The following is a 567,603-nucleotide window of genomic DNA, read 5'->3' as shown; positions in this document are numbered from 1 at the left end:
ACTACTAGCTCATTGTTGAAGTGGGAGATCAGGTTATGACCGTCTTGGTGTCCTCCTCATCATCTTGTCACCTTAGGGCTCATTAATCAAGGTTGTATTGATTGTATGTTGGATGTGGATTAATAGTGTGGTTTAGGAGTCACCGGGGCTACAGGAACAGTGAAAATAAAAGCTGAGAAGTGACAAGTTCTCCCCAATACATGGAGTCAATAGATTAAAAAGCATGAAAGAAAAGTCTGTATACATGGAGAATAGATTCAAAAATTCTATATTCTTTCTACTGTGAATTCCAGATGGGAAGATTGAGAGAATAGAGGACATGCATGAAATAATAGAAAAGAATTTCCTCTAAATAAATGGCAGTGAAGGGAGATTTTCGCTTTAAGCTTGGAGAGGTGCTTCAAGAGATGTGCAGTGAATAGAGTGATTGGGTTTCTGGACCAAACTGGTAAAAATGAAAAAATATAAGCCATTCTTATACCTTTAAGTTCATTTGATGAATATTATTATTCTATTTTTAAGTCTAGCAAATTTTAACACTCAATTTTAAGGAGACTTTAATGTTTGGGGCACAGTTTTAAACTTAATTAGATTTCCCTTTAAACTTCTTCACTGTATTTATGAATTAAATATTTTTTATATTCTGAAGTACTTCAATTAACCAATAAATCTTCTCAGGGTGTTATTATTACAAATCTAATTTATTAAACTTATAAATGTGGTGAAACTTAAGTTTTCTTAAATATTCCAATACTGTATAAACTTAGTGAGATTTCAACTGAAACTCACAAGCGTAAATTTGTTAGTCAATTGCACACTTATAAATTGAACTTACAAGACTAATCTGCATAGATGAAATTATAGTATTTGTAAAATTATAAATACCTAAAATGCTACACATGCATAATTCCTTAAGGCACAAGTATCAACATTATGATTTTGATGCTCTTAAACATTTCTGCACTTAGCTCGAGTCTTTCCATGTTAAAATAGGCTTATTGTTAAGGAAATGATTTGTTTATGACAGACAATGTCAGGGAACACCTAGTCTGCTTGTTGAGATATTGGACCCAGATATTGAATGGGACAGGATTCTTGACAGTGACCCTAATGGCATGTGCTGAATGCAGTTACTTATAGTCACTACATCAAACCCTCCACACGGGTCTCCCAGTGTTGCACAGCACAGGGAAGGTGCCTTCCCCAGCTGGAGTCATACTTAAAATTGCCTGTCTTTTCTGCCTACTCATGAAAACCTGCAATCCCCACCCAGGCTGTCATGTCATTTGATGGGATTTCATTATTCTTTAGCTCTTAAGATATTAACTGTATTTCCTTCTAAGAGTAAAAATTTCTGAACTTGATGTAATACTGCCTATTTTTTCCCATATATTTCCTATCTGGTGAGATTGCTCACTCTTTACAGATGTTAAGACGATAGCCTAACGAATTCTAGGTCACTCTCTTTTAAAGATAATTCAACCGCTCTGAGCTGGGCTGTCAGTATTTCTGAGCCTTTAACTCTTTAAAGCAGGGACAAAACAGCTGTGTTTAGTGCTTGTGTGAGTTTTGGGAGGAATTGATACGATTAATGCAAAAGGTTAGAATGGAGGCAAGAAAGTGCCTCTTACCTGCTTCCTCTCATGATCTTGAGCTGTTCTGCCTGTTTTCAAGTGTCCTAAAGGGAGGGTTAAAGATCTTTACTAAGAAGCTGGCGGTGGAGCCCAATATAATCCCCCACTTGATAACTGGTGTCTGAAGCCAAAATACATACAGGCTCTAAAATGCAGAAAGAAGCCCAGCCAAGTAATCAAGGGGCTTAGCAATTGAGGTTGGAACAACTCTCTCATCTGCTCAGAAACTGACTCAGGTTCCCTTGGCCTCTCAGATCAATTCTAAATTGACTAGCACAGCACCTGAATAAAATAAAATCACTTTGAGTGTATTTCAATATAGAGTTATACTCTCATATTGTGTCCAACACGACCCCTGTACCAATCATGCTGACTTGCTCCCTGTTCCCTAAAACTTGTTTATTTTAATTTCCATGCCTAAGTTGTATTAACCACACTCTCTTCCCTCCTCCTCCTCGCAGCCTAACTTCTGGAGATTCTTTAAGGCCCAGTTCAAAGCTTTTCTTTTCTACTGCTTCATACCACACTGTCCTGTTTAGAAATTCCTACAGTATGGAGCCCAGAGAGCGGATCATATGCTATTCAGTCCTCTAATTATCTCTGCACATAAATGCTTCTTTCTTACTATATTATAATCTCCTAAAGGCAACCACACTTTTTTTGTCTCTATTGTAATGCCTAAGGAATCCTTCTCAACTTGTAGCATTGAAAGGTGAGCTAGAGGAGTGGAAAGGAGAGAAAATTCAAAGGAAGATATCATTTAGAGAAAATAGGTCCACAAAGGTTGTCTGTGGGTGAAGACTCTGAGACCAGAGTTTGTGACTTGTCTAAGATCATGCTGTCAATTAGTGGCGAAGCCCAAGATGGGATAGATCAATAAATCTCCTGACCCTGGAGCGGGGGGTGGGTGAGGGAGAGAGATGGCTCTTTCCACTTCAGAGGCCACATGACTGCGCGGTCCCCCAGCCCTGCTTTCCACACAAATGTCCCATTCAGAGGAAAAGACTTTGGCTTCTGTTTGAATATCTCTGGTGATTTGATTCCGGTCAGAAATTGTCTTAGTCAGTTTGGGCTGCCGTAATAGAACACCATAAGCTGGGTAGCTTAAACGACAAATGTTTATTTCTCACAATTCTGGAGTCTGGGAAGTCCAAGATCATGGTGCCAGCAGATCTGGTGTCTGGTAAAGGCCCACGTCCTGGTGGGAGAAACAGATTACCTCTCTCCAGTCTCTTTTTTATAAAGGCGTTAATCCCATCATGAAGGCTCCACCCTGATGACCTAATTGCCTCCCAAAGACCTCACCTCCAAATATACCATCACGCTGGAGATTAGAGTTTCAACACATGAATTTTGGAGGTACACAAACATTTGGCCCATAGTAAAAATCCAGGAGAGGAATCGCCAGGACAGAGATGACCAGGACACTCTATTCTTCCCAGCTGATACCTTTGCGACTCCCCACCCCCCTGAGAAATGTGTCTACGTTTACTTCGTATCTGATATGCCCACGTTATGGGTGAATGGTGGAGTACTGAAGTTACTGTGTAATAGGCTTAACAGCAGAAAAAACAATAGTAATGATGCTACCCTCTAGTGGCAAAGCGTGGAAACACAATTCATAAGCCGAAGTACCAGGTTCACATCTCAAAAGAAGCTTCCTTAACCCAAAGTCAGACCACAAGCATTGTTAGAGGAAGAATTTGGGTTATTTAAAAATATCTTAGATTTTAATTTATTAGTACTCTAACCCATTATGATGGGTTGAATTGTGTCTCCCCAAGTTCATATGTTGTAGTCCTAACCTCCAATACCTCAGAATGTGACCTTATTTGGAAATAGGGTTGTTGTAGACATAATTAGTTAAGATGAGGTCATACTGGAGTAGGGTGGGCCCCGATCCAGTAGGGCTTGCGTCCTTAATAAAAAGAGGAAATTTGGACAAGGATACACACATAGGGAGAATGCCATGTGAATAGGAAGGCACAGACCAGGGTGATATGTCTACAAGTCAAGAAATGCCAGAGATGCCAGCAAACCACCAGAAGCTAGGAGAGAGGGTTAGAACAGATTCTTCTCCAGCACCTTCAGAGGGAGCGAGCATGACCCCACCATTAACTTGATCTTGGACTTCTAAGCTTCCAGAACTGTGAGACAATACATTTCTCAGTTAAGCCACTCAGTTTATTGGTACTTTGTTACAGCAGCCATAGAAAACTAATACATTCATTACTCTAACAATAACTTTAAGTTTAATGTTTTAGACTTCAAAATAAGGCATGTATTTGACCTGTAAAATGGCATGCTGAAGGTTTTATGGCAATGCCAGTGACGAAGATATTATCTCTCCTAAGTTTTATTACCAACCATAAAATGTGTTGTCCTTATTGAGAAACTGCTGACAACTTGGTTTGGTTATACATTTATGCTCTTTCCACTTCAGAGGTTTTATGGCCCCGCTCAGGTTGGCAGGTTTCCTTAACTGTTTTTTTGTCCAACATTCCTCAGGAAGGTAGAGTTTACACTTATACAGTAAATCATTTATGAACTAGAAACTTCTGCATTGTTACTTTTGGTGTGCTCTAACTTTTTATATGCTTGCTCTCTAACTAGATAACAAACTCCTTGAGTATCATATAATATTGTTAAGCTTTCTGGGGATTACGGTCCTTATCTGGAAAACGTATGGTGTTTATTACAAGATGCCCCCTGTATTAGCCAAGGTTCTCCAGAAATAAAACCAATAAGATATATATATATATATATATATAGAGAGAGAGAGAGAGAGAGAGAGAGAGAGAGAGAGAGAGTTGATTTACAATGTTGTGTTAGTTTCAGGTATACAGCAAAGCGATTCAGTTATACATACATATATTATTTCTTTACATTCTCTTCCATTATAGGTTATTACAAGATATTGAGTACAGTTCCCTGTGCTATACAGTAGGTCCTTGTTGGTTATCTATTTTATATGTAGTAATGCGTACATTTTAATCCCAAACTCCTAATTTATCCCATATATATATATGTAATTTATATATTTTAAAGAACTGACTCATTGTGGAGGTTGTCAAGCCCAAAATCTGCAGGGTGTGCTCCAAAGCTTTTCAGAAGGCTGGCTGGGAAGGCAGGCTGGAAAGAGTTGATGCTGCAGTTTGAGTCCAAAGGCCGTCTGCTGGCAGAATTCCCTCTTAGTGGAGGTCAGTGTTTTTATACTAAGGCCTTCAACTGGTTGGATGAGGGTAATCCGCTTTACTCAAAGTCTACAGATGAAAACATTAATCTCATCTCAAAAATACCTTCACAGAAACATCTAGAATAACGTTTGACCAATAACAGGGTGCCAGGGTCTAGCTTAGCTGACACATAACATTAAACTTCATAGCCCCCAGTGAATTCTGCCTCCTTGAATTCGTGCCTTTTTGTAGCTCCCTCCAACATTGAATCTGGACAGGCCTTATGCTTTTCTTTGACCAGTGGAATGTGCTAAGGGCATAATGTGGCAAATTATGGTCTTACACTTTAAGAGGCCTTTCAGCTTACACCATTGCCGTCTTAGAACCCAGCCTGAATGTGAAGGAGGCAAGGCTATTCTGTTGGGAAATCTTCAAGGAGGAAGAGGCCATTGAGAAGAACAGACCATGAGGTAGAGAGAGGTCCAGTCAACTTGGCCTTTCTGCTCACCTTAGCTGAGATCCCAGACATGTGAGAAAGGCCATCTTGGATCCTTGAAGCTCCTGTCAAACTTCCAGATGACTTGGCTAAATGCTCATGTGGAGCAAAGCCGTCGCTGCTGAGTCCTGCCCAAATTACCTGGTTATGAGCAAATAAATGGTGGTTGTGTTTTAAATCACTAAGTTTTGGAGTGGCCTATTATACAAAAATAGATAACTGATGTCTGTGCCAATGATTTCTGTAAAATAATTATACTAAATGGAGAGATTTAGGATCTAGAATATTTTCTTGTTAAGGTATAAATCATAGTGCTTTTTGATGCAGGACATTGAAAATATCAACTCTTCTTGCCTCAGCTAAGCTTAAGATTTCATATTACTATTTTCAGAAGGACTAGTGTTACATGGGACTAGTATTTCTTGGCTGAAGCTCTTGTCTAGTTGCTGTAAATTCTGGATTTGCCTTTCACCTGAATCAGGGTTTCTAGAAGGGAAAGAATAAAATCAAACTATTTCCTACACTATGTTTCTTAACCTAACCCACAATGGACCATTTCTTTCTTCTTTCAATCTTGACCACATACCTGTGCCCATTAGCTCAGATATGGGGGGTGAAAAAGAGGAGAAAACAGGAAAAGAAATTTAAAAGGAACAAGTCAGAATAGATGAAGAGAGAAATTGAGGTTCTCTGGAGCAAGATGCAGAAGTAAATTTAAAACTAAGAAAGAATTTGAGGGTTCCTTTTCTTTCATCTTCTGGGGCATGGAGAGATCAGCTCAGGATTACATTAATCAGAGTTCAGCATCTTCCACATATACCTGAATTTCGTAGGCAACAAACTTCTACTAGTGTTAAGCAGTTACTCCCTTCTATGTATCCATCAGCCCTTGAGATCCCATCTGGAACATCTTGCTCTGGGCAGTGTAGGAGGCACCTGAAGAACAATGGCATACAGAACAGAGGAAAACCGGACGGCACAAGGAAGAAAGGTGAGTGACTTGGTAACTTCCTCTTGGCCCAGAAAAACTTTTTTGGATACCTTTCTTCCTGTCCTCCATTGACCGCCAAGTAGAAACAGAGGATGGTAGGGTTGTGTAGATATACAAACAGGTGAGTTCAAGGGTTTCTCTGTTAGCAGTAGCTCAGACTCTTCACTAATTAAGGGGTAGCTAATGCCACTGGGAGGTTTTCCAATGGAGAAACTCAGAGGCTCATCTCTAAGGTATAACAGGTGGGGGAGTTGAGGCTGGACTTGGTCATCAATGCCATGGGAAGTAAGGTAAGCAGTGTCTGTGTACTTAACTCTCCGATGGGGGTCACAGTCCAGATGGTAGGGAAATAAAAAGGATTTCAGAACTTCTTGACACTTCTGGGTATAAACTCATTAAAATCTGTTTAAATAAATGAATAAGATAAAACAGAATGGTAGTTTCATATGTGACAAAAATACAGGCTCCTTATGAATTTTAGCATACTTATTTGAATATCTGGCAATCTTTAAAGCCATGAGATTTCCCATAAGCATTAACAAAGGAATGTCCTATTACATGAAAAAGCCATTTAATCTCTTGCCATTTGCTAATTTACTGCAAACGATTCACTCCCTTTGGGAGAATTACCCTAAAGGGTGGTTACCAAATGTCTGTGGGCATCACGTTGGGGGACTAATTAAAACACAGATTGTGGGGCCCCACCCACAGAGTTTCAGATTCAGTAGGTTTCCTGTTTTATTTAATGGATTATAATATTTTATAAGCATCATTTATTTTGATGCTCAAATTGTCCCCCATTTGGTAATGGGGGTCACTTCATGCTGGAGTCTGTGTCCATTTAATATGTACCCATCATTCCTTGAATACTTTTTTGCTTTCTGGTATTAGATATTCTAGGCTTATCTTGGAGTTTCCCTGCCCCAGTCTTGGAATTAGCCATTTTCCCAAGAAACCATATTCCTTTTAGTGGAAAATTGTTTTTAGATCAGAATCTGAGCTTTAGGTGTGCTTATTGCTAATGGGGTATAAATACTTCCAGGCCCTATGAGTGGCTGGAGCTAGACAATATATGTATGTAAATGTGTTATTTATTTCATAAATATGCAACATACACATTTTTGTGTATTAACACACTTTGCACCTATGTTTACTTCTATATTATTTATATATAAAATATATTTATTGAATATATATTGAAATATATTTTATTAAAAATATATTTAAAATCCATGAGTTCGTATTGATATATACATCCAATTCCAATTCAATGCTATAGTTTTTTTTAAGACACAATGGAAATTATTTAGTTCAAGCATTAGAAATAAAAAGTAATATCATACACCTTCTTTGAAACACTTGTCTTTGTTGTAGTCAAAAGTTTTCCTCTTTTGGATAAGAAGTTCAGGACTGCATTTACGTGTTTTTCTGACAGCCACTTTCCCTGCAGGATATTGCTTCTTTCAGAATTGATTGCATGTAATGTTGTTTCTTTCTCCACATTTCTGATTACTTGTTTTGAAATTCTTATGGAATTCAGGTTTTCTCCCTTTCCACAGTTGTAACTCCCTTTTAGAGTAAGGAACTTGGCTCTGATTATTCTTAAATGTTTAGCGTTTGATCATCCAGTATGTAACCAATCTTGGATCTTCACCCCCACCTCCACCCACGTGTGGACACCCTTCTCTTCCTGCCTGTGGTATGACTCCCTATTCCAGGCTGCTACCCCATGTGGATTCCCTTCTCACTAACTATGGCTCTGACTTCCCACACCAACCAGCCAGCCCACCCATGAAGGTGTCTTCCTGACCCGTCTCGGTCTCTGAAGGACTGCCCTCCTCTCTCTGCTCTAGCTTTGAGTTCCCACATGGGGCTATCTCTCACCTGGACACCTTCCTCACCCCTTGCTTCTGAAACCTCATGCCAGGCTGCCTCTCCCCGTCACAGGGATGCCTTATTCACCCTGCTTGGGGTCTGACATCTCATGCCAGGCTCTCCCCCGCCTTTTGCCCTCCCCCACTGTGGATCCCCTCCTTACCCCGCTGGATTCTGAATCTGCTCTGGGCTTCCTCAACTATGACTTTAGGACTGAAATTTTCAGGAACAAAAGGCCTCAAATAGGTTGTTTAAAATATGAAGAAACAGAGATTCAAAAGCTTAGGTAGCTTGTCCTGGGTCACGGAGCAAATGAGACAAAGTCAGTACAAATCCAGGCCTCCCTGAGTGTAAGCTATGTGAGAGCAGGGACCTTGCCTCTCTTGTTCACTATTTTATCCCCAGCATGTAGTGGGACGTCTGCATGAGTAGAATGAATGAATAAATGAATTATTCCCTGTTTAGTTCTTTTCCTTTCCTCCTTTGTCATCTTAATATGTGTGTGTATATAAATTGATGACTTTGTATATTTGTCTATAACCAACTGAAATTCATGCTGTTACATAAATGTCAACATCTAAATTTCTGTGCCTAGGGATTTCTTCTGTTTTATGAATTTCTAGAGTTCCTAGCTGGATAGTTGGCCTATAGATGAAAGTATGAAAGCACTAAAAATCTATGGCCATTGTAACATCCCAGAATTCCAGCACTTCTCTCAGGTGTGGAAGAAAAAATGTCTGAGCACCACCAAAGTCAGTTTTCAGTCACCAGTGTACAACCCCTTCAAAATATCTGGAACCCTACACGAGATGAATACCATTAACCACATGGCAAACAAGAGCCCACGATCAACGCCTACAGTCATACAGTTCAATTACGACCATTCTGCAGATGTTCATGCAAGACAGTGTTTCCAAAGCATACTCCTAAGAATGCTATTTCTGAGAGATTCTTCTTGAGAAGAGGATTATGTGGTCAAATAATGCTGGCAACTTGATAATTCACAAGGTATACGAACATATGAAAGGCTCTGAGAAATCCTAGAATTGAAGAAAGCTGTTACCTTTATGTCACCTAGTGTCACCCAGATTTCCTTAACCACAGAGCTCCTGTTGAGAGTAATACCACCCAAGTCTCATTTCTTCATTCATGCAGTGGGTAACAGTATCTGTTCCATGGAGTTATTGTACATATTTATAAATGAGATACAGATATGTAAAGTGCATAGCATAGTGCTTGGTATTCTTTTTCTTACGTTTGCTATTTATTGAAAATTATTCCCTTTATTACTGAAGAAATAATAGATATATTTATTATTGTAATAATTGAAAAAATAATAAATGCATAAGGTGAAAACTTCAAATCATAAAAGGGGTGTAAAATGAAAAATACATTTCTCATCAGATCCCTCAGATTCCCAAGAAGAATTTTTTTATGCACGCTTCCAGACATTTTCTGTGCATGTACATGTAGACGTATCAGAAACAGGGATTTTTTAATCTATTCACAGTAAATGAGATAATGGATTCACCTTCATTTATTTTGTGTTTTGGCAGCATTGCCTCTAAGTTCTTCCATTTTGGGACACACCGGTATGTTTTTCTGAAACCCCTGGGTGAGGTAAAGTTTAGAGCCTATGTGTGTGTCCCCCGCAAGCTTTGCTTTGATGAAGCGAGTGTTGTAGAGAATAGGGAAAAATACATAGTTGTTTGGGGGTTGAAAAAAATTCAGCTTAAATGTGTCCTCTTTTGTAAAACCTATCTGAATCTACCAGGAACAGAACTCTAACTGCGGAGGTGGTTATGCATGCATTCATTCATTCTTTCAGTTGAGAGTGGAGAAGGGGTAGGGAAGAAGAACATGGGTCTCTGGGCAGGAGAGGGTCAGAGCTGCAGCTGCAGAGACACCAGCTGACAGTGACTCAGATGGTGGATTGGTTTGCTACAGCTGCTGTAACAAAGTACTACAGCTGAGTGGCTTAAACAACAGAAATTTCTTGTTAAGCAGTTCTGGAGATTAGAAGGCCAAAATCAAGGCATTTGGCAGCGTTGGTTCCTTCTGAGGCCTGGGAGGGAAGGATCTGTTCACATCCTCTTTCCTTGGCTTGTAGACGGCTGTCTTCTCCCCATGTCTCTTCACATCCTCTTCTCTCTATGCATGTCTGTGTCCAAATTTCCTCTTTGTATAAGGACATCAGTCATATTGGGTTAGGGACAACTCTAATGACCTCACTTTGACTTGATTACCTCCTGTAATGACCCTATCTCCAAATAAGGTCATATTCTAGGTACTACTTCACCATATGAATTTTTAGGGGAACACAGTTCAGCCCATAACAGATGGGTCGTAATGCTGGCTTCAGTGCTTTTCAAAATTCATGTGCCAGTAATGCCCACTCACCAACTGTAGCTGTCAAAGTATGGGCTTCTTAAAGACGTGCAAGTACTGGAATCATGCATGGGCGTCACTGTTCGACCTCAGTGGACAGCCTGGAGTGCCTGCTGGTCTACCTCTGCTAGAGCCTCCTAACAAAACACAGGAAGCTGGACCATAGGTGATCCCCAGGCCCACTGCCTTCCGGACTTTTTATTTTTTTCTTTTTTGTTCCCTTCCCCGCTTCTTTGCTTGTCAGGACAATTACACTTTGACCCTGTTAGCTATTCCCTCCCTTTCTCCTTTATTACCCTGAGTCATCTTCCTTCCCCATAACCCCCCAATCACTTCTTTCATGTTCTCATTCAGTGAAGGATGAGGAAATTGCAAGCAGACTGTGTACCTTTTATTAGGTGATTCGAACTGCTTTCTGCCTGATTAACCTCAAAAATCCTAAAAAATGAGGACATCTGATTGATAGAACCCTGAGAGAAGGAATTATTTTTTTTAGAAGAGTTTTTGATTAAAGTTCTTGGCTCAAGAAGACAAGAAGCCAAGTGGATTTGTGGTTTGGATTCCCCATGGCTTCCTGCCGTGCGTGTAACCTCAAGGTGCTGGTGGCCATTGTGACCGCCGTCATTTGGGGACTGGGCATCTGGAAGAGTGTAATCAGGATCCAGAGAGGTAATGTCATCCTGCTGTGTTTAATTCAGAGCAAGAGAAGGTATTGAGCCTCTGTCCCTGCCACCTGACATACCAGTACTGGAAAGTGCCATGTCTAGGCTGAGACTGCCCGCCATTTATGAAATATAAAAGACAAGGGTCAATTGATGGCTAGCATACGGTTGTATATACATGAATACATGCGTGTACGTGTGTGTGTGTGTGTAAGTGTGCAGGGTGACGAACAACAGTTGAATTGGCCTGTTCATGCTCTTTTAACACCTGACTGAATGTATAGCCAAGTAATGATTTAAATCATTAATAGCACATGTTTGGGCTTGTTTAGCTAAATCCTAGGAAGGAAAATAGTTATGGACACACACACACACACACACACACACACACACACACGCACACACATTATTAAACATACGCAGAATGAAATTTCATTTCAAGAAGAAAGTTTAGGAGTGTTTTCATTAGGATGGTAAAAAAAAGATCTTATGTTTTGCACACAAAGTTCCCACTTTTCAGGTGTAGAAAGCTAGTTAAAAATTAAGATCATTTAGAAAACAATTTTCCTGGTTAGTCAACAACTACTTGTTAGTCACCTGCTATGTGGCAGAGCTGAGCCTGAGAAAGGGAGGTGAAGGCGGGCAATGGTGTGTAAACAATGATGTTAAAGGAAAGCCCCAGAAACTCAGAACAGAGACTTTCCATAATACTAATGCTGGTTCCTTTGTGCCATGGGGTTTTCCATAAAGGGATCCAAAACTGGATGTGCTGAGCATTCCCTTTTGTAAAAAAAAAAAGAGACAGAGAGACAGTTTCTAATGAAACTGAGTGAATAAGGGTAAATAACGCCAGTCAAGAAAGGGCAGGAGAGGTGGTCTGCCCCCAGAGGAGGTAACTGCAGAGGACAGAGGTTGGGGGAGCCAGCAGGAGCGCAAGCCATGCCTGCAAAGATCCACTGTCAAGGACAAAAGGAGTCAAATACGTTGGCTGCTGATGGAGTGGTAGCTGAGAACAGATCTGGTTTTTTCCCCAAAGAACTTATTTAGAGAATACTGTATTAATAGGATTTAGAGAACAAGCAAGAAAAAATTTATCAGAATAAAAGCAGTAAAATTTAAACTTGGAGAAGATGTGGTTTTGTTTATTTAAGGTTTGTAAAATAATTTGAGGTTTAAAAAAATTATGAACTATAGGTTTTACCCTATTAAGGCTGCTAAATGTATAAGACCTTATTTAAAGGGTATACTTTTAAGAACTAACTCCCTTCCTTCCTTCTTTCCTTCCTTCCTTCCTTCCTTCCTTCCTTCCTTCCTTCCTTCCTTCCTTCCATTCCTCCCTCCCTCCTTCCTTCCTCCCTTCCTCCCTCCTTTTCTTCCTTTACAAGACATCTACTCTTAAAGGGAAATTTGTGGTGACTTATAAATAACACAGGTACAATAGAACCATTAAAACAAGGACCAAAGTACAAAAACACTGTAAGGAAGAGGACAAGGTTGGGGATAGAAAGTAAATGAAAATCAAAGGCTAGAAGGAGTTGCTAAAAATAAATACAAAACATATCCCTGTGTTTCCTGAGGGCTAAGGCCCCAAACGCACGATAATAAATAATAAAGAACCCATGTTTAACAATAAAAGCATACCAGCTCCTCAGAAAAGACAAACGTTTCCTTGCTCTAGCTGATTTTTTTTGAAGTGGCTTTTTATGTAAGGGACATCCCTCAGTTTTTGGGTAAACCCAGTGGAAAAGGAGGGGGTTATCGGTACCATCTAAAGAGAAAGATCGAAAGACCGGTATTGTTTGCTGTTACTGTTTTGCTTTGTGCACTGTATTCAGACTTTGTCTTAGTTGGTAAATTCTGGCTCCTCCACTTCACTGCCTTCCTCACCATTCTCCTCCACCCCTTTCCATCCCGTCTCGTCCCATCTCATGGAAGTATTGAGCACTCTCACTTTAGTCCCTTTACCTGGGTATAGAGATGAATTGTTTTTAAACTTATTTTTTAAGGGGAGGGTCATGGATATCTCTGAGAAACTGATGAAAACTATGAATGTCTTACTCAGGAAAAATATACATAAACACATACACATACAATTTGGGGTAAATTAATTTTACTGCCTTCAAAATTTATTTTCAATAAAAACAGAATGTATATCTATGGTTTAGGTTTAACATATTTATATAAACAAGTTATATCTCTCTCACTTTTATTTTCTATGAAAAAGTAATGGCCTCTGTGTAGAAAAAGTACAAAAAAATTTAAATTCTGCTGTAAGTAAATTTCAATTAGAAGTCGCTGTTGTTTGGCTATAGAGTGAACATTAATGTGGCTATATGTATACTATTTATATGTTTCATTTTTCTGTTAATTTTTTTTTTTACTGTATTCTAGGTACTGTGCTAAAAAACTTCACATACCTTCTCTCATTTAATCCTGACAACTGTCTCTGAGGCAGTTATTATTATACCCATGTTACAGATGCTTGGCTTTCATTTTACTCAATTACATACTCCCTCAAGAGGCAAACTTGATAATAAATCAAACTCATGTGACTCTTCCTGGAGGACAGGTTGCATTTTGGGGTTTAAAAAAAGTCCAGAGAAGTGTTTTCAAGATGGAGGAAGCTGGGTTTTAGGCAGCTGTACTTTTATTCAGTTTTAATCCTGTTGTTGTAAATCTCTGTTCTGTAACTTTACCAGTCTCCCTTCTTGCTTCCTCATATAATCACTCTTTAAATCAAGAAAATAATTCCTATGAAAGGGAAGGGATTTTTTGAGGAAGAAATTTTGTTTTGTAATTGGCTGAGGGGCATGAATTATTTTAATATCAGAATCAGTGATGTTTAAGTTGATGATCCCATTTTACAAGTCACTTTCTTAAAAGATTCTCTTTTTTAAAACAATTCACTAATTTTTGGTTGCGTTGGGTCTTCGTTGCTGTGCGGGCTTTCTCTAGTTGTGGCGAGCTGGGGCTACTCTTTTTTTTTTTTGATATTTCAATTGTTTTATGAATCAGGAAAATAGCTGCATTTTTTTTTCCTGGATTTTTTTTAACATCTTTATTGGAGTATAATTGCTTTACAATGGTGTGTTAGTTTCTGCTTTATAACAAAGTGAATCAGTTATACATATACATATGTCCCTATATCTCTTCCCTCTTGTGTCTCCCTCCCTCTCACCCTCCCTATCCCACTCCTCTAGGTGGTCACAAAGCACCGAGCTGACCTCCCTGTGCTATGCGGCTGCTTCGCACTATCTATTTTACATTTGGTAGTGTATATATGTATATATGTCCATGCCACTCTCTCACTTTGTCCCAGCTTACCCTTCCCCCTCTCCGTATCCTCAAGTCCATTCTCTAGTAGGTCTGTGTCTTTATTCCCATCTTGCCCCTAGGTCCTTCATGACGATTTTTTTGTTGTTGTTGTTGCGGTGAGTGGGCTTCTCATTGTGGTGGCTTCTCTTGTTGCGGAACACGGGCTCTAGGCACGTGGGCTTCAGTAGCTGTGGTGCACGACCTTAGTTGCTCCATGGCATGTGGGATCTTCCCAGACCAGGGATCGAACCCGTGGCACCTGCATTGGCAGGCGGATTCTTAACCACTGCGCCACCAGGGAAGTCCTACAAGTCACTTTCTTAAATTAAGAGACTAGGACCTTGGTTTAGTGAATTTTTCCTTGATTTTCAGGTACTAGATATTTTCACTTGACATTCTGAATTCAACCCCACCCACAGGTTTTTGATAACACATGTTACTGAAGAACATCTGGTGTAGAATGTGTACATGAGAGTTGGGGAAAAATACATGAGTAGGGGAAAAAAAGCTGTGCAGCCAGATTGCCTGGCTCTTACTGAGTAAACTCAGTTTAGAGTTTAGAGCAAGTTACTCAACATTTCTGTATCGTGGTTTTCCTATTATTAATAATAAATCCTATCTTATAGGGCTGTTGTGAGAATTAGTTAATACATTTACAGGTTTAAGATGATACCTAGTACACTGTAAGCACTCAGTAAATGTTAGCTACTATTTTTCATTTATGTATTTTTTGATAATTTAATGCATAGTTTTCTCCACTCCCTGAAATATACCTTGAATAGATGCCGTTGATCTAGTTTGGACCTTTGGATTGAAACTCAACTTATCAAACTGAAAGTCTACAGTAGGTTTAATCATAAATTTCAACTAATTAGCTCAAAATAGAAACAGGAACAGTTCTAAGAACTGCCATATCTCCCTGCATTTGTTTTTCAATATTTATAATTACTAGACCATTGGGGAAATTTTTATTAAAACATTTAAGCAGTTTATTGGAATATGTAACCAGGTTGTTAACATTGAACAACCTTTACCTTAAGTAAAGTCTATACTTTATACTTAAGTTTTTAAGCTTTTTCCCACCATGGAATAAACTTTCATAAACCTTGTCCTCTCATTTAAGAATAAACTTTATCCTCGCCCAGATATTTCAAATTCCTGGTCTGGGAAAAATGACAGATCCCTGGATTTTTTTTTTTTTAATTTTATTTATTTATTTATTTTTGGCTGTGTTGGGTCTTCGTTTCTGCGCGAGGGCTTTCTCTAGTTGCGGCAAGCGGGGGCCACTCTTCATCGCGGTGCGCGGGCCTCTCACTGTCGCGGCCTCTCTTGTTGCGGAGCACAGGCTCCAGAGGCGCAGGGTCAGCAACTGAGGCTCACGGGCCCAGTTGCTCCGCGGCAGGTGGGATCTTCCCAGACCAGGGCTTGAACCCGTGTCCCCTGCATTAGCAGGCAGACTCTCAACCACTGCGCCACCAGGGAAGCCCGATCCCTGGATTTTTAAACCCCTAAGGACTCCGAGCTAGACACTAGAGTTTCCTGATGGAATTTCTTTGACTAAGGAAAGATATTTTTTATTCCCCCACTTAAATTAGACTTTTCAAAACAGATTCTAATTTTATCTAGTTTAGGAGAAGAAATTTAATTCATGTTTTCTATTTGGAATTTCAAATATTTTATGCTATTTTTTCAAGCAGCATGAAATGTGAGTGTCACATATGTTCTGCACTTAATTTTCCATGATGTGTAGTAAAGGTGTTAAAAATAGGGCTAGTATTCCTCGAAGTATTATTTATTACAATTTAAAAGAATATAAGGAATTATTATTATTATTATCACACAGGTGTTATAAAAGAAAAATACTACTGTTAAGTATGTTCCAGTGTACGGATCCTCAAATAGAATGAAGCTGTGCTCACTCTTCCTGTTATCCCTGTGGTAAAGGCAGGCACTGTGAGGAGGGACCAGGAGCACTGGATTACTAGCCAAGAGATCTGAATTCTAGTCCCCACTCAGCTACCAACCAGTTATTGCTCTGGAAAGAGTTACTATTAATGGAGAATGTACTCTTTGCATAGAACGAGGAAGTTGGGCTAATGAAGAGCTACTGTCACTTTTATGAGACCATAACTCTAAAAGACTAGTTATAGGATATAAACAAGCCACATAATCTTTCTGGATCTGACTTGCTTTACTTAAAACAGAGAGGCTTAAAAATACTAATACTGCTTTTGCTATATTTTGTGGGTAATTTAGTTATTTCAGATGATAGGGTCTTGAACTGGGGAACACAAGGTGTGAAAATGTGATTATGATTCAAGAGTGGAGAGCTCAACCAAAATGTAAATGGAAAAGAAGCCAATGAGCAAAAATTGGGGGGTACCTTCTATGTATCTGGCACTGTGCTAGGACCTGGAGATAGAAACCATATCCCTTCTCTAAAGGGAGTCAAAATACTCATTAAGTATAAGGAATGACTCTAGACTAGTGGCAAAAAGGCAGGCTGAATAGACATGGATAGGTGCCCTTCCTACTTACAAACACATAGAAATTATGAATAAAATATAAAAATAATTCAAATATATAGCAGGCTTTCTTTCTTGAAGGGAAATTCCAAGTGGCAGAAACAAAGAGAAAAGTCAATACCATAATGGTGAGGCAGTGACATAAGCCATAGAGGCTGGGGGTTGTGGCTTCAACGCACACATGGACACAGGAAGCATGACTTCCATCCTGTGTCAAGTGGGAAAGCTGAACCTGAGCCACGGGGACAACCCCTAAAGCCTCTAAAAGTTGCCTCAACCATGAAAAGGTTAGAAAAGTTCTGCTCACTAACCCAGAGAAGCATTAAATAACTATCATCTGTTCAGGGACATGAGTAGGAAAAGAAAAGTCACCACAAGTAATTGAAACCCCAGGCTATAGAATCTGAATTTGTCCTACCTTCAGTGCAGAAACCCCCAGTGAGACATTATCCTGAAACTAGTTTAAGACTACTACTGATGTTACCCTAAGATAATAACAGAAGTGCTGCAAAATTTCCCTGTAGAAATATTTTCACAAATAGGATCCATAAAAGTCTCATGGAAGAGCAGTAAGTAAGATAAAGGTGAGTTTACAGCCCAAAATTACAAATGAACCACAATGTTGGAGAGACATTAAATGCAGCCAATAGGATTAACTTTTCCTGAACTGAATATAACAGAACAATCTGAAAGAGAATATAAAGTATTTAAAAAATGATTTAAAAGTTTAAAATACAGGAGGAAAAATCACAATAAAAGAAAAAGTTGGTACTTTTTTAAAAGGATAAAAGAATTTGAAAAAGAACCAAACAGTATTTCTTGAATGAAAAATATAGTAATAATAAAAAAAATTAATGGGTAGACTTTAAAGGAGATTAGAAATCATTAGAGAAGTAGGGGAATGGAAGACTTGAAGAAATTACCTATAATGTAATATAACAATATAAAGAGATGTTAACTTTGAAATATGATTAGGAAACTTGAAATATATAAGGCTAAATTTCAACAGGGTCTACCAGAAATTCCAGAAGAAAAGAATAGAGAGAATACGGGAGAGGCAACATTGGAAGAAATAAAGACTAAGAATTTACTTGTATTGAAGAATGACTGAGTCTCAAGCAGGGAAAACAAAAATAAATCCACATCATGGTAAAATTGCAGAACATCAGATAAAGAAAACTTTAAAAGGAATAACAATTAAATCAAGAAAAACTTCTCATTAACAGCAACAAATTCTAGAAAACAGTGGGATAATATCCTCAATGTGCTGTCAACCCAGAATTGCATACCTTATCAAATTGACAAGGGCAAGGGCAAAATAGAAGCATTTTCAGGTCAACCTTGGAGAATCTGTCACTCATAGACCCTAACTGAAAGAAAGATTAAATCATATACTTCAGAAATCAATAAATTGAACCTAGAAGGAACAAATATAATATATCAGGGCAAGCAAACTGACAAACTTTTTGGTAGATTTAAATAGTCATAGATTGCTTTCTACATCTTAAAAGGCTAATGTTACAGGAGATTTAAAAACAAGGTGGCACTAAAATACAGTTGGCCCTCTATATCCATGGTTCACATCTGCAGATATGAAGGGCTGGCTGAACGTACTGTATCATTTTATAAAAGGAACTTTGAGCGTCCGTGGAATTTGGTGTCTGTGGGGGGGTCCTGGAACAAATTCCCTGCAGATGCTGAGGGACAACTGTACTAGAAAACAATGAAATAAAGAAAGAAAATAATACCATTGAAGGCATCAAAGTAGGGGGGGAAACATGAAATAAGATAGTAGAAATAATAAACACAACAAGTTTAAGTACTTTAAACTCATCTGTTTAAGGAAAGATATTGTCATATTGGATATCACTGAAGCAAAACAAAATGTAACTCTTGCTGTTTATAAGAAACACAGAACATTTAATGACACAAAAAGATGAAAAGCAAATGATGATAAAGCCAATTCCAGGCAAATACTATCCAAAGCAAAAGAAAGCTGAGTTAGCAAGATTAATATCAGAAAACCAGAACTTAAGGCAAAAAATACTATGAAGAATAAGAGTTTTATTACTCAAAGACAGAAGTAATTCAACAAGGAAGAATAAATAATCCTGTGCCTGTATGCATCAAATAACACAGACTCAGAATATATAAAACAAAACAGGGCAGAATTATACAGATAAATATACAACTTTACAATCGGGGTGGTTGGGTCTAACGCTTTCCTGTAAGAAACTTACAGGTCAAGCAGAGAAAATCAGTAAGGATTCAGAAATTTGAAAAACATAACTAACAAAATGGACTTAGTGGATTTATAAATTCGAATTGCCACAGTAAATAGAGAGTATATATTATTTTCAGAAAAAAGTCTTAGTGAGTACCAAAGAATCAATCCTATAGATTATGTTCTGTGAATACAATGCAGTACAATTAGAAGGCAGTGCATAAAATAACCAAGAAAATTCCAATAAATGTATAAAAAATTGTTTTAAATAATTCAAAGAAGACTTCAAATGAAAATTACAAAATATTTAAAAATTCAGGGGAAACACTCTATATCACAACTTGTGGCACAGCTAAAAAATATAGTTAGAATGACCTTTATAGCTTTATGTACATATTAAAAAGCCAGACAGAGTGAAAATTAGTGATTTAAGCATTCTAACTTTAGAAGTTAAAAAAATAAAGAGTAAATTCTAAGGAAGTATGTCTGGCAGTCATAAAAATAAGAACAAATTAATGGAATGGAAATCAAAGAAACAAGAGCAGAGATCAACAAAGCCAAAAGCTAGTTTTTTGAAAAGATGAATTTAAATAGATACATTTCCCGCGAGATTCGTTAAGACCAAAGGAAAAAAAAAAGGCATAATTAAGCAACATATACGAAAATAAAAGGGTCACGACCCTTTAAGCAAAATCCTACTTCTCTGTGAGGCCAAGGGGACACGCCCACCCAGAGCCAGCATCTCGCGCCTCCTACGCATGGGTCCTTCAGAAGCCCTGCTCTGCCTCCCGGGACTGTGCCTGCCTTTCCCACTCGTCGTCTCGAGGGTCAGCCGCGCTGCCTGTGCTTCCCTGACCCCGAGGGGTGGCTGTTCACAGTGTGTTGTGAAAAGAGCTTGCGGTGTGGGCTGGGGTGTCTGCGTGTGTGAGCGCAAGGCCCCCTGAGTGTGGGACAAGACGGAGATGGAGAGAGAAGGGGCGGCTGCCGGCCTCTCGCCTTCTGCCATAGGGCTTCGAGGAACCCACGATTGCTAAATTCAGACTTGGATTTTCAGGTCCTTATGAAGGTATGTTTATCATGGCATTAGAGTTTTGCGTTTACTTTTATATAAATGGTAGATAGGTCTTCATTGTACGTTGTCCCAGACCCTGCATATGGTTGCGTTGCTGGTGAAAATATCAATACAAATTAGTACAACCCGTGTGGGGCAAGATGGTAATCACTGTCAAGAAGACGAATGTGTATTCTTTGGCTCAGAAATTCCATTTCTGGAAATATATTCTACAGATGAATTTGTACAATGGCAAAATAAAACGTGTAGAATGCTATTTTGAAGCAACAATTGAAAACAATACAAGTGTCATCAATAAGTGGTTAAATTAGGGCACAATCACACAATGGAATATAATGCAGCTGTAAAAGAACGTGTGGAAGTTCTCTTGTGAACTGCTGTGAAAAGATTTTTTGACATCCATTAAGTGTGAGAGCAAGCTACAGAAAAGAGAGGGAGAAAATAAGACTATAGATTCATATTTGCTTATTTTGTGAAAAGAAAGATTGGAAAAAATGAATAGAAATTACTTAAGTATATTTGGGGATGGGAACAAATTTTATTTTCAACTTTGAATATATTACCTATTAAAATATATTAAAAAAATAAGACAGTGATTTCAAAAAAACAGTAACTAATGAGGACAAACATAAGCAAATACCATGGAAAACCTTATCCTAGCTAGTATAAAACTTTGGTCAAGTGACAATTTTCTTAAAAAAATGTAAATGACCAAAATTTACTCCAAAAGGAGGGGAAAAAACCTAGATAGAACAGTAACCATTAAAATAGTCATCAGTATTTTTTAAAAATGCTACATACTGATTATCTTAGATATAACAGTAGTATAAAATGTGATGGGAAAGATAATTTCAAAATAGTGTTACCTCTAGGTAGCAGGGTAAAGGAATATTAATAGGAAGGAATTCAAAGGATTTCAGCTCTTTCTAGTTTCATTGCTCATTAAGAAAAAAAATTCTGAAGCAAATCTGAGAGAAAGTTACTATTAAAACTGGATGTGGGTAGTTGGGGATGTTTTATTATTTTCCATACCTTGTGTATTTGACGTATTTTATAATTTAAGAAGATTTGCATATTTCCTTGGTCACATAGAGAAGTTTGTCACACAACAGTTACAATTAAATCTCTCTTGCTAGATTGTAATCACATTGAGATCAGGATCCATATCTTATTTTTTTTTAAAACGAATTGACTATTTTTGGAGCAGTTTTAGGTTTACAGAAAAATTAAGCAGAAAGTACAGAGAGTTCCCATTTACTCTCTCTCATCACTCTTCCCCCTGTATAGTTTCCCTTGTCATCAATATCTTACACTTGTATGTTGCTTTTGTTACAATGGACAAGCCAATATTGATACATTATTATTAATTAAAATACATAGTTTATATTATGGTTCACTGTGTTGTACAGTTCTGTGGATTTTGACAAATACATAATGATGTATATTCACTGTTACAGGACCACACAAAATAGTTCACTGCCCTAAAAATCCGCCACACTTCACCTGTTCATCCCTCCCTTCCCCAACCCCTGATCTTTTTACTCTCTCTATAGTTTTGCCTTTTCCAGACTGACATATTTGGAATCATACAGTATGTAGCCTTTTCAGACTGGCTCCTTTCACTTAGCTAAATATATTTAAGATTCCTCTATATCTTTTGGGGGCTTCATAGCTCATTTCTTTTTATGGCTGAATAATATCCCATTGTATAGATATATTGAATATACAAGTTTTCACCTATTAAAGGTCATCTTGCTTCCAGTTTTTGGTGATTATATATGCAGCTGCTGTAAACGTTCAGGTGCAGCTTTTTGTGTGGGCACAAATTTTCACTTATTTGGGTGAGTGCCTAGGAGCATCCTAGAGTTTGCAATATACATTTACGATTGCTTTCTAGTAACAATATATGGCCTCATGTTTGATGCCAGTACCTTATAGCAGAGTATTCCCAATTCCTCCTTCTCTTTCCTTATAACAATTTTGGCATTCATTTCAGTTATCCATAAGCTATAATCACCTCATATATCATTACTATTATTATTTTGAACAAACTTATCTGTTAGATCAATTAAGAATAAAAAACTAAAAGATTTTATTTTGCCTTCATTTATTCCTTCTCTAATGCTCTTCTCATGTAGATCTAAGTTTCTGACCTATATCGTTCCCTTCTTTCTGATTAACTTCCTTTAACATTTCTTGCAAGACAGAAATGGTGACAAACTACTGGTGACAAACTCCCTCAATTTGCCTTTGTCTGAGAATGTCTTTATTTCTCCTTCACTTTTAAAGGATAATTCCTTGGATACAGAATTCTTTGTTGTTTTTCATTCAACACTAAATATTTCACTCTATTCTCTTTTTCTTGCATGATTTCTGAGGAGAATTCCAGTATAATTCTTATACTTGTTTCTCCATAGGTATTTTCCCCACCTTTTGGCTTCTTTTGAAATGATCTTTTTGTCTTTGATTTTCTGCAGTTTGAATAGGATATGCCTAAGTGTAGGGTGTTTTTTTTGTTTGTTTGTTTGTTTGTTGTTAAATATTTATCCTGGTTAGTGTTCTCTGACTCTGAGATTCCTGAATCTGTGATTTGGTGTCTGTCATTTATTTTGGAATATTCTCAGGTATGAAAACTTCAAATTTTTTTTCTGTTCCTCTTTATTTCTTCTTCTTTTTTTTTTTAAATTGAAGTATAGTTGATTTACAATACTCTGTTAGTTTCAGGTGTACAGCAAAGTGATTCAGATATATATACATGTATTCTTTTTTTTGATTCTTTTCCATTATTCATTATTACAAGATATTGAATATAGTTCCCTATGCTATACAGTAAACCCTTGTTGTTTATCTATTTTATATATGGTAGTGTGTATCTGTTAATCCCATACTCATAATTTATCCCTCCCCCCATCTTCTTTTTATTAAAGTGGGCAATCCAGTGGCAACCCGGCTGTGCAGTCTTAATAAATATGGAGAGATAGAATTACAAAATGTGACAATGGGAAATCGTAATGAAAATCTGGAAACCCTGGAAAAGCAGGTATGCCATATGTTCCACGAGATGGGCAACGGGAAAAAGTTCAGACTCTGTGCAGATTCTCTGTTCTTTAGCTACTTGGTGCCAAATCAATGCTTTTAAAACTCTCAAATTAGAAATAACAAAGACTAGTAACTAAAACCATTCTTATTTTTTAAAGTTGATATCCGTTTGGGAAAAGGGACAGTTGGATATGTTGGTTTGGCAGAGTTCAGCAAATGATAAACAATAGCATGTTTTAAATGGCCTCATATTTTGACCACTGAAGTTTTGACTGAAAATAGATCCCTGACATTGGAGACCAAAACGAAGGTATTTCAATGGTCTACTGGATCAGACTAAAGAGAAACAAACTATGACCAAAGACCTTTTGAAACGGGAAAGTTCAGAACCTGATGCTGGTCTCAGGGCTGTATCCATGAGCAGGTGAAGTGGGAAATAAAACTGACTTAATATTTTTTCAGGCCAATTAAATTATTTTGACTAAGGATATACTCAAATGCAAATGCATGGAACTGTTAATTCCTGGGGCCAAGCAAGGGGAGGAAGAAGAAATTTATCTTTATGTGTTCCTTCTGGGCACCAGGCATGTTACATATGTTATCTCATTTAGTCCTTATATAACCTCAGTGCGTTAGATTTTTATTCTCATATTATAAATAATTCTAGCTAATCACACTTACTAGTTATTGAGCACTTACTGCATGCTAAATACTGTGCTGAACATTTTACGTATGTTATTTTAATTTTAAAAATGACTATATAGGTAGGTATTGATGTACCCATTCTATAGATGAGGAAACTGTCTCTGAGAGTGTAGTATTTTGCCCAGTGAACCACAGCCAACTAGTGATGGAGCTGGTCTTGATTTTAAAGTCCACACTATAGCACACTGGCTCCCTGATCACAGTTGTATGGGGGTGGGGATGAGGGTGGAGTGTGGAGGTGGCTGCCAAAGATATAGGCTGTACCAGCTACACAGACTGGGGGAAAGGCTTCACATTCTGGAGTCTGACAAGCCAGTTTTTGACTCTCAGCTCTGTCATTTGTAAGCTGTCTGAACTTTTGGTGAGCTCCATAACCTCTCCAAGCCTTCAAATAGGGGTGAGAGTGCTCAACTCGCAATGTTGTTTTGTGTATTAAATGTGATAACATCTATAATACATCTATCAAAGTGCCTAACACATAGCAGAGACCTGGCTGTCAAATGAGAGCATTGATTCTATCTACTGATTGGACATTGTTTCTGACTCTTCCCCCCGGGGTGAATAGCCTATGACCTTGGTTTGATCTTTGAAATGATGCTGTCATCTAGTGAAAAATAAGCCACACAGACACACACACACTGACACATGACTAAAGACAATGTGGGTTAACATCCTTTAGCTTCATGACCCAGAGCCCCGAGGCTCATTGGTACCTGGAGAGGTTGCCTAGGTCAGTGCTTCCCAAACTCTTTGTGCTGAAAAGCCAGCTTTAAAAATTTCCAACCCATTGCAGACCGTAATTTTGTAAAATACTGTAAAAATGAATTACTAGGAAAATGAAATGAAAAAAGATATATAAAATACAAATCCATTTTTAAAAATTATTAGATTCAGCAGCATAGAATTGTTATATCAGTTTCTGACCACTTTCTCTCAGTTTCTGTTCTTATCGCCCTATGTACCCTGTAACAATCAGTGAACTAACATTGTTCCATGGATTACACCTTGAGGAGCACTGATCTAGCTAAGACAGCCTCTCATAGTTAATTAATCCTGGCACGTAGTAAGGACTGGGAAAGCCACTGGCCTGCATGTACTTTGTCCTTTGTGCAAGGAAAGAAGCAAACATGAAAAATGGAGTGGATGTGACGTTCAGGAGATTGAAGATCAGCTCAATTCCAGCTTATTCATCTGCAGTTGCTTGCAGTGTTTAGACACAGTTGTATAAAGTTAGGACTTTTTTTTAAAACAGATTGTCAACATCTTAATGCAGTCTCAAAATATTTCTGATGAAACCAGGATTTTAACATCTGATGCCAGTAAATTAACTCCTGAGAACATCACCTCTGCTACTAAGGTGGTTGGACAGATTTTTAACATAACCAGAAATGCTTTACCTGAGGTAAAACTCACACAGTTTTTAAAAAGAGGAGGGGAAGGAAGGAAGAAAGAAAGACATTCCAAACTCTGCTTATTCCGTGGTATGGACTTGAACGTGGTTAGGTTGCTCAGAACCATTTTGCAGAGCACTCTTGCTGAGAGATGCTCAAAGAAATAGAAAAGGGCTCCTTGTTCAAATATTCTCTTTTGAGATAGTCACAATGATCATTATCGTGTTAAATCTTCTGGAAAGTCCTGGAATGAACAAGTCTATTTCACTTTATTAATATGTTTATCAACCATATTTGGCATCTCACCTCTATTCAATTCCAAGTAACTAGAGTTCCAAGAAACTCGCTTTGGATCGTGCTAAACTGTGATCCCTTTCTGCTGATTATATTTGCATTTTGGTTTTGGCTTTCCAAAAACATTAAGCTTAGTTTACATTTCTGATATCATGACCTGTTAAACTCTGGCACCTGAAAATGAGAACTGCAGGCAACATTTACTAATTGGCACAGCTTGGGTACTGGTCTAGCAGGGCTTATAAACCACCAATATGGAATGACCCAGTGTCTACTAGTGGGATATCAGCATGGCCTGAAAATATCTATTTTCTTCTATTCCCTTTAAATGTCTTACTTCAAAAAAATTGTTTTTTGTTACCCTAGGTTCTTTAGAAAGAAATTGGGATGCAAATCACAAGTTAATAAAGTTGAAAGAAAAATAATGACCACCAAATGTAGAATCTATGGAAGGATTAGCCGATAAAGACAGAAGGGTATCACTATCCCAAAAGAAGGCAGTTAAACTATAATCAAATGCAGATGTACTCTGATGTACTCCTGAGTTTTTAATTGTAAGAAAACTGGAAATAATTTTACTAAGTCTAATAGTTACTAAGTCTAATAGTTATAGTAAGTGTCACTAATACATTATACTAAGTATTATGGGCTGTAATGTTTTGAAGAGCCCTGCACTCTTCTTATTTTGTTTCTGCTTCTGTATCCAGGCATCTGCTTTTGTGTTCTTGGGGGCAAGGGTGAAGGTTCTGTGAAAGACCTTGCTACGAGGTCAAATTCAGAGACCTAAGCTTCCTAATTGACTAGATTTATATTTTCACTGGCCCTTATTTTTATTCTTTCTGCCATCTTATGTAGATTAAAAACAAGCCTTTGATTTTGAAAAACACCTCTAGATTACCATACCATTGGTGCCACTTGATACCATAATAATTCATGATAACTATGGCGATGATGATGTGTGATATGCGTCTTCTGTGATGATCAGTGCCTTCTTCCTGGCAGGTGATAATAGTTGCTGTAACAACTTCTAGATGCCAGTGAAGATGTTTTTTAAAGGGCTGCTGCTGGTGGTGATAATGATGCTACCTTTGCAATGTAAGCACAATTCCTGTTTGGAAGGAGAACCTAACGAAGTGCTGCTTACTTTTCTAGGTTAAGGCATTAGCAGAGGTGTCTTTATTTCTCTCATGGATGCACTAAATGGCTGACTCCTCTGGAATGCAGACTAAAGCCTTAGCTTTCCACCTGATCTTCAGTTATTAAATGGAGTGGTAAATGTTAACTCCTGGTTCCAGGGGTGGCCATGGCCTGGGAGATAAGAGTAACTGGCATGATTTAGATTACGACTTGTTTTCCCAGCCTTTGTTTGGCATGCCCCAGGGACCACTGCATGCATAGTTTTTCCAACTCCTTTCTCAGTGCACAGAGCTGCAAAAAAACAGAATAACTTTGCAAGACACATTTCTAGTTCCCCTGCTGCCCCCCGACCCTAGCTCAGCTCTCCCCAAGATCCTAGTGTATTTTGATTAAGCTTTCTTTAGCTTTCCCAAGGCTACACTGAAAAAAAAAAGAAAAAAAGGATAGAACTTTACCTGCTTTCTCTCTTTTCTATTCCTATGTTATAGATTACTTTGGGTTGTATATTTATACTAAAACTCATGTGCTTTATTCATAGAGGTCTCTCATAGGATTCATTGTGTTTTTATCTCATATACAGTTTTCTTAATTCTTTTAAAATTTAATTAAATATGCATGCTCATTGTAGAAAACTAAGAAACCATATAGAGGAGCAAAAATTTAAAAATTGTCTCACCTTTATTAACCTGTTGATATGTATTCTTCCAGATTTTTTTTCTCTCTGTGTGTATGTATCATACTACATACTCTTTTAATTTATAACTTGTTTTTGTCACTTTAATACTTTGTAAACATCTTTTTAATAGAAATACCTATGCATCTACATCATAAATTTTAGATAACTGCATAATATGAGTCAACTATTATTTAAGCAGTTCTCTGCTGCTGGACATTTAGATAGCTTCAAGTCTTTTGGTATTTCATTCTTGTACCTAATCTTTGTTCGCATGACCTGTTATTTCCTTAGGAGAAATTCCTAGTAGTTCTCAGTTCTCTAATATTATAACCAGTACCTATTTAGTGTTGAGTCCTCAAAGTAGGAAAAGTGCAAATGCCTGAAACAGAACGTTCACAAGATTATAATTCTGAGAGATGATGGTAGAGGTGTTATAAACAATTGAACTGGTGTATTTTATGACTTCAGATTTCTCTAGGAGTCTGGGTCCTTCTCACTGGGAGTGTGAACACTCCCATTTTTCTTGAAGTTGGTCCAGAGTCTATGTTCAGTGAACTCCCTTCAGAGCTGGAGGTTCTGTGTTTGTAGTCTTGCTGGAGGCAAAGGAAAGGAGTGGATGCTTTTGGTGAGAAGGCTGAGGAAAGAGCCATTGTGGGATTTGGCTGAGAAAGTCACAGATCATGAGATAGATGAAAACACTGTCCCATTAATAAGCAGTTATGAATTTTACTGGCTTAAGGCATGGAGAAAAAAGAAAACAATTCTGTGTGGTTTATGTGTAAAGTCCAAATGGCATCAAGAAGATGTTTAGAGGATAAATAAAAATTTTCAATATAGGATGCGTTGAAATATGAAATGGTATAACCACACTCAATCCTTCCTTCCTCCCACTCTGAATTTCTAGTCTACTTATTTTTCTAATGATGGGCTATCAGTTTACCTTCTCCCAGGTGATCTTTTGCGTAAACCCTTGTGGACTCAGGTCTTTATTCATGTAAATAAGGCTTTCGCCTCAATCTCCAGCCCTAAGATCCTGTCAGCAAGCCCTTAGCTCTCCTCAGGAGAATACTCTTGGTGAGCTGCCAACAGAGGTAATCTCTCTCTCTCTCTCCTCTCTCCCCTGGAAGGAAATTAATTGTTACTCGGGGCAACTCTTCCTTTCCAAACTCCATCCGCTGAACTGAGACCAACGTGCAAGGTCTCCTGATAGGCACCAGCTTAAGTGGTGAATCTCACTCTGACTTTCCCGTTCTTTCATCCACAGTTTCCTTTTTGTGTCTCTAAGGTACTGAACTCCCCTTCTACACATATGGGGAGAAGTGGGCAGGATGAGGGTGAAACAGAGGAGAGTGACAGGGAGGAAAGAACTCACTCCAGCTTCAGTCATCGCACGTTGTCACGGCAGAGTTCTCCAGCATCCTTTCATGCATTCTCTTGTTCTAAACTGGGAGGAGGCAGAGTGTTGAAGTGGGTCCAGCCAGGGCAGGGTCTCTGGCATCTGACTCAATCAGTGAATCTAAGACCTTATTTCTCCATTTTGAACACTTGCTGTAAAGACTGATCCATAACCTTGAAACTTTGCTGTTACCTTCAAGCTCCTAATTGTCCTTGTTTACCTAACTTTGGGGATGTAAAACTGCTAATACTGACTACCTTGTACATTTCCATTGCACATTTCTGTTTGCATTTCTGTTCTAGCCAGCTTTCTTTGCTTACAAGACAGCTGATCAAGTTATCTTAACCAAAAGAGAGTTACTGTAAAGAGGCATATGGGGGCTTCCCTGGTGGCGCAGTGGTTGAGAATCCGCCTGCCAATGCAGAGGACACGGGTTCGAGCCCTGGTCTGGGAAGATCCCACGTGCCGCGGAGCAACTGGGCCCGTGAACCACAACTACTGAGGCTGCGTGTCTGGAGCCTGTGCTCCGCAACAAGAGAGGCCGCGACAGTGAGAGGCCCGCGCACCGCGATGAAGAGTGACACCCACTCGCCGCAACCAGAGAAAGCCCTCGCACAGAAACGAAGACCCAACACAGCCAAAAATAAATAAATAAATAAATTTAAAAAAAAAAAGAAAAAAAAAAGAGGCCTATGGAATCTCCTGGGAACCTAGGAACAGGCTCGTAATACAGCTGGGCCCTATGGATGCTGGACCAGGGGGTGGCAGGGCTTCCAAGGCAGCTTTGAAGCTCTCAGTAGAGCAGTTTTGGGTCTTCCCTGTGGGAGAATCTAACAGTAGTGGCTGTTGAAATCAGACGGTTCTGGATTCAAATCTTCGCATTGCTTTTTAGTAGCTACGTGATTTAGGCCAAGTGACTCCATATCTCTCCAAAGAGCCTCAGATTCTTCAGTGTAATATGGGAGTGATTTTGGGACTCGCTTCAGCAGGGTTCTTGTGAGGCTCAAATGAGATAATGTATGTAAATCACTAGCATAATACCTGACTTATCCATATTAAATCTTGGAAAAATAGGTTAGCAGCTGTGTTTATCATTAACATGACTCAGTAAACATGTATGTCTCATCTTTATTTATAGTTTCTGCCCTCTCATAATTTAACCCTTTCATGATGTTGGGGAAGTAAAATTAAAAACGAAATCTTCTCCCAACCCAGAAATCCTCTCCACAAAGGTGGTAGAGAAAGAAAACACTTTAATTATTGCATAGGCATTAAACCAGAATGTGACGAACATCACAGACAAACCCCTAAGAGACTGGGAAGAAGAAGGGAATCTGACCTCTTTATGTAGGCAAGCAGTTACAACCTGTTACATACATGTTTTCAGATAAATAATAACTAGTCCTCGGTTAAGAGAACTCGACAGCACTATTCGTCACACACAGTTTATCCTAAGTTAACTGGGTAATTGAGGTGACCTTTTGTGTTAGCTAATTGACTTTATCCAGAGGAAAAACAAACCTTTCATATCTTTATGAAAGGAGGTAGTTTTGCAACTTGGAGCAAGGTGCCCACCCACCGAAGTTAAGCTACTACTCTCCCACGGAAACTGGGAGATAGGGGCACTAGCTAGCTCCCTCGATGTTTCCATTTCAAAGAGATGGTTCCCAGGTCCCTGAGAAAGACATTCCTAGGTCAGAAACCTGACAAAATGCCAATCTAGTTTTCAAAAGGATTTATTTACATTTCAAAGAGAAGAGAAGTGCCTGCGAGTTTTCTAAAGTAAATGCTCAAAGAAAAAGGAGGGGATGGAAATTTCTTCCCTTATTTTCCACAGGAAGAATTAAGCCTCTCATTTTTAACTTGTATTTGTCCTTACAATGATATGCAATTCTCCCTCAGTATCCGTGGGGGATTGGTTCCAGGACCACCCCCCTCTCTTACCTCCTCTGCTCCCCACGGAAACCAAAATTCCCAGATGCTCAAGTCCCTTGTATAAAATGGTGTAGTTGGCTATCCGTATCTGCGGGGGTTTCCACATTAGCAAATTCAACCAACCACAGACGCGAAACCCGCGGATACGGAGGGCCGACTGTAATGACCTCTCTGGTCCCCTTGAAAGCCAGGCTTTTCTGATATAACTGCTGCACTAAATGGAAGATTCCTAGGGGAGAGAATCTGATTGCTTCTAGTCATTTGTACCAGGTTGATGGCCAGCCTCCTGATTGGGATCTCTGAGACATGCACCCACCTATCTTCCAATCAGTTACGACAAGAGGAGGAAAGAATAATATGGAAGGAATAAAGGCCTTACAAGTGGCTGTGGCTAGAGCATCCCTTTAAAAGCAGCAAACACCCCCATGTACCTGGCCCATTTTTCCCTTTAGCCTTCAAATGCCTGAAGGAGCTCCCCTTAGTATCCCCAGTGTTTCACAGGTACTGACCTTTTAGTGGGTGCTCAACAGACACTGTTGGTTGAATGAATGCATGAATTATGTTCTTAGCAGATTGCACTTTTGTTAGTTACTCCTCCTGTCGAAAGCAGCTCTGGAGTACGATTGCTATTCATTAAGTGGGAAATGCATAGTGTGAATTGCTGAAAATGACAGAAAATGGTGTTATGAAAGGAAAACTTTTGAAATAGAGAAGTTGACTTGAATGTTTCCATATGAATGACAATCACATCCTCTTTGTGAAGTTTCTTTAATTATTTAAAAATTTATTTCTTTTTTAAATCTCACTTGGGGAAGGGAAAAGATATATTAGTGGCAGGAATAAAGATTTAGAATAAAGAACAATTACATATTAATGAAATTCTTTCATTTCTGGGAAAACTAGATTGAACCAGTTATCTTAGATATAGACATTTTGTTTTGTCAAGTACAGAAAGAGTGGAAATATTTTTTATGGGAAACAGGAAAAGAAACAGTCTTATGACTTACCTTTGGAGAATACCAAATTAACTGATACCCCCACTCCCTCCCACCTTCCATCTAATGTATCTTTTAACTTATCCAAAGTAGAAAAGAACATTGTGAAAACCTGCAAAGTTTAGTTAATAGCCGAGGCAATGAGCTCAGAGCTCTGCTCTTCCATAATTCCATATGAACTGTCACCTCAGGAGTCGCCACTTATAAGAGATGCTTTGGAACCCGAGGGGTTTGTGTGAGAGGAGAGAGTTGAGTAAGTGGAAATTGAGTCTCAACACTGGAGAAGCAAGAATCAAATGCCTGGTCATTGGGGGGTGGTAGCGCCATCCTTTTATGAGAAGAGCAGCATAACAAAGACTGTTTCTACTGGGAAATCTGTCATTCTTGAATTCCAGCTTTCTGGCATCTGTGTCCAAGGTATCCGTCAATGGAAAGAGTCCACCAGAACTTTAAAAAAAGGTATATGTAACAAAGTAAGACTCTCGTAAAGAAAGTCAGATATTTTTAGGGAATTGTGCCAATATTGTGATCGCATGAATTCTGTGGTCATTCCTTTCTACTGGAATGCGGGACACACACAACTGATTTTATGACAAATCTCCACAATATTATGTTGTTACGTTTTATTCTATGCAGGCTTATTGAGCAAACTGAAACTTATTCCTTGTCTTTGGGCAACGCGTCAGTGGTAGAACCTAATATAGCAATACAGTCTGTTAATTTCTCTTCAGAAGGCACTGTGGGATCAACAGGTGTTCTCTTCACTGTGCTGAACGGTGAGCTGTCTGTTTCAGGTTCTTGTAATAGCAGAGAGCGTTCTGCTACCGATAATGCTCTATTCGTGAAAGTGTAGACTTTTATGAAATTCTGCTTTGTTTCCTTCTCATAGGAACTAGGGATTCTCTGGTTTCTGGTTTCCAGTTGTAAATGCAAATGTGGACAAACTGAATCTGAATGAACAGGCTGAACTTCAGATCTTGCTCAACACCACAAAAAGTAGGTCTCAAATTATGTTACATGAAAAAATGCACTCCAATTCATGGAATTAATAACTTACATCCATTGAATGAGAAATAATGTTTACTGTTTTACACTGAATAATTTGTGTTTGAGTATGTTTGAGTTCTGACAAATTATGGTAATGTCAAGTCTACTATTCTAGACCATAGAGATAATTTCTTTTTTTATTTTTTCCTCTCTTTCTTTTCAAAAACTCTTTGGAGGGTAGCAGAATTGAAATGCTCCGGACACGGATGCAAATCTGTTTTCCAACAAAAATCTAGCTAAAGTGGTTCAGTTTTACATTTAAAAATACATTTAAAAAATACTCAATCATAAGCTTGGCCTATGTTTAGTAGTGGAATGGCACTCACAGGCTTAAATTCATCCTATAGACCTGACCTTGGGATATTTTTGTAATTGACGCAGTCATCATCTAGCAGTACCAATTTTCAGTTATCTCTACTAGTATGGTGCCCACCATGAGCTCCTTATCATCTTGCATGTGGCCCTTTAGAAATTCTTATGTCTATCTTGAAATGTTTGTACTTTTCTTTTTTTTCTTAATTAATTTTTGTTGGAGTATAGTTGCTTTACAATGTTGCGTTAGTTTCTGCTATACAGCAAAATGAATCAGCTATACATATACATATATGCCCTCTTTTTTGGATTTCCTTCCCACTTAGGTCACCACAGTGCATTAAGTAGAGTTCCCTGTGCTATACAGTAAGTTCTCATTAGTTGTCTATTTTATACATAGTATCAATAGTGTATATATGTCAATCCCAATCTCCCAGTTCCTCCTACCCCCCACTCTTTCCCCCTTGGTATCCATACATTGTACTTTTCAGAGTCTAAAAAAAAAAATTGGTTAATTCAACTACAATAAGCAAACCAAACACACACATTTACTTTTATTCTCTCCCCAAATAAAAAAATCCAGTGCCAGAAAGTATATATTTTAGAAAGACTAAGTTCATAATTCTTATTGGTTATATAATTCTAATTGGCTAATTCTTTATTGGTTGTAGAAGTTGAAAATATCTTCTCTCCAGTCTATAGCTATCTTTTACTTGGTTTTTCATGTCTTTTGTCACACTCAAATTTTAATTTATAATGCAGTCCAATGTATCAATCTTTTTTCTGTAATTGGTACTTAAAAAAATTCATTGCTCTACTAAAGTCATGCTAGTCTCCTATATTTTCTTCTGAATATTTTTAGTGTTTGTGTTTATATTTAGGTATTCAGTACACCTAGAATTTATGTATTTAAAGGAAAATGTATATCCTTTAATAAATTTATTAGATAATAAAAGAAATTGTTAAAAAATAATCATTCAGCTAAAGAGGCATAAAAATTAAAATAAATGTAAAGAAATCTAGAAGGAAGGAATTAATAAAAAGGGCAGAAATTAATAAAAATAGAAATTAACAAATGCTAGAGTTGATCAACAAAATAAAAATTTGATTCCATGAAAGACTAATGAAAAATATGTAAGCTTCTGACAAATTTGATCAAGAAAAGAGAGAATATAAATAAACATCAAGGAGGATTATGTCTAGATATATGGAGATTCTTTTAAAATTATAAGATAATGGTAAATATAATTTATTCTAGTGAATCTAATTATCTAGATGAAAAGATGATTCTCTAATAAATAACCAGAATACTGTAGAAATGAGGAGAGGGGTGCGTAGGGAATTTCATTTTTTTTTTTTTAAAGCTTTGTTCTCATAGAATTTTTTTTTTAATTAATTAATTAATTTATTTTTGGCTGTGTTGGGTCTTCGTTTCTGTGTGAGGACTTTCTCCAGTTGCGGCGAGCGGGGGCCACTCTTCATCGCGGTGCGTGGGCCTCTCACTATCGCGGCCTCTCTTGTTGTGGAGCACAGGCTCCAGATGCGCAGGCTCAGTAGTTGTGGCTCACGGGCTTAGTTGCTCCGCGGCACGTGGGATCTTCCCAGACCAGGGCTTGAACCCGTGTCCCCTGCATTAGCAGGCAGGCTCTCAACCACTGCGCCACTAGGGAAGCCCCGGGAATTTCATTTTTTAAATCTATATACTTGTATGGATTTGAATTTTACATCAAGCATGTCATTCTTTTATAAAAATAATATTAAAAAGAAGCCATACTACATTTTCAGGGTTAACTTTGTCACCTAGTATCCAGGAGGAACAATTTGGCGGGTTTAATGTGCCACTAAAACACCTCAGAGGCCAATGTCTTTATTTCCCAGATGAGGACAGAGCAAAGTGGCTGGCTGTGGAGGACATTTGGGGGGCTGTCAGGGCCTTGCCTGTCTATCTCTCAAAGCACAAGACTGATTAGGCTGGTCTCACCACCACTGCTTTAGTTTTCCTTGTATATATAATGTACATATATATGTGTGTGTGTGTGTATATATATATATACACACACACACACATATATATATACACACACATGCAAATACACACACACAAGTTTTTCACTTGTGAAAGACAGCAGAGTTCACCCTCTGCTGTTTCCCTGATATGCACAACTTGAGCTCCAGTCTCTTAATACAGTGGTCCCTGCTCAGTCCCTCTGAATGGGAGACAGACCTCACAGAGCAATCCTCTAGGTACAGCTGTCCTGATGTTCACCCTCTGCTGTTTTTTGTTTGATGTCTTATCAGTGGGGGAAGCAACGTGGTCTTGAGCTACCTTCACATCGTGTTCACTCCGTCTCACTGCATAGAAAGCAAGAATGTTTACTTTCTACATGATATCCTTCCAATTTTTTTTTTTTTGAGGTGGATTAGGCAGGAATTATGGTTTCCATTTAGAACATAAGGAATCTTATCTCAGGAAAAAAACTTAATGAGGGTGGAATAGCCAACCACATATCATATATGTTAATTACATACTGCAATTAAATAAAGGCAGCCAGCAAACCACATTTTCTGTACTTTACCCAACAAGTATTAAGCAGTCATGCAGTTCAGTGATGGCATGGGACTTTGTTTCTTGCTTACCCTAGGGTTCATTTATTAATTTTAGTGTCCCTTTTCCCCCCTCACAGCTAATGCCAAGACATGTGGCTTTGTAGTGTATCAAAACAACAAGCTTTTCCAATCAAAAACTTTTATAGCTAAATCACATTTTAGTCAAAAAATTATCTCAAGCAAAACTGATGAAAATGTGGGAGATCAGAGCACTTCTGTTGAAATGGTCTTTAGTCCAAGGGTGAGTTTTCCTATTAACAGAAATAATTCAGCCCACTCTTGATTACAAAAGCAGGGACAGTTTGGGCAAAAGAAATTCACAGAACAACTCTTTGAAAGATTCTTTGACAGTATTCACTTTAACTTCTCCCCATCCATATTTTTGTAGACTAGCTAAACCCAAAATTAACTACTTTGAATTTTATATCCTTTTTCCTCTCCTCAATCCATAATGAAGCTGCTATGCTTTGTACATATCTAGTTGATTTCTCATATGCTTATCTTGGCCTATTTGATTTTTTCTACCCAATTAAGCATTTTGAAAAATCAGTTGCCATTGTCTTATCGATTCACAGTACAATGAAAAAGAATTACAGCTTCATTCCTATGCCTGTGTCTATTGGAATTTTTCCCTGAAGGATTGGGACACACATGGCTGTCACAAAGAAGGAGTCATTGATGGATTCTTGCGCTGCCGCTGCAACCATACTACTAACTTTGCGGTATTGATGGTAAGGGTGTACATGGTAATCTCTTTCCTGACAAGAATTTCCTTACATACGATTTTGGTATGTGCTAATTGGAGATAATTTGGGGGGCTAGTTTACATAGACACTCAACTCAGATTAAATGGAAAAACAGGGAATGGAGTTAGAGGACGAAAAAGGGAAGTGCTGGTAAAGGCAAGTAGAATAGAGTTTTTTGCAATATAGTCTCAGGATAGATGAGTTCAGTACTGTGTATTTAATAACGAGAAGGGAGCCCATGTGCAAAAGAGGAGCTGATGGACTCCACTCAACTAACTCACATGTCAGAAGCATGAAGTTGCTGCAGCCAGAGGTAAGGCTGTGTAGCTGTGTGCTGAAGACAGGTTCAGTACATACATAGCTGTGGGTGGGCAGTTTGAATCAGTTACCCAAAGCTTTTTCCATTGTAATCATCTAAGTTACTAAGTTTATGCCAGAAGATATAAGAGGAAAAGCTCTGTAATTCAACTTGTCCCATAATACCTCTGTGTGTGCCGTTTCACTCCAGTGCTACCCTGTACAAGTAACTGGCAACAGCTCTGGTGTGCAGCTGTTTATACACCTCTGAGATTTCTTGGGCTGACCTTTTTAGGAAGACGGGCTTCTGTTTGTTTCACTTCCAGAAACCTATTATTCTGGTGAAAACAAAAATGTTTCTTTATATACTGGATGGAATGTTTTTATATGCAGTGGAATGGGGAGGGATGTAGAGTGTCTTACCCTTACTAAGGGGCTAGTAACACTATGACTCTTCCAAAGAGAAGCAGATGTTTTAATTTTCTAGTAGCTAAGATGTACCCGTATTTGAGAAGCCAATGGAGATCCAGAACGTACTGGTACAACATAGAATATCAAATTATAGAACCTTGCTTTTAAAATATTTTTGAGATAACTATCGTTTTCATATTTTAATTACCAAATATTTAAAAATTGATTTTGACTATTTATTTTATAACTTGCATTATAGAGAGATCTGCTTTCTCAATCAGAAATGTAAAGATAAAATTTTACCTTTTTTGATATCTTAAGATCATTAGTATTATTGAATAGTTGTGTAAAGCTCAGATTGCTTTACATATTAAATGATACAGACTATGCTGTCATACTTATTTTTCTCCTTTTTTGAAGTCAGACTTTCAGCTATTCTTACTAATATCTGAATCTGCCTCAATGCCCACCTACTCATGTTTGTAATTAGTTTTGGGTTGCAAAATTAAAAAAAAAAAGCTGATTAGAATTGTATGTAAGTTTAAGAGCAGATAGGCTCTGAGTGTATAGATGATTTCTAAGCTCTGAAGATATATGTATTCCATGATTCTTTGTCGTCTACTTAGTATACTGCACATAGGAAATAATGTGAAATTTTTGTTTTATTATTTTTTAAAACAAAGTTTATTTTAATTTTTTCCCTACTAAAGCAATACATACTCATTGCATACAGAGTGAGTCTACTTACTCAACAGAAATATACTGATATGGAAAAGTGTGTATGATATCTTAAAACAGCAGTTTGAAAATAATTTTATTATGTTAACAAACCCCTGTTTATTTGTGCAAAGAGACATAGATAATATTTGTAAGCACCTATAAAAAGGTCATCTCTGGAGAAGAGTAGGATTTCAAGAGGTAGGGTATGATGTGGGGTAGAGGCAGTAAAGAGGAACGTGTGCTTTTTAAAATTATGTTTCTATATTATTTTCATGTTTTATAAATAAGCATGTTCAGCTTTTCTAATTTTAACAATTTGAAAAATTAGAAAGTACAGACAAGCAAAAATAATTATGTACATATATCCTATCCACCCAGTGACCGCCATTATTACCTCTCCAGATTTCTAAGAGTACGTACTCATGTGGAATATATTTTTCTATGACTACATACTAAAAAGCTGGGGTAGATATAGATATATTACATAAAAATTATACCCCCTTTTCCAAAGAAAAATGAACAGCATCATGTGAATATCTTTCCATGTCCATAAAAATATTTCTGCAACTTTATTTTTAGTACATCAGCTTAGATATGCAGATTTTCCCTTGGATTATAGTTACACATAAAAATAATTTAATGGGTAAATAAAGCAACTCTAGCCAATTTAGATCTAACACAAACAACTTTGATTTTAGACATTGAGGAATAGTATATATGTCTTCCCTAACTGAATTTGTTAGGTAACTGTTCTTAAGCCTCTATTTCATGTAAACTGCTTAGAGATAAGGGGTTGATTTATTTCCTTTTAAAATATCACAGCTTTATATAAAAAAAGACATATCTGGCTATTTTGATCAATATATCTGATTGTTTTAATCAATGTATCTCTTTATGATATTGACCTTCATAGATATTTCAGAATGGTTATTTTAAAATAATGAGTCAACTTATTTTCCAGAGTTTCAAAAAGGAATATAAATATCCTGAATCACTAGATGTATTTTCCACATTTGGATGTACACTGTCCATTGCTGGTCTGGTTCTCACAATTATATTTCAGGTCAGCACCAGGTAACCTGAAGGGAAGCAGGCTCTTCTCATGAGAGAAATTGCTATCCTGATATTATTTCCTCTCAGCATATTCCCATTAGAATACAGTCTCTTGGAACTAGAAGGGAAATCAGATTTAGTTCAACATACTCATTTTACAAGATACTCAGTCCTGGAGAGACTAAGACATACACACAAATAAATGTATACTTACAAACTGTGGTAAGTGCCTTGAAGGAAAATTACATACCATGTAATTACAAGTTTGTCACATAAAATTAATGTGGTCCCATAGTTCATCAATGCCACAGTTCCTTAGTGTTGAATAGAAGCATAACTGCCAATCTGCATTGGCAAAGAGAGAAACATTGCTAATCAGCAAGTTTTTGAGGATAAAAGTAAATTTTAAACTGTATTAAGGTTTCAAATGGTAAAACTTTTAAAAAAGATTTTGAGAGAGGACCTTCAAGATGGCAGAGGAGTAAGATGTGGAGATCACCTCCCTCCCCACAAATACATCAAAAATACATCTCCATGTGGAACAACTCCTACAGAACACCTACTGAATGCTGGCAGAAGACCTCAGACTTCCCAAAGGCAAGAAACTCCCCCATGTACCTGGGTAGGGCAAAAGAAAAAAGAAAAAACAGACAAAAGAATAGGGATGGGACCTGCACCTCTGGGAGGGAGCTGTGAAGGAGGAAAAGCTTCTGCACACTAGGAAACCCCTTCACTGGCAGAGATGGGTGTGGGGGGGGAAGCTTTGGAGCCACAGGGGAGAGCGCAGTAACAGGGGTGCAGAGGGCAAAGCGGAGAGATTCCTGCACAGAGGATCAGTGCCGACCAGCACTCACCAGCCCGAGAGGCTTGTCTGGGGAAGATGGGGGCTGGGAGCTGAGGCTCTGGCTTCAGAGGTCGGATCCCAGGGAGAGGACTGGGGTTGGCTGCATGAACACAGAATGAAGGGGGCTAGTGCTCCACAGCTAGCCGGGAGGGAGTCCGGGAAAAAGTCTGGAACTGCTTAAGAGGCAAGAGACTATTGTTTCCGGGTGTGCGAGGAGAGGGGATTCAGAACACCGCCTAAACGAGCTCCAGAGACAGGCGTGTGCCGTGGCTATCAGTGCGGGCACCAGAGACGGGCATGAAGCACCAAGGCTGCTGCTGCTGCCACCAAGAAGCCTGTGTGCGAGCACAGCTCACTCTCCACACCTCCCCTCCCCGGAGCCTGTGCAGCCTGCCACTGCCAGGGTCCTGTGATCCAGGGACAACTTCCCTGGGAGAACACACAGTGCACCTCAGGCTGTTGCAACATCATGTTGCCCTCTGCCGCTGCAGGCTTGCCCCACATTCTGTACCCCTCCCTCCTCCTGGCCTGAGTGAACCACAGCCCCCTAATCAGCTGCTACTTTAACCCCGTCCTGTCTCAGCAAAGAACAGACACCCTCAGGTGACCTACACACACAGGCAGGGCCAAATCCAAAGCTGAAACCCAGGAGTTGTGCGAACAAAGAAGAGAAAGGGAAATTTCTCCCAGCAGCTTCAGGAACAGTGGATTAAATCTCCACAGTGAACTTGATGTACCCTGCATCTGTGGAATACCTGAATAGACAACGAATCATCCCAAAATTGAGGCGGTGGACTTTGGGAGTAACTGTAGACTTGGGGTTTGCTTTCTGCATCTAATTTGTTTCTGGTTTTATGTTTATCTTAGTTTAGTATTTAGAGCTTATTATCTTGGTAGATTTGTTTATTGATTTGGTTGCTCTCTCTTTTTTTTAATATATATATATTTTTTCCTTTTTCTCTTTTTGTGTGTGTGTATGCGTATGCTTCTTTGTGTGATTTTGTCTGTATAGCTTTGCTTTTACCATTTGTCCTAGGGTTCTGTCTGTCCTTTTTTTAATTATTATTATTATACTTTTTAGCACTTGTTATCATTGGTGGATTTGTTTATTGGCTTGGTTGCCCTCTTCTTTCTTTTTATAATTACTTTTTTATTTTTAATAATATTTTTTAATTTTTATATTAATAACTTTATTTTATTTATTTATTTATTTTCTTTTTATTTCTCCCTTTTCTTCTGAGCTGTGTGGCTGACAGGGTCTTGGTGCTCCAGCCAGGTGTCAGGCCTGTGCCTCTAAGGTGAGAGAGCTGAGTTCAGGACATTGGACCACCAGAGACCTCCTGGCCCTACTTAATATCAAATGGGGAAAGCTCTCCCAGAGATATCCATCTCAGTGCTAAGACCCAGCTCCACTCAATGACCAGCAAGCTACAGTGCTGGACACCCCATACCAAAGAGCAAGACAGGAACACAACCCCACCCATTAGCAAAGAGCCTGCCTAAAATCATAATAAGTTCACAGACACCCCAAACCACACCACTGGATGCGGTCCTGCCCACCAGAAAGGCAAGATCCAGCCTCATCCACCAGAACACAGGTACCAGTCCCCTCCACCAGGAAGCCTATAAAACCCACTGAACCAAACTTACCCACTGGGGGCACACACACAAAAAAACGGGAACTATGAACCTGCAGCCTGCAAAAAGGAGACCCCAAAATGCAGTAAGTTAAGCAAAATGAGAAGGCAGAGAAATACACAGCAGATGAAGGAGCAAGGTAAAAACCCACCAGACCAAACAAATGAAGAGGAAATAGGCAGTCTACCTGAAAAAGAAGTCAAATTAATGATAGTAAAGATGATCCAAAATCTTGGAAATAGAATGGAGGAAATACAAGAAACGTTTAACAAGGACCTAGAAGAACTAAGGAGCAAACAAACAATGATGAACGACACAATAAATGAAACAAAATTCTCTAGAAGGAATCAATAGCAGAATAACTGGGGCAGAAGAATGGGTAAGTGACATGGAAGACAAAATAGTGGAAATTGCTACTGCAGAGCAGAATAAAGAAAAAAGAATGAAAAGACTTGAGCACAGTCGCAGAGACCTCTGGGACAACATTAAATGTACCATCATTCGAATTATAGGGGTCCCAGAAGAAGAGAAAAAGAAAGGGACTGAGAAAATATTTGAAGAGATTATAGTTGAAAACTTCTCTAATATGGGAAAAGAAATAGTCAATCAAGTCCAGGAAGCACAGAGAGTCCCATACAAGATAAATCCAAGGAGAAACACTCCAAGACACATATTAATCAAACTATCAAAAATTAAATACAAAGAAAAAATATTAAAAGCAGCAAGGGAAAAGCACCAAATAACATGCAAGGGAATCCCCATAAGGTTAACAGCTGATTTCTCAGCAGAAACTCTGCAAGCCAGAAGGGAGTGACAGGACATATTTAAAGTGATGAAAGGGAAAAACCTACAACTAAGATTCCTCTACCCAGCAAAGATCTCATTCAGATTCAAAGGAGAAATTAAAACCTTTAGAGACAAGCAAAAGTTAAGAAAATTCAGCACCACAAAACCAGCTTTACAACAAATGCTAAAGGAACTTCTCTAAGCAGGAAACACAAGAGAAGGAAAAGACCTACAATAACAAACCCAAAACAATCAAGAAAATGGTAATAGGAACATACATATCGATAATTACCTTAAATGTAAGTGGATTAAATGCTCCAACCAAAAGACATAGACTGGCTAAATGGATACAAAAACAAGACCCGTATATATGCTGTCTACAAGAGACCCACTTCAGACCTAGGGACACATACAGATTGAAAGTGAGGGGATGGAAAAAGATACTCCTTGCAAATGGAAATCAAAAGAAAGCTGGAGTAGCAATTCTCATATCAGGCAAAATAGACTTTAAAATAAAGACTATTACAAGAGACAAAGAAGGACACTACAAAATGATCAGGGATCAATCCAAGAAAAAGATATAACAATTGTAAATATATATGCACCCAACATAGGAGCACCTCAATACATAAGGCAAATGCTAACAGCCATAAACGGGGAAATCAACAGTAACACAGTAATATTTGGGGACTTTAACACCCCACTTTTACCAATGGACGGATCATCCAAAATGAAAATAAATAAGGAAACACAAGCTTTAAATGATACATTAAATAAGATGGACTTAATTGACATTTATAGGACATTCTATCCAAAAACAACAGAACACACTTTCTTCTCAAGTGGTCATGGAACATTCTCCAGGATAGACCATATCTTGGGTCACAAATCAAGCCTTGGTAAATTTAAGAAAATTGAAGTCGTATCAAGTATCTTTTCTGACCACAACGCTGAGACTAGATATCAATTACAGGAAAAAATCTGTAAAATACAAACACATGGAGGCCAAACAATACACTACTAAATAACCAAGAGATCACTGAAGAAATCAAAGAAGAAATCAAAAAATACCTAGAAACAAATGACAATGAAAACACCACTACCCAAAACCTATGGGATGCAGCAAAAGCCATTCTAAGAGGGACGTTTACACCAATACAATCCTACCTCAAGAAACAAGAAACATCTCGGACTTCCCTAGTGGCACAGTGGTTAAGAATCTGCCTGCCGGTGCAGGGGACGTGGGTTAGAGCCCTAGTCTGGGAGGATCCCACATACCGTGGAGCAGCTAAGCCTGTGTGCCACAACTACTGAGCCTGCGCTCTAGAGCCCGCGAGCCACAACTACTGAGCCTGCGTGCCATAACTGCCAAAGCTTGAATGCCTAGAGCTGGTGCTCCACAACAAGAGAAGCCACCGCAATGAGAAGCCTGTGCACCACAACAAAGAATAGCCCCTGCTTGCCACAACTAGAGCTAGCCCATGTGCAACAACGAAGACACAACATAGCCAAAAAAAAAAGAAGAAACAAGAAACATCTCAGAAAACACCCTAACCTTACACCTAAAGCAAATAGAGAAAGAAAAACAAAAAACCCCTAAAGTTAGCAGAAGGAAAGAAATCATAAAGATCAGATCAGAAATAAAAGAAAAAGAAATGAATGAAATGATAGCAAAGATCAGTAAAACTACAAGCTGGTTCTTTGAGAAGATAAACAAAATTGATAAGCCATTAGCCAAACTCATCAAGAAAAAAAGGGAGAAGACTCAAATCAATAGAATTAGAAATGAAAAAGGAGAAGTAACAACTGACACTGCAGAATTACAAAGAATCATGAGAGATTACTACAAGCAACTATATGCCAATAAAATGGACAACCTGGAAGAAATGGACAAATTCTTAGAAAAGCACAACCTTCTGAGACTGAACCAGGAAGAAATAGAGAATATAAACAGACCAGTCAGAAGCCCTGAAATTGAAACTGTGATTAAAAATCTTCCAACAAACAAAAGCCCAGGACCAGATGGCTTCACAGGTGAATTCTATCAAACATTTAGAGAAGAGCTAACACCTATCCTTCTCAAACTCTTCCAAAATATAGCAGAGAGAGAAACACTCCCAAACTCATTCTACAAGGCCACCATCACCCAGATACCAAAACAAGACAAAGATGTCACAAAAGAAGAAAACTACCGGCCAATATCACTGATGAACATAGCTGCAAAAATCCTCAACAAAATACTAGCAAACAGAATCCAGCAGCACATTAAAAGGATCATACACCATGATCAAGTGGGGTTTATCCCAGGAATGCAAGGATTCTTCAATATATGCAAATCAATCAACGTGATACACCATATCAACAAATTGAAGGAGAAAAACCATATGATCATCTCAATACATGCAGAAAATGCTTTCAACAAAATTCAACACCCATTTATGATAAAAACCCTCCAGACAGTAGGCATAGAGGGAACTTACCTCAACATAATAAAGGGTATATATGACAAACCCACAGCCAACATCGTTCTCAATGGTGAAAAACTGAAAGCATTTCCTCTAAGATCAGGAACAAGACAAGGTTGCCCACTCTCACCACTGTTATTCAACATAGTTTTGGAAGTTTTAGCCACAGCAATCAGAGAACAAAAAGAAATAAAAGAAATACAAATTGGAAAAGAAGAAGTAAAGCTGTCACTGTTTGCAGATGAGATGATACTATACATAGAGAATCCTAAAGATGCTACCAGAAAACTACTAGAGCTAATCAATGAGTTTGGTAAAGTAGCAGGATACAAAATTAATGCACAGAAATCTCTTGCATTCCTGTACACTAATGATGAAAAATCTGAAAGAGAAATTAAGGAAACACTACCATTTACCATTGCCACAAAAAGAATAAAATACCTAGGAATAAACCTACCTATGGAGACAAAAGACCCATGTGCAGAAAACTATAAGACACTGATGAAAGAAATTAAAGATGATACAAACAGATGGAGAGATATACCATGTTCTTGGATTGGAAGAATCAACACTGTGAAAATGACTATACTACCCAAAGCAATCTACAGATTCAATGCAATCCCTATCAAACTACCAATGGCATTTTTCACAGAATTAGAACAAAGAATTTCACAATTTGTATGGAAACACAAAAGACCCTGAATAGCCAAAGTAATCTTGAGAAAGAAAAACAGAGCTGGAGGAATCAGGGTCCCTGACTTTAGACTATACTACAAAGCTACAGTAGTCAAGACAGTATGGTACTGGGAGAAAAACAGAAATATAGATCAATGGAATGGGATAGAAAGCCCAGAGATAAATCCACGCACATATGGTCACCTTATTTTTGAAAAAGGAGGCAAGAATATACAATGGAGAAAAGACAGCCTCTTCAATAAGTGGTGCTGGGAAAACTGGACAGCTACATGTAAAAGAATGAAATTAGAATACTCCCTAACACCATACACAAAAATAAACTCAAAATGGATTAAAGACCTAAATGTAAGGCCAGACACTATCAAACTCTTAGAGGAAAACATAGGCTGAATGCTCTATGACATAAATCACAGCAAGATCCTTTTTGACCCACCTCCTAGAGAAATGGAAATAAAAACAAAAATAAACAAACGGGACCTAATGAAACTTAAAAGCTTCTGCACAGCAAAGGAAACCATAAACAAGACAAAAAGACAACCCTCAGAATGGGAGAAAATATTTGCAAACGAAGCAACTGACAAAGGATTAATCTCCAAAATTTACAAGCAGCTCATGCAGCTCAATATAAAAAAAACAAACAACCCAATCCAAAAATGGGCAGAAAACCTAAACAGACATTTCTCCAAAGAAGATATACAGATGGCCAACAAACACATGAAAGGATGCTTAACATCACTAATCATTAGAGAAATGCAAATCAAAACTACAGTGAGGTATCACCTCACACCGGTTAGAATGGGCATCATCAGAAAATCTACAAACAATGAATGCTGGAGAGGGTGTGGAGAAAAGGTAACCCTCTTGCACTGTTGGTGGGAATGTAAATTGATATAGCCACTATGGAGAACAGTATGGAGGTTCCTTAAAAAACAAAAATAGAACTACCATATGACCCAGCAATCCCACTACTGGGCATATACCCTGAGAAAACCATAATTCAAAAAGAATCATGTACCACAATGTTCATTGCAGCTCTATTTACAATAGCCAGGACATGGAAGCCACCTAAGTGTCCATCGACAAATGAATGGATAAAGAAGATGTGGCACATATATACAATGGAATATTACTCAGCCATAAAAAGAAACGAAATTGAGTCATTTGTAGTGAGGTGGATGGACCTAGAATCTGTCATACAGAGTGAAGTAAGTCAGAAAGAGAAAAACAAATACTGTATGCTAACACATGTATATGGAAACTAAAGAAAAAAATGTATTCTCACCTGGTTTTCCCTTGCAAACTCAAGATGTATCACAATGCTTCTTTCTTTCAGAATTATTTCTCTCTAATAAATTCCTTCACAACTGTTTTCTCAGATGTGTAGATTCAGGAATTTTTTGTTCTAAAGGTATTGCCATTTAAACATTTTTTCCTGAAGTTTTATTGAAAAAAATTAAAAGTCTATAGAAATGTTGAAAGAGACTAAGTGAACACCCAAATACCCTTCACCTGGATTCACCAGTTGTTAGTATTTTGCTTTCTCTCTTTTCCTATTTTTTCCTGATATTTTGAAAGTAAGTTGTAAACATCATGACTGTCATCTCCAAATTCTTCAAGCATGTATGCATCTCCTAAAAACAAGGGCACTCCTACATAGTATAATATTATTATCCTCACTCAGAATATTTAACTCAAGAATTTAACATTAATATGTTTTCATATTAATGTCCTTATTCAAATTTCTCCAGCTGTTCCAATTATGTCCATTTTAGCTGTTCCCCCCCCACCCCAATTTATTTAGTAATTGTGTCTCTTTAGTTTTCTTACCCTAGAATAATTCCTCTGCTTTTTAAATTTGTTTGTTTTGGTCTTTCATGACATTAAAACATTTGAAGTGTTCAGGTTAGTTATTTTATAGAAGGTAGAATATTCTACAATATAAAATTTCTCTGAAATTTTCCAATGATTAGATACAGGTTACATTTTTTTGATGAGAATTCTAATCATTAAGTCTTTTTCATTGTGGCACAGCAAGAAGTGCATGATGTCAGTTTGTCCCGTTTTTGCTGTGTCATTTGCTTCCTTGTTTAAAGTAGTGTCTGGTAGATTTCTATACTGTAAAGTCTCAATTTTTCCCTTTGTAAATAATAGGCAATCCATGCAGTGAAACTTTGGGACTGTGTGAATATTCTGTTCCCCAACTTTTACTCAGTGGTTTTGGTATTCACTGATGATCCTAACTAGTATATATGATTACATTGGTGGGTGAATGATGGTCTCTAATCTATAATTCCTTCTATATTTAGTCACTATATTACTTTGGAAAGAAGTATACTCTCCAGTGCAGCTGCAGGGAGTCCTTTCATGTTGTTTTTTCATGTCCGTGTCAGTCTATAAGCATTTCCTTATGTAAGGCACAGCAAGATGGTCCAGGTACATCTTTCACTTTTTCTGCCCCATACTTAGAATAAGCCATTTGTCCAAAGAGCCAGAATTATTTTTGATTCTTTTCTTTACCTTTCACACTTAATGAGTCTCTTGCCCTTCGTTTAAAATTTTTACACTGAGTGTTTACTATGTGCCAAGCAACATGTGAGGAGGTAAATACAAAACTATGAACAAGACATATAAACTCCCCTCTCCCTTGGAATTTACATTCTCGGGGGGAAGACAGACGTTGTACAAATATATACAGAAATAAATATATAATTACAAATTGTGGTAAGTGCCTTGAAGGAAAATTACATGCCATGTAATTATGTCTGTCATGTAAAGTGAAATGGCTCTTATATCTGTCTTTTCATTTGTAAAGACACTTGAACAGACAGTTATTTGGTTCCATGTGAATAAGTTGTGGTAGCTGCGTAACTATTGGTTTGGCCAAAAAGTTCGTCTGGGTTTTTCTGTAAGATGGCACGGAAAAACCAGAATGAACTTTTTGGCCAACCCGATAGTTTCTTTGCCTAAAATCTCACTCCTTCCAATTGTCATCATATTTTTGTGTGTGTGTGTGTCCTCTATCAACTTGTTTTTAGCAGTTTTGCTGTCATAGATAACATATATATTATATATTTCTGTGCATATAATAAAAATGCACAGAATATAGTAATATACAGAAGACCCATTTGAAAATAGCCTATTTGAAAATAGCCTGTTCTCTCTGTAGATAATTTATGTTTGAAATTGGAGAAAAATTAAAAATGAACTTTACTTTTATATAAATGGATTCTTTTGAATGCTTTTTGCATTTCTGCTCATTAAACCTTTCAGAAGACTTAAAATAAAATTTTGAATTATCCGGAAAATCTCAACTAAAATATCACGAGGATGGACAGAGTTCTGTTTTAATATAAGCTTTTTATTCAGTGTGGGACTCCAAAGACTAAGAAGGACCATGGTGGAATGTTATGGTAGGACCATAAAGGATATATAATTAGCAAACAGATTTGTTCATCAAATTCTGAGACATTAGAAATAGAGAAGTTCTTGAAGATGTTAGAACTTTAAGCACATTAATAGTGAAATATTTATTTCAAGAGGCCTTATAATCTGAAAAATTCATAAGGATCTAGATGGTAGTGAATGGAAATTTTATAACTTTCTTTAATACTGGCCTGTATACCATAATATACAGAGACCTGTGATATGTCGTGAGTTTCAAAGAGAACTTGGTTCTACACCCACAAATTATATCCTCAGATGAAGGAACGGTCCTTGGGCATGTTTTACATTAGAAGACCTTGTTGTGGGCCATAGAAGTATAAACATATTGTGGATGCTAAGCACCACTGTCTGATGGATAAGTTGGCCCTGGCTGCCAGGCCTTCTGCTGCATTCTGTTAGTTATATCAAGTCACTGGACAGCCCTGGAGGGGGCTACACTGGGCAGAAACTCCAGGAAGTAGAGTTCACAGGAGGGCATCTCTGGAAAACATCTATCACCTTGGATTAAAAGACAGGTTCAAGAAAGGAGGTATCAACATGTTTTCTCAAACTCACTTTGTGAGAATCAGGTAAGAACAGAGAATGTTTGTCTGGTGTAGTTGGGAAGGTCCGTTTACCAGCTGGCCCACTGGGCTAGGAGCTAGATTTACAGTGGGTAATAATATTCTTTTGTTCCCTCATGATTTCACTGGAGTTTATTTTTTGTAGTTGTTTTGTTTATTATATTTATTTATTTATCTTCAGGAAAGTCAGAAAAACCTCAGTAACCTGGGTATTGGTCAATCTGTGCACATCAATGTTGATTTTCAACCTCCTTTTTGTGTTTGGAATCGAAAACTCCAATAATAACTTAAAGACAAGTCATAGTGACACTGATAATACTGACTTGAGTAATAATGAAATGTCCAGACAAGACACCGTTGTCATCTTGAATCCCACATGCACTGCGATTGCTATCTTGCTGCACTATTTTGTGTTAGTGACATTTACCTGGATGGGACTCAGTGCTGCCCAGCTCTATTTCCTTCTTATTAGGACCATGAAGCCTCTTCCTCAGCATTTCATTCTTTTCATCTCTTTAATTGGATGGGGTAAGTGTTTGCTTCTCCACTTACTCAGAAATTTAATTTTGTTGAAATCATTTAATTTAAGCAAACACCTATTGAGGACCTAATAGTACAAGGCCTTGTGGTAGGGGCGATGGAAAATCCAGCAATCACTAAGAGTGCCTTCTGTCTAGTGAAGGAGTGTCTTCTCCTGTGAAGAAGGCAGATGTGATCAAGACAGCTATAATAGATACATCATGAGCTAACTTCAAGATGTTCATTTCCCTTAACATCACTATTTATTTGACTTGAGATTTAGACCACATATAAACTTCCTAGCTACTTTATTTTTTTTTTTTGTAAATTAACTTTCTTTTTTTTTGAATTTTATTTTATTTTTTAAAATACAGCAGCTTCTTATTAGTTATCTATGTTATACATATTAGTGTATATATGTCAATCCCAATCTCCCAATTCATCTCACCACCCCCCGACCCTGCTTTTCCTAGCTACTTTAAAAGAAATGTTTCAAGACAATCAGAGTGACTCTTTTAAGAAAAATAATTTGAAAAATTTAATGAGTTCCAGCAAAGGAGAGTTGTTTTAGTGTTATCTAAATTTAAATTTATTCAAGTGAAAGAGGAATTAGACCATTTAAGAGTGGAAATTGTGGTAAGAGTTACAAAGAAATCAGAAATAGTATAGGGTTGATATGTATAGCCAACACTGATAGGGAAAGGAAAACACAGAAAAACTATGTGCACTGTTGACCTACATCTGTAGGATCATTTAGTACATTGTCTATAGTGGAAAGAACAATGCATCCTGAAAAAGGTCAGGTGTATAATTCATTCATGTTCCTTTATAATTAATCCCAGTCTTGGGTAAATTATTAATTCTGTGACTCTTTATCACATAGGAGTCCCGGCTATAGTGGTAGCTGTGACAGTGGGAATTATTTATTCTCAGAATGGGAATAATTCACAGTGGGAGTTAGACTACCGGCGAGAGGAAATGTAAGTTTATATTTTTTTAAATGTCCATTTCTTTGATATGAGTGTAACTATTCAGTGACATTGAGTCCAAGTGTCACTGTAATATGCATCTCACTTTATAATTGTCATATTATAACTGGTATTTCAAATTCTCAAAGAACACATTATATTTTAAATATGGTGACATGAAAATTTCCTATGATAAATCCTTTCGTAAAGCAAGTAATTGTCTTCTAAATTTACAAATGTGAACTTTTTTAATGTTAAATTTGTCTTCTTTGATTAAGTCTGAAAATCACAGGGCACAAGAAGTGTGATCCTTAGGAACCCCTTATCTTAGTTTTCTCATCTAGAAAATGGGAATAACAATAATAGTAATACCTGCTCTGGGGTTACTATGAAGGGTCAAGCAAGTGTGAAAACATTTTCACACTTGAAACTGTTTGAAGCGCAGTATCCATGAAAGTGCTTGAAGAGCACTATCCATGCTTATGAACCAATTCTATGTTGATATGATTATAATGAGTATTTCATGATGATTTATCACCCATAAATTCTCCCTGTGACTCCAGCGTGAAAAATTAACTGTCAATAATGGAAGTACCTGAATGCATGGTATTTGCCTTCCATGTGGGGAGAGTAAGAAAGCGGGGCTGAACTCTATGTGTATTTCTGCTACCAAATGGCAACTGCTCTTTAATTTATCTTCCCTTCTTATTTTATAAATTCAACCATTCTGATCCCTGGATTCCACCTTAAGTCCCAAACCAACTCAAATCAAAACAAAACTCTTGGAAATGTGCAAGTATACCCAAGGGAAGGCTGTGGTGTCAGAGTGCTTACCTATTTCCAGGGCTGACCATGACCAAGTGTAGAATAGGGAGCTAACTGCCTGGCTTGATTTTAGGAGCCATATACTCTAGGCACTATTTTCTCTGTTTAATTGGGATTAAATATCTTTTAATGGGTTTTAAAATTTTAATTGCACAATTAGATATCAGGAGTAAAATGAAAATATCTCATGGGAGAGGTAATTCACCTCAAATTGCATTATTATTAATTTCCTATCCTAACCCAGCCACAGGGCTAGACCTACTCCTACAGAAGTCTTCAGTAGAAAGAAGCCTGCTGTCTTAAATTTATTCACACCAAGATGTAAATAATTGAGAGCAGATTCTTTCCTGAGTACAGTATTAGATGTTAGGGAAGACACTAGGCAACTGATAGTAAGAGTTGGGAAGAGGGGAAAGGATGTGTAACATGAATATCAGCTTCATCTTGGACCCTTATCCCCCACTTTCCACCCTATACACACACATCAAGGCTCACATTTCTTCAGGATATATTTAGAAAGAGGAGGGACTTTTTTGGGTTTTCTTGAGTTATCTTCCCAGAAGTTGCTCCTCAATATATCATACTCCCTGTCCCCCCACCATGGCTCCCAGTTCTGCCAGTCACACCCGAAACCCCTAACCCAGTTCCCTTGATGTACTGCTATCTCTTCCAGGACCCAATTAAGGGGCGACTGCAGGGCAGGCCACACTCCTATTTAATGCTCTATCCCCCAAATCTCTGTACCACCATATAGGCTGTTTCAGACTTCCCTGAAGGGTTGAGGTAACCATTGGGAAATTATAATGCATGAGGAAGAATTTTCTGGAAGCATATGCTATATCTTCTACAGCTGTCTTTTCCCATGTTTCATGACAAAATCACCAAGGAGTTAAACGCTTCATCTGAGGTTCACCTATGATGCTCTCCAGACCTCAGGTTCATAGCTGTTTGTCAGATGCAGCCTTGACCTTGTGACTCTCCAATCTCAATTCTAGAAATCCCACTCCTACAAGGTTTAGTCTGCATGGAGGATCCATCTGTCTCCTCAGCAGTCTATTTTTCAAAATCTGGGTGATTAGATTCAGAATAACTAGGGAGAGGCTCATGAGAACAAATCCAGCGTGACTATCTCTCCAAGTAATACAAAGGATGGAGGAGGTGAGGAGGTGTCCCTTCCTAGTGCACACCTCCTCATGGCCACAGGCATCCAAGCCTGTTTCCCATCCAGGTCTCCCCATCTGTGTGAGGTAACTGAGGAACCTTACAGACATTTGTATGCATACACACACAGATCTATAGTACAAACAGTAATACTTAGAAATTGTGTTGTCTAAAGTTTAAATAACTCATGACTCATACAGATAAAGATAAATATTTGTCTAAATTGTTTCCTAATTTGCAAGTCTGTCTTTATCCGATAGAGTTGGATATTCATTTTCTTTCTCTATCCTGTCGTCCCCTTTTAAACTGCTGAGAAATCAGCTCTTAACCTTATGGGGGTTCCCTTGTGTGTTGTTTGTCATTTTTCCCTTGCTGCTTTCAATAATTTTTCTTTGTCTTTAATTTTTGCCAGTTTGATTAATGTGTGTCTCGGCATGTTTATCCTTGGGTTTATCCTGTATGGGACTCTCTGTGCTTCCTGGACTCCGGTGGCTATTTCCTTTCGCATGTTAGGGAAGTTTTCGGCTATAATCTTTTCAAATATTTTCTCTGGTCCTTTCTCTCTCTCTTCTCCTTCTGGGACCCCTATAATGTGAATGTTGGTGTGTTTGTTGTCCCAGAGGTCTCTTAGGCTGTCTTCATTTCTTTTCATTCTTTTTTCTTTATTCTGTTCTGCGGCAGTGATTTCCACCATTCTGGCTTCCAGGTCACTAATCCATTCTTCTGTCTCAGTTATTCTGCTATTGATTCCTTCTAGTGTATTTTTCAATTCAGTTATTGTATTGTTCATCTCTGTTTGTTTGTTCTTCAATTCTTCTAGGTTTTGTTAAACGTTTCTTGCATTTCCTCGATTCTTTCCTCCATCCTTTTTCCGAGGTCCTGGATCATCTTCACTATCATTATTCTGAATTCTTTTTCTGGAAGGTTGCCTATCTCCACTTCATTTAGTTGCTGTTCTGGGGTTTTATCTTGTTCCTTTATCTAGGACATAATCCTCTGCCTTTTCATTTTGTCTGTCTTTCTGTGGTTGTGATTTTTGTTCTGCAGGCTGCAGGATTGTAGTTCTTCTTGCTTCTGCTGTCTGCCCTCTGGTGGATGAGGCTATCTAAGAGGCTTATGCAAGCTTTGTAATGGGAGGGACTGGTGGTAGGTAGAGCTGGGTGTTGCTCTGGTGGGCAGAGCTCAGTAAAACTTTAATCCATTTGTCTGCTGAAGGGTGGGGCTGTGTTCTCTCCCTGTTGGTCATTTGGCCTGAGGTGACCCAGCACTGGAGCCTACAGGCTCTTTGGTGGGGCTAATGGTGGACTTTGGGAGGGCTCACACCAAGGAGTACTTCCCAGAACTTCTACTGCCAGTGTCCTTGTCCCCATGGGGGGCCACAGCCACCCCCTGCCTTTGCAGGAGACCCTCCAACACTAGCAGGTAGGTTGGTTCAGTCTCCTATGGAGTCACTGCTCCTTCCCCCTGGGTCCTGGTGTGTACAAGATTTTGTGTGTGCCCTCCAAGAGTGAAGTCTCTGTTTCCCTCAGTCCTGTTGAAGTCCTGCAGTCAAATCCTGCCTGACTTCAAAGTCCAATTCTCTGGGGATTCCTCCTCCCGTTGCTGGACCCCCAGGTTGGGAAGCCTGATGTGGGGCTCAGAACCTTCACTCCAGTGGGTGGACTTCTGTGGTATAATTGTTCTCCAGTTTGTGAGTCGCCCATGCAATGGTTATGGGATTTGATTTTATTGTGATTGTGCCCCTCCTATCATCTTATTGTGGCTTCTCCTTTGTCTTTGGTTGTGGGGTATCTTTTTTGGTGAGATCCAGTGTTTTCCTCTAGATGATTGTTCAGCAGTTAGTTGTGATTCTGGTGCTCTTGCAAGAAGGAGTGAGTGCACCTCCTTCTACTCCACCATCTTGAACCAATCTCCTCCTTTTCATTTTTAAAATTCATTACAGAGATCTGAAATCATCCCAATTTCCTTCTAGGTCATTCAGATTAGAAATATGATTTCTAATAATTTAAATTGTAACAACATTCCAATGCAAAACAGCTTAGAAATCCTTCGGCATGTATAATAATGGTGTTTACCTACAAGGGAAAGAAAACAGACATTAATTGATTGCCAAATATATACCAGGACTTCTCACATTATTTTGTTAATACCCTACTGCCTACCTGATACCTTCACTTGGCTGGACAAGTGATGGGACGTCTCCTGGTCTTCCCTCCCAAACCTGCTCTTCTCATCATCTTCCCCAGCTCAGTTGACAGTAATTCCATCCTTCCAGATACTCAAGCCAAAGATTTGGAGTCACTCTTAACTCTCCTATATCTCCCATCTAACCTATCAATAAATCCTTTTGCTTTACTTTTTAAAAAAATATATATTTATTTATTTGGCTGCGCTGGGTCTTAGTTGCAGCACGCGGGATCTTCATTGTGGCGTGAGTGATCTTAGTTGAATCTTTAGTTGCCATATGCAGGCTTTTAGTCATGGCATGTGGGATCTAGTTTCCTGACGAGGGATCGAACCCAGGCCCCCTGCATTGGGAGCGTGGAGTATTAACCACTGGACCACCAGGGAAGTCCCCTTTTGTTTTACTTTTAAACATATCTGGAATCAGACTATTTCTCAACATCTCCTCTCCCTGGTTCCAAGCCACCTGATTGTTGCAGTAGACCCCTAGCTGATTTCCTCCTTTGGCATGTGCTCTTCTTTTATCCCTGCATCTAGCTAAAGTAATACTTTTAAAACTAAAGACAGAGCATGTTAAGTTTCTCCTTCTTGCCAAGAGTACATGCAGTCACCTATAAAGCCCTGACATAATTTGCATCTTTTTACTAATCCCATCTACTTACATACTCTGTTCTAGCCACACTGGCCTCTTGGCTTAAGCTCTCAACTCAGAGCCTTTGCACTTGCTGTTCCCTCTGCCTAGAATACCCTTCCCTCCATCTACTTCAGATCTTTACTCAAATATTTTTTTCCATAAGGGTTTTCCTGACCACTCTATTTAAAATGAAACATTTCCTCCCCTGGTCCCCCAGGCATACACACAGACACACAGACACACATATACATATACATAGTAATACCTACCCTCATTACCTGCTTTATTTTTCTTCACAGCACTTGTTAACTTCTGTTATAGTATATATCTTATTAATTCATTAGTTTTATTTATTTTCTGCATTAGAACAAATTCACTAAAGGAAGGCATTTTGGTTTTTCATTCACTGCTAATATCTTGGTATCTAGAACAATGTCTGGCACATAGCATGTACTCTGTAAATACTTATTAAATGAATGAATTTATTCTTACAACAATGCCAGGAAATGATTACTACACTTCACAGATGAGAAAAAAAATACCACCAAAACTACCACCAACAATAACAAAGAGACAAAAACAAAAACAGACGCAATGAGGTTAAAGAACTATTCAAATATTTTTTAAACATTAAACTTTAAAAAATGCCTATTAATAAGAGACAGTTTAAATAATTTATGGTATAATGAAATAATGGAATAATATGCAGCCATAAAAAATCATGAGGATAATCTTTATATTCTGATATGGAATGATCTCCAAGACGTGTTTTTAAGTAAGGTATAGAAGTATCATGTTATCCTTTGCTTCAAAATCAGGAAAAAATATACATTTGCTGGTGTATGCATAGTCTAAATCTGGAAGAATACACAAGAAACATTGAATACCACTGGAGATAAAAACTAGGTGACTAGGGATAGTTGTAGGAGGGGTCTTGTCTCTCTATGATGATTTGTACCTTTAAAATTTTGAGCCATCTGAGTGTGCTACATAGTCAAAAAGAAAATTAAACAGTAACTTAACTAAAGTCAGAAACCTAGTAAGTGACAGACAGTGACATTTATATTCAGGACTGCCTAATTCAAAAGCCCACTTTCTTTCCACTAGCCCATACTGTCTCACAGAGAAATTTGGCAGAATCAATGCATTTAATTTTTCTACTTGGTTGAATTCTTGAAAATCATCTCCAATATATAGAAGGCAAAGAGATATTGACTTTTAGCAAGTCTTTCAGTCGAGTGAATGTCAATGGTGTGAACAGCATAGAGAAGAGTTTGTATACCTTTCTTTCTGCTGAAATCATTTCTTTTCTCTGCTTTCTTAGTCTGCTGAAATCATTTCTTTTCTCTGCTTTCTTAGTCTGCTGAAATCATTTCTTTTCTCTCCACAGCTGCTGGCTGGCAACTCAAGAAAGCAGTGGTTTGATAACAAGTCCATTGTTGTGGTCATTCATCATACCTATGATCATTATCCTCATCAACAATGTTGTTATATTTATTGTCATTGCAGTCAAAGTGCTGTGGAAGAATAATCAGAATCTGAAGAGGTAAGGTTCCCAATGAATCAGAAGCTGGAAGGCATGGCTCATCTAGCACTAAATATAGCACAGGAATACATCCACAGCTCCTAGAAAAGTTTTCAGATTTGGGGGAAATGGCAAGGATATGTGGTTTGCAGGACAGACTTTCTCTTAAACTTTGTCTCAGAAGGTGGATCTTCTCATCTTCCAACATCAAGACTACAATGTGAGTCTATTGCATTACCTAAGATACTTTTGTGCTGTATGAGCCCAACTAAAAACCCAACCCAAAGACATCAAGAAAAAACATTTATCCCCCAATCCCAAATATTCATGAAATCAGATTTGAATAATTAAAAATATGAGAGGGTTGTGAGTAGATGGTGGCAACTGTATTTTCATTTTAGAAACTAGTAACTGTAGGTTATATTTTACATGTGTTACCTGAATCACATAATAGCTTTAAATTTTTAAAAATTAGTTGCAAACATATAAAAATTGGAACATCGGGCAACATTGGGCCCACATTCCCTGCAGATGGGGCGTGTGCTCTCTGGTTTATCAGTTCCCATGTGAACTGCTTCTTTCCTCTCCGTAACTTTTCTGACCCCAATAAGCATTTTCATTGTCATCACTAATATACAGAAAGAGCTTTCAGTTGGAGAGACAAAGAACAGAAACTATTAAACACATACACTCCCGCCAACTCCACATCCCACAGCATGAATTGGTTAGAACACAGTGTTAATGAGGCTGTGAATTCACGTTTAATTCTACAAGACTCTTCTTAACCCAAGTAGACTTACTATAAGTACATCTGTGAACTTTGTTGGTCACCATATAGATCCATTTTGAATGAACAGATGGGTGAAAACAGCCATCATTAGTGGGAATGTAATCTTAAATGTGTACCTTACCAATCAAGAGTATCATCTTTCCTATATGGATGATAACCCATATTGAGGGGAAATGTGGAGAAAAGACTATCACTGATAATCATTCAAACCTATGTTTTCTTAACAATGCAGAAAAACCTTGGTGAAGTCTTGTTAGCCTAATTGTAAGTTAAGTTATATTTCTTTTATACAAAGCAATATCATTTTGGCCACAGACATCAAAAAAATTTGTAATGTTTCAAAATTTTGACTGGTAGCTCATGGTTCTTAAATTAGCTTAGTTACAGTGAAGAGCAGGTTACAATTTAATTGTTTAACAAATTTTCTTCTATGTATCAGTTAGCTTTTTCTGTGTAACAAATTACCCCCAAATTCAATGGCTTAGAATGATAAATATTTATTACTTGTCATAAGTTTGAGTGTTGATCATGTAGTTGTTTTGGTTTTAGCTGGCTTGAATGCTGGTAGATAATTTAGGTTGAATCACTTTCATGTCTCATGGTTGGTGGTTGGTTGGTATTGAATGGGAACTGCTCAGTTGGGAAAGCTCATCTCTGCTGCATGTGGTCTCTCTTTTAACATAGTACTCTCAGGGTTCCAAAGAGCAATAAGAAAAGACACGCTCTGATGAGTGGAATGCTCTCAAGCCTTTGTTTGTGGAACAAATGCTAATGTCCCTCTGGTCAAAGTAAGTCATATCGCCAAGCTCAGGTTCCAGGGATATAGACTTAGCATGACAGGGAAGTAGGTCACTCTGCGCTTTAATAACTTTTCATTCTGATATCAACTTATGGCATGGGACGGTCCCAGATGCCCAAAAAAGGAATTACTGATCCAGTAGTTATAATCGCTAAAATCAAATTCAGTTCCAAAGAAAAAGTTAATTCTATGTGAAATTAACCTGCAGTAGTATTTAAGGAACTGTTTATGCCTGAGCTTTTAAGCAGATATCACTGTCTTCCTCCCTTCCTTCCTTCCTCTCTTTTATTCAGAGTGACATAGGTTTTTCCACCTGAGGCATAATATTGTTTAATGAACAGTGTATATGTACAGCTGAATACATATTTTCAGTAGGAGGGTAACAATGATATTAATAAGTAAAAACCTGAATGAACCATATTTCCTTTCTTGTTTTCTCTTACTTAGCACAAAGGTTTCAATCCTAAAGAACTTTCTTAGCACGTTATCTGTTGCAGTCGTTTTTGGAATTACCTGGATTCTGGCATAGTTAATGCTAATTGATATTGATGGCATCAGGGTCACCTTCAGCTACTTATTTTGCCTTTTCAACACTACTCAGGTATGGTGTGGAATAGTCTGAAAGTAGCAGACTATGGAGTGGCGGAGATGATATCACCTGGACCAAAGTTTTCTTATCTTAAAACTCCCTGAAGGTCATTGCTTAGTTACTTTTGGGTGACTATTTTTAATACACTTTGAGGAAAGGGGAAGAAAAATTTTTTTATGACTTACCTACTATATCCTTTCCTGGACTGGAGTTCATGGAACATAATTGCAATGGGGTTGGCCAATGTTAGTCCCTCTTCTCTGAGCAGAAGAGATTTTGTTGAGCAGCTAGCTTGGGAGGCACCTCCTTTGCCTTTCTGCCATACAGCAGGTTCACAGCACCTCACCGTGGTTATATGGTCAATGTTACAGTGATCCCTGGAGCTTGGACCCCTGTGGGGTTGGCTTAATTTTTTCTTTCTCTCTTTTTTGAAATGTTATGATTATTTATCTTATTTTTAAAAAAACTTTATTGAGGAATAATTGGGGAGTCAGCTCTACCCACCACCAGAGCCTCCCATCAAGCCTCTTAGATAGCCTCAACCACCAGAGGGCAGACAACAGAAGCAAGAAAAACTACGATCCTGCAGCCTGTGGACCAAAAACCACAGTTACAGAAAGATAGAGAAGATGAAAAGGCAGAGGGCTATGTACCAGATGAAGGAACAAGAAAAAACCCCAGAAAAACAACTAAATGAAGTGGAGATAGGCAACCTTCCAGAAAAAGAATTCAGAATAATGATAGTGAAGATGATCCAGGACCTCGGAATAAGAATGGAGGCAAAGATTGAGAAGATGCAAGAAATGATTAACAAAGACCTAGAAGAATTAAAGAACAAACAAACAGAGATGACCAATACAATAACTGAAATGAAAACTACACTAGAAGGAATCAATAGCAGAATAACTGAGGCAGAAGAACGGATAAGTGACCTGGAAGACAGAATGGTGGAATTCACTGCTGCAGAACAGACTAAAGAAAAAAGAATGAAAAGAAATGAAGACAGCCTAAGAGACCTCTGGGACAACATTAAACGCAACAACATTCGCATTATAGGGGTCCCAGAAGGAGAAGAGAGAGAGAAAGGACCAGAGAAAATATTTGAAGAGATTATAGTCGAAAACTTCCCTAACATGGGAAAGGAAATAGCCACCCAAGTCCAGGAAGCGCAGAGAGTCCCATACAGAATAAACCCAAGGAGAAACACGCTGAGACACATAGTAATCAAAGTGGCAAAAATTAAAGACAAAGAAAAATTATTGAAAGCAGCAAGAGAAAAACGACAAATAACATACAAGGGAACTCCCATAAGGTTAACAGCTGATTTCTCAGCAGAAACTCTGCAAGCCAGAAGGGAGTGGCATGATATACTTAAAGTGATGAAAGGGAAGAACCTACAACCAAGATTACTCTACCCGGCAAGGATCTCATTTAGATTTGATGGAGAAATCAAAAGCTTTGCAGACAAGCAAAAGCTAAGAGAATTCAGCACCACCAAACCAGCTCTACAACAAATGCTAAAGGAACTTCTCTAAGTGGGAAACACAAGAGAAGAAAAGGACCTACAAAAACAAACCCAAACAATTAAGAAAATGGTCATAGGAACATACATATCGATAATTACCTTAAACGTGAATGGATTAAATGCCCCAACCAAAAGACATAGACTGGCTGAATGGATACAAAAACAAGACCCATATATATGCTGTCTACAAGAGACCCACTTTAGACCTAGGGACACATACAGACTGAAAGTGAGGGGATGGAAAAAGATATTCCATGCAAATGGAAATCAAAAGAAAGCTGGAGTAGCTATACTCATATCAGATAAAATAGACTTTAAAATAAAGAATGTTACAAGAGACAAGGAAGGACACTACATAATGATCCAGGGATCAATCCAAGAAGAAGATATAACAATTATAAATATATATGCACCCAACATAGGAGCACCTCAATACATAAGGCAACTGCTAACAGCTCTAAAAGAGGAAATCGACAGTAACACAATAATAGTGGGGGACTTTAACACCTCACTTACACCAATGGACAGATCATCCAAAATGAAAATAAATAAGGAAACAGAAGCTTTAAATGACACAATAGACCAGATAGATTTAATTGATATATATAGGACATTCCATCCAAAAACAGCAGATTACACGTTCTTCTCAAGTGCGCACGGAACATTCTCCAGGATAGATCACATCTTGGGTCACAAATCAAGCCTCAGTAAATTTAAGAAAATTGAAATCATATCAAGCATCTTTTCTGACCACAACGCTATGAGATTAGAAATGAATTACAGGGAAAAAAACGTAAAAAGGACAAACACATGGAGGCTAAACAATACGTTACTAAATAACCAAGAGATCACTGAAGAAATCAAAGAGGAAATCAAAAAATACCTAGAGACAAATGACAATGAAAACACGACGACCCAAAACCTATGGGATGCAGCAAAAGCGGTTCTAAGAGGGAAGTTTATAGCTATACAAGCCTACCTAAAGAAACAAGAAAAATCTCAAGTAAACAATCTAACCTTACACCTAAAGAAACTAGAGAAAGAAGAACAAACAAAACCCAAAGTTAGCAGAAGGAAAGAAATCATAAAGATCAGAGCAGAAATAAATGAAATAGAAACAAAGAAAACAATAGCAAAGATCAATAAAACTAAAAGTTGGTTCTTTGAGAAGATAAACAAAATTGATAAGCCATTAGCCAGACTCATCAAGAAAAAGAGGGAGAGGACTCAAATCAATAAAATCAGAAATGAAAAAGGAGAAGTTACAACAGACACCGCAGAAATACAAAGCATCCTAAGAGACTACTACAAGCAACTTTATGCCAATAAAATGGACAACCTGGAAGAAATGGACAAATTCTTAGAAAGGTATAACCTTCCCAGACTGAATCAGGAAGAAACAGAAAATATGAACAGACCAATCACAAGTAATGAAATTGAAACTGTGATTAAAAATCTTCCAACAAACAAAAGTCCAGGACCAGATGGCTTCACAGGTGAATTCTATCAAACATTTAGAGAAGAGCTAACACCCATCCTTCTCAAACTCTTCCAAAAAATTGCAGAGGAAGGAACACTCCCAAACTCATTCTATGAGGCCACCATCACCCTGATACCAAAACCAGACAAAGACACTACAAAAAAAGAAAATTACAGACCAATATCACTGATGAATATAGATGCAAAAATCCTCAACAAAATACTAGCAAACAGAATCCAGCAACACATTAAAAGGATCATACACCACGATCAAGTGGGATTTATCCCAGAGATGCAAGGATTCTTCAATATACGCAAATCAATCAATGTGATACACCATATTAACAAATTGAAGAATAAAAACCATATGATCATCTCAATAGATGCAGAAAAAGCTTTTGACAAAATTCAACACCCATTTCTGATAAAAACTCTCCAGAAAGTGGGCATAGAGGGAACCTACCTCAACATAATAAAGGCCATATATGACAAACCCACAGCAAACATCATTCTCAATGGTGAAAAACTGAAAGCATTTCCTCTAAGATCAGGAACGAGACAAGGATGTCCACTCTCACCACTATTATTCAACATAGTTCTGGAAGTCCTAGCCACGGCAATCAGAGAAGAAAAAGAAATAAAAGGAATACAAATTGGAAAAGAAGAAGTAAAACTGTCACTGTTTGCGGATGACATGATACTATACATAGAGAATCCTAAAACTGCCACCAGAAAACTGCTAGAGCTAATTAGTGAATATGGTAAAGTTGCAGGATACAAAATTAATGCACAGAAATCTCTTGCATTCCTATACACTAATGATGAAAAATCTGAAAGAGAAATTATGGAAACACTCCCATTTACCATTGCAACAAAAAGAATAAAATACCTAGGAATAAACCTACCTAGGGAGACGAAAGACCTGTATGCAGAAAACTATGAGACACTGATGAAAGAAATTAAAGATGATACCAACAGATGGAGAGATATACCATGTTCTTGGATTGGAAGAATCAACATTGTGAAAATGAGTATACTACCCAAAGCAATCTACAGATTCAATGCAATCCCTATCAAATTACCAATGGCATTTTTTACGGAGCTAGAACAAATCATCTTAAAATTTGTATGGAGACACAAAAGACCCCGAATAGCCAAAGCAGTCTTGAGGGAAAAAAATGGAGCTGGAGGAATCAGACTCCCTGACTTCAGACTCTACTACAAAGCTACAGTAATCAAGACAGTATGGTACTGGCACAAAAACAGAAACATAGATCAATGGAACAAGATAGAAAGCCCAGAGATTAACCCACGCACCTATGGTCAACTAATCTATGACAAAGGAGGCAAAGATATACAATGGAGAAAAGACAGTCTCTTCAATAAGTGGTGCTGGGAAAACTGGACAGCTACATGTAAAAGAATGAAATTAGAATACTCCCTAACACCATACACAAAAATAAACTCAAAATGGATTAGAGACCTAAATATAAGACTGGACACTATAAAACTCTTAGAGGAAAACATAGGAAGAACACTCTTTGACATAAATCACAGCAAGATCTTTTTTGATCCACCTCCTAGAGTAATGGAAATAAAAACAAAAATAAACAAATGGGACCTAATGAAACTTCAAAGCTTTTGCACAGCAAAGGAAACCATAAACAAGACGAAAAGACAACCCTCAGAATGGGAGAAAATATTTGCAAATGAATCAACGGACAAAGGATTAATCTCCAAAATATATAAACAGCTCATTCAGCTCAATATCAAAGAAACAAACACCCCAATCCAAAAATGGGCAGAAGACCTAAATAGACATTTCTCCAAAGAAGACATACAGACGGCCATGAAGCACATGAAAAGATGCTCAACATCACTAATTATTAGAGAAATGCAAATCAAAACTACAATGAGGTATCACCTCACTCCTGTTAGAATGGGCATCATCAGAAAATCTACAAACAACAAATGCTGGAGAGGGTGTGGAGAAAAGGGAACCCTCTTGCACTGTTGGTGGGAATGTAAATTGATACAGCCACTATGGAGAACAATATGGAGGTTCCTTAAAAAACTAAAAATAGAATTACCATATGACCCAGCAATCCCACTACTGGGCATATACCCAGAGAATACCGTAACTCAAAAAGACACATGCACCCGAATGTTCATTGCAGCACTATTTACAATAGCCAGGTCATGGAAGCAACCTAAATGCCCATCAACAGACGAATGGATAAAGAAGTTGTGGTACATATATACAATGGAATATTACTCAGCCATAAAAAGGAACGAAATTGAGTCATTTGTTGAGACATGGATGGATCTAGAGACTGTCATACAGAGTGAAGTAAGTCAGAAAGAGAAAAACAAATATCGTATATTAATGCATGTATGCGGAACCTAGAAAAATGGTACAGATGAGCCAGTTTGCAGGGCAGAAGTTGAGACACAAATGTAGAGAATGGTCATATGGACACCAAGGGGGGAAAACTGCGGTGAGGTGGGGATGGTGGTGTGCTGAATTGGGCAATTGGGATTGACATGTATACACTGATGTGTATAAAACTGATGCCTAATAAGAACCTGCAGTGTAAAAAAACAAACAAAACAACTAATACTAAACTTTCATTGGGTTATTTGTATGGAAATATGTTAATATAAATGTTTCAGACATTACATGAAATTTCTAAAAATCTTATATTTGTATTTGTATGGAAATATGTATGGAAATATGTTAATATAAATGTTTCAGACATTACATGAAATTTCTAAAAATCTTATATTTGTATTTGTATGGAAATATGTATGGAAATATGTTAATATAAATGTTTCAGACATTACATGAAATTTCTAAAAATCTTATATGTTCTGGTATAATGTTATAAGTAATAATCCTAGTTATTACTTTAAAATGTATATCTCAGAAATAACTAATTTTCTTGTCAACTGCATTATTATGAACTTTCATCAAATCTTTAACCGTGGTCATTTTTAAGTCTTTTGTCATTTACAGACAGTTCTGGGTGTACTCTGATGATTTTGCAAATATGTTCCTATAAAAGGGTTTCATCTTCAAGAAATTCATGGAAAAGACTCTGACAAGTACAGGTTTCTGGTAACTGACTGTACTGCTGAACTGAATGAATAAGCATTTTCAGAACTCTAATGAAAAACTGATGAACTCATAAAAGTGCTAACAAAAGATCAAGATGAAAAAAAGAATTAATTACATGGGACTGAGTGAACTGATGAGGATGAGTATAATTTTTGTGACTTTCTGTCTGAATTTAAAAAAAAAAAAATCCCACAAGGACTCAGAGGCAAAGAATATACAAATCAATTTTCACTGCAAAGTAAAGGAGCTGTTACAGTGGAGGATTACTGGACTGAATGTCAATATTATGACATAGTATGAGTGTGTTTCATGTTTGGTAATTGCAATCATTGTTGCTTTTGTTGTGGTCATCCATGTACAATGCTTGGTGTCAGTCTATTTATGTCTTGTAAAAATAAAATACAGTGTGTGTGTGTGTGAATATAAAAAAAAAAAAAATTGGGAATAATTGCCAACTATAACTGTATATTTTAAAATGGACAACGTGATGATTTGATACACATATACATATAGAATGATCAAAATAACACATCCATCACTTTACGTAGTTAATTTTTTTTCTTTTTTTTTTTTATTAAAGTATGGTGGAAGTATAGTTGATTTACAATGCCGTGTTAGTTTCTGGTGTACAGCAAAGTGATTCCGTTTTTTATATAAATATATATATATCTATACTTTTATACATGCTTTTCGATTATAGGTTATTACAAGATATTGAGCATAGTTCCCTGTGCTATACAGTAGGTCCTTGCTGGTTACCTTTTTTTTTTTTGGCTGCATTGCATCTTTGTTGCTGCATGCGGGCTTCCTCTAGTTGTGGAGAGCAGGGGCTACTCTTTGTTGCGGTGCGTGGGCTTCTCATTGCGGTGGCTTCTCTTGTTGCAGAGCATGGGCTCTAGACACACGGGCTTCAGCAGTTGTGGCTCCTGGGCTTAGTTGCTCCATGGCATGTGCGGTCTTCCTGGACCAGGGATCGAACCCATGTCCCCTGCATTGGCAGGCAGATTCTTAACCACTGTGCCACCAGGGAAGTCCCTGGTTACCTATTTTTTATATGGTAGTGTGTACATGTTAATCCCAAACACTTAATTTATCTCCCCCAATCCTGTTATCCCCTTTGGTAACTATAGGTTTGTTTTCTATGTCTGTGGGTCTATTTATGTTTTGTAAATAAGTTCATTTGTATTATTTTTAAAGACATAGTTAAATTTTTTTGTGTGTGTATGGTGAGAATGCTTAACTACTCAGTAACATTTAAGTACATGACACCATATTACCAACTATAGTCACCATGTTGTACATTGGGTTCTTATTCTTCTTATAGTTGAAAACTTTGTACTCTTTGACCTATACTACCCCATTTACCTCTCCCCCCAGCCCCTGGCAACTACCATTCTACTTTCTGTTTCTATGGAATTGGCTTAAAAAAATTCCACATGTAACTGATACCATATGTATTTGTCATTCTTGTCTGGCTTATATCAATTAGCGTAATGCCCTCCAGGCTCATCTATGTTGTCACAGATGGCAGGATTTCCTTCTTTTTTATGGCTGAATAATATTCCATTGCAATTATCTACCATGCATTTTCTTTACACATTCATTCATCAAAGGACATTTAGGTTGTTTCCATATCTTGGCTATTGTGAATAATGCTGCAGTGAACATGGGTATGCAGTTTTCCCCTCAAGATAATGATTTCAACCTTTAGGATGGTATTTTCAAATTTTAGGATAGATGTTTCTGTGAAAAATACCATTGGAATTTTGGTAGGATTGCACTGAATCTTTAGATTACTTTGGGTAGTATGGAAATTTTCACAATATTAATTTTTCCAATCCAAGAACACAGATACCTTTCCATTGATTTCTGTCTTCTTCAGTCTTTTTCATCAGTGTCATAGCTTTCAGTGTATAGATTTTTCCTTGGTTAAACTTATTTCTAAGTATTTCATTGTTTTTTATACTATTGTAAGTGGGATTGATTTCTTAATTTCTTTTTCAGGTAGTTTGTTGTTAGTGTATAGAAATGCAAATGATTTCTTTTTCTTTTTTTTTTAAATCTTGGTTGGAGTATAATTGCTCTACAGTGGTGTGTTAGTTTCTGCTTTATAACACAGTGCATCAGCCATACATATACATATGTCCCCATATCTCCTCCCTCTCGCGTCTCCCTCCCACCCTCCCTATCCCACTCCTCTAGGTGGTCACAAAGCACCGAGCTGATCTCCCTGTGCTATGTAAAATGTATTTATTTTACATTTGGTAGTGTATATATGTCCATGCCACACTCTCACTTCGTCCCAGCTTACCCTTCCCCCTCCCTGTGTCTTCAAGTCTATTCTCTACATCTGCGTCTTTATTCCTGTCCTGCCCCTAGGTTCTTCAGAACCTTTTTTTTTTTTTTTTTAGATTCCATATATATGTGTTAGCACATGGTATTTGTTTTTCTCTTTCTGACTTACTTCACTCTGTATGACAGACTCTAACTCCATCCACCTCATTACAAATACCTCCATTTCATTTCTTTTTATGGCTGAGTAATATTCCATTGTATATATGTGCCACATCTTCTTTATCCATTCATCTGATCGATGGACACTTAGGTTGCTTCCATGTCCTGGCTATTGTAAATAGAGCTGCAATGAACATTGTGGTACATGACTCTTTTTGAATTATGGTTTTCTCAGGGTATATGCCCAGTAGTGAGACTGCTGGGTCATATGATAGTTCTACTTTTAGTTTTTTAAGGAACCTCCATACTGTTCTCCATAGTGGCTGTATCAATTTACATCCCCACCAACAGTGCAAGAGGGTTCCCTTTTCTCCACACGCTCTCCAGCATTTATTGTTTGTAGATTTTTTGATGATGGCCATTCTGACCTGTGTGAGGTGATACCTCATTGTAGTTTTGATTTGCATTTCTCTAATGATTAGTGATGTTGAGCATCCTTTCATCTGTTTGTTGGCAACCTGTATATCTTCTTTGGAGAAATGTCTACTTAGATCTTCTGCCCATTTGTGGATTGAGTTGTTTGTTTTTTTGATATTGAGCTACATGAGCTGCTTGTAAATTTTGGGGATTAATCTTTTGTCACTTGCTTTGTTTGCAAATATTTTCTCCCATTCTGAGGGTTGTCTTTTTGTCTTGTTTATAGTTTCCTTTGCTGTGCAGAAGGTTTTAAGTTTCATTAGGTCCCATTTGTTTATTTTTGTTTTTATTTCCATTACTCTAGGAGGTGGGTCAAAAAGGATCTTTGCTGTGATTTATGTCATAGAGCGTTCTGCCTATGTTTTCCCCTAAGAGTTTTATAGTGTCTGGCCTTACATTTAGGTCTTTAATCCATTTTGAGTTTATTTTTGTGTATGGTGTTAGGGAGTGTTCTAATTTCATTCTTTTACATGTAGCTGTCCAGTTTTCCCAGCACCACTTATTGAAGAGTCTGTCTTTTCTCCACTGTATATTCTTGCCTCCTTATTAAAAAATAAGGTGACCATATGTGCGTGGGTTTATCTCTGGGCTTTCTATCCCGTTCCATTAATCTATATTTCTGTTTTTCTGCCAGTACCATACTGTCTTCATTACTGTACCTTTGTAGTATAGTCTGAAGTCCGGGAGCCTGATTCCTCCAGCTCCATTTTTCTTTCTCAAGATTGCTTTGGCTATTCGGGGTCTTTTGTGTTTCCATACAAATTGTGAAATTTTTTGTTTTAATTCTGTGAAAAATGCCATTGGTAATTTGATAGGGATTGCATTGAATCTGTAGATTGCTTTGGGTAGTATAGTCATTTTCACAGTGTTGACTCTTCCAATCCAAGAATCTGGTATATCTCTCCATCTGTTTGTATCATCTTTAATTTCTTTCATCAGTGTCTTATAGTTTTCTGCATTCGGGTCTTTTGTCTCCTTAGGTAGGTTTATTCCTATGTATTTTATTCTTTTTTTGCAATGGTAAATGAGAGTGTTTCCTTAATTTCTCTTTCAGATTTTTCATCATTAGTGTATAGGGATGCAAGAGATTTCTGTGCATTAATTTTGTATCCTGCTACTTTACCAAATTCATTGATCAGCTCTAGTAATTTTCTGGTAGCATCTTTAGGATTCTCTATGTATAGTATCATGTAATCTGCAAACAGTGACAGCTTTACTTCTTCTTTTCCAATTTGGATTCCTTTTATTTCTTTTTCTTCTCTGATTGCTGTGGCTAAAACTTCCAAAACTATGTTGAGTAATAGTGGTGACAGTGGACATCCTTGTCTTATTCCTGATCTTAGAGGAAATGCTTTCAGTTTTTCACCATTGAGAATGATGTTGGCTGTGGGTTTGTCATATATGGCCTTTATTATGTTGAGGTAAGTTCCCTCTATGCCTACTGTCTGGAGGGTTTTTATCATAAATGGGTGTTGAATTTTGTTGAAAGCATTTTCTGCATGTATTGAGATGATCATTTGGTTTTTCTCCTTCAATTTGTTGATATGGTGTATCACGTTGATTGATTTGCATATATTGAAGAATCCTTGCATTCCTGGGATAAACCCCACTTGATCATGGTGTATGATCCTTTGAATGTGCTGTTGGATTCTGTTTGCTAGTATTTTGTTGAGGATTTTTGCACCTATGTTCATCAGTGATACTAGCCGGTAGTTTTCTACTTTTGTGGCATCTCTGTCTGGTTTTGGTGTCAGGGTGATAGAGGCCTCATGGAAAGAGTTTGGGGGTGTTCCTCCCTCTGCTATATTTTGGAAGAGTTTGAGAAGGATAGGTGCTAGCTCTTCTCTAAATGTTTGATAGAATTCACCTGTGAAGCCATCTGGTCCTGGGCTTTTGTTTGTTGGAAGATTTTTAATCACAGTCTCAATTTCAGTGCTTGTGATTGGTCTGTTTATATTTTCTATTTCTTCCTGGTTCAGTCTCAGAAGGTTGTGCTTTTCTAAGAATTTGTCCATTTTTTCCAGGTTGTCCATTTTATTAGCATATAGTTGCTTGTAGTAATCTCTCATGATCCTTTGTATTTCTGCAGTGTCAGTGGTTACTTCTCCTTTTTCATTTCTAATTCTATTGATTTGAGTCTTCTCCCTTTTTTTCACGGTGAGTCTGCCTAATGGTTTATCAATTTTGTTTATCTTCTCAAAGAACCAGCTTTTAGTTTTATTGATCTTTGCTATTGTTTCCTTCATTTCTTTTTCATTTATTTCTTATCTGATCTTTATGATTTCTTTCCTTCTGCTAACTTTAGGGGTTTTTTGTTCTTCTTTCTCTAATTGCTTTTGGTGTAAGGTTAGGTTTTTTATTTGAGATGTTTCTTGTCTCTTGAGGTAGGATTGTATTGCTATAAACTTGCCTCTTAGAACTGCTTTTGCTGCATCCCATAGGCTTTGGGTCGTTGTGTTTTTATTGTCATTTTTTTCTAGATATTTTTTGATTTCTTCTTTGATTTCTTCACTGATCTCTTGGTTATTTAGTAGTGCATTGTTTAGCCTCCATGTGTTTGTAGTTTTTACAGACTTTTTCCTGTAATTGATATCTAGTTTCATAGCGTTTTGGTCGGAAAAGATACTTGATACGATTTCAATTTTCTTTAATCTACCAAGGCTTGATTTGTGACCCAAGATATGATGTATCCTGGAGAATGTTCCATGAGTACTTGAGAAGAAAGTGTATTCTGTTGTTTTTGGATGGAATGTCCTATAAGTATCAATTAAGTCCATCTTGTTTAATGTATCATTTAAAGCTTGTGTTTCCTTATTTATTTTCATTTTGGATGATGTGTCCATTGGTGAAAGGGGGGTGTTAAAGTCCCCTACTATGACTGTGTTACTGTCGATTTCCTGTTTTATGGCTGTTAACATTTACCTTATGTATTGTGGTGCTCCTATGTTGGGTGCATAAATATTTACAAGTGTTATATCTTCTTCTTGGATTCATCCCTTGATCCTTATGTAGTGTCCTTCTTTGTTTCTTGTAATAGTCTTTATTTTAAAGTCTATTTTTTCTGATACGAACATTGCTACTCCAGCTTTCTTTTGATTTCCATTTGCATGGAATACCTTCTTTCATCCCCTCACTTTCAATCTGTATGTGTCCCTTGGTCTGAAGTGTGTCTCTTATAGACAGCATATATATCAGTCTTCTGTTTGTATCCATTCAGCCAGTCTGTTTCTTTTGGTTGGACCATTTAATCCATTTACATTTAAGGTAGTTATTGATATGTATGTTGCTATTACCATTTTCTTAATTGTTTTGGGTTTTTTATTGTAGGTCTTTTCCTTCTCTTGTGTTTCCTACCTAGAGAAGTTCCTTTAGCATTTGTTGTAAAGCTGGCTTGGTGGTGCTGAATTCTCTTAGGTTTTGCTCGTCTGTAAAGGTTTTAATTTCTCCATCTTACCTGAATGAGATCCTTGCTGGGCAGAGTAATCTTGGTTGTAGGTTTTTCCCTTTCATCACTTTAAATATGTCCTGCCACTCCCTTCTAGCTCACAGAGTTTCTGCTGAAAGATCAGCTATTAACCTTATGGGGATTCCCTTGTATGTTATCTGTTGCTTTTCCCTTGCTGCTTTTAATGTTTTTTCTTTGTATTTAATTTTTGATAGTTTGATTAATATGTGTCTTGACGTGTTTCTCCTTGCATTTACCCTGTATGGGACTCTCTGTGCTTCCTGGACTTGATTGACTATTTCCTTTCCCATATTAGGGAATTTTTCAACTATAATCTCTTCAAATATTTTCTCAGTCCCTTTCTTTTTCTCTTCTTCTTCTAGGACTCCTGTAATTCGAATGTTGGTGCATTTAATGTTGTCCCAGAGGTCTCTGAGACTGTCCTCAATTCTTTTCATTCTTTTTTCTTTATTCTGCTCTGCAGTAGTTATTTCCACTATTTTATCTTCCAGGTCACTTATCCGTTCTTCTGCCTCAGTTATTCTGCTGTTGATTCCTTCTAGAGAATTTTAAATTTCATTTATTGTGTTGTTCAGCATTGTTTGTTTGCTGTTTAGTTCTTCTAGGTCCTTGTTAAACGTTTCTTGTATTTCCTCCATTCTATTTCCAAGATTTTGGATCATCTTTACTATCATTACTCTGACTTCTTTTTCAGGTAGACTGCCTATTTCCTGTTCATTTGTTTCGTCTCGTGGGTTTTTACCTTGCTCCTTTATTTGCTGTGTGTTTCTGTGTCTTCTCATTTTGCTTAACTTACTATGTTTGGGGTCTCCTTTTTGCAGTCTGCAGGTTCGTAGTTCCCGTTGTTTTTGGTGTCTGCCCCCAGTGGCCAAGTTTGGTTCAGTGGGTTGTGTAGGCTTCCTGGTCGAGGGGACTGGTGCCTGTGTTCTGGTGTATGAGGCTGGATCTTGTCTTTCTAGTGGGCAGGACCGTGTTCAGTGGTGTGTTTTGGGGTGTCTCTGACCTTATTATGATTTTAGGCAGCCTCTCTGTTAATGGGTGGGGTTGTGTTTCTGTCCTTCTATTTGTTTGTCATAGGGTTTCCAGCACTGTATCTTGCTGGTCATTGAGTGGAGCTGGGTCTGAACGTTGAGATGGAGATGTCTGGGAGAGCTTTCACCATTTGATATTACCTGGAGCTGGGAGGTCTCTTGTAGACCAATGTCCTGAACTCGGCTCTCCCACCACAGAGGCACAGGCCTGACACCTGGTTAGAGCACCAAGACCCTACCTGTCACATGGCTCAGAAGCAAAGGGAGAAAGGAAGGAAAGAAAGAAAAAATAAACATAATAAAATAAAAGTTTTTAAAATAAAAAATAAAAAATTATTAAAAATAAAAAAATCAAAAAGTAATAAAAAAAGAAAGATAGAAAGAAGAGAGCAACCAAACCATAAAACAAATCCACCAATGATAACAAGCACTAAAAACTATACTAAAAACAAGGAAACAAACAAAAATCCCAGACAGATAGAACCCTAGGACAAATGGTAAAAGCAAAACTATACAGACAAACTCACACAAAGAAGCATACACATACACACTCACAAAAAGAGAAAAAGGAAAAATAATCTATATATAAAAGGAATAAATGGAAGAGAGCAACGAAATCAATAAACAAATCTACCAATGATAATAAACTCTAAATACTTAACTAACATAAACTTAAAACCAGAAATAAATTAGATGCAGACAGCAAATCCCAAGTCTATAGTTGCTCCCAAAGTCCACTGCCTCAATTTTGGGATGATTCGTTGTCTATTCAGGTATTCCAGAGATGTAGGGTACATCAGGTTGATTGTGGAGATTTAATCCGCAGCTCCTGAGACTGCATGGAGAGATTTCCCTTTCTCTTCTTTGTTCCCACAGATCCTGGGGTTCAGCTTTGTATTTGGCCCCGCCTGTGCATGTAGGTCGCCTGAGGGTGTCTGTTCTTCGCTGAGACAGGATGAGGTTAAAGTAGCAGCTGAGTAGGGGGCTCTGATTCATTCAGGCTGGGGGTAGGGAGGGGTATGGAATGTGGGGCAAGCTTGCGGCTGCAAACGCCGGCGTGACGTTGCGACAACCTGAGGCACACCATGTGTTCTCCCGGGGAAGTTGTCCCTGGATCACGGGACCCTGGCAGTTGCGGGCTGCACAGGCTCCTGGGAGGGGAGGTGTGGATAGTGACCTGTGCTCGCACACAGGCTTCTTGGTGGCTACAGCAGCAGCCTTAGTGTCTCATGCCCGTCGCTGGGGTCCGCACTGTTAGCTGCGCTCGCGCCTGTCTCTGGAGCTCGTTTAGGCGGTGTTCTGAATCCCCTGTCCTTGCGCCCCCTAAAACAATGGTCTCTTTCCTTTTAGGGAATTTCAGACTTTTTCCCGGACTCCCTCCCGGCTAGCCATGGTGCACTATCCTCCTTCAGGCTGTGTTCACGCAGCCAACCCCAGTCCTCTCCCTGGGATCCGACCTCCGAAGCTGGAGCCTCAGCTCCCAGCCCCCACCCTTCCCAGCGGGTGAGCAGACAAGCCTCTCAGGCTGGTGAGTGCTGGTCGGCACAGATCCTCTGCGCAGGAATCCATCCGCTTTGCCCTCTGCACCCCTGTTGCTGTGCTGTCCTCCATGGCTCTGAAGTTTCCCCCACTCCCACCCACCGTCTCCGCCAGTGAAGGGGCTTCCTAGTGTGTGGAAACTTTTCCTTCTTCACAGCTCTCTCCCAGAGGTGCAGGTCCCGTCCCTATTCTTTTGTCTCATTTTTTCTTTTTTCTTTTGCCCTACCCAGGTACGTGGAGAGCTTCTTGCTTTTGGGGAAGTCTGAGGTCTTCTGCCAGCGTTCAGTAGGTGGTCTGTAGGAGTTGTTCCACATGTAGATGTATTTGTGGGGAGGAAGGTGATCTCCATGTCTTACTCCTCCACCATCTTGAAGGTCTCCTGCAACTGATTTCTGTATGTTTATTTTTTATCCTGCAACTTTACTAAATTTATTTATTAGTTCTGGTTTTCTGGTGGAGTCTTTTGGGTTTTCTGTACTTAAGATAATTTCGTCTGCCAGCAGAGACAGTTTTATTTTTTCCTTTCCAACTTGGATGCCTGTTATTTCTTTTTCCTGCCTATTTTTCTGACTAGGACTTCCAGTACTATGTTGAATGGAAGTGGCAAGAGTCGGCATCCTTGTCTTATTCCTGTCTTAGAGGAAAGGCTTTTAATTTTCACCATTGAGTGTGATGTTAGCTGTGGGCTTGTCAGATGTGGCCTTTATTATGTTGATGAACAATCCTTCTATACCTTATTTGTTGAGAGTTTTTCTCTTGAAAGGATGTTGAGTTTTGTTAAATAGTTTTTCTGCATCTATTGAAATGATCCCGATTTTTGTCCTTCATTCTGTTCATGTGGTGTATCACATTTATTGATTTGCATATGTTGAACCATTCTTGCTTCCAGGGTCGAGTCCCATTTGATCATGGTGTATGATCCTTTTAATGTATTTTTGAATTCAGTTTGCTAATATTTTGTTGAGGATTTTGCATCTATGGTCATCAGGAATATGGCTTGTAATTTTCTTTTCTTGTAGTGTCCTTATCTGGCTTCAGTATTAGGGTTATGCTGGCCCTTTAAAGAGTTTGCAAGTGTTCCTTCATCTTCACTTTTTTTGGGAGAGTTTGAGAAGGTTTGGTATTCATTCTTTAAATGTTTGGTATAGCTCACCTGTGAAGCCCTCTTGTCCTGGGCTTTTATGTGTTGTGAGATTTTAAATTACTGATTCAATCTCCTTGTTCATTATCGCTCCATTTAGATTTTCTATTACATCCTGATTTAGTCTTGGTAAATTGTGTCTGAATTTTTTTCTTTTAATTCTTTTAAATTTAATGAGACTGATTTTATGGTCTAACAAGCATTTGGTCTATCTTGGTGAACAAAACATTTAACTTGGAAAAGAATGGTATTCTGTAGTTGTCGGGTATAGTGTTCTAAAAGTGTCAATAGGATCAAAGTGATTGTTAGTACTGTACAGATTTTCTGTCCTTACCAACATTTTTGGTTCTCTCAACTGCTGAAAAAGGAATGCTAAAATCTCCAACTGTGATTGTGAATTTGTTTATTCTCTCCTTAATTCTGTCAATTTTTGCATCACATGTATTGAGGTTCTGCTATTAGATGCATAGACATTTATGGTTATTATGTCTTTGAATGAATTGACCCTTTATCATTTGGAAATGTCCCTCCTTAACTCTGATAATGCTCTTTGTCATGAAGTCTACTTTATCTGATATCTAGCCTTCTTATGCATATTGGTTATGTGATACATATTTTTTCATCCATTCACTTTCAACCTATTTGTGCCTTTATATTTAAAGTATGTGTCTTACAGACAGTAAATAGATGGGTCTTTTATCAATTCTGGCAATCTCTGTCTTTTGAGTGTTTAGTCTGTTTGAGCTAATGTAATTATTAATATGCGTGAATTTATGTCTAACATTTTACTATTTGCTTTCTGTTGCTACTCTATTTTTTATTCCTTTGTTCCTCTTTTCCTGCCTACTTTTGGGTAAATTTAGTAGTACTAGGATTCCATTTTAATTTATATGTTGGTTATTAAGCAATATCTCAGCATATTTTTTGTTGTTTTAGGGATACATTATACATCCTTAACTTTCCATACTCAACAGACTTAATATTTTACCACTTCCACTAAAATCTAAGACTCTTGTAACAGTATAAGCTTATGTGTTATTCTTCCTTCCTTTATGTTACAGTTGTCTGATGTACTACATGTGCATACATTATAAACCCCACAATGCAGCGTTATTGTTTTTGCTTGTTCTTAATCCCTTCTTGAAGATCTGAATTTCCATGTGATTTTGTTTCCCTTCAGGCTGAAAACTTTCCTTTAGAATTTCTTAGTATATATCTTCTGGTGAAAAATTCTTTCAGTTTTCTTTTACCTAAAAATGTCTTTATTTAGCTTTCATTATTGAGAGACATTTTCACTGGATATAGAATTATGACTTGACAGAGTTTTTTTTTTTCCTTTTAGCACTATGAAGAAGTAATTTCACAAACTGGCTCCAGTTTCTAATGAGACATCTTCAATGTTTTGCATTATTTTTCCTCCTGTTATATAATGTGTTACTTTCCTCTGGTTGTTTTCAGGGTTTTCCCTTTATCTTTGACTTTCATCATTTTGACTATAATGTGCCCAGATATTATTTTATTTTATTTTTTGCATTTATTCTGCTTGGGATTGCTGAGCTTCTTGAATCTATTAATTTATGTCTTTCATCAAATTTGAGAAATTTTCAGCCATTATTTTTCAAATAGTTTTTTTTAAAATTAATTAATTAATTAATTTATTTTTGGCTGTGTTGGGTCTTCATTTCTGTGCGAGGGCTTTCTCTAGTTGTGGCAAGCGGGGGCCACTCTTCATCGTGGTGCGCGGGCCTCTCACTATCGTGGCCTCTCTTGTTGTGGAGCACAGGCTCCAGACGCGCAGGCTCAGTAGTTGTGGCTCACGGGCCTAGTTGCTCCGCAGCATGTGGAATCTCCCCAGACCAGGGCTCGAACCTATGTCCCCTGCATTAGCAGGCAGATTCTCAACCACTGCACCACCAGGGAAGCCCCCTCAAATAGTTTTTGTGTCCTATTCTCTCTCTTCTCTCTTTCTGGGACTCTAAGTACATGTTAGTTAATTTAATATTGTTCTGCAGGTTCCTGAGCTCTGTTCATTCTTTCTCATTCTTTCTTCTTGCTATTCATCAGACTGGATCATCCTGGTCATCTGTCTCCAAGGACACTGAGTTTTTTCTTTAGTCATCTTCAGTTTGCTATTGAGCCTATCCAGTGATTTTTATTTCAGATATTGTACTTTTTTAGTTTACAAATTTTTGTTTTGTTATATTTTACAGTAGTACATTTTGCTTACATTTCCTTATTTTTGGCTCATTATGAGTACATTTTCTTTTGTACTCTATGAATACATCTGTAAGCATGTTGTAATAGTACTTTAAATTTCTTGTTTGCTAAATTTAACATCTGGGTCATTTTGGTCATTCTCCATTGATTGCTTTTTTTCTTTAGTATGGGCCATGTTTTTCTGTTTTTTCATATGTTTGGTAATTTCAATTATTTCCAGAGCATTATAGATCCTACACTGCAGCAACTCTGCATTCTGCTATATTCCTACCAAGAGTGGAGTTGCCATATGATTAACTTAGCTGGACTAAAATTAAAAACTCTATCTCTCCTTAGGGTGGGCAGCAGCTGAAATCTCTGTTTAGTGTTTTTAGCCTTACCTGTGCTTCTTGGAGTCCATCCCATCTATTTGTAATTCAGAGGTTAATCAGAGATTTGGGCAGAGTTTATAAATAGACTCTGGAGTTCCTCCTCTCTGTCTTCTCCTGGATATTCATATCCATACTGTTACTTACTTTCCAGCTGCTGCGGTTACCCTAAACCCTGTCTTCTGTTTTGTCAACCTAATAAGACTGCCTGTTTCAACTCCAGGTTTACTGATCCTGCCTGGGCTGATTATGGTGTGACTTCAGTCTAAAAGATATTAAGCACAAAACAAAATATGGAAACCTACCCAGTGGAAGTCCCTTTTTCCTAAGTGTAGATTCCCCTTCCAGTTTCTGACTGCTTTTGCTTGTCCTCCAATGTCTTCATATTGGTTTTTAAAAATATTTTGTCCAGAGTTTATAGTTTTTATCTGCAAGAGGGTTGATTTGATAGGAGCAGAACCATATAAATCCTTCAGTTGGACTGAAGATACTTTTATTCCTTGAGACTTACCTCAAGAATATATTTAATAATAAATCTTTAAAAAAATTCCATTCATACTTTGTTTTAAAAAATCTGAATTGAAGATTTATATTACTTTTTTCTTTGGAAAGCATTCTGTTAACATCTTGGGAGTATCTACTGTGAGAGAAGCTCAACATTTAGGCTAAGGATTATGGTCACCTTCTGATTTTCATCATGGCAAAAATAATCATATAGATGAACCAAAATGGTAGATGAAAATAAAAATTCTGTTTGACCTCACAAGATTTTTGTTTTTATTCTTTTGTATTTGTGTATTATACATGGGGAATGTCTAAAGTTTAAGATAAAACAAGGAGGCATTATTGAAAGACTTACCCTGAAATCAGGAATTTCTGTCTGTGCTTCTTATTCTATCCCTCTTCCCATAGTGAACATTGCCTTTTACTCTGATGAAAAATATTACAAGGACTTTTCTCTCTGTATATAGAGTTCCATTTTTTCTGAGTTGGCAGAGTGAATTATACTTCAATATAATGAAAGTACCCTTCTTTTTTAATTTTTTTTTTAAATTTAGGTATAGTTGATTTACAATATTGTGTGAGTTTCAGGTATATGATATAGTGATTCACAATTTTTAAAGATTATAGTTCTTATAAAATATTCCCTGTGTTGTACAATATATTCTTGTAGCTTATTTATTTTATACATAGTAGCTTGTACCTCTTAATCCCCTACCTCTATTTTGCCCCTCCCCTCTTCCCTCTCCTCACTGGTAACCACTAGTTTGTTCTCTGTATTTGTGAGTCTGTTTCTTTTTTGTTACATTCACTAGTTTGTTTTATTTTTTAGATTCCACACATAAGTGATATCATACAGTGTTTGTCTTTCTCGGTCTGACTTATTTCACTAAGCATAATACCCTCCAAGTCTATCCACGTTGTTGCAAATGGCAAAATTTCATTCTTCTCACGGCTGAGTAGCATTCCATTGTACATACATACCACATCTTCATTTTTTTTTTCCTTTTAAAGTTATGGGAGATATCCTTCGATTTTTCATCCATTCATCTGTTGATGGACACTTAGATTGCTTTATCCATTCATCTGTTGATGGACACTTAGGTTGCTTCCATATCTTGGCTACTGTAAATAATACTGTTATGAACATCGGGGTGCATGTATCTTTTTGAATTAATGTTTTCTTTTCTTTGGTTGTATGCCCACGAGTGGAATTGCTAGATCATATGGTAGTTCTATATTTAATTTTTTTGAGGAAGCTCCATACTGTGTTCCACAGTGGCTGCACCAATTTACATTCCCAACGACAGTGGAAAGTACCCTTCTTCTAAACTATGCACACTGCACCAGGATCATTTGTGTGAACAAATGTGATCACTGGACCACCTACATGAGGCAAGAAAAGATACTCCTTAGTGAGAGCTTGCTTCTTAAGCTCCAGACCTCTAACCCTGAAAGCAAAGGGATAATTCCTAAAATTCTACATAGATTGTTATTACTATAAAAAATTTTCCAATATTTACTGAGATTATCTTCTGACAATATTTTTATATGTCACATATGTACTTTTTCAAGGGGATATAGTTTTCAAGTTATCTTTTGTAAAATCTTATTTACCTTGTTTATTTACCTTATTTAACTTGTTCATCAAAGCCAGAGAAAGGCATGTAAAATTCCCTTTTACACTTTTCTACCAGTTTTTCTTATGTTTAAATGTTTGTCTTTATACAAATTAATGCTGTATTATCATGTTTCTAAAAATTCATGGATGTTGTATATTTCTGGTGCATGATAACTTTCATCAATATAACAAGTCACTCTCAGTCCTATTTTATCTTGAAATCTAATTTTCCATATATTAATGTAGCAACTTCTAATTTGTTTTTATGTGATCTTATCTAATCTATGTTAGTTCTTTCATCATATCCTTTCTGTGTCACTTTGTTTTTGACTTACCTTTTTTTAGATCCCATATATTTAGATTGTATTTTTTTTATAGATTTTATTTATTTATTTATTTATTTTTCTCTGTGTTGGGTCTTTGTTGCTGCACACGGGCTTTCTCTAGTTGTGGTGAGCAGGGGCTACTCTTCATTGTGGTGTGTGGGCTTCCTATTGTGGTGGCTTCTCTTGTTGCAGAGCATGGGCTCTAGGCGCACAGGCTTCAGTAGCTGTGGCACATGGGCTCAGTAGTTGTGGCTGGCGGGCTCTAGAGCTCAGGCTCAGTAGTTGTAGTGCGCGGGCTTAGTTGCTTCGCGGCACATGGGATATTCCCGGACCAGGGCTCGAACCTGTGTCCCCTGCATTGGCAGGTGGATTCTTAACCACTTAGCCACCAGGGAAGTTCCCAGATTGTGTTTTTAAAATCATTTTCACATTGTTTTTCTATTTTATTTAAAAAGTTAAACTTTTATCTATATAGCTAAATATTGGTTATCAAAACTGGTATGTTTGATCTTATTCTGTCATCTTATTTTCTTTTTTTACATGTATCCATGATTTCTTCCTTTGTTTTATATGTTGTGCTATATAAATTATATTTTCTTTTATTTAACCTTCTCCAATTAGAACATTTTCATCCCATTATTATTTTTGTTTATTAAACATTAATACAATTTATAAGATACAATTGTCAACTTCCAAAGTAAAACAATATGTATTGATTCCTCCCCTTTTTAAAAAAATTGGAATAAAGTTGATTTACAATGTTGTGTTAGTTTCAGGTGTACAGCAAAGTGAATCAGTTATATATATACATATAGTCATTCTTTTTTAGATTCTTTACATATAGGTTATTACAGAATATTGAGTAGAGTTCCCTGTGCTATACAGTAGGTCCTTATTAGTTATCTATTTTATATATAGGATTCCTCCCTTTTAAAGATAGTAAAATGAACACAGTTTAGCTGCTTCTTGTCTCCTGGTTTTATTGGTAAAATTTAAAATTTATCATACAATTATTGTTGTTAAATTATACTGTCTACATTATTTTCTTTCAAGAAATATTTATAATAGTTGGATTTTGTTTGATAATAGTACTAACTGCATTTTCTTATACTTAAATAGTTTCAATGCCTTTTGCCAGTCTTCTTTATTAGATTGTCATGTTATTTTGACTTCTTAATTTTAATGAATTTCTCATTAATGATAGCATATTTTGGAGTAATTGTTTAAGAGATAGTTAGTAAATATTAATGAGGACTTTCCTAGCCAATAATTTTTCTTTAGGTACCATGGCGCATGAATCCCAGATTAGCTTGGCATTTAATTCTTGGCAATTATCTTTCTTTCACTGAAATTCTATAAATTTAACGAGATTTTATGTTGTGGAAAAAAGGCTGAGAAAGGTCAGAAGTTTTTTTTTTTTGGTTGTTCCCACTCTTATATCACCCATAAGAATATTTTTTGAAATAATTTTGAACTCATAAGAAGTTATAAAAATAGTACAGAGAGTTCCTATGTAGATTTCACCCAGCTCTTCCAGTGATAACACCTTATATAACTATAATAGGTCTATTAAAAAAATTATAACAGCAAAAAAAGTAAATAAATAAAAATAAAAGAAAGACATTTTCCTCCAAAAAACAAAAATAAATAAAACCCAGGAAAGTGACATTGGTACAATCCACATAGATTATTCACTTATAGGCTTTAATCCCTTAAAATGAAGGTATTTATTTATTTATTTATTGGGCTTACTACGTGGAATGTGGGATCTTGTTCCCCGACCAGGGATCAAACCCTCACCCCCTGCATTGGAACCACACTCTTAACCACTGGACTGCCAGGGAAGTCCTTAAAATGATGGTTTTTAATTCTAGATTTATTAATTCAACTATGAATTAAATAAATAAATTTGTTATCAAATACAATAGAATTATTGTAGTTTTGTAAGTTCATTTGTCCCTTTTTTCCTTGTACTCAAAAATTAACTTTTTATGGGTACAAGTCTCATCTCCTCAACTAGATTATCAGTTTTCTAGTGTAAGAAACATACTTGTGTGTATCTTTCACAGTAGATAACATCTAGTTTGATACTGGGATGAGCTATACTTCTCTAATATTTTGTGAAAAAACTATAGCATTTGATGATTGTCTCAGTGTTGGTTGTTTCTGGCTCTGGTCAAGTATCACTGAGGAGGGAAGTCTGATACAAAACGGAAATCATTGGGGAGGGCATTAAGTCATTTTGGCTTGACCACAATGATGGAGAGCCTGTAGAGTGTAGTGTGGGGAGCTGCTTGACTATCTGAATTGCTACCACCAGGTTTAATGTGTGTAGGATCTTACCCTCTATCCTAGGCAGCCCTCTCCAGTGCTTTTTGAGAATAACTCCATTAAACAATAGATGTGTGCCTGCCACCAAATTTGAATGGATATAAGGCAGACCTTTACTGTTTGCAACACCCAATGGAAACTCCCCAGAAGGGCAATAAGTAGTGTAAGATTAGTCTGGGATTGCCAGCTGAGTCATGGATTTGTCACCTAGAATGACCAGTAATTTAGAAAAGTATCTAAAAGAAGGTCTAGGCAAGGATATTCTCTCCTCCATGCACTGGAGAGGCATATTACAAAATAGAGGCTTGTTACAAAATGTTAATACTTTATGGCAAAATAGAAGGTGGCTATGTGGCAGGAGTACTGGACTAAAAGGCAGGAGATTTAAGCTGTCTTCCAGCTCTACAATGAATTATTCATATGATTTTAGGAAAGTCACATATCCTTTCTGAGTGAGGCATGTAAAATATAAAATGAAGGGGGGCTGTTAACATTAACACAGTGCTTTACAAAGTGAGCTTGAATATTGCCTACATCAGAATTTACATAATGTGTTAAAATGCTGATTCCTGGGCCTCCCCCCTTACCAACTCAGTCAAAACCTGTGGGCTAAGAGCTAGGAATCTTCAGGTGATTGTTATGTATACTAAAGAATAGGAACAACTAGCTTAGTTCACCTGGAAGGCTCCTTCTAGATTTAGAATAATCTATAATTCTAATAAACATTTACTAAGTGCTACAGATACTACTTAAAAGATATAGTTTGATCTTTGTGCTAGTGAGAATTAGTTTGACCCATAGGGTTTGTCTTTTCAGATAACATCTTTGGGATTTTAGGGAGCACGGAAATATTGGGAGTCCATTCAGACAGAGTCCCTCAGGATGGTAGCTTTGTGGATTCTCCATGGTCTAGGTTTTTTCCTAATTATTGTACAACTAGAAATTCTATCCAGTCTTATCTTTACCTTAGAGTTTAAAGTTTGGAAAATCCAGGTGAAATAGTGTACTTCACAAAGAGAATGCTTCTCTAGGGACCAGATTTTTCATGTCTCCAAAACAATTTCTCTCTCTTGAACAATCAGGATGGCCAGTAGCCACTTTTGTCCTCCTGAAACCCATGTCCCATTGAAAACTTCCTTATGTCGTCAAGGCCTTCTTCAGGGGAGTAGATACCGTAATCAAGTTAATCTTCCTGCTTTTGGCCAAAGAACTAGTCTATCCCTTGCAATATGTATTGATTTTATTAGTCAAACTCTCAGAGTTATCGAACCATAGCACCAGAAGTCTGTAACGGTATTCATAGGATATGATTCTAGATATAATCCTTTTAAGGCTTGGGGCCTAATAGATGCCAATCTGGGAGACATCCATGGATTTTTTTTAAAATAACTTTTTCATTTTGAAATAGTCTTACACAAGAAGTTGCAAAGATAGTACAGAGTTCCCATGTACTCTTTGCCCAGCTTTCCCCAATAAGATTTGTATAACATTGTCAAAATCAAGAAATGAAGATTGGCACAATACTCTCAACTGCAGATATTACTTAATCTGTTTTTCCACAAAGGATATTAATGAGGAATTATCAGGGTTCTTTTAGATGCTATAATACACGTTACATGATCTTTCTATTACAGTTACAAGCAAGAGACAGAGTAGTGTATTGGATAGAGGAGTTTTGGAGCCAAACATATAGTTTAATTCCAGACTCTACTGATTACTGGTTGGGTAATTTTAGGCAAGTTACTTAATTTATCTGAGCTGTAGTTTCCTTATCTGTAACATGGGGTAATAAAGCTTATTTTATAGGGTTGATACTAGGACTAAATGAGAAGGATTAAATGATGACGATTGAAGGAAAAGCAAGTGTCTGGTATTAATAGGACTGCAATAAGTGGTTCTATACATTTAAAAAATGTATAAAAAATAGTGTTCAGTCTTTTGTGGGTTAATTACTTGTGCACATCTGGTCTTCATATGTAATGTACAGAAAAGCAATGAATAGAAGTGCTTAAAAATTTTTTTTGTCCTTAAATATACCAAACTTCTAGTTATTTTACCAAAACTCCAAGAAATGTAGAATCATAGAATGTTAGAACTGTAAGAAGAATTAGGTAACCCATAGTCAATCTGCCCTATTAGGAAATCGAAGATCATAGACATCAGAAAAAGAGCAAAGTTACTGTGGTATACGAAAAGATTAATATTTGGTCTTTGTCCTCAGTTCCTGGCACACAGTTCTTTTAATCCTTGGACTCCCTGGAGTGATGAGTGTTTTTTGCATGCTAATAAGATGACCAGTCGCTGAGGCCCCCAGATTGCTTCAGTATGGAGGCTGGTCGGTCACCAGAAAGACCAAGGCTTGATTAGAAGCTTGGAACTTCTAGCCCACTCCACAATCTCCAGGAATGGGAGAGGGGTTGGATATCAAGTCATTTACCAACAGCTAATGATTTAATCAATCACAACTATGTAATGAAACCTTTATAAAAACCCCTAAAAGAAGGGGTTTGGAGAGCTTGCATGTTGGTGAACAGATTAAAGTGCTGGGAGGGTAACACTCTCAGAGAGGGCATGGAAACTCCATGCTCTTGCACTGTAATCTCTTCTGTTTGGCTGTTCCTGAGTTGTATCCTTTATAATAAACAAGTAATAGTAAGTAAAACTCTTTCCTGAGTGAGTTCTGGGAGTCTTTCCAGCAAATTATCAAACCTGAAGTGGGGAGGCAATAGGCACGTTGGACAGAAGTGTGGATAGCTCGGGGACCTAATACTTGTTACTGGCACCACTAGTGAGGGCAGTCTTGTGGGACTGAGCCCTTCACCTGTAGGGTCTGACACGAACTCTTGAGTAGTTAGTGTCAGAATTGAATTAAATTGTAGGACACCCAGTTGGTGTCAGAATTGGTTGGTGTCAGGATGAAAAAAAGCCTGTCAGTTGCACAGCCAACATGTGGCAAATGGGGACCTGAACTCAGGTCTCTTAACTCTACTACTTACGTATAGCACTTCAGATATGAGAAGAATATTGCCCTAACCCTCTTAGACAAAAAAGTACACAGCAGCTGCTGACTGGTAAACTCAGGTTCCTGTACATGAAGAAGGGTGGGTGGCAGGGTGAAATACAATTTCTTCCCTCATTCTGTATCTCAAGACTTATCTAATATTAAACTTTTATTCTGTCTGCCTGGGATTGCAAACTTTTATCCTCCACATTGTCAGAACAAAAATCTTTCAGAGTAAAGCTTCCGAAGTGTTGAAGTCATTGTCGTTAACTGCTGGGAGAGTGAAAGCGCTGCCATCAATGACCTCACTGAGGCTTTGTGTAAGGATGTATAACATGCTCAGGTCATTACCAGCCCTAAATGAACGCTTTTGGCTGCTGGAGCCATCTATACTTACCAAGGAAATGGCATCGTCTGAAAGTGACCAAGAAAACCTAGGCATCTAGACAGTAAAACTGTTACCTTTTGTGGTCCTCTTTTTATTCAACTCATGTGTTTCACTTTTTCTATTTCCTTCCTTTATTACCCAGTCTTCTCAAAGTCTCCCTCAGTGTATTTTGCTTAAGGTTAAGAATCAGGTAAAACCTGTTGTTTATTATCATCAGGGATAGTGGATTTGGTAGTTTTTCTGTTATTCAGTAGATTCTTACTCCAATGAAGTGAAGAATGCCACTCAGCTTTCAAGATAATTCAAGATTATCATTGCTCCATACATCATAAAGTCTATGTGACAAAGTTTGATAAAAATATAGAACCTAAAAAATTCTGTTACTGTTTACTAAAAAGGACATGAGGAGAAAAATTTACCCTCCAGAACAAAATGACTCTTGGTGAACACTGAAGGGAGTAGCTTGTATGTATCATACTTTTGATCTGTGAATATTTTAAATTTGTATGTGCTTATACTCTTATTTCCAATTAAGAATTTTGCACCAATTTAACCTCTGGAAAGTGTATTTTTTTTTCTGTTAAAAAAGCATATTTTATGACCAGAGGAATTGACTACATGAGAAATGGGAAGTGAGACAGAGAAAAATTAGCTCATTGCTGAAGCCTCTGAATATTTCCTTCTGGTTCTTGATACATCTACCCTTTTATTGATGAAATGACAGTGAGGCTCAAAAAATGAAAAGTTAGTCACAATCACCCCTTATGGCTTTTAAAAGATCAAGCCGCTCATGGAGTTTCAAACACTTAAATTATTAATGGCTTCCTAAATAAAAAATGACCTCCACTGGTTTGGGGAGCACTCCCACTGGACTTAGGAGATAGAGTCTTTGAATTGCTGTGTTCTGTTTTGTCATAAACTAGGCAGCTGCTGTGAGTGCACTGAACTAAGGGACTAACAAATGTCATGTGAGCTGTGTCATACTCTTCTTACCACTCTCTGAAGAACATGTGTTTTTTTTTATAGAAATGGTTGTAAATGACTGTTGGATTTCTAGGCGAGCCAAGAGCATATTTCATCTGTAGTATAATTGAGACCTTACAGGATAATGGAAAAAAGTAAAAGGAAGAGAATATAGAAGTAAAGCAATTCTCAGAGGTTAGTGTTTTTAGTGGTGTTATAGTGCCATCCCTAGATAAGGGCTTGACTTTGGGAAAATTACAAGATGTGGTTGACTTACTCTATGTCCTGGAATTTATATTCAGATTAAAATAAACCTTAAGTAAAGGCCACTTTAAATGTGAAAAAAAAAATCACCAAAGAGACACATTTAGCCTGAGGGTGAAATATTTGTGTTCCCTTCGTGGTTTTAGTTTTCTTTGTACTTTTTTCAGCACTTTGGGGGGTATAGCAACCAAAATTTCACATAATGTTTGTTCCTGGAATGGCTCTACCATAAATGTACAAGCTCCACACACATACTGTGGAAGCTAAGTCAGGTGGACATTGCTATTCCCCTGCCAACCCTGAAATCCTACCTCTTGGAAATAATTCTCTTGATTTAAGCCTTTACCTCATGCTCTGGTCTGGAATCTTTTAGTTTAGTGATAGAGATCCAAGTCAGATTAGGTTAAGAGTCAAAGAGAGTTTAATGGTTCAATTCATTGTGAAGTGCAAGGGCTGAGTCGGTTTTAGGTAGGGTGACTACGTTCTGGTTTGCCTGAGCCGGTCCCAGTTTATGCCTGTTGTCCTGATTCAAGTATTACCAGCAGCCCCTTTTACTCTTGAGCGTCCTGGTTCGGGACACAAAATATATGATAACACTAACTTTAGGTCTAGAGTTCAAATGAAATGAATTCAAAGAATGTGTCAGGATTCTCTTCTTCTCTCCCTGTTTGCTGGCTCTTTGTTCTTCTGTGTTTGGCTTCATCCTCATATTGGGTTTTCATGGTTGGACACTGGCCATTGGCATCCCCTTCCTCCTGCCCTGCAACTTCCCATCAGTGTCTCCCATGGGCCGCAGCCAGCCAGAAGCCAGTTGAGCCAGGAACCCGTGGGGCTCAGTCCCTTCTGATACAGAGCAAAGCAGGGGCAGCGAGAAGAAAGGACCAAAGAACTGGTACACCTTGATGAGTCATGCGCCCACAGGCACTGTGTCCAGGGAATATTGATCCAGCCTGAGTCACATGCTCACTGTGAAGTGGAGGGATAGGGGATGACCTGTTTGATAGGATATCCTGGCGTGGAGAGTGGACAGTTATACCAAGGATGGGATGCTGGCAGCAAAACGTGGGGGCGTTTCCACTATATCTCCTGACAAAATACAAGTGCCTCATGGGAAAACAACTGCTTGCAGGCTCATCAATCAGTTCCCTGCCTCTGAATAAGCCTGTTAGATCCTTGTCTGAGCAGGGTTTGAATGGGGTGGGTAAGGAAAGCAAGAAATTTTTTGGTGCCTTTGAAGTTGAGGAGCAAAGACAGGGACTCTAGGAGCTGAAGGGTGATTTTACTTAAAAAGAAAACTTCGGGAAAGGAAGACCTAGAGTACCGCAGAACTGGTTTTCATGATATTACATGGGGCCAGCGTTGCCTGTTTCTGATATATTGTGTGTGATAACAGTACCCCTATATCCTTTTCGGTTGTGGCAGAACATGTCGTTTCTTCAGGGAACAACCATCCTAACCTTTGGGTTTCCTTTCCTGGGTCTTAACAGTTCAGAGCTTAATTGTCAGAGTCTGGATTGCTTTTTCTCTTACCCGTTCCATATTGAAGTTCACGTTGCCTCTTTTTTTATGATACCAACAAAGGGAGATCATTCTCAAGCTCATTGCTATCAGTTTGTCATTGCCTCATTCAGAAGAGCTTGGCATTCTTTGCCAGTGCTTGGGAAACCTGGGCTAAAAGTGCCGACTAGATCATGCCAGCCTGTCAACCACTGGAGCTCTCTAGCCCTGTGGAACCTCCTTAACGTTACCCTGGGATCTTCAGTACCTGGCTCCTCAGATGAGGTCCAAGACAGAGCCACCAGGATTGGTTCCATCCCCGGGGGTGGGGTGGGAAACATGGGGCTATAGGGGGAGGGGCCAGTTACTAAGAGAGGAAAAGCCTTCCTGGTCACATTTTTAAAACATTGTACTAGCCGTGTTAGGGCAATTTTAGAAGATATTTATAAATTATCTTTTTCAAAAAAGAAAAATCCATAATTCCCTGACCTATCAATAATGTCTGTTTTTCCATGTTCCCTTATACTCTTTGTTTGAACACATAAGAATTTAAATAATTAATCTTAGTAAATGAAATTTTATTCTGATTTTTGGTTACAATTTCCCAGTTCTTATAATAATTGATTGCATAATATAGCATAAGTTACTAAGTTGTTCTGTTATTGGATGTCTAGATCATTTCAATTTTTAATATTGTAGTGACATATGATTAATAAACTGGTACATATAGTTTTTTTCCTTTCTTTTAAATTATTTCGTGCAGATAAATGAACATTTGTTTAGGTTCCTTGTATATATTACTATATTGTCTTGACAACATTACACTAATTTATAGTGTCACCAACATTTGGAGTTACCATAAGCAGGTTTTTGTATACTGTTTACTTTGGTATTTTATTTTTTAAATTATTTATATGCATTGTCCATTTATCAATTGAACTGTTATTTTTTTCTCATAAATTTGTATGAATTCTTTTCTATTATGGTTATTAGCCCGTTAACTATTACATTTAGTGACAATATTTTTCCTCAGTTTATTGCTTTCCTTTTTATAAAATTATTTATTTATTTATTTATTTATTTATTTATTTATTTATTTATTTATTTATTTATTTTTGGCTGCGTCGGGTCTTTGTTGCTGCGCGCCGGCTTTCTCTAGTTGCGGTGTGCAGGCTTCTCATTGAGGTGGCTTCTTTTGTTGCAGAGCACCGGCTCTAGGCGTGTGGGCTTCAGTAGTTGTGGCACACGGGCTCAGTAGTTGAGGCACGTGGGCTCTAGAGAGCAGGCTCAGTAGTTGTGGCGCATGGGCTTAGTTGCTCCGCAGCATGTGGGATCTTCCTGGACCAGGGATCAAACCTGTGTCCCCTGCATTGGCAGGCGGATTCTTAACCACTGCTCTACCAGGGAAGTCCCTGTTTTCCTTTCTTTTTAATATAATGAAATGTTCACTCTGCATTTGATTCAAAATATCCAAAAGATTTATGGAGCATTTAGCATTTCTTGAGTTTAAATGTCTTCATACAGGCAGAGTATTTTTTCGTTTTGTGTTAAGGAATATCTTAGGGATTATGTAAAATCTTCTAAAATGAAGAACAGGGGCATAAATATGCCAACCGAGGCCAAAGGAATCACATATGACAGACCCTTGCCATCTCTCACCCTATATTATATCGTACAGCAGTTGGGTGGGGTTCCATGACAAGGTTATTTTTTTCCTCTTAAACATGCTTTCTGTCTCTTTGTGTCCATCCACCTTTTCTTAAAAATAAAACACTAAATCTTGGAGAAGATTAGCAAGTATTTGTTCACACACACAAAAACCTCAGAGAGATTCAAATGTTACATACGCATCATCTGTATTACTTCATTTACATATAGGTAACCTCTTAAAATGTGTATTTGAAAAAAATGTAAAAGTTGCTGAAAAACTAAGTAAGGAAATCAGGAGGAAGAGAAAATAATCATAGGAGCAAAAAGTAAGACGAGAGGTATGTGATTAGTATGCAAGGAACATGTCATATGAGCTTGTATTTTTGCTAGGAGTGACCCACAGATTAGAACATAAGCTTCCTAACACCCACCATAAATAGGGAAATATGATCACACAAGTCACATACCTCTTAACAATTAAACTGCAAACAAACAAACACACACTTCTTGGGAAAAACACAATTATTCCAACACTACTTGAAATTGGTATTGATAAGTTTTTGTGAAAATGTCCACCTGAGTATATTACCAAATGAGAGGGCAAACTACTTTGAATGAACAAAAAAGCAATCACATTTGGAAACGCTTATGTTCACAACCATACCTGCTGGTTTGCTCAGTGTAGACAGTCATGTGTAATGCTCAATGTTACCTCAAAGTTATACAATGCTATGTATATACAAAGAGACTCAATGCAGCATAGGAATCTTCAGTCTCATAAGTGGGTCACTGAAGACTGTTGTTTTTTTTTTTTAAATGTTGGAGTGATTTTCCTTAATTTTGGTTATTGGACTTAATTTTGTTTTGTTTGCTTCTTTTTTTTTACTTTTAAAATTAACTTCATTGCCATATAATTTATATGCAACAAAATGCACCCATTTTAAGTGTATAATTAGATGAGTTTTAACAAATGTGTACACCTGTGAAACTATCCTAAACAAGATTAAGAACATATCCTTCACCCTGTAATGCACCCCGTCCCAGTTAAACCCTTCACCTGTCCCAGCTCCAGGCAACCACTGATCTGCTTTCCACCACCATGTATCAGTTTTTTTTTTTTTTTTTTTTAACGAGCTGACACTGAGTTCGGCCACTGGTTTCTTTTTTTTTTAAATTTTATTTATTTATTTATTTATGGCTGTGTTGGGTCTTCGTTTCTGTGCAAGGGCTTTCTCTAGTTGCGGCAAGTGGGGGCCACTCTTCATCGCGGTGCGCGGGCCTCTCACTATCGCGGCCTCTCCTGTTGCAGAGCACAGGCTCCAGACGTGCAGGCTCAGTAATTGTGGCTCACGGGCCTAGTTGCTCCGCGGCATGTGGGATCTTCCCAGACCAGGGTTCGAACCCGTGTCCCCTGCATTGGCAGGCAGATTCTCAACCACTGCGCCACCAGGGAAGCCCCATGTATCAGTTTTGCCTGTTCTAGATTGCCATGTAAATGGGACCATATCCTCTTTCGAGTCTGGCTTCTTTCATTCAGCATATTGTTTTTGAGATTCATCTATGTTGTTTGTATCAGTGGTTTGCTTTTCATTGCTGAGTAGAATTCAGTTGTTTGGATAGATCATGTTTTGTTTATGTGTTCACTAGTTGAGGGACATTTGGTCATTTCCAGGTTTTGAAAACCATGAATAAAACTGATGTAACCGTTCTTCTACAAGTCTTTGTGTGGATATGTTTTCTCTTGAAATATCTAGTATAGTGTAATTGCTGAGTCGTAGAGTAAGTGTATATTTAACTATATAGGAAACTGCCAAACAGTTTTCCAAAGTAGTTTTGCCATTTTATACTCTCAATAGCAATATATGGGAGTTAGTATTTAAAGTCCTGATTTTTGAATTGTTTCAAAAAGTAGAAATAGGTCATAAATCCTTTTTGCAAGCTACTGACCATGTTTCTGAAAAATCCCATTGCTTGATATGTTAGCCCTCTATTTTAACAAAGAAGAGGAAGAACAAAAAAATAAAAGCAAAGCAGAGCGGTATGATCTAATGCTGTTATCTCTTAAAAACTATATTTCCCAGGGAACTATAGTCCAATTCTTATCTTCTTCCAGTAGAGTTTTGTTACACGTGGAAGTATGACACTGATAATTTGCTGAACTTTGATATAAGCTATTATGAAATCATGATATAACAATTGAGACCTTCTGGACCTTTGCAATAACAAAAAAGAAGATTGATTATTTTGCCATAGTACTTACCAAGTAATAGCAGACTAGGGCAGCATTCTGGACTGGGAGTTGTGGTCCCAGCTACAAGTTATGTGACTTGAAGCAAGACATTTGCCTCTCTGGGCATAAGCCTAGGCTCTACCTTTGTAATGGGCAGGACTAGGTAAATTCTAAATTCTGTACCAGCTCTAAAATTTTGTGACTCTAAATGCAGGCTGAAATTACTTTTAAATCAACTTAAAGTATTTTTTTCACCTACATATTACATGAGTATATTCCTTAAAAAAACGGAAATAAATTAGAGCATGCCAGATAGAGTTAACGTCCCAGCCTCTTCATCTCCTTTTCCTTCCCCTTCTCCCCACAGTTACCACTGTAATAAGTTTGCTGTGTATCCTTCCAAATTTTAAGAAATAGATTTACAAAAAATTGTATAGAAATTCATAGAAATTCATAGTCTTGTGTGTGTGCTTTTTTTTCTCTTTTTTACATAACTGGTATAGGGAACTGATTTGGTGGTCCCCAGGAACACCCCCAGGTTCAGTGATTCACTAGGAGCACTCATAAAGTTCAGCATGAAGTCATATTCATGGCTATGATATATAGCAGGAAAACAATGTAAAGCAAAATTAGCAAAGGAAGAATTTGCATGGGTTGAAGTCTAGAGGCAACCAGGCACGAGCTTCTGAAAGTTCTCTTTCAGCTCTTTCAGGCACGCAGCATGTGCTTAATTCCTCCAGCAATGAAATGCTGTCTACCAGGGAAATTCACTGGAGACTCAGTGCCCAGGTTTTACTCAGGGCACGTCACAGAGGCACGCTCTGCCTGGCATGTACCAAAATTCCAGACTCCCAGAAAGCAAGCAGGTGTTCAGCATAAACCACGTTGCTCGTACAAACAGTTTAGGCACAATGCACCATTCTTGCCAAAGAATAGCGGGAATGCTCCACATTCCCACCTTGCAAGCAGGTCTTTCTAAGAATAGCGGTCTCAGGCTACTCCGTTAACATTTTTCTGCATTGTAACATAACTTTCTGAAACTTGCTTTTATCACTTGATAAAATGTTTTTGAGATTGAACTGTGTGTGTGCGTGTGTGCACATTTCTTTTAACTGCTCTATAGTCTTTTACTTGAAAATAACACATTGATGGGTATCTGTGTTCTCACATGCAAGGATTTCACTGGTACCCTAAAAGTAGGACTGCTGTGTCATATAGGGTTGGGTATTTTAGTTGTTGATGACTATTACCATACCACCTTTTAAACAGTTTGTTTCAATATATGCCCCACAGCAAACTATAGTCTTATAAAATTTTATCCAATATGTGAAACATCATCTCATTGTGGTTTTATTTTGCATTTTTATTATGAGTAAGTTTTTCTTCATTGAAATCACTTTTTGAGAATGTCCTGTTTAATTATGTATTTATATGGAGGGACCAAAAGCAGGATCAGTGGCATAAATGTTAGATTAGAGATGTGAGAGGCTCCAAGTACCCAGAGTTCGATTTGACAGGCATGATTTCTAGAATCTGACATCTAGGTTTCTTAAAAGAGCTAAAAAAAGCTACTCAATCAGAAGTTGTGAGATCTCCTTGTATATCTTGTGGCATTAGTCTTTCAATGTAAACTCTGATGGAGTGAACAGAGGTAACTCAGCACTGTCTTCAGGAGACATAAAGGAAGAAAAGTGAACAATTTAAGATTACTCAGAGATGAAATCCTGTACTTCTAGGGAGCTAGGAACTCACCACTGGTGGCTGCTCTCTGTTTCTGGAAGCTTGCTCTATAAAATGGTGTGGAACTTAATTTTAATTCTTTCATTCAATAAATATATATTGAATACCTAGGAGGAGCCAGACTCTAGGGATACAAAATCTAGAAAGAACTGCCTTCAAGGAGCAATTTCTCTAAAGAGAGGTGGATGTAGAGCCCCATGGTAAGGCAAAGGCATTTTTGGGTCTCAGTGGATGTGCAGCTGGTAGGACAGACTAAACATTTTGCTTAGCTGGTGCTAAGAATGACTCACTCAGAGGTACACAGTAAGAATATCATTCTGTTCTCCTTTATTATTTCTGCATGGGGTAGCAGCTCCCTTTGTTTACACAAACAGATCTTTATGGCCAGTCGTGGGGAGGCTCACCTGACCAGCTGGCCCCTATGTGGTCCTCATGAGTTTCCCCTTCTGTTTGGAGTTCTCTTATTTAGCAGACTGCTGCCACAACAGAGCTGACTCTCAGGGAGGGACATAACTTCTCCCATGAAATTCTCACCCTAAGAGGAACTTACATTATTTTTTTGGTTCCCCTGAGAGAAGCTGAGATGATTGAAATTTTCAAAATGATTTACACTAACTACTAAAGGAGAACATGATGAAACAGAGGTTTCATCCAACTTGTTTACAAGGCTCCTAATCTTTGTCCCACTTCCCATCAGTCGGAGAATCTCCCTTTTTCATTCTTAGGATTTTTCTGCTTCTATTTGTAGAGTGCTAGCCACGCAGACTTTCGGGGAGAAAGAGCAGGTGGCAGGTAAATGAGTTGACTGCATCTCTCAAAATACACACACAATACAACTGTAACCCTTTTTCAGATGTCTGTGAAACTTGGGCAGTAACCTTCAAATGTAGAGTTCTCATTTCTCCCCTTGCTACAGGCAAAGCCAAAGGTCTTTCCTTACACTGCTTCTCCTTTCTTCACGTGTTTCCACCTTTCACATTTCTGATTCTTGGTGTTCATTTCAAAACAAGTTCACCTGGACATAGGGCAGAGGGCCAGGTGATCGTGAAGTTCAATTTACTCTGGTTCAGTACTTTTCTAAACTCCACACACACAAGAAAGAGGGTGAGGTGTTTTTTGACCAGCAGCACTTTAAAGGTGTGCTTACTTATAGAATTCCTAGAACAATCTTCTTAGTGGTTTGATTGATGCTTATCCCAATAAATGTTACCATAAGTGGTTAGGAAGTGGCAGTTATATAACTTAGACTTTCTGGTTTCTCTAACGAAAGGCAGCAGTAACTAAAATCAGTGTCTACACATACAGTGGGAGAAATGGTGTTCTTGGTAAGGGTGGTAAGTAGCTCAACTCAGCCTATTGCTCTCTGGCTGGTTATCACCTGCATTTATTGGGAGCCTAAGTACAGAGATCTGTATCATCAGCGACTGTGGCACATTACAGAAACAGCAGTAACTATTTCACTGACTCAACAGATAGTCATTGAATGCCACATGGGAGAGGAGTACAAAGGGAGATATAATTTATGGGTAATGTTCTTTTTTTTTTTTAAATCTTTGTAGTTATTTATTTATTTATTTATTTATTTATTTATTTATGGCTGCATTGGATCTTTGTTGCTGTGCAGCGGCTTTCTCTAGTTGCGGTGAGTGGGGGCTACTCTTCGTTGTGGTGCACGGGCTTCTCATTGCAGTGGCTTCTCTTGTTGCAGAGCATGGGCTTTAGGTGCATGGGCTTCAGTAGTTGCAGCATACGAGCTCAGTAGTTGTGGCTCACAGGCCCTAGAGCACAGGCTCAGTAGTTGTGGCGCATGGGCTTAGTTGCTCCACGGCATATGGGATCTTCCCAGACCAGGGCTCGAACCCGTGTCCCCTGCATTGGCAGGTGGATTCTTAACCACAGCGCCACCAGGGAAGCCCTAAGGGTAATGTTCTAATCTTTGGGTTGGGTGTTGAGTTTCAGCTGTTCATTATGCTCTGAAATTAATTTTTAAAATGTAATTGTTATATAGGATCAGGAACAGGAAAGGTCACTGAAGTTTCAGTGGACAATTTAGTATTTAGCTGAAACAAGAAAATGCATAGGATAAGGTTTTGGTTATAAAGGTGTTTATAACCTAAAGGGGGCAATTTGACAAACTCAGATGCTAATGGCCTGCACTCATATGACATATTACTAAACTCAAATATCCTTGATTTCATGCCCAATCACAATATTGTAAGCCTACATTCAGCTGGACAGCAAGAGGCAAAATCTTTTCTTTTTAAATTAATTTTTTAATTTATTTTTTGGCTGCGTTGGGTCTTCGTTGCTTCTTGTGGGCTTTCTCTAGATGCGGCGAGCTGGGGCTACTCTTCTACTCTTCGTTGCGGTGCGCGGGCTTCTCATTGCTGTGGCTTCTCTTGTTGCGGAGCACGGGCTCTAAGCACGTGGGCTTCGGTAGTTGTGGCTCACAGGCTCTAGAACGCAGGGTCAGTAGTTGTGGCGCATGGGCTTAGTTGCTCCGCGGCATGTGGGATCTTCCTGGACCAGGGCTTGAACCCGTGTCCCCTGCACTGGCAGGTGGATTCTTAACCACTGCGCCACCAGGGAAGTCCGAGGCAAAATCTTTTACGAAGTTCTTCATTGAAAATTTCAAAATGTATATTTCTTCAATGTTGCATCTTGTCTCGTGTCACTTGAGCCTCTGATCTGGCTTCCAAATGATGCTTTACTCTCTCATTTCTCACTTCTTGCCCCAGGCAGCTCCTGCTTCTGCTTTGACCTGAGGAATCATCACTACCCCATCTCTCAATTTTCCCAGTTGTAGCTAGGAACAGGTTTTAACATTAAGCAAGACTTCACTAATTGCTTGAGGATGAAGCATGAGGCAATTACAACATAAAGAACCTTAAGCTGCTCTCAGAGTCCACAAGCCCTACTCCCTCTGGAAGACCACCCTATGGGTGCCTTTCTTGCCAGCTTCCAGCTGGCCCTAGTGTAGCAGGGATCAGTTTATTTCTCCTCAATGGCAAGCCCCTTTCCTGGGAGCCTAGAGAGATGAAGGGTTTTCCCCTCATTCCAGGCTAAGGTTCATCCCCTTATCCCCTGCCCCAGGTTCTGACCTCTCTTTAGGGAGATTGACAGTAGTATTATTCACTTCTTTTAGGAATATTTTTACCTCTGTCCATATTTGTGTGGTTTAATCCAATCTCAAACCATCTCAAAGACATCAGAATACGATTATTGGACAGCAGTTCATTTCCCCAAATCTGGATTAGTCAGTTCTAAAAAGCAAAGAAAAACCGTCTTTGGAGAAAATCTGGAACTTTTTTTCATTCTTTCTACCGTCTTCAGTTCCCCAAACCCTGCAAGCAATTGCTCGAAAAATACATTTCAGAGGCAAAAGCATTCTAAACTCATATGTTTCACTCTCAAACAGAATTTTTCAGAGACTTTTAACTGCAAAAAGGTCATACTCTTTACAGTACTAAAAGAATATAACTTCTCATCTCGAATTCACTTTACCTATCCTGGTGAACAACTGGGGACCAGGTAAGTTCAAATTGCTTTTTGCCTAGTCTCCGTCTTAGAAGGCAAAATTCCTTGCAACTTTTAAAACAGCACTGCCCCCATGCCCAGATTTTATCACCTATTCCCACCCTCCCCCAAAATTTTAGGCTTCAGTCTAAAGCCAGAGCACCTCTTACATAAACAGGCATATTCAAAACAAATGCTTTAGATAAGAGAGAAGGGAACAGTATTTAGGGTACGCTCAAATAAGGCTCAAAGCCTTATTTCCAAAAAGGCTTCTGGAATCCTTAATCAGCCTTAATTTCCCAGCCTTTATCTTTTACACAGTCATAAGTTTGTCCCGTCTCGTAAACGCTATTCGGGACTCCTTGCTCACAAACTGATTCATTTCCATTCCCAGCGCAGTGCTTTACAAAGCGTAGGCGCCCAATAATGAATGAATGAGTTTGTAGAAGGAAGGCGGGAAAAGGATTAGTTTTCTGGAGATATGACTAGGAGAACTACAATGGCCACAAAACAAGAAGCACCCAAACTTGGACTAACGCCCACTTTAAACCTGCTCTCAAAGAGTCTAAAACAGCAAATTACGCCCCGCCCACGGGCGAGAGACAGGAAATACTAGCGTTCAGGAAAACCGGAAGTGCCTTGTCACGCCTCGCGCATGCGTGCATCCATCCAGCTCGCATTTCCTACCCTCGGTCTTCCAGTGAGAAAGCAGAGATTCAGGCTCCTGCAAGCTGCGGCGTTGTCAGTTCCCCACCCCTCGCCGCTGCGCATGCTTCCTGGGTTGATTTGCTCGTTGTAAGGCGGAGCGAAAGGACAGATTTTCTTCTTGTTCCCGCCCCTCTTCTTTCCTCACCTGCCACGTACTGGGCCCGAGCTCTCGCTAGGCTTGGTGGGTCCGTGCGATTGGCCGGGGCCCGCGCGAGCCCGCCAGCGAGGTGCAGCGGCCCCGGAGGACAACCGAGTGGGCCGTGACAGTAGCCTTCCCCCAACGCCCCAGAGCCCGGCGGTGGCGGCCTCGCACCGGTTGGATCAGCAGAGACCCGCGGAGGGGCGGCAGTGGCGGCCTCGGGAAGCCGGTATGGCCGCTGGAGACGGGGGCGCGGCCGATCTCTCGGGCAAGGCGGGCCGGGAGACGTGGAAAACGCTGGGAGGGCCTCGTTCGAACCGGCAGGCGCGGGACGGGTGGGGTCGGAGGGGTCGTGGGAAGGGCTGGAGGTCGGGAGGACGGAGGCCGGGCTGGGCCTCGCGTGGGGGAGGGGAGGCCACGTCCGGGGAGGGGAGGGGGGCCCCGCTGGCCACAGTGGCAGCGAAGCAGGCCCTCTGGGGGGCTCTAAGAGGTGTTTGGGTCAGCAAGGGCACTTGCGCGGATTCCACCTGGCTCCTAGGGGTTGGACTGCCCGAGGGAGAGGAGAGGGACTTTGGGAGGCCTGGGGTGGTCCAGTGCCTAACCCTCAGAGGGGCTTGGAAGGGTGAGAAGGGTGGAGAATGGCGCCTGTGGGAATAAGTTAATTGGGGTCACTTAGGAGAAACCTTGTTCCTTGGCTATGTCAGTCCTTAATCAAGCGCCGTCTGGAGGTCCAACCCAGTTTGATAGTGGTGATGACAACTAACTTTTAAGAGTTTACTTTGCTAGGCGCTGTGCTAAGTATTTTCGATGCATGGTCTCATTTAATCATCACAAGGATTCTTCCAAACTTAGATATTCCCATTTTGCATATGATGAAAGTGAGATTTGGAGAAGTATTTGCCTAAGGTCACACAGCTAGTAGGGGATATCTTTACCATCTTGCAATCCTGCCTCTGGTCAGGCAGGATTTGAGACTCCTTGCATTCTTCGGAATACTCAAGGGTTTGGTTTTGCTTAGGATTTCTTAAAAGGAAATTGCTACCCTCTGGAGGTGCCTAAGCAGGCCCCTCTGAATTTGAGCAGGGCCCTAACTACAGGGCTAGTGGAGCTGGAGGTTTGGTCACTGAACCTACATCCTGGTTTAAGAGGCAGGCTTTTTACGTGTCTCCTTGGGCCTGACACTTTATTCTCCAGTTCTGAGAACAGTGTTCCTGTTGGAAGATTTCGTAAGTTAGTGGCTGCGTCATTTCTGGGCTTCAGAGGGAGTGGGGCAAGGACAAGAAGAAAGAAGGAGAAATGGGGAGAAGAAAAAGCTGTAAGGATTTCACCGGCAGCCCTAGGAACTAGTAGTTCACAGCAGTCTCTACCTTGTGATTGAAGTTAGAGAAAAAAGAGGACCTGGATTCTACAGTTATGTAAACAAATGTGGGGATGGGATTTTCCCTTCCAGGGTACTCTTATTTTTGTGGTAACTTGTGTGCATGCTTTATGGAGATGACTGCACAAACTGGGGACACCCTTAGGAAAGAAGGCCTGGTTCCTGGCCACAGGTAGGTTATAGCCCAGTCCAACCAGTAAATGAATTTGCAGGCAAACATGGCAGATGCAAAGTAAAAGAGACTCATATTTTCAGATCCGCTGTAACCAAGCAACAATTCCTTCACGATCAAAAGGATTATATCAATTATATTTAATGTTGGAGATTTCTCTTGATTAGGAATATGTCTGTTGTAGGGAGTCACTTCTAGCTACATAAAGAAGGTACAGTTTGAAGGTTTGACTTAGTAACTGATCTGATCGTACAGCTTTCTTCTCTCAGTCCCTCTATCAGAACTTTATTATTTGTCATTCATCTTTTGTTTAGGGAACGAAAACAAGTTTTTAAATACTATATGTCAGGCACTATTTTAGATGCTGCTGAGAATAGGTAGAACCATCCTGCTGAAGCTAAGCCCTGGTCCTTAACTACACTACTGACGGTTTACACATCCTGTAGGTAAGAGAAGGTTACATAGATTGATTTGCTGAAGTTCTTTATTCTTCTCAGGCTGCAGGGCAAACAAGGTGGAATCTTTACCGTCTTGTTGAAGTAATGATACTTCAGAGCTTGGCATATAGTAGGTATTTAAGTATTTCCCAAATGAAGAGGGCTGGTTTGGCTAACAGGTGAAGGGGTTGTATGGAGGTTTCAGTTAATCAGAGTCTTCATGAGAAGTCTTTTGTCAGAATGGGCAGATAAAAAGCTAACTGTATTCTTATTTTCTGTCAGGACAAGCATAGCATCCAGATCGTAGAGCACAGTCCGCTCTGTTCTGAACTGACCTCAGAGTGTTAGATTCAATATTTATTGCCCCATTTTAAGATGGGGCATTAAAGATTCACTCATAAAATTAATTTGTTCAGAGGGTGTCAGGGGGGTCTAGAGACATTCATTTAAGGAGTAGTTAATTAGAAGGACATGGGGCATATATATGAAGAATATTAGGGCATTTATGTGTACTATTCATGAAATGAATTAGGATTCATGAAAACTTTCTTCAAGTATTTGAAGCGTTGGTGTGTTGGGGGCCAGGTGGAGTGCTTTCACACACACACACACGAAGGAGTAAATGTAGAGAATTATGAACACTAAATATGATGTCAATGAAATAACACATTTAAGAAGAGAAAACAGAAAGCTGCTAGTATAAAAGCATGGTGTTGAAACCAGAATGTGTCCAGTAGGAGATTATAAGGTACTTTAAATAGTCTGAGAGATCATTTGCTTGGGGCAGGAGGAGGAAGGAGTTGATACTAGGGAAATGCTCCGTGGTTACAGATAATGTGTTCAAGAACATCTTGGTCTTGGAAAGAAGAGATAGGCCTTGAGAAGAAGAGATATTAACACATTAATTAAGCATAAGTGTATTTTCTGTTGTTATATGGTAATGGTATAAATTACTAGAGACCTCAGACATTATTTTGAATTTAGGATTACAGAGTCATTACAGGAGAAGCACACTGAATAACCTGAAATAAGATTAAAATAAAACCCAAGAAGGGAAAATTCAATAGCAAGTTAGTATTTAGTTCTCTGATACTGTCTTATTCTTCAAGTGTGCTGTCTAATCACACACACTCAGGTTTGGGGAAAGGGTGTGTTATGGAAGATGTAGAAACAGTAGTGGACAGTCTTGTTAGAAAGCTCAGGAGGGTATCACTGATTTGTTCTTTGTCCTCAAGTTTCCAAAATAGAAAAATTGGAGAAAATACTCGTGAGGTCTTTCTTATTTTAGTGAGAAAAATTTGAGACTATTTTAGCGTTCACACATGCTCTTCTCTTCAGGGCTAGCAGTTAGTATATACAGGCTAATAGAGTTTGGAAGCCAGGATTTATTTTTCCCTTCATTTAACGGCTATTGAATGATTAACCGTGTGCTAGGCACTGTTCTAGGCTCCGGAAATACAGTGAACAAAACCATTTATTTCCCTACTTTCTAGTGGAAAAGACAGTAAAAAATTAATACATTTAAAATATTTGGTAGTGATAAGTGCTTTGCAGAAAAATGAAGCAGGATAAGAAAGTGACAGTGAAGCCATTTTAAGTTAGATGGCCAGGGAAAACCTCTGAGAAATTAACATTTGATCAGGGATCTGAATCATGTGAGGGGTGTGAAAAGGGCTCAAGATAAAGGAAGCAGCAAGTGCCAAGTCTTGAGAAGGAGAATGTGAAGTATGAGTGTAGCAGGGTAGCCAGGGAGAGAGGTGGGAAATGAGGTTAAATACTTGGCTAGGGACCAGAGGTCAGGTCATGACCTTGTAGTTCTGGCTTTTACCAAGAGTGAGATGGGAATCTATTGGAAGATTTTGAAGTAGTGATACTAGATTTTATTTAACAGGATAACTCTGATGTGTTGAGAATAGATTAAAAGCAGACAAAGGTAAAGGGCAGGCAGACCAGTTAGGAGTCTTTTGCAATAATCCAGGCAAGAGATGATGGTGGCTTGGATTAAGTTGATAGAGGTGAAGGTACTACAGTGACTGGATTCTAGAGATATTTTAAAGGTTGTGGCAACTAGATTTGTTGGCAATTTGGTGTATGTAAGGTGTGAGGAAAAGAGAGAAACTAAGATTTTTTTTTATCTCTAACAATTTAGAAGGAGAATTGTTACTAACTGAGATGGAGAAGACTACAGGAGAAGCAGATTTTGAGGAGAAGATGAGGAGTTTGTTCTAGACATGTTAAGTAAGAAATCTAAATCAGATAAGCAGTTAAATATATGGGTAAAATAATAATAGATATAAAATAATAAAACTTATTTTCTTAGGCACATAATAAAGCCACCTCCAGACCATTTTTTTAAAATAAATTTATTTAGTTATTTTAGGCTGCATTGGGTCTTTGCTGCGCACGGGCTTCTCATTGCGGTGGCTTCTCTTGTTGCGGAGCACGGGCTCTGGGCGCGCGGGCTCAGTAGTTGTGGCACGCTGGCTCTAGAGCACAGACTCAGTAGTTGTGGCGCATGGGCTTAATTGCTCCGCAGCATGTGGGATCTTCCCAGGACCAGGGCTTGTACCCGTGTCCCCTGCATTGGCAGGCGGATTCTTAACCACTGTGCCAACAGGGAAGTCTCTCCAGACCTTTTTTTTTTTTTTTTTTTCTCCAGACCATTTTAACATGAATATCGTAACACTGGAACAGTGGATCTCCTTTGAAGACCAGAATTTCTTAGATTCTAATCGTAGCTTTGCTTTTCAACTTTTAAAATATGTTTTATAGCTGCTTAATCATCAAAACCATTTTGTCAGTCTTTTTCTAGAGTTGTATATATAGAACATCCTGGAGTCCACCATGAATGGGCAGTTGGATCTGAGTGGGAAGCTAATCATCAAAGCTCAACTGGGAGAGGATATTCGACGAATTCCCATTCATAATGAAGATATTACTTATGATGAATTAGTGCTAATGATGCAGAGAGTCTTCAGAGGAAAACTTCTGAGTAATGATGAAGTTACAATAAAATATAAAGATGAAGGTAAGAGTGTTTCTCAAGTTAGTTTTTAAAAGTCTAAATATTATATGTGTTCTTTTGTCCATTTTTCATTGAAATCAGAATAAAAATTGTGTCCTTCCATGGTAATTGAGTACCACTTTCTTTTATTTAATGGAACGTTCATGTAGTTATAATTATTTTATAAGTTAAAAATAGCTAAATGATTTATTATTAGAAGGGGGTTTTAAGTGATAGGACACTTTCACACATTTTTACAAGCCATTTTTTTTTTTCTCTTATGCCTGTGCAAATTCTGGCTTCCTTTTTGCTTTAAAACCAAACTTTTACTTGTGTTTCCCAATGTGAAAGGGATGTTAGTAGGTATTGAATGAGAAAGGATTTCATGGTCAACTAAGTATGGGAAAGCTGGTTTAAAAAAAGACAAATGTATTTCTCTATTTCAGGAATTTTCAGAACATGTAATATACTGATGTACGATGTCAGTTTATGCAGTGTTCTCAGACTCATTGGACCACAAAACTTTTTATGGAGATGGGTTTTACATGACAAATGTTTCATCAAAGACATAGTAGAATTATAGTAGTAGACTGTCTTTATTTCTTTTTCTTTAAACCTGTCTTCTTTGTTAACATCTCTACTGATAATTGTGCTTTAGGTAGTTACCAGTATCTTTCTTATCGCTGAATTTATTTCCAGTCTATTTCACCTTGATCTCAATACTTGGCACTGCTATCCACACCGTCCTTGTTAAACTACTCTTACCCTTTAATATCTCTGACATTGTGCTATCTCAGTTTTCTTCTTATCACTAATAGCTTCTTCTCTGTTTCTCTCTGTGTGTTGGCTTGAAGTAATGCCAGCTGTTATGGCAGAAATCTTAAAATCTTGATGGTTTAACACTCAAGAAATCATTCAGGGACCCAGGTTGACAGGGACCCAGCTCTGATATATTCAACACATGGCTTACAAGCTCACCTTGAGCACTCACATCCAGCAAGCAGCTGCATGAAGACAGAGTGTAGAGGATCACATGGGAGATTGTACTCTCTAGGCCTAGTTTCTGTTCACTTCACATTGGTCAGACCCCAGTCACATGACTGTGCCGATGTCAGTAGGTTGGGAAATGTCCCTGGTTGGACAGGCACTTTTCAACAATTTACACTGAGGAAGGAGAGTATAAATCATTGATGATCAGCTAAGCTGATTATTTCACTACGGGTGTAATTCTCCTTTCTTTTTTTTTGCAATGTATCATCTGATGGTACCCAGAACTAATTTTTGAGGGTCACCCATGTTAAGGAACAAAAAAGGAGAGCAGTTTTCTTCCTGTTCTCTTCCCTAGTAATCTCATCTACTTACAATACATTGACTTTCCACTGTTTGACTTCCAAATGTGTGCCTAAATTTGATCAATTTGTTCTTTTTTTTTTTTTTTGACTTTACAACTCGTTTTGAATGGTTTTACCTCAGATGATTTGCTCTTACCTGAAACTTGGCATATCTTAAACTGAATTTACTGTTTTACTGGCTTTCTCTTAACTCTCTTATTTTTGTTTAGGGAAGGGTCAGCAAGCTTTTTCTTTAAAGGATCAGATAATAAATACTTTAGCATTGTGGGTCACATAAGGCCTCTGTCTCATCTTCTTTTTTCTAGAACCTCTAAAAATATAAAAACCATTCTTAGTTTGAGGTCCTGTAAACAAGGATTTGTCCATTGGTTGCTTTGGGTATCCTCATTGTTGAAACTTCCACATCTAGTTATCACATTGAATTTGTTTTTCATCATGTTTTTGAGTGCTTTGAATTGTACAGATTTGTGTTCCATAGACTGTTGGGCACGAGCATAGAAGACTGACTTAGGTAAAGAGTTCCTGCTGTCAGAGATACTGTTTCTGTCGTGGGAATCAGAAAAGAAAAAGGCAGTTATAGAAAGTTTCCTTCTTTTACATATATACTTTATTTTCTTAAAAATATGTTTATGAGTAGAGTCCCTGAAGTTGAGCGTTAGATGTTTTTGTTGTAAAAAATGGCTGTGGCTGTAAAGAGCAAAAAACAATGATAAAATCCTCAGTTATGGCTTTTATTGCCATCTTTGTCCGAAATAAGCCTGCCTAATCAGTGTGAAAATTGGTGTAGCAGAGCATCGCTGGAGCACCCTCTCAGCCTCCCCAGGCACCCTCCGTCCCCCCAGCTGTGTCGAAGATACCTTGCAGAGGCCCCTGATCAGTTTCTTGCTGTGGCTGCTTTTCTGTTCTTTCTCTCTCTAGCAGTTTTTTTTCCTAGCCCTTTGAAAGCTTTTGAACAGGCAGTTGATATGCTAATTATAGTATTCTTTATCCTTGGGATCTAGGGTATTTCAGAATCTTATGTGTATGAATATTTTTCCTGTGGAGAATTGATAGCTTCCATCTCAGCATCGAGACGGTCAGGGAGCTGAAAGACTCCACTGTCTATCCATTTATTAGGACAATTCTGCAAAAATTTTTTTTTTAACAACCTTTTTAGTTACTGTTGTATGTGGCTTCCCCTCCATTTGTGTCAGTGGCGTTTTACTGTACTTAGAATTAAAATTTGAACCTTGAGATTCATTATTACTTTAATTTCTTTTTTTTTAAATAAACTTATTTATTTATGGCTGTGTTGGGTCTTTGTCGCTGTGCGTGGGCTTTCTCTAGTTGGGGCGAGCGCGGGCTACTCTTCCTTGCTGTGCGCAGGCTTGTCATTGTGGTGGCTTCTCTTGTTGTGGAGCACAGGCTCTAGGTGCATGGGTTTCAGTAGTTGTGGCACGTGGGCTCAGTAGTTGTGGCGTGCAGGCTCAGTAGTTGTGGCGCACAGGCTTAGTTGCTCCGCAGCATGTGGGATATTCCCGGACCAGGGCTCAAACCCATGTCCCCTGAATTGGCAGGCGATTCTTAACCACTGTGCCACCAGGTAAGTCCTTATTACTTTAATTTCTGATAAGTACATTTAAATTTTTTAGAATGGAAAAGATTTCAGTCTAAACTGTAATCTCCTCCTGGTGACTAGTAAAAGATTACTTAATGTATTAATCTTAGCTATGTGTTTGTTGGCTCTTCTTCTGAGGATCTGATAAATATCTTGCCATAAAAGTAATAAGTGAAATTGATTTAGTATCATTTGAACAAATACATCTTTCCTAGATCCTTTATATTTGTTTAAGGTTTTTATGGGAGATGCTAATTATGCTCTGTGATCTACATTTTGCATTTTAATTGAACATATATCCTAGTTTACTACTGGTGCAAATCTGAAACTTTTTTTTGTTTGTTTCAGATGGAGATCTTATAACAATTTTTGATAGTTCTGACCTTTCCTTTGCAATTCAGTGTAGTAGGATACTGAAACTGACGTTATTTGGTAAGTGGTAAACTTTCTAATAAATTTACTATTTTATTCATTGTATTTTTATGAAAAACTGTTTAGCTTTCTTCGTTTTAAAGACTCAGAATTAAGTGGTAACTTTTCAGCTATATCAGAATTTTTAAATTATTAAGGCTTAACTATATTCTTTTTCTTTGAAGATTAGTAGAAAGTAGACATATTTTAAATAACCCATTTGCTCAGTTACCCTAAATAGTAATGTGTGCCACTTGTATAAGTGTTTCCAGGATTGAAAATAATTGCAGTGTTAAAACTACCTTTATTAAGTTTAGTTCTCTAAGAATATATAATTATCTTTTCTAATGTAGTATGTTTTTACTTATTCTCAGGGTTTAACGTATAGGCCTGATACTTTTTAGAAATTATTTTTCAAGGAGTACTTAAAGATTAGAGATAGTTCTGATAAAAAACAAATATAAGACTAATTTTAATCTATTAGATTTTGTTTTCTTATAGATCATGACAGATTTGCAAGGCAGAATGCTTAAGGGACAAGATAGAAGTGATTGCAGAGTTAAAGTGGTAGTATGATTATGTGAAAAATAAAATGTGGACTTTTTTTCTGGATGTTTTGGTTAGCATTTTTAAAAAATTTTGTGGCTCAAGTGGGGCAAAGGAAATACCCTTTTAAAACTCAGGCAAACTGGGTGTTTGTCTTAGAACCTGTCAGAGGAAACAAATTGTAATAAACTTACTGGAAAAAAAAAAATTATGTGGCACTGACCATTACAGTTCCATGAAATATGATCATGGCCAATTGATTTAATTTGTATTTATTTTCTCTCCATCTAGGAAGGGTGAACATGAATCATTTAAAAATGCTAATAACAAAAACTGTTAAAATTTTTTTAAATAAAAGGTATCTTTTTACAATATTGAATCTAAAATACTTAACCACTATTGGCCACCTATCAAGCAGATTAGGTAAACTGAAAATCTTCATCCCAGAAACACTGAGGATGTGCTAAATAAACTATTTCAAATATACTTTTTGAATTACACACCTGAGCTTGCTCAAGAACTTGAGGAAAATGTCAGGGACCAAAATATAGTTGGAGTTAAAAACCAGCACCTGAAGTACCAAAAGCTGAGACTTGGGATGCTTTTGGTGGTGATGGTGAAGGTTTTAGTGTGCATAATCTAAGGATTTGTCATTTGGTATCTACGTGGTATAGGCCTTGGGTCCTAGACCCTCAGTGGCTATACTCTCAAAAAGAATATTGTAGAAGAAAAATATCTCTTCGTTGGTAGAGTCAAGGAATTGACAGGGGAAACTCTCATATACCCTGGGATGTCAGGGGTTTGCAAAGGCTCTCTTGAGGATTCATAAGCAGTGGTCCTTTGGGAACTCCCAAGCCCAGATACTACCACGAAAAATTGCAAGAAACAAAGGCAGAAATCTCTCTGGAGGGTGTATGTTCTCACTTCAGATCACATAGGCTTCTCACAGGTAAAATCCTGTTGATGAACTTAGAGGTCAAAACTGTAAGACACGTGAAACATCCATGTAAGCAAGAAAATGGATACAACTAATAGTAGGATTAGATTTCCAAGAACTTCAGTTAGTAGAAGTGATAATAAAATATATATTAAAAGTTATTGGACATAAAAGAAGTAATAAGAGTATAAGAACTAGGCACTATGAAAAAAGGAATCGATTAAAAACTTAAGGTAGATAAACAACAAGGACCTACAGTATAGCACAGGGAACTGTATTACAAGATTCAACCATCTTGTAATAACCTATAATGGAAAAGAATCTGAAAAAGAATATATATAACTGAATCACTGTGCTGTACACCTGAAACTAACACAACATTGTAAATCAGCTATACATCAATAAACCACCCCCCACAATAAAAAAGAACTTAAGGTAACTTGTGGAAATGAAAAATATTAGTCAATTAAAATAGAAATTAAATACTAAGTGGTGAGTTAGAACAGCAGATTAGTCACAGCCAAAGAGGGAATTAGTAAACTGGAAGGTGGTCTAAAGAAATGACAGAATAGAGTGCAAAAACACAGAGACGGAGAATAATGAGAGGGAATTTGAGAAAGTCCAGCTTATTTCCATTAAGACTTTTTTAAAAATTTTAATTAATTAATTAACTTATTTTTGGCTGTGTTGGGTCTTCGCTTCTGTGCGAGGGCTTTCTCTAGTTGTGGCAAGCGGGGGCCACTCCTCATCGTGGTGCGCTGGCCTCTCACTATTGCCGCCTCTCTTGTTGCGGAGCACAGGCTCCAGACGCGCAGGCTCAGTAGCTGTGCCTCACGGGCCTAGTTGCTCCGCGGCATGCAGGATCCTCCCAGACCAGGGCTCGAACCCGTGTCCCCTGCATTAGCAGGCAGATTCTCAACCACTGCGCCACCAGGGAAGCCCCTCCATTAAGACTTTAAGGAAGGAGAGAATAGGGGAGTGGAAATATATGAGGAAATAATGACTAAAGAATTTTTCAGAATTATATAAAAGATATAAACCCTCAGTTTCAGGAGGCACAGTGAGTCCTGAGCAGGGTAAGTAAAAATAAATCTCCATTGGATGTATTGTCATGAAGCTGGAGAATATATAAGACAAAAAGATAATCTTAAAAGTAGCCTGGGTGAATCAGCCTGTAGACTGATCACTTACAAAGCAATTAGACTGTAAGTAGACTTCTTCACAGTAACAATAACAGAAACTGGAAGACAGTAGAATAACATCTTCCACTGTTCAGAAAAAGATGGGTAGAGAAGTAGCATTCTGTAGTCTGCTAAACTTAAGGAATAAGGGGAAATAACATTTTCAACTGAGAATTTAACAAGCGTCACGGACGCTTGTTAAAAGAATTTTTTAAAATGGTTTGTCAACAAGAAGGAAATTGAGTCCAGAAGAATGGTAAAAGATGCAAGAAATTGTGAGCAAATAAACTGGTTAATGTGTGAATTTAAATGAGCACTGATTATTAAAAAATAATAGTTTTAGGAATATACAAACAAGATGGGACAAAAATACTGAGCAATAATTATATGTAAGACAGGAGAGGATGATAGGAATTAAAATACTTTAAAGACTTGGATTCTTTGGGAGGAGGATAGTAATTAACTTAGGTTTTTTAAATTGAAGTATGCTTTTCTAAAATGTAAGAGGGATTATTGAAAGACTAGAAATAGTAGAGGGAAAAGAAGGAAACAAAGGGTACTTACTTGGTTAACTAGATGGTGAGGAAGGAGGAAAAGAAGCACAGAGAAAACTTGAAAAATAGAAAGTAGCACAAAATACTAACCACAGTACAGATAAACAGACTAAACATACAAGTTAAAAGACAGACGCTTTTATTGGTTAAACAGTTTCGTTACATGCTGATTATAAGAGACATACCAAAAGATTATTATGCAGAGTTGGAAAGTAAAGGGCTAGAAAAGTTTGTATACTAGACAAACGCAAGGCTAGTTTGTAGTATAACAGAGTAGACTCTTAAGTGAAAACTTTATTAGTAATAGTCACTTCATCATGATAAAGAATAATTCTCTGGGAAGATATAATAATTCTGAACACTTACACATCATAGCCTTAGATTTTTCCTCAAGGAAAAATAGACAGAAAAAAAAAAATAGAAGAAGGAAAAATTCATAAGAGAGCTTTTAATACGCTTCTCTTTGAAACTGATAGGTTAAGCAGCCTCAAAATTTAAACAGAACAAATACAGGTTTGATCTTATACATCTAGCAATCAGGACAGGATTCAGTTTTTCTTTAGTGCGTATGGATATTTATAAAAGCTGATCATGTACTAGGTTTTCTAATGAGTCTCAATAAATATCAGGGAAGGAATATCCTAGAGATCATATTCTCTGGTCTCATTAGGAACTATTTGACAAAAAAGAACCCAAACTCCCATACTTTTGAAGATAAAAATATGCTTTTAAGTAACATATCAAAGAAGAAATCATAATACGAATTAGAAATAATTAGTGATGACTTTTATATGACATAGTTTTTAGAGCATGCTAAAGCTAAAAAGGAAAAGGACAAAATAAGTCTAGATAACTTAGAAGGAAGAAAATAATAAAGAGCAGAAATGAACTAGAAGTTGGGGAATTGATAGGATCAGCAATTTTGAAAATATACAACTAGCAAACCTCTATTGAGATTACGTAAGAAAAAAGAAGGCACAAGTAAGCGGTTTTAGGAATGAAACGGGGCTTAATTTCAAATACATTGCAATGAGGGAGAATGAACACCATGGAGAACAATAGGGTGTCAGTAAAAACGTGTTAGGAAGGAATTTTCATAGGGCTTGGGCTTGTGTTAGATGATTTTGGATAAGGTTCAAGGAATGGGGCTTTGGTGGGGGTAGTGAATTGAGGCTAAAGCTGTGATTGGTAAAACTGCGACAGTCACGCATAGTTAGCCAGGGATGTTTGGTCATTTTTGTGGTTTGGTCAACGATCTTGTTTTTGTCTAGTTCTCACATGATATGGACTGGCTCTCTTTTTTGTCTTGAGCTATCACAGTCCCACAGTGATCTTTTCTGATTGTTCGTGTTCTTTGTCTGTTTTTTAAATTTTTAAAAATTCTATTGATATATATTTGATGTACTGTCAGCGTTTTCTGAAATTGTTTATGTTCAACAAGAGAACACCGCAACCTACCTGTCAGTGCCACGCCAGCTTCTAGCAACACTCAAGCCTGTCCTACAGTACTGGGCCAGTTCTTAGCTGTCAGGAGCTGCTTTTCTCCTTTTCAGCTATTAGAGAAAAACAGTAATACCCAGTAAAAGCCAGTCATTGATACAGGTAGATTATATTTGAACTTCCTCATAACTATATAGGGAGTATGTAAAATACTGTTGGATTGTCTTTTAAAAGCTTATATTGGTGGTTTGATGTTTGAAACATATTTTACAAAGAATCTCACTGAACCTTTATTTTCAAATAGATTTCTAATTGGTGCCTTAGGAATTTGTATATATGTATACTGACAATGCATAAAAAACATTTGAGTTTAGTTTAATTTTTCAACTATCTTGAGGTTTGCATTCAGAGCCTTGTGAATTAATAAATTAAAAACTTTTAAATTAACAATCTCAGTGGTGACAGTCTTTGTTGCTGGATGAAGGATTCTTTATTTTTTAGTCAGCTGAAAGTCATTTGCACAAAATGGGTAATTAAATGAGGTAATATTGCCTTTGTTTAAAAAAAACAATGATTATTGAATAATCTGACTTTTTGTGGCTAATGTGCTGCTTTTGAAGTAACTACTTTGAAGGACAGCGGTGATGGGAATTTATGAATTCTGCATTTTTTTTTAATAGGTTACTTTTTAGGTCAGTTATTTTAGGTAGCTAATTTTTCTTTTTTTTAGGTCAGAAGTAGGTAAGAATGATAACAAACCTACAGTCATATTGTACCTTTAATAAGGTGTTTATTGAATATTTTAAGGCTATACAAGAATTGTGTGAAATAAAATGAGCTTTTGAAGGTACATAATTTCTATTAAAAATATATTAAAGCTTTCTGTATTTTTAATTTATTTCACTGTAGTTGAATTCTTTTAATTAACTTGTTTTGTTTTATTTTACCATTATGGGTCGTAAGCCATAGATCTGGCATCAGCAAAGACTGATGAATATTTATTTTTTCCAAAAATTAGTAACTAGCAATGAAGAATCCTTTCCTTAAAAAGTTATTTGAATGATGTCAATAGGTATCTTGTTTGATTTTGTTTAACTTTTTAAAGAAGTTATTTTGGTTTTTCCTTATTGCATATTATTCTACTGATATCCTTGTTGAAGAATATTTCCTAATTTTAAGAAAATTAATGCTTTTATTCCAGTTAATGGCCAACCAAGACCCCTTGAATCAAGTCAGGTGAAATATCTTCGTCGAGAACTGATAGAACTTCGAAATAAAGTGAATCGCTTATTGGATAGCTTGGAACCACCTGGAGAACCGGGACCATCCACCAACATTCCTGAAAATGGTATACCATGAAGTCATTTTATTCTGATTTATCCTTTTTATATCTTTTTGCAGATTTTTTTTTCTAACTCTTCTTCAGCAGGAGTAGGATGGCACCTGCATTGTCACCCTTTCTTATTCCTGCATCTGTGCTAATATTCATATCTGTGTTCCCAAACCTGGCCGTTCATTAAGATTACTGGGAGATTTTATTATACCAATTCCTGGATCTCATCCCAGACCTCTTGGAGGGCAGGGCCCGGGGATCCCATTGTTAAAGTGCTCTCTGGATGATTGTTTTACAGCTAGTCTTAGACTCCTGGGTTTATGACATAGGTTGGTTTTCAAACCCCTTTGACTCTTGAACCCTTTTCAATGTAATAGTTAACTAATGAACCATAGTAATGGAAATCATTTCATGAATTTTATGTGATATATGAAGTATTAATAGTTTCAAGTAAAAAAGTAATCTTAGATTAGTACACTCAAATGGTGTATAGTTTATCTTAAGCACAGTGTTCATAATATGCAAAGAAAAATGTATTTTTTTCCATTTTACATATGACATGTACTATTTACATTAAGATAAAGCAAGGTTTATTGACAAATTTGGAACTGAATATAGTTTGGGGACCAAATATATTATAAAATATAGACTGAAATTTAAGTATGTCTTGAAAGTAGATTTTAAAAGACTTGCTTTCCTCAACTTTTAATATTAGATGTTGCACTTTAAAAATAAACACTTTTTAAAAAATAATTTTTGTGTTTGCATATAAGTTTCACATGCTTAAAACTGTCCATATTGTGAAATAGTAGTATTTTATAGACTCTGGATGACTGGCTGTAAGGGGCTTAATAGAAGATAGTTTTGTGGAAAAGTGGCATTGTATAATCCCTTGCAACCTTTAGATTCTGAGATACTCTCTTTTTGGCCCCATTTAAATTTTGGAGTTTTGTTTGATTTAGTTAAAGGTGCATTATCCGTCATTTCCCTCTTCCTCCAGCCATGTGGAGTTGTGTTAGTGGTAGATGGCTTGATAAATATTTGGTGATTGATTAGTAATTTCTAGTTTCACTTCCAGATTTCAGAACATATTAAAGAGATGTGCTGAAATACTACAGTGAGATCCTTCTGGCCTCCTTATGGTGAAACCTTTTATATTTTAGGTCAAAGCAAATGGCCTTTTCTGAATCCTATCTCTCCAAACAAAAATCTCCAATTTTAGGTCAAGGATCTGAAGAAAACTTTTGACCATTTTCCCAGAAGAAATCATAGATGCTGATACAACTACATTTGCATATAACTTGAAGGAGTTAAAGCATCTGTAGAATATTATGAAACTTAGATCAGAATTCAACAAGTAGAGCCAGTACTGTGCAGAAACCTACAGTAGTCTATATTCTGCTCTAAGGAATAGATTTGTAAGCTTTTTGGTTTTGGTGAAACAACCTTTCTATTCACTTATTTCTCTCCACATACTGCTTTTCTTTATCAGTTTATTTCCAGGTGTTCATATGTTTTATTGTTAACATCTCACCTATGTTAATGGAAAAGATGTTAAAAATTGGTTTCTTCTCTGCATCTTGGAAATTATATCATGTATTGTTTCTTTATGTGGCCATCCTTCTAGTCATTGTGTCCTATCCGAGTTACTTAATGAACTGAATAATACATTCTATGCTTTTTTTTCTTTAATTAAATTAATTAATTTTCATACAGCAGGTTCTTGCTAGTTATCTGTTTTATACATATTAGTGTATATATGTCAATCCAATTCTCCCGGTTCCTCCCACACCACCTCTTTCCCCCCGGTATACATACATTTGTTCTCTATGTCTGTGCTTCTATTTCTGCTTTGCAAATAAGATCATGTATACCATTTTTCTAGATTCCACATATATGCGTTAATATACGGTATTTGTTTTTCTCTTTCTGACTTACTTCACTCTGTATGACAGTCTCTAGGTCCATCCACGTCGCTACAAATGACCCAATTTCATTCCTTTTTATGGATGAGTAATATTCCATTGTGTATATGTACCACATCTTCTTTATCCATTCATCCGTCGATGGGCATTTAGGTTGCTTCCATGACCTGGCTATTATAAATAGTGCTGCAGTGAACATTGGGGTGCATGTGTCTTTTTGAATTATGGTTTTCTCTGGGTATATGCCCAGTAGTGGAATTGCTGGGTCATATGGTAATTCTATTTTTAGTTTTTTCAAGGAACCTCCATACTGTTCTCCATAGTAGCTGTATCAATTAACATTCCCACCAACACTGCAAGAGCGTTCCCTTTATTCCACACCCTCTCTAGCATTTGTTGTTTGTAGATTTTCTGATGATGGCCATTCTGACTGCTGTGAGGTGATACCTCATTGTAGTGTTTTTTTTTTTTTTTTTAAATTTATTTATTTATTTTTGGCTGTGTTGGGTCTTCGTTTCTGTGCTAGGGCTTTCTCTAGTTGCGGCAAGCGGGGGCCACTCTTCATCGCGGTGTGCGGGCCTCTCACTGTCGCGGCCTCTCTTGTTGCGGAGCACAAGCTCCAGACGCGCAGGCTCAGTAGTTGTGGCTCACGGGCCTAGTTGCTCCGCGGCATGTGGGATCTTCCCAGACCAGGGCTCGAACCCATGTCCCCTGCATTGGCAGGCAGATTCTCAACCACTGCGCCACCAGGGAAGCCTCCTCATTGTAGTTTTGATTCGCAGTTCTGTAATAATTAGTGATGTTGAGCAGCCTTTCATGCACCTCTTGGCCATCTGTGTGTCTTCTTTGGAGAAATGTCTATTTAGGTCTTCTGCCCATTTTTGGATTGGGTTGTTTGTTTTTTTAATATTGAGCTGCATGAGCTGTTTATATATTTTGGAGATTAATCCTTTGTCCATTGATTCATGTGCAAATATTTTCTCCCATTCTGAGGGTTGTCTTTTTGCTTGTTTGTAGTTTCCTTTGCTGTGCAAAAGCTTTTAAGTCTCATTAGGTCCCATTTGTTTATTTTTGTTTTTATTTCCATTACTCTAGGAGGTGGGTCAAAAAACATCTTGCTGTGATTCATGTCAAAGAGTGTTCTTCCTATGTTTTCCTCTAAGAGTTTTATAGTGTCCGGTCTTACATTTAGGTCTTCAATCCGTTTTAAGTTTATTTTTGTATATGGTATTAAGGAATGTTCTAATTTCATTCTTTTACATGTAGCCATCCAGTTTTTCCAGCACCACTTTTTTTTTTTTAACATCTTTATTGGAGTATAATTGCTTTACAATGGTGTGTTAATTTCTGCTTTATAAGAAAGTGAAAGTGAATCAGTTATACATATACATATGTTCCCATATCTCTTCCCTCTTGTGTCTCCCTCCCTCCCACCCTCCTCATCCCACCCCTCTAGGTGGTCACAAAGCACCAAGCTGATCTCCCTGTGCTATGCGGCTGATTCCCACTAGCTATCTATTTTACGTTTGGTAGTGTGTATATATATGTCCATGCCACTCTCTCACTTTGTCACAGCTTACCCTTCCCCCTCCCCATATCCTCAAGTCCATTCTCTAGTAGGTCTGTCCCAGCACCACTTATTGAAGAGACTGTCTTTTCTCCGTTGTATATCCTTGCCTCCTTTGTCATAGATAAGTTGACCATAGGTGTGTGGGTTTATCTTTGGGCTTTCTATCCTGTTCCATTGATCTATATTTCTGTTTTTGTGCCAGTACCATATTGTCTTGATTACTGTAGCTTTGTAGTATAGTCTGAAGTTAGGGAGTCTGATTCCTCCGCCTCCATTTTTTTCCCTCAAGATTGCTCTGGCTGTTTTGAGTCTTTTGTGTCTCCATACAAATTTTAAGATTTTTTGTTCTAGTTCTGTAAAAAATGCCATTGGTAATTTGATAGAGATTGCATTGAAACTGTAGATTGCTTTGGGTAGTATAGTCATTTTCACAATATTGATTCTTCCAATCCAGGAACATGGTGTACCTCTCCATCTGTTTGTGTCCCCTTTGATTTCTTTCATCCATGTCTTACAGTTTTCTGAGGACAGGTCTTTTACCTCCTTACGTAGGTTTATTCCTTGGTACTTTATTCTTTTTGTTGCAATGGTGAATGGGATTGTTTCCTTAATTTCTTTTTCTGACCTTTTGGTGTTAGTGTACAGGAATGCAAGAGATTTTTGTGCATTAATTTTGTATCCTGCAATTTTACCAAATTCATTGATTAGCTCTAGTAGTTTTCTGATGACATCTTTAGGATTATTTGTGTATAGTATCATGTCATCTGCAACAGTGACAGTTTTACTTCTTCTTTTCCAATTTGTATTTCTTTTATTTCTTTTTCTTCTCTGATTGCTGTGGCTAGGACTTCCAAAGCTATGTTGAATAATAGTGGCGAGAGTGGACATCCTTGTCTTGTTCCTGATCTTAGAGGGAAATGCTTTCAGTTTTCCACCATTGAGAATGATGTTGGCTGTGGGTTTGTCGTATATGGCCTTTATTATGTTGAGGTAGGTTCCCTCTGTGCCCACTCTCTGGAGAGTTTTTATCATAAATGGGTGTTGAATTTTGTCAAAAGATTCTGCTGCATCTACTGAGATGATCATATGGTTTTTCTTCTTCAATTTGTTAATATGGTGTATCACATTGATTGATTTGTGTATATTGAAGAATCCTTGCATCCGTGGGATAAATCCCATTTCATCATGGTGTATGATCCTTTTAATGTGTTGTTGGATTCTGTTTGCTAGTATTTTGTTGGGGATTTTTGCATTTTTATTCATCAGTGATATTGGCCTGTAATTTTCTTTTTTTGTAGTATCTTTGTCTGGTTTTGGTAGCAGGGTGATGGTGGCTTTGTAGAATGAGTTTGGGAGTGTTCCTTCCTCTGCAATTTTTTGGAAGAGTTTGAGAAGGAAGGGTGTTAGCTCTTCTCTAAATGTGTGGTAGAATTCACCTGTGAAGCCATCTGATCCTGGACTTTTGATTTTTGGAAGATTTTTAATTACAGTTTCAATTTCATTTCTTGTGATTGGTCTGTTCATATTTTCTATTTCTTCCTGGTTCAGTCTTGGAAGGTTATAGTGTTCTAAGAATTTGTCCATTTCTTCCAGGTTGTCCATTTTATTGGCATAGAGTAGCTTGCAATAGTCTCTTATAATGCTTTGTATTTCTGCAGTGTCTGTTGTAACTTCTCCTTTTTCATTTCTAGTTTTATTGATTTGAGTCCTCTCCCTCTGTTTCTTGATGAGTCTGTCTAAAGGTTTATCAATTTTGTTTATCTTTTCAAAGAACCAGCTTTTAGTTTTATTGTTCTTTGCTATTGTTTTCTGTTTCATTTATTTCTGCTCTGATCTTTATGTTTTCTTTCCTTCTACGAACTTTGGGTTTTGTTTGTTCTTCTTTCTCTAGTTCCTTTAGGTGTAAGGTTAGATTGTTTACTTGAGATTTTTCTTGTTTCTTGAGGTAGGATTGTATTCCTATAAACTTCCGTCTTAGAACTGCTTTTGCTGCTTCCCATAGGTTTTGGATTGTCGTGTTTTCGTTGTCATTTGTCTCTAGGTATTTTTTGATTTCCTCTTTGATTTCTTCAGTGATCTCTTGGTTATTTAGTAACGTATTGTTTAGCCTCCATGTGTTTGTGTTTTTTTGATTTTTTCCCTGTAATTTATTTCTAATCTCACAGCATTGTGGTCAGAGAAGATGCTTGGTGTGATTTCAATTTTCTTAAATTTACCAAGGCTTCATTTGTGACCCAAGATTTGATCTGTACTGGAGGATGTTCTGTGTGCACTTGCGACAAAAGTGTAATCTGCTGTTTTTGGATGGAATGTCCTATAAAATACATTCTATGCTTTATTTTTATAGATGGTTGTAACTTATTTTTTTTTCCTCTCCTGTACTTAGATTGCTTACCTATTTTATGAAATTTCCTAAGCTTCTGAGCTCTTAGAACATATTCTGATTTAATAATCTCAAGAAAAAAAAAAAAAAAACATGAAATAGGCCAAAAAGATACATCAGAAACTGAAAGTTTGGTTCACCAAACAAAACTACAACTCAGCTGTCAGTGCTATTTAGAATGCTGTGCCTTGCCCTCACCCAGAAACATATAGCTGCCTATGTTTTTCAGCACTCTACCTCTGTAATGGACTCCTTGGACTCTTGCTTGGACATTTGGTTTCCTCTATGAGGCAGATGATGTGTAGGCCACCTTAAATACTGGATTGACCTGTAGCAGTAGCTCTGCAGTAGCTACTGGAGCAAGTAGTGGACTAGTGGACATATATTGTGTTTTCTGGTGAATGTAGTTTGCCCTAAGTGGAAGTATGCATAGGTAGTGGAAGGTAGCAGTGTGAGGGGAAATAATCATAAGATTGGTGTGATGTGTGTGCTCTTGGGATGTGGCCTTGGAATTAGAGGAGGGAAATTGGTGAGGAAGATGGATGACTGGCAGACTTATTTTAAAGGAGTAGTTACAGAAGCTTTCTTCCAGAAATTTAGGAAATATTAATGTAACTAGAGGGATGATAGGAATAAATGAGAGCTGTAAGCCCATGTGTGCTTATATTCCACTTAGTCCGTACATTTTTTCACAAGATAAATTTGGTCTTGACCACAGAGATGATCTAATAACTGATGTTCATTTACTTGGTTGGTAACAGAAAGGAATTGATAATTGTCTGTTATTTGAGTAAGTGGTTAGCAGTATTCTTTTAACTTGTTTGTTTCGTTTTCAGTTTTTTTTATATGTTCGCCTTAAGTTTCTATTTATAAAATGTAGGTTATTCTTGAACCCCTATTCTTTCACAAGGTAGTGTAAATGCCTGTTTAGTACCTTAGTATCCTTAGAAGAAAAGCATGGTTTAAAACTTTTCCTGCTCATAATGTTTAAAATTCTATTTTTCAAAATATTTTATTATGGAAAAATTGAAACATATACAAACGGAGGCATAATACTATAATGAATTTCATGAACCCACACAGCTTCAACAGTTGTCAATTCATAGTATCATGCCATCTATACTCGCACACATTTCTACCCCTCCCATGTTATTTTGAGCAAATCTCAGACACGTATCTTTTTATCTGTAATAAGTAATAAGTATTTTAAAGGAAGACATAGTAAATTAAAAGTATGTATTGGCTTGAGGTTTCCATGTACTTTAGTAATGAACCAGAAGACAAGTAAAAATAAAACATAAAAGTTGATATCATAACTTTAGTTAAGCTTTTTTATCCTTTTAGAAAATAAAGCATTAGTGCACAGTATGAGTCTGATACTAGGATATAGGTCATAGGTCTTCAAAAAGAAGGGTAGAAATGTTTCTGTCTGTAAAGGTGCTTGTATTTTTTTTTCTCATCTGATAATTCTTAGGGAAGGACATACGTAATAGCTTTTTCAAAAAATTTTATCTATTTTGCATTTCTTTTTGACCTTTTTTCCTGATTATATAAACAAGTACAAAGAAGAAAGTAAAATTATCTATAATCCTATTTTCAGAGTTACCCTCAACATTCCAGAGTATGTGCACTTATATATTTTGCTGTCATATATTTTTTAGGCCTTACTGAGTATAGATAAAAGAGAAACAAGTTTTTGCTTATTTCTTTTATAGATACTGTGGATAGTAGGGAAGAAAAGCCGGCTGCTTCTGATTCTTCTGGGAAACAGTCTACTCAGGTTATGGCAGCAAGTATGTCAGCTTTTGATCCTTTAAAAAACCAAGATGAAATCAATAAAAATGTCATGTCAGCATTTGGCTTAACAGATGATCAGGTTTCAGGTAAGTTAGTGCCTTCCTCCCATCCTTTATTCCCCCCCTCCTTCCTTCCCTTTCCTTCTTTCCTTCTTTAATGGAAGATAACTTGGATATGGTGAAGTGCTCAGATCTTAAGAGTTCAGTTCAATAAATGTTTACATATGTATATACCCTATGTAAAATACCAGCAAGATCAAGATGTAGATGATTTCCAGCACCCTGGAAAGCTTTCTCATGCCCTCTCCCAGGCAATAGAACTGTCCTCTTTAAAGAATAACCTCTGTTGGTTCAGGTAAATTTTATCAGAAGTAGAATTCAGAAGGTTTATTTTTTTAAAAATCTGAATCATTTATAATCTTATTTTAGATGTGTTGCTGGATTTAAATTATATTTGATATCTTATTCTTTCTTTTGATCTTAAATTAAGGCAATTTAAATGAAGATTTCTGGTTTAATTTAGTGTAGAAACTGCATTTATTTGAATGTTTTTAACCTTAAAACAGCATCTATACTGTGCTTTCTTTTTATATTTTGGGCATCATTTCGTCAACATTTTTTCTGCTTTCTCTCTTTTGGGATTCCAGTTACACGTACACTGGAGAGCTTGATTGTCCCATGGCTGTCTGAGGTTCATTTTTCTTCACTCTTTTTTCTCTCTGTTCTTCGGATTGGATGATTCCTGTTGATCACTCTTCATGTTCACTGATTTTTTTCTACCATTTCCAATCTGCTGTTAAACCTTTCTAGTGAATTTTACCTCTCAGTTATTGTGCTTTCAGCTCTAGAATTTCCGTTTGGTTCTTTTTACAGTGTTAGTTTTTTCTGTTAAGATTCCTTACCTTTTCATTCATTAAGATTGTATTTCCCTTTAATTTATTGAAGGTATTTTTATTTAATTCTTTAAAATTATTTATAAAGCTGCTTTGAAATGTTCGCTACATCCAGCATCTGGGCCTGTTTGGAGTCAGTTTCTTCTGCTCTTTCCCTCAGGGGAAACTGAGTATGGGTCACATATTCCTGTTTCTTTGCACATCTGACAGTTTTTGATTGAAAACTGGACATTGTGGTTAATATGTTCTAATAACTTGGTATTCTTCAGTCTAATGCTCTCCCAGCTGAGCTATTTCATATTTCAGCAAAGACTTGGGATTCTTTTAGGTCCTTGTGAGGATTTTTTGTTACTGCTGCTCTAGTATTTACTTAAATTACTCCTTCTTCTTCCTCCTGGATTATAGCAGCTGACAGCTCTGCTAAGTCCTTTCAGCTCTAGGTGTGCTGCTTTCTCTTCTGTGCCCTCTTGGTGTCACCCTCTCCCCTCCTACCCCCATGGTCAGCTGGGGGTTTGGGACTGAGCTTATACTCATATTTTAGGTCTCATTCCTTCAGTGACTCTCTTACTCAAGGGCTTTTCCCCTCAAATTTCTGGCTGCTTGACCAACCATGAAGTTAACACTGGTTTTCTGTGGTTGGAGCTGCAGAGGTTGGGGTTTGCAATTCTCACCTGTTTTAATTCCATTGGGGGTAAACTCTTTCCTGGTGTCTGCTGACATTTGGCTGACCTCCAGTCATTTCAAATAGTTGTTTTCTTCTATTTTGTCCAGGTTTTTAAGTTATTTGTGGGAGGTTTTACCTGATCAGTTTACTTTGCCATTATCAGTAACTGGAAAGATAGAAAAAGAAAATTAGTACAAAAAATCCTTTGAGACTTTTATGGGATTATTTATTAAAGAGAATTGTGTGACATTCTGAAAAAGAGAGGCAAATACTTGTATATGATGTATGTTCTTGGCAAAGGAAGACATCACATAAGTGGTCCATCTGAAAAACACATTTTTAGAGCAACTGAAATATGAGTTAATATTACAGCTTCTTAATATTTAAGACTTCAAGATATGCCAGATAGAGGGAGTAAATAGTTATATATGAAGTCAGGCTTAAAATTTTTGATTAGAATATAGTATAGACCAGACTAATATGATTACTGTGATTCATATTATATTTGAAGACCATTTTTCTGGTAGCTTTGTATGTTGAACTGAAGTAGGAAAAACTGTACACATAGAAAATGCCAGGATACTTTGTAAAGTTACTCAGGTTATGATGTGAAAAACTTGGCTACAGCAGTGAATGTGTACATGGAGGGATGAACTATTATGTTAGGAAGAGCAACATTAACTAATAGCTTATGTACAAGGAAGAAAAGAGGAGTCGAAGTAATATTTTTTTAAGATAATAACATAGTGTCTTTGTGTTATGTGTGTTATGCTTCTTAGGAGGGACGTGTGTATGTATTTATTTGTCTACATGTTGATAAATATCAGTGAAATGGTGGTACGCAGGAGCGACTGTCTGTTTTACTCTGGCAGTCATCAGTTTCTCTTGCATTACCACTACCATTATCCTAGTTTAGGTTCTCATCAATATCTGGACTATCAGCTTCCAACTATGTGCCTCTAATACAGTGCTAAGTTCTGGGATATACCAGTGCAAAGGATAGAGGTTTGGCCCTCAGGGAAATTAGTCTGCTAGTAATAGCGAGTACTTATGGGGAGCTTTCTAAGTGGTATTCACTTTTGTAAGCTCTTGCTGTATAATCATTTTTTAATCTTCATTTTTAATATATTTTATATTAAATATATTAATATGTTTAAATAATGTTTTAATATATTTCTTTTTTTGATACTTTTTGTTGAGGTATAGTTGATGGTACAATATTACATAAAGTTTCAGGTGTACAACATAGTGATTCACAATTTTTAAAGGTTATACTCCATTTATAGTTATTATAAAATATTGGCTGTATTCTCTGTGTTGTATAATATATCCTTGTAGTTTACTTATTTTATATATAGTATTGATAGTTTGTACCTCTTAATCCCCTACACTTCTTGCCCCTCCCCCCTAACCACTTTTATAAGTATTTGCTATAAGCTCTTATTAACTCAATCCTTACAGTAACCTTATGAAGTAGGAATTAGTATTTCTTTTGTACAGATGAGGAAACTGAGGCACAGAAAGAGATCAAGTAACATGCCCAAAGTTACACAGCTACTAAGTGGCAGCATTAGGATTTGAACCTAGGCAGTCTGGCTCCAGAAATTGTGCTTTTAACCATTCTTCTATATTGCCCAGACAACAAGAACTTAAAGAAGTAAACATATCTATAATCTACAGTTATCTTCAGAATGTCTTTTTTGCCTGTTACAGTATTGGAGCTGTAGCAAATTCTCTCCATTTACTCCTTTGTTCATTATTTTAGAAGAATTTTGAGTGGTTCCATGTGTAAGAGAGCTAGGCCTTGTGAGGCAGATGGAAGGAATCAGAAAGGGACCTGGCCAAAAGAGCTCCAAGTCTAAGAGGGAAGATGAGGCCTCTTCAGAAATACAAAGTAGAAGTTGGTAAGGGTCTTAATAAAAGTATACTCCATAGAAGTTCGCAAGTGGAGAAAAGTACTTATGGGTGAAGAAGCCTTACTAGAAGTGTGGAGTTATAACTGAGTTTTAAGGAATGTTTATTTAGATATGTGAAAATGGGACAGTGAAGGGAACAGTGATTAATGAAATGGAGGCAGAAAAAGTATTAGATCTATTGGGGGAATAGGGACTAGGTTAGTTTAACTGAAGGGGGCATGTGAAGAGGAATTGTGAGAAATGTTTGGACCCTTGAATACCAAGCTAGAGGCTTGAACTTGATTTATGGGCAGTGGAGGCCCATTGAAGAATGAAATGAGGGCTTCCCTGGTGGCACAGTGGTTAAGAATTCACCTGCCAATGCAGGGGACACGGGTTCGAGCCCTGGTCCAGGAAGATCCCACATGCCGCGGAGCAACTAACTCCGCGCACCACCACTACTGAGCCTGCACTCTAGAGCCTGTGAGCCACAACTACTGAAGCCCGCTCGCCACAACTACTGAAGCCCACACACCTAGAGCCCATACTCTGCAACAAGAGAAGCCACCGCAATGAGAAGCCTGCGCACCGCAATGAAGAGTAGCCCCCTCTCGCCGCCACTAGAGAAAGCCAGCACGCAGCAACAAAGACCTGACGCAGCCAAAAATAAATAAATAAATTTATTTTTAAAAAAAAAGAATGATACTTTTGGTTGATCCAAAAATAGATTACATAAAGTGGTGGATATTGGTATCGCAGAGGTGAGTTTTGGTTTTTGCAGGGGGAGTTTAGGACTCAGGAATGTAGCACTCCACAGTTTATAGGGAAGGATTTCCAGTTGTAGCTTTGGATTCTTGAGAGCTTGGAGCAAAGGAAAAAAGTATATACATCAGTATATAAGGCTGCATTTGGGTTGTGCTTATTCTATAGTGCTTTTATTTTTAGTCTCTTAACCAAACTTATTATTGAGCTTGTTGGGGACAGGTGTTGTATTAGAAACTGAGCTGACTTTTCATGACCACCCAGGGCCACCCAGTGCTCCTGCCGAGGACCGTTCAGGAACTCCCGACAGCATTGCTTCCTCCTCCTCTGCAGCTCACCCGCCAGGAGTTCAGCCACAGCAGCCACCATATACAGGAGCTCAGACCCAAGCAGGTCAGAGTGAAGGTAAAATAGAGCTTAGAGCACACGTGCGGAAAGGTACATGTGCAGAAACGTTTATTACGGCATTGTTGGTAACGGTGAAAAGCTTACATGTGCATTCGCGCTATGAACACGGTTGTAAAAATTTTTGATGTACTGACATAGTATACTTTTGGGTTAAAAAAACCACATAGAACGATGTCAGGTATGCTTCTGATTATTGAAAAGGAAAAAAACCTAAAAATGTTTAAAGCATAATATTTAGGTGCTATTTTATTCCCTTCTCCCTTCCCCTCTTGCAACTGTGTATTATTTTTGTAATTTAAAAAATAGAGGTAAAGCATAACATTAGTTAAGTAGTTTTTTTGAGAGGTAAATAGCCGTTTATATTTTTGTGCAGTTAGCAATATGTTTTTCGTGGAAAAAGCAATGTATTTTAAATCAAACTTTTCTTCTCTAAATGATGTGTTCTCGGATGAGCAGTTTAATCTCTCTGGGTTTTTATATTCTCCCACCGTAAATTGTGAAAATTGGACTAAATCAGTGGTTTTAAAAGAGGGTCTTTAGTCCTGAATGAAATAGAACTTAAAAGCTCAGTATTTAAAACAAGTAAGGGATCACTGCCATTGTTGAAGGGGATTGAGGGGCCGCAAGCTCAGGACAGCAGACACTGAGGTGCCTCACTGAAACCCTTGGAGCGCTGCAGAACGTGGCCTCGGGGTTACTCATCTAGGGTTCCTTCTAGATGTTAAAATGTTATTTCTTTGAATTGCCCATGCTTGTTAGGCCCTTTAAAGCCCTATGTTTTACTTTAAAACAATCACCAGGTGGTGCTCTATTTGCGTAAAGGGGCCAGGTGGTGTGACAGGATGTATTTTCAGCACGAGAAGCAAGTGACTGAGTTTATTAATCACATTAAAACAAACAAATAAACCCTCCAAAACAGTCTAAAATGAACCGAGCACTTTTGTAATGGATTTCTAATTATTCTGTGGTGGTACTTTTTAGGTTTGTCCCATTGGATGAATGATAGTGATAGAGAGTAGCAGGTGGCATTTTGCTGATAAATGAGTGGTTTGGGAGGAATTTCTTACTGCTAAAGCCTCTTCTCAACCAACTTTAGTCATAGTCTTTCCTTTGTACCAAGATGCAACTGCCAGAACTGGAATAAGCTAGAATTGAGGCAGATGTGTCTGAAACAGGGAGGAAGAAGCAGAGTTTGGATATGATGGGAGTTTAATGGCTATATCAGATGAACTAACATCTCTTTAAAAAAAAAAAAATCCCATTTTAAGCCGTGTATACTGTTGTAGGATGACAGTTGGAAGGGTAATTGTACCAAATAATGTTTGCTGTTCACTTATAAAGGAATGGGATTTAAGGCTCTGCTGACAATATCTCAAATTATTCTATCAGGGGTTTGTTTTAATGGAAAATTTATTTTCAAATAGGTAAAACTTTAATAATAAAAAAGGATATACAGTGGAAATTAGAAAATGCTGTTTCCCACTTCTGACTCCCAGCAACCAAGTTCCCTTTTCTAGAGGCATCAGGTTGACACCATTTGGTGTGAATTGAATTTCTTTAGGGTGGCATTAATTGTATTGCTTCCTAAAGCCGTTACTTTTTAGTGTACATTAAAACATTGTAATGTACATTGTAATGAAAAATGTGTACAGTTATTAATGTGACATCAGTCAATAGATTAGCATTGTGGAGGTGAATCTCTAGATCAGTGCTGTCTAAAAGAAATACCATGGAAGCTACATGTAATTTAAAATTTTCTATTAGCCACATTAAAGTTTTTTAATGGTAAAATTAATTTCCATTATACATTTAATTTAATCCAGTATATCCAGTGTATCAACATGTAATCATTATTAAAAAGTTATTAATGTTCTACATTCTGGTTTTCATACTATATATTGGAAATCTGGGGTGTGACATCCATTTGAAACACTTCAAAACATGTACAGCATATCACAGTTAAGACTGGCCACATTTCAGGTGTTTATTAGTGGTCATATGTGGCTAGTGCCTACTGTATTGGATAGCACAGCTCTAGATGAATGTATCAGTCATTTACAGATTCCCAAGATGAATTACAGGCTACTTTAATGAATACTTTTTGACTTAATGATATATATATAATGAGTCCCTGGCGTCACCAGTTAGTTAGATCAACTGCTGGTTATAATTTCAGCAGAATAATCAACATAAAAATCTACTACTAATAATTAATAATAGCAATTTCTTAGAATAGAATATGAAATAATCTAAAATAAATAATTCTGAGTTATTATTTAAATTCCATAAAAGGGACCTTGGATTTGTAAATTTTCTTCCCAAGGATTTTAGTCTTAATATGTTGTTCAGTTAAAAGGATCAACAAAATGTTAAGCTTCATGAAAAGAAACAGAATGGACAATATTATCCTTTTTCACCTAAGGCAGGTGCTGCCTCTGTTACTGGAAAGCTTTGTGCACTAGAGTAGTTGCCAAAAACATAATAAAGAAGTGGCAAGGATACAGAAAAGAGCACTAAAAGTCATCAAAGACTAGGAAGTATTGCTGTTTGACAAGCTAAAAAGGTGACAAGGATATAATTGAAACCTGTAAAATCATATGCCAATAAAATGGATAAGCTGAGTAGACTTTTAAAGTAGCTTTTATTATGTAAATTTTGAAACAGGCAAAAGTAGAGATAGAATAATCAATTCTTCATGTTCTGTCATGTGGCTACAACACTTACTAATATTTTAGCATTCTTTTTTCATCTGTCTTCCCCCTCCACTCCCCTCTTTTCACTCATTTATTTTAGTATGCATGTCTAAATGATACTCTTTTCTTTTTAATGTAATCACCATATCATTACTATACATAATATTGTGATTCTTTTTTTTAAAACTTTACTGAATATGGTTGATTTACAATGTTGTGTTAATTTCTGCTGTACAGCAGAGTGACTCAGTTATGTGTATATATATTCTTTTTCATATTCTTTTCCATGTGGTTTAAGTGATTAAGTGATTCTTAAGGTCAACACAGTATATTTGAATTTCTGTAGTTGTCTCATAGTTACTTTATTACAGTTGGGGGCTTGTTCAAGTTAGGAGTCTAACAAGGTTCACATTTTCCATTTGATTGTGTGTCTTAAGTCTTTTTTTTTTTTAATAGCTGTCAACCCTACATGTTTCTAAAGTCAAAACTATGTATGTTAATTAACTATTGCTATGTTAACAATTTACACCAAAACATAGATGCTTAAAACAACAAACAGTTATTATCTCACAGTTTCAGAATCGGGGATCTGGGAGACCCTTAGCTTGGTGGTTTTTGCTCAGGTCCCTCATGAGCTTACAGTCATCTGAAGCTTAACCTGCACTGAAGGATTCACTTCGAAGATGACTCCCTCACGTGGTCGTTGGCAGGAGGCTTCATTTCCTCACCACATGGATCTCATAGGCTGCTTGGGTGACCTCATGACAGGCAGCTTCCACCAGGGTGAATGATCAAGACAGTAATAGGAGATGGCTGTCTTTCTCGACGTGTCCTCAGAAATGTCATTGTCACTTCTGCAATATTCTAATGATATAGAGGTCAGCTCTATTCAGTGTGAGGGGACTACACAAGAGAGTGAATACTCACGTGTTTATTGCTTGGTCTCTGCTAATTTTTGTATTGTGGAGTTAATCTTTCTAATTTCTAAAAATATAAAGGATACCAACCCCTTATCATACGCTATACATGTGCAGGAGTCATTGAGGGTCATCATAGAGGCTGGCTACCAATCTGTGTCACAAAGTGTAGGCCTAGAAGCCTCACCATTACTCTTTGCTTCATCCTATTCTCTTTCTCCCTAGGTAATATGTTTTATTGCTTTTACTTTTTTCTACCATTGATTCTTTCTGAAAATACAGTACACAAAACGTAGCTTATATATTTTTTTCCCTCAGATCATAGCTTACTCTAAACTCTGTTGGCACCTTGCCTTTTCGCTTAATATATCCTGTAGCTCTCTCCTTCTTCAAGTATGTCAAGTTGTTCTTCCTTGTTTACAACTGAACACAGACTTCTTAATTTTCAGAATACTGTGACAGAGAGTGAGTCCTGTTTTGGACTTGAATGAAGTGTATTTAAAATAAGTAAAAGAAATACATTGTAGAGGTAGTATTTAACCACAGGGTCGGCATTTTCACAATGAGTTCGAAGCAGATTAAGAAAAAAATAGAGCGTGCACTTGCTTTAAGAATTGTTGTACCCTGTCATTTTTTTATTGAGGAAAATGATTAGGCTTTTTTGAGTGGGAGTTCCTTAGGCTCACTGGCAGCAGTCTACTACATGGAGCTTTAATCTCAGACTTCTCGATGATACCTAAGTTAATGTTTATATTAAATGAGATAACATGTACAAAACTCCTTTTAAGCTAACGCTCTAGAGTTATGCCTGGGTTCTGGTGATGGTTCTTACTAGCTGTGATGTATTGACTCCAGGTAAGTTGCTTAATCTTTCTGTACTGAAAAAAGGATTGCTAATGAGGTTGATTTTTTTTTCCCCTGTGTATTCATTGTGTGTTCTTTGCTCATTTTTGTACTATAGGGTTAATTCTTCTGATTTCTAGGAATTAGAACCCACTGTCAAATGCTCTGCATAGTCCTCCCCTTTGATTATATTTCTGTACCGGATTCTGGTCACTTCCGTTCTAAAATTTAGTTATGAAATACGATCTAGGATTAAGGCAGCATCTTCTAAAAGGTGGTTAACTTCTGTACTACCTTTTGTGCTATTGATAAATCTTGAACCATTAAGAAAGCATTTAAGAAACTTTTTGTCAGTTTTTGGTTGTATTTGTGAAGAGGATTAATAGCTTAAAAATAGTTAAGCAAATTTTATTTCTATCATAAAAAGCATACCACTGCTTGCTAGGAAATAATCCGACTATCAATAAGGGCATAGCTCATTAGTGCTGCAGTACGTAGGGCTGGGCACCCAGTCCAGTAGCTCGGGTTCTGTCCTGGGATCGCAGCCTGTGAGCACTAGCTGCCTCCTGCATCTCAGTTTGAATGGCACTAGATAATGCATTGACTTTTTTTTAGTCATTGTCTTTTTCCGCCAAAAGTATGCTATTTACCTGTTGTCTTTTGATTAACAGCAGGTAGTTTGAGTATTTTTTAAAGATTCAGCAACATAAAGTTGTTTTAAAGATTTAAATACTAGCTAGATTTTGTAAAAATTTCAATTCTAGCTAGATATTACAGTGCAAGTTTTATTGCTCTCTAGGCATTAGATCTAGCTAAATCCACCATTAGAACAACTGTGAAGTAGCAGAGATGATAAAGACATGAACCAGTAAATTCTTATGTGTTTGGAAATCACAGGAGCTGTTAATGGTATTTGCCCCTTTCCTCAAATTTTTATTTATTGATTTTTATGGAACATTAGTAGTACATATCTGTGGGCAGTTGGGTTTGGAAGCATTAGTTTTTCTGGAATTTCTGAAGTAACCACTCGTGTTACTTGCTGCCGATAAGAGTTCTCTGCAGTTATTCCACAGCAGAGTGGCCACACTTGTTAAATTGTTCATTCTTCTCTCCTTCATAGACAGTTAAAGGGGAACAAACACATTCTTGTGTCTTGGTTCTCAGTGTGTTTATGTGTATGAATGGGGAGAGAATTCAATGTGCTTTGAAAGCGTTTCTCTTCTGCTGCGTTAAACCTGCCTCTTTGCCTCGTCTTGTCTCCTTTAGGTCAGATGTACCAGCAGTACCCGCAGCAGGCTGGCTATGGCACTCAGCCACAGGCGCCCCCCCAGCCGACACAGCAGTACGGTATTCAGTATGCAGGTGAGCGGGTGTCCAGAGGGAGCTGTCTCTGTACTTGAGAAACTTTAATTCTTTCCTCCTAATTCCTTGATTTGTTACAGTAGGCATTAAGTATTTCTTTGGGGGGGAAAATAACACTTGTTTTATTTATTTTTAAATATTTTGCAAAAAAATTTTTACTGTAAATCACCATTTCAGTTTTCCAGTGGGCAAGTAAAACTTACAATCATAGTAGATGATTCAGTAATAACCTGTAGTATAAAAAAGTTTTTAATACAAAGTTACCTCCTACTGATGCGATGACTTACCTGCTGGGTCATGTAGAGCTACAAAAATGCAACATTTTTTCCTCCATTATATGTAACACATTATACCAGTGTACTCTTAGTAACTAAAAGCATTAACAGTTCCCGCATGGAACTTTCCATGGAACATGGAAAGAGGTGGTCTTATTAAATGAGAACCAAATTAAGCTACATAGGTTTTTAAATCTCCCAAAAGTATGTAGGAATACCAAAAACAGGCCATAAAAGTAGAATTGTGTAAAACGTAATTCAGGCAACTAAGAACATAAAAATCTCTCAGTGTAGCTTTGAATACTGTGGTTATAATTCAGGTAATTTTTATGTTTGTTATATCTGAGAATTTTGTGTTCAACTCTTGTTTTACAGTCAAAGATTTAAGTATCAAAATTTCAACTGTAATTTTAGAAAAGTAGTAAGATTAACTCTACAAAAATGAGCAAAGAACATGCAATAAATACAGGGGGGAAAACAGTCAACCTCATTAGCAATCCCTTGTGTACACATTATCTCACTTAATATAAACATTAACTTAGGTATCATCGAAAAGTCTGAGATTAAAGCTCCATGTAGTAGACTGCTGCCAGTGAGCCTAAGGATCTCCCACTGAAAAAGGCCTAATCATTTTCCTCAATAAAGATGACAGGGTACAACTATTCTTAAAGCAAGTGTGTGCCCTTTTTTTTCCCTTAAATCTGCTTGGAACTTATGGTGAAAAGGCCACCCCTGCTGTTAAAAGTTTCAGAAACCATGTTGCCCCCAAAGCCTAGAATATTTACTGTCTGGTCCTTTACAGAAAAACGTTTGCTGACCCCCTGAATTAGACCATAAAATTCTACCATTGGAGTTTGACATATTTTAACACAAAGAACAATTTTTATTTGGATTGGATTTGCTGTGGAGTGATTTAACCTGTAGCTGCTAGTTTTTAATTATATAAAATAGGTGGAATGAATTTGAACTTGGACTGTAATACTGGGGGAAGGTTATTTTTAGGATGCAGTCCTTTAAGGAAAATCTGTGTTACAAATTATATAATTTGTAGAAATAATAGATATTAGAGTGGAAAAGACCTAGTTATCTAATCCAGGGGATTTCAGTCTTCACCATACTTCAGAATCACCTGGAGAGGTGTTTTTTGAAAGTTACAGGTGCTTGGGCTCTACTCACAGTGATCTTGTTTTATTTGGTCGAGGATGGGACTCAGGCTTTTTTGTTTTAAATGCTTTGCATGTCATTCTAAAGTGCAACCAGGGTTGGGGACCACTGATCTTGTCCCACCCACTCATTTTATAAATGAGACAACTAGGGTTCAGAGAGTTGTGATGCATCAAAGGACATGCAGCCATTTAGTGGGGGAACCAGACCAGAACCCAGTACCTCTGACTTTGTAGTTAATTACTTCCCTATATCATTCTACATTCTCCAGCCATCACCAGGGGTTGGCAGACTTTTCTGCCATAAAAAGCTAGATAGTAAATATTTTAGGCTTTGTGGACCATATGACTCCTTGTTCTTTAAAATTCATTTATTCAGAGAACCACAGGATTTCCATTTCTTGCCATTTCTGGCGATTTGCACCAAAGTTACTCATTTATTTTGCTTTTCAAGGGAGGGGATGGTGGTGGGAGGAGGAGAGTATATACATATAGAGGTATTGCTATATTATGGTCAAAGACTAATAGGTTGCTAATGAAACAGCATCTTAGGCCCTTAGGGGGTTATTCCCTCGCTTGAAAATTAGATATGATTGTCCCCAGATGCTGTTAAAAAGCCAGTTTAGATTTCACTTGCCAGGATGAGAAGACAGCTTTTTTTTTTTTGCTCACAATCTTAAGTCGAATAGATATTTTCAGTATAAAAGCTGAGTCCTTCTGTTTCTCCAAAAACTTACAGTAAAAAAATTTTATGTAGAGGATAGGAGAAATTGTATGACATCAGGGTTTCATCATGAATTGACTTTAGTTCAGTATTTAGGTACTGCCATGAGTAAAATGCATTAGATATTTGATTTACTTATTAAAAATTAAGCTTGCTCTTGATGATTTTAGTCAGGGTCTTCACTGAGTAAAGTTTAGTTCTTTTCGAATTATTATCTCTGTATTTCTGATCCTGCTAGTCCTATTAACTTGAATCTGGGAGATATGGAAATAGTCAACTAAACACTCTGCTTGGAGACTCTAAGTGGTGGTGCTAACATTGGACCATCTTTGACACTCTGCTGGTTTGGCAGTTTCCCTCTGTGACCTTTTCCAGTTTTATTCATGGACTATGTCAGAAAGGTTTCTTTCATGAGTAAATTTTGAACCCAGGTTCAAGGTGAGTTCAGAATATACTCAAATTCATTCAATCCTTTTTATTTTTTTAAATGCAGGGTTGTACATATTTTAATAATTTTCTTATGTATCTGGTATTTAATGCTGACAGGATTCCAGTCAATGGAGAGGTTTCATTGCAAGTAGCTGCAGGTGTGTTTCATGGTAGAGATAAAAGTTTTTAGTGAAGCAGACCTTTTATTTTAAAAGGCTTTACATCCTAGTAACTAATGAATGTAGATGTTGATTTTTGTGGGGCAATATGATATGCTTTCTGTGTGTTACATTGTTACTGCTAAGCCAGAATTTTGAATTGTAAAGGCAAAAACATCAGATACCAAATCTAAAAGAAAGACTTTAAGGATTGTGAAAATTGGCACTTAATATTTATTCTTAAACGGCTTAGTTTTTATAGAGTGAATAAACCTTAAAGCATCTCATTAGCACAATTAGATGTATCTGTAGCACCATTGTTTCATTTAAAAATATTCATTCTCTACAAATAAAGTGTGTTTTTATTTGGTACTGTTATTAAACAGGCCCCTCAGAACCAGGTTAATGACTAGCTTTTGCATTAATTCCTACATTTATCATTTGAACATCTACTCTATACTGGGAGTTATGCTAGAACAGGAATTTGCTCTCAGGGATTATACAGTGTAGGAGGAGTTGAAGTAGAAGAAGTATATATAGTGGTTTTAATTTTAGAGGGTTTACAGAATTGTCTAGAAAGTGCTTCTTGGATACTCTGTGGTCTTGAAATATAGACTCTGCTACTCTACTTGTTGCATAAATACTTAGGATTAAGTTTGTTAAATTTCTCGTCATTTTTTTGTCCATAACAGTAAGACTAATTCTCTGGAAAATGGTCACCAAAAGGAAAAATAAGATATGTACGTTTTGCCTTTTCAGCAGGCTACAGTCAGCAGACTGGACCCCAGCAACCTCAGCAGTTCCAGGGATATGGCCAGCAGCCAGCTTCCCAGGCACCGGCTCCTGCCTTCTCTGGTCAGCCTCAGCAACTTCCTGCTCAGCCGCCGCAGCAGTACCAGGCGAGCAGTTACCCTCCACAGACCTACACTACCCAGACTTCTCAGCCCACTAATTACACTGTGGCCCCTGCCTCACAACCTGGAATGGCTCCAAGCCAACCCGGGGCCTATCAACCAAGACCAGGTTTCACTCCACCTCCTGGGAGTACCATGACCCCTCTTCCGAGCGGGTCAAACCCTTACGCACGTAGCCGTCCTCCCTTTGGTCAGGGCTATACCCAACCTGGACCAGGTTATCGATAAGGAGGCTCAGTTACACTGATGAACGTAGCTGCTAGCTGTTTGCCTCCCAAAAGACTCCAGTACTACTATTTTAATTTGTATTGAAGTTCAGAAGTTTAAAAAGCAGAGCATTTTTTTATGATATCATTGTTGCTGTTAATTGAAAGTTAATTTGCTGGAAGAAAAAAAAGACCAAAATGAAAGTTTTTTTCCTCCCCTGCTTAAAATTGTAGCAGCTCCCTAGTTATTTTGGAACACTACTCTTACATGTGTGCAAAGTGATTGACTTTCTAGCTTGCCTTGTCCAGAGGATATTAAAATGCTAGGTTGAAGTTCAGCCATCTTACTTGGCTTTTTACTATTAACATGATGTACTAAAGTAAAGTAGATCCCTTTGCGAAGACTAGATATTATGTATAAATGTAACAAACAAACATTGATTGATTGATAGGTTAATAAAGAAAGATGATTGACTCCATTAGTGGTCTTGTAATTTAATTTAGTCAGTCAGTCATTGACACTATATGTGTGTGTGTGTGTGTGTGTGTGTGTATATATATATATATATATATATATATATATATATATATATATATATATAAAAATGAGAAAAAACAAATCCTTATTGATGTTTTGGCCTTAAAATGAAGCATAGACCTTTTATCTTATGCCTTTCTATTCAGAGAAGCACAGTGCTGCTGAATTTTGTCCTGATTTTGGCTTAAAACAATGAAACTAAACTAGATTTCACAAGAAGATAGATTAGCATTACATATAAACAAACACAATAGATTAGACAGATAGATAGATATAGTATTAAAAGATACAAGGGGGCGTTTGGTAGATCCTAAATAACTTGTGATTTTCCTTATAGAAATGAACCATTCAGAAATGAAGAACTCAGTCTTCTTAAAAAAAAACTACATCTCTTTATTGCAGAGTTTATACTTGTTTGAAAAATATAAAATGAAGTAAGTAAGTATTGATAAAACTGAAGCGTGGTGAAAGGTGGTAAGCACAGAAAGGTCCTTTACGGATGAGGGCAACAATGCAGCAGTCCCATCTCCCTCCCCAGATGAAGGAGAAAAATACTTTTTTTTTTTTTTTTACATAGAAACGAGTCAGATTTTCATTACAGGTTGGGTTAGACAGAATTATGAAAACAGCCCCTGATACATTCATTCCCTAGAGATCTTCTGTGTAAAAAATATAGTAAATATCTTTTATAAAATGGCAGGGATCTCATCATGCATTATCCTTTTGTGCTTAGACTTTACAGTCAGTCTCTGTATATAGCTTGATTGATTAGAATTATATTAAAAACAGTAGGAACACAACTGCTTAAAGGGATAGTTTGACAAAGAACATTCAGACATTGTAACATGTTTATGGGTAGAGAAAGAAAAAAAATATGTATTTTGAAACGCTATATATAATTCTCAATTCCATTTACAGCTGAAATGAAATTCACTGATTCAAACAAAATCTTTTCAATAATTTGCAGATATTTGAGGAGATGTATACTGTCACGAATGGTTAACTATTTAAATGCTTCAGAAAAGATATTCAGCTGTTGCTAAAAAGTTGAAGTTTAAATAAACATGTGAATATTAGCACCTTTTTCCCCCAGATATATATGCTGAAGATAATTTGATCTAATAAGTTAAACCAAGTAGAGATTTATGGAATTAACTCACCAGTAGGAAGAATACACAATAAAAGTAAGTATTTTTTAAAAAGTATATTAGTTTTTTGATGTTAATTTTGTTATAAAAGTATCTCAAAACATCATTACAGCAGTGTGATAAATAATATACAAATGATCTCTTAAAATACCATGAACAGGGAGCCAGCTTCCCCAAAAATGTTATTCTGTTAATGTCAATATTTTGCTTTCTTTAAATGACTTTGTAAAACCTGATAAATATTCTTAGCAATCTTTCTAGTAAACATCTAATATTGCCATTAATTAGATTTTAAACTTTTATACATAGTAAACATAAGAGCTTTAAATGCATGTGACAAATACCATACTGTTTCCAATTATTTTTTGCCATGATGAAACAGAAGGCACTTCTGAACGTGATTGCAGCATCTACCATTTTCCAGGAATTGTGGTCCCACATTCATACCACTGGACATAATTGATTTGGGTGTGACCACCAATTTCTCCAAATTGGACAGGTTCCTGGCGAACTGCTCTGAAATAGCCTAAGAGAGAAAATAATTAATTTTAATAGCTGCTATGTTATATTTTTGTCCTCAATGCTCATAGGTTGAAGGGTGTCCTTGAATGCCTGAAGCTTACTCTAGGTGAAGCAGAATATTTTAGAAAACGGATAGTAAGAGAGGCCCTGGTGTCTTTCCTGAGGTGGTAATGGCTGGCTAAACATCAGGGACACTTGAAACTCCTTGACATCTGCCTTAATAAGCTAGGATGGGATGGTTGGTAGTATTTGAGAGATAAAGCTGAAAGGGGGCAGGAGTTGGAGGGGTTTCGTGTTTTGTTTGAGTATCACTGACCAAGTTCAGTACACACTTTGACCTACGTAAAAGTGTACTTTCTGTACTTTACAGCCTAGTGGTGGTCTATGAAGTTACCTGGTTAAAGGCGTGTTGTACTAAAATGTTAGGAAACAAAAGAAGGGTTGGTCTAAGATTGCTAAATTTCTAAGAACTAAACTTTGATGAAATCTTCCTTCAAGGACCCTACACTAAGTGATTAAAAATTTTGCTGTGGGGCTTCCCTGGTGGCGCAGTGGTTGAGAGTCTGCCTGCCAATGCAGGGGACACGGGTTCGAGCCCTGGTCTGGGAGGATCCCACGTGCCGCGGAGCGGCTGGGCCCGTGAGCCACGATTACTGAGCCTGCGCATCTGGAGCCTGTGCTCCGCAACTAGAGAGGCCGCGATAGTGAGAGGCCCGCGCACCGCGATGAAGAGTTGCCCCCGCTTGCTGCAACTAGAGAGAGCCCTTGCACAGAGGCGAAGACCCAACACAGCCAAAGTAAATAAATTAATTAATTAAAAAAAAAAAATTTTGCTGTGAATGTAAAATGTTACAGAAATACACAATTTACAGTATATTTTATATCCGGTTCCTATGAGGCAGCAGTTTCAATTTTCTGTTAATGAGTTCACAGATTTTATTAAGTCATCTTTTACTGTGGTTGGTATTTTTAGTGCCAGTGACCAAAAGGTGATGCTGAAAAGACTAGTCAAATAATTTTAAGTATTTAACAAGCCCCTCTTGGTAACTCCTGGGTAATATGGATGTGTAATTTACCCTTTCCTACCCTACGTGGACAGGGATTAAATTAATTTTCAGTCTTTTCAATTCTTATTAAACAGCTTGGTGCTAATGTGTCTGTAGCAAGTTACAGTGGTTAGTCATTTCTCAGCAGAATTCTTCTATTTTAATTGTATTTATAGAATTATTTATAAGGCAAGTAATATTCTTTTTTCCTTCTACGGTAGTAGTAAAGCTTTGAATTTCTTTTAAATTTTTTAAAAAGGAATAAAAATAAAAACTGCCTGTGTGCTCAGTATGACAAAAACCATAAAAGTAGTGCATGAATGATTTAAGTTGGGGAAATTAAACTTCTTTTTTATAGCTGCTTTTTTTTAAACCTGCTCTTTTATAGCTGCTTTTGCAAATTCAGGTTTTCTTAAAGTAGAATGGATTTATATAAGATGTTCTGTAATTTCCTACAGCTCTAAGGAACAGAGTCTTAAGGAATGGCAGGAAAGTGAAGAAACTTCTATTAAAGTCTTCATGTTAAGGTCTTACGTGGGAAGTCCTTTTTCCTAGGCAGATGGAGGAGTAGTACTACAGAATTATTTTTAAAGTGATTGATTTTCTCAGCTTGAATGTTTTTTGGGTTAATTTGTAAAAGCCTCTTGCTTACGAGGAGGCTCAGAAAACATACCTTCTTTGGTGGGTAACTGGTCAGAAGAGAGTTGCTGTCCTGTGCGTCCATCTAAAAATGAGTCCACGAACTGGCAGTGATCTTCTCCGTGGCCTCTCTGATCACCTATATTATAAAATTTTCCTGAAAAAAACAAATTAAAAGGATCATGAAGTATTACTGCCTTTGATATGGGAGGACTCTGAAATAATCAAATTGTTTCAAATAATCCGTCTTCCTTGTTCTTGTACTTCTCCCCCCTTTCCTTCTAGTTCGAGCCACCAGTGTTCCTTGATTGAACTATGGAATCGTCTCCCAGCTGGCGTCCCTGCTTTCACTCTTGCTTTTCCCTATTTTTCCTCCCCTCCTCCTTTCACAGTTTAGTCATCTTTCAAAAACGCAACTCAGATAGTGTTACGCCCCTCCATCAACCTCTCCAGCAGTCTTCTGTTATACTCAGAATAAAACCCGGGAGTCCTTAACCTGGTTTCCTAGCTCTGCACAACTTCATGCTGCCTGATCTTCCCCTTACTAAGCCCCAGCCACACTAGTGGAACCGGCGAGGCATTTTCTGCTGCAGGTCTTTGCGTTTCTCTTCCTTTTACCTCTGGTTCTTTATCCCTCGATCTTTGCGTGGTTGGTTCCTTCTCATAGTTTTCTTCTCGGCACAAGTGCTACCTTTTGAGGGGGGGCTTTTCCTAACCATTCTAACTAAAAGAGCTTTCATTTAGCCATTTTTTCTCCATTTTCATTCCATTTCGCCATTTTCTTTCACCCTTTTTTTTTCTTCAGAGCACTGTATGAAATTCTTATTTACGTGTTTGCTTTCTGTCTCTCCCCACTAGACTGTGAGCTACAAAGAGCAGGAACGTGTCTGATTTCCTGCTTTGTCCCCAGCACCTGGAACCGTGTCTGAACAAAGCAGAGAGTTTTGTTGAATGATTGAGCAAATGTCTACCTTTCTATGTTGGGACCGATCTTATTTATTTAAAATTTTTACTGTATGAATATAGAAGAGAAAATAACCCACTGAGTCTGGAGCAAGGGGTTATAGCCCTTCCGGCTCAGTGTTTTAACCTTGCTCTTGTCTCTGACAGACTTAAAATCTTAAATACGTCATACTCCTTCCATGATTATTGTTAGATACACTCTTTTTACTACCAGTAGGCTTTTTATCCTGGGTTGGCTGTAACAAAATTGAGCTTGGATGTGACTAGTTTTTCTACGTTCAAGTTTGCCACGATGGCACTGTTTCAGATTGCATTTTCATTATTTACCTTCTTACAGCATATCTCAAATCCTAAGATGCCAATAACATCTTGCTCAAAAAGGAAACTTGTATTTACATCACACCTTCGTGTCTGGGACTGTCCATAGAAAAGGCTAAGTTACAGAACGCTGCAAAGCATTTCCTGAAGGATAATCCTCAAAACAGAACTGATGGCCCTGCTTACCTGTGAGGGAGTCACTCAGATAAATCTTGTATCTGAGAGAGTTGCACAGCTGCACCCCTACAAACTTTTTATACCACGTCCTTTTGACATACTGTTTGCCCTTACATTCTGAGTAAGAGTCTGAATTAAAGGGTCTTTCAGTCCAGATGGCATCTCTTCCTGCTGCATAAGGAAAGCACATGGTTTGAGTTTAGTATTTGACTTTCAGTCCTGAAAAGCTGTCTTAAAAGCTTTTAAAAAAGCAGTTTGCCAAGTTCATTGTCAACCTGCTGATAGCTGGTTTTCTCCAGTGCTAAATATTGGAGCCAAAAATATAGGAGTAAGCCCCCAATTAAATTTCCGTCAATGATGAGGTAAATCTTGGAGCAGCACGTGTCAGAGTTGACTAGCCTCTGCAGCACTCAGTGTAGAACAGCATCCCTTTAGGAGCAAATTTAGGTTTCTTTTTTTGCAGCATATTACACAATTTAAACAGTTGCTTTAATGTGACTTGTTACTAAAAGTGGAAATGAGGGTGCTATATCTTGACTTAATTATTAAACAGAAAAGTTGAGCTGGTCTGTTACAAGAATGGAAAGCAGGTTTTAAAATATTCAACTTGTTCCTGAAACAACATAGGCTGTCAATGTTACTGAATGTTTTAGGTAAGCATTCATACCTGATTGATATTCTAAGAAGACTAAACGGACTAAAGTGATATCATGACTAAAATTCTACCACGCCCGTTCAGTTGAATCACTGTAGGAAAGCGTGTAGTTGTGTTCTCATCCAGGTAGGTACTTACCAGAAACTGGCTCACTCACTCTTGGGTCAGCTAAGGAGAAATAGCAAAGACAGAGTCAGAGGTTATTAGGTAAGTCCCAGTGTTCCAGTGACACAGTGAAGAAGATGGGTGCTGACAGTTGTTAAGGAATCTTGCAAAACAGTACACTCTTACTAAAGTCCAAATTTGAAAATTGTATATTTTGTTTTGGGAATTGTTCTCCAGTGGAGAATCTCCTCTGCCACGTACTCAGCTGTATCTTTTATATATGATTTGTGTAGTTAGTAGTCTTCATTGCTGTTCTAGATTTTACTTCCATTTTAAAATCTTCCTCCTTTAGTTTCATAAAAAAAACTATTGATGATAAAATCACCAAGATGCCATGAACTGCATTTGGTGTAAAAAATTATACACTAATGCTGTGAGTACAGATGTATCTCATTAAGGAATTGGAACTTAGGCCAAATTAGAAAATTTCATAGCTGTTCATCATGAAAAACTATCACATGAATTCCCTTTCTGGATACTGTGACTGAGCGTCTGATATTTTGATTCTAGGCATAGAGAGGAGCATTCATTCACTATTGAGTATAGACTGACTACACGCTTTTTTTCTTTTAAACTGATATGCCTAATGTTTTTCTGACATCGAGATAAATGAGGAAAAACCCAAGGGGTGTTTCCTTAAAGGTACCTTCATCAGTTTGCTTTTTCAAATGGATGGTTTTTTTTAAATCAAATGCTTTACCCAGTGTTTAGCTAGGTTTCAAACAAGCTATGCAAAACATTGTGACCCTTTATATCCTTGTTAGGAATTACTGCTGATGTGATTACCTGATTCAGTACTGAATGCCACTGTGTTGCTGGGCGGGCCTTCACCAAGTGGGTTTTTGGGTTTCACCTGGAACTCATAGCTGTGTAGGGGGGAAACAAACAAACAAACAAAACAAAAATAATATTCTTAAGTGGTAGGAAGCAAACAATTTTCTTGTCATACTGACATTCTTCCTGATTCTGTTTTGAAATCATGACGGTGAATGGACATATGTTCTAGAAGAAGCTTCAGGAAAGAAAAATCCCTTTAATTCTACTGTTCAAACAGCTTGTCTAATTGTTTTCTAGAAGAAAAGGGTTAAGTTAATAAAAAAGATTGTTGTCTTTTAAAAGCTCCAAATTAATAGAAATAGCTGGGCAGGTTGCTAATGGACATACAGGAAAAGAGGTATGTGGCGGACCCAGGCTAATTCCAGTAACAAGGAGCCTCAGTTAACTTCAAATGTTTAGCTACTTCCTGGGAGCGCAGAATAAGTTCCTTTTTAATTCCTTATTATCCCAACCCTGGGTATAGCCATAGACTTAGGCAATGTTCTTCATTGTGGGGTTTGAGCTACCCATGTCAGAATCACATGATAGAGCTACAGTGGGGAAAGTTTGTTTAAAGTGCAGACTTCTTGTTCCATTCTAGCTACTGAATCCCTTTTTGAGGGGTTCCAGAGAGGTATTTATAATAAGTTCCTGAGGTGAATCCTGTGCCCACTGACATTTGAGAACTACTAGATAAGCTATGGGAGCAGATGTACATGAAAATATTTTGTGGCAAGAAGTTCCTGGTTATATCTCCTGGAACTTGGGTCTTCTGTGGATCATAGGAAGCCACGATATATTCCGAGTAGGGGCATGGTAGTGTCAGCTCACGAAGAGTATGGGCACAAAGACACTTTTCTCTCCTTCTATAAACTAGATTCATATGGGTCAGGCCCTTAACCCTTTATGTTAAAAAAAACAAAAGACAAAATAAGCCCATATCCCTTGTAGTTATGTTTGATTCTGTCCTTAAGAATTATGCACTAAATTACTATGCAATATTTGACAAATTTCATCCATAGGATACTCAAGCAGAGCAAACCCTTTTAAGCTCAAACAGTAAAGCTATTTGCTGTTTGCCTGAAACTAAGAGTTCCTTTCAGTAGCAGACTTAGCAGGAGAGTAATTTTGAATGTAAAACCAGCTTGAGTCAGCTGATAGAACTGATTTGAGACTTAGCAGGAAAGTAATTTCGAATGTAAAACCAGCTTGAGTCAGCTGATAGAACTGATTGAGTTTCAAAACTGTGAAAGACTTTTGGGAGATAATTCCTCTTTTTGAAAAGTTTGTAATTGACTAAGAGTCCAGAACACAAAAAATACTTTGAAAAACAGAAGGATGACAGCTCTTAATTTGGTACAGAGGATACCAAGTGAGCAATAACAGAACTTTCTGGGGCTCAAGGAGTCAGATTTTTGACTGTTGAGGCACTGCTGGAATCTATAAGGAAGACAGATTCTAGCATTACAATGTGAACATTTTTTGAGTGCTTACTATGTACCAGACACTACATATGAAAAGTAGTACACACAAACCCCAAGAGATAAGTATTTTCCTACTTTTCAGTTAAGAGCAATGACTCTTTTAACCCTTGTACTCTTATTGTCTTTGCTTTTCCAAACTTCCAAACTTTGTGATAGGGGGATTAAAACATGCAGGGTTTTCACTTATTTATCTATTAAAAAAATTTTTTTTAACATCTTTATTGGAGTATAATTGCTTTACAATGTGTTAGTTTCTGCTGTATAACAAGGTGAATCAGCTATACGTATACAGATATCCCCTTAACCCCTCCCTCTTGTGTCTGCCTCCCACCCTCCCTATCCCACCCCTCTAGGTGGTCACAAAGCACCGAGCTGATCTCCCTGTGCTATGCAGCTGCTTCCCACTAGCTATCTGTTTTAGAGTTGGTACTGTATATATGTCCATGCCACTCTCTCACTTCGTCCCAGCTTACCCTTCCCCCTCCCAGTGTCCTCAAGTCCATTCTCTCCATCTGCATCTTTATTCCTGTCCTGCCCCTAAGTTCTTCAGAACCTTCTTTTTTTAGATTCCATATATATGTGTTAGCATATGGTATTTGCTTTTCTCTTTCTGAGTTACTTCACTCTGTATGACACACTAGGTCCGTCCACCTCACTACAAATAACTTAGTTTCGTTTCTTTTTATGGCTGAGTAATATTCCATTGTATATATGTGCCATATCTTCTTTATCCATTCATCTGTCGATGGACACTTAGGTTGCTTCCATGTCCTGGCTATTGTAAATAGTGCTGCAATGAACATTGTGGTACATGACTTTTTGAATTATGGTTTTCTCAGGGTATATGCCCAGTAGTGGGACTGTTGGGTCGTATGGTAGTTCTATTTTTAGTTTTTTAAGGAACCTCCATACTGTTCTCCATAGTGGCTGTATCAGTTTACATTCCCACCAACAGTGCAAGAGGGTTCCTTTTTCTCCATACCCTCTCCAGCATTTATTGTTTGTAGATTTTTTGATGATGGCCATTCTGACTGCTGTGAGGTGATACCTCATTGTAGTTTTGATTTGCATTTCTCTAATGATTAGTGATGTTGAGCATCCTTTCGTGTGTTTATTGGCAATCTGTATATCTTCTTTGGAGAAATGTCTGTTTAGGTCTTCTGCCCATTTTTGGATTGGGTTTTTCTTTTTTGATATTGAGCTGCGTGAGCTGCTTGTAAATTTTGGAGATTAATCCTTTGTCAGTTGCTTCATTTGCAAATATTTTCTCCCATTCTGAGGGTTGTCTTTTCATCTTGTTTATGGTTTCCTTTGCTGTGCAAAAGTTTTAAGTTTCATTAGGTCCCATTTGTGTATTTTTGTTTTTGTTTCCACTTTTCTAGGAGGTGGGTCAAAAAGGATCTTGCTGTGATTTATGTCATAGAATTAAAAGATTCAGGGTTTTTAGAGTGAAAAACTGCACATGAAAGCATTTTGTAAACTAATCAACTGGTAGAAAGTGCCGTTATCCTTTGCAATAAGACTGCTGATATAAAGCCACCCATCTCACTCATTTAAATAAATTGCACGTACATGGGGTGCTTTGGCATAGAATATTTTCCACAGATTAAATTCTAGCTCAGAGGCCTGATGAACTTATTAAAAAGGAATGGTGAACTGAAAGTGGAAAAAGAAATCACAGGCACCTGGACTTGGATTCAAGCGGGCAATGCATTCCACATTCCAGGCCATTGCCAAAAAGCTCTGTGCTTTGGCCAAGTCTGATTGCTGAAATTATTTCCATGTCTTTTTATTTCACAGTTATTTGCACTTCAGCTATATTTGTAGAATGGCCACAAATATTGATAAGCTACTTTTGGGGATTGTTTTTGGGTTTTTTTGCCACCATTTTATGATACTTGACAAGTTTTGAAGAAATCATTTTAAATTAAGCTTAATTAACTGCATGAGAACTAAAAGGCACATATTTTTGGCTGATTAAACAGAAAATATATAAACAGAATATATTTTAAAAGGCAAAAATCTTTCCCAAGAAGCACATTTTATCACAAGATTTATGACACTGTAGGTAGAAGAGAGTAATGTCTCAGAGAAAATATTGATTATGCATAGGGAATAAGCATAGGATTTTAGCTGTGCAAAAATCCCATAGAGGAGAAGAAAGTTATTTAAAATAAAAAGTACAGAATAAGTAAAACTTCAAATAGAATGTTTGGAAAATAAAGTTAAGGAAATTTTACAAATACTAGAAAAAAAAAAGATGAAAAATGAGAGAAAATACGGAAATGAGCAGATTTTTTCAGGGAATATAAAACTAGGAGGTTCTAGAAGAGAGAGGAGTGGAAAAGGAGGGTAGAAAATTATCCTAGAAAGTTTTTAAGTAATTTCCCAGAATTGAAAAACATGGGTTTCTAGATTTAAAAGGCCTAATATTTGCCCAGCAAGATGAAAAAAGAAAAAAGACTGAAGCAACAAATTGCAAAATTTCAGAGTACTGGGATAAAGACAAGATCTTAAACGTTTCTGAGAAGAAAATACGTCCTATTCAAAGGATGCAGAATCAGAATGACGTGACATCTCAGCAGCTCTAGAAGTTAGAAAATAATGGAACAATGCTTTCAAGCGTTTATTTTATCCTACAATCTATGTTTGGCTAAACAACAGTATCAGAATAAAACACGGATATTTTCAGACACGTAAGAACTCAAAAATATTATCTTCCATAACCTTTCTTCAAGATGTGTTTCTCAAGAAATTCCAGAAAGCAAGTAAACAAGGAAGACATGTGATATAGGAATTAGGGGGATTCAACATAGGAGAGAGGCAAAAGATGATGGTGAGGGCTTCCAGGAGATGTTGCCATAAACAAACACATGTAACAAATAGATGACTTGAGCACTTGACCATTTGGAGAAATAGTCAGTCTAGACATATGGATTTAATTAACAGAAGAAATAGCTAAAATAATTGAAAATGAGAGAGGCAGGACTAAGATGGTAACATAGGAAGCTCCTGAGCTCTCCTGCCCCCACAGACACCTTGAATGCACAGCTGCACATAGAGCAATTCCCTCTGAAAGAGATCCAGAAACTAGCTGAGCAACTCCTATGCATTGGGGAAATGAGAGAATACCCCCATCAAAATGGGTAGCAAAGGCTGAGACACACTTGCCATAAATCCCATCCCTGACACAGCACCATATAATCAGGAGGGAACCCCCAACTCCCAACTTCTTCCTGAGGAGCAAAGGGTTTGTAACCCACATCTGCATCCCAGCTTTTAAGACTCTTACCTGAGGGATGGGTCCTCTAAACACCCAGCTCTGAAAGCCAATTGGGCTTGTGTTTATGAGACCCATAAGGATATAGCAAATCCACTTATTCACAAGTGCATGAGCACTCACCATGGCTATGCCCCCAGGGCTCAGTAGAGAGCAAAAGGGCACCATCACCTATCTCAATATTTCTCTGAAAGGTGTTTATCTGCCAGTGTTAAAAGCTGCAACCTGAGGGTCAGGATTTTAATTTAGCAAGCTCTGGGGGCTGTGATCCTCCCTGGAGACCAGGGAAGCCATTGGATGCTCTCCCGCCTTCTCTCTCCAGCCTGCTCAAACTTGCTAGTATCTGCCTGGAAGGAGGTTGTAAAACATGCCTGTGCCCTAGTTTTTACAGCTTCTATCCAAAGGGATGAGTCCTTGGATCACCTGGCTCTGATAGCCCATGGGTTACTTAGCCATTCATGAGTCCCACAGGACTGTGGCAAAGAAGCAGTTTTTAACTAGCTGCCCCCCAGGGCTCAGCACAGAGGAAGCAGGCAAAAATGCCCATCTTCCTATCTTTCCCTGAAAGGGGTTTATCTGCATCTTTTAAAAGCTGACACCTGAGGATGAAGCTTTTAGTTTTAGCACACGTTTAGGGGCTGGCTGTGATCCTCCCCAGCGACAGGGAAGTTGGCATACACCTTCCCTGCCCTCTTCCTTCAGCCTGCTACAACAATAAAACCAAGCCACTAGTATTTCCCTGGAAGGGGCTTGTACAAATGGCTGACACCCCAGCTTTTGCAGCTGCTGCCCAAGGAATAGGTCTCCATATTGCCTGTCTCTGAGAGCCAGTGGGCTTGTGTTCACAAATTCCACAGGACTAGCAAACAAAAAGCAGTTTTTAATCTATGCAGGAGCACACTTCCCTACCCTACCTCCCTGCCCTAACTATATCCTGGGTCCAGCAGGCAAAAACAGCCATCTCCTAGTGTTTCCCTTGAGAAATGGAATATTTCCTGCCATATCACTAAACAGGATGTCACAGTCAGCAGCAATTGCAGCCCTCCAATGTGAGCCCTGAGGGAACTCGGGAAGGAAAGAATACCTGCCATCTAGCAGCCATCAGACTGCAGCCACTCCCTGCAGTGAGCCCTGAGGAAACTCAGGATGTAAAAACACTGGCCCCAGATAGCTGAGGTGCATATCAAAGGAATGACTTCAGTAAGCCTAGACTCTTGCATCTTCCCATACATAGAAAAGCGCTAAATTCCTTAACTTGGGATATCTGGTTTTCTTTAACAGTAATCTTTTGATGTTCTGACTACCTGCTCTTTGTTGCAAAACTATATATCCTGGTTCCCCCCTTGCCTCTGCAGAGCAGTTCTCCCAGGGTTACTTGAGATGCTGCCTCCCAGGCTTGAAGTCCTAAAAATTCCCGCCAAATAAAATATAACTCTCAACTTTTAGGTTGTGAATATTTTTTAAGTCAACACCCTGGAAGGGGCTTAACTACATAATTTCCCACCTGCTGCCTAGGGCCCAGCTTATAATCAGCCTGCATGTAGATGCTGACTGTGATCCTCCCCTTTGGTACACTCATGAGTTTTGGCATACCTCCAACTACTAGGAGCCACTAAGAACAAAGAAAGTTGCTTGGACAATCTTAGAGGTTTGAGAAACAAGTATGAGCTCAGGTTGGGCTTGATTCAAGAGGTTCATTTCCTACCTGAGACCATTCTATTGAGACTGGGAGAGGTGGCTGTTTTATCTAATGTGCAGAAACCAAACACAGAATCAAGGAAAATGAAGAAACAAGAATAAGTTCCAAACAAAAGAACAAGAAAAATCTCTAGAAACAGATCTTAATGAAATGGACAAGTGATTTACCTGATAAAGAGTTTAAAATAAGTCATTAAGATGCTTACCAAGGTCAGGAGAACAATGCGTAAACAAAGTACAAAGGGATAGAAAATATTAAAAAGTGCCAAACCAGAAAACACAGAGTTAAGAATATAATAATTGACCTGAAAACTTCATTAGAGGAGTTCAACAGCAGACTAGATGAGTGGAAGGAAGGATCAGTGGATGTGAAGATGGGGCAGTGAAATGCATCCAATCAAAGGAGCAACAAAAAAGACAGCTTAAGAGATGTATGGGACACCATCAAATGGATCAAGATATGCATTATGTGAGTCCCAGAACAGGGAGAGGGAAAGAAAGGGGGCAGAAAGCTTATTCAAAGAAATAACAGCTGAAAACTTTCCTAACTAGGGTAAAGAAACAGACATCCAGATACAGGAAGTCCAGAGAGTTCCAAATGGAATCCAAAGAGGTCCACACCATGAGACCCACATTAATTTTAAGAGATCCACATTAATGATAATTTAATTGTCAAAAGTTAAAGACAAGGAAAGAATCTTAAAAGCAGCAGGGGAAAAGCAACTTGTTATGTACAAGGGAGCTCTCATAGCAATATCAGCAGATTTTTCAGCAGAAACTTTCAGGCCAGAAGGGACCAGCATGATATATTCAAAGTGCTGAAATTAAAAAAAAGAAAAAATTCTCAGCAAAGTTGCTCTTCAGAATTGAAGGAGAGATAAAGAGTTTCCCAGACAAACAAAATCTGAAAGAGTTCATCACCACTACATCAGCCTTACAAGAAATGTTAAAGAGAGTTCTTCAAACAGAAACAGAAGGATGCTAATTAGTAACAGGAAAACATGAAAGTATAAAACTCAATAGTAAAAGTAAATACACAGTTACATTCGGAATACTCTAATGTTGAAATTGTGGTGGGTAAATCACTTCTAACTCTAATATGAGAGTTAAAAGACAAAAATATTACAATAACTGTAACTATAATAATTTGTTAACAGATATACAGTGTATAAATGTAAATTGTGGCATAAAAACAAAATGTGGAGAGAAGAGTGTAAAAAAGTGAGCTTTTGTGTGTTTGAAGTTGTCATCAACTTAAAATAGACTTATATGACGTTTTATGTAAACCTCATGGTAACTACAAAGTAATAACCAATGATCGATATACACACAAAAAAAAGAACAGAATCACAGCATAACACTACAGAAATTCATCAAATCACAAAGGAAGAGAGGAAGAGAGGAAGAAAGGAACAAAGGAATTATAAAACAACCAGAAAATAATGAACAAAATAGCAATAGTAAGTCCATACCTATCAATAATTATTTTAAATATAAATGGACCAAACTCTAATTAAAAGACGTAGAGTGGCTGAATGGATTAAAAAACCAAGACCCATCTAATACTCCTGAAAGAGACTGACTTCAGCTTTAAGGACACACATAGACTGAAAGAGAAGGGATGGAAAAGATATTCCATGCAAATGGAAACCAAAAGACAGCAGGGATACCTACATTTATATAAGACAAAATAGACTTTAAGCCAAAGATTGTGATAGGACACAAAGAAGGTCATTATATAATGATAAAGGGGTCAGCTCATCAAGAGGATATAACATCTGTAAACATGTAAACAACATAGGAGGACCTTAGTATATAAAGCAAATATTAACAGATCTGCAGAAGAAATAGCACTACAGTAATAGCAGGGAACTTCAATGCCATGCTTTCAACAATGCATATATAGAACATCCATACAGAAGATTAATAAGGAGACACTGGACTTAACATAATGTTAAAGCAGATGGACCTAATGGACATATAAAGAACATTCCATCCAACAGCAACAGAATACACTTTCTTCTGAAGAGCACATGAAACATTCTTCAGGATAGGTCATCTGTTAGGCTGCAAAACAAGCCTTAATAAATTTAAGAAAATTGAAATCATTTAAAGTGTATTTTCTAACCACAATGGTAAGAAAATAGAAATCAGTTAAAAGAAGAAATTGGAAATTTCACAAATATGTGGAGATTAAACAACAAACATGCCACTGAACAACGAATGGGTCAAAGAAAAAAAATCAAGAGCAATCAAAATATATCTTGAGCCAAAGGAAAATGGAAAGACAACATACCAAAATTTTGGAATGCCTCAAAAGCAATTCCAAGAGGGAAATTTATAGAAATAAATGCCTACATTAAAAAAAAAGAAAGATATCAAATAAACAACCTAATTTTACACCTCAAGGAATAAGAAAAAGAAGAGAAAACAGCCCAAAGTTAGTAGAAGGAAGGAAATAACAAAGATCAGAGCAGAAGTAAAGGAAATAGGGACCAAAAAACAATACAAAAGATCAACAAAATTAAGAGCTGGTTTTTCATAAAGATAAACAAAACTGACAAACCTTTAGCTACAGTAACTAAGAAAAAGAACTCAAATAAAATTAGAAAATCAGAAATAAAAGGAGACATTACAACTGGTGCTACAGAAATACAAGGGATCTTAAGAGACTACTATGAACAATTATACACCAATAGATTGGATAACCTAGAAGAAATGTATAAATTCTTAGAAACATACAACCTACCAAGACTAAATCATGAAGAAATAGATAATTTGAATAGACTAATTACTAGAAAGGAGATTGAGTCAGTAATCAAAAACTTCCCAACAAATAAAAGCCCAGGACCAGATGGTTTTACCAGTGAATTCTAGCAAACATTTAAAGAAGAATTAACACCAATCCTTCTCAAAGTCTTCCTATAAATTGAAGGGGAGGGGAGAACTCCCAAACTTATTTTCTGAGGCCAGCATTATCCTGATACCAAAGCCAGACAAGGACACTACAAGAAAAGAAAATTATAATCCAATGTTCCTGATGAAACACAGATGCAAAAATCCTCAACAAAATATTAGCAAACTGAGTTCAACAATACATTAGAAGGATCATAAACCATGATCAAGTGGGATTCATTCCAAGAATGCAAAGATTGTTCAACAGCCACAAATCAATCAATGTGATATACCATATTAACAAAATGAGGAATAAAAATCTATATGACCTATATAAACTCAATAGATTCAGAGAAAGCATTTGACAAAATTCAACTTTCTTTCTTGATAAAAACTCAACAAACTTGGTACAGAGGGAACGTACCTCAACATAATAAAGGCTTACATGAAAAGCCCATTGAGCTAACATCATACTCAATGATGAAATGCTGGAAGCTTTTCCTCTAAGATCAGGAACAAGAAAAGAATGCCCACTCTCACCACTTTTATTCAACATAGCACTGGAAGTCCTAGCCAGAGCAATTAGTCAAGAGAAGGAAATTAAAAGACACCCAAATTGGAAAGGAAGAAGTAAAACTTCTATTTGCAGATGATGACATGATATTATATATAGAAAACCATAAACACTCCACCAAAAAGCTGCTAGAACTAATACATTTTGTAAAGTTGCAGGATAAAATATTAATATATAGAAATCTGTTGGTTTTCTATATACTGAAAACAAACTATCAGAAAGAGAAATTAAGCAAACAATTTACATTTACAATAGTCTCAAAATTTACAATAGCCTCGAAAATAATAAAATACTTAGGAATAATTTTAAGGAGATGAAAGATCTGTACACTGAAACCTTTAAGACATTGATGAAAGAAATTGAAGAAACACAAATAAAATGAAAGATAGTCCACATTCATGGATTGAAAGGATTAATATTGTTAAAATGTCAGTACTACCCCAAGTGATCTACAGTTTCAATGCAATCCATATCAAAATTCCAATGGCATTTTTCACAGAAATAGAAAAAACATTTCTAAAACTCATGGAATCACAAAAGACCCTGAGTAGGCAAAGCTGGAGGCCTCACATGTCCTGATTTCAAACTATATTACAAAGCTATAGTAATCAAAACAGTATGGTATGGGCATAAAAAAAGACACATACATCAGTGGAACAGAATTAGAGAGCCCATACATAAACCTACATATATATGGTCAATTAATTTATGGCAAAGGAGCCAAGGATTCACAATGGGGAAAGGCTAGTCCCTTGAATAAATGGTGTTGGGAAAACTGGATAGCCACATGCAAAAGAATGAAACTGGACCCCTATTGGATACCATATATAAAAATCAACTCAACATGGTTTAGAGACTTGAACATGAAAGCTGAAATCATAAAACTCCTCAAAGAAAAAAATAGGTGGTAAGCTCCTTGATATCAGTCTTGGCAATAATTTTTGGATCTGACTCCAAAAGCAAAGGCAACAAAAGCACAAATAAATAAGTGGGACTACATCAAACTGAAAATCTTCTGCACAGCAAAGGGAAACATCAACAAAATGAAAAGGCAACCTATGGAATGGGAGAAAATATTTGCAAATCATATATCTGATAAGTGGTTAATATCCAAAATATATAAGGAACTCACACAACTCAATAGCAAAAAAGCAAATAACCCAATTAAGAAATGGGCAAAGGACCTGAAAAGACACTTTTCAAAAGAAGACATACAAATAGCCAATAGGTACATGAAAGAATGCTCAACATCATTAATCATCAGAGAAATGGAAATCAAAACCCCAATGAGATATTACCTCACACCTGTTAGGATGTCTCTTATTTAAAAGACAAGAGATAGCAAATGCTGGTGAGGGTGTGGAGTAAAGGGAACCCTTGTGCACTGCTGGTAGGAATGTAAACTGGCACAGTCACTCTGGGGAACAGTATGGAGGTTCCTCAAGAAATTAAAAATAGAACTACCATATGATCCAGTAATCCCACCTCTGGGTGTATATTCAAGGAAATGAAATCATTATCTTGAAAAGATATCTGTACTCCTATGTTCATAGCAGCATTATTCACTCTAGGCAAGGTATGGAAACAACTTAAGTGTCCATTGACAGAAGAATCGATAAAGAAATTATGATGTGTATACACACACACACACATACCCATACATACAGTTGACCCTTGAACAATGTGGGGGGTTACAGGTGCCAACCCCCCAAGCAGGTGAAAATCTGAGTATTGCTATCTCTGCCTCAAAAATGGAGGAATTGATAATTGACTCACCCAAGGGCAAGAAGCTGAAATAGGTTGGATAGAATCAGGACTCAAACCCTAATTCTTTTGATTCTGCATATTATGATCTCTAATCAAATACAAACTTTAGTTAAAGATCTGTAAAATGAAAATACAGGTACTGTATTTATTGAAAAAAATCCACATGTAAGTGAACCCATGCAGTTCTAACCTATGTTGTTCAAGGGTCAACTGTATGTATGTATGTGTATACACACACACACAATGGAGTGTTATTCAGACTTAAAAATGAAGTAAATCCTGTCATTTGCGATAACATGAATGAAACTGGAGGGCATTATGCTAAGTGAAATAAGCCAGGCAGAGAAAGACAAATAGTTCCTGGTATCACTTACATGTGGATCTTTTAAAAAAAAATGTCAAACTCATAGAAACGGAGAGAGTAGAAAAGTGACTGCAAGGGCTGGGGTAAATAGATGTTGGTAAAAGGGTACAAACTTCAGTTGTAAAATGAATAGGATCTGAGGAACTAAAGAATAATATGGTGACTATAGTTGAAACACTGTACTGTATAATTGAAATTTGCCAAGAGATTATAATTTAAATGTTCTCACCAATTAAAAAATAGTAAATATATGATGTAATAGATACATTAATTAATTCAGGGGGAATCCTTTCATAATGTATATGTATATCAAATCATGTACACTTTAAATACCTTATAATTTTTTTCATCAGTTATACCTTAATAAAGCTGAAAAAAAGAACAAAATTATTGAAAATTGTTGCTTCTGGCAAACGGAATTTAGGAATAGGAATGAACTGCTTTGTAGTATTTGAGTTTTAAAACCATGTACATGTTCTTCTGATAAAAATGAAAATTAAATTTAAAAAGCTATTTCTAAGACCTACTTCATCACAATGAATATCTAAGTGGAGTACAGTCCAGGTGACAGCTGCAGTCAAGCCTTTGGGCCTCATAGAGGACAAGCCAAATGAATAACACCCCTGGCAGAAGCCATGCCTGGTTTTGCCCAGAGAGGTATGGATCCAAACAAAAACAATCTTCCCGGCTGCCCTATCAGAAGGCAGCATGGCTCTGTGGTTAAGGCCATGGGTTTTGGAGCCAGAAAGACTTGGGTTCACAGCTGCACTAATGTGTAACTTTAAGGTAAGTAAATTAACCTCTCTGAGCCTCAATTTCCTCGAGTATAAAGATGAGGATAATAATGGTATTTGTGAGGATACTATTAATTATAGTAATTATAACCTCATAAGGGTATAAAAGTATCTGTGAGTTTCTTATGAGGATTAAATGAGATGATACATGTAAAAGCAATGTACCAGGCACATAGTAAGTCATTATAAATATTCTCTAGTATTATATCTCTAAAGAATTTTTTTAAAGGTGCTTCTATTCTTGGGGAATTTGACACACACTGCCATAGAACTCTCAAGGCAGAACCACATACTTGCTTTTGTGTTTGTAAAGGTTATAAGAAGGGCATCTGTGGTTCACGGGCAAAACTGACAGAGATAGGGAAGCTCCAATCTGCGGGCTCTAGCCTGAGGTAAACCTCCAGGTCTGGTTAGGGCAGACACTTCTCTCCGCCTCCCCTTCCTTTGTTCCTCTCTATAACGATTTTCCTCTATTTTTACCCATAACATACAGCTAAAGTATAGTTTTCATTACTTGATAAACTTAACAAAAGCTCATAAACCTCAAGCAACCACTTTTTATATAGAAAGGCCCCCCTGTAGCTCTTTGTTGGTTTGGATTGTTTTGTTAGCTGATTGGCCCCTAGTGTCATCTTGAAATATTTGGGCCCCATTCAGGTTGGGTTTCAGTCAGAGGGAAAGAAAGGGAAGAGGGGAAAAAGAAAAAAAAAAAAAAAAGAGTAAGGAGCAGTGGAATAGGGAAAGGGAAATCAAATTAGTCAGTTCTCCAAGGACACTGCAGGGTTATGGAAAGCATTTCTGGATACCCGCCATGTGCAGGCATTGTGCTGGCCTGGGAATACAGATGAGAAGCAAAGGGCAGAGCTGCGGAGATACTTCAAGGACAAAATAAGCCTAAATCGGACAGAAGGGAGAGGAGCAGGGCATCAGCAGGCATCAGGGATCATTAATTAGCTGCCCAGTAGGTCCTTAGGGACATTTCTTTTCTCTCCCATTTCTGTGGGGGGACACACAAATTCCAGATCTGGGCTGCACTCTAATTCTGTAGTGTTGCTATGAGTATCTCTCACCCCCTCCCTAGATACTGAGGAGTTCAAAGTGAAAAGTAATAAAAAGCAGCTGCATAGCACAGGGAGATCAGCTCAGTGCTCTGTGACCACCTAGAGGGGTGGGATAGGGAGGGTGGGAGGGAGACACAAGAGGGAGGGGTTAAGGGGATATCTGTATACGTATAGCTGATTCACCTTGTTATACAGCAGAAGCTAACACAACAATGTAAAGCAATTATACTCCAATAAAGATGTTAAAAAAAAAAGAATATGGCGATATGAAAAGAAGAATTGCTCTTTTTAGAGACTAGTGGAGTTCTGCACTCTTAGCTGTTCTTTTGCCTGATGAAAAGTTGCAAACCTGAGCAATCAACTCAATTTCTTCCTTCTTTAATGAGGAAGCAATTATTCTTCTGCTGCTCACACCTACAATAAAACTAAATAAAATGCCCAATGCTCTGGCAGCTTATTTTATTCCTTTCTACAAAGCTGATGAGAAGAGATATTGAAAGTTAATACAGACTGCAGAGACCAGAATTTCACAAAAACCATATGAATAAGGGCATAATGGCCATTCCACATACCTGGTTTGTTCAATCAGATTTACAGTATACAAGAAGTTGCTGCCTCTATTCCAGTTTATTTTTAGTGCCAAGGTTTTATTAAGTCAAACAACATAAACCAACGGTCCCAAACTATCTTTGCTGTCAGCTACAGGAAACTTTGGTAGGTTTTAGTCTTAGAGGAAGAACTGTTCTCCAGAATCCTCCCAAGCCACAGACGACAGTAGAAGTACTTGAGCAGGTTAAGTAAACTTGATTTATCTTAATTCTCAGACAGAGTGCATTTTCCATAGGAAATCGCTAGACCACGTGTATGTCTAGCACACAAGTGGATTCTTCAGTTTTTTAGCCAAGGAAGGAGACACATGGTCTCATATGAAGAGAAGTCTGATATACAAGGGCTTTTTTTTTTTTTTTAAATAAATTTATTTATTTATTTATTTATGGCTGTGTTGGGTCTTCGTTTCTGTGCGAGGGCTTTCTCTAGTTGCGGCGAGCGGGGGCCACTCTTCATCGCGGTGCGCGGGCCTCTCACTATCGCGGCCTCTCTTGTTGCGGAGCACAGGCTCCAGACGCGCAGGCTGAGTAGTTGTGGCTCACGGGCCCAGTTGTTCCGTGGCATGTGGGATCTTCCCGGGCCAGGGCTTGAACCCGTGTCCCCTGCATTGGCAGGCGGATTCTCAACCACCGCACCACCAGGGAAGCCCTACCAGGGCTTTTTAAGTGGACAGTGATTGTGTTAAGTCCATATTCCCCAACTAGTTCATCAGGAAGAATCCTGCCCATGAATGTATTACCAAAATGTGTGCTAAAAATAATTTGTCTGAAAACAAATCGCAGACCACAGACGTCGATTCAAAGCAAAAATGGTTTATCAGGACAATTCTACTTGCTGTAAGATGGACCTAGGTTTTGGTTTTATTTTCAGTTCCAGTTTTCCCACTGATTCTGTGCATGGCTTCAGATAGCATAAGATTACATCATTTTAGAGCTGGGAGAGATTTCAAGATCAATTAGTCCACACGTTGTGTCCTTTTAAGCAGTGGTGCAACACTTATTTTTTTAAGCCATATCCTTTATCATTTCTTCCATTCACGGAACTAAATATAATCATAGTGGTCTTTGCAAACAAAGTAGTTGGCTCCGGACAGGAGAGGCTCTTCTTAATATTTTTCTTTTAGTTCAACAAGAGCCACACAATGAGGTTTCATGGGGAAAAAAAATAAGTGGAAACTAAATGTTGGAGAGTGGCCTAGATGGGTACTGATTCAGTGGACGCTAACACCTCTACATTTTCTTTGTATTTTAGGGGCGGGGGTGAGAGAGGGATCCTCCAAAGAAGGTGATAGAGTTGTGCCACAGCTTTTTGCCTCTGTTAACAGATCTCCTGCTTCACCTGACTAAAGCAGTTCTGGCTCCCCACAAACAGCCCCTCTTCCCTGCGTACATCTATCACCCCAGCTGCAAGAAGCTGTCAGCAAGGCTGGGCCTGTCCCTGCTGTGCCGCCCTGGGAGCTGGACCCAGGCTCCTCAGGGCAGCCAAGCGGCTCCGTTTTCTAGAGACAGAAACGTCTCACGCCAGGTGTGCAGCTGAACTCTCCCAGCAGCAAGACACCTGCTGGATGGTCCCGTACTGTGGGTTATTTTTCGAGCTTCCGCAGAGTAAATAAAACTCGGGTAAGTCGTTAAAAATGGGCAGGGAGACGGTAGCATCGTTGACTGTCTTTTTGATTCTAGAATAGTGTGTAAACACTTAGAATTTTTATCCCCAAAAGCTCTGTAGATCTATTTTCTCTGCCTTGATTCTCCTGGGTGTTCTAACACCAAGCTCTACTCCACCTATGTCACTGTGTGACGATTAGCCAGTAATTATCACCTGTTTTTAGAGCTCCTGCTTTTTAGTCAGGACAAATGATGGAAAATGCGACTAAAATAAATTCTTTATGTGTCTCCTAGAATTGGAAAAAAGTTATAGATATTCTTTCAGAAGTTATTATCTTCCAGTTTTTCAAACAGGGAATTCCAGAACCTCATGGGGGAATTTTAACAGCTATAATTCAAAGTTTGCTTATTTAGGGAGTTTACTATGTATTTTGACTCAAAATTTTCCTCAAGTAATGAAATGTGACTAAAGTCATTCTTTATAGCTAATAAAAACCACCTGCTAACTGCATCCTGTACATACTTCCTCTTTATTTTACAGGGAGTCTTTTAGTAACATTAATCTTGTATCATAGTTGGGGTAGAGAAGATACAATGGAAAGGAACGTTGCCTTAACAATGTAAGACAGTATGAAAAAAGCCTGCATCAAAAGAGCCAACAAACCTACATTGGGGAACTCGTAGTTTTATTATACTTGCTGTAGCCTTGCTGTCAGTAGTAACTTTGAGGACAACTTGTATTTCACCTAAGTTGTGCACATGGATTTCACGTGGAATACTCTTGTTCTTTCTTTTCTTGCCGGCCTGCTTCATGCCATCCTATCCTTTAAAGTCAAGTTCTTGTCTCAAGTATTCCATGAGGCTTTCTCTCCTCTTCTAAATTGCAGAACCTGGGTGTAAGTCCTACATCGGCATATCCTTTTATTCTGTGTTATGATGTTTCATGGGTGTTAGTTTTGTTTCCTCAGGTACATTTAGGCTCAGAAATCTCGAAGTAAATGAAATGATTTGACTTCACTTTATTCTTCCTTGGTTATTTGACTAATAGGGGTTTCAACACATAATTTTAATATTTCAGCTCAAAACATTTTTGCCCATTAGATAGACAGATTTATCTCCATCATACCTCTGAGAGTGCAGAATATATTTACAAGCTCAGTGGGGGCTGGGATCTACTGAACTACTAGACCACCACAAAGTTTCCCATGGCATAGACTAGATAATTTTCATTAGAAAATTTACATCCATGTGTGTTATATTTGTCCCCAGTGTGAGAATGTTCTCTACTTCAAACTACCGATATACAACTTTTAAATCATGACCCATTAGGGACTATCAATATAATCCTGGTCAAATCACATTTATTAACATTAACAGTCTTTATATCTGAATGGATTTCATTTAATTGTACCAAACTAAAAATAACATTAAATAAGCCACATACAGACATGCATAGTGGCCCCAAATTTATGCCAAGTTGTAAAACTTGGCATGGAGTTCTGATTACAGGGATTCCTAATCTCAGTTTAATACTGCTTTTTCCAAAGACAAATCCAGAAAGGGCTTCCTTTGGGCTTTGCTCGTCTTGGGATAAGGATAGGTTGCAGGGGTCCTCCTTAGAAGGTACACTGATGACGGACAGCAGAGACAAGCGAGACACATAGGAGGAGGGTGGGATAAAGAGGACAAGGTTGTAGCTGAGTCTGAAACAATTAAAACCAGAAGCTAGATGTGAACCCCATGACCTGATCGGTCCTGTGATTCCAGAATGAAATCCAGCTCAGCCCAAAGGCACGTTTCTCTTATGTACCTATTTGACCAATTAGGTCAGATGCCAGAATGATACTCATGAAAGAAATTAACAAAAAGTTCTTTTAGTTAGATTTGTTCTACCAACTGCTACTCGTTATAAGTAGCTCTAGTATCAAAAGTGATTATTCCAACTAAATGAAAGTCAGAATGAAAATGAAAGTCAGAGCAAGGCACTCCCCAGTTACCATCCTTTAGGGTCTCCCCATCACCTGACCATGTTTCTTGATCTGGCACAGAAGGACCTCCCTAACTTGGCTTCTGCTTCTCTTGGCTTCTACGGCTTCTGTCCACATTTTGCCCCTCACTCTGGTGAGAACAGCCCGTTATTCACCACACACAACTGTGCCGTTTCGGGCCACTGTTCTGACACGTGCTATCCTCCCTGACATTCCTTTCTCTTACCACAGTCACCTAGCTGGCTCCAGCCTACTCCTCCTTCACGCCTCAGCCTAGGGGTCACCTCCCCCAGGAAGATTTTCCTAATTTCCCCAGACCTTGCGATGTGCCGCCCACTCTGGGCTTCTGTCGCCCCTGGTGCAGACTTCTACCAGAACTCTCACCACTTTGTGTAGAATAATCGGTCATTAGCGACCTACCCCACTAGCCTCGAGCTCCTCAAGGGCAGGTACCACGCTTACTCCCGTTTGTAGGCACAACACCAACCACAGGGCTGAGCACGTTGTTGGCACTCCGTAAATGTTAGCTGAATGCAGACCCAAACCTTTTACAAATAAATCAGGTTTAAAATGTCACTGGCATTATTCTACCTCTGATTATGAGCTAATAGGTGCACTGTGAAATCTGAGAACAGCCTGATTCAGAAAAGGAATACAATGAACATTTAGAAATTGGATGCCCTTCAATGTGCTTTCTGTGTACTCCACAGCTCACTTTTTCTTAAGTGGAATAAAAAGCAGGAAACTGAAGAGAAAAACCAAGTTTTGTAAGCCCAAATCCACCTATTAAAAAGTCCAAATTAAATGACTTTTTTTTTCTCTTTTACTCTTTCCTTAAAATAAATTATACGCTCTCTCCCTGTTCATCTTGCTAAGGAAACAGAACCAAGATCATCAAATGGACTTTTACTGAAATATATGCTTATTTTGGCTAACTTAATACCTTCAAGAAAATTAGCAGTTGCAAAATTCTCCAAATTACAACTCAAAATAGAGAACTTAAAAGAAAAAAAAATACACTGGTGGAAAAGTGTTGTTTTTGCTGTATAGGACTACAGTTTATATACAGTAAACCATCTATAATGAATTAGATACTTCCTTTTCTCCTGAAAAGATTAGAAAAGTCTCCCTGCCGTCAGAGCCCAAAGAGGCTCTTCTGGGTGTCACAATCAATACCCAATTCAATTCAGTCACATGACAATGAAAGATACAAGAAATAAAACATGAAAAAAAAAATCTCTGATGCTGAAGTTCCAGTCTTCACCTCCACTGATCTTTTTCAACACTGAGGAACTTTATCAAGTTATGAAATACTCAATCTGGAAAAACTCCTGATTGTGTGAAAATTGATCTATGTTGCTTGGGGTACTATACTTAAGATGTCAGGGGTGTTTTTGTTTTGTTTTATACTGAAAGTATAGACAGTTTATCAGACAATGTTTTGGAGCTTGAAGAAAGAAATCGATTTTTCACAGAGAGTGAAATTTAGTCCAGAAATGAATTTAGCACATTGGCTTTATTATGGAAATGCTTGGCTGTATCCATTTGAGAATCTCCTTGAGCAAAACATTTGATAATTTAGCCATGTAAAACAAAACAAAAACAAAAAACCCCTTCCCTACTACATTTCTAGAAATGCCTAAGGCCCTTATTTTTCTTGAAATAATAAAATAAACTGATAAAATATTAGGTATTTTAGATTTAAAAAGAAATCACAAAACTGTACAGCAAGATAACACCCTGGTATCAATGTGTAGTAAGGACTGCCAAGAAAAGTTGTTTATTACTGAACAATTGTTAATATTATATATGTCCATTTTCAAAAATCTATTCTCATTGGTCTATATTAAAAACACCCAAAAGCAAAGGGTTACTGTGTCTGGGACTAGTCTGTAGCTATACTAAGCATTAACTGTTACAAACTTTCACCTACATTTGTCACATGGCTTTTGTTTCCTTGCCCTCTCCTTCCAGCATGCCAGGCAACTTCTTCTGTGCTTCAAATCTAGTTTACACCATCTACACTCCAGTTGTCTCTGGTCTATAGACTTTTCCTCCTCTAAATTTTGGTATTTAATATCAATGTTTGATATAAATGGCCTTCTATCTTTCAATGTTCCCAGCTATACTGTTAACTTACAAGACCATCTTGTCAGCTCTTGTATCCCCACCAATAACTTGCATATTTGTAAACCATGACTCTAGGGGTATCTAGTGCTGTGTATGGAAAGCCAAAGAATGAAATGCAAACTAGACCCTCCCTTAAGATAGAGAAGGATGATGTCATTTTACTCCTTTGTTATGATTTTTGCACTCTCAGAATTCACCTGTAATAGCACTGGTGGCTCACCTTGTGTCTGGTTTTAGATTTTCTACTGTGGAGAAGGTTTGATTTGTAGTTTGAATGGACTTGTTCTTCCCACCGAATGACCCATTTTCTCTGGATATAACTTCATATTCTGAAAAGCAAAAAAAGCCAACAGATACTTGTCTTTATGCTCTGGTGGACTGAATGCTCTCGAAGCTAACCGCGTAACAGAGTCAACTCTCATAAAAGTGAGCAACAAGATTGCAGGTCTAGAGACGTATTGATCGTACACATTAGCAACTTCCAAATGGGGATTGTCAGAGGATGATGAAGATCCCAAAGCATTTGGGGAGTGGCTCATTGACCATTTCTGTTTTCTCTTTACTAGAGCAGGAAAGGTCTGGTAACTGTGAAGACTGTTGATGCTCCTATGGTAGCGTTGGTTATGGGTAACCTATGATTTTGTTAGGTAAGTCGGATTGTCTGCCATTGCTGGAAAGCCCAGTGTGGCTTTGTAAAAAACATTGTATGAGGAGCGGTGTTTCAGTAGAAGCACATTTCCTGCTCATGGGGCTTCACAATATAGCTGGGAAAAATGTCACTGACTACATGGTACTGCTGCAGAAAACTGAGTTGTAAACCACAGCAGCAAATAACAGTTAATCAAATAATGAACAATGAACTATACTTTTCTATAGTTCATTATTTTGAACTACAGAATTATGGGATTTTGATACCTACTGCTTATGTAAGTTACATAAATTTTGTACATACTGCTAACATATACCCCCTTGATAATTATCCTTGAATTAAAAAAATTATGCCCTTAAAGTCTGCATAGAGATCTGCATAAATTTAACTTAAGGGTAGGTTTCTATGAATTTGTAGGCTAATCAAAAGAAAGAGACTTTCAGAATAAGAGAATATAATTTACTAATTTACTTTCCCTGCTCTCAGTTGGGGTTCAGTTTAATGCATGTGACAAGATCACACAGAGGGTTAAAAAAATCAAACAAAAAACAACAACCAACCAACCAACAAAACCCTACTCAAAAACAGCTCCATCAGTATGAAGAAATACACAAGTGGTGGGCATCAGGGAAAGTGGGAAGGTTGCAAAGGAGCTGGCAAGTTACTGGGGATTTCTGCTGTTAGCACTGAGACCAAAGGTAGGAGATGGATATCGGAAATAAAACTGAAATTATAGAGTAACTCATGGAGACTTATAATCACCAATTTTAATTTGGGAAGGATCTTTACTGGTGAATTTTAAAAAGCCAAAAAGAAGAATCACTTTTTCTGAGTAATTTCCTATGACCATCCTTTTGAAAATTAGAAATTAAACTGGAAGGCAATGGTCATTGTATCTGGACACATTAGTGCAGCTATTAAAGGACTAATGGCCTATATTTAAGATTCCTTCCTCAGACTCTCTGCTCCCAACCTATGTCTCAGTTGGCTTTCTATTCTAAAGGAGTGTGGAAAGAGAGGGAGAGGTAGGATCCCAAATTCAATTATGTTCGTTTTATATCTTTTCCTCAGCTGTGAAGGGACATTTACTAGAAAAAGATCAGAGTAATTAGAATGGAAGTAAAATTGATTTTTAAAAAATGGAAACTGCATGACTTAATGGAAAGAGACAGACCAAGCCACTTGCCTGGATCTCAGTCTCAGTTTTACCATCTGTAAAATGTCCATAGTGTCTCTTCATAGTGTTGCTTGTAGGGATTAAAGAAGGAACATATGGAAAGTGCTTAATAGTATTTTGCATGTATTTTGCTCAACAGGTGGTACCTATTATTATTATATCTTTTATTATTCCTTATTATCCCCAAGTTGTGTTTTGAAACTAGGATCACAAAAATTTGAGAGATTCCAATTGGAAAGATTCAAGTGCTGCTTAGTCACCAAAAGAGCAATTTATATGACACTCCAGCTGGTTATCCATGAAAGCAATCACCTTCAAAAAACATCTTTGTTTGGGTCATTCCTCATCGACTGTGTGATATTCTTTTTAATATCACCTTAGCCTTTTAGTATACTTCAACACTTATAGCACATCTTTTCTAATTTTCTTTTGACTCAAGTTTTAAATGTTAGTTTAATACTATTTTTGTCCTGAAAGACTGGAGTTTTCAAAATGGATCTAGAAGTTACCTTCATGATTAAAAAGATATTTAGAATTTTCCTCAGAATTCTTGGCTTAGAATGTATATATCTTTCCTTTTTAATGCTTTAAAGTGATAATAGCTTTTCATAAATCCACGAACATTATAAAAATCTACCACCAACAACAAAAAAGTATGTGTCTATATTTCTTATTTTAAATAGGGGATTTAAAAAATAATTTCATTAACAGTAAAGATATAAGAAAATCTACAAAGAACTGACACAATAATTGGTCTGTTTTTTTCCCCTCAGAGGGCTTTATTGCCCTATTATGAGATAATTCACTTAGAACATAATTATTTATTATATATATTGGGAACATCACTGGTCAATACAGCATGAAAATAACAAATGGTGATACTACTCTCTGTTAAGTCTTATACTCACAATAAATTGATAGCAATAAGAATTATTATTATTACAAATAAAAAAACCCTGAAGTTCAAAGAGGCTAATTATAGACCCAAGTTGCATTATCTAGAACACAGTTGGTCTGGGATTTAAATCTATGTCAGCATGCTCTTGATGTATCACAAAATGACACCTTATAAGTAATTTAACTTTAAGTTGTCCAAGGACCCAGGCTGTGGCCAATCTCTATGGTATACCTATTTCTACTTTAGTGTAGAAGGGATATGGAGAAGCATCTGAATTTGGATGCATTTACTAGAGGTGAATACATGCCTATCAATTAAAAGAAAGATTACTGACAGAAGTCAACCTGGGGAATGAAGAATATGTTTCACTCTCTTTTTGTTATCTTTCTTAATCCTTTCTTGAAAAACCATTTCCAGTGGCATGAGAATGAATCTCTATATTATCTGAGCTGCTGGTTTATAAAAGATTACATTTGAAATCAAGTGGTATTTAATGGAACACTAAAAATAAACAAAAATGGAAAAAAATAGAACAGATCATTAGGGCATATGGTCCAACATTGAAATATAGACTAAGTGAGTAATGGTTAAATATGGACTTATTTCTATTTATAAAATATAATAGTTATAGATGTGGTTCTTATCCATGAAAATTGTTATCGTAAGTCCAGTATCTAGTGAAAGATCTCAAGCAGCCCGTTAACATTTAATAATAATAATGTTATAAAACTAATTGGTTAGATAAAGTATATCCTATTCATGATTCTTTGAAATTACAGGTTTATATAATTTAAAAAAGTTACATGATGAAAGGAAAATCCCACTTTAAAAAGTTAAATCAGATATTATTGACATACCCAAGTGAATATATATTAGATTGTTAAACATATTAGATTAACCAATTCCAACTTGATGTCCTGTATTTTTAAGGCAAGTGAAATTTTATAGTTCATTTGGTCTTGTGAGAATGAAGCCTCAGACTATCACAGGAACTCTTTATTAGCACTGCACATGGATTGAGAGTTTTAAACTTTTTAATACATGTAGATAATCAATACTTAGAGATTGATTTTTAGATACTGGGATGATAATACCTACTGGCATAGTTCCAAGTAAAGAAGCAAGACTAGTCAAATCCCCAGGAACCATGGGCAGTGGCTGGTTCTTTCTCAAAACAAAGGCAAGCTTTGCATAAGAAAGGAAATTCACAAAATATGGTTAAAAATTTAAAAAGCCAGCTAAGCAAAGATAAGCTGCTTACACTGGAAGTTGCCCAGACCAAACGGTTTTGTCTGAGGAGAAGCAGCTACTGTTTTCTCCTTTATTCATAGAAAACTTTTTTGGCAGATCCTGAATCTCCCCACTCCTCACCTCGCCCTGTGTACCACTCTCTACTCTTCCTGACAGCCTCTTGGTGGGCAACTCTATTCTGCCTACCCACCCCAGGCACACGGTGGCGGGGACATGGGCAGCAGGAACCTTGTGTCCTCATGCTGTTTGCTACATCCTCTAGCTGATTTGGGTTGTTAGTCTTCCCACCCACCCCCTCCCCTCTACTTTGACTATCCTGTTCACTACAGAGAATTTAAATCCCATATGACAAATTTAAAGAATGACTCAGGGTTTCTTATTTTTCATAGTCATTTTTAGAGAAATTGGATGAGTGACAGCAGAATCAAAATTTCCTGAGATAAGCAGAAAATTGACCAAATTATAACAATTTTCCTAAAATGATTGAAATAACTTTTAGCCTGCTTGAAAATTCTAGGTCAATCTAGAAATTGGGATGGTGAAAGGAAAACAGGTTTAAATCTTATCAGCAGTGGCAACTTCCCATATGTTATCTGTGATTTTCAGGTAATGAAAAGACTAGATATACCTTCACATTGTGAAAAACAGTTTTGAGAGGAGAAGGAAGGTATGCAACTTAAAGAGATCTGCTAAATTAACAGGGAGACCATAACCAGGACAAAGATGATCTTTTCGCATCTTATGATACTTTTAACAATCATGTACCACAGGGACAGCAGAACTCTGTGGGGACTTGCTGTTCCTAAGATATGCCTCGCAGGCCACAGTATGAATCAAGGTACCACATTCCCAATGCATTGCACTATCAATGCTTCCCACCGTAGTGACGGTCCATGTGCCATGATCTTACCAGTGACAGTGTCATTGAGTGGCTTATCCCAGTCCAAGATGACAAAGGAGGGACACCCTTCCACAGTGACAACAGTGAGGTTGGTAGGTGGGTTCTGCGGTGGGCTGGTGGCATTCCCCTCTGTGGCCTCCTCTTTGGGGAATCGCTTGACAGAGTCGGTGATGGAGCAGGGCCTGTTGTCAGGCTTTTGGATATACCGCACGTGAGGACCTAAGACAGAGAGGACATTGAGCATTTTTTTTTTTTTTTGAGCTTGGAAAAAAGGTGGAGATGAACTCACAAATAAAATTATCTGTTTGAGGACATTTGATATAATACTATAAGCAGATGGATGAAAGCAATGATGTGGATGGTTTGAATTTGTGAAAATCCAGAACCCTATCTTTGGGATACATGATATGGGTGTTATTGTCGATTTACTTTTCTAAATAGGTTTAGTTTATGCTAATATCCAAGAGTAATTTGGTCCCCCTGAGCGTGGTTTAAACTGCATAATTTATGGAGCACTGGAAACAGTGCTCAAAGGGGTCTTGTCTCAGTAGTGGGGAATGATTAACCTTACACTAAACACAGTTCTGGTCCCACCTAATAAATCTTAAAAGCCTGACTCAAAAGGATCAAGTGGTTTCACTTTATTTAAACTGCACCCCAGAATAAAATACAAGAATATTTTAGGAATAAAAATATTCCCAACTGGATAAAATAAACAGGAAGATATTACCCATAATGAGGAGAAAAATAAATCATTTGAAGCCAACCTGAAACTTGGATAGCTGTAACAATCATCAGACAAGGACAGTAAAACAGTTATCATCACTATAATCCACATGGTCGAGAGTTAAGAAATGGAAGCTATAAAAAAGACCCAAATTAAATTTCTAGAGATCTTTAAAGGAGGCAGACAAGAAAAGACATGTTATACATAGAACAAAACAGAAGGATTATGGCAGATTTCTCATCGGAAAGAGTGCAAGTGAGAAGGCAGTGGAGCAATGTATTTCTCTACTAAAAAACAAAAACCAAAACAAAAAACCTTATCATCTAGAATGTTATAACTGGTGAAAATATCTTTTAAAAAAAACAAAAGCAAAAGGACAAAAATAAAAAGCAAGATACTATTTAGACATACAAAATCTGAAAGAATTCATGACCAGCAGACCCACTCTACAAGAAAGATTCAAGAAAGTCCTTCAGACAGAAGGAAAATGATGCTGGATGGAAATATAGCACTTGAAACAGTAACTACATAGGTAAATATACACAGTATTTTTCTTATTAAATTCTCTCTGAAAGACAATTTGTTTTCTAAACAAAAATATTAACAATTTAGTGTGATGTATATAACATGTAAAAGTAAACTATAATGACAATAGCCCAAAGGCCAGGAGGAGAGAAAAGCTGCTATACTAATGTAAAGTTCTTACACTATTTGTGAAGTTGTAGGATATCACTGGAAGATACTGTGGTAAGTTAAAGACACATTCTATAAACCCCAAAGCAATCACTAAAATAACAAAACAAAAAAGTTATAGGAGTAGGACAACAAAAAAAGATAAAATGGAATCATAAAAATACTCAGTCCAAAAGAAGGCTGAAAAAAAAGGAAAGAGGGAACAAAGAATAGATGGGACAAATAAAACACAAATAGCAAGATGATGATAGACTTAAACCTAACCATATCATTCGTCATGTTAAATGTAAGGTTCTAAACACCCAAAATAAAAGGCAGAGATTGTTAGATTGGGTGAAAAAGCAAGATCCAACTATATGATACCTATAGGGAAAACATTTTAAACAGACTAACAGGTTAAGAGTAAAAGGATGAAAAGAAGAGATACCATGATAACACTTATCAAAAGAAAGCTTGAGTGGATATATAAATATCAACAAATTAGATTTTAGAGCAAAGAATATTACCATAAACAAAAAAAGGTCACTTCATAATAATAAAGGACCAATTCCTCAGGAGTTTATTACAACCCTAAGTAATTTAGGTCTATATCTAAATACAGACCTTTAATATACATGTAGCAAAAAATGATAGTACTGTTAAGTAGAAATAAATCCACAATTAGAGCTAGAGATTTCAGTACTCTTCTCTCATTAATTGACAGAACAGTAGACAGAAAATCGCTAAGGATATAAAAGAATTGCACAATACAACCAAGCAAACTGACCTAATTGACATTTTTATAGAACACTTGTTATGGACTGAATTGTGTTTCCCTAAAACTCCTATGGTGAAGCCCTAATTTCCAATGTGAGAAACCAAAGATACCTTGATCTCAGACTTCTGGTCTCCAGAACTGTGAGAAAATAAATTTCTGTTGTTTAAGCCACCGAGTCTGTAGTATTTTGTTATGGCAGCCCTAGCAAATCAATACAACATTCCACTTAAGAACAGCAGAATACACATTCTTTTCAAGTACACAGAGAACAGATACCAAGATAGACTATATTCTGGGCCTTAAAACATGTCTCAATAAATGTATAAGGGTTCAAGTAATACAGAGTATCTGACAACAATGGAGTTAAATTAGAAATCAGTAACAAAACAATTTCTAGAAAATCTTGAAATATTTGGAAATTAAATAACATACTTCTAATAAGTCAAAGAAGAAACCAAACGGGAAATTAAGAAGTATTTTGAACAGAGTAAAAATGAAAACACAACATATCAAAAATTTTTGGATGCTGCTTAAATAATATCTAGGGGAAAATTTGTAGTGCTAAATTCCATATCTGAAAAGAAGAGAGGGCTCAAAATCAATGAGCTCATCTTCTATCTTAAGAAATTAGAAGAGCAAATGAAACCCAGATTAAGCAGAAAAAGGAAATAATAAAGATCAGAGTAAAAAATAAATGAAATAGAAAACAGAAAAATAATAGACAAAATCAATGAAAAAAAGGTTGAACTTCTCAGAAGATCAAAAGAATTGATAAACCTACAGCCTGACTGGTTAGGCAAAAGAGAAAAAATAGACACACATTGTCAATAAAAGGAATGAGAGAGGTGACATCACTACAAATTATACAGATGTCAAAGTAAGAAGAAGAGAATATGAATAACATTATGCTAATAAACTTGACAATTTAGATGATATGGACCAATAACTTGAAAAACAAAAATTACCAAAGTTCACTATGGAAAAAAATATTCTAAATAGTCCTATACCTATTAAAGAAAGTGAGTTACATGTAAAACCCTTCTCACAAGGAGAATATCAGGCTCAGATGGCTTTACTGGTAAATACTAACAAATATTTAGGGAAGAAGCAACACCAGTTCTAAACTCTTTCAGAAAATTGAAAAAAAAATTCAGCATCATTTTGATACTAAAACTTGACTTAGACATTACAAGAAAAGAAAACTACAGACCAATGTCCCTCACTGGATATAATTCTAAACAAAATTTTAGCAAATTAAATCCAACAATATGTTAAAATGAGAATGCACTATAACCAAGTGGAATTTGTCACTGGAATGCAAAGGTAGCCTACAACTCAAGAACAATTACTTTATCACATTAACACACTAAAAGAGAAAAACCACATAAGCATCTCAATAAAGTCAGAAAAATTATTAGACATTATCTAGCATTCATTTCTGACAATGACTCTCACCAAAGCAGGAATAGAAGAAAACTTTCTCAACACAGTGAAGGGCATCTATGAAAAACCTACAGGAAGCACCGTACTTAATGGTGAAAGGCTGAATGCTTTTCCCATAATATAAGGAACAAGAAAAAGATACCTATCCTCACTATTTCTATTCAATATTTCACTAGAGGTTCTAGCCAGCACAGAAAGGCAAGAAAAAAAGATACCTAAGTTGGAAAGGAGGAAGTAAAACTTTCCCCTCAGATGACATGATTCTGTAGGTAGAAAATCCAGTGGATCTACAAAAAGACTACAGAGGTTTGCAAGGTTGCGGAATACAAGCTCATTGAATGAAAAACAATTGTTTTCCTATATACTAGCAATGAACAATTAGAAACTGAAATAAAAAATGCTACTTTTATGGTTTTCTTTACACAGAAAACTACAAAACATTGGTGAGAGAAATGAAGAACACCTAAATAAATGGTGAGATATACCATGTTCATAGGTAATAAGACTTAATACTGTACAGCTGTCAATGTTTCCCAGTTGACCTACAGATTCAATGCAATTCTAATAAAAATATAAACAGGCTATTTTTTTTAGACATTGAGAAACTCATTCTAAAATTCAGATGGAAATATAAAAGGACCTAGAGTCACCAAAACAACTTTAAAAAAATAAGAACAATGTTGGAAGACTAACATAACCTGATCACAGAGCTTATTATAAAACCAGTGATCAAGACACTGTGGTATTGATGGAAAGGTAGATAAATAGATCAATGGAACAGACTAGAAAACCCCAAAATAGTTCCACATATATATGGACAATTGATTTTTGACAAAGGTACAAAGTAAATTCAGTGGAGAAACAACAGTTTTTTCAAAAAATGATGCTGGAACAATTGGATATCCATAAGTGAGAAAATAAATGCATTCATACCTTGTGTCATATAGAAAATTTGACTCAATACGGATCATAGACCTAAATGTAAAAGTAGAAGACTTCTAGAGGGAAACAGGAGAAATTTCTAGAAGGAAACAGAGGAGGTCTTTGTGACCTTTGATTAGTCAATGACTTCTTAAATATAACATAAAAGATACAATCTATATATAAAAAACCAAATTGATAAACTGAGCTTCATTAAAATTAAAAAAGAGAAGCCAAACACTGGGAGAAAATACCTGCAAAGTGTATATCTGAAAAAGGTCTTCAATCCAGAAAATATGAACACTCTTGAAACTCAATAATAAAAAAATAAGCACCTCCATAAAAAATAGACAAAAAAAATTGAACAGACACATCAAAAAAGATATACAGATGGCAAATAAGGACATGAAAGGATGTTCAGTATCCTTAGTCATTAGGGATATGCAAAATAAAATCACAATCAGATTGTGATTTCACTACACCTTTACTAAAATGGCTGAAATTAAAAAGACTGACCATAGCAAGTGTTGGCAAAGATGTGGAGGAACTGGAACTCTCATATACTGTTGGCAGAAAGGCAAAACAGTACAACTGCTGTGGAAAACAGTACAACTGCTATGGAAAACAGTTTGGCAGTTCCTTAAAATGTTAAATGTCCATTTATATACAATCTAGCCATTCTCCTTGTTGGAATTTGTCCAAAAGGAATGAAAGCATATGTCTACACAAGGACTTGTACATGAATGGTCATAGCAGCTTTATTAGAACAACCCAAATGTCATGAACAGTTTTAATAAATTAGTATATATCCATACAATAGAATACTAGTCAGTAATAAAAAGGAATAAACTACTGATACATTTAGCAACATGGATGAATCTCCAAATAATTATGTTGAGTGAAAGAAATCACATACAAAAAGTTCATACTGTATTTTTTTCATTTATGTAAAATTCCCAAAAATGCATACTAATCTATAATATAGTTACCTAGGGACTAGAGGTTGGGTGGGAGGAGTGAGGAGGAGGGATTATAATGGTACATGATGAGACTTTTGGAGGTGGTGCATGTATTCATTATCTTGATTGTGATGATATTTCATGGGTATATACATATGTTGAAATTTATCAAATTTTATACTTCAGAAAAACATATCACAAAAGGAAATACTGGGTTCTATATCATATAATCTCTCTTTTACTGTGGTAGATTAGATTACTGTTCAAAAACATTCTCTAGGGGCTACCCTGGTGGTCCAGTGGCTGAAACTCTGCACTCCCAATGCAGGGGGCTTGGGTTTGATTCCTGTTCAGGGAACTAGATCCCACATGCTGCAACTAAAAAGATCCTGCATGCTGGCAACTAAAAGATCCTGCATGCTGGCAACTAAAAGATCCTGCATGCCACAGCGAAGATCCCGCAAGTGGCAACAAAGATTCAGCGTGCTGCAACTAAGACCCGGCGCAGCCAAACAAATAAATACATATTTCAAAAACATTCTCTATATCTATGAAAGGAGTATACTTCCCCAATCTTTGTTATGAGCTTGGCTATGTGACTTTCTTTAGCCATTGAATATTGGCAGGTATAACATAAGAGGGAGCTTGAAATGTGGTCATGTTTTTGGACTCTCCCTCTCTTCACTTTGTACTGTCATGAGAATGGCTTCTCTTGGGTCACTGTTAGTCCTTCATCCTGGGCACCAAAATGAACAGATGTGGAGCAGACCTGAGCCCAACCTATAAGAGGCCCAGCTGTACCTGTTGCTAGAAGTAGAACCACCCAGCCAAACACATGGGAGATCAGCTGACCTCCAGGCTATTTGTAGACACATGAGAAAGAAATCCTTTTTAGAGTATGTTACTAAGATTTTGTGGTTATTTATTACACAGCAACAGCTGACTGATACACCCACCAAAGATAGCTTTGTTAAAATTAAGATTTGGAGCCAGTCATACATACCTTTGAATCTGGGCTTCCCAAGAGGATCAGTTTCTCTTGTTGGACTTGAGCTAAAGTCAGTCATATTACCTGAGAATGGAAGATACAATGAAAAATAGTAAAACTATAAATATTTAATACATATGCCTCCTAGTCAATTCCTTGCAATTTGATTTCAATTATTATTATTATTACTATACATATTATCCACACTAAAAGGCCTTTAATTGTGTCCTGCTGGTGCCCTTCAGTGTAATAAATAATGGTTCAAAGATTACAACCAAGTAGCTAATACTCATTAATAAATTAAGATATGCATAATTAGTAATGACATGTGATTTAGTAAGAAGCATTGGGTAATCTAGATCTTTTTAGGAAGACTTTCCTAAAGATCTTGGGAACTTCCTTCTATGTCTGCAAAGGGAAGGAGCACATTCTATAATAAAACGTTAGAAATAAGTATAACTTTTAAATTAAAAAATTCATAGCAATCATAAAATTGAGTAAAATAGATGATCCAGAACTGGGACTCTTTTTTCCCTAGTTTGAAATCCTTTAGTACTTCGTAGCTAAGCGTCCAGTGGGAAGTGACTGATATACTAACCAAGATCTTCTCCTGAGGCAGGAGCTGTTGGTTGCTTTTTATCTGTCTCTGTTCTCTCCATGGGGGCTTCAGTAGGCCTGAGTGTTGCCCTCATGGGTGGGGACGTTACTCGACCTGATGAAATGATTCCTGTAATGTAGAGCCAAAGGATTCAGGCTTTATAGGGAACCCTGCTGAGTTCCCCATTTATTTACTCAATAAATATTTATCAGCGCTTACCGTGTGGCTTGGCACTATATGCCAGGATTAGAGAGAAAATAAGACCTGGTGTCCTTGATCGGGAGAGATGTGTGAGCCAAATTATACTGAAGCATTATAGATATTGTGAAAGCATGGGATAAGGTCTCAGAGAGGACAAGTCTATGGGGAAAGATGATGAGTGCTGGGTGGGAGGAGGGCAGGAATGCCTTCCCAGAGGATGTACCAATAAAGAGGAGAAGTGACCAGTAGGTAAGACTGGGAGCTGTATTCTAGTCAGAGGTTGCAGGAAGAACCAGGTCAGGGAAGCATGAAATCACGTGGCGTGTTGAATTTGAAGGAATGAGAGCCAAGAGTGCCAGGAGCAGTGAGAGCAGAGTACGGGGGGGCCGGGAAGGGCAGTTCATGAAGGCCCTTGCATACCATGGATTTAGGTATTATTTTTAGGTGATAAGGACCCGTTAAAAGATTTCCCCTAGGGAAGTAACATGATCAGCTGAGGAGAGGGTGAACAGTTAAGTTGCAAGGCTGGTGGCAGACAGAGAAATCAAGAGACTAAAGCAGTTGCGTAGGCAAGGGCAGAGGAGGTGAACAATGTAAGAAGCAGTGAGACTGGATGGAAGGGGTTTTACATGAGAAATGTCAAGGGGATGGAGTGGCCTGACTGCAGATTAATTGGCAGGCATGGGAGATGGCTGGGGAAGAAGAAGAAGTTTCTAAGGTAATGTCTGTGATTCTGGCCTGTAGCTAGAACAGTGTCACTCTGAGATGCTATATTCAACAATGTCTCCTCCACTCTAAAAACACCTATAGTTCTCCCAAACAGGATGCATCCCAAGGTCTAGGCAAGTATGGGTAGAATAGAGTGGAGGCTAGATTAGGTTTTATAGTCCTCCTGGGAAAAGGAATCATTCTCAGACAATAGAGAGTCAAGGGGTACAAGACCGACCCAAGGACTGTGGCCCAGCACAGAATCACAGATGAGCCATTCAGATGGGCTGCTGGGCCAGCCCCTGCAGACTTATGCTCCTGGTCCTGGTGGGAGTAGGCCCCAATGAGAGGGTGAGTGAAAACCATGAGACACTGCACTGCAGCCCGAAGGAGCTTTTTAGAGGGTGCAGAGCAGCATTTATCCCGGCAAGGAGAGCGGGACTGAGAGGCCTCGGCAGATCTGGAGATAGGGGACAGGTGGAGATGCCTCGTAGTAGCCTAAGACTGTTCTCAGAGGCACATGTGCAAGAAGGCTTGTGTTCAGAGGACTCCCAGGACATTGAGTTGATTTCCTGAATTCCGTACGCGCTTTCTGTGACGGTCATCAGGCCAAATCTGTATAACTGACCTCATTTGTGTTTGGTTCTTCAGTGTAGTCATTTCTTTTGAGTTAGAGGTGGAAAGCACAGGGCAGGGAGGGCACCAGAGTTAATCTCAGAAGTGGGATGTGTTTATACCATCCCACAGGCTGGGTGAGTTATACCAAAGCTACACTTATTGATGGCAGTGAGCAAGGTTTCATATGGCAGGAACCAAGGCCGTGGAGGTGCAGCTGAAGACACACAGCCTTGTAGGGGAGCTCTGGGGTGGGAGGTTCCCCTAACTCTTCCATGGGGGAAACTGAGGCGTCACTTTCAGTCTGAACTAAAAGCTACAGAAGCTCAAGTCACAGCTGCCCCAGGTTACAATTAATGAGGAAAACCTGGTCTCCTCACTGGGGCCATGTCCCTAGGCCTGGACCCAGGAAGGCACCATCAGCATGGATGAGAGGTTGATTCCTCCTTCAGCTGATGGGAAAAACAATCTAGAGGCCACTGTCCCCTTGCTACATCGTGAAAGCTTCTCCATCACCACACCCTCCTTCATCCTGTGAAAAGAGTGACAGCCATTCTCTTTCTCAGAAATCCTTATCAGTTTCATCTTTCACAGCTGTCCTTAACACTGTTATCCTGATTCTGACTACAGAATATTTAGGAAGTAGAGATGAAGGAAGAGGGAGGAAAAATGGGAACATGATCTGATCTGCTGGCAGGTCCACTGGAAGAAACTTTAAGAAAAGTGAGGTGAATCTTTCCTCTGAACTGCATTCACTGATTCTTAATTTCACTCATATATTCACTCAGTGATTACTGGATTCACTCAATGAGCACTGGATTTGGTTCTGGGAATTCAGAGAAAATGTCATCTGTCATCAAAGAGCTCATGATATAGGAGGGGAAGACAAGTACACAAACAAATAGGTATAAAACAATGGTTTGCTCTAACAGAGGTATGTTTCAAGGAAAAGTAGAACAGAGAGGCAATGCTAGGTCTATTTTGGGCAGCTAGAGAAGGCTTCTTCAAGACAAGGATGAAGTACAAGTATCCCAGGTGACTCGGAGTGGTCATTCTATGGGAAGAAGACAACACATACCCTAGGATAGAGGCATGTGAGCAAGCTGAGAGGCAGCTTGACTTCTAAATTATATTCCTGCCTTGCTGCACAGGCTAGACCTGCTCAGTCACCCTGAGTATTCCAGTTCCCAATCTTTCCCCTTGCACTGTAATACTGGGGTCAGCATGAAGGCTGGGGGACAGGGGAGCTATCAATTAGATGTAAAGGATTCTATCTCAAGAGACAGGATGATGAGTGGACGACATTTTCCATTACACCTGGTGGGTTGGCAGCACAAAACATCTCATCCAAAATAATCCACTTTTTGAAGAACCTGTGATAGCTTCTGTCTCAGCACCAAGCACACAGCATCTAAGAAGCAAACTGGCCTAGATGGACACGGATGGTTGCTTTCACCCCACCCACCCAGAATCAGGATATGAGTCCTCAAAACTATAATTTACAGTCTGGTCTTTGGGGCCAAAACAGGCACATGTCACACACACCAAGGGCTCGTCCATTGCTTGAGCTATCACACCAAGAAGGGCTTGCGTTTGGCCAGTGAAATCAAGGAGGGAGAAGGAAGGTATGTGATTGACGTACCTGCGCTTCCTGGCTTTCCGGTGACATTATTTGGTGGTAAAGGCTTTCTTCGTGGGGGCGTGGGTCTAGGTGGCAAGGGTGGGCGAAGAATGCCTGGGATTGTAGCTAGGAGATTATATTACAGATAAAGTGGTCATAAGGATTCACTCCATAAAAATCACGGATTTAAAAAAAATATAATGTTTGACAAGTAGCAGTTGGATGAGAGAGAATAGATTCTATACAAAAGTGCCTGCAATACTTTCTGATATTCTTCTAAATTAGTGCTCGTAATGTACCCAGGGATAATGAAGCACATTTGTGTATGGGGAAAATATTCTCTAATTATAGATGAAAATATAGCAGTGCATCTGCCCTTTGAAAGGAAAAGTAGAACATAGATGTATAGAACTTATCATCTTTAGTTTCCTATATAGACTCAACAGTAGCATTTCTGCGTCTCATTATCTCCAATTACCTTTGATTTGCAGGCTACAATTCTTACACCATTTTAGCTTTGAGTTGGTAAAGCATATAATTTCTCCTTTAGTAGGTGTTCCACCCCATCCTCCAACTCTATTATTTAATTATAATTAAACAAGCACTTTCAGAACTTCTCAAAAGATTACAACAAAATAGCCCTGATGGCAGAAGCAATAAGCCTGTGGCCGTGGAGAGCAGAGTCACCACACAAGGGCACCTGGCCAGGGAGCTGTAAGTGAGAGGCAAAGTTTCACATCCACTCTGCTCTCTCACCCACCCATGAGCCCTGGTGCAAGGCTGCCAGCCCAGAGGAAAGGAACGTTTTTCTAAATGGTTTGCCTGAAGGGCAAAGGGAAGAGACACCTTTTTTTTTTTTTTTTTTAATTTTTATTTATTTATTTATTTATTTTTGGCTGTGTTGGGTCCTCGCTTCTGTGCGAGGGCTTTCTCCAGTTGCGGCAAGCGGGGGCCACTCTTCATCGCGGTGCGCGGGCCTCTCACTGTCGCGGCCTCTCTTGTTGCGGAGCACAGGCTCCAGACGCGCAGGCTCAGTAATTTTGGCTCACGGGCCCAGTTGCTCCACGGCATGTGGGATCTTCCCAGACCAGGGCTCGAACCCGTGTCCCCTGCACTGGCAGGAAGATTCTCAACCACTGCGCCGCCAGGGAAGCCCGAGACACCTTTTTATAATCTGCACAAAGGCGGACGAGGCTCGAGGTACCTGGAGCAGCCCACCTTAACCCAAATTTTCTTTTAAGTCTTGTGTTATAGCTTAAAAATTCATCTCTTTCTTTGCATAATATGTTGGTTTAAAAATCTTCAAGTAGGGGCTTCCCGGGTGGCGCAGTGGTTGAGAACCTGCCTGCCAATGCAGGGGACACGGGTTCGAGCCCTGGTCTGGGAAGATCCCACATGCCGCGGAGCAACTAGGCCCGTGAGCCACAGCTACTGAGCCTGCGCGTCTGGAGCCTGTGCTCCGCAACAAGAGAGGCCGCGATGGTGAGAGGCCCGCGCACCGCGATGAAGAGTGGTCCCCACTTGCCGCAACTAGAAAAAGCCCTCGCACAGAAACGAAGACCCAACACAGCCAAAAATAAATAAATTAATCAAAAAAAAAAAGTATATAAAAAAATCTTCAAGTAAAATTGACAATCCAGGAAAATGCCCTGTGGCTTTAAGTACTTCCTGGGACATTAGGAATTGTGCAGGTGCGTGCATGTGTGTGTGCATGTACTGCAGGGCGGGAGGGAGAGTGAGTGGTGACGATAGAATATAGATCTCTAACCCAGACATTAATACATCAAAGTAGATTTCACAGCATCCTTTTAAAAGCACAGAGTTCTTATTCAATGCAAAGATATTATCGCTTCATAATTTTGGCCTATTATATAGAGCACAGCCTCAAATTAGAAACATAAATCATTTCAGGCAAAAGGATATTATAATAAATTACACAAGAACAAAACTTGTATAGGATGAAAGCTAGAATCTACCGTTACGCTTCAGCATTTGTCCACTGTGGCCCCTCAGAACATTATCTAAAGTAATTATTAAATCAGTGCCTCGTTACAGGTTCTTATTAATATTCAATTTGTGCATAAAGCACTTTTTATTTTCCCGAAGATAATATTTTGGTATGTTTATCTAGCAATACCCCGGTACTGTTAGCATGGTTCTGGTGCTTTGGGGACGGTGAGGATGTTACTTTTTTTTTGCTGCAGCACATGTCACTTGCAGTTACAAGTTTCGGAGCAGAGCTGAGTGAGGGAGTCAGCATTTTATTCCTTACCTGGTTTTTTTGTGGAGTGAGAAGAGTCCACTGACACATTTCTATCAGCACCGGATGGCAGTGGTGCTTGCTTGACCCCTGTGAGCAGAGAGGATGACAGAATAAATAGATAGCAAAAATGTGGTAAATATTCTTCACAGAAACTTTTTGTGCTCAGACAGTTTGATTGGCTTCTCCCATCTGCATATAGGAAAAAACACTTAAAGCCCTACTGCATTCATTAGTTGTGATTTTTTCTCTGAAGAGTTAGTGTTTGATTGCAGAACGTGGTTTTGCCTTAATTTTCTACGATGCCCACCCCGCACTGCCTGCCTGGGTGATATTGTTTTGCCAGGAGTAGTTCATCTACAGTGATTGGCTATTTTTTTTGTTTGTTTTTTTGCCAATATTCATGGGCAAATTTTGTGGTTTTTAAAAAAATTTTCTCCAACTCCTCTACCCCAATGAAAACCCTTCAAATTCCAGTGTGTTTGGGTTTGTACTTAATGAATTGACTTTAAAAATATTTTTTGAGAGTTCTTGGCTAGAAGGCTGGTTAGGCCACAGACTGGATCTTTGCTTTTGAGATTTGTAAATTAGGCCTGGGCACGCCTAGAATTCCAAATTGCTGTTTGGAAGAAACTGACCTGAAAATTACTTTGCGCGCTATTTTATCTCTTAAGTCCCTCAGACACAATCTGGTGATAGGGTTTTGGGTAGCAATCCTAAGGGTAGAGGGAACCAATTTAGTTTTTGTCCTGCTTTTTAAAAATTATTATTCTTTTACATTATAAAATAATCTTCCCTGATGTGGCCGGCAGTCTTCATCAAGAAATAATAGGAACAGACGTTTTTTCGAATCTCAAAAGTAAATATTATCTTAGATATAATGGCTCATCCTAAAAAGAGAATCCATACTCTGAAGACCTGACTATAATTCACCGATTAAAAAATAAGAATAAACATTGAATTAATATACTAGTTAGTATATTAACAAGGACAAGCACAAGAACAACCCTGTTTTGAGTTCCAGGACTCTGTAGGGACATTATACACCCAGTCTCATTTAATGTGTAGGCAGATATATTAAGTATACAACAGAAGCTGATATTTTCACATTAATTTATGAAATTATTATAACTATAATGGGCATTAATCAGCATTATAATATTAACTTATTAGTATTATTAACAGATATAATAATTATGATTAACATTAATTTATGAAACCTAATATTACAATCCCACACCCTCTGCTATTTGAATAAGAGATAACATATAAAATCAAGGTGAATGTTTGTATGTAGCCATGAATCAACTGCTGTTTATTTGTGGTAGGAAAAAAATGTTTCTGTGGTCACTGACTATTTTGTTGCTCATCCCACAGGCATTGTGAGAACAAATAGCTCATTAGTCTTCTTCCTGTGCCCTCCTCTTAGTGGTAATGGCGGTGGGAAATGACTCATTCGGGTGGTTACTCTGTCCATGGCTTAAGGGAATGCAAAGTGCTTTCACTTGTGTCTCTGGGATAACCTGGCTTGCTGAGATCTGATTTACCACTATTTTTCGAGGGTAAAACTGTATTATATCCTCTAGAAGCTTAGTAGGCTATGTGTGCCTTCAGTAGATCCTTCTTCATAGCCTTTCTCCAAATCTTTCCACCCTTAAAAAAAACAAAGTATTTTGATCCAGTACTGCACAAGCACCTTACATATTCATGATGTGATTTGATCCATACAGCTCTTCTGGGTGGGAGATACCACCCGGGTCTCACAGATGAGGAAACCCAAGGCAAGGGGAGAGTAAGCACTTGCCCAAAGACTCACAGCTGAAGTGGAGGCATTCACACCCATGTGTGCCCAGCTTAAGCCCATCTCTTAAGCTATAATTGGGATAGTACAGAGTGCTTTTTCTTGTCATCTTCTTCTCTCTGTTAAAGAGAAAACCACAGGCCCAAAATGGCATCACCTGTGCTAAAGCCCATGGTACCAAGCCTAGACTTAAAACCTGACTTAACTGCAGTTTTGACCTTCCCCAGAAATGTAATCTCAATCAACCAGTCTGGAATTCTCTGGTCAGCACCACACCCTTCATCCCCCAGAGGAAGAAGAGGCAATCTACATAAAACCCATGCAATTCCCTCCTACCCAAAAAGAAGTTGTCCTGGCCTAAAAATAGTATTTTCTTTTCTATTGCTAATAGTTCCCTTGCCCCACCCTTCTTCCTATAAAAAAACCCTTCCATTTTGTACAACCCTTCAGAGTGCCCTTCTGGGCGCTAGATGGGATGCTGCCTGATTCATAAATTGTTGAATAAAGCCAATTAAATCTTCAAATTTACTTGGTTGAATTTTGTTTTTTAACACTTCTCTTACTCTTCACAATGACTCTGACTTTAGCCCTCAAGTCCTATACTTTTTCTTTTGGGTGGTTTGAAGTGCCACCACTGGGTAAGGGCTAAACAGCCATGGTTGGCAAGCATGTGTCATTCAGCCATGCCACTGGTGTGTGGGACTCAGAAATACAAGGATGACATGGTTTCCCAACCAGGCACATGCAAATCCAACAAGTCACAGGCTGGTGAAATGGAGATCTAGGAGAGAATACAAAAGTCTGCAGGATTACTTTATGAATAAGATCAAACATGTAAACATCCCTGGCCTCTTTTCCAGTTATGGGAGAAATCAGCAGAAATGAGCCATTTTCTGTCACTTTCTGTATAGGCAGAGATGGAAGCATCATACTGTTACGATTCTTATAGGTTAAGTACCCAAATCAATAGAATGTCAGCTGCTAAACTGGACTTTGTCCAGCCTTTAGAAACAGAGAAAAGTCAGTAGTGGATGAGAATGTTGGTAAGAACCCAGCAGAAGGCAGCTGTGGGACGCAGGGAAACAGCATTGAACTGGGGACAGGAGACTGAACTCCAGTTCTGGCCTTGGTTCCACCTAGCTGTGGTTTGCATGTCAGCCAGGAGTAGTATGAGCACGGGACCTGGAGACCAGTGAACTTCTGTGGCCCTGAAATGAGGAGAGCAAATAAATGCCAAAGGTAGCAGAGAGGCAATGGGAGGGCAAAGGAGAAGCCAATAAGAGCTACTGCAGAGAAAGAATCCTCAGGAATTGGCAATCAGCCCGTCTGGCCCAGGCTGTGACCTGAATTCTTTTTCCCTCAGGCAGGATTAATCTACTATTTTCTAAAGGGCAGAGTTGGCTCTGGAAGAACCAAGACTTCAGCTTCAGTGTGAACACCCATTGCCATATGGGACTTCTCCAAAAATATCTGGATTTACACAGTTCACTCTTTAGCAATTTATTGTCAAAAATGAAGTAAGGATTTGGGTATTTTTCACCATGGCAACAGAAACTTTGCAAACAAACACAGTAAACTGGGAATCAATTTCCAAATGTATCAGAGACTATTCCCTGTGACCAAAAGGAGTGGTATTTATGGATGATTGGTTTCCTCACCCTTGTCTCCAAATCTTAGCGCCTGGCTAAAATGTCAGGGCTGAAGAGCCAGCAGACTGAAAGATTTCGCCACAGCTCAGACAGACACATTCCTCACCTTGGAGGGGTCTAGGTTCTGGTCGTCAGGCACACTCCTTGTGGGGTCAGTGAAGTGTGGATTCCTCATTAGGAGAAGACGGAGTAGAGAAAGGAGTTTGGGGTTCAGGTATCTAACATATCTGCCAAACCACATGTGCCAAGGTGGTTTGCAAACTACATTTTGCCTGGCACATAATGGGCTTTCAATAAATGTCAGTGGAATGAAAGAATCGTTGCACAACTCAGCAGCTTCCTTCCATAGGGAGAAAGTTGGAGAGATTGTCTAGCACAGAATGGGCAAATTTTTTCTGTCAAGGGTTAGACAGTAAATATTTTCAGCTCTGTGGGCCATACTGTCTCTGTCACAACTATTCAATTCTGCCACTGCATTGTGAAAGCAAGCCATGTTTCTATAGAACTTTATTTACAAAAAAAAAGGCAGTGAGCTGGGTTTGGTCTGTGGGATTGTACTTTGTGCAATCCCCTTGGTCTAGGGCATGCTGTTGCATCTCTGGAGTCAGATCTCAAGTTGGTTATAACATGTAGAACATATCAATTAAGCTGAGACACATCTCTGGAAACCCTGAAAAAGCAGACTGCTGGAAAAATGACCTACCTAAAATTTCATTCTCTGAAGGCTACTTTCTAACTTTAAGGTGGAGAAATATTTATACATATACATGTGAAATAAACATAAAGCAGGGTAAATATCTATAATGATGCTGTAAATTAAGAAACTTGGCTCAAGATAATTTAAAGATTCCTGGGGTTTATGGAATCATTGCAAGAATTGTATAGAGGCCCAAAGAATCAAGGGCCATAGTTTTGAGGCCTCAGAATCTTTCTTTTTTAGTGTTCCAAAGCCACAACATTAAGTGGCCTAAGACCATGAAGAATATGTCCTATAAATCCTAAACACATCCTTTTATCAACTGATTTTTTTATATGTAAAAGATCTGTGCTGAAAACTTCAGCAAGAAAGACTATAGGAAAATATATGTGAGATGGATAAGAAACATACATATTATGGGTGAAATGTCAAAGTCGGATAAGGAATCAGTTAACACAAAAATGGTGTCTCATTAAGACTCAATAGAGGTTAGAAGTGAGTATGAATGAGATAGTAGGACTGGGTCAGAGAAGAAAGAAAAGAAACTTGATGTGAATATCTGCATTTCTATAAACAAGTTAGATCAAAACTATGCACAGTCTAAGTAAGGTGGACTCATGTAAGTCTACAACCTGAAGAGAACAGATTTAAAAACATTCTTTTTCTCAACAATTTCTCAAGACACTATTTCCCAGGCAAATACTTCAAGAGCTGTTAAATTTTTCTTTCATAATATGCTACACAATGGCATCTGTAATTTGCGATTTTTATACCATTACTTCTTTTCTTGCCTTATTGCACTGGCTTAACACTCCACTCCTATTTTCAACGGAAGGGGTAAAAGTAGGAATTCTTGCTTATGTTCTTGATGTTAGAAGAAAAACATTTAAACTTTCACTGTGAAATAGGATGGTAGCTGTAGGTTTTTCACAGATGCCCTTTATCAGAGTGAGGAAAATTCCTTCTATTCCTAGTTTTCAGAGAGTTTCCATCATGAATGGTTTTTGAATTTTGTCTAATGGTTGATTTTTTTTTATTTATTGAGATGATCACATGATGTTTTCCTTTGCTCTGTTAATGTGGTAAATTACACTAATTTGTTTGAATGTTAAGCCAATCTTGCATTCCTGAGGTAAATATCATTTGGTTGTTATATGTTGTGGTAGACAAGGAGATGTACCACCCATATGTCCAATCAAGGCTGTCTCAGCTGAGGCTGACCCTGAAGGATATGACAGTGGGATACTGTCTGTTGACTTCATTCCCTTCAGGTAGGCAGCAAGTCCTTCCCTGAAGGGGGATCCCAATAGACAGACATCAGAACATAGAACATGTGCAACACATTTTGATTGGGGATGGTAGTGGAGCAAGGAAAGGGGAAACAATGAGCTCAGCTTTGTTTACCTGTGCCTATCAACCTATTTCTTTTCTTTTTTTAAAATAAATTTTATTTATTTATTTATTTTTGGCTGTGTTGGGTCTTCATTGCTGTGTGTGTGCTTTCTCTAGTTGCTGCGAGCGGGGGCTACTCTTCATTGTGATGTGTGGACTTCTCATTGAGGTGGCTTCTCTTGTTGTGGAGCACAGGCTCTAGGCATGCGGGCTTCAGTAGTTGTGTCACATGGGCTCAGTAGTTGTGGCTCGCATGCTCTAGAGTGCAGGCTCAGTAGTTGTGGCGCACGGGCTTAGTTGCTCTGCGGCATGTGGGATCTTCCTGGACCAGGGCTTGAACTCATGTCTGCTGCGTTGGCAGGTGGATTCTTAACCACTGCACCACCAGGGAAGCCCCACATTTTACATTTAGATCTATGATCCACCTTGAGTTCCTTTTTGTTTAGGTAGAGGAGTTGTTTTTTTGTTTGTTTGTTTGGTTGGTTTTTGTTTTGTTTTTGCATACAGATATCCAGTTTTTCCAGCACCATCTGTTGAAAACACTTTCATTTCTCTGTTGAACTGCCTTTGTACCTTTGCCCCACATCATTTCACCATAATTGTGTGAGTCTATTTGGTTGATGGTGCTGTTTAGATCTCTATTCTTGCTAATATACTGTCTGCTCATTTTTTAAAAATTAATTAATTAATTAATTAATTTTTGGCTGCCTTGGGTCTTCATTGCTGTGCGTAGGCTTTCTCTAGTCACCGCAAGCAGGGGCTACTCTGCAGTGTGGTGCGTGGGCTTCTCATTGTGATGGTGGCTTCCCTTTTTGCAGAGCACGGGCTCTAGGTGTGCAGGCTTTAGTAGTTGTGGCGTGCGGGCTCAGTAGTCCATCAATCTATTTCTACCAGCAACCAACTAATTAAACTGAAGAAGTCCTGGTAAGAGATCATCCTTTCAAAGCTAAGTTAGGTGAGTTATTACAAAGTTGACTTTATCTACACAAGAGGGTAACAGATGTCAGTTTGTATTACAAGTGGCTCTGGAAAAAATATTTATATTGCTGATAAACTAAAATATAATAATGCTCTGTTTTCCCTCCAAAAGACAGAATTTTCCTTGTGAGAATCAATGCATGATTATACTGAAGGTTAATGGCTTTCAAGTTTGATCATAGCTACTTGTTCTTTGTTTTGTTGACATAAATACTTTCTTCTATTTTTACTTAGGCAAACTCCAGGGAATTATTTTGAATATTAAGAAGGTGGCTCTGTTTAGAGCCAGACTGTTTACGTCAATCTGAGACACTATGAACTGCCTAATCCCACTTGGGAAAAATAAAAGGAGCAGCTGAGCATAAATAGATATTGGAATGCTTTCTTGCTTTTCATGAGTCAGGAATTTATACTATCTGCCTCATTAATTGAAGGGAAGTGAATTCCTAGAACTTCAGATATTGTAATAACCGAGTACAAGAACACATACTTAAAAAAAAATCTAAATCGTTTTTAGACTGAATACATGCCTTCAGGTAGTATTCACATCTCTTTCTCATTAGGGAATAATTATGGGTTGATTTTATATATACATATTAAATAAACTGTAATTTTTATGCTTTTTTACATAAGCAGGCACAAGATTTGCACTATTTAAAAAATATTTCAAGGGAACAATGCAATCCCATATTAAGGCATTTAATAACCACCATTTATCCACTTGGTGAGTTGAGTGTTTGAACTTTTATCAGATCATTGTCCTATTTATCTGTATGATGCCCCATAGACCAGACTGGATTAGGGCAATGTCATTGAATCAAACTGAATGATCTGGAAACACTGATATGCTTGTAACCAGGGTGATCATTTGCTAACTGCTCTTCTCATTTAAATGTCATATTCCAGGTGGCTAACAGATCTGAGTGTTTTAAAAAAATTTCAATGGTACTTGTGAAATTATAAACTGGAAAACGAACTGATAACAGTCTCAAAGACCAAACCTGTATATAGAAAGTGTTTTGAAATTAGGGAAACAGCTATTTTGATATTTTAATTCAATAATTCATATTCAGGATATTTTTAAGAATCAAGACTATATATTGTAGCTGTAGCTGATTTAGTGGACTAGGCTGAGAAAAGTGAAAAACTATTTTTTAATCTTTTCAGAGACATTTGAAATTTTTTTGTTGTTGTTGAAATTTTGACTTCGGAATGAATCACAAGTTTCAATTCTATGAACTTCCAAAACTGGCTGTACTAACAAAACTGGTAAAAAAGGAATTGAAATGTGCATTCAACAAAGTCATAAAAATTGAATGAAAACATTTAGAGTTTAATAGGATCAAAAGGAAATAAATTTGTGATCATTACCTGTTCCCATTCCATTCCCTTTGGGCATTGTACTGGGTTTGGGTCTACTAGGTCTTGTAGTTGTCCTATTCAGAACTACAATAAAGTGGGAAATAAATAGTTTAGACATTTTTAATTGAAAATTTGTAGCCACGGAAAATAAAAGTTTCCAGAGAATTGGAAGTCATTTAACTGGGCAATAAAAATATGATGACTTACCAAAAACTATTGTTCAGAATATAGAAATCACAAGTCTGGTATAAAAATCATAGACTTGAATTTGAGACCTGAGTATGTACTCTGAGACTTGAAAAAAATAGAGGGAATTTATATTTCTAAGTGGGAACTAGCTGGCTTCATTTATAAGCACTAGATACATTCCAAAATGGAACTGAAGAAAGATCAGGACTACATATGCCGAAAGAAAACCCAAAACTTGATGTGTATTTATTTGTCAAGGCCTCCTAACACATAAGTTGGTGGTCCTTTTGGAGGAGTCTCTAGGTACATATGCTCCCTCATAATCTTGGCCCAAGTCCACCGTTAAACACAGAACTATGATAAAACCATTGAAATTTCTCTCCTACTCTGTTGAGAGTCATAATATTACAAAAACATTGAAGTCAGCTGTTTTATCTTCCATTAAGCAGAGTTTTCAAGGAAAAGCACTAAGTGTATTGCGATTAAGAGAGTGAGTTCTGAAGCCAGACTGCTTGCCTTCGAATCCACTTCCTAGCCCTTCTTAAGCCTTAGCTTCCTCAGCCTTACCTCACAGGATGCATGGTTAGCACACCGTCACTGTTAGCCATTATTGTTACTGTTTCCTTATTTTGTAGAAAGGTTTAATATAACCAGCCACACGTTCAATTCTCAACAGTTATCATGATACAAAAATCACATGGAGTCGGAGGATTATTCCAAAAAATATGGGTTCCTCCATAAATCAAAGAAAAATGTATTTGTTCTTTCTTCCATGTGCCTGGAGAGATGTTCACTGGGAATGTTAGCTTATAAGCCATTTTTGTCATTTAGAACTTTAAAACTTCTTAGACTCACAGAGGAGAAAAGGGACAGAAGACACCAGAGTCTCTGGTCCAACTTGTACGTTAGCATAGGAGTGATTTATATGGACCCAATCAACCCCCAAGTTAACTTTTCACTAACAAGCTCCAGTGAGGGAGATCCTAAATCCTTTGGTGAGTTTAGTAGATTTAAAGTATTTTCTGGGAATTCCCTAGCAGTCCAGTGGTTAGGGCTCAGCACTTTCACTGCTGGGGCCCAAGTTCGATCCCTGGTAAGGGAACTAAGTTCCTGCAAGACGCATGTCGTGGTCAAAAATAAAAAAGTATTTTCCAGTTTATTATCACTTTACTTTGATGTTTACAACCTGTAAAATGTGTTTTGTTTTGTTTTTTTTAATCTGAAAGAATCAAGTAAAAATATTCTCCCAGAACAAGAGCCTTTTATAATGGAAGAGGTCTTTTCTTAAAAGATAACATTTGAAACATGTAATATATCATAGCTAATGCTAATGCTATCTCTATAACTGCCATGGAAAACTGAAGGAGGGAAAAGTATGTGTGATTTATGCAAAAATACTATTTAAAAAATGCTTTTATATTTTTAAGCTTCCGTGGTGGTCTCCAAATCTGATTATCCTTAAAAATCTCAGTCAAGTCTTGCCACTTCCATGGATTCATTATTTCCTTTCTACTTACCCACAAGGATCAGAATTTTGTATGTAATTTATTTCAGTTTAAGGATATATAGCCTTCATTTGGTATATTTGGCTGTTTCAATATTTTTTTTTTTTGGCAGTGCAATGCAGCATGTGGGATCCTAGTTGCCTGACCAGAGATTGAACCCATGCCCCCTGCAGTGGAAGTGTGGAGTTTTTTTTTTTTTTTAATTTTATTTATTTATTTATTTATTTTTGGCTGTGTTGTGTCCTCGTCTCTGTGCGAGGGCTCTCCCCAGCTGCGGCAAGTGGGGGCCACTCTTCATCGCGGTGCGCGGGCCTCTCACCATCGCGGCCTCTCCCGCTGCAAAGCACAGGCTCCAGACGCGCAGGCCCAGCAGCCGTGGCTCACGGGCCCAGTTGCTCCGCGGCATGCGGGATCTTCCCAGACCAGGGCTCGAACCCGTGTCCCCTGCATTGGCAGGCGGACTCCCAACCACTGCGCCACCAGGGAAGCCCGGAAGTGTGGAGTTTTAACCACTGGACCGCCAGGGAATTCCTCAATACATTTTATATCTTCTCAGATATGCTGATTATTTAGGTCATCAGAAAGAGAAACAACTTACCAGGTCTGATGTGTGGTTTGTCGGGTGTTCTGGGCTTCACAGGAGTTGTATACAATCTGTGCGGTGCTGAAACAGAGGAAACGTTTCACATTTAATAACCAGCACTCCTGAGCTCAATAAATGGAGATTTAGTACTCTACAGACCAACAACTTGTACACTTTGCATGGAAGTATAAAGAATATTCTTAAATCTCCAGGTATGCATTACAGCATTGATGCTAAAGGAAAATAAAGCAAGTGAAAATATTCATGACTGGAAATTAAAGATGCACATAGTCAAAGTGAGGTAGGTCATTGGTAATGTGTGTTAAGGATTAGTCATCATTTAGTCCATGTTTTTCAGGGGCATTTATTTCACCACATGGTTGCTTAATATGGTAAACATATAAGCCAACCATCTACCCCTCCATCTATCCATGTGTCTGTCCATCTGTCCATCAACCCATCCATCCATCCATCCATTCACATCTCTCAATTAGGAAGTCACTGTGAAACATTATTTTGCCAAAGAAGACAAATAATATTAAAGGCAGAAAGAAAAATATTTTTAGGTATGTAAGAAGAAAAGAGTAGAAACATGTGGTCTGTATCTAAATGTCTTAGCTCATGAACCCTGAAGTGAATAAATACTCACTTAGTGCCATCCATTAAAACTTTAGGGATGAGAGAAAATGACCTCTGGTGTCCTGCCCATCAAGAGAGGGTGAGCAAAGATCAAGAACTCAGACAGCCCTGGGACCAACATGCCACCTTGTTACTTCCTGCTCCTGTTATCCAGGGCCTGGCACAGTGAGGACCATTAATGAAGAGTTGTCAAATACATTAAAAAAAATTAGTGACTATTGTAAGCAGGCAAATTCATGAGAAACTCAGCTGAAATATTTTTGCTCCCTAAGCTCTTAAAGTGTGCATCTATCCTGGGATGTGTCTATCCTTGCCTTCCCTCCTCTGCCACCCTTGACACACCACGTTGCCTCCTGCCACCAACTTTCTTGGTAATGCTTTAGCTAAGACTGGAAAAAATTTTCTTGCAAACTTTGTTAAGTAGATTATACCATTTCAGTGATTTTCTTCACATCTTGAATGGGTATTTATGTAACCATAAATCAGCAAATGCCTTGCCTACCACATTAAAAAAAATATACCTGCAAAACAGATTATAATGTAGCTCATTTATAAACTTCCAACACGAAGACTGATGAGTAGAATTTTGCCATACTCAGGCCAAAACCAGCAGACACATACTGAAATTCTCTGTAGGTTTAATGTGGGCCTTTCAAAGTGTAATAACTAGAGTGAACAGAGGTACTGATTTATTTAAAAATAATCAATTCTCACATGCCCTAAAATGTGTGATGATGATTTGCAAATGTTTTTCTTCAATTTTCTTTGAGAGTGGTAGGATTCCCTGTCAGTTGAACATATTTCAGCTTTCTTGTTAATTTCTTCAATGTTAGATTGCTTTTGCTTAAAGAAATATAAGAATCATGGCTCTTATTAGTATCATTCTAGAACACATATGAATTTTAAAACTTTAGAAAAGAAACAGAGCAGAATACAGAAATAATCAGCACTACATTCATTATTTCAAAGCCACAGGATCACAATTTTGGTTTTATTTTTTCTACAGTCTTTACTTAAATCTTGAAAGAACTTTTTATAAAGGAGCTGAAATATAAATTACGTTTGGGCTGTGAGTTATTCACATAGCTCATCACCAGGTAACACATGGCCTTGAGAAAACTGCTTGAGGGTTTCAATTTTAAGTTAAAAAAAAAAAAAAGACAATGGTGCATTGTGAGAATGTAACATTGTAAATAACATCTCCACATAGTTTTTGGTGACTAATAATAAAAATAATTTTAAAAGATGGCTTCATATCTAAAGAGTTTTATAAAAATCATTTAAAAAGAACACTAAAAATACTTGACAAAGATAACATCAAAAATAGACAAACAAGGATTATAGGAGAAATACCTTGAAGGACCTTTGTTTTGCCCAGTATAGGGAGAGGGGAAGAAGGGTACAACCTTCCCTGGGTGGCATAAGGATCAGGGGGCTGAAATAAGTAAAATAATCAAAATGGCCCCAGAATGCCTCTGGCCAAGTGGATTTCTACCATGGGTTGATATGAGAGGGGCAAAGGAGAGAAGCTTGAATAGGTCAGGGTTTAGGTTATAGCTGCAGGGAATTATCTCAGCAGACAAAGAAGCAAGAATGGCACAGAGAAAATGTGCCAGAGATCCTACTAGTAGGTTCATGCTGTAGGCTTTAGGCACTAAGTTTCTTTGGAGCACTTGGGCCCCACTGCTGAGGGCTTGGAGACCAAAAAGCCACAAGGTCCTGGTACATGCGTGGGTGGAGTATGAAGACCAAGAGAAACAATTTCACCCCTACAGCATCTCTCAAATTGTTGTGTGCTGTCTTGCGCATCTGATGCCTACTATTAGAAACAAAACACAACACAACAAAAATAATACAGTAGGTTGACCTCCTTGTCCATAGAGCTCAGGCACGCGTTTATGAGGGTTGGGTCAGAGGGTGACCCTAGGACACACAGTGTGCTGTTACTAAAGTTGACCCTATACTCCCAAGAAGGGTTACTGGCCTGGACCAGGTTGGAAATGCATTTCTGGTGAGCCCACTTTAAAGAGTCTTGGCATGAGTCTAGAAAAGTGTGAATCCCAGAGCTGCACAAGTTAGGCTCAAGCTAAGGATCCTCAGAACATAAGAAAGTAATTAAAATACAGTACATTATATAAATATGTTAAGACAATTCATAGAATGATATCAAATCCTGGATATACATCCAATCAACTGTGAAACTCATCTAATAAAACCATGTTCTAGAAGCAATTTGATAAAAATATTGATACTCCCATTAAAGTAAGAAAAAGCAAAAACAAGAAAAGAACAGGTCTATGATTTTTATCCTCAATTCTGAAATCTACAAAGCTTTAAAAAGCTGAAATCTTTTTCTCATTTGGCAATACAACCTGAGCTGAATAGAGTATTTACCCTGCTTATTGTAAATATTTATATGTTTTGCTGTAAAAACATCAATGTGTTTGATTATGAGAATCCAGCTATCTTCTTTCAAGCCAGACATTAAAGAGGTTTGCAAAAACATTAAAAAATAAACATATAAAAATCAGGATGTGGTATGGACATAATAGGATTGAACATCTGCTGTTAATGGCTGAAGCTATTAATGAGGGTATGGGAGGACTGTCATTATACTGGCTCCTTACTTCTGTGTATATTTTTTAAATAAATAAAAGTTAATAAGTAGAAAGGTAATAAATAAATAATAAAATAAACATTTAAACCATTATAAAAATTAAATGAAACAAGTTCAAAATATTTAGAAAATTTACAGGAACTGTCCTGTACCATAGAGAGTATTGTCAGTCATGTTTATTTAGAACAAGTACTGATCCGCTTATTATAAAATATACCTTAAAATTAGATTTATTTTATTATCATTTCCTCTTATTGCTTTGTTTCTTCCACAGATCTCCCTCCCCAATTATAACTGACAACTGAGTACAATAAATTTGTCTTACAACTCTTTAAAAATTATTTGCTCTTGCTTTTTGGGCTTTCTCCCATATGCTAGAGGTAGACATGGGCAAAAGAGGGTGATTAAGGGGAAAAAAAGAAAAAAAAAAACACGAAAATACTAGAAATCTGCAACTGGTTACAATCCAAGTAGGACAGAAAGATATAAAAAGGAAAGACTACCGAGAGCATGAAGATGTGAGAGACAGCTCTGTGCAGGTGAGTTAACTTCCCAAAAAGTAGAAGGAAAAAATATAAGGAGACCCCAGAACAAAGCTTCTTGGATGTTTTAATATTAATTCATCATTAAAAATTGATTGTTCTTGTTACTAGTTTCCTTTCTCAGGCCACAATACCAACACATTCATCAAGTTTGGGAGATGGGACAGAGGGAGAAAAAGAGAGAGAGAAAGGAGGAGGAGGAAGGAGAAGGAGGAAGGTAATAAAGATTCTTATTTATCAGATGTGGAAAATGAGGCAAAAGAAGGTCAAGCAAGGAAAAAAAATGGGAGCTCTCTTTCTTAGTCATCAGCATGAAGCAGTCAACCATACATTCAAAAGCACAGCTCTAACTAAAGAAATTGTCTTTCCTACATTCAACTGGTATTCATACAAATATTCCTATTTGGCTGATGTCTTGTACTTATGAAATGAAAAAACTTAACTCACTGTGATGAAAAATTACATTCTTAAAAGAAAATTTTCTTCCTGCTTAAAAAAGAAGGAAAAATTACTATCCAGAGGTGGGGAAATAGCATTACCCTGAGTTGTCTTTGCCAATTCAGTTGTTCGTGGAAACTTAGTTGTGAAGAGTTCTTGGGTGGATTGGTCTGTTTCTGCTGGGGGAAACACAGTAAGATGGATGGCTTTAAATGATTATCATTATGAATGGGTCAAAAAAAAAAACAAAAACAAACCCTACTCTTTTCTATCCCGTGCAGTGATAAAAGGGTAAATTGCATTAATAACTATGCCCAATAACCATCATATGTCAAAGATAATGGTATATTTTAATAACTCTCATTTATTATATTTACTGTCTTCTTGCACTATTATTTTAATGATTATTATAAGGATTTCAAAAGCTTTTAGTTCAGGACCATTGTTTCATGATACTGGGCACGGCTATATTCTTGCATATGCCTCCTAACTGTCTTTATGTATTATTGCCTTCATGTTTCCTCCCTATTTCATGAGCTCCACAAATTATTTAGGTAAGCTGGAAAAAAAATAGATCATAGAAAATAATGTGTGTTCACACCATAGAAGAATAAATATCCTATTTATCTCATGTGAAAATCAAAGTTTGTTTATTGACATACCGGTGCATTATTCCTGACAAAATAAAAATAAGTATGGCAATACTCCCAGTCCCGTATTATCTTGAAATCATTACAACATCATACCGACATAGCAAATTACACTGTTCACTTTGTTACATACTGGATCCAAGGAAATACTTGGTGCAAATAATATGTTGTCATCTTATTTTCTGCCTGTTTTATAATCTGAATTCTGCTCATAAGAGAGATTCTTGTGATAGTTGGCCCAGTAAACTGAGATACATTAAAAAAAAACAGGGAGTGGAATTTAGATAATTAGCACATCCAGCAGTGGTTCTTGATAAGTACTTTTGACTTTGCCATCATGGGTAATGTTGACTTTGAGGGCCTAGGCTACAATAGATGAGTATTTGGTAATTAGGATACATTTGCTCATTCAGTTTAAAATTTTTTCCTTTGAAAAGGATTCCATTTTAAAACGTGATCAGTAACTTCATTTCAGCAGACACACACAAAGGATGGGTTTATCTGAAAACGGATGAAGGGAGGAAAATAAAGCCACTGATTTAAACAGCCACGTGGGATATAGCATGGACAGGGCAGAGGAGCCAACAAACACAAGCTGGGAACTCTTGTTTTCCAGTTCATCTTCAGCCAAGTGTCAGGCAAAATGGGTTTTTCCACACGGTGAAGACATTGATGCTGAACTCTTCGAAAGCCTGGCCAGCTCATTCCAACCAACCTTACTGACTCATTCATGCATCTGTGCTCCTCCAGGCTGCCTGCGTGCTCATCAGGTTAGTCTGGCTGCCATTCTCTACCCTGTGTCTCTTCCTTATCTGTCTTTAACCTGACAGAACCTTTCACACCTTTAACTTCAACTCTCATTCCAACTGGAAGACCCGGCATACATGTCACCTCCTCTGTGAAGCCTTCCCTGATACCCCCAGGTAGTTTCCTTGTTCAGCATGTTGCTCATTTCTCTATGAATTCATTGTATTGTATAACATGGGGGTGAATTCCAGGAGCTCTGGTGACTGAGTATGTGGGTTCCAATTTGGCTCTGACGTTAGCTGTATGGCTTAACCAGATTTTTAAATCTTTCTGTGCCTCAATTTTCTAAGCTGTAAAATGGGGCAAGTAATAGAAACTACCTCACAAAGTTGTTACGTGCCTTAAATTTAAAAATACGTGTAGAACACTGGGTAGCACAGAGGAAGCACAGCTACTGCTAAATCCTGTCTTCATATTAGATGGCGAGCTCTCCAGGGTAACCTTTAAAACAGTTTTATTTTGGAATTCCTATTGCTTGGCATTGCAGTTAGCCCCCAAAAGATATTCAAATAGTAGATGAAATTTTTCTTCCCAAATGCAGTTCCAAACATGGAAAAAGCCACAAAAGAGTATAGCATTGATATACATTGGGAAGATTCTTTTTTAAAAAAATAATTGGAATTTTGTCAAGATGTTTCAAAATATTCTCATTTTACATTAGAAATCAGCATAAATATTAGAAGGACACATATACAGTTAATGTAAAAGAATCAAGCGAAATGGGTATTTTTTTATAATGATAAAAAGAGACCCTCTGTTGTTTGGAAATCCATGAACACAAATGTACATATGGGTACTTTAAGGGCAATTCCTAAAATGTTAAGTCCTCATTGGACTGAAATATTAAAACAAAATTTACCCAGAATGGTTTGTAGTTCCTCTTGACTAGAACTTGGTGAAATCATAGGAATGAAATGGCTGCCTCGTGTCTCTAAAGGAGCTGAAAAGACAAGTACCAAGGTTGTCAATCTTTAGATTCAAAAGCCAGCACCCGGCCAGAATAATATTACATGAGATTCCTTTATTTGAAATAGAAAAACGGAAAACATTAAGTGAGTCAGGAAGAAGAAAGTTAAGTGTGCATAGAACATTCAGGAAGATGATTGTGGAACATTAGAATAATGGTTCTCAACAGTTTTTTCCACCAGGATAGATAATAAATGACTTTCAGTGCTTGACACGCTCTATGACCACATCTGGTTAAGATGGGTGTGGGTGAGACATGGTCCTTGGTCTGTCAGCTGCAGCTCTCCTATCCAAGAGAGCACACAGGATTACAACAGGAGAGAGAATATCATCACTGTAGCAAGCATCTGGAGTCTGCTCAAGTTTATTTTTAAAAATACACTGGTGGCAAACTTTAGTATTTTGACCAATATTAATAATAATTACTTGCCAGCATCTTCCACAGCATGCTAATGGGTTATAACACCACAGCTGAGAACCACTAAACCAGCAGAAAAAGTTAACTAGGTGGGCATGAGTAAGATGGAATCATTATGAACACAGAGACAAATGAGCTAGGTGAGAATGGGCTCGGTAGTGAGCTGTCTTAAGTTGGTCTTCAGAGCAAATCTTTAGAACAGTGAAACCATTGCCTTTCTATTTTGGAAAGAGTCAAAATAATGAGAATGAAACATTGAAGAGGACTGAGGACAGATGATGTTTCAATGTGATCATTTGAGAAAGACCTGCAATCTTGATGGCAGCCAGGAAAATAATTAGAGTGGGTCAAATGGGAAAACCATTACCTAGTGTTGTCTCTGGCAGATCAATTCTAAAGGTAACAGGTTGCAGAACTAGGCCAAAAGCAAACCAAAGAAATATATTTATGAGAATTACTACCTGGTGAAGTAAACCCAGTTTCTGTGTCTCTACAATGCACCCATTTGAACATTTAAACATTCTCTTAGAATCATAATAAATACGAGAAAAATTCTATACCTTAGGTGACACCCAGGGAACTTAGTTCAACTAAAACTTTAAAGTTTTCGTTCACTGCCACTATAAGGAAAATTTGATTAGGCACCCATATTTTTAACTTAAAAGTATACCCACATTTGGAATGTAGCTATATTTACATTCTGAAAGAAGGTGAAAATGGTTGGCTCAGGTAATAATTATGTCTTATAACTTTAGCATGATTTTCTATTCAACAAAAATACTTTCAGGGAAAATAAACTAATTATACACTATTCTCTCATGGGGAAAAAATTGTCAAGCAGATTGTATGATTAAATCTCCCCAAAAGAAATACACATTTTCTATCCATAATTTTCTCTGAACTTCTTCCACATCACAATCATTCCAAAAATATATTTACCTCAAGAATATTTTTCAAAAAATACACTTCCTAACTGGGAAAATAAAACAATTCATTTACCAGGTTCGCTCTGAGAGTCTTCGGTGTCTGGTTTATGGGGAAGGAGCACATCTCTTGGAACTGAAAGAAAAAGATTATAAAACACTGTGAACTCTAAATGTCATACCTGGAGTGAAACTTAACCCATAGACCTAAAACCCTGGGAAGCATGAATGAAGCAAAGATGTTTTCACAATGGCTAAAGGGCTAGGCCAAGAAGAGGACCATCTTTCTGAAATGGAAAAATGTCACTGTGTAGGAAAAGTTCTAATGGCAGTAAAACAAAGTTGGTCACAGGTCATTTTGAAGATTCTGTTGAGGGAAAAAAAGGAAGAAAAAACTAATGTAATTAAACACAAGGAGGTAGGTCTCCCTCAAGTTGTCTTCAAAGTAATAGGTCAGTTTTTGTCTGAAGTGGTTAGCTGCCATTTGATATTCCTGCTAAAATTCCACTGACAACAATTGAAAATACATTATCTTAAAGAAATGGCCTGCATATTGAGGAAAACAGCAAGAAAGGCAAAACTCTTGAATATCTAAGGGAAGAACAAAGTTTTATTCTAAAAGGCACTAACAGTTATTATGGGGAGAAAATAAAGCAGAAAGAATCAGTCACTCATTAGAAGATACCAAATGTAAAGTTTATGAGAGTGCTCGTTACATAGTAAATGTTAGATAAATGTTGCCATTTTTGTCATTCTTAGTGACATGGCTTCCAGTATAATAGGTACTAAGTATAGGTATTAGGGCCTCCTGACATATGAGAACATGAAAACAAAGGAGAAAAATAAATGCTAAACAATAATCATATTCAGTCCTGATATCCAGTATATTTTTAATGCCTGTGTCCAGTTCTACTTTGGCAAAATAAAATGGTAGGCTGGGAATTTGATACCTTATCTCTCATTGGGGAAAATACCAGGGTGATTTGCCTGTTGTTAATACCAGATTTCTATGGCAAACCTCCTTTCAGGAGCAGGGTAACGTATTTCTTTAACTCAGTTTCCCCAAAAGGAGGTCCTTGTCAACCCTACTCACTCACTGAAAAGTTTTCCTACCACACCGAATTCATAAATACCCTTGGGTATGCAGTGTAACTTTCTTGCATCTTATATGGTGCTGGAGGAAAAAAATTAGGATTCAGGCTACAACTCTGCCTCTGAGAAAGATGAAGAAAACTTTTTTACCATGAGGTGGACAAACACCACTTTATCATTAGTGTAGAAATAGATTATATAAAATGGACATTCATTCTCTTTTATGGCTTTTGGGATCACATTTAACGTGCATATCCCATCTGTTCTTAGTCTAGGCCACTAAGCAAGTACGAGTGAAATCACAGTTGTGGAATTTGGTCCACTGAAAAGAAATGTGACTCCATTAGAACTTCTATGAGCTAAAGGGTAACCACCAGGGGAACTTGATGTCTGGACTTTTTTTAAAAAAGGTAACTTCAAAAAGATTAGTGGTGGGCAAAGTTAGAGAAAACCCATCACCATAGTGAACACTTCACCTTTGCTATGTAGTATTTTTAAGGATTGAAGTGGTAAAATACGAGGAATTTCCAGTTGTAAATCAAACTAACTGTCATCTGGAGGGTGACGGAGAAGGCATCATGGTGTGCGTCTGAGAAGGTCACGGCCATACAGAGCAGTCTGAGTTTATAAACATCCTAATTGGTTGCAGTGCTAGACTATACAGAGAGGAGCCAGATTAAGGAAAGGAGAAGCTAAAAAGAAATGTGCTACCAATAAATCCACCTTATACTGTAAATACATGATTCACTGCCTGCCTTAGTTTCCTGAGGAATTTAGACTAATGTGGATTCCTGCTGCTGCAATTGGCACTTTTTAACCATGAAGGCATGATTTAATAACTGCCATGCCAGACGTTCTAAAGTAGGTGAAATCAGTGGAAAGGAAAGAACTAGAAATATTCACAGGAAAGGGATATGAATCATTCTCTTTCTTGGTCAACAGCAGCTCCAACAAGTGCAAAGTTGTTTTTTTCTTTTTCCCTATGTGGCATTCCTCCGTACATTAAATTGAAAAAGAGCATGATTCTTAAAAGCAAAATCTTCCATGCTGGGGGAAACTTATCAGTGTAAATCATGACAATTTATTGAGAAGGCAGTTTTGATTTCTTTATAAGATTACTTACCATTATTATATTTTAGACCCATTTCTATTAGCCAATTTACCATTTATATTAAATAACCAATTAACTTACCAGTTATATTAACTGTCTTTTTGAATAAAGGGCACGTTTCCAAAGAACAGTTCAACTAACACGAGACAATTGTGAGTGGAATTGTCCAATATGGACAAATGTAAATGAATACGCATGAATGTTTTGCCAGAGTAGATGAGAGAATGAAGGTGTCGCTCTCTGATACAGATGGTGGAATAAGGAATTTTCAATAAGGTTTACCCCTGTAATAGGCTACAAAGAGATTCTCTTAGAAAAGTAATACACATAGACCACACACCCTTTTCACCTCCAGATTCCCTCTTCCTTTATTCTAACCTTGTACCCTAAGGTCCAGTCTGAGAGGAAGCAGGTTTCCTGCCCTTTCAGAGACCACTTTCAGAGCTTTACCTGTGCTCTTGGGTCACCTTCCCTCCCAACTCCTCTGGGGCCTTTTACTTTCCATTATTTCTAGTATCTTCTATTTTTCTCCATTAGTCCATATTTCCATTTATCCATGAGTTCCTCCCTCTCCACCTATACAACAGCTCAAATGCTCCAACATCCTAAAATTAAAAACCATTTCCTTGACATGGCTTCCCCTTCAAACCATCCCTTTCTTGCTCTCATTCCTTTCATCTACAAACTCTATCTGCCTCTGCTTCCCGGTCTCTTAACTGCATCTTCTCCATTCACTGTGGACTGGCTTCCTGATCTCCTGCACCCACGGATCCATGAGGCCTCATCCACAGTTCTGAAGTTCAAAATGCTCTGAAGACAGAAAGTGTTTTTTTTTTTTTTTTTCCTTAACTTATTTGACAGTAAAACCTGACTAGAACTGACCTGAGGCTATTTACAGTTTTTATTCATCCTGAGTAGTGTGACTGTTCATACTTCTCACTGAAGACTTATGAATATGCTTGTAATCTATGGTATATGTGCTGTTTTACCTTTTCAAAGCCTGAAAATCGCTGAATTCTGAAGCACTGGCCCACAGGTTTCAGATGCAGGCTTCAGGACCCACACTGTCAAGTCCAACAGCTCTTCTGGCATCTGTCCACCTCACTGTCATTGACGGCTGCCCTTCCCTGTCTTGCCTCCCGAGTCCCTCTTTCCTGCTACTCTTGGATCTTTTGACAGCAAATTCTGCTGGCACCTCTTCCTCTGTCCACTCTTTAAATATAACTGTGTCCCCTACGACTTTGATCTCTGATCTCTTATTTTCTCAGTCTGTACTTTCTCCTGGATGATGTCATTCACTCACAAGATTTAAGAACCTTCTATATGTAGACACATGACTCCCAAATCTGCATCCTAAATATCGACCTCTGTTTAGATATCCAAGAATACATTTCAACCACCAGTCTTACTGGCCCTCCAAACCTAGCATGTACAAACACAAGCCTTCATTCCTCCCTCTGTGTTCCCTGCCTTAGTTAATGGTATTATCATCTACCACCTGCCCAAGCTAGAAATCACAGTGTCATCCTTCTCTCCATAACACCATTCAGTCATTGTCTACATCCTAGCAATTCCATCTCCAAAAGACATTTTAGCATTAGTCCCTTCTTTTCTAACTGCAAAAATGCTGATGTGTGACTGCAAATTAGAATCTGTCCAAGAGAGCAGTTACAGAACATTTGTAGGATTGGATAGTCTGCTGAAATCTAAACTTTTTTGCCCCTGGTTTCCTCCCGATGACTGAAGTCTATCCAAATACTTCTGTGGTAACAGACGTTACCACAAAGCCAAGACAGCCCTTGGTACAGAAACAAATCTACAAAGAAGGCACAGCTCTGTTGAGCCAGGCATCAGGGCGAGTCCTTTGCTCTGAATTCAAAAGCATTCTTCCAAGGCAGATCAAAAGAAAAGCCAGTTCTGTTTTGGTTCTGGACACGATGTGTGGGCTCAGTTTGTCTGGATTCCTCATTAAGTGTTGTAGATAATTCAACTGAGTGACTGAAAGATATTTTCTAAAGGCCTAACTGGATGAAACCTGTGTTATACCTAGGAATCTATAGAATGAAAGAGCTGTACAGATAACCCGAGACTGACTTATTTGGTACAGGTCTAAGAATTCAGTTTTGTCACTTCTGATATCTCTCAGTATAAATTTTGAGATAAACATTGTGTTAAAACATAACTATGTCCTGATTTCAGTACTACTTTTTACATTTTTATAGAGCGTCTATCTCTATAAAAAGGATAGAGATACAAGTACACATTAAGTTTACATGTAATTTACCCTGTTTTCTGAGGAGCCAGTAAACAAGGTTGTGGGCTCATTAGGATGCAAACCGGAGCCTAGATACAACCCCAAAACTGTTTGAATCCAGTCTGTTAAAACACTTGGGAGAACATTAAATAGTAGTAAAGATTGCCTATGATTCTTCCCGCAGCATCACACCCCTGGAGCAATAGGGGAACCCGTGATGGACACAATGGCAGGACCAACACTAGGTTTAGAGACAGAATTCAATCTGAACGTTTGGAACTGGAGAGTCAATAGAATAAGCTCAATGAAGGCTCCAGAGAGAGTGTTTGTGCTGTTATTCCAGGGCTCAAACATACAGGTCAGAGTGCCTGTGAAAAAGAAGGTGTTGATGGAATTAAGGCAAATATTAGACATTTAAAAAAGAAGAAAACGTTGAACTATTAGATATATTGGTTTAATGAGATTATGTCATATCAGGACCAATAGTATTGCTTTCTCTAACGAAAAGTGAATATAATCACTCATATATACTGTTGTTATCTGTAATGACTTCATTTCCGTTACATATTTTTTCCTCAGTTGAAAACAAGAAGCTGACCTTTTGCAAGTGGGAAGATCAGCTTTCTCCTTATTGGCATTTATAATATTGACTGTTGCATTTAGCAGTACTAATTTAAAGTCTAGACTTCAGGGCAAAAGAGGCTCTTTGCAGCCTATCACCACCTGCAACAACCTAGCCATCCCACAGCGGCAGTAACACCCTGTGCTTATACAACCTGGAAAACATGATAGCAAGTGAATTCACTTGCTTCCCAAATGCCATCATTTCAAGCTACAGCTCAGAAATCCTTTGGTTCTAGGAATGTTCTATATGCTTCTAGGACCATCTAAGAATTTATAATAATTGAACCTTAAAAAAAGGGGGGGGGAACTTATTGTATTTCTCAGATACTCTAGTTAAAAACTTGGTTTGGCTTATTAGTGAACCAACAGTGAACTAATTAGTGAAGCTAACAGCAGCTTTGTATGGTCACTTGAGGATCTAGAGAAATGTCTGGGTTCTTGCAGTCCCTACCTTGACTACTCCCACAAACACGAGATTATTCCCCCCATAAATGGGCAAAAAGCCTTCTCAAATGATAGGCAAGAAATTGATCTGTAGCTAAAGAAATCATTTTTTCCTGTGTGAAACAAATTTCTTGACTCAAGCAACTGCTCCATGAATGGGTAAAATAGAATTTAAAAGGAAAAAAAAAAAAAAAACCCTCAATGCTGGATAGTGTAAAATGTTTGAACCCAAGAAAATGGTTAAACATCATTTCCTCCATTTGTAAAACATCATTTTATCATTTTTGTGGGAAAATCCCCAATTCTTTATTTTATCTTGGTGAAACGTGAGCACAGCACAGTTAACGTTGATAGGTTATTTTTTGGAAATCAGAAAGTAAGAGAATTTTAATTCTAGAAGAAGCATTCTACCCTTGGCATAATTCTCTGCCTTTGGATTATATCAGTGGCTTACCATATGAGCACTTAGATAACTCTTATGAACACTTTGAAATGATTATATCATGCATGATACAACGTGGTACCTGAACAGAAGTGAAACATGGACCTCACATCCATCAGTCCTCATGTTTCATTTCAGCAGAGTGTGACTGTAGAATACATTTGGCTTAAACATGAAATAAAGCATTTACCAGGCGGAGTATAGGCCACTTCTGGACTTGGTGATGTCTTTGGCTTCGGAGTAACACGCTGGAACACCTTAGGAGCTGAAAGAGAGAGCTCGGATCATGAGTCATTTGGTTTTAGCATCTCCCAGTCTTGCTTAACACATAAGATATGACAAAGTATAAGACTGATTACTGATTTTAAAAAAGTATTGAAATGGGATTTAGATGAAAAAATAAACCTTAAGCTCTAAAAATAGATCAGTTAGAATTCCAGATACTTTAAGAAAAATGAAATCTGAGAAAAAGCAAAATTTGACTAAGCATAAGGATAGGATGAATAATTTTTTTAAAACATCATTTCAGAAGAGATAGCAATTTAATTAATGTAAGAGTGCTCTTCTTTTCTGGATGTTTGCTTGACTTCTTAAACCCATCCCCATGTCTTTCTGTGAAGATGAATTCAGTGAAGTATGGAAAAGAGCAGCTTAAAGTCAGCTCAGCAACAGCAGAAAGAGAAGTGGGCAATGGAATGCAATGGGTGGGCTTGCATTCTACATCCCTGGCAATTGTTAGGCTCTAAATAAACCTTTAAATGACATGTTCACAAACCAAAATTGTCTTTCCACAGCTGTTCCTTTGGAGTAACAAGGTGCTAATGTAATAGATACCAGGAAAAAAAAAGGTCTACTTTATTTATAGCTCATTTTACAATTTCAAAAGTACTTTCATAAGGATTATGCCCTTTGATTCTCACCGTAATGCTGAGAGGAAGGAATTATCAGCTTCACTTTAAAGCTATTTGCCTGGAGTCACATGATCATTAAGCACCAGAGACAAGACTTGAACACTGAGGTCCAGACATGACTGATAGGTCCCAACACTTGGGCTCGCTATATCCCAGCTCTGCAGGTCATGTTTTAACTTGTTCCTCATTTTTTTAGGTGGAAATAATAAACCGGTCCTAACTGAAAGGGTGATTGTGAGAATTAAGTGTGAAATGTCAAAATGATGTGAAAGCTATACCCCTATAAATATGTTTCTACTTCTGGAGAATCTTTACAGATTTGACATTGAAGGATCTGAGTATATTTTGCTTTTTACATTGTTTGCCCCCTCAAGAATTAGGAGCAATTTTGATGGTTATAAGATTTCTAGATATAATATTATTAACAGGACTGTTCACTATTACTTATGAACATAGGAATCTAAAAATGAAACCTGTATTTTAATGATGAAATATTCTTGATGGTTTCTTCCAAATTTTTGATCCCAGTATCCCCTCAAATGCCAAATATAGTAAATTTAAATTTTGCTATCTAATTTATCAACATAGTTTAAGTATAAATGAGATGGCATGCCCAATTACAGAATTTCATTCTGAAAATAGTGGTAGATTAATACATTGCATTGCTCTTTAAGTTGTACACACTATTGTTAGATGATGCCCTTAGAGTCCAACAATAATAATTTGCGTTTGATATTGATATTGCATGTACGAACAGAACATTCTCCCATTCAAATGGCCTTTTGAAATTCACAACAGCTAGCCAGGTGTAAGGAGGGAGTACAACTAGGGTTTAAATATTTGTTTTTGAACTACTGAGTGATACATATGTATACATAAACAAATATCCTTGAAAGACTATAAAAACCTAGGGTATTGCTGGGATCTATTAAGTAAAGCTCATATTTTCCTGGGTAAGAGAGATCCTAATTTCACCCACTTTTAAGAGGAGTAACTAGAGTGCATTTTTTCATGATCAATTTTCCAAATAGTCCCCTTACACTAGGTTGCCCTGACAAAGCTAGAAGTGTTTGGATTGTAGCTACTTTCCAGGGGAGATGCTGATGGGCTGGGAGTTTGCTCAGTTGGGACAGAATCAGGATGCTCTCTTGTTATAGTCTGCAGTCACTCCAGGGTTTCAGAGTGAGAGTGGAACCACTGAGCGTATGCATCTATCCATTCTGAAGTTGCTTACCTTGTCGAGGAAGGTTAGCTAAAGGTCGAAATCAAAATCAAACAAAGTTGAAACTTAGAATACAGTGTCATAATGGGAAATTAGAGTAAGCTCCTGATTTACTATATTGTATTTTTATAAGTACAGAGTACAGCTCAAAAAGATAAAATTATGAATAAGTCTTCCTTCTTAGTTCATATCTCCTTTACTTTTTAAAATGTTACTAACTAGGACTTTATATCCTCAATGTCTTAACTTCTAGCACTTCTTGTTTCTCATCTTTTCTCTTATTTTCAATCATTCATTGTTTTATGCTTTCTTATGTCTTTCCATTTCTCCTTTTTCTGCCTCATTTGTTCTATGCTTTACATTCACATAAAAGGTTGAGAGCTTCTTCTTGTGATTTTATCTGCTGATTTCTTAAAGTTAGATTTTAGTTTCCTATCCACAAATTTAATATACTTGCTTCGTTTTTTATTCTTATTCTATTATTCATTACTTATTCACTAATCATCAATTATTTTTCCCAGTATTTCTTATATATTAATAGTTCAAATTTATTTCTTGTTATTATTTTAAATTTCTTATTCTTTCAGATGATTGTCGCTTTGGTACCTTCATCTACTTACATATCATACCCATATTATTTTTTAGCAAAGTTTTAGTAATTAAATAAAAACACATTTTAAAATACATTAAAGCAGATTTAAAATCATTAGCTAGATGTAGTACATGGAACTGTTTTTTAAGGAGTTTTCCTTCAAAGAAAAAGTAATAGGTAAAATTTCTCTCAGAAATATTAAAGAAAGTGTTAATACCTCTCAGATATTAAAGACCATCCCCACATCTACAGTTTTTTTCTTTCAGTAGGGATACTGAGATATGATTAAAGAATTTGTGTTGGTAATTCAGAACTACTACCTAGATCAAGCATAATTTTGATGCTGCTAACATTTTCCTTTCCCCAGACCATTGGTGATAGTTAGGGTTCCTTTCCTAGTAAATTGGGTAGGTGCACTTTATATGCTTTTTGGAAGTGGGCCATGTTTAAAAAATAAATTTAGATTTAGGGGATTGGCCTAAACTATAACTTCCTCGACTACAGAAGGATGAAATTTTGTTTCACATTCCCAGTGTCTAGCACATTGTCTGGCGCGAGGTCAGCATGCAATGAATAGTTGTTAAGTGACTAACTGATGAAATGCATTAGTTAATCAGCCACTTAAGCATCAAGGGTGGTACAATTTTAAATTAGGAGAGAAGAGAGACAGGAGATCAGTTGATTCATAACAATAGACTAGGCATGACTGGGTATATGCTTGGAGTAGGGACCAAGGTTAGAGATGTCTGGAAAAACTGATGGACTGCAGAGGCCGGATGAGGAAGAGGATAAAAATCGATGTAAAATGCTCAGTATCTGCAACAGATATAAATGAGAAACTGAAAGGAGGGAAAGATGAGCTTTCTTTGAGGCATGTCAATTTTATGGTACTCTGAAATGGAGATCTGCCAAGGCAGTCAGAGGAATTGGACAAGATCTTGGTTGAGAAGTTAGGGTTAGAGTTAATCATTCAAGAAAGAGCTTCTTGAACAGAATAAAAAATAGTTTATAATGACTGTTGTTTAGGTCCTTCCCAAAATTCCTAGCAAAACAACCAAAGCAATATTATGTTATTATTTTACAGGAGAGGATATATATTAAAAATCTTCATGACCTAATGTTAAATAAAATTGACTGAAAGGCCAAAAAAATTAGGTGATTGGCAGCGGGAGGACATTCAAGGACCATGGAAGGTTTTCTCAAGCTCCAAGAAGTGAAGGGAGTAGGCAGGCTACTCTTTTAAGAAATTCCTTTCTCCTCCATCCCCCTCTCAAATAATATAACAAAAGGGAAGCTTCTGGAATAAGCTACTCCAATAATATACTTTTTGATAAAGTCTAAAAATAAATGTAAATATTAGGTTTCAAAGGAAGTCTTATTTTATAAGGGTTAAAAACCTAACTTGCTATAATTCAACAGAGTAACTCCGCTAACATCAAACTTTTTAGGCCAGAATATAAAATAAGTATTTACCTGGCTGTGTCGGTGGGATTCTTAGACGTGGAGATATTTTTGGTTTGGGAGGAGCTCGCGGTGTCTGCTTGGGCACTAAAAGAAAGGATATAGGTTCGGAGCTCTTGAGGTCTTCAAGAGTCACAGTACCTAAACCTCTAGGATTTCAAAGATGTTTGTTGAGTAATTGAAGACCTAAATACACAGCAATTAAAGTTCCCAAAGAGCCACAAAGTATAAGATAGTAATTTTCTTATTATAATGGAAAAAAAAAAAAAAAAAAAACCAAGGCAGCACATTAAAGATATCCAAGATATTCAGCTGGCAAATGAAACTGTTGGAATTTTAGAAATATCCACTTCAAATACCTATTAAATAGGTTAAAAATAAATTTCATAATAAAATAATTCATCATTATAAGTTCACATCGTTTTAGCAGAATAACCCAGTATAATATTTTAAGTGCAAAGAGATACAATTTCTTCTAAATAAAAAGCACATTACATTCCAAATATACCTAAAAAATAAATGTACCTTAATAGTAAGTGCTAATGGAAAAAAATTAATCTTGTTAAACAAAACACAATTTTTATTGGTCATATTGGAGAAGAAAAATTGAACAGAAATTGAAAGGATACATTATTGAAGAAAGTTATTCTTCTGCTGAGCAATTCCCAAAGAAGTTCTAGGACATTCAGTGTAAAAAATCAATTATTTCTTCACCAAGAAAATTAAAAGTTTATCCTGCCGGAGGAAAAGAATTATCAAATGAAAGATCGCAGCTTGTGGAAATACCTCATTTGGTTGAGTTCAGTGTGTTTGGGATAAAGAGAGATAAGAAGAAACAAAATGTTTTTCAAGGTCACGGAGTTTCAGGCACCTTAAGAAAAGCTTGCTGAAAATAAGAGTTATTAGATAAAAGAAGAAGCTGAGTCTGTAGGGACTTCTTCCTGATTCTTAATCAAAATATACAAGGCATGCAATGGTTTCAGTGGAATCCTCTCGCCTGTGGAGAGATGAACAAGATGTTGGAGATTACATTGGTTTAGGAGCCTGGAGCTGGGAGATTTAGAGTTCGCTTTGCGGATCACTCAGTCTACAACATTGGGTTCTTCATCAACAGTAACAGGATTTTTAAACGCCCTTCCAACCCTAAAATTCTATACTTCTACAGTGTCCTTAGTCTTGTGAAAGTCTGACTCTGAACTGCTTTGTTTGCCGAGGTTCGTACTGATAGGTTATTTGCTTCCCCAGGGTATAAGAGACCATCTTGCAGGTAAAGGCATGTCATGAGGCAATTCTATAAAAAATGATTCAGAATGAGATTAGTATCACTGATAGTATCTATGACTAAATATTTCAATCATATTAATGATTAAAGCTATTTTAAAAAAAAACTTTAGAAAAGTTAGAGATAATTGACACAGATCCAGTTAATGCAGTCAGTGTGGAATTTTGGTAAAAATTAAACTGTAGAGTTTAATAGGCAAAGGATATTAACAGGGTTTAACAGGACATTTTAGAGGACAATGAATAAGATTAATATCCATATCTCCTTTGGAATTAGAGCCATATAAAATAGTTTAATGGCCATCAAAATACAAGTTTGGGCTTATTTATGATAAACTGACGTGTAAACTGACGTTTATCAGAGAGCCTGTAGATATTGAGAAAATTTTCCCTTGTAAGAAGCATATTTAGTTATCCGCATTGATGATTTGTTTTCCCATATTTCAAATTCCACCATCAAGTAAACCCTTATGACTTGCCAAGTAACCAGTTTGACTTCAGTTTCTCTTATTTGTATGCAGTGAAATGGCCAAACTGCCACAGGAAGGAGCAGTAGAAAGTAGTAAGGGACCTGAATAATGACAGGATGACCGACCAATTGTACCCCTTTTTGTGGAATGCTCCAGTATTTCTGGAGGTTTTGGTTAATCTTAAACAAATTAACTGTCTTAAAATAGTTTTTATATGACCACAGACCTTGTAAAACTAGTCAAGATGATAAAGTATTTAAAATTGGGATATTTATATTTTAAAAGGAATATAAATGTTCTTCCCCAGAAACATTACTATTTTCTGTATGAAAGACTTGCAGAGTAGCTGAGAGGCATTTTTCAGTTATATCCTAAATAATGTTCACAACACTGCCATACGACTGGCTATAGATTATGGATAGAAGGAGGAGTGGGGCGTCAGAAAGGTAGGGTCAAAGACTGTGAGCAGTGAGTAGTGATTAAGTTAGAGCTTCTGATAACTAGTAATAGTGCCCATATATATTGTCTTTCCATTCTTGTAAGTTCTGCAAACACTCACCTTCTACATGAAACACAAAATAACATATTTACCCGGTTCGGTCTGAGGCTCATCTGGGCTGGGTAGGATTACAGTTTGGGAAGGCAGAGGTGATGTTTCTATGGTAATTGAAGGAAAGTACCCAGGGTTACTATAGCACTTCACACACCTTGAGTACAGATGACAGAACAGATGGTAACAAGTAGATTTTAAAGAAAAAAAGAAAGCAAATTGCAAGTCTACAGCAAAATAGCACTCCTACTTCTTCATAATGCATTTAGTTTAAAAGCTGCTTAGAGATGCCAGGTTACAAAATACTTTCAAGGTAAGCAATAGCCTTACTTTTTAAATCCTTACTCCACACTAGTACATCCCCAACAGTGCCAGAAAGATAGGTTCTTGGGGAACCATAAGGAGAAAAATAAATAAAAAATGTTAAGGCATAAGCCATTCAGCAGCATTGAATTTTGTTTAACTAATGAAGAAAAAAATCAAACATGTAAATGAATGTGATGAAATGAGTGTTAATGGAAAGTATATTGCTAGGGCAGAAGGTATAAATGGATCATCATACAAAAAAATATTATCTGAAGTATTCAACGTAATACCAAGCTGGCAGAATGTTTAACATTAGGAAAAAAGACACTTTAGATTTGACAGTTTTGGTGACTGAAGTAGAGAGAGACCAAGGTCTAGATACAAAGCTGAATGGAAGAAGACAATTTTTGGACAATGGTTATGAATAGAAGCACCTAGAAAGAAAATTAACTGCCATGACAAAGAATGATGTTGCAACATGAATTCACAATGAGGGAGAACCTGGCTTCTCAGGTGATGGCGACAATGAGGGCAAAAACTCCCAGGGTGTGTCATTACCTAGCGTGGTCTCAGGTGGTTCAGACACATTTGTAATAGATTCCACAACTGTATCAAAACAAAGGAGAACAATTTTAAAAAGCTTAAGATGTTAGGCCACAGTCATGTATCTCTTTCTTGAATATCAACACACCTCATTCTCTTGAGAATCTGCATCACATTTTTACAGATAGGACGATGGATTAGGATAAGAAAAAAGAATCAAGAGGGAAATCCTATTCTATAACCCTAATCCTCCAACTAATATTTATGTTTTAACTGTCATTAACTGTCAAATTTATTATGCCTCAATATTTAGATACCACAGAGAAACTGAAATTTATTTCTGTATTCAGAGAGTCAATTATCATTTTAATTTTAAGAATTCAAGAATTTTAGAAGCTATAGCTCTTCAAAGCTATTCCACTGTAGATCAAGTACCCCAGCTTGAACTTTCAAATTCCATGAAATGTAATAGATACTAATTAAAAATTTTTTGAATAAAAGAATAGAAGCATGAAAACCTTTACCACCTTCAGTCTTTGGCTCCTCTGGCCTGAGTGGTACTTTGGCAGTGGAATATACATAATCTATTTCAGTTGGTGCTAGGGAAGAAACAGGGAATGGCGGGTTAGTGGCGGACAGAACCATAGCACCCACTGTAATGGAACACTGTTTAATTTGAAAACAGGTTAATTATCTTAAGTAGATAGATTTGTGAGAATAAATAACATTTAGGTAGATTATGAAGATGACTACAATGAAGGCAGGAAATGAAGGCAGTGTGCAATGTGGAACACATACACACAAACACGATAACTGGCAGGGTCTACAGCGATTTCTACCTGGAGCAAAGCAGATAATTTCACTTCCTTATTTTTGTTTAAGGATTCTAGTGAGAAAAAGACATAGAGTGAGTCCTTTGAAAGCATGGGGATGAATCCTAAAAACAATATGAAAATGAAAAATAGGATGTGTATATTTGTATTAAAAGTGATCAGAATATTAAAAAATGAAATTGTGCATTCACAGTGAGAGGAAACTAAGCAAGGAAATTGTGAAACTTGCATAGCAACACAGCAGATACTAGCAAAATGGGCTGTATATAACATTTGACTGTCAAGATTCACTGGATGAGCACAGGCAATATGTGCGGAGCCATGAAATGTCACAAAGCATGAGGACATCCCAAAATGACTTCCACAATGAGATGGAAAAGCACATATATCTGACTTCCCATTGGGGAACATTGTTACCTATAGCTTCCTTTGATGACTCAGTGCTAAATGTAACCAATTCCAGGACTTCAGAAACTAGCAAAAAACACAAAATGGTAAAATTGATCAAGGATGGGTTGTTGTGAGCATTGAATGAATTCATACAAACTAAGTATTTAGACAAGTGCCTTGTACCAATAAGTGCTCAATGTCAGCCGTTACCATAATAACAATAGTACTATTAACCCTAAAGGAAACCCTAATAACCGAATTCAGAATTTTATATTATAAGTTATAATTAACAACCATAGAACCTTGTTCCATCAACATAAGCATCAAAACGCCATTTAGCTAATTAAGAGATACACAAAAGGGATGGAAAGAAATTATAAGCCTATGTTAAAAATAAGATCTGGTGTTTCAAAATAAATGTCAGAGAGTTGCAATAGCATTGAAAAGCATGATCTTTAAAATTTGTTTTTAATTTTGAAGGGCAATAATGTTTAAGCTCATACTGTGTAAGGTGAAATTTTGTTATCTTTACTGAAGTGAGAACTTTCTCGTTCCTTAATGGTCACAATTGAATGAGCATTCTTTTCACATAGCAGAGCAGAAGTTTAGCTTATTACTAAAGAGAACCACAAGTCTGTAACTTAGTGAAAAATAAAGGTAAAGAATAAAATCAGTTCTTCTAACTGGTTCTGTTGACTACTTAATCAGATATGTGATTATTCTCTAATATTATACAGAGCAAACCCAAATGAAGATAAGTATTTCTATACAGTTGAATAATATAATTAATATGAAAATAATGTATTACTAATTTACACCAGTATGCAATCATGGAAGAAGCATGTACAATATACAGAGTTGTTAAATGGGTATTCTTTTGTAGTTTTTAATATTTGGAAATACAACACTTGGGGTATGCCCCCTGAAGCTCATGGTGTACCCAGATAGATTAAATAATCTATTTACCAGGTTGACTTTGTGTCATTTCTAGGCTTGGTGATGTCACTGGTTTCAAAATAAGAGTATGCAGTTCAGTGGGAGCTGAAAGAAGAGGGTCTAAGTTGTCAAACTAATTATGGATAATTTATTTCACAGGTAGCAACACATAGACCTTCAGAATCACAGGGTTATGGAGAGGCAATGCAGAGTATGCATTATTTAAAGCAGACTGGCAAATTATGGCCCTCCCAAATCCAGCCCTCTTCCCGACCTGTGAGCTAAGAGTGATTTTTACATTTTTAAATGATTGAAAAAAAATTAAAGGAAGAGTAATAATCTATGACATGTAAAAATGGTATGAAATTCAAATAAAGTTTTATTGGAACACAGCCACACCTACAAACTAAGATGATTCAAGGCATATTTACATATCACTTACATCTTGGCTTTGGTTACCTACAAGTTACAACAGCAGAATTGAGTAGCTGTGACAGACTGAATGGTCTAAAAAGTCTAAAATATTCACTATTTAACTCTTCACATAAAAAAATTTGCTGATTTGCTGATCCCTGATTTTAACTATCCTTCTAGAAAAAGGCAGAGCCTATTTGAAAAACTGATGTTCTCAATGACTATTGTATCTGAATCTATATTCCCACAAGGGTTTTCTAAGTATTTCCTACAGCTGGTTTCATGACAGTATCATTAACAAAATATTCAGTATCATCTAGGAGTGTTTTATTCTATGTTCCAGTTTGACCACCCTGTTGGGTACCCTCAATAGGTGTCAAAACTTTTTTATTTTGCTGTTCCCACCATTCCAACCACTAATTCAAATACTACTTAATTTCAAAGCTCAACTATTCTCTATCAGCCCACATAGATCCTTGACTCCTTTAAATATTTTCTTTCTAAATTTTTTACCAAACAAGCTGCTTTTGTATAAGCAAATTATCTTTTATCTAAGAAAAACTCAAGAACAGGTTTTCTTCACAATTATATTGTACTTTATTCAAGAGGTAAAACATGTCCTTACTTTTGATCTTTTCCTCTGCTTCACACCCTACCCTACTCAACTGCTAATGTGGTGCTGGGACCACAGAGAGCAAGGAAATGTTTGTTTACCTAAGACAAAGAAGCAATGCTATTTTAAAAAGAGACGAATGGAATAGAATGCTAAGAGAATTGAATAAGATGCATCTTTTGTCAGAGAGAATCCTTATGCATTTGGCTACCATATAAATCTCCAACCATGAACCTTCTCATCCACGTGAAATTATAGAGATTCTACCTTCTCTCTTAGAGGGCATAGAGGTGGGAAATGCAAGTTAGCAAGCCACATCACTGTCACTCTTGGGGCCCAACTGCAATGGGCTAGAAGGACTCCTTAAGCAGAAAACCATAGATTTTCTTGATTTTTAAACTGTGAAGCTTTGGGAAATTTAGTGTTTGGGAGAAGGATTTTTTCCCCTATGATTTGAAACTAAAGGAAGAAAATCTTGAGTTGCTATTGTATTTGTAGGTCTAGAAACCATCAACAGCATTGTACCTGTACCAATGTTTTGTAAAATATTAGATTTTCTTGAGTTTATTGCCTAAGTTTGAAAAATTTTACTTTACCAATCTAATTTGTTCCTTATCACTGAGGGTCTTTTAGAGACCAAAATAATAACAAAATTTGTTAATTTAAAGATATAGGTATTAATGTGTATAATTAGATACTCAGAGAGATTCCTACTTAGTAAAGATTAAGAACCAATATTAAACTGTGGTGGAGAATAAGGAATAGTCAAGTTCATCAATGATGGGGGAGCCTGTAACTTAGATTCACTAGAATTGACACTTCCAGGAAGCAACTTGTTTTTGGTAATTTAACATAACAGGGAAACCTCATTCCTTAAAATAGGAAGAGATTAATGAGGATATCACAAAAATCTTACAGAAAGTAAGTTGCTCGGAGAAATTTCGTGGTACTTAATTATCATCATTTTATAGATCTAAATATCAAATAGAAGGCAAACAATTTAGACTTCAGACTCTTCACTGAATCTTATAATGAAATGTTAAAGGGGTTTTCATGGAAGATAGATTTCCTCAGCTGGATCCAGGGACATCTATTAAAAGCAACAGGTAGCACTTTAATTAAGAATACTGACTACGTAAAAGATGAAGCATGAAATAGAATTACAATAGCACTTGAAGGAAGCGGGAGAAACTCTGGCCATGACAGTGATAGAGCGGGTTTTTAATGAGTGTAAAAGCATTTAATGAGGTCACAAAAATCATTACCTAATGTTGTTTCTGGAGCTTCAGAACTATGAATAACAGGTTCAAAGCTAGTAGCAGGAACTAACCAAAAGCAACAACATGAACACAAAGTTTAAACACACATAGAAAGTCTTAATTTTTCTTTCAAAACATTAGTTTCAAATGACAATTTTTTTAAGCTTTTGCATTCATAGAAAGCAAACAGTCTCTATAGCTAGGAATAATTCATTGCAGAAGGTAGGCACAACCTTTGAACTCTGCTATGAATCTTAGTATGGTCAACATGAGCCTTTCCTAGGTGTTTGATTTTCTGATTCTCATATGGAAGCTAGGTTTGGAAAATCTGTTTAGGCAATATACACAAAAAAATATGTGAAAGTAACTTGTTACATTTCTTGGAAGCTGAAAAAAAACCCTATATTTATGTACTCACAGCTATAATAAATTGATCACGTGTTTAAATGTAGATATAGCAATAAATAACCATGAGTGACTATGCCAATCTTGCTATAAATAAGAGAGACCAAGAACTTCATCCAAGAAGCAGCTGTTAACCACACCTCAATGCCTTGACTCTTAGGGAACATGAAGGCTGTTACTTCCCATTGGAGGCACTGCTTTGGGACTCCACTGGGACAGACTGCTAGGGCTTACCCCTCAAACCATGAAATAACACATTTACCCAGTTTGGTCTGAGGTGCTTCAGGGCTTGATGTGGTTTTAGGTCTGGGACGTGGACGACGAACTCGTGATGTTTTAGGAGCTGAAGGAAGAAACGTTGGATTACTCTAGTGAAGTTGGTTTTGGAATAAGGTTCTAGATTTTCTAAATATGTTATATTTCCTTGAAATTTAAGACATGTATTTTAAAGATGCAAATATGTTCGCCTATTTTGTTAATTCTTTTATCACTGAAGATTCTTCAGAGGTAAAACTCGCACATAAAATTAAGTCAAGAAATGAAGAGTCTTGTAAATGTCTAAAAAAGGTAAGGACTATCATCAAACTGTACTAAGTTCACACTAAGAAATTTAAATATGCCCCCCTATCCATGGAACCATACAAATTGTTATGATTTAATTGGTCTAGAGAAGACATAGACATTCCCGACCGTGTCTGAAACTAAGCTTTAAATGTGAGCACTGTTTAGACAAAAGTACATGACACAAATTCAATTAAGATTACATGGTAGACAGACATTTTGATCTAAGTCCATGCATAGCTTTTAAAAACAACAGATAACTTCTTTTTAGAGTCTTCAATACTCTTATTAAGAAGAAAAATAAAGTTGAAGAACAGCAGAGGATGACAAGATCATCTTATGAAGCTGGTGATAATGTTATTACAATGATGATGATGATAGAATGAATTGACAATGAGCAGGAAAAAATTGTTGAGGAACACAGAATATCATTACCTAACGTTGTTTCTGGAGTCTTGGTTCTAAGAGTGACAGGTTCAAGCACTGTAGGAAGAACTGGCCAAAAATAATAAAATAAACCAAAGAGATTTAAAAAATTCACTTGAAGACTAATTTCAGAAGCCAACTGTTAAGCTTCAGGACTGAGAGAAAGAGACACACACTTGTTCTTTGCAAATTTGACCAAATTGTGGCGAATATCAATGCATCTCATAAAATAGGTACACCATTGCACTTTGCTCAATATCACTGTGGTCAACAAGAAATTCTACATGTTTGATTATCTGATTCTGGTATGGAAGACTCTTCTGGACAAGCTTTTTACACATTTATATAATATATACTTTTCTAACTACTGGAAAAAGCATTATCAGTCTATTTGTACTTCTATACAGGTTGACATAAATGTCTACTATTTCAATAATCATGGGTACAATAACGAGTTCGTATGTTTGAAAGTATAAGGATCAATGTAACAAATGGAGTGTGTTCATCAAAATTTCAAAGTGGTCCTTGATTCAATAAAAGTTAAGAAACTCTGTCAAACCCTGTTAGAGAAGGAAAAAGAGTCAGCCTACTCTAACACAAAAGCCCATCATTTAAACTTTCAAGACTCAGGCACATTCAAAAATTTGACCATGAACTAAAAACATCATTCCTTGAAACAAGAGATCTCCCAATATAATCATATAGATACTAATTCAATAAAAAGTAACACAATCAAAAAAACATGGTATTTCCACAATTGATGAGGAAAAAGCGAGTGATGAAAATAAGGGATAGATGGAAATTCATGTTTGAAAGGAAACTTAAAATAGCCAATGCTGTTTAAGCAAATGCACGTGATCACATGACACAGCGTTGAGTGGTTACATGGCAGTTTGACATCCTGAAATTAGTATACACACAGTTCTCTTAAATTCAACAGATAACTTGACATAGAACGTAGCAAAATTGCAAGGTAAAGACTGTAATGGAATGACAACAGAGGGTATAGACATGGTTTTAAGATGCAGGAGAACCTGTGGGTACAATGGTATGACAATGAGCAGGAAAAGCACTATTTGAAGGACACGCATTCTCATTACCCACGATTTCTGGAGCTTCAGTTCTAAAAGTACCAGGTTCAAGATCTGCAGTGGGAACTAGTCAAAAGCAAGGAAATAAACACATGTGAAAAGTCAGCAAATTAAATCTTACCAGTATAATAGTGCTTCAACAGGTATATAACAATTTAAAATTATTTTTCTGAAATTACATACTTGATATTTAAAGATTTGGTCGTCACCTAAAGCCAGGTAAACTTTCTTTATGAGACAGTCACAGCCTACACAATCTGATAAATATCTCAATAAAGTCAACATGATATTCTCCTAGGTGTCTAAGTACCTAATTCCAATCATTGTACAAGACTGACCTAGGAAACTTTAAACATTTTACCAAATATATACTTATGTAACTACCATGGCAGTTGTTGGCTTTTCTGTGGAAGCTTTAAGAAAACAGCATGTCCAAGTGTTCATCACAAGGAAGAAAAATATCTTTTTTTCTGTTTCTTTAATTTTGTAGCTATATGAGATGATGGATTAAACTAAGTAAAGTTATTGTGGCCATCATTTCACGATGTACATAAGTCAAATCATTATTCTGTACACCTTAAACTTATACAGTGCTGTATGCCAATTATATCTCAATAAAACTGGAAGAAAAGAAAGAAAATAGCATGTCTAAATAAGCATGGATACAATAAATAGCTTTTGTGTTTGAAAGGAGGCCTAGAAAAGAATTAAGCAAAGTGAATCATGTAGATCTTGTTGAGAGCTCATATTTAGAAATAGGCTGAGACCTTGTTTAAGGCAAAGGCACTCAACACATCAGAATAAAGAACATATAGTGTGTGGTGCCCAGTAGAGCAGCTCTCTGCTCTAATCACAAAAATTCCATACCCTAGATAGGAGGGAGAGACAGTTGCAGGAGAGATCACTGATGCTTCTAGGGTCAGACCCAAACTTCTGGGTCATACCTTCAAGGATTTTCTTCAACTGCTCCTATGGACCCATCCAAACTCAGTACTATTCATCACCTCTTGGAAGCAGAACCTCCCTTATTCCAGAAGTCTGTGTCCTCTGGTTGGTCTCTACACCTTACTTTCTGTCTATCTCCATGATTTTAAGACCCAACCTCTTTCCAACTCCTTATTCCTGTCCTTCACAGACTTTTCTCTCTTTCAGCTCAGAGATGTTTATAACCCCTGCAAAAAACAGCTCATTTTGCACAGACACACTGCCTTGGTTCAATCTTTTAATGTTTCACATTGAGGCAGGTTCTGAATTTGACTCTACTACAGACTGCGAAGTAAAAACCAGCCACCAGCTTCTGCGATATCCTCACAGATCTTGATGGGCTGTGGGGAGATGGAAGGCACTTCGTGTTTGTTTCTTAAAATAAAAATGCTTGGTTCTGCTTAAGACATTTTTTTCTTTAAGAGAAGAATGGAATGGAATAAGAAAAAGTAAATAAAATACATAGTAAAAGAGTAGATCCTTGTGTAGAAAGCACAGGGGATTCAGCTGCCACACGCGTCTCCCCTATCATGTTTTCCTTTGCTAATTCAACAGGGGGAAACAGCAGCAGGTCATTTTGTGCCTTTGTCCACATGGGGCTCACAGGGGCTATCACTCCCACTGCTAGCATGAACCCCAGACTCCCAAGAGTTGCAAGGACTCAGTCCTTTAACGAGAGACCCACATTTACCCGGTTTGGTTTGAGGTGCCTCAGGAGTTGGTGTGGTTTTAGGTTTGGGACGTGGACGACGGGTCCGTTTTGATGTTTTAGGAGCTGAAGAAAGAAAACCTTCAGTTACTATAGAGTCTGTAGTTCAGAAGCTATGGGTAGCATGACACATGGCTCTAGGTTTCCTAAAACTTATTAGATTTCCTCATGTTTTAGGAAATGTGTCTTTGTAACTTTTTAATTGGAAACTTTCACCCTTATTATAATAGTATGGCTTTTTTTTTTTTTTACAAGTGAAAGTTCATTGGCAATGAGTCAGTTATAAAAGTGAAGCATCATTCAAGAAGTGAAGAATCATTCATAGAACTCTTGTTTGAATAAAAAGGATAAGAATCACTGCTAAACTATTATGGTAGTGGTGATAGCCAGGTACAAACTCTTTGACAGTTTACTAAAATAAGACCATGTCATTAACTAAAATGTCAGTTAAAGAACAAATATCACAGACAGTTAAAAAAACAGTAGACCTTTAGATCCACAAAGAACCCTCCCTGACACCGTAATAGTCGTTAGAGTCAAGAGAATTGCTTTTTAAACCCAGCTTTTACAAAACATTGGTTAAAAAACATACAAGATGACAAAAACAATTTCAGATGGTTACATGTATAACAGTTGACCTGAGTTAGGTTCATGCATGGCTCTCTTAAAAACAAGGGATAACTTGTTTTAAGAGTCAGAGACTTCAATTCTTTTAGGATGAAGAATATCATGGAGTGACAACAGAGGATGATGATGTAGCTTTATGAAGCAAAAGAACCTGTAGCTTCGATGTTGATGGAATGAGTTTGACAATGAGAAGAAAAAGCACTTACTGAGGATCACAATGTGTTATTACCTTGTGTTGTCACCCAAGCCTCAGTTCTGAATGTAACAGGTTCAAAGTCTGCAGTAGGAACTGACCAAAAGTATTAAAAATAAACCAAGTGATTGTTTTAAATAAGCTCAAAACATTTACTTCAAAAAGAATCTTACTAGTATAATATAGGTTCTAGAACTACATAGCAACTTTTAAAAACTCTTAAACTAGAAGAGTAAAAGTTGATTTCCTAAAAATTGGCCATACCTCAGTCAGGTACCTATTTCCTTATTCCTCCTTCTTTGATGATCTGATTCTAACTAATAAGCCTAGGTGGGATGTGTGGGTATTGCTAAGAACTTATCTTTGGAAAGAGGCTGAGGCCTCAGCATGATGAATCAAATTGGGTATCCCTCCAGACTAAGCAAAGAAAGAGCATGCCTTCATGAGCAAAGAACAGCTTGCTGATATATACTTGATCAAATCTCAACTGCTTCATCAAGTGCCTAAAGATCTCCACCATAGGAGTCCATGGACCAATCAAGATCTAGAAAAGCTTTGACTACCACCTTGAAGTCAGACATCCTTTATACTAGTATTACAGTTAGACTTTCTCCTTTGGTTGGTCTCTACTTATATCCATTCTTTCTGATTTTATTCCTTTCCATCTTTCTACTCATCTATGTACTATGATGATTTCAAGCCTCCACTCTTTTTAAATTTATCTTTCCCTGCTCCAAATATTTATGTCCCTAGCACATCTTGTTGGTAGCACCCAAATATCAATCTTGTATTTGCATAGATGCTGTCTAATGCCATCTTCTATTTTATTTACAAAGGAAAGGCTTTTGTTCTTAACTGTCTTGAAGGTTTGAGGACTATAACATGTCTCCCACATCTGATACATCATCTTTAGAGGTATACAACTTGGAGGATACTGAAGGCATTTAGTGTTTGTCAATTTGAACTGAATATGCCTAATTTTTCACAAGAAGCTTTATTTTCAAGAGATAAATGGAAGTTAATAAAATGCACAGTGACAAAGATTTTACAGAGGAAGCAAAAGGCATTCAGCTGCCCCACAGATCTCCCCCTACTGTGCTCTTCTTGCCAGCTCCACAGTGGGAACTGCAACTTAATACGAATTGTATCTTTACTCTCATGGGGTGTATTGGTTACTCCCCAAAACTGGGATTACTCAACACCCTGCTGGGTTAGGTTGTTGGGACTCTAAACCAGGAACACAAGTTTACCTGGTTTGGACTCAGGTGCTTCAGGACTTGGTGTGGTTTTTGGTCTGGGACGTGGATGAATTGTCTGTTGTGATGTTTTGGAAGCTGAAGGAAGAAATTCTTGGGTTATTATATAACTACATCACCCATGGTTCTGGAAGCTATGGGAGGCAAAAAACATGACTCTAGATCTTCTACACCTTGTTAGATTTTTGCCTGTTTAGTTTGAGATTTTTGTCACATACATAACTCCTTTTATATCTTCTTTTATCATAGAAGATTCTTTGAAGACAAAAATCACTTTTTAATATAAGAAATAAAGATTAGTAATTATAATCAAAGTCTCATAGAGCAGCTTGACTGGGCAACAAAAAGGTTAAGAACTGTTGCTAAATTTTAATGGATAATGAAGAACAGTCATACTCAGTCTGAGGTTTATAATTTAATCTTCCAATCTTGGGTACATGTTCTATATAACTATTAAAATAAAAACATATTATTACCTAAATAGAAACAAAACAACAAAATACTATGCAAATAGAAAAAAGGTAGAAATGTAGATGTGCAATGAATGGATCCTCTTGGCCCTATGAGAGCTGTTGATGACTTTATCTGTCTAGATAAGAGGGAGGTCTGGATGTGTTTGAAAACCAGCATGTGCTTTTACCACAAGCACTGCTGGAATAAAACACAGAATGACACAATTTCAAACAGGTTACGTGGCAAATAAATATCCTAAAGTAGGGTCACACATGATTAGTTCTATTAAAAACAACAGGTAATTTAAGGGTTTTCATAATTTTAAGAAGAATGTAATTGAATGGCCACAAAGAATAAAACTGTTGTCACGTGGAGCAAGATGAAACTCTGGGTCTGACAACAAGCAGGATAAGGCTTGTTGAAAACACAGTTTATCATTACCTAATGTTGTTCTGGGGGCCTCCGGTCTAAGAGTGACAGGTTCAAGGACTGCAGCAGGAACTGACCAAAAAACAATACAGTAAACCAAAGAGATTTAAAAATATATGAAAAGTTAGAACATTCACACCCCAACAAAACTTGCTTATATATCATTCCCTCTACAGAAACAAAGAAAAAAAAAAAACAGAGAAAGAGTAGAGGATTGTTCTTTGAACATTTGGCCAAACGATAGTCATGGTCAGTCTTAGGCTTATCCTTGGAAATATCTTGAGTCAACATGAAATTCTCCTAGGTTTTAACTAATGGATTCTAATTGATACAGAAAACTCTGCACTGGAAAATATTTTTAGGCATTTACCTAATATACACTGAACAAAGAAATTGTCTTTAAAATAATCGGATCAACTTGTACTTCTATGGAGGTTGAAAATGAGCCCTTACTGTGTTTAAGTAAACATGGATACAATAGACAGTTTATAAGTTTGAAACAGATATAAAAATTAATCATTGAAGTGGATGGTGTTGGTCTTGCCAAGAGCTTATCTATGGAAAGAGTCTGAGACCTCTGTCCAAACCATGGCATACAAAAGAGCAGGATAAAGATGGTTACTCAATCTGAAATACTCAGTAGAGCATCTCTCTGGCCTAAGCCCAGAAAAAGTGGAAATCAAAGACTGTTGATGTCTCTCTATCAAATCTAAGCTCTTGAACCAGGTCCTCAAAATCCTCTTTCAATTGACTGGATGGATCCATCCAAATGTAGCATCATCAACAGCCAGGTTTTGACCATGAGAAGTAGGAGAGTCTGTTCTAGGTACCCCCAACCACCACACTTCTGGTTCTTCTGCCTTGGTTCACATTTCCCTCCATGCATTCAATTCCTGTAGTGGGCCTAAAGCCCAAGGTCCAAGGTCCAAGTCCAGTCCACCTTGACCTTTTCCCTTGTATCATGCAAACATATTCTCAACTTTACTGTTTTAGAAATGAAATGTCTCCCACAGCTGGCATATCACCCACAGTTGCCAATATTGGTCCAGGAATTTGCAAGGGACTTACAATTTGTTTATTTACTTGAACGTAATATATTGGCTTTGTTAAAGAAGTAAAACTGGAATTTTATAGTAAAAAATATACTAAATGTATGTCAAGACTCACACATAAAAAGAATATGGTATTCTGGCACCAACTGTATCTCACCCAGTCATGTTCTCCTCAACACCTGGTAGAGGAGACATTACTGATGATGACTCATGACTCCATGCTTAGAGAGAATATGAGCTTGGCACTGCTTTGCGTCCTCAGTGGGACAGGTTACTAGGGCTCACCCTTAAACCAACGAATCACACATTTACCCGGTTTGGTCTGAGGTACTTGAGGGCTTGGTGTGGTTTTAGGTCTGGGACGTGGACGACGAAGTCTTTGTGATGCTTTGGTAGCTAAAGAAAGAAAAGCCTTATGTTATTCTACATCGTATGGCTCTGAGTACTGAGGAGAGGTTTATCCAAAACCTGTTAGAGTTTTTAAAGTTCCATGAATTTGTAGTTTAAAATTTTTACTCCTTTTATGCCAATGCATCTTTTTTTTTTTTTTTTTTTGAGGGTACTTTGGAGGCAAACTCATGTTTATAGTCAAATTACTCATTCAAGGCATGAAAATTAGCACTTGTAATCAGATACTCATAGAACTTCCTCACTGGGGGAAAAATGAGAAGGAGGACCAATTCTGGTGCAAGGGGAGGGGAAGTTAGGGTCACACTAAGACCCTAACTTCAGATTTGGATAATTGCCTATTTGTCAAATTAGTAATAAAACACATCATTACTTAAAACACCAACAAAGAAGCAAACATATCATGCAAATAGTTTTTTTAAAAATCTAGAAACTTAGATGGCAAAGGAGCTTAAGAGTAGCTGTTATTGCTGATCAGCCTAGAGAGGAAATAGATCCCAATTTGTTTTAAACTCAGCTTTAACACAGAACACTGTTCAACGAAGCACAAGGCAATGTGATGATTTCAAATGCCCCACGTGGCAGGTAAATGTTTTGAACTAAGCTCATGCCTGCTCTCCTAAAAACAACAGGAACTTTGTTTTTAAGAGGCTTCAGGGCTCTTCAGGTGAAGACAGTGACCAAATGGCAGTGGAGGATGATAGTGGTCACCTCGTGAAAGAGGAAAAGCCATGTGATGGGGATGGAGACTGAACAGACTGTACAAGGAGCAGCGGAAGATCTAGGCGAGTGGCACAGGGTCATTACCTAATGTGGTCCCAGAGGTCTCAGTTGTAAAAGTAACAGGTTCAAGGTCTGTAACAGGAACTAAAGTAATAAACAAAAGAGGTTTTTAAAAAAATGTGTATGAAGAGCTACAACATTCACATCAAAATGAATCTTGCCAGTGTAACATCGCCTCTAGAATATTTTTTTAAAATTTCTGAATGAAGGGTGTTATGGACTGAATTGCATCTCCTCAAAATTCATTTGTTGAAGTCCTAACTCCCAATGTGACTATGTTGGGAGTTAGGGTCTTTAAAGATGAAGTTAAGGTTAAATGAGGTCATAAGGGTGGGGCCATAAGCCAATAGGACTACTGTCCTTATAAAGGAGGAGAGACACAGGGATGCTCACACATAGAGAGAAGGCCCTGGGAGGACACAGTAAGATGGTAGCCATCTGCAAGCCAAGGAGAGCGACGTCAGGACATATTAAACCTGCTGATACCTTGATCTTAGACGTCCAGGCTCCATAGCTGTGAGAAATAGATTTCTGTTGTTTAAGACACCCAGTCTGTGCTATTTTGTTACAGTAGTTCTAGCAGACTAATAGAAAGGGAAATCAATTGCTGTGCTCAGACTTGGCCAAACTGTAGTTAGGGACTTCTTCATCTCATGAGATAGTCATTACCTTTGGTCTCTGTTTAGCACCACAAAAGGGAAACAGTTCCTGTAGTTAGTGCTTGAGTATCTGAGTCTGCTATGGTAGACTTTAGGATATTGTTAGGCTTTTACTTAAATATGTTTCTAACAACCCTCAAGAAGCACGTGAAAAACTAACCTGTACTTCTGTGGATGCTGAATAAAGAAGATATCTACTATGTTTATCAAATTATGGTTGCAGAAAAAGTTCCTAAATAACCAAGCAGCCATTACACAAATAGCCAAAAAGTGTTCTGATAATCTTGCTGAGAACTCAGCTTTGGAAAGATCTTGTGACTTCTGTCCAAACAAGAAGACTAGGTAAGAGGCAACTTCTTAGTCTGTGGCATCCAGTAAAGCACCTGTCCACTCTCAGTACAGGGAAAACTATCCAAGTATGGGAAGAAGAGATTTCTGATGCTCATTAAGAACAATACTAGTCTTATTCAACTAGTGTCATTCAAATGCATCATCACCAACAAAAATGTTTTGCCTGGCACTTAGAAGAAGCAGGGACTCTGCCCCCTCTGGTTGCCTCTATATATGTCCTATGTTTTCATCTTGTTTACTCTCACCTATCCACTTGTGCAAATTCTGATGTGACGTCAAGGCCCAAACTCCTTCTCTGCTCTACTAAAGCCCACGTTGATTTTTCACTTCTTAAAGACTTGCTATAGATGTATGAGGTGAGAGAATTTGGGGTCCCTCCATCACCAGTTAGGGAAGAACTATAGATCAAAAGCACCCATTTTGGATTATATGTGAGTTAAAAAATAAAATATATATATTTCCATTTAAAAAAAGAGCCACTATAATGAGTCTACACTTAATATTTGTGTACCTTAGAAAAATCTTGAATTTGCAAAAACACCCTGCCCTGTTTTCATCCTCTAGGATTTTCACACAAGAGAAGTGTTTGTGCTCAACTAACCTGCAGACTGAGAAGTATAACATGTCTCTTACTATCCAGAATTGGAGAGAAGGTTATGTCTCTTCCAAACATGAACTCCTTGCCAGTTCTGAAGGGGCAAGGACTCTTCATGGTTCCCTCACTAGGGGGTATATGGGTTTACATTTTCAACCAGTGACAGGCTGCCAGGCTCCTTAAGCCAAGGGCCCTGCTTTTATCTGGTGTAATCTCCGCTGCATCTGAACTTGGAGTGGTTTTAAGTTTGTGTTGTGAATGACATGTCCGTTGGGATGTTTTTTTTGGAAGTAGAACAAAATAAATGTCTGTTACTTTAAAGCTTCTGCAACTTATAGGTTTTTGAAAAAAATCTTTAAATTTTCCAAAGCTTGACAGATTTTCTTCAGTTTCAGGAAATGTTTCTTTCTAGTGTGAAAAGTTTGGCCCTACTATGCTACCGTACCTTCCTTTGTTATTGAAGATACTGTGGGGACAAAGTTGACACATAAAATGAAGTTATTCATTCAGAGAGTCAAGATTGGTATTTTCTAATCACATTCTCCTAGAGTCCCCTGACTGCACTAAAAAGGTTAAGAGTCATTTCTAAACTATGGTAGAGATTAAAGGGGAGTCAGATTCACCTTAAGGATGGGGCTTACTATTTAAACTTATTAGCCTTGATCACATTATCTGTTAGACAATTCACTAAAAACGTATTACCCAAATGTTAACAAAACAACAAAAAAACCAGGCAGATAAAAAAGGCAGGTGCATAAAGGATGTATAGAGAAACTTCCCTGTCACAGCCTGGTTAGCATAGGTCAGGACCAGGCACTCTTATAAATACATGAAATTTACCTTAACAGAGAACTCCGGTTGAGCTAAAAACAAACTGGCTTGAAAAAATTTTTAACTAAGTTACAGGGCAGGAAGATATCCCAAACTAGATCCAGGGATGACTCTCTTTAGAACAAGAAGTAACTTGCTTTATGCACGTTTAACTCACAAGATAAAGAATGTAACTAAATGGCAACGGAGGGGAATGGGCAGAAGTTTGACACTGAGCAGAAAAAGTGCTTGCTGAAGGTCAGAAAGTGGCATTACCGAATGCTGTCCCCGGAGCCTCTTTGATAGGAGTAACTGCTTCAAGGACTGTAGCAGGAACTGGCCAAAAATAATAATAATAATAATAAATGTTAAACATTTATACAGTCTCAGAGGGATATGGTGTGTTTGCACTCGGGTACCAGTTTATCACTCAGGAAGGATTGTCTTTGTACTCAGATAACTGTCCCTGAGAAGTGTCCCTGAAGTTTCTCATTCTGTGACGATCCTAGTCTAGGTAATGTGCCAAAGTAGACCTTACCCATCTTGCTAAAAACTCATCTTTGGAAAGAGAAAACAAGCTTTGCCCAACTGGGGTACTTAAGAGAGCAAGATAAAGGGCAGCCATTCAGCCTGTGGTTCAGCTGTGTCCTTCTGTCTCATGCCCGGGAAAGCCTACCATGTATGGATAGTGATGATTCTTACATAAAACCCAAACTCCTAAGTCCAAGAGTAAAAATTCCTTTTCAGCTGGTCCTTTGAGCCCATTTAGCTACAGCAGCTTCAATAAAATGCTCTGATCAGCACTTAGAAGCTGACAGCCTTCACTGGTCCGAGAAGCCTCTGTCTCCTCTCACTGGCCTCCACACAGGTCCTGTCTTCTGAACTGCTTCACCCCACCCCCTCGTGCCCCAGCCATCCAAATCTATAGTGATTTCAATGCTCAAGCCCTTCCTAACTATTCTGGCCCACCCTGATTGTTTCTTTAAACCAGGGGTTGATAAACTATGGCCCATAGGCCAAACCTTGCCCATGGCTTGTTTTCATACAGCCCATTTCCATTTTTAAGTGGTTGTTAAAAAAAAAAAAAAAAGGGTAAAAAGAAAACTATGCATCAGAGATTACTGAGGCCACAAAGTCCCAAATATTTACTATCTTGCCCTTTATAGAAAATATTTGTTAACTCCTGCCCTAGATCTGTACTATGACTTATACAACTTTAATAGTTACCAGGAAATAATCTCCTATTTGCCCAAATATATGTTTGACCTATAGCTGTTTCAGTCCACTACACACATGCAATATATAAAGGATGAATAGAATTGAATGAGAAGCCAATGAAATAGACATTTAGAGAGAAGATGCTAATTCACAAAGGAGAAGGAATTCGGCTACCCCCTAAGACCTGTCCGACTATGTTCTGGTTGCCTGCTCTGGAGTGAAAGTGGCTGCTGGCCCTGACTTGCCCCTTCACTTTCTCTAGACCTCACAGGGATGGGTTTCAGGATTCCTCAACCGGGATCTACACATTTACCCAGTTCAGTCTGAGGTGTTTCAGGACTCCGTGTGGTTTTAGATTTGGGACGTGGATGACGAGTTCGTTGAGGCACTTTGGGGGCTAAAGGAAGAAAACTTCAGGTTAATAGAGTGTTTTTAGCTCCAGAAGCTGTGGATAGGATTATAGTTGTTATAATTTCTTGAATTGCAGGAAATTTTTCTTTTGAGTTTGAAACATTTGTGCGTATTTGATGATTGCCTCTTTTTATCACTTATATTACCATGAAAAACAAAAATCCCACAGAAACCTGAGTTGATAGATCAAGGAGATTCTCAAAAGGGATTTCGGAATGAAAAAAATTTCCAAAAACCTACTGAATTATTGTGATGGTGGGGAATGGGTAGGGTGACTTTACACTAATGATGGTGCTTGTAACTTCAATTTACTAGCCTTGGACATGTTTTCTATTTCACTCCTTACTGAAAAAAGACTGTATCATTATCTAAAACGGCAAAATAAAAACAAAATCATGCACGTAGTAAAAAATATAGGAATTTAGATCTGCATAAGAATGACGTCACACCATAATGGCTGTGACACTGTACTCAGTTTGGATCAAGGACAGACACTCCCACCCCTAACCCCCATTGATTGTGTCTGAAACTCAGTAACACAGAATGTGATTAAAAGGTTACACAGGGATGAGATGCCACAAATTCAAACGCATTGCCTTACAGATATGTATACTAAGCTAAGTTCATACTTGATTCTTTTAATAACAAATGAGTTGTTTTAATACTCTTCAATGTATTAAGAAGTAATTGAATGACAACAGAGGATGACACAGAGTCTTGTGGTTGTGACAGTGACAAAATGGGTCTGAAATGAGGAGCAGATGCTTATGGACATAATGTGTCATTACCTACTGTTGTCCCTGGAGCCTCGGTCCTAAGAATAACTGGTTCAGGGATTGTGGCAGGAACTGATCAAAAGTAAGAAAAGAAATCAAAGAGATTTTTGTGAGTGCATGAAATGTCAGAAAATTCATCTTAACAGTAAAAATAATGCTTCGAAGGGGAAAAGGGAAGGGCAAGGATGGATTACACAAAAGCTTTAAAACCAAGAGGCAGGAACTATAGGGGTGGGAGGTGAGAGGTAAAGGGGGTGGGGAGTAGAGGTTCACCCTAGGGTCTGCCCACCACACATAGAACAGAGAGCCAAAAAGAAGCTGAGACCATACTCACTAAGAGACTAAGTCCTTAGTGAAGAGAGTGGCATTTAATATAATAAGGTGAGGAACAACCTCTCAGTTTGTGGTATCATATTAAACTAAGCATTTTCAGTTCTAAGAATAGAAAAAGCATGGTCCTGTGTAGAAGTAAGGATCACTGAAGCCCACTGGATCAAACTTAAGCTCTTGAGTAGACATCCCAGTCCCTTTAATTTCATCCTATAGAGGCCCATTCAACAGGAGTGTTATCAACAAGTCATCCTCTGTCTGGTCACCAGCTTCCTTCAGCACATTCCCTGTTTATCAGCCTTTGTTCCCTCAACCCTTCTCTCATCTAAATTCTGCACTGATTTTTTTTCCTAATTATCCTGGATCGTTTTCCTGCTCCAAATATTTACTACATTTCTAGCATATATCATTTGTACTATTTCAGAAATTATTTTACATTTGTATAAACATGCTGCCCTATGATATTTTCTACCTGTTTATGCAGGAACAGCTTTTGTTTACAACTATAGTACAAAATGTTTGGGAAATAAAACATAATTCCTACTTCTGATTTGTCTCACAGTTGCTAATATGGTTATGGGGATATAGAAGGGATTAATAAGAAGAACAGTGTTTACTCTTGAGAGATATATAAGGCATGTACCGATTATGTGCACAGAATTCAGGGTCCCAGCTAGGGTAGAATGCTTGGATTCCTTAAACCAGAAACTGCATATTTACCCAGTTTGGTCTGAGGTACTTCTGGATGGGGCGTGGTTTTAGGTTTGGGACGTGGACGACGGGGTCTCTTTGTTGTTGTTAGAGCTGAAGGAAGAAAAGTTAGGATTAATATAGTGCTGGTGGCTCCATTACCTCTGAATAGGATGATATAACCGGGCTCTAAGCTTTCTAAAACTTGCCAGAGTTCTTTTGAGTGGAGACACCTTTGTTACTTTGGTTTGAAATTTTCTCCTTTAATATATTAACAGGTTTTCTTTTATAATTGAGAATTCTCTAGAGATTAAAAATTATAATTATGTTTAAGAAATGAAGATGAGGGACTATCATTTTCTTGAAAGTGTCCCTAATGAGAAATCACGCTAAACTATGACAGCATGAGAGAAGTTCAAACCATCCTATACTATTCACTTATAATTTAAAACAACTAGTCTTGGGCAAATTTTCCACTTGGTAATTTACTAAAATAACTACACAAAATTAGGTGCAACATCAATAAAGTAAAAAAAAAGTTATGTAGAACTTGAAATATAGAAAGTAAGATGCTTAAAGAAACTTCATGGTATCATAATTGACACTATATTGGTGGTCTAAATAAAGAATATATGGAGAATCACATTTAGCCCCCAGCTCTAACAAACAGTACTATTTAAACAGAGACTCAGATTGACATGATGCAATTACAAGCTGGGAGATGCAGCAAATAGATGTCTTGAATTAAAGTTTATACACATTAATGTTAGAAAGAAAGCCTTTTATATTTTACGATGAACACAGCAATAGGATGACAACAAATTATGACATCATTGTCTCTACAAAACATAGATAAGTCTGACAACAAGTAAAGAAAGTACTTGCTGAAGGATGTACAGGATCATTACCTAAAGATGTCCCAGTAGTAACAGGTTCAAGGTCTGTAGCAAGAAATGATCAAAAGCAATTTAAAAAAAGAATTGTTAAACACATAAGAAAAGTCACCAAACTCTCTTGAAAATGAACTTCACTAGAGTAGCGTGGTTCTACTGCCAGAAAGCAAAATTTCAAAGTTCTAAGGTGAGGGTACAAAGATATATGATATTATGAAAGGGTTATACCCTTATTATCTCCACATGGTTACCTACAAGTATTGCTTTTTATATCATCTGATAATATAATGGAAAACTGCTTAGAAAAATCTTTAGGCATCTGTCTAAAAACATTATGGTTAACAACTGTAAGAAAAGAATGTGAAAGTATAATTTATAACACAATATATTGGAAAACAAACAATTACATCTATGTCATGATAGATGCAATTGTTGATATATTTAAGCAGATATTGGTAATGAATAACCAAAATAGACAATGTTCTTTTTTGTTAAGAGTCCACTTTGGAAAAAGACCAAGACCTCTGTCCAAACAAAGCCATATAAAAGAGCAAGATACAAAGGGTCATTCAGTCTACAAAACTTGCCAGTTCATCTCTCTGTTATCAGGACAGAAAAGGGCTGACCGGAGAGTATGCTGCAGCCAAGTGGCTCAAATCCAATCATTGAAGTCAGGCACTCAAGGTCCTCTTCACAGACCCATCTAAAAGTAGCACTGCTGACCACAATTTCTGAGCACCAGCCAAGTAAACATTGCCCTTCTCCTTTCTCACAATCAAGTTCTAAGTCCTATCCTTCTGCTGTCATCCACACATATGGCACCTTCCAGCTTCTGTTTATGTTATTCCTGCTCATCCCGCCAACAAATCTACAAACTATACACATTTCAAGGCCCACATGACACTTATCAGCCCATGGATCTTTCACTTCTCTAAGAAATAACTATGTGTCTAACAGTTGGTAAAACTCAATAAATATGTTGCTTTTGCCCATTTTCCTTTCTATCCATATATGAACAGTTTCACACAAGAGCAGCTTCCTCCCTCAACGAAGCCAAGTCCCTTGTTATTTCTAAACTATTCCTCACAAATGCTAATGTGGCAGTTAATCAAATATGAGACTAACTGAACTAAATAGGCTAGATACCTTTTTGCTGAGCCACAATCAAAGAGAAAATGTAATCGAATGGTGAGAGAAGCAAATAAAATACAAGGTACCAAGAAGATACTAAGCAGTGTGAGGAAGTCACACGTATTGACTAGAGCACTTGTAACCTGGGTGTCCATCCTGAAGGATCACAGGGTTACTAGGCAGCGAGTTACACTCCCACCATAGTATCACATCCAACAAGGTTCCACAGGTACCAGGAACCACATATTTACCTAGCTTGGCCTGAGATGTCTCTGGGCTTGGCGTGGTTTTATGTTTGGGACGTGGACGTGGCCGTGGCCGTGGCCGTGGACGTGGACGACGTGTTCTTGCTCTTTGTGATGTTTTTGGAGCTGAAGAAAGGAAACTGGTTAATGTTGTCTTATGACTCCAGAAAAAAAGGATGATACATGGCTCTAGGTTTTCTAAAATTTGGCTAGATTTTCTGGAGTCTTGAGAAATTCATCTCTGGGGTTTGGAATTTTCTTTGTCATCCATATGCCAAAAAAAAAAAAAAAGTTGTGGGGGGTTGTCTGCTGACAGTTCTTTTGAGAAATAACATATAGCATTATTTTAATTATCTGAAAACTTTACTGTTATTGCTGGTATCAGAGTTTCAAAGAGAACCCTGATCCAAGGGATGTCAGAAGCACAGCTTGTCTACATCACATGAGAGAGGGACACAGGCTCACCTGCTTTGGGGAGATTATATTTAGAAATGACTTGGGTTAGGCATACATCCCATTAAACATTATTAGACTAAACACATCTCATTTCTTAAAATCATTGGTAGACCATAAAAATGCCTGGAATATCTTAAAACAACTTTCTTTTGATGGCCACAGAATTATACCTGATGTTTATAGGGCAGAGACTCCTAACTGCGTTTGGAATTCAGCAGAACCACTGGCTCTGTAAAGCTTTAAGAAAGCTGGACAATGTGGGTGATAGATACTCTGCCCTAGCTTCATAGATGCTTATATTCTAACCAAGTGACTTATTTTAAACATCTTCAATACATTCAAAATGAAAGAATATAGTTGAGTGACAAAAAGGGATGATGAAAACATCTTACAGAAGAGAAAACCTTTTGACCAACATAGTAATGGAATTGACTGGACAATGAAGAGAAAATGCTCTTGCCTGAAGACATAAAAGGTCATTACCTAATGTGGTCCAAGGAGCCTCAGTTCTCAGAGTTACAGGTTCAATGTCTGTGGCAGGAACTGACCAAAAGCAATACAATAAACAATGGAGATTTAAGAAACATAGGAAAAGAAACAAAATTATCTTGAAAATGAATCCTTTTAATCCTATAATGTTTAAAAAGCATTTATGAACTCTGGACAAAGAGTATTTGTTCTGTAATAACTGGCTGTACTCGGGTACCCATTTATCTCACAAAATAGCCATACCCCTTGCACTTTGCATCCCTGTGAGGCCAATGAAAAGTAGGTTTTTTGGTGTTTAATTATATGATTGCAGCTGTATTGGAAATTTGGCTCCAAAAAAATCTCTTAACTGTCTGATAATGTATTTTAAATTACTCTGAAAAATTATTATGAAAACTTCTGTTAGTATTTGAAAGGTTTTCACCACCATTATTAATATATTTTTTTGAGAAATGGTGGTAGTGGTGAGAATTTTTAAAAATGTTCTTAATCAGTCTGATTATTGGAGATTTGTGACAGTTATGCAAAAGATAAGCTTGTGCCCTTTCTCCACAATAAAGGTGATACTCTTTGTTACAATTTGTCCTTATTTATTCATTTATTTCAAATGGATACTTGGGAGATAACTATTCAAGTGAGGAACAGAGATGATTAAGAAAAAAGTCTGAAAAGTAATAATTCAACTTTTGTCTGAATAAACAGGATTCCTCTAATTCTCTAATATTCTGCAATGATTGAATTACGCATTGGTATAAAATTAAGACTTATGACTCCTTGGTTTTAAATTAGTGTCTCTATTTTTCATTAAGTCCATAAGATTAAATGTAACATTAAAATATCTTATCACCAAAAACTCTGTAAGCGTTTATATGGAGATTGCCTTTTGCTGACTGTCCAAGATAACACAGCACAGAGTTGGTTTAAGCCACATCTGAGAACATCTTCTGAACTAAAGGAAAACATGGCATCCAGAAGAGATGGAAAGTGAGAACCACAGGACAAAACAATATTCAAAGCTGATTGCCTTCAAACAAAAAAGGAAAATCCCTATTTTGTTTGGAATTCAACACCACAAGACGAGTTTATCAACAGAAAGGTCCAGTTGCATTCGAACAGTATGGAATCAAGGAAGAAAGGACTTTTGGGAGAAAGAGACAATTTGTATTTTCTCAAGCCCCAACCAGCTTTTTCACTGTTCCTCTCCCACATCATAAATTATACATACATAAAAGCAGAGATTTCAAAAATGTCCTGGTTTGAATGATGGATGGAGAGAGCACCTGTGACTCTTGCCAACATCAAGTGCTGCAAGCAATCTGACTATCTCTGAAGATGATCAAAGAACAAAAAACATTCAGGGATTGTAAACTGAGCGGCAGCTGTAAGAATGCCTAATTATAGTAAAAAGGTCCCTGTTGAAAATAGTAAACAATTTTTGGGAATGAATGAAAAAGAGGATGAATGACAATTGTTTACACAAGAGACTACAGACAGTGACAGAGATGAGAGGGGCAAGTTCAGAGAAACATTGACCAAGAGGGAAGACATCCATCGTTACCTATGGTTGTGGAGGGCGCTTCGGTCTCAAATGTAACAGGCTCAAAGACTGCACCATAAAAAATAAACAGATATAAGAAACAAAAGTAAGGAAAGCTAAACTTTTAGGTGCTCATTGATGCTTAATTCACAGGACACAGAACTTGGTTTATTCTAAGTTGATATAAATTGCCTTCTTGAGAGACTTATTTTTTATGAGAGACGCTCTCAGTAAATTAGAATTTTATACTAATCGGCATCTTAGGAGAAAATGTCACTTGGAAAACAGTTGAATTTTCAGAACTATTATATAATATCTTCTTATTTAGTAGAAAATCACTTAGTTAACAGGTACCATTTGAAAAGCCAATAAGGTATTTTAGAGAAAGCCAATCTCCATGTGCCTATAAAGGAAGAACACAGGGTCAGCCTCCCTAGTGGTAGCTGTTAAAATCACTTTCAAAAATGTTCTAGATACAGAAAAACCAGGCTTCTATTCATTACAAATCCGAATTGAGAAGACACAACCTAAAAATGCTTTAAGAGTGGAATCTGTCAGACAATCAGATATAAAGTTTATTAATTTCCCAAACATTAATTTGTTCATTTAACACATGAAACACAAGTGTGGCTACTTTGAGAAGATAACGAACAAAAAAAACATGGTATTGGAGTTTCTATGCTTTTATGATATAACAAACTGTAAGCATCTTCAGCAACATCCCCAAAGAAAAAGCTTCTTAAGCCGAAGCACTGGAAATTGTTTACCGGATTTAGGTGGTGGCGTATCCGGTTTTGCTGTGGTTTTGGGTTTAGGAAGTAATTGCTTTGGTGATTTTGAATCTGAAGAAAAAAGGTGCTATAATTAGTGTCATGGCAGAGCTGTGAATGTCAAGATTAGCGCTACTTACACACCATTTTCCTAGTTATAGATTAAGATATTGAAAGTAGAGATTACCAGGCTGGATTTGAGGTGCATCTGGTCTACGTGTAGTTTTAGGTCTTTTGGATGGTTTCGACACTACAGAAAAAAGTATTAAGGTCACAGCTGTAACTGTCAATAATTAAGGACACATATGCTCAAGCAAAGATACTATATAAATTCAGTGAATATACAACAAAATTAATTCCTGGGGTGGGAAGGGTGGGAAATGTGTCCATTCCTACTGATTTTTCTGAAAGAAAAAAATCTTCAGGAAATGTTCAAAATGTGTCTCTCAACAAAAGTAAGGAGAACTATAAGAAGACTTTTTTCTGTATAAGTAATTTTTAAAATGACAAGTATAATATTTCTGTTTCTTACTGGATAGGTTTTTTTTTTCTTTTCCCCAGTATAAAAACAGTAAGGTAGAAATTTGAAACTTGCTTAGTAGGAAATCAGGAAAATAACCCATAGATACTTGAAATTGTACAGCATGTTACATGGCTATTTATTTCTGGAATTTTCTAAAGTAAACCAGTGACAGATTTATTGTGAATGTTGAGAAATTATAATGAAATAATTATAATCAAAACAGCATTAGGACTGAAAACAATAAAACCAGCTTGAAACTTTTAATATTCTCAAGTTACAAAGACCATACTATTTTTATCCTGGACCCTAGACAAAGAACAGTGTGTGTGACTTTGGTTATCAAAACATACTCAAAAAAATTCCTTAGAGAAACAGAAAAGCTGAAGTAGCCATTATTTCATGCAGCTGTTTAAAAGGGAGAAAGTCTTACAAGTTGAATGAGTAAAGCAATGAAATGGTAATCATGACACTGGAATAAAACATTGCCATTTGCCAAGTCCAGGATGAGCACGGAAGTCCCTGAGAAAGAGTAGATGGTTTTCTCTACACAAGGACATGTGATGGAAGGACAGAGGGTCTGTGGAAAACCAGGAAGTTGTGTTCAAAACCACAGACTTTCCCTGAATTAGCACACAGAATTCTTCTAGAAGTCTCCTATCTTTAGGCTCTTCAGACCCAGATAGGAAAGGTGAGGGAAAGCATGGAACAAAACTGTGACACTGTGTATAGAATTGCAGTCATGCCTGGGCAGAGAGCAGGAAAAGCAAAAGTGACAACCTGGGAAAGCAATTGGAGGAGAGCAGAATTACCAACTGTGGGCACCAAGGGCTCCGGTTGTACCGTAGCAGGTTCCAGAGCTATAGAGTCAAAAAACCAAAAATACTAATTATGTCAAGAAGCAGCATCTTGAGCAAGGAAACATTACTCTTCCATCTTTACTTAAACCGTGTACTTTTTTTGAATGTGATTTTCCTTTTTATTTTTCCCATTTGCCCCTCTTCTCCCTATTGCTTTCCCACATCTCATCTGCCATGAATACGCATCTTGTATAAAATTTTTACGGTGCCCTACTTTAATGATCCACTTAGTGGCCCAGCTTACTGCTGTGTATACTTAATAACTACAAATAAAAATATAAACGTATTCATAAAATGTGCATTTAGAAAGTATAGATCCTTAAATATAAAAATCAACTACACTGGTTCCTAAAGCCCAGCTATTTAGGTGGTAGGTAGCTACTATATCAGAAACTACCATATTCCACTTTCTATGTTAATTGGAACCCTGAACATCATCACATTTACCAGGTTTGGACTTGGGCACATCTGGACTAGGTGTGGTTTTAGGGCGGGGACGACGACCTGGTCGTTTGGTCTTTGGTGGAGCTGAAGAAAGAAAATCAGCTAGTTAATACACGAACGGTGGCCCTACCAACTGACCATCAATACTGCGTGTATCTTAGAAGCACATTTAAGCCCTTTGATTTATTGCAGATATGTATCCTTCTGTTTGCAACTTTCTATCATTATTTACCCAGTTAAAAGAGGTCTTGAATAATGGATTTTTATTTTTTGCCAAATATTTATAAATAACTGTTCAAAAGATCTCTCTATTCTATTTTGAGTTGGAAAACTCAGAACTTTGTACAGCTTGGAGAAGACAGTCTCATTAAATTTTTGAAGGTATATGTTCAACAGGAACATGAGAAAAGCTACTTTTAGAAGCCACTAGGGATAAAAACTAAAATTTATTTGGCCTAAGATTCAAAAGGAAATGTTTTTCGCTTAGCATTTAAAAATCTGCAAATCAACATGGGGTGGGGTGGGGGAAAGGGAGGGTGGGATGAATTGGGAGATTAGGTCTGACATAAATACACTACTATGTGTAAAGTAGATAGCTAGTGGGAAGCTGCTATACAGCACAGGGAGCTCAGCTCGGTGCTCTGTGATGACCTAGATGGGTGGGAAGGGGGGTGGGGTGGGGGGGAGGTCCAAGGGGGAGGGGATATATGTATACTGATACATATATAGCTGTTTCACTTCGGCGTACAGCAGAAACCAACACAACATTGTAAAGCAATTATACTCCAATAAAAAAAAATCTGTAAATCAGTAACATGTGCAAAAAGGCTTTGAATTCTCAAATTATTTCAGGGAAGGCAACTTTTAAAGAATGAGATATAATTTTTAGACTATAGGATTTAAAATTTTTCTCCAAAGGAATAGAGAACACACACACACAAATGGACATTAATGAACAAATCCATTAATGTGAGTCTGTTAATAAAGATGCCAGCAGGCAGGAAAAGGAAAAAAAGGTAGGTCACTCACTGCATTACCTAATGTTGTTGTTGAAGGTTTAGTTCCCAGTGTTCCAGGTTCTAAGACTGCATGAAAAATGATCAAGGAATCAAAATCAACGGAAAAATGATGAACTGTATTAAAATATGAAAAATGCTTAATTTTTAAATACTAAGTTGAGCAAACATAAATGGTGAAACTTTTATCCATATAAGAAATTCCTTTTTTCTGTAAATAGATTCCTGTGTTTTTAGACAAAATGAACAAAAACGCAGCTGGTCAGTTAAGTTTGGAAAGAGAAACGGAAAAAAAAAAAGGCATGACTCTCATTTGGAAGATGTAAATGCAATAAAGTAACCAACAGCTCATGTTATGAAGGAAAATGTGAATAACTGGCTAAGACGGCACTAGCAGAACAGTTTTTGCTCTCTTGAAGAAAAAGAAGCTACATAGACTGGGGTGAGTTTTTATATTTCTCTCATTTAATGAATTTCCTAGTGACACATCAGGATATTTAGATCTGGAAAGACCATAATGCTTTTCAAGAAAATCTGCAAATGTCAGAGTTTTGAAAGTAAGAAAAACACCTCTAAAAGTGAAAGCATAAATATGTCCTGGGGAAGCCATGGTCCTCTATGGGAAATAACCAGGTTAAAACAAGCTCAGGACATGGTCCTCAAATATAAGGAGGGACAACAAGGAACGTGACAAATCAAAATCAGTATGGCTTTCATGGCTGTCTCAGAGCTTCCACTTAAGCACAGGCAGGGAGTTTATCTTCTGGTGAAAATGGCTGAAAGAAAGATCTGAAGGACAACAAAGAAATAATTTTTTGAAAAGCCAAAGCTAAGCACAAAGTTGAACACAGAGGGTGTGAAAGAAAGAGAATTCTTTTTCACTCACTAAAGGAAACTTCATTACCTATTGGCGGCTGTGATGGTGGTGGAGTCTCAGGTTCCAGGGCTGCAATAAAAGCAAGTATTATCAAAGGGGATGCTGATTAGCACCATTTAAGCTAGAAATTAAAGGTCCTTTACCATAACAAGTGTCCTCTCATTGGTGAACCATCAGGTTCTATTGGCTTATGAAATAAAGCTCAATCACCCTGCAGCCTCTCCACAAACCACAACAGAAGAAAGAATAGAGAACTCTAATTTTTGTTGTTGATTTTTAGCTATTTTCCCCACTACTGCTCCTCGTGCCTGAGGAGATATTACATTAAAGGAAGTCAGTGTAGCCTCTCAGAGGTTGTTCACCTGCCATTTTATTTTCATGCAGGACAGTCGGTTTCACCCAAGAAAATGGGAAGAGGCAACAGACCCATCAGACCTGTGACCGTGCCTGAGCTCTGTTAGTTTGGGATGATTTTCAGCCTGACTGGATCTGATATTCTTTCACAAAAAAATAGGAATGGAACTTACAGTCTAAAAAGGGCCTCAAGTGTTCATACGGTGTTCCCTGTATTTACTAGTATCTATTGCTGGTGAACAAATTGATTTACACATGAAATTTATTCCATTTAAATTGGCAAATCAATAGAAGTCAGAAAGTAGTCTCAGATTTCATCAAATGCTGAATAAATTGAACAATATTATATAAATATTCTGACAGATAAATTCTCCAATGCCATTCAGATTGGCAGTAAGTAAATTATACCTCATGCTGAATATAGTTTGGTTACAAAGTCTATTTGGGTTTTTTAAAAGAAGATCATCCAATAGAGGTTTCTTATTCTGTAGAACAAAAAGAATTCTTTTCTTTCAAGAAGAAAATAAAAAAGGAAATCAACTGTTGAAATACAAAACAAAGTGAAGATTCTTTGACTTTTTTTTTCTTACAGAAAGAAACCAATTAATATGGCACCTACTGACCAGCTTAACAGAACTTAAATCATTTTGCACTTATATATTCCTTATATTACATTTACCAGGAGTTATCTCTGACATTTCTGGACTAGGGGGTATGGAAAGTTTGGGGGAAGCATGTAGTGACTCTTTAGCAACTAAAAAAGAAAATATAATAATAAAAAATTCGGATAGAGAATTTTCATTTATTCTGAAAGCAAGGCATAATAGCACAAGGTGTTACTGAAACGTAGCATCATTCATTAGAATGTCTGTGGCCAAAAAAAGAATTCTGATTTCTAAAGAACTTGTCAGAAATAGATTATAACAGATGAATGGCAGAGCTGCAATGATGTACCAGATAGAAGTACACTAGGCAAAGTAAAAAAAAAATGTGTGTGTGGGAGGGGGAGGGGGAGGGGGCGTGGCTAAATGTCAGTCTACAGGAGAAAGGGAAATAGTAAATATCAGTAATTAAATATAATAAATAACAAAAAAGCATTCACATCTGAAAATAGCAAAAAACAAAAATTCCCTTGAAACTTTGAGGTTGTAATTCAGGTTTTAATTTCTACAAAGTTGCCTTCTAAAAGTGTGAAAAAGTAAGATTTGGTACTTGTAGCATCTTTTAGCTTTCACAAAGATCAAAGAATGCTGTCTTTGAATTTTATAAAGAAAAATCAGCATTTTTCAGTTCCTGAGACTGAGGCCGAATAGGTACGGAGCCCCATCAATTAAGCTTCCAATTCACCTGAATATAAAAATATTAAAGTCAGTGTTTATTAAAGGTAAATACATCTTCTGATAAGACTTCCTCTATTTCATAGCCTTAAGGTATTACCGATAAAGGTACAAAAATGTTCCATAAAAAAAGCTGAGTGGCATGCAAATAACTACACCACTCACCTCAGCAGAAAACAAAGAAAACTAAAACTCTCTCATGGATTTGTGACTAGCAATGACTACAATTTACTATTCTGTCCACCGTGTCAGAGAAATGCGTACAACAAACAGCTGTAATGGGAGGTCTCTCCCTTTTTTTCAGATCCTTAAAAGCTTGAAGAGCCGAATGTCATTACAATCTTAATAATTAACTATGAAGGAAACAATTCTCATTGGATGAGGCAGACAAGTTGGGACATGGTAGATGGCTGGGATTTTCAAGAAAGCGCTGGATTCTGCTTATAAAACAAACCAAAACCAATGTGGGTTTTTACTCGTTAGCTTAACCTCAAAGGAAAACCAAAGGAAAAGCAGCCTGTATGGAAAGTGAAACAGAAAAACAGGAGAGTGTGAAGAGAGGGCTGAGAAAGGCAATGAATGACTCAAATAAAAAAGCTTTTGGTGGTTTATTTGCTCTCTTGAACCTTGGCAAGAAAAGAAGTATTTAGCAGAGCTATAGTGGTGGTTGCCATAAAATAAATACATTTTAAAAAGCTAAAACCCAAGCAATGGTTTATAGAGAACCAGTCATTACTCCGTGTTGCCTCAGACCACGCAAAGTCAACTTGAGTTAGCTTAAGTTTAGGCACAGATTCTGAAGTGGTGATACTTGCTGTTAGGGGAAAAGTGTGGCTATTCTTAGGTGATTAGAAGGTAGAAATCAAAGGAATATAAACCCATTAGCTTCCAAATAATTTCCCACATTTTAAAGGGAAATGCCAAATTAAGAAATCTCTTTGCTCAAATACCTTAGAGTGATAAGAATACACTCTCCCACCCTGATTTGTATTAATGAATTTCCTCTCAGAAACCTTTTATTCGCCCAGAAACCACTAAAAGTAATAATATAGCTTATCATGAATAAATGGTAATCAACATTTGGAGACATTTTTTGATGTTTTCAAATTTTATCTTGTAACAACAGAAATAATTAGATTGGAAAAGCATTTACTTAAAGTTGGTGACCCCAAATGGCAGGGGGTGGTGGTGGGATGAATTGGGAGATTGGGATTGACATATATACACTAATATGTATAAAATGGATAACTAATAAGAACCTGCTGTATAAAATATAAAATAAAATTCAAAAAAATAAAAAATAAATAAAGTTGGTGACCCAAACATAGAGTAATATTTCTCGATCTGCTTGGTAATAGGTCCCTATTCAAAATACAGCTTAAATGTAATAGTTTCTACCTTATTCTAAAGTCCTCTGGGCATAATTTTAAAATAAATGTACATGAAATCCTTCTCTCAGCTGACTGTCAGAGTTCTATGATTTAAACTGCTAGGGCTCTTGAGTTTTATTAGCTATGCTTCTTTCTCCTAATAACCTCTCTGAGTTAGCATACTTCATTCCATTTCTCTGACTTGGAGACCTCACCCCTGGTCACAGCATCAACTATACTCCCTTTGCCTAATCCATAATTTCCTTCCCTCTGACACCTACAACACCTGGAAATCTCACTGCCTCTTTAAAAGGAGTCATGAGAATTCTCTTTCTGAGCAGTTACACTTTTCTTTCTTACCCATGTCTTTGCAAAAAACAAATCATGCCCACTTAAGCAGAAAACCTCTTGCTTTAATAATCCTACCTTGTAAATACACATTAACGAAAAATCCATATTACAGTGAGAAATATATTCTTCCCAGAGCTAAGGGGTTAAAGTTTTGATGAAAATAATGAGTTGTGATGAAGTTCCCCATATACAATCTCATAAATCAACATTTCAGACTGTTGTATACATTCTGGATAGATGGAAAACAAAATTTGATCATTTAACATGTCCTGCAATCCTTGTGCAGGGAATTGTCTGTTTTTAATTACATACACAGAATAACCCCTCCCTGCAAAAAAGAAGAAGAAAAAAAAAAGCCTTCTTTTCTTCAGCAAAACACCATTAATGTCTCCTGAGAAGTAAAAAGAAGTCAGTGTTCGGAAATCAGACCCAATTTAGAAAGAAACCATAGAACATTAGGAAAATACAACCATTGCTAGTCATGCAGCCTGAGAACCGAGAAGGCCCCAAACAAGGCAGAGTTCTTAGGGGATGGAAAGACTTCTTCACTTCTCAGCTGAAAGGTTACTGTTTAGTGTGATCCGAATTCCAATCAACTTTGGCACTGGAAACTATTTCACAGTCCTAGACAAGGGAGTCCTCAATCCTTCCCACCACTCTATTTCTGTGCTTTCTCTGTGATCGTCATGAACATAATGGAACACCACACAGCTCAGAGAGATGCTATGATAATATCAGAGGAGTTGGCTATAAATGACATCATTTCATCGCACTTTCACTCTTTTCATGGAAAGTTGTATCAAATACCAAGATGCAAATCAGAAGTTCTTGCTCCAAAGAGTGGCATAAAACAATTTTTCAACCCTACTTTTGGAATATCAAAATAAAGCTCAGGGTAATTACCAGGTTTGGTGTGTGTCACTTCTGGACTGAGAGGGATTTTAGGTTTCAAAGAAATAAATTGTGTTTTACTGGGAGCTGGAAAAATAAAGAAACAAAATAATCAACAAATCAATAATTAGGCATTTCAGTGTCTAAAACCGCAAAAGGAAAACCTATACCTCAAGTGCTATAAACCCATCATCTTGGATGATTTTGGATTCCATTAAAATAATATTTCACAGAGCACCATTTAATGAAAATACAGTAATAAATTTTCATCTTTTTGAGAAAGCATTTCAAGAGAAATAACATTGCCACTAGTCACAACTACCCAAAGACAGTGATTTTAACCCATGATTAGAAAACCAAAATCAGTGTAATGATTTTGCACCTTATTTCACATTTCTCAGCCACATCTAAATCTTTAAGCACCAGAAAAGAGAAATGTTTTAAAATTAATATTTACTGATAGGTATAATGTCATGATCTACGGCATAAAGAAATTTTACTAACGCCATAACAGAAAGCTGTTTTTCCAAATGAAGTTGAACTGGAGGGCCTTACTCAAAAAAATGGAGAACTGTGTATAAGACGCAGCTTTAAAAACAATGGTTGCATAGAAGATGAGAAATCATCAGTGGTTTAACGGCTCTCCAAGGTACAGGACGATGTCTAAATGCTGAGTTCACATCAACCACCACATGGCCAGCTACCCAAAACCATGAAAGTTTTGGAGTTGATGTGCACTATGAGATAATTTAGTACTGCTGAAATGATCCAATTAGAACAGTGATTGAGACATTACATAAAAGCTGGCATACTGGACTTTCCGTGGTGAAATGAAGTAACATATTTACTAAGGACATATTGTTACCCAGTGTTGTCCGTGTAGGTTCAGGGCTTTTAGAAATTTTAGATGTAATTGTTCCAAGACTTGTGGTTCTTTCTGGTGGTGGAAAGGAAAAAAAAAAAAAATTAAAATATTCTAGAGACAATAAAAAAAACCCAATCCTCCAAAGAGGAACTGAATGACCCTTTTAAAATTCTGTCATATTTAGTCAGTGTTTACAAAGTATGCAGTGAGTAAAAGTTTGGGGAAAGAATTTTAAAATTCAGTCATAATAGTATAGCTATAAAAAAATTGTAATAAGCAATGGAATAATCAAAGCCTGGTTTGTTGAGCATGATTCTGAGTGTACTCTTTGACAATGAAGAATATCACATCCAGGTTGATAAACTACCTTTACCTCAAACTCTGTGCCATAATATATGTTGTTCCCCTCTCCTTTTCCTCTAAACCCTACACATATTCTGAGGCTTACATCCTCAACTCTTACTTTCTTTTTCTGAGCTTCCACACAGTATTATAGTTTCACAAGCAGGTTGTATAATCTTACGTTGCTCTCATTGTTCATGATATAATCTTAAAAAAAAAAAACAATACAAGCAATTGGAAAGCCAGAGTCATGTCCTCTGCGTCTCAGCCATCGCCCTAGTGCAAAACTGAAAACATAGAGTAGGCAACGAAAACAGGAACTGTCTGCCTAATAACACTTAAACTTAGATGCATGCCAGGAAAATAAATTACAGTATATATCACTGTGACAGTAGGACTTGCTGCTATGTTTATACCAAAATTTGCATGCAAGAACATCATTCACTAAAATTGATCTAACAAGAAACAGCAGCATATTACTTAGAAATGTGGAGGTAAATACAAAAGAAACATGGTAAAGAATTGGAGAATGGGTCTCAGGGGTAGAATAGGATAGGGCAGCGGACTCCTCTTGTTCAATCTAAGCCTTGTAGTACTTAAAAAAAAAAAATCTTTACGTATTACTTTGCTTAAAGAAGAGTATTTCCCAGAAAAAAAGAACATCATTCACATAATTTTCAATAAGATCTTATTGAAAATGTTTGATACTTGTTATTTTGCATTAATTATTCATCTTCAGTCAATTCCAAATTTTACAGAGAATGTTTAATCTACAGAATATTTTTTTAATAAGTAGATGGACATTATCTATTTGGAATTAAATATCCTGAAAGGTTAAAGAGACAGTTATTTACCAGGTTTAGTTCTTGGTGTTTTGGGCCTGAAGTGTCGTTTAGGTGTAGAAGGGACAGATGTAGTTTGCAGGGGAGCTGAAAGAAGATTTAATGTAGCTTTGATAAATGGTATTTCCCAGGGGTCAATCAGGTTGTAACTGTAAACTTGTAAACTTCCTGAGGGCAAGAACTGCTTTTTATTTCTTTGTATCCCTAGAATGCCCAGCACTGTGTTTTATACACAGTAGGCACTCAATAAGTAAGTGTTGATTGAGCCAAAAGGAATTAAATGTCTATATGAGAATTGAAGGTACATTGTTCACTTAACTGTACTGGAAAGGGAGGACCCTTGTGGGATTTAAGAACACAAGGTACAGTTAAGAACTCAAAAGGTGATTTACTGAACAGCACGGGAGAAGCACAAATATTTGAGATTTAGAGAATGGAAGGTTCAGAACTTCTTTAATTCTATATCTCACTACTAACCTCACCAGGAGTTAATGAACTTCATTATTCCAATAATTTTCTGTTATAGAATATATGTTGTTTTACTCTTTTATTCATCTTTCTTTATCATATCCAGGATTGCAGAGCCTACTTGGTGCTCTTTTTCCTTAGGCTACTTTGAGAAAAATAGTCTGATCAAGTGGTATCTAAATATGCTAACTGAAGGGAACGTATTTTAAAATAATTATTATCTATAATTTTGCTGCTATTTTCCAGTGGCAAATTTGAAAGAAGTATAGGGAATAACAAGAAGAAAGGGAATAATACTTCCCTTTCTTAATAATACTAAAAGAAGAAAGGGAATAATACTTCAAAACAATGTATGCAAAGATTGAATTTTTATGTCATACACCTGAAACTAATATAATGTTATATATTAATTTTACCTCAATTCAAAAAATACAGAGACACCAAGATCATGAAAATTCTTCGAGGATTATCACAAGGCTAAGTAGGACAGATAACCCAGTTCTTTGAAGAATTTCATGGTAGAGAATGAAGGGAAATGTTTACTACTGAAAATATTCTGAAAAGGCCAACACACGACCGATTCTTTTTGTCACTTTATCCATTCTTTCAAAGCACACAACTATACAGATGTCGTTAGTTACCAGGTGTTGTAGGTTGCATTTCAGGGCTGGTAAAGATTTCCAGGTTTTGAGGAACGAACGGTGTTTCACTCGGAGCTGAAAACACAAACACCCCATCCCACCAAGTAATTCCGGTTAAAATGAGGTATTTTAAGAGTTTCAGCATGCTTTTAGATGGTGTTACAAAGCACATGCTACCAGGACATGATTAAGGATGAAAAATGCATGAATGTTGTCTTGAAAGCTGGTGGATGAAATGATAATTTAAAGTGGAGAAAAGGTCAGAATGAAATTGTTCAGTAGCTGACTCCAGGCAGACTCAATGCATGGAAGAGAGGTGATACAGGCCACAAACACACGAGATGGGAGGATATGGATGATGAAGGTGTCCATGCAGTTTTCAAAGCTTTTCATTCCTTTAAGGATGGAAAAAATATCATCTATTACAGTTTAAAAAAAAAGAGAGAGAGAGAGAGCCCAAAATGGAACATAAGATGCCTGCATTACAGGAAAAAAAATATATATTATATCCAGAAATAGGAAAGAAATAAATGATTAGATGTGATGGAATGAAATGGTCATTTGGAAGAAAGGCATTTACATGGATTTTCTTTCGATGGAAAACAAGGCACAATTTTTCTGTTTAAAACATTACCCAGTGTTGCCCTTGGCTGTTCAAGAGTTCTAGAAGTTTTAGATGGGACAGAATCCAGAAATGGATCGCTTGTTGCTGTTGGAATAAATGTCAACATTTTTAAAAGCAGTAGAAGGCCCCAGGAATAAAATACAAATTCCAGAGTAATAAATTATGCCTCAAATGGGGAAAAATATCAACAGCACTTGAGAGATTGCTGACCAACATTTTAAAACTAGTGATTCATTAGGAGTTGAAGATGAGCTCATTTTTAAAAACATGCAAACTTCAAATGTTAAACCATGATAAAACAATGTTTCATATATTGAACTGTTTTCAAGTGGTTTTTCTGGTTCCTTCCCTCTGTTTCTTAAACTGCTAGCTGAATCTACTCTTAGCATTCTATTTCATTTCTTAAAATTTTCTGCTGCTGTTTAAAATTATTTGCCTTTATTTATCATGGCGCCAATAGAGCTAAGATAAGGCTACACACACACACACAAATACCAGACATACGTCTTTGTGTGGCAGAGACCAGTATTATTTACTTTGAATCTCCTGAAGTACCTAGTTTAGTAAGTGCTCAATAAATACTTGCTAGAAGGAACTATTGGACTGAATTAAACTCACTGTAGACAGATCAGTAAGTGAATGCCAAAGATTAGACCCAACTGAACTTCTATAGACAAATGAGTGACATGATTGCTCTAGAGACGGATTTCTCACCTTGGCACTATTGCCCTTTAGGGCTGGATGACTCTGGTGTGGGAGCTGTCCTGTGCATTGCAGGGGTTTAACAGCATCCCTGGCCTCTACCCACTAGATGTCAGTAATACCTTCCCCAGATATCAAAAGTATATCTAGCCATGGCCGAATGTTTTCTCAGGGGGAAGGGAGCAAAATCACCCCCACTGGAGAACCACTACACCAGGGAAAACTAAGGATCTAAAAGCTTTTTAGAATGACTCTGAACAACAGAGAGATAGGCCATTATTTTACTGTGCCTCAGTGGCAACCTAATCCATCTGCACCTCCCACATGTGGCAGAGTTTATTTACTGATGGATGTGAAGAAATAATCATTCAATGGGAGAGGTTGGGTAGAATTCACCTCCCTGACACAGATTGCCATGGCTCTCCTGTGGAGCTCTAGAGAGCGCACTTTTTCATTCTGCAAAAATGAAAGGGAGAACTAGGTGCAGTACTGTCAGAATACCTGGCATCCACAAAAAGAACTGAGAGGCTGGTGTACCTGTGTGGGGCTCTGATATTTCAGGCTCATCTGATGTTGTAGGGCTTGAGAAAACATCGTAAGTGGCTTTTAAAACAAAAGGTAAAACAAAAAAGAAGATGTTAATTTTAGTTTTAAAAGATTTCATGACATATTTTAATGCTGGCTGAAAGAGGACATTTTCACGTAGATGTTAGTGAGCTTTGGCTGTGGGCTACTGGTCAGGTCAGCAACGTGTAAGCAATCATTAAAAGACTTGCCTCTAGTCCTTCTTGCCTTGAACTAAAGGCCTTTATGCAGTGAGCCCTGACACTGGCCCCTAGGGTGATGTGAGCATAGTGCTATTTACAAGGAAGTAGTGCCAGCTGTAAATCAAATAGCTTCAAACATAAATGAAATCAGATGGCAATTTGAGATTTCCAAAGAAGGAAACAGCAGTCACACTGAGGTAATTTGCACAAAGACTACAGCTTGGTCTTTGTACTTAGTAAAAGTTACCATCATGATGTCTGGATAGTACTTTACAGTTTGCACAGCACTTTGCAGGTTGTACAGCACTTTATAGTTTGAACAGCGTTTTCTCATATATCAACTTATTTAACTCTCTTAACATCCCTGAGAAATAGGTGAAGTAGACATTAGCCCCATGTTATAGACAATGGGGTAGTATCTCCATTTTCTAGATGATAAAATTGAGATTCACTGGGGAGAGGACATTTGCTAGTGGTCGCGCACTGGGACTGTCAAATTCGACCTATTTCCCATTCCATTAGCAGGGCCAGGAATGGCAGAGTTAAGACCAGCACCTTCCTCTTGTACCATCCTTCCTGCCATTTTACCTAGAGGCAGCTTTCTACGTTCCTCCATGGAGACAAGAGCCCATCTATAATCTAGGTGGGTTTAAAGATAAATTTTATATTCTACATAAAGAAAAGTAGGGTGACCTTAAAAATACAGGTTGATTTTAATATAGGGATAACTTTCACGTTCACTTAAGAATTGAATTTGCAAGCAAAAACAGCATCAAAATTAGAAAGTTCCCATTTCTGTACAAAGAGCTGTCACCATGGTAATGAGAGGTATAGAGGAAGCATGAACTGTCAGGAGGCAGGTGTCACTTCCCTTGCCCACTGAAAACGGCTGTACAGAAATAAACTATAAAGGCAGGAGCTCATGGGAAAATTTACACACTGGGGTTACTTGTAATTTAGTGACAATGTAATGATACTGAACCGTTGCTAGTTGAAGCTGTAGGGAAGCTAAGATCAGACCATGCGACACAGTCTGATAATGCAGAGGGTGATTATATTGCACTGCATACAAAAGAGGCAGGAAATATATTTCAGTTTGTGAAGGTGAATCTACTGCTTTGCAAAATCTTCAAAAACAGAAAGAATATTATGAGTTAAAATATGCAGATATCCCAAGAGTAAATTTATTACCTTGCAATGTAAAGTTTTCTTTAGTCTAGCTACAGTTTCAAAGGATCAGATAAGAATGACTCATCTTTTAAAGGACAAAAATGTTGGCAGCTGCTGATCTTAGGTTCACTTTAAGCCAATTTCAAATCATGGATCCAGCAAAGTCAGCTCGCTCTAACTACTAGACAAATCAGGAAAACGTTACCAACTTGTATTTAAACCCCTTGTACTAGCTAAGAAATTGTGAATTAATAGCTGACTTATTTATATTTTATATTGTTGCTTTTGAAAAACACCATACTGTCTTTATGTTATCCTAACTCCCGCATTTCCCTTCCATCTAGTGACACTGGACCAACTTTCTCATATTCTTGTACTCTATTCCAAGAGATGATATTTATTCAACCTCTTTCTACTTCTTTTCCATATTTACAAGGCCCTTCCATTCTGGAGGTTCCAAGCCAGGCCTCCATCTTCCCTCAAGTTATTCCCAGAAGACACTGTCCTGGAGAAAGAAGCCCTCCTTCCATCATCCTCTGGCAATTGTGACTCACGTCTGAAAGTTCCAAACTGTCAGGGACCTCTTACTTCCAAACATATTCTCAAATATACTTAAGATTAAAATCACACATTTGCCAGCAGGTTTGGTCCCTGATATTTCTATTTCTGGAGTTTCTGATAGCTGAGTGCTAAAACACACAAACACCACTCGCTGGAAGTTTTATGTTGTTTGGGCAGCTTGGAGAAGCACACTACTACCTCATTTCATGGGTTAAACAAGAGTTTTTGACTCTGAAGTAATGGATGTCAGAGGACAGGACAGGGTGGAAACTGGAGTTCTCCAAAAATCAACCACTCTTGACTTCTTTACAAAACTCTTGATACAAACAGATGGAGAGATATACCATGTTCTTGGATTGGAAGAATCAATATTGTGAAAATGACTATACTACCCAAAGCAATCTACAGATTCAGTGCAATCCCTATCAAACTACCAATGGCATTTTTCACAGAATTAGAAAATTTCACAGTTTGTATGGAAACACAAAAGACCTAGAATAGCCAAAGCAGTCTTGAGGGAAAAAAATGGAGCTGGAGGAATCAGGCTCCCGAACTTCAGACTACACTACAAAGCAATAGTAATCAAGACAATATGGTACTGGCACAAAAACAGAAATATAGATCAATGGAACAGGATAGAAAGCCCAGAGATAAACCCATGCACCTATGGTCAACTAATCTATGACAAAGGAAGCAAGGATATACAATGGAGAAAAGATAGTCTCTTCAATAAGTGGTGATGGGAGAATTGGACAGCTACATGTAAAAGAATGAAATTAGAACACTCCCTAACACCATACACAAAAGTAAGCTCAAAATGGATTAGAGACCTAAATGTAAGACCGGACACTGTAAAACTCTTAGAGGAAAACATAGGAAGAACACTCTTTGACATAAATCACAGCAAGATCTTTTTTGATCCACCTCCTAGAGTAATGGAAATAAAAACAAAAATAAACAAATGGGACCTAATGAAACTTAAAAGTTTTTGCACAGCAAAGGGAACTACAAACAAGACAAAAAGACAACCCTCAGAATGGGAGAAAATATTTGCAAACAAATCAAGAGACAAAGGATTAATCTCCAAAATACATAAACAGCTCATGCAGCTCAATATTAAAAAAACAAATAACCCAATCCAAAAATGGGCAGAAGACGTAAATAGACATTTCTCCAAAGAAGACATACAGATGGCCAAGAAGCACATGAAAAGCTGCTCAATGTCACTAATTGCTAGAGAAATACAAATCAAAACTACAATGAGGTATCGCCTCACACCAGCTAGAATGGGCATCATCAGAAAATCTACAAACAACAAATGCTGGAGAGGGTGTGGAGAAAAGGGAACACTCTTGCACTGTTAGTGGGAATGTAAACTGATACAGCCACTATGGAGAACAGTATGGAGGTTCCTTAAAAAACTAAAAATAGAATTACCATATGACCCAGCAATCCCACTACTGGGCATATACCCAGAGAAAACCATAATTCAAAAAGACACATGCACCCCAATGTTCATTGCAGCTCTATTTACAATAGCCAGGACACGGAAGCAACCGAAATGCCCATTGACAGATGAATGGATAAAGAAGATGTGGTACATATATACAATGGAATATTACTCAGCCATAAAAAGGAACGAAATTGGGTCATTTGTAGAGACGTGGATGGATCTAGAGACTGTCATACAGAGTGAAGTAAGTCAGAAAGAGAAAAACAAATATCGTATATTAACACATATATGTGGAACCTAGAAAAATGGTACAGATGAACCGGTTTGCAGGGCAGAAATTGAGACACAGATGCAGAGAACAAACGTATGGACACCAAGGGGGAAAAGTGGCGGGGGGAGGGGTGGTGGTGTGATGAATTGGGAGATTGGGATTGACATATATACACCAATATGTGTAAAATGGATAACTAATAAGAACCTGTTGTATAAAAAAATAAATAAAATTAAAAAAAAAACCCAAACAAAAAAACAAAAAAACCCACAAAACTCTTGTAAATATACTTCTTTCTATACCAGAATGAAACACAGGAAATGCTTAGGTATCCCTGGTTTTTAAAGGGCTTCTCCAGCTATAAAATTGATAAATAGCTAAGAGGGGTAAACCCTTCTATTTTTTAGACTCTACATGGCATCATGCATTATTGTTTAGAGGCAAACATCTTCTGTCACCAATGTTTACTTTAGTGGGTGCCATTCTCCAGCCATGTGTCATTAAGCACTATTTCTAATCTTGCATTCACAGAATATAAATGGGACCAAAATTTGTAGGAGAAGTCTAATGTTAGTAAAATAGGCAGTTCAATTCAAAGGCTATAAAAAGCAATTTTAGTTTCTTTCAAAAAACAGTAATGGCTTATAATCACGATAACTAAATTTTAGTTTTATATTTTTCAGAGAAAAAAATAATATGAAATAAGCCACACTACAATTTTCTCATTTGCTTATAACTTCCTAAAACTACATTGCTAAATTATGTTTTGTTGGTTGTACATTTTATTTTTACTTTTAAAAAACTGATTAGGGGCTTCCCTAGTGGCGCAGTGGTTGAGAATCTGCCTGCTAATGCAGGGGACACAGGTTCGAGCCCTGGTCTGGGAAGATCCCACATGCCGTGGAGCAACTAGGCCCGTGAGCCACAACTACTGAGCCTACGCGTCTGGAGCCTGTGCTCTGCAACAAGAGAGGCCACGATAGTGAGAGGCCCATGCACCACGATGAAGAGTGGCCCCCGCTTGCCACAACTGGAGAAAGCCCTCGCACAGAAATGAAGACCCAACACAGCCAAAAATAAATAAATAAATAAATAAAATGTTTAAAAAAAAAAATCATCTGTTAAAAAAAAAAAAACTGATTAGATGCAAATTCCATAATAAAAATACTTTGATATTGCTCTGGAAACATGATGGCACACAGACAAGGCCTTTACAATGATCAAGAATTCATCAATTTATCTTATTCAAATTCCATGAATATTAATAACTATGTGAAAGACTTTTTTGTTGGACTGTTTCTAAATTTATTATTTTTTTATTGAAGTATAGTTGATTTAAAATGTGTTAGCTTCTGATGTACAGCAAAGTAATTCAGATATATATATATATATACATATATATATATATATATATATGTATTTTTTCAGATTCTTTTCCCTTATAGTTTTTTTTTTTAAACATCTTTATTGGAGTATAATTTGCTTTACAGTGGTGTGTTAGTTTCTGCTTTATAACAAAGTGAATCAGCTATACATATACATATATTCCCATATCTCCTCCCTCTTGCATCTCCCTCCCACCCTCCCTTATAGTTTATTACAAGATATTGAATATAGTTCCCTGTGCTATACAGTAGGACCTTGTTGTTTAACTCTTTTATATATAGTAGTTTGTATCTGCTAATCCCAAACTCCTAACCTCCTCACCTCCTTTCCCCTTTGTTAACCATAAATTTGTTCCTATGCCTGTGAGTCCGTTTCTGTTTTGTAAATAAGTTCATTTGTATCATTTTTTAGAGTACATATATAAGTGGTATCATATGATATTTGTCTTTCCCTGTCTGACTTACCTCACTTAGTATGATAATCTCTAGGTTCATCTATGTTGCTACAAATGGCATTATTCCATCTTTTTCTTATGGCTGAATAATATTTGACTGCATATGTATAAAGACTCCTTTTTAAACATAAATTCTTAGATGAAAGACCTCGTGACCTCATTAGGATAGAAACTGTGCCTGTCATGCTCTTTATGGACTTCAAGGTTTACCCCAGAGCCTTGTACATGGGAAGACTCAATGGAATTAATCGGCAAGATTTCCATTACAATGAACAAATAACAATGAGTTTGACAGTTGGGTAGTTTATGCTCTTAGTAAGGATAGATGAGAATAAATGAACAGATCCTTTAATTATTTTATAACACACATATGTGTGCACACAAATCTCTCCCTCTACTACACAATTACCTGCGATATGCGTGTGTGGCCATACCCTGCCATGGAAATAGAATCCTAAACACACATATAAAGACACAAGGGGAAAATACAATGGGACCATCAATAAGTAGCTGGATGAGAAAAGCATTTATAAACACCATACACAGAGTTCTCAGTACCATTTAAATAAGTACATAAAGCTCTCTTCATTTCATGGAAAAATAAAATACCTTTCAGGTTGGCCTTGAAATTTATGAATATATTGTCTGCAAGAAAATGCTCATGAAGCAAAACCAAAGGCTGCGGTTGTAAATCTCTAAGAGGCCACTATAAATCTGTAAACCATCTGCTATACTTAAATTCTATTTTCCTGATCTCAAAGCATCAACACCACCATTTATTCCTATTTTTTCTCCTCTCTAGGGCTTAATTCAGTCCAGTGGGCCAGATCTATGCTAATCAACACCTCATAGGACGACAATAAGGTCCAAATGTAGAGTTCAACCTCTTTTCAACCACTGTGAGCAAACCACCTGTGGCCGAAACTTTCCAACCAGTATTCCGCTCCTCAGGCATGCTGATCACTTCAGCTTTCAAGGCTTTAAATAATTTATAGAGCTTAAGTGCATATAGCAATTTACTAAAGTTCTACAAAGTACTGAAAGAATGAGACACTGAAAATAATTAGTAATGAACTCCTAAAGCGAGCTCCCAAAGTGGATTCTAATGAAAAGACTGAGGCAGACCATCCTCAGTTCTGCCAAGCGAAGTCTCTAAAGATAATTGTTTATTGCTCAAGGGGAAATAATTATGCCAGAAGGAACTGTCATCTTAGTAATAAGTTACTGTACAATTAGAGGGAAAAGTCAGTTTGTCTGGGCATGCTAGGGGAAGAACAGGCTGGAGAGTTTTCTAAGGATGCAAATAAACACACTGGATCATCTAGGGTTATACGAAGAAACCATTTTTTTATTTGATTATGGTTCAAATCCCTCCTGGTACTAAATGATGATCTTTTAAGGGGATGGCCAAGTAAATTAAGGATGCTTAACACTGATAGCATTAGCAAGCCAGAAACAAAACACTGATTTTTATCCTCCTTCTCCAACCATGTTCTACTGGCTACCTTCCAGTAGAACATAAGACCAATTCTACTGCATCATCAGAAAGATTGACTTTTTTGAATGATTGTTACAAGCACTTAAGTATTTCTAAAAGATGGCCAACTTTCTTTTAATATAGAATTTATAAATAAGTTTACATTCTGGCATATAGTTAAAGAGCAGATTTTTATAATTTCCTTTCTGTACTTTAAGAAAAGGTGGATTTGCTAAGGAAAGCAAAATCAATCAATCCTACTTGAACATACTTTAGAGAAGGTTTAAACAAAGTACAATTCCAAATAATGAGATCACAAAATGCAGCTCTAATGAAGGATTGGGGCCAGTAGACTAAAAGTAGGGAAGAATTTGTTTGATGGCTGCACTTGTCAGATTTCCTAGGACAGTCCAAATTCCAAATACCCTGTCCCACTCTTGCCATCAACTACTGAAATGATTTCAATATTTGACATGCAAGTTAGAATTTCCACATATCTTTTTATAGACAAAAGTAATACAGAAATCTTTTTAAGAGCATGCATTCTGATTATCTGATACAGAGTATGAAGTAAATGTGGAAAACAAATCTAGTAAACGTTGAAGGAAAATGAGTTTTACAAAAGGTACTGATAAACCACGTTTAATGGTTGATAAAGAAACAAGCAGCTCCTGGCATCCAGGTGCTGGCCAGGCACGCACAGCTAGGCTGCTGTGTTCACCTACGGAACATCGACAGTTGAAAAGAACATCAACCTCAGACAAGTTCACTTGGTGACAAAGATGGACCAAGACAAAAAACAAGACCATTCTGTAACTGTGTGGGACACAAACGTGTGAACACAAAAATTACTGTCCTCATATTCTGGTTAATATCTTTACCAATCACAGCTTTAGTCTCACTCCTCTTTTCTTGCCTTCTAGTTAAGAATTCTTAAGATATTCTGTCACAGATTATTCCCATTTTCAGACAGCATCCAATTCAGAGCAAAGCTTCGCTTCCTTGAACACTCCCCAGAATCACCTAACACAAGACTAAATCCCATAACATCCTCTTACTAACAGATCCACAGTTCCTCATGGTCTGCATTCTCCATTGTTACAAAAAGTAAATAAACCTAACTTTGTTCAAATACAGGTGTGTTCCTGGTGGTCTTCGGCTGAAGGTAATTGACATAGTAAATATAGATGCATTGCATGCCAACAGAGAAAACAAAATATGTTCATTTTGCTATAATAATGTCATTAATACCAGCTGAAATATATCATTTCTTCAAAAATATAACAACTAAAAACGAGACCAATGATTTTATGGACCAGCATTCAAGTACTATCTCTGCCTCTCTCTCTTCTAAATTCTCAATAATTATTAATAATTAATAATAATTAATAATATTAATAATTAATAATAATTCTCAAATAATTAGGAAGCCATGTGAGTAACTGGAAAATACAATAATCATATATGTTGAAACTAAACAGGAAGTAGAAACTTAGTGCCTGTGTAAATTCACACAAAATCAATTGAGAAACAAAGGCTGAAATGAATAAAAGGGTTGTATGAATATATCAACTCTTTAAATCACAAGTAACATATTTGATAAATTTTAATTTGAAATTTAACACGTTAGGAAGATGCCACAGAACATTTATACAAGAGGTAGATGGGAGTGTTAAAAGTATTAGCAGAAACAAGAAATACTTAATCGCCCACTTTAAGAAACCAATTTTACATTGATTTCAGGCCTCTTGTCCTATAACTGACCACATTCGATGCTTCTTATCTGTACCATGTGAAGTATTACAGACTACGGTGATAAGGCAGTGCTTCTTAAACTTTAATGCTCATACAAATCGTCTGGAGATCTTGTTAAAAAGCAGATCCTGATTCAACAGATTTGAAGTAGAGCCCAAGATTCTGCCTTTCTATCAAGCTCCCTGGTGATGCCAATGCTCTTTCTCCAAACATCATACCAAGTAGCCCAGTCATAACAATTCAGTGTTGTAAGGGCAGGCTAGGAAGTTTCTGTGGCTGATGCTTATGCCTGCAATCATATCTACTGGACTGCTACAGCCCATGACAGGCCCACACACTTCATCTAGAGACGGCTGGCAGTCGGCAGTTTTGGGAAGTTCTCTGGCAGCCTAAGGTGGGCCTAGCAGGAGGGAAACAGCTGAATAATGAAACTGCTTCCTGCGGCGTTAGCAACTATTCATATTCCACCAGGGCAAAACCAGAATATTCCTTTTCTGTAATTAAGGCAAAAGGAACCTTTCTTTTACTGGGATTTCCAATCTCATCTATCTTTGTCTCTTTGTAACTCTACAACATTCACCTGCAAACATATTTTCCCTACCCCCTAAAGTTTGCTTCAATTCAGGCTTATATATAATTCATATCCTAGGCATTGAAATTTCATAAGTGGTTTCTTGGAGGTTTTGGTCAGTTTGCTCTTAAATAATCATAAACACCAAAAATCTAGAGGCTGCTCAAGAGAAACCAGGAAGACCTTATATACCCTGTGTTTATAGCCCAGAAGTTGAGAGATAAAAGGGACCTAAGAGTTCTACTAACTCAGTGGGCCCCAACAATCTTCGGTTTGGAAGATGTGATACTTGTAAAGGACGTGGGGGTCAGGCCAGCTGGGCCACAGTGCAGCAGATAAACCATCACACACGCCCATAGACTAGCATTGTTCCACAGTCTGCAGTGCAGCTGTGCCTCTGTGTTAACTAACAGAACTAGAGGCTCAGTATGAAACTCCACCCAGAGCCTGGATTTTAGACTCAGGTGACCTGAATTCTGAAGGTGTTCTTACACCCACATTAAGTAATGGCACTAGAATTTCAGGGTCAGTGACATGGGGAATCAAGGCTTAGAAAAGACCCAATTTAAGGCTCCTCTGTATTGGCTGACAACTATAACCAACTTATAAGTGTTTTCCCACGTGAGAAAACTAGGGAGGACTGCAACAGACATGCTTACTTCACTTGATGCCATCCTGGTATCTTTTGCTAAGATCTGAATCAATTACACTCACCAGAGAAAGGATCATTTGACTAAGATCTATGTGTCTGTAGGCTCATTCTCATCCTTTCTCAAACCAGTCCTGTGCTGGACTCCTTTCTGGAGAATACCACAGAATGGGGGTGTGTTTAACATCATTACATGAACTTCTAACTACATTATATACTAATTATATGTACTCAAAAACAGCACCACTAGAAGGTTCACAAAATTAAAATACAAATAAGTAAAACAAAAATCATAGAAGTAATCACACAAAATGGTTTGTGAAGTTTTCTTATAATTCTCACATGCTGAATATTTTCTTTAGTTGACCACTAGACATCAAAGAAAAGACGTAAATGCAAAAACTCTTTAATTAAGAAAAATCTATTTTTTAGAAAGGAAGCTATTTCACTCAATCAATTTTAGTGTTGGAATACAAGAATTCTCGGGAGAAAAAGCCAATTGCTATAGTTTACAAAAGAGCAAACCAGGATCCAGGAAAGTAGAGAAAAATAGCTCAAATAGGTGGTTGGTAGTAAAGCCAGAACTGGAACCAATGTCCAGTGTTAGTGCCAAGACCTGTGGTCTTTCCTCTATATCACAAAATGTTTACATATTTTAGGACTCAGTAATAATATCTTGCACAAAGTAAACTCTCAAATGTTCATTGGATATTTTACTGAAAAAGAAATATCTAACTGCAAGGGAAATATTAAATTCATACTCTTAAATCAGATCACGATGGGATTCTTATTTTTGTTACTGCTCTCATGTCACTAAAGAGATCTCTAGAAATTCAATGAGCCAATTCACAGTTCATCTTCTAGCCAGACTTCTAACTGTATATCCAGACATTAAAACACAGATCTTTAAAACAAATGCAAAAGCATTTTGCTTTTGTATTGAAAAAAATGAAATTCATCTAAGCATCAAGAATGGATTATAACTTTACCATTTACTACAAAGTATATGGATAATCAGCTAAACAACCTATAAAAATAAAAACGAGAAGTTATTCCATACTGTTGCTCCAATCTATTTTTTAAAAAAAGAATGCAATTACCAGTTTGAGGCAGTAGAATTTTGGAATCTTCAGATATTTTACTTGTAGGCACAATCCATGGCTTTTGACTTGAAGCTACAGCAAAAAAGAAATGGAATTCACTGAGAATTTTTTTGAGAGGATAAAGAGACAGAAATAGGTTGCTGGTGTGGTTAAGTGGCTACCAGTAGCCTGAAATAAAAAACACATACTGATCCAATTAAACATCATCACATATCAAGAAGAAATCAATATACACCCATTCAGAAAGCATTTGAGTATAGACTAGAAGGAAACTAGAGTTTGGTGTCATACTCTCACCTTTTTGAGGACGGAAAACTAACTAAATGGGCTATATATGGAATTAATAGATTGATAATTGTTACTGAATTTGTAGAAAATCCAATCAGAGAAATAGTTGTTTTTGGCTTTTTTTTTTTTTGTTTAAACCAAATCAACCACTTGTTTGGCTAAGCTGACTGAATTCAGCAGTTCATTGAGGTTTGCATAGATAAGATCCAGTAAACGTGTTCTACAGAATTAAGCAATCACCACCCACGTTGTAACACCAGATTTAAGGTGCTGTTATTACCCAAGGTGCCCCCAGGTTTCTCAAAAGGGAAGGGTGTTTTTGCCTGAGGAAATTCTGGAAGCCTTTTCGGAGCTGCAATGAAACACACAAGAAATGTTATGGCTTGAAGTGTGAGAGAAAAGTTTTTAAAATCTCAAGCTTCAAAAACAAAAAACAAACACACAAATGCAAATTACTCAGGTAAGGTAAGGGACTGTTAGTAGTATATATTTCTTACTCTTGTGTTTCAATGATGGATAATATAAGACAGCTTCTTTTTCTATTTTGTATAATCAAGCCACTGAATGTGAGGAGTTTGGGTTCTTCTTTTCACCCTTATTAAACTAGTGTCCTAATTTCTTCAGCTATGCGTACGTGTGTTCTCAGATATATTAAGTTTAAACTCAAGTCAAGCACCAAACACATATGAACTAGAAAATGTCTGTCCAATAGTTTTTAAAAATAGAATTTCAGTAACTACATGACTTTATATTTAAGCTCCCCCAACAACTTTTTTGATATTGCACGTAAATTCTAAGAATTCTAAGAAGCAGTCTGCAGAAATACATAAATATATCTTCTCTTTCAAGAGAAACAGTTGAGTAAAAAGATATTTAGGAAAAATATAGAAAATAGTTTATTCAGTGACACAATAATGTTGAATTAAAAGAATCAAATATAATATCAAAATATGACTACCCCCAAGAAAAATTACCAAAGGATTTGTCATAGAGAAAGACTCTTTAGGATCCTAAATTATAAAATAAAGAATTTATAGCATTTAAGGGCTTAGTATTGGAGAGTTTATTGTTCTATAAGCCATGTGTCCCTTCTTTTCTGTGAGGAGATAAATTTGAATGAATTAGCCTAAGGACTTCTTTCAAGCATGCATAATATTTCCAAGGTAATAATAAGCTGCAGTGTTTAATAATTTTTACCTAGAGTGCTCAGTGGCAATTCAAAGCTAGGTATTAAAATAGTTTGCGGTGTTTCGGGGGTCCTTCCCCTGAGAACTGCAATAAAGAAGAATTCAGTTAGAAACTCCCTGAGTCGGGATTTGACATTGTGGCTTAACCATGTCATGTGAGGCATGCTCATAACAGAGGGTGCATTGGGCAGCTGATGCCTTTCATGGAAATAGCTGGCTTTCCCTGGAAAAGTTTTACATAGTTATAATTTGAAGGTATACGTTCAAATGGCCATGGTGTGGCATGGAAGATCAACATCACAAGTACAGAACAAAATACGTACATGCTACTCCTTTTTTTTTTTTTTTTTTTTTTTTGGAGAAGAGAATAAAGCAGGTTAGATTCTCTTGGGCCAAGAAGCAGCTAACTTGCATGACATGAAATTCTTAGTAAAAGGCATGACACTTTTGGGGATTCTCCTTAAGTTTAGTACACACAAGACTTGGAAAAGCCAACTGAAATGGAAAGCACAGACATAGTCAAGACTCTCACTCCTCCAAGCTTTGTAGGTTAAAAGGCTGGCATTCTGTTTTTCTATACCTCCCAAGAGACTGGTAAAAAGGGTGTACAGTTAGCATATAGCATCCAGAGCTGCCTAGAATATTAGTCATCAGGATCAAGGTATGTCGTTAACTCTTTAATGGAATTGGTCCAAGAAACAGAAGATGAACTACTGCCAGTAAGGTAGGAAAGAAAGTGGGGAGGATGGGAAGCCAAGGCATTGGGTTTACTTTTGTATGAGGGTTGGGAGGTTCTTTTTTTTTTTAAGAAAAAAAGTTCTTAGAATTACCCGGTATTGTTTCTGAAATGTCTAATGCACTAGACACAGTGGGTTTAGTGGTTCTTGGAACTGATTCAGGAGTCACTGGAAGGTAAAAAAGACGACTTTACAAATTAAGATAAAATGATGAAACAACTCAAGACCATAAGGCACTTTTGTTGCCCTTTAGAATTAGAACTGACACTTACACGGACTAATTCTTTTCAAGTTAATTATGTTAAGGGCTCCCTGGTTTGTGTCTGAACTGACACCTCCTCCCAACCCTTCCTTTCTGGGTTTGTCCACTTTCCATGTGTTCCAAAAAGCACGCGGAATTGACCCCCATGGAAGCATTTATCAGATTAATCATAATGTTGGGTCTGCCCCTTTTTCTTAGCAAGAAGTCTGGGGTATAGTAAGCAAGCACAGGATAAATATTTATTAAACAAGTTAATAAATGGGCAGATAACATAATGACCCAGGTCAAAAAGATTTATTTAGAACTATTACATTTTTAAGACTTCTCTCTTCCAAACTGCAGTCAACATGCAAAGCTTGGAACTGGGTTGAAATTATGAGGATCAAATGCTCAGTCACAGGGTTGTTTCAAGTGCTAGATCAAAGGTAAAGATGACCTTCAGGTAAATAGTTTTTGAGGAATAAGAACCAGGATCACTGAGATCTGGAATGAATTGTGAGCTACACAATTCCAGAATTTTGTAGGGTAAGGATATGAAATAAACACAGTAACACTGAATAATGAATTATGGTGTTTGCCTAAGTGTTTCTGAAGTGGAAAATCCTGAGGAAGGTTTGGCAGAGAACTAAGAAATCTGTTGACTCTCCCATCAGATACTATGCCAAGAGAAGAAGTGTAGTTGGGAATGCTTTTCTTGGTATTGGCTAATTATATTGAAATCAGAAAACTACCTAGGAATTTCATTCAAATAGCTTATTCCAGCATCAGAGTCTACCCTTGCTCCAACTCCCATGAACGTGGGGGATGGAAGGTCCATTTCTCACCTTTAGGTAGGACCAAGTACTTCTTACTCTGTCAGAAATATTTCTACTTGAATAGGTTTCTTGAAATCAAGCCATTTTATTTCCCCACCAATCTTTATTTTCTCTGGACTAGTTAGGAGTCCAAGAGTTTAGTACAAGGTAAATATCACTGATATTTCGATTCATGGCAATTTTATGGGTTAAAAAATTCACTTTAGATTGGAGTTACTTTGCTAAATGTAGATTTGGAGGAATTCTTGCCAGATATTTGTTTCACAGAGCTCTGGATGAAGCGGTATTGCTCTGGCAAAAACTCTGTAGTTCAGAGAATAACGGGTCCCCAGTGGGCTGGACTTGGGCAGTTCATTCATAGAAGACATGCTGAATGTTTGTTAGTAATGGTTGATAAACTGGGGAAAATGCATACTGCGTTTATTCTTTAAAGGATTTTTACAGAACTATTAGGTATTTTCTACCTGAGCATTGTTAATCTTCAAGAGACATTGTTACTAAATGAGTCCAAGGTATTTTCATAGATATTAAACTATGGATTTATGAGGGATAATGGCATTTTGCTAAACCAATCACTTGTGAAAGTGAAGAAATGAAAAAATGCTCTCGTGTCTTCTTATAAAAGGAAAGCACCAAAACCATGGTATTACATCTTAGTATAAAAATATTTCAGAATGTTGCGGTAACAACTTTCACTTAAAGTGAAAAATACAGCTTCCATATTACATATCAGTTATAGAATTCAATGGTTCATTTTGCATCTGCTGTTCTTCCAAACATTAAAGACCCAGAATCTCCTACTGTTGTGTGCTTATGATCAAAATGAATTTCCTACTGGCTCTTCACTGCAAAAAAAATACAGGCTTGTCAATCAGTTACTATTTGAAAAAACATATTATTTATTTTCTCAAAGTTAATAACGTAGGGCTCTCATTACCTGTTACGGGCTGTGCTGGGATTTTTTCTACCTCTGGTGTTTTAGATTCAGCAGGCAGTGCCAAGGTTTCATTCTTAGCTAAAAAAGTCAGAAAACAAACAATTTATCTCACTTCCTCATAATAGAGTGTCCAAATATAATTCCCTCAAAACAATCAAGCAACAGACTATTTCAAGAAATCTATTCTGCTCTTATCCCTTCCCACCAGGCAGTCAGTAAATTCATTTTGCATTTCTACCAGGGGTTAGTATTAGTAGTGACAGTCTTCAGAATTCCTTCTCATTAACCCTAGATAATTCTTTAAGATCTAAGTTGGCACTGGAATGAGGAAAAAAATCACAACCCAGTACTTGGATAGCTCTCAAGTCATTCTGACTCATAAACAGAGTTTCTTGAAGGCACAGGCTGTAAGGCATAGCAAATGCTCCCTGGAATTTTATATTCAATTACTCCTATTTAAAAAAAAAAAAAAATCAATGAATAGAAATTATCCGTTATTATGCATGGTAAAAAATATAATAGGCTCTGGCTCTAAAGTTTTAGAAAAACATGAATAACACACATAGGAAACTAAGTTATTTGAAGATATTTGTGGTTAGGAAAAAATACCAACAGTTATTTATCTGAACCTCATGTTAACATAGATCTTTTCTTTGGGTCTGTGTGGGAATTCAGTGTAAAACAATGAAGTCTGATTTTTTTTTTTTCTATTTCTTTTCTCTTCTGACAATTAGTCAGGAAACTTTCTTCTAAAATTTAGGTATTCCTTTTCAAAGGAAGTACATTTCTGTACCAGAGTTGCCCAATGATTAAGATATTCTCCATATTCTTCAAAATGCACTTAGGATTAACTTGATTCAGCTATTTAGCACACTGAATCAATGACCTATTTATAATATTTTGAAACAGTCTAGTGGCATGAAAGAATTCATTCATCTTTGAGATACCCTGATCGTGTCACCTTGAACTGATTATAATCAGATGGGATTTTTTAAGAGTCCTAAGGCTGTAAGGAACTTCTTGGGTTTCTCAGCTTTGGCACTACTGACACTTAGGGCTGGACAATGTTATTTATGGGGGCCTTTCCTGTGAAAGGTAGGATAATTAGCAGCATCTCTGGCCTTTACTCCCTGGATTCCACCCTTCCACAGCTGTGACAACCAAAAATGTCTCCAGACACTGCCAAATATCCTGGGGAGGGGACAAAATTGCCCTCTGTTGAGAACTACTGATCTAATCTGTTCTCTCAAAGTTCTTTGAGGATGTAAATTTTGTAACTTCTTCCTATAGTTCACATCACTGTTGTAAAGACCATTTTCTTCTTTTCAGTTAACATGGGCACAAAATATTCATTTACTTCTGATGGACTTAAAGACAATTATAAAGTCATCCCCTTCACAAAGATCATGGAAGCAAATCAATTTTCAATCTGTATTATGGAAGTATATGATAGATTCCTAGAGCTTATGATTTTCGGGAGTGATTTGAGATGCTAGAAATAGGCGTCACAAGTGCTAGTGTACTTGCCATAGCTATCAGTCAAGTGTGTGTTCTGAATTGCTGTGCTCATGAAGCTGTACAGCATGTTTGTACAACAGAAATGTTTAATACCGTTGCTCACATTAATTTAGCAGGGCATAAAGAGAAGGGACTCTTTCTGGAATAACTAAAAAAATAAACAGATCCAGTATAATTTTATGATAAATTCTATTTTTTAGATTTCTAAATCTCATCAACGTTTTTTTCCTTCTTCTTTTGTAGTCACAGCTTTGGTTTAGAACCACTGTGAGTGTTAGCACAGGAAAAAACGTTCAGATTACAAATTTTGATGAGCTCTAATCCTGTTATTTTCAGCATGTACCACAGGAAGTTTTTTTTTTTTAAACATAATTTTTTTCAATGATCTCTTCTTTTGCAGTGTCCTCTTCTCCTTCAGGATTATTTTTGCTAATCCTTTCCTTCCTGTGTAATATCCTACACTCTTGGTGTTTCCCTGGCTGACTCAGACTGTGTATTTATTTATTTTAAAAAATTATTTATTTATTTTAACTTCCAGATTCTACACTTTCAGGCAATGCTCTGAATTGCTTTGCTTTAGCTCCTTATGCATGCCCTTATGGGGTAATACCATTAACCTAAAATTAGGCTGCTAATGAAGAAAAACAGTAAACTACCTTCCCAAGAGGTGTTTGTATTCTCTACCCATCACTAATTCCTTATAGAGGCATACCCGTATTTCTAAACATGGCCCTTCGGGCGTGAGAGAAATTGATTGAAGGGAAAGAACTTGAATGGGGACTCTTTGTGACTCCTATCAAACCATGAGCATTCACCTACATTATCTATGTACAACTGGTCTTGGCAACAGCAGAGTAAAATGCCATTAGAAGACGGCCTAAACCCCAGGAAATTCCTTTTCCTCTCTGACTCTTCTGTACCGTTTTTCAACACAGTTGTTTCCTTTCATTATTGGCAGGCTAAGTCTTGGCTTTGGCAAACTCTTTTTATGCCCCTGGGAGGTGTGTGTATTACTAGCTTTCTTGTTTATTTCTTTCATTATTCATACCATGTGTTCTTAGAACAAAAGCTATTAATTTCTTGATGTCCCACATTGGGTCCTGCTGGAATGAGGATATTATTTTTAGGATTTACCCCCTCACACAGTAGGACTTTTCTGAATTGCAGTGATAAATAACTTCAGGAAACTTTATTTCTCCTTCATTGGTATAAAGAACTGTTTATGCTCACACTCTTCATAAAAACCAGTACATCTAAAATGGAATTTGTAACGTAGTCTAAAATGGTACATTTGATGGGTTTACTGGACATCTTCAAACATACTGCCTATCAGTCTCTTCAATGTGTAAGAAATTCACCATGTATTCAATTTAAGATAGGTGCTTCCCTAGAAATAAGTTTTAAAATACATTTACTATTTGCATTTTAATTTGTCTTCATTAAAATCACACTTAATCCTGAAGTTTTAGTGATTCGTATCAGAATAACAAAAGCAAAAAGCAAAGCAAACCAAAAAATCAACTGTTTAATTCTCTAAATTAAAGAAAATGAAAGGCTTGAACTGATATTAAGGTAGCAGGTGGAACTTTGCAAAAACAAAACAAAACAAAAAATTTAGGGAATAGTCCTTAAAACCAAGAACTAAGGAACCAAACACATTTCAGTTCAACAGTGACATTTCTCCAAAAACGACATACAGATGGCCAAAAAGCACATGAAATGATGCTTGACATCACTAATTATTAGAGAAATGCAAATTAAAACTACAATGAGGTATCAGTCACACCTGTCAGAATGGCCATAGTCAAAAAATCTACAAACAATAAATGCTGGAGAGGGTGTGGAGAAAAGGGAACCCTACTACACTGATGGTGGGAATGTAAATTGGTACAGCCACTCTTGAGAACAATATGGAGGTCCCTTAAAAAACTAAAAGTAGAACTACCATATGACCCAGCAATCCCACTCCTAGGCATATACACGGAGAAAACCAGAATTCAAAAAGATACAGGCACCCCAATGTTCATTGTAGCACTATTTACAATAGCCAGGACACGGAAGCAACCTAAATGTCCATCAACAGAGGAATAGATAAAGAAAATGTGGTATATATATACAGTGGAATATTACTTAGCCATAAAAAAGAACAAAATAATGCCATGTGCAGCAACGTGGATGGACCTAGAGATTGTCATACTGAGTGAAGTAAGTCAGACACAGAAAGACAAATATCATATCATATTGCTTACATGTGGATCTAAAAAAGGGTACAAATGAACTTATTTACAAAACACTAGTAGAGTCACAGATGTAGAAAACAAATTTATGGTTACCAGGGGATAAGGGAGGTGGAGGGATAAACTGGGAGATTGGGATTGACATATACACACTACTATATATAAAATAGATAACTAATAAGAGCCTACTGTAGGGGGCTTCCCTGGTGGCTCAGTGGTTGAGAGTCTGCCTGCCAATGCAGGGGACACGGGTTCGAGCCCTGGTCTGGGAAGATCCCACATGCCGCAGAGCAACTAGGCCCGTGAGCCACAACTACTGAGCCTGCGCGTCTGGAGCCTGTGCTCCCAACAAGAGAGGCCGCGATGGTGAGAGGCCCGCGCACCGTGATGAAGAGTGGCCCCCGCTTGCCGCAACTAGAGAAGGCCCTCACACAGACCCAACACAGCCAAAAATAAAAAAAAAAAAAAAAAAAAAAAGAACCTACTGTATAGCACAGGGAACTCTACTCAATACTCTGTAATGGCCTATATGGAAAAAGAATCTAAAAATGAGTGGATATATATATATATATGTATAACTAATTCACTTTGCTGTATACCTGAAACTTACACTGTAAATCAACTATACTCCAATAAAAAAAAAAAGTGACAGCAGTGGTGTGGGAAAAATTCTGCTCATTTTCGGTCTCCTTCACAAATCCTGGTTTTTGAATTTTGATGAACAGATTAGGGACCAAATCAGTAAGAGACTGGCCAGCTCCTTCCTTTTCTTCTCCTTCCGAACAACTCTTTCCCAAGAGGCCACAACTAGAAACAAGAAAATCACAAATAGGAAAGCTCACTGGTAAAGACAAACATACAGTAAAAGCAGGAAATCATTCATAAGCAAACATGATATCAAAACCAGCAACTGTGAGAACAGGAGAGTACAAACGCAGGAAATCAGAATTGCATTTGAAATTAAGAGAGCAGTAACTTAAAACAACCTTGTATATATATAGACTGCTTTATCAAAATCTCATGGGAAATGCAAACCAAAAAACTACAATAGATACACACACACAAAAGAAAAACCTACCCAAATACAACACTAATATGGTCATCAAACCACAAGAGAAGAAAAAAGGAAGGGAAGGAAAAAGACCTACAAAAACAAACCCAAAACAATTAAGAAAATGGCAATAGGAATACACATATTGATAATTACCGTAAATGTAATTGGATTAAATGCTTCAACCAAAAGACACAGACTGGCTGAATGGATACAAAAACAAGAACCATATATATGCTGCCTACAAGAGACCCACTTCAGACCCAGGGACACATACAGACTGAAAGTGAGGGGATGGAAAAAGATATTCCACACAAATGGAAATCAACAGAAAGCTGGAGTAGCAATACTCATATCAGACAAAATAGACTTTAAAATAAAGGCTGTTACAAGAGACAAGGAAGGACACTACATAACAGTCAAGGGATCAATCCAAGAAGATAAAACAATTGTAAATATATATGCACCCAACATAGGAGCACCTCAGTATATAAGGCAAATGCTAACAGCCATGAAAGGGGAAATTGACAGTAACACAGTAATAGTGGGGAATTTAACACCCCAATTACACCAATGGACAGATCATCCAGACAGTAAATTAATAAGGAAACACAAGGCTTAAATGACACATTATAAAAGATAGACTTAATTGATATTTATAGGACATTCCATCTGAAAGCAGCAGAACATATTTTCTTCTCAAGCGTACACAGAACATTCTCCAGGATAGATCAAATCTTGGGTCACAAATCAAACCTTGGTAAATTTAAGAAAATTGAAATCATATCAAGCATCTTTTCCAACCATAGCGCTAGGAGATTAAAAATCAATTACAGGAAAAAAAACTGTAAAAAATACAAACACATGGAGGCTAAACAATATGTTACTAAATAACCAGTGGATCACTGAAGAAATAAAGAGGAAATCAAAAAATACCTAGCGACAAATGAAAACGAAAGCACGATGATCCAAAACCTATGGGACACAACAAAAGATGTTCTAAGAGGGAAGTTTATAGCAATACAATCTTACCTCAAGAGACAAGAAAAATCTCAAATAAACAACCTATTCTTACACCTAAAGCAACTATCTCGAGAAAAAAGAACAAGCATGTCTTTCCCAGGCACTGGGCTAAGTATTATATAGGCTCTGGGCAGAGAACAGGTGAGTGCAAGGGTCCTGAGCTCTGGTTCTAAACACAGGTTCACTCAGGGAATTTAATATGGAAGCTTCCTGGCTTTTAGCACAGCGTTTAGATGATGTAGAGTTGAGTCTCAGGGTTTACAGGTAAACAGGAGGTGATCAAGTCTGATGCACAAATTAAAGAAATAAAGCCTAGAATCACTTGTCTACATTCTTGGAAGTAACTCACCATAGGACTAACAGGTATGAATGTTTTACAGTAAAAATGTAACAGCTGCACAAAACCACAAAGATTTATGGGCAAATATGTTCATATCTGAATAAAATGGTGATGCATAGATTTTGAAAAATTTTCCAAAATTCTAAGTCCACTAATTATGCTTTTCTACCCACTTATTAAGGCTTTGCTCCTCCTTCTTCCAGGAAGTTCTCAAATTAACAGCTAAGGAGAACATAAAGGTTTACCTTTTAGAACTGTTACAATCTGATTGCTTAACATCAAACAAGTAAACAGGTCAGACCTCCAATGAGGGAGGAGAAATTAAGCCTGAGGTTCCTGTGTGGGTGGGTCCTGTGCCTGTGTAAATCACAATTATGTCCCGAGCCACTTGCAGTTCTGGCCCCGAGTAATGCTTAATAAATATTTGTTGAATAAATGTTGCCAAACAGGGGCTTGGGCCTGTTTCCACACCCATAAAATGTGAAGATTCAAGTATATAAGTACTGAAGTTCTTAGCCATTGCCTAGTTCAAGGAAAATATTCTACATTTTTAAGTCTTGTTCAATTTCCACCACATCATGCCACCTTCTTCCATATTTATCAGTGGCCCAAGACATTCTCCAGAGACTTTAGAGGGGTGGTTCTCAAAGTGTGGCTTCCAGACCAGCAGGACCAGTATCACCTGAGTACTGGGTAGAAATACAAATTCTCAGGCCCCACCCTAGACCTACGGAATCAGTATCCTGGGGGTGAGCCCAGCAGCCTGGGTGTAACAAGCCCGCCAGGGCTTCTGATGCTTCATCAAGGGTGAGATCCTCTGCTATGGAGAGAATTCAGACCAATGTGATACCCAAATGCAGCAACTAGCTTAGCCCACTGGCCACTTCAATTGTTTCCTGGACTCCTTTTACAGAATTTTGCTGTTTTTTTCCCCAAATTGTTATGTTTTATGTTTTTTAAACACTAAAATCATATCAGGTGCTTTCTAGAAGTAGGAAGCAGTATCAATCTCAAAGTAAATAATAATTCTAACAGACCTGACCCTTACCTCAGTTACCACTGAAGACCTCTAGTGGCCCCTTGACAGTATAGTATAATAAGTATAATTTATAACAATGACTTCATTTGAAAATTATACCTGTATAAATGTGTATATTTTGGTTAATTTTATCATTCACTCTTCTTTCATAAATATAAAATAACTATTTCCCTATAGAATGTGATTTATATGAATAACTCCAACACTCCATCCTATCTACTCTTTACTTTTTTTCCAATTTTTTTTTTAATCGTGGTAAAAGATACATAACAAAAAATTTACAATCTTAATCATTTTTCAAGTGTACAGTTCAGTAGTATTAAATACATTCATAATGTTGTGCAACCATCACCACCATGCATCTCCAGAACTCTCCTTATCTTGTAAAACTGAAACTCCGTACCATTAAACACTAATTCCCCATTTTCCTCCTCCAGACTCTGGCAGCCACCATTCTACTTTCTGTCTCTATGAATCTGACTACTCTAGGTGCATCATATAAGTGGAATCACACAGTCATTTTGTCTTTTGTGACTGGCTTATTATACTTAGCATTATGTCCTCAAGGTCCATTTATACTATAGCAAATGTGAGAATTTCCTTCCTTTTTAAGGCAGAATAATATTCCATTGTATATATATACCACATTTTGTTTATCATTTCATCTGTTGATGGACACTTGGATTGTTTCCACATTTTACTTATTGTGAATAATGCTACTATGAATATGAGTGTACAAATATCTCTTTAAGACCTTTTCCCCACCCACTTCTTTTGGTTATATACTCAGAAGTGGAATTGATGGATCATATGGTAATTCTATTTTTAATTTTTTGAGGAATCGTCATACTGTTTTCCACAGCAATTGTACCATTTTATAGTCCCACCAACAGTGCACGTGCCTGTCCCTTAGTTTTTACTTTGAGATCCCCAAACAGCTCATTTGCTAGATCCCTTGGATATCCTAGGAATATCACTGTTAGTACTGTCACTGCAAAGTTCACCTACAGATCTTTGCTGCTTACCTAACTGTGTCTTGATTGCATCCGAAATCTCAAACATTATGGAGGTAGGAAGTTTTAGGGTGGTTTCATTAAGACCTGGAATAACAAGGTGGACTGAAAGAAAACAGAAGGAAAAGAAAATGCATCCCATCACAAAGTTCAGAGCATTAGAAACCATGAAGTTTAGTGCTTATTTTGCTGAGTCAATTTTAACCCCCCCCCAAAAAAAATAAAATAAAATAAAATAAAATAAAATAAAATAAAATTTTAACCCAAACTTTAAAATGTTGGAAAAAATATGACAGTAACTTTTATACAGAATCTTTTTCATATTCAGAACTGAACAACCAGAATATTCTGGCTTTTAATCCATAGACTCAAGAATTGTAAAATGGTTGCTTAAAATGTGTGAACAAACACCATTATTGATAATAACTTTTAAAAGAGTAATTCAATATGACAAAGACTCCCTCATAACAGCAACAGCCCTGTGGGGTAGGCAGGAGGGAGCCATCATGCCCAACAGACACAAGCTAGAGTTGTTTCTCTAACACACTAGGATAGAGGTAACATCTCGTGGATCCTAGGCTGGAATGGACACAAGCCAGGATGCTAAATACTGAAAGTAAATGAACCAACATCAATTTAACAGACCTGCTCACAGTGCAAAATTCCATAAGGCCTTATTATCAAAAAAAGAGCCTGACCTGACTAATGTAGGTGTAGATTTCAAGATAGACTCACCCAGTATTGTTCCTCCATAGGGAGTTTTTTCTGGGGATTTAGTTGAGGCCCTGTGAGTAACATTCTGAATCACTGTTGAAATACCAAAAGATAACAGTGTGAATGGAAAAAAAATAGTCAGGAAGCAGAAAGAAGCTAATAACATGACACCATCTGCACTGGAGAAACCCTGATCTAACTTTTTAATTAATAGAAAGGAACTCATTGGGCTGGCTACACAGGCAACGAAAGGTCTAGAAGGCACATCTTTTTTTTTTTTTTTTAAACATCTTTATTGAAGTATAAAAGTATAATTGCTTTACAATGGTGTGTTAGTTTCTGCTTTATAACAAAGTGAATCAGTTATACATATACATATGTTCCCATATCTCTTCCCTCTTGCATCTCCCTCCCTCCCACCCTCCCCATCCCACCTCTCTAGGTGGTCACAAAGCACCGAGCTGATCTCCCTGTGCTATGCGGCTGCTAGAAGGCACATCTTAATTCCTGTGCCTTTAAGTAATGAAAGTGTTCCATTCTAATTAGCTAAGAATTTCCTTTCTCAGCTCTACTCCCTGCAGCCTACCCAAGTTAAAGAACTAGCACAAAATGAGGCAAAGACTGACTCAGTAAATGAAGAGATTTAGGAAATGTATATTTTCAGAGCAAAGAATCTGGATGATTCCAATACTGACTGACACTGTTTTGAGAATACACTTGAGACACTGTGTTTCCTTAAAATGAATTACTATTTTAAGTGCTCAATCTCTTCCACCAGGAAACTTTCTGGAAATAATGGAGTCATTTAAATAATTTGAAAAACTGAAAGTCAAAACAAAAATGAGTGGATGCTGAAATAAAACATAACTCTTAAAACCTGGGTTTCCTTACTTTCCTTAAAGTGACCTCTATATCATGGTTATCATTTCATTAATCCAAATATCCCATTAATGATTTTCTACATGTAAGCTATCTTAATCCTGAAGAAAGCCACATATATTTAATTGGCTTTTTAAAACTTAATGCTTGTTAGGCTTGTTCTGTCCCTTGTTGTCAGCCAATGTGCTTTGCCAAGACCTGGCCTAACAGTACAAGAGTCAAAATTATCTGTCAACTTCTAATTTACTAGACTGATTTCTTCAAACTTTTTCTGAAAAATAATCAGAAAAATTGAAAAAATATGTGCTATGTTTAATTATCTCAGTTTAAAAAGTATATTAAAATAGTTCTAAACACATATCCAGAGCAGACGCATACAAATTACCTTGCTTGATGATTGTTACTGGGATTAGCTTTCTTGGGACATATGCTGGCTGAAAAGAGAGGAAGAGAGTGAGCTTTTGAGTTACTGTTAACTTAAAAAAATAAATAAGTAAAAAAACTGGAAGTAGACCTTGTCTTTAGTGAAGTTCTCCATGACACGGGTTTAACAGCTGCTGAAAAGATCTTTAGTACATATATCTGCCTCTATTTTATTGTACTCACTTGGTTTTCCCCATAAGTGTCCAAAGATTTGACAGAAGCAGTTTCTTCAAAACTCCCCTTAGTTTAATTTACTTAGAAACTGCAATGGAAAGAAATTAAATCCTCTGAATTGAATACTAGTTTATTTTCACTTCATTTGAGATGCGAACCAGCCAAATTCTGTCTTTACATTTCCTCTCAAAAAAAGATTTCAAGCTACATATTCTTTTAAAACCAATCAACATCAATTGTCTGAGGATGCCCCACTGCTGCCCTGCTACTTCAGACACAACTGCCGTGAACTCCTGATGCCAAGTATTTCCTTGTCCATGAAGGCAGAGCTGGGACTCAGATCCAGACATTTCTACTTCCAAAGCCTGTACTTTTAACTATTCTGTACATATTCATGCCCAGAGGACCTCAAAATTGGAAGGGCAGGTCCCAGAGGACTGTGCATTCTCCCTTCTTCCAAGTTGCCTCAGACGTCCCACAGGAAGTTTTGACGCCATAGAGTGGCTTGAGCTAGGGGCACGTTTAGTGTTAACTTTACAGTGGAGTCATCACTGGAGATTGTGAGCCAAGGATAAGACGGCCGTGGGAGAGACACGGAACAGGATAAGAGAAGGGCAGCAAATATACAGAGAAGAATTAGATTGAGGTAAAGGCGTAAGCATGACGTGCATTTTTTGATGCTTGATTTAACCTGTATGCATGGTATAGATACTCCATGTACTAGATCTGCTGACAATCCAGGATATGCTCAATGAGTTACTTAACCACATAGGTGTTTACAGTTGTGAACAGAAGAGATTTGCTAACAGGTTCCCATTCTAATAAACGATATGCCCGTAATAAAGAAGTGCCACAATACCACATTAACTGTTAGCTATTTTTCTTCTTGTAGTAAAGTCCTTATGTTTGAAAAACACAAACAATAAAAGTTTACTTTTATCAGATTATTTTTAAAAAGAAGTATCTATACTTCTTGTACTGTATATTGGCCCAGCGCTGTAGACTGAATGCTTGTATCCCCCCAAAATTCACGTGTTGAAACTTAATCCCCAATGTGATGGTATTTAGAGGTGGGGCCTTTGGGAAGTAAATAACTCATGAGGGTTCCACCCTCTTGAATGGGATTAGTGCTCTTATGACAGAGAACTCCCTCCACCCTTCCACCGTGTGAGATAGTTGTCTGTGAGCCAGAAGTGAGTTCTCCCCAGACACCAAATCTGCCAGTGCCTTGATCTTGGACTTCCCAGGCTCCAAAACTGTGAGAAATAATTTACTGTTTAAGCCACCCAGTCTGTGGTATTTTTGTTATAGCAGCCCTGATGGGCTAAGACACCCAGTAATTTCCTACTTAGCAGTCTAGCCTAAGGAAGTAATCAAAGATACAGGCATCATTTACGTGTAAGGGTGTTTATTACCACAATGTGAAACAACCTCCTCATTCCAAAGCAGAGGTTTTGTTAAATAAATTATGGTTCAAATTTCTGACATCTATTTACTAAAGTGGGAAATACATACAGTATAAATACAAAGGACACAAATTTATATTCATAGTATAACGTAACTGTATAACAAATATGTATAGACAAAAGACCAGAAGGAAATAGCTCATTTTTTTTTAACATAGTTATTTCTTATAATCTCATATTTTATTTTGTGTACCTTTCTATATTTTCCAAGTTCCTTACAAGGGTGAATTACATTTATAACTAGGAAAAGCTATTTTAACCAGCAGTCTCTTTAGCTACTATATATGCTTTTGTACTGCATAGCTCATACACTCTTGGTCAATAGAGGAATGATGTAAATATAATTTATACACAACTTTTCCCAGGCAAGGGGAGGGGAATAGCAGGAATGCAAGTATAACCATCAGTAGGAAAAAAAAAAAAGTCAGCTTTGAGGTCACACTGGCAGAAGACCTCTGGATTTATCATAAGAAAATTAAATAAATGTACCTGCTCACAGGACCCTTCCCCAGAGAGGGACAGGCAGGCCCACGGCCCTGCACTGGTGTGTCCACCTTACGTCCACTTGTGCTGCTTCAGCGAAAGGGTTGCCACACGTGGCCTCTATCATTCCTGAGCATTTAACCCCTGCTGCGGCAGCCTCCGGTTCCACGGGGGATGCTGGCCCGCGGAGCCGCACTGTCCTTCCCGGCGCTAATAATCACGTTCGACAGAGCTGTGTCTACCGTTCCAAAGACTCTTGAATGGCTGGTCCTCTGTTTGCCCAGTGAGTCCTGCCATGTAGTGTATACTTGGCAGAGTGTGAAGTTTTTCAGACACACATCACATTATAGCAGAAACGCCTGTGGGTTGCTGTGCTGATTGCCTTTGAACGGCATTATCCCAATTCTTATTTCCTTCCCTGTGGATGATTTGTTTCAAACAAGTTTTTGACAAAAACAAATGGAAAATATTCCACTCTTCACTTGAATGGAACACAGTGTCTGTTCGAGTTCTTATATGGGTACAGACCAGTGTTCTGTTAAGGTGATGACACGACTATATGGGCAGCGTGTGCTGCCAAAAAAACAAGGAAACCATTTAGCTGCAGAATCCAGTTCTTTCTAGACCTATAATTATTCTCTTGCCCAATCTACAATCCAAAGATGTGCCAAGACTAATGAGCAAGTACTAGCTCCCTCTCTGTAAGCAGGGTTTTTTTTTTAGTTGAAATATAGTTGATTTATGTTGTGTTAGTTTCAGGTGTACAGCAAAGTGATTCAGATTATACATATATAAGAATGTATATATATGTGTGCATATATATATATATCTGTATATATATATATATTCTTTTTCAGATTCTTTTCCCTTATAGGTTATTACATAACATTGAGTATAGTTCCCTGTGCTCTGCAGGTCCTTGTTGGTTATCTGTTTTATACATAGTAATATGTATATGTTAATTCCAACCTCCTAATTTATCTCTCCCCTCCCCTTTCCCCTTTGGTAACCATAACTTTATGTTCTATGTCTGTGGGTCTATTTCTGTTTTGTATAGAAGTTCATTTGCATCATTTTTTTTAAGATTCCACACATAAGTGATATCATATGATATTTGTCTTTGTCTGGCTCACTTCACTTAGTATGATAATCTCTAGGTCAAGGGCATCAGGAAAATCCTTCTGCCCAAAGTGTTTAATGCTGAAGTCTCTAAAATTCCCAGTAAGAAATCCACACTATGAATTCTTTCCCCGTGTCTTTTTATAATAATGTAGGGAAACATCTGTAACCTGGACTTACTGAGAAATAAAATATTATGATAATTTCCAAGTTTAACAGTATGTAACCAATTACAACTCAATTTCAATTGAACTGTTTCATGTATGATGTTGTTTATAAAGTTACCAGTAACCTTTCCTTACAGTCACAGGTTTGCTGTTATGAGCATCTGTCAACGTGTATAGAACTCTCAGTGCAGCTGGTGTCGGGTGTCGGGGTGGGAAGCGAGGTAGTGAAAGTCCCTCATCCCACAAGATGCTGCGACAGTTTTGCTGGGGTGGCCTCAGCACAGTACTACTGCTTCCCACGGACACCACCCTGGTACCAGTTTCCTTTCTTAGGCCATTTCCTCCCTGGCTCTCTTTTCTCTGCTGCTTGCTGACCCCATTCCTGCAGCAAACCTCCATCACCACTTCTTCCTCAGCTCTCATCCCTCCCTTCAGCAATTATTTTTTAAATGTTTATTGTATGTCAGGAAGTGAGCATATTTCTCTCCTACCCTTTAAGGGATTAATTATTGTTTTCAGTTTTGAGAAATGCTATTCCTTAAGAACCCAGGTTGTGCTATATCCTGAGCAGGGTGACTGGCTAAGGGAATTCATTTTTACCATTTTTCTGGGGACATTGTGGTTGAGTATCCAGTTGGTGAGATTCAACGGGGAGAGGATGCTGAAGTGGTCAAAGGCAATGCCCCTGAGGGCCAGCCCAGCTTGCTTTCCAGTCCCGGTTAGGGAAAACCTACACTCATCTAGAAATAACCACAGCAGCAGTAGCCACATGAAAGATTTTGGATTCACCCTGCATTACACTACCTTCCTCCCGATATTATTTTGAAAATTAGCTTTAATAGAAGTAGTGGTAACACCAGGGTGCTGTTCTTTGCAAGTTACTCTTTACAGGTTTGTCCATTTGATATTTTTGTGGCGGCAGCATATCCATTGTAGATTTAACTTTATTCTTAGACCCTGAGATAAAGAGGAACTGTCCATTTGGGGAGTGGCTAAGGAAGGGTTGCTCAAAATCAAATTTCAGTGACTCAAGAGCTAAACAACATGAGAAAAACTTGGGCATGTTACATTCTGGTTTTAATTCATTTTTTGGATGTCCTGATGAAAGTTATGAAATATACTGATTCAATCTAACATCTGACTAAAAGTGAATCTAACATCCTTCTTGAGAAAGTCTCCGTATTTCCAGTCAGCTAGGGAGGAATCAGACATACACCTTTGGTGATATCAGTGGTCTAGATATAAAATTTTCAAGTTTCTGCTTAGGACAATGATTGCTAAGAATGGAAGGACACCTGATGTACTCACTGCATACAGTCTTAGGGTACGAGTGGGGACCACACCGTATTTTTCCCTATTCACTCATCTGCTAACTGTTACACTTTAAAAATTGATACCACTTCTCTTTTTGCCAATGATTGAAATGGCTTTTTAAAAAGGTAGGTGGATCTCTGATGGAAAAAAATGGAAGGGTGAAAATAGATGTCATATTTTAGGGGAACACTTATTCTAAGGAGATTTGGATTAATTCAATAATTAAACCTATATTTTAAAATACCTGTTAATAAATGCTACATACTTCAAAAATTTATTGTTTGGTTAGTGAACTAGTTAGATAACTAATTTTTTTAAAATATAGAGAGAATGTATTAAAGTTAGGTCCTTTTAGCCATCGTTCCTTTTTTTTTATATATAATAAAACCTAATGAACTTATTTACAAAACAGAAAGACTTACAGATATTGAAAACAAACTTATGGTTACCAAAGGGGAAATGTGATGGGGAGGAATAAATCAGGAGCTTGGGATGAACATACACACACTACTTTATATAAGACAGATAACCAACAAGGACCTACTGTATAGCACAGGGAACTCTACTCAATATTCTGTGATAACCTACATGAGAAAAGAATCTGAAAAAGAATGAATATATGCATATGTATAACTGAATCACTTTGCTGTACACCTGAAACTAACACAACATTGTAAATCAACTATAATCCAATAAAAATTTTTTTAAAGAACCTAATAGTAAACACTAGGTTTCACCTTGATAAAAAGAGTGTTCTTGCTTCTCAATGTGAAGAAAATAGCACAATTATCATCTGGTTTTTCTTCTGCAGTTACATGGATCTCAAGTGATACAACTTTTATGGGAAGAATCAGGGTTATTGTTTATGCATACATCTTTTCTCTGATTTTTCTAGAGGTGTAGGCAGGGATGATATTGAAAGTATTTAACAAGCAGTAGAAGGAAGGCACTAACCTATCAGAAGAGACCCCTGCTAAGTGTCCCCTGGCACAAGTGTACTGGGACTTGCCTGCAGAACACATGCTTAGATACATGAATTACAATATATAATGTAACAAGATGCTTAAGATGGGGCTGTATTTAACATTCAAAATTTTAATCTAAATATTATTTATCTGTTAAAAATGGATCACCTCAAGTTCAAATTGTTTTTCACATTTCCAATCTCTTTTCAGAAGGTGTGAAGGAGTTTCTGCTGCATTTAAGTTTTAGGTATAAGCATGCATATATGAATAAAAACATTTTTCAATGTATCTTTTACTTAAAACTCTGGAATTAATTTCATATCTCTTGAAATACTGCCTTCTAAGATCAGTCTCAGAGAAGAGATGGGTAAACATTGGATTGATATCGACTTAAAATATTAAAATATACCTCTAAAATATCAAATCAACTTTCAGAATCAATTCTAAATGATCATATAAGATGGTCAAAGGCTATCCCAGCTGGTTCCTTTTCAACTCTCCCATGTTCCAGAGCTACCCAAATGCACAGAAGGCAGCTTGGGAAACATTTTTTCTGCTATCTAGAAGGTAACAATGAAGAAAGGCTTACAGAGAAGCCTTAAAATATCTTTTCAGTTAATTCAACTTTTCCTTTGGAAATACCCAAGAGTTTCAGAGCACTGCTCATTAGAGCTGGCTGCAGTTTGGGGTACTCTGCCTCACAGCTTGAAGTGATAAAATATCTGGCTCTGTGTCATAGATGCAGGAAGTTTCTAACTGGACCTTCTTGCCATGGTTATTTATGATGTGGAAAATAAATTAAATTTCTTGGAAATAAAATGTCAATCATCTTTCCCAATCTTGGTGAGTAACTCACCCTAAGTGAAATATTCTGCCAAAAGAAATACAAATTATTGAAATATGATTGCTGAGAAGAAGGAATGAAAGAAACGACATCGAGTCACATGTAAGATAAAGCAGGACAGCCAAGAGGATGGGAGATAAGATGTGCTTCCTAGAAAACCACTCACAACAGTGAGGATTGTTCTAGAAGAGAATGGAAAGCAACTCTATTCCCTGTGATTGGATTTAAGAGAGACAAAGACAAAGGGACCTTAGGGAATGGCAGAATTCATTACTTGGTGCTAAGCCAATTGGTTAATTATTTGGGAAAAGTATATAACCTCATCAATATAGGACCTTACTACATATAATATAGCAAAATAAAATCCACATAGGTTAGAGTTTAATTACTACAAAATCAAACCACTTATAAGACAAAAAAAATAGAGAAATATTTATCTGATCTCTGGATAGGGAAGGGTTTTCTAAAATATAAGGCAATTGGAGATATGACAATGGAAAAGACAAATACCTTGATTAAGCAAATTAAGACTTGCCTATTTCACAAATTCCCATAAACAAAATTGATAACGAATGTGCAAATAATGTTTCTAGATGATATCACAAAGAGTCTTTGCTCTTTAAAGTCTTTAAACTATTCCATAAAAAAAAACCATGAGATGCCCAATAAACAAAGAACTGAAACTAAAGGTCATTAAGTGGAAAATACAAATGGCTAATAAATAAGTGAAGAAAGTGCTGCTTTATCAGCAATCAGAAATAGAAATTTAAAAACCATTTTATACTATTATACTAGCCAAAATTTTAGGGATGGAAATACATAATGTTGAAAATCAGGGTACTACAGAAAGATAACTCTGATCCATTGCCAGCAAGATTGTAAATTGGTAAAACCTTTCTGGAAAGAAAGTTGACCAAACATATTAGAAAGTTTAAAAAAATGTTAAAACTCTAAACTGTTAATTCCTCTTCTAAGTATTTACTTTAAGGAAACAATCAGAAATGGGAACAAAGATTTATGATCATAAATGTTCACCATAATATGACATAATTAAACTATTAGAAATAACTTAAATGCCTACAAATTGGAAACAGATTGAGTAGCTGATAGTGTACTTAGATTATGTAATACACAGCAATTGAAACTATGTATATGAAAAGTACTTAATGACATGAAATATGCTAGGCCATATTTTGGCTAAGTGAAAAGAATGAGATATAAAATTGCACATATAGCATGATTTTAATTTTATAATGAAAACATGCTTGAAAAAAAATACAATGTTCTAAAAGTTTTAACAGTAGACCTTAAATGGTTTTCTACTGGTCTTTATTTGGCAGTGTTATAGGTAATTTTGTTAATTTTTCTTTTCTCATTTTTATACATTATAAATCTTTAAATGTCAGATAATTAGGAAAATAGTCAAAACCAAACAGAGAAAGAGAGAGAGAGAGAAGAGATGGAGGCAAGAGAGAAAGAAAATAAATGAATCAATCAATCCAGGCCTCAGAATTTACCTACAATCTCCTTTCTTATATTTTGATTTTAAATATACCAAAATACTGTCCTGGGCAGTCACAATAATTTAATAATCATGACAATAATTTCCCAATATACACACTTTTCTGCCAGTTCAAACCAAAGAAACATTTCCTTTATCAGCAGTAATTCTCAGTTCTATTTTATCCAAACCCATTTTCTGTCACTGAAAAGAATCTTGCATATTTTTATTCACTGAGGTATGTACTACCTTTTTTCCCCCACTGGGCTACATGAACAGTGGGTTATTCTGTGGACTATTCAATAGACATAAAAAACCATCTATCCACATACATCATGCACACATTGAATAGAACAAATTTGCAACCCTGAATAGAGTCTTTGCGTGTTCACTTGACTGTGGAATATTTCCCTGGCTGCATACTCCCAATACATAGAGACCAAAGCCTGCATCAAACTCCCCTCTTCTCACCAAAGTGCCTTCTCTACCTGCTCTATGATGTAATGTTCTTTACTTTATAATTAGGCATGTGATTTCAATGGCAAATGTCTCTGTGATGGTTCTAACAATGGCTTACATTTATAACAGGTAGTATGGAACTGATATAATGCTTCCTGAGAACAGATTTTGAAAAGTGGAGGGAAAGAGGAGAACAAGGGACTGAGCTCCTAAGGTGAGAGAGAAAAGAGTTCTAGATGGGGAAAATGCTGGGCACATAAAATATACAAACATTCACTGCACTGAATAGAAGTTGGGCATGTTACAAAACCAAACCAGTTGCTTCATCATTTTGAAAAGGGTTGGTTCTTTTAAGTAGGAAATGATAGAAAATAGAGGAAAGATTTGAACAATCGCAGGGTTAAGTAGTGCATGTACTTATTCACTCTTGAAACATGTTATAGTAAAAAACAACCCACAGGACAGAAGATAATAAGAATAATCTCAAAATACCTGGAATACTGAAATACTAGATAACTATACAGAATATCAGAATTTTAGAGCTTTAAACATATTAGAGATAATCTGATCTCATGCTTCCACCTCCATTTTCTGAGAAAGAAACTAATTCCTAAAACATTATGGATCAAAACTTGACCCAAAACCCTACAGCTAGGCAGTTAATTCAGTTTCAGTATCTCATAATAGGACTACTTCCTTATTTAAATGAGAGTATAATGCAGACACATTTTTAAAAGAACATTCTTGAAAATAAGCTGGTACATACCACTGTGTGGACTTGGTCATAGGTACTTTGGATTTTCCCATTTACTTTGTTTTTACCTGACAAAAACAAGAGGAAAATGACATTCTTTTCATTCTTCTTTTCCCTAAATCAATTCTTACTAGTCATTATGAAGATAACTACAACTCCTGCTCTAACTTGGGCATATTATTTTATTTGCTCTCATTTCAAACACTGATTCCAATGATGTTCAAAACAAGGGATGATAGGAAACAAGCCCAACCCCACAAAGTCTTTGCACGTTCATTTCCACTGGCCCAGCTTTTTAACTTAGCATTTGTACACGTTATTGATTTTTGGGTCAGTTAGTGTTCATAGGTCAGAGATTGATTTAAAATATGACAATGGCCAAATAAATTGTTATCAATGATTGCTACTGTCAAATATTAGTTTACCATTTTTAAAAAAAAACACTCATTATAAAAAAGATTCTGAAATATCAATGCTCAAATTCTGTTTACTTTTGTATTTTCATAAATACAGATAATGAGAATTAACTCATTTCCTATTATGCAACTAATAAAATAATTTAAAATTTGATAATTAGGAAAAATATTACAGAAAGCTCACTCAAATAGTTCTAGGTACTTACTTCCAACAATAGTCTTGTGATTAAAAATCTTACTCCAAATTCCACCTTCTACATTGTCTTTCACTCCGAATTCATAAACTGTGTCAGGCTTTAGATTTTCCACAATTGTTTCAGTGGCCGGACAGAGTTGAAAAATCCATTTCTTTTCCTTATCCTTTTCTCTATAGCGAATTGTATAAAATCTGTTGAATAACCAAAATATGCTGTAAAACCACAGGGAGATTCAGAATGTACTTCAAGTTTCTTAATACATCATAGACTCCCACCTACTCTCAAGATTTAACATTGGCTTCTGTTTAGATTTTTTTTAATTTTCAGAGAACATGAAAAAGTTTCTCAGTGTGTGCTTAAGTTTTTAATTTCTAATTGCAAGTTAGGGGACTAGGTAACAGCACAGTCATGGTCTAACAGAATTCCAGATCTCTCAATTCTATTATTTGATACTTTCCAAAATGAAAGTTGGAAAACACTAGGCATTCATTTTTTTCTAATTATGCATAGAGAAGAACATAGGCATATTTTTATAAATATTTAATAATATAGTTTCATAACTGTATGGGTTTAAGCTCATGGAAGGTACATTAGAGGTAATATCATTTAACACCATGGAAGGTACATTAGAGGTAATACCGTTCAATTTTGTAAAAGAGGAACCTGATGCACTCTAATGCATCCAGGACTTTATTTCAAGGGTGAAATTTTCTTACTATTAAAAAAAGGATCAACACCAATAGTCAAGCTGAGAGTACAATGAGAAAAATCGAACAATGCAAATTCAAGATCACTGTTACCTATTTGCTTAGGGTTTCATAATATTCAGACATATATATCACAAGGTACTAATAATCCTCACTACTGTTTTTTTTTGCACCTTTATCACATGGTAGGTTTTATATATATTATCTCATTTAATTGTCACAAAAACATCTTAAGTGGTAGAAATCATTAATCCTATTTTACAAATGTGAAAACCATGTGTCTGAAAGATAGCTTAACTTGCCCAATGTCATCCAGCTAGCGACTTTTACTAGTGGCAGAAACAGAAAAGCAGGAAAAACTCCTCTGGCTCTGCTCTAAATAGTCTCACGAAGTGGGGAAGCAGGTCAGGAAAGGAAATTGCATTGCTACTGGATACAGCAATGAGAATGAATGAACTAGGGCTACATGTATCAATATGGCTAAATTTTACAAACAAAATATTGAATGAAAATAGCAAAATGACGCATGGAGTTTCACATCATTTGCACAAAGCTTAAAACACTCACACAGGGCTTCCCTGGTGGCGCAGTGGTTGAGAATCTGCCTGCCAATGCAGAGGATACGGGTTCGAGCCCTGGTCTGGGAAGATCCCACATGCCGCGGAGCAACTGGGCCCGTGAGCCACAATTACTGAGCCTGTGCGTCTGGAGCCTGTGCTCCGCAACAAGAGAGGCTGCGATAGTGAGAGGTCCGCGCACCGCGATGAAGAGTGGCCCCCGCTCGCCGCAACTAGAGAAAGCCCTCGCACAGAAACGAAGACCCAACACAGCCATAAAAATAAATAAGTAAATAAACCCAAAGTTAAAAAAAAAAAACAATTAAAAAAAAAAAAAAAAACACTCACACAAAATATGTTACCATATATCATTCCTGGCAGTGTAAAGGGACAAGAAATACTGGAACGATACAACATTTATGATAGTGCTTTGGCTCCCAGTGAGCAAGTAGGGAAATACATGAGACTAGAGATGGGGCCAACAAATAAACTTCATTTGCTTTTTATTCTTAAATAAACATTTTAAGTAAATAGAATAAAATAATAATTGTCATGTATTAACAATGGAAACATACATGCTTGTTATACTATTTTAGACTCTTTTTTTACATTCTAAATTTTCTCTCAAAAATTTAGTACCTCTCCCCAACTCCTCACCCTGACTAAGAATCAGGTCAATTGCTTTTATTTAAAGCCCTAAAATCCCTCATTTACTCATGCTAAAAATGTTTATTGTGTCCCCTCTAAGTGCCAGGCACAAGCTCTTGATACAAAAAAAAAATCACCCAGAATCTTTGGAAACAAGGGCCAGGACTGGCTACATCATTTGTGGAGTTCACAGCAAAATGAAAACATGGAGCCCCTTATTCAAAAATGATTAAGACTTTTAAGACGGTGACAACAGAGCATTAAACCAAGCATGGGCCCTGCTAAGTGGGGAACCTGTGTGACTGTACTGGTTGCACGCCCATGAAGTCAGCAAGGGGGTTACAGTTTCTTAAGTACAGAAAAGGGATGTATTCGTACATTCAGCCTACTTTCTTACTAGTCACAAACTACTGAAACGCTCGAAATCATTCATTAGCTTGCTTCTTCCTCGTAAAAGCAGCTCTCTGGGCTTCATACCCCATTCCAAAGTCACGAAAAACAGAACAAGTGAAGGAGGCTGTTCCAGCCAGAACACTAACTGCTACTGAGAACAAATGTTATAGAATACGAATGCTCTGTGTCCCGTGAGTTGAACCATCAACAGTAGTTTATGAAACACATTTGTTGACAAGTACGTCGAACAGAATTTCTGTTGTTTTTCCCCTGCCCTGGCTATTACAGGACTTCAGGGAAGTGCAGAGAAACTAAAATCAGACCAGATGGACCTCCAGAGTTATGCATCTCTAGTTTGGATACATTTCTGAAGTCCTGAACTGCTTGCATGATCTGGTAGGGGTGTGGGGCAAGGTTAACAGAACTACCAGAGGCCAGATTCCAGGATTCCCAGGAAGTTTGATTTTATATCCTCTTCCTAGGAATAAAATGAGACAGACATGTTCTAAGACTTTGTTAAAAAAATCTAGCCTGTAAATTTTTTTCTATTTTGATCACGAAGCTTTCTAAAACTAACCTCTCTTGTACCAACTTGGTCAGGAAAAATAAAAGTACAGGCAGCTAGGCCTTCTCCTAGGCTTCAGTTAGGTTACCCTCACCAACATTGGCTTAATTGATACTTGTATAATATAGGCAAGTTCTAAATTTTAAAAGAGATAGTAAACAAGGCTACTTAGCTATAAAGTGGTGAAGTCTATTTTCTTGATTTTAAAGCAAAATATAGGCCTTATGATGATAATACTGTACAACCTAGCACAGAGTAGGCACTCCATATATGTCGTGGAACAAATAGAATGGAAACTTAGGTGCTCATAGGGTCATTCTAAAATTATAGTTGCTCTAAATGGCCAATGACTCAATCACCAAAATATACTGATTTAAGCCATTAGGTCTACAATTATATTTTGCAATATGTCGTTGCATAAGAGTTCATTTACCAAACCTCAGCATTCTTACAGAATCAATGCAAATAGAAGGAAAGTTCAATAAATGTCTACATGGTACATTTGCAGAGGGCTTAAGATTTTTAAATTTATTTCCATGTATTCATACAATAAATTCTGAAATGAGCACAGCAAGAATTATTATAGAAGAGAGAGGCCAAGAAGTGTCTAAAGCCTGAGAATCAGTGACAGAGCCAGGCAAATGGCTGTTTTCTGACTCATAAGCTAATACCTTCTGTGTTGCATTGGACTATCTACTGCAGGGCTCAGCAAAAGGAGATGCAAAAACAAGGTAAAATGACCCAGAATGGAAGAGAAGTAAAAGGAATCAGAAGTTCTTTTAGCATTACTTAAGGCTTTCACATAATCACAGACTTCCCAATATTGTCTGAGGACATCCAGGATCAAATGTTGATTGCACTTTTTTTCTGTGGTTAATTAAATTTGGACACAAGTGCATAGAGAGGCAACAAGCCTATTAAAGACAGAGGTTAACAGCCAGTGAATGTCATCAGAGCAGACCTCTGCAAAGCCTGACTAGCAATTTGGATTTTAGAAACAAGGATATCTCACATCCTAATTAAGTGGTAAGCAACTGTTGAGGGCAGTGTTTGGTTCAACTGGCGATATTCTGTGCTTGGGTCTCCCCAAGAGTCTCAAAACTGACAATAATCGTTATTATAACTTAAAAAATACCATAGCTCCTCCAAATGTAATGGAGAAGGCAGATAGTGGCTTGGCTTGGATATCTGCCAGCTGCAAACTAGTAGCACGCCCTCAGGAGAGTCTCTTTGCCCACTTATACATCAACTTTCTACTGTGAAAAAAAGGGGTTGGATTAGACAATCTTTGAATCCTTTCTGTTTCTAAAATCTGATTCTAGCTACAAATTAGACATTCTATTCCAATAAAATACAGAGGCATAACACAGGCTAGAAACTCCAGAGGCAGAAATCCCATAAATAAAATTTATGATGTAACTGGCATTGAATTCTGCCAAGTGGAGAAATTGAATAGTGTCAATAAATTTAGTCCCTTCACAAACTAGCCTGGATTGATGCACATGGTTGGCCATCTTTGGGACTTTCTATACTTTTTTCAGCAATTCTTTTATTTCTATGTGATTAATTACTATATTTCCTAGAACATCTATTCCACACATCACACATTTTTTTTTGCTCTCTTCACATCAAAGGACACTTCCTGATGCCCCCCCCCCCCCCCATTGTCAATATCCTTGCTTCTTGCCTTACTGAGACTGTGACTGCTGATATAAAATCTGCCCTCACTCCCTTCCTCTCAAAGTCTCTCTCTCCCCCTTCACTCTCTCCTTGCCCCTCTCCGATTCCAGGATTCTCCCTTCTTCTGAAAAATAAGTGTCTTGGTAATTTTATTCCATTTTCTTATTCCACCTACTCTGCATCCTTTCTCTTGATTCTTCAAGGACCTTTCTCTGAGTCAAAAAGTTGTTTAACTATTTTCTACTATATCAAAGCAAAACTAAAACTAATACTCACTTCTTATTCCTGCCATTACCTTTTAATACAAGATTTCTCAAAATTAATTTACTTTCTTCTGTTTTCTTACCACTCATAATGCCTAAATCTCTTTGCAGTCTGGTGTCTGACCTGTTAGTACAGTAAAACCTCATGGTCAAATCCAATGATTTGATCATCTGTGAACTTCATAACTACTTTAAAATCTACTCATCTTTTCCAAATCTGTTCCTATTCCTGTTGTCTTCACATTCCTTCTCCCCGTGTTCAATCAGTTTTCAAGTCCAGTTATGTTTCCCTGAGTGATACCTCTTGCACTTGTCTTGCCTCTACTACTAAGTAACACTTAAAGGACCAGTTTGGGTCCTTACTATCTCTGAACTCTGAGAATAATTTTCAAACTGGTAAACCATTTCCAAAATCTTTTTATCACTCACTGCTGGCTGGTTTAAGCTCAACAAGAGAAAGAAGTTTCTAGTGATTTTAGCGCTATCTAAAATGGAATACCTTGCTTGAAGTGGCAATTATCACATAATATAAGGTAACTAATATCAAAAATAACAAGACTAGCAGCAAACTAAGTATCATTTCTTTTTTTTTAAAAAACATCTTTATGGGAGTATAATTGCTTTACAATGGTACATTAGTTTCTGCTGTATAACAAATTAAATCAGCTATACGTATACATATACCCCATATCCCCTCCCTCTTGCATCTCCCTCCCACCCTCCCAATCCCACCCCTCTAGATGGTCACAAAGCAGGGAGCAGATCTCCCTGTGCTATGCGGCTTCTCCCCACTAGCTATCGATTTTACATTTGGCAGTGTATATATCTCCATGCCACTCTCTCACTTCATCCCAGCTTCCCCTTCCCCTTCCCCGTGTCCTCAAGTCCATACGCTACATCTGAATCTTTATTCCTGTCCTGCACCTAGGTTCTTCAGAACCTTTTTTTTTTTTTTTTTTTTTAGATTCCATATGTATGGTTTAGGATACGGTATTTGTTTTTCTCTTTCTGACTTACTTCACTCTGTATGACAGTCTCTAGGTCCATATACCTCACTACAAATAACTCAATTTCATTTCCTTTTATGGCTGAGTAATATTCCATTGTATATATGTGCCACATCTTCTTTATCCATTCATCTGTTGATGGACATTTAGGGTGCTTCCATGTCCTGGCGATTGTAAAGAGACCTGCAGTGAACATTGTGGTACATGTCTCATTTTGAATTATGGTTTTCTCAGGGTATACATCACTCTTTTTGAATTACGGTTTTCTCAGGGTATGTGTCCAGTAGTGGGACTGCTGGGTCGTATGGTAGTTCTATTTTTAGACTTTTGAGGAACCTCCATACTGTTCTCCATAGTGGCTGTATCAATTTACATTCCCACCAACAGTGCAGGAGGGTTCCCTTTTCTCCACACCCTCTCCAGCATTTATTGTTTGTAGACTTTTTGATGATGGCCATTCTGATCAGTGTGAGGTGATACCTCATTGTAGTTTTGATTTGTATTTCTCTAATGACTAGTGATGTTGAGCATCCTTTCATGTGTTTGTTGGCAATCTGTATATCTTCTTTGGAGGAATTTAGGTCTATTTAGGTCCTCTGCCCATTTTTGGATTGGGTTTTTTTTTTGATATTGAGCTGCATGAGCTGCTTGTATATTTTGGAGATTAATCCCTTGTCAGTTGTTTCATTTGTAAATATTTTCTCCCATACTGAGGGTTGTCTTTTTGTCTCATTTATGGTTTCCTTTGCTGTGCAAAAGCTTTTAAGTTTCATTAGGTCCCATTTGTTTATTTTTGTTTTTATTTCCATTTCTCTAGGAGGTGGGTCAAAAAGGATCTTGCTGTGATTTATGTCATAGAGTGTTATGCCTATGTTTTCCTCTAAGAGTTTGAAAGTGTCGGGCCTTCCATTTAGGTCTTTAATCCATTTTGAGTTTATTTTTGTGTATGGTGTTAGGGAGTGTTCTAATTTCATTCTTTTACATGTAGCTGTCCAGTTTTCCCGCACCACTTATTGAAGAGGCTGTCTTTTCTCCATTGTATATTCTTGCCTCCTTTATCAAAGATAAGGTGACTGTATGTGTGTGGGTTTATTTCTGGGCTTTCTATCCTGTTCCATTGAGCTATACTTCTGTTTTTGTGCTAGTTCCATCCTGTCTTGATTACTGTAGCTTTGTAGTATAGTCTGAAGTCTGGGAGCCTGATTCCTCCAGCTCCATTTTTCTTTCTCAAGATTGCTTTGGCTACTCGGGGTCTTTTGTGTTTCCATACAAATTTTGAAATTGTTTGTTCTAGTTCTGTGAAAAATGCCAGTGGTAGTTTGATAGGGATTGCACTGAATCTGTAGATTGCTTTGGGTAGTATAGTCATTTTCACAATGTTGATTCTTCCAATGCAAGAATCTGGTATATCTCTCCATCTGTTTGTATCATCTTTAATTTCTTTCATCAGTGTCTTATAGTTTCCTGCATACAGGTCTTTTGTCTCCTTAGGTAGGCTTATTCCTAGGTATTTTATTCTTTTTGTTGCAATGGTAAATGGGAGTGTTTCCTTAACTTCTCTTTCAGATTTTTCATCATTAGTGTATAGGAATGCAAGAGATTTCTGTGCATTAATTTTGTATCCTGCTACTCAACCAAATTCATTGATTAGCTCTAGTAGTTTTCTGGTAGCATCTTTAGGATTCTCTATGTATAGTATCATGTCATCTGCAAACAGTGACAGTTTTGCCTCTTCTTTTCTGATTTGGATTCCTTTTGTTTCTTTTTCTTCTCTGATTGCTGTGGCTAAAACTTCCAAAACTATGTTGAATAATAGTGGTGAGAGTAGGCAACCTTGTCTTGCTCCTGCTCTGAGTGGAAATGGTTTCAGATTTTCACCACTGAGAACGATGTTGGCTGTGGGTTTGTCATATATGGCCTTTATTATGTTGAGAGTTCCCTCTAAGCCTACTTTCTGGAGGGCTTTTTATCATAAATGGCTGTTGAATTTTGTTGAAAGCTTTTTCTGCATCTATTGAGATGATCATATGGTTTTAATTGTTCAGTTTGTTACTACGGTTTATCACATTGATTGATTTGCGTATATTGAAGAATCCTTGCATTCCTGGGATAAATCCCACTTGATCATGCTGTATGATCCTTTTAATGTGCTGTTGGATTCTGTTTGCTAGTATTTTGTTGAGGATTTTTGCATCTATGTTCATCAGTGATATTGGCCTGTAGTTTTCTTTCTTTCTGACATCATCGTCTGGTTTTGGTATCAGGTTGATGGTAGTCTTGTATAAAGAGTTTGGACATATTCCTCCCTCTGCTGTATTTTGGGAGAGTTTGAGAAGGATAGGTGTTAGCTCTTCTGTAAATGTTTGATAGAATTCACCTGTGAAGCCATCTGGTCTGGGGCTTTTGTTTTTTGGAAGATTTTAAATCACTGCTTTAATTTCAGTGCTTGTGATTGGTCTGTTTATATTTTCTATTTCTTCCTGGTTCAGTCTTGGAAGGGTGTGCTTTTTTAAGAATTTGTCCATTTCTTCCAGGTTGTCCATTTTATTGGCATACAGTTCCTTGTAGTAATCTCTCATGATCCTTTGTATTTCTGCAGTGTCACTTGGTACTTCTCCTTTTTCATTTCTAATTCTGTTGATTTGAGTCTTCTCCCTTTTTTTCTTGATGAGTCTGGCTAATGGTTTATCAATTTTATCTTCTGAAAGAACCAGCTTTTAGTTTTATTGATCTTTGTTATTGTTTCCTTCATTTCTTTGTCATTTATTTCTGATCTGATTTTTATGATTTCTTTCCTTCTTGTAACTTTGGGGTTATTTTTTTCTTCTTTCTCTGATTGCTTTAGGTGTAGGGTTAGGTTGTTTATTTGAGATGTTTCTTGTTTCTTGAGGTAGGATTGTATTGTTATAAACTTCCCTCTTAGAACTGCTTTTGCTGCATCCCATAGGTTTTGGGTCGCCATGTTTTCATTCTCATTTATTTCTAGGTATCTTTTGCTTTCCTCTTTGATTTCTTCAATGATCTCTTGGTTATTTAATAGTGTATTGTTTAGCCTCTGTGTATTTGTACTTTTTTACAGATTTTTTCCTGTAATTGATATTTAGTCTCATAGCATTGTGGTCAGAAAAGATACTTGATACGATTTCAATTTTCTTATATTTACCAAGGCTTGATTTGTGACCCAAGATATGATCTATCCTGGAGAAGGTTCCATAAGCACTTGAGAAGAAAGTGTATTCTGTGGTTTTTGGATGGAATGTCCTATAAATATCAATTAAGTCCATCTTGTTTAATGTGTCATTTACAGCTTGTGTTTCCTTATTTATTTTCATTTTGGGTGATCTGTCCATTGGTGAAAGTGGGGTGTTAAAGTCCCCTACTATGATTGTGTTACTGTCAATTTCCCCTTTTATGGCTGTTAGCAATTGCCTTATGTATTGAGGTGCTCCTATGTTGGGTGCATACATATTTAAAATTGTTATATCTTCTTCTTGGATTGATCCTTTGATCATTATGTAGTGTCCTTCTTTGTCTCTTGTAGTAGTCTTTATTTTAAAGTCTATTTTGTCTGACATGAGAATTGTTACTCAGCTTTCTTTTGATTTGCATTTGTATGGAATATCTTTTTCCATCCCCTCACTTTCAGTCTTATGTGTCCCTAGGTCTGAAGTGGGTCTCTTGTAGACAGCATATATACAGGTCTTGTTTTTGTATCCATTCAGCCAGTCTGTGTCTTTTGGTTGGAACACTTAATCCATTTACATTTAAGGTAATTATCGATATGTATGTTCCTATTAGCATTTTCTTAATTGTTTTGGGTTTTTTATTGTTGGTCTTTTCCTTCTCTTGTGTTTCCTCCCTATAGAAGTTCCTTTAGGGTTTGTTGTAAAGTTGGTTTGGTGGTGCTGAGTTCTCTTAACTTTTGCTTGTCTCTAAAGTTTTTAATTTCTCCATCAAATCTGAATGAGATCCTTGCTGGGTAGAGTAATCTTGCTTGTAGGTTTTTTCCTTTCATCACTTTAAATATGTTCTGCCACACCCTTCTCCTTGCAGAGTTTCTGCTGAAAGATCAGCTGTTAACCTTATGGGGATTCCCTTGTATGTTAATTGTTGATTTTCCCTTGCTGCTTTCAATATTTTTTCTTTGTATTTAATTTTTGATAGTTTAATATGTGTCTTGGCGTGTTTCTCCTTGGATTTATCCTGTATGGGACTCTCTGTGCTTCCTGGACCTGACTATTTCCTTTCCCATATTAGGGAAGTTTTCAACTATAATCTCTTCAAATATCTTCTTAGTCCCTTTCTCTTTCTCTTTTTCTTCTGGGACCCCTACATTTCGAATGTTGGTGCATTTAATGTTGTCCCAGAGGTCTCTGAGACTGTCCTCATGTCTTTTCATTCTTTTTTCTTTATTCTGCTCTGCAGTAGTTATTTCCACCATTTTATCTTCCAGATCACTTATCCGTTCTTCTGCCTCAGTTATTCTGCTATTGATTCCTCCTAGAGAATTTTTAATTTCATTTATTGTGTTGTTCATCATTGTTTGTATACTCTTTAGTTCTTCTAGGTCCTTGTTAAACGTTTCTTGTATTTTCTGCATTCTATTTCCAAGATTTTGGATCACTTTTACTATCATTACTCTGAAGTCTTTTTCAGGTAGACTGCCTATTTCCTCTTCATTTGTTTGGTCTGGGGGTTTTTTACCTTGCTCCTTCATCTGCTGTGTGTTTCTCTGTCTTCTCATTTTGCTTAACTTATTGCACTTGAGGTCTCCTTTTCACAGGCTGCAGGTTCGTAGTTCCCATTGTTTTTGGTGTCTACCCCCAGTGGGTAAGGTTAGTTCAGTGGGTTGTGTAGGCTTCCTGGTGGAGGGGACTGGTGCCTGTGTTCTGGTGGATGAGGCTGGATCTTATCTTTCTGGTGGGCAGGACCATGTCTGGTTGTGTGTTTTGCAGTGTCTGTGAACTTATTATGATTTTAGGCAGGCTCTCTGCTAATGGGTGGAGTTGTGTTTCTGTCTTGCTAGTTGTTTGGCATGGGTTGTCCAGCACTGGAGCTTTCTGGTCGTTGAATGGAGCTAGGTCTTAGCATTGAGATGGAGATCTCTGGGAGAGTTCTCACCGACTGACATTACCTGGGGCCAGGAGGTCACTGGTGGACCAATCTCCTGAACTCGGCTCTCCCACCTCAGAGGTTCAGGCCTGACACTCGGCCAGAGCACCAAGACCCTGTCAGCCACACGGCTCTATAACTCTGTCCAGTGTAGTTTTTGCTTTGATAATTCTTATCCACGTGGAAAATGAATTATGTCCCACAGGATTTGACTGGAGGTGTCACTCGCTTCAAGTCACAGGTCTCAAGTGATGCACTTTGGCAGGAATATCACGCAAATGATGCTGTGTTCTTCCTGCTGCATCCTATTGGGGGTGCACAATTTCAATTTGTTGCATTCCTTGTGATGTTAACTTTGTTTACTTGATTAATTTGATGAAGATGGTCTCTGCCAGATTTCTTAGCACTCAGAATCTAAGATCCAGTTGCTAAGTGGGTTCCTTGCTTTGGGATGTTGCAGTCCCTCTCAGTGGATAAACCTGAGATGATGGTGGCTTGGATGAGGGTGGCAGAGGCGGTAAGAAGTGGGGGATTCTGGGGAATTCCCTGATGGTCCTGTGGTTAAGACTCTAAGCTTTCAGTCCCGAGGGTGCAGGTTTGATCCCTGGTCGGGGAACTGGAGGCTCTTGGGAAGAACCTGCTTCTAAACTCATTCAGGTTGTTGGCAGAATCCAGTTTCTTGTGGCTATGGCTCCGAGGTCCTGTTTTCCGGCTGGCTGGGAGCTCGGAGCTGCTCTCTGTTCCTACAGGCTGCCTGGACTTTTTTCGTGTGCCCCCAAACTCCTCACGCCTCAGTATCATTTCTTGAGTATTCATTGCATGCCAGTGAACATAGCCACATTTTACATGTGTCATCTCATTTAATTCTGACAACACTATGAGATATTACTGTTATTACTCCTATTTTACAGATGAGAAAATCAAGGCTTAAAGCATTTAAGTAACCTGTCCAAGGCCACTCAGCTAACAGAGCAGAAGTCTGAACTTAGGTCAGTCTGACCAGAATTTATACTCCCAGCAATCATGCTATGTACCATCCCTGGAGATACTCACTGTGACGTCTGTTTGAGAGATGTTTCAGAGGAGGTTCAAGGGCTGAATGGACTAGTTAGATGATTTTTAAAGCTAGTTTTGGACATTCCACTTGCCTATTCATTCATGCATTTGTTGAGAAATACTGTTGTAAAGTGTGATGCTACGTTGTATGTGTGACGGAAGACAAGTAAGACGCTGGGCATAAATTAAAAAATGAGTTCACAGAATAGGGAAAGAGGCAGGTGTACATTTGCATATGACTAAAGAAGGCAGGATGAAAAGCAAAGCATCTGAGGGTGGCTGGGCATGGCACCCTGCAGCCTGAATTTGTAAAAAGGCTACCTTGTAAATCCCACCTCAGTAGTAGATTTAGAGCAGGAAATCCTACCCAGATCCAGGGAAAGCAGAGTAGGCCAGATTTAAACCCCATGTCAGGAGCATGACTCGAAGATTCCTTGAGATAGATTCTCTCCAAGAATCTATGACCTTTTTATTTTTTTACCAGCCAGTGGGAACCTGGGGGAGATTCTTCAACAGAATCAGCAGGTAAATAATAATAAAGTTATTTATTTAAATATAAATAAAGTTGAGCAGTAATGAAGGAAGTTAGATTTATCAGCAGTTGAATAATCAGAGAAAAACTGGAGGGAGGAATCTTACTTTGCTGTAGTCCAGATATGAGATAACAAAGGAGTGAATCATGGAAGGAATAGAATGAAGGGGAAAAAAGGAACAGATCAAAGTTAAATTGATGAGACTAGACTCCTTATGGGATGTGGGTGCCAAGGGAAGTGTAAATAAAAATCAAAACTCAATTTTCAAGCTTGAGAAGAGGGAAGTTAAAGAGATGGAAAAGGAGGTTTTTTTGGTAGTATAGACAACATTGATTTAGTTTGAGTTTGAGGTGATGAACACTGTTACCTGGTCATCCTAATGAAAATATTCCACAGACAACTGAAAATACACTCTTAGATCTTTGGAACTGGGTCAAGGTCAGAGGTTTAGCATTGGAAGTCCTTTACATCCTTATACCACTCCTGCTGTTCCTTGTAGAACAGCAACGTCAGAAATTCCTAGGAGGTTTTAGAAATGCACAATCTCAGGCTCTTCCTCAGGACTGTGGAATCAGAACCCACATTTTAACAATATCTCCCACATGATTTGCAAGTACGTCAAAGTTTGAGAATCACTGTTCTATATAGAGGTGATAAAGACATGGCTTATAGCTGAGATAAGGAGGATACATAGGTGAGACATCCAAGGATATATCTGTATTCCACATTTGAGAGACAGGATAACAAGTAAGCAAAATATAAGAGGAAGAGGGTAAGAGGAAAATCGAAATAAAGATTTCAAAGGAAGAAAGAATTCAAGAATGGGAGGATGGCCAAAATTCCCACAAAGAGGTTTAAAAGGATAAGAACTGAGAAAACTCTACTGGATCTAGCAATTAATTGACCATTGATGATCACCAAGAGAAGTTTCAGTGGAATGGTAAGAAGAGGACCGAAGCCAGAGAAAGGGAATGAAGACTGTGAGTGTGGTAGAGAAGTCAAGAATATGAGAGCACATTAATCTGAGAAGTTTTGGAATTAAGAGAAGAGTCTGAAAAATAGCCTAGAAGATATAACACAGTCAACAGAAGATGTTTTTTGGGAGTAGGGAAATCTTGAGCATGTCTGTAAGCAAGAGGCAGGGCACCAATATCAGTAAAGAGGCAAATGTAAAAGAGCAAAGGCTTATAGAATATGGAAGCGACCAGATGATGAGCATTGGCTGAAGTCAGAAACATGTTCCTTGGTAAGAACCGAAGAGAGTTAAAACTAAATCTGGGATGAAGAAGCAGTGAGCTGACGGCAAATAGCCTAAATTTTCTTCAGTATTGCAGAAACCAGGATGGATTGGGATACAAAAAGAGTCAGGGTCAGTAGCCAGGATGCTATTCCCAGGATGCAGGGTAAGGTAAGGAGTGTCTGGATTGGAATCATTGACATGGAAATGGAGAAGCAGAAGATAAAGATACTGATATGGGTACTTCTCAGAGGCAAAACCAATGTAACTCAGAGCCTCAATACCTATAGGAAATGAAAAATTTAAAAATTCATGAAGTTTCAAATTATGGAGCGTGAAAGAATTATGATACTTCAGAAAGTAATACGGGAACTGATATTTCAAGAGAAAAGCATGAGTTCAATTTTGTCCTAAGTTTGAAGTAACAGTAAGGAATAAAAGTGAAAATGCTAACATTTTATTGTTTATTCATTCAGTATAAATTTACTGAAGGCCTACTATGTGCCAGATGCTGGCCCGGGGACTGAGGAAACAATGGTGGTTAAGATACCCATGGTCCCTGTCCTCACAGAGCTTAAAATTTACATGGCAAGACAAATGGGTAACAAGGCATTGGGCTCAATCAAGTGAGAATTTCCAGACATCAAAAATATTCACTTCTTAACAACTTGGGATAAAGAAAAAAAGAAAAAGGCAAGAGTCAACCCGGGACCAGCCAAAAAGGAGGGCCCTCATTCTACATTAAGAGCAAGTAAGTACAATGTGAAAGTGTTAGAAAATGTGAAAAGAAAATTCTAAAAGAATCATAAAGCTTTAATAAGTTGGCAAAGGAGTGAGAACTAAGGCAATCTTGAACACTTTAACAAGCTGGAAACATGGGAAGGAAAAAATATGCTATTAATGGTGAAATAAATTGTGGTTTTAACACTTCATCTGGGCCAATTTGGAAAGCTTTCTTTTGACCTTAGATATATTGAGGACAAACATGTACATTCTTCCTTTCAAAACCCATTAAGAATAAAAACTGCAAATTAGGTACATCTACTCTCCAAAGAATGTGAACTCAGAAAAGGCTCTAAAAACATGGGAGAACCATATGGACCCTATGCAAATAGGAATGGAAACACACAACCAAAGATAAAGTGACTCATTAATGTTTCCAAGCTTAAAACAAATAAAACAGAAAACAGAGGTTTTCTCACTAGAAACTCACTACACGAGAGCTTTGATATATAAAGTCAAAAGTCAAAGTATAATGTAAAGAAACCTTTCCAATAAATTACTTGCATTTGCATAGTAATATGCAAATTACTAAATGATGCTATACAAACCAATGTGAAATGATTTTGTTTTTAAAAAAATCAAAGACTTTACACATAGTGCCAAATATTAGAGTTAAGTGGATTAAAATGACATCAGTTGATGTTCCTGTGGCAAGCCAAGGGCATTCAGATTCCAACGGTTTTGTCAGAATATGCTCCTGAAGGAAAACTTGAGCTGTACCAATCTTCTAATTTTCAAGGAGGAATCATTCCCTATAACTATTATTGCTTACTCTAACCTACTGGATTAATCTAAATTCTAAAAAATACCATCTACATAATCATATGAGGGTGGATTTCTCCAATTCTGCATCTAAGTACACCAATTGAGTTGATCTGGTGGATTTATTTGGGTGCTTATAATATGTACAGTATTTCCAGAGCTTTTAAATAAGGACTATTATTTTTTCTCAAATGTCAGCTCTTTATTAACTGTTCTAACTAGGGAGAAAGGAGGCATGGGTAAATAAAATTCACAAGTACTCCAAATGCTTCTTTTTGTCATTACCATTTAATTCTTCACCTTTAGTCATGTCCTAACAATTCCCTATTTCTGTCAAGGATACTTTGATCCTCCCACTCACTCAGGTTTGAAACTTGGCAAGCATCTTGACATGTTATTATTGAATCTTTTAAAAAACTTCATTCTAAAAAAAAAAAAAAACAAAACAAAAAAAAAAAACTTCATTCTAGGTAGAATTATTTATTTTAAATATTGTGATTTGATGGGCATGACTCCACTTGATGAGAAGAGCAGAGCCAGGGTGTATGGGCAAGGGGATGAGAGGGTGAGGTGTACACGTGGTCTGAGTAGCTTGGGGCCTTCAAGTCAATTGCCTTGGATAAAATTCTAGCTCTATCCGGGCAACTGTTCCTATACCTTCTTCATATTCATTATCTCCTTGTGCTGTCAAACCGTGGCAACCTCTATCAATTAGAATCAATCATCAGATAAGTTGTTTCATGGAGGGGTCAGAACCAAATGAAATTGAAGGAAAGGCTTGAGGACAGGGGAGGAAATCGTATCCAAATCCTGCTATAGGAATTTGCAAGTTACTGAACCTCATGGATTTATCAAGCAAGTTGAGTAACCATTAAAATCAGCTACGTTTTGTTACGAGAGTATCAGGTCTCCTTCCTTCCCTTCTTCTACTCTTCCTGCCCATCCCCTCCCCTCCTTTCTTTTTTTTCCTTCTTTCTTTCTTAGTAAGAGACTAAAAATAGGAAAAAGAAAGCAACCCGTAAGTGTTTGTTTTCTCAGCACTGGCACCCTGTGAACCCATTAGAAACTGAAGTTATCACAAGAAAGAAAGTTCTTTCAAGAGTCCATTTCCAAACAAAGTAAGTTATGGGTTTAGTAGTGGTTGAAATAAGGAATAGTTCAGATTCTTTGAAACAGCTCAAAATTACTTTTCAAAAAATTTAGTTTTGGCATATCTTCTACATACTTTTTCCAAGAATTTCTTCCTTCAGAACTATGGACATGTGAAAGAAAATTTAATTTTTTTCTTTCTTAGTTTAGACTTCTTAATCAAAGTCATATGAAAGGTACTTCTGAAACTTACAAACATTTTAAAGCTCTTTCCTTTCTGTCCAATTAAGACAAATAAAAAGAAATAAAGCACTACAAAAAATAGATATATGGCCAAAAAAGTACATGAAAAAGTTTTCGATATCTTTAGCACAAGGGAAATACATATTAAAATTTTAATGAGATATGACTACACTAGAATAGCTAAAATGAAAAATGTTGATGACACGAAATGCTGGTGCGGATGTGGAGCAACCAGAACTCCCATGTACTCCTTGTGGGAATTTAAATGGAAAAATTAGGTCAAAAAAAATCAAATATACATCTTCCCTGTGACATAGCAATTCTACTTTTAGGTATTGATCTAAGAGAAATTAAAAGATATATCTACAAGAGTCTTATACAAAAATGTTTATAAAATTTATATTCAAAATAACCAAAAACAAGACACAATTCAGGTGTCCACCATCAAGAAAATGGATCAATAAATTCTGAAATATTCACATAATGGAATACTACTCAGGAATAAAAAAGGAATGAACTATTTATACTTGCAATGTCATGAATGAATCTCAAAAAACATGCTGAATAAATAAGATAGACACAAAAAGAGAACATACTTTATGATTCTGTTTACATGGAATTCTAAAGTAGGCCAACTCTCTAGTACTTTCTGGAGTAATGACGATGTTTTATGTCTTGATGGGGTGTACAGTACATGGTTACACACCTTTTTTTGTAATTGATTAAATTGTACACCTAAGATCTGCATTCTACTAGGTTTAAATTATTCCTCAATAACAAAGTTTTTTATGTAAAAAAGTAATGAAAAAAATCTTAAATATTTAAGTCACTTTGAGTATTTAAAATTTTAAAAAAATCTTTTAAAATAAAAACTCCTTGGCTGAAGCTTGAAAATTTTGATTGTCAGATGCTAAGTTTTGAATTTTGAAGCTACTGTAGTAAATATTTATGAAAAGCAAATATCATCTTATACCCAGTTCAGAATCATGGTTCAGTATTTATACAGCGCCCAGCACATAGACAATGCCAACTACATGTGCTGGATGGATGAATGGCAGTAATTTTAAAATAAACTTAGGTTTTTCTTATTTTGTTCTGCCAAAGATGGTAGCTTCATTTCCAGCTGTGCTTTTCCTTGACCTACATTTCTCCATGTGTTCCTCCCTCCAGTTTTCTAAGCCAGTGATCCCTAAGCTTAGGTGGAGTTTCTGATTCAGTAGGTCTGGAGACCTGAGAATTTCCATTTTTGATAATTTCCCAAGTGATGTTGATTGAGGCTGATGCTGCTTAGTTTAGGGACCACACTGAGAGAACTACTGTTTTAGCACTTTGTCAACTGACAGATCAAAGATCCATCCTTTTCAAACCAAAGATCAAGCTTTGCAACTTTTAACAGTCTCTACCAAGTGCTTTCAACCTCATCCTCTGATTTTTTTTTACACTTATCACTGATAACCCCACTTGCTATTTGGCTTATTTTCCCTTCTAGTTTTGTCTTCAGAAAGAAAAAATACGTGCATGTGTTTTCTATTGAGATAGACGATAACTCCCTGAAGGGTAGGGGCCCTGACTAATGTATCTTCATTCCCCTCACACCTAGAACAGGCTCTACAGCTAACAGCTGATCTGTAAATACCGATGCTCCTGACATTTACACATTCTTCTAAAGCATGTGCAGATACTACTGAAAGCAAGTGCCAATTTTCAGATGAAAAACAAAATTTTCCATAATGGTGAACTACCTGTCATTGGGACAGTGACTTGGCAATGTCCAGTCGTGGTGAGGGTTGATGAGGAAGCCCCAGGACAGGAAGACTGAGCTTGGTGTCAGAGTGCCAACCACCAGCTGGAGAGGTTTGCGAGATCGTGCTTTACCTGCGGAGGTAACGGACAGGTTAATTCTCGTTAACATTTAGTGTATTTTCTTTTTTTTTCATAATTTTTAAAATATTTATTTATTTGGCCACGCTGGGTCTTAGTTGAGGCGCGCGGGATCTTTAGTTGAGGCATGCGAACTCTTAGTTGTGGCATGTGGGACCTAGTTCCCTGACCACGGATCAAACCGGGGTCCCCTGGAGTGCAGAGTCTCAGCCACTGGACCACCAGGGAAGTCCTTTATGATTTGGGTAAAATAGACAAAGACAATTTAGCAAGAGATGAAGAATGTGAAAGCATTAAGTTCCTTTTCTTTTTATATAGTGCACAAATATTAATAATGGTTTGCCCATGAATTTAAGCAGGAATCAAATGACATACCCTCTTGAGATTTACGTGTGTGTGTGTGTATACACATATAAACTATATCCATTCCTAGTTTTTATCTGCTTGCGAGTCAGGGATGAATATGGAGGTCTTGGCTATTACCAACGAAATAAACACACACACATACACATATAGGCATATATATATATATATATATATATATATATATATATATATATATACTCACTTTTCTTTTACAGACAAAATAAATTATGCTTTTTTTCCCCCAGGGACTGTGAATTAGTGTGAAATAACACCTTAGAAAAGAAAGCTTACCATGTAGGTTGCAGGTTATAGTCTTTTTTTAAAAAAAACTATTTGGAAGTGTAAAATCCCTTGTGAGACCATTGCAATAGTCTTTTTTTTTTTTTTTTTTTTTCAGTGAGTATCTAAATGGAAAAGGTGCACACATTTTTAATACTGCTGGAAGAGTAGGAATAATACAGGAAGCACAGTTATTCTGACAAGACTAACTGGATTGGGGTAATGCCAAGAGTGATGCTGATAAACCACTCTAGATTCTTTCCAAGTATGTGGTGGGGGGCGCAGACATTTGCTTTTTCAAAAATATTTGAAATTGCAGGAATGGGAGGAGAGTGAAAAAGAGGACGGAAGATTTTCAACCATGGAAACCAACACTGGCTCATAAAAAAATCAGGGTAAAATCTAATAGGATTAATTAAAAATCCAATGGGACCTAATAAAACTATGCAGCACTAATGTAAAACATATATGCTTTGTATTTCCATTAATTCCCTTTTTCATTTCATGATACTATGTATATTTGCTATAAAAAGAAATTTTGTTATCTTCATCTACTGTGGTGGGAGCCAAACAGCAAAATGGCCTGTGACCTTTTTAAGGTGGGTAGGAGGGTACCCCTTGTATGAGCTTAGCTAAGGTTATCTGAACCAAATACCCTTGAAAATTGTGCCATGCCTGTTGCTTCTGTCAGATTTAAGTTGTATAAGTTGCTTTCTAGCGGAAAAGCTCTCTGAAACAAGAATATACATAACCTAGTGGTGGAAAGTTACTTCACTGTGACATAGAGGAATTTTTAAAAGATATTTTAAATAATTTTCAAAGATGGTTATTGTTTAGTTACTTGCAAACATGCAACTATACTTCTCTGAAAATTTGTCCAGATCCACCTGCAACAGTATATTATCTATGATTCAAAGGGTTCAAGTTTGGCCCCCAAGGAGGGCAGATTAGAATCTAAGATAAGGGTGGGGAGCACGGGTAGTTTGAAAAAGCCCTGAGGTAATTCTGATAAGGCTTTTTCCACCCCTGAGTTGATTTTCACTCACATAACACAACTGTCTCATTTTATAGATGAAAAACAAGGCCCAGAGTAGTTTCAAGGTTGTCCAAGGTCACAACGAGAGCAAGGTTGATTCAAATCCAGGTCTCCTGAATTATAACCTACTTTTCTTTTTACTATATCACTGGCTTAGCTCACAATGTATGAAGATAATGCCACTTAGTGAAATAATTATTTGATAGTCATGTAAACCTTAGGTTCCTTGGGGAAAGAAAAATGTACCTTTTTCCTCTAAGTTTGGATCTTACTTTAAAAATGATTAAATAATTAAAATTTATGTGGCAGATACAAATATAAAATGAATGGAAACTAACCCATGACTCATTACATCACTCTGAAATGCAGATTATAAAAACAAAAATTATATCCGTTGCCTGAAAGGAAAGGTGGGGTATTATATCCTGAGCGGGATGAAACAATTTCCTGTGTTGGTCATCATAGTGAAAAATAATCTCTAAGGCCAGTGTCACAGAAGCCCCCAAATGAAACGAAGTTATAAAATGCTATTAAGGTGTAATCACTCTCTTGACCTTCCTTACTTCTTTTTGTATATTTGTTTTATAATCATATTAATATTAAGAAAAAGTTCAGTGACTATGAAGCCAGAATCCCATAGAACCATACTCATGCTTCCTGACTTTATTGTTAAATATTTTGAAATAGAGTCTTGAAACATAGAGAGTACATTTCTTTTCAAGTGTATGGAAAGCTGCCTGGACAACTACCATTAGTAAGTTGTAAGTACTGATTGAAATTTCCCTTGCACTTTGGGATAATATAAGAGGCCAAGGAAAAGGATCTGTATTTCTCAAAATACTTGACTATTTATCGCTTCTCTAAAAAGAAAAGGAAACCAACAGAAGGAGGGGAGGGGATAGTGGCAACTGATTTCTGGTAACCAGGCATGGCTAATACACCTAGGAGACAGAATACAGAGCTGCAAAGGGCGCCTTTGCTCAGTGTATGTGAATATCTGTACGCTCCCCCAACCCTTCTCATCCCTTTAAGAAAGATCCTTTTTTCTGTGTGGCATCCAGAGTACTGTAAAAGACAAATATGATTAGGAAATAATTATTTTGAGAACAGTTCACATTAGAACATGAAAAAGAAGAGCACTATGATCAACTTTATCTAGAGTAGGAAGATGTGACATCAGATGTTAAAAGCATATTTACAGTTCTATCAGTCCTTCGTAATTGCAATGGCTTCCTTATTTGATCTGAGAAGAAATTTTAGCAGTGAAATTGGGACAACATAGGATTTTTTTTTTTTTTTTTGGCTGCGTTGGGTCTTCGTTGCTGCGCGCGGGCTTTCTCTAGTTGTGGCGAGCAGGGACTACTCTTTGCTGTGGTATGCAGTGTTCTCATTGTGGTGGCTTCTCTTGTTGCGGAGCATGGGCTCTAGGCACGTGGGCTTCAGTAGTTGCAGCACGTGGGCTCAGTAGTTGTGGCCCATGGGCTCTAGGTCGCGTGGGCTCAGTAGTTGTGGCGCACGGGCTTAGTTGCTCCACAGCATGTGGGATCTTCCCGGACCAGGGATCAAACCCATGTCCCCTGCATTGGCAGGTGGATTCTTAACCACTGCCCCATCAGGGAAGTCCCGGGACAACATAGGATTTTAATCTTCCTTAGTCATGCAGAAATGTTTCTACTTTTTTATACATATGGTATCTACTTTCCTGTTTTAAGTCTCCCTACCCTGGGAAGATGGGTGTTGCACTGCTGTTTTATGAAAGAAGTCCTATTTTCTATGTTTGACTAAATACAAGAGATTTAGAAGGAAGAGGCGTAAATAAAATCCAAGTTCCAACCCATTTAACACACACGTAAATGAGTTATGCTTTTGAAATGTCAACAGTTTCCTTCAGCAAAGGTTAGACATCAAATTTTGCCCTAAAAAATCTGAAAGGCACAAGAGTGGGCTTTAGTTCACACATTGCAAAATAGAGACAGGCCAACAGGAGTTATCTAAATGAGCACTTGCTCTGGGTCAGGCCTGTCCTACGTGTTGCGTATTTGTGGACTCATTAATCCTCATGCAGACCCTACCATAGGGCAGAATGGAGGCACAGAGAGGTTCAATAATTTGTCTCAATTCCTGCAGTTTGTATGTGGTGAGGCTGGAAAAGACCCCAAGAGCCTCTCCCACCAGGCTATGCTACTCCCCAAGCAGGGTTGTGTTGACGGGGGTCTGCTGGGCATTGTACATCTTCTAACCTACATTCCTGAGACATCCCCAAGCCACGTGGTCTTTGTGGGTAGAAAAGAGATGAAAAGGCATGGTTTAAAGTTAATTTAAAATAAAATAAAAAATCAACAAAAATACCTGAGCATGACTTCTTTTGACTGGGAGGAGGAGCGGGCCGCACGACTATCAGATATTTAGGCTCAGCATCTGGAAACAGTAACATTATTTATCAGTAAGATTCTTTGAGAACAAACATAGTTCACGACAGCAAACCCATTCCTGACTCAGTGTTCCCAGCTTTAGTCAGCTTTAGTCATCGTAACCACAGCACCGGTGGTTGAGAGGGCCCAGGAATTCAGAAAGTTCAAATTTCTTGGGATAGTTCAGGCCATTAAGTTTTTAAAATGAAAATTAAATCCAGATTTTCAAAACCCCATGGACAGGAGTCAGGGAGAGGTCTTAAAAGAATCATACTAGACACAGATTTCATGCCACATTTTCATCAGTCCTTTTCTCTGCAAAGAGATTGTTTTAAAAATCAGATCATATTTCTTTTGTTATCCTACTCCTCACAGAGGGTCAGTCTGGTGCTTCAAAGTCAGAGAAGGAAAATCATACTTGCACAGGACACAGGAGTCTCACCTGTTGAACGATCTGAAATTGCTCACTTTCTTGGGATTCTGAATATTCATAACATCCTACCTATTTTTTTATCCTGTTTGCATAATTTCAGTCTGTTATCACATCCAATCATTTTCATGAACAATTTTTAAACAAAATCACAATTGAAGTTGGTATAATTTTCACCTAAAATATACCAATGGAAAATAACGAATCTCTTTTAAAAAGATTTAGGTTTTATGAGGGAAATCTGTGGGCTGGTATCTTGACAATTTTAAGATACACAGGTGTCTGTATTCATCAAAACTTACTGAATAGTAATGACAAGGTCCTACTGTATAGTACAAGGAACTATATTCAATATCCTGTGATAAACATAATGGAAAAGAATATGAACAAGAATATGTGTATGTATAACTGAGTCACTTTGCTGTACAGCAGAAATTAAACACAACATTGTAAATCAAGTACACTTCAATAAATTTTAGAAACCTAAAATAATAAAAATTAAAATGTGGACAGTAAAAAGAATAAATAAAAATTAAAATATTTAGGTTTTAAATAAAATGACATTTAGACAATATATGCTAACTCAATCAGGGGCTGATAATTTATCAAAGTTTTTAAAATTAATGTTTTCAAGAGGAATGGTTGGTCTATACACAGTGTATAAATAAGCCAAATGCACTCTGGGCATATAAAATAGCATTTTATAAGCAGCTCTATTGGATTAATCAATTGATTAATGGGTATTATCTACATATTTCTTCAGTAACTCTGGATCCTGGAACTCATTCTACACCACACTTCATCTGGATGCTGTAGTCAATTGCAGTTCACTCCTACTTGCTCAGACGGAGCTCACGTCTTTGTTTTCTTTCAAATATCTCCCCTTCATGTGTTTGAAGCCCAAGGCTTTATGGGGCTGACCTCATTCTCAGCCAGAGACAACATGGCCTTCAACCATGTTTAATGACTCAAGCCTTTGTCTTTTTCCTGGACACCTTACATGGCCCTATTTGCTATAACCTGCTGCAGTAATTACCACTGCAAAAGATAAACCAGGTAACCTCTTGAATTGACCTCAGAGCTTTGCTCATTGATCGCATTGGTGCCTAATGACCACAATACAGATAAAGGAGCGTTCGCTGTGTTTCAGTCTCATGTGTTTGAAAGCATATCTTGCTTAGTGGAGCTTATATAAGGAAAAGCTCAACTTAAATCAAGTTTTCTAGTAACAATATAATAACCATTTCCTGATTTTATTTGGGATATAGAGCAATATAGGTATTAAGAAACTACTGTGTATTGAGTACTTCCTATGTGCTGGATACATTATATTCATAATTTAATTACTCCTCATGGCAATCCTACCCGACAAGAACTATTCTCATCCCAATTTGTAGATGAGGTCACTGAGGCAGGGTCAGCCTCATGGGCAACATGTACAGTCACATGGGCCCCATGTTCAGAAGGGCCTCACACTTGGTTTAATATCCTGCTGCCACTATCATGAAATTCTTAATACTTTTATCTTTGAATTCATGTTTTATAAGGGCTGTCCAATGGGATAATGGAGCATAAGTGTGAGCAGAGGAGATGGGAACAATAATGCATGTCTGCACTTCCTTCCATCCATGTACAGCATTCTAGGTACCCATTAGCATAGCATTCCAAAGGGCCCATGTTGTGTGGCAGTCCAGTAAGACTCAAAGGTCAAATAAGGTAAGCGTATTACATCTACCACTGAGTAAGGGGCTGTGGAAGGGACACTGACAGCCCTGTGAGGTCACACTTCCATTTGAACCAGAACTTGCTTCAAATGCAGAAAGAAGGCAACAGCATTTTAAGAAACAAAAATGACCAAAGAATCCTATCATGTCCTTTCTTATTCATGTTCCTTCCCTGTGTTAGCCAGCCACTGACGCTGAAAATTAGGACATAGAGGGAAAGGAAAAGCTAGAGAAACCCCTGCTTCCTTTTGTTTTCAGTTCTCCCTCACTCGTGAGTAAGTGGAAGGCAGAGAGTATTAGTAGAATGAGCAAGTACCAAAAAGTTGAGTTCTGTGCATTTCCACTAGTGTGGCAAGAATAAAGTACGTATGCATGTATGAACCACAAAATACAAATTGTGTCATTTTAGTGATTCTGCTTAGGAGTTAAAGGGTCTTACATTTGCATTTAAAACTAGCATTTCTTTATATTGTGCAAGGCTAATAATTTACTCGTAATTTTTCTTTACTTAAATGACCTTAAATAGCAAATAAAATAGCACCATGACAAGTTGAGAGAGAAACTGTGGAAAAAAGGAAAAAACTTTATATTTTAGTAACTTTAATGACATTTTTTCCTGGTTTTTGAACCATGGACCCTGTGTTTTTATTTTGCACTTGGCCCTGCAAATTATGTAGCTCTCTTATTCTTGTCCCCCAAATGCCCTTTTAATAAGTCTCTGGAACTCACTTCTAGAAAACAAAGCTAAATCCCATTTTTCTTAAATTGTTCTCATTGTGGCAGAGTCTCTTAGAGTTAGCCTTTTATTTCCTTCCTTGATACACGTTAATTCAACTATACCTCAGTGGTTTAAAAAAAAAAAAAAAAAAGCCCTGAAATACTAGAAAAATAACACACATAGAAGCCAAAGATAGTGCCATGATCCGAGACGTATGGTTACATGAGCAATTTAAATGTAATTTTTGTTATGATCACAGCCGTTCTGCATAGAGCATAGGCTGTTACAGCCAATTACAAACTGGAACAGATGTCGGGACTTGGGTGCATATGCTGGCTCTCACTGCTCATTAAAAACTTCCAAATTCATGCATTTCAGTAGTCTTTGCGCTCAGTTGGGAACACAGACGTGGAAAAATAGAACTGAAAAACAAGATTTCTGTTTCTGTTCTGCACTATGAAAGTTTTTGTGGATTTGTAGCAGTCTGGAAATATATACACTGTAGCCTGATCAGAAATTTTGGCCACACATGCCAAAATCAACTACTTCTTTATTTAGAGAATGTGTATTATAAAGAAATTTTAAGAAAATGTATAGAATGCAGTTACCTTGACAAATTTTCCATTCCTGACAATGTTGCAGACTAATTAAATCTAATTTGCTTCATATTTTGAATGCCCTGTGGTGGAGGATACGGACAGCTTCCTGTTTAAGGAAATCTACTATTGAAATTCTTTATAAAGTCCTAGATTTTTTGGTAACACAAATAATCTTCCCATACTCGCTCTGCTCAAAAAATCCTAATTCTCACATTTTTGTTAGGGGACATTTGCATTGCAAGCCACACTACTTCAGGATGGTGTCGTAGTGAGGTTTTTTTCCTTTTCCTGCCATGTGAGTTTCCACAAAAGAAACATAAAATAAGCCAGGATGATCCCAAAGGAAATCAGGTAAGGGACCTGAACAAACAAAATAATATACTTTACCCCTGCCATCTTTTTAACAGTTTGGTTTAATCACAAACTAAATTTCTGGGTAAGAGCATGGACCCTGGAGCCTGCAATCAGCTAGTTGCTAGTACAAGGAAAAATACTTAACATCAGTGCACCTAGTTCCTCACGTGCAAAATTGAAAAATCATAGTACCTGGGCTCATAGGGGTTTTAGTGATGATTATTCGCAGAAAGTGCTAATTTAATGTTAGCTATCACCATGATGATTTCTTAAAAGCAGAATTTTGTGTCCCAAGAGCCCTGAGGACATATTTTAAAAGGAAAATGTTCAAAACGTTTTTTTTTTTTTTTAAAGCAAGCATCAAAGATTTCAAAATGCAAAAATTTCACTAAAAAAGAAAATGACACACCACCCTGACAGAGATTCTCTCTCTTGACCAAACTCTTACCAGGCTCTTCTGAGCTCTTGCTCAACTAGGCTCTGACATTTGGGCTTCTGTGTTCATTTCTGCATTGTCCCATTAGAGCAGGAATCCTGAGACAGTTTAGCCAGAATCCCCCATCTTCCATACTTGATTACACTTGGTATCCAATCAAGTTCCTCATCATCCTCTGTCTCACAGATGATATCTGATCACCCTGGCCTGCCTTCATCAAGAACCCTGTTCGGTCAGTTTCGCCAGAATCCTCCCTGACCCCTGATGTTTCCTTTTAGTAATTTTCCATCCATTCACTCCTACTCTGCTCCTTAGCTATAATTCCCACTTTTCCTTGTTATATTTGGAGTTGAGCCCAATTTCTCTCCCTCACTACAAGACCCCACTGCAATTTTCCCTATACCTATCACAAGAACCCCCACCCCCTTGAATAAAGTCTTCCTTACCATCTTTAACAAGTGTCACTGAATAATTTTTCTTTAACAATACTTGCTCACAAATATCAATGCAAAAAATCCTGTAAAATATATTGACAAGCTGAATCTGGCAGCACATAATACAATATTACATTACAGCTAAGTGCAGTTTATTCCAGGAACGTAAAGAGAAAAAAAAGCACCGACTTCCACAAGTGCTGAAAAGGCATTTGACAAAATTCAACATCAATTCTTAATTAATACGGATTTAATGGTATACTTCCTCAATATGATAAAACCTACTGTAAAATATCTGAACCACATTTTTTAAACACACAGGACCCTAAACATACATTTCTGTTGAGTAACTCCCTGGCTTTATCAGAATATTCAACCCTCATTATTCTGTCCCTTTTATTACTAAATATTTTTAAATGTTACACTAAAATTTTATTTTGTAACCTGCTTCAGCATTTTTACTGAGTGCCTGAGACATAGATTAGGAAAATAAACAAAGAATGATGTAACCAATTATATTACATAGTCTTTTACTCCAGTGATGTAGGAATATATAAAATGAGGCATTGGATTGGAAGCATTACTGGAATATTTACACCTAAAGCCAGCCTTACCAGAATTGTGAGTTAGAACAAACCTGCTCATGAAGGCCCCAGATTCAAGCTTCCACGTCTATTTCCCTCTTTGAGGTACCTCTTTACCAAATGTGCTAGTCCTCATCAATCTTATTTTCATTTGTTCTTAGAGAGGTCACAAAAGCAACTATTTACAACTTAGCACGAGTGAATGAATATTAATACAGTACCCCTACTCATGATCTGTTCTATTTTAATTACATAAAAGACAAGCATATGTCCTCTACTAAATATATACATGGCATCAAGTAACCAATGGGGAGAATCTTTTGGCCTAGCACCCTTCCTAATTCCTTTCCTCTGTCCCTGAAATCACAATGTACAGAGAGCCACCTTCTCCATAAGCTAAAGACAGCTGGCTTGCACACATCCTGTCAGAGACCAGATCTGTGGAGGGTGTGCAGGCTTTACTCTAGCAGGAGAGGGCCAGGCACCACTCTGCTCTCACCGTTGTGCTTTAAAGATCTGGAACCCTTTGGACCCAATCAGGGAAGGAAGTGTCTGGGACATCATCCCAGACACTCTTCAAGGCCCAGAGAGAAGTTTCAAGATCAAAATCAATTTCCAAGTAACTCTGAGCCTGTTAAAGACAGTCCATAAACACCTTTTGTCAGTAGTCAGGTTTATTTTTGATTAAAAAAAAAAAGAGGCCAGATTGTTTCTATTGTGATTTGGAGGTTTAAAAAGAACACTGAGGCTTAATCCTCGGTTCATCCCCAAAGAGGGGAGAGACAACTCCCTCTGGGTCCCCAGTGGAGGCTGGAATCTCCTCTTGCTCTCCTGAGGTAGATGGAGTCTTAGGAATGCTTCTGGGCTGGAGAGTAAGACCCTTGAGCTGCCACCCTGGAAACCCGCCAAGGAGAACACTGGGCACTGAGCCAGAGGCCTGTTCACAGAACGGGTCTCCTCTGAGCAGCTGTGCCCGCTCATGCAGGGATTTTGGCAAGCAGTCACCTGATACGGTGGTGGAGGACCAGCCCACAACAGGGCTTAGTGCAGGCGAGGTGGTCGTGAATGCAATTAAGCCATACAGCATGCAGAAGTTGGAAGGGCCTCCATCGGGACTGTACCAGCTCCTTGGGATTTTGAAAACTGTGGGGGCAGTGATAGAGTCTTAAGGAAAATATATTCAACTTTTCATGAATCTAGCAGGTGGAAGTTGACTGGTTTTAATTTGATTTGGAGACATAACATCAACATATTTATGTCTGAACCCCAAATGGTAATTTGACAATATTCAATATAAAGCTGTTTTATAGGAAATGGCATATTAAAAGTTCAGAATACCATACTTCATTTGTTCTAAGACATACTTTTTCCCCAGCTTTTAAAATCTCTCAAATACATTTAACAGTCAGTGGCATGGTACACCGGCCAGGGGCAGTTGGGTTCTTGCTGCCACTGCCTGACACCTTCCAGTAAGGTCAAGAAAGGAACACCTTCAAAACTGGATGAAGAGGGTCGGTGATTTGGAAGGAAACCCAGGGGAGCAGTGCTTCCAAAACATGGCCTAACCACTGTTCATGCTGGCACAGAGTGATGTGGTACAAAAACAAGGTTACCGATAACTCTGAGTTGAAGGGTGAGGCACGAGAGTTGGATTCTCAAGGTGAAGAATATTTAGCAGTAATTTTTCTTTTGCTTACTTTCCTTTTTTTTTTTTTTGCTTACTTTCCTTTTAATATTTTTTTTAAAGTAATACATCTCTTCCTCCCCAAAACCCCAGTCTAAACATGAGAAAAAACATCAGACAAAACTAAACTGAAAGACATTCTACAGAATACCTAACTACAACTTCTCCAAACCATTTAGGTCATCAAAACCAAGGAAAGTCTGGGAGATTGAGTCTACAGGAGCCTAAGGGGACATGACTAGGTGTGATGTGGTGTCCTGCATGGGACTTTGGAATGGAACAAGATCTTAGGTTAAAATGGAGAAAATCAAATCAATTGTGGACTTCAGCTAATAATGCATCAATATTGGTTCCTTAGTTGTGACAAATGTACCATATTAACATAAGATGTGAATAGGAGAAATTGGATGTCAAGTACACAGAAATTCTCTGTCTTATAATTGCAACTTTTCTTAAACCTAAAGCTATTCTAACAAAGAACTTATTAAAAATAAAATCATCTCTTTTTACAAAAAATAGATAATATAAAATTTATGTATCAGGAGGTGGTTTCAAGATGGCAGAGGAGTAAGACGTGGAGATCACCTTCTTCCCCACAAATACATCAGAAATACATCTACATGTGGAACAACTCCTACAGAACACATACTGAATGCTGGCAGAAGACCTCAGACGTTCCAAAAGCCATGTGGCTGACAGGGTTTTGGTGCTCTGGCCAGGTGTCAGGCCTGTGCCTCTGAGGTGGGAGAGTTGAGTTCAGGACATTGGTCCACCAGAGACCTCGTGGCCCCACATAATAACAGTCAGTGAGAGCTCTCCCAGAGATCTCCATCTCAATGATAAGACCCAGCCTCATTCAACAAACAGCAAGCTACAGGGCTGGACACCCTATGCCAAACAACTAGCAAGACAGGAACACAACCCCACCCATTAGCAGAGAGGCTGCCTAAAATCATAATAAGGTCACAGACACCCCAAAACACACCACCAGACATGGTCCTGCCCATCAGAAAGACAAGATTCAGCCTCACCCACCAGAACACAGGTACTAGTCCCCTCCACCAGGAAGCCTACACAACCCACTGAACCAACCGTACCGACTGAGGGCAGACACCAAAAACAATGGGAACTATGAACCTGCAGCCTGCGAAAAGGAGACCCCAAACACAGTAAGTTAAGCAAAATGAGAAGACAGAGAAACACACAGCAGATGAAGGAGCAAGGTAAAAACCCCCCAGACCAAACAAATGAAGAGGAAATAGGCAGTCTACCTGAAAAAGAAGTCAGAGTAATGATAGTAAAGATGATCAAAAATCTTGGAAATAGAATGCAGAAAATACAAGAAACGTTTAACAAGGACCTAGAAGAACTAAAGAGCAAACAAACAATGATAAACAACACAGTAAATGAAATTAAAAATTCTCTAGAAGTAATCGATAGCAGAATAACTGAGGCAGAAGAACGGATAAGTGACCTGGAAGATAAAATAGTGGAAATAACTACTGCAGAGCAGAATAAAGAAAAAAGAATGAAAAAGAATTGAGGACAGTCTCAGAGACCTCTGGGACAACATTAAGCGCCCCAACATTCGAATTGTAGGGGTTCCAGAAGAAGAGGAGAAAAAGAAAGAGACTGAGAAAATATTTGAAGAGATCAGAGTTTAAAACTTCCCAAATATAGGAAAGGAAATAGTCAATCAACTCCAGGAAGCACAGACAGCACCGTAGAGGAAAAATCCAAGGAGAAACATGTCAAGACACATATTAATCAAACAGTCAAAAATTAAATACAAAGAAAAAATATTAAAAGCAGCAAGGGAAAAACAACAAATAACATACAACGGAATCCCCATAAGGTTAACAGCTGATCTCTCAGCAGAAACTCTGCAAGCCAGAAGGGAGTGGCAAGACATATTTAAAGTGATGAAAGGGAGAAACCTACAGCCAAGATAGCTCTACCCAGCAAGAATCTCCTTCAGATTCGACGGGGAAATTAAAACCTTTATAGACAAGCAAAAGCTAAGAGAAATCAGCACCACAAAACCAGCTTTACAACAATTGCTAAAGGAACTTCTCTAGGGAGGAAACACAAGAGAAGGAAAAGACCTACAATAACAAACCCAAAACAATTAAGAAAATGGTAATAGGAACATACATATTGATAACTACCTTAAATGTAAGTGGATTAACTGCTCCAACCAAAAGACATAGACTGGCTGAATGGATACAAAAACTAGACCTGTGTATGTGCTGTCTACAACAGACCCACTTCAGACCTAGTGACACATACAGACTGAAAGTGAGGGGATGGAAAAAGATACTCCATACAAATGCAAATCAAAAGAAAGCTGAGTAGCAATTCTCATATCAGACAAAATAGACTTTAAAATAAAGACTACTACAAGACACAAAGAAGGACACTACATAATGATCAAGGAATCAATCCAAGAAGAAGATATAACAATTGTAAATATGTATGCGCCCAACATAGGAGCACCTCAATACATAAGGCAATTGCTAACAGCCATAAAAGGGGAAATCGACAGTAACAAAATAATAGTAGGGGACTTTAACACCCCACTTTCACCAATGGACAGATCATCCAAAAGGAAAATAAATAAGGAAACACAAGCTGTAAATGACACATTAAACAAGATGGACTTAATTGATATTTATAGGACATTCCATCCAAAAACCACAGAATACACTTTCTTCTCAAATGCTCACGGAAACTTCTCCAGGAGAGATCATATCTTGGGTCACAAATCAAGCCTTGGTAAATTTAAGAAAATTGAAATCGTATCAAGTATCTTTTCTGACCACAACGCTATGAGACTAGATATCAATTACAGGAAAAAATCTGTAAAAAAATACAAACACATGGAGGCTAAAAAATACACTATTAAATAACCAAGAGATCACTGAAGAAATCAAAGAGGAAAGCAAAGGATACCAAGAAACAAATGAGAATGAAAACATGATGACCCAAAACCTATGGGATGCAGCAAAAGCAGTTCTGAGAGGGAAGTTTACAGCAAAACAATCCTACCTCAAGAAACAAGAAACATCTCAGATAAACAACCTAACCTTACACCTAAAGCAATTAGAGAAAGAAGAGCAAAATAACCCCAAAGTTAGCAGAAGCAAAGAAATCATAAGGATCAGATCAGAAATAAATGAAAAAGAAATGAAGGAAACGATAGCAAAGATCAATAAAACTAAAAGCTGGTTCTTTGAGAAGATAAACAAAATTGATAAACCATTAGCCAGACTCATCAAGAAAAAAAGGGAGAAGACTCAAATCAATAGAATTAGAAATGAAAAAGGAGAAGTAACAACTGACACTGCAGAAATACAAAGGATCATGAGAGATTACTACAAGGAACTGTATGCCAATAAAATGGACAACCTGGAAGAAATGCACAAATTCTTAGAAAACCACAACCTTCCAAGGCTGACCCAAGAAGAAATAGAAAATATAAACAGACCAATCACAAGCACTGAAATTGAAACTGTGATTAAAAATCTTCCAACAAACAAAAGCCCAGGACCTGATGGCTTCACAGGTGAATTCTATCAAACATTTACAGAAGAGCTAACACCTATCCTTCTCAAACTCTTCCAAAATATAGTAGAGGGAGGAACACGCCCAAACTCATTCTACGAGGCCACCATCACCCTGATACCAAAACCAGACAATGATGTCAGAAAGAAAGAAAACTACAGGCCAATATCACTGATGAACACAGATGCAAAAATCCTCAACAAAATACTAGCAAACAGAATCCAACAGCACATTAAAAGGATCATACACCACGATCAAGTGGGGTTTATCCCAGGAATGCAAAGATTCTTCAATATACTCAAATCAATCAATGTGATAAACCATATTAACAAACTGAAGGATAAAAACCATATGATCATCTCAATAGATGCAGATAAAGCTTTTGACAAAATTCAACACCGATTTATGATAAAAAGCCCTCCAGAAAGTAGGCATAGAGGGAACTTACCTCAACATAATAAAGGCCATATATGACAAACCCACAGCAAACATCATTCTCAATGGTGAAAAACTGAAACCATTTCCTCCAAGATCAGGAACAAGACAAGGTTGTCCACTCTCACCACTATTATTCAACATAGTTTTGGAAGTTTTAGCCACAGCAATCAGAGAAGAAAAAGAAATAAACAGGAATCCAAATCGAAAACGAAGAAGTAAAGCTGTCACTGTTTGCAGATGACATGATACTAAACATAGAGAATCCTAAAGATGCTACCAGAAAATTACTAGAGCTGATCAATGAATTTGGTAAAGTAGCAGGATACAAAATTAATGCACATTAATCTCTTCCATTCCTATATAGTAATGATGAAAAATCTGAAAGAGAAATTAAGGAAACACTCCCATTTACCATTGCAACAAAAAGAATAAAATACCTAGGAATAAACCTACCTAAGGAGACAAAAGACCTGTACACAGAAAACTATAAGACACTGATGAAAGAAATTAAAGATGATACAAACAGATGGAGCGATATACTATGTTCTTGAATTGGAAGCATCAACATTGTGAAAACGACTATACTACCCAAAGCAATTTACAGATTCAACGCAATCCCTATCAAACTACCAACAGCATTTTTCACAGAACTAGAACAAACAATTTCACAATTTGTATGGAAACACAAAAGACTCGAAATAGCCAAAGCAATCTTGAGAAAGAAAAACGGAGCTAGAGGAATCAGGCTCCCGGACTTCAGACTACACTACAAAGCTAAAATAATCAAGACAGTATGGTACTGACACAAAAAAAGAAATATAGATCAATGGAACAGGATAGAAAGCCCAGAGATAAACCCACGCACATATGGTCGCCTTCTCTTTGATAAAGGAGGCAAACATATACAGTGGAGAAAAGACAGCCTCTTCAATAAGTGGTGCTGGGAAAACTGGACAGGTACATGTAAAAGTATGAAATTAGAACATTCCCTAACACCATACACAAAAATAAACTGAAAATGGATTAAAGACCTAAATGGAAGGCCAGACACTATCAAACTCTTAGAGGAAAACATAGGCAGAATAGTCTATGACATAAATCACAGCCAGATCCTTTTGGACCCAGCTCCTAGAGAAATGGAAATAAAAACAAAAATAAATGGGACCTAATGAAACTTAAAAGCTTTTGCACAGCAAAGGAAACCATAAAGAAGACAAAAAGACAACCCTCAGAATGGGAGAAAGTATTTGCAAACGAAGCAGCTGACAAAGGATTAATCTTCAAAATTCACAAGCAGCTCATGCAGCTCAATATCAAAAAAAGCAAACAACCCAACCCAACCCTTGGGCAGAAGACCTAAACAGACATTTCTCCAAAGAAGATATACAGATTGCCAACAAACACATGAAAGAATGCTCAACATCATTAATCATTAGAGAAATGTAAATCAAAACTACAGTGAGGTATCAACTCACATCAGTCAGAAGGGCCATTATCAAAAAATCTACAAACAATAAATGCTGGAGAGGGTATGGAGAAAAAGGAACCCTCTTGCACTGTTGGTGGGAATGTAAATTGATACAACCACTATGGAGAACAGTATGGAGGTTCCTTAAAACACTAAAAATAGAACTATCATATGACCCAGCAATCTCACTACTGGGCATATACCCTGAGAAAACCATAATTCAAAAAGAGTCATGTACCACAATGTTCATTGCAGCACTATTTACAATAGCCAGGACATGGAAGCAACCTAAGTGTCCATCATCGGATGAATGGATAAAGAAGATGTGGCACATATATACAATGGAATATTAGCCATAAAAAGAAACGAAATTGAGTTATTTGTAGTGAGGTGGATGGACCTAGAGACTGTCATACAGAGTGAAGTAAGTCAGAAAGAGAAAAATAAATACCGTATCCTAAACGATATATATGGAATCTAAAAAAAAAAATGGTTCTGAAGAACCTAGGGGCAGCACAGGAATAAAGATGCAGATGTAGAGAATGGACTTGAGGACACGGGAAGGGGGAAGGGTAAGCTGGGATGAAGTGAGAGAGTGGCATGGACATATAGACACTACCAAATGTGAAATAGATAGCTAGTGGGAAGCAGCCGCATAACACAGGGAGATCAGCTTGGTGGTTTGTGACCACCTAGAGGGGTGGGATAGGGAGGGTGGGAGGGAGACGCCAAGAGGGAGGAGATATGGGGATATATGTATATGTATAGCTGATTCACTTTGTTATAAAGCAGAAACTAACACACCATTTTAAAGCAATTATACCCCAATAAAGATGTTTAAAAAAAAATTTATGTATCAGTGCATCAAAGGAAGCTCCCTCACAAGCCCCGAGGGATGCAAAAGCAGTATCATTAATCAGCAGCTTTATTCTTTCTTAGATTTATATAAAATAGTGGTATGATTTATAGTTAAAGGTACTTTAGGATTTGATGAGCTAAGGTAACTATTTTATTGGAAGTCAATGTGGCATATCATAAGACTCCTGTTAAGAACAACATCATCCACAAAACGTGAAAAAAAAAACATCTATGGTCATGGAAATCTCCATATAGAAATATTACTAGTTTTGCTCTGTATCTGCAAGTGTCCACATGCCACAGTTAGCTGTAATCTGACCTGAGGGGTACAATCCAAATTTAAGTATTCCCTTTAGCTTTTAACATTTGGCAGACAGGTCCTGTGCCTTATTTCATCAACACTGAGTAATGTCTGTTTGAAAATTACCCTTGAAAAGCCTCCTTCTGTTTTAAGCCCAGGCAGAGAGTTCCACTCTGGGACTAGTCAGTTCTTAAAAAGCACAATCTTAAGTGCTGCCACGCTGCGGGTAAGCAAACAGAGCTTCAGGGGGGCCCTTGGTGCTGCAGTTCTGTCTCAGCTGCCTTGCCCGTGCTGCAGACACTGTTCCCTCACCTGCTGGCCCATGAAGCAGGGCTGGAAGAGGGCAGTCTCGCTGAGAGAGGGGTGCAGTCTGGTGAGGGGCTTGGAGGGTAAAAAGACCATAAAATGCTACTTGTCTACTCATTGCTTGAAAGGCTACTCTAAGCAGTTGTAAATTTCAGTCCTGTAACCAACCTTGCTCCCTGCGCCCGCCCCCATTCTCACATTCTGGTGACAAAGTAAAGATAACAAATTGACACCACAGCAGCAAACTGCTTTCAGCAATGGGGTACAAATGATTTGTATTTGAAGCAAAGTCCACGTCCATTCTGAAGCCCGGTTACTAGAAAATGAGAAGCTCAAATATCATTGAGGCAACAGATGTATCCTGTCAAAAGGTAGTATTAACAAAGCTCACCACAAAACACATCTGTGATAATTAAGTAACCCTAAAGTAATTACATATTAACAAGCTCTAGCAGTAGCCATTGACCAACTCAGGAATATCACTGACATCCTTTCAGGACGTCCAGTGTCCCTTTTGGAAAAACACTAATGGGGCATTGTTCTGGAAAACTGGGAAAATCCTGCTAAGTCATAGCTTTGCAAAGCCTCATGGAAGCCAGAAGTCCAAATAGAAGACAGTATTTATAAGTAGTGTCAGTTCTGCTCTAAATTTACTATGCTTACTGAGTTTATGAATACAGAAGTTTAGCAATTTTTAATAAATCACTAAGTAGATTACTAGTACCTTGCCCTTAGCTGTACATAAAAATGAATGTCTATAGCAATATGAATCATCACAGATAGGAGTCCTCCACCTTTTATTAGAGTATTTCTAAGCCTCTGTAGGAATATGTGGGCTGAGGACCACGTGGGATCTGGCCCAGATTCAGTTCATATTTTGTTCATTTCTGTACCTTTAATCCTAGAAACATAGTAATTGCACAACAAACATTTTCTGAAAGAATGAATGAATCTTTTTCTCTATCCCTTTATTGTCTGGGGCTGGAGTAAAGATGGAGGAAGTTGGATGTTTTGCAGAAAGAAAAGAAAAATAAGTATAAGTCTGGGAAATAGCTGTCAGCAACAGCAAATAATCTTTTGAAAAGCAGGTAAACTTCAATCACTGAATTCGTCTTTGAGGAGCCTATCTGTAGAACTGATATTTTTTTCCTTTGAAGTTCTTATAAATAGTATGTGGTTTTGTGTGTAAGGATAATCCTTACCTTTCACCTGAAAAATAATTTAAGCCAAATTTTAAAGCAAATCCTACTCATCACTGTTCAGGCCTTATTTCTGTTAAACGTTACAAAATCAGGTAGAAAATGAACAAATGCCCATTTTGACAAAACATTCTGCTATGCCCTGGGGCTCCGAGACGACAGTTCTGGCTTCTCTCAGCCCTTAAGAGGCAGCCTGAGGGCCCTGGCGCCCAAGCAGGGTGGGACAATGGTGAAGGTTAAACGATCCATAAAAGGCGCAGCCACCTTGGACCACAGAGCAACTGCTAATGCAAAAATGACTAGGAGCGTCTGCCTTTGGTGGGATTCTAGAATGTTCAGTCATAGACCACAGAAGGGAGCTGACATGAAGCTCATGTTGGTATGTATGTTACAAGAGGAACTGTTCAGAACTGATGGCAGCAGTAAGAAGCAGCCCCTCATCTCTGTGCTGCAGAGTGAAGCCTCTAAATAAGAGATGAGAACTCAGCTTTGATGAGAAGAGAGGATGCGGAAAAGGTGGAGGTGGGAGGAAGAGGCTCAAAGGGGCTTTTCCTAAACACTGTAACGTGGACCCCGAAAGCTCTGCCACACTCCTTCACTCTTTGGTTTGCTGTCTGGAAGGAAAGATGCACCCTTTTCCAAACAGAGGAGCATTTCAAAGACAGACTTCAATGTGGAAGACATTGCTGAAAACTTTTTCTGAGAGTTTTCCTATAATTTTGGTGAGAGCTGGGGAGGCAAAACTACTGAAAATACACACTTCGCCCGGTGCTTACTACGTAAGTTTATGACCCCAGTCAATGCAAAATTCAAACGATGGACCTGCTATTTTAAAAGTAACATTAAAGACACCAAAATATAAAACATTTTCTGTCATGGTATTTACTGGCTATTTCGTGTTGTGCCCTGCAGAGGCGTGCAAACCCTCACCTCCCCCCATCCCCTCTCTCCTGACTGTGTGGGACCCTTTCCCCCCAGAAGCAGCCTCAGCATCAAAGCACCTTAGCCCACACCTCAGCCCCCAGGGCAAAAAAAGCCAGTCTCCCTTTCCCAAAGGCCCCAAGGGATTGTAACCTCAGTCCTGGGACAGAGCTACCTGAATGGGGGTGGGAAAGAAGCTAATGCACCGTGTCATTGCCAGCCAGTGCGGGGACTGCTGCCACCACGCCCTGCCAGATGTCACCAAGGGGGGAGGTGCCCACCAGACCCTCCCTGCATCCACACCCAAGTCCCTGCGAAGGTGGAGGGCAGCAGTAGTTGCTAAGTGGAGGTGGGAAGAGGAAGGCCTACAGCAGCGGGTGGGGGACCAGGCAGTTGAGAAGCAAATTAGGGGAGGGAGTGGCAGACAAAGACAAGAGCCCAGGCGCCAAGCCCTCGGCGCACACACCCGTTGCCCCATCCCACCTCACTGACAAGATAAAACTGAAAGGTAAGCTTACTAAAATTTCCAAGACAGCAAAGCATTAAACTTCACTGCAGGGCTCCTCTGAGTGCACTGGTCACGTGCCCAGGAAGCCACACCCGACCTGCCCCTCCATCCCCCATCCCTCCCCACATCCTGACCACAACCCAGATGGACCAGGTAATTCCTCATTTCCTGTCATCCTGGCTTTCAGTCTGGAGCTTCTCACTCAGCCACTGTCCCAAGCTAACCCTGCCTCACTTGCAAGCGCTGACAAATTCTCTCCCTGACCCTGGAAACCAATACTTAACAAATTATTTCTCCTACCACTTGCTGCCACAGCCAGTACCCATCGTTTCCTAGCTTAGACACCTGTTAGACGTTAAAACTGTTGACTTCATTGCCGGTAGTTTTTTCCTTGCCTGTGTTTTATATGTGCACCCCACAGAGAAATTTAATGTAGGGTGTTGTCTGTAAACTTGTTTAATGTTTGGCAAGGGCTCGCTCTTGACCGAGAGCCTGCACACACACACATTTTCCAGTGAATGCATCACTCTGTTAATGTTATCTCTACAGGAAATATGACTGAAAAGCTGGGACTTTGGATATTTTCCTTTCAAATAATAAAGCTAGATCATGTTAACTATTAGGTGGTAAACCAGAGCCTTCACATCGGCAAGGTGTTTTCTTTCTTTTTAAATGCTCAGTCAGCGTTACCATGCAGGGGTTGAGGGGTCAGGTATAATTCCCAGGAGGCGAGTTTGTACATAGGGTTCAAAGGTCACAGAACACTTAGACGCCATGGGGAAAGCACTATGGCATGGTCGTCAAATGCACGGGCTTTAGAGCCAGCCTGCCACCTGCAGACTCCTTCACTTCTCAGGGATTTACTGTCTTCACTGGGAAGAAGAGAATGTTAATAGTACCTGCATCAAGGGGTTGCTGTGAGGAATCAATGACCCGTCTCTGTAAAGCCCTTGGCCCAGCATGTTGTAGGTGCCCAATGACATTAAAGCATCAGCTCGTGGGTTGGTGAGAACCTCCACTCCAGCACTTGGTGAGCGGCTACCATGCACTCAGCCTCGTTCATGAAATGCATCAGGCCAACCTGTGGCAAACCTCTTCTCCTTGAGGAGTAACCCCAGTGGCAGAGAAAAGGCTGAGCTATTAGCTTGGAATCAGGTGATGAAAGACTGGGGGACGATGCTAAGAATTCAAGGCTTTCTCCCACGTGTGTATTACGCACATAATTTTTCAACTAAACTGGGACACTTTTGAGAGAAATGGGAGCACCATTAATAATTAAGCCAGAACAGCAGGTGTAAACCATAACCAGGCCTGAGAAGTAGGGTAGAGTCAACGCTGTAAGCCAGTTACATAATTTTTTTTCTCCTAGAGATTTCTACCCCAGGCAAAGAGGGACTTTATTGTGTTGACTGGGAGACCTGCCCAGCAAACTCCCAGCAGATTCTGGGGAGTCAGTTCCTACACCCACGGATCTATTGACCCTGATCATGGAGTACACGAGGGATGGTGAGAGTCAGCTCTCACTCTGAGCAGCTGTTTGGTTGGTGAGACATGACTAGTGAAAACAAAAACAAAATAATGAAAATGGAACAATCCAAACCAGAATGTGACTAAATGCTGGTGCTCACAGCATAGCACTTCAGACGGGATCAGTATGTGACAGAGCGTTGTGTCCAGAGAAAGTAAAATGTTTAAGGAAATAATATATGGGTAGTTAGGAAACTAGGATTTGATTGTAATCCTTGGTTTTGAGATGCATTCCTAAAAATAAAGGAAATTATAAAGTCTAAACATTATCTAGTATCTGTCCCAGATAACCCTCTAATTTATCCTCCTATTGGCAGCTATCTTTCTAAGACCACTTCTCATCAACAAGCCTCTTGCCATAAATCTGGGACAGGGTATACTTTTGACCCATGATAAAAGGGCCATACGTTATTTTGGGGAACCCTTCTAGAGATAATTAAGAATAAATTTTTAAAAGTTAGATTTTCGTCTCAGTGCACTGTGCAATACCTTTGGAAAAATTGTTGTACTTTATATTAGAATATTGAGTTTCTTTTATTGTATTTCCAAGAAATGATAAATTTGGAGACAGTTTATCTATTGTTTGGTGAGATCAGGAAGACCATGGAAACATTACAGTTGAATCCAATAGAAAAAATAGAACTTTGAAAAGATGTTATCTTTATCAAAACAGGTGAAATGGGCATCTGTTATCAAACAAGGCTTTTCTGGTATAAACTCATGGTGAATTGTTTCAGTGGTGGCATAACATTTATTAAGAAATTGGTACCCACTAGGCCAATTTCTTTAAAAATTCCCCTTTGAAGCTTACTCAAGTTCTGCTAAATTTTGCACCATGGAGGAAAATCAAGTGATTCCAAGATTCCTATTTTTTAAATGAAAAATCTGGATTAATCTTGACTATTTAAAGCCAAATACTTCCCAGTGATAAAACCATTTCCAGAGAAAGAACTAAGTAAGAAATGTTTTAAACAGAAGAGAAAAATGCATCTTAAATGTGACCCACAGCTGTTTCAGACGTCCTGCGTCTCTCCCTTGACTCTCACCCATTCATTCATTCATCATGCTTCTAAATTATGACAACATTGGACATGAAAAAGAAATCTAAGGCTTCTAGGGTCCCTAGCTCCTGGGAGTTTTCTATTTGTATAGAGTCTGGGAACAGACTAGACACACCAAAATAAAAACAAATAGCAATTTATTAAGAATGATGGTCAAAGAAAATGCTTAGCCTCTAGGATATTCACGGAGATAGACAAAAATGTTGCCTTCCTTGGCCAGATATGGCCTTAGGAAGAGTAGGGGCAGTAGGGCTTGACAGATGGGCAGCTCACAATAAAGAAAGATGGTGGTGGTGGTATGGGTAGAAGAGACCAAGTTTTGGGGACATAGTAACTGCTTTACATATTTTAGCTCATTTAAACCTTAATGAGTTAGGTAGTCAATGGCTCCTTCCATGATACATGGCCTTTCTTTTTGTCTGTTTACTATTTAAAGGACATTATAAAAAGAAAAAAATAGGTAAATAAAATAAAGGACATTATAGAAGCAACAAATCAGGGACTTGTGTGTACTTTCCGCTGTAGAAGAACAGATAAAATTCCCTACGTTTTGAGAGGCAGTAGAGTGCAGTGTTTTTCAGAGCTCAGGTTCTTGAGCCAGACTTCCTGGGTTCAAACCCTGGTGCTATTTACCATCTGAGGCACTTTGGGAAGTTTACTTAAAACTCTCAGAGGTTCAGTTTTCTTATGTGTAAAAGGGCACTAATAATACTACCTACTCCTGCATAACTATCATATCCCTCATCTGCATTTTGGGACTACCTTGTATTCACCGCGGGCTGCTATTTTGCTCTTTCCACTCAGTCTCTTGCTAATTCTGCCAGAGACGAGGAGAACTGAGCTGGCTTCAATGGCTGACACTGTATCTTTTCTTCCTGTTAGTTTACCTTGCCCATTTTCACTAGTTATTTTTCAGCTTAATTAATTCCTTATATAGTTTCTTCAGTTATTTTCAACCTCCAGCTATTTTTCTTCAGTGAATCCACCATCACCTTCCTTGGGGCACTTAGCACAATAAATATTCACTTGTTTTTTGTCATTAGGTAATATTTATCCTTCCCTGTAATAAATAGTAGAATATCTATTATTTTGTTTTTCATCCCACTTCCATAAAAATGAATAGAGAATGCTTAAATATTTTTATGACGGCGAGAAAAGGACAGCTGAAGTTCTAAGGGGTGCAATGATGAGAGAAAATTGTGCATTTGCTCTTGCTTTCTATACAAATGTAAAAATTAAAACTTGTAAGGGGTGTTAATAATATAGAGGAATATAAATTGCATTTATAAGCATATAATTTTCATATCTGAATCATTGTAAATAAATTTTATTCAAAAAATTTTTAAATTAATTTTCCCCAGTGAAATAAAAGCAAGCAAGAAATGTCAGAATAAGAAACTGATGATTAAAGTTTGACCTGAACTTGTTAAGATAAAACTACCATCAGTTAAAATAAATTAAACAGTGTCAAGGTCTTATTTTGATCTATATTTAGTAGGACAGTTCAAAATTCTTGCCACTTTCTTGCTAAAAATTGCTTTGTAAGACAGACAAGAAAAGTGAAATCTAGGGATGCCAAACCCTTTCAGCTGTATCTTGTGAGGATTCACCTTCTTCTTTGAAGGCCACAGCTGTGAAACTCTAATAAGAGTCACCTGACAACGCTATTCAGCCGATTGCACTGAACGGGAATCCCCCCTTTACGACTAAAAGATGGTGACTATGGAAGACACTTGTGTGTGCGCCAAGAGTGCTGTGTCACAGTCTTAGCTTTTGCTTCTTTTATTTCTTAATCAGTTTGGGGAGTTATCCTTTCCAAGAAAACACTTCTTAGTTGCGGTAGACAGGTAAATATGGTTACTTCTTTTCAGTTACTGACAGCTCTGCTAAAACAATCTACCTCTGCAATTTTACTGACACTGCATCCTCCAAAAAACAAACAAAACAGAAAACGAAAGCACAGGACTATTACTTAGACTAAGGTTTTTCAATCTAAGCGCTAAAATCTTAGAGCTGACCAAAACTTTACCAGTGATTTAGTCCATTCATTACTAGCAACTGAAACAAAGCTCAGAAAGCTAGGTATATTATCTAAGACCACTCAGTTTGTTATAATAGCAACTAACAAAAATTATAAAACATACCTACTCTGTGCTAGGGTTTATGTTAGTGTTATCATAATAATTTATTTATAGTCTTCACAACACTTCTGAATGATTATCTATTTTATAGATGAAAAAAATGAAACTCAGAGAAGTTCAATGACTTACCCAGAACTACTCCGTAGTAAGTAGTTGTGTTGAGTTTGAACCCAGGTCCGTCTCCCTGAAAACATACATATTCTTTCCCCACATGGTGCTGCCTCTCCAGGCAGAGGAGGATCTTTCCTAGAATGTAGATGTTAGCATTCTGGTCCAGGATCTCTCCAGGGCAGAGCACCTCAGGGCTACTGGTATCGCGTCCTCCTCCTCCCTAGCAGGAATCACTCTGAGGGGTTACCGGCAAGATGGCGACCAGGACGAGTAACTGAGAGGCTCAGTGTGAGAAACTCGCTCTCTTAGGGCGGTGAATGTAAAGGTTAGCAGCTGTGAGAACATAAGGAGTAAGAAATTTGCCCTCTTATAGCCCTTTGGAGTCCTAACACCTGGTTGGAAGACAAATCCTTAAGTCAGAATTCCTGGTAGTGATAAATATATATGACTTTTTTCCAATTTAAGCTTTTCTTGCAGTAAGGATACTAAAATAACTCCTTAACTTGCTCTACAAAACTGATGGAATGTAACTTTTTCCTTCCCAGGTGACGTTGATTAAAGTGTTTTCAGAGGTCAAGAGAACATAAAGTATGAGTCTATAAAGATTCAATGTCAAAAAATTCTCATTTTTTCCCTTTTTTGGATGTTTGCAAAATTACCAACAGCTGAACATAAAAGTAACAAAGCAAAAATTGAATGTGTAATCCAGAAATGAGAACATTCACGATGTGGGAAAAAAGGATATGCGAAACTAGCAGATCTATTTTACAAGAATCATGTTTTAGCACATCATTGCAGGACTCAAGGCCATTAATGGTTATTAATAGTCACCTGGGAAAATACTACTTTTTCTATTGCTCCAATTAATCTACAAAAATCTTAGATTCTACAGAAGTAAAAGTTTTACAGACGTTTCATATGAATCTTAATTTCCAAAATAGCAAAAGGGAATATTTTATGTTTTTTATTTTTACATGTAAGACCAGCAAGTGACTTTTGAAAATACCTCTGTCAATACTAGATAGATAGATAGTAGATATTAAAATAAATGTAGAAATGCTTATAAATGATTATTTAGTAGGAGTATCAGTCCACATATCACTAAATATTAACTTCAATATTTCTGAATGATCAACAGCTTCTCATTTCAGTGGTGGGATCTTTTAAACACATCAAGAAGTGGAATGAGTCAAACAAAGTGACACTTAATATTTGTTTTGAAAACAAAAGTAAGTTACAATATTTGGGTATAGTTTGGTGCAACTGAAGAAATACTACTATCCTCTTACAGAATAAAGTAAGAAGAGGGGCTATAAGTGATGCTTTTTTTCCATAAAGAAATAAAAATTCTTTGCTCCTGCAACTTGGACCCAAGGGATTTCAACTCATCACTTTATGATCATGAATTCACTAACATGCCCACAGCACATCTGTGAAAAATAGACTTTATTACTGTTTTACAGATGAACAGAATTGAGAATGACCATACTGTAAATTGGTAGCAGAAAGGGAATAGAATAGAGACACAAACTTCAAACATACAGTCTGTGCCAGGCAGAATAATAGCCCTCAAAGATTGCCCACATCCTCATCTTCAGGACCTGTGAATATCTTAGGTTACATGACACAGGAGAATTAAGGTTGCAGATACAATTAAGATTGTTGATCCACTGACCTTAAAATATGGAGAGTAGCCTGGATTATCCAGGTGGGCTCAATATAATCACGAGGATCCTTAAAAGTGGAAGAGGGAAGGCAGAAGAGATCAGAGTGATGTGGTGTGAGCAATGTTTAACCCAATGTTGTTGGATTTTTTTTATTGAAGTATAGTTGATTTACAATATTATATTAGTTTCAGGTGTACAGCATAGTGATTCAGTATTCTTACAGATTATACTCCATTAAAAGTTATTATAAAATAATGGCTATAATTTCCTGTGCTGTACAATATATCTTTGTTGCTTTTCTATTTTATACATAGTAGTTCATATCTCTTAATCCCTTGCCCCTGCCCCCTTCCCTTTCCTCTTTGGTAACCACTAGTTTGTTTTCTATATCTGTGAGTCTTTTTCTGTTTTGTGTATACATATATATATATACTATATATATATATATATATTCATTTGTATTATTTTTTAGATTTGAAAGTAGAAGAGGAATGTGGGCCCCTCTAGAAGTTGCAAAAAAACAGGGAAACAGTTTCTCCCCTCAGAGCCTCCAGAAAGGAATGCAGCCTTGCCTACAACCTTGACTTTAGCCTAGAGAGACCCACATTGGGCTTCTGACATACAGAACTGTAAGATAATAAATTTGTGATGTTTTAAGCCGCCAAGTTTGTGGTAATTTGTTATAGTGGCAATTGAAAACTAATACACAGCTGTTTAATCATTTAAGAGCCATTACTACAATCATAATCATTAAAAAAGACTGTAAATAATCAATTTAAGCAACCAGAGAATAACATTTAATTTGGAAATGCAAGTCCATTTTGAAGTAATAAAAGTAGAAGCACACAGATTCCTTGGCATAAAGAAAGATGGAAAAGGAAATATCTAAGAGGAATGTTTTTTGCCTTTTCCACCAGAATACTAGAAGAGAAAGGAGATAAATAAAATAGCGCACATTGATCTAAAGGATAAGGTAAGAGTTTTAAAAATGTTGCTTGCAATAGCCTTCCAGAAGTTTGGGAATCTTTGTGCTTAGAGATCTTTAAGGTACACAGTGATCTGTTCTAGGATGGTTTAGATATATATTACCCTGATGACAAGGGCCTAGACTAGACAATCTCTCATGGCCTCCTCCAGCCTAAATATTCTACACAGACTTGACTCTGTTCAATTCAGTGCCACAATATTTATTACCTATCTACACAATGTAGGTCATCCTGCTATGAATAACCAAATAAGACATAAACTTTGACTTTAAAAAGTTCACAGTTTAATAGTGAACCAGAGTTAAACAACCAACCATATTTAAGCTAGACAATGAAAAGAATCATAAGGGATGGATAAGTGATACATTGATTAAAAATCATTAAATATCTAAAAATCAATGCAAAATAACCAATGCATTCTTACTGATTATAAAACAAACAACAATATCATTGGTCACCACTGCAGATTTCCAGGCATCAATTTATTACAATGAGAATTTATCCTGTCTTTCCTAAGACACTAGATAAGAAAAGTGAAAGAGTAAATAAAATTCTTTAATGTAGAATTTCAGCTAAAAAGTGCAGAAGGAATGATAGAATTAGAGTCTATCTAGAATGTAAAACTACCATTTTACAACCTCTGTATAAAATAATGCATCTGGGCAATGAGCATTGATAGATGCTAAAACCATTAAGTGAAAATTTGATGATGAATTTTATCATGGAGGGATCAGGCTGAGGCCACCTAAACACACCAAACTGCTTTAAAATCACTAAGTATGACACCAGCCATTATGTACCTCTTTGGGAGTTGTTAGGAAATAAACCATACCATCTATAAAGTATTCTTTCCCCCCAAATGCTTAACCCAAATCTAATACAGCCTCCAAATCTAAATATCTTTCACAGGAAAGTCAGGGATAGTGGAGTCAGTTCAAAAAGACATGGAAGCAGTCAGTTAAATACAGAATGTGGACCAGGATGCATAATCCACTTTCTCCAGCAAATCAATGACATTTAAAAAGGGAAGGGAGAGAGGACTGTTATAGAATAAGAGACTAATGAGACATAACAACCAACCTAACATGTAGAACATGTAGGATCCTGATTCAAAAAAGAAACAACTCTAAGAAGGCATTTTTAAAGATCACCAGAGAAATTTAAATATGGACTAGGTATAAACAAAATTATGGGATTATTGTTATAATGTGATAAAAGCAAGACATTATTAAAATTATTTCTTATCTATTTCTTATCTATGATATCTAGTTATGCTTTTAAATACCCCTAAAAATAGCGTGTGTGAAGGATACATGGAAAGAGATTAGCGAAACAGTGCTATGTATTTAAGTTGCATGATGAGACATGAGGGTCATTACAGGTTTCCCTCTCCTTATATGTTTGAATTTTTTCATAATAAAAAGTTTTAAGGAATGAAAATAATTGTAAAGAAATAAAAAGGTACCTAGTCTATTTGATCATCCCTCATCACTGAATTAGTGAAAGCTTGATATATCTGTGCTAGAAATTTTCTTTATAGTTTTCTACACATATTTCTCATTAGCAATCTGACTTCTATCACTTTAAGATTGAATGCCTTCCACATCATAGGGAAAGGATGTTTCCTACTGACCAAATTTGCAGTCTATATTACCAAGGATAAAAAATTATCATAAGTAAAATATTACTTCTAATGCTCAATAAGTAAAGGAGCAGTAGATCTGTTTCTGCTTGTTTGGGGGTATGTATACAGCTTCCAGTCACTTTTTATAGTGAAAGGTGAATATGGTGGGGAAATATTTGCAAATTTTCAAATTCCTTATGGTTTCTATGGTCAAGGTTAGTGTTGTTACATTTGTCAAAGTGCCTAATTCTCAAATTTTGAGGGGTTACAAACTGTAATGTGTCTGCTTTAAAGTGCTTATCTTATGTAAAATTCAGTCCAGACATTTATAATTAATAATGTTACTCTCTTGCCTAATTTTAAAGTACAACAGAGACTTCTCTATGAGAACAAAGGGCTGCAGGACAAAACAGATTCATCTTCAACATTGCTACATATATGCATGAATGTCAGATCTGGTCTACAGTAGTTCAAGTTATAGGATTAAACTTCGGAAGTTCATAAAAAGACTGTTTAGCAATAATCTTAGCAGTGGAGCAAAATATAAATCTCATCTTCGGCTATTCAGGAAGCCTTTGACAGCATTTTAAATAGATGATCCCTTTTAAAAAAAATGTTATCCTTTAAAAACCTTTTATTTGCAAACAATTTTTCTGGAGAAGGCTTGAAGGTGCCTACATTCTCAAATTACATTTTAATGTGATTAAAAATATTTTCAAAGAAATGTAAAATTTCATAACACAAATACAAACTTTAATCTTTTTGTCTGAAATACCCTAAAAATTTTAAAATGTAATACACTGTCTTTTCTTTTTAAAGGTAGCTTGGCATGAATAGACACCCAGAAAGCTGTAGATGGTATTTTCCACCAGAAGAAAGTAAAGACATAGCAGGGAGGAAAATTAATCCACATTAACAAGCTATGTTACAGAGATTTAAGGTATTTTAGCTAGTTTTTTTCCCTGTGCAAGTTTAGTTATGTGGTCAGGGATTGTAGGTATAATGGCAATGAAGTTGATTATTTCTTATTTCTGCAGTATAAGCAGGGTATGCATTACATATTTTTTAATGTAAAAAATTGTGCTATGGGTTACAACAATTACGAAGATGTTTTGTAATCATGGCATTTGGTTCGGCTGAGGGTATAGAAAGAATGATGCTTCAAGATTTATGTATCATATAACACCCATTACCTTTTACCTCTTCTTCCTATGCCTGAAACCCAAAGATCTTACCGACCACGGCCTCAGTGTATTTCCCTTCCGCAGGAAGAGGGAAGTACTGGTTTGGTGATAAGTTGCTGCCATATCCCAGGAGAAAACCTTCCAGTTTTACATTAGGATTTGGACGCAGGAACTTCAAGAGGATGGAGTCACTTGTGGTATTGATGTGGACCTTCAGGTTTGGCCTTTTACCTAAAGATGGGAACGAAAGTATAGGTGGCTGTTACTTCACCTCTTTAGCATCCCAAGACAAATTTGGAGCCCAAGTTACTGGCTAGAGGCATTGTTACTGGAAATCGTGATATCTAGCTACTCAAGATCACAGCACACCCAACGAAATAGCTAAAATACAGCTAATTTTGAGATCAAAGAAAACAGACTTAATAACGTATAAAGCAAAAGCAGTCTAGAATACAAAGTAAAATCTTAGGGTTTAATATTTTGTAGTTTATTATTGAGCAGGTAAATGGGATTTAAGGCTATCTTGGCTATCCACTGTTGGTCAGAACCTTCATTTTATACATCCTATCTGGAAATGGTGAAAGGATCTGAAATTTCTTATTGGTAAATTGAATTACTGCACTTTAAAACCCCCAGCCTCCTCAGTGCTGGTCTCCAGCAGTATCCTCGCAGGACTTAGTGATGAACAGAGTTGGAAAGGGAGGGAAGTGGGTGGGGTTTGGCTTAGGGGTAACTGAGATAGTAGAATAAGGGATTCTAAAAGGAGCAGGGCTGAGAAGAAAGATGATTAGTTCTATCTGGAGTTCGCTTGGTCAGTGAGACAACTGACTGTTGTCTCACTGATAGTCAACTTACTGTTGGAAATGTCCAACAGTAAGTTGACTATCTAAGTGTGGTGCTCGCAAATGGGGTCCAGATCCATCTGGGTGTCTTTAGTTTATAAATGATTATTGGGTGAACTTCCCCAGAGAGACTGCAGAGTAAGCAGAGAAACTCTATATTTTCAAGGCATTATTATTATTTAACTATGAAGGCAACAGGGATGGACAATCACACTAATCAAAGGTCTTGACCAAGCAATGAGGAAACAACATTGTCTTTTGTCTTTGGGTCCAGAAGGAGCTGGGTTCAAACTGCAGCTCTGCCATATACTTATAAGTGTGCCCTGGCTGCTCACTAACCTGTGCTTGAGCCTCTTCTTTCTTGATCTGTAAATTATGGATAACGATGTCTACTTTGACAGGTTGTTTACAAAGGTTAGTGCAAATGGCAATATCTTAAAGCTGGTACACAGTAATTGCTCGATAATTGGTTACTTCATCAGGTCCATCCAAAGCCCGTTAGTCACAGTTTAGAAATCCAAAAAAGCTTTGTTAGGTTTTTGTAAGTTCATGTCAAACTAATTTGGCAACAAAACTCAATCTGAACTGTTATGAGGCCACTTAGTCTTTCTTTAATCTCACTGAATAGTCAGTGTGACTTATTCACATGTTTAATTATAGGAATCTTTTTTAAATTAATTTTTATTGGAGTATAGTTGCTTTAAAATGTTGTGTTAGTTTCTGCTGTACAACAAAGTGAATGAGTTATCTATCTATCTATCTATCTATCTATCTATCTATCTCCACTCTTTTTAGATTCCCTTCCCATTTAGCTCACCACAGAGCATTGAGTAGAGTTCCCAGTGCTATACAGTAGGTTCTCATTAGTTATCTATTTTATACATAGTAGAGTACATATGTCAGTCCCAATCTCCCAATTCATCCCACCCTCCTTTCCCCTTTGGTAACCATAAGTTTGTTTTCTACATCTGTGACTCTATTTCTGCTTTGCAAATAAGTTCATCTGTACCATTTTTCTAGATTCTAATTATAGGAATCTTAATTCCTAGAATTAAATATGCTTAATTAAAGGGTGCTGATCAAGACCCCACTGAAGAGGTTACTTAATACATGGTCTAGGCATCCTAGTACATTTCTAAAATCCAAAGATTTTCTGAATTCTAAAACAAGTCTGGCTCTGAGAGTTTTAGATAAGAGATTGTGGACCTCAATTATTTTCTTTCTTTATTTCACTGGGAATTCATATTTTAAAAATATTTTACCTATTGGGAAGACTGTATTTACTAACTTAATAATTCAGTCTATTTCTCATTAATTGAAGACTTATATTGTATATATACCAGTCAGGACCTCTAAATAGCATGGGTTTCCCAAAGCTATCACTCTAAATTTATACTATTCCAGTCAAAAGTCATCCTGGGCGACCTCAAAATAGCCAATATAGAAGGATTCCATTAGGCCTTTGAAGCAATAAAAACAACACGTCTTGGAGACCAGGCTGTGGGAACCACTGTCTTACTTTAGCAGTCAGTACTACTATTTCCAGGTATGTGCATAGTACTTTGTACTTCCCAAGAATTTGATAAAATTTCTATAACTTCTTGGTTTTCTGACTGCTATTGCTACACTTGTGGCAAAAAACCCAGAGACACTGAGCAGCTTATCCAAAAGTCTGAGGGAAACTCATCCCCAGCTCACCTAGTCCAATTCTCTTATAGGACAAATGACTAAATTGAGGGCAGCCACACCTCTATCACTCTGCAGGTTAAGTGCAGGGTCCAAACCGCATCTTAGGTTCTCGCTAGGCTGGACTTCCTGCTCTCATTTTTATTGAGAACTTTGTCATGACCCAACTGAGTAAGGAGTAGCTAACCCCCATACCGTAATGCTGAAAATGATGCTAACTGATAATGTTTTGTCCTAACTTCATAAGATTTTGATAAGGTGTTTATATATATATATATATATATATATATATATATATATATATATCACCTTATCAAAATAATAGATAGACAGACAGATAGATAGATAGATAGATAGATAGATAGATAGATAGATAGATAATCTCACATATATAACACAGATTTTGGTCAAGCCAATTTTCCCCTTCTTAGTTATGTGTGTAGATTAACCCTACAGTTAATCTAGGGTTAATATTCTGCTACCTTATAAGGTTATAGGGTCTCACAATAAATCAAAAAACAGCGGGCCTGTTTCCAACACCTGGTTGGGAAGAAGAGATTAGGAATCTTCATGAACTTAGGCTGCACTCTTTTTGGGCTAAGAGCCAAGAGTCACAGCATCATCACATTAGACCTTTGCTCACAGACTGTGACCTGATGTACCATGTTACTCCCTGCCTTGGAAAGTGGGAAGGATGGCTGTACCAACTGAGAAAAAGGAAGGTTGTAAACAGAACTACTGACTAACAAAAGTGGAAGTGTTCTTGCTTCCTCTGCCCAGAATTTTCATGACTCCAGTCTTTCTCCCTTTTTTTTTTTTTAATAGAGAGAAAGTCTTTTTTATTTATTTATTTATTTATTTATTTATTTATTTATTTATTTATGGCTGTGTTGGGTCTTCGTTTCTGCGCGAGGGCTTTCTCTAGTTGTGGCAAGTGGGGGCCACTCTTCATCGCGGTGCGCGGGCCTCTCACTATCGCGGCCTTTCTTGTTTCGGAGCACAGACTCCAGACGCGCAGGCTCAGTAATTGTGGCTCACTGGCCTCGTTGCTCCACGGCATGTGGGATCTTCCCAGACCAGGGCTCGAACCCGTGTCCCCTGCATTGGCAGGCAGATTCTCAACCACTGCGCCACCAGGGAAGCCCCTTTCTCCCTTTTGCTAATAATTTATGTCAATAAATACATCAACATCATGTAACTTTTTGAATAAATTAGCATTTATCTGACCTACTTTCTCCAAAATTCCAATTCATACTACTCTCTAGAGATAAACTTTTAAAAGTCCTGAGAAAGCAAAAAGCACACAAACAAATCTTTTCTCAAAACAGCATCACAAATTTAATAGTATTTTGAGACTCTCATCCCAGTGCCTTACTGGATCTAGGAACTCAAATCCCTTTATTATCTTGCTACACATGAATTCTGTCTTTTTTTTTTTTTTTAATTTATTGGAGAATAGTTGATTTACAACATTGTGTTAGTATACCGGAAAGTGAATCAGCTATACATATACATATATCCACTCTTTTTTAGATTATTTTTCCCATGTAGGCCATTACAGAGTATTGAGTAGAGTTAGAGTTCCCTGTGCTATACAGTAAGTCCTTATTAGTTATCTATTTGTTACTTCTCAACATCTCTCATTCCTCTTTGGCCAGTATAAATCTTCTCACATTCTGCAATGCATACGAGGCCCTGGCCCTACACCTATGCTCACATTGTCACCCAGCATGGATTCCCTCAATATCCCTTTGCTCACTCAGTTATGACCCCATTGACACTTTCAGAGCTCAGCAAAATGGTTAAGCAATTTTTTTATCCTTTTCATCTGAATAAGTTCCTCAAGTGTCCCTTCAAATGAATGTTTGGACTAGTATTCAATTTTACATTCTTAAACAATTTCCCCAGTATTTTAAGGTATATCTCAGTGCATCCTATAGTAATTTTTCATCTTTGATAAATTTATCTTCACTCCAAGTAATTCTGTCTTAAAGGCCTGGAACACTAGTCATGTAATAACAGTTATCTTTCAACAGTTAGCACGAAGACCTCAGGTGAATGACTTAAGATAGAGATAATAAAAAAAAGTACAACATGATACAAGCTTAACTAGGAAAACATTGATAAGTAAAGTGGCATATATATCACCCAGGAAAGCCCAGGAGTACAGAGAAATAAGAGTACTGGAAGAATATTTTATTGCATCCTATATGAGAAACAAAGCCTATACTAATCAAGAGTGAGAGAAAATGAAGAATGTGAGCATTTCAGGAAAGCAATACTAGAACGGCTGAAAAAAAAGATTGCATGTTGGCAAAGTAGAACTTTGGATCTATGACAGTTGTTTCTAATCCTCTGTTTGCAACACCCTAGGGTATCTCTATAAATATTTCAAAGGGTGTTGTGAAATTTTAAAAGAAAAAAATCCCTTTCAAAACAAAATTAGAAATAATCCCCATTTAATTTTTAAAAGAAAATAAATGCCCTGTGGCATTAAAAACAGTGAGGAAGGTAGTGAGATGAGAAAAATCAGACAAAAGGTAGAGCGCTACAAGTTCATAGAACCCTCTGGATCAACCAGAGGAGTCAGGTTGCTATTGCTATTGCTATAGGTACAGGTGCTGAGCAGACATTTAATGTTGACCGCAGAATTCTGAGTGCCTGTGGTCAGTGTCAATAAAATTCTGTAAAGAAACATAGCCCAAACACAAGGCACTTAGTTAAGCCAGCTAAACTACCATGGACATCCAGTCACTGATCTGTGAGAAAGGAGTTCCCATCACAACCCGTTTAGTAGGAGGAATTCTTTCATGTCTAATTTCTCTTAAGCTTATCTTAACACTTTCCAAAATATTTCAGAATGTGGTCTAAATTGCTGATATGAAGTTGGTCAAGTTGATAAAACCACTTCAAGAGAAAAACTGCAAAACACAAAAGTTCTCTTCTAAAAGTAAAAAATATCTATTAGTGTAGTAGCTGTAAATGCCTTAGCCTATAAGCTCTCAGTGTTGTAAAACAGTAAATAGCAAGTTTGAGAATAATCAGATTAGCAATTATTTCCATAAGATATTAAGTAAAAGAGTAGCTATTATAGTGATGTCAATAAAATAATGACTCAATTGTTTCAGGATTAAAAGAATAAACCCTATTCTTTTCTATAAACCCATAGTATGTTCCTCTTTTTTTACACACATTCTATTTACACTGCCAACCTGTATACTTGTTCAGTCACTTATTTTGTTATACAAAATCAAATTTTCTAAGACATCAAAATAATTAAATCAATTCCCATCAGTTCAGATATGATATGTGAAGCATAGGCTTTAAAAAATGATAAATTGGACTTGATCGAATTTTAGTTTTGAACTTTAAAAGGACTAATAAGAAAAAGAAAAGGCTAACTGCAGGTTGGCAGAATACATTTGCAGTACATTTACCAATTAGAGGCTTGCATCCAGAATATTTAGAAGAATATTTTCTACTCAATAAGACAAAAAAAAACATTTAAGAATAAAGGGCAAAAGGCTTGAATAGATCCCTCACTAAAGGAAATATATGATAACCAAGAAGCACATGAAAAGATGACATGAGGATTGTCAGATGTTTTCAGTAAGGGGTCAAATAGTAAATATTTTAGACTTTGCAGACCATATGTTCTCTACTACAACTACTCAACTCTGCCATTGTAGTACAAGAGCAGCTATAGACATTAGACATTATGTAAACCAATGGACATGTTTGTGTTCCAATTAAACTATATTTATAAAAATAGGCCGTTGGCTAGATTTGGCCACCCAGTCATAGTTTACCAACTCCTGGTCAACATCCTTAGTCTTCAGGGAAATGCAAGTTAAAACCACAGTGAGAGATACCATACACATTAAGAATGGCAAGAATGAAAAGACTGTCAATAACAAGTGTTATGCAGAATTTGGAGCAACTGGAGCTCTCATACATTTTGAGTGTGAATGTTAAATGTTTCATGAAGTTTCACCACTGGTGAAAACTGTTGGTCAGTTACCAAATAACCCATCAATTTCATTCCTAGGTATTTACTCAGGAAAAATGAAAATATAAGTTTATGCAAAGGCTTGTGTGCAGATATTCAAAGCAGCACCAAAATGGAAAGAACCTAAATGTCCATCACCAGTTGAATGGATAAAAAATTATGGCTTATCCATACAATGGGATATGACCCAGCAATAAAACAGAACAGCATTTCAATGTGGTTGAATCTCTCTGGTTTACCATAATGCCACTGTAGAATGAGCCAAATCTTCCTCACCTCTGTAATCACCTTATACAGACTCTCCTGATGGGAGGACATTCAAGCATCTTGCCATTACAGTACTGGTGAAAGTAGTTTTAATAGTGCCTAATATTATTATTCACCATTAAACAAGTGGTACATATATAAAAGCAGCAAGTCCTTTTCAGGCATTACTATGCTCCAAGAACTGAACATTCTAAGTTTCAGATGTATTCTGTGTTCTTCTCAGACAGCTAGCTTGCAAGTGGAAACATTCCAATGCCTTCATGATCAGAGCAGCTAATTAAGGAACTGTCAAGACATCACATCTCAAGTTTATGTGTTAAACAGGGCAGTTACTGTCTGATAACACATTCAAAAGGTTCCCCCCAAAATCACAGCTGATGGCATAGATTGTGTTTAACTGAACTATAATGCTAAGTTATACAAACCATAATTTTAACATGGGACTTGGCAATAATTTAACATTTGTTTTAATTCTTAGGGAGTGAAAAAGGTATCATATAACAGTGGTGCTTACATGACTCTACCTGTCCTGGTACCATGATCCAAGGAAAGATGTTAGAAGGAGAAAGAAAACCATATGGAATTACATTAATTTTTCTGTGACAGCCATAAGGTAAAGGGAGTGGCCAAGGCCATTAGACAGGTGTCTTCAGTTGTTCCTGATCATTCAGTAGAAATGTATAGTCTGTAGTTTATGACATGGCTTTTCTTACCAATAACAAACACCTGAAAGCCAGTGACATGACTAGAAATTTTCCACAGCAAGAAAAGCATGGCACCTTCAGTTAAATATTTTAAGGAGAATGAAGATTAAATATCGCTATTAATCAAATAATATTGGGTATTATAAAAACTACTTCTACAAGTGCTGTAATGGCAAGATGCTTGAATAACCTTCCATCAGAAGGAAAGTCTGTGCAAGATGGTTTCAAAGAAAAGGGAAGTCCGGGCCCATTCTGCAGTGCATGATGGCATGCCAGACAAGATAGGTGGAAGGAATTAAATTGCTTTGGTGGTGATGGTGGTGGTGGGGGTGTGTGTATTCAGAGTTATAATTAAAAGCACTCATAGAATAATACTAGACAAATCCTTTTAAAATTTCAAGTTGTTATATTCTTACTATTAACCCCATATATCTCATGGTATCCTGGCTCTCTGTATCTCCAGATTGGAATTCTTCCTCAAAACCCCATAGATTCTCTATCACTCTCTTCCCAACTCTTCACCAAGGCCCAGTAAAGAATTTTTGAGAACTTGCAAAGAGCTAGTGTGCAGTAAACACGGAGCAGCTCTACAACATGTCTTACAGAAACAGGGATGTCAATGACAGTTGTTTAAGTTGAGCATTGCAAAAGTCTGAATGGCACCATTCAAACCATCTTTTATTTACGGCCCTATATAGCAGCCACATTCACAAAGATGATGCAAAAATAATTGCTATTTACCAAAATGGGCAATTTGGTAAAGGTAGCCATCTTGAAATTCTCTAATCTCTTCCCATAGGTCTCAAACTGCTCCCACCCACCCACCCCGGCTTTCTTACTTCATGCCTTTGATTTCTATCTTCCCTGCCTTCTGATTCTGTCACTGGTAATGCGGGGCTTTGGGTGGTGGGTTGCCTGGCATAAGGAAGATAGGGACCTACAAACACTTTCGACATTGTGCTCCCTAACTTACAAATGAAATGACTTCACCAAATATATACAACTCAGATGATGAATCAGGGATCTAAATAAGAACAATAGAGGAAAAGAGATTCTGGGCATTCAGGAAATGATAAATTAATAGCACACAGCTTTAGAGGTGAACAGAAGGCCTCCCTTCTTGTGTTTTTTACAATATAAGAATATATGTATGGAAGCAATCTAAGTGTCCAGCAACAGGTGAATGGATAAAGATGTGGTATATACATACAATGGAATATTACTCAGCCATAATAAAAGAATTAAATTTTGCCATTTGCAGCAACATGGGTGGACTTGGAGGGCATTATGCTAAGTGAAATAAGTCAGACAAAGACAAATACTGTAAGATATCACTTACACATGGAATCTAAAAAATACAACAAACTAGTGAATATGACAAAAAAAGAAGCAGACTCACAGATATAGAGAACAAATTAGTAGTTACCAGTGGGGAGAAGGAAGAAGGAAGGGGAAATATAGGGGCAGAGGATTGAGAGGTACAAACTATTAGGTATAAAATAATCTACAAGGATATATTGTACAACATGGGGAATATAGCAAATATTTTATAATAACTATAAATGGAGTATAACATTTAAAAATTGTGAATCACTATATTGTACACCTATAACTTACATGTTATATATCAACTATACTTCAATAAAAAAGAAAGTATATAAGAAATACCTTTTAAGAATATGTAAGAAAATTATCTGAAAATATAAGAAAAAATCCTGATTAAAATAATTTAGATATATAAAAAGCAAGATTTTTATAAATCTAAGGAAAGATGGCATTTTTTAAAAAGTATAGGGAAAAAGTTGTGGTTAAAGTGCCATAAGCCACATGGACAGCTGCCAAAGCCAGGGACTGGGGGGTTTTAAATAAACTCACAATTTGACTTCACACATACAGGATCAATGTCAGCAGGAAGCTCACAGCAGAGCGCCCCGTGATCTCTGCTCCAGCTCCAGCAGAGCAGGCTGCTCCCTTTCCTGTGCCCCGAGGTGAGACTGCCAGCCGGAGGACACGTGCCCACAGGCAACATGTGCTCTCAGAGTTCAGGAAATAAAAAGTCCAGCTTACCTGGAGAGCTCCTCTCAGAAGCCACACCCGAACGATTCCCATAGAGCTAACACCCCCACCCCCACCCCAGCAGTCAACTAGTTAACTTTTTATTAGGACATTATTGTCATCAGCTACACAGAGGATGTTTTGCTATTGAATTCAGAAAGAAATGCCATTTTGCCAAAAATCTGAGGGGGAAAATGTTTTCTTCCTAATGGGGCACTTTATATCTATTTGCCCAGCTGTTTGTGTAAGTGAGTTCCATTTCAGCTAAAACAACCATGGTTTCAACCACAGTTTCCACCTTGGTAAGAATTCCCAATGCTCTGATTCCTCAGGCCAATACTTCACCGTCTGGTGACTTTGGATGACTGAATTAGACTGAACCTGCCAATGTTGATATTTCAACACCACTTGGCAGGGCTAACAGTTTTACTAAAGGAGCAAAAACTTCATTAACTACTTTATAACCCAACCAATAGCCCAGCAGGAAAATTACTTTTCATAGACTACCTTCTAAATCAATAGCCTCTCATCCTTAAGGAGAAATCTTATCCTGAGACATATACAGTTGTCACTTGCACACACTTCCTTGATCTAATTCTCCCAAAATTAGTCTTTAAAGTCTGAAGCATGCTGGGGGTTTTTTGTTTGTTTTTTTTCCACCGGGGGTAGGTAGGAGGGGCAACTACATGCAATCAATGACCATGTATTTGCTATAAGGGAAGGGAGGCAGTAATGTGGTTCACTTCAAACAACTACAAAGTCTAAATAAAATCTATATTTGCTTTGGGGAATTTGGGGAATTAGTATTTTTACTCATCTGCTTTTCATTGTATCCATTCACTTACAACAAGGTACTAGGCATTAGTGATACCAATTCAAATATAACCTATCTGATCACAAAGATTGTGCATTCTAGTAAATTAAGCACATAAATAAGTCAACTATTTCAGTGCAGCATGATTAGAACAATTTGTTCAATGCAGCTACAGTAGAGGGGCTCTAGATCTGATGGAAGGGGTGGAACAAGAGGATATATAACAAATGTGTCCCTTTGGTTTTATTAAACTGGTCACCAAAATAGTTTTTATGCCATGAGGATTTGCCAAATTCAGGTAGGAAAGTAGATATCAAAATCTGTTTTGTAATACTTTTTCTGTACTGCTTTAGACAACTGGTAGATTCTTAGTAATTATTAGTTTTTAATACATGTAAAAGAAAAAGAAGCAAAGGCTAAGGGACTTAACAAAACTCAGTCCTTTCTTTTCGTTCTTTTTGTGCTTGATTTCATGAAAATCCTGGAGGTGATTTGCTTACATGTTCTTGCTATTTAAAGTAAGGCATGATAACAATAGGTCCTCCTGATGGAAAAAGGGATAGGTTCCATGCCAGGGTTCTTAAAGAGGAGTCCCCCAGTTAGAGCATCAGGATCACCTGGGAACTTGTTATGAGTACAGACTCTCAGACCCCACTCCAGACCTCTTGAATCAGAAACTTGGGGGTAGGGCAGTAACCTGTATCTCAACAAGCTGTTTGGGTAATTCAGATGCATACGCAAGTTTGGGAACCATTACTCTTTGCAAACTCAGTGCATCAAAATTAAAATTAATGGGCCCAATGTCTTTTGAAAGAGATTTACAGATATGCAATACAGTATGGAGGAAAAAGGACCTCACCCACCATGTTAAATGTCCTGTCATGAGAATTTTATATATATTTTGGTCTTTGAAAAAACTCTGTGAATTACAGTTTTCTGGGATTATAATTTCTGGAGATACAAAAGGTAAATCGTTTTTAAATGTTAGGAACATTTCTCTGACTTCTAGCATCAATTACATGTCTTTAAATCTGACCAATATTTAGAGACTTAAAATGTTAACTCATCTTTGCTTCTATGTTAAAAAATTTCAAACATAAGAAAAGTGAAGAATTGTGCAGTGCACATCCATAGAGCCACCACCAAGAGTCAATGATCAACATCATACTGTACTTGTTTTACCACATATTTATCCATCTCTCCATCCTTTCATCCATCCATCCATCTAAGTTTTCAATGAATTTCAAAGTAAATTGCACTTCACTATTCTTCCTCCTAAACACTTCAGTATGCGTATCATTAACTAGAGTTCAATATTTACATTTTCCTTTGGAGATAAAATTTACATATAAATTAAATACATAAATCTTAACTATACATTGCTGATTCTTTCCAAATGCCATACGTATATGTAACCCAAACCTGTATGAAGATTTAGAATATTACCGTCAACCCAGAAGGTTTCCTCACATTCCTTGTCAGCCCATTCCCAGCCCATCTGCCTAGAAACAACTATTATTCTATTTTACTGTCATAAATTTGTTATCCCTGTTCTAGACTTCAGTTAAATAGAATCCTACAATATGTACTCTTCCATGTAAGGCTTCTTGCACTCAACATAATGTTTTGGAGATTTATCAGTTCTGTTTTGTGCATCAGTAGTTTTTGCTGTTGTTATTTTCACTGAGTAGTATCCAGATAATTATTAAAACTAACATTTTTATATCTTCCGATGTCTTCACAAAGTATGAACCTCTCTTGATTGACTGATTTTTTAAAATATTGATTATATTGTAATACAAATTTCTCTGAGAACAAGTGAATTTATATATATACATATTTTTTCTTTCCAGGTATTTACATTATGCTATTTACCAGGTAAACAAAACTATTTATAAACTCTCCTATTTACAATAGACACCTAATCATAAGACTTAAATAAAGGTTTAATGGTAAAGTCAGACAAAACTATATAATGATTTCATTTCCACTGGAAGGCTAAGCAGTGGTCACTGATACCCAAGTTCTCTGATATCTTTCCCTGTCACTCCCAGCTAATGGAACACCAGGCCAAGTGAGCCACTTCTGAAAATATTGACTTTCTTATGTCTAAGAGTGATTTTCACTAGAAGAAACTAGTTAAATTTAAACATGTATCATAAGGAAAAACTAATTGCTTGTCCTGACAATCTCAAAATGATCACGTATCAAAAAACAGAAAAGCTGTCATTCTGATTAATATCAATCTCTTTGGTCAATTTTTCCAAAAGGACCAATATTTCTTATTCTTTTTGTTTCTCAATAACTCTAATATGGCACAGAGTAAATTCTACTGACCAAGTAGAAGTCGAATTTAATCAAAGTGCTTCTTTATAGGACAAAGCAGAAGATGCATAACTTCTACCAGCACTATAAGAAATCCCTCATATATGAGATTATATAGCTCTTGTTAAAACATTGCTTGAGGGAGCAAATTAGAAATACTTTTCATAAAAATGAAAATTTTGCCATCTTGTAAAACACCATCAAACAGTAACAAAACTTCCTTACATATTTCTGGCATTCATTCATTTCTGCAAAGTCTCACAAATGAAAACATAAGATGGAGCTGGAACAAATGGTTTCACCTGCCATCACTGTTTAGACATTTGGAATCTTCATGAATTGTTTATAATTTGTGCAGTTAATAAATACCCAGTGCTGATGGTATACAGCTTATTTTGAGATCTCACAGCATCAAAAGCCTTCCATGGGCTAGAAGAAAATGACTAAACCATCATGAGAGTGTGATCAGTGGTACCAAGTACCAAGTACTAAGGCAGGGTGGGCCAGGAGACTCAGGAAGCTCTAGGAAGGGCCATTTGCTAACAACCCCGTAGTAGGGCATCACATTTTAATATGTTGTGGAAGAAACTGAAGGGGTTCTGGCATCAACTTTGCCTTTCAGCGTGTTTGACCTAGGTCAACTTCCTCTCTAAGGCTCATTTTTCTCCTCTGTAGAATGAATTGGAGAATTCCAAATCCATTCTCAATCACACATTCAAGGATATCTCTAACACCTCATCAAGAAAAAATACTATCTTCCTATTAAAATGCAGGAACATAAATGAGAAACTTGTTTATAAAAACACTATCCTAATAATTTTCAGAAGATATTTTTCACATGACTCCAAAATTGTACCTCAGATTTGAAATAGAGAATAAATATTTTCATAGGCACATGCAAAGAATGTGTGTGAGCATCACATATAATTTTGAACAGCTTTTGTGAGGCATAATCACACACCATAAAATTCACCTATTATAAGTGTATGGTTTAAATTTATATTTAGCAAACTTCTAGAATTTACTGAATCCACCACAATCCAGTTTGAGAACATTTTTGTCACTCTAAAAGATTTCCCTGTATCCATTTGTAGCAAATACCTGCTCCCACCCAGGCAACCACTGGTCTGCTTTCTGCTTTTCTGGTAATTTAATATAAATGTGATCTTTGGTATCTGGCTTCTTTCATTCATATTGATGTACAATATTATATAAGTTACATGTATACAATATAATGATTCACAATTTTTAAAAGTTATACTCCATTTATAGTTATTATAAAACATTGGCTATATTCCCTGTGCTGTACGATACATCCTTGTAGCTTATTTTATACATAATAGTTTGTAGCTCTTAATCTCCTACCCCATATTGTCCTTCCCCCCTTCCCTCTCCCTACTGGTAACCACTAATTTTTTCTCTATATCTGTGAGTCTGCTTCTTTTTTATTATTATATTAATTTTAAGATTATGACTATTACTCTTGCTTGAGGACAACACCAAATTGTGAACATCCAGAAAATGAGCTATATTGTTCTATCACTACCACTAAATATGTTACATAATAAAATTAATAATTTTAAACTCTGAGATTCTTCTTTTTTTTTTTTAATAGTAACCTTTTATTTATTTATTTATTTTTTAAAATATTTATTTTTGGCTGTGTTGGGTCTTCGTTTCTGTGCAAGGGCTTTCTCTAGTTGCGGCAAGCGGGGGCCACTCTTCACCGCGGTGCGCGGGCCTCTTCACTATCGCGGCCTCTCTTGCTGCGGAGCACAGGCTCCAGACGCGCAGGCTCAGTAGTTGTGGCTCACGGGCCTAGTTGCTCCGTGGCATGTGGGATCTTCACCAGGGCTCGAACCCGTGTCCCCTGCATTAGCTCAGTAGTTGTGGCTCACGGGCCTAGCTGCTCCGTGGCATGTGGGATCTTCACCAGGGCTCGAACCCGTGCCCCCTGCACTAGCAGGCAGACTCTCAACCACTGCGCCACCAGGGAAGCCCTGAGATTCTTCTTTAGTCATTAATGAAGATAAGACCACTCATCTTGTTACAATAATTATTTTAAAATGTAGTAACTCCAATTTATCCATTATGCAAAAAATGAGCTTTCTGCAAAACAGTACAATGATCATTGACATTCTTAACAATGATTACTATACAGGATAAATTACTGAGTTGTCTGCTCAATCTCCAATCATTTCAGGTTTAAGAATATTTTAGACTACACTAATTACGTGAATATATGTTTACCAGAGAATTAGTCAATTCTGTATACACTACTATGTATAAAATAGATAACTAATGAGAACCTGCTGTATAGCACAGGGGACTCTACTCAGTGCTCTGTGGTGACCTAAATGGGAAGGAAATCCAAAAATGAGGGGATATATGTATACATGTAGCTGATTCACTTCGCTGTACAGCAGGAACAAACACAACCTTGTAAAGCAACTATACTCCAATAAAAAAAATATATATGTAGAACTAAAATTAAATAAAAAATTAAATGTAAGCCCGGATAATATAAAACTCTTAGAGGAAAAAAAAAAAGTGAAATTTGATACAAACTTTGGCCTTGTGAACTAAATGAAAATGACATAGTTGTATTCTCCTGACTATGTAAACAAAATAGTTACCTATAGTGGCTTGGGACTTATTTCTATTTTAATACTATTTGTCACTGTTTCGTTTTCAATGAATTAAAATTCAAACAGAATTAAACATTTATGTTTTTCAATATTGATAAGATACTGAAATTTCTGATCATTGTACTTATCTCATGTATATATATATCTCATTATTAACTTCTCTGATGTTTTATGACTAATGTAGCATTTGAACTTTTCTAGATGAGGAAAAGAAAGCCAAAATGGCTTGGTATCATTGCCTACTGGTCTGACATTATTAAATCTTCCCAGCCTGCACAGCGAATGTGACTCAAGCTTAAGACTAGGTACTTAAAATAGAATTTTATAATATTTGTAAAATGTTAGGAACATCTAACTGAATGAACTATTTGGGGGGAATAAAAGTCTTATTCACTTAAAATTGCAGAAATAAGAAGGAAGCCTTCCTCATAACTCTTTTTTATGTAACAAAATTAGGGTGTTTTTTTTTTTTCTTTTCCTCGTGTTCAGAACTCAGGAGCTATGATGAATTGTCCCCTCTCTATTCCAAATTCTAAACTACGAAATGAAGAAATGAGATTGTTCTTTGAGGATTCCAAGTACTATTCATGGGCGATTGTTCCTTAAATACTGAAGATGTGAATAATTTAATTCCTACTGGTCATACCATTCCCCGGTGTGGGATGAATCACTTTAAATTGTAAGGGAAGCAGAAGAAGAGAGGTGAGGAGACATAAGGGACCAAAGTAAGTTGAAGTTGAGATAGTAAACTGTTAGGTAACAAGAGCTATGAGGCTGAGAAAAAAAGATAAAGAATACTGGGCGGGACTACCCTGGTGGCACAGTGGTTAAGAATCTGCCTGCCAATGCAGGGGACACGGGTTCGAGCCCTGGTCCAGGAAGATCCCACATGCCACGGAGCAACATGCAGTGTGCCACAACTACTGAGCCTGCACTCTACAGCCCACGTGCCACAACTACTGAGCCCATATGCCACGACTACTGAAGCTCATGAGCCTAGAGCCGGTGCTCCGCAACAAGAGAAGCCACCGCAATGAGAAGCCTGCCTGCCACAACGAAGAGTAGCCCCTGCTCGCCGCAACTAGAGAAAGCCCGCGCACAGTAACAAAGACCCAACACAGCCAAAAATAAATAAATAAATAAATAAATTTAAAAAAATAAATATTACATTAAAAAAAATACAGGGCAAGGCAGCTTATTGGTAGCAAGAAATAGACACAATGGGATACTAGAGTAAACGCCCAAAGTTCACTGCTGAGGTGCCCAAACCTTCCATAGCACCACAACAGCTATGACCTGACGAGGCAACAAGTCCAAAGGATGGGTAGGAATCAGTCAGCCAAAGTGTGTGTGCAAATGGGGTGAGGACAGAGTGTGGGAACAGCGTTCTCAGGCAGCCAGAAGAGCAGGAGCAGAGGTGCTGAGGGAAGAAGTAATTGGTACATTTAGAGACCCTAAAGGAGGTCAGCATGGTTGGGATGTGATGGGGCAAGGGGTCGCAATGAAGCTTCGGAGGGTAGGTGCGGCCCCTGTAGGCCACCTTTAAAGATCTATCAGTGTATTAAAAGCAAACCTAAATTATTTCCTTCCACTAAGCTACACATATGCACACATTTCTGAGAAATGAATAATACAAAATGTAAATATTATACAGTTATAAAGTATATCCGCATGGTAGAAACCGTGCCTCACATGCCCTTACCAAAAAGCAACAAGGTTTGATCAGGAAAAAATATGCTGTTTTTTAATCAAAAAACACCAAAGATATTTTACCAATAGATTACAGATTAATGGAATTCAATTAATACAGGTCCCTCCTGTGAACATCAGACATATTACGGCAACCAATTCAGCCAGTTTTAATTGTGAAACAAGGAAATAAAGGCTTACTCCATTTAAAAAACCAAAAAATCAATTGTTATTAATTCTATTCTTTAGCTAAAAGCTAAATGAAAAGAAACCAACTGCCTCTGTTGTCAGGGACAGATGGAGAGTTACGCTGTTGACAATGTGCTATAATTCTGTCTTCCCCAAACCATTCCTGTATGGCACTGTCCACCCCAGGCTGCTAACATATTTCCTATTCCACTTCCTTGCACATTTTCATCTCCCTTTCCACCCCATCCCAATAATAATCCCTGCATTAACTTCTTATTAACTTAAAAATAATACAACTAATGCACACTTATTTTAATTTACAAATTCAAATTAAAAAGTTAAAATTTTACAAAAGTGTTGCAAAAGAGATAAAATTTGTTTTAAAAATTACTCATTATCTAAGATGCAGAGAGGTATTCTGTAAAGAAAATGTCCTTCCGGATACTTTTTCCTGGTATGATATATATGACAGTATACCAAAATAGGATTCTATTCTGTGCTATTTTATAACCTGTACTTTCTTTAACATAAATACACCTCTATATACTCATTTTTAATGACTGTACTATCTTTTAGCTAATTCATAGGGACCTTTCTTTGACAGCAGATAAACTGATCCCATAACACCTCAGTGAGTTAACAGAGTTTAACAATCATCTCAATAATTTTGCAATTGAATTTATTTTGGTAAAATTTGGTATTAATTTTAGAGATAAGAACTTGATCTTATAAAGTTTGTATAGTTAGTTTGAGCCTAATTTTTCATTACATTTGAGAGCTGTCATATTGAATCCATATGACAATTGGATTAACTTGTTGTATTGTTTGTGAGATTATTGCTAACATTTTTTGGCCATGTAAGCACTAATATTTCCATGTCCTTGAGATTCTCTGCCTGGTCCTATAAGGTGTGGTGCTTTAGGGTTGGAGGGCTGCATGGTGGGAAGATATGAGGTTTGGAGCCAGAAACCTGTGTTCAAGTCTCAAGTTAAATCCACTATTGCCCTTGTCATATGAATAATTAGCCTAAGGTCTGACTGTCACATTCTTCCATCTAAATTAGGATTAATCATACATAGCTACCGTCTCAAGAGTTGCCGGTAGGATTAAGTGAAATAGTTTTGAAAAGCAGTTTTTAAACTGTACAGCTCAGTGCTAGTTGCTATCAATGAGACCTTATACATGGATTCCTTCAATTTGGGTGTACTTTGAATTTTTAAAGTTCCCTGCATTTCAACCAGGCATACATTCCCTAAATAAAGATATAGCTTATACGTGATTGGAAGCTATACAAGGACACTGTCCCTGGCACAGAGAGAATATTCAACAAATATTTTTCAAATGAACAAACACATACAACATTTTTATTAAATAGGAGTTAATGCTCAGATAAATAAGTCTCCTCAAAGACAATTGATTATTTTAGAGGGAACAGACATGTAAGAGTTATTACTCAAAACACACAATAAATTCTACATTGGAGAGTAAGCCTCAAGCTGAAGTAATTCAAAAGAACACTGACTACTTAGAAATGGGTGGGTCAGGAGTGGTGTCATAGAAGAAGCAGCATCTGAGCTGGGTCTTGAATGTCAAGAAGGACTTGTCCAGAGAACAGGAGGAAGGGAATTTCAAACTGAAAAATAGTAAGGATGAGTGGTTGTGATGTCTGTGATAATCCATTTTACAAGACACAGTGTAAGGCATGTGCTATCAAAATCTCTTGTTCAAAAGAGTCCTTCCAACCATTCTTTAATTTAAAATTAGTATAAGATTATAAACGTCTGGTGCCATTTCATATTCCCACATGGAAACCTTTCTTCTGAGTGCGGAGTTTTCTAAGGGGTCCAAACATCAAAAAGTGCACGTACTTAATTTCTGTGGTGTGCATCCCGTTCCAGGTATCTCATACTAGCCATTCACAGAAACACGATGTCCAGCTTCATGGAGCTGGAACAGCATGGCCAGGGGCCATGACGCTAAGCCCAGCATACTCAATTCCATCCAATGAGGATGAAGAAATATACCTCAGTTCCCGCTAATGAGCAGTGGTGGGCTAATTCTTAACGTTTACCTACTATAAAGACTGTTCATGGGAGAGCAGCTGAAAATCTATTATTTCCCACACTAGCATTAGGACAACTTCAATGGTTTTAATGAGTCTAGAAATGTCTGAGATAAGTCTGGTGCAGATTGGAGAATTCCATGCTTCAGGTGTTTGCTTTAAGTCCCCATTCTTCATGATTTCTCTATAACATTTAAAACCTTTGACCATCATAATGCATGTGCTTCACATGTGCACCCACACATGCATGCAACCAGCCACCCACACCCATACCCACTTTGGTTTTACTCTGTGACACAATGGTATCCTAGATCTCATTTTTCTAAGAACGCTTCTCCACCTCTCTCCCTTACTTTTCTTCCTCTTCTGGCCCTCATAGCTTGGTGATTCATTAAGATTCAGTCTTTTGCTCCTTCAGAGAACTCTTTTACACTCAGGCTTCAATAATAACTTAGCTGATAACTACTAAATACTTCGCTTACTCTGAATTCTGCATACTCAGGTCCAGTCCTCCCAACTTTTGGAACTACTGTTGCTGTCATTGAGGACACCAAATACCAACCATCACAAGGGTGCTCAAAAACCAATTTACTTCTCTGCCTTCCCTACTTCGGCCACAGTCCTAGGCACCCGAGTCACCCTCGCAGAGTCATCTTTCATCCCTTGCTATAAAACTGGCATCAAACATGGAGAAATCCAAGTGCAAAGATGCCTATGACTTGGCTTCACTATCATCCTGGGGCTTTGGAGGAGTGCTTCTCTTCTGAAAAGCTTAACTTGAGGAAAAAAATGACCTTTGCTCTTTTTTTCTCCATAATTAATCTCTTTTTTTTTTTTTTGAAAGCACTTAATATAGTGCCTTTCACTTTGTTGTTGTCTATTATTTTTATCTCTGCTGCTGGGATTAAAATAATTTAGTAGAAGGATTTGAAGACTTATCAGAGAATAATGACCTGGCTAATTTTCAATACCTGATCCTACGATAAGATTAGAGTGAAATATCAGGTATATTACAGGCTCCCGGCATCCTTACTTATTCTTTTTTTTTTTAACATCTTTATTGGAGTATAATTGCTTTACTCCATACTTAATCTTGCCCACTTCAGTATAGGTCGTTTCATCGCCCAGTACTTTTATTATAACTGAAGAGACTTTCGAGGAAAAACCACATATAGATTATGGTTTGATATCATTTAAATCACTTGAAATGAGTTGTAAATGAATCAGTGTTTCCCAGAAATTCCATTTCACCCTTTCCTAACCCTTTTCAATAAGATTATTGTTTATTTTTTCTCATTCACCACATTTGTATGCTATCGAATAAAATCCCAACTCTTCCTATTCGCATCCTAATCTCTGAGGGGAAAAGGCATTTTTATCTTTATCTACAAACAAATCCCTTAAATTTGGGTCAAAACTACCCCTCTTCCAGTTCAATTCATCTCAAAAAAATTATTTTTAGGGAGCTTCTCATGAACAAGGCTCTATACCACACACTAAGGATATAAAGACAAAACCATCTCAACCTTGAATTGTCAGTTTCTCATATATGTAATCTAGATAAATTTTCCATACTATCTGTCTTTTTATTTCTGTAAAATCTTACTTAGTTCCCCTGAGCTGCTTACTTGCTCTAACTTCTTTTTCTCTCTGTTTCTCACTTTTCATTTCCATTTCTAAAACCTCATCCTGCATCCTCTTGATGTCATATTTTTTTTTTCACTCTTCAAATACAGTTCTCCCAAACCCCCATGTAAGGTGGCCTCATCTCTCTTTCTCTCTTTAGGAAATGGGGCCATTGTATGTTCTGGGCCTGTATAATACCCATATATTTAACCTGAAAAGACCATTCAATCTCACCCATTTTTATTATAATCACCAAAGTCATCACATCTCCAATCTATCCCTCTTGATATTTCCAGGTTAATAATCATACAATCCTGTTTTGTTATGTTACCTCTTCCCCCTTTCACCTCTAGCACCAAAACAGTAGATGACTCCCGAATGCTCACAGCATAAAGGTAAAAATAAGGCTACCCTCATAAATGGGGAAAAAATTACAAAATAATGTTTCAGGCTCAGGGGGAAATAGTGCACATGCAAAAATGAGTAATATACTTCCCACCCTCGCCCCTCAGTAATGAGGGATACTGATCTCTAGGTGTTAACTCTAACACATGGTAAGGGCTATACCCAGAGAGTCACATCTGCAAAGGAAGAAAAGGAGTTTTCTGAGGCATGGGAGGAAGATACTTTCAGGAACACTTCTCAGAGGAAATGATACTATTTTTGCCCTTGAGGAGATTACCAGACTATTGGAGAGACTATTGTTATACAAAACAATGTTTGCTGTGTGAATTTAGAGGGTGTAGAGATTCCTCTCCAGGGAAAGTTTGGTGGGGAAGGTGGTACTTCAGCAGAGCCTTGAAAATAAGAGTCAAATGACAAGCAGGACTTGGAAGAGCATTTCAGGCAGAAAAAGGTAGAAGAAGAATGTCATGTCGAACTCTAAACCCTGCACACAGTTACAGAAAGCAAATAGGCCAGTTTGGCTGAAATGGAAGGTTCATATTCATAGTTACTTGGAATCTCAGGGTTGGAAGGGATCTGAAAGTAACTGCATTGGTTCTCTCTCTTGCGTGACACTAGACAGATACACTGGAGCCAGACCGTGGATTTGCTCTTAGGATGAACTGAGAAACTTCTTCCCTCCTAAACACTAATTTGCCTAACAAAGGGCCAGACATGCAACCCTAGGCACTGCATTTCTGGTTTTCATCAGAATATTTTCCTCTCAAACACGGCATTTACAGATATTTCCGTTTTAGAAATAATTCAGTGGTCATTTGAAAGACTTATTTTCTAATGTGGCATAATAAATCAAAACTTGGAATCAGCAATACAAACAGGAAGCATTAACTTCAGACCAAAAAGGCAACAACTCTGATTTTTGGCAAAATCATAAAAAGGCTGAAGAGGGTTGGGAGTCATGAAATCTTGGAATTACCCTTCTGATAGAATTTCACTGGCTAGACATTAGTCACGGAATCACTTCTTTTTTTTTTTTTTTTAAACATCTTTATTGAAGTATAATTGCCTTACAATGGTGTGTTAGCTTCTGCTTTATAACAAAGTGAATCAGTTATACATATACAATATGTTCCCATTTCTCTTCCCTCTTGCATCTCCCTCCCTCCCACCCTCCCCATCCCACCCCTCTAGGTGGTCACAAAGCACCGAGCTGATCTCCCTGTGCTATGCGGCTGCTTCCCACTAGCTATCTATTTTACATTTGGTAGTGTATATATGTCCATGACACTCTCTTACCCTGTCACATCTCACTTCTAATCAACTTAAGGATCATTTTCAATTGCGTGCTCTCCCTAAATTCCCTTCATTACATTTATCTTTATTTACTTATTTTTTTAAATTTATTTATTTATTTTTGGCTATGTTGGGTCTTCGTTGCTGCACGTGGGCTTTCTCTAGTTGCAGCAAGTGGGGGCTACTCCTTCATTGCAGTGCGTGGTCTTCTCATTGCGGTGGCTTCTCTTGTTGCGGAGCACAGGCTCTAGGCACGCAGGCTTCAGTAGTTGTGCTGTGCGGGCTTCAGTAGTTGTAGCGCACGGGCTTAGTTGCTCTGCGGCATGTGGGATCTTCCCGGACCAGGGCTCGAACCCGTGTCCCCTGCATTGGTAGGTGGATTTCTAACCACTGTGCCACCAGGGAAGTCCTACATTTATCTTTAGAATGATCATTCCCTGGTAGTCTCTCTCTCTTATTCCTTTCCCCTGTCCTTCACTGTTATATTGAAATATGAAATTTTGCAATGAAACAAATGAAGTAGCAGTAAACTGACTCTGGTAAGGAATCACAGTTACTTTGTCAGACACTCCCATCATTAACATGTGATATGAGACAAAACAAGTTCTAAACAGTTCCACAGGCCTTTATATTACATGTAGACAGTCTTAGTAGATAATCTGCATAATTTAGCATGAAAATGTTATCCTTTTAGGAGGCAAGATATTAATCTGCACTAGTACTCAAGGAATGGTGAACCCTTTACCTCCACAATTCTGGGCCCCAATTAAAATGCCAGATAAATTGTCATATAAATCCGCAAGACACAAAAGCACAGTAATACCTATCAGCAGCTCTCATTGTTATCAGAAAACTGCATGTTTCTACCAAGCCTGGAGCAAAAGTAAAATGTGTTTGTAATTCCTTTCATTTTTTTTTAACTCCGGTGGGGTTTTGTTTTTGTTTTTGTTTTTTTCACAGAATCATACAGCTTGGCTGGCAAGGGACTGGGCAGGGAAACCAGGACCTGTCTCCCCTTATAAACTCAGCAAAGGTCCTCCATAACCACACAGAGAGCAATCAACACGCGTTATCACCAGGCAGAAAGAGGTAGCAGTTTTGATGTTGAACATCCCTGTTGCATATTTCTAACTCAAAGGTCTTGCTGTCTGCCCAGGAAAACAACAAATAGGGCCCAAGAAAGAAACAAGTTCCTGTCCCTGACAAAAGTGCAAGCGCTGCATTCAGTGCATGTCAGACGAGTGTCACAGGAGCATCCTCTGAGTGGGGTGGGCACAGAATTGGCCCTAGAGGCTCTCCTTCCTTGAAGATGTGTGGACTTCTGGAAAAACAAAAACGAACTTTGCCATCACGAATGACACTGCTGATCTAGTGTCCCTTTGCAAGGTGTTCACTGTGTGCCCTCCTCCTATCCCTCCCACGTAAATACTACTGGAAGATTTCTATTACATTTAACAACTTATTGGAAACCATACTACTGAATAGATATTTGACCTATGTATTTCTGTTATTCATAAGATTTTAAATTAGATTGTTCTCTGCTTGAATCCTCCATTATTTTGATAACTTTTAGAAATGTTTTTCATTTCACAGACATCTTCTAATTAGAATTATACAATAACAACAATAGTAAGTAATATTACTGACAATACTTTACATGTAGAAGATTTTGCATCTATTGACAAATCTGTAGGGAAGGTAGGTTTTTTTTTCTTAAAATCACTATAGAAACTCATTCATTCATTCATTAACAAATGTTTATTGAACACCTAGAATATACCAAGCTCTCTTGTATGAGCTGAGAATATGGCTGTGAATAAAACAAACAAAAAGCCATGTTTTCATTGAGCTTACATTCTAGTGAGAAGTGCTAGACAAATACTAAGTAAGACATCTGGTATGTCAAATGATGGGGCAGATACCACTGCTGTTGTTGATAATCTGATTCCCCTCTAATTCTGAGCACAAGAAAGGAGTATATATTTCCATATCCTTGTAATTAGTCATGATTATGTAATTAAGTCTCATCAGTAGGTTGTAGGCAAAAGGGATGGTTGCCACTTCCAGGCCAACACATTGAATTGTTAGTGGCAGACCCTCTAACTCTGTTCTTCCCCTGCTGCAGGGAAGCGATTAACCAGATGGGGGCTGGGCCCATGTAGCCCCCATGACTACAAAGAACAGAGGCCATGGCCATTATCAGTGGACATGGAATTGAGCAAGCGTTATATTTTTGTCATTTTAAGGCCATTGAGATTTGGGTGTTGTTTGTTGCTCAGGCATAATCTAGCCTAACCTGACTAGTGTAGAGGGAGACAGATGCTGTGGAAAAAAGCAAATCAGGGAAGCCGTTAGGAAGGCTCAGGCTGGGGAAGAAATACACTTTTAGGTAGAGAGAACAGAGAAGGCTTTGTTTAAGGATAAAGACCTGAAGAAAAAGAGAAGGTGAGTCATTCAGATATCTGGGGGAAGAACTTTACAAGCTGAAGGAGTACCAAGTGCAAAAGCCCAGAGAAAGGAACATGTGGCTACCATGGCTAAAGGAAGATGAGCAAGAGTGAAATGGTAAGAGGTAAAGCAAAAGGTAATCAGGCATACTGATAGAGCCTTCTAGGGAGGATTTGGACCTTTACTCTGAGATGGTAAGTTATGGGAGGGTTTTGAGCAGAAGAAGGATAAGATCTGATTTATGTTTTAACAGATTGACTGTGAGTGTTGTATTGAGAATATTCTGAAAGGCAAAGGCAGGGAGACCAGTTAGGGCACTACAGAAATAATCAAAGTGAGTGATGATGGTACTTTTAATCAGGATGGGAGAGAATGTGAGTGAGAAAAATAGAGAAATAAAAATTTGTGATAAAATTTGAAAGTACAGCTGAAAATATCTGCTGGTGAATCAAATGTGATTTTTATAAGAAAAAAAGGAGTTAAAAATGTCTACTTTTTTCAACCTGAGTAAAGGGAAAGATGGAGCTTTCTTTACCTGAGTTAAGAAAGATTGTAGGGAAGCGAGTTGGGGAAGAAGGGACTCAAGAGCTTAGTTTTAGACATGCTGAAACCTTGGTGTCTATTAGAAAGTCAAGTGGAGACATTGAGTAGGGACTTGGATAAATGGGTCTGAAGTTGAGCACGTGGTCAGGACTGGAGATATAAATTTTCCACTTATTAGTATTTTGATAGTATTTAAAGTCACTAGACTAGATGAGGTCACCAAGGGAGTGAGAGGAGAGAAAAGAGATCCAAAAACTCAGTCCTGGGATTTTCCAATTTAAGAGATTGGTGAGATGAGGATGAATCAGCAAAGGAGACGGAGAAGCCGGGGAGAAAGAAGGAAGACCAGACACATGAAGAAACTGAAGCCAGAGATGGTAAATTATTTGCCAGAGGAGATTCAAACCTTAACTGTGACCCTGGGCCTCACTGCTCACAGCTCAGCTCATGGTACAGGGAGACTGTGCTGGGACTCAGCATAACTGCATATTATTTTTTGTGGACTATCTCATAAAAGTAGTCCAAATTGAGAAACATGTGGCTGGTGCTACAAACAGTAAATTGACTAAGAAATAAAACAGAGAACAAAGGAGAAATTATATGAATGAGAGAGAGACAAAGCAACAGTTGGCACAAGCATTTTCTTTGCAGCCTCACTCCATTAGAGTGAGGATAGGTACTTTGAGGATATGTAGTACTTCACTGGAGGGACAGGCAATTCAGTGTTTTTATCCAGGATAATTCTGCCATATGACAAATATCCTCTAATGTACTATTTGGGGAAAACTAATGAAAGGAGTATGTATATCTGTAGTTTTAAAACAGAAACATAGTATAAAAGTGTTCCAAAACTTCTCTAAAACACTGAATTTCTGACTTCCACTTAGGATGTAGGAAACTGTATAAAACATCACTGCCATCCTTATAAGAACCAAAAAAGTACCCCCAAACAAACTTTAAATTTGCAAGCTTTAAGAAAATAATCAAAGAGCTGAGGTGGTAGGGAAATGTGAAATCTAAGAAAAGACACATCCAAGGAGAGATGTCACTGGATGCCATAGAAGCTAGTAAGAAGAATTTGGTTAAAAGTTTTTTTGTTTGTTTGTTTTCTTTTTTTGGCTGTGCCACACAGGCATGCGGATCTTAGTTCCCTAACTGGGAATTGAACCCCTGCTCCCTGCAGTGGAAGTGCAGAGCCTTAACCACTGGACTTCCAGGGAGGTCCCTGGTTAAATTTTAATGAATTCCTAAAGGCCTACTGTGGACTATAAAGAGAATATAAAACCCTTCAATTAAAAAAAAAAAGAGAGAGAGAGAGAATATAGAACCCTTGGGAGCCACAGATACAAGGAGAATTTGCAGCCACTTGTAGGCTCTTCTCCATGACCCTCGTGGTTGCTTACAGGAAAGATTGGAAGTAGTGGCAGAGTCCTGAGAAAGCCTCCTGTGCGGGGTAAGCCTGGGATGGGGGGTTAGAGGTGGGGAGGGGGGTTATAGAAGTCACTGTGGGAAAGTCATAAAGTATCATCCGGATCCTTCTTTTCTATCTTTCCTGTGGAACACAAGCCTAACATCCTGGGGGGAAAGACAAGCTTGATGCCCAAGAGCACAGGTGAGGAGCCACTGCAACTGGGAGAAGGGAACAGAAATACATACTTTATCCCTGGGAGGAAGGACAGACCCAGGGCACAGTGCCTTCCTAAGACTAAGGCTTGATCAGAACAACAGAGGGAACCTGCCCAAGCCCCCTAGCAACTGTCTAAGAAGCACTGAATTACAAGCAACCCCACGAGTTTAATGCTAAGGGAACATCAAGAGCATGGACAGAAACCTTCTCTGAGGTGTAGACTCAAAGGGAAGACAATAAGAAATATCCTCTGAAAAGCCAGTTCTCACTTAACAAGGGAATGCCAGAGAAATTTGAAGTCTGGTGCATTGGAGTAACCATGGCAAAAATGAAATACAAACCCACCTCAACTCATGACACAATTGTCTCAACCTAAAGGCCTAACAAAAGAAAATACATGCTAATTTTCAGGCATAAAAACTATTTTCCTCTGTCTCTACTGTCCTATAGAAATGTGGGATTTAAAACAAAAAAAATAATGTGAGAGGTATAAAGAAGCAAGAAAAAACAACACACTGTCGAGAGACAAAGCAATCCACAGAACCAGAACTTTGATATGGCACAGCTGTTGGAACTATTGGATGGGATTTATAATATAACTATGATAAATATGTTTAAGGCTCTAGTGGAAAAGACAGGCAGTTTGTATGATCAGATGATAATTTCAGAAGAGAGAGGAAATGTGTAAGAATGAATCAATTGAAATATCAGAAATGAAAAATATGGTAATAGAAAAATAAAAAGAAGTGAAATTTTTAAAAAGTAGAGAATCTAAGAGGGATGATATGAACCAGTTCAATATACATGTAATTGGAAACTCAAAAGAAGAGATAAAAAATTGAACAGAAGAAATATTTGAAGAGAAAAACAGTTGAAATTTTTCTAAATCAATGATGGACACCAAACCACAAACCCAAGAAACTCAGAAACCATCAAAGAGAATAAATACAAACAACAACAGCTAGATATACTGTCTTCAAACTGCTGAAAACAAAAACAAAGACAAAAACTGGGAGGCAAAAAGACATATTACATACAGAAGAAAAAAAAGATATGTTATATTAAATGGTAAAAGGAACTTTGTGGGTGTGATTAAGGTTATGGACCATAAAGTAAAGAGATTGTCATGGATTATCTTGGTGGGCCCAATCTAATCACATGACCTCTTAAAAGCAGAGGACTCTCTCTGGCTGGAAGCAGGATAGATGAGGCATAAGGAGAAGTCAGAGAGATTCAAAGCATGTAAAGGACCCAACCCATTGTTGCTTACTTTGAAGATCAAGAAAGGGGGTCATATGACAAGAAGTATGGATGGCTTCTAGAAGCTGAGAATGACTCTCAGCCAACATCCAGCAAGGAAACAGGGGCCTCAGTCCTACTTCCACATGGAACTTAATTCCACCAAGAACCTGAATGAGCCTGGAAGTGGACTCTCCCCCAGATCCTTCAGGTAACAAGCCCACACAAGCCAACATCTTAATGTCTCCTGAGACCTAGAACAGAGAAGCCAGCCATGCGCAGCCAGACTTCTGACCTACAGAGCTATAAGATAATAACTTTGTGTTATTTTAAACTGCTAAATTTATGGTAACTTATTATGGCAGCAATGGAAAACTAATACAGAGTCTTTACATGAGTCCACTCAAAGCAGTCTTCGTAAACAGCAAGGCTTAGCAAAGGCAGCTCTAGCACCAACTATTCCATACAATAAGGAATCAAAGAAGGCACCATCTGGGGCCCAATTTCAGGCACCTAATAAAATATACTTCACTCCAGCTTCCCACTATCACATTTGAATCTCCAATTTTGAATCACAGAGTCAATCTTAGAGATAGAAGTTACCTGTATTAATAAGAAATAGAAGATGAATAAGGCATGGTCTCTCCATGGGCTCATATTAGTTGTAAATGTATATTGCAAACTCTAGGGCAACCAGTTTATAAAAAAAGTATAAATAATATGCTAAGAAAGGAGAGAAAATGGAGTCATATAAAATGCTCAATTAAAACTACAAAAGGCAGCAAAAGAATAGAAGACAAAACTGGAACAAAGAGAAAGGGCAAGAAGAAGAAAAAAAGTAACAGATATGATAGATAAAAATCCAACCATATAAAAAAAATATTTGGACATCAAGTCTAAATGAACCAATTAAGAGACAAACATTGTCACAGTGACTCAACGAACAAGATCCATCTATATGTCATCTATAAGAAACCCAGTTTAAATATAAAGATATGTATAGATCAAAAGTAAATGGATGGAGAAAAATATACCATGTTAACACTAAACAAAAGAAAGCATATGACCCAGCATTCCCACTACTGGGCATATACTCTGAGAAAATCATAATTCAAAAAGACACATGCACCCCAATGTTCACTGCAGCACTATTTACAATAGAGAGGACATGGAAGCAACCTAAGTGTCCATCAGCAGAGGAATGGATAAAGAAGATGTGGTACATATATAAAATGGACTATTACTCAGCCATAAAGAGGAATGAGGTTGGGTCACTTGTAGAGACGTGGATGGACCTAGAGACTGTCATACAGAGTGAAGTAAGTCAGAAAGAGAAAAACAAATATCGTATATTAATTCATATATGTGGAATCTAGAAAAATAGTACAGATGAACCTATTTGCAAAGTAGAAATAGAGACATAGATGTAGAGAACAAATGTGTGGACACTGTGGGGGGAAAGGGGGAGCGGTATGAATTGGGAGATTGGGAGTGACATACATACACCACTAGGTATAAGATAGATAACTAATGAGAACCTGCTGTATAACACGGGGAACTCTACTCAGTGCTCTGTGGTGACCTAAATGGGAAGGAAATCCGAAAATGAGGGGATATGTGTATACATATGGCTGGTTCACTTCACTGTGCAGCAGGAGCTAGCACAACACTGTAAAGCAACTATACCCCAATTAAAAAATACATTTTAAAAAAACTTATTAAAATTAAAAAAAAGAAAGAAAGCAGAAGTAGCTATATTAAATTCAGACAGAGCAGACTTCAAAGCAAGGGATAAAGAGGGGTGTTACATAACGATAAAGGAGTCAATTATCCAAGAAGACAAAGCATTCCTTAACATATATGTGCCTAATAGCAGAGGGTCAAACTGTATGAAGCAAAAGCTGATAGAATGTCAAGGAGAAAATAGATTAATGAATCCACACCAGAGTTAGAGACTTTGACACCCTTCTATCAGAAATGGACAGATATGGCAGGCAAAATATCTGTAAGGACATAGTTGAATTTAACAATACCATTAACTGGGTATAATTGGCATGTATAGATTACTTCATCCAACAAGAGCAGAATACACATTCTTTTCAAGCTCACATTGAACGTTCAACAAGATAAGAACATTTTGGATCATAATACACAGAGTAAAAAATTAAAAGGAAAAGACATATACAGTATGTCTGCTCTCATACCACAGTGGGATGAAACTAGAAATCAATAACAGAAAAGATAACTGGAAAATCCCTAAGTATGTGAAAATTAGACAACACATGTCTAAACACATGGGTCAAAGAAGAAATCTCAAGCAAAACTGAAAATATTTTGAACTAAATGAAAATAAAAACTTATCAAAGTTTGTGGAATGCCGCAGAAGTAGTGCCTATTGGAAAACTTATAGCATTAACCGCATATATTAGAAAGAAGAAAGATCTAAAATCAATAATCTAAGTTTTCACCATAGTAAATTGGAAAAAGAAGAGCAAATTAAATCCAAAGCAAGCAGAAGAAAGGAAATAATGAGAATTATAGCAAAAATCACTGAAATTGAAAACAGGAAATCCATAGAGAAAATCAATGAATCCAAAATCTGATTCTCTGAAAAGATAAATAAAATTGATAAACCTATAGCCAGGTTAACTAAGGACAAAAGAGAGGACACATATTAATAACATCAGAAATGAAAGGTGAGACATCACTACAGACCTTATGGACATTAAAAGGATAATTAAGAAATACTATGAAACCACTCTAGTCTCACAAATTTGATAACCTAGATGAAATGACTCCCAGGTATGCAAGGCTAACTCAACATTTGAAAATCAATTTATGTAATTGATCACATCAACAGACAAGAAAAATCACATGATCATATCAATAGATGCAGAAAAAGCACTTGACAAAATCCAACACTCGTTTATGATTTTTTAAAAAACCTCTCAGTAAACTAGAAGACAATAAACTTCCTCAACTTTTGTAAAGAATATCTATAAAAATACCTCTAGCTCCCATCATACTTAATGGTGAGAAACTTGAAGCTTTCCCACTAACGGCAGGAACAAGGCAAGGATGGCCCCCTCACCACACCTTCTCAACATTGTATTGGAAGTCCTACCTAATATAGTAAGACAAGAAAATAAAAAGCATACATATGGCGAAGGAAGAAATAAAATTGTCTTTGTTTGCAGATGACATAATTGTCAATGTAGAAAATCTGAAAGAATCAACAAAAAAACTCCTAGAACTAATAAGCAATTAGAGCAAGGTTGCAGTACACAAGGTTAATACACAAAAGTCAATCACTTTCCTATACACCAGCAATGAACAAGTGATATATGAAATTAAAAACACAATACCATTTACATTAGCACCTGCCAAATGAAATACTTATGTGCAAACCTAACACAATATGTATAATATATATATGAGGAAAACTACAAAACACTGATGAACAAAACCAAAGAACTAAGTAAATAAATGGAGAGATAGCCATGTTCATGGACAGGAAGACTCAATACTATCGATATGTCAGTTCTTCCCAACTTGATTTATAGATTCAATGCAATCCCAATATGAATTCCAGCAAGTTAATTTTTTGGATATTGACAAACTAATTCTAAAGTTTACAGGGAGAAACAAAAGACCCAGAATAGTCAACAAAAGATTGAACAAGAACAAGGTTGGAGGATTAACGCTACTCAACTTTAAGACTTATTATGAAGCTACAGTAATCAAGACAATGTGGCATTAGCAAAAGAAGAGACAAATAGATCAATCTAACAGAATAGAGAGCCTAGAAATAGAACCACATAAATAAAGTCAACTGATTTTTGACAAAAAAGCAAAGGCAATACAATGGAGAAAAAATAGTCTTTTCAACAAATGGTGCTGGAACAACTGGACATCTACGTGCAAAAAAATGAATCTAGACATTCATTTTACACCCTTCCCCCAGAATAACTCAAAATGGATCACAGATGTAAATGTAAAATACAAAACTGTAAAACTCCTAGAAGATGACATAGGAGAAAACCTAGATGACCTTGGGTGTGGTGATGACTTTTTAGACACAGCACTGTAGGCATAATTCATCAAAGGAAGAATTGATAAGCTGGATATCATTAAAATGAAAACTTTCTATTTTAAGAAAGACAATGTCAAGATATGAAAAGACAAGTAACAGACTAGGAGAAAATATTTGCAAAAGACACATCTGAAAAAGGGCTCTTATCCAAAATATACAAAGAACTGTTAAAACTCAACAATGAGAAAAAAAATAACCTGATTAAAAAAATGGGCCAAAGACCTTAACAGAGAGACACTTGGCCAAAGAAGATATGCAGATGGAAAATAAGCATGTGAAAATATGCTCCATATCATACATCGTCAGGGAAATGCAAATTAAAACAACAATGAGATACCACTACATACCTATCAGAATGGCCAGTGACTAGAACACTGATACCATGAAATGCTGGGAAGAAAGTGGAGCAACAGGAACTCTCATTCATTGGTGTTAGAGATGCAAAATGGTAAGGCAACTTTGGAAGAGAATTTGGTGGTTTCTTACAAAAGTAAATATAGCTTTATCTATGATCCAGTAATCATGCTCCTAGGTATTTACTTGAAGAAATTGGAAACTTATATCCACATAAAAATCTGTACATGGATGTTTATCACATATTTATTCATATTTGCCAAAGCTTGGAAGCAACCAAGATGTGCTTAAGTAGATAGCTTAAGCAGAATGGATAAACTGTGGTATATCCAGACAATGGAATATTATTCAGGGCTAAAAAGAAATGAGCTATCAAGCCATGAAAAGACATGGACAAACCTTAAATGCATATTAATAAATGAAAGAAGCCAACCTGAAAAGGCTAGATACTGTACGATTCCAATTATACGACATTTTGGAAAAGGTGAAACTATGAAGACAATAAAAACATCAGTGTTTGCCTGAGGTGGAGAGGGGGAGGGGGAAAGATGAATAGGTGGGAGCACAGAGGATATTAAAACAGTGAAAATACTCTGTATGATAGTATAATGATGGGTATGTGTCATTATACATTTGTCTAAACCCACAGAATGTACAACACCAAGTGTGAACTATAATGTAAATTATGCACTTTGGGTGATTATGATGTGTCAATGCAGATTCATCAACTGTAACAAATGTACCACTCTGGTGGGGAATGTTGATAATGGGGAGGCTATGCATATGTAGAGGCAAGGGACATATGGGAAATACCTGTACTTTCTTCTCAATTTTGCTGTGAATCTACAACTGCTCTGAAAAAAACAAATAATGGCAGCAAAACATTGTCCTCAGCTGACCTCTCATCATCTTCCACTTCCTGCTCCCTCCCCTCCTCTTCATAGCCAAACTTCCCAACATTGATTTTACTCACTCTTTCTATTTCCCTCACCCTTAGCCCACTGTGAATAGCTTCTGTGTCCATTACACAAAAGAAACTGCTCCCCGTAAGGTCAACAGTAACTGTATTTTCTAGGTCACTAGATTCTATAGACATGCCTCATCTTACTAGAACTTTGGCAGCATCACACAATGTCGACCACTGTCTCCCTTCAAACATTCTCCTAGTTCTATGACTGCTCCGTTTTGTGTCTTTGTAATCTCAAACTCCTCTACCTGGTAGTTAAATACTGGACAGCCTCGAGCCTCATTATGGAGGCTGTTCATGGCAATTTTATTAGTTAATTGATGTTGACCAACAATTTCAATGTGGTTGAACCCCAGTGTGTGAGATGTTCCTCCATCTCTCTCTCAAGTCTCATCTGTCAGCACTCTCCACTTGCTTGCTGCACTCCAATCACACTGACCAACTTTCACTTCCTCTACCTTATCTGCTCCATCCACAGCAGGATGTCTGCACAGAGCTAGCTCCTCTCCCAAGGAGGCTCTTACTCTCACTCCTCTCCTCACCTGGCAAACTCTTACCCATCCTTCAGACTTGGCTTAAGAGTTCCTTCCTATGGAAGCCTTCCCTGACACCCCAGCCTAGACTTGGTTTCTCTTTGGGGGGCTCTTATTCATGACGAACATTGATCTCAGCATTCTATTATATAATTAACACCTTCCTGCCCTCTAGAATGTAAGCTACATGAGAGCACAACTGTTCTTTTCACTTTAGTATCCCCAATGCCTGAGAACTGGCACACAAGAAGCACTCAGTAACTCAGAAATGTCAGTTAACCAGGTACCATCCCCTCAAGCTCCCTCCCTCCGTTCCTTCCTTCTTTCCTTCCTTCCTTCCTTCCTTCCTCCCTCCCTTCCTCCCTTTTTTCCCTCTCTCCTCTTCCTTTTTTCCTTCCTTCCTTCTTTCCTTCCTTCCTTCTCCTTCCTTCCTTCTTTCCTTCCTTCCTTCCTTTTCCTTCCTTCCTTCCTTTTCCTTCCTTCCTTCCTTTCCTTCCCTCCATCCCTCCTCTTCCTTTTTTCCTTCCTTCCTTCCTCCCTCCTTCCCTCCTTCCTTCCTTCCTTCACTCCTCCTCCTCCTTCTCTCTCTCTTTCTCTCTTTCCTTCTTTCTTTTTTCTTGTTGATTTATTTTATCTTTAATTAGAAAGAACTTGAGACTTTTTAAAATTAATTTATTTTTGGCTGTGTAGAGCTTGAGACATTTAAATCATTTTAAAAGAATAATCATTTGTAGCAAGCTTCTGCTTTATTGGTACTAGACTGGGGGTGGCAGGGCTTCTATAAACAAAAATTTCAGCATCCTCCTGCCTCCAGTTTTAGTACATTTACCACAACTCCTGGTTTCTGCCAGCCTCTCTACCATGATGGGTAGAGGCCTCCCTTCCTTAAAGCTCTTGTTGGCTGTCAACTGGAAAAGATCTGAAGAGCTAATTCCTAGTAAGGTGGAAAGACTGATAAAGAACGAAGGAGTTTCTTATCTCATGGTAAATGTTCATATCAGTATGGGAAACCAAATTGCATTATCTAACTTCTAGTAGTGTGAGTGCAGTGATCACAGATAACCCGGGGGTGAAGGCTTCTCATTGGTCATTTGTAGCTGTTTTCCCATGCTCACCTCCTCTTCCACACACAAGCCAACCCTTTTCAGTGTGAATATAAAGCCTTTGGACATCTGAATTGGCAAAATTATAGGTCTAAGATAAATCAACTTTAAGGGTCCATGATTCTAACTCATTTCAAGTTCCATCGTTCTCAAGTTCTACAAATCTCTCCTGCTTCAAGGCCTAAGAAAATTGGGTATGGTGACAGAATTCTGGGCAGCTCAAACAGTTAAGCACTCCAGTTTCTTTTAATAGCAGGGTTCATGAAAGAAATACAACTGTATAGTTTTAGCAAATGTCTTTCAAAATGGCCAATTATTGCTGGGTCAAAGTACATCCTAGGAGAGTTGCTATAGTAATGACATGAAAACATGGGAAGTCTTTACTCTTTGAATTAAATTAAAATATTTGATTCACCATCAGAAGAATGGGTTTTAGTAAGGAAAGGACTGAGTTTATGCATCATTATTTACTGAGTAACTTCTGTGTGCCAGGCGTTCTGGGTGCTCTGGTGAATGAAATCATGGCATGTTAGTGGCAGATCTAATGAATGAGGTCAACAGAGACCCAGACTGGTTTAGTGATTTTGCCAAAACATCACAGCTGGGGATAAAACAAAGTCCTTGTCCCCAACATGCTCAATTTTGTGTTCTAAATCATCTTTACAAATGATAAATGCTACCATTATTGTAGATGTGTCTGAAACACATAAATTCATGCATCTGCTGTGTCCCTGGGGTAAGGAAAGACTTCATCCAAGGCCAAAGATGGACAAAAAGAAGGCCATGTACCAGATCTAGTTTTTTGACTAGCTTAGTTTTCCTCCTAATTTAATCCTAAAAAAGTGACATGAAAGCAAGATCAGCTTCATCATCCTGAGAATGCTTCTGTTCTCCAACCTTAAGGGGTCACATTGGACTCACAACATTAACTGTTTCCACTGTGCCCAGCTGTTATGTCACAAATAGAGAACAATGAATTCATGTGTGGACTATGCAGGCAAGAGATCTGCTACCAATAAGCCCAGTCTCTCTAACTTGATCATCTAGGAAACTGGGTAAGACCTTTATCCATTAGCATAACTTTTGCCAACTTCTCTCTGGTGAAGTGAAGGAAGTGAGGCAATGCTATGTCTTAATTTCATGCTCCAAAGGGCAAACTGTGGCTCATGGGCCAAATCCAATCTGCCATCTGTTTTTGTAAAAACAGCAGAGTTGAATATAACAAGTACTGTATGGCTCACAAAGTATAAAGTATTTATTATCTGGTCTTTTACTGAAAAAGTAAAAGACTAGATAGTAAATAATAGTAAAAGAAAAAAAAGTAAAGTAAAAAAGTAAAAAAAAGACCAGATAGTAAAAATAATTAAGCAATAACAAAAACTTAAGCATATTCTTCATTATCACAAGGTTGGATGGCAAATGAAAAGTTGAGACAGTTTGTTAAATATAGTTTCTTACTTAGGTAAACCTATGAAACTATAGTACAGGTTAAGCTATAGGAATTTTATGAACATAAAGATTCAAATACGCTTCCCTTGATCCATCACACATAGAAATGACTGGTCTGAGAATGTTGTTCTTTTTCTTTCAAGACGTAATTGGTTAGGGGGCTTTCTTGGTAGCACAGTGGTTAAGAATCCGCCTGCCAATGCAGGGGACACGGGTTCGAGCCCTGGTCTGGGAAAATCCCACATGCCGCGGAGCAACTAAGCCCGTGCACCACAACTACTGAGCCTGCGTTCTAGAGCCCGCGAGCCACAACTACTGAGCCCGACTGCCACAACTACTGAAGCCCGTGCGCCTAGAGCCTGTGCTCCACAACAAGAGAAGCCACCGCGATGAGAAGCCCATGCACTGCAACGAAGAGTAGCGCCTGCTTGCCGCAACTAGAGAAAGCCCGCGCGCAGCAGCGAAGACCCAACACAGCTAAAAATAAATAAATAAAATAATTTTTTAAAAAAAGACATAAGCAGTTATTTTTAATGTCAGGCTTGGTGGCTTTATATTTATGATTACTTCCCTAGGAGACTCTGCTCTGTCTCTGTGCCTTCCCCACTGCCCCTGCCTGCTGCCATGATGAGCACACGGTCTTGCACTAAGGAACTCAAATGTTGTTGCATGCGCAATAAATTTTAAATCTCTAGAATTTGTAAGCCTTCTTTTCTTTCTTTCTTTCTTTCCTTCCTTCCTTCCTTCCTTCTTTCTTTCTTTCTTTTTTTTTAAACAATACTGAAGATTACTCAGGTATGGGAAAGTTACTTATTCTTGTCCTTGACTAGCAGTGTTATCATGGTCAATTGACTTAATGTTCCTAAAACTCAATGTTCTTATCTGTGAAAGGAAAGCCTTGAACTGTATACCCTCTCAGATTTTGGGTTCTAAACTCTAAAGGTAAATCCCATTAGATTCCCATCAATTCCTAGGGACAGATCAAGTTTTTGCTGTACTAAAATTTTGGTAAATCAAATATGATTTGTAATTAATGCTGCCTCATATGTTGGGCCTCTCAACCTTTTGGAGCACCAATATAACAAAGGACAATTTATCCTGAAAATATGCAGTAAATGTAATCAATTCCAGTTTTATGGCGAGGTACCCATGTCTCTGTGCAATTTTCTGATTTCAATCCATTCAAAATCAGTTCAATAGGTAGAATGATTACAACTAGCCTGACTTTTAAATTTTATTATATTAGTCTAAGAATAAAAATGTCTCAACAAACATTTTATGAGAGGTAAAATTTTAATCTGCAATTAACCAATAGTTTTCAGTTTTGCCTGGTCTTCATAAAAAAATACATTCACACACATGAAGAAAAAACCTGTAGCTATCTAGGTTAGTAACCACATAGCTTTGTGAAATCTACTAAAATAAATGAGATTAGGAAGAGCCTAATTACCGGATGGCTGAAGCTGGCATCAAAATAGGGCTCAGTGGTTTTGGAGGACAGAGGCAAAGACCGTCATGGTGACCTGGGGGAGTTCTAGTAGAACAATCTGGCTATACCCGACCCGGATTCTGGATATGATTGAAGTTACTTCCAGCTTATGATTCTAATAGTATACAGCTTTGAATCTCAGAATCCTGTTAAGAAATGATACATCTCACAGATCTTAAATATAATTTGCTATCCTAAGATAAATACAGGTTATCCTTTGAATGTGAGTTTTCCTGCAGACGTGGCTTCGTGCATAATTCTCCCTGGGATTTGTTGAGCTTTTCCAAACCCACAGGGGGAGTAATCTGTTTATTCTCAGTTCACCGGCAGGGTCACCGCTGCCTCATCTTACATGGATCCAGTGTTTGACACAAAGGGCAGGGTGGCACAGACATGATCTCAGCGATGCAAACTATGAAGCAAGAAAATCACAGACCCGAGTAAGAGCCAAGCCGTCCACACGTGCAGCTGCAATGAGTCACAAAGACAATTCCCAGTGTGTTCTTACTTACAGAGGGCACCATCCTAAATTTTAGAGATAGAAAGGAGTTTAGAGATCGTAGAACACCCTCTTCAATTTAAAGCGGGGGTAACTGAGGCCAAGTGAGGTGAGGTGACTGCTGTAGAGTTCTAGCGCTAACTAGTGGCATTACCAGCATTGGAACCCTCCTGTTCACGAATCAGCCCCATACCACAGACCCCACGCTACCCAATGCAGAGTGAGAGCCAAGAACTAAAGAGATGGGTACATCCAGTAAACATGGCCAGCAGCAGGTCCTTGACTCTGAATTTTATTATAAGCTTAAAAAATTTTTCTATCAATCACATGTATAATGAGTGTTGTACTCAGAACAGCATCTTGTTCCAAAAACGTGCATTTGAAAAGAAAGGTAGAGAAACTGTCTTATCTTCAAATCCCCAGGCATAGCTCAGAACAGACAGAAAAGCAAATCTATGTCATCAAGATTTTTTAAAATATGCTTTTTAGAAAGAGAAGAATGGATTTTGCTGGAATAGAGTCAGGGTGGAGTAGAAAGAGTCCACATCTGAGGGTGTTAACTCATTTTTGTAAATCATCTGCCAAGAGTCAGAGGAAATCTCCAACGATACCAGCAGAGGAAAGTTGGTTTATTTTTTTAAGATTTAAAGAAAAATGCATTCTGTGCTTCTTTTTTTCCTCCTCATGTAAGGTTAACCCCAAACAAAAAGCTATGTTAGAAATACTCTTTAAAGGAAATCATTATTAAATGATCTTTACTTACAAACTTCATATTACATAAGGATTTACTGAATTTCTTTCAACAGAGCACCCCTATGGATTCCCACAAATACAGATCTCGGCCATCCCCCTGAAGCCTTGGCGCAGCCAGAATTCCCTTACAGCCACATGCCTGGATGGTCAACAGCCTCAATAGCTGTTCAGGTCTATGTGATAAAAAAAAGGCAAAGGGCACTTTTATCCATACCCATTCTGCTATGGTGCCTGTACTACAGAAGGTAATTAATTCATATTTTTAAAATGAATTCCTACTGCTTTGAAGCAGAAATTAGGCTTCTTATTCCATAACAATAGTGGCAAAATCAGAAGCATCAATTTAGCCTTGAAAAGTTTGTTTTTGCTTCTGTCAAAATACAGTGTCCAGTTGGACATCTGAGAAGTTGTTATAGTTCCCCCCAAAGCGAACACACTAAAAAAGATGACAAAGCCCATGAAGACTGACTCCCAGGTATCCAGTTGCAGAGTATTGTCACATTTAGAGACATATGGACCCAAACCGGGATTTGGGGTCTTCCTCTTGCCCCCCTCAAATATTGCAAAGAACCTAAGAACTTGGAGCCCAGCAACATGTATTAAATGCACTTGTTCTCACCCACTCCAGAGAGAGTCCCCAGACTCTCTCCTGACCAGACCTCTCTCATGTGTGCCATCCAGGTGATGCTCTTGCCTTTCTTGTCTCCCTCTCCTCTGGGCTGAGGGCCCATGAGCTCCGGGTTGTTACCTCCCCCTCCTGTATCCATCCCCTGAGAAGGGCAGCTCTTCAGTATGTGCTGAAAGCTTTCCTCTCCCTGTAGAGCATGAGGGAAGAAATACAAGTAGGCAAAGAGGGACCACGGGGGCTGTGAGGGTCCACCTGTTAGTATGGCTCCATCTTGGTATTCAAATGAAATACTGGGGAGTGGCCCACCACAGGTGTTCATGTCCCATGCTCCATGCCAAGAGTTTTTCCTTTAAATCTTAATTTAAACTGAGTTACTCCAAGGAGTTCATCGAACAAAAAGATCTTAAAACTGCTTTCTTGGTCATTATAACTGCTTCAAGGAATTTTGGTGATTGCTGATACCATTTTCTGGATAAATATACTACAGGCTTCTCCCAACATGACTTGCAAGTCCCCTGCAAACATGTATATTATAGTCAGGACTTTCTGCAGTGAAGACATTATTTGGTTCCTTTTCCAGGACCCACTGGACATATAAACAGAATGTCACTTCTTTGGACATGATTTGAGAGACATAAGGAAGACTGTCATGCTTGAACAGATTCTTCCCCTCTAAACCTACTTGGTTGAAATCTTCCTGTTAGAGAAGATAGATCTGATTGTTTTGCATTAAGACTTTATTTATACAAGCATCTTCAGATAAAACGCAAATGTCTCAGAGATATAAGACATTTAGCTATTACCAGCCAGCCATTAACACTTTACTATGAACGAGAATATCAGATTATTTTCAAAGAGTAGGTTAGCAGGAATGGGGCACTGACTACGGATATTTTGACAGGAAATAGTTATGGGATAATCTGGAGTATTACAAGGAGAAGGAAAGTCTGGAGTGGGGCAATAGAAGTCTTCAGATATTGGGCTCCAGAGAGGACAACATTGAGAATGTTTGTGGGCCCCATAGATAAAATGTGCTTCCACCTTCACATTTATGCCTACCACACATTTTGGATTTTCCCCCCTGAATTATAAAACATACCTTACCTAGGATTGTATCACACAATAGAAATGAATATAACCAGCAAGTAAAGAGCTTGATAGATGTTTAACAGATGTTGATGGAAGTTGAATTTCATTCACCTACTTATCGAGGTATTTTTCTTGGTCCCAGCAAAACCACAGGGTTTTTTTGTCTGTTTGTTTGTTTTAATGAATGGATCAGGAATTAGGTCATTAAAAATAGATTTTTTTAAATGGAAATTAAAACAGAAAGGAGGTGTGAGGGTTCTTGCCAGTGAAATCAACTTGCACTTTGTCAGTGAAAGAATCACAGAAATGTGGGCTGAGAAGGCTGTGCCTTCCGAAAAAGGGGTAGGAAGAAAGGCAGCCAGGAATGGAATTTCATCCTTCCCGAAAGCACTGGATACCCACAAAAACATTTCTGTAACCTGGTCATTTCACCTCACCAGCTCAAGGCATTGATGTATTTACAGTTTCTTTGATTTAATAAAGCTAAGATTGTCATTAAAACAACCTCTGTATTGTATTTTAGAAAATGAAACTTATACCATAGAAATTAAAGTAAGCAAAACCAAATTTTTATGTGGAGAAAAATCTACCTGTACTGAAAGGAATCTACAAATAAACTGATGATTGCAAATATTTATAAAGCACCTTTGAGATGTGAAAACTACTCCCTGAGCCAAGAATAGGAGTGATGAATGATCGCTTCATTTATAAAGGACCCTAGAAGACAGCTGCAAATGTTCACAAAAGCAATCAGGTTCCAGCAAGCCCTCACCCACCTTAAAGAAATCAAACAATGGAGCTATTATTTTTGCCAGTCAAGACTCTTTAACATGATGTTATCTTCATACGTTAATGCATATTTTTTAAGGTAAACAAGCAGTTCCACTCGGCTATCTGGTTTCCCTAATCTGCTTATGGTGTTTGAGTGAGATATTTAAGTATTGAGATTTCTTTTTTTTTCTAATAAATGTTAGATTTCTCAGCCCCTGACTGGAGAAAACACCCATGCTAAGCAATAATAAAAGCATCACCATGTCCATTCACATAAACAACACATATGATTCACCCTGTGGAAGAGGGGTAGCAAATACAGTCCATCAATCCTCATTATTAGCAGAATCTGTATTTGTGAATTTGCCTACTCTCTAAAATTCACCTGTAACTCCAAAATCAATATTCACGGCACTTTTGCAGTCATTCATGGACATGCACAAAGTCGCAAAAAACTTGAGTCCCTCAATGTGCATCTTCCCAGCTGTGGTCAAACGGTGACAATCCACTTCCTTATTTCAGTTCTCAGACTGTAAACAAGCATACTGTGCACAGTCTATATAGTGCTGCATTTTTCCCACTTCTGTGCTTTTTTGGGGGGTGATTTCACGGTTTAATACGGCCCCCCAGTGTAGTGCTGAGGTGTCGTCGACGGTATAAGCCCAGGAAGGCTGTGTAGTTCCTTGCAGAGGAAATATCTGGGCTAGATAAGCTCTGTTCAAGCATGAGCTATAGTGCTGTTGGCTGTGAGTTCAGCGTTCGATAAATCAACAACATAGGTTAAATAAGGTGTCTTTAAACAGAAACATGAAAAGCAAAGTTATGTATTGACTGGTTGACAAAAATGTTGTGACCAGAGGCTCATAGGAACCTAACACTGTGTTTCTCCTAGAAATAATGGTTTGGTTGGTATTTGCTAATTTGATGTTTGCAGCAACTTTATAGAACGTTAAGTACTACAAGTGATGCAAATTGACTGTATTATGCTCTGTGCTTTTAGGTGAGGAAACTAAGACCCAAAGAGACTAAATTATTTCCTCCCATGTCACCCATCCTGTTGGAAGCAGAGTAAAAACTAAAATTGAGGGGTTTGTTTCCAAGTCCAGTGATTGTTTTTCTGCCTTATGCCTCCTTTCTCCAATTATACCTTGGTTATGAATAAAGAGAAGGGCGTTCGTGTCTTCATTACATGGGATGCCCCGATTTACTTGGCATTCTCCTACCCAGAGCACTGTCATTCAAACTGTGTCTTTTCGGGACTACCCTGGTGGCTCAGTGGCTGAGACTCTGCACTCCCAATGCAGGGGGCCCGGGTTCAATCCCTGGTCTGGGAACTAGATCCCACATGCCGCAACAAAGATCCCGCATGCCGCAACTAAAAGATCCCACATGCCACAACTAAAAAGATCCTGCATGCTGCAACAAAGATCCTGCATGCCGCAACTAAGACCTGGTGCAGCCAAATAAATAAATAAATATTAAAAAAAAAAAAAAAGTGTCTTTTCAAAAAGAATAGGTATAGGTGTATGTATAGCTGAATCACTTTGCTGTACACATGAAACTAACACAACATCGTAAATCAACTATACTCCAATATAAAATAAATTTTTTTAAAAACCAAAAAAAAAAAAAACCCCACCAAGGTATCTTTTTTCAAGTGTGTAAATCAGGCTTACATTGGGTCAAAACTGAAAGAGGCAAACAAACAAAAACAAGCAAAAAAGTATGTGACAGTTCAATTTAGATTTATAATTTTAATGGGTGGGTTATGATGACTCATGAATACAAGATATAGGAAAGGAGAGAGATAAGAGTAAACTTTATTGAATGTTTTTTCTGTGTGTACCAGGCAAATGTAGCCAATTTCCATATTTTATCTTATCTTATAAGAAATTACTGTGAATTTCAGCAAATTAATTTACCTGTTACCTTTTAGGAAAGATTGTGGTTTCTAAGAAAACTGATCTCATATTTTTTTAAAGAAAGATACCTATCAAGTGTAGGCCAATCTCTAAGGTGTAAAGGTGTGGATTCAAAACTTATCTGATTCATTCCTATTATATAGCTCAAATTAAAAACAAAAAACTGACAATATCACGTAACGGCAAGGATGTGGAGCAACTGAAAACTTCATACTTTTCTATAAAGAGTACTATAGCCACTTAAAAAGCAGTTTGGCATTTTTTAAAGTTAAATATACACTTAATATATGACAAAGCAATCCCACTCCAAAAGAAATGTATTTCACACAAAGACCTGTAAGTAAATGTTTATAGCAGTTTTATTCATAACTGCCCTAAACTAAAACAACCCAAATGTTCATCAATGGGTGAGCGTGTCAACAAATTGTGGTCCAGCCATATAATGGAATACTATTCTACTAATAAAAAGAATAAACGACTAATACCAGCAACAACATGGATATATCATAAAAGCACTATGCTAAGTGAAAAAACCCAGACAAAAAAGGCTACATAATACATGCTTCTATCATAGGACAGTTTGGAAAGGACAAAACTGTAGGGACAGAAATCAGATCAGCAGTTACCAGGAGCTGGGAGTTGGGGGAAGGAATTAACTACAAAGGAGCACGGAATTTTCTGGGGTGATGGAAATGTTTTAAATCTTGATTAAAACTGACAAAATATTTCTCGGATAGGATGAAACAATGGGGTAGACAAATAGGAAAGAGAAATGACATCTTTAGGGTGTGTTTAAAATTTAGAAAGGTAAAAAAAGTCATTTGTTACATTCCTCTAGATTAAGCTATAACTGCAGAGGACTATTTAGTAATTAGCTGAAAGTATGTAATGTTAAAATAAGTAACATTTATCTTTAGGGTGCAGAGTGGAATAACAGGTATCCCAAGAACGGGGCACTCTGGAACATCAAACCTGCCCTAAATGTGGTTTGAGGTCCAATCTCTGTAAGACAGAACAGGAAGAGTGTTTGCAGACAGTCTGGACAAAAAACTTCTCCTGTTTGATAAGTTAGTCACTTATAATATATTTATCTGAAGATTATTTAATAATAGATATATTAACAATAGTATAGGAAATTTCTTAAAGAACATTGGTGTAATTATGTTGCCTAAGGAAAAAGAGAAATAAGGATATTGAGAAAGTCAAAACTGTTTACATTTGAATGTAGATAAAAGCTTTTAGTCTTTGGAAGTTACTTCCTTATTTTATTAAACTGCAATAAAACAAAACTTTTGCAAACAAGATAACAAAATTGAACCTAGAAGCACTGCGCTCCCACTTCTAATGAATGAGTCTAGAAGAGCAAAGTCATTTAAGAAGTGAGCCCCACAGCTGCCTTGTAGGAGAGGGGCCGGTGAGGATGAAGGGGTCCTACACTTCACGGACAGAGTGGGAAAACGATTCTAAAGGGGTTGATTGCAAGTCACAGTCGTGACTTTTCTAGTAGTACACTGCCTGTTTGGATGACAGTTTCAGATCTGACTCAATTTTTTGCCTTCCCTGACTTTTTCTTTGCCCACAGGATCCTTCACAAGTAGAACCTGCTTCAAAAGCCTGAAAGTTTTGCTTGCTTAATTAGGCGTGTTCATCAAGAGTGGATAAAGCAGTGGTAGGAAATGAGCTGTTTTTACTGCTAAAACAGCTGTTCCTTGGCAACTATGATAAATGCTCTGGGAAGGTCAAGTCCATGGTGCCTTGAATCTGCATGAAAGCAAGGATCACATGGGGCCTTGTGATTTCCCGAATGATGATACGTATCGGAAGAAGACTCTAGATCCAGACTGGAGTTTGGTCTGGGACGAGGGGCTAAGCAGGTCCCTTGTGACTTGTATCATCCAAGTAACCCAAGTAACCCAGATATTGACTGGCCAAGGAACTAGCCAACTGGATGGAAACTCCCTACCTAATTTTATGTTTTTGTTACATGCTTTGTTAATAAGGTCTTAGTAACTGACAATAAGTGCCTGTGATTTTTCTTTGTAATCGTTTTATAAACAATGGTATTTTTCAAGGGAGCAAATGAGTTCAGCTTAAAGCCCTAATAGCATCCATTAATGAAGTACACTATAGGTAAAATATAGTTAGAACATCCTGAATGTTCTGGGAGAGCCCTAGTTTATGAATATGCTGTCTAGTTCTTCAAAAATATCTTTATATTTACCATGCATTCTGGTTTGGGGTTAGAAAAATTTGCTCGCCCTCCACAGACAGCACATATAAAGAAATTTCCCACATGAAGTATTTTTTTAAAACTTAACACTTGTGGAAATGCCATAGAAATTTTTCATAATGGCAGAGAAGAGCCTGTCCAAAGTCTTTTCAATTCTTCCAAGCAAAATAAATCCCCTTTTTCTGTACGCCCCATTTCAGCTTTATTCATTCCGCAGTTATAGCCTTTATTACACTGTATTATCCTGTTTAGTTCATCTATTTCTTTTGCTACGATATAAACTCAGGGACAGTAACTGTTTTTCTTCTTTATAACTTCATGCCTCCTACTATAACATTAGGTGTTTATAAAATATTTGTTTGTTTGTTTTTCTGTAAGAGAGAAGAAATTTCACAAAGACCTAACCTGAAGATATAATTACATGAAGAAACTTCAGCATGAGGTCAAAGTTAGGGAAATGAGAGCCTGGCCTGATCCAGGTTTGTCCCAGGAGACCCATTTGCTCCTCAGGGGAATTTAGGGATGTAGGTTAGCTACAGAGTGGATCTTGGTTCTGGTTCTCCTAAAGCTGTCTTGGGTACAGGTTGACTCCTAAATGATAGCAGGACCAATACAGACCCACCCTTGGCCTAAGGCCAGCCCTGAAATCACCTCCGGAATGAATGACAAGGCCATTTACCAAGGCCTTGGAAAACGTGGTCCTTAAGCCACTCTAAACTACCAAACATTTTCCATGATTCCTTTAAAAGGTTATTTGTTCACATATTTTTCCCATTACTCTTTGATCAGCATTTATGCCGAGCTTTTTGTGGTCCTGAAAAGGTAATTGATCCAAAAACTCTTTCATAATTTATTTCCACTTATCCTTTGCCTGTAGGCAAGACTATATTTTCAGAGCCATATGCCAATAAAGACTACATTTCTTATTCTATTTTTAATTCCACTTAAATATTCCTTTAAATTATAATAAAAAGGGCAGCAAACACACTCCCCTTGTTAATTACCTAATGTTGCACAATAAATTAGCCCAAAGCTTTGTGGCTTCAACAATGATAGCATTTGGAAGGAATGCTATTGTGGATCAGGAAGGAACATGGGAACAGCTGGGTTAGGTAGATACGACTCAGAATCTCTCATGAGGTTGCAGTCGTGATATTGGCCAGGGCTGCAGTCAGCGGAAGGCTTGACTGAGGTTGGAGGATGCACTTCCAAGATGGCTCACTCATATGGCTAGCAAATTTGTGCTGGCTATGGGCAGGATTTCTCAGTCCCTCACCATGGGGACCTCTTCACAGGATTGCTTGAGTATTCTCATGACATGGCACCTGGCTTTCTCCAGATGTGGAGCTTCAGGGAAAGAGCAAGGTGTGAAGTGAACTACAATGTCTTTCATGACCTACCCTCTGAAGTCACACATGTTCACTTCACTTCTTCTGTACTCTAATGGATACACAGGTCAGCCACAATTCCATGTGTGAGGGGACTATACAAAGGGCAAGTACAGGAGGTGAAGGTCATTTTGAATTCTGTACTTCCACATTTAAATTTTTTTGCACCATATCAAAATCAATTACATAAACTGTGTATTCACAGCTTAGTTATGAAATTTGAGATTTTTTCATGAACCATCTCAAAGACCTTTTTGCATGTTTTATGAATATGGTGGTAATCCTTCCAGCCACTCACTTGATGCATCCTAATTCTAACTCAGTGAAAGGCATCTGCCTAGACATGTGGTTCTTAACTTTCATTGGCTCTTAGACTTTTTGAGAATCTTAATATCTAAAGACCAGCTGTGCCCCACCCCCAAAATGTACATACCCACAAATGTGCTATTTTACATACAACTGGAAGACTTTTATGGACTCCTGGAGCTAAGAAAAAGAACTCTAACTTGCAAGCAACATACGCAATGTTTTCAACTGGCTGCCAAATATAAATGTCACAGCTAATGTTCAACAAAAGGCTGATGCCCAGTATTAGCTGAAAGACTGGCTAGTTAACAAGTCTATGTAAGTCAAAATAACAGAGGACTTTCATGTGAAGTACCAAATTCACCTTTTGTTTCACAGTGGTATTTTTCTTAATTGACCTGGTAAAGTAAACTGTTCATACTTTACAGTGGGCTATCTTGAGTTTGGGTTACACTTAACAGACGCTTCAGGCTAATATTAGGCATTAACTTTAATATACATATACACAAACAGAATGACTCACTAATATCTCATAATGTCACCCAAACCTTCCAGAGTTAAACATTACTCACCACCAAACAAGGTTAGTTAATGATGAATGCTGCTCATGCTTCAGCTAGCAATGCAAAAAAATGGTTTCTAAGTATAAAGCCAGACAGAAGTTCATCACAAGAACTAGAGCTCTCACTGTCTGAAGCTAAACATTTTCTAGTCATGTATCATATGCTGAACAAGTGAAAAGCACAGGTTCTCCAAATTTATAGAATTATAGTAAGTTAGCTAATTTCCTCTCAGCCACTTTCTTTGAATTAGTGCCCCAGTGCTTGGTACTGATTATATAAACAGATCAGTTTCTATAACTGTGTATTTCTCCATACACAGTTAATCTCATCAGAATCATCAGTGACAGTGTTTAACATGCAGATGATCAGACCTACTAAATTGGAATCTGGTGTGACTACAGTAGAGGGAGCGAAGGGCGGGGTTGGGGGAGGTAGAGCTCTGCATACTTAACAGATTCACTAAGTCAGTGGTTTGCAAAACATGGCCCCAGGACCAGCAGCACCAGCATCACCTGGGAACTTGTGAGAAATGTAAATTCTCTGGACCACCCCACCTCAGGTCTTGAATCAGAAACTCTAGGGATGGGGCCCAGCACGCTGAATGTTAACAAGATGATTCTGATGCTTGCTCAAGCTTCAGGACCACTGCACTCAGTGATTCCTTGCTCCTCAGTATAGTTGGAGAATGATCATCTCCAGGTTTGTTAAACAGCTGTATCTCAATGAAACAAAACTCATGGGTTCCTTTTCCTATTCCCATCTAAATATCTTCTACAACCAGGCCTTGCAGATGGATGTAGGCTGCAAGTACCATAAAGGAAGAAGGGTAGATGGGAGAGACCTTAGAAACAAAGCAGATAAATGGAGGTACATGTTTCTCCATGTTGTTTGTTTAAAGAAACAAACAAGCAGTCTCACAAAATAAGAAAGTCCCTAGAAAGAGACATCCCTAAAAGGATCTTGACTCAGCTAATGTTTATCTTTTAATGTCATTTAAATTATTTGATAACATAACTTACAGGAAGTTTATTTAGTGTTAACATCTGTGGTTCCTTTGTGGCCTATGAACCTCTGGCCATGAAAAGGAATGTTTGAAATGGATGTTTCTGGGACACCAGAAAAACCTTACAGATGACATGTGAGCCATGGGTTATGATGACTTCGGAAAACACTACAGTAAATACTTGTTGTCTTAATTTTCTGACATAAGTGAAAACAGATGCTTGGATTGAATGGCCGGTGAAGAATAAGTGTTATATAATGCAGTTCAGCTAACAAATCTAGGGTCTCCTAAAACTGAATGGTGTTCTTTGTAAACAGCTGAGAAAGGCACCTGAAAGTATTTGAGAAAGCACTGACACATTGGTGAAAAATTGTGAAAGTGGGACTTCTTGCCAAGTGTATGTGGAGAAAGAATTTTGACTAACCTAGATATGAAGTCTTGTTACTTCTTTAAGTGATTCAAGGATATTTTTTATTAGTTATTCCGGTGATTCAGTTGTAATATCAATATTTTAAATTTGAGTTACTGTTCCCCAAATAGGATAGTAAAAACAATCACTTGCTCTAGTGAAAGGCTGTTTATAAAGAGTTTTACAACTCGGTTGTTCTGCATAAGAACAAAACTCTAAACCACACTAATACCAGTGTGTTAATCCATCAAAATTCAATGGTGAGTCACAACAAATTTAATCCATTCTAGGACTTTCATCTATTTCATATTTATGTTTTTGATTTGTATTACAAGGAGAACAAATACAACAATGCAGCATGGCACATACATGTGTAAGCACATAAACCTGTATCTGGAAATGTAATTTTATCTATCTATCTATCTATCTATCTATCTATCTATCTATATATATATGTATATGTATATGAAATGCCACAACTGTGATCCAGTTGCAAATTAGAGGATCACATTTCATGGGGACAGTTGACACAGAAACTCAGTTTCATGGAAATGTTGGCTACAAATCAAATGAAGAGAAACATGGCATTCGAACTTAAGAGCCAACTCGAGCCACTGGAAAAGGCAAAGTTCTCTGCCAGTTCTTGAAAATATCAAACACCAACAGCTACCCTGGAACAAAAATCCAGGAACAAATAAAAAAGTGACCTTACAAAATAACACTGTGATATCTGGCGTTTATCATGCATATGTTATTGCCATAATTCATGGGACATACTAACTTGTGCCATATTCAAAACCATTTAAGAATGAACTATGGTGTTAATATACAGTATGGTTTGTCTAATCTGGTATGCACAGAGCTTATCAAATTAATGTAAATTTGTGCTTTTTGCAGGCTTGCTGATGCCAAGATAAATGATCAGGAAACCATGATATTTTCAATCAAGTGGAACGTTTAGCATGACGTAGAAACACCCATTCCTGCCTTGAAAAAAAATACAAAGTGTGCATTGTCTTCCAAAGGGCTGATTCCTGCTGAATCCAAACAGATGAAGAGTCAACTGTGAGGTGAGGCCTAGGGCCAAAGTGGCCAGTGGCAGAGGTTAGGGGTGGAAGCCAGGAGAATGTTCTGAGGACTCATGGTGTTGAGAGAAGAGGGAAAGAGGAAAGGAGGGAATTCAAAAGGAAAGAGAGAGAGAAGGAGACTGAAGGGAAAGAAGGATTACGAACAAAAAGAGGGAGGACAGAGAAAAAACAAAAGAGTCTCATTAGGGGACTGATCAGTCATCTCATCAGACCAACCGAGTACCTGAGAGCTGACCAACAGACCAGGCAACCAGGAGAAAGTCAAATCACACAGAGCCACATCCCAAGCATATGTGGAGGAAAAAATGACCAAGGACCATGATTTGTGCTCCTAGTTCTTCCACAATAAAACGTAAATCTTCTCTGAGCAAAAGCTTCCAAACCCCTGCGGGAGAGTTGGCCAGGGGAACAGGAGCTTCTGGTGGCAAGAATTGTGTTTAAAAGCCCACAGCGCCGTGGCTCCCGTCTTCAGGCCCTGGGTCACTGTGAGGATGACACCCCACAGGCCCAGACACATGAGACTCTGACTTGCAGCAACAGAGCATTCTTTTAGCTCCGCCTCTTCTCAGGAAACGTCCAGAAGACAAGAGTGTCCAGATCCTTCTTTAGCTGCCAGGGCAGGTGAAGAGTTTTCAAAATTGTGTCTGGCCTTCCATATCTCCTCTTACTTAGGTTAAGAAAATTACTACCAAAAACCATTAAAGTCACCCTAGTATTATTATTTATTAGTGGAAGCTAAAAAGAGAACTGGTATTTTTATTATTCCCTTTTTTTCAGGGAAGCAGATCTGATGTTCAGAGAGATCAGGTCACTTGCCAGGCTCACACTGACTCCAATACTTTACCCACTAGCCCCTATTGCTATTTCCCAATATTTATCCTCCCAATTCATAACAAAACTACAGTTTAGGGTAAACCTCAATGGCAGAACATGGCCAGCATCACTTTCCTTCTAATTCTAGTAAAAGCATGAGTAATTAGAGAATTATTCTGTGACAGCAGGATCGTTGGGGTATTTAAAGAGGATGAGCCAAGAGAGGAAGGGAGGGGCCCTTCTTCAGATCATCTGATACATGATCCCAAACTTACTGGATAGAGATGCTTTAACTCCATCTGGGAACGTGAAAGGAGAAGGAAACTCTGTCCTGAATCCCTCACCGGCATATCTGTAACAGCACTGAATTCCAGAGTTCTCTGCCAGCATGACTTTGGCAGTCACCCCAATCCCCTCCTTCAATGAGAGAATCTGCTGCTCTCAGAGAAGGAAGGCCTGTTAAGACTCGCATGCCCACACACGTGTGCACAGCAGACTCTCAGCATGGTCCTTGGAAAACCAGAATGTTTTCTTATCAGCTAACAGATTGGAAAAATCAAAGGATGGCATTAAAGGAGGAAGGAAATCTGAAACTCCACTTTGGCATCTTGGAAGCAATGTACCCCCAGCTTCGTCCTATCAGGGGTTCATTCTCCACTCAGAGAGATCTTTCATTTTATTGGAGACACAGCAGAATACACTTCAAAGATATTTCAGATTATAAATCATCCTACGCGCTCATAAATTACCCTTAATGTAAAGCACAAAGAAGATGGGCTGGAATGTATATGGTAACATGCACAATTAAAGGAACAATTTCCAAAGGCAATTCACATAACCCGGACCTTTGGAATGGGGGAAATTTATTCAATGTTTTCTCAACTCGTATTTTGCATTGACTGGGATCATAGGGTGCTTGTTCTTAACATATTACATAAATTCATTTTTTCTTCTTTATGTACATAGGTATCACTTAAAGCTAGTGCATGACAACACAATGGAATAGCTTAACTCCTGCAGATTTTAAGAAAATGACCTTTGTGTGGCCAACGTGTATTAGTTTTAAATAGAACTAATTTCAAACTCCTGAAAGCAGGAAATGTCTAAATCATCCTTATAATCCTAATATGATGATTTAAAAATTATTTTCTTTTTAAATTGTATTTCTTTTTTAAGTTAATTTTATTTTTAAAATAAAAATATTTAAATATTTAAGTATGTCACTCCCCCACCACTGGTAACCACTAGTTTGTTCTCCATATCTGTGAGTCTGCTTCTTTCTCGTTATATCCACTAGTTTGTTATATTTTTTAGATTCCACATATAAGTGATATCATATAGTATTTGCCTTTCTCTGTATGACTTATTTCACTTAGCATAATGTCCTCCAGGTCCATCCATGTTGCTGCAAATGGCAAAATGCCATTCTTTTTTTATGGCTGAGTAATATTCTACTGTGTGTGTGTGTGTGTGTGTGTGTGTGTGTGTGTGTGTGTACCAATAATCTTAATGTGATGGTTTTTTTAAAGTTAATTGAATGACAGAATAAGCAAATGTAAGTCCAGTCCTGAAAAACACAATCAGCCATAGCTTCTCAGATCTAACCTCTGAGATTTTGTAAAAGTAGACATTTGAACTTATGTTCTAACACCAAAAACAAATGTTAATCTCAATTTTAAACATTTTCTTATTTTATTTGGCCTGAGAAGGAAGTTTAAAATGCTTCCAAATAATGCTTCAAAATCCAGGAACAAAGTAGCACAAAAGAAAAATCACCTTTAAGTTTGTTTTAAAACTTAAATAATAAAATAATTCACTTGCAACTTTTAAATTTTACCCTGCACTCATCCAGAAATATTTATCAAGCACTTACACATGCAAATTTTCAAAACCTGTAGATCAGTGGTCCTCAACTCTGGCCACATTAAAATCACCTGAGGAATTTTTAAACTCTCCCATCCCAGACCAATTAAATCATAACTGAGTAGAGGAACAGAACAGTACTGATATTTTTGAAAACTTTGTTATTCTAATGCACGGGTTACAACTGCTGAGGATAGATGTTATAGTATTTATACTCATAGTTAACTTATTTTTAAAGTAAACATTGAGTTGCTATATCATAGGTGAAGCTTAAATTAGACCTCAATTTTCTCTAAAATTAATTTCTAATCTGACCAGAAGGTGCTTGGACTGGGTCGATTTGGTCTGATTTTCTAGTGTATGGCTTTAGATGTATAGTCCTTGGTTGGAGAGCAATAATGAAACTTCTATGAAGGCATCACATCTCTTATCTCCTTTCCAGAATTCCACAGGGAGGGATGTTAGTTGACTTCACAGCCTGCTACACTGAGAAGGCCTAAAAACCTCAGAGTAGCTTTAAGGCTCCCAAATTTCTACCAAAATCACTGGGAATATAAGTCAGGGTTTTGTTAGATCACGGAAACCTACAACACACTATAAAAATCTCACTGTGGAATGTTCTTGGTGGGGAACCCAAGCGAAAATTATGAGCAGTGGGGTAAGTCCTGATTCAGTCTTGCTGTCCACAGAACTTTTACAAAGTAGCCTGAGACCTTGAAGTTTACCCTTCTCACCATGTACCTCCAAGGCCTTTGGGACATCCCAACACAAGAAGAGACTGTGGGTTATTCTCTATAGAAAATACTCGACAGGGTATTCTAGTATTAACATTCTACAAGGTTCTGGGTGTCACATTAAGAATATATTTTGTGTACAACCTAAATTTTGTGTTTTGATTCCTAGGGCATATGGAAGAACTGTTGTTGTATTCATACCAAAAAGGATCTGAAAGAAGCTCCTTTAGTTTAACCAGTTGTCTCCATCACATCCACTGCTAGAAGTATACTTTCATCCTCCAAACAAAAGTTTAATTCGATCTTACAGCAACTCCTCCATATACTGGAGGAGCCACTCAGTGATGTTTCAGAAACATATTTTATGGGGACTGTATCATCAACTTCATAGGTGTTAATTGCTTAATATTTGTACATTTTGTCAAAGAGAACTTTCATTTTGTCTTACGTTTTCTCTTTTTAAGAGATGATGGCAGCTGAGTCTTACAAGGAAAGAAAAGTTTCTATTTTGGGGGCATTTACTTTGCATACTGCTTTAAATGGGATTGACCACACTTGAGGAATCTAGGCATTGACTGGCCTTTTATATACAGAAAATAGGGTCCACATTGAGTGCTGAATATATACCTTGAGTCTTTGTAGTAGTAAGATATTTATCTCAATTCTCAGGGATTTCCTACAACAACTCCAACCATGGAGGCACACAAATTGGTTAGTTTGCCTGCTGGGCATCTGCCACTAAAGGCTGAACTCTGTGAGAAGTAGATGGGGTGTTAATGCCCAAACCAGTATATTTTTCTGGAGTTAGATTTCCTGTATTCATAGTTCCACTATATCATTTACTAGCTGTGTGACTTCAAGCAGCCATTGGCCGTTTTGTGGTGGTTAGACTCTAAGATAACCCCCAATAATCCCCATCTCCCATTATTGGGTAATCCTTTTGTGTGACAGGACCTGGAAGTTGCTTCTATCCAATAGAATATGGCAAAGGTGATGGGTTGCCACTTCCATGATTAGGCTGTATTGTAATTTCCGTCTTGCCTGCAGACGCATCTGGGCTTGTACACCTTGATGAAGCAAGAGGCCATAATAGAGAAGCCCATGTGTCAAAGAAAAGAGGTGACCTCTGGCCAACAGCCAGTACAGAAATGAGGCCCTTAAACCAATGATCCTCAGGGAACTGAACTCTACCAATAGCCACAAGAACTTGAAAGGTGATCCTTTCCCAGTTGAGACTTCAGATGAGACCTGAACCTGGCTAACACCTCTGTTGCAGCCTTGTGAAAGACCATGAAGGGGACGACCCAACTAAGCCAGACGCAGACTCCTAACCCACAGAAACAGTGAAACAAAAAATGTGTGATGTTTTAAGCTGCTAATTTTGTAGTAATTTATCATGCAGTAGACGATAACATATTCTTTAGGCTTAGTTCCTCATCTGTGAAATGGGGATAATAATATATATTCCATAGGTGTAAGGATAAAATGAGACAATGTATATAAACACTTAGCATTAAACAGCATGCCTGATACTTAGTAATACGGTTGTTGTCATAGTCTTTAAATGTTATTTTAACAGAATGTACGTATTTAAACCATTGTTTTTCTTTTTTTAGCGTGTTCATTCTTTGGCTGACACTATTTACTTTTATATTTTTATTTTACTACTCTAGTAATGTCTCACATTAGATTATCCTATTAATTTTTTAATTTTACATTTATTTTTAGATCACTTTTATTAAGTTCATCTATTTACTTTCCATATTCTCCCTTGCTTTTATACCTGCTTTTATAAATGGCAATCAGGAATCAGGTAAAAGGGAAATCATTCTGAGGATGGTGACCCAGATAGAATAGTTGGTCACATTTGCTTAATGCCCCTCCCTTCATTAGACACCTCACTTTTGTCTTAAAGAAATATTCTGTCAACACACATTAACCTATAAAAACATTTTAACTGTCTTTTCTATAATACAGTATCAATGAATTCGTCTATTCTCAAGTGCTACCCTGTGCCTCATTAACTTTTTCTTTTAATAAATGTATTTATTTATTTATTTATTTTTGGCTGCGTTGGGTCTTTGTTGCTGCACGTGGGCTTTCTCTAGTTGCGGTGAGCGGGAGCTATTCTGTCGAGGTGTGCAGGCTTCTCATTGAGGTGGCTTCTCTTGTTGCGGAGCACAGGCTCTAGGCACACGGGCTTCGGTAGTTGTGGCACGCAGGCCCAGTAGTTGTGGTGCACGGGCTTAGTTGTTCCGCAGCATGTGGGATCTTCCCGGACCAGGACTCAAACCCATGTCCCCTGCACTGGCAGGCGGATTCTTAACCACTGCACCACCAGAGAAGCCCCTGCCTCATTAACTTTTGAGAGCGAGAGATAGAGACTAAAATTCCTTAATATTTAGTATCTCAGCCTGATATAGCAGTCTATAAGACTAAACTAAACTAGTGAACGTGTAATTAGCACAGAGACACCTTATTTTTAAGCACTGGGTTCTAAACATGATAGTCTTAGCATCCAAAAACTATATTTGATCAACTTTTACATTCCTAATACAAGTTTCTTTTATCACAGGGGCTGGATCTCATTCAGTTTTACCTAGTAGACAGTGCTTGAATAGACAAACAAATCTATACAACTGCCAAGAAACTAGAGCTGTAGAAAATGCTAAAATAATTCCCCTGTGGTTTTCAGACTTGTTTGTTTTCTTTTAGCAGTGGAACCATTTATTCCTAACGTACTCTTTAATACAGTCCCACCAATATGTAAATGTGTACTACTCAAATAAAAGCAGAAATCCACCCATCAGGGTTCTTTGCCCTCCCCACTATTCTTCCCCCAAACTCCTTGTTCTAAGATGGAAAAGACCCTCCCTGGCTCCTTACAGGTATTAACCACCCTCTTGAGAAAGGGACTGGGTCACTGGAGTGACACATTCTTGTTTTGTCAAAGTGAGGTTGGTAGCGCTCCGAGGAGAGTGAGAGCTCGACTCCAGGTGAGTGGCTGGGAAAATTTAGAGTAAGACATGAGCCCTCTTCTCCAAAGACAATCTGCTACTTCTGCTTTGTAATCAGTCTTGGGGAGTCAAGACAGATAGAGACAAGGAAGACACAGTCACATCCAGTGTGGACTCAGTCTTGGCTTTCCCTCTGGGTACTTTAACACCTGCTGAGCTCCGGCCCCTGGAAGTGGCCTGGGCTCTGGCCATGCAGCTACCCCTGTCGGGAAGGCCCTTCCACTACTCTCCTCCTTGCCCCAGTGTATGTTTGTCTTCCAGGCTCCTACTTGGGTGCCTTATCCTCTCATAATTTTTGACCCCTCTAGTCTGGATTGGGTCCTTTCTGATTGTTCTCAAAGTTCTTTGTGCTTCAGCCAAATCAGAGGATGTTCTCACTCTAATGTAATTATTCCTTTACAACCCTGTCTTCTCCGTCAACTGGTCAGGAAGACAGGTATCAAGCCTTGTCTTCCCAGCCTCAGTGCTCTGCATATACATGGAATACAGTTTGTTACTTGAACAAATTAACATATCTTTATGTAGAGCAAGGAACTGATATTACATAGAAATTAAAGGTATGGTCTTTTGCCACTTGCTGGCTGGATGACTTTGGGCAAACACTTTGAGGTACAATTTTATCCTCTGTAAATTGAGAGTAATAAAATACCTGCTTTATAGGGGAACTTCGAGCATTTAGTTAGTTTTCCACATTAAAAATATTTAACCCTAAATTACCACAAACAATATGAGCTCAAATAATGTTATCTATAATAATAGTGATGAGTTATTGATAGCTATGAGAGTTACTTTTATTAACATGATCTGCCCTGCGATTTTTTTTCTCCTTGGAGTCAGAGATTTCTACCCTGCCAGGTAACAACCTGAGGCCAAAAGCCAGCTGCCTCCTCCCTCTGCACTAGCCAAGAGTCACAGCCAAGAGCCTCATTCCCTCGGGCCATCTGATCACACTTGTATCGGAGATGCTCCTCTCTGGTTTTCCTCACACCTACATCAGGAGGACTGATAGAGCTGGCTAGAAATAGTAGCCTTTGCCTTCTAACTGACTGCAATTTTCCAAACACAGGAGTTTCTGCAGAGGTGTGTCAAGCCTCTCATGTCCCATTATATGCTTTTTTTTTTGGCTCCCTTCACTACATACATATTGTTCTCTGTGGTTTTTATTTCTGCCTGTATGCCAGGAAAAAAAAAAAGTTCTGTGGTGCCAAGAATAAAGAATCCTAGGGGTATCTGGAGCACAGGGGCTTTCAAGGTTATAAAACAATGTGGGAATTCTTCTTCAGGGCCTGTGTATTATGGTCTAATTCTCCTCCTGAAAAACAAGTTCAAGAGGATCTCTCCTGGAGGATCTGTGAGGCTTTATCAGTCCCCACAGAAAAGCTGATCCTAGGGCAAAGGTGCAGCTTTCCATAGACAAAAGCAGTGTTTGAACTTGACAGTCAAACATTGGGTTAAGGAAGTTCAGGCTGGAAAACAGTAGAGTCCTTCTCTCATTGTCCTGCAGAGCAACACAACTCCCTTGCCCCACCTTTCACCAAGAACATGCCACCTCATTTGCTACCCTCCCAGAGGTTTGTCAGATAGTCTGGACACAAGATCACATATTATTTGGTGTGCATATTTTTTTCGGTATTGATCTACTTTTCTGCAACCCAATAAACATTTTTTTTGAATACCTGTTATACGTCAGACCCTTTACTAAAAGTTTTGTGACTCTTACCTCATTTACTCCTAAAATACTGTAAGACAGTTATCATTATTCCCATTTTACAGATAAGAAAACTGAGGCTTAGCAAAGGTAAATGATTTGCCAAAGAACATAGTCATCAAGGGGTAGGGAGGAGAAGAGGTCCATTAATAATATTCTCAAACTTTATTCTAAGCTTTTAAAAAGTAACAAAGACTCTTGCAGTACCTTATTTTCTATAACAAAGTATGTGGTTATGTATGCAAGTATGCATAAGACACGTAAGAAGTGATTTCTTATTTAAAAAATAATTTCTTTTCCCTATAAATAGTCAGCTGTATTTATATTTATCAACTATACGCGCCCCCCCCCCCCACACACACACGCAGCAGACAGGTTCTAGGGAAAATGTGAAGATTAGGATAATGTTTAAAATCTTTACAAGAAACCTTTTATTCAAGGGAAGGACAGCATTCACATGTACACTACAGAACTTAACTCCTAAGATTTGGGTCAGAACAGGGCAGAACACAGATATCCAGTCAGGAACCTGGGATCCAGTCCTGGTTCTGTCATCAATGTGGGAAAGTTACTAAATCTCCCTGCATTTGGGTGCCTCCATTTGTAAAATAAATGGTTATACTGGTCAATGGTTCCCAAATATTGACCTGTGATGAAGTTTTCATCAGTCTGTGGTAAAATGAGAAAAATAAAACAATGGACTTATTTGTACCAATTCATTTGTTTTATAAATCTGTTAAAATGGTTAGCTTTTATGAGCAATGGGGGTTTCCCTCCTTTGAACATTCTCACATGGCGTAATTCAAGTATGTCCTCTATAATGGGACCCTGATATTAAAAAGAATATGTATTTTTATGGGTCCATAAATCCAAAGATCTGGGAGACCCTAGCCTAGGTGATCACTAACGTCCTTCCTAGCTCCAAAATTCTATACTCTTCTTAAATGACAAATGATATTTAACTAACTCTAAAGTAGGAAGGAAAAAGAAAAGAAAAAACCTTTTATCTCTTTTTTTTCTTATTTATCTCAGTATTTTCCCAAATGTGAAAAATAAGCCCCTGGCAAGATATAATAGCTATTCCACTAGAAAAAGGACTCTTAGTCAAACGAGTTTGGGAAACAATGGGTTAAAAAGGTGGGACAGTTTTCTTTACCGAGAAATTTTCAGAACCTGTCAAGTTCTAAAGTCTGTTGTGACCCCACCCCAGAACAGAAAAAAGCATGAATGCTCCCCAAGTAATTGATGGGGAGAAGATGTCTGCCCCAAACCCCTTTTGAGGACAGTATACCTATTCCTGGAATGCAGTTTGAAAAAAGGCAACTTCAGCTAAAAGAAAGTCCTTCGGTAGCTTCAATGATAAAGAAAAAACATAGCATTAGAGACAAGGAGACTTGTCATTTATTTTATAATTATATTAATTTGATAGGTTTTTTTTTTCAAATTACTGAACCTATGGATATTTTTTTAAATTACAAAAGAAACCCGGATGAAAATACTTCAGATTAAAGTGCAATGAGCAAGACAAAAGTTTTGTGGCTGTTTTTGACAATTTTTTTTTTACCATAACAAATAAAGGAAAATTGTGTCATGAGATTTGCATCTAGTGATTGCAACATGATAATTAAAACATTTGGAATTTGCATCAGTCTGCAGTCACAAAATTATGGCTATCATCCCTACACAGTAAATACAAGGTAAAATAAAAACATTTGTAGGTATTAAGCCTGAGAAAAACTCCAGACTTTTCTCAGATGGTGGGTCCTTGTTAAATATTTTAGCAGTAGGAACAGTTAACTCTGAATGCTTGTGGCTCATGACTGATTTATTTAAACACTTTTACTATGATCAAGAAATAGAATGCTTGATAGAAGAGAAAGATCTAATAGTGTATATTTTTATTTTATTTTATTTTATTTTGCAGAGTTATCTTAGAGTTGAAAAGGTTTACTCAGCCGTTTTTATTGCTTTTTATATCATCATGTGAAATATCAACTAGCCAAACCCTTCAGCCTTCACACTCTGGATTCAAGTTTCACTTAACACACTGAAGAGAGAATGGTTTTCACTTGGGACAAGATGATCTTGGAGCAAACTACCCAGAGGGAGGACCTAGCAGGATCTTTGGATATTCTGACCTGAACAATCTTTCTTTCCGACTCTATGCACAGCAGGGTTTTGACAAGTCCATGGCTCTGCATTGCCTCTGATATTTTCCATCATAACTGTATGAAAATTCCAGCCTGTTTTTCCTAATCCTGCTGACTACAGCAGTCTGCAACCATAAAAAGCCTTCACAGACCTGAAGTTGGCTTAGAAAAGTGCCTCTGCAAAGGAGCAAAAAAATACATGCAACATTTGTGTTCAAAGATAGGAGAGAGGTGAGCTCTTGTTTTGGTGCTGATGGGCTCAAGAGATTGTTTTTAGAGTCTAAGTTAAGACATTTTCATTTTCTTCTGATGACATTTGTAAACAAAATACCAACACTAAAATGAGAGCAATTTAGCCAGGAAAAGGGGGAGTGTCATGTCCAGCAGATCAAACCCTCTTCCAAATTCCACCAGAGAGAAGTGTCTATATATCAGCACATGACCGTTCTTTGTTGGTGTGCCCTGCCTAGAATCCTTCAGCCTCCAAGCTAACAGGTATGTGTGAGGTTTACACAAAAGATTCTAGGTTTCAAATTAGCTTCTTTTAAACCTTCAGCTAGCACTGATTTAGTCTCTGAGGAGGGGGATAAAAACACCAAACAAGTCTTTTCAGCAGACTATATAATACCCATCTATACAATACAATTCAATATACAAATGCTGTAGTTGAAGCTATACCATTCAAGCTACTGTGAACATCTGCTAAATCTAATAAGAAGTTGGTTTTCATCTTTTGCAATAAAGAGATCCAACTGAAAAGTAAATAGAGGGGGGCGTGGGGAAGCAAAAGTTTAAGCTACTTCTCCACACATTTGAATTTTGACTCTCCGAGAAGAACTCTATTCCCCCCCCATCTGGCAAAGCAGATCACATTTAATACCAACATTTTAAAACTAGTATCTTTTAAACATTATTTTGAAAACACAAAACATCAGAGCTACTTGCCTTTTGGCAATTTCTGTGCATTTCCCAGGGCTAGTGCAATACTTCCACAGAGAAGTAGACACCCCAAGCTGGAGAGCATGTTGCATTTGCCACCTCACACGGGGAGTGATGCTGGTGGGAGTCTCGCAACCCTGGAGCTGCATTTAAGTGGACTGTCTCTCGGTGACAGAGGAGGGCGGCTGCACTTAGCTGTGCTGTGGGCTTACTCACAGGGGGTGGAGACAAAATGACATCACACCCTTTCCCACACACACATCAAAAAAAAAAAAAAAAAAAAACGCACAGCAGCAAAAACATATCATCACATTTCCTGCTAGGTTGTAACTGTCTGTCTCTTCTCTTCCCTCTATGATATAAAACTTGAAATTATGGTCAAACAGTATTTATGAAAGAAAAAGTATTTGGGCAGTTTTGAAGCATGTGATGAACTCTTTTTAAAAATCCAGAAAAGACATCTTTAAAACCATTGGAACGTTAAAAATATAAAATGAAACTTTATTAGGAAGGAAACTGTTTTTAATTATCTGGTAAACCAATCCCATTCTTCTTTCAAAGGGGAGTAAGCTCATAAAAATTCACTTTGAACCATTTTGAAGTTCCAATATCATGAGAAACTTTTAAGAGTAAGTCATTGGCTACACAGCTATTCATTATATATAATACACATGCATGCATTCATAGATATACACACAGAGATATATTGGGTTGGCCAAAATGTTCGTTTGGGTTTTCCCGACTGATGTTACAGGAAAACGCGAACAAACTTTTGGCCAACCCAATACATATGGATAGTCTATAGATGTGGAGATATAGAGAAATCACTATCACTAATTGATCCCCAGCTCTGGGACAGGCTCTGTAATAGTGTCTTTACCTACATTATTGCATTTTAATCCTCACAGTGACCACGCAGGAGATCTTGTGTTATCTCTCTTTCACCAGTGAGAAAAAACTGAGCCTCAGAGACGTTAAGAGTCCTGACCAAGGCAGTGTATTCTAATGGTTAATGATTTGGATGGGCTTTGGAGTAGAACTGGCTGGGTATAAACTTGGATGCTATGTGCCTTTGAACAAAATTCTCCGTCTATATCTCATCAACACTGGTTACATTTAAGGGCTTGCTCCACGCCAGGCACTGATCTGATCAATTCACATCTATTCATATGTATTCCTTAAAATAACCTAGGAGACAGACATTGCCATCACCCCCATTATACAGAGAAACTGGGCATAGGGAGGTTAAATGGAAGGCCCAAGGTCACGGTGCTAGTAAGCAACCGACCTGGCATTTTAATCAGACAATTTAACCCCAGAGCTTCCACTCTTCATTACTACACTTTAAATTCAAAAATAGAGATGACAGTACCAATTTCACAAACTTGCTAGCAGGACTTTTGGACAGTACTTACCATGGTGCCTGGCACACAGGAAGCATATCATAAATGATAGTCAATGAAAACAACAAAAATAATGACAATAATAAATCCCCCAATTAAGCAGAACTATGATTCTAACCCAGGTACATCTACCTCCAAAGCCCATGTGTATCCTCTCTCCCTCTACATCACATGACCCCAAATACAGGCATTGCTGGAATGACTGGGTTAATAAAGCACTTTAAATGTTGTCAGTACATTTAAATCAACTCTTTGAAAATAGCTTATTTCATAAGGTTGCTGTAGCTGAACCAAAACAGTAAAAGGGAAATGGAATAATGGCGGTCCAATGAAATTCTAGTCAAAAAACTTACTAAAAGAAAAAAAGACACACTGAAGAGATGGCCCCGTCTTCCAAATAAAGCGTGAGAAGGCACATTGTTAAAGTCATTTAGAGCTGGCCCCGGCTAAGCTTCCAGCACAGGAATGCTCTGGCACTGGCTACGAGGGGATTGGGTTATTTAACAGGTCTTTTTCGTCTCTAATTTTTTACTTGAATAGGCAGCTCTCTCAAACCCCCAGTTTAGACATTCATCCAGCTGGCACTGCTGATTCTATTTCTATATCCATTGCCATCAAGTTAAGCCAGTGAAGCCACAATGCTAGCAGGAAATGACAGGGTTTTTTTTTTGAGGGGGGGTAAAAAAGAGCAGAAATATTGGTGGTGGGGGGAAAGGCTGGTTCTTCAAAACAGTGTGAGAAGCCAGCGGAAGGTTAGGTAATGGAATTCAGGAATCAGTGTCTGCTTGGCCTGCGGGCTAAATCAGGTCTACGTTAGCAATTGTTATTTGCAGATTGGAACTGACTGGGGGCTAATTAAACAAAGGTCAGTCTCTGATTAGTATTTTGTCAGAAAAAGTTGGTTGCATTACTATAGCTAGTGGGACAATGAACATTCATTGAAGACCCTGAAAGTATAGAGGTCTCCTCGGATCCGGAAGGAGGCACGTCCTAAAGAAACGGACCACGTCAGAGAAGGCATTTTACCTTCTCAACAAACAAAAAGTTTTCTGTCATGTCAGAGTCTCAACCCCAACAGGAGGTAGACAAATAGTCCAGAAGAACTGTTAAGGGCCTTGCTCATAGAGGAAAACATCAGGGCTGTGGTCATGTAACCACTGGAGGATTTAAGGCCATTTTTTAAGGAAGAATTACCTTTTGCCTGTGGGTAGATTGGAGATGACGATTGTCGAAGAATTTGCGCACGCACGCACACACACACACACACACACACACACCACGTACGTCTCCCAGGTGTCACAAGAGAATGCCAAACCTAAGTCCTGGTTCAAATGCCTCTGCAGGCACCTGTGTCTGTATTTACCTGGAAATACAGAAATGTGAAGCTCTATTTGTGAGATGTAGAATCTCAGATTGAAAAACGTTGTTTTACACATTTATTCAAAGCCCATAAGAGTGTATAACACCAAGAATGAACCCTAATGTAAGATATGAACTCTGGATGAGGACAGTGTGTCATTGGAGGTTCATCAGTTATAACACATGGTAAAACCTCTGGTGGGAGGTAAAACCTCTGGGGGATGTTGGTAATGGGAGGGCCAGGGGTATGTGGTATATCTCTCCATGTCCGGGAGCCAGGGGTAGGTATTTGGGAAATCTAAGTACCTTCTGCACAATTTTGCTGTGAACCTAAAAATGCTCTAAAAAAATAAAGTTTATTACCAAAAATTTTTGTTGAAAGAACATTTAGGAAGAACTTCTGGAAAATCATATAAACTATATTTGTATTTTCCCTCTGTTCTGTGAAGCCAGGGGACCATGCCTGTTTTTGTCTATCACTGTACCCAGTGACTAGAATCTGATAGGAATCCCATATGTTAAGATGAATAAGGGTCAAATGAAGCAGCATCCGTCAATTCCTCCATATTGTCGAAAGGTATCAAGCCAGAGAAAGCTAGACTATGACTTGGAATGTACTATTGTTAGGGAAGGGAGGTAATTCTCCAAGAGTCTCTCACATTTCTGGATGTCCTATGAGAAGAGGCACTGATTCCCTGTGCTCCAGACTACCTTTTCAATGATGTTGCTACAGCAAACAGCCTTGGAAGAGAGAAGTTTGTTTACTGACTCATATAATAAAGGTAACGTCTCCCTCTGGGCAAAGGGAACACATGGTCATTGTCTATTATCAAAGATTCAAGTTCCCTAAGCTTAGGTTTCCTTTCTTGCAATACAACCTGTGGCATGTTTGTAGGTATCACCTATACCTCTTGGTGTGGTCCTGTGGAAACTGGGGCTCCTCGAATGAGCACAGATGCTGATATTCAAGCTATGACTGTTGCTGGGAGTGAATAACTGTCCTTTGTCTTTGACCCAGCATCCTTGTGTCTCCTGCCAGCATCCGTGAAGTGTGTGGGTTGGCTTGCACATATGGTAAAATCCCAACCCTTCACAATTCTTGACTTTAGCATTGACCCACTCCATAATATTTTGTTAGGTAATCTTTGGTATAGTGCCATTAACTACATTCAAGTTCACAGTAAGAATCAGCCATGAAACTATCGTGCATAGTAAGAGTGCTGCCGACATTGTTTATTAAATCATATAGTACCCTCTTTAGAAAAGCTCTGGGGGAAAACCTCTGTTCTTTATGTCCAAAAAAATGTATTTTTTTTTTCTGATCAGCTGCATTTATTTTGTGACATTGTTCCCTTTTTGCATAGACCGTTAGAAAACCAGAGCCAAATGTGTCCCCCACCCATATTAAGTGCATATAGGTCTTTGCAGTGCACATATTTTGACATCATCCCTGGTTTTTTTTTTATCCCCACTCTTTTTTCTTGCTTATTTTACTTAGAGTCGTTATGTGGTTTTGTAAGTTGCTTTCATTTTTTTTCTGGAACAAGGTGAAGTAATAAACAAACTCCCCACACTGGAGTTATGTCAAAAATATGTGTCAAAATAGGTGAAGTGGGAATCTGGGAATGTGCTCTCTGCTTTCCTTTTCTACACAACAGTAAACCCTGATGGATTTCTGGTACAGTGATTGTAGAGCATACTTTCTTTATTTATATTTTCTCCTTGGGAAAGTGGGCAAAAGGCAGGAGGATGCCCAGAACACTACTTGTAGTTTTCCACCATTTTATGTTTGGCTTTTTAAGTGTTGAACATTAATTCCGTTATTTGAAATGAGACTTCCACTAAAACTCATCCGTCTTTCAAATCTTGCACGTAAACTCTGTGCAGTCATTTTACCCATCTGCTCACACTTTTGAGTCCCTCATACGTAATGCCCTATGTTAAGAGATTTTTAAAGGCTTATAGATCTACAACTAATAAAATGCAAAGATATGCTGTGGGTTTCTAGGGGATGCTAATAAAAATAATTTTTATTATGACTCATATTTGAAACTGGAAACCCAGTGTTCCATGTTTTCAGCCCAAACATTGTTTCTGTAATTACCGTACTGAATGAGATTCATGATCCAATTGGAGGAGTATCCTGCTCCAGTGGGGGTACATCTGACCAGAGCACGAAGTTCTTTTCCACAATGCTTTTTTGGCACAGGGAAGTACGGCCCTTTAAATGCCTAAGTGATGTTTGCAGATCGTTCTTCAGTCTGTCTAAATCTTGACTAGATTTTTGGCTTCATAGCTTTGAAGGAATTAGCAAGTTGTATTTATAAAAATCTGTAAAGAATTCTTTCTTTTTATTAAGCTGGAAACAGGCTTCTTTAAGACCTAAGTTGTACTTCTCTGAGCTCTGAAGTTTGCCTTCCTTATTTTGTCTGAATTCTGCTTTCTTTGTGGAAGTGCTGAGTACTGAACTGAGCTTGTGCAGGTGAAGGAAATATCTCCCACCTAGGATTTAAATGATATAAAAATTGAGGGAGTCAATTGCTGAGTGGGGAATACAAATTAGTAAACCAGAGAAGGGACTCTGAATAGGAGGATGTGCCAGAGGAGGGTCCCTAAAGTAGAGCATCAGGGAGTTCAAGAGCATGGGAAACGTAAGGAGGCAGCAGAAGGTAGGGCAAGTAGCATGGTGGTCCTGGGAACATAACCTAGATAGGAGATTTTGCCAGTAGGCTGACTTTTATACTTCATTGCATGTGGTATATGGGAGGCCTGATGTGTACTAAAGCCTGGGATGAGACAGCCATGATCATGGCCTCCTAAACAACAGAGTCTGGATCTTTTTAATTTATTGTTTAATGGAAGTGCTACTTCTCTGGACACTTCCCAACTTCGTTACATTGTTTTTAGGTGTGACAACCAGGTTACAAGCAGAGTTAATTAAATTCTTTAAAGACATTACAAAATTGAGGTTGAGAATTACCTTGTGGAATAATGTCTCTATGAGAGGATGAACAGAAATAAGGAAATGGAAAAAAAGGACCCCTTTGAAGACAATCTGAGGCCATATCTCCCCCCAGGATACGCATTTGTGGGTCCTTTTGGCCATAGCTACCACTGAAATAAAGTATAGAACAGTATTCCAAAGGGAAGGACACATTCTAAATCCAATTAGAAAAATACACCCTGAAGAGGGGGACCAAGGAGGTGGAGTGTGAGGACGTGGAGCTCAACTCCCCTCACAACGCATCAAAAATACGTCGACATGTGGATCATTTCTCATGGAAAACTAACTGGAAAATGGCAGAAAAACTCCTATACAACCAAAGCCACAAGAAGGATCTTCACGTAACCAGGTAGGACAGAAAAAGAAGGCATTGGGTTGGGATCTGCATCCCTGGGAAGGGCCACAAGGGTGGACCGAGGCTGAATCTGGGTATCCCAGTCCTGGGGTCCTGCAGGGAGGAAACAGGCCCGCTTACCTGGTGGGAAATCCACTGAGACAGATAAAAGGACGGGAGAAGCCTAGACTCTACTCTCAAGGAGTGTGTGTGTACTGTTTTGCTGACAATCAGGACAGAGGCCTTGCCACACTTCCCAATCCAAAGGGACAAACATACTGGCCCCGATCACTGCACGTCACAGCCTGGCATGAGATCTGGGCAGAGACTCAGTGTAACTGTGCAGAGACAGACAGGGGCGCCTGGGGTGTGATCTGGGCAGAGCCATAGAGGCCAGTGTCAGTGAGTACACTGTCAGTGCATATAGTGGCAGTGTCACAGGAGCATACAGTGGCTAAGCACTGATTACTGAGCAGACAGACCCTGGGAGAGACTCATCTAGCTACACAGAGAGCCCAGAGGGCCTGGAGTGTGGTCTAGGTGGAGGAGTGACAGCCATTGTCAGCATGTATGCAGCAGTTCGTCTCCCAGTGAGAGCACCCCAGCTCCACCGACTCTACACTGCAGCTTCGGGCTAGTTCTGGGGCAGACAGGTCCTGGGATAAATCTACCACAGAGGCAGCCCAGATCTCAGGAAAGAGAGCAGCCACCTCATTTCCTGCAGCCACAATGCCCTGACCCCCAGCCCGAGCCTACTCCCCACTACAGCCTTGAACTAGATCTTGGACGAGCACAACAGAGAAAGGGAAGTGAACGTGGGCTGCTTATGAGCAGAACCATGAACACCTGCACAGGTGGCACATAGTTTGCTGTGACTGCAAGGGCCTCACTTGTTTCAGCAATCACCTCCTTCAAGGCAAGACACACACCCAAGGGCAACAGAGCCTGATCAAGCCCAACCCTCAGGGCTTCTTCTCCAACAACTGGGGAGCAGACCCCACCCCTGACAGTATGGTGACAGCCATGAAGTCCTACCTCGCATCCAGCACAGGTTCCAGATACTACAACACCAACCATACCCCTTATCAGGGGGACACTGACAAGCACACCCTGAGGGAAGATGTGACTGGTGACCATACCAAAACCAGCCCTCACACCAAAGACATTGGACACACACAGTCTACACAGGGATGCTCCCACATAAAGATACCACTTCAAGACCACAGTACATAACTGTTTCTCCTAAATTCAGAGAGACAGAGAAAGTTAAGTAAAATGAAAAGACAGAGGAATCACTCCCAATTAAAAGAACAAGAGAAATCCCTGAAAGAACAGATAATGAAAGAGAGCTCACCAGCCTACTAGACCCCAAGTTCAAAAAGGAGGTAATGAAAATGCTAACTAAATTAATAAAGATTATTGATAGAAATTCAGATCACAGTAACAAGGAACTATAAACTATAAAAATAAACCAATCAAAATAGACAATTCAATTGCTGAGATAAAAACCAATCTAGAAGCAATGAATAGCAGACTAAACGACATGGAAGAATGAATAAGTGATCTAGAAGAGAGAATAATGGAAATCACACAATTAGAACAACAAATAGAAAGACAAATGAAAAAAGTGAGCAACATATAAGACATATGGGATAATATAAAATGTGCCAACCTATGCATAATACGGGTTCCAGAAGAAGAGAGAGAGAAGGAGATCAAAAATGTATTTGAAGAAATTATGGCTAAAAACTTCCCAAACTTAAAGAAGGAAACAGATATCCAGGTACATGAAGCACAGTGGGTCCCAAACAGAATGATCCCAAACAGACCCACACTAAAACATATAATAAAAATGGCAAAAGTTAAAGAGAGGATTCTGAAGGCAGCAAGAGAAACACAAAGAGTCAGTTACAAGGGAACCCTCATAAAGCTATAAGCTGGTTTCTCTGCAGAAACTTTGCAAGCCAGAAGGGAATGGCATGATATATTCAAAGTGCTAAAAGGGAAAAACCTACAACCTAGGATATTCTACCCAGCAAGATTATCATTTAGAATAGAAGGAGAGATAAAGAATTTCTCAGACAAGCAAAAACTAAAGAATTCAGCAACAGTAAACCTAACCTAAAAGAATTACTGAAGGGTCTTCTCTAAATAGAAGAGAAGAAAGAGTCTATAGGAAAGGGAAAATCACAATAGGAAAGGCAAATACATAAAAGGATTGAAGATCACTTAAATAAGTGTGTACATAGATTTAAAAACAATCAAAAATTATAAAAGTGATTATAACTATAATTAACAGTAAAAGGATAAGTATGAGGATGTAAAATAGGACATCAAAATCACAAAATATGGGGGAGTGGAGTATAAAAATTTAGATCTTTTATAATGTGTTTGAACTTGAATGACTACCAGTTTAAAGCAAGTAGATGCAGTTAAGGATCAACACACTTGAACTCCGTGGTAACCACAAATCAAAAATATACAACAGGTTCACAAAAAAACAAAAAGAAAGGAATATACTACAAATATACTACAAAAGAAAATCATCAAACAACAACAGGAAAAACAAAAAGAAGAAGAAATGAACAAAGAAGAATGACAAAAACAACTGGAAAACAAAGATTAAAATGGCAATAAGTACATACCTATCAATAATTAAGTGTCAGTGGGAAAAATGCTCTGATCAAAACACATAGAGTGGGAGTTTGGATAAAATAATCAAGAACTTACAAGATGCTGCCTACAAGAGATTCACTTCAGGGCAAAAGACACACACAAACAGAAAATAAGGGGATGGAAAGAAAGATTTCATACAAATGGAAATGACAAGAAAGCTGGGGTAGCAATACTCGTATCAGACAAAATAGACTTTAAAGCAAAGCCCATAAATAAAAACTAAGAAGGGCATTATATAATGATAAAGGGATCAATACAAGAAGAGGATATTGCACTCATTAACATATATGCACCCAATATAGGAGCACCTAAATATATAAAGCAAATACTAACAGACTTAAAGGGAGAAAATGACAATAATACAGTAATAGTAGGAGACTTTAATACCCACTGACGTCAATGGACAGATTTTTCCAGACAGAAAATCAATAAGGCAACAGAGTTCCTAAATGACACAGCAGACCAGTTGGACTTAATTGATATTGACAGGACACTACATTCAAAAAAACTAGAATACACATTCTATTAAAGCACACATGGAAGGTTCTCTAGGACAGACCACATACTAGGTCACAAAACAACCATCAACAAATTTAAGAGAACAGAAATTATTTTAAGCATCTTTTCTGACAACAACAATATGAAACTGGAAATCAAACAGAAAGAAAAACGAGAAAAGAACAAACACATGGAGACTAAACAACATGCTACTAAAAAACCAATGGGTCAACAATGAAATAAAAACAGAAATCAGGGATTTCCCTGGTGGCACAGTGGTTAAGAATCCACCTGCCAATGCCGGGGACAAGGGTTTGATCCCTGATCTGGGAAGGTCCCACATGCCACAGAGCAACTAAGCCTGTGCACCACAACTACTGAGCCTGAGCTCTAGAGCCCACGAGCCACAACTACTAAAGCCTGCACACTCTGGGGACTGTGTGCCACAACTGCTGAACCCACGTGCTGCAACTACTGAAGCCCACGCACCTAGAGCCCATGCTCCACAACAAGAGAAGCCACTGCAATGAGAAGCCTGTGCACCACAATGAAGAGCAGGCCCCGCTCACTGCAACTAGAGAAAGCCCAGGCACAGCAATGAAGACACAACTCAGCCAATAAATAAATAAATAAATAAAATAGTAAAAATTTTTAAAATTAAAAGAAAAAACAGAAATCAGAAAGTACCTTGAGACAAATGAAAATGAAAACAAAACCTTAAAAAATCTATGAGATGCAGCAGAAGTGGTTCTAAGAGGGAAATTCAGACCTTCCTCAAGAAAGAAGAAAAATCTCAAATAAACAACCTAACCTACTACCTAAAAGAATTACAAAAAGGAAGAATGAACAAAACACAAAGTCAGCAAAAGGAAGGGAATAATAACTACCAGAGAGGAAATAAATAAAATAGAGATTAAAAAACAATAGGAAAGATCAATAAAACCAAGAGCTGGTTTTTTTGAAAAGATAAAAAATCAACAAACCTCTAGTCAGGCTCACCAAAAAGAAAAGAGAGGACTCAAATAAACAAAATAAGAAATGAAAGAGGAGAAATAACTAATATCACAGAAATACAAAAAAAATCATAAGGGAATACTAAGAATAGTTATATGCCAATAAATTGGACAACCTAGAAGAAATGGACAAATTTCTAGAACCATACAGCCTGCCAAAACTGAGTCAAGAAGAAACAGATAATTTGAACAGACCAATCACTAAGTGAAATAGTCTGTAATAAAAAGCAAACAAAAACAAACAAAACTCCCTGCAAACAAGAGTCCAGGACCAGATGACTTCACTGGGGAATTCTACCAAACATACAAAGAACTTAGATCTATCCTGCTCAAATATTCCAAAAAATTGAAGAGGAGGGAACATTCCCAAATTCATTCTATGAAGCTGCTATCATCCTGACACCAAAGCCAAACAAAGACACTACAAAAAAAAAAATTACAGGTCAATATCTTTGATGAATATAGATGTAACAATCCTCAACAAAAATTAGCAAACCAAATCCAACAATACATAAAAAGGATCAAATACCATAATCAAGTTGGATTTATTCCTGGGTTGCAAGGATAATTCAACATACACAACTCAATCAGTGTGATACACTACATTAACAAAAGAAAAGACAAAAACCACATTATCAACTCAAGAGATACAGAAAAAGCATTCGACAAAATTCAACATCTATTCATGATAAAAACTCTTACCAAGTGGGTTATAGAGGGACTATATCTCAAGATAATAAAAGTCATTTATGACAAACCCACAGCCAACATAATACTCAACAGTGAAAACCTGAAAGCCTTCCTTCTAAATTCAGGAACAAGACAAGGATTCTCACTCTCACCACTTCTATTCAACATAGTATTGGCAGTCCTAGCCACAGTAGTCAGAAAAGAAAAAGAAAATTAAAGGTATCCAAGTTGGAAAGGAAGAGGTAAAACTGTCCACTATTTGCAGATGACATGATACTCTGTATATAGAACCCTAAAGCCTCCACACAAAAACTATAAGAACTAATAAATGAATTCAGCAAGGAATCAGGATACAAGATTAATATACAGAAGTCTGTTCCATTTTTACACTTTCAATGAAATGTCAAAAAGAGAAAGTTAAATAAAACTCATTTAAAATCACATCCCAAGAAAAGTATCTATGAATAAACTTAACCAAGGAGGTTAAAAGACCTATATGCTAAAAACTATAAAACATTGATAAAGGAAACTGAACATGATTCAAACAAATGGAAAGATATCCCATGCTCTTATATTGGAAGAATTAATACTGTTAAAATGGCCATACTACACAAAGCAATCTATATATTTAATGCAATTCCTATCAAAATACAAATGACATTTTTCACATAATGAGAACAAATAATCTGAAAATTTATATGGAACCACAAAAGACCCAGAATTGCCAAAGAAATCCTGAGGAAAAAGAACAAAGCTGGAGGCATAACCCTTCCAGACTTCAGATTATACTTCAAACCTACAGTAATAAAAACAGCATGATATTGGCACAAAAACATACATATAAATCAATGGAACAGAATAGAGAGCCCAGAAATAATTCCACACACCTATGGTCAATTAATCTTCAACAAAGGAAGCAAGAATATACAATGGAGAAAAGATATTCTCTTCAACAAGTGGTGGTGGGAAAGCAAGACAGCTACATGTAAATCAATGAAATTAGAACACTCCCTCACACTGTATGCAAAAATAAACTCAAAATAGTTTAAAGACCTAAATATAAGACATGACAACATAAAACTCCCAGCAGAGAACATAGGGAAAACATTCTTGGACATAAATCATAGCAATATTTTCTTAGATCCATCTCCCAACGCAAAAGAAATAAAAGCAAAAATTAACAAATGGGGCCTAATTAAACTTAAAAGCTTTTGCACAGCAAAGGAAACCATAAACAAAATGAAAAGACAACCTACGGAATGGGAGAAAATATTTGCAAACAATGCGACCAACAAAGGGTTAGTATCCAAAATATACAAACAGCTCATACAACACAATATCGAAAAAACAGACAACCCAATGAAAAAATGGGCTGAAGACCTAAATAGATATTTTCCCAAATAACATACAGATGGTCAACAGGCACATTAAAAGATGCTCAACATCACTAATTATTAGAGAAATGCAAATCAAAACTACACTGAGGTTATCACCTCACACCAGTCAGAATGGCTATCATCAAAAAGTCAACAAATAATAAATGCTGGAGAGGGTGTGGAGAACAGGGAATCCTCCTACACTTTTGGTGGGAATGTAAATTGCTGAAGCCACTATGAAAAACAGTATGGAGTTTCCATTAAAAACTAAAAATAGAGTTACCATATAATCCAGCAACCCCACTCCTGGGTATATATCCAGAAAAATGAAAACTCTAATTGCAAAAGATACCTGCACCCCAATGTTTCATAGTAGCACTATTTAAAATAGCTAAGACATGGAAACAACCCAAGTGTCCATTAACAGACGTTTGCTTAAGAAGATGTGGTATATATATATATATAAGATATATATAATGGAATATTAGTCAGCCACAAAAAAGAATGAAATATTTCCACTTGCAGCAACATGGATGAACCTAGAGAATATTACACTTAGCAAAGTAGTCAGAGAAAGACCAATACTCTATGATGTCACTTATATGTGGAATCTAAAAATAATACAAATGAATCTATATACAAAACAGAAAGAGACTCACAGACATAGAAAACAAACTTATGGTTACCAAAGGGGAGGAGGGAGGGGGAGGGACAAATCAGGGCTATGGGATTAACAGATACTAACTACTATACATAAAATAGATAAGGAACAGAATTTTTTGTTATAACACTGGGAATTATATTCAATTATCTTATAATAACCTATAACCGAACTTAATAATCTGAAAAAATAACGGAATCACTTTACACCTAAAACTAATAAAATATGGTAAATCAACTATACTTCAATTTAAAAAAAGAATAATTCAGGGGGAAAAAAAGTAAAAAAACAGAAAAAGAAAAAGAAAAAAAAATACACCCTGGTACAAAAGGAAAACATGTAGTAAATTTGTCTAAACTGAGAATAATAAATTTAGAAGGTGATAGCTTACAATAGATGAATAACTCATGTATTTAAAGTAACAATCACTGACAAGGACATAAGTGCACAAAATTTCAATTTGTGATGTTCTGTGTTTTGACTTTGTGACACTCTATTGTCTAATCTCTATCTCTACTCCAGCTTAAAAACATTTGTGTTTGAAGTTAAGGAAAAAATAATAATTTGATGTGATAACTAAATGCTTTAAAGAAACTTGCAAAACTAAGGTTGAGAATTACATCAGGCAGTAATGTCTCTAATGAGAGAATAAACAGAAATAAGGAAATGAAAAGAAAATATTTCCTTGTTCTACACTTGAGCTTTCCAGTAGAGTAAACACTAGCCACATGTGATTATTTAAATTTAAATGAATTAAAACTAAAAGTTCGGTTCCTCAATCACACTAGCCATATTTCAAGTGCTCAGTAGGTCATATGTGGTTAGTGGTTACCATATGGGACAGCAAAGACAAACCATTTCCATCACTGCAGTTCTGTAGTATAGCATTGATCTTGACGTCATCAACTAGCATCAAACTCTACTAGTGGAGAATGACAAACTTTCATATTTGGAATGAGTAAATCAATAAATTAATTGATTTAATTAATGAAAGACTGAATTAATATATCACTCTCTTTTGGCTCTTTATCTCTCTTTTCAACATAAATATAATATGCTTTTATTATTTGTCTTTGGTAAACTTCAACCGATATGGGAAGTTTTTCTCAAAATGAGAAAGTAACTAAGGGGGACAAAGGAATTCACCTATAAATTTACAGCTCTTGAAATGTCAGGGAGTCAGGACTGCGAATGTAATCTAGGGTTGCTGACAGGATATATCAAAGTGGTCCAGCCACTGTTGGTTGGCAACCTTACAGTCATTCTCGTCATCCTTTTTCTTCTCTAAGAGAACTTGCCTTTCATGGTAGAAGATGGCTTGGAAGGGCTATGTGAAAAAATTCTAGCTAATAAATTTTAAGGAGATTTTGCCAATGTGCTTCTAGCAAATATATATTTATCTGATGAAAAGAAACTTACGAGAAAGATAGCTCCTTCCCACCCCCTTTTTTGTTTTTATATTAAATGAGGAAGGGATGCTTAGAGGCACAGCATCTATCTTGTGGTCATGATACAAAGACATATAAAAGTGCAAAAAAGCTCATCTATGGCCCATACGCTGTTGACCCTAGGATCAATCATGGAATGGACTATCTATGGACTTGTTATAGAGAAGTTATAGTGTAAATAAACAAAAATGTATTTGTTCATGCCAATTCTAGTCAGATAATTTGATATTTGTACCTCTTTGTGTCTCAATTTCTTCTATAAATGGGGATAGTAGTTTCTACCTCATAGGGTTACTGGGAGTATTAAATGGCTTAATACATGTAAAATACTTAGAACAGTGCTTCATGTATAGCAAGCACTCAATCACTTTTGGCTTCTGGTATTTTGGTGGTGGTGGTGGTGGTGGTGGTGCTTATAATCATTGCAGTTGAAAGTATGTGAACACTTAACCTAATGAAGAGCACACTCCATGTAGGCCTGCTTCTCAGCAAAGACATCAATTCAGAAGCTGGGAAGTATATAGAAAAGACTTAACTAACTTCTCTGAGAGTGCCTTTTCCAAGCATTTGGTTTGCTACTGAAGACTAATTGAGGCATTGAATGAAACTATTATTCAAATAGTTATATCTTCAAAAGCCATATTTCAACAAAATTTTAGGTGTTAGGCATCCCAAAAGCTTAGGTTCACTGCCCTAAATCTAGTATCTTGGAAATGTATAAATAGTTCAAAGTAGTATATCAGCATATCCTTAAAAGGAGTCAAATGTATGTGGGTATATTATTCTTCAAGCAAAGGCTTTTTCTAGTATATTTTATTAGATTTATTTTATTTTCAGCAGCTTTATTGACACATAATTAACAAAAAACTAACTGCACGTATTTAAATTATACAATATGATGAATTTTAATATATGTTTTCACCTGGGAAAACCTCACCTCAGTCAAGATAATCACCTTTAAAAGAATACTTGTAGCCTTTTTCGATCCCACCCTCCTTCCTCTCCACACCTCTCATCCAATCCCTCATAACCACTGATCTGCTTTCTATTTTAATACTTTAGATTGCAGTTTCTAAAGTTTTACACAAATGGAATCATACAATATGTACTCTAGTTTTGACTGGCTTCTTTCACTCAGTATAATTATAATGAAATTCACCTACTTTATAATATGCATCAATAGTTCATCCCTTTTCATTGCTGAGTAGTATTCCATTCCATTGAATGGAAATACTACATTTTGTTTACCCCTTCACCTGCTGATGGACATTTGGGCTACTGCCAATTTGGCTATAACAAATAATGCTGCTATGAACACTTGCATATATGTCTTTGTAGGGCTGCATGATTTCATTTCTCTTAGATAAACACCTAGGATTAGAATAGCTAGATCAAATGGTAGGTGTTCATTTAAATTTTTAAGAAACTGCCAAACTCTTTTCCAAAGTAAATGTACAGTTTTACAATCACACCAACAGTGTATGAGGGTTCCAGTTTTTCCACATCCTTGCCAACACTTGTATGTCAGAATTTTTAATTTTGGCCTTTCCAATAGGTATATAATAGCATCTCGTTTTTATTTTAACTTGCGTTTCCCTAATGACAAATGATGCTGAATACATTTTCATGTACTTGTTTGCCATTTGTTTGTCTTTTTTGGTGGCATCTCTTAAAAACCTTTGCCTTCTTTTGGTGGTGGGGAGATGGTTTGTTTTCTTATTATAGGTTATAAGAGTTCTTTATAAATTCTGGATATAAGTCTCTTATAAGATATATACTTTACAAATATTTCCTTGCTATCTGCAGCTTGTCTTTTCATTCTCTCAATAGTGTCTTTTGAAGTGCAGAAGTTCTTAATTTAGGTGAAGTCTGATTTGTATAATTTTTGTCTTATGGATTGTGCTATTAGTGTCATAGCTAAAAACCCTTTGCCATCCAAGCTTATGAAGATTTCATACTTTTAGATTATACAGTTAAATCTTTGATTCATATTGAGTTGATTTTTGTATATGGTGCATGGTATGGATTCAGCATCATTTTTTGCATCAAGATATCCAATTGTTCTGGTGCCATTCATTAATTGCTCTTGCACCTTCATCAAAAATAAACTGTTCAAATATATACAGGTTTATTCTGGAATGTTTATTCTGTTCCATTTCTCCATTCATCCTATCTTAATGCCAATAACACATTTTATTGAATGTGTTAAAATTCTTGTCTTAAAATTGAGTAGCATTAATTTGCCTGTGAAGCCATCTGGGTCTGGAGTTTTCTCTGTGGGAAGGTTTTGGGTTTGGGGGTTTTTTGTTTTGTTTTGTTTGTTTTTCTAAAAATTCAATGTCTTTACACTGATGAAAAAATCAAAGCTGACCAAACATATGGTGGAAAGACATATGGTGTTCTTGAATTGGAAGAATCAATATTGTCAAAATGACTATACTACCCAAGGCAATCTACAGAGTCAATGTAATTCCTATCAAATTACTAATGGCATTTTTCACAGATGTAGAGCAAATAATTTTAAAATTTGTATGGAAACACCCATAGACAAAGCAATCTTGAGAAAGAAAAACAGCTGGAAGAATCAGGTTCCCTGACTTCAGACAATACTACAAAGCTACAGTAATCAAAACAGTATGGTACTGGCACAAAAACAGAAATATAGATCAATGGAACAGGATAGAAAGCCCAGAGATAAACCCATGCACCTATGGTCAACTAATCTATGACAAAGGTGACAAGGATATAAATGGAGAGAAAAGACAGTCTCTTCAATAAGTGGTGCTGGGAAAACTGGACAGATACATATAAAAGAATGAAATTAGAGCATTCTCTACCACCATAAACAAAAATAAACTCAAAATGGTTTAAAGACCTAAATGTAAGACCAGATACTATAAAACTCCTAGCAGAGAACATAGGCAGAACACTCTTTGACATAGATTGCAGCAATATCTTTTTGGATCTGTTTCCTAGAGCAATGGAAATAAAAACAAAATAAACAAATGGGACCAAATTAAACCTAAAAGCTTTTGCACAGCAAAACGAACCATAAACAAAACAAAAAAGACAACCTACAGAATGGGAGAAAATATTTGCAAATGATGCAACTGACAAGCAGTTAATATCCTAAAATACAGAAGTAGCTCATACAGCTCAATATCAAAAATCAAACAACCCAATCAAAAATGGGCAGGAGATCTAAAAAGACGTTTCTCCAAAGAAGATATACAGATGGCCAAAAGGCACATGAAAAGAAGCTCAACATCACTAACTATTAGAAAAGTGCAAATCAAAACTATAATGAGGTATCACCTCACACTGATCAGAATGGCCAACATCAAAAAGCCTACAAATAATAAATGCTGGAGAGGGTGTGGAGAAAAGGGAACTCTCCTACACTGTTGGTGGGAATGTAAATTGGTACAGCCACTATGGAGAACAGTATGGGGGTCCTTAAAAAACTAAAAATAGATCTACAATCCCACTGCTGGGCATATATCTGGAGAAAAACATAATTCGAAAGGTACATGAACCCTGATGCTCATAGAAGTACTATTTATAATAGCCAAGACATGGAAGCTGCCTAAGTGTCCATTGACAGATGACTGGATAAAGAAGATGTGGTATGTGCATATGTGTGTGTGTGTGTGAGAGAGAGAGAGATGGAATATTACTCAGCCATAAAAAAGAATGAAATAATGCCATTTACAGCAACATGCATGGACCTAGAGATTATCATACTGAGTGAAGTAAGCCAGATGGAGAAAGACAAATACCATATGATATCACTTATATGTGGAATATAAAATAATGATACAAATGAACTTATTTACAAAACAGAAATAGACTCACAGACATAGAAAACAAACTTATGGTTACCAAAGCAGGGGGGGGAGAGGGATAAATTAGGAGTTTGGTGTTAAAATATACACACTACTATATATAAAATAAACAACAAACAAGGACCTACTGTATAGCACAGGAAATTATACTCAATCTTGTAATTATCTATAATGGAAGAGAATGTAAAAAAAGAATACATGTATATATATATATATAAAATATACATTATATATATATATATATATATATATATAAAAAACTGAATCACTTTGCTGTACACCTGAAACTAAAACAACATCATAAATCAACCATATTTCAATAAAAATTTTTTAAAATTTTAAATTTAAATGTAAAAAAAAACCTTCAGAAAATAAAGTGGAATATCTGTAGTTGAATGAAGATTGGCAAAATATTAGTAATGAAGCTAGATGATGGATACGTGATATTTAAAATATGTGTATGTTTGTAATATTAACCTCTGTTTTGAGAATTTATTGTTTATTAAGTTTGTGCATGCCCTTGTAAAAAAATTGAAAAGTTGAGAAAAATATGTACAACAACAAAATTACTCATAAACTTACCAAACAAAATAAATAAATAAATAAAATGAAAATAAAAATCCAATGTCCTTAACAGATAGATACATGGATATTCAGATTATCTATTTCTTCTTGAATAAGTTTGCTAGTTTGGTCTTTTGAGAAATTTGACATTTATTTAAGTAGTCAAATGTGCTAACATAAAGTTGTTTATAATATTCTTATTATCCTTTTAAAATCTGTAGAATCTGTAATAATTTTGCTTCTTTCATTCATGATATTAATTTTTGTCTTCCCTTTCTTCTGCTCAACCAAAATTTAGACATGTTGTATTTCCACTTTCATTCAATTAAAAATATTTCTAATTCCTTTTTTGGTTTCTCCTTTGCTCATGGTTTATTTAGAAGACTGTTTCCAATATCTGGGGGATTTTCCAGGGTTCTTTCTGCCATTAATTATAATTTAATTCCATTGTGGTTGAGAAAAGTACTTTAAATGATTTAAATCCTTTTATATGTATTGAAAGCTATTTTATGGCCCAGAATATGGTCTATCTTTGTGCCCTTGAAAAAATATTCTGATATTGTTGAATGGAATACTATATAAATAGGATTTCTGTTGTAATTCAAGTCAGAAACTAACAGGAAAATGTTGGCCAGAATGGGACCATGAAAGCACAGCTTAGCAGCTGTCTAATTAGAATGATGATAATGATGAAGATGCAGATGAAGGTGATGTTGATAGTGATGATAGTGATGCTGATTTTGGTAAATAGCAGTTGTTTTTTGAATGTTCCACATTTTTTCTAAAACTTTCCCACCTAGTTTTTTGTAGAATAGCTGCTCTCCCTCTCATCACCACTTGCAAAACCCAATCAGAAAAAAAAAAAAAAATCCAAATGATCGAGTTATTCCTCTAGCCTTCCCCTGGGAACACTCAACTTTTTAATTATTTCCCAAACCATACATTTTCATAGTCTTATCCTCATTAACAACCCTGTGAAAGTTTGAAATAGAGAAGGCATAACTCAAACAACTTAAGAGGCTTGCCCAAGTCAATGGTGTAGCTCAGTTGTTTACAAACTTTAGTGTGTATCATAATCTCCAGAGGGCTTAAAGCACAAAATTTCTTCTCTGATTCATATCTTAAATTATATTTTAGAGAATTCTTTTGGTTGATAAAAAATAATGCAAAGATCCCTTAGAACAGTAACACTGTGAGATAGTATATTAAGAGCTATTATACCTTAGAGTTCATGAAGACATTCAGGACTTCATGGAAGATGGAAAACAAGAAGACTGGGTTTTTGAGAGACGTGGGAAGAAGATAGAAAGGTATGCAGGACGTTGAAACCGGGATCATCCTAAAGACTTGAGTGGAATCCAGGCCTAGAATAATCCTTAGGGACATTATAATCTATAGAGAACCTATGTTCACATCCCTTTCTCTTTTAAATCCATCCATTCATCTAACTATCCATTCCTTGTAGCCTGTTTTTAGTTTCTTATTCTTCCTCTAGCCTCAACACAGAACTTAAAAGAACAGCAAGGAATCACCGATGCATCCCTGAGTTATTTCCAATTCAAGGCCATCTGTGGACCAGGACAAACCTTCTAAGGTTCAGCTTTTCATGATACCATTTGACATGGTGAAATCAGTTTCTCTGAGGCCACAGGCTACCCACTCGTCACCAAGCAGGATCTCAGGCCTAGTGGAAGAAGAGACTAGAATCCTTCAGGGAATTTCTTCTCAATTACTATCCCAGACAATTGCTGAGAACATAATATTCTCCTCCACTTCTTGCTAAAGTGAAAGGGGTGCTTGCTTCAGCAGCACGTATACTAAAATTGGAATGATACAGAGAAGATTAGCATGGCCCCTGCGGAAGGATGACAAGCAAATTCATGAAGCATTCCATATTTTTAGGGAATATTATTCAGCTGTAAAAAGAAATGAAATTGAGTTATTTGTAGTGAGGTGGATGGACGTAGAGTCTGTCATACAGAGTGAAGTAAGTCAGAAAGAGAAAAACAAATACCATATGCTAACATATATATGGAATCTAAAAAGAAAAAAAAAAAAGATTATGAAGAACCTAGGGGCAGGACAGGAATAAAGACGCAGACCTACTAGAGAATGGACTTGAGGACATGGGGAGGGGGAAGGGTAAACTGGGACAAAGTGAGAGAGTGGCAAGGACATATATACACTACTAAATGTAAAATCGATAGCTAGTGGGAAGCAGCCGCATAGCACAGGGAGATCAGCTCGGTGCTTTGTGACCACCTAGAGGGGTGGGATAGGGAGGGGGGGAGGGAGGGAGACGCAAGAGGGAAGAGATATGGGGATATATGTATATGTATAACTGATTCACTTTGTTATAAAGCAGAAACTAACACACAAAAAAAAGAAAAGAAAACAAAAACAATCTGTAATATAGCTGAAAAAAATAAATTAATTAAATAAAGTGAAAGGGAGTTGCCTTCCTTGAAATTATATGATTCATGGCAAACATCTAACATTAATTCCAGGAAAAAGGCTCAAAATACAAAGACATGGAGAAAGCAACAGAGAGAGTCTGATAGAGAATTCATGGGATGAGATGCAGCAAATTCTCACTCTATGTATCATTAGCTCTCACTGCCTGAACAGAAGATTGGTGGCCTTTGACTTGTGAAATGCCTCATTCCCAGCACCACTGCTCAGGGAAGATATTAAATTGGGTCAAAGAATGCCAGTCACATGAGATGATGCTGATAGGGCTCTGAATTATTCACAGAAGACTGGAATTTCTCATTCCAAATGACACAATTCATTTGCCAGCACAGGATGTGCTGTATCAAACCAACCCTCTCAGGCAAGTCTGGTCACCAGTCTAGGACCTGGAAACCCCATAAGCCAGACTCCCAGCATCCAGAGTCTTTCTCTGTCATCCAGATTTGTCATTCTTAGGTTAAGAGCATAACTCAATCCTATGGACATTAAAGGATAATCAAGGAATATTATGAAACAATTCTATGCCCATAAATTTGATAACCTTGGTAAAATGGATCATTTCCTTGAAAGGACACGATTTGCCAAAATTTCACATAAGAAGAAATAAACAATATGAATAGGCCTATATCTATTAATGAAATTGAATCAGTCATAAATAGCCTTCCAAAATAGAAAGCATGAGACCCACATGAGTTCGCTGGTGAATTTTAATAAATATTTTGTAAAGAAATTAAACCAATTCTCTTTCAGAGGATTAGAAGCAGAAGGAATACCTCCTAACTCATTCTATAACTCATTCTGTGATGCCAGCGTTACCCTAATACCAAAACCAGACAAATACATACAAGAAAAAGCTACAGGCCAATCTGTCTCATGAACATAGATGCAAAAATCCTCAACACAATATTGGCAAATCAAATCCAACAATGTATAAAAGAATTATATACCATAACCAAGTAGGATTAATCTCAGTGATGCAAGGCTGATTCAACATTTGAAAATCAATTAATGTAATCCATCACATCAATAGACTTTTAAAAATCACATGAGTATATCAGTAAATGCAGAAAAAGCATTTGACAAAAATCCAACACCAATCATGTTATAAAATTCACAGTAAATTATGAATAGAGGATAAATTCCTCAACTTGATAAAGAATAACTACAAATGTACCCACTGATCACATCATTCTTTTTTTTTAATTAATTTATTTTTTATTTATTTATTTTTGGCTGTGTTGGGTCTTCATTGCTGCGCACAGGCTTTCTCTAGTTGCGGCGAGTGGGGGCTATTCTTTGTTGCAGTGTGCGGGTTTCTCATTGCAGTGGCTTCTCTTGTTGCAGAGCACAGGCTCTAGGCATGCGGGCTTCAGTAGTTGTGGCACGTGGGCTCAGTAGTTGTGGCTTGCGGGCTCCAGAGCACAGGCTCAGTAGATGTGGTGTACAGGCTTAGTTGTTCCACGGCATGTGGGATCTTCCTGGACCAGGGCTCAAACCCATGTCACCTGCATTGGCCGGCAGATTCTTAACCACTGTGCCACCAGGGAAGCCTCACATCATTCTTAATGGTGAGAAACTCTAAGCTTTCCCATTGAGATCAGGTACAAGACAAAGTTGTCCCCTCTCACTATTCCTTTTCAACATAGTACTAGAAGTTCTAATCAATACAATAAGATAAGAAAGGGAAGTAAAAGATATACATATTGGGAAGGAAGCATCAGACCCATCTGTCTTTGTTCACAGATGCCATGGTCACCTATGTAGAAAATCTTTAAAAATCACAAAAATATTCCTGGGGCTAATAGGCAATTCAGAGTTGCAGAATATAAAGTTAATATATAAAAGTCAACCACTTTCCTATACATCAGCAATGAATAAGTGGAATTTGAAATAAAAAACACAATACCATTTACATAAGCACCTGCACCAAAATAGAAATGCTTAGGTATAAATCTAACAAAACATGTAGGGCTTCCCTGGTGGCGCAGTGGTTGAGAGTCTGCCTGCCAATGTAGGGGACACGGGTTCGGGCCCTGGTCTGGGAAGATCCCACATGCCACGGAGCAACTGGGCCCGTGAGCCACAATTACTGAGCCTGTGCGTCTGGAGCCTGTGCTCCGCAACAAGAGAGGCCGCGATAGTGAGAGGCCCGCACACCGCGATGAAGAGTGGCCCCCACTTGCCGCAACTAGAGAAAGCCCTCGCACAGAAACGAAGACCCAACACAGCCATAAATAAAAATAAATAAATAAATAATTAAAAAAAAAAAAACCTCCCTTGTCAGAATAAATGCCCTGACTTTAAAAAAAAAAAAAAAAAAAAAAACATGTATAAGATCTGTATGAGGAAAACTACAAAACTGTGATGAACAAAATCAAAGAACTAAATAAATGGAGAGAAATTCCTGTTTATAATAGGAAGACTCAAATGTTGTCAAGATGTCAGTTCTTCCCAAGTTTGATCTATAGATTCAGTGCAACCCCCCATCAAAATCCCACCAAAATTATTTTTATGGATGTTGACAAACTGGCTCTAAGTAGTACTGGAGAAGTGAAGGCCCAGAATAGCCAAAACAATAATGAAGGAGAAAAACAAGGTTGGAGGAATGGTGCTACTCGACTTTAAGACTTACTATGAAGCTACAGTAATTGAGACAGTATGGAATTAGCAACAGGGCAGACAAATAGATCAATGAAATAGGATAGCCCAGAAATAGACCCACACAAATATAGTAGCTGATCTTTGACTAACAAGCAAAGGCAATACAATGAAGAAAAAATAATCTGTTCAACAAATGATGCTGGAACAAGAGTCATCTACTGGCAAAAAAGAAAAAATGAATATAGACACACAGCCTTCACAAAAATAATGCAAAATTGATCAAAGACCAAAACTGCAAAACACAAACTATAAACTAGAAGATAACACAGGAGAAAACCTAGGTGATTTGGGTATAGTGGTGACTTTTTAAGATACAACACCAAAGGTATGATCCATAAAATGAAGAATTAATAAGCTGGACTTCATTAAAGTTAAAAATCTTCTGCTCTGTGAAATACATTGCCAAGAGAATGAAAAGACAAGTCATAGACTGGGAAAAAATATTTACAAAAGACACATCTGATAAAGGAACATTATCCAAAATATACAAAGAAATCTTAAAACTCAACAATAAGAAAACAATCTGATTTAAAAAATAGGCCAATGATCTTAACAGACACTGACCAAACAAGATATACAGATGGCAAATAAGCATGTGAAAAGATGGCCATATCATGTCATCAGGGAAATGCAAACTGAAACAACAAGATACCTCTATATACCTATCAGAATGGCCAAAATCCAGAACATTGACACTATAAAATGCTGACAAGAAGTTGAGCAAAGGAACTCTCATTCATTGCTGGTGGGAATGAAAAATGTACAGCCACTTTGGAAAATAGTTTGGTGATTTCTTACAAAACTAATTATACTCTTACCATATGATCCAGCAATCAAGCTCCTTGGTAATTACCCAAAGCAGTTGAAAACTTATAACCACACAAAACCTGTACATGGATGTTTATGACAGCTTTATTCAAAATTGCCAAAACTTGGAAGCAACCAAGATTTAAGTAGATGAAAGGATAAACTGTGGTACATCCAAAGAATGAAATATTATTTAGTGCTTAAAGAAAGAAATGAGCTATCAAGCTACAAAAAGACATGGACAAACTTTAAATGCATATTACTAAGTGAAAGAAACCAATCTGAAAAGGCTACCTACTGTGTAATTTCAACTATATGACATTCTGGAAAAGGGAAAACTATGGAGACAGTAAAAATAATCAGTGCTTGCCAGGTTTTGTGGGTAGGGGTGGAGGTGTGAATAGGCAGAACATAGAGGATTTTTAGGGCAGTGAAAACACTATGTTTGATACTATAATGATGGATATATGTCATTATACATATGGCTAAACCCATAAAATGTACAACACCAAGAGTGAACCCTAATGTAAACTATAGACTTCGGTGATTAGGATGTGTCAATGTATGTTCATCAATTGTAACAGATGTACCACACTGGTGGGAGATGCTGATAATGGGGAAGGCTGTGCATGTGTAGGGGAAGGGGATACATGGAAAATCTCTGACTTTTCCCTCTATTTAAGACTGCTCCCAGAGTAAAAGAAACCTTCCTACACTGTTGATGGGAATGTAAATTGGTGCAGCCACTAGGGAGAACAGTACGAAGGTTCATTTCATACTGTTCTAAAAATAGAGTTACCATATGATTCTGCAATCCCACTCCTGGGCACATACCCAGACAAAACTATAATTCAAAAAGATACATGCACCCCAATATTTGTAGCAGCACTATTTACAATAGACAAGACATGGAAAGAGCCTAAATGTCCACTGACAGATTAATGGATGAAGAAGATGTGGTACATATGTACAATGGAATACTACTCAGCCATAAAAAAGAATGAAATAATGCCATTTGCAGCACCATGGATAGACCTAGAGATTATCATATAAGTGAAGTAAGTCAGACAAAGACAGATATATGATATCACTTATATGTATATATATAAAATATGTAAACATCAAGGACCTACTATGTAGCACAGGGAACTATACTCAATATCTTGTAATAATCTGAAAAAGAATATATATATATAATTTTTTAAAAGACTACAGTAAAAACAATAGTCTTAAAAAAAAGCCTCAGCTACAGTATAACTACAAATAAAATAGATCCTTTGCAATTAAAAGGAGAAATCACCCTAACAATAAGTTGTGTAGACTGATATATTTCATTTATTTGATTAATATTTATGAAAAGCCCAATGTATGCCAGATACTCTTTGGGACCACAGAGAAGAGACCACTCCTTGCCCTAGAGGAAAACCTTTAGGGAATGAAGAAAAGCAATCCAGCGGTTACTAAATAATATGCTTAGTCTTATGGATAGTGGTGAACACAAGAACATGCAGAAGCCCTGTGAGAGCCTCTATTGCTACCTATCCTGGTGGATGCAAGAAAGTCTTCCTAAAGATATGTACTTGATTCTGGTCAGTCTTAAACGGCAAGTGGAAGTTACAAAAAACCACTGACTTTTTTTTACTGTTTCTATAGTTTTGCCTTTTCCATAATGTCATATAGTTGGAATCATAGAGTAGGTAGCCTCTTCAGATAGGTTTTTTTACTTAGTAATATGCATTTAAGATTCATCCATGAGTTTTGTAGCTTGATAGTTCTTTTTTTTTTAAGCACTGAATAATATTCCATTGCTTGGATAAAGCAGTTTATTTATCCATTCACCTACTGAAAAACATCTTGGCAAGCAAGGCAAGCAAGGTCTCAGGCTCTAACAAAATAAGAACATTTACTTCCTCATAATGGCAGTTCAATTAATCAACAAATGGAAGATAAAATGAAAATAATGTAAAATGGAAAACTCAGTGATAAAGTAACATAGTTTAACTCTATTTAGAGCCACAGAAAATGAAAGCAGTTTTCATTTCTAAATACAGTTAAACTATGTTCCTTTGTCACAAACTTAGTGGCTAAAAACAACACAAATTTAATATCTTACAGTTCCAGAGTTCAGAAGTCTGACATAAGTGTCACTGGGCTAAAATCAAGGTGTTGGTAGGGCTGCACCCCTTTCTGGAGGCTATAGGACAGAATCTGTTTCCTTGCCTTTTCCAGGTTCCAAAGCCTGCATTCCTTGGCTCATAGCCCCCTTCTTCCATTTTCAAAGTCAACAACATAGCATCCCTCTGACCTTGCTTCCCTCATCTCCTTCTCTGACTTTTCTTCAGACTCCCTCTTCCACTTTTAAGAAGCTTTGTGATTACACTGGGTCCACCTGGATAATTAAGAATAATATCTCTATTTTTGAAAAAATCTTTTGATCCCTATAGCTGTTTTACAATGTTGTGTTAATTTCTGCTATACAGTAAAGTGATTCAGTTATACATGTATATATTCTTTTTCATATTCTTTTCCATTATAGTTTATCACAGGATATTGATTATAGTTCCCTGTGTACACAGTAGGTCCTTGTTGTTTATCTATCCTACATATAATAGTTTGCATCTGCTAATTCCAAACTCCCAATCCTTCCATCCCCACCACCTTGGCAACCACAAGTCTGTTCTCTCTGTCTGTGTGTCTGCTTCTGTTTTGTAGGTATGTTGATTTGTATTGTATTTTAGGTTCCACATATAAGTGATAACACATGGTATCTGTCTTTCTCTGTCTGACTTACTTCACTTAGTATGATAACATCTAGGTCCACCCATGTTGCTGCAAATGGCATTATTTTGTTCTTTTTTATGGCTGAGTAGTATTACATTGTATTATATACCACATCTTCTTTATCCATTAATCTGTCAGTGGACATTTAGGCTCTTTCCATGTCTTGACTATTGTAAATAGTGCTGCTATGAATATTGGGGTGCATGTATCTTTTCGAATTACAGTTTTATCTGGGTATATGCTCAGGAGTGGGATTGCTGGATCATATGGCAACACTACTGTTAATTTTTTGAGGAATCTCCATACTGATTTCCAGAGTGGCTGCATCAATTCCCACCAACAGTGTAAGAGGGTTCCCTTTTCTCCATAGCCTCTCCAGCATTTATTAACCATAGACGTTTTAATGATGGCCATTCTGACTGGTGTGAGATGGTACCTCATTGTAGTTTTGTAATATCCCTATTGTGAGATCAATTGACTAGCAAACTTAATTCCATCTGCAACCTTCATTCCTCTTTGCCATGTAACCCAACATATTCACAGGTTCTGGGAGTCGTGTGTGAACATCCTTGTGAAATTTTCCCAAAGAAGTGAAGTTTCTCCAAAATCACTATGACAAAGTGATTCAAAGGACAAAAGGGAAATGTGAATGTTAAATATAAATACTTTAGCCTGGAAAAGTTAAAATGGTTAAAAACCCAAAGCAGTGAGGGGAACCAAGATGGCGGAGTAGAAGGACGTGCTCTCACTCCCTCTTGTGAGAACACCAGAATCACAACTAGCTGCTGGAAAATCGTTGACAGGAAGATACTGGAACTCACCAAAAAAGATACCCCACATCCAAAGACAAAGGAGAAGCCACAATGAGATGGTAGGAGGGGCACAATCACAGCAAAATCAAATCCCATAACTGCTGGGTGTGTGACTCACAGACTGGAGAACACTTATACCACAGAAGTCCACCCACTGGATTGAAGGTTCTGAGCCCCATGTCAGGCTTCCCAACCTGGGGGTAGAGCAACGGAAGGAGGAATTCCTAGAGAATCAGACTTTGAAGCCTAGTGGAATTTGATGCAGGACTTTGACAAGACTGGGGAAAACAGAGACTCCACTCTTTCAGGGCACACACAAAATAGTGTGCATATCGGGACCCAGGGGAAGGAGCAGTGACCCCATGGGAGACTGAACCAGATCTCCCTGCTAGTGTTGGAGGGTCTCCTGCAGAGGCGGCGGTTGGCTGTGGCTCTCTGTGGGAACAAGAACACTGGCAGCGGAAGTTCTGGGAACTGCTCCTTGGCATCAGCCCGCCCAGAGTCCGCCATTAACCCCACCAAAGAGTCCAGGTAGGCTCCATTGTTGGGTTGCCTCCGGCCAAACAACCAACAGGGAGGGAACACAGCCCCACCCATCAGCAGTCAAGCGGATTAAAGTTTTCCTGAGCTCTGCCCACCAGAGCAACAGTCAGCTCTACCCACCACCAGTCCGTCCCATCAGGAAACCTGCACAAGCTTCTTAGATAGCCTCATCCACCAGAGGGCAGACAGCAGAAGCAAGAAGAACTATAATCCTGCAGCGTGTGGAACAAAAACCACATTCAAAGAAAGACAGACAACATGAAAAGGCAGAGGGCTATGTACCAGATGAATGAACAAGATAAAACCCCAGAAAAACAACTAAATGAAGTGGAGATAGGCAACCTTCCAGAAAAAGAATTCAGAATAATGATAGTGAAGATGATCCAGGACCTTGGAAAAACAATGGAGGCAAAGATCGAGAAGATGCAAGAAATGTTTAACAAAGACCTAGAAGAGTTAAAGAACAAACAGAGATGAACAATACAATAACTGAAATGAAAACTGCACTAGAAGGAATCAATAGCAGAATAACTGAGGCAGAAGAACACATAAGTCTTGGAACAAACAATGGTGGAATTCACTGCTGCAGAACAGAATAAAGAAAAAAGAATGGGGCTTCCCTGGTGGCGCAGTAGTTGAGAGTCTGCCTGCCAATGTAGGGGACACGGGTTCAAGCCCTGGTCTGGGAGGATCCCACATGCCGCGGAGGAACTGGGCCCTTGAGCCACAAATGCTGAGCCTCCGCGTCTGGAGCTTGTGGTCCGCAACGGGAGAGGTTGCGATAGTGAGAGGCCCGTGCACCGCGATGAAGAGTGGCCCCTGCTTGCCACAACTGGAAAAAGCCCTTGCACAGAAACAAAGACCCAACACAGCCAAAAATAAATAAATAAATAAAAATAAAGGAATTAAAAAAAAAGTCACAGGCTGGCAATCCTGCACTACAGCAATGTTTACCATAGCTAAAAAAAGAAAACAAAAAAGACTGAAAAGAAATGAAGACAGTCTAAGAGACCTCTGGGACAACATTAAACACAACAACATTCGCATTATAGGGGTCCCAGGAGAAAAAAGAGAGAAAGGACCCGAGAAAATATTTGAAGAGATTATACTCGAAAATTTCCCTAACATGGGAAGGAAATAGTCACCCAATTCCAGGAACCACAGCGACTCCCATAAAGGATAAACCCAGGGAGAAACACGCCGAGACACATAGTAATCAAATTGACAAAAATTAAAGACAAAGAAAAATTCTTGAAAGCAGCAAGGGAAAACGACAAATAACATACAAGGGAACTCCCATAAGGTTAACAGCTGATTTCTCAGCAGAAACTCTACAAACCAGAAGAGAGTGGCATGATATACTTAAAGTGATGAAAGGGAAGAACCTACAACCAATATTACTCTACCCGGCAAGATGTCATTCAGATTCGATGGAGAAATGAAAAGCTTTACAGACAAGCAAAAGCTAAGAGAATTCAGCACCACCAAACCAGCTCTACAACAAATACTAAAGGAAATTCTCTAAGTAGGAAACACAAGAGAAGATAAGGACCTACAAAAACAAACCCAAAATAATTAAGAAAATGGTCATAGGAACATACATATCGATAATTACCTTAAACGTGAATGGATTAAATGCACCAACCAAAAGACACAGGCTTGCTGAATGGATACAAAAACAAGACCCATATATATGCTGTCTACAAAAGACCCACTTCAGACCTAGGGACACATACAGACTGAAGGTGAGAGGATGGAAAAAGATATTCCATGCAAATGGAAATCAAAAGAAAGCTGGAGTAGCAATACTCATATCAGATAAAATAGACATTAAAATAAAGAATGTTACAAGAGACAAGGAAGGACACTACATAATGATCAAGGGATCAATCCAAGAAGAAGATATAACAATTATAAATATATATGCACCCAATATAGGAGCACATTAATACATAAGGCAACTGTTAACAGGTGTAAAAGAGGAAATCGACAGTAACACAATAATAGTGGAGGACTTTAACACCTCACTTACACCAATGAACAGACCATCCAAAATGAAAATAAATAAGGAAACAGAAGCTTTAAATGACACAATAGACCAGACAGATTTCATTGATATTTATAGGACATTCCATCCAAAAACAGCACATTACACTTTCTTCTCAAGTGTGCACGGAACACTCTCCAGGATAGATCACATCTTGGGTAACAAATCAAGCCTCAGTAAATTTAAGAAAATTGAAATAATATCAAGCATCTTTTCTGACCACAACACTATGAGATTAGAAATGAATTACAGGGGAAAAAAATGTAAAAAACACAAACACATGGAGGCTAATCACTACATTACAAAATGACCAAGAGATCACTGAAGAAATCAAAGAGGAAATCAAAAAATACCTAGAGACAAATGACAATGAAAAAACGATGATCCAAAACCTATGGGATGCAGCAAAAGCAGTTCTAAGAGGGAAGTTTACAGCTATACAAGCCTACCTCAAGAAACAAGAAAATTCTCAAGTACACAATCTAACCTTACACCTAAAGGAACTAGAGAAAGAAGAACAAACAAAACCCAAAGTTAGCAGAAGGAAAGAAATCATAAAGATCAGAGCAGAAATAAATGAAATAGAAACAAAGAAAACAATAGCAAAGATCAATAAAACCAAAAGCTGGTTCTTTGAGAAGATAAACAAAATTGATAAACCATTAGCCAGACTCATCAAGAAAAAGAGGGAGAGGACTCAAATCAATAAAATCAGAAATGAAAAAGGAGAAGTTACAACGGACACCGCAGAAATACAAAGCATCCTAAGAGACTACTACAAGCAACTCTATGCCAATAAAAGGGACAACCTGGAAAAAATGGACAAATTCTTAGAAAGGTATAACCTTCCAAGACTGAACCAGGAAGAAATAGAAAATATGAACAGACCTATCACAAGTAACGAAATTGAAACTGTGATTAAAAATCTTCCAGCAAACAAAAGTCCAGGACCAGATGGCTTCACAGGTGAATTCTATCAAACATTTAGAGAGGAGCTAACACCCATCCTACTCAAATTCTTCCAAAAAATTGCGGAGGAAGGAACACTCCCAAACTCATTCCATGAGGCCACCATCACCCTGATACCAAAACCAAACAAAGATACTAAAAAAAAAAGAAAATTACAGACCAATATCACTGATGAATATAGATGCAAAAATCCTCAACAAAATACTAGCAAACAGAATCCAACAACACATTAAAAGGATCATACACCATGATCAAGTGGGATTTATCCCAGGGATGCAAGCATTCTTCAGTATATGCAAATCAATCAATGTGATACACCATATTAACAAATTGAAGAAGGAAAACCATATGATCAGCTCAAAAGATGCAGAAAAAGCTTTTGACAAAATTCAACACCCATTTATGATAAAAACTCTCCAGAAAGTGGACATAGAGGGAACCTATCTCAACATAATAAAGGCCATATATGGCAAACCCACAGCAAACATCATTCTCAACGGTGAAAAACTGAAAGCATTTCCTCTAAGATCAGGAACAAGACAAGGATGTCTACTCTCAATGCTATTAGTCAACATAGTGTTGGAATTCCTAGCCTCGGCAATCAGAGAAGAATAAGAAATAAAAGGAATACAAACTGGGAAACAAGAAGTAAAACTGTCACTCTGTGCAGATGACATGATACTACACTTAGAGAATCCTAAAGATGCCACCAGAAAACTACTAGAGCTAATCAATGAATTTGTTAATGTTGCAGGATACAAAATTAATGCACAGAAATTTCTTGCATTTCTATACACTAATGATAAAAAATCTGAAAGAGAAATTAAGGAAACACTCCCATTTACCATTGCAACAAAAAGAACAAAATACCCAGGAATAAACCTACTTAGGGAAACAAAAGACCTGTATGCAGAAAACCATAAGACACTGATGAAAGAAATTAAAGATGATACCAACAGATGGAGAGATATACCATGTTCTTAGATTGGAAGAATCAATATTGTGAAAATGACTATACTACCTGAAGCAATCTACAGATTCAATGCAATCCCTATCAAATTACCAATGGCATTTTTTACAGAAGTAGAACAAAAACCCTTAAAATTTGTATGGAGACACAAAAGACTCCGAATAGCCAAAGCAGTCTTGAGGGAAAAAAACTGAGCTGGAGGAATCAGACTCCCTGACTTCAGACTGTACTACAAAGCTACAGTAATCAAGACAATATGGTACTGGCACAAAAACAGAAATATAGATCAATGGAACAGGATAGAAAGCCTAGAGATAAACCCACGCACCTATGGTCAACTAATCTATGACAAAGGAGGCAAGGATATACAATGGAGAAAAGACAGTCTCTTCAATAAGTTGTGCTGGGAAAACTGGATGGCTACATGTAGAAGAATGAAATTAGAACAGTTCCTAACACGATACACAAAAATAAACTCAAAATGGATTAGAGACCTAAATGTAAGACTGGACACTATAAAACTCTTAGAGGAAAACATAGGAAGAACACTCTTTGACATAAATCACAGCAAGATCTTTTTTGATACACCTCCTAGAGAAATGGAAATAAAAACAAAAATAAACAAATGGGACCTAATGAAACTTCAAATCTTTTGCACAGCAAAGGAAACCATAAACAAGACAAAAAGACAACTGAAAGAATGAGAGAAAATATGTGCAAATGAAGCAACTGACAAAGGGTTAATCTCCAAAACTTACGAGCAGCTCATGGAGCTCAATATCAAAAAACAAATAACCCAATCTGAAAATGGGCAGAAGAACTAAATAGACATTTCTCCAAAGAAGATATACAGATTGCTAACAAACACATGAAAGAATGCTCAACATCAGTAATCATTAGAGAAATGCAAATCAAAACTGCAATGAGATATCATCTCACACCAGTCAGAATGGCCAACATCAAAAAATCTACAAACAATAAATGCTCGAAAGGGTGTGGAGAAAAGGGAACCCTCTTGCACTGTTGGTGGGAATGTAAGTTGATACAGCCACTATGGAGAACAGTAGGAAGGTTCCTTAAAAAACTAAAAATAGAACTACCATATGCCCCAGAAATCCCACTACTGGGCACAGACCCTGAGAAAACCGTAATTCAAAATGTCATGTACCACAATGTTAATTGCAGCTCTATTTACAACAGCCAGGACATGGAAGCAACCTATGTGTCCATCGACAGATGAATGTTTAAAGAAGATGTGGCACATATATACAATGGAATATTACTCAGCCATAAAAAGAAACGAAATTGAGTTATTTGTAGTGAAGTGGATGGACCTAGAGTCTGTCATACAGAGTGAAGTAAGTCAGAAAGAGAAAAACAAATACCGTATGCTAACACATATATATGGAATCTAAAAAAAAAAAAAAGGTCATGAAGAACCTAGGGGCAGGACGGGAATAAAGACACAGACCTACTAGAGAATGGACTTGAGGACATGGGGTGGGGGGCGGGGGGGGAAGGGTAAGCTGGGACAAAGTGAGAGAGTGGCATGGACATATATACACTACCAAATATAAAACCGATAGCTAGTGGGAAGCAGCCGCATAGCAGAGAGAGATCAGCTGAGTGCTTTGTGATCACCTAGAGAGGTGGGATAGGGAGGGTGGGAGGGAGGGAGACGCAAGAGGGAAGAGATATGGGGACATATGTATATGTACAGCTGATTAACTTTATTATAAAGCAGAAACTAACACATCATTGTAAAGCAATTATACTCCAATAAAGATGTTTTAAAAAATAAAAAAAAAATAAAGTGCATCACTTTAGTGCCTAAAATACAAAAAAGAAAAAAATGTTGTGTACTATATAGATACAATAATTTTAAAAATATGTATAGAATAATAAGGCTGGAATGATATAGACCCAAATCAGTTGTCTCTGCATGGTAGAAGCATGGTGACACTTTTTCTCCTATTTCTCCAAATCTGTGATAAGGAAGTACTTCTTGTGCAATGACTGTTATGGTCTGAGTGTGTCCCCCCCAAAATTTATATTTTGAAACCCTAACCCCCAAACATAATGGTATAAAGAGGTGGAGACCTTTAGGAGGTGGTTAAGCAATGAGGGTGGAGCCCTCAAAACTGAAATGAGTGGGGGGACCTTCAAGGTGGTGGAGGAGTAGAACGTGGAGATCACCTTCCTCCCCACAAATACATCAAAAATACATCTACATGTGGAACAACTCCTACAGAACAACTACTGAAGGCTGGCAGAAGACTCAGACTTCCCAAAAGGCAAGAAACACCCCACGTACCTGGCCATGTGGCTGACAGGGTCTTGGTGCTCCGACTGGGTGCCAGGCCTGAGGGTCTTAGGTGGGAGAGTCAAGCTCAGGACATTGGACAACCAGAGACCTCCCAGCCCCATGTAATATCAAACAGTTATGACCCAGCTCCACTCAATGAGCAGCAAGCTCCAGTGCTGGACACCTCATACCAAACAATTAGCAAGACAGGAACACAACACCACTCATCAGCAGAGAGGATGCCTAAAATCATAATAAGTTCACAAACACCCCAAAACACACCACCGGATGCACTCCTGCCCACCAGAAAGATAAGATCCAGCCTCATCCACCAGAACACAGGCACCAGTCCCCTCCACCAGGAAGCCTACACAACCAACTGAACCAACCTTAGCCACTGGGGGCAGACGCCACAAACAACAGAAACTACAAACCTGCAGCCTGCGAAAAGGAGACCTCAAATGCAATAAGTTAAGCAAAATGAGAAGACAGAGAAACACACAGCAGATGAAGGAGCAAGGTAAAAACCCACCAGACCAAAAAAATGGAGAGGAAATAGGCAGTCTACCTGAAAAAGAATTCAGAGTAATGATAGTCAAGATGATCCAAAATCTTGGAAATAAAATGGAGAAAATACCAGAAATGTTTAACAAGGACTTAGAAGGACTAAAGAGCAAACAAACAATGCTGAACAACACAATAAATGAAATTAAAAATTCTCTAGAAGGAATCAAGAGCAGAATAACTGAGGCAGAAAAACAGATAAGTGGCCTGGAAGATAAAATAGTGGAAATAACTATTGCAGAGAAGAATAAAGAAAAAAGAATGAAAAGACTTGAGGACAGTCTCAGAGACCTCTTGGACAACATTAAATGCACCAACATTCAAATTATAGGGGTGCCAGAAGAAGAAGAGAAAAAGCAAGGGACTGAGAAAATATTTGAAAGATCATAGTTGAAAACTTACCTAATATGGGAAAGGAATTAGTCAGTCAAGTCCAGGAAGTGCAGAGAGTACCATACAGGATAAATCCAAGGAGAAATGCGCCAAGACAAGTATTAATCAAACAATCAAAAATTAAATACAAAGAAAAAAAAATAAAAGCGGCAAGGGAAAAACAACAAATAACATACAAAGGAATCCCCATAAGGTTAACAGCTGATCTTTCAGCAGAAACTCTGCAAGCCAGAAGGGAGTGGCAGGACATATTTAAAGTGATGAAAGGGAAAAAGCTACAACCAAGATAACACTACCCTGCAAGGATCTCATTCAGATTCAATGGAGAAATTAAAACCTTTAGAGACAAGCAAAAGCTAACAGAATTCAGCACCACGAAACCAGCTCTACAACAAATGCTAAAGGAACTTCTCTAGGCAGGAAACACATGAGGAGGAAAAGACCTCCAATAACAAACACAAAACAATTAAGAAAATGGCAATAGGGACATACATATCAATAATTACCTTAAATGTAAATGGATTAAGTGTTCCAAGCAAAAGACACAGACTGGCTGAATGGATACAAAAACAAGACCTGTATATATGCTGTCTACAAGAGACCCACTTCAGACCTAGGGACACATACAGACTGAAAGTGAGGGGATGGAAAAAGATATTCCATGCAAATGGAAATCAAAAGAAAGCTGGAGTAGCAATTCTCATATCACACAAAACAGACTTTAAAATAAAGATTATCACAAGAGACAAAGGTGTTCACTACATAATGATCAAGGAATCAATCCAAGAAGAAGATATAACAATTGTAAATATGTATGCACCCAACATAGGAGCACTTCAATATATAAGGCAAATGCTAAGAGCCATAAACTGGGAAATTGAGAGTAGCACAATAATAGTGGGGCACTTTAACACCCCACTTCCACCAATGGACAGATCATCCAAACAGAAAATAAGTAAGAAAACATAAGCTTTAAGTGATACATTAAACAAGATGGACTTAACTGATATTTATAGGACATTCCATCCAAAAACAACAGAATACACTTTCTTCTCAAGTGCTCACGGAATACTCTCCAGGATAGATCATATCTTGGGTCACAAAGCAAGCCTTGGTAAATTTAAGAAAATTGAAATCGTATCAAGTATCCTTTCCAACCACAATGCCATGAGACTAGATATCAATTACAGGAAAAAATCTGTAAAAAATACAAACACATGGAGGCGAAACAATACACTACTAAATAACCAAGAGATCACTGAAGAAATCAAAAAGTACCTAGAAACAAATGACAATGAAAACACGATGACACAAAACCTATGGGATGCAGCAAAGGTAGTTCTAAGAGGGAAGTTCATAGCAATACAATCCTACCTTAAGCAACAAAAAACATCTCAAATAAAATACCTAACCTTACACCTAAAGCAATTAGAGAAAGAAGAACAAAAATAACCCCAAAGTTTGCAGAAGGAAAGAAATCATAAAGATCAGATCAGAAATAAATGAAAAAGAAATGAAGGAAATGATAGCAAAGATCAATAAATCTAAAAGCTGGTTCTTTCAGAAGATAAACAAAATTGATAAACCATTAGCCAGACTCATCAAGAAAAAAAGGGAGAAGACTCAAATCAACAGAATTAGAAATGAAAAACGAGAAGAAAAAACTGACACTGCAGAAATACAAAGGATTATGAGAGATTACTACAAGCAACTCTATGCCAATAAAATGGACAACCTGGAAGAAATGAACAAATTCTTAGAAAAGCTCAACCTTTCGAGACTGAACCAGGAAGAAATAGAAAATATGAACAGACTGATCACACACACTGAAATTGAAACTGTGATTAAAAATCTTCCAACAGGCTTCCCTGGTGGCGCAGTGGTTGAGAATCTGCCTGCCAATGCAGGGGACACGAGTTCAAGCCCTGGTCTGGGAAGATCCCACATGCCGCGGAGCAACTAGGCCCATGAGCCACAACTACTGAGCGAGCCATAACTACTGAGCCTGCGCATCTGGAGCCTGTGCTCCGCAACAAGAGAGGCCGCAATAGTGAGAGGCCCGCGCAACCGCGATGAAGAGTGGCTCCCACTCTCTGCAACTAGAGAAAGCCCTCGCACAGAAACGAAGACCCAACACAGCCAAAAATAAATAAATAAATTTTTAAAAAAAATTAAAAAAAAAAAATCTTCCAACAAACAAAAGTCCAAGACCAGATGGCTTCACAGGCGAATTCTATCAAACATTTACAGAAGAGCTAACACGTACCCTTCTCAAACTCTTCCAAAATATAGCAGAGGGAGGAACACGCCCAAACTCATTCTACAAGGCTACCATCACCCTGATACCAAAACCAGACAAAGATGTCCCACAAAAAAGAAAACTACAGGCCAATATCACAGATGAACATAGATGCAAAAATCCTCAACAAAATATAGCAAACAGAGTCCAACAGCACATCAAAAGGATCATACACCATGATCAAGTGGGGTTTATCCCAGGAATGCAAGGATTCTTCAATATAAGCAAAGCAATCAATGTGACAAACCGTATTAACAAATTGAAGGATAAAAATCATATGACCATCTCAATAGATGAAGAAAAAGCTTTTGACAACATTCAACACCTATTTATGATAAAAACTCTTCAGAAAGTAGGCAAACAGGGAACTTACCTCAACATAATAAAGGCCATTTATGACAAACCCACAACCAACATCGTTCTCAATGGTGAAAAACTGAAACCATTTCCACTAAGATCAGTAACAAGACAAGGTTGCCCACTCTCACCACTATTATTCAACATAGTTTTGGAAGTTTTAGCCATGGCAATCAGAGAAGAAAAAGAAATAAAAGGAATCAAAATTGGAAAAGAAGAAATAAAGCTGTCACTGTCTGCAGATGACACAATACTATACATAGAGAATCCTAAGATGCTACCAGAAAACTACTAGAGCTAATCAATGAATTTGGTAAACTAGCAGGATACAAAATTAATGCATAGAAATCTCTTGCATTCTTATACACTAATGATGAAAAATCTGAAAGAGAAATTAAGGAAACACTGCATTTACCATTGTAACAAAAAGAATGAAATACCTAGGAATAAATCTACCTAAGGAGACAAACGACCTGTATGCAGAAAACTATAAGACACTGATGAAAGAAATTAAAGATGACACAAACAGATGGAGAGATATACCATATTCTTGGATTGGAAGAATCAACATTGTGAAAATGACTATACTACCCAAAGCAATCTACAGATTCAATGCAATCCCTATCAAAATACCACTGGCATTTTTCACAGAAATAGAATTAAAAAATTCACAATTTGTATGGAAACACAAATGACCCCGAATAGCCAAAGCAATCTTGAGAAAGAAAAACGGTGGTGGAGGAATCAGGCTCCCTGACTTCAGACTATACTACAAAGCTACAGTAATCAAGACAGTATGGTACTGGCACAAAAACAGAAACATAGATCAATGGAACAGGAGAGAAAGCCCAGAGATAAACCCACACACATATGGTCACCTTATCTTTGATAAAAGAGGCAAGAATATACAATGGAGGAAAGAAAGCCTCTTCAATAAGTGGTGCTGAGAAAACTGGACAGCTACATGTAAAAGAATGAAATTAGAACACTCCATAACACCATACACAAAAATAAACTCAAAATGGATTAAAGACCTAAATGGAAAGCCAGACACTATAAAACTCTTAGAGGAAAACATAGGCAGAACGCTCTATGAGATAAATCACAGTAAGATCCTTTTTTGACCCATCTCCTAGAGAAATGGAAATAAAAACAAAAAATAAACAAATGGGACCTAATGAAACTAAAAATCTTTTGCACAGCAAAGGAAACCATAAACAAGACAAAAAGACAACCCTCAGAATGGGAGAAAATATTTGCAAACAAAGGAACTGACAAAGGATTAATCTCCAAAATATACAAGCAGCTCATGAAGCTCTATATCAAAAAAACAAACAACTCAATCCAAAAATGGGCAGAAGACCTAAATAGACATTTCTCCAAAGAAGATATACAGATTGCCAACAAACACATGAAAGGATGCTCAACATCACTAATCATTAGAGAAATGCAAATCAAAACTACCATGAGGTATCACCTCACACCAGTTACAATGGCCATCATCAAGCTCGGTGCTCTGTGACCACCTAGCGGGGTGGAATAGGGAGGGTGGGAGGGAGGGAGATGCAACAGGGAGGTGATATGGGGACATATGTATATGTATAACTGATTCACTTTGTTATAAAGCAGAAACTAACACACAATTGTAAAGCAATTATACTCCAATAAAGATGTTTAAAAATAAATAAATAAATAAATAAAAGCATTGGTTAGAGAGTAAAAAAAAAAAAATCTACAAACAATAAATGCTGGAGAGGGTGTGGAGAAAAGGGCACCCTCCAGTACTGTTGGTGGGAATGCAAATTGATACAGCCACTATGGAGAACAGTATGGAGGTTCCTCAAAATACCATATGACCCAGCAATCCCACTACTGGGCATACACCCTGAGAAAACCATAATTCAAAAAGAGTCATGTACCAAAATGTTCATTGCAGCTCTATTTACAATAGCCAGGACATGGAAGCAACCTAAGTGTCCATCGATAGGTGAATGGATAAAGAAGTTGTGGCACATATATACAATGGAATATTACTCAGTCATATAAAGAAACAAAATTGAGTTATTTGTAGTGAGGTGGCTGGACCTAGATTCTGTCATACAGAGTGAAGTAAGTCAGAAAGAGAAAAACAAATACCGTATGCTAACACATATATATGGAATCTTTAAAAAAAAAAATGGTTCTGAAGAACCTAGGGGTAGGACAGGAATAAAGATGCAGATGTAGTGAATGGACTTGAGGACATGGGGAGTGGGAAGGGTAAGCTGGGACAAAGTGAGAGAGTGGCATGGACATATATACACTACCAAACGTAAAATAGATAGCTAGTGGGAACCAGCCGCATAACACAGGGAGATCAGCTCGGTGCTTTGTGTCCTGTATAAAAGAGGTTCCAGAGACATGCCTATCCCCTTCCTCCATATGAGGAAACAACAAGAAGTCTGTGACCTGGAAGAAGGCTCTCATCCAACCATGCTGGCACCCTGTTCTCAGACTTCAAGCCTCCAGAACTGTGAGAAATAAATTCCTGTTTTGAGAAGCTATTTTGGTATTTTGTTATAGCAGACCAAATGGACTAAGAAAATGACAAAATGTTCTAGAAATAATTTTTTCTTATTCCTAACTATCCCTATAAATAGCTGGTAGTAGTAGGTGAATTCAGGAGGGATTAGATGTGAAGCCAGTAGATAATCAGGTTCCCCACTCTGTTCACCCAGGTGAGTTATTCTCAACATATAGCCACATCACAAAATGTAGTGGAGTTCACACACTCAACACAAGATAAAAGAAAAGCACCAAACAGCAATGGTGTCTACATCAATCACATAGGCTGAGGCACAGTTGATAATACTGCCCCATGTTTAGGTGAGAGTGATCTGGCTTCAGACACTACACTGAAGGGTGGTACCTAAGCAGACCTCATTGAGAACAGAGCGGCTGATGGAGGCCATTCTGGGAAAGCCCAGCATCCATTCCATTGCAGACACTGAATAATTATCTCTTGAACAAGGAGCTCACATTGATTCCCCTTTGTTATGTTACATCACCCACAATACAACTGCAGGGAAATAGGAGTCAGTGGTTCCCAACTTCCAAATGTCATGTGGAAAAAAGGCAAAGAGAGGGAAGAAGCACTGTCCTCCATGTATAGGCACTTCTGGAGGGTGTGTGTATAGCCTCCCCTCACTCTTGGACCACTGTAGCTGTTTTCTAAATTGTGAACAATTTTCAGACCTCTACTACCTCCAATCCAATGAAAATGCCCTACATCCCATAGCCCTGTCTGCTGTTTCCTCCCCCTGACCTGGCTCTTGCTGTCTGTTTCACTTATTAGCACTTAGTACCTGCTACCTGTTTTCAGTTTATCTTTTAAGTAAATGTTATTCATTTTTGCATGTTCATTTTACATAATAGGTATGTGATATATTTAAGTAACTTATGGTTTTGGGAGTAATAAAGAATAACTTTCCTTAGATTATTTTTGTCCCCTTCTACTTCACGAATAAAAGGAAGGACGGGATAAAAAAAGGAATATATGTTTAATGTGGAATCAACCCAGTGATGACCATAAAAAGTATAATTAGGATCAGAGGTAGACCATTGCCTCAGTGGAAAGCCCTGGCCTCCATCTCCTCAATCTACTGGAAAACACAGGCATTTAGTTTGAGGGTTTGTTTAAATGTGAATTTACTTGGGAAAGGGAAGTTTTTAGCTATTTTTAGTCAGTTTCAGTGGACTACTAATACTTTCTTCATAACACATTTTGATAGGAGGGAAAGACAAAAAGTATCAGGATGACATCTTGGAAGCCCAGGGGAGGGTTGCATCAAGATAAGAAATGGCATAGGAAATGGAAGCAAGGGGCAATGCAGGGGCACATAATTGACTGCATCATTTTGCTTGTAGCTGGCCTTACAACCACAGTAGCATGTCATTTACCAAATCAAGATTTGTGCATTTTAATGTGGCATCCCAATTTGGTGTTCAGGAAATCACAATCCAGGTGAAAAAAAAAATGAGCATTCCAAAATATATATCACGTGGACTTGAAGTTTCAGGAGAATATGTACTTTCCTTCCTTATCCCCAAAGCGTGAAAGCTGAGGCATCTTCAGCTAAGAATTATTGCAGAGCACATGATTCTTTGCTTATAAAAGATCTTGGAAGAAACTGGGGTTATACTTTTGGCTCTTTTGGCAGATGAAGCAGGAAATGTAAAAATATTCTGAACTTCTTCACAAAGGCTCTCAGTCTAAAACTGAATACGAAACTCTTTTGGAAATGATGGGGGATTAGCAGGTGTGGGTTTTAAGCGTATGCATTCTCCTTAGCTGACACTTGGAAGTGTCCCCATGGCTCTATCTTGGGGTGACAGAAGGAGATGAAGCCTTAGGCAGGCTGATGCACAGATACAAAGATACTTATGTTTGTCAGGAGCTAAAAGGAAACCGTGAGTCACACAGGAAAGACGGATTAAGTGTTTTAACAAGTTTTTTGCTTTCCTGGAATTTTTACTAGGAAAAAAGATCAGCTCTGTTTTCTTAGTGCAACAAATACTATTCTTCAGCTCAGAGGTGAAGAGTGTATTTATATGTACAAAACTAAGTGATTTTTCCAATTTATACCTCTTCTATTTCTTTAAGGTCAAGCAAAATGCCTTCTATCAGATGAACTGCTACTCCTTCAGACTTTAAAAATCTAAAGAACCTAAGTTTACAAAACTAAATGTTATAATATTTCTGTGCCACTAGAAGCAAAGGTATGCCTCTATTAAACATTGGCAACAATGGTTCTATACTGCAGTTTAAAAGAAAAAGCTCTCACCTTGATTTCCCTTAAGTTTACCGGATTTACTGAATTTTATCCAAAGAATTACACAAGCAGCAAAGCATGTGGCAGATGGTGAGAGAAAAGAAACAAAAAAACCTAACAATGCTTATGTCTTCCAGTTTATAAAACTTCACTTACTGTTTTTACTGGAGGATACACACCAGTGCTTAAGCAAATGTGCATGAATGCATACCTAAAGGAGGCTGTTTCTGTTACTTCACTGAATTATCAAAATATGGGTGATGAAAAAAAAATATATGGGTGATGACGTTGGCGGGTATGATGTCAAGCACATACAGAAGGAATTAAACTATTATATACACAGCCAAGGCTATTGTTTAATCTTCAAGTTCATCTTCTAGTTTGTTAGAGTGGGAACCATATATTCTGAAATTATTCAGCCCTGAGGTTCCTCCCATTTAGGGATTTTCATGGATTTAAGTTATCAGGAAAATGATGTCTCTCTGGTGGTGGCTAATGGTCAGAATGGTTACCTCTCCTGTATGAACACCTTGAGCACCTCGGTGACTTGTACATTTTGTCAGATTTGAACTGTGGCCAATAAGAGATAAACTTACCCAAAGAGAATAGCTATTAAGAAGTAGAGTTGGGGGCTTCCCTGGTGGCGCAGTGGTTGAGAATCTGCCTGCTAATGCAGGGGACACGGGTTCGAGCCCTGGTCTGGGAAGATCCCACATGCCGCAGAGCAACTGGGTCCGTGAGCCACAACTACTGAGCCTGCGTGTCTGGAGCCTGTGCTCCGCAACGGGAGAGGCCGCGATAGTGAGAGGCCCGTGCACCGCGATGAAGAGTGGCCCCCGCTTGCCACAGCTAGAGAGAAAGCCCTCGCAAAGAAATGAAGACCCAACACAGCCATAAATAAATAAATAAATAAGTCAAACAAACAAACAAACAAAAAAAACTAACAATTCATGCTTTTATTAGTGTCACCATTTCAAAATATTGACTGAGCACAATATGCTTAAAAAAAAAAAAAAGTAGAGTTGGAATCAAGAGGGAGTTGATTAAGGAAGTAGAGTTGGAATCCACTGTCAGCCAAAAGGAGGAGGAATAAAAAGACCCAAAAGATACTTCCTGTTGCTAAAAAGCCTCATTAGATAATTTGCTTCAACGTAAAGTTCAATTTTGCACAGTGACTGGGTGAGTGGTGTTCATGTTCCTCCCTCAATACTGATGAAGAATGTATCATATTATATGAATTATATTAATTGCACTTATTATTTTAATGTCTGAATCCCCTCCCCCATCTCCAGTGGAACTGTGAGCTCCTTGTGGACAGGAACTCTGTCATCCTTGTATCCCCACTGTCTACTATGGTGCCTGGACAGTGGAGCCCTTTGATAAATATAATTGGATATCACAATCGTGAGAATAACTGGAATTAAGGGCAGAACGTAACAAAGAAAAGTCTGAAGATGAGAATTTGTCTGCATTCCCAAGACTGTCCCAAGGAAAAGGGCATTCTCTCAGTACAACTATTCCAGGTCTTTGGAAACAAACATCAAATATCCAGTTTCTTGTAGAAGTAAAAAAGAAAGGGCTTCCCTGGTGGCACAGTGGTTGGGAGTCCACCTGCCAATGCGGGGGACGCAGGCTCGAGCCCTGGTCCAGGAGGATCCCACATGCCATGGAGCAACTAAGCCCACGTGCCATGACTTCTGAGTCCACGTGCCACGACTACTGAGTCCACGTGCTACAACTACTGAAGCCTGCGTGCCTAGAGCCCGTGCTCTGCAACAAGAGAAGTCAACGCAATGAGAAGCCTGCGCACCACAACAAAGACCCAACGCAGCCAAAAATAAAAATAAATAAACAAATTTATTTTTTAAAAAAAGAATTTAAATTATTTTTTAAAAAAAGAAATGAAAGAGCTATCTAACAATTACAGAATGTAAAATATCATGAGCTTTCTTGGGAGCCAAGTCACAGTCAGAGTTGTTTAAGTAGAGGTAACAAAACTAATTGCAGATGATGTTGTAAATGGATTCAGTAAACTTTGGACCCTCAGGTTCCTTCCAAATTGAGAGTTGATTCTTGATCTCTAAACTGGAATTGGCCTAATCATTTGGCTACAATAACTTGCTGAGCACATCCCATAATGATAGTAAGCATCCTTGCTCTGCCTCTATAGTCACAGCTGAGAAGTTTCCTTATTGGTTTTATTTTCTAAGATAATTTTCCCAGCAAGAAGGAAACAAGTGTTCTAAAACAACTTAGCTTGATTTTAAGGTCAGGTACATCTTTAGTAAATTGCAGTCTGACTCTATGACACTTTTGTACATTTCATTAGCATTACATAAATTCTATGAGGATTTGATAATACCCAGGAACCAGAGCAACATTTCCCAAGAGGTACCGGTCAAAATGTCAGGAGCTAAGTCTTCTTATTGACCTCCGTGCCTCTAGTTTTGTTCTGTCTAACCCATTTTCTTCTCTGATGTAAGAATAACCATTCTAAAACATAAAACTAAACATACTACTACACCTTTCTTCATAAAACCCTTCAATGGTATCCAGTTGCCTTCAAAAGGAAGTCTAAATAGCCATGAATGATCTTTGCCTTGACTACCCCTTGGCCTCAATCCCTGATATTGCCTCCTTTGTTCTATGTTCAGACAGTTGAACAATTTACATCTCCCAATTGTGACATCATCCTTATCACTTTAGATCAGTGATTCCCTACCAGGAGCAGTTTTGCCCCTGGGGACATTTAACTATGTCTGGAGACATTGTTGGTTAACTCATGGGATGCTCCTGGCATCTACTGGGTAGAGACCAGGGATGTTGCTAAACATCCCACAATGCATAAGACAACTCCTTACATCAAAGAATTAACCAGCCCAAAATGTCAATAGTGCCTTTGTTGAGAAACTCTGCTTTAGATAAGTGAATGAGAGCAACCATGCAAAAAAAAAAAACCCTGAGAAAAATTTCTTTAAGACAGTGCCTCTAACATAGGGTTGGCAAATTATGCCCATGGGTCAAATTTGGCCCACTACCTGTTTTTGTAAACAAGATTGTATTGGCACATGGCCATGCCTATTTATGTATGGTCATTTCATCTATGGCTGCTTTTGCAGCAGAGATGAATAGTTGCATCAAAGGCCATCTGGCCCACAAACTCTAAAATATTTTCTATCTGGCTTTCTACAGAAAAAATTGCTGACTCCTGCTCTAAAACACCCCTACTGTTCTCCTGCTCCTAAGATTGCAGAATATGTAGTATACAATTATAACTTGTACATGGGAAAGAAAATATTTTCCCAACTGGCATACCATTTCTGTTTTAGAACAGAAAACTTAGATACAATAACTAAATGGTCATCTAGTCTTCTAGGAAAACTAATAATGAGCTTTGCTAGTGAGATATCATTAAAAAGAGGAATTCAGGGCTTGGAAGGAGTAGGTGATGATGGGGGAGGTGGAGCGGGGCAAGAAAATGTCACCAATTCCTCCCTAGAAATGTCTACACTCAACATATTCTGAACATAGCCTAGCATGCCTTTTGAAGCAGGCAGATTCTATCACCCTCAGTTTCAGGCACTTTCTAAAATTTATAAGGGGAGATGGTTGGCAGCAGTGAGGCAAATGACTATCATGAGAAAAAAATCTGATCAATCAAGTCTATAGCAGTCTCACTCTAGCCCCTCAAAAACATGAACTTGTTTTATTGTTAAATCTTCCTTTAACTTTAGCAGATTGCTAATAAAATGAGAATCATGCAGAAGCTGTGATAGATATGTGATACTTGAGATGTCTGTTAGTGTTTCCCCACAAGGCTACTGTTGACAAATGTAGCAGCTGAACAACAAAGACATATTTTACATGCACAAAATGCTAATTCAGTGTATAAGTTCTTTTTTATATAATAAACATCAATTTATTGTGTTTATAGAAACCAGTGCCTCATTGAGGATACCATTGAGTATCCATATGCACATACATGCCACACACTGCTTCATACATCATGAGGTATTTATAGTTAGGGCAGCAACCCAGGAGCTATAGGAGAGGGCGATGAGTTTCCATGGCTATCCACGTGGGATGTATTTTCCCTGGGTGGGTGTATTAGGGAGCATATTGCTCCCATAACTGGGACATCCACAAATCAGGCAAACCAAAATCAGGATCTTCCCAGATATCTCTAAAAAATAATGTGTGCAAGAAGCTAAGAGAGTTAAGGGTTGTGAAATCTAAGAGACATTGTCCCGAGGTCAAATGCCTTTTTCAGCAGTGTGATCTGCAAGGATAATGCTAACTCAACTAGTGCCTTTGTGAAAATTATTTTACAAAGTGCTTTCCATGGGGGATGTAGCTATGAAAACACAAGATGAGACCTTGCAGCAGTAACAAGGCTGGGAAACTGAATGTGATTCCTATATTAAGCCAGAGATCCTAAAGGGGAGCTTTTCCTAGGAAAAAACAATAAATTAACAAAACTGCATTAATTTAGAGTAGAAAGCCTAAATATACTATAACCATCAAAGAAATTCAATTAGTAGCTTAAAATCTTTTCCAGTCAAAACAAAAAAGATTTTTTAAGGTGAATTCTATGAAACTTCCAAAGAACATCATCTCAAGCTCTTCCAGATAAGAAAAAAAGAGAAACATTCCCCAATGCATTCGGAGGCAAATATAACCGATGCCAAAACCAGAAAAGGATGGCTCAAAAAAAAAATCACAGGCAAATTTTACCCAGAAGCACAGATGCAGAAATTATAAACAAAATATTAGCAAGCTAAACCCAGCCGTTTTTTTAAAAAATGTATATAAATAACATCATGACAAAGTTGGGATTATCCTAGGAATTCAAGGGTGGTTTAATAGAGTCTATAAATGTCTTTATCACATTAACAGATTACTGGACAAAAATCACATGATCTCAACTTTGCAGAAAAAAAACTTGATAAAATTCAATACAAATTCATAACAAGAGATTTTGTTTGTTGGTTTTTAAACATTTTTTCAAAATGGAACGAAGAGTCCTGAGGCAGACAGATACAAACATAGAAATTTGAATGGTACATTACTTTGCAGATCATTTGGGAAAGGGAAGAACTATTTAATAAACAGCACTGAGAGAAATGCTTCTCCCTAGGGAAACAAAATGAATCCAGATCTCTCACCTCATACCACATATAAAAATCAATTTCTTATGGATCAAGGACATCACAGTACGTGGCAAAATTTTAAGACTTTTAGAAGAAAATATGGGAGAATATCTTTATAACCTCCCATATTAGAAGGGTACGGGAGGTCATATTAAGACATAAAAAGCACTAGCCGTGAAAAAAAGATTAATAAATTCACCCATGTTAAAATTAAGAACTTCTATTCATCAAAAGTGAATAAATAAAATGAAAAGACAAATCACAAACTAGAAGACGTTAACTGCAACGCATACAAATGACAAAGCTAAGTAGCAAAATGATATGAAAACTCTTACACATCACTAAGGGAAAGACAAACAGCCCATTAGAAAAATGGGCCACAGACTTGAACAGTTAATTCACAAAGAGAAAGGAGAAATAATCAATACACATATGACTAATGCCTAACCTCTTTGCTTCTTTTGCATTTTCTTGGTTACTAATAAAATGGCATTTTACACCCATTAGATTAGCAAAAATTGCAAAGCCTGGCAATACAAGTTATTGGCAAGGATATGGATCAAACGGAATCATTACATATGTGCTGATATGCAAACTGCACAATCACTTTAAAAAACAAATGGGAATTATCTTCTAATGTTGAATATTAGTGTTACTGAGTCCAAGCTCACTGTGCTCGCTGCACAACAGGCCAATAAATCAGAGACCAGGTGCTGAGGCAAGGAATATGACTTTATTTGGAAAGCCAGCAGACTGAGAAGATGGCAGACTAATGTCTCCAAAAAAAAACACCATCTTATCAGGGTTTGGATGCAAGTTTCTTTTATAGAAAAGAGAGGGGATGGAGATGAGGAAGTAAAGTAAAAAGGCCATAAGTTTTGCAAATATCACCTGGAAAGGCCAGCCTCAGGGAAGGGATGTGTTAATTTCTTCTTTCTTGCAGCCATCCACAGGTGGACAGGGTCAGGATGTACAAAGGCACTTTGGTTTAACATTCAGGCAGAGGGACAGGGTTCCCCGAGGCAGGCCAATGTGTATAGACAGTATCATTTTAGTGAACAAAAGCAGCGGAAAACAAAGATTAAAGTAAAAGAAACAGATCCAACATGTAGTCCGATTTGGCTCTTCCCTGTTACATTAGCATACACTGTGACCTAGCAATTTCACATTCACCCCCAAAGGCATGTATAAGAATGTGTGTGGTAACTAAGCTCATAATTTTAAAAAAAGGGAACAATCCAAAAATTCATCAACAGGAAATACATTTTTGTATAGTCTCACAAAGGAATATTATACAGCAGTGAATACTAGTTAACTATAATTACATATAACAACCCCAAGGAATTACAAAATTGAAGGACAAAAGCAAGTTGAAAAAGACTATATTGAGAATGATAGCACTTCAATCAAGCTCAAACAACAAAATTCAACAAAATATTTTTTATGGTTACATACATACAAAAACTGCCTCAAAAAGTGGGGGGAAAAGAATTATGGAATAAATAAACATAAATTTTAGGATAGTGATTACCACTTATTGGAGGCAAGAGAAAGAACACACATGTATATGCAACAGCATTACTAATGTTCTAGTTCTAAATTTGGATTCACAAATGTTTATTATTATTTTGCTTCAGAACTTATATATGTTACATATTCTTTTGTACGTATAGAATGTTACACAATAAATATGCTAATGCAAAAACCATTGATGTAGAGAAAGCTCAGAAAGAGAAGTCAAAGAACTTAAGACTAGCAGAAAACACTTGTGTTGACTCAAAGTTAATCAATTAAAGATGAGATTGCTTCCACCAATAATAGCAAACAGTCTTGCCTAAAATACTCATGAGCTATTACCTGGTCTTAGGGCCAAGAAGATTAGGTTGCTTCCTTAGATATTTATACAATCACTATATATTGTGTCTGAAACAATTTGAGATCTTGTTACAACATAGTGTGGAAATGAGAAAGAAGCAGGTCATGAAGAGCAAAAATTTTTTTCAGACTCTCAGAGTTAAAATAGGAGAATTGGAGAACTACCTTGGGCCAATGTGCCTGTCCTGACAATGAAATGCAGATTCAATCCCTTGTAGGCTGGGAAGAGGGGGACTCCAGGTCAGGGAAAGATGTGTCACCAATTCACCTCAGTACAAGGTTCTCAAATCTCTTCTTCAGATTCCCTGTTCATCAAGAATCATTCTAATTCAAATTTGATTTTCTTCTTCCAAGTAGTTTTTCCTACCATGTTCCCTCAGGTGAGTGAAAGAACTAAGAGGCAAAGTCAATCTCTTTATTTATAGTATACGTGTGTTAAAATCACACTCACTTTGTGGGAACAAAAGCCAGTCCTGTGTGAGTCTGGGCAGCATAAGCCAGTTGTTTCTAGATACCAACACCCCTGAGCTGAGCTGAGGAGACCATTCAAACACCACTGGAAGAAGACGTTCTACATAATGACTAAAGGACCTGCAGGGAATCTAGTACAATGGCTGTCTAACACTTCCCTGCAATTGAATGCAGATAGGGAATCAGTTTGGGCATCAAAATACCTACTTGACCAAGGGGAACCCGTCCTAAGCAACTGTCATCTACATAAGCACTCTCTCTAGCTGACGTGGAGGCTGCTTTCAAATGAATAATTGGACTAGGCAACTTCTCCCCTCTGCTTTCCCATGGAAGCACATTTGATATGGTATAATCTGGAGACAGGGTGGCTTCAGCTATCAGATTTTCCCTAAATCTTATCAAGTTCTACACCCTGTAGCCATGTTGCGAGGCACAGGATCAATTTCATTTATGGAATCACCAAATCTATGGCTCTCAGAGATACTCTCCTGGTGTGGCCTTTTTGTTTCAGAAAGTTAGTCTTCATCAGTAACAGAAAACACTGCTGAAATGAACTTTGTAAAAAAGAAAAGAAACAACAGTGCAATTTAAAATACTGATATTTGCTTTTATTGATTGTTGAACATCATGGTTACTAAGTTGATCTTAGAACACAGAGAGTTTTAAACCTGCATTAAAAGAAATTATTTTATAATGGAGTAAATAGTACAGCTCACCCACTTGGATAATTGAGGGGATGACTTTCATAATACCTTAAAAATTGATATCCATATTTTGTTCATTCCCAACCAAATGCATATAACTATTTTTAAAGGGGGAGAGAAAGGGAGAGAAGGAGCAAGATCAAATGAACAAACAGAAGCAAATATAAACAACAAATACTTCAGCTAGAATTTGGGAACAGAGTATCCTTCATCCAGGAGACAGTTTGTTGAGAACATGGTAAAGCCCTCCTCACACTTGTCCACTGAAGAAACCCAAAACCCCAGAATAATGAACTGGAAGCCTGGCCTTAGCCTGCCACATACTAAGAATTTTCCAGTCTTCCATTTTTTTCTTAAAAATCTAAGTGATTTTTTCCTATTTGGTCTATAATATATCCATAGGAATACAGGAAGGCAGGATTCACTGACTTTGCAGTCATCAGTAGATTACAAAATCTTTAGGAATGTAAAAATTCAACACCCCACCACCCCTATAAATCTCAGAATAAAACTGAAGCATTAGGAAAAATGTGCCATGCTTATGGGGGTGGGGGGTATACTCCCAGGCAGAGGGTAGGAACTAAATCAATTAGCACAAAAAAAAATATGGAAAGAGAAAGAATAAAGTGTAAATAGATTTAACAAGGAAGAAAATCACTGAAAATTTAACTCCTAAGTTGTTTAATGCAACTCACTGAACTCTCTCCATTGATGGTGCCAGATCGAGGAGGGAAATAATAGTGTCACATCACTTCCTAGAAAAATAACTCAGTGTCTTTAATTATCAGAGACTGAGCATTTGGCTTCCAAAGAAGAAGGATATATTCTTCCTAAATCCTTGGGGATCAATATCTCAGAAACCAAAACAGAAGACCTCAGGGCAATGAATCAGGATGAAATAAAAGAAATATTCCATTTTAGAACACACCAGTGTAAGAAATCTACTGAGGTGTGAAAATATTTTTCCCTTAAAAATAAAAGAAGAAGAAGAAAAAGAAGCATCATACCAATCAACTAGTATAGAACTGAGTGGGTACCTAAATATTAGTAAGGACTAAATTCAATGACCTTGGAAATCAGGTTAAATATTATGCTTGGATATCAAGCATAACAACTAAAACAATGACAAACTTTCACCAAAAGGCTGGGCTGTACCATTCTACTTGATTTCACAGACACACACATACGTACACAGAAGCTAAGGCCATGACTGCAGTTTGTGTGAGCAATGACTATTGTTGGCATGTGGGTGTGATAACTCTAGTAATCAGAGACCATCTCAGCCCCAGAGTGGACCTGGTCACAAACTTCCACGGGGTTTTCAAAATACTTCAATGGAAACAAGCAATCAAATTTTAATCTTTCAGCGGCTGACTACGCATATCACTTTTCTTTCCTTCCCCAGTAGTCTACTTTGCACATTTTACTACTCCTTGGCACCTCCTTCAATGTTCTGAAAAAGATGGCTGAAATTCAAATCAACCCATTTTGCCTTTCACTGCCAGTTTCACAAGGCAAGGAAATTGAAATACCACAAACTTATTTTTACTGTAGTTGTCTTAGATAAATTTTAATTTTCCCCACACTCATGGTAGTAACATCACTCACTACACCACTGTCTTTTTCCAACCATTATATCTGCAATCCATCATTTCATGAATGTGAAATTTTACATGAACGTGAAAGTACTATTCTAACCCAGAGGAAAGCAAGGACTACTATTGCTATTCTTTACTTCTTAGACCAAGAAACTCAGCCAACCTCCAGTTTCCTTCTCAGGGTAAAACCATGGGATCCATGAACACGGATTAAAAGTAGTGTGTGGTGAAGGCTTCCTAAGCTCTAGTCTCCCAAGAGTAAAAGACAATTCGCTCCGATCAGTGCATACCTGGTACTGTCATGTTCCCTCCAGTCTGGTACTGCCAGAAAAGCAGTGCAATGGAAGTCAGAGACCAGGGTTCTAGTTCTATCTATCTAGTTCTATCCCTTCACGTCCCTGCAGTAGCTGTATAACCTCTCTGAGTCTCATGTTTCTCTGAGTCTTGATTTGGACTCTAACTAAGGTTCCCTCCGGCTATGACCGTCTTTGAGTTCTTCCCTCTTCCAGCTCTATGCTTCTATTAACTAAAACTTGGAAAAGTTCAAGATTCATTTTTTTGGAGCCTTAATGGCTACTACAACCTCTGCCAAGTTGGGAATCACCTATGGCTGTTACTACAGCTTTGGACCTCTAGGGAGACAGTTAGTCAGGAATGTTTTAATAAACAAGGCTAGCCCTTGGCTAAGCAGCTAAGTAGGTGCAATTTTTGTTGTACACCCTTCCCAACTCCCTTACAGAATGCCCTTCATGCCAGGCAATTCTCTGGTATCCCATGGAGTCCAGTCGTCAGCAGTCAACTAAACCACAGGAAGATGATGGCTGATATGCCTAAAATAGGACTCCTTCCAGAAACTGTGTTGGAATAGACTAGAGAATGAAGAAGACCTTGAACCATTCCCTGCATCTGCCTCTCTCTTAGTTTTTCCCATCTCTTCCACCCTTTTAGTTTCTCAGGCCCAATTCTTACGTGTTATCCTTGACCCCTCTTTCTTTTGTACCCTTCAACTAGTCCATGAGCAAATCCAGTCAGCTCTACCTTTGAAGTATACCCAAAATTCAACTATTCTTCACCACCCTCATTATTATTACTCTAGTTTAAGCATTTACATTTGAGAGGCAGTAGATGGAGGGAAGTAATAGAATAAACAGAGAGAAACAGGCTGGATTTAATGTGGTAGTCAGTAGATAGTAGAAAGATTTTTTTTTTTTCCTGAATGATTGCCATACAGAGGTATATTGTATTAACATAACTTAACTAGTACTGAGGGGAACACACTTCTCATCTGGCTTTGGTAACAGCCTCCTAATTAGTCTGCTTCTGCCCAGAGCCCCCAACAGTCTATTCTCCTAGGACAGTGATCCTGTCTTATAAGGCAAATAAGATCATGCTCCAAACTCCCCATGGCTTCCCATCTCTTTAGGATTCAAAGGCAAAACCTCAGAATGGTGTACTCGTCCCCACCACCTCTCTGATCTCTCTGTCCCTCCCTTGCTCTGCTTCTACTGCACCAGCACCCTCGCCATTTTTCAGATTCACAAGCCTGCTGCTTTGCATCTTCATGCTTGCTGTCACCTCCACTTGGAAACCTATTCCCTTGGGGACCCACAAGACTTACTCTCTCGGTACATTCAAGTCTCTATTCAAATCTCTCTTTTAGAGGCTTTTGCAGACCACCTTGTATAAATTACCACACACCCCTCAACACAAACACACACACACACCCTCTCTATCCCCTTTTGCCATATAGATTAGCTTATTATCTCTTACTCCCCTTCCTCCCTGCCTTTCACCAGAGAAGAACCGTGTCTTGTTTACTGTTGGACTGGTGCTGCTGGCACAGTGCCTGATATATCCCAAGTACTCAAACATTTATGAGATGAATGGGCCGAGGGCTGGATGAATCACTCCCTAACACAGGAAGATACATGTCATTCCTTCTTCCAGCTGCTCTTCAGAACACATCTACTACCATATTCTAGGAAGGTCATGACTGAATGGCATCCAGCCCTGGTAGGACAGGCTTTGCTTCATTTCCTTCTTACAATGCGGTAGTATATTGCTAGCAATCTTCTACATATGAGATTTCCTCTTTTTGCCTTGCTTCAGTTTTGTCCAAGTGCATGAAGGCACTTTGATTGATGTGTACTATGATCATATAATCTTTCACTTGGTCTAACTCTATCAAAATAGTTTCTTAGAATAAGCTCTAGGAAGGGGAGGATTTCATGTGTCAAAACTCTGATCTCAATTATCTAGGGCTCTGGATCCCAATTCAAGGACAACTGAACTATATGTACACAGAGAGAAATAAAAGTGAAAAGAACCAGAAGTCATTAAATCTCTACCAGGAGCCAGCACTGTGCTGAGAGCTTGATAAATGTTATCTCAATAAATCTATGGTATCTCATAACTGTTCACATGAAAGTGATATATTCATTACATAAATGAAGAAACTAAAGGCTGAGGCAGTTAAAAAATTTAGCCAACATTTAAGTGAAAGAATTGAGATTCTGATGCAGATCTGAATCCAAAATCTAATCTCTTTCGATAAAAAAGACAAGACATTCACACCATTCATGGGAAAAATTAGTCCTTTCTCTTCTCCTCACTCATCGGCCCATAGCTAATACTATTTGACTAAGGATTATTTGAGGTGTCACCCTAGAAAATGTTCTAATGAGTTGTTCCCAAGCACAAACTCTACAGCCTCTAAAACCAAGCTTATCTAACATGCATGGGGATTTGCTCACTTTTCAAGCTTAGGAAAACACTCAAACACAGAATGAAGTCATATCTACATATTTCATTCCACATTAGTTTCTAAGACATTTAAAACTATATCCCAGACTAGTTTTCTTAAATAATAAAAAAGAACTGAGTTCCAATTGTTGTGTAGTATCTTGTAGCTCCTTCTCTGTAGCGATTCCAGAAGCCCGGCCTTTCACTCAGGCACTACTTGGGGTGCACTGGGTTGGTCCTGGGGATGCAGCAGTGAACAGCAAGCACTGTCCTGCACTTGTGAAACTTCCTGTCTAATGGGCCAAGCAGACAATTATGCGGTTGAGTGTTAATTACTTTTTGGTTAGATGCTATCAACAACTACAGAGTTGGGTATTGTGGATAATCTCTTCTCAGGTGGTCATGGAAGTCTTCCCTAAGAAAGTAATATTTGAGCTGAGAGCTAAAGAATGAAGTGGCATCTCTTAGATGGAGGAATTGGGAAGTGGTGGCTGGGGTCAGTTTTACAGGCAAAGGGAACAAAATGTGACAAAGGTATGAACTGGGAAAGAGCTTGATGCATTTGAGGAATTACAGGGGTGGCAGTGTGGCTGGAAGCTGGATTGGAGAAGAGTGAGAAGAGAAGATGACTGCAACGAGATGAGGCTTCCAAGATGGGAAGAGACCGGGTCCTGTACAGCTTGTGAAGGATTCTGGGATGGACCCCAACAACAATGGGGAACTAAGGAAATGTTTTAAGCAGGGGTGATACATTCAGATTTGCATTTTGAAGAGATCACTCTGGATATAGTATAGAGAATGGTTTAATGGGTGAAGGCTGATCAAATATGGATGGGGTATAGAGGGAGTAGGTGCTGAAATATATAAGGAGACCAGTGAGGATGCAAAGGCCAGGAAAAACCAAGAGTAGTAACGAACTTGTAGAAATGCCAATGTATTTGAGATATATTTATAAGGTAGAATCAACAGAATTTAGGGATGGATTGGATGCAAAGGATAAGGGAGAGGGAGATGTTAAAAATGACTCCCTGGTTTCTGTAAGTGCTGTTGGCTGGATGGTGCTACTGTATCCTGGGGAAGGAAACATAGTAGGGGTATGTTTGGGGGAGGTGGGTGGAAAGAGAATGAATTCAGCATTAGACTTGGACTCTGAATTGTCCGTGGGACTTCCAGTGGGATGTTGAGTCAGCAGTTGGCTACTTGTGGTCTAGAACTCAGATGAGTTCTCTGAACTTGAGATTTAAATGTGAAAATAGATGCAATCGCTTAGGGAAAGAACATAAAGTGTTAAGAGGATGGAGTCATGACAAACTAAAACATTTAAAGGTCAGGTAGAAAAGGAATGGACTAGCAAGGGAACATAGAATTTCCATCACAGGTGCCTTCATATTGTAGCTCCCCTTGAAAATGCCAGTTTGGTTGTTTACATGGCACCACTAAAGTAAAGCATATCCAGGAAGTTAGAGTAGGCAATGTTTTCAATACTTTTCTGATAGCAGAGAGAGTCAAGGCAGGTCTTTGTGAATTGGCCAAAAACAAAAATTTTTTATGTACCTACCCACAGTGACATAAGGCCTTGAGTTTGTTTTGATCCTTATCCCCTCCAAAAACACATTTTTATTTTTTAATCTTTAGATCCCAATTTTTGCTATCTATTCTTATGTTTCTTTAAACTACTAGAGGTCTAGCTAATTGGTATAATATGGCAAAGTTATCTAGCCTCTTAATTGTAGTTTATTTTAAATAAAACATTACATATACATTCCCTAACCTCATGCTCCTCCTGTTTTTCCTAGAGGGAATACCTATTCAGAATTTAGTGGGTTTTTAAAATTTTATTTTTAATTTTATAACCAACAGTGTATATACGGAATTGGGCAAAACTCTGTTCTCCATGTCAGGGTCTCTCAACCTCCGACATTTGGGGCTAGACAAGTCTTTGTTCTGGGAGACTGTCCTGTGCCTTGTAGGTTGTCTGGCAGCAGCCCTAGCCTCTATCCATGAGATGCCAGTAGCAGCCACCAAATTTCACCAGATATTGTCAAATGTGCCTTTGGAGACAAAACTCTTCCCCTCATCTCCCACCCTTGAGAGTCATTGCTGTAAGTCTTGTAGCCCAAGGCTTCACAAACTTAAATGTGCATAGGAATTCCCTGTGAATATTTTTAGAAGGCAGATGCTGATTCAGTAGGTCAAAGGTGGGACCTGGCATTCTGCATTTCTAACAAGTGCCCAGGCAATGTGAATTTTGCTGGTCAGAGTACCACACTCTGAATAGTAAGGTTGTAGACAGCTTCCCATTCATATCAACTGGTTGAATTCTCATGAGGATCCAATGACAGCAATTTTGGGAATACAAAATTTGCAATGAACTATTGCCCAAACAGCCTAAGACAAATAGAAACTAAGAAAGCAAGCACTGTCCCATCCTCCTAACTAACAGAGCTGCCTTCATGTTTCCATATTTCTTTCCAGTCCCCACTATTTATTCATAATTGGACAACAATTTAGTGTATATTCCCTACATATCTTAACACACTTATGAAATGTGTTCAAAAATATTTAATTTTTTGAGTGTTTTTAATTTTATAAATGGTATCACACTGTATTATCCTACGACTTGTTTTTCTTGCTGAACACTATGTTTTTTCTATACACCCATGGTGATACTGGCAAATCTAGTTGATTCATTTTAACTGCTGTATGGTATTCCACTAACTGACTTTGCCATCATCTGTCCCTTCTCCTACTGAAAATTCAGGATGTTTCCATGTTTTTGCCACTGCACACAGCTGCAGTAATTATTTCCAAACATTTTTTTCATGTGCACATGTGCTACAGTTTTGCTGGAGTATGGACCTAGAAGTGTCAATTACTGGTCAAAGGATATATACATCTTTGAGTTTACAAGTTATTGCTAAGTTACCCTCTAAAGGGCCACCAGCAATGTTTGAATCACTATTTCTCCACATTATCACCAGTACTTGATGTGTCACATTTTTCATTTTTGTCCCTCTGATGGGTATAAAATAGTTTCATTGTAAGGTTAAGCATTTTTTCATAGTTTTTCCTGCACTGCTAGATTTTTTTAAATATGTATATTCATACTCTTAGTAGTGTCTCTTATTTTCATTCACTTACATATACCACCCTAAAGATTCTGATACCCTATAAGGAGGGGTAGAGCACATTCCATGAGAATATGGGTATTTGAACTTTAATCCAGGTCTCCAGCTGACTCCAGTATGCTTCTCCTCCCTACTGTGATTTAGAATAATGCACAAATCTTTACTCTTTTTGTTTAATTGTGAGCACCTGGTGCCTACCATAGACTTTGCTAGGATTAGATATACAGAGACAGAAGGCACAGACCCTGCTCTCAATGAGAACCTTGTCTAGAGGTGATGGAAAAGGATCCAATAAATAAGCCACAAAATTTCAATAGCACGGAAATGCTGGGATGGGATGATCACCGGATGCTGAGGGCACCACAGAAGAAACCAACCAGCCCAAGGAGAGACGACGACTTTGGAATGAGATCATATGTGAGGTAAGATTTGAAGGATGAGTAAGAATGCACTATATTGTTGAGAAAAGCATCTTTGATTTTGTAAAGAGGCAAATAGAGAGTATGGCGAGTTCAAAGACTGGAAGGTATTCTGAAATGCCAAGAGAAAAATGTAAAGAGGGAATGGCAAAAAAAGAAAGAGGGAAAGAAGGAAAGGAAGGAGGAAGGAAGGAAGAAAGAAAAAGACTAAAGAAAAGTCTAAATGCGGATCACAAAGGACCTTGTGTCATGCTAAGGATTTTGGATTTGACCCTGCATGTGATGGGAAGCCTTCAAGAATATTTAGCAGGAAAATGATGGGATTAGGGTTTTTTTCACTCAGTAAGATCCCCCTGAGTCTTCTGTGATAGTAGCAAGGGGTGGGCAATACTGATGGCAAGGAGGCCAATTTGCTTTTTTTAGGTTGCTGATCCGGACTGGATGGTTCCCGGTCTGGATGGTTCTTCAAACTAATAGCAGTGGGGATAGTGAGGAAAGAAATTACAGAGGTAAAAAAATATTCAACAGAACATGAGGATAAATAATAGGTGAACCTTTTTGGTTTGTGGTTTGAGGACCCTAAGCATTATGGTGCCAAACAAAACAGGGAATAGAATAGGAAGAGATGAGGGCCCAGGGTGAGGGTGGGGAGAAATGATGATAACTTCAGTTTTACATTTATTGATTGAGTTTAAGCCTCATACAGAACATCCAGATGGAGGTGTGCTGTTGACTGTTGGAATAAGGGCCTGGAATCCAGCAGGCAGATCTTGACTTGAGATTTATGCTTAGAAATTATCAACTTTGGGCTTTCCTGGTGGCGCAGTGGTTAAGAATCCGCCTTCCAATGCAGGGGGCACGGGTTCGAGCCCTGGTCTGGGAAGATCCCACATGCCGTGGAGCAACTAGGCCCGTAAGCCACAATTACTGAGCCTGCGCATCTGGAGCCTGTGCTCCGCAACAAGAGAGACCGCAATAGTGAGAGGCCCGCGCACCGCGATGAAGAGTGGCCCCCGCTTGCCACAACTAGAGAGAGCCCTCACACAGAAACGAAGACACAACACAGCCATAAATAAATAAATAAATAAATTTAAAACAAAACAAAAAAAAAGGATTTACTGAATGCATACTAGATGGCAGGCCCTGTGCTGGCGATACAGATATGGGTAAAAGAAATTTCGACCCACAAGTATAGTCAGGGAGATCCATCTAAAAAAAAAAAAAAAAAAAAGAAAGAAATTATCAACTTCCAAACAGAAAGATTTAGCTGCTCAGATTCAGCTGCTCAGAAAGAGTATAGGAATTGTAAGAGTAGAAAAGATGGACAGAACTCCAGGAAGCAGAATGCAGAGGATTAGCAAAGTAAGAGAAACTAGAAAGGAGACTGAGAAAGACTGGCCAGAAGAATAGGAGAAAAACCAGGGAGATGCAGTGCCACCAAAGAAGCCAGAAATTTCAAATAGGAAGGAATGAACAGGGTCAAATGGTCAGGAGAGCATTTAGACGAGATCTCTGAAAAGCACGGGCTGGATTTAGACACAGTGTGATCTTGGAAAGATCTCTGAAGCCACCAACATATGGACTATCTCTAATTCTATACGATATGGATATTTTAAGTATATTTCTACCAACCAAAAAAAAAGCCTTATTGTTCCTTTTAACTAAAACAAGTCAGGCCATCCCTCTAGGCTCCACTTTGTTGAGCTGAAAGAAGAGTGAGTTAACTAGATGACATACCAGGTTCCCTTCAGCTCTCACAGGTATGATTGCCTCAATACCATATAATCAGTTTCACCTTGTATCCTTGAAACTAATGATAAGCTACATCTTGGGGACCTCCTCTGGCTCCACTGACATCCTCCTCTTTCATTCCCAAGTCCCCTCCTTGGATTTCCCCTAACTCCACACTATCTTGTGCTTCACCCTGACTCACTCTTCCCAGAAACAGCCCACACTAACTTGAACTTCTTCTTTCCCTCCCCTCAATTTCCACTTTATGGAAACTGTGGGTCAGATGTACCCACACATCTTTTGACTTTAGCCCCTACCTATAAATAATGAGAACACATTGTACCCACCATTGAATAGGCAAATCATCCTGAGGTGAGCTTCTTGAGGACAGGAATTGTGCAGTTACTAATCTTTGGAAGCCAGGTCTTAGACAATACCCAGCAAACTATAATCATTCAAAACATTTATTTTGAGTAAATGAAGAAATTGTGACTGCAATCCTGCCTGGGACCTCAGGAAGCATAGATCTTATACTTGGAGCTTCCTTACAACAAAGGGATTACAATGCTGTCAGTCCTCTGCTAGTGGGCTCACCTCCAATGCCTGGCAACACAGCTTCTCCTGAAAATCAGCATCAGAGGACTGGACTAAACACCCTCAGCTACTGCCTGGTTTCAGAGTCCACCAAGTCAAGGTAGGTGATGGACTCTACTCCAGTGGTGATACACTCAGTGACTCTACAACATTCTCTTGTCCCAACACTACATAGGATTCACTGAATTGGGGACCATCTGTTGCTCACCTTTGCCCTGTTTCCATTCCTACCCTATGAGTAAGACTGAAATTCTCTTCCTCCTTGAGAAGATGACACTCAAACTCCCAGGGCTCTTCAGAACACTTCGCAGGTTCCCCAGTTTACTCTGCATGCATGTTATACTAAACATTCAAACACACTGAAAAAGGATTTCCAGCAATAAACATGATCTGTATTGGCGGGGGTGGGGGGAGTTGTTTTTGCAAAAGTAAAACATTTTATAAATCTAATTCAATTTTCTGATTTAGTAAGAGCTTGAAAATAAATAAGCTCATTTATGTCTATTCATTTCAGTACCAGCTAATGTCAGACTGAATGATGATGTTGAAATGCTGTTTTGCACTCTTTGATGTGTGGAATTTTAAGAACAAGCATCATTTCTATCGGTCCTATTTTTATGTCACCTCCACCAAAATTTCTTTTATTTCACATTATTTTTCTTCATCAAAGTTCGAGTCATTCTCTTAATTTTTTCTCTCAAAACAAAATAATCGTTAAACTTAATTTTTCCAACAAAGCAAATCTGGCACCTTACTTCTTTATAGTTTTTTGCCAAGACCTAAAATCACAAATTTTCTCTGTACACTTTTCCAAATATTTAAAGATATATTTTTGCTGACATTTTAAAGTAATATTTATACCAGTGAATTGAGCTTAAGTAAACAGACCGTTACTGGTATAGTCACTATACTATGATGTTCTTTGAATGTACCACAAAGAGGCATTTATCTCGATGACACTCCACAAGGGAAATGAAATTAAACATTTGCAGCCACCATAAACAAGTAAAGGTCCTGTTTTCTTTACCAGATCAAGGTCAAGCAAGTGGGCCTAATTGAGTTAGGCATCAGGGAACATATGTAGGTCAAATCTGGCACTCCCTCAAAGTTTGTGTTGAACTGGATTCAAATATCTGAAACTGCTTTTGAAAAAAAATATTACTTCCTGCTTTTAAATAAGAAAGGCAATTTGAAGATTGGATCATAAGGCTTCTTGGATACGGCAATACTCTTTCGAAAGAACCCTGAAACGCTGAGCAATATTTGTTCAGTTAAACAAGGTTCGACTGACCCTACTGGAACCCTGGGGGAAATTTTTTGTTTAACCTTAGTGTAATCCAACCTCAGGCCTCATGGATAATATTTGTGTCTCTCCTTGTAATAAAGCAAGAATAAAAGGAGATATACATAGGTGATCACAGAAGAAGAGATGGTACATTTGAAAGGAAAGGGGGAAATTTATTGAATTCTTACAATGTATCCAACATTGTGCAAGGTCTTATTTAACTCCTAAAACAAATATCACTATTCCTTTATTACAAAGAAGTAAGCAAGATCAGAGAACTTAAATAACTTGCCCCAAAATGCATAGCTGGTAAGTGGTAAAACCTGGCTTATAACCCCCTTCTACCTGGTTTGGACCCCAAGTTTATCCTAATATTCCAGGGAGAAAGGACACTAGAGAGCCAAATCACAGAATTTCATAAAGCCACCTGCCTGTTGTACACTTATGTTTATAGCAGCGTATTCACAATAGCTAAAAGGCAGAAGCAACACAGAGTCCATCGACAGACGGATGGATAAATAAAATGGGGTGTAAACATACAATGGAATATTTTTCAGCCTTATAAAAAAGGAAATTCTGACATGACACATGCTACAACATGGGTGAAACTTGAGGACAGTATATTGAGATAAGCCAGTCACAGTAACACAAAGACTGTATGATTACACTTATATGAAGTATCTAGAGGAGTGAAACTCAGCAACAGAAGGTAGAACGGTGGTTGCCAAGGGTGAGGGGAAAGAGAGAAAGGTGAGTTGTTATTTAATGAGTGTAGAGTTTCAGCTTTGCAAGATATAGAGAGTTCTGGAGATTGGTTGCACAACAATGTGAATGTATTTATGCATTTATTTTTACTTTAACTTTTTCTATTTTGGAATAATTTTTTATATTTACAGAAAAGTTGCAGTGATGGTATAGAGAGTTCCCATATGCCCCTCACCCAGCTTCCCCTACCATTAACATCTTATATAATAACTATATTTGTCAAAACTAAGACATTGACATTGGTACAATACCATTAACTAAACTCCAGACTTTAGACTTTATCCACATTTCTCCAGTTTTTCCTTGAATGTCCTTTTCCTGTTCCAGGACCCCAAAAAGGACACCATATTACACTTAGATGTCAAGTCTCCCCAGCCTCCTCTGATCTGTAACAGTTTCTCAGACTTTCCTTGTTTTTGATGATCTTGGCAGTTTTGAAGAATGCTGGTCAAGTGTTTTGTAAAATGTCCACTGGATACTTGCTCATGACTAGATTTGGATTATGAGTAGGAACTGGCTTTTCAATCTACATTTCATTAAAATTTAAAGTCGATACTTGATTCAATTACCAGACAACTTTTAAGCATGTTTAGAAGAACTTGGATATGTGAATCTACTTTTTTGACTGTAAATTTTATGAAATCCAATTTCAGATCATTGATTTCTGATGAAAATATAGCATTCAAATTGAGATGTGTAATAAGTGAGAAATGCATACTGGATTACAAAGCCTTACCACAAAAAGAAGGATATGAACTATTGCAGGAATCATTGTTATATCTAATACATGTTGAAATATTTTGGATATACTGAGTTAAGTCATATATATTATTAATATTGCTTTCACCAATTTCTTTTGTTTAGAACAGATCTTTTCTTTTCTTTCCTTCCAGTTTTACTGAGGTATAACTGACATACCACGTTGTATAAGTTTCAGGTGTACAGCATAATGGTTTGACTTGCATACATCGTGAAATGATTGTCACAACAAGTTTAGTGAACGGCCATCATCTCATATAGATACAACAAATGTGAATGTATTTATACTACAGGATTGTAGTATTAAAATCGTGAAGATGACAATTTTTATGTTATATGCATTTTACTATGATTTAAAAACAAACACCCCTGCCTAAGTTGTGTTTCCCTCTCCTTCACCAATCCTTTCACTTCATTTTCTGCTCAGTATTATGCATTTTTGCAGTCAGGAATCGGGGTCAATGAGATAAAACGTCCACACAGACACTCTATTTTACAATCTGTTCAAAGGACAAAAACAAGTTTTAAATGAAGACATGCCTCCAGTACGCTAAATAGCCATCTGTTATAGGACACAAATTCTTTAAAGCATTTACGTAGTCCATTGGAGACAGGTTTCTATGTGAATTGACATTTTAAGGTCATATGCAATGTTCGTGTCTAGTTCATCTTCCAGCCAGGGCATCTCAAAGGATGAGAGAGAGACCACTAGTATTTAATAAATGTCTACAGCACTCATTGTGTGTCAGGCACAGTTGCAAGCACTTCACAAATGTAAGCTTATTTAGCCCTCAAAACAACCTTAAGAAGTAGTAGCAGTAGTATCTTCATTTTATGTGAGCAAATTAGGGCACAGAGAGGTTAAGTAACTCACCCAAGGTCACACAGCTAGTAGGTGGCAGAGCCAAAATCTGAACAGAAGCAGCCTGGCTGCAGAGTTTATGCTATGTGGCCTGTCACTTGTATTTTTTGTGGGCCCTTAGTTATTAACCATGCACACACACACACACACACACAGAAATTTTTTAAAAACTTAAACCTCACTGCCTTCTTTCAAACCTGCCAGTGTTACCCACTGACTTTATATAGAACCTCTTTTGGGGAGAAAATCAAAAGTCTAACTGTGAGCCTCCAGCCAGCGGGCTCTCCTGCTCCCTCTGCCACCATCTTTTCACTAGATTCTGCTTCCATCTACCCCCGATCTACCCTCAGTTCTAGTTCAAACCCAACCTCTTTATTACCACTTGCCTCCTGACTGGGCTTGCCTGGAAACTTCAGAATTTTCCTGACTTATTTCTCCTTCTCTGGGCACAGCTGTTGGGCTCAGTTTCCCAACAGTTCCCCTGATCTATGTGCAGTGTCTCTTTGTCTTTGAGGTACCACATTCTTTTTTTTTTTAATTATTAATTAATTAATTTATTTATTTTTGGCTGTGTTGGGTCTTCGTTTCTGTGCGAGGGCTTTCTCTAGTTGTGGCAAGCGGGGGCCACTCTTCATCGCGGTGCGCGGGCCTCTCACTATCGCGGCCTCTCTTGTTGCGGAGCACAGGCTCCAGACGCGCAGGCTCAGTAGCTGTGGCTCACGGGCCTAGTTGCTCCGCGGCATGTGGGATCATCCCAGACCAGGGCTCGAACACGTGTCCCCTGCATTGGCAGGCAGACTCCCAACCACTGCGCCACCAGGGAAGCCCGAGGTACCACATTCTTTCACAGCCTCCTCACATAGCCTCACTTCCAAAGCCCCTCGTCTCCCTCTTTGTTCTCTGAGGTTCACCTCTGGTCAGTACATGTTTCCTAATCTGTTATCTTTTTTCAGGCCAACCTTCCACTTTTCTGGCACCAGCATCTGAAGGTTCTCAAGGCACACAGCATGGCAAAGGGCATTTTACCTCCATCTTATTATCCATGATTTCATCCCCACAGCCTGAAACTCACCTTGCTGCCTCAGAAATGTTAGACGACCTCCATAATTTTTCTCTATGATTTTGAAGAAAAAAATGTAAGTATTGGGGGCAGGGGGGTAGTAGGAGGGTGGCTGGTAAAGAAAGCAACTGACCAGAGTGACCATTTTGTCAGCTGTACCCACTAACTGCTCATAAAGCTCAAACAATCCAAGTAGCATTTGATCCTGTAGGAGTTAAAACAGAGGTAGGCAACTTTTTGTAAAAGGCCAGGTAAGAAAAATTTTAGACGTAGGCTACACAGTCTCTGTCCCAACTACTCAACTCTGCCATTGTAGGGTGAAAGCAGCAATAGATGAATAAATGAATGGGTGTGGCTTTGTTCCAATAAATCTTTATTCACAAAAACAGGCACTGGGCTGGATTTGGCCCGTGGACCATAATTTGCTTCTCTCAATTAAAACGCTAGAACCCTTTGTGAAGTTTTCTAGCTTTCACATGGGTTTCTGAAACCAGAGTCCCTCCTTACTGTTTTTTAGACTATACTGTACTTCATTAACTCTCCACTAAAAGTAAGCTTAAACTAGAATAACGTAAAATAAGAAACGTGATCCATCACATCATTTGCCGTGTTCCTTTAGGCAAAAGAACGCATCCCAGACATGACAATTATTCACTGCCAAAACTGATAAACATCTGCTAGCACATATGCTGCCCCTGTCGGGTACTTTTTAATTTCCACGAGGAAGTTTCACTTACAAAATGTTCATGAAGGGTCTCCAGGCCATGATTGGCCAAGTACAGCTTTGAAACAGCAAAACAAAGATTTGTGCAGGCATGTCACTGAGTGAGCACGTGAAGAGCGTCAAGTGCTGAGGCCTCTGGAATCCATGGTTCACAAATACCAGCCTCGGAGAAAGTTTTCCCAGTTTGGGACATTCTTGACCGCTCCACTTCATCCCCACAAGGCTCTGAGGTGCTCATTCATTAACTCATTTTTTCATTTGCTTAACAAATGTTTTGGAAGGCCTTCTGTGGGCCAGACATGTTGCTAGGCACCAGGAATGTAATGGAAAGACAGTTTAACAACAGGAAAAAAAGAAAAGAACCATCGTGTGCCCCTGCAGAGCTTACAGTCTGGTGCATGTTGTCCTACAGAACTTCCTAGGGTGATGGAAATGTTCTTTACTCTGCACTGCCCAACATGGTAGCTACCAGTGCCCTGATGGCTCTTGAGCACTTGAAGTGTAGCTGGTGTGACTAGGAAACTGAATTTTAAGTTTCATTCAATTTTACTTAATTTAAAGTTAAAGAGCCATCTGTGGCTAGTGGCTACTGTAATGGACAGTGCAGATTTAGTGGGAAAAATACTTGAATCAAATTAATGTAACATTAAACCTGTCTTATGTGCTAAGGACATTAGGTACTGAGTGCTCTGATCACTAATAATAGAAGGATTCGACCAACCCAGGAAGATCAGGAAAAACCTCTCTAAGGAAGTGGCAAAGGAGGAGAAACCTGAAAAAAAAAAAAAAAGGGATCAAAAGTATATAGAACATGCTGAAGGATGGAAAGAGAAAGCACAGGGAGATCAGGAAACTATCTATTGCAATGGTCCAGATGACCAACGATGGTACGTGGCTTGGATCCAGACAGATCTGTGGGATATGTAGAAAGCAAAATTGACATATCCTGAAAGAAAACTGGATGTGAGAAATAAGGACAGAAGATTCATTTCAAGGATGACAGTACAACTTGCGCCTCCTGGTTGAAAGAGGTGCCATTAACTGAACAGAAAACACAAAGGGTCTGGAGGGTGTTGTTGGTTTGGTCTTCAACATGTTAAGTTTGAGGTGGTCAGAGACATCCGTATGGTCTGTTGAATAGGCAGCAGCTCAGAGGAGAGGTAAGAAATGAAGATAGAAATTGGTGGGTTGTTAGTGAATAGTGTATTACTATTTCTGTCCCCATGATAATGTGAGGTATTCCTGGCAAGTTACCATAATTTTTGTTAATTAATGCAGACAAGGCAGTATGTACAAATGGAATACATCCAATGCAATGCCATAATTACAACAGTAGTTTAAATGGGAGGAGATCAGGAAGGATTCAAATAGAGGAAAAATAATGGTGGGGTTCATTTGTAAAAGCTTTATAAGAAAGTAAAACTACCTAAAGAGATGTGGAATAGGCCATAAGAATTCACATACAGTGGATGCTCCTTGCAATTATAAAGGAACAGGAGAGATGGAAAGATTCAATTCAAGCTGAGGTCTCAGAGAACCACCTGACCTAAAAGAGAACACTGTAGTTCAGGTTAACAGATAGAAACAAGTATATGGGGAGTTGGGACAAGAGTGAGTGGCCCAGATCATTAAGAGTGGTGGACATTTTAAAATTAATTTGTTCAGTTTCTGCTTATGGGTGATAATTATTTATGGGTGATAATATTTGAATATGGATAAGTTAAATATTTAATTTAAAAACAATGTCACAATACAATTGTCACAATTCAATACAATTGAATTGGAAAGCTGTTCAGGTCTTGCATCCCCTTCTCATACACTGTTTCCATCTTAGAAGCATGTCACCTATTAAACTGGTGAAAAGACGACTCATCAATTTTAAAAAATCTGCTCTCAGCTGGCCATGTGCATGACTGCATTTGTCTTCCCACTACTCCATTAGTGGAGACCCATATCTTCCATTTAAAAGTTCTCCTACTGGACTATAGACTAGTGGAGAAATAAACTATAGAAAATGGTTACAATTGCTCCAATCAATAATTTTATAGGCTTCCCTGGTGGCGCAGTGGTTGAGAATCTGCCTGCTAATGCAGGGGACACGGGTTCGAGCCCTGGTCTGGGAAGATCCCACATGCCACGGAGCAGCTGGGCCCGTGAGCCACAGTTACTGAGCCTGCGCGTCTGGAGCCTGTGCCCCGCAACGGGAGGGGCCGCGATAGTGAAAGGCCCGCGCACCGCGATGAAGAGCGGCCCCCGCACCGCGATGAAGAGTGGCCCCCACTTACCGTAACTAGAGAAAGCCCTCGCACGAACCGAAGACCCAACACAGCCAAAAATAAATAAATAAATAAAGTAGCTATAAAATAATTTTATAACTTGCCCTGAAAATTACAACACTAAGAACAAAAATTTTCAGTTGGCCTCCAAGTAGTAAAACTCTGTTGACTGTAGTTGAGATTCTTGGAAATGTGTTCAGATTGTTTCAGAACATAAAAGGAACGGAGTCTAAATCTAACCAGAATATAAACAAACAAATATTCAGGTATTTCAGGCCAAGACACTGTACTCTTTCATGCTACCAACATCTACACAGTCCCGTTCCCTCCATTCTTACCTTGAGGCAGCCACTAAGAGGAATGTGGCATATATCTCTTCCAGCCCAAGCTTTTATACTTTTATTTCATTTATGAATACAAAAAACATATATAGCATTGCTTTGGGTTCGATTTACATAAATGCTATTCTACAATATGAATCATTCTAAAACTTGCCTTTTCATCTACCTGTTAAGATTTTTCCATGTTGGTTTGTTTTAATTGCTGTTAATTTTCCAACATATAAATAAACCACATTTTCTTCATTCCCCTATTGATTGATATCAAATTACTTCCAGTTCACTATTCCAAAAATACAACAATGAAGTTATTTTACATATCTTTCTGTGTACATGAGCAAGAGGTTCTAGATCAACCTAGATCCAATCTAGATCTAGATCAAGAGTGTCTTAGGGTATGCTTTCACTAGATTTTGGCAAAAGTCTCAAAAAGTGGTGGGAACTATTAACATATTAGCAGCAGTGGGTAAGATCTTCTCTACACATGACTTTCTGATGTTTGCCGGTCAAATGGGTGTGAAATGGTATCTCATTTTATTTTTTTCCCTGATTACAAGTTTCACTAATTCCTATGTTCCTAGTTAAGCATCTTTTTTATGTTTATTTTCTATTTGGTTTACCTTTTCTCTGAACTGCTGGTTCTTATCTTTTATCCATTTTTATACTTACCTGTCATTTTCTCCAGAGTTCTTTATATACCAAAATGTGTCTGGATATAAGGTGATCCCAGATATAAGGCTGTCTCTCCCAGTGTTCCAAATGAGGAGATACATAAAGTTTTGTACAACTTTAATATAAAAATATTTATGTATAAAGATAAAATCATCAAATATCTAGGTATCATACTGATGTTAATGTCATTTCAAATGCATATTCTAAATCACACATTAATCATAATAAATTATTTTCAGACTATTACTTTCTCCTTTACTCACATTTCATGAAACAATTTTATTCAAATTTCTAATGAGCATATCCAGCATCAGGGTTTTTCATGATTGAGCCACTTTTTGCATCATTCACAGTTTTCTAAAGTAGATCACCTCCACTTCTATTCAGATAAATTTTGAATCTGTGTTTAATACACCCTCAAGACTGTGCTCCAGACTACCAAATACCGCTTGCTATTCATGATTTTCACAATATGATCATGTACCGTATTGCTTTTTGTGCCAATTGTCATCATTTGCCCCTTCCAATCCACTCCCCTTCCTTTTCCACCCTGCTTTCTGCTCTGGAAAGCTGACCTGTGTGGGCCACATACCCTGGATCCCTTGTTCTCAGGCTTCCTGCTGGGGACAGCCAATGGCAGGCTTGGCAGGAGATGAGAAGGGGGGAGGAGAATGAGGTTGGGGCATTTACTCCTCTGGATCCCTCTCTTAGAGGTTGCCTCCGTCTGGCTACATCACTGGAGAGAAAGTCATTGCTCCTCTCAAGGCACCCTGCTCCTCATGACTCTCTCCTTCCACGTCCACAGACCCCTCCTTCCCCTCGCTTTACCCTTGCAGACCTAGGAGTGGTCAGAGTTCTGAGCCTGCTAGCCCTGGGGTCCTGTGCTATTCCTTGCACTTCCTCTACACCCCTCCACACCTTTATAATTAGCCTTTTGATTAATAAACACGTCTTGAATTGTCCTAATTTGAATGTGCCATCAATTTCCCATTGAGAAACTGACTGATCTTAATATTTTTAAAATAATCTTTGGGGTTCTTTTTTAGTTAAAATTATTCAATTTCAAAAATCTTTAGAAGGCTTGTTTTCCACAAATCGAACTCTTGCAATTTGAAGTCATATTCCAGGAATAAACAATCTGTATTAACCTTCTTGATAGCCTTTTGTTAGTTTGTTTTGTTGTTTTAATCAACGCCAATCTGGGTCCTCTACAAACATGCACAAGTAGCACTGACTGGGTGGTTTTAGGCTGCTAATACATTTCAGAGACTTGAAAGACTCTGATAAGTCCTTTTTTCTGAGCAGTCATTTTGGGGAAATAAACATTGCCTTATATTTCATCATATACAGTATTCTGAACCTTAATATTCTATTTGTGTTGTATATCTCTTCTTCCCATCTATCACTTGACTTTTCAATTTGTTTGTTTTGTCAAAAGGTATTAGTTTTAATTTAGACAAATTTATCTATCTTTTATTTTATGACTTACGGTTTTTATCTACTTAAGAAATTCTTCGCTACCCCAAGTTCACAAAGATCTTCTTCATGTTTACTTCTAAATGTTTTAAAGTTTCTTTTTGTACATTCTGGTTTGCAGCTTGAGATAGAGATATACGTTTATAATTTGCCATATGGAGAACCAGTTGGCATCCCCATCTACTGAATAGTCTATTCTTTCCCAAATGACTTGAACGCCACCTCTATCACAAGGCTTCTGTATATACATGGTCTTCTCTATGTTCTCAGTTCTGCTCCACAGTACATCCCTGCACCAACTCAACACCACGGTTCTCTCTAGTGGTGATATCTAGTTGGATGTATCCATCACGTTGTTCTTCAAAAGTTCTTGATTTTTTTGTCACCTGTTCTGCTAAAATAGATAACTTCTCCATAGAATAAAATGTGAACAGTGCCCCTTGGAGTTGACCACTTCTTCCATTTGAATTTTAGAATCTAATTGTCTCATTACATGAAAAATCCTGCTGGAATTTTGAGTGGGATTGCACTGACTTTATAAATTAATTTAGGAGAGAAGAAACATTTTCACCATAGTGAGTCCTTCCATAGAGCAACATGGTTCAGCTCCCAATTTATTCAGGTTTGCTTTTACATTTAAAGATTTCTTTCAAAAGATTTCTTTTACATCTTTTGGTCACTTAATTGCTAGGTACTCTATAAAATGGAGGTTTTTAAGAAACTGAGTCACAGGTGTAGAAAACAAACTTATGGTTACCAAGGGGGAAAGGGGGCGGGGATAAATTGGGAAATTGGGATTGACATATACACACTACTATATATAAAAGATAACTAGGGCTTCCCTGGTGGTGCAGTGGTTGAGAATCCGCCTGCCAATGCAGGGGACGTGGGTTCAAACCCTGGTCCGGGAAGATCCCACATGCCGCGGAGCAACTAAGCCCGTGCACCACAACTACTGAGCCCGCGTGCTGCAGCTACTGAAACCCATATGCCTAGACCCCATGCTCCACAGCAAGAGAAGCCCGTGCACCGCAACAAAGAGTAGCCCCCACTCTCCACAACTAGAGAAAGCCCACACACAGCAATGAAGACCCAACGCAGCCAAAAATAAATAAATAAAATAAATTTTTGAAGAAAAAAAAAGATAACTAATAAGAACCTACTATATAGCACAGGGAGCTCTATTCGGTGCTCCATAATGACCTATATGGGAATGGAGTCTAGAAGAGAGTAGATATATGTATATATATGACTGATTCACTTTGCTGTACAGCAGAAAGTAATACAAGATTGTAAATCAACTATACTCCAATTTAAACAATTAATAAAAAAATGAATTCTCACTAGATGAATAAATAAATAAATAAAATGGAGGTTTTTATATTTTCAAATTGGTTGTTACCAATACAGGAATCCTATTTTTTTTTTTTTATTTAGCCACTATGCTGAAATATTCAAAGTTTCATAGTTCATTTCTATTGGATTTTCTATGCATATACTCACATTATTACAAATAACAAAAAATTTGCCTCTTTCTTTCCAATCATTACATCCCCTATTTCATTTCTTTGACAAGAAGAAATGACAGGGGTCCTTATCCTTTTCATGTTAAAAAGAACACTTCTAACATTTCTCCACTGGTGTTCACATAATGACATTTGATTCAGATCACAGAAATAATAAGGATGTTCCCAATAATTTTTAGTTTCCTAAGACTATATCATGGATGGGTATTGATTCATCACCAATGCTTTTTATGTATCACTTGAGATAATATAGTTTATGTTGTCTTATGTTATAGATATAAACTATATATATTTAATCTTTACAGTATATATATATTACACATTTTCTTTAATCTGTTAATATACTACCTTATATAAATAAATGCTGAAATAGAGCTAGCCCTATGTTCTTGGAGAAATCCTAACATATACTGATGAATGGATTTTAGGCTAGTATTTCATTTAGTATGTTTATATTCATGCTCATAAATGAAATTGGTCTGTACATTTTTTTGCACTGTCCTTATTCAGTTTGGGCATTGTATTAGTTTCCTATTGCTGCTGTAACAAATAACCACAAATTTACTAGCTTAAAACAATGCAAATTCATTAGCTTATACAGTTCTGAAGGTCAGAAGTCCAAAACAGGTCTCAATGGGCTAAAATCAAAGTGTCAGCAGGGCTGCACTCCTTTCTGGAGGCTCTAAAGGAGAGCCCATTTTCCTTGCCTTTTCCAGCTTCTAGAGGCCACCCACATTCTTTGGCTCATGGTCCCCTTCCATTTTCAAAGCCAGCAATGGCTGGTTGAGCCTTTCTTGTATCATAACACTCTGACCTTTTTTTCTGACTTCTTCCACTTTTAAGGACCCATGTGATTCTATCAGGTCCACTTGGACAATCCTAGTAATCTCTTTATTTTAAATTCAGCTGATTTGCAACCTTAATCTCATCTGCTACTTTAATTTCTCTTTGTTATATACTGTGAATATGTAACATATTCACAGGTTCTGTGATTAGGATATCTTTGGGAGATGGTCATTCTGTCTACTACAGGTATCAAAAATTTAATAGCCTTAAAATTAGTTGGAATATTTTCTCTTTATTCTCTGAAACAGTACAAGTTAGAGGTCATTCATTCCTTAAAGGTTTAATGAAACTCACCTTTCTTGCGTGACTCTGTTTTTCAGGGATGTTTAATACTTGAATTAATAACTTGACTTTTTTCTCTCTTAGTTTTCTAGTGTCTATCACCAATTTACACCCAAATAATCCACCAGAGCCATAAAACTCCCCTCAACACATTGGGCGATCTATCCATTGATTTTTTTTTTTTTTTTTTTTTTTTTTTGGCTGTGTTGGGTCTTCGTTTCTGTGTGAGGGCTTTCTCCAGTTGCAGCAAGCGGGGGCCACTCTTCATCGCGGTGAGCGGGCCTCTCACTATCGTGGCCTCTCTTGTTGCGGAGCACAGGCTCCAGACGCGCAGGCTCAGTAGTTGTGGTTCACGGGCTTAGTTGCTCCGTGGCATGTGGGATCCTCCCAGACCAGGGCTCGAACCCGTGTCCCCTGCACTAGCAGGCAGATTCTCAACCACTACGCCACCAGGGAAGCCCTATCCATTGATTTTTGTTTTCACTGGAAATATTCCACCAGGATCTCTGTGTTCTCTTAGTCCAAAACTAGACTGTTTGCTCTCTAGGAAGAGCTATCACTCTGAAGTTTCCCTTTGTTATCGTCTTGGGAATTCCTTTTATTGATATTTCTCTCCTCTGTGAGATTCTCCTTTGCCTGAGTGTTTTGGCTTCTCATTTCTTAGTTTTCCTTTCTTTTGGTGGAGTATGTACTCCACTTCTAGTAGCATGAGGGCAAGGGTGTTGAGGGTAAATTATTTGACAGCTTGCCTTTTAGAGGTCTTTTATTCTATCCTGATACTTGATACATGTCTGGGCATAGGATTCCTGGTGCAAATCTTTTCCCCTGAACTTTAAAACAATCCCTCTGCTGTCTTCTAGATTCCAGGGCTACTGGTAAGAAATGCAATGCCATTCCAATTCCTGATTCTTTCCAGAGAAGAAAGGAAAATGGATGTTAAGACTGTCTCTTCATTCTTTTTTTTTAAATTATTTTATTGAAGTACAGTTGATTTACAATGTTGTGTTAATTTCTGCTGTACAGAAAAGTGATTCAGTTATAGATTCTTTTTCATATTCTTTTCCATTATCCATTACAGGATATTGAATGTAGTTCCCTGTGCTATACAGTAGGATCTTGTTGTTTATTGTCTCTTCATTCTTATGCCATGGTAGGTTCCCAATACGGGCTTGAGGTATTGAATTCTCCAGGATGACACTTTCTGTCCAGTGTCCACAGTACTCATTCTTGTTCTAAGTCCCCCAGCCTGCTTTTCTAGAGCCAGTTTTAGGAACAACACAGCCATCTTAGACTCCTTGCTTTATATGACCAGCCCAATTCTAGCTCCTTCCACACATAGTACCTATAGATCTAAGTCTCCCTCTAAGTGTCAAACCCCAGCCATTTAGGTCCATCTAGTCAGGATACACCCATGGACCATTCTGGTTTAGCCTTGCTTATCTCTGTCATTTGAACATGTTTTTCTGTTTATTTTGTTCCCTGGGGATGTCCTTCTTTTTTTTTAAAATATTCATTTAAAACTTGCTTTTGCTTCAAGTTTTCCCAAATATTCTATGGTTGGGTGCTGGAAGAGGCACATTCCTTATTAGTTAGTTTGTCAAACTTTATAGAATACATCTCTAAGACGGCATTTGGAAAGGTATATTGGTCCAGCAGAGTATAAAATACTAGAATCATTGGTTCATTTATTGATCCACTCAGCACATTTATGTGAGTGCCAGGTGTGTTAAGTTTTTATCCCTGGAAATACAAAGGTTTATCTCTTGATTTGACATCCACTAGGCACATACGTGAACATGTTAAAAGCAAACTGTGTCACATTTTCCTCAGATTTACAATAGGAAGGAAAAACACACATGAACAAAAAATTGTTTCAACAGTTAAATTATGATCCTGATTCTTCCTATAAACCGGCTTTAGAGCACTCTAAGTTGTTCACATTTCCCATAACTTGACGCAACAGCTTTTCTCTTTAGTGTGATCATCTACAGCTGTAATGAATGAAGGCTCTCAATTTGACTGCTTGGTGGAAAAAGCAGTGAAGGAAACATTGTACTTAGGTGTGTTCTTTAAATGAGATTGCATGAAGAAAAAACAATATTTAGTTGCTATTTTTTAAAATACTACATCCTTAAATTTCCACACGTAACAAGTATTCAAAAGATTCCACATTTAATCAGAGTTCAAAACATCTCAAGAGAATTATTTGCTTTTAAGCTTAATGCTTTCTTTTTTTTCACTTTTGTAGAACAAATAAACTAAAACACTTCATTAACTGCCTTGAGAGAAAATACATTAGCAAGGTTAAGAACAGATAGAACTATCTTCTTAGGACATATAAATTCGCAGGAGGATCTCATATTATAATGGACAGCAACAAATTAAAATTTTAAATCAAAGAGTGTAAGATATTCTTGGTATCTCAGTCCTTCATAATCTCCAGACATCAACATAACATGAACATATCTACGAGACTTCAGTTGGTTCATTCAATTATTTAATTAATACCAACAGTCATGGAGGATCCATGCTGCCATAAACTCTGTCATCCAGAAAAGGTAAGAGTAGCTAATAATATAAAATCTATCCTGGGTTGTAGCATGTCTCTCTTTATTAAATCGTGGCTTATTAAATTATTAAAGTTAAATCAATATACCTGCAGCTGTGTCCTCCCCACTTACAGTTTTTCTTTACTCCTTAAATTCATAAGGAAAATTGATATCACTGTTCTCCATACCTGTTTGGATCAGTGTATAAAATGTCCAACAGTTTTTGTGGAAAAATTCTGATCCAGCTAAGCTCAATGGGGTGGGTTTATCCACCACAGTATTTGGTATGTTCTAGACTCATCACAGAAGCGTCAAAGTTAAAAAGAAGGAAGTCAAAGAAGAAAAGAAACAAAAAGCAGTTGAGGCTTTCACAAAATTTAAAATCTAAAATTCCATCTCAAAATTCAGGAATATTAAGCTACTATTTCTACATATTTAGTCCAGCTTTGATATCAGCTTTTTATAATTTTTCCCACATCTAGTGTTCATTTGGGAAACTTTTTTTGGTTTTGTTTTAAAGAACAACAGATGGGAGTAATCATGGCTGAAACCCTCACCCCTCCTTGTCTGTTGTTGGCCCAATTCTTTCCAAGGACACATCTGGGCCTGGGATGGGTCCCTTTTTTTCAGTTTTCTCAAGAGCATGTGACTAATACATTTCACGTGTTTAATTAAAGGCTTTTTGTGTGCACTGTGCATAGCAAGAACCTCTTATGTTTCCAAGATCACATGTCTAAACTGTGACTCTGTGAACCTCTAATGTCTCACTCTGAGATTAAGTTCATTAAATCAGGATGAGTGGATGGTTAGAGGGAAAGGAAGAGGAGAAAATGGAAAGTTATAAAACACCCAGGATGATATTGTTAATAACCAACTCAGGACTAGAACTCAGGTAGGTCTCTTAACTTGCTTCTAGGGTTCTTATTATACCCTTAAACATATAGCTGAAATTTTAAAGCCAAAGTTAAGAAAATCAAATTGTACCCCTACCATTATCAGATACTGTGCAATACCTGGGATTACAAAAATGAGTAATTTAGGGTTCCTGCTCTCATAGGGCTTATAGGGGGAAGACAAAGACAAACTGATAAATAACAGAGACAGTCTGGGGCCTGGGACCTGGAACCATTTGCTGCAGTGCTTGCATGTGGATAAACATTTCCTCAAGTAACAGAATACAAAGAAATTAGAAGGGACTAAAAATAACTGTATGCAAGTGCAGTTGGGGCAAATTATGAACAACAAGATACAAAAAGACCCAAAACACAACTGCCACTTTTGAGGTGTCGGGATCAAAAGCAGGGTACTGCGCATGTACAAAGCACCACAAAGTGGGTGGGCCAACCACCTAAGCCATCCCTCCAGCCCAACCCCTGGACCCACCCCGACCCTCACCCCATTTAAGAGACCAGCTTGCCTCGCCCCCATCAGGGAGCGAGAAAGGGAATCTGTTACTTGTTTTTGCTCCCTCGTGCTGCAGTCTTGCCTGAATTTCTCATCTGGCCTCTTATCAATTTCTATTGATTAAAAAGTCCAAGAACACTGGTCAGTAACACAACCACCCTGGCAGTAACTACTGAAGGTACGTTAACAAAGGGCTGAGAAACCCCATAGACAGAGCAACTTCTTATCTGGGAATTAATATTTTGTCGGATCTTGAAGGGTGAGTAGGAACTTTACAGCAAAGAAGGACAGAGAACAGTAAGCAAAGGAGCCCAACAGAGCCTTAAAGGATCAGGTATGCTCCTGGAACTGAGCTGTACAGAGAGGAGTTGAAGGTGAGGTTGACAAGATGGGTTAGGTCAAAGCTAAGGAGTTTCAATTCCGTAATTTAGCCACTTGAATCTAACAGATTTTCAAATAGCAGAGATGTATTATTGAATATTTTTGGGGGGAAATTGGCATTCCTTAAATACTCAAGTATTTTAAAAACAGACGAGAATGGGAAACAGATTAGGATGAGGGATATAAGGAGGGAACCAGTTTCTACTCTTTCCAAGTAGGAAGAGATGGTAATTTAAAAAAAGAAGTAAGAGCTGCTGCATCTTCTTTTTAAACTTCAAGTAAACTGATAGACTTAGGCAGGGATTATAAGCAGAATAAAGGAAAAGAGAGAATGGAGGAAACACAGGTTTCTGACTTGGGAAACTGAGTAAAATCATTAACCAAGATCGTGAATAAAGGAGGTGTTAATTCTGAAAGTAAGAGAATAAGAACTTTAAGGACTCTGGAAATAGGGCATAAAGATCTAGAAATAGGCTTCTGACTCTACAAAGGAAATTTGGAGGCATTCAGTACAGCGTGAACTTCTCAGTCTTATAATTAATAACAGGGTCCTTCTCTGACTCAGTGATTACTGTTGGGACCACAGAAACTAAGGCAACATTAGTTTAAATAAGCATCTACTCACAGTTAACCATACGTGCAAACAAAATCATAACTAATAGATTTTGAAGATAGTTATTTCCTGTCTGCCTAAGTACTATCTTTCACCAGTGGTATCTAAATAGAAAACATTACCATTAAAGAAATACTTGAGTTCTGTTTTTAACGGCCTTTACTGAATGCCTACCAAGTAAAAAAATTGTACCTCATTGCCAGAAAATGCAAAGTAAATTAAGAAACAGTTCCAGAACTCTACTCAATACTCTGTAATGACCTATGTGGGAAAATAATCTACAAAAGAGTGAATATATGTATATGTAGAACTGATTCACTTTTTTTTTTAACATCTTTATTGGACTATAATTGTTTTACAATGGTGTGTTAGTTCACGTTGCTGTACAGCAGAAAGTAACACAACATTGTAAATCAACTATACTCCAATAAAAATTTTAAAACATAATAAATTAAAACAAAGAAATTTATAGCCTGGAAGCTGAATAATAGTGAGCATAAGTTTCCACTATATGGAATAAAATATTATAGGAGCTGTGAGCAGTAAGGAAAGAGTTCTTGGTAAAGAAGATACAGCCAATAAGGAAAACAGTATGGAAATTCTTCAAAAAACTAAAAACAGAACTACCATGTGATCCAGAAATTCCACTCCTGTATGTGTCTGAAGAAAATGAAAACACTAATGACAGACTTGCATCAAAATGCAATCTCAGGGTGGAGTCAAGATGGCGTACTAGGAGGACATGGAATTTGCATCTCCTCACAACTAGGGCACCTACCAGGCACCGGAGGGGGACCACAGACACCTAAAGGGATGGGAGGAATGACCAGCAACTGTTGTTTCAATTTAGTTTTATTTTTCCTAATATAATTTTTATCTTTCTAATTCTATTTGTTTTTTATACTTTGATATTGTATTGGTCCTTGTTTTCTTTCTTTCTTCCTTTTTTTTTTTCTTTTCCATGACATGAAACTTGCGGGATCTTGGTTCCCAGGCCAGAGGTCGGGCCTGAGCTCCTGTGGTGGGAGCTCCGAGTCCAAACTGCTGTACTAACAGAGAACCTCAGACCCCAGGGAATATCACTCGGAGTGAGGTCTCCCAGAGGTCCTCACCTCAGCACGAAGACCCAGCTCCATCCAACTGCCTGCAAACTTCACTACTGGATATCTCAGGCCAAACAACCAGTAAGACAGGAATACAGCACCACCCAAAAAAAAAAAAGTGAAATAACAAAAAAATATGTTACAGACAAAGGAGTGAGGTAAAAACCTACAAGACCAAATAAAACGAAATAGGCAACCTACCTGAAAAAGAATTCAGAGTAATGATAGTAAAGATGATCCAAAATCTCAGAAACAGAAAGGAGAAAATACAAGAAACATTTAACAAGGATCTAGAAGAACTAAAGAGCAAACAAACAGTGATGAACACAATTCCTGAAGTTAAAAATACCCTAGAAGGAATCAATAACAGAATAACTGAGGCAGAAGAACAGATAAGTGAGCTGTAAGATAAAATGGTAGAAATAACTGCCAGGGAGCAGAATAAAGGAAAAAGAATGAAAACAATTGAAGACAGTCTCAGAGACCTCTGGGACAACATTAAATGCACCAACATTTGAATTATATGGCTCCCAGAAGAAGAAGAGAAAAAGAAAGCGTCTGAGAAAATATTTGAAGAGATTCTACTCAAGAACTTCCCTAATATGGGAAAGGAAACAGGCAATCAAGTCCAGGAGCCACAGAGAGTACCATACAGGATAAACCCAAAGAGAAACATGCCGAGACACATATTAATCAAACTATCAAAAATTAAATACAAAGAAAAAATATTAAAAGAAGCAAGGGAAAATCACCAAATAACATACAAAGGAATCCCCATAAGATTAACAGCTGATTTTTCAGCAGAAACTCTGCAAGCTAGAAGGGAGTGGCAGGAAATATTTAAAGTGATGAAAGGGAAAAACAGACAACCAAGATTACTCTACCCAGCAAGGATCTCATTCAGATTCAACAGGGAAATTAAAACCTTTACAGACAAGCAAAAGCTAAGAGAATTCAGCACCACCAAACCAGCTCTACAACAAATGCTAAAGGAACTTCTCTAGGCAGGAAACACAAGAGAAGGACCTACAAAAACAAACCCAAAATAATTAAGAAAATGGTAATAGGAACATACATATTGATAATTACCTTAAATGTAAATGGATTAAATGCTCCAACCAAAAGACATAGACTGGCTGAATGGATACAAAAACAAAACCGATACATACTGTCTACAAGAAACCCACTTCAGACCTAGGTACACATATAGACTGAAAGTGAGGGGAGGGAAAAAGATATTCCATGCAAATGGAAACCAAAAGAAAGCTGGAGTAGCAATTCTCATATCAGACAAAATAGACTTTAAAATAAAGATGATCACAAGAGACAAAGAAGGACACTACATAATGATCAAGGGATCAATCCAAGAAGAAGATATAACAATTGTAAATATTTATGCACCCAACACAGGAGGACCTCAATACATAAGGCAAATGCTAACAGTCATAAAAGGGGAAATCGACACTAACACAATAATACTACGGAAATTTAACACCCCACTTTCACCAATGGACAGATCATACAAAATGAAAATAAATAAGGAAACACAAGCTTTAAATGATACATTAATCAAGACGGACTTCAATGATATTTATAGGACATTCCATCCAAAAATGACAGAATACACTTTCTTCTCAAGTGCTCATGGAACATTCTCCAGGATAGATCATATCTTGGGTCACAAAGCAAGCCTTGGTAAATTTAAGAAAATTGAAATTGTATCAAGTATCTTTTCCAACCAAAACGCTATGAGACTATATATCAATTACAAGAAAAAAACTGTAAAAAAAAAACAAAAAAAACAAACACATGGAGGCTAAACAATACACTACTAAATAACGAAGAGATCACTGAAGAAATCAAAGAGGAAATCAAAAAATACCTAGAAACAAATGACAATGAAAACACGACGACCCAAAACCTACGGGATGCAGCAAAAGCAGTTCTAAGAGGGAAGTTTATATCAATACAATCCTACCTCAAGAAACAAGAAACATCTCAAGTAAACAACCTAACTTTACACCAAAAGCAATTAGAGAAAGAAGAACAAAAAAACCCCAAAGTTAGCAGAAGGAAAGAAATCATAAAGATCAGATCAGAAATAAATGAAAAAGAAATGAAGGAAATGATAGCAAAGATCAATAAAACTAAAAGCTGGTTCTTTGAGAAGATAAACAAAATTGATAAACCATTAGCCAGACTCATCAAGAAAAAAAAGGAGAAGACTCAAGCCAACAGAATGAGAAATGAAAAAGTAACAAATGACACTGCAGAAATACAAAGGATCATGAGAGATTACTACAAGCAACTCTATGCCAATAAAATGGACAACCTGGAAGAAATGGACAAATTCTTAGAAAAGCACAACCTTCCAAGACTGAACCAAGAAGAAATAGAAAGTATAAACAGACCAATCACAAGCAGTGAAATTGAGACTGTGATTAAAAGTCTTCCAACAAACAAAAGCCCAGGACCAGATGGCTTCACAGACGAATTCTATCAAACATTTAGAGAAGAGCTAACACCTATCGTTCTCAAACTCTTGCAAAATATAGCAGAGGGAGGAACACGCCCAAACTCATTCTACGAGGCCACCATCACCCTGAAACCAAAACCAGACAAAGATGTCACTAAAAAAGAAAACTACAGGCCAATATCTCTGATGAACATAGATGCAAAAATCCTCAAGAAAATACCAGCAAACAGAATCCAACAGCACATTAAAAGGATCATACACCATGATCAAGTAGGGTTTATCCCAGGAATGCAAGGATTCTTCAATATATGCAAATCAATCAATGGGATACACCATAGTAACAAATTGATGGATAAAAACCATATGATAATCTCAATAGATGCAGAAGCTTTCAACAAAATTCAACACCCATTTATAATAAAAACTCTCCAGAAAGTAGGCATAGAGGAAACCTACCTCAACATAATAAAGGTCATATATGACAAACCCACAGCAAACATCTTTCTCAATGGTGAAAAACTGAAACCATTTCCTCTGAGATCAGGAATAAGACAAGGTTGCACACGCTCACCACTATTATTCAGCATAGTTTCGGAAGTCCTAGCCACAGCAATCAGAGAAGAAAAAGAATTAAAAGGAACCCAAATCAGAAAAGAAGAAGTAAAACTGTCACTGTTTGCAGATGACGTGATACTATACATAAAGAATCCTAAAGATGCTACCAGAAAACTACTAGAGCTAATCAATGAATTTGGTAGAGTAGCAGGATACAAAATTAATGCACAAACGTCTCTTGCATTCCTATACACTAATGATGAAAAATCCGAAAGAGAAATTAAGGAAATACTTCCATTTACCACTGCAACAAAAAGAATAAAATACCTAGGAATAAACCTACCTAAGGAGACAAAAGACCTGTATGCAGAAAACTATAAGACATTGATGAAAGAAATTAAAGATGACACAAACAGGTGGAGAGATATACTATGTTCTTGAATTGGAAGAATCAACACTGTGAAAATGACTATACTACCCAAAGCAATCTACAGATTCAATGCAATCCCGATCAAGCTACCAATGGCATTTTTCACAGAACTAGAACAAACAATTTCACAATTTGTATGGAAACACAAAAGACCCCGAATAGCCAAAGCAATCTTGAGAAAGAAAAACGGAACTAGAGCAATCAGGCTCCTGTACTTCAGAATATACTACAAAGCTACAGTAATCAAGACAGTAAGGTACTGGCACAGAAACAGAAATATAGATCAATGGTACGGGATAGAAAGCCCAGAGATATACCCGCGCACATATGGTCACCTTATCTTTGATAAAGGAGGCAAGAATATACAATGGAGAAAAGACAGCCTCTTCAATAAGTGGTGCTGGGAAAACGGGACAGCTACATGTAAAAGAATGAAAGTAGAACATTCCCTAACACCATAAACAAAAATAAACTCGAAATGGATTAAAGACCTAAATGTAAGGCCAGACACTATCAAACTCTTAGAGAAAAACATAGGCAGAACACTCTATGACATAAATCACAGCAAGATCCTTTTTGACCCACCTCCTACAGAAATGGAAATAAAAACAAAAATAAACAAAATGGGAGCTAATGAAATGTTAAAGCTTTTGTACAGCAAAGGAAACCATAAACAAGACGAAAAGGCAACCCTCAGAACGGGAGAAAATATTTGCAAATGAAACAACTGACAAACAATTAATCTCCAAAATGTACAAGCAGCTCATGCAGCTCAATATCAAAAACACAATAACCCAATCCAAAAATGGGCAGAAGACCTAAACAGACATATCTCCAAACAAGATATACGGATTGCCAACAAACACATGACAAGATGCTCAACATCACTAATCAGTAGAGAAATGCAAATCAAAACTACAATGAGGTATCACCTCACACTAGTCAGAATAGCCATCATCAAAAAATCTACAAACAATCAATGCTGGAGAGGATGTGGAGAAAAGGGAACCCTCTTGCACTGTTGGTGGAGATGTAAATTGATACAGTCACTATGGAGAACAGTATGGAGGTGCCTTAGAAAACCAAAAATAGAACTACCATGTGCCCCAGCAATTCCACCTACTGGGCATGTACCCTGAGAAAACTATAATTCAAAAAGAGTCATGTACCACAATGTTCACTGCAGCTCTATTTACAATAGCCAGCACATGGAAGCAACCTAAGTGTCTACTGACAGATGAATGGATAAAGAAGACGTGGCACATATATACAATGAAATATTACTCAGCCATGAAAAAAATGAAATTGAGTTATTTGTAGTGAGATGGATGGACCTAGAGTCTGTCATACAGAGTGAAGTAAGTCAGAAAGAGAAAAACAAATACTGTATGCTAACACATATTATGGAATCTAAAAAAAAATTAAAAAATAAAATGGTTCTGATGAACCTAAGGGCAACACAGGAATGAAGACACAGATGTAGAGAATGGATTTGAAGACATGGGGAAGGGGAAGGTGGGACGAAGTGAGAGAGTGTCATGGACTTATATACACTACCAAATGTGAAATAGATAGCTAGTGGGAAGCAGCCACAGCACAGGGAGATCAGCTCGGTGCTCTGTGACCACCTAGAGGGGTGGGATAGCCAGGGTGGAAGGGAGACGCAAGAGGGAGGGGATATGGGGATATATGTGTACATAGAGCTGATTCACTTTGTTATACCGCAGAAACCAACACAACATTATAAAGCAGTTATACTCCAATAAAGATGTTAAAAAAAACCACACTAATGAAACATGCACCCTAATGTTCATAGCAGCATTATTAACAATAGCCAAAACATGGAAGCAACCTAGGTGTCCATCAAGATGAATGGATAAAGAAGATGTGATATATATACAATGGAATATTACTCAGCCATAAAAATGAATGAAATTTTGCCATTTGCAACAACATGTTTGGACCTGGAGGGTATTATGCTTAGTGAAATAGAGAATGAGAAGTACTCTGTGTTATTACTTATATGTGGAATCTAAAGTATGAAACAAATGAATATAACAAAACAGTACAGGCTTAACAGATATAGAGAACAAACCAGTGGTTACCAGTGGGAAGAGGGAAGGGGAGAGGGGCAAGATAGGGATGGAGGATTAAGAGGTACAAACTACCATGCATAAAATAAATAAGCTACAAGTATATATTGTATGGCACAAGGAATATAGTCGATATTTTATAATAACTTTAAATGGAGTAATCTATTAAAATATCGAGTCACTATGTTGTACACCTGAAACTAATATAAAAAAATTAAAGCAGATATGTTACATAAAGCTAAAAAGAGAAGAGAAAGCCTTCTCGTGTATTCTCAGGCCATAAGATCAAATAATACATCTGTCTTAGTCTGTTCAGCCTGCTAAAAAATAAAAAGAAGATGCTTATGCTGAGTCATGTAGGAGGAAGAGTTTGAGATTTTTTTTTTTTTTAATTTATTTAGTTTTGACTGCATTGGGTCTTCGTTGCTCCAAACCGACTTTCTCTAGTTGCGGCGAGCAGGGGCTATTCTTCGTTAAGGTGTGTGGGCTTCTCATTGTGGTGGCTTCTCTTGTTGCAGAGCACGGGCTGTAGGTGCACGGGCTTCGGTAGTTGTGGCGCACGGGCTTAGTTGCTCCGCGGCATGTGGGATCTTCCCAGAGCAGGGATCTAACCCATGTCCCCTGCATTGGCAGGTAGATTCTGAGAAAGAGCAGTCAAGGCTGGTCAAGCTGGTAAACTGTCTGCAAAAATGCATGCAACAGGAAAAGTGTTACCATATTCAGAGAATATCGCAGTTGCTCCGTGTGGTTGTAACTTTGAGTCTCTGAGAGTAAATGGTAGGATTTCTGGTTGGAAAGTTAAATTGAAGTCAGCTTGTGAAGGCCTACATAGTAAAATGAGGTCTAGAAATGGCAGCGACAACAAAATGTTGGAGAAAATAGCACAGATAATTACAGTAGGTCTTTGCTGAGGCTCTGATGCAGAAGACCTGCCCCCCAAATCACTTATGTTGCAGAGATGTTGGGAAAACTAGTAGAATAGTCTTGTTCAGGCTTCAGAGGCAGAAGTAGGCCTCTGACTGACTCGTGAGCCTGCCTGGACAGCCTGCCTGCTGGCACACCTAACAACTGCTGCTAGCAAGTCAAGCGGGCGGCGCCTACGATAAGAAAGGGAGTGGGTCTTGGAATTTCTTGAGCCCTGGGGACCTGGCCAGTTCCCCCCGCTGGGGTATAGAAAATCTTGTGACTCACATGGTGAAACCAACATTGTTACAATAGTACCAGAGCTGCATTTTTGCGGGCAAACTGATAGTATCAGTTTGCAGCCTGGAATTGTAAACGGAAGCCCCCAGAACTCCAATCTCACCCATGGGGTGGATGCACCACCCGGGACCCTTTCCAACTGGGGCTCCAGATTGCTGTCACTCGGGACTTCCCAGCTGCTGTTTGGATCTGGAAGTAGGTGTCGGCCCAATTCAGTGATATATACCCTGTTACGTTTCTCTAATATTCTTATTCCTTTCCTTCTAATGATTGTATATTAAAATTATGTTAAATCACCTTTCATTAAAAAATTGATTAAAGCTGTTTATTTGTTTGAAAGGAGTGGTTATTTTGCCAGCAAATCCAACGAACCTTAAAACCGAAAGCAAGCTTTCAGTAAAACAAAAGATTAGCCTAAGGAACTTCCCATGAACCTTCTTTTTTCACTGCCCCACCTTGACTCCATCCACCCACCTCACCAAATTAGAAATGTTACAAAACCTTGCTTAATATACAAAATACATATATTTCACAAAGGAGTCTGGTACCCAATATGAATTTACTAATGTTTGTTATTAGAAGAGTAATAATAATAATAAAAGTGATAATAACAGCTAGTATTTGGAGCACTTTCTTTGTAACAAGAGTGTACTGATGGTGTTGTTTGTTTGTCTTTACAATAATCCTTTGAGGAGGGTACATTACCATACCAATTTTACCATAAGAATGATTTAAATGATCTTTTCACTGTTGAGAAGCTTGAGAGTTGGGGTAACCAAGACTACTGACATAAAAGCCCTGCTCTTTTCCTTATTCCACACTTGGCAGCCACTTGTCTGCAACACAAGGATGACTTTTAAGGCATTCTCTTTCTCAGTCTCTCTCGGTACCCAAGGTAATTGGGCCCTATAAAAACACATAAGTGGAGGTATCCTGCATCTTTGATGTGAAGTATTTAAAAGGCAGGGGTGAAATAAAGGAAGAGGCAAGGAAGCCAATGCATTTGGGATTGTTACTTCTCAAATGCTACCCTGGTGACAGAACCTTGGTTGTTCTCTAATGATTCAGGAATAAACTCCCTTCTGAGTCAGTGAATTCAGCTGAAAGACAAGAGCAAAGCTAGAAGAGCCATTCTAAACCAATGATTCACTGACCTTTGAAATCTGGCTAGTAGATATCTAATAAAAATAACCCCCTTCAGTTTAAGATATGAGAGATTTACTCCACACTCAAATGAACAGTACAGGGGACTTACAGGAATTTTAGATTGTTTTTTCCAAACACAGAACCTGGGAAGATTTCTTCTCTTTCAAGACTGAGTAAAGCAATATTAAATAACATAAAGCAAGGAAGTCCCTTAGGGATTCAGGGTATACACATAAGATGATTTAGAGTAAGAAACTGATTTATAGTTAAAAAAAAAAAAAAAAAAACTAAAGATATTTTTAGAAATTATCCGCTTTGTGTTTTTAATAAATTAAAAGAAAACAGACTTTTTGAAATGTAAGTCAAGAGATGAGTATAAAATAGAATCAACTAAAATAAAAGCTAAGATTAAAATTTTAAAGGAATTGACCATTATAAAAAAAGAATTAAGGGGAAAATCTTGCATTCTCATTACCAATTCTCTTGCCAAAAACAATTATGAAAGCTGAATAAAAGACCTGAAAAATGTTTGAAAGCATCAGTGAAGGCATCAGAGATCAACCAAGACAATCAGCAGTTGAGGGGCAAAGGTCCCAGAGAAAAGAAGGGCAGACCAAGGTGAACCCACAGTGATGACTGGTTTTTCCCTCAGAGGTGTTGGTGATTTGGACCATCATTTCTAAACACAAAGTGGTAGACTGGGGCTTGGAGCAGTTCCACCAGGGAGGATAGGTTGGGGAGGATAGACCAAAGAGGCCAAAGCATGACAGAGAGGAAGGAAAAACAAAGAGGATCGCCCAAAATGAGGCAGTAATTTGCCCTTGAGGCATTTGCCAACTCCTAAGCCTCTCTCATGCAGAGTGAGACTTGAAAACCCAAGCAAAAAAATCCAGCTGAGCTGCCAAAGCCTAAAGCCAAGATTTAGCAGTCATCAGTGCTAGAGAGACAGAAGTTGGAATTCATGACCCACCAAGGGGGTGGGGCCGGGGGGGGGGACAGTTATTAAACATCCTTGCTTTTCAGTTGAGATATAACAATGAAGAAAGTTATACTTTTAAATTCCCCCTTAACTTAAAATATCAATAATAAAAATCAAATATGCAAAAGATTAGCTGGGCAAAATAAAATTCAATTCCCTATATGCCAAAACTATGGGTTATAGCTTATAAAGCTGCTTTTAGTAAAAATAATAACCTTGATGAAAGAGAATAAATGAATAAAACATTCAATTATAAATTACAACTAGATTAAAAAGAGAAACATAAAAAAAAATAACATAAAAAATAGAGAAAGCAATGAAACTACCAAAAAAAAAAAAAAGCAACTGACAAATGTATCTGACACAACATTAAAGAATTAGTTCTTTTCACAGTTGAGTATGATGTCAGCTGTGGCCTTGTCATATGGGGCCTTCATTAGGATGAGGTACATTTTTCTAAACCTAACTTGATTAGATTTTTATCATGAAAGATGCTGAATTTTGTCAAATGCTTTTTCTACATCTATTAAGATTGATCATGTGATTTTTATCTTTAATTCTGTTAATGTGGTGTATCATGTTTATTGATTTATGTATTTTGAACCATCCTTGCATCCCAAGGATGAATCCCACTTGATCATACCGTATGATCTTTTAAATGTGCTGTTGAATTTGGCTTACTTTTGTTTTTTTTTTTAACATCTTTATTGGAGCATAATTGCTTTACAATTGTGTGTTAGTTTCTGCTTTATAACAAAGTGAATCAGTTAAACATATACATATATCCCCATATCTCTTCCCTCTTGCATCTCCCTCCCTCCCACCCTCCCTATCCCACCCCTCTAGGTGGTCACAAATTGCTAGTGTTTTGTAGATAATTTTTGCATCTATGTTTAAAGGGATATTGACCTGTAATTTCTTTTCCTTGTAGTGTTCTTGTCTGGCTTTGACATGATGGTAATGCTATTCTCTTAAAATGAGTTTGGAAGTGTTTCCTCTTTTCAAATTTTTTGTAAGAGTTTGAGAAGGACTGGCATTAACTCTTCTTTAAATATCTGGTAATTTCAGCTGCAAAGCCATCTCATCCTGGGCTTTTCTTTGCTGGGAGGTTGTTGATTATTGATACATTCTCTTTACCCATTACTGGCTTATTCAGATTTTCTATTTCTTCAGGGTTTAGTCTCGGTAGGATGTATGTTTCTAGGAATGCACTCATTTATTCTAGGTAATTCAATTTGTTGGTATATAATTGTTCATAGTAGTCTCTTATGAGTCTTTGTATTTTTGTGGTGTGTTATAAGGCCTCATCTTTCATTTATAATTTTATTTGAGTTCCTCTCTCTTTTTTTCTTGGTAAGTCTAGCTAAAGTTTGGCCAATTTTTGTTTTAAAAAATCAAATCCAAGTTATGTTGATCTTTTCTATTGTCTTTCTGGTGTGTGTTTCATTTGTTTCTGCTCTAATCTTTATTATTTCCTGCCTTCTGCTAACTCTAGGCTTAGTTTATTCATTTTCTGGCTCCTTGAGGTGTAATGTTAAGTTGCTTATTTGAGATCTTTCTTTTTTCTTAATGTAGGGATTTATTGCTATAAGTTTCCCTCTTAGAACAACTTTGGCTGCATCTGCATCATCCCATAAGTTTTGGTATGTAGTGTTTCGTGGGTTTGTTTGCTTGTTTTGCTTTTTCCCTAAAATCACAAACAAAACAAGCATGCCCACACTCACCAGTCCTATTTAACATTGTACTGGAAGTCCTAGCTTGAAAAATTAAGCAAGGAAAAGAAATTAAAAGTACCCAAATTGGAAAGGAAGAAGTGAAATTGTCTCTGTCTGCAGATGACATAATCTTACATAGAGAAAAATCTAAAGACTCCATCAAAACACTGTGAGGGGACTTCCCTGGTGGCACAGTGGCTAAAAATCCACCTGCCAATGCAGGGGACACGGGTTTGATCCCGGGTCCGGCAAGATCCCACATGCCGTGGAGCAACTAAGCCCGTGCGCCACAACTACTGACCCTGTGCTTTAGAGCCCGTGAGCCACAACTACTGAGCCCGGGTACCACAACTACTGAAGCCCACATGCCTAGATTCCGTGCTCCGCAACAACAGAAGCCACTGCAATGAGAAGCCCATGCACTGCAATGAAGAGTAGCCCCTGCTCAACGCAACTAGAGAAAGCCCACGCACAGCAATGAAGATCCAATGCAGCCAAAAAAACCCAAAAACAAAAAACCACTGTTAGAACTAATAAACTAATTAAATAAAATTGCAGGACACAAAATCAGTATAAAAATTAGTTGCACCTCTAAATGCTAACAAAGAACTGTCTGACAAAGAATTTAATAAAACAATCCCATTTACAATAGTATCAAAAAGAATAAAATACTTACGAATAAATTTAACCAAGGAGGTGAAAAATCAGTACACTGAAAACTATAAAAGATTGATGAAAGAAATTAAAGAAGACAAAAATAAAGGGAAGGATATCCTAACTTTATGTATTGGAAGAATTAATATTGTTTTGGGACTTCCCTGATGGCGCAGTGGTTAAGAATCCTCCTGCCAATGCAGGGGACAGAGGTTCGAGCCCTGGTCCAGGAAGATCCCACATGCCATGGAGCAACTAAGCCCGTGCACCACAACTACTGGGCCTGCACTCTAGAGCCCATGAGCCATAACTACTGAGCCCGCGTATCACAACTACTGATGCCCACGTGCCTAGAGCCCATGCTCCACAACAAGAGAAGCCACCACAATGAGAAGCCCGTGCACCGCAATGAAGAGTAGCCCCCACTCAACGCAACTAGAGAAAGCCCACGCACAACAAACACCCAAAGCAGCCAAAATAAATAATATTATTTAAAATGTCCATACTATGGAAAGCAATCTACAGATTTGACGCAATCTCTATCAACATTCCAATGGCATTTTTCACAGAAACAGAAAAATTCTAAAATTGCTGTGGAACAACAAAAGACCCCCAAGTAGCCAAAGCAATCTTGAGGGAAAAAAATTAATGGAGACATCATGCGTCTTGATTTCAAACTACACTACAAAACTATAGTAATCAAAATGTTATGATACTGACATTAAAAACAGACACATAGAACAGTGGAACAGAATAGAGAGACCAGAATAAGCTCATACATATACAGTCAACTAGTCTTTGACAAGGGTGCCAAAAATACACAATGGGGAAAGACTAGTCTCTTCAATAAATGGTGTTGGGAAAACTGAATATCCACACACAAAAGAATGAAACTGAACCCCTATCTTATACCATTTACAAATATTAACTCAAAACAGATTAAAGACTTAATTGTAATACCTGAAATCATAAAACTCCTAGAAGAAAATATAGGGGGAAAGCTCCTTGACATTGATCTTGGCAGTGATTTTTTTTTATATGACACTAAGAGCACAAGGCAACAAAAGCAAAATAAACAAGTAAGACTACATCAAACTGAAAAGCTTCTGGTGGGGACTTCCCTGGTGGCACAGTGGTTAAGACCTCCTGCCAATGCAGGGGACACAGGTTCGATCCCTGGTCCAGGAAGATCCCACATGCCGTGGAGCAACTAAGCCCGTGCACCACAACTACTGAGCCTGCGTTCTACAGCCCGCGAACCACAACTACTGAGCCCACATGCCACAACTACTGAAGCCTGCATCCCTAGAGCCCGAGCTCCACAACAAAAGAAGTCACCGCAGTGAGAAGCCCGCACACCACATTGAAGAGTAGCCCCCGCTTGCCACAACTAGAGAAAGCCCATGCCCAGCAACAAAGACCCAACACAGCCAAAAATAATAAATAAATACATAAATAAATAAATAAAAGCTTCTGGTAATCAAAGGAAACCATCAGCAAAATGAAAAGGCAACCTACTAAATGGAAGAAGATATTTGCAAATCAGATATCTGATAAGGGGCTAATATCAAAAACATATACAGAATTCATATAACTTAATAGCAAATAATAATAATAATAATCTGATTTAAAAATGGGCAGAAGAACTGAATAGACATTCTCCAAAGAAGACATTCAGGTGGCCAACAATTACATGAAAATGTACTCAACATCACTCTTCATCAGGGAAATGCAAATCAAAACCACAATGAGATACCACCTCACACCTGTTAGAATGGCTATTTAAAAAAAGACAAGAAACAACAAGCACTGGTCGGGTAGGAGAAAAGGAAACTCTTGTAGACTGTCGGTGAGAATGTAAATTGGTATAGCCATTACGAAAAACAGTAGACATTCCTCAAAACATAAAAAGAGAACTTCCGTATGATCCAGAAATCCCATGTCCTGGGTATATGTCCAAATGAAATACAATCAGTATATTAAAGAGATATCTGCACTTCCATGTTCATTGCAGCATTATTCACAATAGCCAACATATGGAAACAACAAAGGGTCCATAGACGGATATAGGTAAAGAAAATGTAGTATGTATAAACCATACAAAAAAAAAAGAAAATCCTGCTATTTGTGACAACATGGATGAACCTGGAAGACATTATGCTAAGTGAAATAAGTCAGACATAGAAAGACAATTACTAAATGATCTCACTTATATGTGGCTTCTAAAATAGTTTAAGTCATAGAACCAGAGAGTAGAATGGTGGCTGCCAGGATTGAGAGAGTGGGGGAAAGGGGGAAATGTTGATCAAAGGGTACAAACTTTCATTTACAAGATAAATAAGTTCTTGGGATCTATTTTACAGCATGGTGATTATAGTTAACAATATTGTATTGTATACTTGAAAGTTGCTAAGAGAATAGATCAAATGTTCTCATCAGAAAAAGAAATGGTAGTTATGTGACATGATGGAGGTCTCTGCTCACACTACAATGGTAATAATTTTACAAAATATCCATTACTATTCAACTTTGTAGTGGAGGTTCTAGCCAGTGCAATAAAGCAAGAAAAAGAAGTAAGAGATTCAAAGTTCAGACAGTGAAGAAATAAAACAATTATTTGCTTATGATCTGCTTGTAGAACATACAAAGTAATCTACAAATAACCTACAATAAATTATTAGAATAAAAAATAAGTTTAGCAAAATTGCCAAATACAAGATCAATATGACAAAATTAATTGCATTTCTGTACCAAGAGCAAACAGAAAATGAAATATTTAGAGGTGTCATTTATAATAGGGTCAAAAATATCCAATCCCTAGGAATAAATCCAATAAAATATGTGGAAAATCACTACCATGTTTGACAGAAAATAAAGACCATAAAGGAGGTATAGCATTTCTTAGATAGAAAACGCAATCATGTAAAGTTGTCAATCTCCCCGAATTGGCCTATAGAGTTGATAAAATGCTAATTAAAAAACAATAGGAGGACTACATCGAGGAGGAACCAAGATGGTGGAGTAGAAGGACGTGCTCTCACTCCCTCTTGCGGGAACACCAGAATCACAACTAGCTGCTGAACAATCATCGACAGGAAGACACTGGAACTCACCAAAAAAGATACCCCACATCCAAAGACAAAGGAGAAGCCACAATGAGACGGTAGGAGGGGCGCAATCACAATAAAATCAAATCCCATAACTGCTGGGTGGGTGACTCACAAACTGGAGAACATTTATACCACAGAAGTCCACCTACGGGAGTGAAGGTTCTGAGCCCCACATCAGGCTTCCCAACCTGGGGGTCCAGCAATGGGAGGAGGAATTCCTAGGGAATCAGAATTTGAAGCAGAGTGGAAATTGATTGCAGGACTTTGACAGGACTGGGGGAAACAGAGACTCCACTCTTGGAGGGCACACACAAAGTACTGTGTGCATCGGGACCCAAGGGAAGGAGCAGTGACCCTAGGGGAAACTGAACCAGACCTACCTGCTAGTGTTGGAGGGTCTCCTGCAGAGGCAGGGGGCATGGGGGGGCTGTGGCTAACCGTGGGGACAAGGACACTGGCAGCAGAAGTTCTGGGAAGTACTCCTTGGTGTGAGCCCTCCCAGAGTCTGTCATTAGCCTCACCAAAGAGCCCAGGTAGGCTCCAGTGTTGGGTTGCCTCAGGCCAAACAACCAACAGGGAGGGAACCCAGCCCCACCCATCAATAGTCAAGTGGATTAAAGTTTTAATGAGCTCTGCCCACCAGAGCAACAGTCAGCTCTACCCACCACCAGTCCCTCCCATCAAGCCTCTTAGATAGCCTCATCCACCAGAGGGCAGACAGCAGAAGCAAGAAGAACTACAATCCTGCAGCCTGTGGAACAAAAACCACATTCACAGAAAGACAGACAAGATGAAAAGGCGGAGGGCTATGTACCAGATGAAGGAACAAGATAAAACCCCAGAAAAACAACTAAATGAAGTGGAGATAGGCAACATTCCAGAAAAAAATTCAGAATAATCATAGTGAAGATGATACAGGACCTCGGAAAAAGAATGGAGGCAAAGATCGAGAAGATGCAAGAAATGTTTTAAAAAGACCAAGAAGAATTAAAGAACAGACAAACAGAGATGAACAATACAATAACTGAAATGAAAACTGCACTAGAAGGAATCAGTAGCAGAATAACTGAGGCAGAAGAACGGATAAGTGACCTGGAAGACAGAATGGTGGAATTCACTGCTGCAGAACAGAATAAAGAAAAAAGAATGAAAAGAAATGAAGACAGCCTAAGAGACCTCTGGGACAACATTAAACGCAACAACATTCGCATTATAGGGGTCTCAGAAGGTGAAGAGAGAGAGAAAGGACCAGAGAAAATATTTGAAGACATTATAGTCGAAAACTTCCCTAACATGGGAAAGGAAATAGCCACACAAGTCAAGGAAGCACAGAGAGTCCCAGGCAGGATAAACCCAAGGAGAAACATGCCGAGACACATAGTAATCAAATTGGCAAAAATTAAAGACAAAGAAAAATTACTGAAAGCAGCAAGGGAAAAATGACAAATGATATACAAGGGAACTCCCATAAGGTTAACAGCTGATTTCTCTGCAGAAACTCTACAAGCCAGAAGGGAGTGGCATGATATACTTAAAGTGATGAAAGGGAAGAACCTACAACCAAGATTACTCTACCCAGCAAGGATCTCATTCAGATTCGATGGAGAAATCAAAAGCTTTACAGACAAGCAAAAGCTTAGAGAATTCAGCACCACCAAACCAGTTCTACAAAAATTGCTAAAGGAACTTCTCTAAGTGGGAAACACAAGAGAAGAAAAGGACCTACAAAAACAAACCCAAAACAATTAAGAAAATGGTCATAGGAACATAAATATCAATAATTACCTAAAAGTGAATGGATTAAATGCTCCAACCAAAAGACACAGGCTGGCTGAATGGATACAAAAACAAGACCCATATATATGCTGTCTACAAGAGACCCACTTCAGACCTAGGGACACATACAGACTGAAAGTTAGGGGATGGAAAAAGATATTCCATGCAAATGGAAATCAAAAGAAAGCTGGAGTAGCTATACTCATATCAGATAAAATAGACTTTAAAATAAAGAATGTTACAAGAGACAAGGAAGGACACTATATAATGATCAAGGGATCAATCCAAGAAGAAGATATAACAATTAACAATATATATGCACCCAACATAGGAGCACCTCAATACATAAGGCAACTGCTAACAGCAAAAAAAAAAGAGGAAATCGACAGTAACACAATAATAATGGGGGACTTTAACACCTCACATACACCAATGGACAGATCATCCAAAATGAAAATAAATAAGGAAACAGAAACTTTAAATGAAACAATAGACCAGATAGATTTCATTGATATTTATAGGACATTCCATCCAAAAACAGCACGTTACACTTTCTTTACAAGAGCGCATGGAACATTCTCCAGGATAGATCATATCTTGGGTCACAAATCAAGCCTCAGTAAATTTAAGAAAACTGAAATCATATCAAGCATCTTTTCTGACCACAACGCCATGAGATTAGAAATGAATTACAGGGAAAAAAACGTAAAAAACACAAACACATGGAGGCTAAACACGACGTTACTAAATAACCAAGAGATCACTGAAGAAATCAAAGGGGAAATCAAAAAATACCTAGAGACAAATGACAATGAAAACACGGTGATCCAAAACCTATGGGATGCAGCAAAAGCAGTTCTAAGAGGGAAGTTTATAGCTATACAAGCCTACCTAAAGAAACAAGAAAATTCTCAAGTACACAATCTAACCTTACACCTAAAGGAACTAGAGAAAGAAGAACAAACAAAACCCAAAGATAGCAGGAGGAAAGAAATCATAAAGATCAGAGCAGAAATAAATGAAATAGAAAAAAAGAAAACAATAGGAAAGATCAATAAAACTAAAAGCTGGTTCTCTGAGAAGATAAACAGAATTGATAAAGCATTAGCCAGACTCATCAAGAAAAAGAGGGAGAGGACTCAAATCAATAAAATTAGAAATGAAAAAGGAGAAGTTACAACAGACACCGCAGAAATACAAAGCATCCTAAGAGACTACTACAAGCAACTCTATGCCAATAAATGGACAACCTGGAAGAAATGACAAATTCTTTGAAAAGGTATAACCTTCCAAGACTGAACCAGGAAGAAATAGAAAATATGAACAGACCAATTACAAGTAATGAAATTGAAACTGTGATTAAAAATCTTCCAACAAACAAAAGTCCAGGACCAGATGGCCTCACAGGTGAATTCTATCAAAGATTTAGAGAAGAGCTAACACCCATTCTCTCAAACTCTTCTAAAAAATTTCAGAGGAAGGAACACTCCCAAACTCATTCTATGAGGCCACCCATCAACCCTGAGACGAAAACCAGACAAAGATACTACAAAAAGAGAAAATTACAAACCAATATCACTCATGAATATAGATGCAAAAATCCTCAACAAAATACTAGCAAACAGAATCCAACAACACATTAAAAGGATCATACACCATGATCAAGTGGGATTTATCCCAGGGATGCAAGAATTCTTCAATATACGCAAATCAATCAATGTGATACACCATATTAACAAATTGAAGAAGGAAAACCATATGATCATCTCAATAGAAGCAGAAAAGCTTTGACAAATTTCACACACCCATTTATGATAAAAACTCTCTAGAAAGTGGGCATAGAGGGAACCTACCTCAACATAATAAAGGCCATATACGACAAACCCACAGCAAACATCATTCTCAATGGGTGAAAAGTGAAAGCATTCCTCTAAGATCAGGAACGAGACAAGGATGTCCACTCTCACCACTATTATTCAACATAGTTTTGGAAGTCCTAGCCAAGGCAATCAGAGAAGAAAAAGAAATAAAAGGAATACAAATTGGAAACGAAGAAATAAAACTGTCACTCTTTGCAGATGACATGATACTTTACATCGAGAATCCTAAAAATGCCACCAGAAAACTACTAGAGCTAATCAATGAATTTGATAAAGTTGTACGATACAAAATTAATGCACAGAAATCTCTTGCATTCCTATACACTAATGATGAAAAATCTGAAAGAGAAAGTATGGAAACACTCCCATTTACCATTGCAACAAAAAGAATAAAATACCTAGGAATAAACCTACCTAGGGAGACAAAAGACCTGTATGCAGAAAACTACAGGACACTGATGAAAGAAATTAAAGATGATACCAACAGATGGAGAGATATATCATGTTCTTGCATTGGAAGAATCAATATTGTGAAAATGACTATACTACCCAAAGCAATCTACAGATTCAATGCAATCCTGATCAAATTACCAATGGCATTTTTTATGGAACTAGAACAAACCATCTAAAAATTCGTATGGAGACACAAAAGACCCCGAATAGCCAAAGCAGTCTTGAGGGAAAAAAACGGAGCTGGAGGAATCAGACTCTCTGACTTCAGACTATACTACAAAGCTACAGTAATCAAGACAATATGGTACTGGCACAAAAACAGAAACATAGATCAATGGAACAAGATAGAAAGCCCAGAGATAAACCCATGCACCTATGGTCAACTAATCTATGACAAAGGAGGCAAAGATATACAATGGAGAAAAGACAGTCTCTTCAATAAGTGGTGCTGGGAAAACTGGACAGCTACATGTAAAAGAATGAAATTAGAACACTCCCTAACACCATACACAAAAATAAACTCAAAATGGATTAAAGACCTAAATGGAAGGCCAGACACTATAAAACTCTTAGAGGAAAACATAGGAAGAACACACTTTGACATAAATCACAGCAAGATCTTTTTTGATCCACCTCCTAGAGTAAGGGAAATAAAAAGAAAAATAAACAAATGGGACCTAATGAAACTTAAAAGCTTTTGCACAGCAAAGGAAACTATAAACAAGACGAAAAGACAACCCTCAGAATGGGAGAAACTATTTGCAAACGAATCAATGGACAAAGGATCAATCTCCAAAATATATAAACAGCTCATGCAGCTCAATATTAAAGAAACAAACACCCCAATCCATAAATGGGCAGAAGACCTAAATACACATTTCTCCAAAGAAGACATACAGATGGCCAAGAAGCACATGAAAAGCTGGTCAACATCACTAATTATTAGAGAAATGCAAATCAAAACTACAATGAGGTATCACCTCACACGAGTTAGAATGGGCATCATCAGAAAATCTACAATCAACAAATGCTGGAGAGGGTGTGGAGAAAAGGGAACCCTTTTGCACTTTGGTGAGAATGTAAATTGATATAGCCACTATGGAGAACAGTATGGAGGTTCCTTAAAAAACTAAAAATATAATTACCATATGATCCAGGAATCCCACTACGGGGCATATACCCAGAGAAAACCATAATTAAAAAAGACACATGCACCCCAATGTTCATTGTGCACTATTTACAATAGCCAGGTGTTGGAAACAACCTAAATGCCCATCAACAGACCAATGGATAAAGAAGATGTGGTACATATATACAATGGAATATTACTCAGCTATAAAAAGGAACAAAATTGAGTCATTTGTTGAGACGTGGCTGGATCTAGAGACTGTCATACAGAGTGAAGTAAGTCAGAAAGAGAGAAACAAATATCGTATATTAAAGCATGTATGTGGAACCTAGAAAATTGCTACAGATGAACCGGTTTGCAGGGCAGAAGTTGAGACACAGATGTAGAGAACAAACATATGGACACCAATGGAGGAAAACCGCGGTGGGTTCGGATGGTGGTGTGCTGAATTGGCGATTGGGATTGAGAGTATACACTGATGTGTATAAAATTGATGACTAATAAGAACCTGCAGTATAAAAAAAGAAACAAAACAACAAAACAACTAATACTAAACTTTCTTTGGGTTATTTTGTATGAAATATGTTAATATAAATGTTTCAGACATTACATGAAATTTTTAAAAATCTTTCATGTTCTGGTATAATGTTATAAGTCATAATTCTAGTTATTACTTTAAAATGTATATCTCAGAAATAACTAAATTTCCTTGTCAATTGCATTATTATGAACTTTCATCAAATCTTTAACCATGGTCATTTTTTTCTTTTGTCAATTACAGACAGTTCTGGGTGTACTCTGATGCTTTTGCAATAATGTTCCTGTAAAAGGGTTTCATCTTCAAGGAATTCATGGAAAAGACTCTGACAAGTACAGGTTTCTGGTAACTGACTATACTGCTGAACTGAATGAATAAGCATTTTCAGAACTCTAATTGGAAAACTGATGAATTCATAAAAGTGCTAACAAAGATCAAGATGAAAAAAAAATTAATTACATGAGACCTGAGTGAACTGATGAGGATGATATAATTTTTGTGACTTTCTGTTTGAATAAAAAAAAAAATTCCCACAAAGGACTCAGAGGCAAAAAGTATAGAAATCAATTTTCACTGCAAAGTAAAGGAGCTGTTACAGTGGAGGACTACTGGACTGAATGTCAATATTATGACATGATATGAGTGTGTTTCGTGTCTGGTAATTGCAATCATTGTTGCTTTTGTTGTGGTCATCCATTTACAATGCTTGGTGTCAGTTTATTTATCTCTTGTAAAAATAAAATACAGTGTGTATGTGTGAAATAATTAATTAATTAATTAATTAACAAACCCAATAGGAGTGTGTGTGTGTGTGTGTGTGTTTGTGTAGCTTAACAAGTTGATTCTAAAACTCACATGGAAATAAAAATAGCTAACTATAACCAAGATGCTCTCAAAAAACAAAGTAGAACTTAATAAATATTAATATATCTGTATAATTAAGATCATATGGAATCAACACAAAGATATGCAAATAGACAAGAAGAAAGAGTTCAAAGACAGATCCAAGTGTGTATATACACCTAATTTATGACAAAAGTGGTACTACAGAGCAATGGAGAAAGCAATCTTTTCAACAAAATCATTCTGGTCAATTAGATATGGGAAAAAATATTGAGCCTAACCCTTACCTCATATAATACAAACACACAAAATCAATTCCAGCTGGATTGTACATTTAAACATAAAAGACAAAGCTATAAGCCTTCTAGAGTTGCTTTGTCGGATACGGTAGTTCCCAGGCATGAGAAGCTAAATTAATTAAAATTAAATAAAATTTAAAATTCAGTTCCTCAGTCTTACTAGCCACATTTCAAGTGCCCAATAGCACCTGAAAATAGTATGTGACAGCCCAGATACGGAATATTTCCATCATTTTTGAAAGTTCTATTGGATAGTGTTGCTCTAAAATATAATAAGGAATATCGTTATGACCTCAGCATTGGAAAGATGATTAAAACAGAGCACACACAACAACAACAACAACAACACCTAACCATAAAGGAAAAAACTGATCAACTAGACAACATTAAACCTCAAAAGTTCTATTCATCAAGAGACACCACGAAGAGAATTGAAAAAGCAAGCTGCAGATGGGAGCAGATATTTGCAATACATCAGCAAAGGGCTTATATCCAAAATATGCAATGAACTCATACAAACCAGGACACAGACAACCCAATGGTAATGGGAAAGAAATTCAAAGGTACGTCACAAAGAGGATATCCAAATTGCCTACTTTTCTTTTTTTTTTCCAATTTTATTTTATTTTATTTTTTATATAGCAGGTTCGTATTAGTCACTTATTTTATACATATTAGTGTATACATATCAATCCCAATCTCCCAATACATCTAACCACCACCACCCCCCCACTTTCCCCCCTTGGTGTCCATATGTTTGTTCTCTACATCTGTGTCTCTATTTCTGCCTTGCAAACTGGTTCATCTGTACCATTTTTCTACATTCCACATATATGCGTTAATATACGATATTTGTTTTTCTCTTTCTGACTTACTTCACTCTGTATGACAGTCTCTAGGTCCATCCACGTCTCCACAAATGACCCAATTTCTTTCCTTTTTATGGCTGAGTAATATTCCATTGTATATATGTACCACAACTTCTTTATCCATTGGTCTGTCGATGGGCATTTAGGTTGCTTCCATGACCTGGCTATTGTAAATAGTGCTGCAATGAAAGTTGGGGTGCATGTGTTTTTGAATTATGGTTTTCTCAGGGTATATGTCCAGTAGTGGGATTGCTGGGTCATATGGTAGTTCTATTTTTAGTTTTTTAAGGAATCTCCATACTGTTCTCCATAGTGGCTGTATCAATTTACATTCCCACCAAAAGTACAAGAGGGTTCGCTTTTCTCCACACCTTCTCCAGCATTTATTGTTTGTAGATTTTCTGATAATGCCCACTCTAACCGGTGTGAGGTGATACCTCATTGTAGTTTTGATTTGCATTTCTCTAATTATTAGTGATGTTGAGCAGCTTTTCATGTGTTTGTTGGCCATCTGTATGTCTTCTTTGGAGAAATGTCTATTTAGGTCTTCTGACAATTTTTTGATTGGGTTTTTTGTTTTTTTAATATTGAGCTGCATGAGCTGTTTATATATTTTGGAGATTAATCCTTTGTTCATTGATTCATTGGCAAATATTTGCTCCCATTCTTAGGGTTGTCTTTTTGTCTTGTTTATAGTTTCCTTTGCTATGCAAAAGATTTTAAGTTTCATGAGGTCCCATTTGTTTTTGTTTTTATTTCCATTTCTCTAGGAGGTGGGTCAAAAAGGATCTTGCTGTGATTTATGTACATAGAGTGTTCTGCCTATGTTTTCCTCTAAGAGTTTTATAGTGTCTGGCCTACATTTAGGTCTTTAATCCATTTTGCCACCTTTGTCATAGATTAGTTGACCATAGGTGTGTGGGTTTATCTCTGTGTTTTCTATCCTGTTCCATTGATCTATATTTCTGTTTTTGTGCCAGGACCATACTGTCTTGATTACTGTAGCTTTGTAGTATGGTCTGAAGTCAGGGCATGTGAGTCCTCCAGCTCAGTTTCTTTTCCTCAAGATTGCTTTGGCTATTCGGGGTCTTTTGTATCTCCATACAGATTTTAAGAGTTTTTGTTCTATTTCTGTAAAAAATGCCACAGGGATTGCATTAAATCTTTGGATTGCTTTGGGTAGTATACTCATTTTCACAATATTGATTCTTCCAATTCAAGAACATAGTATATTTCTCCATCTGTTTGTATCATCTTTGATTTCTTTCCTCAGTGTCTTATAGTTTTCTGCATATAGGTCTTTTGTCTCCTTAGGAAGGTTTATTCCTAGGTATTTTATTCTTTTTCTTGCAGTGGTGAATGGGATTGTATCCTTAATTTCTCTTTCTGATCTTTTGTTGATAGTGTATAGGAATGCAAGAGATTTCTGTGCATTAATTTTGTATCCTGAAATTTTACCATATTCATTGATTAGCTCTAGTAATTTTCTGGCAGCATCTTTAGGATTATCTATATATAGTATCATGTCATCTGCAAACAGTGACAGTATTACTTCTTCTTTTCCAATTTGTATTCCTTTTATTTCTTTTTCTTCTCTGATTGCTGTGGCTGGAACTTCCAAAACTATGTTGAATAATAGTGGCGAGAGTGGACAACCTTGTCTTGTTCCTGATCTTAGAGGAAATGTTTTCAGTTTTTCACCATTGAGAATGATGTTTGCTGTGGTTTTGCCATATATGGCCTTTATTAGGTTGAAAGTGGGCATAGGTTCCCTCTATGCCCACTTTCTGGAGGATTTTTATCATAAGCGGGTGTTGAATTTTGTCAAAGCTTTTCTCTCTGCATCTACTGAGATAATCATATGGTTTTTATTCTTCAATTTGTTAATATGGTGTATCACATTGACTGATTTGCATATATTGAAGGATCCTTGCATCCCTGGATAATCCCACTTTATAATGGTGTATGATCCTTTTAAATGTGTTGTTGGATTCTGTTTGCTAGTGTTTTCTTGAGAATTTTTGCATCTATATTCATCAGTGATATTGGTCTGTAATTTTCTTTTTTTTGTAGTATCTTTGTCTAGTTTTGGTATCAGGGTGATGGTGGCCTCGTAGAATGATTTTGGGAGTGTTCCTTCCTCTGCAACTTTTTGGAAGAGTTTGAGAAGAATGGGTGTTAGCTCTTCTCTAAATGTTTGATAGAATTCACCTGTGAGGCCATCTGGTCCTGGACTTTTGTTTGTTGGAAGATTTTTAATCACAGTTTCAATTTCATTACTTGTGATTGGTCTGTTCATATTTTCTATTTCTTCCTGGTTCAGTCTTGGAAGGTTATACCTTTCTAAGAATTTGTCCATTTCTCCAGGTTGTCCATTTTATTGGCATAGAGTTGCTTGTAGTAGTCCCTTAGGATGCTTTGTATTTCTTTGTGTCCACTGTAACTTCTCGTTTTTTTCATTTCTAATTTTATGATTGTGAGTCCTCTCCCTCGCTTTCTTGATGAGCCTGGCTAAAGGTTTATCTATTTTGTTTATCTTGTCAAAGAACCAGCTTTTAGTTTTATTGATCTTTGCTATTGCTTTCTTTGTTTCTATTTCATTTATTTCTGCTCTGATACTTATGATTTCTTTCCTTCTACTAAGTTTGGGTTTTGTTTGTTCTTCTTTCTCTAGTCCCTTTAGGTGTAAGGTTAGATGGTTCATTTGAGATTTTTCTTGTTTCTTGAGGTAGGATTGCGTTGCTATAAACTTCCCTCTTAGAACTGCTTTTGCCATATCCCTTAGGTTTTGGATCGTCATGTTTTCATTGCCATTTGTCTCTAGGTATTTTTTCATTTCCTCTTTGATTTCTTCAGTGATCTCTTGGTTATTTAATAATGTATTGTTTAGCCTCCATGTGTTTGTGGTTTTACGTATTTTTCCCTGTAACTTATTTCTAATCTCATATCATTGTGTTGGAAAAGATGCTTGATATGACTTCAATTTTCTAAAATTTACCAAGGCTTGATTTGTGACCCAAGATGTGATGTATCCTGGAGAATGTTCTGTGTGCACTTGAGAAGAAAGTGTAATCTCCTGTTTTTGGATGGAATGTCCTATAAATATCAGTTAAATCTATCTGGTCTATTGTGTCATTTAAAGCTTGTGTTTCCTTTTTAATTTTCTGTCTGGATGATGTCCATTGTTGTCAGTGAGGTCTTAAAGTCCCCCACTATTATTGTGTTACTGTCAATTTCCTCTTTTATAGCTGTTAGCATTTGCCTTATGTATTGAGGTGCTCCAAAATTGGGTGCATATATATTTATAATTGTAATATCTTCTTGAATGGATCCCTTGATCATTATGTAGTGTCCTTCCTTGTTCCTTGTAATATTCTTTATTTTAAAATCTATTTATCTGATATGAGTATTGCTACTCCAGCTTTCTTTGGATTTCCATTTGCATGGAAAATCTTTTTCCATTCCCTCACTTTCAGTCTGTATGTGTCCCTAGGTCTGAAGTGGGTCTCTAGTAAACAGCATATTTACAGGTCTTGTTTTTTTATCCATTCAGAGAGACTTTGTCTTTTGGTTGGAGCATTTAATCCATTTACATTTAAGGTAATTATCGATATGTATGTTCCTATTACCATTTTCTTAATTGTTTTGGGTTTGTTATTGTAGGTCCTTTTCTTCTCTTGTATTTCCACTTAGAGAAGTTCCTTTAGCATTTGCTGTAGAGCTGGTTTGGTGGTGCTGAATTATCTTGGCCCTTGCTTGTCTGTAAAGCTTTTGATTTCTCCGTTGAATCTGAATGAGATCCTTGTTGGGTAGAGTAATCTTGGTTGTAGGTTCTTCCCTTTCATCACTTTAAGTATATCATGCCACTCCCTTCTGGCTTGTAGAGCTTCTGCAGAGAAATCAGCTGTTAACCTTATGGGAGTTCCTTTGTATGTTATTTGTCATTTTTCCCTTGTTGCTTTCAATAATTTTTTTTTATCTCTACAATTTGATTAGTATGTGTCTCATCGTGTTTCTCCTTGGGTTTATCCTGCCTGGGACTCTCTGTGCTTCCTGGACTTGGGTGGCTATTCCCTTTCCCATGTTAGGGAAATTTTCAACTACAATCTCTTCAAACGTTTTCCTGGGTCCTTTCTCTCTTTCTCCTCCCTCTGGGACCCCTATAATGCGAATGTTGTTGCATTTAATGTTGTCCCAGAGGTTTCTTAGGCTGTCTTTATTTCTTTTCATCCTTTTTCTTTATTCTGTTCTGCAGCAGTGAATTCCACCATTCTGTCTTCCAGGTTACTTATCAGTTTTCTGCCTCAGTTATTCTGCTATTGATTCCTTCTAGTGTATTCTTCATTTCAGTTATTGTATTGTTCATCTCCGTTTGTTTGTTCTTTAATTCTTCTAGGTGTTTGTTCTTTTATTCTTCTAGTTCTTTGTTAAACATTTCTTGCATCTTCTCGATCTTTGCCTCCATTCTTTTTCCAAGGTCCTGGATCATCTTCACTATCATTATTCTGAATTCTTTTTCTGGAAGGTTGCCTATCTCCACTTCATTTAATTGTTTTTCTGGCGTTTTATCCTGTTCCTTCATCTGGTACATAGTCCTCTGCCTTTTCATTTTGTCTACCTTTCTGTGAATCTGGTTTTCATACCACAGGCTCCAGGATTGTAGTTCTTCTTGCTTCTGCTGTCTGCCCTCTAGCCTACTTTTCAGTAGCTGTGAAAATGGAAATTAAAACAATAATGAGGGACTTCCCTAGTGGCTCAGTGGTTAGGAATCCACCTGCCAATGCAGGGCGCACCAGTTTGATCCCTGGTCTGGGAAGATTCCACATGCTGCGGAGCAACTAAGCCTGTGCACCACAACTACTGAGCCTGTGCTCTAGAGCCTATGTGCCACAACTACTGAAGCCCATGCTCCCAGAGCCCATGCTCCGCAACAAGAGAAGCCACCACAAGGAGAAGCCCATGCACCACACCTAAGAGTAGCCCCCACTCGCCACAACTAGAGAAAGCCCACGCACAGCAACGAAGACCCATCATAGCCAAAAATAGAATGTTAAAAAAAAAAAAACCAACCATAATGAGCTCCCACTACATGTCCAAACAGGATGGCTAAAAGTAAAGAGGCTGAAAATACAAGGAATTGGTGTGAAAAAGGAAAAATAGGAAGGGAATATTCATATACTGCTGGTGAAATTTTAAATTGAAATAATCACCTCAGAAAAAAAAATTGTACCAAATAAAGCTACACAAATACCCATCCATATTCTATAATCAGCAATTTCACTCCTAGTGGAACCCAACAGAAATGCATACACATGTATGAGAATATTCACAGTAGCAACATTTTTCATAACTGTCAAAATTAGAAACCCAAATGACCAATCAGTAGTAGAATGGATTGATTATGCTATATTCATAAAATAGAATAATACATAGCACTGAAAATGAATCAAATAAAACCATATGGAGTCATTTTCAAAATAATATCAAGGAAAAAAAGAAGTATACACAAAAGGATATATACAGTATGGGCTTTTTTCACAAAACATTCTTGAAAAAGCAGGCAAAACCAGAGGGTTAGAAGTCAGGAGAGTGGTTTCTTTTTGGGGGAGGAGGCAATGTTTGAGGGGAGAGGAAAGAGGCTCTGAGATGTCAGTAACCTTCTACTTCTTGACCTTGGTGTTTATTTTCTTTGTGTTATAAATATATTACATGTGTTTTGTGCAATTTTATGTATGTGTATTAAACTATAATATTATATAGTTAAAATGTTTGTTTCATTCTTTAAAATAAACTTATAAAGACTAATTTTTTATGGAAATGTTCTTCTGAAATAGTATAAGTTAGTGGCTCAAGCTTTTAAAAATAAAATAAGGAGCCCCAAGAAATACAAGGCTTATTCTAGTTGAAGTGAACATGGAATAGAGGTTAGCTCCAGTTGCTTAGTGTGTCTCTCCGTTATGCACCACTCCCACCTCCAAACCTTGGGGCACATCTAAGAGCCCTGATCTCCTTGGAATGCAGTTTAAAAAGCACTGATACATAATTCATTCTTTTCACCAATATTTGAGATCTTACTATTGGGGACACAGAAGATAGAGCAATAAACACGGCAAAGTCCTTGCCCTCGTGCAGCTTATATTCTACCATGACACTGAAATGTGAAAAATCAATAGCTTAACATATTTTCTTAAGAGGAAGTTTAGTTGATAGAGAATTAGAGCTTTGAACTGAAAGAATTAAAGGTAATTCATTCCCACAGAAGGAATTTGGGCATGACATTACCCTGATCTGATGCTCTTCAGAGTCTCTATAAGCCAAATCTTTTATAAGTATTCATTTATTTTATAATATCTGAGGGCCAATCATATGTTCTACACTGTATAGAGCCATTGAGCCTTGGGAATACACAATAGTAAATAACACAGTGATGTTCCCTGCACTCAGAAAACATACAGTCTAGAGGGCGAGATAGACATTAAACAAAGTACACGATCTGTAATTAAATTTAAGGAAAGAAGTAGAGTTAGACACTATACTGCTTCTTACCACCTGATGAGTGTATTTGATCTGTTATTGTTTAACTTGACTCTGTAAAGCACCTGGATAAAGTCAATGAATTCTAGTATTTTTCAGTCTATCAAACAGTTTTACAGCGTTTAAAATCCTGATGGCTTGGAGACACCCAAGACCAGGTAAGTCAGACTGGGGTGGGACCCAAGCATCAGTGATTCTTAAAGCTCCCCATGTGGTTCCAATGTGCAGCCAAGGTTGAGAACCTCTGATTTTGGCACAAGTTTACTCTATATGTTTTAAATTTCTTTCATATTAAGCTATAAACTATTTTCCCTCATATTTAATATTTCATGGCCTTATAATTCATATGCCTGCTTAGTCGCAGAAAATATTTATATTTCATTACCAAGTGCAAAATTTCAGAATGGCCACGTATCCTGAGCTAAGTAGCTGGACTGTAAAACTGGCCATTTCAGATAATCTCAGGAAAACAGGAAGCAAACTGTTTACTTAATATTTATTTCAGCTATTATTTAACTCCATGCTTCAAACTTCAATGTAATTCATGTGAAGCTAAACAAGAGTCACATGTTTCTGATGCCCTTTTTGCTCTGGAGGAGCATAGCATCAGGGAAATAACTGCCACACACCCTTGGGGTGATAGTTTAATGTCACTCCCTAAAAGCAAAGAATCGGGCTATATAAAATATTAGACCGATCCTCTACAAACCTCTTTATGTTGCAAGATTTATCTAAAATGTGTATGGACAAAGGACAAATGTTAGTGTTCAGAAGACCACACCAAATACTGTGGAAAGAATGTAAAAAGTCTTATTATTACCAGGTGGGCAAAGGAACAAACATAAACAGAGACTAGGGGCTTTGCAAATGTTTCCTCAGCTATTTTCATCTTCGATTATAAAGCCGTCTTTTGCTGTGATGTTTGGAGATCAGCCGGCTGGTCTCCAAAGCCAAGGGCAAGCCGTCTGGCTCTAAATGCACTGGGTTCCAATTATGATGCCATAGAGATTTCTCTCTTTCTCTCTCTCTCGGTGGGGGGTAGGGGATAAGACAAAGTCCTGCCATTTTGCATGCAAATTTCTAAGTTTTGTTTTGTTTTAGGACTCTCCCTACAGCAGCAATCGTTGCAATGATGTATATACATTCTGAACTCACGAGTAAATCCTTCAAAAAGGTTCCCTTATCCCAAGTTAATCACTCAAAAATAAAACCACAAGAACAAGTCTGCAGTAGAAAAGAGTTCTCTGCAAAGCAAAAAATATATGAAGGGATTCCATAAGACCCCATGAAAAAATAAGTCTATTTTCTAATTAGAGAGTGATTTCACAGCATTCAAAAAGAAATAAACCAAAATTACATCATTCTTTAAACTATTTTGGCTACTTATTTCCAAGAGTCAAGAAACTACAGAACCATGAAAATTGATTCAACAATTCCTGCAGCAACTGCTCTTTGCCAGGCTTCATGTTAGGATCAAAGGTTAGAAGAGCATACAGGAGAAGCAAGAACCGAAGCCTCATAAGTAAAAGAAGACAGAAATGGCTTGATGAGGATAGAGAAGTAGTCAAGCAATCTTATATGGTCAGATTCTTTGTTTTTTGCCCTGCTCAGAGCTCATGAGTTTTCACGCAGAACAATGTTGTCCCCTCCCCATCCCAGGGTGGTACTTGGCCTTAAAAAGTTCTGTAGTTAAAAAGCTCAATTTAATTTCCAGCTTTTTAAATGCCATCAAGTTCTCTTCTTCAGGGACTCAAAGGGAGAAGGTTCTGTGATTCCCTCATGTATTATATAGTCACTTGCAAAGAATGGAAACCAAATCTACCTGACTTAAGCTGCAAAGAAAAAATGATGTTAAAGTATATGGGTATTTCATAATTCCTGGGGAGACTGGAAAATCAGACTCAGAACAGGCAGAAACAAAAGAAAGCTCTGCAGGCATGATCACAGCCAGAGTCCAGCACAGACCAGCCGGGGGGACATGCAGCCCTACCCTGCCTCCCCACCCCCAGAGCTGGAACCGCTCCCAGGACACTCCTGCTGCTGCCCTCAGAGAGCGCCTCCCTATCTAGGCCTCCAACTTGGCTCCAGGAACTCCAAGTTGAACAGCCCAGACCACTATATCTGATCTACCTAGTCCCATAAGAGCTAGAGAAGCAATTTCTGAGAATTTTCTGTTTCTATGATGTTACGAAATTTTCCCCTTCCCTAGTGGGAGGTGGACGCTGCTTCCCAGCAGAACCTCTGCGGCAAGGAATTTTCAAAATATAGGAAAGAGGTAAAATGCTGGAGAGCTTTAAATAAAAAAAGGTGACAAACAGGCACTCTTCCACAAATGTCTCAGGTAATTCTTTCAGGAAATGTGTCCAGCGTATTCTCCTTTCCAAAACTCTAAGGGAAACTAGATTTTGTTGGCCATTCATAAGTAAATAGCATGTCTACTTTCATATGTAAGTACCAACTTCTGTTACCCAAACATCACTCTCTGAAGTCCTCTACCAGTGCTATAACGATTAAATATTTTTCTGAGTGATCTTGCCCATACAGTCTTACCCACTAAGACCTGGCCTCCACTTCATGCACAACTTTGTGCACTGCAGTCGCCCCTCAGTATCCACGAGGGATTGGTTCCAGGACGCCTGCATATACCAAAATCCGAGGATGCTCATGTCCCTTACATAAAATGGTGTGGTACGGTTGGCTCTCCCTAGCTGTGGGTTCTGGAAAAGCAAAATCCGCTGGAAAATCAATCCGCAGTTGGTTGAATCCGTGAATGTGGAATCGCAGATATTGAGGGTAGACTGTATTTTGAAAATCTAGCTCACAATTCATAGCCTTCTTGCTCAGGGAGAAAGTTTACTAGGTTTCACTGCTGCGTAAGATAGCATTATCTTCATCGTTCCTTCCTTTGCTGGTCCACGACCCATGTCTAGCATACTTTGAGTCCTCCTTCCCTAGTCAGACCTCTGACCAGTTTCTCCTTCTGTGAGTACTAGTCCTGAGCTGCTATAATGTTACCTGTAAGTAGATTTGTCAGACAGAGAAAGGTCACCTAAAACAAAGTCTACCACTTTATAAAGAAAGCAGAAACAAGTTGAAGTATGTCTGAGTCCTCACTTGGTCTCCCATGCCACCTGCATTCCTCCTATATCCAGTACCCTTTTTTTTTTTTTCCCCTCTTGCTTAATATCCTCCAAAAAGAATCTGGAACTCAATCACTAACTAGTCATTTAGAATGACTGATATTTAAAGAAATTTGTCAAGGCTCAAAACTTTGCATCATGCACCAACCCAGGGCCACCCTTGAGCTCTGTCCAGATGTTTCAGGGATTCACTGAAAAGCATCTTCCATCTAAGAGTGAAGGCTTAAAACTAACCAAGAATCCCTGATATTTCTTTTACTATATTCTTTTACTATACTATACAGCTTCTACAACTTATTTCTAATAGAGAGTCCAATACAAGAGTCAAACACTAATGCTAGATATTTTGAAAAAAATCTATCATTCTATTTTTGGATGCAGAAATTCTGATTTACTTTTTCCCCCAGTTATAATTTTATCACAGACTTTCCCCAAAGAGTTAAAATTCCTATGATTAAGAGTTATATATCAAGTTTTCTTTAACCAAAATCCTAGAACAAAAGTCACTGTGCTTTCTGGCTAATTTCATCAGTTAGATCTGTGACGGCTGACAACCTGATCCCTGACTTGATACAACAGTTTATTTAAAAGTACAAGTTCATACTCAGGGTAGTACCTATTCTGACAATGATATTAAAGTATCCTATCGAAAGGAACCCCATTACTCCCATTAGCATCAATGAGGCAAAAATCTAGAGCCATTTATCAGCATCATTCTACTGAATTAAAATTTAAAACTAGATCTCTGTGGTAGAAAAACATAACCAAGTTATTTAGATAGCATGCATTGATATCTTATTCAATTAAAAAACTGTACAGGGCAATTAAATGGTGACTATAATTTATTGACTAGACCTTTTTTACAACTGGAAGAAACCTAGGTATCATTTACTCCAGAAGTTTCAACTTGACAGGTGGTTTTGCAGTAGTGATTTCTTTGGTCTGCGATGTTTGATTTAGTTTATTACCAATATTAAATGACAATACGCTTCATATGAAAGATCCAGACTTTTACCTCTTCTTAAAGATTTAGACTATCCAGTGCAATTTCTCACATTTACATGGGGCAAGTGTCTTCCAAAATGTAAAAGTTACTCACTTAAATTACCTGCATGGTTTTAATTTTTTTTAAATAAATTTATTTATTTATTTATTTTTGGCTGAGTTGGGTCTTTGTTGCTGCGCACAGCCTTCTCTAATTGCGGCAAGTGGGGGCTACTCTTCGTTGTGTTGCACGGGCTTCTCATTGCAGTGGCTTCTCTTGTCGTGGAGCACGCGCTCTAGGCGCATGGGCTTCAGTAGTTGTGGCTCGTGGGCTCTAGAGCACAGGCTCAGTAGTTGTGGTGCACGGGCTTAGTTGCTCCACGGCATGTGGGATTGTCCAAGACCAGGGCTCGAACCCATGTCCCCTGCATTGACAGGCAGATTCTTAACAACTGCACCACCAGGTAAGTCCCATGGTTTTAATTTTGAGTTTAACTGACAGTGACAGACTCTCCACTATCACTCCTCCATCCTGGTACAGATAACTATTCTAAATAAAGTGTTAAAAACCAACCAACAAACTAATATCAAAAGGAATCATTGTTCTTAGTTTCATTAGGGCCTGAAACCTAGTTGATAAAACAGAGTATTGTTTCTCAATCTTACTGGGACATAAATACTTTACTTCTAAAGCTCAAGACAAGAATCTCTTTTTATTTAACATTGCATGATTAGAAAGTATGAACTAAGCAGTGCAGGAGACAGTACTAATAATGTTCATTGCAGCACTATTTACAATAGCCAGGACATGGAAACAACCTAATTGTCCAATGACAAATGAATGAATAAGGAAGATGTGGTACATACATACAATGGAATATTACTCAGCCATAAAAAGGAACAAAATTGGGCCATTTGTAGAGATGTGCATGGACCTAGAGTCTGTCATACGGAGTGAAGTAACCCAGAAAGAGAAAAACAAATAACATAATATTAACACATATATGTGGAATCTAGAAAAATGGAACAGATTAACCTATTTGCAGGGCAGGAATAGAGGTATAGACATAGAGAACAGACATGTGGACACAGGGGGGAAGGAGAGGGTGGGATGAATTGGGAGATTAGGTTTGACATAAATACACTACCATGTGTAAAATAGATAGCTAGTGGGAACCTGCTATATAGCACAGGGAGCTCAGCTCGGTGCTCTGTGATGACCTAGATGGGTGGGATGGAGGGGGGGTAGGATGGAGGGGGGGTGGGAGGGAGGTCCAAGAGGGAAGGGATATAGGTATACATATAGCTGATTCACTTCATTGTACAGCAGAAACTAACACAACATTGTAAAACAATTATATTCCAATAAAAAAAAATTAAATTGGATATAACCCTTAAATTTTCATTTGAAAAACAGAAAAAAATAATCTTTAAAGTGGCATGTGTTTATTGTATGTTGTATCACAGCAAAAGATGTAGATATATAGACATAGATATAGATACCACATTTTCTTTATCCATTCATTCATCAAAGGACACTTAGGTTGTTAGAATGTCATGGCTACTGTGAATAATGCAACAATGAACATGGGGGTGCAGATATTTCTTTGAGATACTGATTTTGTTTCCTTCAGACATATACACAGAAATGAGATTTCTGGATGATATGGCAATTCTGTTTTTAATTTTTTAAAGAACCACCATAATGTTTTCCATAGTGGCTGCACCAATATAAATTCCCACCAAAAGTGTACAAGGGTCCCTTTTTCTCCACATCTTTGCCTGCCTTTGTTATCTTTTATTATTATTATTATAGCCATCCTAACAGGTGTGAAGTGATACCTCATTGTGGTTTTGATTTTCATTTCCCTGATGATTAGTGATATTGAACACCTTTTCGTGTACCTGTTGTCCATTCATGTCTTCCTTGGAAAAATGTCTTTTCAAGTCCTTTGACCATTTTTTAATTGGATTTTTTTTTGTAATTGAGTTGTATGAGTTCCTTACATATTTAATCCCTTATGAGATATCTGATTTGCAAATATTTTCTCTCATTCCATACGTTGCCTCTTCACTACTGATTGTTTCTTTTGCTGTGCAGAAGCTTCTTAGTTTGATGTAGTCTTGCTTGTTTATTTTGCTTTTGTTGCCTGTGCTTTTGGTGTCATATCTGAAATATTATTGCCAAAACCAATGTCAAGAAGATTTTACCCTATGTTTTCTTCTAGGAGTTATATGGTTTCAGATCTTACATTTAAGTATTTAATTAATTTTGAGTTGGTTTTGGTGTATGGTATGAGGTAGTGGTCCAGTTTTCCTGATGCCATTTATTGAAGACACTATCCTTTCCCCATCATGTATTCTTGGCACCCTTGTCAAAGATTAACTGATCATATATGCATGGATTTTTTTCTGGGCTCTCTATTCCTTTCCATTGGTCTATGTGTCTGTTTTATGCCAGTACCATATTTTTTTTTGATTACTATAACTTTGTAATAGAGCTTTAAATCGGGACGCATGATGCCTCCAGCTTTGTTCTTCTTTATCAAGATTACTTTGGCTATTAGGGGTCTTCTGTGGTTCCATGTGAATTTTAAGGTTCTTTTTTCTATTTCTGTGAGAAATGCCTTTGAAGTTTTGATAGAGATTGCATTGAATCTGAAGATTGTTTTAGGTAGTAGGTACATTTTAACAATAATAAAACTTCCAGTTCATGACAATGAGATATCTTTCCACTTACTTGTGTCTTCTTCAATTTCTTTCATCAGTGTTTTATAGTTTTCAAGGTACAGATCTTTCACCTTCTTGGTTAAATTTATTCCTATGTGTTTTATTCTTTTTGATGCTAATGTAAATGGGATTGTTTTCTTAATTTCTCTTTCAGATGGTTCATATACTGTATGATTTCACTCATATGTGGAATATAAAAAACAAACTATTAAAAATAAATGAATAAATAAATAAACAAAACAAAAACAAACACACAGATACAAAGAACAGAGTAATAGGGCTCAACTATATGGTGATGGATGGAAACTAAATTTTTGGTGGTGAGCATATTGGAGGGTGTACAGAAGTAGAAATATAATGTTGAATACATGAAACTTAGATAATGTTATAAATTGACATTGCCTCAATAAAATAAGTTCTAAAAATTAAAATTAAAAAGGAAAAAATGGTAACTGTGAGGTGATAAATTTGTTAACTTGATTGTGGTAGTCATTTCACAATGTACATGTATTTCAAATTGTCACACTGTACAGTTTAAATATACACAATTTTATTTATCAATTATATCTTAATAAAATGAGGGGGGAAATAATTAGTCTGAAAAAGAGCACAGGGTGCTAGGAACTAACTCTTTGCATTTATCCTACATAAGCTTGTGGTTATAGTTGCATTTGTGAGTTACTTCATTGTAAGAAAGCCAAAACTATAGAGAAAATAATCAAGTTGTGTGGCATTTTACATAAGAAATTCCTTAATTTTCCCACTTACTCAGGCTGACAAACCTATTTTAAATTCCTTAATAACTTTGTCTGATATGTCAAATTCATAAGCTCCAGGAATTTCCAGAAAGCAGGATATTAGAGCTCAAAATGATCTAAGAAAAATACTCCTTTAGAATGTTTATCTAATAGCAAGTAACTTGTATAAAAGTTTACAAAACCTTAAATAACCCCTTTTTTAGAAACTTTTAGATTCTCTGAAATTAGCTATTTGTTTTATCTTCATAGAGATATATATCTAACAGTACCACTATATAAATAACGAACATATTTGTGTGGAAGCATATTTCCCACACAAAGTAAAAACGTCTATAAGAAAAATGGGTTTTTAGGCTTAAACAAAACACAGATTCGCCTTAACAGTACTTCCTCAATTAAAAAAAAAAATCTGTTCCTGGAATAATCTAAACCAAAATCCTTTATGTGACCACAGACAGTCAAGATAGGTTAAAAACAAACATTTAAAAACAAAACCTATGGAAGTAAATAACATCTAAGGTCAATGCAGCAGCCACCTTTGGGAATATAAAGTCTGTTTCCCCACAAAATGTAACCTTTATGAGGAAGTATAGTCTATACAAGCTTAGATTCTTCCAGGAGCTTTCTGGTTAGTCATCTATCATCCATCTCTTCAAATCAGTAGCCTGAAGATAATCAACCATAAAATGTAATCAGCCTGAAAAGCTGCTTAAGGTAGGTTCTAAAATGGTCAAATTTCCTGGGTGAGTTTCACCAAATCTATAATCCTGTGACTGATTTCTCAGGACAAAAGTCCGGAACAAAAGCTTCAAGAGCTGTAGTACAATGAGAAGAATAAAGTCATAGGTGCATCTTGAAAAAAACAACTCTTAAAGAAGTATGCCATCAGCACAGTTTATTAAAACATGGCCATGGAGATAGGATTCCAGGTAACAACCAGAACTTAATAATTTATATACAAATCTGCAAGTAATATGTTCTGTTGTAATTGTTGCATCAGAGTTAAACACCATTCTTTGGCCCCAAGGACAGTTTCAATATCATAAGGTAAAAGAGCATCAGTTCTGAGTGGTCTACATTCCTCAGAAGCACTGGTCAGCTTCAAAAACTCCTGGGCATTAGGGAAGGTACCCTTGTGCTGGCCAACTCTTGCCTTCAACATAGCAAAAACTCCATAGGAAACCCATGTCCCAAGAAGCCAAGAATTTCTTGTACTGTCGAGTATATATAAAACAAACTGAATGTCTTTTTTTAAAATGAGGTATTCAGGCAGTGATTGACATCACTGAGGCAGTAACCTGAGAAGATGACAGTTTCAACTTTATATCTATCCTATCACCAGACCACCTGATGCTCATTGAAGTGACAGCAGTTCTTCCTTTTCTTGTGGTCATAAGACCATTGTCTAAAAATGGCACCACAGGACTCTTGAAAACCAAGAAGAATTTACTCATAACAAAAGTTGTCAATGGAACATGCCCTGCATGGATAGATTAATGAGGGAAAGCTACTGACAGTTTTTATAGTTGGCTTTCTCATGGTATAAATGCCTAGAACACTGATGCCTACAGGTAAACCTGTTATTTTCCAAGAAATTTTGGCCATTTATCTCTGTGACTTCTGAAAACTACCCTGATGCCCCATACCAGGTGAGGAACTCAATTTATACTCTCATCAAGCCCTCTACATCCCTCATTTCCAGCATTGCCATCTGTAATCACATCAATCAACAAAGGTAATAACTTCATCAATACTTATCTTCCACCTTTTATTGTAAGCCTCTATGAGAGCAGGACCTGGCACATAGTTTTTTAATTCTAATTATTAACCGATAAATATATATACACGTGAATAAATGAATCTTCATGGAGAAAGTAAAAGCACATTAAGATTTCATTGATGGGTCTCACTGGAACTGTATTATAAAGTCTGCTTATACTTTTTAACTACTTTGTCAATGGGCCTTAGAATTATTCATCATAAAATTCATAATTATCAATTATTGATATGTCAAGATAGCATTAGCTTTTGTTTTACACTCCTGGGTAATTATATACATTATTATAATAACTGTAGCTCCTTGTATCTACCATGGATCTTGTCATGTGTTGTTAACACAAGCAGAATAATGAACCCTCCCAAAGCTACCCTCATTGTAATCCCCAAAACCTGTGAATATGTCACTTTACATGGCTAAAGAGACTTTGCAGATGTAATTAAGTCACGGATCTTTAGATGAAAAGTTACCTTGGATTTTCTGGGTGAGCCCAATGTAATCACAAGTGTCTTTATAAGAAGAAAGCAGGAGTGTCTGAGTCAGAAAAAGAGATATGATGATAGAAGCAGAGGTCAGAGTGATGTAGCCATGAGCCAAAGAATGCAGACAACCTCTAGAATCTGTGAAGGGAACAGAAATTAATCAACCCCCTCTGAGCCTCCAGAAAGGAACACAGCCTTGCAGACTCCTTTCAAACTCTGACCTATAGAACTATAAAATATTTGTGTTTTACAATTCTGAACTCAATTTATAAGGCCTGCATTACCCTGATACCAAAACCAGTGAAGACACTACAAGAAAAGAAAATTGCAGGCCAATATCCCTTATGAACATAGATGTAAAAAAACTCAATAAAATATTAGCAAACCAAATTCAACAATACATTAAAAGGATCACACACCATGATCCAGTGTGATTTATTCCAGGGATGCAAGGATGGTTCAATATCCATAAATCAGTGTTATACACCACATTAGCAAAATGAAGGATAAAAATTATATGATCATATCAAGATAAGGTGCAGAAAAAGCATTTGACAAAATTCAACACGTATTTATGGTAAAAACTCTCAACAAAATAGGTACAGCAGAAACATACTTCAACATGATAAAGGCCGTATATGACAAAACTACAGCCAACATCATACTCAGTGGTGAAAGCTTTCAGCTTTTCTAAGATCAGGAACAAAACAAGAATGCCTACTTTCACCACTTTTATTCAACATAGTATTTGAAGTCCAGCCAAAGCAATTAGGCAAGAAAAAATAATAAAAGGCATGGAAATCAGAAAGGAAGAAGTAAAAATGTCATTTATGCAGACAACATGATCTTATATACAGAAAACTCTAAAGGCTCTACAAAAAAGAAACCTGTTAGAACTAATAAATGAATTTGGTAAAGTTGCAGGAAACAAAATCAACATACAAAAATCTGTGTCATTTCTATATACTAATAACAAACTACCAGAAAGAGAAATTAAGAAAACAACCTGATTTACAATAGTGTCAAAAAGAATAAATTACTTAGGACTAAATCTAGCCAAGGAGGTGAAAGATCTGTACTCTGAAAACTGGAAAACGCTGATGAAAGAAACTGAAGATACAAATAAATGGAAAGATATTCCATGCTTATGCAGTAGAAGAATTAATATTTTTAAAATGTCCATACTACCCAAAGCAATCTACAGATTCAATGCAATCCCTATCAACATTCCAATGGCATTTTTCACAGAAATAGAAAAAAAGCCTAAAATTTGTATGGAACTGAAAAAGAACCCTAACAGCCAAAGCAATCTTGAGAAAGAAGAACAAAGCTGGAGGCATCACATTTCCCGATTACAAAGTTATAGTAACCAAAGCAGTATGGTACTGGCATAAAAACAGACAAATAGATCAATTGAAAGGAATAGAGAGCCCCAAAATAAACCCACACAAATATAGTCAATTAGTCTTTAACAAAGAAACCATGAATATACAATGGGGAAGGGTTTCCTCAAAAATGATGTTGGGAAAACTGGACAGCCACATGCAAAAGAGTGAAATTGGACCATTATCTTATACCATACATAAAAATTAACTCAAAATGGATTAAAGAATTGGTCATAAGACCTAAAACCATAAAATTTCTAGAAGAAAACATTGGCAATAAGCTCCTTGACATCAATCCTGGTGATGATTTTTTGGATTTGACACCAAAAGCACAAGCAACAAAAGCAGAAGTAAAGTGGGACTATATCAAACTGAAAAGCTTTGGCAGGGAATTCTCATTCACTATTGGTGGGAATGTAAATTGGTACAGCCACTGTGGAAAACAGTAGGGAGGTTTCTCAAAAAACTAAAAATAGAACTATCATATGACCTAGCAATTTCATTCCCAGGTTTATATCCAAAACAAAACAACACAAAAGCAAAAACACTAACTTGAAAGGATACATGCACCCCAATGTTCATAGCAGCATTATTTATAATTGCCAAGACATGGAAGCAACCTAAGTGACCATCAACAGATGACTGGATAAAGAAGATCTGGTATATATACATATATACAATGGAATACTACTTAGTCATTTAAAAAATAAAATTTTGCCATTTGCAGCAACATGGGTGGACCTGGAGGGCATTAGCCTAAGTGAAATAAATCAGACAAAGAAAAATACTGTATGATATCACTTATATGTGGAATCTAAAAAATACAACAAACTAGTGAATATAATAAAAACAGAAGCAGACTCACAGATATAGAGAACAAACTAGTGGTTACCAGTGAGGAGAGGCAAGGGGGAGGGACAATATAGGGGTAGGGAACTAAGAGGTACAAACTATTAGGTATAAAATAAGCTACAAAGATATATTGTACAACACATGGACTATAGCAAATATTTTATAATAACTATACATGGAGTATAGTCTTTAAAAATTGTTAATCACTATATTTTACACCTGTAACTTATATAATATTGTATATCAACTATACTTCAATTTAGAAAAAGAAAGTTTTAACAATTTTGTTTCCATTAAAAACAAGAAACTAGGTTCCAAAGAAAGGAAACAACTCATTCAAACTTACAGAGCCCAGACTAAGATAAGTGCAAGATGGGAGCCTCCTGATTTCCAGATTAGTTTTCTTTCCAGTACCTCATGTGCCTGCCTATAATTTAGTAACCAAAGGGAAGCAGACTGAACTCCTGATGTCTTGTGAAAGCCAGAGAAAGCTCATATTCATACTTGACATAGTTGTCGTTTTCTTTGTTTGTTTTATGTAAAAGCCCTGGAAATCCAACCCAAAAATAAATTGTGTTTCTAAACCTAAAAATAATAAATACAAAACAAAAAACTTCTGCACAGTAAAGGAAACCATAAACAAAATGAAAAGGCAACCTATGGAATAGGAAAAAGTATTTGCAAATCGTATATTTAATAAGGGTTTAATACACAAAATACGTAAAGAACGCATACAACTTTACATCCAAAAAAAATCTGATTAAAAATGGACAGAAGATGGGCTTCCCTGGTGGCGCAGTGGTTGGGAGTCTGCCTGCTAGTGCAGGGGACACGGGTTCGAGCCCTGGTCTGGGAGGATCTCACATGCCGCGGAGCGGCTGGGCCCGTGAGCCACAATTGCTGAGCCTGCGCGTCTGGAGCCTGTGCTCCGCGGCGGGAGGGGCCGCGGTGGTGAGAGGCCCGCGCGCCGCGATGGAGGGTGGCCCTCGCTTGCCGCGGCTGGAGAGAGCCCTCGCACGGAGGCGGGGACCCAACACAGCCAAAAAATAAAATAAAATAAATAAATTAATTAATTAATTTAAAAAAAAAAAAAGCAAGGAAGATCAGTGTTCAAACTGAGGTGGGGGAGAGGTGTCAGGGACTGAATAAGACTTCTAGTCTATGACTTGAAACTAGTATTATTAAAAAAAAAAAAAAATGGACAGAAGAACTGAATAGACATTTTCCCAAAGAAATCATACATATGGCCAACAAGTACATGAAAATGTGCTGAACATCACTCATTATCAGGGAAATGCAAATCAAAACCACAATGAGATATTACTTCACACCTATTAGAATGGTGATTATCCAAAAGACAAGAGACAACAAGAGTTGGTAAGGATTTGGAGAAAAGGGAATCCTTGTGCACTGTTAGTGGGAATGTAAATTGGTACAGCCACTATGGAGAACAATATGGAAGTTTCTCAAAAAATTAAAAAAAGAACTACCATACAATTCAGAAATCCCACTTCTGGGTATTTATCCAAAGGAAATAAAAACACTAACTCGAAAAGATATACACACCCCCATGTTCATTGCAACATTATTTACAATAGCCAAGAAAAGGAAACAACCTAGTGTCTATCAAAGAATGAATGGAAAAGAAAATGCCTGTATATATATATATATATATATATATATACACACACACACGTATATATAAATGCATATATTTGTATAACACACACATACACAACAGAATATTATTCAGCCATTAAAGAAGAATGAAATCCTGCCATTTGCAATAACATGGATAGACCTTGAGGGCCTTATGTTAAGTGAAATAAGTCAGAGACAGAGAAGAACAAATACCATATGATCTCACTTTTAAGTGGAATCTAAAAAAAAAAAAATACTGGGAATTCCTTGGCAATCCAGTGGTTAGTACTCTGTGCTCTCACTGCCAAGGGTCCTGGTTCGATCCCTGCTTGACATGTCGTGGGGCATGGCCAAAATTAAAAAAGTAAAAAAAAATACTGAACTCATAGATACAGAGAACAGATTGGTGGTTGCCAGAGACAGTGGGTGAGAGCATGTGAAATGTATGAAGAGGGTCAAAAAACACATACTTTCATTTACAAAAATAATTAAGTCCTGGGGTGTAATGTACAACATGGTGACTACAGTTAGCAATTATATATTTGAAAGTTGCTAAGAGAGTGGATCTTACAAAGTTCTCATCACACTGAAAAAATTTTGGAACTATATGTGGTTATGGATGGTAACCAGACATGGTGATCATTTTGCAACATATACATATATTGAATCATTATGCTGTACACCCAAAACTAATATGATGTTTTATGTCAGCTATAATTCAATTAATTACCACTGCTTTAAGTAACAGATTTTGTGGTAATTTGTTTCAGCAACAATAGAAAACTAAAACAGCTATGTACTGGGGATATATTAAAAAAGTGATTGTGAAAAATGGTAATGAGAGAAATGGAGCACGCCTAGCAAAACCGAGATGGAGATGCTAATGAAGGACACTAATAGAATGCAGAGCAACCTGTTATAGGGAAACATCTAAGGTCTTCTGGAGAATCCATGAGCAATTGAAAAGAAAGATCTCTTTGCTCACTATCAACTCGTGCACATCTTGCCCAAGAAAACAATTTTTTGTTTCTGAAAGATCCATATTTTTTCTTCTTTGCCACTTTCTCTTATATAAATCCCATCTTTCCCTTTAATAGATTAAATCAATTTACTATTGGTTCCCTTATCAACAGAGTGCTAATAATTAATCATATGCTGAGTTATACTTCAAAAGTCTTTGATAGGTTTCAAACAGATTTAAAACAAAAGTTATAGTTTGAAATATTTGTGAAGAAAAGCCTAAAAAAGGATTGGTTAAACGACATTCATCTAACAAAAGTTAGAATAAGTAAGTTAAAGCAGAAAGAAAAAAGAAGAAGAAGTCAATATACAATAGTCTGAGTTCCTGGTTTCAAGCTGAAACTAATCTTGGCTAACTGAAAAGCAATCATATTAGTGATATAAAATGTTAACTATTGGATAGATTAATCAGATATTTGGTAAGCACTAAATATACCCCTACAAAAGTTAAAAGATTTCTCAAATAATTAGCAGCACACTACATTCTATCAACAAAATGCATCATTGTTTATTCTGTAAGGGCATTCGATTTATGGACACAATAATTTTTAAAGATAAAACTTAGTATGTTGTGTTGCCATGGAAATTCATAACAGCAACATCACCTAAGCCAACCTCTTCAATACTGATGTCTTAATTTTACTTGAGTTTTTATAGAAGTATACGAATGAAACACATTTTGCTCATATTGAGTTTTTACCTCAACAAAGACAGGTTCCTCTCCTTTTTTCTATTCTTCAACAGAGACTAAGGCTCACAGAGGTTAAATAGCTTGCTCAAGTCATACAACTAGTTAATAACAAAGTCAAGCCTCCTGACTCCTGATCTAGGACACTCTACATACCACCATGGCCCCAAACTATGCAAACTAGACCACTGTGAAGAATGCCACACACTATCATGCCATCCTCAGTAAGAATTCAGGTGTTTGTGGGTTTAGGTTGAAGTTTCTCACAGATTAGTCCTGCCCAGGGATCCTGTATTTAACACTGTGACTGATTCTCTATGCTTTGGAGGAGGAGGTAAAAGAGAGCCCCAATTTCCACAAAGAACAAATACGTATTTTCTCTGTGAAGTTATACACATGTAAAATACAGACACTTGTCAAGATTCTGTTTGATTTCCCTCATGTGCAAAAACAATCCAACGCTGAAACCGGGTGAGATGGGGATATGATCTCTATATACGAGAGCCAAGAGAACTTTTTTTAAATGAAACTCTCTCCCAGTTCACACCAGCATCTATGCAGTTAACATCTCTTCTCACTTTCTGTATTTACATGATCCCTTTCTCTACTTTCTACCGAAAAATGTCTAACTTATTTCCAGGCTGTTTATTTTAAATTAGATGAATTTAAACAAAGGTTTATCAGTCTCAGTTGTTTAAGGGTGGGTCACAGATTTTGTTTCCCCTTAAATTAAAATGCCTCATGACTGTTGATGTGAGAATTCAAAAAGGACACCAGCTTTCTTCCTTTGCCTTTGAAAATAGAGAATACACTGGGAAATTTTTTGACTAATTTATAGAAAAATTATTTATTACGCCTAAGATTATACATATTAAGAATCCTTCTCACATGCCATAATTTTTCCTTAAATCATTTTATAGCCTTAGAAATCCAGGTAAAATGCTGCCAAGAATAGGTGTAGCATCTTCATGGGCTCAGGCTGTGTTGTGACACGCAAGGAGAAGCTGGAGGCTGCTAGAGACAATGGCATGAGCCCACCTGGGGGTTAACCATCTACAGGTTAATGAAGGGCTTCATGAGAGGTTTTGCTTTAATGTTCACTATCAACCTAGTATATTTTCTTCAGTTAGGTAATCACACACCATAGGATCACCTATGTCACCCTTAACCTAGAATAATACTTCTGCTATACTATTGGGATCCTATACTATTTCCAAAATGTTAAGATACTTGCTAAATTTGAAGTAACTTAGTGCTTCAACTTTCTAGTTCAATTCTACTAATTCAATGATGATAAATGGAGTCCATTTAACTCTTTTTTTTTTTTTAATCCCACAAGAACATAACAAAGAAACCTTGGAGATCTGATTTCATAGATTTTGTTAAGCTGTGATGTTTTATGTACTGCAAGTGGTTAGGAAGAAATTTAACATTTTTCCTATGGTCACAGAAGGCTAATACAAGAACCATGTGTCCACACACATATCAGCACACTCTCAGAGTGCACCCACACACTGGAAGATAATGAGGATCTTCTCTCACAAGACACATCCTCCATTCTAACATTTTGGTCCCTATTCTGTGTCTGCACCACATACTGTGCTAAGCATTGAAGAAAGAGGGAATAAGGAGATAGAGGGTCTATTCTTCCGGGACCCATTTAGGCTAGATAGCTAAACCAACAGCCAAAATATAATGTAATTAATAGAATATGTAGTGGGAAGAGGGATTAGTCCTTGGAAGAAGACATGAAGAAGAGAAGTGGGGGAGAGAACAGTGTGGGATGAGGGATGTTTACAAGCTTTTGTACGAGGCAGTAGAGATTCAAGATGTATAAAGCACATTACAGGATATCTAACTGGAGGAATAGTAAGATTACAGAGCAAAATAGTAAAGGGTATAACCATATTTGGGAGAGGGTACAAGGGATGAGAAGGATACAGTTACATGTGTACAAATACACACAATTTTTTCCATTTTTCTAAGTGGAAAAAACTCATAAAAAGATAATACTGTTTTCAAAATCATCTACTTCCCTAGTATAACAATGGGCACACTTGTTTCTCTTGCAACAGTGTAAAAATTAAGTTTTAGGGAGACCTACCTTTGGTCCGAGAAATGGATCGCCTTCACCCCAATGCTACCAACTAGTTTAGACACACTATACATGTACTAAATTGTACTCATAGTCAGATTGAGAATTAAAGTCCCTGGACTATGACAGCATAACAGCCAAGCAACACCTAGCTTGAGGGGTGAGAAGGACACAGAGCCATAAGAACTTGTCTCCAAGCCATCAATGAAGGAGATGAGGTTAGAAAAGACAGAGCTTCAAGCAGTACTGCTTGCCTCCTAACTAATACTCAATCAAGTGGGGAACTAAACTCATTTGGGTTTGAGAGTAGAGTGGGTACCAGCACTAAACTTCCCTTTCTAGCTCACTCTTCCAATAGAAAATTCATCTTTTTTACTTAAGATTCTTTAACATATCATAATAATCCTCAATTAATTATTTTTTAGTTTTTATCTAAAACTTACTTTTAAGTGATGCTTACCATCATCATTACTAAAGTTCTTTTCCATAATGTATTCGTAATCCTAACGTGCTGATCAAATGCTATGCGGTAGAAATGTGCTGGCTTGGACGACATATAGCTGAAACACAGAAGCTGTAAAAAAAATTGGTGTAGTATCTTTTTAAGGTTCAGTAAACCAAGGGATCAATCATGGTAGGATACATTTTATGGGAGGAAAATGATGCCATATATAGTTGAGGAGGTAAAGCATGAAAATTAAAGTAAGACAGTATTGAAAATTAAAGTAAGAAACGATTGAACCATTAGCAAGAAGGAAAACATTCATGGAGTAATTAATAGTTAAAGAACAGAAAGGAAGTCATATTCTTTTCCTGTGAGTTTCATGTCCATTCTGCAGGGTTGCAATAAAGAGCTGAGTACATACACACTGTGTCATATACTTTCACTCACATGCAGCCTGGCACAAAGTATTAATAGATGACCAATAAATGTATGTTGAACCTGGATGCAAGGAGCAGAGAGCAGTAGAAAAGCAGGAGTAGGAAGATGAACATTGTGTTGTTATTTAAGTACTAACTACATTGGAGGAGCTATAAATAACTGAAATGATCTATTGTGGCAACTAGAATAAATTCTCTTTGTTTTTATGACACATACACCTTTCTGTGTGAGTTCTCACTTTAAAATGCTCAAGTTTTCCAAGTTATTCAGATCTGAATTTATCTGTAAATTTAATAATATATATGACCAAATAGAGCAAAGCTTTGTTTAAAAAAATCCAATTGAACAAAGCTTTTTAAAAGTAAAAGAAATGTAGGAAAAAATACTCATATAAAATAGAAAGGTGAAAGGCATATTTTCACTTTAGAAATTTTTCCTTATTAAAACAGATGTTAAAGTTAATTTAAATACAAAGGATTGAATCTTAAAGAGAAAAAAACTTTTTAAAAATAAAAGTCAATATAATGTAGCAAGACAATCCCATAAGCAATATTTGAAAATCAGTCTTACCAGTGCTAATATCCAAAGTCAAGAGACCCTGGGACAAAATTGGCCCTACTACTAATTAGCTGTGGCACCATGACTACATCACTTAAGCAAGCTAGACCTCAGTTTCAACATATATAGAGTAGTGCATGGAAGGTCTACTTATAATGTTTCAAGATCATTTAGAAAAAACAGTTCAACTTAATGGATTTATAAATGTTTTATGTGTCCTTCATGGCTTATATTTAGCAGAGTCATTAAGGCACAGAAGAAATAATGCAAACTTTTGAACTAGAATAGACTTCAGACTAGTTTCTTTTTTTTTTAGATAGATTTTATTCATTTTTTAAATTTTTATTTATTTATTCATTTTTGGCTGCATTGGGTCTTCGTTGCTGCACACGGGCTTTCTCTAGTTGCAGTGAGCAGGGGCTACTCTTTGTTGCGGTGCACGGGCTTCTCACTGCAGTGGCTTCTCTTGTTGCAGAGCACGGGCTCTAGGCACACGGGCTTCATTAGTTGTGGCACATGAGCTCAGCAGTTGTGGCACGTGGGCTCAGTAGTTGTGGCTCGCGGGCTCCAGAGCGCAGACTCAGTAGTTGTGGCGCACGGGCTTCGTTGCTCCGCGGCATGTGGGATCTTCCCAGACCAGGGCTTGAACCCGTGTCCCCTGCATTGGCAGGCGGATTCTTAACCACTGTGCCACCAGGGAAGCCCCCAGACTAGTTTCTTAGCCTCAGGATAGTCAGTCTCCTTGAGTCTGATCGCTTTTGCATGTTAACCTCATTAATATCCATTTTATAAGGTTGTTATACAATTTAAAATAAATGTACTTAAAAATACATCTCACTAGTAACTCTCATTCATTGTTGGTGGGAATGTAAACTGCTACAGCCACTTTGGAAGACAGTTAGCAGTTTCTTATCAATTAAACATACTCTTACCATATGATCCAGCAATCTCACTCCTTAGTATTTATCCGTAGGAGTTGAAAACTTATATACAGCCAAAAACCTGCACACAGATACTTACAGCCACTTTATTCATCATTGCCCAAACTTGGAAGCAACCAAGCATTCAGTAGGTGAATGGATAAATAAACTGAGGCCCATCCAGACAACAGACTATTATACAGCACTAAAAAGAAAAGAGCTAACAAGCCACACAAAGACCTGGAGGAACTTAAATGCATATTACTAAGTAAAAGAAGCCAATCTGAAAAAGCTACATACTGTATGATTCCAACTATGTGCCATTCTGGAAAAGGCAGACTGAGGAGACAGTAAAAAGACCAGTGGTTGCTGGGAGGAGGGGGGAAGGAAGGATGACGAGGTGGAGCACAGAGGATTTTTAGTAGAGTGAAACTACACTGTATGATACTATAATGGTGGATACATGATATTATACGTTTTCCAAACCCATAGAATGTACAGCACCAAGACTATAGATGTTGAGTGTTAATTATTTGTCAATATAGGTTCATAAGTTGTAACAAATGTAACCATCTGGTGCAGGATGTTGATATTGAGGGAGATTATGCATGTGTAGAGGCAGGAGGTATATGGGAACTCTGTACTTTCCACTCAATTTTGCTGTGAATCTAAAACTGCTCTAAAAAATAAAGTCTATTTCTTCAAAAACTACATTACACAAAGGGGGCTTTAAGGAAATTCTAACTCAGGCTCTTTTCAAAGGTGAACATGGATTTACCAAAAAATACATTCAACAAAATAATTGTGTTGATGGCAAAAAGATGTTTGTAGTTGCTTCACCACTCTCGTGGGATGAATGTGGAGAGAAAGGGGAAAAAGTCAACTTGTCCAACTACGTATTAAAATTAAAATATTCTAACATTAACCAAGTGTTTGTAATTATCAGAGAAGTCATTTAATAAAATAATATTAGGCAGCATATAGAGAAGGGAGAGACAGAATAAAAAGTTTTATCCTGATTAAGCTCTTCATTTTGTCAAACAACCACAAACATCCTTTCAAATAAGCATGACAAGATCCACCCCATTTAGGCAGCCGCTTTCCAAACTGTGCAGCTGTGCTGTAATCTGGGTTATTGGAAATTCTCAAAACTGTGATATTATAGCCTATGAAAAGTAAATTAGAGTTGAGAAACTCCACTGATTTCCAACTTGAGGAAAAAGTACCTTGCATTTTCATATGATGAGTATTTTTCAGAGATAAAATCTCCCCAGAATTGTTTCAAATTATTAAAAGATCTCAACTATAAGTCTGCAAACCTTTCTGTTACGTAAGAGGTCAAGGTCAGCACATCTTCAAATACCTACATGGGTGTTAGTCAGAACAGCATGGACCTGTAGAGGAGACAAGTGGGCTTACGGAATTGTATACATCACATAGTCATTTCTTTCAAGTCCAAGTCCTTAGCCAAGAGCAGCTTTAATTTCTCCGCAGCCATAAGCACATAACAAGATTATCCCCTGTTCAGACAGGTCACTCCAGCACAAGTCAGAAAACATGAGGAGACAGGAATACAAATATTCAAAGACCAGCTTCAAAAAGAGATAGGAAGAATTCCTAAACATTTTTAGATTTTAAAACAAATATCTTGGACTTCCCTGGTGGCGCAGTGGTTAAGAATCCACCTGCCAATGCAGGGGACACGGGTTCGAGCCCTGGTCCGGGAAGATCCCAAAGGCCGCAGAGCAACTAAGTCCGTGAGCCACAACTACTGAGCCTGCTCTCTAGAGACCGTGCGCCACAACTACTGAAGCCCATGTGCCACAACTACTGAAGACCGCGCGCCTAGAGCCTGTGCTCCACAACAAGGGAAGCCACTGCAATGAGAAGCCTGTGCACTGCAACGAAGAGTAGCCCTTGCTCGCCGCAACTAGAGAAGCCTGCGCGCAGCAACAAAGACCCAACAGAGCCAAAAATAAATAAATAAAATAAATTAATTTTAAAAATATATATCTTGGCTCTACTCTACTTTTGGAATGAATCAAGTCTTTCCTGTGCATCTACTGTGAATAAAGAACAATGACACATCTACAAAATTTTTGGATAACTGCAGTAGTCTTTTTTAATTTCTTCCTTTCCCTTCTCAGGAACCAAATAGATACATGTCATCTTCTTAATAAAATTTTTTTAAAAAAGCAAACACTAGGACGTGTTATAAAAGCTCATCTAAGAAAATGGAATAACTATCCTAGCATCACTGTTTATTTTCCAGCTAGGACTAAAGATTTAGGTAATGGGACGATATGATATACTCAGGACCAGTAGATGGCTGGCTAAAGAAAAGTTGGTTGATGGGGACAATCACAAATTGATTAGTAATTTAAGCATTTTATCTAAAACATGAAAGTACACATTTATTTAACCAATCTTCAGATATAAGGAAAATTATCACAACATCACATTCAAATTCCCAATTAGTCTCAGGGCGGGAAAGAACACAGGGTCCCTTGTCAAGCAGTTTAAGTGAAAATGTTTTCTAGATTATTATGATTCTTCCTTCTGATCTCAATTCTCTCATTCACACCTAATTAGGCAGCAAGCACAGTGCCATGTTTTTATCAACATCCAAAGCATTCATCTTAGTTTTCCTAGAAATAATTCTCCTTCCAATATTTGTTTCATTGATGTATACAGTGTCTAATTAGATTATATAATTATAATATAATAAACATAGATTGTATAAAATTTAAAAACTGGAATAAAAAGATTTTAGAACAAACAATTTAATCGGTGGTAGCAGAAGTATACGGCTGTGATAGAAAGTTGCCTACAGCTTATGTGAACAGGCTCAGTATGCTATCAGTATTGAAAACAGCCTTTAAGAGGGGAAAAAACTGCAGCAAATACAGAAAATTGGTGAATGAATGTCAATTGGAACTGCTTCTATCAAATTAACTGGAAATCTGGATTATGACCAAGAGAAAACAGTCCTAATTTACACCTTTCCCAAACATTGTTCCAAATCCATCATTTGGGTGTTTCCAAAAGTCTCATTTTTCTCTGGGTTGGGGGGGGCGGGTGGGTTGGTGGGGTTAAGATGATATTGTGGACTGTCTACAAGTGCTCTAGGAATGTTTTTAAAGCTTATTTTATTTGGCAACTTTAAAAATTATGTGAATATATCCTGCATCATCCAAAAAGCCACCTCAAAGCTGAATCCTGCCTCCCCAAGAATAATGATCATGGGAGCACCAAGAACCACCTAAAGTCACAGAACTTAACTTTGTATGTGGGAATAAGCATGGCTAACTGCTATTGTTTGGTAACACCTAATGTCAAGCTAACTGTTCTGCACTGTTTTTGTATTGAATTATTTTTACCAGTTATAAAGACAATTTCCTTTTACCAAGAGAATCTATAGTTGAAAGGCATGTCTTTCACAGAAACAGACTTCAGTTTAAGGTACTAACATTGAAGCCAATTTGATATAAGAACACCATGGTATGAAGAAATGTACTAATTTAATTGTCACAAATTATGAGAAATAACATAAACATGGACTTAAGATCTAAATGTACTCACATCCAGCAAGGGACAAATAGAAGTTTTCAACAGTTTAAAAATTCTAGTTAGGGATTAAGAAAAGGAATAGGGAAAAGGGGTGTACAAATCACTTCCAGTATTTACAGATAGGCCTCAGTCTGAGAGCAGACTCAGTGTTTGAACTATTACTATTTTCAACATCTGCAAAAATCAAGAACTTCAGATATTTTTCTTCTCCAGTAATTTGATTAGATGCCATTGTAATATAGAATTCAACAACAACACAATGTTAATCTTGTCTTGAATAAACATGGAAGCTTTAGAGTTAAAATGATATATTATTGACAGTGACATCTAGGATTGTTCCTTGGTAGAGTTTTGATGAAGGGTGAACTGATTATAATGAACTATTTTAAAAGCTTTGAAATTATTAACGCTATTCTGTACAACATACTTATGTAAGCAGGCATCCTCTGCATCTGTAGAACTGAAGCTCAAACACACAAAGTAAATATATTACACCTAACAAAAGGTAATTTAGTTTCAACAAAATATGCATATTAAAACAGGTCATTGACTTATATTTGATTTTATAATATTATTTGCTTACTTGCAAATTTGTTTCACATTTGTGTAAAGAGTCACAGATACAAGGACTTGATAAATATGGACAAATATAAAATAGCTAAGTCATAGTAAAACACAGATAGTTTAAGTCCAGTGGGAGACCCTCCAGGTAGCTCCCATATCCTTTGGGGGTCCCACCTGTCATTGCACACACCTCAGCCTGCTGGCACCACAAGGTGTTTAAGGCTCACCTGTGCCCTTCTTTCCCAGGACTATAATCAGGCATTTCTCAAAAGCAGGGATTCAGAAGACAAGATCTGGGCACAAGTAAACTCATTGTTACTATGGTGCTATTGCTTCTATGCCCTTCTACTGGACAGAATTAAGAAATACATTTTTTAAACATTATAAATTCATATTGATTAGTTCATACTTATATCTCTAATTCAACTTCATTAAAGCACAAGATTCTTCCTCTCCTTCCCAATTCTACATTTGTCTCTCCTTTTTCTTACAGCAAGAACCCTTGTTCCCAACATCAATATTTTTACTCACTCTCTCAACGTGATACGCATACAAGTTTCAGAATTAACTCTTCAGTACTATAATAAACCTCAATACTTATACATAAAGTTCAAGATTTCTGTTCTGTCCTGCTCTCGCTTCTTCCCAAACACCTCAGTCCTAGAGCTATTAGATGGAGTAGAGTAAGACAAGCACCTCTATATGATGGGGGAGCCATCGTGGCTCAGTGTAAGGAGGAGAAGCCCAGGGTCCCTGAGACCTGTTCATGTGATCTGGAAGGTCAAGACTATCTTTAGAATAACACTAAGATATTATTTGCTTTTGCATTTTTATTGTCTGACAAGAACACTATGGAGTTCTTCAAAAGCTACAGGACTTCACAGACAGAGAAAGAGAAATATCATAAGATATCACTTATATGTGGAATCTAAAAAGAAATGAAAAAAATTAATAAAAAAATTTTAAAAATAAAAAGAAATGATACAAATGAACATATTTACAAAACAGAAACAGACTCACAGACTTAGAGAATGAACTTATGGTTACCGGGGGGAAAGGGTGGAGGGAAGGGATAGTTAGGGAGTTTGGAATTGACATTTACACACTGCTATATTTAAAAAGGATAACCAACAATGACCTACTGTATAGCACAGGGAACTCTGCTCAAGGTTATGTGGCAGCCTGGATGGGAGGGGAGTCGGGGGAGAATGGATACATGTTTATGTATGGCTCAGTCGATTTGCTGTGCACATGAAACTATTACAACATTGTTAATCGGCTATACTCTAATATAAAATAAAAAGTTAAACAAAAAAAATAATAAAATAGAAGTATGAGTCTAAAAATAAAAGTGAAAATAAACATCCATTTTTTAAAAAATGCTACAAGACTTCATAACTGTATGAAGGCTAGATTTTCTTCATATATATATATTTCTTCATATATATGTAGTCACATGTATTTCTTCAATCAAACCAACATAATGCAGTAGTTTGAATGCAGAAGCAGATGTGGAATCTAGCTGCCTTCTAGTAAGCCAGACATTAGTGATTTGTAGAAGTGTAAAACAGTGTTATTGTACTTCTCACTAAATCAGTTTTGTTTTGGAACATAATTATTTCTCATAAAACTGTTTTATTTATATTAACATGCAATGGGTTTACTATTATTATTTTTAATGAAAAAAATTATTTAAGATATTTTTATTAATATATGTTTTAAATTTGTTTTATTTTCTAATTGGTAAATATTAACTCAATAAATTAAAAACAAATTAAATTAATAAATAATTCACATAAATTACAGCTCTTTGGAGTCCCCTATAATTTTTAAGAGAGCAAAGGAGTGCTGAGGCAAAAAAAAAAACCACCACAAAAACTGAGAACCAGTGCCCTAACACAACACTGATAAGGAAAAAAAACAAGGAGTCAGAACTCCAAAAGATAGGAACTTACATAATAACCAAATGTAGTGAATGTGTCTTGTTTGAATCCTAATTCTAAAAAGTAAAAAAGACATTTCTGAGATACAAGGAAAACTGAACTATGTATTATTAGATGACATTAAGAAATTTAAATTTTGTTTGGTTTGAAAATGGCATAGTGATTATGAAGAAAAAAAAAACAGGTGAAATGAAATGATGACTAAAATTTGCTTTAAAATACTCCAGAAGAAAAAAAGTAGCAGGGAGTAGAAGCAACAAAATTGGGAACTGTTGATAATTCAGGGTGATGGATATTTAAGTTAATGATAATACTCTCTACATTTGTATTACGGAAATTTTCCAAAATAAACTTTACAAAAAAGAGAAACAACAACAAAAACTTAGAAAATACTGATTTGAAGATTTCCAGGGGTACATATCATATAGAGACTGAAACTAATTTTTAATTGATAAAGTTCAATTTCTAAGTACAGTTAATGAGAATTTCAGTAGATGTTCATGTACTCCTTCTTCTACTTCAAAAATTTTCCCAGATTATTCTGCAGATATCTCTGACTCTATGGGAAATCCCAGGAAACTCTGAAGTTGCAACATAAATTTAGTTATTGGAATGTGAAATACCTAAACTAATTAGGGGATTCTAGTAAGAAAAACAACTTAGAGTAAAACTGAAAGTGAATTTTTTTTATTCTTAACCAAGTAAGAGCAGTTAACACTTTCTAGCAAGAAAGGGAAGCTTGCTCAAGTATTAAAGTCTTCTGGCAACAGGTTAATTAATCAATTTAATTACACAACTGTCTTGGGCAAAGCAGAATTTTGCGAGGTAAAGTATGTATATAATAGTGTTCCCACACTTTAATCTAGTTAGAGAGCTAAGAGACAGGAAGACTTAACTCTACAAAACAATAAAGTGTCCACTGTGCAACAGAAAGGATAAAACGTCTCCCATATGTTTGAGTAGGGGCTACTCCATCCTCAGCACTAACTTTACTCCATCCCTTGATCTTAAAGCAAGACAGGTGATGAAAACTACTCACTCCACATAGACTCTTGGTAAAAATGGCCATTCAGAGAAGACATTTAACTAGAAAATAAAGCTATTAATAAAATAATAAAGGAGGCATATGCCAGTTATCCTATACTTTAATCATGAATGTAAATGGAAAACCAAGGACTACCAGGTATATATATGAGAAGAACCAACATTATAAAAGAGAAAGACCTCCCCGCCTCCCGAAAAAAAAGGGAAAAAAAATAACACTTTTAAGATCTTGGTAGAAACAAATAATTCAAGGTATAGAAGAAAAAAATTTTAAAGACAAAAGAAAATTTATAATTTACTCAGAGTTAGAAATTACATCCATAACACTAAAATAGAAAGCAATGAAAAAGGAAGAGAACAAGAAAGCGCTTTTAGAAATTTTTTTAAATAGCCAAAATAAATATTTGGTGTAATGACTGGAAAACAAAATTTTGGTAATCTCCCAGAATAAGAAGACCAAAACATGGACTCTATGAAAGACAGGAGACACGCAGAACAAATCCAGGAGATTCAATTAATGGGAACTTCAAAGCGTAAAAAGAAAATGATGAGAAAAAAAGTTATCAAAGGGGGTAATTTCAGGGTTTAGGGACAAATCTTCAGATTGAAAGTATCCACCAAGTATACATTAAAATTATTTCTTAGTAATATTTTTTAAATGTACATAGATGCACCATTGTGAAATTTTAGGTCAAGGATAAAGAGTAAATCCTAAACAAAAACAAAAGAACAAGAATTAGACTGGCACAAGACTTCTCATCAGCCACATTATATACTAGAACACTGTAATAAATTAAGCGCATTACTGGCTCAAAATAATAATCTCCCCATATCAAACCCTTTGCCTTGTAAATTTGTAGTCTTCTCTCATCTGACTCTTAGCTTAACTACATGACTTGCTTTGACCAATGAGTTATTAGCAAAAGAGATTTGAAAAGGAGCTTGTACGTGTTCAGCCTTTCTCTTGGATCCCTGCCACTGTCATGAGAACATATTCAGGCTAACATGGAGGGAGAATAAGAGAGTGATATGGAAAATAGCTGAGTCACTCCAGATGAAGTCATCCTAGACCAGCCTATAGCTAGCCAATTCCCAAATATGTGATTCTATTTAAAATCAGCAGTCACAGAGTTACTCTTAACAGACCACACTCATAAGTATCCCAACTGAGACTAAAAGAATTGCCCAGACAACTCATAGAATTGGGAGCAATGATAAATGCTTGGATTTATTTAAGCTACTACATTTAAGGTACTTTGTTATTCATCATTGTTGTGGCAATAGATAACAGACAGAAACACAAAGGACCAATGCCCTCAAATTTTTTGAGGAAAAGTTTTAAACCTAAAATTCAATACCTAGCCAAACTATCAAACAAGAGTGAAGGCAAGAACAAGACATTTCAAAAATGCAAGAACACATACCTATTTCTTTCCACATATCACTTTCTTAAGAAATTACTTACAAAAGTTTTCCAGGAAAATGACGGTCAAAGCAAGACAGAACAAGGCACCGTATCTAGAAAACAGTGAATCCAATCCAAAATGTTCAGGATAAAAGCCATGCTGTAGGCCCAGGGAGAATGTCAAATGATTGGATAAGGAGGACACAGGCTCCAATCTTCAAGAGGGGTGAGGGGCAGGGACTCAATAAAACAGTAAATATGACTGAGAGATTAGAAAATGGTGAGAATGTAACACAGAAATAATAGTGCAGGGGTGACATCAGTGAAAATGGAAGAGTAAAGACATCTGAAAAACCTCTCCTTCATAAAAGCAATGAGAACACTGGTAAAACTTGTGAAAATCAACTTTTTTAGAACTCTGGAAATTAACCAAAGGCTTGTAGCAATCCAGGGAGCATTTGTTCAAAACAAGTGACTGAATCTCAGTAAATACAGTGAGTTCTGTGGCATTTTAATTTGCCCTATTCTCATCCCCCACTCTCCAGCTCCGCAGTATCCTTGGAAAGCAACAACCCATGATCATGGTGAAAACCAGCAGCTTGGCAGCCACTCTATGGGGCTTCTCTTCCCCAGAACACTGCCATTATTTGACCTGTCTGGTCATCCCCTGGAAGACCCCTCTCACAAAGATATCTTCATTTGATCTCTTCAAATCTCATCCAAAGACAACCCACAGAATAGGAGAAAATATTTGCAAATGAAGCAACTGAAAAAGGATTAATCTCCAAAATATACAAGCAGCTCATGCAGCTCAATATCAAAAAAAAACAAACAACCCAATCCAAAAATAGGCAGAAGACCTAAATAGACATTTCTCCAAAGAAGATATGCAGATTGCCAACAAACACATGAAAGGATGCTCTACATCACCAACCATTAGAGAAATGCAAATCAAAACTACAGTGAGGTATCACCTCACACCAGTCAGAATGGCCATCATCAAAAATCTACGAACAATAAATGCTGGAGAGGGTGTGGAGAAAAGGGAACCCTCTTGCACTGTTGGTGGGAATGTAAATTGATACAGCCACTATGGAGAACAGTATGGAGGGTCCTTAAAAAACCAAAAATAGAACTACCATATGACCCAGCAATCCCACTACTGGGCATATACCCTGAGAAAACCATAACTCAAAAAGAGTCATGTACCACAATGTTCATTGCAGCACTATTTACAATAGCCAGGACATGGAAGCAACCTAAGTGTCCATCAACAGATGAATGGATAAAGAAGATGTGGCACATATATACAATGAAATATTACTCAGCCATAAAACGAAATGAAATTGAGTATTTGTAGTGAGGTGGATGGACCTAGAGACTGTCATACAGAGTGAAGTAAGTCAGAAAGAGAAAAACAAATACCGTATGCTAACACATATATATGGAATCAAAAAAAAGAAAAAAAGGTTCTGATGAACCTAGGGGCAGAACAGGAATAAAGATGCAGACGTAGAGAGTGGACTTAAGAGCACGGGGAGTGGGAAGTGTAAACTGGGACAAAGTGAGAGAGTGGCATTGACATATATACACTACCAAATGTAAAATAGGTAGCTAGTGGGAAGCAGCCGCATAGCACGGGGAGATCAGCTCAGTGCTTTGTGACTACCTAGAGGGGTGGGAGGGAGACGCAAGAGGGAGGGGATATGGTGATATATGTATACGTATAGCTGATTCACTTTGTTATACAGCAGCAACTAACACAACGATGTAAAGCAATTATACGCCAATAAAGATGTTAAAAAATAATAATAATAAAAAAACTCATCCAGTGTGACAATTAGATCCTCACATGCAAAAGAATGAAGTTGGGCATCTATTTCACACAATATACAAAAATTAACTCAAAATGAATCAAAGACCTAAGAGATAAAACTGTAAAATTATTGGATGAAAACAGATATAATTTCTGTGACCTTGGATTAGACAATGGTTCCATAGATATGACACCAAAAGCACAAGCAAAGAAAAGAAAAATAGATAAGTTGGACTTCATTAAAATTAGAAACTTTTGTACTTCAGAAGACACTATCAAGAAGGTGAGAAGACAATCCATAGAATAGGAAATCATACATCCAGTAAGAGTATAGTATTCAGAATATATTTTTTTAAAAACTCTTAGCAACTTATCAATAAGACAACCCATTAAAAAAGGCACAAAGAATCTGAGTAGACAAGTCTCCAAAGAAGATATACAAATGTCCAAGAAGTGCATAAAAAGATGTTCAATGTCATTAGTCATTAGCAAAATGCCAATCAAAACCATGATGAGATACCACTTCACACCAACTAGGATGGTTATAATTAAAAAGAGAAACAATAACAAGTGTTGGTGAGACTGTGGAGAAATTGGAACCCTCATACATTGCTGGTGAGGATGTAAAATGATGCAGCTCCTTTGGAAGCAGTTACAGTTACTCAAAGGTTAAACACAGAGTTATCATATGAGTCAACAATTCCAGTCCCAAGAGAAATTAAAACCTATGTTCACACCAAAACTTATAAAAATATTCATAGCAATAATGTTCATAATAGCCAAAAAGTGGAAACAATCCAAATTTCCATCAACTGATGAATAGGTAAATATAATATAGTATATTCATAGAATGGAATATTATTTAGCCACAAAAAGGAATGAAATACTTATTCATGCTACAATATGGATGAACATGACAAAACATGGATGAAAACATTATGCTAAGTCAAAGAATCCAGACACAAAAGATTACATATAGTATGATTCTATCTATATGAAATGTCCAAAATAGACAAATCCAAAGACAGAAAGTAAATTAATTGTTGCCAGCATCTGGGGTAGAGAGGAAAGTGGAATGACTGCTAAACAAGTTGCTTTTGGGGAATGATGAAATTATTCTGAAATTAGATAGTGGTGATGGTTGTACAACTTTGTGAATGTAATAAAAGCCACTGAATTGCATAGTTTAAAAGGTTAAGTTTTATGATGTGTGAATTAAATCTTAATTTAAAAAAATAATGCAGGATAAGAATCCCAAAGCTCCATCTCTTCAAAAAGTCACTTTCTAAATATGCAGCAAACTGAAATGGGAAATAATGTTAAGCAATTTATACAGTATAAGAAAACAGAATTCAAGACTTCTGGCTTCTGGTACAACATAGAAGTTTAGAAGTCACCACTCCATCCTAACAAATAAAAAGCAGACCACTCCATCCTAACAACAAATAAAAAGCGGAACAAATTGAAGTATTCACAACTTTTCTTAGATGCACAAGAGAAGTAAAGTCATGGGACAAGCTGCTGCCCCCAAAATTGGAGAGTCTGGTAAGTGAATTCAAACAATCACAACTTACAAGGTAGAAACTCACAAGCTGAAATCTCTACAGGAACCAGTGCTATGGTAGAAAAATCAGAACTATAATTGATGAATTTTTGGAAGCTCAGAGCGAACAAATCTGACAGTAAAAAACTTCAGGAAGACCTAGTTGTAGGAGAGCCTCATTCTTTTATGGCTTTTATCTCTAGGATATTGTACAGGTTCTTACAGTAAATATCAGAGAAAAATTCCCTAATGCTTCCAGCAAGGAACAGGGAAAGGAACTAATTTGAATACACTGGAACACACTGTTCTTCTTAAACAAGGTCTGCCCTCCGGAGAAATTATTTGACCAGAGCCTAATCTGCTAGAGTTTTATCAGAGTCCAGCTAACCTGGAGGAAGGGAAACGCAGAACTCCAGCCCTTTCTAGCCTTCCATGTGGGAAAAGGGAAATAGCCATCTCCAGACCACTCAAGCCATACTGTTTCACCTAAGGTGGGGGAAAAGAAGACAGAAGCATTTGTGAAGTTCACAGTCCAGAGGGACAGACTGACTGAAAGACTGTGACGTAATCATAGGGCTCTAGAACACTTCCCCTTTCCCCATACATTATTCCCATGTTACTAAAGGCCTATTTACATCAGTTCCTTTCATCTAGTACATCTATGTTTGGCTATTTTTAAAAATTACAAGACATACTAAAATACAAAAAAAAAAGGTGGAAGGGACAGAGCAAGCTTTAGAAACAGACATGGCAGGGATGTTGGAATTATCAGACCAGAAACTTAAAACAACTATGATTACTATGCTAAAGGCTTGTGATGAGAAAATGGCTATTTTGAGTTGCTGTGTAGGCATTTTACAATATAACAACCATGCCCACACCCAGAGTCTGGACATTTAGATAAGGATCTGAGCTTAGGATTCCTGCCACAAGTTCCTACTTTGCTTTTCCCAGGGCACCTTTTAAAATAACTACTTAGAGTTGAGCCCACAATAAGTTAGTGACCTCAGCCCCAACCCCCTTATAAATAATAGGTGCCGTCTTCTATCTCTTGCTTGCCTGTAACCTGGGATGGAGGACCACCCTTCTCCCAGCTCACTGCACAGACTGCCTCCCTTGTTTCTGGGATTTGTAAGTAATAAATCTTGTGTCTCTACTTCCTCTTTGTGAGTGTATTAAAACTGCATCTTCAATCAAAATGTCCCCATGGTTTTCACTTCCCCAGAGTGGGAGCCCAGATGATGAGGGAGCTACCTGTCATGTGGATGGCTTGTGCCTCCTCATTCAGCAGGTCATAATCTGTATATTCTTAATTTAATACACCAGCTACAGGCCCACCAATACAAGGCTTTAATGAATAAAGTAGACAGCATGCAAGATCAGATGGGCAATGTAAGCAGAGAGATAAAAATTCTAAGAAAAAAACAAAAGGAAATGCTAGAGACAAAAAACACTGTAACTGAAACGAAGAATGCCTTTGACGGGTTCATTAGTGTACTGAACATGGCTGAGGAAAGAATCTCTGAGTCTGAGGATATCTCAATAGAAACTTCCAAAATGAAAAAGAAAGACCGAAAAAAAAAAAACCCATAATACTCAAGGACTGCGGGACAACTACAAAAAGTATAACACATGTATAACGGGAATATCAGAAGGAGAAGAAAGAGAAAAAGGAATAGAAGAAATATTTGAAACAGAAATAAGTGAGAATTTCCCCAGATTAATGTCAGACATCAAATCACAGATACAGGAAGATCAGAGAACTCCAAGCAGGATAAATGCCAAAAAACTATACCCAGGCATATCATATTCAAATGGCAGAAAATCAAAGATAACTAAAAAGTCCCGAAAGAAGTCAGAGGAAAATATACCTTACCTGTAGCAGAAAAAAGATAAGAATTACATCCGACTTCTCCTCAGAATCCATGCTGGCAAGAAAAGAGCAGAGTGAAATATTTAAAGTGTTGAGAGAAAAGAATAAAAAACCAGAATTCTGTACTCTGTGAAATTATCCTTCAAAAATGAAGGAAAATAAAGACTTTCTAACACAAACAAAATTGAGGGAATTTGTTGCCTCCTTACAAGAAATGTTTAATAAAAAATTCTTCAGAGAGAAGAAAAATTATACATCAGTAATTCAGATCAACATAAAGAAAGGAAGAAAAACAGAGAAGGAATAAGTGAAAGTAATATAAAAACTCTTACTCTTCTTATTCATAATTGATTGAACAGATAATAGTTTTCTCAAAATAACAGTAACAACAATATTGTATGTATGTTTATGTATGCTTATAGACAAGTGAAATGAAAGACAGCAATGATACAAAGGATGGAATGAAGGAATTGGCATTATTTACTTATTATAAAATACACTATCCATGAAATTATACAGTGTTATTTGAGAGGACTTGGATTAGTTGTATATTTCAAACTCTAGGGCAACCACTTAAAACAGGAAAAAAAGTATAACACATGTTAAGAAAGGAGAAAAATTGGAATCATATAAAATGCTCATTTAAAAAAATAAGCAGAAAAAGAGTAGAAGACAAAAATAGGAAGGGCAACAACTCAAAGCAGTAACTAATATGGTAAATATTAATCCAAATATACCAATAATCACTTTATACATCAATGGTCTAAATAAACCAATTAAAAGACAAAGATTGTCAGAGTGTATCAAAAAACAAGACCCACTCTATGTTGTCTACAAGAAACCCACTTTGAACATAAAGAACATATTGGTTAAAAGTAAATGGATGGAGAAAGATATACCAAGCTAACACGAATCAAAAGAAAGCAAGTAGAAGTAGCTATATTAATTTCAGACAAAGCAGACTTCAAAGCAAAGAAATTTATCAGGAAAAAGGAGGGGCATTACATAATGATAAAGGGGTTAATTCTCCAAGTTCTCCAATTCTCCATAATCCTTAACATGTACTAACCTAACAAAAGAGGGGCAAACTACATGAGGCAAAAACTGATAGAACTGCAAGGAGAAATAGATGAATCCACTATTCTACTTGGAGATTTTGACACCCCTCCCTCAGGAATGGATAGATACAGCAGGCAGAAAATCAGTAAGTGAACTCAAAATCCCAACAATCATCTAGATATAATCAACATCAATAGACTACTTCATCCAAAAAGAGCAGAATACACATTCTTCTCAAGTTCACATTGAACATTCAACAAAATAGAAAGATAGCCATAAAACATATCATAACAAATTTAGAAGACTAGAAATCACACAATGTCTGCTCTCAGACAGCAATGGAATTAAACTAGAAATCAATAATAGAAATATAAATGGAATCCCCAAAAAACATGGAGATTAAACAACACACTTCTAAGTAACATATGGGTCAAAAGAGACATCTCAAAATTTTTTAAAAATATTTTGAACTAAATGAAAGTGAAACACAACTTATCAACATTTCTAGGATGCAGACAAAGCAGTGCTTAGAGGAAAATTTAAAGCAGTGAATGCATATATTTAACAAATTCAATGTCTATTCATGATAAAAACTCTTAGTAAACTAGGAATAGAGGGGAACTTCCTCAACTTGATAAAGTAGCCACAAAAAACTTACAGCTAACATCATACTTAATGATGAGAAACTCAAAGCTTTCCTATTATGTACAGGAATAAGGCAAGGATGTCCCTTCTTACCACTCTTTTTCAAAGTTATACTGGAAGGCCTAACTAATGTAATAAGAAAAGGAAATAAAAGGTATACAGATTGGGAAGGAAGAAATAAAGCTGTCTTTGTTGGCAGATGACATAATAATCTATGTAGAAAATCCGAAAGAATTGACAAAAATCTCCTAGAACTGATAAGCAACTATAGCAAGGTTGCAGGATACAAGGTCAATACACAAAAGTCAATCACTTTCTGTATACCCACAATGAATAAATAGAACTTGAAATTAAAAATACAATACCATTTACATTAGCACCCCCCCAAAATGAAATGTTTAGGTATAAACCTAACAAAATATTACAATACCTTATAAGGAAAACCACAAAACTCTGATGAACAAAATCAAAGAACTAAATAAATGAAGAGATTTTCCATGTTCATGGATAGGAAGACAATACTAGTAAGATGTCAGTTCTTCCTAACTTGATCTATAGATTCAATGTAATCCCAATCAAAATCTCAACAAGTTATATTGTGGATATTGACAAACTGATTCTAAAGTTTATATGGAGAAGTAAAAGACCCAGAATAGCCAAAAAAATACGTAAGAACAAAATTGGACTACTGATATTATCCAACTTCAAGATTAATTATAAAGTTACAGTAAGTATGCCTGTGTGGTATTGGCCAAGAATAGGCAAATAGATCAATGGAACAGAGTCCAGAAATAGAACCACCTAAATATAGCTAACTGACCTTTGACAAAGGAGTAAAGGCAATACAATGGAGAAAGAATGTCTTTTCAACAAATTGTACTGGAACAACTGGACATTCACATGCAAAAAAATGAATCTAGACACAGACCTGATACACTTCACAAAAATTGTCTCAAGCTGGATTAGAGACTTAAAATAAAATGCAAAACTATAAAACTCCTAGAAGATAAAATAGGAGAAAACCTAGATGACTTTGGGTATGGCGATGACATTTTAAAAACAACAACAAAGTTACAATACATGAAAGAAAGAACTGATAAGCTAGATTTTATTAAAATTAACTTTTTCTGCTCTGCAAATGACACTATCAAAAGAGTAAAAAGACAGGGCCAGAATGGGAGGAAATATTTGCAAAAGACATGTCTGATATACAAAGAACTCTTAAAACGCAACAATAAGCAGAAAACCCAACTTAAAAATGGGCCAAAGACCTTAACAGACACCTGATAAAAGAAGATGTACAAATGGCAATAAACATGAGAAGATGGCCATATCATATGTCATCAGGGAAATGAAAATTAAAACAACAAGATACCACTACACACCTATCAGAATGGCCCAAATTCCCGACTGACACTATTTTTATGTCACCAGATGCTGGGAGGATGTAGAGCAACAGGAACTTCATTCATTGCTGGTGGGAATGCAGAATGGTACAGCCACTTTGGAAGACAGTTTGGTGCTTTCTTACAAAACTAACATATTCCTACCACATGATTCAGCAATCTTGCCCCTTGGTATTTACCCAAATGTTTTGAAAACTTATATCCACACAGAAACCTGCACACAAATGTTTACAGCTGCTTTATTCCTAATTGCCAAAACTTGGAAGCAACCAGGATGTGTTTCAGTAGGTGGATGGATAAATAAACTGTCAGACAATGGATTATTATTCAGCACTAAAAAGAAATGAGCTATCAAGCCATGTAAAGATGTGGAGGAAACTTAAATGCATATTACTAAATGAAAGAAGCCAATCTGAAAAGGCTACATACTGTATGATTCCAACTGGAGGACATTCTGGAAAAGGCAAAACTATGGAGACAGTAAAGCGATCAGTGGTTGCCAAGGGTTAGGGAGGAGGGTGAGATGAATAGGAAGAGCACAGAGGATTTTTATGGCAGTGAAACTACTCTGTATAGCATAATGGTGTATACATGTCATTATACATTTGTTCAAATCCATAGAATGTACAACACCAAGAGTGAACCCTAATGTAAACTATGGTCTTTGGCTGATAATGATGTGTCAATGTAGGTTCATCAATCATAACAAATGTACCACTCTGATGGAGGATGTTGATAACAGGGGAGGCTATACATGTGTGGAGGCAGAAAATACATGGGAAATCTTTGTACCTTCCTCTCAATTTTTCTGTGGCCCTAAAACTGGTCTAAAAATCTAAAGCCCTTAAAATACAAATACACATACATATACTATTATACATAATTATATTAAATTATATAAATAAAGCATATAATAGTATATATATAAAACACTATAATATATACTATTATTTTTATTTCCTCATAATCATTTCTTCTTAACAAACAAACAAAAAACCAGAAAACTCAATAGGCCTAGAAACAAAGCACATGTTCCTTCAGGGCCTGGGGATCACAACATTGCATCTATAGGGAAAGAAATGTAATGGGGATCCAGCTGTGGAGATAGATAGATAGATAGATATAAAATAATGCTATAATAATGTAGCCAGTATTTATTGGTTTTCAGCCTTTAGAGATAACCAAACAGAAAACTTAGAAGTGGTTGCAGATAGAAGGTAACTGTGGACTACAATAAAGATAGAGGAAAGGGTAAGGGCACTGATATTCTCATTTTACAAGAGAAGATCAAGAAATAATACCAAAAGTTGAAGGACAAGAAAAAGATGTTTACATAGATTAAAATTTCAAAAGTAAAAAAATAAAAGAATTACAACTACAAATATAAATACTGAAACATCAGAAGAAGAGGAGGGGTAATGAATCCAAAGACATATTATGTTTTATGTTGGGAAGTCAATAGACATGAAGTTGGTAGATCAATAAATAAATACAGTTATAAGTACATTACCTATAGTTTTTTTTCTTAAGTGGCCACTTGGAGAATAAAACACAGTTAAAGTATATTTCCTCTGAGAAGAGAAGTGCAGGTGGGGAAGAAATAAACAGAAAACTACTGCTTTCAGAAGTTGTTCTCTACTGCTCTGATGCCATGTACTTGAAGTAGTTTAGTTAAAAGGAACTAATGGGAGCTTCACGACTCACTGGATCAGTGATGAAGGAGAAAGGAATGAAGGCTGACCTTGTTTGAGCCCAAGTGATTGGGAAAGGGACCTCAAAGACACAGAAAACCAAGATATGAAATTGGTAACTGATTTGAGGGAAGAACATAAGGACACTGGGAGATGCAGTAAGAATACAACAAGTGGTTAAATAAGTGTCTGGAAAAAATCTGGAGTAAAATATGAATTTGAGAGGCATTTACATATATGTAAGAGTTAAACTGATAACAACAAAAAGTTTGAAGAGGAAAACAAAAATGAAAGGAAAAATTTTAGAAGCATCTCAGTTAAATTTAGAGCACCCTGGTGAAAGTGCAGGAGGAAGAAGAAAGAGAAATGCCACAGTGTTAATGGGGTCCAAGGAATGAGAAAGTTCACCAAAATGTGTCCACAATTATAAACACTGACTCCATCAATGAAAATCAAAAGAGCAGAAAATACAAAGATGCCTCTGGCATTCACAGACAATACTTAAAATAGGCTCATGGAAGTTGAAAGCAGATCCATGGCTTTCCTCACTATTTATAATTGGCTATCTCACAACACAGTTGAAAAAAACCTGCTATTTATTATTTTAACTGCATAACACATTAGAACAACAAAACAAAACAAAACAAAAACATTCTGCCAACTCTATTCTAAATCATACTCATCTATTGTGATTGGCTCCAAAAGCATACCATTTGGGAGAACAAATACATGCAATCACAAAAAGCTTAAAGCCAATTTTTCTTCAAACCCAGTGAGGTAATCTTTGGGAATCACATCAGACAACATTGCTATGAAAAAAAACTTGGAAATATTCACATTTTGCTTATTTTTATATGAAATTTTGTGCACCATTTACCTAGGATCTCCAGAGAGAAGGCATGCAATCATGAGTGTCATGCAGTTAGTATGAAAAGAATGCTTACTATGGTAAAGGTCTCAAGTTACAATCTACAGCTTGAAGGAAAGGTGCATTTGAAAATGAAACCAGGGGGCCTTATGCATAAATTATAAACACAAATATTTTTGTTTCTCAGTGATCATATCAAAAGCTGGTTTTTGCTTCATCAATCTAAGCTTCACCAGTTTAAAATTCTGCCATGCCCATCCTCCTCCAGCTATTGTCTTCTCTCTGTAAAGGCCACACATATTTAGAGCTGCCTAAAGTGGTCTCATTTTCCTACTTCTAACTGACTCCCCAACCCTTCCAGTTTTCTTCTTTTCCATCACTCCATCCAAGCAGTTCTTGCTAATATGAGTTAAAGGCCCTGTTGTTTCAGCGCGCTTCCTATTTCATCTATTATGCTACATTCAGCACCTTGAATCAGTCCTTCATTCTTGAAATACTTTCTTCCCTTTGTTTTCAAGACACAGCACTTCTCTGTCTCCCTGGCAGGAACATAGTCATCTCCCAGGTTTCAATTACCCAGCCATAAGCCCAATACTGTAAAATCTCACCCATATGTACAACTAGGTCTCAACATTTAACACTTGCATGACTGGGGCATCTCAAAATTGATCTTATGTTATTCACCCCTGAACCTGATTCTTCGTTTCCTGTCTCAATGAATGGATCCACTATCCATTAAAGTATTCAAGCCAAAAAACTCAAAACTGTCTTTGACACCTTCTCCATCCCCCTGCTGTATTCAACGGGTCATTGATTTTGCTTTCTAAATGTCTCTTGAATCCACACAGCTCTCTTTTTCCAATATCACCCATGAATCCAGGCTGCCATGGTCTCTTACCTGAAGCATGCTAGGGTAGGTTCCTTTGTTATCTCTTCCTATAGGCTTTTTCTTTCTTTCAGAGCATTTATCTCAGTTTGTAATTACACAGTTAATTTATGAATCCCACCCCCCTGCCCCCGCTATTGTTTACAATGCCAGCCTCCTAACAGGTCTTTCTACAATCACATAGTATTCCTTCCAACCTACAACATTTTCCCCATTTGCAGGGAGAGTCATCTTTTACAAAGTGTAAATCTGACCTTGCACACAACCCTAGTTCTATCAAGCCCTCGCTAAAACTCCTTCAGTGTTTTTGCAGCGTTTCTAGGCTGCAGACCAAAATTCTTAACACGTTCACCCAGGCCCTGCATGGTCTGCCCCTGTCTATTGCTCAGTCTCACTTCACAAAACTCTCCTGTCACTCTGAGCTCTGCCACGCTGACATTCTAATTCTTCAAATGGGTCACACTTGCCCCCACCCCACCACAGTGCCTTTGCACATGCTTACCCCTGCTCAGCCTTGTTTACCCAGTTACCTACAGAGTCTTCAGCTTTGGTTCAACCACTACCTTTCAGAGAAGCCTTTCCTGACCTATGCTAGGTTCCTTTGCTATCTGCTCCCGTAGGCTGTTCCTTTCTTTCAGAGCATTTATCTCAGTCTGTAATTTCACATGCAATCATGCAGTTATTTTATGAATGCCCTGCTTGCCCATTAGTCTGTAAGCTCCATGAAGTCAGGAGCTTCTTTTTTTGCTTGCCATCTTATCTCCAGCTCCTGGCAAAGCTCCTGATGTATAGGGTGCTCAGTAAATATTTGTTGAATGACTATATGCATGAGTAAATAGATTGGGCTTAAAAATAAGTATATGGCTCAGAAGTCAATCCCTCATACCAATTCAGACCTGATTTTCCCCACCTTTTAGCTTAAAATACGTTCTGTTTATTTTTTTCGTATACATCTACAGCCATAAAGATTGTTCACCAAACAGAAATGTTACAGTGCCCATGAATACATTATCTTAATTTCAGACCAACAGAGAATAGTGATGACATGAATACAAGGTTTTTCATACAAATGCTTTAGATAATGCCAAATAGATCCTATAGCTAGACTAAGGGCCTGCTTACATGACTTTCAGAGACACCTGGGTAAATTACTGATCCTTGTTCTGGTCCTACTTCATAGAATTCAGGAACATATTTGGGGTCAGTCCTCTTTTGCCTGGGGCTAGAGGAGGGAAAATAGAAGGCTTCAAAATAAAGGGTGAAATGTCTGTTATGACTTGAGTAGACTTTAGTCTGGCAATCAAATGTTCTAAAACTCCAAAACTGATGACCTATCCCCAGCCAAGGTGCAGAGCCAGCACCATAACTTGTAGGGCCCAGTGCAAAATGAAAATTCAGGGACCCTTGTCCAGAAATCAGGATAAAAATGTTTTCTTTCCTTCTGCAGTCTCTCAATTGACCTGTCATTGTGGGCTTTTGTTGTTACTTTGCTATTTAATGTTACTCTCCCTTGGACACAAAGGGGTATCTCCGGTGCCTAGGTCCCTCCCCTGTGACTGGGTGAGGCACAAATGCCCCAAACTGGCCTTCTCCACTCCCAGGCCTCCACCGGGGTTGGAAGGCAACATCAGTCACTGAAGGGACAGGAGAGCAGGTGGCAGAGAACCCAATGTGGGGAGGCAGGGAGGCGACAGGAGATGGACTTCACATGAGCCAAAGCTCCAAGTCCCCAGTGCACGTCTCATCATCCTATCGAACTTTACTTGTAACACACAAATTCAAAGATAAATTCTTAAGAATTTTAAGATTGTGCCTATAGAGCATTAAATCCCAAGTGCAGAGTCCCATTCTGAGTGCGGGTCCCATGCAGCTAATTGCACTTGTCACACACCCATGAAGCTGGCCTCTTGCCCAGGTGAGATGGTATCTAGCCTAATTCAACATTACAAAGAAGGGTGGAACAGAAGGGGAGGAGTGATGCTCCCAGAAAGTACAATATACCCTCAGACATTCCGACATCACCATCTGAAACTCTGTGCTCACAGGTGCTTCCTGCCACAGGACAAGAAGATTTGTGCCTTTTGGGGAAAATGTTGTGGATCTCTGCTGAGTAACCTAACTCTGCTAACTTTGTCGTGTATCACTCAGATAAGTGCATCTTGTGTAATTTATCCAAGTGTTGTCAGTGTCTGGTGTTTCCTCAAATCTAGCAGACATGCAGCCAAGAACCTGTTTATTTAAGAATTAATCTAGAGCATATGCTCTCTTAGGGCAGGAATGATCATCATCTTAACTTTAATTTACAGTACTATGCATACGTTGATGTTCAATAAATGTTTCTTGAGTTGAAATAATGGTGACTGCTCTTCAAATTACTCTATACCTAAGATAAAAGTCAACTTTTTTAAAGTTGGTGGTTACTAGAACTGTCAGATAAGTCAATCTATTTGGTGTATGAATGTGTATGAATGTGTGTATGTACACACACACACACACACACACACACACAGAGTCTTAATTCTATACATTTGTTCTCAGAAGTTCAGTGTGGCTATCAGGACCAATCCTACAAATAAACAGATCGAAAACTCCCACAAAGTCTTAATCGGAAGGAAATCTATTTCAAGGAAGTCCTGGTTAAAAATGCAAAATAACTAAAATAATATTTACAAAGAATATTTAAATAACATGGAGAAGAGTTTATGGTATAATTAAATGAAAAACCAAGAGGAGCTAATACAATACTTCAAGTCTTCAAAAGAAGACCATTTACTTACATACACAAAGTAAAAAGATTGGAAGGAAATGTTATCCAACAATACTAGCATTTGTCTCCAGGTGTATAAGATTATGAGGGACTGAAGGGATTTTTTAAATTTATTTTCTGTATTTCTTAAAATTTTCTCCCTCAATAAGCATATGTTGCTTTTATAATCAGAAAAAATATATAAAAAGCAAAGCTTTGAAAGAATAACTTTGTCATTTAAACCAGTAGCTAAAATTTTTTTTTAATAACAAAGGGTTTTTTGTCATCAATAACATGGTCCCCCAATATATTTGAAAAACTAAGTGGAGACCAGCTTCCTTAGGCAGTTTAAATCTTTATCACCGGGCAGAAAATACTTCATTGTTTGGAAGTAGTCCTGAAGTGTCGCTTAGAAACTAGCTTATCTGAATCCAAATCCCATCCAGTGATTGTGAAATAGGCATGTAAAGTGGACTTTTATCCCATTTCTCTGATTCATATTTTATTCAAGATATTGGTATTATTTAAGTAAATCTTGGTTATGCCTCAGTAGCAAATAAATCCTGAAATCTCAGTGGTTTAACTGCAAGGGTTTTTTTTTTTTTTTTTTTATATCAATCCAATGCAAATCGGTTGGGCAAGCAGTGACTTGGGGTCCCAGGCTCTTCAATCTTGCAACTCCAGCATCTTGGATTTCTCCAATTACACAGATAAAAGAGAGAAAGAGATGGTAGTGCCACATTGGTCCTTAACTGCTCTGGCCAAGAAACCATCTCTTTACTTCTATACTTTTTTGCCTGAAGGAGTCACATTGTCCCCAGCCTAACTGCAGAGACTGGGAAATGTAGAAATGTGCAAGAATATTTGGTTATTATTAACAGTGTCTGTCACAATATTTAATTTTAAAATTTCAAATAACGTTAAAAAAGGACATAAGATTTACCACAATAGGACAAAGTCTAAGAGAGGTTATAAAACAGTGTATTAGCAAAAACTAATTTTTTAAAGATGAATGTACTTGAAAAAATTCTAAGAGGATATGACAAGACAGATTATTGATATGAAGTGGGGTTGAGGGTGAGATTAAATAGAGTTAAAAGCATGAAACGATACCCTAAGATCTACTTACCATCCTCTGATTTCCAGAGGTTCTATATGGAGACAAAAGAAAAAAAGTGGGGCTTTTAAAATGTCCCAGCAGAAGCTGAGAGCTGCCACAGTTTGCTACAAGATTTTATTTGATTTATGTTGCTTACAATAAACCTCAAAGAGATTCATGCCAATGGTTCTTAAATGTCACATAAACACAACTTTATATAAACATCAGTCTGGAACTCTAGCAACCTGTACAGAACTGGTGGATATTCAGCAGAACAAACTAGCAAAGGACTTAACTCTCAAGCCTTCACAACTGAGCATAACTTTGTCCATTTTTCTACTTATTTAGTAGAGTGCTCATTTAATGTTTCTATTTTCAGGCAGCAATGTATGTTCTCCGTGGTTTTACACATCAGTTTAGATTTCTCAAGAACATTGTGAATTTACTAGAAAGGCTGTTTTCCAATCAAGTACACTGTGCCTAGTATTGTGCTCTGTATACTCAGCGGTCTTCTATCAATGTTGGAGATTGATGCATAAGTATTGTAAGTAAAATCAATGGGAGACACACTTGAAATATGATTCTGATAATATATGTGCATGAAATAATTTTTAAAATGTGGCCTCATTCCTATTACTTGGATTAAGTGCATTAGCGCCAAAATGTGAGATAAGTTGTTCCCGTATCATATTTTCCTATAAGTAGCCAAGAAAGATTTAAGGTAGAATAATGCTTAACCAAGTTATATTTTTCAGATATTTGTAAAGGATGATCCTGGCTCTTCCACTTTAACAATAGGAGGGAGGGAGGGAGGGAGGGAGGGAGGGAGGGAAGGAAGGAAGGAAGGAAGGAAGGAAGGAAGGAAGGAAGGAAGGAAGGAAGGAAGGAAGGAAGGAAGAAAGGAAGAAAGGGAGGGAGGGAGGAAAAACATCTGTTTTGCACTATTTAAAGAACATTTAGTACTGTCTTTAGATCATGGGTCTTCAACTTTGTTCTCCTTATTGCCATCCAGACAGTATAAAACCACTGAGAGCAAACTATAAAATTCTTATTTGTTGTTAAATAGACAATGTGAAACCAATAGTTTTATTCACTAAGGGATGGAACCTCTGAATAAATGATTTTGTTTGGCTTTTATTAACTTATTAGCCTCTTGAAAAAGAATGAATCATCAGTTTAATTCATCAAGAAATCTCTAAGAAAGTTCAAGTTTAAATAGCTTTTGAACCTAAAATGGCCAAAGATGTAAGCCACCTCAGCACATCCTTTAATAATTTTATCTTGGTTCAGAATGACTCAAATTATTATAAGAATGAATGAGTTGATCCAACATTTCAACTCCCTTATCTTGGACACACTGCTGAAACAATTAAATTTAACTTCCAATCGTGGGGAATTAAATAGGCATGATTTGGTAAGAGCCCTGCTCCAATTTTTTTCTTTCTCCTACAACAAGTCAATGAAGTTTATAACTGAAACCAGTCTCACAGACCTTTGACTCTGCCATTTTCTCAGCACAAATGTTCCTGCACTATTGCTCTGCTGTTCCGGAACAGATGACGCGCCACTCACAGGACAGTCTTTACACTGCTGAACCTCTCATAACTGTGTGGCAGAATTAAGAGCTTCTCTGACATCCTAAAAGCAGAGAGGGCTTGGGCCAATTACATGGTTGGGGGCTGTATTTTAAGTGTCTGTTTACTAGTCTGTTTCCCACATTAAACTGGGAGCAACAAGACAGAGTCCCTTGTAAGCATCATTGTGTTCTATTTCCAGCATGTATCTCAACACTGACAAATGTTTAATTCCTTCTTTTTTTTTATTTGAAAGGTGTCCATGGAATACTAAATTTTAGTTAAATCAATACATTCAGGAGTCATGGGGCAGAAACAAGCATGTAATTAAGTTATTTGAAGACTTTCTCCCTTCTATCCAAATTTTTTTCCAAATGCTAGTCATCTAACAAAAGGATCTCCTCCTTGTGTTCTTGGCCTTAACTAATGTTGAAAAATAGAAAAGGAGATTATCTCAGATAAACCATTGCCATGAATTCTAGCTGCATGAAGAAAGCTAGGAGGAGCTGAAAAGACTTGGAAATTTTAAGTTATTTTACTCAAAAAAAAAAAAAAAACTACTAATACGTGACAAACCTCAGCAATGCATTTGATGCTAAAATTCCTACTCATATCTGCAATCCACAGTTAGTTTTTGGATAGCAGTCCTCTCCCTCTCCTAGTCTCCTTCCGGTCACCCACTTTCCTAGATGGAACAAGACTTCTGTTTTGAAGTTTTCTACTACGGAAGGAGCTAAGTCCACTGAGCTGGGAGCATTAAAAAAAGAAGAAGAAGGGAAAAAAACTGCCACAGCCTGACACTCAAAACAGGAATGAAACCTGGAAGTGCGTTAATTAATTCTAGATGTCTGTTTCCCTTGAACATGTCCTCTTGGCCAGTTTCCACATAGTTCATACACATGAAATACATAACACTGTAAGATATGAAATAAGATTGACAGAGAAAATAGGAATTGAAAAAGAAAATAACTGTCCATAAGACATTTGACTGGAAATAGGGAGACTCACCTCCTATTAAGAAGCTGCGGCCGTGATCTCAGCCTGGAGCGATGCCCGCCAACACTCGACTCTAGCCCAGTGGACGCCTGAACGCCACCACGCATCAGACTCAGCTGGAGAGCTTGCTAAAACACAGTTAAAATACAGATTGTAATTCAGAAGGGCTGGGATAGGACCAAGAATTTGCATTTCTAACAGGCTTTCAGGTGGCGCTAATGTTGATCCACGGACCACGCTTTGCATAGCACTGCTCTAGACTACAGAGTTAAAAATGACAAAACCAAAACCTATTTTCACTAAGAATCAAAAGGATATAACAATGCCTAGTTGTCAGGAATAAGATGTCAAAATTTTTAGCTTAATGGTGGTGTCATTGACCTGCTTGGAAATTAAAAAGAAAGCCAGTAAGAAGAGTGAGAGATGAGTTTTGTTTTTATAAATGCTGGATTAGAGATGACATCAGGATATCTATATGTCCATGACCTGTCAGAGGGCAGGAAATAGATGGTTGTCACAGGCATAGAGTTAGAATTCAGGTTTAAAGATAAATATTTGTGAGTCTCATCAACTCATAGCTAAACCCAAGAGCCCATAAAGACTGGGGTCTGGGAAGAAACCAGAGAGCTATGCACAGAACCTCAAAGAATTCAATATTATGGGTTAGGAGAATAAAAGACATCACAGGAGAGAGAAGAGCTGGTTACAAGGATTATGATGGAAGAAGAGGAGCCAGTAGATGAGTGAGTGCTGCAGGCATTTAAAGAAGGGAGTTATGTTTATTAATAAGTGGTCTCTGCTGAGTGTTTCAAAGAGAATGAGGAGGATGAAAACCAAAGAGAGACGCCCCAAGATTAGGCTTTATAGTCACTGAAAAACTTCTGAAAGCATTGTATCAGCTGCACAGAGCAGAATCCAAACTGCAGATGGTTAAGAACAAAATGGGAAAAGAAACAGCAAGGCAGTCAGCACGATTAAAAGGGAGAATCGTATTGAACTTAAACTTTGTTTACAGAACTAGGAGTCGGTGACATCTATGATGTTTACAACTTCCTTTTTCTTTTTCATTTTAAATTTCCAAAGAGCCATTTATAGGTTGTGGTAGGCTAGAAAATGGTTCCTCGAAAGAGATCCACATCCTAATCCCTGAAACCTGTGAATGTTACCTTCCATGGCAGAAAAGGGTCTTTACAGATGTGATTAATTTAAGGGTTATGGGGAGAGTAGCCTGGATTATCCAGCTGTCTCCTAAATGCAATCACAGGTATTGCTATAAGAGGGAGACAGAAGGACATTTCATACACCAGAACAAGAAAGTAATGCGACAAGTGAAGCCAAGATGTTATGCTGACAAAGGCTATGGTGATGGAGGAAGAGGCCATGCAACAAGGAATGCAAGGAAGGTTGCTCCAGAAGCTGGAACGTACAGAGGGAGAGTGGTCCCCTAGCATGAACAGAGGGAGAGTGGTCCTGCTGACACCTTGATGTCAGCACCTTGATTTCAGCGTCTGAGCCTCCAGAATTGTAAGGGAATAAATTGTGTTGCTTTAAGCTACCAAGGTTGTGGTACCTTGTCACAGCAACCAGAGGAAACTAATATATAGGTCAATACTCAATATTATCTGGCAATAAATTTAGTCCATTCAGTCACCTACTCAGACCAAAAAAAAAAAAAACCCACTCTGAGAAACTATGAGATATTTCTCAGTGGAGGGTCATGATTCCTCTTCTCTCACCCAATTTGGTAAGAAATAGATTTGCTCTGTTGTATGAACTTGGAGGCTATCACTATTTAAATAATTTGAAAAATTAGAAGATATGGATTTTATCCTCTAAAATGTTAACTTTTTAAAAAAACAGGGTAGCCAAAATGGGTTGTCCAACTAGCAATTTAATCAGAACACATGCCAGAAAGTACAGTCATCAGTATTTCATAACACAGATGCTGAGATGAAAATCTCATTTTCCCAGGAACCATTTTAAAAAAAATCAATGAAAACAATTCTGACAGGAAAAAATGAGTGCTCGCTTCGGCAGCACATATACTAAAATAGGAAAAAATGAAATTTAAGCATAGCTAGGAAATTCCAGAAAATCAATATTGTATGGAAACTGAGAGTTTTGTCTAAAAAAAGATACTTTGTATTCAATAGTACTCTTTAAAAAAAAATCATCACTTATAGCAACTCAACAAAAAAACAACTCAATTTAAAAAATGGGCAAAGGAATCAGATAGACATTTTTCCCAAGATATATTAATAGCCGATGAGCACATAAAAAAATGTTTGACAGTGCTGACCATTAGGGAAATGCAAATCAAAACCATAATAAAATACTACTTCACACCCACTAGTTATTATTTAAAAAAAAAGATGTTGGCAAAAATGTGAGGAAATTGGAACCCTTGTGCATTGCTCATGGGAACATAAAATGGTGCAGTCACTATGAAAAACAGTATGGCAGGTCCTCAAAAAATTAAACATAGAATTACAGGTTAAGGCTCAGCCCCACAAGACTGCCCCCCACTTCAGATGCCAGTCACAAGTCTGGGCCTCCCCTACTTCTGGACGACTGGCTATAAATCAGAGATTCCCACAGCCCTTTCCTTAGGTCAATAATTTGCTGGAATGGTTCACAGAACTCGGGAAAACCCTTTACTTACTATTACAGGCTTATTGTGAAGGGTAGAACAAGACAGCCAGATGGAAGAGATGCACAGGGCAAGCCACAGGGGGTGGGCAATACAGAGCTTCTACGCCCTCTCCAGGACTGCCACCTCCCAGCACCTCAATGTGTTCACCAATCCAGAAAGCTCTCCCTTTGTTTAGGGGTTTATGGAGGCTCCAATGCATAGGCATGATTGATTAAATCATTGGCCATTGGTGATTAACTCAATCCCCAGACTCTCCACCCTCCCAGGAGGTCAGGGGTGGGGCTGAAAGTTCCAACCCACTAATCACTTGGTCGGTCCCTCTGGCAACCTGCGCCCTCCTCTGGGAGAAACCTCATTAGCGTAAAGTTAGGTGCGGTGAAAATAACAAAAGCTGCTTCTCCTCACCCCTAACACTCTAGAGGTAAGGGTTTCAGAAGATTTGCTCCAGGAACTGGGAACAAAGACCAAATGTATATTTCTTATTATATCATAATATCGAGAGGCAACTGGAATCCAAATGTCAGCACTATTGTCATTTACTCCTATGATTAAATCAATATTTCTCATGCCGGAGTTCTCCCTGGTGAGCATGATTTTGCCTGTCTCTGACAGTGAAAGCATTTAATGAGTGCCTGTCCTCTGTATATCTGAGTAAGATGGAGATAATGATTCTTTCTAGGGTTTTGATCATTAAATGGGAGAACACATGGCATACAATTATAATACAAAGGCATTCCATAAGTTAGCTACGTGTATGTATAAGGTATTTTTAAATTTTTAATTTAATTTTTATTTTATTGGAGTATAGCTGATTTACAATGTTGTGTAACATTGTTCTGCACGCTCTGCAGCAGGTGGGATCTTAGTTCCCTGACCAGGGATCAAACCAGTGCCTCCTGCATTGGAAGCGTGGAGTCTTAACCACTGGACTACCAGGGAAGTCCTGATAAAATTCTAAAATGGAAATTATGGAAGGGAATTAGCAAGGAAAGATCAATAGGGTGCAATTTGAGAGAAAGCTCAGACATCTAAGTGGGATAAGTTGACAAGAAGGTGGCAGTCCTTCCCTAGCTTTCCTTGACTTCACGTATAGCGCAAGACAACATCCTAACCAATCCCTGAGCAGCAAAGTGGTATAAATCAGTATTTCCAAAGTGTTTCTGAGGAGAACACAAGTCCCACCAGACAAACGGGAGTGATAACAGTCTATAGTCAGATAAGTTTGTGAAGTGCTTGGCTTTAAAAAGTTAAACCACTTTCTTTACTGCAGGCCTCCTCAAACCCTTGGATATGCTTTATGCATTGTCATTCACCAAAAGACTGATCTAGCATGCATGCAGCATTCACCAAATAAATGGAATTACAGAACATTGTTTTTGTGGCTTCTTTCTCAAGAATAATATTCCCAAAAACACTTTGGAAACCCAGATTTAAGAAACAGGAAAAGGGGACTTCCCTGGTGGCGCAGTGGTTGAGAATCTTCCTGCCAATGCAGGGGACACGGGTTCGAGCCCTGGTCTGAGAAGATCCCACATGCTGCGGAGCGACTGGGCCCATGAGCCACAATTACTGAGCCTGCACGTCTGGAGTCTGTGCTCCGCAACAAGAGAGGCCGCGATGGTGAGAGGCCCGCGCACCGCGATGAAGAGTGGCCCCCGCTTGCCGCAACTAGAGAAAGCCCTCGCACAGAAACGAAGACCCAACACAACCAAAAAAATAAATAAATAAATAAGCCTACACCTTTTAAAAAAAAAAAAAAGAAAAGAAACAGGAAAAGGAGCTGCTTCAGTAAGCAGAAGACTCACCAAGAGGAAAGTGAAATGGATTCATAAAGTTTAATAGAGATGTTTTCAAAAAGTGTCAGGCAAAACCCAATAGAAGAAATGAGGGGACTGTGAGTGTTAAAAAAGAAGAGAAAGATCCAGTGCAGGTTAAAACCACCAGATTCTGATGTGGTTCAGAGAAGACTCTACTGAGTTGGTTCAGAGCTTCAAAGCCTGTGTCCTTGACTGACCTGGACTGACCCTTTGCTTCTCTTCTCTCTAGGCTGTCCTTACTCAAATACCAAATACAAAGTAATATGATAAATATCCTGTTGTGTAAACAGGATATGAAAATAGGACTCCCAAGTCTGTTTTGGCTGACACCTCAGAGTGACAGGTGTCCACTATTGCCATACCCAAGCAATAGAATAGCAAGGTTGTGTGGGGCCTGAAAAGAGCTAACAAAGAACCAGTTGTGTAACCCTTGGCTTACCAAACACTTCCAGCCTTTTAGAAAAGAATAGGAAGCTAAATGGCAAGAAGATGTCTTTAGAGAGAACTGTTGGTGGGTTATGAGCCTAGGGAAGTGGGTCCTTAACTTTCCTCAAACCATATGAGAGGATCTTCAAGACCATTTGAAGGGCTTGATATGGATGCCTTTAGTTTGGGATACACAGTAGCGTCCCCAGCTAAGTGTCGGACACCAGGCTAAAAGTGCGAGGCTGTGGCTGGAGCCCCTGCTCTGAAGACAAAGCAGGCATGAGGGCTGCACTTAGCACAGTCTGTCTTAGCTCATGCTGTTATAACAAAATACCATGAACTGCGTGCCCTAAACAACAGGCACTGACCTCTCATAGTTCTGAAGGCTGGGAAGTCCAAGATCCAAGTGCCAGCCCGGTCCAGTTCCAGTGAGGGCCCTCCTCCTGGCTTGTAGACGGTGCCGTCTCACTGTGTCCTGACATGGCAGAGAGGAAGAGGAAGCAAGCTCCCTGGTGCCTCTTCTCATATAATCCCATCACGGCAGCTCCGCCCTCACGAGCTCATCTAAACCTAATTGGCTCCCAAAAGCCCCGCCTCCTAATACCATCACACTTAGGGGTTGGGGGGCTGGGAGACACAAGCATTCAGTTCCTAGCAGTCTGCAATCCCAGTGTTAGCACTTCTCCTGGGCTAGAGATGGCCAGGTGTTAGAATCTGACCAAGAGGGCTGCCTGGAAGGATGAGGACTTCAGCACAGAAAGACTAAAGTTGTACTGCCAGGAGTTTAAAGACGAGGAGGAATTTTACGTAACCAGCTGGAGAAAATGTATTGATGTTAGTTATTGAACAGATAAGGCATTGCTAGTGTTTGGTGGGGAGGGGGGTCCCTGAGACCCACAAAACTGCCTCCCCCGCCCAGCCCCCGTGAGGGGCAGCTTTATTCACCATGGCTAGAGGAAGCCAAGGTCTTAATAAATCGGGACCAGTCAAGTAAAACCTTCCTTGCTCCTTACCCTTTTCTCCACTCCTCGTATTTCAAACCTGGAGGGATTCGAAGCCTAGGCTACAAAGTGAGGGGAAGGAAAAAGAAGCTGGCATGCAGAAGACAGAAACAAAAATGAACAGATCCTACCCCTCTGACTGAAGTCTGGAGCGGAGGTAGAGGAGAAGTTTTAACTTAGTTCTGACTATTTCATGACTCTCAGTATTTTATTCACTGAAATGAGATTCTTTGAATACGAATAGAAGGCTTAATATCTGAGCATGAGATTTCAACTAGAGATAAAGAGAAAACTGTCTTCACAGAATGGATGAGGGATGGATAGTACATGAATAAAAGTACTTTTGATTACACCTTAACTGTTTTGCTCCTTCAACGTACAAGTTCAGCTTATAACCCTTAAGAAGGATTAAACTGGAAATTCATTTTTATTCCTAATTTGTTTTGTAAGACCAACTGCCTCTGTCTCCTTACTACCCATTACTCCTTATAATCTTGAAACTCATTTTCTGTAGAAACTGCCAATACCAGTTATTGGTGGGGTCTGTCAAATAATGTTTAAATTCCATTATAATGTACACTATTTCAGAAAAATCAAATCCAGCCCCATGTTAGAAGAATGATATACGGTGACACAGTTGGTTTTATCCGAAAAAGAAAAAGCAAGAATGATTTCATATCAAGGCATTATTAATGTAATTCATCACATCAGGTGGTCAAAGGAGAAAAAAATATTATAAAATTCTTTAAATCATTATAGATTTTAGCAAATCTTGGAAAATGAAGAAGAGTAATACCTTCTTGTGATAAAAATCTTCTCAAATTTCCATGTCACCAACTTATTCAATGATTGAACACTAAAGTCATTTTCTTCAAAGTCAGAAACAACTTATGGTTTGGGAATCAATAAAAGATTAAGGATATAGAATAGAAAGCCTAAAAGAAAGATTCAAATATAAACAAAGAAATCTGGCCAGTATCATTTCAAATCAATGGGAAATTGATAGGGACATTAATAAATGGCATTGGAACAATGGCTAACTTTTCAGGGAAGAAAACAGAAGACCACTTCAAATACTTTTCACACAGATTTAAGATATAGATGAAAAAAATGATCATAAGTACCACTAGAAACTATACGTCCATATTATCTTGGGGCAGAGAAAGCTCAGTTAATAAAAGGTAAAAGTCACATACACGTAGAAGGATATATTTGACTATAGAAATTTTTTTCTATACAACAAAAGTTACCATAAACAAATGCCCACTAGGGGGCATTCCTATGAAAGTGGCCTAGGGACAAGTAAACCACAGCAGATCTATTCTCTGTCACAGGTAGAATCCAACCATTTCAGACTCCATCACTCAAAGTAGAGGAGTGAATAGTCATCGGATTCTGCATGTGGACCTGGCTGGGTGTTTTGCTTCCACCCACCTCTGATAAACACTAGCGTCTGGGTTACACAATCATGAGATGCTGTGATAAAGAGCTGGCAACACAGCACCCTAATTACTTCCAAGACAATTAAGTAAACATAGTATCATTTCATGGTGTAGCTGGGGTAGGGAAATAATTCTCTACTCTGGTTGCACATTAAAAGCACCTGGAAGGCTTTTAAGACGTGATATAGGAAGAGCAGGACCTACCCCAGACATTCTAATCCAATTCACCTGAAGTGACACAACGGCCCTTTTTTTTTAAGTTTCCCAGTTATATAATCTTTCATCATAAAACAAAGGGGATGTATTTATTCCTCAACAGCAAATCTGTGGCACAGGAAGCCTTTAAAAAAAAATAATGGTGATTTATTCTCTAATCAGAGATACACAGAGTCTTCTAACCTGAACAGCCCTACTCAATGATTCTGAAAGTAGAGACACACCTTCCTTCATGACAGATCTGGTTTCTGGTTAGAAATGACTTAAGAAGCTACAATTTAGAGTCCCCTGCACCCTAAAAACCTCTTACACTTCAACATCTTTTCCTCTTTGTAACTTGATATTTAATTGTTATAATTTTAAATCTACCGTTCTCTGTAGTGAGAGAGTACAATGCAGTGATTAATTAGCTAAAGAAGCTTCATATTTGTATTTTTGAAAACAGGCATAAAGGACTTACAAGATCAGACAAGGCATATGGCACACATTCATGTTGACACAATGAGAGCTCTTGAGTTATTTTTCCAAGTCAATACATTTGCCAGGCAAAACAAAAACAACAACAGAAACCTGTCAGGGAGGCAGGAAGACTTCAGCATGAACTCCTAGATATTTTGTACATAAGCAAACAAACATCTTCACACACAGTACATAAACCCTAGTCGATTTCTCTCTGGAGAGAAAAACACCCTTCGATTTCAGCGTTGTCTCTAATGACTGAGGAAAGTGATCCCTAATCGTCACTGAAATCCTCACAACAAACGCCTTGGGCTGGGTTAACATCCTACGGCATTTTGCTCAATTTCTTAGGTTTTGCAAAATTATTTGACATTTTAGTATATTTATCCTACCTACACTAGATAGTTTGAACTAGTTTCTTAAAGGCCAGGAATGTTCCTTTTAAAAAAAAAGAAAAATCTTTATCCTACAGCACCTGGTACCAATTAGCAGTCAAATAACAACTGAATAACAGTTGTTTAAAATCTTCTTTACCCTAAAGCAGGAGCTCACGTGCATGTGAATCCAAGTACACAATCCTTGAGTAAATGAAGTCTCCCCAAATTCTATTTGTCATACGGATCTGTCCTGTTAAGATACTCAGATGTGGGAGGAAAGGAGGACAGGCAGCTGGAAGTGGTGGCAAAGACAGCTTCTTGGCTTTGGGGTCTCAGAGGAAAGTTCCCTCAGTTTCTCCATTCTCCAACATTCTCCACTGCCATGGGAGTGGGGGGGGGGGGTTTCAGACAGCATCAGGAGCAGCAAACACCACCAAGGGAGAAGCCCAAGGCCCAGAAGGAGAATAGGATAGGGTAACTGTGGCTGTCATATTAATCTGTGGTCAAATGGGCACTCCTTTGGGGGAAACCCAGAAATATTAGGGGAGAGGGTCCCTTGTTAGCAGGGGTAGGAAAAGTCCTACATAGGCATTTGGAGGCACAAACAGAAACTTGAGCATACTGGTGTCCTTGTGCCCATCTGTATCCTCAGGCTGGTGAAATATGGTCATGCTGAGTTGTTGCCATGTGAGAATGCCAGAGACGTGCCACGTGTGCTTTCTCCTGATGCTCCCAAGCCCTCCATCTATTTTTATTGTGCCTCCCTGCTATCCCAGACCCCTCCTCTAACAGCACAAACCATATATGGATGAGGGTTGGGCTTGGAGAGTCAAGATTCAAACCTTAGATTGTGTGAGATATTCAAAGCTCATGAGCTTTCCTCTACACCATGCCATGTGTGGGTCAGACATGCAAATAATGGAAACATAAAGTAGATGGTACCTTTTACAGAATTTACTACCATTAAGGAAAAAAAGTATCCAAAACAAAGAAATTTGGCAAAAGGAAGCCTGCATATCTTTTGAAAGTCATCCTTGAACATCATCTAAGAGGCCCACTCAAGGATTCTTTCTTTCTCTGGGAGAATATACCTGTCTCTAACTTGCTATTTAATATGATTCTACAAGGTTATGTAAAAACTTGTCAACTTTTGCCCAGAAGACATGCAAATCGTTTCTGTTCAATAGAAAAAAATAACCCCAAATATTATGATTTTATTGCCCTTTAGGATATTAACCAATTCGTCTCTAACTTAGCCAATTTATTTTAGCACACCATCCCCAATAAACCATAAAATTCTCTGTTCACCAAACAGAGAATTTTTTGAACCAGCTTATGCTGCTTGTTACCTCATTCATGAGTTAAGTAAATCTTTGACAAGTGCTCACTGTGTACTTACAGAAGTGTCATGATAAGTTTTTGAAAATCCTGCTTTGACACTACAACACATTGTGAAGATCTAGCATAAGAAGTGTTTATATGCAGTAGCGGCCAAGACAAAGGAAAGGCTTCACAGATGAAATGGCACTGAGGTGAGCCTTGAGGCATGGACAAGATTTCACCAGTGGCCGTAGGAAGGAAAGCCAGTGCAGGCACAACTTCAAATATTAACAGGTTTACATGGAAAGCTGACAAAGAGGTTCTAACCTAGATCATTTAGAAATACTTATTTTAGACCCATTTTATGTAATCTTCTAAATTAAATATTATCAAATAGAATCCATCAATGAAAATAATACATTATGACCAAATAAAACTTATTCCAGGAAGAGAAGGGATGTTCAATATCTGAAAATCCATCGACATAATAAAGTATATCAAGAAATTATAGGAGAAACACCATGTGATGTCAATAAATGCAGGGAAAAAACCTCAAAATTAGATCACCATTTCTAATAGAGACAGTAAGTAAAATGGAAACTACTTAAATATAATAAAAGTTATTTATCAAAAATCAACGGCAGATATCATAAATAATGAAAAATAAAGCCATTTTTCTCTCTTTTTTTGGGGGGGGGGGGCCACGCCTCAAGGCTTGTGGTATTGTAGTTCCCTGACCAGGGATCCAACCAGGGCCCACAGCAGTGAAAGCGCCTGGTCCTAATCACTGGACCACCAGGGAATTCCCTAAAGCCATTTTTCTTAATACCAGTACTAGACAGAGTTGACGGCTACAACCATTATTATTCACTGTTCTGAAAATGTTAACAAATGCCACACAAGTTTTAGAAAAATCAAATACCATGTAAAAATCATTGGAAAACAAGGCTAATCCCTTTGCAGACAAGACTGTTTTTTAAAAAAGAAAGAAAGAAAAATGAAAGAAAGAATTTACATGAATTGGTGAGGTGGCTAAGTACAGGATAATTTGTTTAAATCAATAATTTTCCCTGTTTAGCAATAATCACTGAGAAAGGGAAATGAGAAGGAATTTTCATTCTTTATGACAATAACAAGGAAAAATACATAGGAGTAGATTTAACAAGAATTTTATATGAAAAAAATTTTAAATCCTATTGAAAGACACAAAGTAAGATATGAAGAAATGGAAAGATGTGTACTATGTTCCTGGATAGGAAAAACAGTATTATGGAAACACAGATTCCTCCAAAATTAACATATAAATCTAATGGAACTTCAATTAAAAATCTACCAGAGATGATTAAATTATATATTAAAGTCTTTATAGAATCTTAATTCCCCTAAAACCTATCTTGTGTTTGGAAATGTTCACAACCTCAGTGTATAGCCTTTTTTTTCTCCACCAAATTTCCACCAAGGGGAGGGTTATGCTATAGTCCCAGGTTTTCAGCCATCTTTCTACCTCTTCTGTGTGGTTGGTAGCCTACAGAAAACTCTATTATGTACTAAAAGAGGCTGAGAAGGGACATTTGCTCTGGTTTAATGCATGGAGGAAAGGGGGGGCAGAGAGGGAGGGATGAAGTAGGACCAGTAGCATTCCTCTTTGTACTAAAGTTTGTTTATTTTTTCTAAAATATTTCTCTGAAGGCATCTTACTCTTTACCATGAAGGCCCTGTCTCACTTACATGATAAATGTACACTCCTGTTAACATAACCTAGACCTTGTTTCTTGTGCACAAATAACCTTAGCCTAAAAGAGCATGTGCCCGTCCTGGCCCTGGGCACTTCACATCGAAGTCTTCCTTCCTCAGTGAACAATGAAGAACACCTTGTTCACATGGGCTCTTTCTAATTCCTATTTTTCTCCCCTTGGTCCACAACTGGTTTGCAGCATTACAAGAGTGTGGCAGCACCTCAGTTCATGCAGCCTGAATAAGATCAGCTAAGGAGGAGAATGGATATTTGGAGGTCAAGTTGTCGCCAGAGGAGTTTAGAAGGACAGAAGCCCTGTGAAATCTGACACTGCCTTCTTCATACCCCAATCTGGGGCATTTTGCCCACAGTTCCTGGAGACTCCTCTGAGGTCCTCCCAGAGATCCCAGAACCTCTCAATGACAATATGCACTCTTCTTGCTTAGCTTAAGTAATGTTGTGTTAAGCTCTATTTCCTCTCATGAACACATTGTTTTTTTAATGGGTAGAAAACATTGTTTCATTCAAAGACTTCCCTGTGTTGAAACTATAATTTAAAGTTTTATAGAAAGATAGCTACAATGAATTTATAATAAGTCTGTCATTTCAACTTCCTAAAACCACAAATAGTATACTCCCCTGGGCATCAGTTTATTTAAATTGCAGGGATTTGTATTGTTGTTGTTTTTAAATAAAAGAGCTTCCTGGCTTCAAGAATCTCTGTTGAAAATTAGTCTTTGGAAAATCAGCCATCCGCACAGAACAGTTAAAAAGAAGTCAGACCACTTAATTTGCCTAATCAAGAACTTGAAACCTTCATCCTCAAACTCATAACATTTGCCAACTCATTAAAAGAGGAATTGCTTGTGTCTGTCATCTACAAACAGAACCAGTGGACACTACAAAAGATAGCAATCTAAAAGCATCCTTTTGGGTAATAAAACCACAGCTGCTGTCCAGGCAACAATACTGTTTATTATATTCAATTACTAAAACAAAACAAAATATAAAGTGTTTAAAATGGGCCAGCTAATAAACACTCATTACTTACTGCATAAGCACCCTCAGGAAATATTTTACATCATAAACATCAACTGATACGGAGGACATTTTTGTTATTCTCACTAAACACAAAGCTACTTCTCAGTCAATAGTTACTCAATTCGTTCTTCAAATCCCACTCCTCTTTCACCGATAATCATTTATGAGCATCTATGTGTCTAGCACTAATCCTTCCTAAATGATCTGTATTAGTTAGTGAGTTTTAGTTTTTCATATCCCAAAATGTACCTTTCACATCTGACAGTTTTAAGTGAAAGGCAACTCCTTGTGATGTTAAAAGGTTATTCTTTAAGTTTATGGTCACATTTTAAACCTAATCCCCTGAAGTGAATTCATTTTAAGCAAATATGAATTCATTCCTATGACAGATTTCTCTGGAATAGCTGTCTCCTGGAGTCTTCTATTAAAACTAACCCAAAACAAAGCTCAAGGCAAGAAAAAACTCCAAAAATCTCTCTACCATTCCAAAAGCAACTTTAAAGTTCCAATGAGTGAAATAGAGTTTGACTAGTTAATTACACTCTATTAAACGTGCCAACAGCTTTATCAAAATATCTATGTTCACCAGCAAAGGAAGGCAGGTTGCTTACCTGCTTCTTGACTTTGACTTGCTCTGCCAGCAAGGTTGTTGGAAAGGTCAGGACTCTTAGAGATGACTCAGACGGTGACGGGATCATGTGGGCTCTGAATGGTTCCCCGCTTCTTCATGAAGCGTTGCAGAAAGCCATGAAAGCTGTTCAACCACGGGAAATGACTGGGGAAAGAGGAGCTCGGCTGACAAATGAATATCACTCATCTCACCCCACCATAGCGTGTCAAGCCAGCTCGCACTTCTGAGCTGCTTCGCCATCTCCTTGAAACCTTTTGTGAGCTGAATTCATCTTTTTGAAGACAAACCTGAGCCTAGGCAAGTTCTAAATTCCTTGAAGGCACAGGTTTTCAAAAGCTCTGGAGTGTATTAAGAATTACCCGGAGGGTCTCATCCTAGCTCTTCTGAATCAGTATCTTTGTGGGGCTGGGGACTGGGAACGTGTTTGTTTATATGCTGCCCAGATGCTTCAGAAAGAGTTGGTATTATTTTAGGAACACTGGTTTAGGACAAAAAAGAAAAAAGAAAAATCCACTCCCTAATGGACAGGTATAAGAAATGACTGCTTTACTTTACAGTGAAAAGAATTCAGATTGGTGTTTAATGCCTCCTGGAATAAAAAGCTACCAGGAAAAAAAAAAAAAAGAGTTGAAGTCTAGCTGAGGCTGAGAGCTAGATCACATCTCACTTAAATCTAGATCAGGTTATATCAGTGTTTCTTCAAAAGTGATACCATCCATTCTACTCAGATAAATCACAAAGAGATGAAAAGGGAAAGAGATGTCACCAGCATAAGAGTGATTCCTACAGTATTAAGCTCTTTGTGCAAAAAGAGCCTGGACTAAGAACATGATTATGAGAAGAGTAAAGGAACTTGTGTTCCACAGAAGCAGGAGCTGAAGCACTTAAAAGCAAAGGCTCAGCACTCTCTCCAAAATGGGTGGGGCGAAGGCACGGATATGTACGATGCCAGCTGTGTCTTTCATATCTCGGACCTCAGCTGAGTCCTTCTCCTAATGGGGGAAAGCCCTGTGCAGCAAGAGGTCACACAAGTACACCCCTTCTGTAAACCAAGGGGACATGAGCTCACTGTGTAACCCGCCTTCACCTTTCCCAGCTGTCTTCCCCTTGATTAGCTCCTTCTTGGAAAGGCCTAGCATAAGCCCATTCTA

The 567,603-nt window shown here is 37.5% G+C and overlaps 3 protein-coding genes and 2 non-coding genes across 20 annotated transcripts; 4 read left to right on the top strand and 1 right to left on the bottom strand.

Annotated features, from left to right (window-relative positions):
* The first annotated feature begins 11,126 nt into the window (after positions 1-11,126).
* ADGRG7 (adhesion G protein-coupled receptor G7) lies at positions 11,127-86,590 on the top strand. The gene is given in 14 exon segments (XM_036849696.1): positions 11,127-11,229; positions 23,286-23,398; positions 25,355-25,504; positions 26,815-26,882; positions 32,563-32,726; positions 32,848-32,922; positions 35,970-36,133; positions 36,468-36,623; positions 39,028-39,140; positions 49,737-50,083; positions 50,958-51,054; positions 57,237-57,392; positions 59,408-59,560; positions 86,329-86,590. Coding segments are annotated over 14 exon segments (2,121 nt in total).
* A 12,487-nt stretch (positions 86,591-99,077) lies between these two features.
* On the top strand, positions 99,078-136,043 carry TFG (trafficking from ER to golgi regulator). 6 transcript variants are annotated; one of them, XM_036850203.1, is made up of 8 exons: positions 99,078-99,468; positions 104,028-104,254; positions 107,528-107,611; positions 113,450-113,596; positions 121,175-121,342; positions 125,734-125,862; positions 131,597-131,692; positions 135,204-136,043. In XM_036850203.1, the coding sequence occupies exons 2-8, from the start codon at positions 104,071-104,073 to the stop codon at positions 135,581-135,583; spliced, it is 1,188 nt and encodes a 395-aa protein (XP_036706098.1). In that variant the 5' UTR covers positions 99,078-99,468; positions 104,028-104,070; the 3' UTR covers positions 135,584-136,043. The 6 variants fall into 6 exon arrangements, with proteins under 6 accessions (XP_036706098.1, XP_036706096.1, XP_036706099.1 ...); XM_036850201.1 differs by having other exon boundaries at positions 125,734-125,874; XM_036850200.1 differs by having other exon boundaries at positions 99,079-99,468; positions 104,039-104,254; positions 125,734-125,874; positions 135,201-136,040.
* LOC118895062 lies at positions 108,177-108,316 on the top strand. Its single transcript, XR_005019838.1, has one exon. It is a non-coding gene; the product is annotated as a small nucleolar RNA SNORA27 (small nucleolar RNA).
* A 431-nt stretch (positions 136,044-136,474) lies between the features above and the next one.
* LOC118894889 (ABI family member 3 binding protein) lies at positions 136,475-397,174 on the bottom strand. 11 transcript variants are annotated; one of them, XM_036851584.1, is made up of 67 exons: positions 397,023-397,174; positions 334,736-334,915; positions 307,796-307,864; positions 303,627-303,759; positions 285,259-285,440; positions 284,649-284,704; positions 275,353-275,401; positions 274,110-274,181; positions 273,387-273,479; positions 265,154-265,231; positions 263,233-263,307; positions 262,413-262,487; positions 261,496-261,567; positions 260,925-260,999; positions 249,848-249,913; positions 248,618-248,692; positions 247,984-248,058; positions 246,887-246,961; positions 245,691-245,762; positions 244,838-244,912; positions 240,550-240,591; positions 239,667-239,714; positions 238,633-238,713; positions 238,138-238,185; positions 236,993-237,055; positions 236,803-236,877; positions 236,057-236,104; positions 234,493-234,552; positions 233,560-233,679; positions 232,193-232,225; positions 231,315-231,398; positions 230,277-230,336; positions 229,391-229,474; positions 228,136-228,195; positions 225,469-225,528; positions 224,566-224,649; positions 223,214-223,273; positions 222,314-222,397; positions 221,100-221,159; positions 220,226-220,309; positions 218,560-218,616; positions 217,469-217,528; positions 216,735-216,815; positions 213,812-213,886; positions 212,873-212,929; positions 212,141-212,221; positions 211,638-211,685; positions 210,815-210,880; positions 208,485-208,559; positions 204,477-204,551; positions 198,396-198,455; positions 197,764-197,811; positions 196,872-196,952; positions 194,657-194,734; positions 190,335-190,400; positions 188,052-188,126; positions 180,176-180,253; positions 177,925-178,029; positions 174,759-174,887; positions 174,176-174,244; positions 167,682-167,891; positions 163,017-163,125; positions 142,519-142,598; positions 141,706-141,735; positions 140,922-141,083; positions 139,489-139,611; positions 136,475-137,773 (listed from the first exon to the last, which is right to left on the bottom strand). In XM_036851584.1, the coding sequence occupies exons 1-67, from the start codon at positions 397,099-397,101 to the stop codon at positions 137,658-137,660; spliced, it is 5,358 nt and encodes a 1,785-aa protein (XP_036707479.1). In that variant the 5' UTR covers positions 397,102-397,174; the 3' UTR covers positions 136,475-137,657. The 11 variants fall into 11 exon arrangements, with proteins under 11 accessions (XP_036707479.1, XP_036707480.1, XP_036707481.1 ...); XM_036851585.1 differs by having other exon boundaries at positions 212,150-212,221; XM_036851586.1 differs by lacking the exon at positions 197,764-197,811 and having other exon boundaries at positions 212,150-212,221.
* A 20,506-nt stretch (positions 397,175-417,680) lies between these two features.
* On the top strand, positions 417,681-417,787 carry LOC118895085. Its single transcript, XR_005019858.1, has one exon. It is a non-coding gene; the product is annotated as a U6 spliceosomal RNA (small nuclear RNA).
* Positions 417,788-567,603: the final 149,816 nt, after the last annotated feature.

The sequence above is a fragment of the Balaenoptera musculus genome, chromosome 4, assembly GCF_009873245.2.
Source record: "Balaenoptera musculus isolate JJ_BM4_2016_0621 chromosome 4, mBalMus1.pri.v3, whole genome shotgun sequence".
Taxonomy (NCBI): domain Eukaryota; kingdom Metazoa; phylum Chordata; class Mammalia; order Artiodactyla; family Balaenopteridae; genus Balaenoptera; species Balaenoptera musculus.
Note: the sequence above shows the minus strand (reverse complement) of the source record. Positions and strands in the feature narration are given on the sequence as shown.

Coding starts and splice junctions, on each gene's coding strand:
- TFG (XM_036850200.1), top strand. CDS start 104,071: ATGAATGGGCAGTTGGATCTGAGTGGGAAGCTAATCATCAAAGCTCAA. Junction 107,612..113,449: donor ACTGAAACTGACGTTATTTG/GTAAGTGGTAAA, acceptor CTTTTATTCCAG/TTAATGGCCAACCAAGACCC. Junction 125,875..131,596: donor CCAAGCAGGTCAGAGTGAAG/GTAAAATAGAGC, acceptor TGTCTCCTTTAG/GTCAGATGTACCAGCAGTAC.
- LOC118894889 (XM_036851584.1), bottom strand. CDS start 397,101: ATGCTCTCCAGCTTGGGGTGTCTACTTCTCTGTGGAAGTATTGCACTA. Junction 234,553..236,056: donor AGCGCCCTCCACAACCATAG/GTAACGATGGAT, acceptor GCTTTTGGTCAG/TTCCTGCCACAGACATTGAA. Junction 137,774..139,488: donor CCAGTTACCCACCAAAGAAG/GTATGTTTTCTG, acceptor TTTCTCTCTTAG/GCTATTTCAGAGCAGTTCGC.